The sequence below is a fragment of the Chlorocebus sabaeus genome, chromosome 10, assembly GCF_047675955.1.
Source record: "Chlorocebus sabaeus isolate Y175 chromosome 10, mChlSab1.0.hap1, whole genome shotgun sequence".
Classification (NCBI taxonomy): domain Eukaryota; kingdom Metazoa; phylum Chordata; class Mammalia; order Primates; family Cercopithecidae; genus Chlorocebus; species Chlorocebus sabaeus.
Window position 1 is genome coordinate 59951564 of NC_132913.1, and position 576716 is coordinate 60528279.

General features: G+C 40.1%; 3 protein-coding genes and 1 long non-coding RNA gene across 11 annotated transcripts; 2 read left to right on the plus strand and 2 right to left on the minus strand.

Annotated features, from left to right (window-relative positions):
• Window positions 1-31082: 31082 nt before the first annotated feature.
• RAPGEF4 (Rap guanine nucleotide exchange factor 4) lies at window positions 31083-341234 on the plus strand. Of its 7 annotated transcripts, XM_007965372.3 has the most exons (31): window positions 31083-31286; window positions 87452-87594; window positions 90622-90710; window positions 107724-107870; window positions 206851-206923; window positions 211300-211319; window positions 249565-249618; window positions 249928-250034; window positions 254395-254516; window positions 256075-256258; window positions 272389-272473; window positions 274332-274392; window positions 277134-277210; window positions 277630-277776; window positions 279729-279844; window positions 285380-285468; window positions 290208-290286; window positions 303606-303756; window positions 305475-305563; window positions 306299-306329; window positions 306551-306629; window positions 307781-307927; window positions 309753-309850; window positions 315219-315344; window positions 315729-315907; window positions 318783-318873; window positions 322545-322595; window positions 324739-324826; window positions 325243-325307; window positions 336950-337004; window positions 339978-341234. In XM_007965372.3, exons 1-31 carry the CDS (start codon window positions 31222-31224, stop codon window positions 340103-340105), a joined length of 3036 nt encoding a protein of 1011 aa, XP_007963563.1. In that variant the 5' UTR covers window positions 31083-31221; the 3' UTR covers window positions 340106-341234. The 7 variants fall into 7 exon arrangements, with proteins under 7 accessions (XP_007963563.1, XP_007963564.1, XP_007963565.1 ...); XM_007965373.3 differs by lacking the exon at window positions 249565-249618; XM_007965374.3 differs by lacking the exons at window positions 31083-31286; window positions 87452-87594; window positions 90622-90710; window positions 107724-107870 and adding an exon at window positions 114859-115036.
• Window positions 341235-366065: 24831 nt separating this feature from the next.
• Window positions 366066-367373, minus strand: LOC119625342 (uncharacterized). Its single transcript, XM_038001917.2, has 2 exons — window positions 367288-367373; window positions 366066-367069 (listed from the first exon to the last, which is right to left on the minus strand). Exon 2 carries the CDS (start codon window positions 366999-367001, stop codon window positions 366066-366068), a length of 936 nt encoding a protein of 311 aa, XP_037857845.2. The 5' UTR covers window positions 367002-367069; window positions 367288-367373.
• MAP3K20 (mitogen-activated protein kinase kinase kinase 20) lies at window positions 366112-555229 on the plus strand. 2 transcript variants are annotated; one of them, XM_007965380.3, is made up of 20 exons: window positions 366112-366463; window positions 381968-382160; window positions 460122-460209; window positions 469757-469858; window positions 474550-474615; window positions 478166-478194; window positions 478310-478447; window positions 485339-485425; window positions 491126-491200; window positions 497115-497221; window positions 504247-504382; window positions 516836-516880; window positions 519369-519399; window positions 519497-519636; window positions 525445-525507; window positions 526476-526568; window positions 545657-545773; window positions 548021-548095; window positions 550650-550800; window positions 553254-555229. In XM_007965380.3, exons 2-20 carry the CDS (start codon window positions 382002-382004, stop codon window positions 553952-553954), a joined length of 2403 nt encoding a protein of 800 aa, XP_007963571.1. In that variant the 5' UTR covers window positions 366112-366463; window positions 381968-382001; the 3' UTR covers window positions 553955-555229. The 2 variants fall into 2 exon arrangements, with proteins under 2 accessions (XP_007963571.1, XP_007963574.1); XM_007965383.3 differs by lacking the exons at window positions 516836-516880; window positions 519369-519399; window positions 519497-519636; ... (4 more) ...; window positions 550650-550800; window positions 553254-555229 and adding an exon at window positions 508305-514298 and having other exon boundaries at window positions 366261-366463.
• LOC119625343 (uncharacterized) lies at window positions 414095-424845 on the minus strand. Its single transcript, XR_005241521.2, has 5 exons — window positions 424747-424845; window positions 424230-424445; window positions 422714-422764; window positions 420267-420377; window positions 414095-414732 (listed from the first exon to the last, which is right to left on the minus strand). It is a non-coding gene; the product is annotated as an uncharacterized lncRNA (long non-coding RNA).
• Window positions 555230-576716: the final 21487 nt, after the last annotated feature.

A 576716-nucleotide genomic window follows, 5' to 3' on the forward strand; every position in this document is an offset into this window, starting at 1 on the left:
AATTGTAGGGATGTATCCTTCAAAAATACCCACCCACAAAAGTATCCAAAGTCCAAGGATTTGCCTTGAAAATTTTGCTAAAAGATTTAAGGTCCAATAGTCCCTTTCTTCCTATAGAGTAATCTTCCTATGAATGATTCCTACAGGAATTTCTGAATGTCTAGCCTTTTGCATCATTAATTCTTGACATTTTAAGTCTGCACAAATCTCTGGTGTTTGCCCAACCCTGGGAATCCTTGAGTGAAACTCTCTCTATTCTGCCCTATCTTACTACTGTCACCTAAGTACAGGTCTTGCCACTGTATGTGTTGCTTTACCATAATCCAGGCTTTCTGAAAGATCCGTTACTCAGTTTGACTCAGGCTTGTACTCAGTTGTGATGTGGAGTAAAATTGTCATAAGCCTCTAATACTTAGAGTTAATCTTCACTCAATTTAAATGATGGTTGTATCAGACAGTCAGTTTTAATCATGCTTAATAAGAAATATTGAATGAAAAAAACTATTTATGTAAGTAACTTTGCAAACGTTAAGGATGAGATTAACCATTACCCTCTGTTTGAAAAGGAAGAATAAAGAATATTTACAAAACACTTGCTCTATAGTTTAAGTTAAATATACTTATTCTATATTTTGCCTTTGTAAAATTGAGTTTCTAAATCTGTTTACAGAAAAGGGCACAGAACTTACCTGTAGTATTGAGAATTGTGAGGTTTTCAAATAAATGTTTTACTTTGAGAGGAAGAAGGCTGTAGATTCTCATGCAGTTATAAGAAATAATACAGAGAGACCCCACTGGCCCTTTACACAGTTTCCCCCAGTGGTAAGATCTTGCAAAACTATAGTGTCAGTTATCACAACCAGGATATTAAGGTTGACATAGTCAGGACAAAGAACATTTCTGTCACCACAAAGATCTCTCACGTGGCTTGGTAATATTTACACCCATGTCCCTCCTTACTACTTAGCCTGTGGCAACCGTCAATCTGTCCTCCATTTCTACAATTTTGTTATTTCAAGATGTCCTTTCAATGGAATTGATATAAGGCTACAGTGTAAAACCTTTTAGGATTGCCTTTTTTTTTCACTCAGAGGAATTATTTGGTGATTCATTTGTTTCTAGTGTGTTTGTAATTGCTTATTGTAACATTTTTATGATGATTACTTAAAAATATTTGTCAGACAATTCCAACATCTCTGTCATCCTGATCTTGGTGTTGGTGTCTGTCAATTGTCTTTTTTTTTTTTTCTTTGAGAGAGGGCCTAGCTCTGTTGCCCAGGCTGGAGTGCAGTGGCACAATCTCGGCTCACTGCAGTCTTGGCCTTGCCAGGCTCAGGTGATCCTCCCACTTCAGTATGCAGAGTAGCTGGGACCATGGGCATGTGCCACCATGCCTGGCTAATTGGTGTTTGTGTTTTTATAAGGACAGGGTCTCACTGTGTTGCCCTGGCTGGTCTCAAACTTCTGGGCTCAAGTGATCTGCCCGCCTCAGCCTCCCAAAGTGCTGAGATTACAGGTGTGAGCCCCAACTCCGGCTTCAGTTGTCTTTTCTCATCCTTTTTGGGTATTCTGTTTGTGCCTCTGGCCCTTATTTGAGCTTTCTGTCTTAGCAGTCTTTTGGCACCTCTTTGACAGGGCATGTGGGGAGGGAAGCCCCTCCATTACTGGCCAGTGGGGGTAAAACTCCAGGCTTCCCTCTCGGCTTTCATCCACATCCTCCAGGGGGAGGGGCTCCTCGTTGCTGCCGGGTGAGGTGGGAATTCCAGCTCCCGACTCTGCCTCCACTGACACCACCAGCTGGGAGGGAGTTACTGCTTCCTATGTGGCCTCCATTGACACCATGGGGGTGGGAGGTGGCCTTGTTTCCACTGGGCACGGGCAGAAGTTCTGACTGTCTGGTAGGCCTCCTCTGATACCTAACCCCAGCAGGGAAGGGTAGGGAGGCTTTGTTTTTCTGGATGTGAGTCCAAGTCTGGGTTCCCTACGTGGTCTCCACTGCCACCACAGGGTGCAGGGACTTCCTTATCACCTGTCAGGGATGAAAGTCCTGATCCCTATTTGGTCTCCTCAGATTCCACCCTGGGAGCGGGAGGAAGGCTAGGGGCACTTTGTCATTACAGCCTGATGTGGTTGGAAGTCTAGGCTCCCCAGCAGACTTGTGCTGGCACGGGCAGGAGTGGGACCACAGTTTGTCTAGGATGTTTGACTAGGCTACAGTGGATATCGTCTGAAAGTTTTCTGATTTGCCAGGGTACCCCTTTCCTAGTCCTCTGGCTACAGAGCAGAGGTTTGTTGGGCGTTTATTGTCTACACAGGACTCCTTGGTGCTTCCAGGCTGCCAGCTTCGACAGCTCCAGACTAAAGCAAAACCTGGGAACTCACAGCTGTGTCATTCCCTGGGTCCTGAGGTCCCTGGCTGGTCTGGCTTCTTCATTCCACCTTTCAGAATCTTATGTTCGTTTTATATATAATGTTCAAGGTTTTGGGTTTTACATAGCGGGGGGAATAGGGAAAAGTATGTCTACTCCATCCTCCCAGAAACAAAAGTCTTGAGAATTGTGTGTTAATAGTTATTTTCTGAAAACCATTGTCTTACAACTATGGACCGCACATTTGTTGTGGGAATCTTCATTTGTTAGAAAATAGAAATCTGTTTGCTTAAAGTTCTAAAGTTTCCACAGAAAAATGGAATTTACTCATCCACATTATACTAACTATGATAATTCTCCAACCAGTATATAAGAACTGTGGAGGAGCGAAACAGAGTGCGTAGGGAGTGGGGAATACATGGAGGATAAAAACATTTAGAAAAATGGCCAGCCAGGCGTGGTGGCTCATACCTGTATCTCAGCACTTTTAGAGGTCAAGGTGAGCAGATTGCTTGAGTCCAGGAGTTCAAAACCAGCCTGGGAAACATGGTGAAACCCTGTCTCTACAAAAAATTAGCTGGGCATAGTGCACCTGGGAGGATCACCTGAGCCTGGGTGATAGAGGCTGCTGTGAGCAATAATTGTGCCACTGTAGTCCGGCCTGGACCACAGAGTGGGGAAAAAAAAAAAAAAAGAAAAATTACCAACAGGATTTAGTGATGGATAATTAAATTAAAACTATGGTTGTTAGTAACTCTAAGGAAAAAAAAATTTGTTTTTGTTGATATTTAAATTGTTATAATAATATAATTGCTTTAAATGTAGGGGGAGGACAGTAGCAAGAGAAGTGAGTACATGTGTGGCTTGGTTTAAGAGAGTTAAATCATCAACTCTTTTAATAGTTTCTCACTAAATAATGACAAAAAAGATAAATTAAGAAATAGCAGTATACATATATCATTGGGAAATACGGAAATAAATCTTGAGAAAAACAGCCAAAATAATTGATACAGGTTGAGTATTCCTTATCTGAAAGGCTTGGGATCAGAAGTGTTTTGGACTTCAGATTTTTTTGATTTTGAAGTATTTGTACATATATATAATATGAAAAATCTTAGGGATGGGGCCCAAGTCTAAAAATTTATTTATGTTTCATATTCACCTCATACATATAGGCTGAAGGTAATTTCATTTTTCCCTTGGGAATGTTGAATAAACTAGTGTTGTCCACCTGTGTTTTGACTGGGACCCATCGCATGAGGTCAGGTATGAAACTTTCCATCTGTGGCGTCATGTTGGTGTTCAGCAAGTTTCAGATTTTGGAACATTTTGCACTTTGGATTTTTGGGCTAGTGATACTCAAGCTGTAATTGATATCCACAGTTAGAGATGAGACAAAAAGACAGCTGAGAAAGAGATTTGTTGTTTCTCTCTCTCTCTCTCTTTTTTTTTTTTTTTAAATAGTCATTTAGCACTATGTTTTTAAACCTTTGCAGGTATAATGATGTCACAAAATAAAAATTAATTGGAAAATAGTTAAGGGTATTTTAAAAACAGTGGATGGATAAAACAATACATCTACTACCGCCACCACCCTAAGCCATCTTTTCTCCTGGGGTCCCAGCGTCTCGTTGACTTCTGGGACCATCTCTCCTCACAACTTGCTTTCAGCTATTTCAGCTCCTCTCAGTTTCTCAGCCCCTCACTATTTCAGAAACTCAAACATCTGATTTTTCTTATTCAGAGAACTATAGATTCTTGTATTTCATCAAAGTCATCCCTGAGTGCTAAGTGAGTCCACCTACCAAATGACCCATCAATGTGTTTTGTTGAAAAAAGAAATAAAGTTAGTTCTGTTAGGGAAAAGGAAAGGCAACGCTCATCCCAAATAAGTTTGCTGTCAGTTTTGAAGCTAATTCTTGCTTAATTTCAGCAAACTTTTCATACATTCTTTGTGAGGGTGGATGTGGAAAATACAGGTAGTCCTTGCTCACCTGGTTACATTGTGTACCAATTTCCGTTACCACTGTTTAGTTAAATAACAGCAGTCACCCAACAGCACAATTCAAATTTCAGTTACTATGGCATATTAACTGTGAGAAATTGCATAAAGTGCCAACTTTGCTGCTAGCTCTTAGTTCACAAGTCACTATGTAAATAACAGACATGCATCAATGATCAGCAACTGATCACATCACTTCTTCCAATCTGTTCCTGATGGGTATGGTGCATGTTACTCAATTCAGTGATGGACAGCAATGGTAGTATGGTCTTCTTATCGCTCAGTGATAAACCCACATGACATTTTACAAAAATGGATAACTGAAAAAGACAGTTTGTCAACAAAGACGAAATTGCAGCAAAGAAAAAAAAAGTGATAATACTGCAAATGAAATTTGAAGGGAAGATAATGAAGTTATAGAGGAAATCGCTGACCCTGGGAATGTTGACCCTGCTCCCACTGGACAGATTCTGGATATGCAGCCAGGGCAACTTAGTGCAGGTGAACTCATGACATAAGTGAGGACAGTGGTTGTGAGGAAATGGATGGTGTGCCAGAGGAAGCGATGCTGGAAAAAACTTCACGGTAAAGGCATTCTTGGAGATACTTCGTCACATCCAAAATGCAAAGGGTAACGTGTTAGAAGCTGATCCAAATTCAGAAAGGAGTATGACAATCAGCTGAGACATATGAAAGATGCATGTTTCCTACCATGAGTTCTTCAACAAGAAGGCTGCAAGCTTTACTCAAAGTACTCTTAATATATTCTTTACAAAGAAATAAAACAATTTCATTCTCAATGTTTCTTATATTTTAAATTACAATGTACGAAATAACATGCTAGTTTTAGTATTTTTTCATTTCCTCATACATGTATAACGGACAGAGCTTTAATGTTTTGACAACAATTATTAAAGGTCAGGAAAGTTATGAAGATTGCTTTGCATGGTTTAGGTATGCACGGTCCTTTTTATGGCCCTGCACTGCTGGGCAAAACAAGGACCGGCTCTAAAGGAAATTAAGAAATTCATGTTTTCCTTCTTTTCTCTATACTGGCCTGCCCTCTGCTGGAGGTACCAGACAGTGAAATTGTCAGACTGTCAAGCTACAGATAGGTAGTTCTCAACCTTTTATTCTTTTCAGCTCTACCCCTTCGCTGCCACCCTAGAGGAAGCCAAGCATTCCCATGCAAAAACAGGGATGCTCTAATTCTCAGTGGAGTGAGTCATTATATCCACATTGTGGAGAAGGCTTTCATGCCACTAAGCAATTACATCATGTAACTAAATTCTCTTAATGTGATTCTGTGCTCTGAGTGTAACCTGATTCAAGCCTATTATTGGAAAGGACATTGGAAGTTATTTAGTCCAACTGGTGGCTATGCCAACTTTCACTGCAAAACTAAAATTTTTCCTAGGTTGTAAATGAGAGCTCAGAGAGCATCCTCTTTAAGCCTAGATTGGAATTTTGACTATGCCAAATTTCCCCTGATATTTTCTTCTCTTGTTCCATTCCAGCAATTGTCCTCACTGGCTGGACAATTACTCTCGGAAATGTTTAGCATTAATAGTGACATAAAGATGTCTCTTGTGACCAATAGAAAAAGCCATAGTATGTCAGTGTCTTTCCAGAACTTTCATATCTGCTTCCAAACTATTTTAGTTCCAACATAGTGCATTAATCTCCTCTTCCACTCTGTCCCTACCTTCCACCCTCACAGTTTACATTTCCAAATAAAGTAACATTTTTTTTGCCCAGCAGTTTAGCACAAGCAGTTTAGGTCCACAGGAAATGCTTAATAAATAATTGTTAAATGTGTGAATAAACTAATATATTTCCATTCCTTAATGGAAGCAACCAAAGTTATCACATGGTAATGAGAACAGGAATTTGGATGCAGGCAAATTGTGCATCTATACATTTATAGAAGGCTGTCAAGGCATCTGTCTATGGCTGGGTGCAGCAGCTTACATCTGTAATCCCAGAACTTTGGAAGGCAGAGGCTGGTCAATCCCTTGAGTCCAGGAACTCGAGACTAGTCTGGGCAACATAGTGAAATGCTGTCTCTACATAAAAATTTAAAAACTAGCCAGGCGTGGTGGTGCAGGCCTCTAGTCCCAGCTACGCGGGAGGATGAGGTGAGAGGATCGCTTGAGCCTGAAAGGCTGAGGCTGCAGTGAGCTGTCATTGCACCATTGCACTTCAGCCAGGGCAACAGAGTGAGACCCTATCTCAAAAAAAAAGAAAAAAAGAGTTCCTTTTGCTCAAAAGGAGGGGCAGATTATAGAACATTTAGGAATATGTTCTTATCTGTCTCATATTTTTGTTGTTAAAAGATGTTATATATATTTGTTACATATATTTACATATATATAATGTACATATATTTACATTTGTGTATAGAGTCATATTAAGGCTGTTAAGGTTAGAGGTTTAAAAGACTAAGTTAGAAACTATTGTCTTAAACCTTTAAGATTCTGAATTGTCTGTTTTGTTAGAACCCATGGGTTTTCAGTTTCCCCTATAATAAATTCTAGTAAATATAAAAAGAACAAGATAAGTGAGTACTTTCATTTCTAATTTGCAATAGTTCACAAGTAATTTAACATATAATGTGGCTTACTATTACTGTTGTCATGGGATCCTCAGGTTGTCACTTTGCCAGCTGGAAACCTCTGTGGCTGTTGGCACCTTTGCCCGAGTTTTGCTTGGGCCGCTGGGCTCGCTCTGCTCACTTGGCCTGGCAGGTTTCACTTGGCTTTTGCTACTGGCTTAGATCCCACGGCTGCCAAGGGCAAGCCAGGCACAGGGCAGTGAGGGGTGTGTGAGCGAGCAGGGGGTCCAGCCACTGCACACAGCCAGGCATGCTAGCTGTGGTGGGGTGGGCAGTTCCAGGTGCCGGCATGAGCGCTGGCTTCCTGCTAGGCTGTGGCTGGACCAGGAGTACTGCAAACGGCTTCTACTGTGGACACCAGGGAATGCAGTGTCACCTGAAGCTTAGAGATGCCAGGAACCACAGAGCACCAAATAGGGTATCACAGTCCTGGCTTGGGGAACTCCTAGGTCTGGACTTCCCAAAGAGCTGCAGCTCTTCTCTCCTTCCTGTTGCCCACAATGTGGCAAGCAGGGGCAGAGGGCGTGTTTCAGCCCTGTTTGTTACAGCTCTTTCAGTCCCAGCATTCAGCAGGTCCCAAGTTCTTGTCCCACTTCCTGTCCCACATCCAGGAAGAATGAGGTACGCAGATAACTGCAGGGTGAGCAAGGTGAAGAAGTGCTTTATTGGGCAGCAGTACAGCTCTCAGGACACCGGAAGTGAGTAGCTCCTTTCACAGGCAGGCTGTCCAAATGTCTCTGTAGCCATCAGCACAGAGGAGACCTGGAGTGGGTAGTTCCTATCTGCAGGCAGGTCCTTCTGATGTCTCTGCAGTCCTCAGTGGAGAGGAGACCTGGAGTACCTGGAATGGGTAGCTCCTAACCACTGGTAGGTTGTACAGAGGAGTGTACAGATCTCAGCGGAGAGGAGACTCATGGTGGGTAGCTCCGCTTTACAGGGAGGTCCTGCTGTGATCTGTCCAAGTCCGGGGTTTTTATGGGTATCAGAGAGGAGGACGTATGTGCTGATTGGTCCATGGGCAGCCATGGGTGGACTTGGAAAAAGTACCATAAGTTTTTACTCCAGTCCGTGGAACTGGCAGCCTGGTCCCCAGGCTTCAGGCGGGGTTCTATGGGGGACTCGCTCCTTTCTGCCCAGGAGCCTGCCTGCCTCCTGCCACTGTTCATGGCGCCCAGGCTCTTCGAGCCGAGGGGTGCCTGCAGGCCTGTGCCGAGCTGCCCACAGTGGCCAAGGTGCTCAAAGCTGGAGGGGGCCGAGGAGGCAGGGGGCTGGTGTGTCAGCGCTGCCCTGGAGCATGTGCACACCCAGCCTGGTTGTGACAGCACCTGGGCTTGGCCACAACTTTGCTCTGAAATTGGAGCGGGTGCTGGGAGCAGGGAGAGGCCAGGCAATGCGGGCAGGCACTTCCGTGCCTGTGCGGACAGGGGGGCTTCCTGGGCCCCCAAAAGCGCAGGGATGCCCAGGTCCTGCAGCTGGGTGACTGCAGCTGTGTCCGGGAGGGCAAGGTTCCCGCCCCTTTGGCTGGGAAGGGGGTGTGGATCCCGTCTGTTCCCGGCTCCCCCGCTCCATGGAGTGCACAGCCCTGGCTGCAGCCGGTGTCTTTTCGGCAGCCTCTCCAGATGGGCCACTGCTGCCATCACTATTACACAGGTTTTTCTCTCTCAAGAGTTGCACAGATACCTCTGGCCACAAGGAAAGTTATCATGCCCATTTATATTTGGAGAAAAGATGACAGACGAAGTAATGGAAATAAATGCCTCATTTTACAGTAGATCTGGGAACAAAACACTGGTACCACTAATTTATTTCACGTCATTAGAGTAGTATTTTTTTTGTTAGCATACTCCTTAAAATAGTTTTGAAAAACAATGTGCCTTCTCACACATTTTTATGTTAACATCTGAAATTTTTCTCATAAATTTAAATAGTAACAAAAGATATAAATATTGACACTTTTTAACAAAAACCTATGACATCACTCTTTTCAATGTATACAATATAATCTAAATACCAGAACAGTTTTATACGCTCCATCTTAAGTTAAAAAATATGTGAACAACTTCTCTTCCAACATTAGGAAAATTTACATTGTTCCTGTTTCCCCTTGACCTCGTATTTCCATTTTACTTTACCCACAAAATTTTTTCTTTATGTTTGAAAGTTTTTTTAGAATTAATTATATTACCATACTTTTCTGTATCAAAAATATGTCTATGTTGAAATTTAAAATGTATGTTTTCTTTATTGATAAAGCTGAGTGGTAAAATTTTCTTCTAGATTTTGTTATCACAGTTATTAATATACAATTAAATATAATAAAATAAATTTATTAAATTTGATAATAGAGATAACAAGTAAAATGTTACTGGAACTATATATCTTAATGAGACAAATGGAGCTTTTTTACTTTTTAAATTAGGTTATATGTCAATAGATATGTATTACTTATTGCTAGAATGTGACTGGATACTGTGGAAATTGACAGCGAAAAGAAATTATTGGCTATTTTTACATGTATGGCTTATAAAAGTTGTATTAATGACTATTTATAGTAGAATCCACAATTCAATTTTGTTCAGCTACTATACCTCTAAATAAGTACACTGTAGGATAGAATAAACTGGTAAAAACTGACCAATAAGAGTAAACAGAAAATGGACCCAAATGAAAAATGAATATAGATTTTCTATAAGTATCTTTATGGCATAGTTATTTACAGAATTTCCCTATGAGTCTGAATAAATATACAAGAAAATATACAACACTAACTCACTTCTAATATATGTTCTGGATACTTGAAAATATAATGTTGACCAGCAGGAATAACTGGGGGAATTTGTATCCCTTTTTTCTTGAAATCACTCAGCGGAGACACAAACCATTGTTTTGATCAAGGCAGCTTCCCTGTAGGCACTGACATCCCAGGGCAAGACCCCATAGCAGGATTCCTGATGGGTGAGAGGTTTGCCTTTACTTTAAGAAGTTGGGTCAAGGTGATTGGGAATGAGGAACTGGGAAGAGACGGAGCACTTTGCCTTGCCCAGTTTCTCAGACAGCTCAGATTTAAGCCTGTGGACGCTGAGGCTCTGCAAAGTGAGTCCCTTAAAACCATCCAAGATTACATACCCTTTAGAAGGCTCCCACGCAAATCCCAGATTGAAGACCATGGTGGAGACCACTTCTGAGGCCCACCACTATATATTTCAAGTTTACTTAAATTTTTTAGAAAGCCCAGCAACACAAAGCCTGCCTAGCAGGTTCATCAGGCTGTTCTGTGAGAGACCTTCACAGAAGCTTGAGTCATTATGTGACAGCTGCCCTCCTCATGGGAATGCAGCCTCACAGAATGAACAGTGAACAGCCGGGTAGGACACAGGCAAAGAACACATGATAGGAGACGAGTGCTTTTAATACCTTTCCACCTTTGAGTGAAAGTTTATGTCCACAAGAAAAAAAATGAAAATGGTTATGTGCGAACTGCCTCCCCGGAAAGTAGTACAATAACAATCAAAATGTAATGGAAACATTCAAACAAGGTCATAGTCTTCTTAATGTTAAATTTTGTTTTAAGATACTTTGAAGGGCCAGAGTTCAAATAAGCATTCTTTTTAGTGATCTAGAAATGAAATAAATAAAACTATCATGCTGTTTTCCTAAGGTATTTAATAAACAGGTCACAATCTGGAGTTTCATAATTGTGATTAATAATTCTTAGGGAACCAGAGAACATTTCATTAGATTATAATGATTTTTATCCTCCTTTGAAAAATTGCCACAAATTTATAAAGGATTTATATGTTTTTCAGAAACTTCAATCCATTAGCAAAAATGAGCAAAGTTGATGTCCTGCCTTTGAGATTTTGAAAATGTTATCAAGATGGATATGTAGAAGGCATACTCATTAATAATATGACGGCAAAACTATGTCAGAAATAGGGTTTTGATTTTTTTAAGTGTTTACTTGGACTACACATTCACCTTCATATTTCTCAGCCTACACCATTTCTATATACTTGGCTAAAATACTTGTGACTAAAATACCTGAGTAAGTTGGCCTAATTTTCTTTTTTTCTTTTTCTGAGACAGAGTCTTGCTCTGTTGCCCAGGCTGGAGTGCAGTGGTATAATCTCGGCTCACTGCCTCCTGGGTTCAAGCGATTCTCCTGTCTCACCTCCTGAATAGCTGGGATTACAGGTACATGCCACCACGCCTGGCTAATTTTTGTATTTTTCATAGAGGTGGGGTTTCACCATGTTGGCCAGGTTGGTCTCAAACTCCTGACCTCAGGTGATCTGCCTGCCTCAGCCTCCCAAACTGCTGAGATTACAGGAGTGAGCCACCACGCCAGGCCTAAGTTGGCCCAATTTTCTGGCTTAATAAATAATTTATTTTCTTATTGCTATAATTAATATATGTGTATTTGTTCAAATATTATTTTTCAGATTTACTTCTACCTGTGCTATTGCTAAATGGAATTTTATTCACATTCAGCAGTTAAATAAATCTAAAATACAGAGGTAAAAATAGATATTGAAAAACTGTGATTCTGAGCCTCAGATCACTAAAATGATATTTTCATGTTGCTAAGAAACAGTTTATATTTAATTGGAACAAAACTTCATCAGTGTTTTCTGTTTCTCTCAGTTCTGTGAAATATTCCCTTACAATCCAATAAAATTAAAACCTGAATGTGGATTGGAGTACTTGTATTTATTTAAAAATGTAGAGATTCCTACTTGGGGTAAACAGCCTCCAAGATGGCACCCAGTGATCCCCACTTCCTGATATTCACAGCCTGTGGAGTCCCTCCTACATCGTACCAGGGTTGGCCAATGGAATATGGCAGAAATGATGGTATCTCAAATCCAAGACTACATTATCAAAGAACTGCTTACGGCTTTTCTCTCATTGCTCACTCTAGGGGAAACCATGTTGTGAAAGGCCCCTGTTATGGCTGAACTAAACCTGTGTGCATGTGAGTGAAACAGAGCCTCAAGCTCCAGATGGATCTTGAGATGGCTGCAGCCTGGCTTGACTGCAACCTCATGGATGACCTTGAGCCCGGAACAACCAGGCTAAACTGCTCCCAGATTCCTGACCCTCAGAAACAGTGAAATAATAAATGCTTGTTGTTTTAAACTGCTAAATGTTGGGGTAATTAATTGTGTAGCAATGGATAACTAATAAACCAACTTTAGTTAGTATGCTTCCTATTAAACCTGTTACTTAAACTACATACTTGGCTAAAATACTTGTTACTAAAATACCTGATTAAGTTGGCCTAATTTTCTTTTTTTCTTCTTTTGAGACAGAGTCTTGCTCTGTTGCCCAGGCTGGAGTGCGGTGGTGTAATGTCGGCTCACTGCCTCCTGGGTTCAAGCGATTCTCCTGCCTCACCTCCCAAATAAATTTTTCCTTAGTCCAAGCATATTAGTATTTTGAAGTAGAACATTGCTTTGCCATTAAGGAAATATGCCCTAAATTGGTAGTTCTTGATGGTGGTGGTTCCACTCTCCTCCTACCCAAGGACAACCCAGAGCTCTGTGAGGGAATTTTTTTGGTTGTCACAATGATTGATGGAGCTCACTGGCCTCTAGTATGTGGGGGCTAAGGGTGTTAGACATCCTGTAATGTGTAAGACACTTTATTTTAAGATAGGAAAGGAAAACATTACAAAACATTTGTTTTATAAAAAGGGTGTTATTCCAATAGAGCCGTGAGCTACCAGATTAAAGAGAGGAATGTCCTGCTTTTCCTGGGGAAGGGTAAATGAAATCTGCTGATCTTTTTTTGAGATGGTCCATAATGGAAAAGTAAAAGAAACCAGGACTTTGTCACATAGAATGTAATTTGATAAAAAATGTGAATATAAGAATGTAAAATTTATAATCATAAAATTTCCATTTGAAATGGTATTTTCAAAAAAGAGAAATCAGCCTTTAGTTTTAGTTAACAGGTTAGTTTGAGACAGGTAGAATTCCAGACTCATGGAAGGAAATAATGAAGCGAGTGAAATGAAGAGATGTTCTCACTGCCCTTTAGCATCCTAAACTGGGCAAATCCAAAACTGTGAAAGGAAGGCAAAGTAAAAAACTTCCATTAAAAATGAAACCTTATTTCGGTACAATTTTCATTCTCATGTAGATGTAAAAATATGCATGTTACTGAAATGATCAGAGATTGATTTGATGTGGCTCACAAACATTGAGATCTATAAGATATATTTTAGAAAAAGTTAGGTCTTTTAATATAGTATTCAGAGTAATTTTTCTTTGATGTTATATACATTTTAAATCAAATGTAATGTAGTATATTCTAGGCTTATAGGATTTGTTTCAGCAAACAGAATACGTTGAGTGAGTTTGTGTTTTCTAGAGTGATTCCATTTAGGTTGATAAGGCAAGGACTCATGGGGAAGGTCCTAGGAAAGGATAGAGGATATTCTGGGCCAAAATACAAGACAATAAGCATCATCTTCTTATAAGGCAATATAATAGAGGATTGAAAAAGTCAGGAAGCCAGAGTCCCTGTCTTTATTTATTATATCTTTTTATGTGTTTGTTTATTATTTTTGTGAAGTATATGTTTATATATTTTAAAAATCACCTTTCTAAATGTACAGTTCTATGAGTTTGGACAAAAACATAAAGTTGTATAGCTACCACTACATTCAAGATATAGAACACTTCCATCACCCCCAAAATTCATTTTTTTTTAGTCAAAACCTCTCCATCCGTTCTTAGCAAGCTCTGATCTATTTTCTATCTTTATAGTCTGGCCTTTTCTAGAAGGTCCTAAAAATTAGATCATTATATAGCTCTTCTAGTCTTTTTCCTCTCATTTAGCATAATACATTAGAGATTTATCCAAGTTGCTGCATGTCCAGCAGTTCATGCTTTTATTGCTGAGTAGTACTCCATTGCATAGATGTACTACACCAGCTGAAAGACAATTGGGTTGTTTCTAGCATTTGGAGGTTATGAATAGTCACTATAAATAGTCATGTACAGGTTTTTAGTTGAAAATAGGTTTTTATTTCTCTTTGGTAAATGGTTAAGAGAGGATGGCTAGATCATATTGTATGTTTAGCTTTATGAAAAAAACTTACCAACTATATTCTAAAGTGGCTATATTATTTCATATTTTCATTAGCAATATATGATGATTCCAGTACTCCACATCTGGGTCATCATGTGGTTCAGCTGGTCTTTTTAAGTTTAAACATTCTGTTAGGTATGTAGTGATGTCTCAGTGGGTTTTTATTTGGTGTCATACGTAAGAAATCTTTGTTTATCTTTGTTTCCATCTTGCTTTATTTCCAGTGTTTTCAATATATGTTTTCTTACAGTTTTCATCTCTCTGCTGAAATTCCATATTGGTTCATGCACATTATCTGCCTCCTCCATTTAGAGCCTTTAACATATTACTAATGGTTATTTCAAATGGCTTATCTGATAGTTCCAACATCTGAATCATCTCTGAGTTTGGTTCTCTTGATCGTTTTATCTCGTGACAGTGGGTTGCTTTTCCTTATCTTATTGTCATATTATTTTTGACCAAATACCAGACATTGTTTGTAGGACAACAGAGACTGAAATAAACAGTATATATGATCGGCAATGAGCATGTCTCTTCTGCTAGGCTATTTGTATAGGGGTTGAGTTTATCTAGTTAGCAGTTGAGCAGGTTTTGTTGCTGCTTGGGTGTCAAAGAGCTTTTCTCTCTCTCTCTCTCTCTCTTTTTTTTTTTTTTTTTTTGAGACAGAGTCTTGCTCTGTTGCCCAGGCTGGTATGCAGTGGTACAATCTCAGCTCACTGCAACCTCTGCCTCCTGGGTTCCAGTGATTCTCATGCCTCAGCCTCCCAAATAGCTGGGATTACAGGCATGCGCCACCACCCTGGGCTAATTTTTATAATTTTAATAGAGGTGAGGTTTCACCATGTTGGCCAGGCTAGTCTTGAATTCCCGACTTCAAGTAACCCGCCACCTCAGCCTCCGAAAGTTCTGGGTTTACAGGCATGAGCCACTGCTCCTGGCTGAGATTTTCTCAATGTTGCTGCTCTTCCCCCAACTTTCAGCCTTTCCTGTGTTGTAGCACCACAAAAGGGATCTATCTTCCCAAGGAGTGGACTGCTATTGCTTGTTACCCTGTATTGCAAGCTTAGTCGTTTTGTTCCTACGTGATCCTACTTCTCCATTTCATGGCAGCCAAACTGTCTTGCATCTTTGGCAAATCTTCTATGGGACTTCCCTGCACCTGCCCAGTGGGTAGGAGACTTCTAATAGTAATGATGTAGGATCTTGAGCCCAGGACTGTTCCTTGCTCCTCCAATAATGACAAGGTTTTGTTTTCCCTTTCTCTAGCTGTAATGAGTTTTCATCTAGTCTTGGAGATATACAGAGTTTCTGCTTCTTCCCCCAAGGCTAGAGGCTTTTGTTCCTTGAGAAAGTATCTAAGGAGGGCTTTGTGACTTTCCCTCAGCAACTGCACTCCCCTCCTCCAGGCCTGCACCACCAAGGAAGACTCCCTCTCATTCCCCACCCTCACCCAGTTTTCTCATGAGCACCAAATGGAAATCTGTGAAGAAGATCTTGTAAGTGTGAACTGCTTTTCTGTCTGTGGCTCCCAGACAAACCTGTACTGTCACACTAGTTCACAGTCAGACTTCTGCAATTTGTTAGAAATTTTAGCAAGTCTTTCCTACTTTTTCGATGCCAACCAGCACCTCTTCTTCCTGTGTTCTGCCAAAGGTGAGCCAGAGCTCGCACCCTGTATTCTTAGAGAGACTTTGGATTCCAAGCTACCTAGTTGCCCTATGGCCTTAACAATCTGATAGATTCAAGAAAAATTATGAGTTTGTATTTTATCTGTGTTTTTCTTATTTCTAGGGTGGAAAAGGTGTTCTTGTCTGCTTTCTACATCCTAGGTAGAAGTAGAACTCCCATTGTATCTTTTTGTTGTTGTTGTTTTGAGACACAGTCTCACTCTGTCAGCCAGGCTGGAGTGCAGTGGCATGATCTCGGCTCACTGCCACCTCCGTCTCTCAGACGCAAGCAGTTCTGCCTCAGTCTCCCAAGTAGCTGGGATTACAAGCGTGTGCCACCATGCCCAGCTAATTTTTATATTTTTAGCAGAGACGGGGTTTCACCATGTTGGCCAGGCTGGTCTTGAACTCCTGACCTCAGGTAATCTGCCTGTCTCAGCCTCCCAAAGTACTAGGATTACAGGCGTGAGCCACCATGCCCGGCCCCTATTGTATCTTTAAAGATATTCTAGAGATTAACATTTCACAGATTTTTCCCAGTAATGCACAGAAGGGTTAATAATTTTCACTATCCAAATTTTCATCTTCACATTTGGCTGAGTCATAGAACAGTTAGGAAAAGGCCAAGCAATATTGTGTCTGGCATATTGCTATGTGCACTCAAGTGTTATCATTATTTTCTTGTCCTACAAGAAGACTTGGAGTTTCCCAGAATAGCCCCTCTTTGTGGGCAGAGGTGGCTGGCTGGCCACCAAACATTTATGCTCCCTTCTGTAGTACAGTGCCATTGGGAAGAGTTGGCCCTTCCATGAACTACACTTTACAGCTTGCCTTACCGTTAGCTACTGCCATGTAACTGTGTTCTAGCAAATATAAAATTGCAGAATTGATGTGAGCCCCTTTCAGGCCTTCCCTGTAAAAGCCACTCATGTGGCACTCCTCCATGCTCCTTCCCTTACCAACAGGTGGATGCAAATGCCCACAGTGATGTGGGAAGTCAGGTGTTTAAGAAGGCAGAACCTCTATTGGTCTGAATACCTATTGACTGTGTGGAATGGAACTCATATACTCCCATCCCCCAAGACTGGAGTCAACTTGGATTATTTCATGAGCAAGACATCAACTTTGTGTTCCAGCTCTTAGAGATATTGAGGTCAATTGTCTGGGCAAATGGCCAACTCTAACTAATCTTATCCTTTCCTTCCCTTGTCAAATCACCTGGTCAACCTGCTCTGATATGAGATTTTTACCAGGCTTGCCAGTTGTCTGTAGGTCATTCACAAGAAACAAACTCCTGGACCCTCACCATTCGTGTGTAGATGAAGTCGAGAAGCTAAAAACTAGATGAGATTTAGAAAAATATGTTTTCCAAGGGTGATAAAAGATTTCATCTGATGTATTGACTCCAAATTATTATTAGTGGCTGCTTGTAGAGCTGTGTTGGGAAGTTGTCTTAGGCAGTGTCCAGGCTAACAGAAAAGAACACTGTGATTAATTGGCAATAACTATCATGGCAGGTGAGGTAGGAGTGATGGCATGGATTCAAAGAACTTCGTCATCCCTGGGACTTAAGCCAAGCTCTTGGATGCATTCAGTCAGCTGTTCCTAGAAATAGTACCCATATTTGTAAGTCTCAAGTAGGAGGTACTTACCATTAAGGCAATATCCTTACCATGGCTGTTACTTATATAAGTTGGTATGATTTATTGGCAGCCTTAATCGGCTAAGTTATAAATGAAATTTACACATCCCTCTGCCTAGATTCTGCTTGTTTAGTTTAGAAATCAGGTATTTTCAGGACTCAAAATTTCTAGTAAAACAATTTTGAAGGCACACATACTGCTTCCATCGGAGCAGTGACAAAGCAGATGATTTTAATCTTTGGGATTGTGATCTAGTGTCTTGAAGTCTATTCTGATGACCCGATGAACTCCTTACTGGCTTATAGACTGGTCTGGCAAATAGAAGGAAACAAAGAATAGGAAACAGTCCCTGATATAGACAACTGTTTGGTGGTTAAAAAGCGGATAGACCCCTTCTTTCTGCTGTGGGAATTAGAGTTTACTTACGGTGGCTCTCAAGTGCCTGGATTTCTTAAGCTACATGTTCTTAGTTATTATACTATTTTCTTGATGACAAAGGATGAAATTCAGATACACACACCTAAGTCCAAAACACACTGCATCCAAACAAAATCTTAGTTTAATCTTTTTCACAAACACATTAGAGATTTTTTATTTTCACAGGACATGGGAAAGAGTAATATATTTTGAACACAAAATAAAATGGAGAATTTAGCCAAAAAGTTCATGTAATTTCTAATCATGAGGAAATAGACACATCCAACTTGAAGGATATTCTGTAAAATAACTGCTCCAGAGTCTTTTAAAAATGTCAGTCATTAAAGAATTTTTTTAAATGGTTGAGGGATTGTTTTAGATCAAAAAAGACTAAAGAGGCACACCAACTAAATGCAATGCTCAATTCTCCATTGAGTCCTGGATAAAACAAGCCAAAAAGATAGTTTTAAATCTTTTGGAGAAATTTGAATATAAACTTTATATCAAAGTTAAATGTCTTGAGTGTGAAAACTGTACGAGAGTTTCCTTCGATAATTTTAGATAAGTGTTGTAATACTTAGACCATGGTGTCAAAATGTCTGCACTTACTCTCAAAGGAGGTGCATTACACTTAAAGAGATGTGGCAACTGTGGTCACTGTTGGAGAATCTAGATGAAGGCTATACAAGCATTTATTGTTCTGGTCTTACAACTTTTCTGTAAGTTCAAAAATTTTCACATTGAAAAGCTGGGAAGAAAAGTTTTTCTACTTAATGGTATATCCTAAGAATTTCCTGTAATATTATATTATATCCTAACCACTCATAATGACTACTTTTAATAACACCATGGTATTCTTTTGAGGGAATATGTGTTCTCTTTAATGATTCCACAATTTAGATTCCTAATAAATAATACTTTAATGTGCGTCTCTGTATGTGTTTTGTAGATTCTAATCTTGGCATAAATTTCCACAGGTAGGTTGCTGGATCAAATGGCCATTTATGGAGAATTTGAAACATTCTGCTGTGATCTATTATTTTTTTAAGCTGCTAAGTGAGATGGCAGGATCTTAATAAAAGTGAGTCATTTCAGACAGTTATATTTCTGTGAGCCTGAATATTTTTAGATTGCTGACACCCCTTTTTCCTCACTCATCTGCCAACCTCCCTGATAGCTGTGGGACCTTGGTTCTGTCTTTCCTGCCATTTATTCCTATAGATGAGATTTTTCAGACTGAGATACTGGGCACCAAGAGGCCAATAAGAGTAGGAGGAAGTTGTTAAGCTTTTCAATATTTCATCAAACAAAATTCATACATTTCTCACGCTGAAGCTCACATAAGTGAGTTCAGACATGGAGTCTGGCTCTGGTTCAGCTTTGATAGGTAGGGCTGCAACCTCAGACAGCAGCTCAAATGCAACCTGAGACGCTGAGCCAGAACCACCCCATGAAGCTGCATCCAGGTTCCTTCCTGACCCGCAGAGATTGTATGAGAGAATGAATGTTTGTTGTTTTTAGCTGTCAAGCTTTAGAGTACTTTTTTTTTTTTTTTTTTTTTTTTTTGAGACGGAGTCTTGCTCTGTAGCCCGGGCTGGACTGCAGTGGCCTGATCTCAGCTCACTGCAAGCTCCGCCTCCCGGGTTTACGCCATTCTCCTGCCTCAGCCTCCGGAGTAGCTGGGACTACAGGCGCCCGCCACCACGCCCGGCTAGATTTTTTTTGTATTTTTAGTAGAGACGGGGTTTCACCGTGTTAGCCAGGATGGTCTTGATCTCCTGACCTCGTGATCCGCCCGTCTCGGCCTCCCAAAGTGCTGGGATTACAGGCTTGAGCCACCGCGCCCGGCTAGAGTACTTTTTTAATGCTGCGACAGATAACCAATACAGATTCTGGAAGTGAGATGTGGCCGTAACAAAAACATAAAATGTGAACAAAACACTTGAACGCGTATTTCATAAAAGCAGATATGTGAATAATAGGCATATAAAAAGGAGTGCATTAGTCAGCAGGAAAATGTATATTAAAAGCACAATTCAATACCACTGCACACCTACCAGAAAGGCTCCAAGTGTTGGTGAGGATGCAGAATATCTGGAACTTATATATTGCTGGCAAGAGTATAACATGGTATAAATGAATACAGTTAACCTAAACCTAAGCCAGTTGACCCAGAAAGTACACTGCTAGGTTTATACCAAGAGAAATGATTGCATACAACCAAAATAAGAGGAAAACATAAATGTTCCTAGGAACTTCATTTATTACAGGCCTAAACTGCAAATAACTCAAATATTCATCAGCAGAAGAATGGATAAATAATTTGTGATATATCCAGGCAATGGAATACTACTCAGCAATAAAAATAATTGAAGTATACACACAGCAACCTGGATGAGCCTCACAAGCACTATTTTGAGCAACAGCATGCTATGTTGTTTAGTTTATATGCCATTAAGGAACAGGTTAAAACAAATTTATGGTGATAAAAGAGAGAGTAGTGGTTGCTTCAGGATTGGTAAGTTGTACCAACTGGAAGGTAACAGGAGTGAACTCTCTGGGGTGATGGAAATGTTCAACATTTGATCTGGATGGTGATCACACGGTTTTATATATCTAAAAAAAATCACAAAATAGTCACCCATTTTCTTCATTTTACTACTATATAAATTACATGTCAAGAAGATAATGTTGAAAAGATCCAAATGCCTTTCTGGCCCTAGAGAACATGTCTTTGGCCCCTTTTCTGACTTCTTCTCTGAACACTCTTCCCCTTATTCACTCCCCAAACACCCTGGCTGCCCTCCTGCTCCTCCAACACACCAAGCATACTGCCACCTCAGGGCCTTTGCACTAGCTCCTCCCTTGTCAGCACTCCCTGCCTCAAATATCCCTGTAGATATTATTCTTTGCTTTATTCAGGTCTACCTATCATTGTCACAGTTCTCTGGAAACAGAGGCCTAGGCAAAGGTTAAGGCTTAGAGGGTTACTTGGGAGGTACAATCTCACACAGCTGGCCGCTTGATATGTTAGTTTCCAGAGCAGCTGAAGTAACGCACCACACACTGTTGTCACTCAGAACAACAGAAATGTATCGTGTCACAGTTCTGGATGCTAGAAGTCTGAAATTTAAGTATGGCGAGGCCATGCTCCCTCTGAAACCTGTAGGGGAGGCTCCTTCCCTGCCTCTTCTAGCCTTGGTGTTTGAGGCTCTCTGTGGTGTTGCCTAACATTTAGATACATTACTCCAATCTCTGCCTCCAATGTCACCTCACCGTCTTCTCCTGATGTGTCTCTGTCTTTCTTCTTCTAAGGACAAGAGATTGGATTAGGCCCCCACTCCCTTAATGACTTCATCTTAACTTGATTCCATCAGCAAAGACCCTATTTCCAAATACTATAAAGCCACACTCACAGTTCCTGGGGGTTAGGACTTCGACATATCTCTTTGGGGAACATAGGTGAACCCATAACACTCAGTCGGTGCACAGGCTTGGCCACACAGCAGGCTGTGTGGAGAAACTGTGCACCAGACGGAGGGGGAAAGGGAGAGGCAGTTCAGCTGCCCAGTATCCTCCAATCTCCTGTTTCCTGTCTCCCACTGGTCAAAGTCCATTCAGGGGGAATTAAATCCTCTTCCTTTCCGTGTTGCATCATTCAGCCCCATTGGCAGTTGCTCGGGAAACAAGGCCCTGCAGTTTGGCATTTCTGCTGAGTTTGGACTTGGGGAGAGAAGCCAGATATTCTAGGCCTGTGGCTGGTGAGCTTCAGGCAGGAAAACCACAGGGGCCTGTGGTGGCTGCAGGGAGTAAGTGGCTGAGGAAGGGACAGGTGGTGCTGAGACAGGCCCAGGTTCTGCCCAAATGTCATCTGACCAGAGAGGCCTTCTCTGACTACTTCATACCAGATAGATGCCCCTTCCCTGTCTCTGCATTTCTTTGTTTTGCTTAATCATTCTTCACATCAATTATTGCCATTGGACATACTATATATTTATGTGTTTATTTGCTCATTTATATGTCTCACTTTACTCACTACCACAGCATTCCCTGCAAGTAGGAAATTTATCTGCTCGTCCTTTGCCCTTTTTTCAGTGCCTGTCACAGTGTCTGGCACATTGTAGGTGCTCAGTAAATATTTATTGAGTTTCAATGACTCGAGGAGTCAATGGATATAAAGAAATGAAAAAGACTTTGTCTCTGCAGTCTGTTAGAGAGTAGCTGAGTGGGTGGCAGTGGGGTTCTCTTAGGTCCAGACAGGCCTGTCTTAAGCAGGTCAGGACCCAGGTGCAGCTGAAAGCAGAGCTCCATTTCCAGGGCTTGAATTCCGCAGCTCCCTGAGGAGGCCAGGGGCTGCCAGGATCACAGCTGCAAAACCTCTGGGCCATAAGGCAGAGGAAAGAGCAGACAGAGGGAACTCTTCTCATCTGGACTTGGAGGGTCGACCTTGCCCAGAGGGGAGGTTATCGCTTCCTGCAGAGTCACAGTGGGGAGAAAGAATCCTGTCTTCCCAGGTTGACCTCTTCTAAGCTTCCTGAGTTATTTTCTATCTCTGGAACCAAACTAGTACTTTTAGTCCCAAAATGCCAGTAAATATATCTTCTTTACTAGCTGTGGCACTATCATATTTTTAAGGTGAAAATTAGTGTCACCTAAGCAAAAGAGCTCAGCTCCTTATTACTTATTGCCCAGTCAAGATTTAATGTGTCTCACTTTAAATGACAATTGTCCATTTTGCTTCCTTCAAGTCACACATGCTCTTGGTTCAATATAATCACTATGATTTTTAGTCACATTCTCTCTTTCCCTTGCTATTTTCTCTGTGGAATCCACTATATAAAGTCTTCCATTTTTTGAAATATGTAGGAGACCATATTGGATTACTGATGAAAAGGAAATTGTAACAAACACTGGTGACCATAATTCATTCAAAATTAGTTTGTGGTAATTTTCTCGACTAGTGTGAAAAATGTGCATAACACAGGTAGAGATTTTGTGAGTTGAATAATGTACTCTGTGTCTTTCGTACGATAATAAAAAGCAATGGCAGCTTGTTATTTCACCAAAATAAATATATTCCACCACTAGAAAATAGTCCTAAGACTAAAGCTGTGACATGGTGACATTTTCCTCACTGCAGATTATGGACCAAAGTTCATTACTGCAACTTTACCACCTGAGCTTGAGAAAGTGGCATATGTAACCCTCTCCTTTTGTTTCGGTGAGGAAGTGCAGGCTTCGCTTTGGTGAGGAAGACTTCGGCATGGGTGGAGTGCTGAACCCAGTTTGGACCTGAGTGACTTGTGGATTGCTGACTTTCACCATTGGCGGTTTGTGAGGAATTGTTCCTTCTGGGAAGGGGGCAAGGCGGAGCGTTCAAGCTCTTTCCTAGCCTATTGCCTCCCAGGAGGCAGGGAGTTTGTATGTTATAGGAACGAACACGAATAACTACCATTTTCTTTATAGAGGTCAGTATGCTTCTCAAGCAGACACAGTTACTTCCAGGACAAAAGATTTTTCTTTTCTCTTAAGACTTGCTTCCATTAATAACTAAGTCACAAATTTTAACTCTGAATTTTTTTTAAATTAAGGGAGTTCATTTTAACTTTGCCTCCTGACTGTATGTTACCTTTCTGTAAAACTAGGAACTATGACTGCACTTACCTATGAAGTTATCTGAAGAGCACAGGGAGTAAAAAACAGAACTTTACCTTAGTCTTCTATGAAGCTGGAGATTGGAAGGCAGTCACTAGACAAGTTCAAACCAATTTTTTTTTCTTGTGCTCATATTTAGTTGTCTGCCTTAATTCTAGTGCCCCGAAGTTGGATATATCTAAAGTACAGTTAAAACTAAATGGCTAATTCCTTTCTAATTTAATTTACTTTTACATGCCATAATGATAGAAATACAAAACCAAAACAAAACAAAAACTTTGCTTCTAAAAGTCACAAAGAAATGTAATAATACTGTCGATCTATAAGAAAGGAACTGAGGCAGAGTTAATATAGGTAGGAGTTTATTTGGGCTGAGTTTGAAGATTGCAACCCAGGAGCATAGATGCATGTTGCCCTGAATAGACACTCTGATTAGTGGCAGTTACAGGTGGACTTTTATTTATCTTTTTTTTTTTTTTTTCTTTTCCTTTTTTCCCTTTTTAAACAGGGTCTCACTTTGTCACCCAGGCTGAAGTGCAGTGGTACAATCTCAGCTTACTGCAGCCTCAACCTCCCAGGTTCAAGTGATCCTCCCACCTTAGCCCCCCAAGTAGCTGGGACTATAGGTGAGTGCCACCATGCCTGGCTGATTTTTGTATTTTTTGTAGAGACGGGGTTTCGCCATGTTGCCCAGGCTGGTCTTGAACTCCTGGCCTCAAGCGACCGACCCGCCTTGGCGTCCCAAAGTGCTGGGATTACACGAGTGAGCCACTGCACAGGGCCTACAGGCTGAGTTTTAAAGGTAAGAAAGGAAGACAGCGAGTGGGCTGATACAAAGTTGTTTGTCGGGAATTCTCATTGGTTTACAGAATTAACACTGATTAGTGATTGGCTATACATTGTTAAGCTATAGGGTGTGGGTTATAGTGTCTGGTGTGTCACTATTAGATTAATTTATAGCTACTGTGGCAATAGCTAACCAGTTTCAGGAGATAAATACATAGCTCAGAGTGGGGAATAAGGCACAACTGTGATCTCATTTTAATGCTTCTCTGGGCCTAACAATTCGAAAGGGCTCACAATCCTCAGATGAAAGTTCTTTTCTTTCCTCAATACCTAATTTAGTACTGAAAATATTGAGGTCCTAAATGTGGGTCATTTGTGACTTTTGCTTTAGCAGTAAAGTCTAAAAAATTTTGTTATCGTAAATAAAATTTTAGCCACTTTCCTGTCCCAACTTATCACTGCTTTAAGATCTTAATCCAAATATATTCCCCTAAATGGACAAATCACAGTTTTAAAACAAACCACAACCATTTTATTATAACCCACAAATTGGGACTGTCCTGATCAGATATTTTTAATTACGCATTTCTTTTTTAGAAAGCTCAAGAGACTGTAAGAGCTATACTTCCCTAATGAGTATGGTATTCCTCACAACTCCCAGGCGAATCACTTTGCGGAGAAAAGGCAATTGTCTTGGTTGAGTAGGAATTAATGTTGAAGGTGTGGAAGGAAGTTGACTTGATTCAGTTTTCACTAGCCTAAGTCACAGATGTTAAATTGCAAGTTTCACAGGAGGCACCAAAGTAGAATAGATACATAATTCCAAATTGAGATGCCAAGAAGCAAACTTTCAATCAAAATACTAAAGACCAGTTTTACGGGTCCAAAACTTCTCACCCGAAGGGGGAAATAACAGTGCCTACGAAGGAGAAATTAAAGGAAGATTTCGTGAGGAGTTGTAATGGTTAATTTTATGTGTCACCCTGAGTGGACCAAGAGGTCCCCAGATTAAACATTGTTTCTTTGTGTTTTTTGTGAGGGTTTTTCTGGATGAGATCAGCGTTTCAATCAGTGGAGTCGGTAGATGGCCCTCCTCGAGGAGGCAGCATCCCATTAGTTGGGGACCTGAACAGAACAAAAAGAGAAATTTGCCCCTTTTTTCCTGCCTTACTGCTAGCACTGGGACATCTCATCTTCTGCTCTTGGATTGGGATTTTTAGCAGCTTCCTTTGTTTTCAGGCTTTTGGATTCAGACGGAATTACACTGCTTTCTTGGGTTTCCATCTTGCAGATGGCATATGGTAGGACTTCTCAGCTTCCATAATTGTGGGAGCCAATTCCTCATAATAAATCTCCTTTTATAGATACAGATATAGACATAGTTATAGATATATAACCCATTGGTTCTATTTCTCTGGAGAACCATGACTAAAACAGGAGTATTTTCTTGTTTTAGTCATGGAAAGTCTTGAAAAATAGTAGTTCTCATATTATTTTTTCCTCTCCATGTGGGCCACTCAGAGAACCTATAAGTTGGGAGCATAGGGGATTGTTGTCTGACTCCAGCCCTGGAAACCTACAGATCAAGAGAGAGGGACTGGTGAGCCTCTTTGGCGAGTGAAGAGGCTGTGCTGTTTGTAGGATTGGTCTGCACTGAGTTTATTAGAGCAAAATAGGCACTGAGTGTCCCTATGGACCAAATGTGGGACACACAGAAGAGAATGATCCTGGAGCCCCTTTAAATCCTGCTCAGGAGGACAGCTGGGGTGTGGGTGGAGGATAAATTGGGAGTCCTATAGAGGGAGGAAATTTGGAGGGGACTCAGGAAATCCAGTGGCACTTGCCTATGTGGGGGGCCCAGCAGGAGGGGCACCTAAGAAAACATGAAGGCACCCACAAGAGAAAAAGCAGGCTTGACATTTGCCAGGTTTGGAAAAGACGATGCCAGCTTACAGCTGTTCCAGTAAAGTAAGAATTTACCTGCCCCTTCTTTTCTCTCTTTCCTTCCCTACTCTGATCCTGGAAGGGTCAAAACCAGCAGCTTTCATGGTGGTCTGGGATGAGGAAGGAAAGGAGAAGCTGACCACGTCTTCTCTCCTAAAGGCTGAGACCTGCCTATGACCAGCTGTAGGTTGAGGAGGAGGAGAGAATTCTTTTCTTTGAAATAAAGATTGAAATATGTAGTGATATATTGGTTTGGGCACTCTAATAGAAAGAATCTGGTACTTTCTATTACCTATAAGTGACCAAAAAAACTATATCCAGTGGCAGAGGTAGAATTGCCTTCACTGAGCAAGTTTAAAAAGACAGTGAGAGAAAACATTAAAATTGCTTTTATGATTTCACCCCAGGAGTACTGTGTCTTCATTGAATTGGTTATATCACCAGAAGGAGTGATAGATGTAGTTTTATAACCTACCTTCCAATCAGGTACCTAAAACATGGTGAATCAGATTTTTTCCCCCATATACAGATATGAGTGAATGCTCAATCTACAATAGAATTTCCTGGAGAATTTCTATGGGTTTCTCAGGAGACCCATCCCTTGTATCCTTCATAGCCAAAACTGGCAATTTATAGATGTCAAAGCCCTTTAGTATAAGTGATCTCGATGGCTTATCACCACCAGGTCCCTGCGAAATGCAGAGAGCACCTAGTATTATCTGTACTATATGGAGAATAATAGCTAAGAGTTATTGAACACTCACTATGTGCTTGGCACTTGTGCTAAATATCCTACAAATACCAAATTCATGTATAATACTATTAATTTCTCCACTCTACAGATGATGAAATGGAGTCTTAGGCTAAGTAGTTAATTTAAGGCCAAACATTTAGTAGAAGATATGGCTGCAATTTGAACTTGGCTGTCTGCCTTCAAATTCCTAACTTTGAACCTCTGCTCAGATGAACAAAATGGAAATCAGACATTTAGCAACTCGTTTGAGGATCTACATAGCATGAACAGATATTGGTCTTGACTCATCTTTGTCTCATGGAGATCTTCAGTAGAGATCTTAGTTCTCTAGTAGAGAAAGAGTTCACTAAACTACAGGAAGGAGATTAAGCAGATAATACCTTTTCCCAGTGAAAAAACAAGTCTCAAAAGATAGTGTAAGTAAATTATAGCTATACTCTAGAATATTTGGTGGCCAGGAAAAAATGTTTAAGGATTTTTTAAGGAAAGTAAAGCATTTTTCCATTCCAATAGAAAAAGTAGCCTATAAACTATTAATGCTTTCAAGTCTGTTTGAATATATGTATCTATATACATACATGATAGGCACATATATACATATACATATATGTATATGTTTGTGGGTACATGTATGATCATATAACTTCTAATTTTTATTTTTTAAAAATTTTTGTAGAGATGGGGGTCTCACTATGTTGCCCTGGCTGGTCTTGAACTCCTGGTCTCAGGCAATCCTCCTGCCTTGGCCTCCCAAAGTGCTGGGACTACAGATGTGAGCCACTGTGCTTGGCCTTGATTGTATCTTTTTATAATAGAAAAGTTTAGAATTAAATGCACTAAAATATTAACAGTATTACCTCTAGGTGATGGAATTATGGGTAATTTTTACTTTTTCTCCTATACTTTTCTGTATTTCCCCCCAAAAGATCAATCATATTTTTCTTCTCCATATGGGTTCATTAATAATTTACTTAACATTTTTATTGAGATAATTTGCATACTATAAAATTCACTCATTTTAACTATACCATTTGATGATTGTTATTAAATTATAGAGTTGTGGGCCGGGCACGGTGGCTCAAGCCTGTAATCCCAGCACTTTGGGAGGCCGAGACAGGCGGATCACGAGGTCAGGAGATCGAGACCATCCTGGCTAACGCGGTGAAACCCCGTCTCTACTAAAATACAAAAAAATTTAGCCATGCGAGGTGGCGGGTGCCTGTACTCCCAGCTACTCGGGAGGCTGAGGCAGGAGAATGGCATGAACCCGGGAGGCGGGGCTTGCAGTGAGCTGAGATCCGGCCACTGCACTCCAGCCTGGGCGACAGAGCCAGACTCCGTCTCAAAAAAAAAAAAAAAAAAATTATAGAGTTGTGTATCCATCACCACAGTCCAATTTTAGATCATTTCTAGAAGATTTTTCAGGTCCATCTGCAGTCATCCCTTATTCCCACCTCCCAGACTTAGGCAATCCCTAATCTACTTTCCATCTCTATAGATTCGCTTTTTCTGGAAGCTTCACATAAATAGGATAATACAACATGTGCTCTTTTGGGACTGACATACATTATGTTCTTTTAAAGAGAGAGAAATAAATAAATATTCTTTGGTTCTTTGCCTTTCCCATCCAATCCAAGCAAAAGCCCATTTTTTTCCTCTTAATACTATAATAACTAATTATCAACAGAGTTTCCTTTATTCCTGTAGTACTTGACCAGTAATCAAATCCCTTTCAGATCACAAGATAATCTATAGGACAGTAAAGCTATTCCTGACGTTTTAAGGATCTCTAGTTTTTAATTCCTCACACATTTCTCTGTTTTTACATTAAAAAACTGATTTATAACTATTTTGTTCTTACCCTCTGGAGAGTCATTGTAGACATGCCCTATACTGCCATTCTACTGGCAGAAACAGGGATACCATCACTGATGTGCAAGGGTTTGGAATCAGACAGACCCAAATTCAGCTCTGGGGCTCTATCTCCTGTAGCTGGGTTAGACCCTTCCCGAGTTCAGCGTCTTAGTGAGTATCTTGGAGTTACTCGTACCTTCCTCTAGGGCTGGATGGAGACATGCGCACGCTCTGGATGAGCTAGTGATTTTTGGTGCTCCTTCGAAAGGATGTTCTTTAAATAAGTCTTCAACTTCTCTTTAGAGAAAAGGCAGGGCCCCCACACAGCAAAACAAAGGCCTTGCAATTCATCAGGGCTACACTCCTTAAAATGCACTGTAAATTCCTCAAGGGTCTCACTCTCACTCCCAGCAGCTCATCAGTGTCTTCCTTCCAATCCAATTAACACTCTCCCTGAAAGTACTGATACATATCATTTTCAATATTTCATTACATTTTCAAGGATTTATTGCTCTTTGTGGAGTAGTGTCCTTCTGGCTCTGCCTCATAGAGTGTTCTGAAGATTAAACGGGATCACACATCCAAGGAGTGCTGCACGGGGTCTAACACTCAGTGGATGTTCAATAAATGGCAACTATTATTAGTATCATAACCAAAGCTATGGCAACTCCAAGCCTGTGTGATAATACGTGATGTGCAGCTCCTTTCTCCTCTAGCTCCTTACTTGGAAATCTTCTTTGCAGAAAGCCATTTTCGGAAAGCTTTTGGTGACCTTGAAACATTCTCAGGTGCTCTCTGATGTTTTAATAAATGAAACTTAATATATATAGGAGATACAGTTCCTCCTTCATACCTGTATAGTAAAAAAGCTGCAACATAAATACCTTTGGTTAACCTTTATATAGTATAGTATTTTAAATATTACCATAAACATGATAGAAATTAACAGAATGAAGGTTAACTGGGGGAAAAGCCCTGAGCAGGGAGGGAAGTGTTGCTGCGGGAACACTGTGGCAGGTCTGAAACCAGATCCTGGCTATCGAGCAGAGGGAAATGGCACATCTTTGGAGGCTTTTATATCATGGTAATAACTGTTTTATTAGAATCAAAGCATCCCAGAGAGCACTTGTTCTTTCCTTCTTTCCAGTCCCCTTGACTCTCCCCTTAGCAGGGTTGGATGGGAGGTGGGGGCTGGGGGAGGGGGAACAGTACAAGAAAGCAATGCTATGTCCCTTTCTCCCATTGTCTGGCCCCCAAATGCAGTGCCATAAATATCAAAACAGTGCTTGGTAATAGTCCAAAAGATTTAACTTGTCCCCAAATTCCTAAACCACCATTGGCATGTAATTTGGTTCTTGGCAGAGTGTAACTGAACAACTTGTAGACATGACATTTGTGTGAACATCTACAAGAGACAGGCCGTTATCACCACCCATTCAACACTCCAGCCAGAGGAAGAACAGCAAGTGGGGCCAACCATCCAAGTTCACCTGAGCGCTCCCGGGTCTCGGCCCGCATCCTAAAACCTCAGTTCTGCTGTGGCCCGGCTACTCCCCATTCTCAACTGTGTTTTCTTCACCATGCAGGTGATGGAAGCCCAGGCAGGCCCAGGGTTCAAGGCCAGTGACTTCAGCCTGTCACCCCCTCAGTCCGCATCGGGCCCACCAGCCCCCTCCCTCCCTGCCCCCAGCCCGGCCCACACTGCCCCCCATTGCGCCCAGCCCTTCCTCACCCCGCAGGAGAAGCTGGCCTCTCATTCCTCACTGAGAGACTCGACGGGCGGCCCCACGCCAAGCCTTCCTCGCCCTCCCCTCCAGCCCTTTCTGAAGGGGAGGCAGCAAAGGTGAGCAAGCAACCGCCGCAAGTTTCGGCAGCTGCTGAGGAAGACTCATCGGTTTCTAAGGAAACAGAGAGGCAGCAGCCATTTTAGTGGCATTTGCTGTATGAAAAATATATAGACACTGGCATCCCACTCCCCACTCGCGCCGCGGCGCCTGCCCTCCCGCCCCGCCTCAGAGGCCCCGGGATGAGGGTGGGGCCCCAGCCTCCGAGGGACGCAGCGGCCACCTGTCGCAGGTGGCCGGCCACTAGGGTCGCCAGCCCCAGTGCCCCCCAGCGGGCGGGACCGCGGGGTCCCCACCCCGGGGCGGAATCTCCACCCCCGGGCGCCGCAGTGCAGTGGCGGGCGGGCGGCTTGGCCCTCCCCGCGCCCGCGTCCCGCCCCCCAGGTCCCCTCCCTCGCCCCCCCGCCCCAGGCCGCGGGAGCCCGCGGGGAGGGCGGGCCCGTCGCAGCCGCGCTGGTCGCCAGGCGGCCGGGAGGAGCGGGGTCCGCGCGGCGGGCGAGGCGGGGGCGGAGGCGCAGGCAGCTCGAGCGCGGGAGGTCGCAGCAGCCGGGGACACCGCGCGCCGCCGCTCAACATGGTTGCTGCGCACGCTGCCCATTCTTCCTCCTCCGCCGAGTGGATCGCCTGCTTGGATAAAAGGTAGCTCGGCCGGGGGCCGCCGCTGGGGGCCGAGCTCTGCGGCGCTGCCCGGGCCCAGAGACCGCCGCAGCCCCACACCTGGGTGCAGCGCGGCCGGGCTGCGGGTGGCCGGGTCCCCGAGCGGGGGAAGGGGTTGAGGTCCTCGTCCGGGAGACAGGAGGACAAGGACCCCCGCCTCTCGTGGGGTGCCAGCGGCATGAGATTATTACACGTGGTGGAGAAAATGCAGCGCAGTAAGGGGAGAGAGCACCCACCTCTCCAACCCCCCGCCCCGCCGCGACTCCAGGCTCCGCTCCTGGGTGGGGGTTTATTTTCTCTTGGCATCACGGGACGGAAGAATCATGCATACCCTCTCTGGCTATTCAGACCTTGCGGGGTATTAAGTTTTAAGGAGGGGTGGGGGCACCGGCAGGTACAGAGTAACATTCTTTTTTTTGTTCTCGAAAGCAAAGTGTGAGGGACCCAGTGGAGCTGTCGAGTCCCTTGCTGAAATTCACAGCTTTCTGCCCCCGCAGTCGCTCGCTCAAGGTCTGTGTTAGAGAAGGTCATTTGGGAGGCTGCTTTCGTCTTAATACCTGCTTCTCGGGAAAAGACCTTTACGCTAAAAAAAAAAAAAAATAATAATAATAATAATTAAAACCGTACATAAAGCATATAACTCCCGACGACAGCTCTCTCTAAGGAGGATGTGTGTGTTAACAGTGGATTGCAGTTGTTTCCAGGCTCTGACAGCATAATATTCTGTTTGTCCAGATTGCAGGTTTAGCAGTAAACATTAGCAATTATAGTATGTTAGCAATTATAGCTTATTACCCTGATTAAAAGGTGATGCATCTGAACTTTTAAGAACTGAGCAAGAAATCTTGCAGAGTGAACTGCCTCTGAATTTCGGAGTTTAACGCAGAAGGGCAATGATTCACGTCTTGCAGCTATCTGCATGACATCTCTATTTGCATTTGTGTGAAATATTTTGTGTTCTGCCATATTGAAAAATTTTCAATTAACAGATTCGTAACACGATCAAACTTGAAAATCTTAAGTGTGACATGCTTTGCATACTCTATTATAGGCCTTTGTTGAAAAATATTAAGTAATTTGAGAAAAGCTAAATGTAGCTCATTTGAATAACTTAATATATCTGATAAATAGTCTTGACTTTCAATTACCATACAGTAGCAAGATTTTTTGGCAGGCAGTGCCCTATTTATGTCTAAAATGATATGTACTAATATTAGAAATAGTTGCATGCAATAAATAGTAAGAGAATTAAAGTAATGGTTAAATCATACAGGATTATGTAGAACTAAGAGCATTTGAAGGATAGAGGTTGTTAATGTGTCAAGTATCTAAATTTAATAGTTCAGGAAAAAGGAATTATATGGGATTCAAGATCTTGCACTTAACCTATAAATAGTGGTGCTTCCTTATGAATGGAATGTTTAGATAATAGATAACATATTTCTATGTGTAGAAATGCATGGCATGGCGTTTTTTGAACAGTCGTTAATTCACTGGAAACCCATTAGTCAATAAGAAGAAGTACTTATGGCAAAATCATAGAGCAATACTAACACAAGTGGGACATAGTCGACTCTCTCTTTTCATAATGTGTATCTGCCCAAATGATTTTGCTTGAAATGGATTTTTTAGAGCATGGTGCCCTCACTTAATGCCACCATTCATAATGGAAAAAAAAACTAGGAAAAAAAAAAAAACCCTTCACAGATACTGAGTCTAGCATCAGAAGAGTCAGATGAGTGGACAGATCAATAAGTTAAGGGTTTCAGGCACAGAGCTGTTACCAGTTCTGATATTGGACATGTCAGTTTTACTTCCTTGAGTGTCTGAAAAATGAGGATAGGACTATCAGGGATAAGTGGACAAATGGAAGAAGAAAAAAAGGTGAAACTGTGAGGTGCCGTGTAGGCTTTTTATTTTGTGGTATTAAGAGAACTTTGCATGTTCTGCAGTGTTCATGCCAGAATTGATACCTGTGAGGAACAGTTTAGGGCAGCAATCTCATTGTATGAAGGCTGCGGGGGCCTTGTTTTGAAGGTGTGTTTTTCTCTTAGATTGTTTATTTATTTATTTATTTTTTAGGAAAGGAGAAAGATTGAGAGTGTTTATGGAAGTTGTCTAGAGAAGCCCCCTGAAAGCCCTGTTTAGTGGAGACAGTGCCCTCAACGTTTCTGAGAAATGCTATCTTGATATTCTTTTCCAGGCACTGTGCTGGGCACTGGGGATACAACAAAATATGAGAGTTGCTTATAGGCTTGGAGGGTAGGGGAGATTGGTGGTGGGACGGCTGTATAAACAGCTAACCACAATGCAGTGGTAAGTGCTTTAATGGAGATGTATAAAGTGCTTGGGGAATGCAGATGAGTGAGTTATCGAGATGCTTCCATAGGTGTCCTGCGTAGACCTCAGAGGCTGAGAGAAATTTTACCAGGCAGAGAATAGGGAGGGCATGCCAGGCAGTGGTGTGGCATATGAATATGCTAATTTCTTCCCAACTACAAATTCCTGTTGTGACCAAATCTAGAATATAGGAATGTATGCTCTATTTTTATAAAAACTTTTTTATAATGGACATTGTCAACCCTGCACAAGAAAGAAAGAATAGTGCAATGAACCCCTGTGGGTTCACTTGGGAATATGATACTGGGACCTTTTAACTGGGAAAAGGACGTAACTGGGAAACGTAGTTCAAATATATGCCTCATTCAAGTGACAACTGTTGTGGATGGTGAAAAAAAGAGAAACCCTGGGACTGGAAATAAAAAGGAGAGTTAAAAGAGGAAGTCTGCAGGAGTAAAGAAGTATGCAATGAATGTTGAAGTGAAACAAACAAAACACAAGGAAAATCGAGCCTTAAAGTGTTTGTTAGGAATGCCTAGAAAGTTATCATAGATAGGACAATACTTGCAAGTGGGGAAGGGGATTACAAGTGTGTAGATATGTAGATTAGGTTAAAGAAAGACAATCTAAAGCTTTTTATGTATCAAGCATCCACCGTCTTGGACTATAGTGGGACTGAGGAGATGAGGGTCTACAAATACTAATCTTAAAACCAGAAAGACAAGACATTGAACATTTGGATGGATAAACCAACATTGAAAAAAATCTCACATGTTAGAGTAAAACAAGCTCACCACTATCTCAGGGATCTTACAATTTTTTTCTGAGGGGATGGTAATTAGGAACAAATTACATAGTCCCACTATTTGGGACTTAAGATGGGTAAAATGTCTTTTTTTTTTTTTTTTTTTTTGATATGGAGTCTCACTCTGTCACCCAGGCTGGAGTGCAATGGCGCGATCTTGACTCACTGCAACCTCCTCCTCCTGGTTTCAAGGGATTCTCATGCCTCAGCCTCCCAAGTAGCTGGGATTACAGGCACCCACCACCATGCTTGGCTAATTTTTGTATTTTTGTAGAGACAGGGTTTCACCATGTTGGACAGGCTGGTCTTGAACTCCTGACCTCAGCTGATCCACTTGCTGCGGCCTCCCAAAGTGCTGGGATTACAGGTGTGGGCCACCACACCTGGCCCATTGTTTAATTTTAATGAAAATATTTTTCCCGTAAGGTTTTAAATTTGCCAACTGTGAACTTAAGATCCACTTATGAATCCTAGATCTCAGGGTTGGTAAAGGAGTATTATGAAAGGACAGGGACCATACACATTCATGTAGTATAGTGACTCATTGCTGGCATTCATCATGATGGAGCAGGGATTGACAAACTATGGCCTGTGGGCCAGATCTGACAGCTTGCCTGTTTGTCTTGTGGGCTAAGAATGGTTTTCACAGGCCGGGCGCGGTGGCTCATACTTGTAATCCCAGCACTTTGGGAGGCTGAGGCAGGGGGGATCACGAGGTCAGGAGATCAAGACCATCCTGGCTATCACGGTGAAACCCCGTCTCTACTAAAAATACAAAAAAATTAGCTGGGCGTGGTGGCGGGCGCCTGTAGTCCCAGCTACTCGGGAGGCTGAGGCAGGAGAATGGCGTGAACCCAGGAGGTGGAGCTTGCAGTGAGCTGAGATCGCACCACTGCACTCCAGCCTGGGGGACAGAGCAAGACTCCGTCTCAAAAATAAATAAATAAATAAATAAATAAATAAATAAATAAATAAATAAATATGGTTTTCACATTCCTGAATGGCTGGGAATAAAAGAAGAGTAGCATTTTGTGACCCATGAAATTTAGATGAAATTCAAATTTCAGTGTCTATAAACAAAGTTTTATTGGAACATAACCATGCTCATTTGGTTACATATTGTCTACAACTGCTTTCCCGCTTGGCAGAGCTGAGTAGCTGCAATGGAGACTGTGGACCCACAGAGCTTGAAATATTTGCTATGTGGACCTTACAGAAAAAGTTTGCCATCTTTTGTTTTAGATGAAAGAACCTATCTAAGTGATTGACAGTGAAACCACTGGAGATGAAAGAAATTGTCTTCATTTGGAAAGGAGTTCACAGTGTTTGGTTTCTTGTTCTTTAATTAGAAGTATAAGTTGGAGAAAGGTCCTCAGTTGATTGGCTTATTTGAGGAACACTGGCTATCACAGCCAAAGCAGACGATGAAGTTAGCATGGTTATTCAAAAGGTTGTGATCTTTCAAAGGCAGCAGATGAATTTTTTTAAGTATTCATATTTCAGTTTAAAAATGCTCCATGGACAGTTTCCATCTGACTTGCCCCCAGATAGATATTATGTTAGTTATTTTGATTAGGTTGAGAGTGAAAGAAGTCAAGGGATAAATTTGTTAAGAACCAAAATGCTTTGTAGCACACATGGTGAGAGAAGATGACTCAAATATCAAAGAAGCATCAGACATGGTCCAACCCTTGAGAAATACCGAGGATCAAAGAAGCACACAGAGCAGAAGGGAGTCCCTGGAGGAGGCTGGTATCTACTAGCCAGGTCCCAAGGGATGACATTACCCCGGTACATCCTCCAGGGCTCAGCCTGGTCTTGCAATCTCAGAATCCTGACTTGTTAGCACATCAAAAATTAATACATCTTTCAGTGACAGATACACAGGTACCAGACTCTCAGAGACTGTAAAAACCAGAAAGACGGTTTATTAATTTGACAATAAGATCTGTCACATCAGAGAAGTGGACACTCATGTCCTTTGGCTAATGTATTCTTCTTCTAAGTAAGCCATATGGGAAATCCAATTATTCTCAGAAGTCCGTTTTCTGCATTTACAATGAGAAGCCAAGCTGCCAGGAGGTCAGGATGCTTACATCTTCTGACCTGTATAAGAGTACATCCTCTTCCTGGAGCAACAGACCCTGGGAATTGGATGATAATGAGAAGGTAGTTCTGGGAATCGTCCAGGACAGTGTGGCTGCCACCTTTTCCAGTCAGATCACCATTGCCTGTGCTCCCACAGTGCACTTTGGTCTCACTGTCATGACATAACACAAGTCCAACTCCATTGTAATGGCCTGCTTACTTCTCTTTTCACATCACTTGACTTTAGTCCCTATATTTTATTCATCATTTTATCTTCAGCTTCAGTGCAGTGCCCTGACTAGAGTACGTGCTAATAGGCCCAGGGCAAGATGGCCACAGGAGTCCTTCTCCTCAGGGATGATGGCCTCTGCAACCCTGTAGGAAGGCCCTGGCACTGGACCCTGTGCTGGGGAAGGAACATCTGCCTCTGTTGCTTCTTCTATGTTTTTTGGCTAATGTGAATACTTTTTAAAAAATGACACTGCATAGCTCTAGTCTAATCTGTTTTTCCTCCTGAAATCCTCCCCCCACTCTTTTTTTTTTTTAAAAGAACATCTTTTTATTATGGAAAAAAAATCAAAATATACAAAAAAAAGAAATAGCAGTATGATTCTTAATTCTTTTTGTTTGTGTGTGCGTGTGTTTTTAGACAGGGTCACTCTGTCACCCAGGCTGGAAGGCAGTGGTTTGATCATGGCTCATTGCATGCTTGACCTCCTGGGTTTAAGCGATCCTCCTGTCTCGGCTTCCCGAGTAGCTGGGAACGCAGACGTGTGTCTCCATGCCTGGCTAATTAAAAAAATTTTTTTATAGAGATGGAGTCTCCCTATGTTACCCAGGCTGGTCACAAACTGCTGGGCTGAAGTGATCTTCCTGCGTTGGCCTCCCAAAGTGCTGGGACTATAGGCTTAAGCCACTGTGTCCAGCCAGTATGATTTGTGCCACCCCTTCCCCTACTCCAGCATCATCAACTTCCAGCCAACCTTGTTTTGTTTATACCCCCATGCAGTTCCCACTCCCCCCAGGATTATTTTCAAGCAAATTCCACATATTTCATCTGTAAACATTTTAGTATATGTCTCTAAAAGGTAGTGACTTTTTATTAAGAGAACAATATCACACACATTAAACAACTTGACATTAGTTCTCTAATATAATCAATTTTTCAGTCAGTGTTCAAATGTCCCCATTTACCTCATAACTTTCTTTTTTGCAGTGTGTTTGTATCAAGAGCTAAATAAGTTGCATTTAGTTGATATGTCTGTAGGTCTGGGTTCTCTCTTTCTCTCTTTTTCTTCCTTATAATACATTTCTTGAAGAAACTGGGTTGTTGTTTTTTTCAGTCTGAATTTTCATTGTACCTCCATGCAGTTTTTTAAAACATGTTCCTTTGTCCCCTGTATTTCCTGTAAATTGGTATTTGGGTCTAGAGTTTGACTTTTTGTTAAGAATGCATCACAGAAGTGTTATATATTTCCATAATGAGGTATATAATATCAAGTGATCTCTTTTCATAATGTTAACAATTTATTGTTTTTAAAGTTTAATGCTTGGCAACTATCTATTTGCAGTTTATCAGGGAACATTTCACTGTGGCCCCAAATACATGGGAGCACATGACATATATATTTGGAGTAATTCGAGAACAATACAACCTCATATGTAATTAGGGTTAAATTCTGTGGTGCTGATTTTACTTGCTTTAGTCTATTAGGAAAGGAAAGTTTAGCCAGACCTGGACTCCCTCATACTGGGGATACATGTAGGATTGGTGTGCTTAGTCCACACCCTTGGCCTTGCTGCCTGGTCTCCTGCACACAGCCTGCGAGCTGGAAGGAGTCTTCAGAGGAAAAGTGGTGCTTAGCAAAGCAAATCCAGCCTCTTTGTCTTAACTGGAATTCTCTCAAATGGATTTCTGGCCCCTCCTATGAGGGTGGGACTGGCAGATACATTTTGTTGGAATTTCCCATGAGCTTGGAAGATTTTATGGCCCTCTCATGGTAACTGCTTATTGTCCTACACCACCTCCTCACCCCCCATGCAACTAGTTTTTCTTCAGTCAGAATAAAACCATCTTTGTGCATCCTCAACAGTGGTCAATGAGAGTGGGTTTTTCCTCCAGTACTTTCACATCACAGATGAGGGAGAGACTGCCCTAGGAGTACTGAGAGACTGAGGGAAGAGAAAGAGGATGGGAAGAACTGGGTGGGGAGGGAGACAGTGAGATCCAGCTGAACATCTGACAGAAAACAATCTGGCTGATGAGCGGAGGCGGACAGTCCTGGCGTGTTGACTCAGCTGCATCCGTGTGCACCCGCTTGCTTCCCCAGCCCCAAAAGAAAAACAAAGTGCTGCCACTATTCTCTTTTCTCTCCGTGCCAGCTCTTTCTTGGAGCGCTCATCTGTTTCCTTTGCTGTAACTGTGCAGATTCCTTAAACTCCATATCTGTGGCTTATCTTCTAGACCAGATGTATTTTTGTCTGTCTGTTGGATATTCCCACATGAATATCCCATTAATCTTTTGTGGGGCAGACATTGTTTTCCTTCACCTACCTCTGCTATAGAGGTTGGAAAAACAACATACTTATTTTCCCGATCTCTCTTCAGGTGAGGTTTCCATGTGACGCTGTCTGGCCAATGAGACATAGCAGAAGTCTACTAGAGGTTTCCAGGGAAGCTCTTGCTTTACCCATGTATTTGATTCCCCCTTCCTCTCTTCTTTCTGCCTGGAGTTACTACTGGAGGCCTGGGCCTGTGGCAGCCATCTTGTAATCCCAGGAGGAAGTGCCCAGAGAAACACAGAGCCTCCAGTTCTGACTTTGCCCACCTGTTGAACCCAGATCGGTAGTTACCCACCTTCAGATTTTTGTTTTGTGAAGAAAAAAAGCCCTATTTCTCTAAAGCATTCTTTGGTGTTCTATCATTCACCATCAAAATGATCTCTAACCTAACAGATTGATACTTGTCTAAAGTTGACCTCATCTTTTTTAGCCCTGCTCCCCATTAGTTTCTCCTTCTTGCTTTACTATTTTATTTATGATGTTGTGACTTCCTCATTCTCAGAACTTTGAAGTTATCTGCATTTTCCCTTTCCTATGTCCTTTTCCACATCTAACCAGTCAATAATTGTCTTGACTTTTATATTCCACTTTTATTTCAGGGCCTTAGCATCTGGATCTCCCTGTTTTCTGTTTCCAGTCTGGAAAACATGATATCGTCAAATCAACTTTGTCTTAGGATCAGCCAGACCTGGATTCAAATTCTGTCACCTCTACCCTCTAGCTATGTGAAATTGACCAAGTTATTAATCTTTCTGAATCTCTGTTTTCACATCTTCATGAGATTCCCAATGCCTATAGTAATGGCTATGTCGAGGTGTGTGAGCTAATGCAAACGTTGCATGGTCATCTCTAGAGAGAAAATGTAGAAGTTAAAAATTTAGGAGTCAGATTATATAGGCTCAAACCCCAGTTTAAACTTTATTGATGGTGTAATTTTGGGCAAGTTATTTGGTTCTAGTGGTTACTTTATAGATTCATTGGGATTTTCCCTGTAGACAATCTTAAATGTGAACACTGGCAGTTTTACTTATTTTTTCTGATTTTTGTGTCTTCTATTATTTATTTTTCTTCCCTTATTGCATTTGCCAGGAATGCCAGGACAAAATTGAATAGAAGGGGTGAGAATGGATGCTCTTGTTTTGGTTATGATCTTATAAAAAATAGTTTGCTATTTTGCCACGTTAGTTGTCTTTCATGTAGTTGTTTTTTTTTTTTTTAAGCAAATTCCCTTTTCTGAAATTATTGAGATGATTATATTATTTTTCTCTTTTATTCTGTAAATATAGTGAATTTACATTGACTGAATTTCAAATGTTAAGCCAACGTTGCCTTCCTAGAATATATACTACTTTGTCAACATGCATTATATTTTTTATATATTAATTTATTCAACTTACTAATATTTTATTAATGTTACTTTCATGTCAATTCATGAGGGATATTAGCCTATAACTTTCTTTTCTTATTTTAGTATCAGGATTATTCTGGCTTCATCAAATGAATCAAGAAATATTTCCTTTTTTTTCCTATTTTTTCCCTCTATTTTTAAATGAACTTATATAAGATCAATGCTATTTATTTTACAAATGTCTTAACGATATCTGGGCCAGGAATTTTCTATATGAAAAACTTTTTAATGACAAATTCAAACTCTGTAATAGAGGTCTATTCGTATTTTCTGTTTCTTTTCATGTCAGTTTTGATAAGTTATTTCAAGGAGTTTGTGCATTTCATCTAAGTTATCAAATTTATTGATGTAGAGTTGTTCATAGTATTCCTTATAATCCTTTTAATGCCATTAGGATATGTAGTGTTGTTCTGTCCTTTGTATCCCATATTGGTAATTTGTGTCTCTTTTTTTTTAATTCATTCTTACTAGGAGCTTCCCAATTTTGTTAATATTTTAAAAGAATGAACTTTTAGTTGATTTACTTTGTTCTTTGAGAAATTTATTGATTTTTGCTCATTGTTTTTTTCCTTTTCCCTCCTTACTTTGGGTTTAACTTATTCTTTTTCTGGCTTCTTAAAGTGGAAACTTAGTTGTTTAATTTTAACTTTTCTTCTTTACTAATATAAGCATTTCAGCTGCAATTTCTCATTTTCAACACAAAGAAGGAAGCACAGGTATTCTTTTGTTCAGTATTTATAAACTTAAACTATTTCTGCTGGAGAAGAACAATTAATCAAGCTGATGCTGGGACCTCTTGACTCCCTTAGCCTCAAGAAGATACTTTGCAATGTGTTGAACAGTATCCTCAACAACATTCCAACAGTGATTCAGCAGTGAGTTTCATAGGCTCTTTCAATATGGCATAATTCTAAAGAAACATTGAGAAAGGGTAATTCTGTGAGAGGGCCAATATATAGTTTTCTGGTGATCTGATTTAATCCAATAAAATATTTTAGTATATTTTAGAAATAGATGGATTGTTTTTCTTACTGGAAATCAGCTATAAATATTATTTTTTTTCACATTTGAGCCATTAATAATGATTATGATTGGGTTGCAATGACTTTGAAGTAATATTTTCCGATAAATACCTGGAATCATTCTATTCTGTGTTGTTGGCTGAATGAATAGTAATAAGACTTTGGTGTCAGCCAAACTAGGGGAAAATTACATTTCTGTTTGGCTATCATTTGACCTTTATATTCCATTGCTTTATTTCATTTCGTGTATCATTTTGTAGCCAAACAAGAATGTATGCCTTAATGGTGGTCCATCTCCTCTGTGAGGATGTGGGGGCAAGGGTGTATTCTCAAGGAGGAATATTGGTGCCACTCTCACAAATAGACAAATGGTGGTCAAGAGCCCACAAGTAATGCTACGGAACATAGCCCCTCTAATTACAACTGTGGAAACTAAGGGACATATGCTAATTCCACTGGAGTAATCTTAAAATGCTTATCTGTGGTGAAATAATTTTCTAAAAACACTTTTATTGAATTAAATTGATTGTACAATGTAAGCATATTACTTTTTTTTTTTTTGAGACAGAGTCTTACTCTGTCATCCAGTCTAGAGTGCAGTGGCATGATCTTGGCTCACTGCAACCTCCGCCTCCCAGGTTCAAGCGATTCTTCTGCCCCAGCCTCCCTAGTAGCTGGGATTACAGGCGCCTGCCACCGCGCCTGGCTAATTTTTGTATTTTTAGTAGAGACAGGATTTCACCATGTTGGCCAGGCTGGTCTTGAACTCCTGACCTCGGGCGATTTGCCCACCTCGGCCTCCCAAAGTGCTGGGATTACAGGCTTGAGCCACTGCACCTGGCCAGAAATATGACTTATAAATTGGTGAAAAGCTCAAGAACCACCCCCTTAATTAAACGGAAAAATAATTTTTATAGGCCCTTAGAAAAGACTTAATAATTGAGATGTTGAAAACAAATAGAAAAGATCTTTGATGGGAAGGAGATATTACTCATAACTTAGTAATTTGATTCTTGCTATTATATGAAATTTCAATTCTGTTTAAACCCCAAACGAAGGCATTAATGTTTTCCCTTGTATTTGGGGCAGCCTTAGAACAGCCTTATTCTTCTAGTTATTAATTTTTCATCTTCATTGAGGCACAATTGACAAGTAAAAATTGTGTATCTTTAAGATGTATGACTTGTTGCTTTGATATATGTATACATCGTGAACTTATTGCCACAATCAAGCTAATTAACATATTCATCACCTCGTATAGTTACTTAGTATGTGTGTGTGGTGAGAACACTTAAGATCTACTGTCTTGGCCAGGCGCGGTGGCTCAAGCCTGTAATCCCAGCACTTTGGGAGGCCGAGACGGGCGGATCATGAGGTCAGGAGATCAAGACCATCCTGGCTAACACGGTGAAACCCCGTCTCTACTAAAAAATACAAAAATCTAGCCAGGCGAGGTGGCGGGCCCCTGTAGTCCCAGCTACTGGGGAGGCTGAGGCAGGAGCATGGCGGGAACCCGGGAGGCGGAGCTTGCAGTGAGCTGAGATCCGGCCACTGCACTCCAGCCTGGGCGACAGAGCGAGACTCCGCCTAAAAAAAAAAAAGATCTACTGTCTTAGCAAATTTTAAGTTTGAAATATAGTATTGTTAACTATGTTAACATTGTTGCACATTAGATCTCCTGAACGTATTCATCTTTTAATTTTATTTTTTGAGGTAGGGTCTCACTCTGTCACCCAGGCTGGAGTGCAGTGGTACAATCATAGCTAACTGTAGCTTTGAATTCCTGGGCTCAAGTGATCCTTCTGCCTTTGCTTCCTGAGTAGCTGGGACTATAGGCACCTACCACCATGCCGGCAAATTTTTTATTTTTAGTAGAGACGTGGTCTCACTGTGTTGCTCAGGCTGCTCAAACCCCTGGGCTTAAGCAGTCCTCCCACCTTGGCCTCCCAAAGTGCTGGAATTATAGGCAGGAGCCACTGTGTCGAGCCCAGAATTTATTTATCTCCCATAACTGAAACTTTGTACCCCTTGACCAATATCTCCCCATTTCCTCCTCCCTTCAGCTCCCGGCAATCATCTTCTATTCTCTGCTTCTAGGAGTTTGAGTATTTTAGATTCTATATATAAGTAAGATCATGCAGTATTAGTCTTTCTGTACCTGGCTTGTTTCACTTAGTGTACTGTCCTTTAGGTTCATCCATGTTGTTGCAAATACCAAGGTTTCCTTTATTTTTAAGACTTAATAATATAATAATATTCATTGTGTATATATACACCACATTTTCTTTTTCCATTAATCTGTCAACAAACATTTAGGTTGTTTCCTTATCTTTGTTATTGTGAATAATGCTGCAATAAACAGAGAAACCCAGATATCTCTTCAAGATACTCATTTCATTTCCTTTGGATATGTACCCAGACATGGGCTTGCTGCATCGTTAAGTAGTTCTAATCTTAATTTTGAGGAACCTCCATAAGGTTTTCAATAATGTACTAATTTACATTCTATATTAATCTGTTTTCATGCTGCTGAGAAAGACATACCCAAGATGGGGTAATTTATAAAGAAAAAGAGGTTTAATGGACTCATAGTTCCATGTATCTGGGGAGGCCTTATAATCATGGCAGAAGGTGAAAGGCATGTCTTACATTGGTGGCAGGCAAGGGACAGAATGAGAACCAAGTGAAAGGGGTTTCCCTTTATAATACCATCAGATCTCATGAGACTTATCCACTACCACAGGAACAGTATTGGGGAAGCGGCCCTCATGATTCAATTATCTCCCACCGGGTCCCCTCCGACAACACAAGGGAATTATGGGAGCTACAGTTCAAGAAGATTTGGGTGGGGGCACAGCCAAACCATATCATTCTGCTCTGTCCCCTCCCAAATCTCATGTCCTCATATTTCAAAATCAGTCATGCCTTCCCAACAGTTCCCTAGTCTTAACTCATTTCAGCATTAACTGAAAGGTCCATAGTCCAAAGTCTCATCTGAGACAAGACAAGTCCCTTCTGCCTATGAGGCTGTGAAATCAAAAGCAGGTTACTTACTTCCTAGATACAATGGGGTTACAGGCATTGGATAAATACAGCCATTCTGAATGGGAGAATTTGGCCAAAACAAAGGAGGCACAGGCTGCATATAAGTCCAGAATCCAGTGGGGCAGTCAAATCTTAAGACTCCACAATGATCTCCTTTGACTCCACATCTCACATCCAGGTCACGCTGATGCAAGAGGTGGGTTCCCATGGTCTTGGGCAGCCTGGCCCCTGTGGCTTTGCAGGGTGCAGCCTCCCTCCCGGCTTCTTTTGGGGGCTGGTGTTGAGTGTCTGTGGCTTTTCCAGGCACATAGTGCAAGCTGTTGGTGGATCTACCATTCTGGGGTTTGGAGGACAGTGGCCTTCTTCTCACAGCTTTGCTAGGCAGTGACCCAATATTGACTCTGTGTGGGGGCTTCAATCCCACATTTCCCTTTTGCACTGCCCTAGCAGGGGTTCTCCATGAGAGCCCTACCCCTGCAGCAAGCTTCTGCCTGGACATCCAGGCATTTCCATACATCTTGCAAAATCTAGGAGGAAATTTCCAAACCTCAGTTCTTAACTTCTGCACAACTGCAGGCTCAACACCATGGGGAAACTGCCAAGGCTGGGGGCTTGCACCCTCTGAAGATTTGGCCTAAGCTGTACCTTGACCCTTTTTAATCATGGATAGAGCGGTGGATATGGCTGGGACGAAGGGCACCAAGTCTGTAGGCTGCACACAGCAGGGGACCCTGGGCCCAGCCCAGGAAACAATTTTTTCCTCCTTGGCCTCTGGGCCTGTGATGGGGGAGGCTGCTGCAAAGGTCTCTGACATGCCCTGGAGACTTTTTCTCCATTGTCTTGCTGATTAATATTTGGTTCCTCATTACTTATGCAAATTTCTGCAGCCAGCTTGAATTTCTCCTCAGAAAATGGGCTTTTCTTTTCTATTGCAGGCTGCAAATTTCCCGAACTTTTATGCTCTGTTTCCTTTTTAAAACTGAATGCTTTTACCACCACCCAAGTCACCTCTTGAATGCTTTTCCACTTTGAAATTTCTTCTGCCAGATACCCTAAATCATCTCCCTCAAATTCAAAGTTCCACAAATCTCTAGGGCAGGGGCAAAATGCCACCAGTTCCTTTGCTAAAACATAGCAAGAGTCACCTTTACTCCAGTTCCCAACAAGTTCCTCATCTCCTTCTGAGACCACGTCAGCCTTGATTTCAGTGTCCATATCATTATCAACATTTTGGTCAAAGCCATTCAACAAGTCTCTAGGGAGTTCCAAACTTTCCCACATTTTCCGCTCTTCTTCTGAGCCCTACAAACTGTTGCAACTTCTGTCTGTTACCCAGTTCCAAAGTCGCTTCCACATTTTCGGGTATCTTTTCAGCAGCACCCCACTCTCCTGGTACCAATTTACTGTATTAGTCTGTTTTTATGCTGCTAATAAAGACATACCCAAAACTGGTTAATTTACAAAGAAGAAAAGGTTTAACGGACTCACAGTTCCATGTGGCTGGGGAGGCCTCCCAATCATGGCAGAAGGTGAAAGGCACATCTTATATTGGTGGCAGGCAAGAGAGAAAATTAGAACCAAGCAAAAGGGTTTTTTTTTCCCCTTATAAAACCATCAGATCTTGTGAGACGTATCCACTACCACGAGAACAGTATGGGGGAAACTGCTCCCATGATTCAGTTATCTCCCACCAGGTCCCCTCCCGCAACATATGGGGATTATGGGAGCTACAATTCAAGATGAGATTTGGGTGAGGACACAGTCAAACCATATCACATTCCCACCAACAGTACACAGGGGTTCCCTTTTCTCCACATCCTCAATGATACTTGTTATTTTATGTCTTTCTGGTAATAGCCATTCTAACAAGTGTGACATTGTTTTTCATTGCAGTTTTGATTCACATTTCTCTGATGATTAGTAATGTTAAGCACCTTTTCATACACCTGTTGGTCATTTGTTTGTCTTCTTTGGAAAAATGTCTATTCAGGTGTTTTTCCCATTAAAAAAGTCAGGTTACTTGTTTTTTTATTATCAAATTGTAGGAGTTCCTTATGTATTTTGAATATTAACCCTTTATCAGATATATCTTTTGCAAATATTTTCTCCCACTTTATAGGTTGACTTTTTTATTGTATTGACTGTTTGCTTTGCTGTGCAGTCATTAGTTATTCATTGGACTTGTCACAGCAAAAGATGGGTTCTTGAATTTTACATGTTTTCTTTATCAACTCTTTAAAGAAACTTGGAATATAGAGATGTTCCATATTCAGTGTCCCTTGCCATTCCTTTTGTCACTCTTCTACCTGCCTCATACTGTCTTCCACCTTCCCCCACCAAAATGTGTTGTAGAGAAAGGATCTGATTGTAGTAATTTACTTTCCTACTGTCATTCACTCATTCGTTTAGAGATTTTACTATCTGCTTACCGTGTGCCAGTCACTCTTGCTGGGTATACATTAGTTAGAAAAACTGTCAAAGGCCCTGACTTCACGAATTGAAATACTAGGTGGGAAGACATTCATTCATTCATTCAGTCTTCAAAAAATGATTTATTGAGTACCTAATATGTGCTAGATGCTGTTCTAGCTGGTAAGGAATACAGTGGTGACATAATAGGAGAAGTTAGATGGTAATAAATGCTGTGAAGCCAAAGGTAAGAGAATATGGAGATAGAGGAACAGACGGTAAACAAATACAGACATAACTGTACTACTACTGTGTCAGGCAGTGATAAGGGCAGTGAAGGCAAATCAAGCAGAGAAAAGAGGAAGAGACTAGGGGGTAGTGTTATCTTAGAGAGGGTGGTCAGAGAGGTCTTTCTGTAGAAGCGACATTTGACCAAAGACCTTGGATGAACTGAGAGGTCACCTAGTTTGAATTTAGATCAGTGTAACCCAGACTTTACTAAATAGGTGGATGAAGTATTTTAGAGAACAGAGGCTAGTTAGTGCCTGTGGTGCAAACACAGGCTGAATCAATGCAGCACTGGCCTTTTGTTTGGTAACAAGGCCTTTTTTTTTTTGGAAAGTACCCATAGACTACTACTAATTGCTTTTGTTGATGTAATAGACAAGTAACTTCACAAAACAATGAAAGGGATAAATGAAGTCCTTTTGGAATTTTGGTTTACCCTTTAAATGTTATTATGACTTAAAGGTGTGAAAATTACATTTCACTTTAGTTTTTTCTGATAATAATTTTCAGGGAAAAGAAAGAAATGATGACTACCATTCAGACCAGGAAAGGTACTATCATTTAAGTGGGATTGTAAAGATACTGTTTGCGTGCTTTTGATAATGGATGCTAATGATTACAGCATGGTGGTATCCTCATTCCCATCCTACCCATGGAATTTTGGTTTTTGTATTTAACCAGTTTAATTTCACCAGTGATGAATGTGACTGGTACCTCTGTTGGATCAGTATCTTAGCCAGGCCTCCAAGGCAAATGTGCTTGAGCAAGAAAGTGGTCCTGGATACCTAGAAATTCCAACAGTTTCTCATTTGAAGGATTTCTTTGCTGTTATTCCACCATCTGCCTTTTGATCATGCTTTTGTATTGAATTCTTATCATATTTTATTCATAGATGAATTCAGTGATATAGCAGTGTGTTTTAAACCTTTTTCATGTCAAAAACTGAAGGTAACTTGAGAATAGTAAGTCTCTGTTGTGATGTTAGGGCACCATATGTACATCAGACTTATAAATATTCCCTGATGGTGTTTGAAGGTCTAGGTTGAGAGTTAGAGCTATCTAGTTAGTAGCCAGGTTTTACATTCTATTTACCAAAAATAATTTAAAAACCTAGATTAGCCATCCTTGTTTAATTATGTAAATCATCAGAGCATAAATAAGGGAGCCTTCTATTGACACAAAAGTGTGCAGCTATAGAACATACCAAGGGAACCATAAGGAGGCAGCTTCATCTATAAGGCATAGCCCAATCTGGATGTCCAACTGGTTGAATGTGAATAGAATATAATTTTATTATGCTCTTTTATCTCCTTGCGCTGTAGCTGTACATTATCAGCTTGTGAATGAACCTTATCTGTTCCTCAATTGAATTTTACATTACCTCTGTTGCTTTGCTTCTTACCTTTTCAGCACTTCACTGGATATTTATCTTAACTTTAGAGGTTCATTTTAGAATTCAACATTTAACAGGTCATGGATGTCAAAGCAATTCTAATTTTGAAAACCCCTTTGTGTTCAGATGACTAATATATTTTTGTCTCTGTGATTGGAAGTCCTAATCCTAAATATCCACAGGAGAAGTGAGCAATGAAACTGCTTCTTGGAGGAACTTACAGGAATCAAAAGTGGACATTACTTAACCCTAGTCTTGTTTTATTTGAAATATAATCATAAAGTGATCAATTTGCAAAACTGAAAGAATTTTAAAATGTATATATGATTAATCATCTTTAGGGAAATAATGTAGGTATTGGTGAGAAGGGAGAGTGAACAATAATAAAATAAAAACAACAAAATGGAATGCTTTTTTAAAAACTGGAAAATTATTTAAAAGAGAGCTGTTCTTCTTTTCATTTTAGTTGAACTAACCTTGATTTTCTTTTTTTTTAATTTACCTATAATTGATTTTTATCTGCCTATTAAAGAGTTTTGTGGTCAAATTCTGCCACATAAGAATACCTCTACAAATAGAATATATTTGAATATATTTCTTTTGAATTGAGAAAAGCAACGCAGGTATACAATTGATTTTATGTACTGAATTCTACTTATTTATATGATTATATAGGGAAGAAGCTTCATTGATGGGGCTTTGATTTCATAGGATTGACATTGTAGAGATTGAAAAGATTTAGAAATAAAAAATTAGTAATAAGGGAAATTATAGGGGAAAAAGAAAACTTTTTTTTTTTTTTAAAGCTTACTAATCTTTAGATGCTAAACCAGGTATCTGAGACAGCACTGTGACTCTTTTTAAAATAAGTGACATGTGACATAGTTGCTACCAGCACATTCCTTCCTCTTTCGGTTTTTGAGGGTTGCTGCTAGATTGCATCTGAGACATGACAGTGTGTGTATACACACACACACCTCCCCCACATACACACCGCACACATACACACACCAGCTTCTTTCTGAGAGTGTTACCAATTAACATGTGTTGACATATCTTTCTCCTTTCCCAGGAGGAAAGTGGCAGGAGCTTGTGAAAAGTTACAGACTCTGATTTAAACTATATTGTAATTGGACCAAATAAAATAATTTCTGGCTTATAATTATTAATTTATTTCTATAAACTCTATCACCAGGAATAACAGGTCTTAACATTTTTAGTGTATTTTTCTGCAGTATTTTTTTTTTGTGTGAGTGTTTTTTTAACATGTTTGAGCTTGAACTTTATGACTTTATACCTTTTAAAATGAACTTTATAGGATGATCATTTCCCAGGTTATTAAATATTATTTGTGTTGGCTGAAATCATACAGGTCATGTGGCTTAAGTTTTTCCTTATTGTTGGACAACTAAGACATTTGAAAATGATTGTTACTGTTATAAATAATGGAATAATCTTTTATATTAAAAATTTCTTGTGTTTTAGATACTTAGGATGAAGAGATATCTATAGAACTAAAATTAGTTAATGTGTGTGAAGCAATTTAAGGTTTTTGATACATATTTTAAAATTACTTTTCATAAAGACAGTAAGAAGCTGATATTATTGATATTTTAGAAATAAGGAATTTGAGATCTGGAAAAGTTAAATTACTCATCCAGGGTCACATAGCTACTAAGTGCTAGGGACCACCGGGGAATTGGAACCCCAGTCCTTTTCCACTCTAAGTGTTTCAAGTGTGTTCCTTGGAATATTAGCAGATAGGGCAAGGAAAAAAGGGCTTAAATGAGAAAAAATTTGGAAATGTCAAGTTAAATTTTTTGAAAAAAATCCTCAAATCTCTGGACATCACCATAAAGATAAGACGATATGCGGCTGTAGAACACTGAGGAATACTCTGGGATGTGCTTGCTGACATCGGGCTACATTATGGTGATGAAAGCAGACTTTTGACAAGAAGTTGAGGTTCATATTCTATTGGCCCCATACAGAAACTCTTTAACTCAGGACCTATAAACATCTAACATTAGTCCCTTTCGGTAAGATTAAATGACCAAAGAGGAACGGTTTAGTGACATAATTAAAATCTTACTAAATTCAGCCCCTTGAGATTTTAGATAGAAAAGTAACACAAATTGAGCTAGTAACAATAATTTAAAAATTGTCTTTTAAAAATGGTTTATTTATTTATTTGAGATGAAGTTTCACTCTTGTCACCCAGGCTGGAGTGCAGTGGCACAATCTTGGCTCACTGCAACCTCCGCCTTTCAGTTCAAGCGATTTTCCTGCCTCAGCCTCCCAAGTAGCTGGGATTACTGATGTGCACCACCATGCCCAGCTACTATTTTTGTATTTTTAGTAGAGACGGGATTTCACCGTGTTGGCCAGGCTCGTCTCGAACTCCTGACCTCAGGTGGTCTGCCCACCTCGGCCTCCCAAAGTGCTGGGATTACAGGCGTCAGCCATTGCACCTGGCCTAAAAACTATTTATTTTTAAATACTTACAGATTCACAGGAAGTTGCAAAAACATGTACAGGGAGGTCCCATGTAATCTTCACCCCCAAGAGTAACTCTTACATAACCATTCTACAGTACAATGTCAAAACTAGGAAATCGGCGTCAGTAAAGTCCACAGAATTTATTCAGGTTTTACCAATTCTATGTGCACTCAGGTGCACACATGTGTGTGTATAGTTCTATGTAATGTAATCACTGTGTAGACTCATGTAACTACCACCATACTCAAGATGCAGAACTACTCAATCTCTCTAAGACTCCCTCTTGCCAGCCTTTTGTAGCCATGCCTACCCCTCTCCTGTCAATAAAAACTAGTTTTTTAAAAAAATGAGCAGTGTATATCTTAGGATATGATAGTTCCAACCCTGCTTCATATCACTCACCTATTTCTATAGGACTCTGCTGATAACTGATTAAGGCTCAAATATTGTTTGGTAGATAGTATTTACTAGGACAGTAAAGTTAGCCAGTCCAGTTTAGAAATAATTTTAACACCAAAGAAGGGTGGCCTTAATTCTGAGTTGAGGAGGGACCTCAAGCAAAATGGAAAGGTGCCCTGGGTGCTGCACTGCCCTTTCCCATGGCCCTCTGCTGCCTTTCTGTACTGCCTAGCCTTTGCACACCCACTTTGGAGACCTCAAATGCCCTGGGGCTGATAGGATGACAGTCAGCTCCCACTCTTAGCTTTCACACAGCCCTCACCACTGTGGGTGAGCCTCGAGGAGCCATTTTCAACCCACTTAATCTTCCATACCTATTCTGCCATACCTGTCATATCCCTAGTTGACTGTGTCTAGTCTCCCTTTTGTGTCTAGACTCCTTGGACAGGAGTCCTCTTGACTTCTTCCTCAGCCCTGTCTTGTACTTCTCTTGTAGGCTAATGTCTTAAATAGAAGAAGTAGGACAGACACCTTGCTTCCCACACCTGGAGGTAGTCACAGGATGGTAGGGCACTGCACCTTGCATCTATTTGTTCAGGACCTTGCAGTCCCAAATTTCCTAACCTTTAATAAAGTAATCTGAGCTAATGTGTTAAATAATTTAATGTGCTATCCCTTGCAGAAATGACTGTAGTTCAGATAAAGAATTCCTAGTGAAGTAAAAGCCTTAACTCAAAGGAAATCAGAGTGAAACTCACAGAGTTGTATATCTGCCTGGTGACTCTTTGGAGTCGTATTGTCCAGATGTGTGCCTTCTAACCTAACCCTAATCCTAACGCACTTACCTGGGATGGACCATTTCCCAAGCATTTTGGCCAATTGAGAATTTTCTATATATGGTTTTGAAATTATAAGAACCTCAATTTACCCAGAGTTCGGAAACCTGCTGAGATTTTAGAGTTGATTGGAATGTGCTCTGTTTTGGAACACAAGATTAGTTTGTGGATTTGCAGCAATAAACAAATGGCTGAAAGCCAAATAGTGTAGCTATTTTCAGTGAGTCTTCAGTAATCCAGTATCATAGAGAAATTAATTTCATACAAGTTTATCCCAATTAATCCTCTAAACTTGCCATTATTTAGTAATTCTGTCAGAATATTTAATATGACTGCTTTTCTAAAGCATACTGAGTATAATTTTTCTTTTATTTGATGATTAAGGCTCAGTATATTGAACATAAATTAGCATCCTGTACCTCTGTGATTTATGATTTTGAAGTATGTGGATTATCTGTTTTAATACCAGATGTCCCCAGTGCTGTTTTTAAAGTTCTGCCTGCTTTTGTTTTATTTATCTGTCTCTTCTGTACTACTGAGAAGCTGTCACTCCTTGCCTGCCCTTTAGGTTTTCATCCTATCTTCTTCCCTTGCACAAACATAATATATTGCTTCTAATTCTTTGAATTTCAAATCCAGTTAACTAAATTTATTGGAGCTGTATGTATAATACAAGCGCATGTATTTGCCCTCTGGGTAGTTCTCCTGTGAGTTACGTGTATGAATGTCAGAGTTTTTGGTATTTGGGGCCTTGATTTTGGTTTCACAAATCCTTTGTAAACTTACTTGCTACATGATCTCACTCCAGTGATTGTTTTAATAACTGAGATTTCCAGACAAATATCCTTTGAATAGTTGAGGCATTACTGTAATGAGATTAATTCCTGCGTTTAACAAATATTTATTAAGTGCCAAAGAAACACGTTCTAGGTGCTTAGAATTTATAATTGAACAAACCAAAAGACTCTTGTTGTCATGGAGCTTACATTCTAACAAAGGAAATAGATAATAAGTCATAAACATAATAAATAAATTATATCTTGTGTTTGAAGGCAATATATATTTTGGAAAAAAAAGAAACCCCAAAAACAAATAGAGTCCAGTAAAAAATCAGGAGTGCCAGTGGGTGGAGACTGTAATATTAAATAGGGTAAACAGAATAGCGTTCACTGGGACAGTGATTTGAGCAAAGAGGCGGAGGAGTTTAACCAAGCATATGTTTAGGATAAGAATTCCTGGCAATGGGAACAACCAATGCAAAGGCCCTGGTGTGGGTGCGTGTGTAGGTTGTTTGAGGGATGGTAAGGAGGCCACTGTGGCCAGGGTGAAGTGAACAAGGGAAAGGGTAGGAGAGGAAGTGAGACAGAGAATGAGGGCAGATCACGTAGGGACTTGACAGCTGTTGTAAAGATCTTGGGTTTTACTCTGAGTGAAATAGGCAGCCATGAAGGTTTTTGAACAGAGGAATGATATAATCTGGCTTACATTTTCAAAAGATCACTATGACTGCAACGTTGAGAAGACGCTGGGGGAAGGGGGACAATGGTGGAAGAAGGGAGAGCTATGAGGAAGCTATTTCAATAATCTAGGTGAAAGCTGATGGTGGCTTGGATCAGGGGAACAGCAGTGAAGATAATGAGAAGCAGTAGGATACTTTCTGGAGGTAGAACCAATAGGATGTGCTTATGAATTGAATGTGGAAGTGTATGGGAAAGAAGAGTCAAGGATAATTCTAAGGGTTTTGGTCTGGGTCGTTAGGAGGATTGTGGGTCATCTGTTATGATGGGGAAGGCTGTAGATAAGAGGGAGAGTTCAATTTTGGACATATTGGGTTTGAGATACCTATTAGACATTCAACTGGAGATGTTAGGTGTGAAATTGGATATATGCCTCTGGAGTTTGGGAGAGAGGTCTGAGCTAAAGATACACATTTGGGGATCATTAATACATAGATGACATTTAAAGCCATGAGATGGGAGAATACCAAAAAAGTGAGCATTGAAAGAGAGGAGTTCAGAAGGAAAGGGAGTAACTAGCAAAAGAAACTGCATGGGAATGACTAGTGAAGTAGGAAGAAGATAAAGGGAATGTCGACCGTGTTGTGAAAGGCAAGTGAAGATGTTTTCAAATATTCAGACAGATTGTGTCATGTTGACAAAACATCAGGAAGAAGAAAGACCACAATCTGGGGTTGCATTTGAAGTTTTATTTCTTACAGGTGATATGGCTATTAGGTCTATTTTTCCAGTGTGGTTGGCAGTTGGACTGATTGCAGACTCTGTGCCAGGTCTTCAAATGGTGTTGTAAAGAAGCTGGAAGTACTAAAAACAAAAATAAAAGATCTTGCATACAAGGTACAGGGCAAATGCATAGCCTGTAACCTAGGTTAGAGTGAGATCATTTAATGGGAATGCAGCTAAGTGGGAAAGTCCAGGTAAGGGAAGATGAAAAATCAAGGTATGGAGATGCAGAGGGCATGGGGGTGGATGACATGGACGCAATTATGAAATTAGGATGTTATTTCTCCATAACAGACGGGAAAAGAACAGAGAGTCAACATCACTATGATAAATACTGAACAGCAAGGAAGCAAACGATCACAGCTGAGGCATGTGAGCTGCTGTGAAACTCAGAAGTGATATTATCAATAAAGCCAGAGTTGTCAAGTGATTACCAAATAAACAACATATGGCTCACTGGTTGCCATGTCCCTGGAAACATATCCTCTTAGGAGATAGTATGCTTCTGTAAATGAGTTTCTGGTTTGTGCATACTTGCTTTTGGTACATATGGTAGTTGTGACATTGTAGGTACACAGTTTACCTAAGCAAAACTGCTGCCAAAAAGACAACTATAGATTTCTCATTCTGGACAAGATGGTGTGGACTCAATTCTCCCTGTTCTTCCTACTAAGTACAGTTCTAAACCCTGGACGTTATATATAAACAAACAAACAAACAAACAAAAAAGACTCTAAAAGGCAGAGAGAAAAGGCAGACGGCTTGGGGCCTCTCTATCTGAAGGACACAGTGGTGAGTTCCTTGAGTTTTCTTTTTGCCTCATATATCCCAGGCTGGGTGTTGACAGCTACCCAGAAACACCAATGGGCACAGGCAAAAAAAATGCCCCAAGAAAAGCCTACTCTTTGTAGCCATAAAACAAGGAAAATAGGAGCCTAGAGAAATAGAAAACTTTCAGATAATTGCTCTACTATGCAAACACGACAGAAGAAACCACAGGCTTACCTCCACCCCCATCAGCAAAGACCAAATGAGGAGCCTAATCATCCATCCTTGCTTGGTTATGATGAAGCAGTTCTTTACTCCTAGATTTTAAAGGCATCATCATAAAAATACTCCACCGAGCAATTATGAACACGCTTAGAGCATATGAAAAAACAGAATGTTTAAGCAAAGAATAGAAAGCCTTAGCAAAAAAAATACAAGAAATAAAGACGAAAGAAATGGAAATTTTAGAACTGAAAAATACAATAACTGAAATTTAAAAGTGAATGGAGGCCAGGCGCGGTGGCTCATGACTGTAATCCCAGCACTTTGGGAGGCCGAGTGATTTGGCAGATCACGAAGTCAGGAGATTGAGACCATCTTGGCTAACATGGTGAAACCCCGTCTCTACTAAAAATACAAAAAATTAGCTGGGCATGGTGGTGGGCACCTGTAGTCCCAGCTACTTGGTAGGCTGAGGCAGGAGAATGGCATGAACCTGGGAGGCGGAACTTGCAGTGAGCCGAGATCACGCCAGTGCACTCCAGCCTGGGCAACAGAGTGAGACTCCATCTCAAAAAAAAAAAAAAAAAAAAAAAAAAGTAAACGGATGGTTTCACAACAGAGTGGAGAAGACAGAGGAAAGAAATAGTGAACTTGAAGATAGAACAATATAAGTTACCCAATTTGAACAACAGAGAGAAGATGGACTGAATAAAAAATAACAGTGGTGAGATCTAACATTCATTATCTTTGGAATCCTAGAGGGAGAGAATCCTAAATATGAAAACCTGAATAAATCCACACCAAGACACATAATCAAACTACTGAAAACTAAACATAAAGAAAACATACTTAAAAGCAGCAAGAGAGAAATGACACCTTACCTATAGGGAAAAAACCATGAGAATGACAGTGGCTTTTCTCATCAGAATCCATGGAGCCCAGAATGAAGTAGAACATGCTTCTTTCTTTTTTTTGAGACAGAGTTTTGCTCTTGTTGCCCAGGTTGGAGTGCAATGGCATGATCTCAGCTCACCACAACCTCTGTTCCCTGGGTTCAAGTGATTCTCCTGGCTTAGCCTCCTGAGTAGATGGGATTACAGGCGTGTGTCACCATGCCCGGCTAATTTTGTATTTGTAGTAGAGACAGAGTTTCTCCATGTTGGTCAGGTTGGTCTCAAACTCCTGACCTCAGATGATCTGCCTGCCTCGGCCTCCCAAAATGCTGAAATTACAGGCATGAGCCACTGTGCCTGGCCTGAAGTGGAACATTTTTCAAGTGTGGAAAAAAAAGAATTGTCAACCCAGAATTCTATACCCAGTGAAAATATCCTTCAGGAATGAAGGGGAAACCAAGTTGTCTCCAGATGAAGAAAAACTAAGAGGAGTTGTGACTAGTAGTCCTAGCCAAGAAGAATTACTAAAAGAAGTTCCTGAAACAGAAAGGAAATGAGAAAAGAAGGAATCTTGGAATATCAGGGAGAAAGAAGGAACATGGAAAGAGTAAACATATGAAGCACAGGAGAAAGGAAATTGAATTAAAGTTGCATAACTTGCAAAACAGAAATGCATGAGGAGATCAGTGGGTGCTAGAATGGGTAACTCTCAATGCAAGCGCCCTCCCGTTTCCACTAGCCTTAAAAAAAGTGCTGCTTTTGGCTGGGCGTGGTGGCTCACGCCTGTAATCCCAGCACTTTGGGAGGCTGAGGTGGGTAGATCATGAGGTCAGGAGTTCAAGACCAGCCTGGCCAACATGGTAAAACCCATCTCTACTAAAATATAAAAATTAGCCAAGCATGGTAATGAGCATCTGTAATCCCAGCTACTCGGGAGGCTGAGGCAGGAGAATTACTTGAACCCAAGAGGCAGAGGTTGCAGTGAGCTGAAATCGTGCCATGGCACTCCAGCCTGGGCAACAGAGTGAGACTCCATCTCAAACAAACAAACAAAAACCAAACATGCTACTTTCCACTATGCACCAGAATTCCATCTTTTTAAAAGCCCTTCAATAATACTCTTAAATTACCCACTTGGTATACAAGAAGGATGTTAGTTGATGAGCAGGTACAGCTCCCTTCCTGACTCCTATCCAGCAATCTTCCCTCTCCAGTAATCCAGCTACCCCACATGCAAGATCCCTTCCTGAGATATAGACTGCCCCACCCTGGCCTCCACTGTTTCTTTTGCCAGACTGAGAAGAGAATCACATATTTATCACTGAGATCTGTGCTCCTTATGGAGTCCCAAAAGTGGTTGGAAAAAAATTTCTTTGATCAAGGGCATCACTTCTACTCAGTCCTTATTCTCACTCTGCCTCTTCACCTGGTAATTATTAATTTTTTGGAACCCCAAAGGCTGAGCTTGTCTATATGAGGCCTTCTGTCTGGGATTGGGGCTGCGTTTGTCACCAGTTAGAGACAGAGGACAGAAGAAGAGGTGACCAACAGTGGACACACCTGGCGGTTGAGCAACAACTTTTATCTCCCTGGCTTCAGCCTTCCTATATCCCAGCCTTGTATTTGGACCATGTCACTGCCTAATACAAGGTCACAGATAGGAATCACGTGGTATAACCTGGGGAGTGAACATCTTTGTATTTACATGGACCTGCTATCTTAGCTGATATACACATAGGGAAGTGGGGAGTGGGGCCAATGGTAAAACACTGACTGTGGACCTGCAAGGCCTCTGCTCTGAGTGACTGTGGGATACACAATGAGATAATAATAAACCTGTGTGACCATGAGGGCCAGTATGCTGTTATGAGAATTGCGTGGTGAATGTCAGTGATGCCTTCCAGTTATTAAAGAAGGAAAGTCTTATTTAACTTATTTTTTGAAACTAAGATCTCCAAGATGAGAGCCTGGTATGATTGTGTGGATGGCACAGAAAATCTTTCTCTGACTTGATGAGCCAGTCTGTTGAAGAAATTCTGGCAGAACATGAAGCTCTCAAATCCCAGAACCTACTTTCCTCTGATGCCTTCCTCAATCTAAGTACACCCTCTTCCTCACCATCATTTTATCATACAGTCTCTTTCCTTGTCTTGACTCACACAGGAATAAGGAGATAACATTCAAAATAATTTTTATAAAGCCTTTGTGTATTGCCTGTTAGTCATATATTGAACAATGTGCTACATGTGACCCTGATACTGGGGCTCAGTCCTTAGAAGGGAACAGTCCATGCCATTATAGAAATTACCTGGGACATGGACACTGAACAGAGGGGTATTTAATGTAATTTTCATATGTGCTATGAGAAATCAGGTGAGGCTATGAGAACATACACAGGGGGAGATCAGACCAGATTTCCCCAGAGGAGGTGGCATGCATGAAAGCAATAAACAGGAATAGGTGAGAGAACATCAGAGGGTCTTATGTACAGAGTACCTTTTGATTATCATCTCATCCAGATGATTTAATTCCTAGTTTCAAGAAGCACCCATGTAGCCAGGAACGTGTACATGAATTGTGAATTAATCATTTTGACTTAGTGATATATGGATTAGGAAAAAATGACCTGCAGATTTCTCTGGCTAGATAATACAGGCAAAATTTTGAAGGAATTTTTTATAAATAAATGTTGACTTTTCCAGTTCAATGCAATGAAAATATTATCTAGTTTGTCCATTTTTGAAATATTTGTATGTTGGTATATGTTACAAAATTGTAAATGTGTACATATTCATATTTCCTTTTTTTGGTATTTTCTGATAATGCTAAGAAAAGGACTCTGTATACAAGTGAAAGGAAATACTACTTAACCTATAAAAAGTAATACTGTCAGTCAGACACCATGGCTCACACCTGTAATCACAACACTTTGGGAGACCGAGATGGGAGTATCACTTGAACCCAGGAGTTTGGAACCAACTTGGGCAAACACAGGGAGACCCTTGTCTCTACAAAAAATAAAAAATAAATTAGCCAGGTATGGTGGTGCATGCCTGTGGTCCCAGCTACTCGGGAGACTGAAGTGGCAGGATCGCTTGAGCTCAGGAGATTGAGGTTGCATTGAGCCATGATCACGTGCTGCACTCCAGCCTGGGTGACAAAATGAGACCCTGTCTCAGAAAAAGAAAAAAAAAGAAAGTAGTACTATCATTTCATGATTCAAGTCTTTCTTGTTCACCATTAAACATGCCTTATCTCCTTACATGATTCCTGCACAAAGTATGTGCAAGTTAAAATTGCATTTGCTGTTGGAATTAACATGGAACTTGCAGAGGTACCATCCCAAAATCCTGGAGTCCTACTATAGGTGAGTGCATTTCCTGCTTTTATTTTGTTTGACTTTTCAATGGAAATGTAGTCAAAGGAGTGTAGGTGAGATGGGCTTGGCAGGATGTGGGTGGAAGATGTGATCTCACTTGTCCCAATAAAAGGGTAGCAGTGAGTCCAGATCCCCTGAGATACAGCTGGGACTCTTCAGTTTGGATGCCTGTGGGGAGAATCTTAATTAAAGAACATCCATGCCTGAACTCTGGAAGGCAATGACTTGCCCCTTTTGTGGGAACTACTTTGGGAGCCATACCCTTATGACATGTCTACACAGTGTCTAAGGTGCCTGCCTTCTTGGTGATGGAGATTGACAAAAGACTTTTTGTCTGTCCAGAGTGCTTTTCAGTTTTATGGGAGAAGCACTGGGCAATTTGGTCAGCCTTATCAGAGTTGGAGCCAGCACTGAACATGGGTCTGAGAATTTTCCCTGGGAAGATGAATTTCTATGGGACCATGTATTATTAGTTTCCTACAACTGCCAAAACAAAGTACCACAAACTGGGTGGCTTAAAGAACAGGAATGCATTGTGGAACAGTTCTGGAAGCTAGAAGTCTGAGATGAAGGTGTTGTGTGTGTGGACCGTGTTTCTTCTGGAGACTCTAGAGAAGAAGCCTTTCTTCCCTCTTCCTAGCCTCTGATGGTTGCTTGGCATTCCTTGACTTGTAGATACATCACTCCAATTGCTGCCTCCATCATAACATGGTTGTCTTGCCTCTGTGTCTGTTTCTGTATGTCTTCTCCTTTTCTCAGTAGGAAACCAGTCATACTGGATTTAGGGACAACCCTAGTTCCATATGACCTCTTCTGAATGAATTACATTTGCAAAGACCCTCTTTCCAAATAAGGTTACATTCTGAGTTCCAGGTGGCATGACTTTGGAGGATGGGGGTGACACTGTTCAACCCAGTACAGACAGTAACAGGAAAACTCAGAAAAGAATTGACCTGTTTCATTTTCCTAAACTATTTTAAAGGCCTCTGTCTAATATTCTATGAACCCAATTTCTACTTCATCTATCCCAAGAGAGAAAGAGCTAGGATAGTCTTTTTACTTGTCCCTAGTGTCTTGCCATCTCTTAGGCACAGAGAATCCAGATCAACATGGTCCTGGGGAGGCTGGTGTCTGAGATCATGACTATGCCTGTGCTGAGTGTGTACTGTGGGAGGCTGAAGATTTATGTATATGTGAGCCTGGATCCAGCCATGGCCAATGATTTCCTCATATTTTCCTGTGACCTGAGGAGCATCAGATATGGGTACATCCAGCAAAACCAACCAGAGAACATGGAGATATTCATCCCTACTGCTGGTGCTGGGTTCCCCTCTCATCCGTTGTGGTGGCCACTGTTGGGAGGTGGAAGTGGGAGGCCCAGCTGAATGGGTTCTGGGTGTGTGCAGAGAATCTGCATATTGCAAAGGAACTTTCCCTATATCTTTAGACTTTGGGTTCTGGATTGTGGGCTCAGGGGAGGACATGAAGTAGCTATCACTTCTGAACCCTGGGCTGTTCTCTGTGTGAAGCCCGATTTGCAGAAGGTGGGGTTTTTCCTGGACTGTGATGTTGAAAGCCATTTTATGTTTCAGTGTCACATGTGAATTAGAATTCTTGTCCCTTAATAATGGGCTTATCATACCTAATTAAACAAGATATCTTGCAAATTTATGATATCCTATTATATTTTTTTAAGTTCAGTTGAGGCACTGAATTCTTACTTTTATTTATGTATTTATCAAACATAGCTTTATTGAGGTAGACCATGACACAATAAAGTACACATATCTAGATTATACAATTTTACATTTTAAATTATACAGTTTGGGGCGGGCATGGTGGCTCACACCTGTAATGCCAGCACTTTGGGAGGCCAAGATGGGCAGATCCCTTGAGGCCGGGAGTTCGAGACCAGCCTAGCCAACATAGCAAAACCCTGTCTCTACTAAAAATACAAAAATTAGCCAGGCATGGTGGCATGTGCCCATAGTCCCAGCTACACGTGCCCATACTGAGGCATGAGAATTGCTTGAACTCGGGAGGTGGAGGTTGCAGTGAGCCACTGTACTCCAACCTGGGTGACGGAATGAGACTCTGTCTCAAAAAAAACACAATTATACAATTTGGCACATTTTGACTGATGTGTACACTTGTGAAGCCATCACCACAATCGAGATAGCACCTTTACCCATCACCCCTAAGTCCCCTGGGGCCTTGTTATGTTCCCTGCCTCCAGCCCCTCCCCATCGCCTTTCTTCATCAAAACCAACAGTGGATGTGCTTTTGTTGCTATAGATTAGCTTGCATTTTCTAGAGTTTAATATAAATGGAATCATTCAATACTCACTCTTCTCTGCTGTAATTGTTTTGAGATCTATTGATGTTGTCGAATGTATCAACAGCTCATACCTTTTCATTTCTAAGTAGTATTCCATTGCGTGGGTATACACAATTCATTTATCCAAGATGATTCTGAAACTGTGTGCAAGGAGAGCTACAAGCAATTGCAGCATTTTCTTGTTTGGTTTTGTTTTTGATTGCCTCGCTTCTAGTCAAGTTGGCTGCCTTCAGCTCAACAAATTCTCAGAAGTTTCTTTTAAAATGTGCTTAATTGGCTTTTTGATGTGTTGTAAAAGTCATAGTTTTTTACATATGGTCATAGGTCATCCAAGATATAATAAGGTTTGGGTTGTGAAGATAAACTCTCTGTTTTAAATAAACATATAAACAAAGATAAAACACGCTATTTTTTTTTTTTTTTTTTGAGGCAGAGTTTTGCTCTTGTTGCCCAGGCTGGAGTGCAATGGCATGATCTCAGCTCATCACAACCTCTGCCTCCTGGGTTCAGGTGATTCTTCTGCCTCAGCCTCCCAAGTAGCTGCTATGACAGGCATGCACCACCATGCCCAGCTAATTTTTGTAGTTTTAGTATAGACAGGATTTCTCCATATTGGTCAGACTGGTCTCGAACTCTCGACCTCAAATGATCCGCCCACCTTGGCCTCCCAAAGTGCTGGGATTACAGGCGTGAGGCACCGCACCTGGCCTAAACACTCTGTTTTAAAGAAACATATAAACATATACATGGACAGTTGAATCTATGAGGAAGATGAGATTGTGCTGAGATTGAACATAGCCCACTAAAGAAAAATAAGCTGAAGATGGAAGCCTAAGAAATGCTTTTTTCTTTCTGCTTTCTTGGAAAACAAAGACACCAAGTGGTTATATTTCTTTTTTTATTTTTAAAACTTTAGAAATAAGGATCCATATGCTTTTTAGAGCTACCTTTGTGTGTACCTCCAAATAACTGTCTGGGAAATGGCCCTGCCAGCATCTTCTCTTGAGTTTATTGTGGAAAGCTTAAAAGATGACACTAGGTTCCAGAGTCTATAGTGATTCATGATTTTTTTGTTTGTTTGTTTCTGTTTTTTTGAGGCACAGTCTCCCCATGTTGCCCAGGCTGGAGTGCAGTGGCACAATCTTGGCTCACTGCAATCTCAGCCTCCTGAGTAACTGGGATTACAGGCGCCTGCCACCGTGCCCAGCTAATTTTTTTTTATTTTCAGTAGAGATGGGGTTTTGCCATGTTGGCCAGGCTGGTCTCGAACTCCTGAACTTGAGTGATCTGCCCGCCTCAGCCTCCCAAAGTGCTGGGATTACAGGCATGAACCACTGCGCCGTGTCTGATTCATGTTTTGATGCGTGACTTTTTATTGACCGGGACAAAATGTATGCACTGCTTGTGCAGACAGTTCCCCATCTCTACCAGGTGAAATCTTGAGAGTTATTAAAGTCAGGGAGGGAGCTCAAGGCCATTGAAAGGAGGTATGGACTAGCAGACAGTCATTCATGCGAGAAACGTATTGCTGTTTTAAAATGTGAAGAGGAAAAATATATCTACCATTAAAAAAAAACCCTTAATTTTGCTTGGTTTTATGTTATAGGGACATTCCATAAAACAGAAAATGAAGCTATTTATAGTCCTGTGTTTGTAAACAAACATTTGATTTATCACGTTTTTGAACAGTTCCAGTAGGAAGCTGCACTAGTTTATGGGAGCCAGTAGAATTTTTGTAGCCAAAAGTAACAACAACAACAACAACAACAACAACAACAAAAAAAAAAAAAAAAAAAAAAAAAAAAAAAAAAAAAAGAAAGAAAGAAAGAAAAGAAAAGAAAAAAAGCTGTGGATTCATCAAGAAATCACACTTCCTGGCGTGAATACTCAGGCGGAAGAGTGCCAGTTGTAGGTGCCAGTGACATCATTAGCATAATCAGTTCTGCCAAAGACATTGCTCACTGTTTCTGCACCGTGGTGCTGATTCTGGGGATTCCCATATAACTCCAAAGTACCAAAGATTACAGTCCCTTATTGCACATTAAAATATCTGTGGCCTACTGGATTCCATGAAAAGCTCGACATTGGCCACGATGGAAAACCAAAAGACTGCTGCATATTGACGTGACAAATTCTTTTAAAAACTCAAGAATGCAAAATTTTTCATCTCAAACTATTTCAGTAAAATTGTTGCTTCAGGTGGATGTTCCCTCTGCATTGCACAGCTCTCCTTGTACTCTCACAGAGAACTGAATACCATCATGAGATGACGAGCGTGCCACCCACAGAAGCGCCAACATGGTAGTGAGGAGCACAGGCGTGGGATCACCATTTCCCTTTCCTTATGTGTGAATGTGGAACAAATCATGATATGTTGGAACGGGGAGGACTAGACCTAGGTTAAGCTGTGAGACTTCAGGGCAGTTGTCTTGGGGCATCAGTCTTAAAGAGGTTCTAAATCATTGTGAGGGTAAAAGGAATTTTCCTTTCTTGAAGGTTTGATCTCTGGAATAAACTTGACAGTAGACAGCATAAAAGGCATACACATTTATTACGTGTGTATGCATGGGAGTCACGAAAAGTATGAAACTCAAAGAAGGGCCAGATGGTTGAAGCTTAGACACCCTCTTTATAGGGGTGAGGCAAGTGGGGGATGTAGACAATTTTGGAGGAAGATTAAAAGATTCTTGGGGAAATGAATGGGCCTGAAGAACAGACAGTAGCCTGAGACAAAGCCTGCCTGAGCTCTGGGTGTGATATCCACTCCTGTCTTCCTTCCTGGGATATGCATCAGTTTCCCCTGGTTGACAAGATACCTGGGGAAGAGATTCACACAGTTGAATATCTTCTGGAGGATCTGGCCTTTGAGTAGATAGGGGGAGTTCAGGGAAAGCTCTTCCCTGCATTTGCTGCGCCCCAGGTGCTCTCAGTTTGAAGTTCAAAGCAGCACATTTTGGGGTATTGTTTTCTGAACCCCAACAACACCAACAGAAATAAGATATAGAGAAAATTGAGCTTATCTAGGTTCCTAGATAAAATATAAGATGTACAACTGAGTTTGAATTTTGGATAAATGACAAATAATTTTAAAATATAAGTATGTTCCAATTATTATAATGGGACATACTTATATTAAAAAAAACTACTCATCATTTTTCTGAAATTCAAATATAAGTGGGTGTCCAATATTTGTATTTGCAAAATCTGGCAACCCTAGGCTTACCAGAACTCTTCACACAAAAATACTGTTTAGGGATGGAGTATCCCTTGAAGGGATCCAAGGTTGGATAATAAGGTGATCATGATGAACCGCATATAGTCTAACAACTTTCTAAAGAGGGTGAGACTAATTAAATGCAGGATTATGTTTTGCTGATGTATTTGGTGCTGTATGCGTGCATACCCACTTTTGTTTGTTGCCAGAATATGCTAAACTGCTTGAGGAAGTATAAGAATACCTGAGAGCTGCCACTGGCTGGTCCTCCTCCTCTGCTCAGCTACTCAGCTAAATAAATATTGAGCCAACAGTCAGAGAATGTTTGAAGTGGACCCCGATTATCTGCCTGCCTGGGGCAGTCACACATCTGTGGGTGGCCCTGATCAAAAATGTGGTTAAGAGAGCAGTCAAATGCTCTGAGTTCCAGGCTGGGCTACCCCACTGCCTATGAGATTTAGGGGAAGTTCCCAACACCCCATGCTCAGTTTCTCCATCAGCAGGGTGATAATATAATACTTACCTTTTAAGGCTATTGTGAGGATTAAATGAGTTCACATTATGTAAAGTGAGTACATTGATGGGCCCTAATGAAAACACAACACATGCCATCTGCTATTTTACTTTTATTTCCCAAAACATAGTGCTTGCTAGGTTGTGATCTAGTTGTTTACCTAAAATCTTTCTTATTCCAATGTACACACCTTGAGGAGAGGGAGTAAATCCTGTTCACATTGCACCCACAGCATATATTATTGTGGCATGCAATAGTCACTAGATGAGTGTTTGTTAAATGAAAAGAATTGACATCTGTTGTCCCCATGGATTAGGAAATAATCTTCCCTAGTTGGTTCCTGAACAGACACACTTACAGAATTGGTTCTCTAGGCCAGAACTTCCCAACTAATATGCAGGCATGAACCACTGCAGCCTTTGGATGGCCTGAGCTTCAAAAGGTGGCTTGGGGACATGGATCAGTTTACCCTGGTGTGCCACGCAAATGTAATTTTCTGTGAGTCCAGCATGACTTAAAAAAAGGATGGGAGGCACTGTTCTAGGCTGTAATGTAATACTTTCAGGTGTTACAGAATATAACTTGGTACCAGTCTTAGTCTGTTCAGGTTGTTATAACAAAGTACATAGGCTGGTCATTTATAAAGAAAATAAATTTATTGCCCACAGTTCTGGAGGCTGGGAAGTCCAAGCTCAAGGTGCCAGCAGATTTGGTCAGGGCCTGGTCTCTGATTCATAGGTAGTGCTCTCTTGCTGTGGAAGGGGAGAACAAACCCCCATGGGCTTCTTTTGTAAGAACAGTAGTCCCATTCATGAGGACTCCTCCCAAAGCCCCACCTCCTAATACCATCACCTTGGGGGTTAGGATTTCAACATATGAATTTGGGGGCGGGGATACAAACACTTGGACCAAAGCAGTACTGTTTTGTTTTGTTTTGTTTTGTTTTATTTTTTAATAAAGTGAGTTTTAGATTTTTAGCTAGCTAGCTTGCTAGAAAAGGATTGAAAAAAATATATAGTATATTGAGGTTATTTGAGAGATTATAATTGTGATTTTCCCCTAATATTTTCCCCCAAATGCATTTCTGTAATTAGGAAAAGACAAACCCTCATAAGTGTTATTTTTAAAACGTGAAAAACATTTTAAAATTCTTTTTATTTTTATTTTTTTGGTATGAGAAAAGGTCTCACTATATTGCCCAGGCTTGTCACAAACTCCTGGGTGCAAGCAGTCCTAAGTAGCTGGTATTACAGATGTACACCACCGTGCCTGGCTTTAACATTATTTTAAATATGATATTAGAAATGTTTATGTGCATCTACAAGTAAGTAAACTCTAAACAATGATATGAAGTGGTTATATTGTGAACAATAAACCAGCCTTCAATGGGGCTTAAAAAAAAGCCCACATTTGCTCTATAAAGAAAAATGTCTGTTGCTCAAGGAAAAATAAAAAGTTTTCCATCCAGTAGAAAGTAATAATTGTTGGCTGGGCACGTTGGCAACATGCCTGTAATCCCAACACTTTGGGAGGCTGAGGCAGGATGATCACTTGAGCCCAAATAATTTGTCACTAGCTTGGGAAACATGATGAAACCCCATCTCTACAAAAAGTATATGAAAATTAGCTGGGTGTGGTGGCATACACCTGTAGTCTCAGCTACTCAGGAGGCTGAGGTGGGAGGATCACTTGAGCCCAGGAGATGGACACTGCAGTGAGCCATCATCTGGCCACTGTACTCCAGTCTGGCAACAAAGTAAGACTCTGTCTCAAAGATAATTTTTGAACTCAGAGAATAAAATGAATGTAGTTAAAACAGAATAAAATGTTATTTTTTTTTTTTATATTGTTTTATTTTTGAGATGGAGTCTTGCTCTGTTATCCAGGCTGGAGTGCAGTGGCGCAATCTTGGCTCACTGCAGCCTCTGCCTCCCTGGTTCAAGCAATTCTCCCGGCTCAGCCTCCCGAATAGCTGGGATTACAGGCTCCTGCCATCATGCCTGGCTAATTTTTGTATTTTCAGTAGAAACGGGGCTTCATCATGTTGGCCAGGCTGGTCTCAAACTCCTGGCCTCAAGTGATCCTCTTGCCTCAGCCTCCCAAAGTGCTGGAATTATAGGCATGAGCCACTGCGCCTGGCTAAAACATTATTTTTAAATGAAATGAGTTTGTTTGAGGACCGATGATTCGTTAAATACTCAGTATGTTTGTTGAACGAATATGTGAATAACTAAGCATGTGGTTTGGTGCCAGGTGCTGTGCATCAGATGTGGTTGCTGTGCTAAGGCTGCTCACAGTTTGGGGGAATACAGAAGTTTATTTCCTCATCAAACTTTTGTGCTCTTTATTTACTTGTACTAGTTATGTTCTAAACCCAGGTTACTAATAGTGAATCACAAGCATGTGCTTTCTGAATCTACTTAGCGCACAGGTCTTCCAGGATATGTCAGTAATCACTCTTTGATCCCTTTCTTTGATTAAAACTCATTAGGTCGAATTCCATGTGAATGACTGGATTATTCTCTTTCATTAACTAATCTTGGCCCACCCAGAAATGCAGTGCCACTTTTTGTACATTGACATTGGCTTTTAAAAATTGTTCCTGTTGGCTGGGCATTTTCCTTCTTATATAAGTTCATGAGTATCTGAAAAATCCAGATCTTTTACTGGATAGTATGATTTATTTATTAATAATAGAAGGAGTTAGTGTTGTAAACAAATAATCATGCCACATGAGTAACAAACTATAATTATGAACACATATAAAGAGTTTACTATTACAATCAAATATAGCCACAATAAAAATGATCTGGCATCTTTTATGATTCATATATTTGTTCTTGGACAGCATTGTAATTAGGGACAAATGGTTCATATGATGTTCAAATAAATGACTATAATTAGTGCTACTTTCATGCAGTCAAGTCACATTTTTCATTTTGCTGCTAACATGTACCCTTTCATCATCATCTTCACACACCCACTGGTATTTGTGGATGGGAAAAGACAAAGGTCTAGAATCTTACTCATCCATGGCTCTCTGGAGAAACCTTGTCCTCCTCCCTCTTCTCAGACTTGAGAGCCTCTATCTCCTATTCCAGACTTCCATCCCTGCCCCTCACAGCACCCCCCACCACCATCCTACCCAACAACCTAAACCTTTTCCATCAGAATTTCATCCTGCTCTGACCCACTGACTTGGAGCTAGAGAAAAAAGGCAACAGAAGCTCTAAAGCCAAAAAAAAAAAAAAAAAAAAAAAAAAAGTGATCACCTGATATCCTGGGGAGGGAGAGAAACTGATCACATAATCATCATATAGTGAATGAAGGGAAGGGGCTGCAAATGGTGTGAACTAGCTCTGAATCCCTGATATCTAGGAGAGGATCTGCAGAGAAGTGGAAGGAGAAGGATTATTTCTAAGTAAGGTTCATACATAATTTATTATCCAAACCCGAATACTTTTGAGAGTGAATGGGGGCACTATTAATAATTTCACTGGGACTGCAGGTTTAAACCATGACCATCTCCAGAAAAAAAGACTTATTGTTGCACTACTTCTAAGTAGACATTGGAGAGAGAAGAGAGTAATGATATTGTCACACCTAAATGAGCATGTGGATTCTGCGTGTTATTGTGAAAAGCATGACATATAGAACCCTAAAAGCTCTGTCCTAATTACCCTCTGTACTTTTGCCCCTTTCTTCTCCAGTTCATTCCCTGCTAGAAGACTAATTTTCGAAAATGATGGCCCTGATTTTTTTCTGATTTTCTGATTTTTAAATATCTCTGCTGGCCTTCCCGTGGTTAGCAGAATGAAGTCTGTGCCTGACTGGCTGGCATTCAAATGCTGCTCCAATTGGGTCCCAACCTTGTTTCTTAGAACCAATAGAACTCCAACTCATTGGAACTACTGGCTGTTCCTGGCCTGTCATTTCCTACCTCCATGCCTTTACTCAAGCTTTATTATTTTGCTGTCCGGAAACATTTTAACCTCTGTTTGTACTTTTGCAATTTCTGTCCATTCTCCATGACCTAGTTAAAATATCAGTTAAAATGCTGTGGAAAGCTGAGCATTGGAAGAAAGGGGCTCTCTGTGAAGCCTTCTCTACTCACTCTTATCTCATATAGCTCTGAACTTCTAGGAGTTTTTCTACAGACCTCTGTGTACCTTTTATAGACCCATATGACTGCTTTTATCCTTGCATTGCCATCATTTAGATATATGTCTTAGATCCCCTAATAGATCAGAAGCTGTTTTAGGGCAGATTCAAGGTCTGGTTCTCCCTTGTAATTCTCAAATAACTTTTTATTGTGCTTGTACATGTAGACATGCACCAGTCTTGTTGAATGAAAGAAATTAAAGACTGCAATTCAAAATTCTGATGCTGTGAATGAAAGAAATTAGAGACTGCAATTCAAAATTCTGGTGGTGTTTATTTCTGCTTTGGTGAAGAAAAGCTGGGGGATGAAGATGCTTCCTGTTTTGCTTGCTCAGAGACTTGGGAGTGGGATAAGTGTGGCCATTCGATTCTTTTTTTTTTTTTTTTTTTTGAGACGGAGTCTCGCTCTGCCGCCCAGGCTGGAGTGCAGTGGCCGGATCTCAGCTCACTGCAAGCTCCGCCTCCCGGGTTCACGCCATTCTCCTGCCTCAGCCTCCCGAGTAGCTGGGACTACAGGCGCCCGCCACCTCGCCCAGCTAGTTTTCTGTATTTTTTTTAGTAGAGACGGGGTTTCACCGTGTCAGCCAGGATGGTCTCGATCTCCTGACCTCGTGATCCGCCCGTCTTGGCCTCCCAAAGTGGCCATTCGATTCTTATTGGTTCTGAGGAGTGGCTTCCTTTCCTTCATAGGAGGGATAGAAAAGATGGACCAGCTTTTGGTGTTTAAGAAGCCTGTTATAATCTCCCAGGCCAGAACTATATCTTTGGCATGGTTGGATAGTTATAGTATCCTATTGCTAAATGGACCATACGTGACTATAACAAGACTCCATTCTGCCATTTGCTGGCCCTTTGGGAGCCCTGTCTCCAGGTTTCTTACTGCGTAGGTAGTCACAATTACTGGCAGTTATAATTAAATGCAATCATTCAAACCTTTCCTGAAATTATATGTATGGATGGCTTTCTTTTTATTAAATCAGCATTCTATACACTAGCCTACCTGGACTGAACTGTTAATTCTGATCTCTATGAAAACTGAAATGACTAACACTAAAAGGAAAGACTGTCAAATTGAATCTTCTTCCCTAACTAATCATAATCCCTGCCATATGTCCTTGGCACAAATCATGCTGCCTGGGGCTTTTCATTCTATGCAGTGAGGCATACAGGAAATTTGTGATGGTGAGGACTGCTCTTGCCATTTTACACACCGAAGGGTGTACCGGAAGCTGTTTCCAAAAAGAATGAAATGCAAGGCATCTTTTTTTTTTTTTTTTTTTTTTAAATTGGCATTTGTAGTTTTAGAACTATGAAAATGAGGCATATTAGACTCAGTGGGTATGACAAAAGGTTTTTTCCTAACAAAAGTTTATAAGCAATTACAGATATTTTTTCTACTAGCTACCTCAGATTTATTTAAGTCTATTCACTCTTAAAGACTGAGGATTGTTGGGGGGAAAGCCTAGCACTGTGAAAGGAAAGGGATTTGACTATATCCTAATGTGCCTTAGATCATCTTTAGTTTACTAATACTCTTTAGCCATAGGACCCTATTACTACTATATCGTCTTTAGTTTATAAGTCAGAGCCATAAAGAGTACATTATTCTAGCCAGAATCCTAAGTATATTTTGACTTAGCAATAGATCTAGAAGGTTCAAATACATTTTGACTAAGATATTCATATTCTTAGCAGCCAAGTACTTACAGATTTACACTTTGACATGTCATCCTGATTTATTTTTATTTATTGGTTTGATATGTAACTCCTCTTAGAATATAGATTTTTCTAAATCTGGACAGAATGTCAGAAAATTTAGTCCCACATCACTCTATTGGATATGAGAAAGTCAAGACTCAGGAAAGTTAAGCAACTTGTTCAGGGTGGTAGGCTTGATAGTGGTAGTGCTAAACACAAGACACATAGTATCACTTCCATCACTTTCTGTTGGTCACAGAGCCAGCCTAGATTAACAGGGAGGGGAAATAAATCCCACCTCTTAATGGAGATGATGACAAAGCATTTGTGGCCATCTTTAATCTGCCATACTTTTAAAGCTTAAATTTTACTTTATAATATTTTAGACTTTTGGGGGTGTTTACTAGCTTTTTAACTGGAAAATTTTCATCCATTATTTAAATTTTTTTCCCTCCATTTTGTCTCTCTTCTTCTTCTTGGACTTTCATCATATGTGGATTAAACTCTCAGTATTGTCTCTGAGGCTGTTGAGTCTCTAATTATTATTACTATTTTTAATCCTTTTCTCTGTGCTTTAGTTCAGATGATTTCTATTACCTGCCTTGAGGTTCAGTTATCCTTTTTTTCTGCAGTGCCCAATCTACTATTAAGTCCATACATTTTGTATTTTTAAGTTTTAGAATTTCCATTTGCTTTTTAAAAATACGTTTATTTCACTAGTGATATTCCCTATCTGTTCATGCATTATGGTAATCTTTTCTTTTCAATCTTTAAACATATTTATTATAGTTATTTTAAAGTTCTGGTTTGCTATTTCAGCATCTCTGTAATTTCTGAATCTGTTTTTACTGATTATTTTTCTGGTTATGGGTCACATCTTCCTATTTCTTTGCATCTATAGTAATTTATATTTGTATGCTAGATACTGTGGATGCTATGTTATTGAGAGTCTGGATTGTGTTTCTTTTTTTAGAAAAGATCAGCTTCCATTTTCCTAGGCAGTTAATGTCCTGGCCAATCAACTTGATTCTGTTTGGCTTGTTTGTAAGCTTTATTATAGTAGGTCTAGCTCTTGGTCTACAGTAGCGTTTTTGGAGACTCAGCTGAATGTCCAGGGTGATCCAGGCAGCCTCCCTCTCTGCCTCCATTCCAGAAAGTGTTTCCAGGCAAAACAACAAATAAAAATGGTATAAAAAGTATATTTATTGTTTCAACAATGTTTATTGGGTATCTACTCTAATCCAGACATTGTTCTTGGTACTGGAGAAACAAGAGTTATTAAAAAAAAATCCCTGCTTTTATGGAGCTTATGTTCTAATGGAGACAATAAGCAATATAAATCAGCCTGTGTACTCTGACTGGTCAGAAGTGCTGTATCTCTCAGCACTGTGTGACCTCTGGAATGTCCACTCAGCTCACACTGTCTAGGACCTATTGTCTGCCACATCTCTCCATGAGTATTGGTCTACACATGTGCAGCTAATGACTTAAGAGACCCCCTATGCTAAACTTTGGATCTCTTTCTATGGACAACTTCTTTCTCTCTGGCTCACTTCACTGCACATTCCAGCTACTTCAGCATCCCTGAATTCTGATTGCTGCCTCCCCAACCCTGTGAGTCTGCCGTGCTCCATTTGAGTTCTCTGTTTCTGTCTGTGTTCCGGAATGTGTTTCCAGGCAAAATATCAAGGCTATTGTGTAGATAGATATTTTTTGTGTGTTTCCCTTCTTCCTGGGATCAAACTACTGTGTATTTGTTGTCCAGTGTCTGAAAGCAGTCACTTCCTCTATTTTGTTCAAGTTTATAATTGTTTAACATGGAACTTGCAGAGGTACCATCCCCAAATCCTAGAGTCCTACCACAGGTGGGTGCATTTCCTGCTTTTATTTTGTTTGACTTTTCAATGGAAATGTAGTCAAAGGAGTGTAGGTGAGATGGGCTTGGCAGGATGTGGGTGGAAGATATGATCTCACTTGTCCCAATAAAAGGGTAGCAGTGAGTCCAGATCCCCTGAGATACAGCTGGGACTCTTCAGTTTGGATGCCTGTGGGGAGAATCTTAATTAAAGAGCATCCATGCCTGAACTCTGGAAGGCAATGACTTGCCCCTTTTGTGGGAACTACTTTGGGAGCCATACCCTTATGACATGTCTACACAGTGTCTAAGGTGCCTGCCTTCTTGGTGATGGAGATTGACAAAAGACTTTTTGTCTGTCCAGAGTGCTTTTCAGTTTTATGGGAGAAGCACTGGGCAATTTGGTCAGCCTTATCAGAGTTGGAGCCAGCACTGAACATGAGTCTGAGAATTTTCCCTGGGAAGGTGAATTTCTATGGGATCATGTATTATTAGTTTCCTACAGCTGCCAAAATGAAGTACCACAAACTGGGTGGCTTAAAAAACAGGAATGTATTGTGGAACAGTTCTGGAGGCTAGAAGTCTGAAATGAAGGTGTTGTGTGTGTGGACCGTGTTTCTTCTGGAGACTCTAGAGAAGAAGCCTTTCTTCCCTCTTCCTAGCCTCTGTCAGTTGCTTGGCATTCCTTGGCTTGTAGATGCATCACTCCAATTGCTGCCTCCATCATAACATGGTTGTCTTGCCTCTGTGTCTGTTTCTGTATGTCTTCTCCTTTTCTCAGTAGGACACCAGTCATATTGGATTTAGGGACAACCCTAGTTCCTTATGACCTCTTCTGAATGAATTATATCTGCAAAGACCCTCTTTCCAAATAAGGTTACATTCTGAGTTCTTTGTCTCCTCCTCTCCCCCCATGCTCAGTATGCTTCCTTTTTTCCATGTTCTTTCTGTTCCAAGGGTCTCCCTCTAGTTACCCAGGAATAGAGAGAGCTAAGAGAAGGCTGTCAGAAGGACCTGACTCAAGAGAGTCCCCTTCTCTACCTCTTTCAACCCAAGGCCCTCCGTGGGCTCTCCTACTATTTAGGGGCAACAGTGGCAATTTTTTGAACAGAGTCATCTCAAATTTGAGTGTAGCACTAAGTACTATGAAACGATTTTTGAGAGCCTTTGCTTACTATGGTGAAAATTACATAGAGGAAGAAAAGCCATCAGTTGAAACCCATCCGGAAAGCATTTTAAAGAAGTCTTTGGTTATCTGAGTCATCCCAGAAGTTGTTCTAAATTTTAAAGAGCCACACGAAATTATTTTTTAACTTAATGCTAGTAGAGCAAGTGTATTTCAGAGGGACAATTATGGTAGAGTTCTATTTTAAGTGCTGTTTGGGATTCAATAAGCATCCCTGTTTGGCTGGGGTCTGGTGACCTAAGGCTGAGGGTGTGTGGTGGAGAGCCTTTGCCAAGCCTGATGATCCTCTACTGAGGTTAGATGCTCAGAAACAGTCAGAGGTTTTTGAAAAGAGTCTGTTAAAATTGAACAAGGTTGTACTTTGATTTCACATTGCATTTTAATTGTAACAAGACAATTTGCAGCACTCTAGACCTGTTCCAAAAGTTTTCCTCTCTCTCTTCACTTACAAATGCAGGGCTAAACATTCTTTAGACATTAGCAGGCCTGGTCCGGCCCTCTGCCTAATGATGGGGTTTTTCAACTCTCAGAATAGCCCTGAGCCTCTGATCTAGCATCTTATTCATCTATGGGCCGAGGGCAGAGTGGTCGAGGACAGAGTGGTGGGGGAGGTGGAGGTATTTGGACCTTTTTATTGCTTTGCTTAAGGGCAAAATTGTGGTCTGCAGTGAGCGTCAATCACAACTCTCTTATCTCATTTGGGATCTTGAGGGAGCAGTTTCCTCTTCATTCTTTCATAGAGACATAAAAGCAAGAGGGTATGACTGCTAAACAAGGAGGTATGCCAGGAATTCACTGACTTAACGTGCTCTGCTCCCTAGTGGTGGCTGTGCAGGCCATGTTTCCGAAGGGTCACAGGAGTCTTGGTGTGCCCTGTCTGACTGATGATCAATCTCAGCTGTGAGTGAAAAACTGCAATGGCCCCTGGGATCTCAGACTCCTTCAAAGGGATTTTTTTCTGAGAGTCACCCTGAATACTGGCAGAGTCAAGAGCCTCAGCCGAGAGAGAACTTGGGCGGTTGATTGCCTTGAGGAGGTGCTTGCTTATGTGTATGTATGTATCTCTGTAGGCGTGTTTATGTGGGTATGTATATGGGTATCTCTGTGTGTGTGTGTGTGTGTGTGTGTGTGTGTGTGTGGTCGGAGTGGCTGTGTGGGTAGGAAACTCACAGGGGGAGGAGTTAGGAGAGCATATCTCTAGGGAGAGTTGCCCCAGCGATGTACCAAAGTTTTCGGATGAAATGACCAAACAATGTTGGTGCTGTAGTCATAAAAAAAGAAATGAGAAGAAACTGAGTTTAAGGAGATTTTACAGTAATGCCTTCATGAAGTCTTTTTAGAAATTTCATCCATAATTGAAGTCTCTTTCTCTCCTGGATTCCCATTCTCTTCTTTCCCATTTACATTGTGCTACTTACCACGTTTCACCTTGATACTTGCTGTAAATGTACATATCTCTCTTACCCATTTTTAACTTTCCGTGTGCAGGAACCATGACTTTGTATCACCTGAGTACTTTGTTCGCCTGTCATATAGATGATACTCAGTAACGAACTATAGATATGATCCCTGAGCCAGGCGCGGTGGCTCACGCCTGTATCCCAACACTTTGGGAGGCTGAGGTGTGCAGATCACGAGGTCAGGAGATCCAGACCATCTTGGCTAATGTGATGAAACCCCATCTCTACTAAAAATACAAAAAAATCAGCTGGGTGTGGTGGCGAGTGCCTGTAGTCCCAGCTACTCAGGAGGCTGAGGCAGGAGAATGGCGTGAACTGGTGAGGCAGAGCTTGCAGTGAGCTGAGATTGCGCCACTGCACTCTAGCCTGGGTGACAGAACGAGACTCTGTCTCAAAAAAAAAAAAAAAAAGATTCCTGAAAGTATAGTCTTCATACTCATTAAATGCTTGCAGATTGAATGTATTTTCAACACCTTTCTGAATTTTGTTGACATTGTTGGAAAAACTTGTAATTAGGAAAGAGTAAACATTTCAGTATTCTAAGTGGTTAATAAACATATAATTAAAATAATAACATAAGTGGTAAACATCTTGAGTTTCAAAGACTTTGGCTGTATCCATGTCATCACTGACATTATAAATACACACAATTTTAGCATACTAATAGTCACCTAACTTCTGTGTCTAAATGTGTGTAAAATGGTATTTTTTTTTTTTTTTTTGTGATGGAGTTTTGCTCTTGCTGCCCAGGCTGGAGGAAAATGGCGCAACCTCAGCTCACCACAACCTCCACCTCCTGGGTTCAAGCGATTCTCCTACCTCAGCCTCCTGAGTAGCTGGGATTACAGGCATGCACCACCACGCCTGACTAATTTTGTATTTTTAGTAGAGCTGGGGTTTTGCCATGTTGATCAGGCTGGTCTTGAACTCTTGACCTCAGGTGATCTGCTCGCCTTGGCCTCCCAAAGTGCTGGGATTACAGGCGTGAGCCACCGTGCCCGGCCAAAATGGAATTCTTAATACCTGTTTTATCTAACAGGGCTGCAATAATCAAATTTTTCAGTAAGTGTCAAGGCCCTTTGAAAAGCTAGTAGTGTTATAAAAAGATTGAAATTGTAGAGTACATAGTATTTAAGATCTTAACTATTGTTATAGAAAAAAAGCACAGTGCACACCTATCCATAAAATCTCTAAAAGGCATGGAAGAATTCTAGTATATGTTTTTAAGCACTTTATTTATTGCTTTCCTGAGATACTTTTAAAAAAAGGTCTTGGTGGCTAATAATGATGATGATGATGGTGGTACTAGAAATAACTTCTGTAGCCTTTTATAATTGATAAAGCTCACATGCATTATCTCAGATTTGACAGTTCTTCACTGGAGAAGATGAGTAGCTCTTTACAATCCTAAATTACTGTTAAAAAGAGTGAAACTGAACTGCAAAGTCATTTTAATGCATATATATTAAGTGAACATTACACTCAGTGTTTTGAAATACATTTACTGATTTTCCAAAGACATCTGAAAATTAAAAAAACATATCGAGGTAGTTGTGCATTATATATATTCCAGTAAGAGGACAGTGTCACCATAGTCTGCTAATGTGGTCCATTTCTTGGCCAAGCTTTTTATTTATGATTATGGGAAGGCACTGGGCAGACAGCAGTTCTGCCTCCCTCCTCCTTTCTCTTCACTTCTTCTTCCTGCAGCCCCAGGTCTGACTGTTGGGTGTTGGAATCTACTGTCCCAAGAGGTCCCCAGGAGCTGTGGCAGGAGTCGCCACTAAGGGGTCTACTCAGCTGATCGATGAGGGGAGTGGACACTCTCCACGGTAAAGGGTTTGCAAATATTGACTGTCAGATAGCCAAGCAACGGAAGTCATGGAGGGTACAATGTTTCTTACTGATTTATGGTTATTGTGTGTTCTGTCCCACAAATGCCTTTGTGTTCTTATTTTGTGCTGCAGCTAACTTAAAAACTGGTTAATTAGTCCCTAGATAATCCAGAGTTGACTGAATTAAAATTTAAGAGCACAGTAGATTTCCACATTGCATAATGCATGTGGGCAACACCCGGAATCCAGAACCTTTGCTTTCCCTCAGATGCCTGACTTTGATAGTTTCCATATTCAACTACCTTCTGTAGTAAAACAAGGTCTGGCCCTGAACATTGTTGGTACTCATAATACAGTCCTTATTATACTATGTTCTAATTTTGGTTGACTCCATTTGCCACTAGATTGTGAGTTCCTTGTGGAGGGTGTTGGCATTTTGCTAATCTTTGTACTTCAGATTAAGGTGCCTAATGTACAGTAGTAAAGCAGTAGAGTTTACTGAGTGAATAAGTAAAATGAATGAGCATTCATGAAAGGATGTGTTTGGTGAATGGAGTCATTTAAATTGTCTAGATTTCATAAATTTCTCTCGTGTCTATGTCTCCTGAAAGAAAAAAAGAATGGTTTTAACACTTATTTATAGTCCAGGTGGTAATTAAGAATTGACTCATCATGCCTGTAATACCTGAGGTTTGGGAGGCCAAAGTGGGAAGACTGCTTGAGGCCAGAAGTTCCAGATCAGCCTGGGACATATAGAGAGACCTTATCTCTACAAAAAATTTTCAAAATTAGCTGGATGTGGTGCATGTACATGTAGTTCCAGCTTCGTGAGAGTCTGATGCCAGAGGATTGCTTGAGGTCAGGAGTTTGAGGCTTTGGTTCACTATAATCGTGCCTGTGTATGGCCACTGTCCTGTAGCTCGGACAACATAGCATCTCTAAAAAAGTAAAATAAACTTAACTTTAAAACCCTATTCCTGGCTGGGCACAGTGGCCCATGTCTGTAATCCCAGCACTTTGGGAGACCAAGGCGGGTGGATCACTGGTGAGGTCAGGAGTTCGAGACCAGCCTGGCCAACATGGTAAAACCCCATCTCTACTAAAAATACAAAAAATTAGCCAGGTGTGGTGGCGGGCGCCTATAATCCCAGCTACTAGGGAGGCTGAGGCAGGAGAATTGCTTGAACCTGGGAGGTAGAGGTTGCAGTGAGCCAAGATTGTGCTATTGCGCTGCAGCCTGGGGGACAGAGGGAGACTCTGTCTCAAAAAATTAAAAAAAAAACCAAAAAAACCCTATTTCTTTTAAGATTATCAAAGCATTCTAATAAAATGATCTTTTTTGATACTGCTAATAGGCATTATTACCATTATGATTTATATAGAACTTAAAATAATTTTATGTCATCAGAGATATTTTTAGTTTTAGCCTTTTGCTAATTTAGATGGATTGTCCTCTGTCTAACTTGCTGTCAGAAAGTTTTTGATGACTGTGAAATTCATCTTGGAAGAGCTGAGGAACCATGAGAAGAAGAAAACAAAACAAAACAAAACAGGAATGCATAGTGATTTGAGGGTTAATAAGAAATAAGACCCAACTAGCATTTATTGGATGAATGAATAGATAAGTGAAGGTGACTGTTTGGGCTGCCAGAACAAAGTACTTTATTTATTTATTGATTTATTTATTTATTGAGACAGGGCTTCACTCTATCACCCAGGTTGGAGTGCAGTGGCGTGATCATGCTCATTGCAGCCTCAACCTCCTGGGCTCAAGCAATTCTCCTGTCGCAGCCTCCTGAGTAGCTGAGACCACAGGCATGCACCAAAATGCTTGGCTCATTTTTACATTTTTTGTAGAAATGTAGTTTTACCATACTGCCCAGGGTGGTCTTGAACTCATGGACTCAAGCAATCTTCCCACCTTGGTCTCCCAAAATGCTGGAATTATAGGTGTGAGCCACCATGCCCTGCCTAACAAAGTACTTTAGACTAGGTGGCTTATAGCAACAGGAATTTATTTCTCATAGTTCTAGAAGCTAGGAAGTCCAAGATCAAGGTGCTGGTAGATTTGGTGTCTGGTGAGGGCTGCTCTCTGACTCACAAACAGCACCTTTTTCTGTGTCTTCACATGACAGAATGGAGAGCTAGTCTTATAGTGGCACTAATCCCATTCATGAGGGCTCTGCCATTACGATCGAATCACCTCCCAAAGGCTCCACCCCCTAATACCATCACTTTAAGGGTTAGGATTTTAACATATAAATTTGGGGGATGTGGACACAAACATTTAGACCATAGCAGAAGGTCTCTCCAAGAAAAAATTTACATGTATGAAACATGAAATAATAAATAATAGGGTTAGATGCCAAAAAGAAATGTTATCAATTGGATTTCAGAGAGGAGAAAACGTTGTAAGGAAAATCTCCAAGAAGGGAGTGAAATCTAAGCTGGGACATAAGGAAATTAGTCAGTGTGAGAAAATAACTTTGTGTTAGTTTTCGCTGTGTAACAAATTATGATAAACTTAGCTGCTTAAAAAAGTATACATGTATTATCTGTCTGTTTTCATGTGGCAGGAGTCTAGGCACAGCTTGTCTGGATCCTCTGTTCAGAGTCTTAAAGGCTGAAATCAAGGTGCTCCTGGCCAAGTGTGGTGGCTCACCTGTAATTGCAGCACTTCGGGAGACCGAGGCAGGAGGATTGGTTGAGCCTAGGAGTTCAGGACTACCCTGGGCAACATGGCGAGATCCTGTCGCTACAAAAAAAAAAAAAAATTAGAAGAGTGTGGCGATGCACACTTGTAGTCCCAGCTACTTGGGATGCTGAGATGGAAGGATCACTTGAACCCAGGGGGTTGAGGCTTCAGTGAGCCATAATCACGCCACTGCAATCCAGTCTGGGTGACAGAGTGAGACCCTGTCTAAAAAAGAAAACAAACAAACAAATAAATAAATAAGAGGTGCTTCTTTCTGGAGCTCAGTTGACCTCTTCGAAGCTCAAATCATTTTTGGCAGAATTCAGTTCTCGCAGTGGTAAGCCTGAGGTCCTTGTTTTCTTGCTGGCTATCAGTCGGTAACTCCCCACATTTCTTGCCACATGGCCCTCTCAGAGGCCCTCAGGCAACCAGGGCAGCTATCTTCTTCAGTGCCAGCAAAAGAGCCTCTCATTCCCTCCATCCTAGTTTAAAGGTCTCACTTGATCAGGTGAGGCCCAACCAGGAAAACCGCACTTTCGATTAACAAAGTCAACTAATTCTGGGCCCTAATTACATCTGCAAAATCTCTTCACCTTTGCCATACAGCATAACATAATCATGGGAGTGATCTCTCTTTACGTTGCCGTATTCTATTGGCTAAAAGCAAATTGCAGCTCCCACCCAGCCTCAAAACGATTATACAAGGCGTGGATCGTAGGAGGCCACTTTATAATCCTGCCTTCTACAGTGTCTTTGTTTACAAATAATTCTTTTTAAAATTTTTATTTTATTGTGTTAAGAACTCTTACTATGAGATCTACCCTCTGAACCAATTTTTAAGTGTATGATATATTTTGTTGGGTGTAAGCACAGTGTTGTACAGCAGATCTCTAGAGCTTATTCATCTTTCTTGACTGAAACTCTAGGTCAGCTGATTAATAACTCATTTCCCTTTCACTGTAGTCCCTGGTAGCCACCATTCCACTCTTTTATTCTGTGAATTTGACTTTTTTTTTTTTTTTATGTGTTATCTTATTTTACTTTCTTTATTTTTATTTTTATTTTTTTAAATTTATTTATTATTATTAAACTTCAAGTTGTAGGGTACATGTGCACAACGTGCAGGTTTGCTACATATGTATACTTGTGCCATGTTGGTGTGCTGCACCCATCAACTCGTCATTTACATCAGGTATAACTCCCAATGCAATCCCTCCCCGCTCCCCCCTCCCCATGATAGGCCCCGAATTTGACTATTTTAGAAACCTCATATAAGTGGAAACATGCAGTATTCGTCTAAGACTGGTTTATTGCATTTAGCAGAATGTCTTCAAGGTTCATGCATGTTGTCACAGATTGCAGAATGTCCTTCATTTTCAAGGGTAAATAATACTCCATTGTATGTATATATGTATTATTTTCTTTATCCATTTATCTGTTGATAGGCATTTAGGTTGTTTCCATATCTTGGCTACTGTGAATAATGCTGAAATGAACATGGAAGTGTGAATATCTCTTCAAGATCCTGATTTCAATTCTTTCAGATAAATGCCCAGAAGTGGGATATCTGGATGAATGGTAGTTCTATTTTTAATTTTTTGAAGAACCTCTGAACTGTTTTTCATAGCAGCCACACCATTTTAGATACTGACTGACAGTGTGCAAAGGTTCCAGTTTCCTCACATCCTCACCAACTTTTTTTTTTTTATAATAGCCATCTTGACAGATGTAAGGTAATATCTCATTATGGCTTTGATTTGCATTTCCCTGATTATTAGTGACAATGAGCACCTTTTCATACCTGTGTCTTCTTTGGAGAAATGTCTGTTCAAGTCCTTAGCCTATTTCTTAATTAGGATGTTAATTTTTTTAAAATACCAAGTTGTGGGGGCTGTAAATGATTCTTTTGTTGTTTGAACGTGTTTTAAAAGTGAAAGTTTTTAAAAAATCATTTTCTAAAAAGGTCCTGGATATTAGATGCCAGGCTAAGGAAAATCAATTCTCTGTACTTGGAGCTTTTGCTTGGGGACCAGCTGTTCATCGTTATGAAGGGAGAAGAAAGGAGCCTAGAGTGAGCTATAATTAGAGAAACCACATCATCATTTTGATATACTGCAAGAACTTCCTAACTTCCTCTTGGCTGTTGATCTTGACTGTCTCCCATCTGCCTCTAGTTACAGTCAAGGTGATCTTTCCAAAATGGTTATCCAATCATGCCACTACCCTGCTTAAAATGCTTCTGCTGATTATTAGACAGAACCCTCCTAGGATAGGACTGCCATGCTGTTCAGATTCATGTCTCAACATGTGCTTTGTGCTTCACATGTCCTTTATCCACGCTCAATGAGAGAGTGGCATAAGGATTAATGGAGGGATGAATTTGAGAGACATTCGCAGGTAAAATTACTGGGATGTGGTGAGGGAGAGTGTCTTGGTCTGTTTTGTGCTGCTATCACAGAATACTGGTGACTGAGTAATTCAAAAAGAACAGAAATTTATTTCTCACAGTTCTGGAGGCTGGGAAGTCCAGTATTAAGGTGCCAGCATCTGGTCAGAGTCTTCTTGCTGTGTCCTCACATGGTGGAAGGTAGAAAGGACTGAGCCTACTCCCGCAAGCCTTTTTTATAGCAGCATTAATCCACTCATTAATCCACAAATACTGTGTGAAGGCAGAGTGCTCATGACCTAAGCACTTTTCATTAAACACCTCCCAACATTGTTGCACTGGTGATTAAATTTCCAACCCATGAATTTTGAGGGACCAAATAGCAGAGGGAGTAGGCTCACCTCTATGCTATTTAGACCATAGCAGAGGGTGAGTCTACTCCATGCATGGAAGTAAGGAGGGCAGGTGCAGTAGCAGATATAGGAGAGAAGATAAGTTCAGTTTAAGGTCGCTGTAGGACATTACACTCAAGGGATTTTTGTATGGTTGGCCCTGTTTCGGGCACTGTAGGATCTATAAAGGAGGTACCAGACATGACCCCTAGAGAGGGGAGAATATGCATTGCATTAGGAAATTAGAGAAACACAAAAGGATTATCACTGGTGGTAGATTCCAGAGATCGAATGATAATGGTGTCTGTTAATAGCCAAATGAAATTTTCCCCACTCCATGAAGTACCCAATAAAGTTAATGACAGATAGAAGGTTGCTTTTCCTTGTTTCTGAGGCTTAACTATTAAACAAGAATGACATCGTTAGGGCCTAATTTGGGGGTACACAAAAATATCAGGAGAAGAGGTTTCACTCTTCTCCCAGTTATCTCAAATTTGTCTTTCCAAGTGTCTTTTGTCATTTAACAATCTGGTTATGAAACTTGAAGTTCTTCTGTGCTTGCTTTGGACTGTATAGAAGCACATACGTTTTTCTTCTACTGTTTTCTGGCGAGTGTCAGGCTAAAAATCTTTTTAGCTGCCCTAGTCTGCATTCCTAATGTGGGAGATGCTCTGGTGAGTATAAACAAAAAGGGATGCTCTTTCCTTCTTTGTGGAAGATGGATTCTAATCTCTGTCTCTTTTCCTATGCAGCTAAGTAGAATCTGCCATATCAATGTCCAGTCAGTTTCTAGCTCATCTAGTCCTTATGATTCCTCCCATGGTCACTTGCATGCTGCCATTGCTTTGGGCCTGTGGCTGCTGCCAGTGCTTCTATAGCAGCAACCCGACTTCCTACTGGCACCAGCACCAGCTCTGCCCCCCAGGGAAGTGTGCTTTACTGTCTGGGATCCCCCGCTAGGGGTGCCTCTGCCAGCTGCTGCTGTCCTTGCTGCCCCCCAGACACACAAAGACTGAAAGTTGTCTGCACCACTGTCCATACCACCTTATTAACTGCTGAAGTCCTAGTCTCCATTCCAAAGCCCCTTAACTTTGAGGACGTAGCTTCTGGTAAGGAGTTTAGAAAGCCCTTCCGAAGGGGTAATTGGAGGAAGAGGCACTGAATCTGATGTGTTGTATTTTCCCAAGTCGAGCCTACACATCTCTCAGCGCTTTCAGGCACACTGTCATCTCAGAGACTGGGCACACACGCATCAGGATTTCCCTTCCTCTTCCCCAAGAAGCAGAATCCAAACCCTTCCAGTAGGGGTTTGCTGGGAGGCCAGGGAGTTGTGGGCATATTCTTTGAATCTAGTTTTCTTGGGCCTAAAAGTGTGATCGGGTGAAAATTGAACAAAGTGAAGAGCCTTTAAACGAAGCTCAGGAAAGCCTGTATCTTAGGTCTTCCACTTAGTAACAGGTCATCTTCTCATGTCCTCTGAAAATGTTCATCTCTCATGATGGGATCTGTCTTCTTCTGACAATGTCCCAACTCCCTTGAACTCTGACTTAGCTAGTCTTGACTTCTGTATTAGTCTGAGTAATACTGGGTGATGCTGTGATAACGTCCCTGCCCCATCTCAGTAGCTTCATATTTACCACTATACAGAATCTTTTGTGGGTTGTACATTCTTCTCTATCTTGTGGCTATAGCATGTAAAACACATGCCTCCTGCCTTAGTTTCCTAGGGCTGCCGGAACAAGATACCACAAACTGAGTGGTGTAAAACAACAAACACTTTTTTCTCTCAGGGTTCTGAAGGCTGGAAGTCCAGAATCAAGGTGTGGGAGGCCCGGGTCTTCTCTGAAGGCTCTAGGGAACAATCCTTCTTGTCCCTTTCTAGCTTTTGAAGGTTGCCAGCAATCTTCGGCATTCCTTGCTGGTAGATGCATTACTCCAATCTCTGTCACCACCTCCACGTGGTTGTTTTCCCTGTGTCTCTCTGTCCAATTTCCCTTCTTTTTCTAATGGTGCTAGTTATTAGATTAGGGCCAACCATAATCCAGTGTGACCTCATCTTAATTTGATTGCATCTATAAGACCCTATTTCCAAAGAAGATTACATGCACAGGTGCTGAGTACCAGGTCCCTGATGTATCTTTTGAGGAGACGCAGTTCAACCCATAACACCCTTCAAAGTTGTTCCTGAAGAGGCAGAAGAGAGGCCCCTGGCTCTTACCAGTCTCACCTCAGAAGAGGTATATGCTAGTTTTGTTCGCAGTCCAGCCCCAACGTAACTACAAGGGAGGCTAGTACATTCAGGGGAGCACATGGCTATTTGGTGAACATTACCTGTCTCTGTCACATCCTCATCCAGTTTGTTTCCTCTGATCCCAGAATGCTCTGGGGCACACATGATGGTTTCTATGTAATGTGAAATATCTATCAAGAATAGCAGTGGGTTCCTGCAAAGCACATGGAAGGAACAGACTTGGAAAATTGCTCAAAGAAAAGAAAAAAATAGTTTATATAGTTCGTAAAACTATCTTATTTTTGTTTGGTTCTTTGATTTATCTTAATCCAGAGGTTACGAAATGGCAGTCAGCAGGTTGGATCTATTCCATAGATTTGTGTGTGTGTGTGTGGCCCACACAGTGTTCAAGAAATTTGAACAGACTGGGCATGGTGGCTCATGCCTGTAATCCTAGCACTTTGGGAGGCTGAGGCGGGAGGATTGCTTGAGCCCAGGAGTTTGAGACCAGCCTGGGCAATATGACAAAACCCTGCCAGTACAAAAAATTAGCTGGACGTGGTGGAGTGCACCTGTAATCCCAGCTGCTTGGGAGGCTGAAGTGGCAGGATCACTTAAGCCCTGGAGGTTGAGGCTGCAGTGAGCCAAGATTGTGTCACTGCACTCAGCCTGGGCAACAAAGTGAGCCTATAATCCCAGTACTTTGGGAGGCCGAGGCGGGTGGATTGCCTAAGGTCAGGAGTTCAAGAGTAGCCTGGCCAGCATAGTGAAACCCCATCTCTACTAAAAATACAAAAAATTAGTTGGGTGTGGTAGCGGGCACCTGTATTCGATTGAACTCAGGAGGCGGAGGTTGCAGTGAACCAAGATCGTGCCATTGCACTCCAGCCTGGGCAACAAAAGCGAAACTCTGTCTCAAAAAAAAAAAAAAAAAAGCAAACAAATGTCTACACAACTAGATTTACCTTGAACAATGGGAAGATTTGACAACATCTGGGCTCACATTTACACAGAAAACTAAGAAGAAGGAAAACAGCCAAATAGGAGCTGCTCCCTGTGGACAGTCCCATGTTTGCAGTTCACCCTTATGCCCACCATTCCCTGGAGAATCACCAACACTGAGGCTGTCACTTCTTATTTGTCTTTGTGATTTCACTGTTGTTTTCTTAGAGTCGAGATTTTTTCCCCTTGTATCTTGCTCTTTCTACTCACTTCCTTTACCTCATTGGCCCCTGCAGGCATTTATGTTTGAGACTTCAATTTTCAGTAAAATCTGCATTTTCATGTATCTTGTGCTTCTAAGGGATTAAGCATTATACCATAGTATCACCTTGAACTTAGTACTCTGAGGTTGACTCCTGCTATAGTATCTGCAATAGTAGTGATTTAAGGCGAATAGTTGGTAAAGCTCCAGAAATGTCTATATCAGCCCAGAAATACCTATAAGGGGGTGGATAAATGTTTGCAATGAAATATTCACAATTGGGTTATTTGGGTAAATTTGAATATAATTAAAATGAGGCCTATTGACTCACTTTGAGGTAAATCTTTACTGATATAGCTTTTGTGCCTTTTCTCCCTATACAGACCATTGGAGCGATCCAGCGAAGATGTGGATATAATCTTCACTCGACTGAAAGAAGTTAAAGCTTTTGAGAAATTTCACCCAAATCTCCTTCATCAGATTTGCTTATGTGGTTATTATGAGAACCTGGAAAAGGGAATAACATGTAAGAAAAGCAACTCTAGTAGTATATTTCCATGTATGGTTTATGCTCATTTGTGGTTACTTTATGGAGATAAATAGCAAATGGAGTATTTATGTGCTAAATATTTGAGCTTCAACCAAAGGTATTAAGTTGACATTTCCCTCTAGTCTGTTTATTCAGTTCCATGTAGGTGTTTCCCTAACTCCTTTGTTCACAGAACGTAAATGGTTCTTCCAGGGTAACCGACTTTCTAGATGGAGCTGGAGGGATGTAATGATTCACATGTTTAGCTATATCTTTAGAAATTCAAATAATTATCTTCTCTAATCCAAGAAATGTGTGGCCAATAGGATATTAAGGTAAAAGTTCTCTTACTAGTGCTGATAGTAATGTTTTGAATTAATGCCAGTTATATCATCTATTCCAGGTGTGAATAAGGGGCAGGGAGATAGAGTAACAGTTGGATTTTTTTTAAAGTATTTTTTCATTAAAGAAGTAATAGTTCTTCTGTTGGAACACTTTATGCTGCACTCGCAGAAAAGTCCCTTTCAACTGATTTGAATATTCAATGACTTATACAACAAGAAAAAAAAAAATCAATTACTCATATAGAAGAAATCCTGAGGTAGAATGACTTCAGAGTTGGTTAGTGAAGTGACTCAGTGAAATTATTAAGGCTTCAGGTCCTTCTTGTATTTTTTGTTTTTGTATGCATTCTGAGATGTTGGGTTTTGTCCTCAGACTTGTCCCAAATTATTCTGACAGCTATAGCTGTTGGATGCATTATGTATTGATACAAAAACGTCCTGCTGAAGGACTATTTCTTTTTGGGTCTCTGTTTTAGAAGTCCCCCACCAGACTGCTTGTATTGACTCATTGGCCAGAAATGTATCACATGCCTAAGTCTAAACCAATCACTTGCAAAAATAATGGGATCACCAGGACTGATTTATACCAATCATGATTGCCGTAGTGGAGCTAACACCTAGCCCTATGGATGAGCGTGGAAACTTGTCTGAAACCTGGGTTCAGTTAGACAACAGGGCATGAGTGGTTCTGGGTGGGAAAGCAACAGGGTGAGTCACAACATTATTGTAGAAAATTTAGAAAGTCAACAAAATAAAAATCACCTACAATTTCTACCATTAACATTTTGTGGGCCAGGTGCAGTGGCTCACGCTTGTAATCCTGGCATTTTGGGAGGCCAAGGTGGGCAGATCATGAGGTCAGGAGATTGAGACCATCCTGGCTAACATGGCGAAACCCCGTCTCTACTAAAAATACAAACAATTAGCCGGCCGTGGTGGCGGGTACCTGTAATCCCAGCTACTCGGGAGGCTGAGGCAGGAGAATTGCTTGAACCCAGGAGGTGGAGGTTGCAGTGAGCTGAGATTGCGCCATTGCATTCTGCACCCCAGCCTGGGTGACAGAACAAGACTCCATCTCAAAACAAAACAAAAAAAAATTGGGATATATTCTTCAAAATGTTCTCCTATGTGTACACATAGAAGCATAGTTACATTTCTTTTTCTTTTTTTTTTTTTTGAGATGAGTTCTTGCTCTGTCATCTAGGCTGGAGTGCAGTAGTGCAATCATGGCTCACTACAACCTTGAACTCCTAGGCTCAAGCCATCTGCCCACCTCAGCCTCCTGAGTAGCTAGTACTACTGGCATATGCCACCATGCCCAGCTGCTTTCTTTAATTTTGGTAAAGACCAGGTCAGATATAGTGCCCAGGCTGGTCTTGAACTCCTGGTCTCAAGCAATCCTCCTGCCATGGCTTCCCAAAGTGTTGGGATTATAGGCGTGACCCCTGCACCCAACTCATAGTTACATTTCTGTTAAGAAAAAAATCATCCATACATATCATTTTCAACCAGTCTTTTAAAACTGATATCAGAAACTTTATTCTTTTGGCAATAAAACTATTTTATGTTTCTAAAAGCCATTTTCAAAATGAATCTCCTAACATGTGTAACATGAATTTGATTGACAAATAATAATGTCTTTTGGGGCCAAGAATTTCATAAAAGACAAAACCCTAACTCTAAAATGAGTCACAAAGATTTGGAATAGCAGAGTTACTGGAGAGATCAGCTATAAACTCATCAACTCCATCTTAAGCTTGTCATTGCACTTGGTAGGATGTCATTGTTGTTCTTTGCCTTTCCACAGCATGTCCTAGTCAGGAAGTTCAGAGCAGCTTGTCATCATTAATTGTGGTTCCCAGAAGCTTGCTCGTCTCCAGTGAGCACTAGCCTTGCCAGGACTCAGTTGTCCCACGAGCTGTCATGTGATTTTTCATTGAGTTACTTGACCTCTGACTTTAACTGTGAAGAGGATTTTAAAATATCAAATCACTCCATCTAGTTATTTAGTTAGGATATTTAAAAGGACAGTTGGTTTGCGTGAAATTTTTGAACCAGTGTTTTGGAATTACTTTCCCAGACCTGGTCTTAATATGATATGGGAACTATGGTTCTATCTAAATACCTAAATATTTTCTCTCTGAGAGGACAAACTTGGAGCAAGATCAGGTTCAAAAATTTCTGATGAGGGTCATTCAAATGCTTAAAAGCAGTGAATTTATAAAAAGAATAAGAAAACGGACAATGATAATATAGTAGTTAAAAGTTTTAAACAAAGCAGATTTTGGTTTTTTAAATCAATCATTGGTCACCTTAAAAGGAGAGGTGCTAGTCTAGAAAACATATTGCTTTTAATATAGTCTTGGGAAATATCAGCCAATTCTTCTTAAATTCAAAGGATCTTATAACATTTAAAGCTATCATCTTTATTACAGCTCTGTAAGTATGATAGAGTTCTCTTTAACAAGGTTCCACTTCACAGAATATTGAATAAATAGGATATAGCTTTGTTGACAGATGAGGTGAAGAAAAACATGTCATGTTCCTCTGGGCAACAGTTAGGGGAAGGGTCATAAGCTCAGTTAGGTCCAAGACATGCTTGGATCAGTGAAAAACTATCAGATCCTACAGTAAAACCAAGTTGTATCTGTTATATTTATATCACTGTTTTTTTCCCCAGTATTTCGCCAGGGTGATATTGGAACAAACTGGTATGCTGTCTTGGCAGGGTCTTTGGATGTTAAAGTATCTGAGACCAGCAGTCACCAGGTAATATGCTCTATTTTTTTGAAAGTAGGATTTATTTTTTTAAAAAGACATATTATCCTTACGTCTTTTATGCCATTACAATGACATTTTCAAGTCCATTTCTTCTTTCCTACAATAATGGGTTTGGCAGCGTTTGTTTGATTCCTTTATTAAGTTACTCAACAAATACCTATTGAATGTCTTCTCTGATTTGAGTATGATGCCAGGTGTCAAAACATGAAACGCAAGAACACATTGGATGCTTTCTAGGAGCTTGTAGTCTATTTGGAAATGCAAGCAATTGCAGCGTGACACAAATTGCTGTATAGGGTGAAATGTGAGTGAAGGGGAAGGAGAAGAAGTCTTCCTATGTTTCCTCTTGGATTCTTTCTCCATCATTGTATCTTAAATTTTCTTTGGCCTAGAAGTGATCCCCTCATCGGCCTTGTAGGAGCTCTAGTGATGCAAGGGAAATGTGGTTGATGCAGTCCCCCTAAAATCTCTGTTTCTCTGCCTTGTCTTTGCAAATGTGGAAGGCTAATAATATTATTTTCCTTCTAAAGTACAGCACTGGCTTTATTTTCATTAGTCACCTCTGAGGAGTTTGGCATCCCAGTAGATGAAACTCATTCTTTTTTCTGTTCACAAAATGTATGAATATTAAAAAAACAAAAGCAAAATTAAAAAAGAAAGAAAAATATTAAAAAAAGAAAAAATATATAACTATTTAAAGTCAAACCCAGGGCCTTCTTTCACATCTGCAGTGACTCTTGCTCTATCATTAAGACATGTGGCCAAAATGTACACAACCTCACTGTTTAGAGCCAAGAATCTCGAGTCTGAAAAGTATGACCCGTAAAAGGCCACCATCAGGTGTCACTATGAAAACGTTCCAAGTGTTATTTCCACATATTCAGGATTCAGAAAAAACTGAAGAGAATTAGTTCATTGTAAAATCTGAAAGAATTACTGAAAAAAATTAAAGAATTAAAGGGACAAGTAACTTTCTGCCACGTATCATATTTAAGGCAGTGTTTTGGAGCCTTTTTCATAGGTAGCACACTTCAAATGTGAGAAAAATTCATGACACACCAAATTTGAGGTTTAAATTTTTTAGGAACTTGTATGCATATTGAAGTTGTGGGCAGTCACCATCTTAAAAATGGAGTGGTGTTCCAAAAGATTGCTGGTAAGGTGGGCATTTGGAATTTGCAATGTAGTTTCCTGGGTGATACCCACTGTAATGGATGGTTAAACTCTCAGGCCAGTGTCCAAATCCTGTGTAATCCATAGTATACTCTTTCTGTGCATCAGTGCATGAAAATTCCATTAGACATAGCATGGAACCTGTGCTTCCCAACTTTGATGGTACTTTTCCTCTTCCTGTCTCTCATGGGGCTGGCTTTCTCTTGGATTTCAGAGGGAGTCAAGGTGAGAGGTGGGTTTTGATTCTTGTAAGCTGCCTTAGTTTTGAATGGGAAGGAGAACAGCTAGCATTTCTTGGATATTTGCCATATCCAGTATAACCAAGATATTTATCCATATATAATTTATCCAATCCTTCTTGGATGTTTACTTGGCAGTGTTCCAAGCACTTAACAGGTATTTATTTACTTCTTTAATCCTCAAGTCAACCATGAGGTAGGTCGTATTTACTGTTCTCATTTTGCGGATGAGAAAATGAAGTCCCCGAGTGGTTAAATAACTTACTCAAGTATTATATTTAGAAATTAGAGAAACCAAGATTAAAACCCAAGCAGTTAGGCACCTGAACAGATGCTCTTCACCACTGCGCTCCACCATTTGACTCTTAAGAAGCATGATGCAACATGCAACTTCCCTCTCTCCCTGCCTTTTGTCGTCCTTTCAGATTACCCCGTGTCCTTCCTCTCTGCATATCTCCTACCTTGTGGATGCTGCTCTGGTGGGGACTTTCTGGGCCTTTTTGCTCAGAGCTGCTCCTGGTACTTCCCTTCCCCAGGTTTCACCTGCATAGATGTGCCCTGGGGACAGGGCCTGCAGCAGGATCTTTCTGCTCAGTTCCTCCTGCAGCTAGAGTGGGTCCTGAGTGAGTGATAATGGAGAGAGTGGAGAAGCTAAAAAGAGAAATGTGACAAAAGAGAAGAATGGGAAGATGAGAATTAAGGAGGAGAAAAGAAAGAAGAGGAAATCTCAGGAAGGAGAGAGAAGCCGAATCAGAAAAGGAAGAGCAGATGTGCCTAAGGGGATGATAAATAACACCAGCTCTTATGTGCTGACACACCAGATGTGAAAGCTGGCTGAGATTTTGATGGTATTAAAATAGTATCTGGCCAGGGGTTTCAGGAATATTGCCCTTGACCAGTTATCTCTCACCATGGCATCCTAGCAGGGTTATTAGCTACAGATTTAACAATTTTAACTAAACTTTTAATTTTAGATTTATCTGTAATGCAGAGAACTCTGTAAAACCAATGCAGAGAACTTTCCTAAGCTGGGCTCGGTCTTCTTTTAGTTGTTAGGAATATTTAATTTAATACCAAAGCCGGGTTACTACTTCCTTTATGTATTTCATCCCACAGTGTTCAACCAGAGTTTTCTGGATGGATTTGTGTCACTAAAATAAAAGGAAGAGAAAGCTCATTGACCCCTATACCCTCTAGCCTTCTAGAGTACAGCCTGAGATAAACAGGGCCCAGCCTTCCAGCCAGTTCTGAGGGCTGGACATGGTACAGCCACATGAGAGAAAGAAGCTAAGGAGAATTACCAAGATGGCAGAGCCCCCTTCCATGCCAAGATGCTTGCAAGGGAGAAACAAAACTGCCATATCTACCCATGCTGGCCTTGTGATGGCTCTGGGTGTCTGCCCACCAGCAATGTGGTAAATCAGGGGGATTGTTTAACATGGCCGAGTAGTGCCCCATACAAGTCAGGGTTCTTTGGAGAAACAGAAGCACTAAGAGATAGAGATGGAGAGAGAGAGACAGGTTTTTTTTAGGAACTGGCTCACATGATTTCGGGGGCTGGCAGGTCTGAAGTCTAGAGCTGGCAGGCTGGAGATTCAGGTAAGAGTTATTGGCAGAAGCAGAATTCCTTCTTCTTTGGGAAACCTCAAGGAAAACCTGTTTGCTCTTAGGCTTTCAGGTGAGTAGATGAGGCACACGCACATCATGGAGGGTGATCTACTGATTGTAAACGTTAATCACTTCTAAAAAGTATCTTTACAGCAACATCTAGGTTAGTATTTAACCAAACTACTGGCCATTATTGTCTAGCTAAGTTGACACATACAATTAACCATAATAGACCCCAATGAGGGGGGAAATGGGGTTGGGTGAAGGCCATGGGTGAGGAGCAAGGAGAGACCTGGAATTCCTACCCCTAGAGACAGAAACAATCATTGCTGAGTGCCTTCCTTGTGTGGCTCGTGCAAGGGGTTCCATGGACATTAACTGAACTAATCTTTAGGCATTTGTGTCCTGTTTTACCAAAGGCTTGAAAACAAGGCTCAGTGACTTAGGTGCAGCTTTCCCAGGGCCACACACGTGTACGTGGGCAAACTGAGATTTGAATTCAGGTCTGACGTCCTCCAAATTGCATGTTCTTCTGCTGGGCGCACACATGTGAACAGAGGTGTGAGGAGGATGATAAAAGTGAAGGAAGAAAAGTTATGAGAGTCTAAGAGAAAACTGAGGAAAGAGAAAAGAGGTGATGGCACAGAGTCAAGTCTTTCAGGGAGGACAGGGCAGAGTTTCTTGCCAGCCTGCCCCTTGCTGCCCTGCACGTCTGCCTTCTCACCTGAGAGCCAGAGGGATGTAGTGACAAATTCCCAAACTTAGCACTAGGTTTTAGCCCCTTAGTGGGGTGTGAGCCAGGATGATGGAAGAAGAGCGGGAGTGGCTGCTGGCAATGGGGCGCCTACGACAGGAAGCTCTGTTCTCAGTGTGTCCCAAGCGTTATCCCACCGGCACTCACAACCCTGCCCTCCCCTTAGTGCTGTGGTTTGTCTCATTTTAGAGGCCAGATATTCAACAGCTTGCCCAAGGTCACAAAGCTGCTGGATGTCTGGGCCAGTTCTTTGTGATTCTGGGGCTCAATGCTTGCCCATCATGGTTGTATAGGTGCCACCCAGAAGGACCAGAAGGGGAAGGAAGAGAGGGGGGCGCCGAGCCAGCTGTTAAGGAATAAGGAATGCAGGGAGGAGTTTTTGCCTTGCAGCTTCTCCAGCTCGCACCTGGGTGTCTGATGCAGCTCTCAGCTCCACAGCCCTTCCCTCTAAGCCCACTGCCCAGGTGCTATTGGGGGCATTCCTCCTCCCACCCTCTCTTTGATCTGGTGATGCACATTGAAAGGGGTGAGGTCCTCCCTCCAAAGGGCTTCCGGATTAGAGGGTAGGGTAGATAAGTGTAGTTGATAGGGAGGGAAAGTGAGGTACATGGTGCACAAGATGGAGGCAAAATGGTTAGAACTGACGGTGATGGGATGTGGAGGTGTAGAGAGAAAGGGAGTCTCCTGACTTGGGTGAAGAGGTGGACAGTGATGCTACTAATGGAAATGGGAATACATGAGGGAGACCACCTTTCCCAGATTCTGCAATAGTATTTTATGCTATATGTTTATTAGGTATGTGTATTAGTCCATTTTCATGCTGCTGAGAAAGGCATACCTGAGACTGGGGCAATTTACAAAAGAAATAAGTTTATTAGACTTATAGTTTCACATGGCTGGAGAGACCTCCCAATCATGGCAGAGGGCAAGGATGAGCAAGTCACATCTTACATGGATGGCAGCAGGCAAAGAGAGCTTGTGCAGGGAAACTCCCATTTTTAAAACCATCAGATCTTGTGAGATTTATTCACTGTCAGAGAACAGCGCAGGAAAGACCCACACCCATAATTCAATTACCTTCCACTGGGTTCCTCCCGCAACACATGGGAATTGTGGGAGTTATAATTCAAGATGAGATTTAGGCGAGGACACAGCCAAACCATATCATTCCATCCCTGACCACTGCCAAATCTAATGTCCTCACATTTCAAAACCAATCATGCCTTCTCAACAGTCCCCCAAAGTCTTAATTCATTTCAGCATTAACTCAAAAGTCCACAGTCCAATGTCTTATCTGAGACAAGGCAAGTCCTTTCCGCCTACGCGTGTGTAAAATTAAAAGCAACTTAGTTACTTCCTAAATACAATGGGGGTACAGGCATTGGTTAAATACAGCCATTCCAAATGGGAGAAATTGGCCAAAACAAAGGCTACAGGTCCCAGTCCAAAATCCAGCAGGGCAGTCAAATCTTAAAGCTCCAAAATGATCTCCTTGGACTCCATGTCTCACATTCAGGTCACACTGATGCAAGAGGTGGGAGGCGGGTTCCCATCGTCTTGGGCAGCTCGGTCCCTGTGACTTTGCAGAGTGTAGCCTCCCTTCTGGTTGCTTTCATGGGCTGGCATTGAGTGTATGCGGCTTTTCCAGGTGCACAGTGCAACAGCTGTCAGTAGATCTACCATTCTGGGATCTGGAGGATGATGGACCTTTTTTCACAGCTCCACTAGGTGGCGCCCCAGTAGGGACTCTGTGTGGGGGCTCCAACCCCACATTTCCCTTCTGCACTGCCCTAGCAGAGGTTCTCCATGAAAGCCTCGCCCCTGCAGCAAACTTCTGCCTGGACTTCCAGGTATTTCCATACATTCTCTGAAATCTAGGCAGAGGTTCCCAAACCTCAATTCTTGACTTCTGTACACCTGCAGGTTCAACACCACATGGAAGCTGCCAAGGCTTGAGGCTTGCACCCTCTGATGCCATGGCCCGAACTGTACCTTGGCCCCTTTTAGTCATAGCTGGAGTGGCTAGGCTGCAGGGCACCAAGTTCCTAGGCTGCACATAGCACCAGTACCCTGGGCTTGGCCCATGAAACTATTTTTTCCTCCTAGGCCTCTGAGCCTGTGATGGGAGGGGCTGCCATGAAGACCTCTGACATGCCCTGGAGACATTTTCCCCATTGTCTTGGGGAGTAACATTTGGCTCCTTGTTGCTTATGCAAATTTCTGTAGCTGGCTTTAATTTCTTCTCAGAAAATGGGATTTTATTTTCTATCACATTGTCAGGCTGCAAATTTTCCAAACTTTTATGCCCTGCTTCCCTTATAAAACTGAATGCCTTTAACAGCACCCAAGTCAACTCTTGAATGCTTTGCTGTGTAGAAATTTCTTCTGCCAGATACCCTAAATCTGGCAGATGCCACCAGTGTCTTTGCTAAGACATAATAAGAGCCACCTTTGCTCCAGTTCCCAACTAGTTCCTCATCTCCATCTGAGACCACCTCAGCCTGGATTTGTCCATATCATTAATCAGCATTTTGGTCAAAGCCATTCAACAAGTCTATAGGGAGTTTCAAACTTTCCCACATTTTCGTGTCTTTTTCTGAGCCCTCCAAACTGTTCCAAACTGTTCCATCCTCTGCCTGTTACCTAGTTCCAAAGTCGCTTCCACATTTTCAGGTATCTTTTCAGCAGCACCCCACTCCAGTGGTACCAATGTACTCTATTAGTTCATTCTCATGCTGCTGATAAAGACATACCTGAGACTGGGCTATTTACAAAAGAAAGAGGTTTACTGGACTTACAGTTCCATGTGGCTAGGGAGACCTCACAATCATGGTGGAAGGCAAGGAGGAGCAAGTCACATCTTATGTGGATGGCAGCAGACAAAGAGCTTATGCAGGAAAACTCCCATTTTTAAAACCATCACATCTCATGAGACTCATTCACTATCATGAGAACAATGCAGAAAAGACCCACCCCTATAATTCAATTTCTTTCCACTGGTTCCTCCCATGACATGTGGGAATTGTGGGAGTTACAATTCAAGGTGAGATTTGGGTGGGGACACAGCCAAACTGTATCAGTATGAATGATTTGATGGAATTTTTTCTGAAAAAAAAAAAATCAACCTCTTTCTTTTATATGGTGGTAGAAAGATATATCTGTATATAAATTTCAAGAATACATAGGGTGTAACTATTCTATTTGACTCAAATTCATATTGCCTTCCTGTTTCAAGTTAATATTACTTGTTCTCCCTTCTTGTCATTCCCTTATATTTTTTGCTGACTAGGTCAAAAAACACACAGCTTCTTCTATGTGATTGGTTTAGCAGATTCTTCCTGAATTTTTGAATGCCGGGTTGAGGGTCCTACTTATTTTTCATCAGCGATATCCCCAGAGCATGTAGTAGAAACTGTTCATTTACAGAGCATTTCAGGAACTTTCTTGGTGTGAGCCCACCCTGTTTAGGAAATAGCTGTGCTGTTTCTTGCTCAGTGCCTGATGCCCAAGTGTCTGCTCAGGATGATGCAGTGGTGAGCCTGGGAACGGGGAGTACCTGTGGCCTCCTGAGCCCATCCAGCATTCCGCCCCTGCTCTCCTGTGCTTTAGGCAGTGGGTGCAGTCATTTCCTGGAGAATCTGCAAAGCCTGCAAGGCATCTGCTCCCAAGGGCACCTGCTTGCAAGCTCCTCCAGTGTCCGTGGCAGGGTGGAGAGGGGTAACAGAGATCCTCTTCTGCCCCGAGATCGCTGAAGCCTAAAATTATTTTTTAAAAGGTCATGATTCTATATTTGAGAGAAGTATTAACTACAGACTTTTCGATGAGTGCTGATGTATACTTCAGGCCCTCTCTTATGAAGGGAGGATGGAGAAAAAAGCTATCCGGCTGTAGGACTGAAGTGACTCACCTTCCAGTGTCACCCCTGGTCAGCCCACCCATCAGAATAGCCAGAAGTTGGCCATTGCAGGAGGTGTGAGCTGCAGGCTGACTGGGCCTTACCCTGCGGGTCTTCTCTGGGCTCAGGAAGCATCAGATAGTGACATGGATTCCTGCTGAGCAGGGAAACCCACTCCTTTCCCACTCCTTTCCCCTCTCATAGTCAGCCCTTTCCAGGCAGGCCACAGCCACATGCTGCTTCTCCTTTCTGTTTCCCTCTCAGTCAAGTTTCCCTAATTTAAGGTTTCAAGAGACTGGAGGGGAGACAATAGTGCCTGGACGGGAGGAACGGTGGGCTCTGCCTTCTGGGGAGCTGGGGCTGCGTTGCTTTCATTTCTTTTGTTACTGCCTTGAAAACACATTTGCCCTAAGAATTCTAGGAAATGCATAGATTATTCTGTCCCTATTACTTTCAGAAACTTTTAGAGGCTGACAAATCCTTGTAATTATCTTTCTATAAATTATATTTATTCCACTACTCTATATAAAATGAAACCTACTGTAACACTCTTACCACTATGTGTAATTGTCAGAGGCATCTCTCCCAGCTGCTCAGACACCTTTCCTACCTTGGCCATTCTTCATCTTAACCCAAGAAAAAGAGCACCCAGAAGGGGACTGCCCACAGACCACTTCATCCTTCTAAGGTGTCCCAACCTGGCTGACACGTTCACATAGATTTCCACTGGGAGCATCCACTTGGCTTCCATCAGGGATTAATCGTTCCATTTCACCAATAACATCTGTCCGCACCTACAGTCTCTTACCCGAGCCTAACCAGGACCCATCCACCTCCAGGTCCCCACTGCTGCACTCACCTGCACAAGATCCTCTCCTGTCTTGGCGCCTATGTAACTTGAAAGTTACATAGGGCTAAAAGTCAGATATTTTACATTCCCACTAGAATGAATAATACTATGGGTGTATTTTTTCTCAGTAATATTTTAATCGATTTAGGATTAGAGATGAACATTGGGACAAGTTATAAGCAATAAATAACAAGCTTAAAAACAATAAATGGAGTTATAAATCTCACTGTATCAGATATTATCCAGCTGTGTGTGTGTGTGTGTGTGTGTGTGTGTTTACTTCAGAGACAGAAAGAAAGGGAGAGAGAAGGTCCTGTTTTTCTCTGCAGATTTTATAACTGAGGAGCTTTTTTGGCATAGTAAGTATCAACATCCTAGATATATATAAGATTTTAAATTAATCTTTACATCCCAAAAAGTAAAAAGCCTTTTCCAGTCATAGGAAAGAAGAATTTCTGATGACTGCTGACAGAACAAAGTTTATATTGCAAGATAGAAAATGGATGGTTTATTAATTCTTTAAAACTTTTACATTTCTATCACAGATGCTTATTTAAAGCTTTAGTATTTACCTAATGCAACCAACGGTGGTTAAATTCAGAATTCCTTTGAAATTCTATTGCCACTTAATTGGCTGTGGGTATTCACAGTTAGATTACCTGTAAATTGGGGATAATAGCTGTTATCTGAAATGAGCCGATGCATGCAAAGCACTTAGTACAAAGCCTGGGATAGAGCCAGAGGGTCTGTGCTTTTGGAAATTACCATTTCAGGAAAAGTTGGTTACAATGACTGCAATGCTGTTGTTTTATCACAAGAGGGCAGTGCCAGAATAGAAAATGCAGGAAATGTACTTGGGATTTGAAACAGTAGAAGTTTAACAATATTGTTCAGCCATTTCATGGATCAGAGAATCCGGGCTGCACTTGGCCTTGGTCATCACTTAATTTCATCCCTTCATCTGTCACTGTGAAATTATCTGGCACATTTTAGCTCAATTTCAGAAAAAAATCTCATACTAGTTTTCTCCATAAAGTAAAATAATATGCTTTTATTTGCCTTCTCTTTTTTCCTTCTACAGTAACAAATATGTTTTTAAGCATTGCATTTTTGTTTACAAAATTTGAAGAACACGTGTGTTTCACTGTAATGTGGATCTCTCTACCTTTGTCTGTCTTTCTCTCTTTGCCTCTCTGATTCTTCTATTCGCTCATTTCACTCCATTATTTTCAAACAGAGAACACTGCCATCATTGGAAACATTTTTTTCTGAGCACATTTATTGAGCCCATAAAACGTGAAAAGTGCCAAGTCCACAGCAGTTGTTTGTAATCTCTTCCTACTTGTCTATGCTCAGGTCAGGCTATTTGTTAGGAGCTGATTGGGAGTTTATTGAGCATCCTGCATCCTGTATTTAGTTTTGTTGCCATGTAATTCTTTGTTTGGGTGGTTGGATGCAAAACTGCGTCACAATGCTGGACAGACTGGCTCTCCACTGAAATGAGGCTGGCCTCCCTGATTCAGTTACCAGAATGCTAATGCTAGTCCATTCTCATCAAACCTTCCTGCGGCGGGCTTGCCTGGTCTTGTTAAGCTTTGTTGAACGTACTGATTCCAGGGAAGTGTTCTAAATACAACAACTGTTGTCTTTGCTGTTTGTTAGAAAACACATTTGCCTGAGAAGTATTTTGCCCTCTTGCTTTGGCAGGAAATGCTTCTGACAGCACATACAATCTAACATCTTGAAAAATTAAGAGATTGGGTTCCATTTAATTTTATTACTTTAGATGACTTGGAACACTCAGTAAATTCCAGCACTAAATTCAAGTTCGTGAAATAATCCCAGGTGCTGTGAAACTTAATGGCAAGTGTTGCCTATAGGCCTAAAATAAAACTTATAAAAACATTTGCCTTGTAAGAATTTATGTTCACACCTGTGAATAGCCACTGCAGTCCAGCCTGGGCAACACAAGACCTCGTCTCTAAGAAAGAAAAAAATATGTTTCTGTCTCCACACATTTAAAGGACCAATTATTTTTCCCTTGGTGTTAACTCAATATATGTCCAAAACAATAAATTTGCCATGAGACAATGAACTCTTCTTGATCCGTGAATATGGAAGTGAGTTAAATGTGCATAATAAGATGATCTGATAGCCCTTGAAGTTACAGTACAATTTTTAGAAAATCTTGATGTACTTACCACAGAGAATTCTTATGTCTGTTTAATTGATTATTAGCTATTTTAAATTCCATCAGAATACCTATCACTTGCGTAAGTTGGATTTCAGCTGATGCTTATAGACATTATTTATTTGCAAGGCACAAGTACCTTAGCTTGGATACCAATCTTAGTTATCAGTGACACATAACCATTGGCTTTCTTAACACCATTCCCATTTCCATACTGTTTACTGTATTTATAATGAAACAAATCAAATGCCTCATATGAGAATGCCTGCTTTAAGAAAACCCAGTGTACCATAACTCAGACGCACAAAGAGGATAAATTAAGGGGTGATTAGTTGGGGTACAAAAGGATTCTTCGATTTCCAGCAGGGTTTGTCAGAAGGGCTCCTTTGAATACAAGCTCCCCCGGAGAGCTGAAGTGTTTTGCAGATCATTCAATCCACTTGACATCCAGACTAGGGGACAGAGAAACTTGGAATTTAAGTGTTGAAAGCCATCATTAGTTGAAGATGAACGAAATGAATATAGAGATTCTCTATTATTTAAATGATAGAAAAAAACCGCTTTGCTTTTTAGAAATATGGATAACCCATACATGTATGTGACTAAGTTAGAAATAATAATTTCCATTGTTTATGGAGCACCTATTATGTGCCAGAAACTAAACAGCACTATATGGATTCTGTGTACTACTTTATTTCTATTTAATACTGCTAATGATCTTACAAGAAAACTTGTGCCCATTTTACAAATGAGGATACTGAGGCTCTGGGGAACATTTGCCAAAGTCCTCAGGTTGGTCATTGGCAGAGATAAGTTTTGAATTAAGTCTACCAAGGCCCCTGGCTGTTCTACTGTGCTGCTTCTGGGGGATTTTCCCTGCTGAGCATTGTGTGTTCTGACTGTGGTTAGCCTCCACGTGGGAGTCCTTTGCCTGATGCCCTGCCTTCCAGCATGGGCGGCTTCATCGCCATCTTTATTAACTTACCTAATGCCAGCTTTTATGAGTGAAGTTAACTGGACCCTGCATATCCCACTGAAAACACTGTGCCAAGACAGTGCTCATGACTTACTTCAGCTGGTGCCCGGCTGGGTAAAGGAGGAGAACCTGGAATCTGGGGGGCATCCATGATGGAGGTGGGAAATGTCTCCGAGGCATGTTCAGGCAGTGCTGGGCAGGAGGGGCAGAGGAAGCAGGAAGGCGGTATAACACAGCCCCCAGGTTAGTGTGGGGAGGGCCGAGGCTGGTCTAAGCAGGGGTAGCATGATAAGGCTTGGCCTGCTGATGGGCGGCAGTCAAAAGCAGGCCCAGCGGTGGAGATGGGCAGCGGGCAGGCTGCCTAAGAGGTCTGGCCACGGAAGGACTGCCAGAGAGGAACTGGGACCCAGGAAGGGCTGTCAGGACAAGATACTGTAACTTTGAGAAGAATTAGGGTACCTGGCAGGTTAGCGAGGCAGAGACTCTGAAAGACAGAAACTCAGTTTCTCCAACCAGGGTCAGAACTCAGTTATTAGAACTGGGGCACAGGATCAGAGTGGGAAAAGCAGAAATGCTGATTTTATTTTATTTTTTTAGAGACAGAGTCTTGCTGTGACTCCCAGGCTGGAATGCAATGGTGGGATCATAGCCCATTGTAACTTTGAGCTCCTGGAATTAAGGGATCCTCCTGTCTCACCCTCATGAGTAGCTGGGACCATAGGCAAACACCACCAGGCCTGGCTAATTTTTTATTTTTTTTAGAGATGGGGGTCTCGCTATGTTGCCCAGGCTGGTCTTAAATTTCTGGCTTCAAGCATGTCTCTCACCTCCCCTCCAGCAAGTGCTGGGATAACAGGCATGAGTGATTCAATTCAATTCTTAATTACTCGTTTGTGATTGTTTAAATTTCCCCTAATGAATAAGAGGATTGCCTGGGATGGATTTGATCCTCTAAGGAGGATCAAGTGGACCTCAATATTGGAATTGGAGGATTAGAGGAGGAGCAATGCCAAATGTTTTATATTTTCCTAATGATTTGGACTTATTTGGTATTCAATAAATATACAGATTGGCTGACTGAAGTAAGAATCAATATGAATTAAATTGGTACCTTAACTGAACCTTGGCCAAGAGGTACTTATACTTCCTAGGACAATCTAAGAAGAATGTGGGTAGATCATTAGACTGACTAGGTTCTAGTCTCAGCTCTTCTACTTACTAGCCATCATCTTGGGCAAGTCACTGAATATCCTTGAGCCTGATTTGCTTAACTTATAAAATAGCAATAGTACTATTGATATTGTTGGATTGTGTTAGTATGAGTGTCCACAATTTATTAAGCATGTGTTTTGAGTCAGGCACTATGCAAAGCAGTTTCAATACATTATCTCATTCACCTGTTGTGAGGAACAAATGAGGCATCGTCATTGAGACACTTGGCCAGTGTGTGGCCCAGTCCTCGCTCACACACATACAGATCAGCATGCACGCTGCTGCACAATGGGACTAAGGGTGGGTGGATGATTAAGTAAGGATGTCTGTGTTTTAGAAGGAGGAAAAGGAGTGATCCAGTGGACTGAGAGATGAGAGAGCTGGATCAGATTGGAGGAAAAAGCCAGATGGCATATCGGTGATATGCCAGAGGCAATTTTGTGTGTGTGTTCCCATCAGCCCTTGTTATCTAGTAGAATTGATCTCAGGTAACCCAGTATGTTTTCCTAACAGAATGAAGTCTTCGCATATGTCACCCAAAACATACTGCACTTATGGTGTGTCTGATGCAAGTGGTAAGTGACACTTTGGCCCCTGTCCTTATTACAGAAGTCTCTTTGGGAATGCTGGTTTGGTCCGGTACCTCCCCAGAGGTTTCAGTGCAATTTAGGACCCACAGCCATCTTGGCTCACCCACCCCTGTGTTCTCCAGAAGCAGACCTGGAGAAAAGGATTTGGCTACAAGTGGTTTTTTGGAGATGATCTTGGGAAGTATGATAACAGAGTGGGAAAGTGAGACAAAGAAGAAAGGAAAGCCAATCAAAGTGTTCTAATAAGAGCGTTTCCACTCTAGGCAACTGGGCTCACTCCTTCAGGAGGCCCGCTGAGAAACTGTGAAGGACAAGGAAGCTGGGGTGTTTATCTTCCCACTCTCATGCCCTACCACTCTCATGGCAATGATTGCCCCTTAAAAGCATTAACTGCCCAGCACTTTGCCCTCAGGCAGAGCGAGGGTGTAGATGCTCGAAGTGGCACACTGCACAGAGCCATCCAGAAAGCTACAGACGACCTCAGGGGTGAGTGGGGAATCTGGCAGGGCTCCAGCAGCATCTGCTAAACCACCATCGCATATTGAAGTCAGGTTTTTAAATCTTCACTTCCCTTTTGAAAGTTCTCAAAACAAATTGCCATCTTACCACAAAATAGGACATTCTTTCACTGTTATCATTTCATGTTCCCTGCATAGGTGCTGATTGCTTTCTTCAGTCTCTGTGTTACTGTAAACATCTTCTTTCAGATGGCATCACTGAATATTAATCTGCAAATGAGCAGAAAATTAATAAAAGTGTTCTTTTGAATAGTCCCTATTAAATAAGTGTTGAGACATGAGCAGTATGTGTAAGCATAAAAGAAATGGTTATGTTACATCCAGAAACAGACACTTTCAGCAGCAGGCAAAGGCAGGCATTAAGCCCATATATAGGGTTTCAGACTTGGAATCCTGACCCATGGAGATCTGGTCAGATGTTAGTGTTGACATCTAAGAGTGCTGCTTCTACACCCACTCACATTCATTCTGTCCACTCTTACCCTGCCTTTCAGCATACATGCTGAGCAACATATATTGGTTCTGCTAAGTGAGAGAACATTTGGATGTCAATTTCTTTATTTGAAAATTACTGTCTCAGCACATTGCAAGGCCCTGCCCGTGATTTAAATGTAAATAAGGGCTAGCACCCATAGACTGTAAAGGTAGTGAATAGTCTTTAGGGTGAAAATGTTCTTCTTGGCACCTTCTATTTCTCTGTGCCCAATGATCCCAGTGCCCAACCATACCTCCCAAATTCATTCAGATTTCTAAGTAAATTTGTCCTAAAAAATACTCCAAATCTGCTGAAAGTAAAGTTTGAACTTGTAAAGTATACTCCTTTCAGGTGAGGTTTTCCAGTCATACTTTTAAGATCATATCTTATAATTTGTGACTCCTTGTCCTTAAATTTGAGTGGACCCAGTGTGAAAGAGAAGATCTAGAAAGGGCTGATTCCACACTTAATTCTGGTAGAAGAATTGATTCCTGAAACGAGCCCAGAGTGCTTGAGCCGATGACTACAGCTGGGTACTCACTGGCGTGGTTTTCCGCTTACAGAGGCGGTCCTGACACAGAAATACAATGAGGAGTACAGTTGGCAGAACTGCCGTGATGAAATTTTGTTGTATGTGATAAGGCATGAGTCAGATCGAAATCTCCTGGGAAAATCCAAGAACAAATCCAATGTTATGTCTTTATTACAAGAGTTGATTATTGGCGAAAGACAGGCTCACCTGTGTCTCCCAGCCTCTGTATTTCTTTGTATACTGTTTGGTGACAAACTACTCGTGTTGGGGATGGGAGGTGAGAAAGAAGACTGATTAATCCATAAACTGTACAACTAGCTCAGGAATAACTGAGAGATTCCTAGTTCTTTTGCATTATGCTTCGCAAATAACCATATATATGTAAAATATGTGGATGATGTTAGTGGTATTACTTAGGGTTCATTTCAGGTTTTTAAGACATGCTGGAAAGTACAAAGTAGGCAAAAGAATTCTTTCCGAAGGGTTCAGGTGATAGAAAAATGAAATAGGCTGGTGGGAACTTCAGGGAACCTGCTATTCCAGAGAATTGTGAAAGTCTGTGATTTATCATAATCTATCTTGTGTGTTTACCAGCATTTAAAAATTGCTCAGAAAAACCTAACTCATTGACTACTGATATTTCAGTTCTGGGGATATTTTCCTGAGTGAATTTGTTTGCAGTTGCCTTTCTGGAAAATTTATTAGCAGGCTTTTCTTAACTTCTTCCCTGATCTTTTGTTCTTTTCTGAGATATTATTGATTTTATTTTCCCAAACGTAATTTTGTATGGTAATATCTGTTCAGAAGCAATTTGCTATGGTTGAAGGAACTGAATTCTTACGGGCATTTGTCTTAGTAATGTGGTTACAGAGTCACTAACTTGATCTTAATAACATTTGCCTATTATCGTATATTAGATGCATGAAAGGAAAACTGGGCTTTCTAACTCAGAGGATTACCCTTGTGTGTCTCCCTTAGTTTATAATGCCTTACAAAATTAATGCCCAGGTGATTTTAGTGGCTATTTGCATTATTTGAAACTAGTTAGGATTAAATCCAAACGTTATCACCAGTGTTGCATGCAGAGAGGAAATTACTTTCTTTTGGTACACCTTAAGAAACTTTTTAATCGTCAATTCATGACATTTTATAAACTAGTCACACTGTACTTCATCGGATGCTGTTTTTACTCTGCTGTGGCTGCAGGAGGCAGCATGATACAAAAATCTTGTAATCTTGTCGTCAGATTTGGTTAGAATCCGGCCACTGCTTATCAACTGTGTGAACTGGGGCTGTGTAGATCCAGCACTGTGACCCTCAGCTTCCTCATCTTGTCAAGATAGACAGTGCCGGTTTCATATTGAAATATTGTAACTGCACTCTCTAACTTAAAAAAAAAAAACAACCAAGCTCAGATTCAATAGATTTCTCCTCTTTTCTGAAAACAGATAGTAGTTGTATAAAAGGGTAAGATTCCTGCTGGCAGCTTTATTCATAATATCCTCAAAGTAGAAACAACCCAAATGTCCACCAGTAGGAGGATGATAAGCAAATTGAAGCACACCTACATTATGGGAAACTACTCATGAATAAAAGGAAGAACTTATGGATCCATGCACCAACATGGGTGCATCTTACAGACATTATGTTGAGCGAAAAAGAAACCAGACACAAACAGGAGAATATCGTCTGACTTCTTTTCCATGAAGTTCTAAAACAGGCAAAATTTTTTCATGGCAGAAATCAGAACAAGTGGTCTGAGGGTCTTGCCTGGAAAGGGGCACGAGGGGACTTTTGAGGTTGATAGAAATATTCTGTCTTGATCTGTGTGGTAATTACACCGATATATATATTTGTCAAGACTTGTTGGACTATACAATTAAATTGGATGTTTTACTTTGGACAAATTATACTTCAGTTAAAGGGAAGAAAACACCTATCCATTACATGTTTAATTTTTCTAATGACTAGTTTTTTGGGATCCTTAGGATGCCGTGACCATCTGTACCCTGGGAATTGGGACGGCCTTTGGAGAGTCCATTCTGGACAACACACCCCGCCATGCAACCATCGTTACCAGGGAGAGCAGTGAACTGCTCCGCATTGAGCAGAAGGACTTCAAGGCACTATGGGAGGTGAGCCCTAAGGCTTCTTTGTCAATTAATGCAGTTTCAGAAAAGAAAGGGAGCTGCCACATGGATAATGGCATTACAGTCAAGCCTTAATGTGTTCTGTTCTGAGCTGGTAGATGGAATTTAATTTTCAAAACTTGTTTTTGAAATGAGTGAGTGAAAAAGCCATTTTGACACAAGACATCCTTTTTTTTTTTTTTTTTTGTTTAATTTAGTGCTTGCTCAATTTTCTGTAGTTTGACATACCTTATAATTATTTCTTGAATGACCATACAGTGTTTTATGTATTTTCTCCCTCCTTTTCCACAGATGTATTCTTAACCAGGGAACAAAATACTTTGACATTTTCTTTTGCATTTTAAAAATCATCATTGACATGTTCCCTGGGAAAGTGGAATGAATGGGGTTAACATCTGCTTCATTTAAATGCTTTTAAAAATGATGTGCCCTATAATAAGATATGAAAAATGGAGGTACATAAAGATGTCTGGTTACTTGCCAACTTCAAAATGCATAGGTGGCACAGCAGTGGATGGATGCAACTGGTCCTGGTAGCTTTTGCATTTACCGATGCTTACCAGAGCCCTTTAAAGTATTGCACTAATTTACAAGAAGTATGAGGAATAAATCATCTTATATGCAGTCATGGCAAATAGAGCACTTATAAAGGCCCAGCTAAGCCTTGCATCTTTTAGACTCGTTCTTTTCAGTTCTTTAAGCTTCTGATTTTAACCTGCTCCTTGTCTTTGTCCTTAGCTCAGTATGTCCAAGTGTTAACCCATCAAGCTGCAGGCTTCGCCACTGGTCCCAGTGTGGCTAAGATTTTAAACGTGATCTAAAAAGAATTTTGTGTAATCAAATAGTTTCCTCCAGAGCCAAACAAATGGCAGATGCATTAAGGGAGCCAACCTGCAGGTGAATGAGTGATGCTTTGCCTTAAAAGTCATGCAAAGCCTTGGAAGGCCTTGGTGGTGAAACCTGTTACTTTTATTCTTGGCAGTAGTGAATAAATTGTGAGGTTACTTGTTTGAAATATTTCTCTTAGAAAACATTAAAGAGCTCCAACCGTTCTGTAAAGTTCAGAGACAAAAGCTAGTTTTAGGAAGGGAAATCGAAAGTAGGTTTGCATGAGGTGTATGTGGAGAGATTTTCTGTCAATTAAAAGGGACGAAGCTTGAGGCAAATAAGCCACTTTTTGGATCTTTCATTTTAAAAGGTAAACTGAAAAGTCTTTTTCAAAAGGGGAGTTTGGAAAACTGGTTTTCAGAACAAAAATGATTTCTAACTGTGATGTGTGTCATTATAACCACTTTTGTCTGTGATGACTTACTCAAATTGCTGAGAGAGGATGGTTTGCGGAAATATTTTAAAAATTTATTTTAATTAGGAGCCCTTAGTGCTGAGAAGGAAGCTTCTAAGAGGTTGCTACCTGTGAACATTAAAACAAACTTATTATTAAGAAAAATTTCAAACAGACAGAAAATCAAAAAGAATAGTACAATGAACACCCATTCACCCCCACCGAATTCAGCAGTTGTTAATGCAGAGCCATATTGGCTTCGGCTTTGCTTGTTTTTTTTTTTTTTTGGTAAACTACTTTATTGTAAATGATAGACATATAACATTTTTCCCTAAATATTCAGCGTATATCTCAAAAAACTTAGAATATCCTGTTACATACCCTAATGCCATTATCTCACCTATAAAACTAATAATATCCTAATATTATCTAATACCCAGTCTGTATTTCAAATGTCCTTAATCATCTCATAAATATCTTTTATAGCTTTGTTTCAAACCAGTCTCCAATAAAGAGCCATGTCTTACATTTGATTGTTATATCTAAGTCTCTCTCTCTCTCCCCCCCGCCTCTCCTTTTCTCTCTTACTTTCCCTCTGCCCCATCATGGCATTGACTTGTTAAAAAGGCCAGGTCAGTGTCTCCCAAATTCAAGATTTGTCTGCTTGTTTTTCTCATGGTATCTTTTTTTGCACTTCTATCCCAGGGTTTCCTATAAATGGAAATTAGGCTAAAGGTTTGATTAGATCAAGTCAAATGTTTTGGGCAAGAAAATGTGAAAAGTGATGCTAAGAACATCAGGAGGATTATAATGTCTGGTTTCTCTGTTGATGCTAAGTTTGATCCCTTGGTTAGGTTGTATCAGAGTACATTTTAGGACTGTTTTCCACAGATCTTTCCCTTAGAGGAAAAATATTTAATAGGGACATTGATATGGAGGGCTGTCCTTGCTATCTAAAACCTTGCCACCTGTTTTGCAGTTCAGTGGGTCTACCTCTTCACCTGTAACCTCAGAGCATGATTTGTGATCTCCCTTGCCATTGGCTTAAGTGTACTGGGGACAACATTCAGAGAGACATTTGGAGTTGATAAGAGCGGATAGGTTTTAGTCTAACCTCTTTTACAGGGTGGGGACTGAAATCGCATAGTGAGTAAGAGATTAGTCAGATGTTTCATTTTATTTGCCTGTTCATGCAACTAAGTGTAGAGTGTGAATTAGATGCTCAATCAATGTTTTAATTGTCTAAAGTGAAAATGCAGTAAACCCCATTATCTAGCAATCTGTTAATCAGGACTTCATTAACGGGCACACTCGTGCACATACAGTACATGATAATCCTAAAAAATTATACAACTCTAAAGTACCTTCTGAATAAAAAAGATTGAATTCTGTTTATTGTCTATTCATTTATTCATAATATACAGAGTATCTCCCATGTGTTAGGTACATGTATATGTATGTATGTGGGTATACTCAGATGTTTGTATGTTTATACATACATACAAATCTGTATGCTTCTGCTCTCAGGGTAGGGGCTTCTGTTCCACTTAGAGCAGACAGAAAATAAAAATCATAGAATCTCAGAGCATAATATATCATTAAATAACTTTAGATGCATGATTGGAATATCGGTGATCTATACATGGCATATATAGCGCTAATATGCTTGCAAAATATTTGATAACCGGAACGCCTGTTCTTTGATATGTTAGATAATAGGGTTAGTAAAATTAATCCATCTTTGTTCTGGTAAAATCCATCCTGTGCTGGTATCTGTTAGCAAAATTTAAACCCAAGCTCATACTGTCAGCAGAAGCCTAAGTCATCTAGATCACCCGAATATCAAAGGGGAAGAACCATACAGGGAAGAATTACGTATTCAGGATTCAGGCCGACTCCTGAGTCATCACTGAAATGTAAGAGCACAGACGGAAGGCATCAGATGGTGGGAATGTAAACTAGTACAACTATTATGGAAAACAGTGTGGAGATTCCTTAACGAACAAAAACAGAAATACCATTTGATCCAGCGATCCCAACTCTGGGTATCTACCCAGAGGAAAAGAAGTCATTTTACAAAAAAGATACTTGCACATGCATGTTTGTAGCAGCACAATTTACAATTCCAAAAATACAGAACCAGCTCAAATGCCCATCAGTCAATGAGTGGATAAAGAAATTGTGATATATATATATATAATGGAATACTACTCAGCCATAAAAAGTAACAAAATCATAGCAGTCGTAGCAATCTGGGTGGAAATGGAGACCATTATCCTAAGTGAAGTAACTCAGGAATAGGATACCAAACATCGTACGTTCTCACTCATACAGGGGAGCTAAGCTATGAGGATGCAAAGGCATAAAAATGACACAGTAGACTTTGGGGACTTGGGGGAAAGGGGAGAGAGGGGTGAGGGATAAAAGACTACCATTGGGTACAGAGTACACTGCTCAGGTGATGGATGCACGAAAATCTCAGAAGTCACCACTAAAAAACTTATTCATGTAACCAAATGCCACCCATTCCCCAAAAGCCTATTGAAATTTTTTTAAAAAGAGAAAAAAAAACCCACTAAAATGTATATCATGCAAACATAAAAAGAAAACAGCAGCAAGGTCAACTGGATAAGGCCTCCACCATCAGGGAGGTAAGGTGCTCAGAGTTCAGTGTTCGGTGACAGGTTCCAAATAGTAAAAATTAGAGAATCAGAGGCCTCTGAATCAGAGGCCCTGTGTCTAAATTTGCATGTTCATCTCAGTTGAGTGTTTGCTTTTGAGGAATGTCCTGGTGGGCTCATTTCATGGCAGGCACTCTTATGTTGGGCTTTGTTTCCTTGTAGGTACTCTTACTGTCACTTATAGGGGCTGCAGGCTAGAACACTCCCATCAGGATTCTGAGTTGCTTCTAACTGAAAATTATGGTCCCTAATCACTAACAGGTAGCACAGTCAAAAAGTAGTCCTTTAATAGACTGAGCAAATACTCTACTTTATATCTTGCACTTGGGACTTTAATGGTAGCACAAAGCTACCATTTTCCAGGTCAAGGGCAAGTTTCCTAGGCTTCCTCAGGTGCGCCCTCAGAGAACCACACGTAAGGTTTTGAAGTCCTGTTTAATTCCATCCCCAATACCTCTTGCTTTATATTGTCTATTCTGCTGTAAGTCAAATAGGCAACACTCAGAGTATTTTTTAAAAATCATCATCGTAAATGTGATCAGAAGCATTTCCTCAATGGTCTCTATAAATCTATCAAATAAAATAAATATTCCCTAAGATATAACTGAGGTAGCAGCTTGGCACTTTTTTTTCTTTTGTACCCTACATCTTTCCTAATGAAAATGACCTGGTTTCCTTCTCCCTTTCCCTGTTTCAATTGCCAATTTTGGTCAGATCTGAGGGTGCTGGGTTGCTCTATCTTAAAGTCAGGTCATATTTTCTTAGCTTGAATGAATTATGTTAAGTTTATTCCGATTTGGTAAATAATGCCTCTCTCCATTTACACCGCTTTAATATTAGAACTTAATAAAAAATATTAACAGGGTATAAAATATCTCATTTTCCAGTAACATTTCAGGAAGGAGGCAGAGATGGAGAGAGATAAATATTGGAGACAGTATGTTTCTGAATTACATACAGAAGAAAATGGATTTAAAATTCTTAGAATACCATTTTTAGTTCTTAAGACAATTATAATTTACATTTAAACTCTTTGACACTAGTGGCATTTTCTACCCTCAGTAAGGAAGTTAAATGGCAAAGCAGTTAACTGTAAGTTTGGGAGTTTAGAGCAGTTATTATATTAATAGTTGATCTAAGATTATAGGTATTTTATGATTGATAGTAGCTCTTGGAATAAATACAAAACTGATCTATTATCCAAGTCCATGAATTTCTGTTCAGCACAGAGAGTATAAGAGGGTTTCCAATGGCTAGAACAAACCAGTGAGGGTTTTGTTGGGTTTTCTTCTTGGCTTTCTGTCTGATGTTGTGTTCGTATGAGGATAATTTCAGGTTTGTGGCATGTTTTGATATCTTTACATGGAATATTTCAAATACATGAAATTGAATGAGGTGATAAGTCCACTGTGTTCAGGAAAGTAGATTAGAGAGGTGCTCTTGGTTAAATCCATAAAAAATGCTTCCGAGAGGGCCTTGAACTTGTGTTTACCACCTGTTTACCTGTAGTTCAGTTGCATGAACACCATTCTGGAAAAATTTCCCTGTTACTGTGAGCCATGTTTGAGCATATTCAAAATAATAACACATATTTATAAGTATGTTCTTAAAAATTAAAGACAATAATAAAATTACAGAGCCATTAAAAATAAAAGCAATGTTTTAAATTTGTAGTCTGACCCTTGTCACAATAAAAGTGATTTCTTAGCTGTGATTGTTATCTGGAAGCCTCTTGACATACTATTGTGATTTTATTCCAACCAGGGCAAAACGTGTCATGGAGAGCTGTTGCTTGGATATAATGATTGGCACATTAGATTTACTCCTCAAATGTGTCTGTGGCCTCAGTAAACATTGTTAACTGACTGAAAATGTATTTCATGCTTTATGAGATACAAAACTGAGTGGTAAAAATAAGAAAGTTAACGTTTCTGTCTTAAGAAAAGCCATTAGTAAATAGGGATATTAATCAGAATAATGAATGCTGTTGAAGAAATATATTTATGACTGTCTCTATTCCCTAATTTTCAGAATGTTTATTTTTCTGTAAGATTCTATCAGATATGTTGACAGTTGTGGAACCAAAAAGCTTTTTAGTTACTTCTATTTACTGACTTTTTTTAGAGTAAATAGGGGAAAATCCCTTTTCCATTAATAATCTTTCAAGCCACAGTGAGAATAAGGATTGTTTGAAGCAACAGCAGCTTAGCCTTTGCTAAGGTGCTTTAAAAACGCTGTTAGAATAATATACCTTCCAGAGGCACCTGCTCTTGTTCCAATAGGCTTGATGTTTCTATCTGTCTGTAGCTGTCAGAAAAATGAAAGCCAAATACTTAAAAATTAGTATCTCAGAACACAGATATCCCAGAAGTTCTCAGGTAAATTGTATGGCTTTATCCACCATACCAACAATTTCAGGTTGTTTCACTTTTGCATTAGTGGTAGGCTTTCCAGGTTTATATTTAATGGGCTTGGGTGTTGAGTTAGGACTGCGTGGCCCACCTGCAGACAAGGCAGCCCCTTGCCTGCCTGATAATGCACAGGGACCGAGACCCATACCCTCATTGGGAGTAACCAGATCCTCAAAGCCAAGGGGCCTGTATTCTCCCAAGTCAGGAGCCCGAGCTTACTTTTGGCAACTTTGGAGCTTGTACTGTAGGGTTACTTCTCAGGCCAGAAATTTGCATCAAAGGACTAAGAAAAATATATCTAAAAATAAACATGAAAGCCAGGACTTCATGCCAGGAACTCCAGCCACACACATCCTGTTGGCTGGTTCTCTAGTCTTTCTCCTCACAGTTCTGATTCTTTTAAACCAAGCGGAAGCCTGCTCCGATGACTTGGACTTATGTCTGCACCAGGGTCTCATTCCTGTGTCTTCAAGCTTTTCCATGGAGTGGCAAAATGATTCAAATCCAGAAAGGAAGGGAGTGAAGTTATTAGGAGCTAACTAAAGTTTAAAAAAAAAAAAAAGGAAGTGTTTTCTTATTGCCTTAGACTGCCTGAGCTTTCCTGGAGAACCATCAGCACCGGTTTCCTCTCTGTGGACTGAGATCCACTCAGTGGTAGACACGAACAGGGAATGAACGGCAATGAACATACATTTTGCTGATCAAATAAAGGATAGATATTCACTGGATGTCTGAGAACTTTGAGAGACAGAAAAAGAAGGACGTATGCTCTACAAGGTCAGAATGGATCTTTTTATTTTTTAGTGAAGGGTGGGAGAGTGGGGAAATACTACATGTTACTGTTTGCATTTTGGAATTATGCTCAAAAACATCTCTGGCTTTTCTAATTATGTTCCACCAGACCCAAATATGTACCATGGCAGGGACATAATTTGATTTCATCTTTGTTTGTGGTGTGTGTGGGGCCAGGGGGTGAGTGGTGGCTCATCTTTCTGTTAGTGAAGCGTGTTTATTTAGCCTGATGATCTTAAATATGTTTCTAGAAGATAAATAAAGGTAGTTGTTCATAACTAGGCAGAGTAACATTTATCACAGCAAAATTACATACATGTATTTGTCTAGTGACATATTTGAATGACACATATTAAAAATGAATTTTGTTCAAGGAAACAGATTGTGGGTGATGGTGTTTCACCCTCCAGGCCCCTGGAAGGTATTTTGCCTGTAGCTCTCAGACTCAATGAAGTCCTTGGTGTTTATGGGCATTCTGTTACATTATTGATAACTGAGAGTTCTACCTGCTCCCCAAGCAATGATTTCACTGTTTCTCAGAAGATGATCAGGGGGTCTGAGCAGATCAAGGCTTGGCTGGCAAATGCTAGGAATGCCCATGTGCTGTACGGTGGGCCTGCCAGCAGAGTGCTATAACCATTAGCTGCTTTCTCTGAGCTGGTGCTACTTTGGGTGTTCATTTCAGGAGTGTAGAGTGAATACTCACATCTTTGAGGAGCTGCTGTTAAAAGAGTTTCTGAAATGTTTCCCTTGGCTGTGCACTAGCCAGGACTCTGTTGACACCTCACCCCTACTCTCTCCCCTGCACTGTTCTCTTACACTGGGCCCCCTCACTCACTCAGCTAAGCTACTGAGCAGCCTGCCCTTCTCAGTAGCCGCTCACCTCAACAGTAATTGATGCCACATTAAACATTTAATCTCTAAGAAGCTTCTGTCATATTCAGCAAACATACTTGTTTCCACCAGGTGGAGGTGCAAAATGCACCATGTTTGCCTTTCTGTGGTTTACAATCTAGTGGAGAAGACAATCATAGACACAAATATGAGACAAACTGAAAAATACTCTAAGAAAGATCCAGCGTGCTAAAGGACAGGGGCAGAGCAAGAAGAGATCCATTTCCACCAAGGGCCTCATTTCATCCAAGGACAAAGAGATCTGCTTCTGAATTCTTATGTGGGTAGCAAGGCTGTTTTTCAGCATCCCTAAAGGATTGGGGACAGTTAACCAAATGATAGCATTTGAGGCAGGCTTGTCCCGAGGGACTGAACCCACAAAAAAGGGGCTGGGCTTCTTCACTCTGTGGTTGTGTTGTGTGGCTCTCTGGGTTCTTCTCCTTCGCTGGGCCCCTGGGCAGGCGTGGTGAGAACTCAGCCTGTCATGTGTTGTGTTTCCAAATGTCTGGGTTTGTTTTTTGTTGTTCAGCCATCATCTGGAGAAATCCGCTCTGGGGTTTAACGGGTTCCCCCAGGCAAAGGCAGTTCTAGCTGGGAAAGCTTTAAGAACTTGAGACTTTCAGAAGGAACTCGTGGTGTGGACTGGGGGATACTGTTAAGCTCTTTATGTGTAGAAAACCCTGTGGTCATGGGACTTTCCTGCTCTCATGGGGCCAAATTCCACTCCTGAGCCGTCTCTGGGCTGCTGTGAGAGGTTAGGGCACAGTCACTGGGGCAGAGGGTCTGACACAGAGGATGAAGCAGCAGGAAATCCTGTCACTAAGTTGGCTTCTCCGAATTCCTAGTCTTGCCCCTGTTTGATCTCACTGACCTCAATGTTTTGAGCTGTCTAGCCCAAACCAATAAATGCAAGACAAACCATCCAAAGGTTGTTGATGTGGTTGAATGGTCTGGCCTGAGATTCTGGTCTATTCTTGGTTTAACCCAACTTTGCTGGATGACATTTTGCAAAGCTCTCCAGCTTCCTAGGCCACTTATTGTAAAATAGAGATACCTTTACCTAAATCCTGCCTTGCTGACAGAAGTGGTCAAAGTTCATGTTGATTGATTCTTACGTGCCTTATGAGTTGAAAAATCTAGTGTCCCCCTCCTCCCTTTTTGGTTTGCAAATTAAAGAAGGGTGAGCCACAAATTCTGTGAATGGAAAGAATAAAATATAGGGCAGTAGTTCATGTTGTATCAAAATATATTATTTGGAAGGGGAGAAGAACTTTTTGGTATCTTTCATAATTTATAGTTGTAGTTCTTAAAACTGGTTTCACATTAGAAGTATCTGGGAAGCTTTTTAAAAGATTTCCATGCCAGGGCTTTTGATAGACTGTTGAAGCCAAAATCTCTAGAAGAGGGAGCCTCATCAGTAGCTTCTGAAAGCTCCTCAGATGAGTCTCTGGACAGCCAGAGCTGAGAACCCCTTCAGCAGTGGGTTTTGATAATTCACCATTCCCCTTTGTGCTTACTTCTGCATACACCTGGCTGGCGTCCTTGCCCTGTGCTAAGATGCTATGATTGAATAATATGCTTGTTCCTTACAAGTCTGTGTTGAATTTCCTAGTGTAATTTGTCCTTCTCTCCTACAGACATTCTACTTCCAAATTAGAGTTTCTGGTAGATTTATGTAATGATGGAAGTCAGTACTTTAGAGTCAGAATCTGTGGGGTTTGTTCAAGACTTTATTAATTAGAGGCTGCCTATGTGGAATGGTTATTGAAAGAGTGAGAATAAAATGCAAGATCATCCCCAAATTCCACCATCTCTTAACAGTCTGAGCAACGGTGTCTTTCACAATTTGTAGCTCCTGGGAAATTTCACTGTATGCCTATGAGAGAATGAGAGTAAAGAAGACAGGTAATAATTTTACTGTTACTATGAATGAAGTTCTGAATTCATGGATCCCCTAGGAATCGTGGGAGCTCTCAACTATCCCCAGACTATACTGTAAGAATTACTTACCTACAATAAATTCCTGGGAGAAGAATCACTAGTTTGAAGTACATAAGAACTTTTATGACTCTTGATAAATATGATCACATTTATTTTCAGTAGCTGCTATTCTGCCACCAACGGTATTTGAGCATGCTTATTGCTTCTGGCCTTGGCCAGTGTGACCATTATATATACAGATGCTCCTCGACTTATGATGGATATGCATCGAGATAAACCCATTGTAAGTTGAAAATATCATGTCAGTAATGCATTTAATACACCTAACCTACTGAACGCCATAGTTTAGCCTATCCCACCTTGAATGTGCTCAGAACACCTACATTAGCCTACACTTGGCCAAGTCATCTAACACAAAGCCTATTTTATAATAAAGTGTTGAACATCTCATATAATTCATTGAATACTGTACTAAAAGTGAAAACCAGAATGGTTGTATGGCTACTTGAAGTATAGTTTCTACTGAATACTTATTGCTTTCACACCATTGTCAATTTGAACAATTCTAAGTTGACCCATCATAGGTTAGTGACTGGCTCTGTGTGTGTCCAATATAATAGGCATTGCTACTGCAAGTGTGTTTCTTTGATTACTGGGATGCTTGAGGTTTTCTTATCCATTTTTTTTTTTTTACCGATTATAAATACCCAATGTAACATGTCCTCTTTTGGGACATGTTATTCATATGAATTAAATACATTGGCATTTATTGACCAATTTATGTGAATGCTTTATATGATTGAGACATTAACCCTCTGTTAGAATTTCTGCACATATTTAATCTTGGTCTGTTTACTTTTCATGTTTCATAATATTTAATGTACATACATTTAAAATTCATTAAATCCACCATCAACCTGGCTATTTCATGATTTAAAATATTAAAATTAGTTTTATAAAGGTATTATCTTACCTTCATTTATAGTGGATTTGGGAAATAACATGATGTAAGTAATAATGTGTTTTACCCAATGGTGTTGGCTGCATGAATTGATTGGCATTGTAAAAATTTTTTGTTGCTTCTCTCATTTGCTTCAGAAATTTATTAAATATTCTTACAGATCCATATCTTGCCTCTAATTGTTTCCTATAACGTCTATGTAAACCTTATTTTATGATCTGTAACAAAATTTTGTGAAGATTTCTTTTGTGGATATTTGCACCATGATCTATGGTCAATCTTTTACTCCTCTGGCTGTTGGGTGTCTGTGAAGATCCCAGAGATTTGATTGTGGAAGGCTCTGGTCCTTTGCTTTCCTTTGCCTCTATGCCATGCCCTCCCCCAAACATGCTTTAAGCTTTCGTCTGAGTGAAACCATCCAGTGGAATTGTGATCTTTTCTGAAGTTAGAGAAGCGAGTTCTCTTTTTTGTGTGTGCATCCATAACTGCCTTCTCTTTTCCACTGTCCAATACTGTGTCTACCTCTTTAAAAGTTGTGGAGAAAGTACTGAAGCTCTTACCAATAAGTTTTAATGAAACGGGTTTTCATTTTTAGGCCTTCGCTATTTGTTGTGGGTTTTAGTTTATCTGTTTGGAGGGTGTTTTTTGCCTATGCTTAGCTTTGTTTAAAGTTTATAGAATTGCCAAATGCAAATATTCTAAAAAAGGAAAAAAAAGCTCTATAATAACTTTCACTATATACAATTCCCATTAAAAGCACACAGAACTTAAAAATGGGATAATGTAGTAAAATGATCAGATATTGGATTTAGTAAGAGATACACCTGTTCTCAGGGACATACACCACTTTGTGAACAACACCTTGAAAGGCATTCGCTTATTTAAAAAGGTATAAAGCCGGGCTTGGTGACTCATTCCTGTAATCCCAGTACCTTGGGAGGGTGATGCGAGCAGATTTCTTGAGCCTAGGAGTTTGAGATCAGCCTGGACAACATGGTGAAACCCCGTCTCTACAAGAAACACACACAAAAGATTAGCCCAGCATGGTAGCATGTGCCTGTAGCTGTGGGAGGCTGAGGTTGGGAGGATCACGTAAGCCCTGGGAGGTAGAGGCTGCAGTGAGCCATGATCATGCCACTGCACTCCAGCCTAGGTGACAGAGCAAGACTCTGTCTCAAAAAATAAAAAATAAAAAATAATTGTACAACTACACTTGAAGACCCTTTGTACCCTCATTTAGGCCGAATGTGAGCCTTTTGCCTGTTAGTAATGTAAGAACTCATTTAGTCTGCTGGCAGGTAGGTCTGCATGTGGAGCCTCAGCAAAGAGGGATGATTCACAACAGGTGCTTTTCACCTGGGATTCTTGAGCCCTGAGGAGTTCAAGGACCAGCTTTCACATTTTTGAAATTTTTATATGTGTGTGTACTTTTGTATTCCATATATTATCCATATATATTCCATATACAATCCATGTATTAATGGACGCACACATATAAATTATGATTAATATATTGTTAGCTTTCATTCTAATTGGATAGGGGTCTGTTATCTACCAAAAGATGAAGAATCATTTTCTGTGGAATTAAAAGAATATAGACCAGATTATGTAGCTTATTTCTTGTTTATGTGGGAGAACATTTATTCCCAGTGTAACATATCTTTGTAGAATTTGTGCTGGTGAGAGTGGAAATAGAAAAGTACTGGTCATCAAGCTTTAAGGCTTTGACTCTTTTTGTAGTGAAGAAGAAATTATTAGGGAAAAATGCTAAGTTCCAGAGATCAAAACAGAAATGCTTTGCCAAAAGAGGTTCTACCAAAGCCCATTTCAAAATAAGTGTTTCTAATTTGTTGATTCATTGACCTTTTAAATAGCTGACATCATATGGACATTTTGTACCTAGTTCCAAACTGATTGAGCTACCGCAGGAGTTTTTCACAGATGTGTGGTTTTGTATCCTCAGTTGCATTTCTCCCCAAAACTGTCCGCATTGAAAAAGGCCTATAAAGCTAACTGGACAACTTCAGACAGTGATACTTTTAAAAATTAGTCATAACGCAACCCATCACGCAAAACGAGAATTGTGTTTGTTTGTTTATTTATTTATTTATTTATTTGAGACAGAGTCTCCCTCTGTCACTCAGGCTGGAGTGCAGTGGTGCAATCATGCCTCGCTGTAGCCTTGACCTCCTGGGTTCAAAACATCCTCCCACCTTAGCCTCCTATGTAGCCAGGACTATAGGCATGTGCCACCACACCTGGCTAATTTGTTGTTGTTATTATTTGTATTTTAAAGAAATTATTTAATTTATTGAAACTAGGTAATACATACCTGTGGTACAAAATTCCAAAAGTACAACAGGGTATATATCGAAAAGCATACTTCTCACCGTCCTCTGCCCCAACCACCAGATCTCTTCTCCAGAAGCAGCCACTGTTATGGGCTTCTCTGTAGAATGTTTTATGCAGAATATTCTCTTTAATAGGTTGTTGGGCAAGACTTCCAAAATGTATATTTGACTGCTCGTCTCAACCTCTTGAAAAAGAAAAATCAATTTTTAAAATTACTGAAACTGTCAAGGCATTTTGAGTCAAAATTTTCATACAAATTGACTCTAACATACCTGCCAGAGTTTTCATTTACTTGTTCCATTTACTTGATTATTTCACTAAACTCTAACACCTTGAACCCCTAGTAGCAACGTCCAATGTTTTAAATCTGAGAATATTTTCACAAAATGTGACTACGTTTCAGATAGAAAACTTTTTTTTTTCCCCCCCGAGATGGAGTTTTGCTCTTGTTGTCCAGTCTGAAGTGCAGTGGTTCGATCTCGGCTCACTGCAACCTTCGCCTCCCAGGTTCAAGCAATTCTCCCGCCTCAGCCTTCTGAGTAGCTGGGATTACAGGTGCCTGCCATCATGCCTGGCTAATTTTTGTATTTTTAGTAGAGATGGGGTTTCACTATGTTGGCCAGGCTGGTCTCGAACTCCTGATCTCAGGTGATCCACCCACCTCAGCCTCAAAAAGTGTTGGAATTACAGGTGTGAGCCACCGCGCCCAGCCCAATAGAAAACTAAGTATGTAAGAGTCATTGCAGTATAATCATATTGAATTTTTAGTTACTAAGAACTAATACATTTGTTGGAAATTCAAAGTAATACATATGGTTAATAATATTAAAAACAAAATAAGTAAATATAAAATGTTACCTTCTTCAATTTTAATAGAGATGTTAGTCTCTATTAAGACTATGGGATATCAAATTAGTACCATGGTAGTAAATGCCACAAGAGAAATTCTTTTTCTACTAACTTACGAAGACGTTATCCCTGTAAATAACCTCTACGGATCCACAATTCCTGTGTTGATGTGTATGCACTCATCAAGGCAAGCATCCCTTGTGGGGTAGATGACCTTGCATCTATGGCCTTTGAGAGAATAAATATCTATGTTGACAGTGCAGCTGCCACATATTGAGTTCATAAAATTGGGTTTGGGTTTTTTAATCTGGCATATTATTCTTGCTTAATTTCATTTTGCTGACTATGGTTCCAGAGCTATAAATCAGGGACAGTGTTTACCCACAGAAGGAAAGGAGAGCAGGAATAATAGCATGAAATATTGCCCTTGTTTATTAAAAGTGTTTCTTCATTTGGGCACCTGTTGTCTTTTGGTTGCCAGTTCCCTCTGGATCTTATCAGTTTTTGAATTGTTTTTTGAAATTAATAAACAGACCTGTGATCATTTGAAGTAAGAGGTAGCATAAAGTTCATAAACTAAAGGAGTGAGTGGTGCAGGCAAAAAGAAACCTATTTTTTAATATACAAAAATAGGGCATATATATACCAAATTCAAACAGTACAGATAAGGCTAACTACATAATTTGTGGGACCCAGTGCAAAATAAAAATATGGTATCTCTTGTTCTCCTCAGAGGAAAAAATATTAACTTTTTGGTTTTCTCTATCTCAACTCCACATTTTGTTCTTTGCCATTTAATGTTCTAAGTAAAGAAAAACCCAAATTTTAAATTATCAGCATAAATTTGTTTATCTGTAGTGTAATACCAGTTTGAAATGCAAATATAACACCAATTAACTTACATACAGAATCACCCAAATTACATAATTTGAACTTCCTAGCTCAGACATATGTATATATTTCATTCTTACTAGGGCAATGGGAACTTTGCACAAAACTGATTCAACTGTTTTTATTTTGCTTCTTGATGCACACACATTCTAACCAACATTCACTATCTTTAGCTTACTGACAGTAAGGAAGGACTAAAGAAAAAAGAACTATAGGTTGCCCTGTCTTTCCTTTACTTTTATGTCATTATTTTCAGACTAAATGGTTGGCTAATAGAATTGGCTCTTGGTATCCATGGGTTACACATCCATGGATTCAACTAACCCCAGATTTCAAAAAAATATGCCAGTTGGGCGCAGTGGCTCATGCCTGTGATCCCAGCCAAGGTGGGCAGATCACCTGAGGTCAGGAGTTCGAGACCAGCCTGGCCAACGTGGTGAAACCCTGTCTCTACTAAAAACACAAAAATTAGCTTGGTGTGGTGGCACATGCCTGTAATCCTAGCTACTCAGAAGGCTGAGGCAGGAGACTCACTTGAACCTGAGAGGTGGAGGGTGCAGTGAGCTGAGATCGCGCCACTGCACTCCAGCCTGGGAGACTGAGTGAGACTCCGTCTCAAAAAAAAAAAAAAAAAATCCAAAAAAGGTATGGCACTGAACATGTACAGAGGTTTGGGTTTTTTTTTCCTGTCATTATTCCCTAAACAGTACGATATGGTAACTATTTACATAGTATCTGTTTGGGGAAACCAAGGGGAAGAATACATTATATGGATGTTGTGCAAAATTTAAAATTTGATAAATATTTTCTAGTTGCACTCTAGAAAGTCTGAAGCAATTTTCACTCTCCACAACAGTGTAGGAGTATACTTGTGTTTTCTGTTCTTTAACTTGAGTAATTTCAAACTTTGAAAATTTTTGTTATTTTGCTTTGTATTTCCCTAATCATGAGTGAGGTTAAGCATCTTTTAAAATATTTCTTGGCAGTTGTACTGTTTTTGGTCTGTGAATGGCTGGTTCATATCTTTTGTTCAGTACTCTATTGGGTTGCATCTACAGTTTATAAGATTATAAGAACACTTTGTAAATTAAAGAAACATGCCCCTTTTGCCATATGCATTAAAGTATCTTTTCCAGGGTTTTGTTCAAGATATATTTTCTGACCAGGAACTTAGGACCGGAGAAATATTTCCTTTATGAGTTTTTTCCTCAAGACATTTCATTCCTTAATTTTTTTCCCTGTAATCTCTTCCTGTGAACTATGTCCCAGTTACACATCCCTAAGGACATACAGTATTGCTATTGAAGCAAAACTTTTAAAAAATCATTTTATTGTCTACTACTTCTCCTGGAAATTATTTTGATTTATCCATTTAATGTTTTTATCCTTTTTCTACTGGGGAGATGCTGCTTCAGGAAGCAAATTCCAAATTAGTTAGTTCTTGGATCTGTTGGCTCCAAGACACAATTCCCAGCGATTATTCATCCTTATCTATTTGGAGGAAACTCAGAGGAAGAAGGCATTTTGAAATTCTATCACATGCTGTTTTTCTTGGCTAGGTCAATGGCTTGGCCGTTGGGTGTGTGGTCTCTCTTTCTCTTTACAGACCAGATACTTTTAATGGGAGTTTCTAGTAGAGTTGAAACTAAGGAACCCTGAAGGCAAAGACGAAGTAATTCCACTTTTGTGCCTCAATCTTCTCATCCCAGGTGCTCAATGTATTGTCTTTCAGTGGTTCTAGTAAAATGGGATATAATCCTGTGTGGAAAATAGCAGAGGCAACTTCAAAAAACTCAGGGAAGAGAGATTGAAAGGAGTGTCCAAGATGGGGAGCACATTATAAAGGCAGAGGAAGAGAACGACTCTTCATAAAACTTGATTTGGAGATAATGCTACAATGGTGGTGACTGGTGCTGGTAAACAGGAAAATAAAGCTACTTTTCTGCATGCTCTGAAACCTCTCACAACAAGAAATAATCCCATTGTAAATAAATTTATTTGTTTAAAAAATCCCGAGCAACTGCTTTTTTTTTTTTTTTTTCTAATTGGTACATTTGGGATTTCAGGTTTTCAGATTAGGGGTAAACATTCTGCAAATATTCCAAAGTCTGAAAAAATCAGAAATCTGAACCAAACAAATGACTTTTAACCACTTTGAAAAATGAGAACCTCTGCAAAAGATTGGTTTTCAATAAAGGGAAATCTCTTCTCTACACATATTCTTTCTCCTTTAAACGTTGAAATAGTCTCAAAAGAATTTTTTAATAAATTCTGTTCTCTTTCTTTGATTTTTTTCTTAGGTGAAATATTACATTTTGTTTTCCTGTGCCATAATGGTGATGTCATCCTTAGCAGCTTATGCTCCTATTCTGTGCTTCAGTTGACTGGCACCCTCTGAGGCTTCTGAGCTATGTAGGAGTTTTTGCCCCCCACTAGCTGACACCAGTACGTTACAGAATTGCTCTAAGTTGCCAGCCCTCCCTTCTCACTGAGATCAAACTACTCTCTTTCCTCTGCTCCTGGTGCCTTTTCTCTGCTAAAGATTGGGAAATGACATGCATCTAAGCAAGAGTAAATAGACCATGAAGAGGTGAGTTGTGCATGCTTATAGCAGTGTCCCCTACCAGCTTTGATATGCGAAACAGATGCCACATTCATTTTGGTGTCTTGGAGGGCTTATATGCAGGTACTAATTGTGTTCAGATCAATTAGAGGATGTGTATAAGTGGCCATTGGATTACTCATGTACTGTTAGTGATTTAAATCTTTATAAAACATTATTTCTAAACTGTTGACCAAGCTGCAAACATATCCAACAATATGCATGCTCATTAATAAATAGAAGAGACAGTTTCTACGGTGGAAAGCACGTGGGCCTGGTGTCAAAATGAGATTTTATTGCTTTTTGGCAGTGTGATACTGGACCAGAAGTTTGTACCTCAGTTTTCTCACCCGTAAAGTGAGATAATAAAATATAGCTTGTGTGGTGGTGGCATGCCTAGCACATGAATAAATGGTGAGTGAAAGAATTTCATTAAATGATAGCAATTTTAGAAATATATAACCTGATATTAACTTAAGTATGTTTTATGAATATAAATCATTAGGATACGTTCTCGATATTTATGATAATAAAATTATCCTTATTGATACATACCTTAAATATATAATTATGACTTGCTAAAAAATACACAATTTTCAAATAACAACAATCTCTTAACCACTATACATTTCCAATTCAGAAGTTAAATTCTCAGCGGCAAGGGAAGTTTGAGATCCAGAAAGAACTAAGGCTAGCAAGCATTCCATTCCTCTAAGGCTTCTAAATTAGAATGTGGGTCTAGGGCTGGAAAGAGGGTGAGATTGAGTGTCATTCCTCCAATCTCTTTCTGGCTTTTTGTTCCTGACTTTGAATGAGGGTAATAGTTGTGATTACTCCAGACTTTCTAAATAGAAGTGAAAAGTAAGGTAACTCTTAACTTGTTGAAATGGAAATATACCTTCCACTCCATAAAAGATGTCACATCTTGGTATAATCTCAGGCTTACTTTTTTAGATGCAAATTAGTGAAAAAACAATAGTTAACAATTTTGGCAGCCAAAATCTTCAGAGTAGCTTCCTTTGAATACCAAAAATCTCTCATGTATAGACACATATGCCTGCTTAAATACATCCAGAACACACCCTCTTCTGCCTCCACATGTCTATGGCAAGTTTCCAGGAGAAATGCCAGAAGAAGCAAATGCCTCAAAGACTCTGTGCTTTGAGGTTAAAGGTGTGATGCCTTTGGCACCACCTGAACTCAATTGGGTGTGGGGGTTGGTGGAACAGGCTCTTGGTTGTAGCTCTGTGGTGTGTGACGTCTCAGTTGTGATATCCTAGAGCAACCTCATAGCCCTGATCTTCCATTCTGTCCGTGTGATTAAACACGCTCTGTTTGGGTGTTGCCTGGCAGAATAATAACACTGCTTAGGTAAGAAGGGTATTGTCCTGAGGTGTGGCGTCCTTTTGACTTCCTCCCCCAAATGGAGCACTTCCTGCTTTCCAGCTGAATGATGAGTCATGAGAAGAGACTTGAGGATGTGACACAGGAGACCAGTCAGGCCATAATTATTTGTGTGGCATGTGTAACAAATCTGCTTTCAGCACACATCCCATCCAGGTAAAGCCAGGAAATACAACGAGGGCTGGAAATAGCTCGTGGCTAGCATGCCCAACACTAGTCATTTAGTGCTTTCAACAACCCAAAGTGCCATATCAAAGTAGTCATGTTTACCAGAATTCTCATTGCAGATCTGAATTCTGATGATTATTTCTATTTTTTTGATTTCTGGCAATTGAGAAACATTGTTAGAGTTTATTCAGAGTGAGGGATTTGTGAAGTGTTTGATGTGTGCCTGAGATAGACCTAGGTATGTACTGTAATTGTACATAGAAATGTGGCCAGGAGCACAGTCATGTGAGAAAGCTCCCTGGGGAATGTAAGGAGAATGGCTCATATTGCATATTAAATTGTGTTCTTAGAGAACATGAGCATTACCATTTATTACTGTATATGTCAAGAACCATGTTGGGTGTGTGTGTGTATAAATTTTGCTGAATCCTAACTATGGCCTTATGAGGCAATTATAAACATAAAAATAGCTATATGACTAACGCTTGCTATGGGCTTGTCATTATGCTAAGTAGCCATCTTATATACATTCTCTTATTTAATCCTCCTAACAACATTGGCCAGTGGGGGTGATTATTCCATTTTATAAGTAAGAAAAATGGAGACTTGGAGAGATTAAGGAGCTTGCCCAGGGTTGTATGGCTAGTAAAGTAGAGGAGTTAGGATTTAAACTTGCCCTGTCTGACTTCAAAACTTGTGATTTGTACCGCATCATTTTTTTCTCTTACCATTCTATGATCAAGCATCATCAGTGATGAACCAGCCAACCAACAAACCAAACAAACAAATAAACAAGTGAATAAACAAACAAAAAAACCCAGTTTCAACCTTCTTTAATGGAGTATATGTTATAATAGGAAAATACTTTTTTTCTATTATCTCACTCTGTTGCCCAGGCTGGAGTGCAGTGGTGCAATCATAGCTCACTGTGGTCTTGAACTCCTGGGTTCAATCCCTCCTCAGTCTCCTGATTAACTTGGTCTACAGGTGTGCACCACCTTGCCTGGCTAAATTTATTTTAGTAGTAATGGAGTCTCACTATGTTGCTCAGGCTGGTCTCAAACTCCCATCCTCAAGTGATCCTTCCACCTCAGCCTCCCAAAGTGCTGAGATCACAGGTGTAAGCCACTCAGCCCAGGCAAGAAAAATGCTTATATTCACTTGGAGAACAATAGCTCAAATATGGTGTAGTATTCCGTTCTCACCAACACTTAGGAAAAAATGGAAATCTGTAACATTAAGTTAAATCCAACAAATATGAAGTGCCTACTGTGTTGGCTTCTTATGAGACCCTGAGGTGAACAATCGAGAGATACTTTAGAAAAGAACACTCTCTTAGAATACCAGAAGGCTAAGGCAAAAGAGTACCAGAAGGCTAAGGCTACTGTTCTCATTTTAGTCTCTCACATTGTTACATATCATTTCCTACAAGAAGTGACCTGTTGGGGGGTCTTCCCTTTGATATCCTCAAAAATGAAACATGTTTATTTCTCTGTGGATATCATGATATAAGAGAATATCCTCCTCAAAAATATCTTCCCCATTTCAACTTCAGCACACTTCATAGAAAGATAAAAGTCATGGTAATGGACCATTATACCACGATGATCACACAAACCAGAACACACTGGGAAACCCCCCTTTGTTATCCCTGCAATTTGTTTTAGTTATCAAGTGATTAACTTAGAGAAAATGAAGTAAGATAATATTATATAAGCCAGCTTTTGGATATTTGATTTATGACCAAAAGGAAATAATCCAGAAGCAGCTTTGAGGAAATCTCATGCATGGTAGAAAGTGAATATCTCAAATAAATTTAAAGACTTTCTAAGCATGCAGGTGATTAGTTCAATTTTGATCTCTTTTACCACTTAGACATGGGTTGTAAAAACTATTGTAGGATCTCTTGGTATGGAGGAAATTCCAGAAAATTTTGTATATATGTTTTTGGTAAAATTTAAAGATATTATGTACCCCAAATATTTTCTCTTCTCTAGGAATTTAGTTGACACATGTGCAAATTTATCTAAAGCATGATCTTACATATACATGATACACCAAACATGGTCATAGGGAAGGATGGGAGGAAAACTTGCATGAAACATGTATGAGAGAAAACCAAAACCTATTTATTTGAACCATATGTTGTTTTTTACTGCACTTATGTTTTTCTTAAGAAGCACAAATTAATTTAGCTACAGTTTCTAAGTGTGGGCAATAAGTAAGATCTTCTTCCCACGCATCCCTTGATCCCCATCACCAAACAGGGAACAGCTTTCTTCTGGTGTAGATCTCCATGCCCCCTCCCCTAAAAGATCAGCAACACACTGAGGACCTCCATTTACATTTGTACTTTTAATAAAATAGATACATAATGGATATTAATTATGGTGAGTTAGAAGAAAATATTCAGCTTCCTTATAAAGACAAGTCATTGGCTTTGTTACAGGAAAGGGGTCCTGTAGGAAAGGGGGTCCAAGAACCCCAAGAGAGTGTTCTTGGATCTTGCATGAGAAAGAATTCAGGGCGAGTCTGCAGTGCAAAGTGAAAACAAGGTTATTAAGAAAGTAAAGGAATAAAAGAATGGCTAGTCCATAGACAGCCCCCTGAGGGCTGCTGTTTACCCATTTTTATGGTTATTTCTTGATGATATGCTAGACAAGGGGTTGATTATTCATGCCTTCCCTTTTTAGGCCATAGAGGTAACTTCCTGACATTGCTGTGGCATTTGTAAACTGTCATGGCTCTGGTGGGAGTGTAGCAGTGAGGACGCCCAGAGGTCACTCTCCTCACTATTTTGGTTTTGGTGGGTTTGGCCAGCTCCTTAACTGCAACCTGTTTTATCAACAAGGTCTTTATGACCTGTATTTTGTGCTGACCTCCTATCTCATCCTATGAGTTAGAATGCCTTAACCGTCTGGGAATGCAGCCCAGTAGGTTTCAGCCTCCTTTTACCCAGCTCCTATTCAAGATGGAGTTGCTCTGGTTTATCAGCTTTATCGTCATCTTAAGTTTTAGGGAGAAGCTACGTTTATTCATTCATAGTATATTTATTGAGTATTTAGTAGTGGCACATCATTACACAAAGGAGATACAAAAAAATTCCTGGGCCTTGGGCGTATGGAGATGACTAATTCAAGAGGTAAGTCATATGCATATGGCTTATACTATTCTATACTCCACACAGGCAGAGTATCAATATAAAAGTTACTAACTTTAATGCTAACATTAAGAGGAACATGTATGGATCAAGAAATGAAATGATCAATATCATATTTTCTGTTCTCTTAAGTGCTAAAAGCCTCTTTTCTCTTTAGTACTTTGTCTTGTGTTTCATCTCTAATTCAAAGCTTTTATAAAATCTTACTTCCTCCATTGAAACCTTTGAGCATGTGAAGAATTATAGTTAGAGCATCCCTGGGTCCAAATTATTCATTATATGGCTTCTCTTCCATTAAGGATCTGTGTTCGCTTGCTTTTTGTTTGTTTATGGCTCTCTATTCCTGTCAGAGCTGGTTTAGAGGTTCTGAGCCAGAGTGCAGCTACTTCCAAATCTTTAAAGAAACATTTTCCTCTAGGAAGGAAAACTATTCTTTTAACTGATCACGCAATTCTGGAAGGCAAAGGAGAAGTGGGCCCTGACCCAACAGGACAGATTAGCCAGATGAAACTGGTTATCATAGCAGAGTACTGTGTTTCCACTTCAACATCTGCACAACACCTATTCTACTCATTTGGTGATCAACCACTTGTTCTTTGGTCCTGTGTGCCATTCTCTTAGTTGTTGGTACTTTTACTGTCTACTTTACCTGCTAGAGTTATGTGCAGTGTGGGGGCGAGCTACTCAGTAAAGGTCAAGTCTTAGAGGACCGCATGAAAAGTTCATCATTGCTGGCTGTCACATTGTGAGCACCCAGTTAATATTTATTAAGGTAGTAATTGTTAGCAGTTAGATATAGATTTATTTAAGATGAATATTCTACTTCTTTTATAGGAAAGGATCCAGTGGAAAAGCATCAAGTGAAGCTGCCCTCTTCTTCCTCAGCAGGTCCTTTTTCAGGGAAATTGTCTTGGGATGTCTTGTTAGCTCCAGGGGTCTCAGAGATCACTCATTGCCTGTGAACTGAAGAGCAGAAACAGGTCCAGAGAGCTTTCAACTGTTTCACCAAGGCCACCATCCTGGGCATTGGCAGAGCCAGGACCAGCCTTGGTTTTCCTCTTACTGGCCCAGGGCTGACGCCAAAGCACTATGTCTGAATGGGACTTAAAAACTAATGTGATAAGAGAAAGCCTTGAATTAGCAGTGTCCAAAACTATTTTAGGATCCTGATGAAAGTGATAGACCCTCTCCCCAGAAAAATGCATGCTGTGGTTTGGATATAGTTTGTTGGGGTCCACAGAGTCTCATGTTGAAATTTGATCTCACTGTTGGAGGTGGGGCCTGTGGAAGGTGTTTGGCTGGTGGGGACAGATCCCTCATGAATGACTTTGTGCCACTCCAGTAAGTGAGTGAGTTTTCACTCTTACTTCCCTCAAGAACTGGTTCTTGAAAAAAGCCTAGCACCTCCTTCTTCCCCCTTTATTCCTTTCTTGCCGAGTAATCTCTACACATTTCAGCTCCCCTTTATCTTCCACCATGAGTGAAGGCAGCCCCCTCGCTGGAAGCACATGTTGATACCATGCTTCTTGTACAGCCAACATATCCATGAGCCAAACAAACCTCTTTCTTTGTAAACTACCCAGCCTCAGGTATTCCTTTATCGCAATGCAAACAGATTGAGACAATGCACACACACACTTACAATTTTGGATATAATTTTGGGCATGAACTTCATGAAGTTTATCCAATGACAACTGTCTAGGGTACATGACCCCCATTTTATGAAGTACTGATACAGACGGAATTTACAAGAAACACTCTGCCTATTTCTAAATACTCCTGTATTCTAATTACACTTGAGTAATTACAAGAGTATAGAATGTGGATGGTTACTGCCACTTCTCAAAATGGCCATTTAGGATTTAATTATTATTGAGAGAACAATTCCCCAAACAGACATCCAAATCTACATGTTGGCTGAATAACACACACACATACACACCCTTGAACATAAACTTAATTTTAAACGCAGTTAAAAGGCAGTTAAAAGATTTGAAAAGTGTGAACTTCCCACAACTACCTTATCTTCCATTGAAAAATTATTTTTATTGTCCCTTATTCTCCTATTATATTTTCTTTTCTAGTAAACACCTGTCATAGTGTGTATCTTTTATTTGGGACCTACTGTGCATTTTACTCTGGAGGCTAGAAAATTAGTCATCCAGCAAGTATATATAGACCATCTGTTATGCTTAAGATATTCTGAGAGATGTGGGGAAAGGGTTCTCAAGAAGACACAGCATGATCTTTTTTCTCAAGGAGATTTTGGTGCAATTTGGAGGACACAATAATATTAATATGCATTCAATGGCCGGTCTTTATTGAGCGCTATTCAAGCTTCAAGCTAGAGAGAGAGACAAAAATTACTTTGAGGTGAGCTTCATGAAGGAGGTGAAGTCTGTACGGACTGGACTTTGAAAGGTGGATTGGATTGGGGAAGGCCAAAAAGAAGGGGAAGGTATTTTAGTCTATTCCAGTTATCTATTGTTATATAACAGACAATCCCAAATGTAGTGCCTTGAAACAACAATACCCTTTAATTTTCTCCTGAATCTGCCATTTGGATCAGGTTGGGGGATGAGAGGGAGAACAGCTTACTTATGTCCCACTGGGCATCACCTGGGGCAACACACAGGAGGCTGGCATCACCCAAAGGCTTGCTTCTGTCAGTATTGGTTGATGCTGACAGAAGCTGTGGCTGTTGACCAGAGCACCTATATATGGCTGTTCCATGTGACTGCCTGGCTTCCTCCCAGTAAGAGGCTTGGTGACAAAAGCCAGTGTCCCAAGACAACCAGGCAGAAGCTTCTTCAATTTTGTGACCTGCCTTGGAAGTCATTCACAGCCACTTTCGTCATAGTCACAAGTGCACCCAGATGCAAGGGGAGGGGACATAGGCCTTGCTTTTAACATCTTCACGTCACACTGTAGGATGAGTATGTGGGATGGGAGATATTGTTGTGGCCATTGGGGAAAACACAGTCTGCCCCACAGCCCATGGAATGATAGGAATGAGATTGCAGAGATGGTGCAGTTACAGGTGTCTGGAGAATTATGTTGGGTGGAGCTGGGAAAACGGGAGGGAGTTTAAGCTAAGGAATCTGGATTTAGTCCTGCTGACACTGGTGATGCTTTCAAGTTTTTGATGTAATCACAGCGATCATGAACTAGAATGATCTGGTTGGAGTGTGCAGGATCGTTGGAGGTGGTGTCATTAACTGGAAGTTTATTGCAGTAGTCTAGATATGCCAAGATAAGGCCTTGCATAGAGTACAAATAGAGACTGGAAAAAAGTGACAGGAGAGAGAGACATTACCAGGAATAATATGATGTTCAAAATACTTGGATAAGAGGAATGAGGGGGAAAATAAGACAGTGATAATGTCACTGTTGTGAGCTAAGTAAAAATATAGGCTCTATCCTTAAAGAGATGGGCAGTAGTTTTCCAACAGAATTTGCCAGGGGCAAGTCAAAGCATGCACACTTGGATAATTAGTGTTTCCTGAGCTCCCACAGTGAGTTCTGAACAGATAAAGGACATAATTGATTTAAGTACATTTACAAAATTAAGATTTTCTTCGAAGTGTGATTATATAGTTGTTTTATTTTACCTTTAGAGTAGTCCTTTGGGATATTACCACAAGCCTCACAGTCCCTTATCTACCACTTTGAAACCTAAACTGTTTCGAAAGACGAAAAGTTCTTGTGAGCTCTTTTGTCAGCAGAACCTGACCTGAACAGGTATTGAATAGACATAAGGCTGTTTATAGTCTCTATTCATCCCACTTAGTGTGAATATTCATGTCTTTCATTGCATACATATTATGTATTTGATTTTGAGATTCTAGACCTGAAGCATAATTTTGTGGATGAGAATAGCGTTACTCGGAAAATTAAGTAGTTTACCCAAGGCATAAACTAGGATCTGTTATCTGTAAAGACCAATCTGTAAAGGCCTTCTCTATGAGCACCAACTCCATCTGGAAAGCTGTACATATGAATTGTTCACAGAGGTAGATCTTTTTCTGACACCAGATCTTTTTCTGGTTGGCTATCTTATCTCTGACAGGTGCTGGTATTTTTGCCGTTAAATTGCAAATCCTTTGAAGGCACAGACAGTGTTATTTGCTTTACATAGAAGCAGTTTACATAAAGAAGAAGCTGAATCTTTATTCAGCATTTGCAACTGACATATAAGTACTCCACATTAGGCTGTATTTTACGGGTTGATCAGTATACACTGCCAGGTAAGTCTGTGTGCTCTGTCCATGTCCAGACTTGGGGACTCGGAACAGGCACAATCTCCCAAGGGCAGAATGGCCATGGCCTCACCCTGCCCTCTCTTGGAAAGCTCATCTCGATGTGCTGAACTGGACCTGTGAGACTTGGGGCAGAGGCCAGGGTTAAGCCTCTTCGGCCTCTGGTGGCTTTCAGGTGCCACTTGGGAGAATGGGCCCTGGAAAGTGAGGCACTCGGGAAATAAAGATGTACTTCCATCTTGGGCTTTTCTCCTGTGCAGGCAGGCTCTGCTTTTCAGGAAAGAAAATGACTTCTGGACCTCTCACATCCTCTCGTTTGCCTCCTTCCTCTCCTTGCAGTGAATGGGCTGTATACTCTCAAGCGTGAGATTCAATTACTTTTATTGTTAGACTTGGCTGTGATTGTCTTTAATGGTCAGAAAATTATCCAGCAACTAAAACAACGTAATTAAAAAAGTCAGTCACAGTGTGTCCCTGTGATTTTTGGCTGGCAGTAAAGAAGAATTTCCTCAGAGGAGTTCTTTGAGATATTTGACACTTAGTACTTGTCCTCCAAATTTTATTTCACAAATGGAAACCTAAGGGCTGTGTTTTTGTTTTTGTTTTTAGTTCATTCAATAGCAGATATATTGTAAGCCCCTCAAAAGTGATAGTTTCAGTTTAATGTCATCTATGAGGTAGAAAATATTTTATAGCTGATAATCCTTACTTTCTACATATAACATCAAGCAAGTATGTATATGAATGCAAAGCATGTTCAGACCCTGGTTCCAGCCCCTAAATAAATTGTCATCCTTGGGCAACTTACTATATTCTAATGGATCTGTCTTCTTATTGGAACGAAGGAAAGAGAATTTTAGCCCACATTACAGATTTTCTGATGGGAATAGTAATACAAATGGTATTGATGAAAAGAAGTAGTCCAGGAAGTGTCACTGACTGTAGTGACCTAGGGCATTTGCAATAGGGATCATGTGGAAGTGATTTCAGGCCAAGCTGGAGCTTCTTTGACTTATGTGGGGACAGGGTGTCCTTCGTCTTCATGGACCTATAGTATTTCTGCCTGAGCAGCAAGTGTTTCATAATATGCCACGGCTAACCACATTACAGGAGAAGTCATCGCCTCTTATGCTTTCAGGGAGCCAGGAAGCAACGCCTAATGAGATGCCTGACAGTTCAGGGAACGGCCCTGCATGTGTTGTTTTGAATGATGCCAGCTAGTTTCAAGTGGGCAGGATTAAAATGCAAACCAAACCCAGATTTTTTTTTTTTTTTTGTATTTAATTAATGTCTGATGTTTGCCAACCAAGGGGAAGGTGATAGAGGGCAGCAAACAAATTGCTTAGAGCTGTGCTGTCACCTGGACTGAGACATCCTGACATGATATAGCTGGGACAGCAGCTGGCCCCTCTGTGGTACTGGGGAATGGAATTGGCAGATGGAAAGGAAATGTGAAAATGTTCCTGAAGCATGGCCTATTTACAAATAGACTTCTAATAAAAAATTGTGGTTGAGGTACGCATAACATGACATTTACCATTTTAACCATTTTAGATATACAATTCAGTGGCCTTAAGTACATTCACTGTGTGGTGCAACCATCACTGCTGTCTAGTTTCAGAACTTTTTCCTCACCCCGTTAAGGAAACCTTACATTCATTAGCAGTTACTCCCTTTTTCTCACTTCTCCAGCCCCTGCCAGCCGTTCATCTGGTTCCTGTCTATAAGCAGGCTTTTCAGGATGGCACAGTAGCTCAGGGGAATGGAAGACACTGGGATTGGGAATTAGGAGATGGAGGGTCTTTTCAAATCTAGGTTCCTGTCTTCGGTTTTTTCAACAACATAGCAAACCCTCCTCACTGCAGCAGGAGGGCAAACCTGTAACTTATGACTCCCTTTGCAAATCTTTTTAAACTACCTTATTGAGGTATACTTTATATACCATAAACTTCATACATTTCAAATGTAATTCAGTGATTTTTAGTATCTTTACCAGACGGTGCAACCACTGTCATAATCTAGTTTCAGAGCAGTTTCATCCTTCCAATCAGATCTCTCATGCCTATTTATAGTTAATCCTGTTCTACCCTTATTCCCAAGCAAACAGTGGCCTACTTTCAGTCTCTATCAATTAGCCTTTTCTGGACATTTCATAGAAGTGAAATCTTATGACATGTGGCCTTTGCATCTGGCTCCTTTCCCTAAGCATAAGGTTTTGGGGATTCATCCATGATGAAGCATGTGCCAGGAGTTCTTTTTAAAAATTGCTGAATAGTATTTCATTGACTGGATATACCACATTTTATCTATTCACCTGCAAACATTTTTAAAGAAGTTGCTAGTCTGTGAAGTCTAGAGGGTTGAGCTAATTAAATGACTTCTAAGATCCTCCCTCTCCCAGATTCTGGCCAAAAAAAAAAAAAGTCCCAGTGGCAGATCTGAGTTCTTAGATCATACATTTACTCAACAGATGTTTGTTGAATAGCCCTCATGGTGAACCACGCTCTGTGCTAGACACTGGGAATATGGTCCTGCATTCTTGAGATTTCTGCTCTACTGTAGGAGACAGGGCCCTTCTCACACCAGGCCCAGCCCAGCCCCTGGGCTGGTGGGTCACAGGAGCAGACACATTCTGATGGGACTGATGTTTGGTCACAGGCAGCTTTTTCAGTCTGCTCCCCTGACTATGCCACTCCACAGATGCTCTGTGCTCCTCCCAGACACTGCCATGCCATCATGAGTTTCCAGCACATGTTTTTGGAATTGCCTGTTTGCTTGTCTCTCCTTCCTGTAGAATGTGAGCAACTTGAGGATGGACTGGAGCTTAGTACAGTGCCTGGCATGTAGAAGCTGCCCAGTGGTTGTTTGATGAATTAATGGATGATTGAATCCCATTCCGGCAAGAATCAGGAGCAAATATAAGAATTGGGGACATATGGGCCTCTTCTGGTCTCTTCGTTTCTAGAGGCAGTGTTCTTCCTTCTCTAGTTCCAGAGTTAGCGGTTGCAGGGTTGCCTCTTTAGACTGCAGGCACAGGTACAGAAGAGAAAATACAGCAATCTGAAGTTCTCACTGCTTTCTGGAACACAAGCTTGACACAGACTTCTTAACACCGTCACAAATATCTTAATAGTGCTCCTAGGGTCACCCTGAGAGCATACTATTTAGGGAAACAATATGAAAATGGTCTCGCGTGACACGGTGACTGTATCCAGATGCCAGAGGTGGTGACTTAGCATGGCTTCCCCAGCCTGTGCTCAGGCCCCTCCCATTCCACCCTGCCACCGCCTGGCTCATGCTCTCAGCCTCCTCTTTGGCTCTTGCCCTGGGACATCTCGCCTGACCAGAAAGCCAGGACTGAAGGGGCAGGACACATCGTGTGTGTTCCTGTGGGACGCTGGGCTGAAGGTGGAAGTGGGAAGACCCTGGAGGCTAAGCAGGCAAGGTGCTTCATGTGGAGAAGAAAGCAGGTGGTTCTTTGAGGGCTTTATTGGTGGCCAGTACTGGTGGCTGGGGTCTAATCAGAGTCCCATTACCTTACTGGGACAAAACATTTAAAAGCGCAGGGACATAGTGTAGTTTCAGAGATTGTGTGAAACTTTTAAGAGACTATAATTATTTTTGAGATTATGTTATTCTGAAGGTGTAATCTACTTTAATAGGACCATGTGTTAGCCTTGTCCATCTTGGGACGACTCTGGTGGTCTTTCTTGTTCTGTGGCATGTTTATTTTCATGGTTATTGATTGGCACCCATTGATGTGGTCCATCATACACAATTATCTCATGAGTGGTGGTCATCATACTCTGTTGAGATTCTACTAGGGATCTTCACATCCCCCAACCCCTTACAGAATGACTCTTAATCTCTGGGGTGGGCAGTAGCTTGCTGGGTTCTTTTGCATAATGGAAGACAAAGATTGAGAGTCTAGTTGGAAAGAAACTACCTTGGGTTTTAGTTGATTCTGTTATTGATTAGCATTTTTACCATTTAAAATGTCCTCATGCTTGAGACACCCCAAATATATTCTATAAATTCTAAACTCATGCACAGGGCACTTCTCCCTGAGCCAGTGTCCAGTGACAGTGCTGTGACACCTGGTTCTAATCTTGTGAATCAAAAGTCAGGGTATACATTCTTCCCCTGCCAGCCCCTTCTTAATGCTTTGCCTGTTAATTCACACTAGATCCTTTCTGTTGAGCTGGTAGTTTCATTTTTAGTATAGAAATCAAGTTTAATTAAAACTTACTTGCCATTTAAAATGATAATTTGTTTGGTTTAGCATTCTTAATTACCTTGAGTAAATTGCCTATAGAGGCTCACATAATTCGTTTGTTTGTTCAAAGTATTACTGTGTCATCTGCATATTTTGAAAGATACCACTTTAATGAAACATTGGGGTGGAGTCAGGGTAAATGCTAAGGGGATGGTCTTTGCTAAGGGGATGGTCTTTCCGCCCTAGTCTGTTTGTTCAGCTGGAAGATTTTTATCATCTTACAGAGTTTTCACAAAAGATCAAAGTTTTGCAAAGCTTCAGTGTTGGAAAATCATTAGCAAGGAAGTGTCTTGGGGAGGGGTAGGAATATAGCATGTGTGAGCAGCCTTTGAGTCTAGCAAGGGGCCTGCCTCCTCAGCACCCACTTCAGCTTCTTGTAAGGAATGCAGGTACCAAGATATCTTCCTGCACACTCAAGGGTGTATGTAATTGAATCATATTTCTAATGCATCAGAGGAGCTTACAATAAGTTGGAAGGCTGAATTAGTGAAAAAAGGTGATGTTGACTAAAGGTGACCATTTTATAATTCTGAGTACATTATAACCACTAATCAGTGTTAATAAATAACCATCTATAGCAGAGGGCTTTAGAAAACTTATATTGATAAATAGGTAAGAATAATGATTGTTCTCTGGGAGCTTTTCTTTTTTTTTTAGCAGAGAGGTATGAGGGATTTTTTTATGGTCTGGACAAGTTTGTCAAACAACTTGATTCAGTCAGTCTCTGATTTATTGATTTTATGTAATTGCAGAGCCTAATCGTTGGTTTACCGCCTAAACCTTAGAAACTGATTTATAGTTCTCACTATAAAAAACAGTATGACAGAACATAATAGAACACACTGCATTAGTTTAAATATCTCCAGCTTTCCTATTGCCTATAAAATGCGGAAAACATTCTAATAAGAACCCTTTATTAGTGTTAGTTCCATACTAAAAACATCTCTGAATGATGTGGCCAGAAGGCATACCTCAAATAGGGAAAATTCTCTCTTTTATACTTGGGATTGTTTGTAGAGAAAGTGTATATCATATGGAATATTGGTAATGAAAGTAAAAGAATAACAGAGCCAGTTTTTGATGTTTGCACTGCAGTATGATAAAGTCAGGAAGATTGCTCTCTTCAGTGCCTCGTTGAGCCTGCATCCTAATGTACTATCTTTGTACATGAAAGCACAACCGCTGGTCCAACATTTATAGGACATGCCCTTTTCTGTCCTTTCTCGGTCATAATGGAAAAGACACTATCTTGATGCTCAGGAGACCTGCTTAGACCACTAAGATCTCTTAGTGACTGTGTGCCCTTGGGCAAGTTGCTTCATTTTTCTGGACCCCAGTTTCCTTACCTGAAAATTGCTTGTCCGTAGATGAATTAGACATTATCTAAGGTTATTCTTACTAAAACACTGTGCTTTCAGTGGTGATGGATTGTCCTTGGTCCATGTGCCTCTGTACTGGTCTCCATGGATCCAGAGACAGGGGTTGGGGAAACCAGTTCCTGGAGTCATGGTGCAGTCAGAAGGCAAGAATTAGAGGTAAGCAGACAGGCTCACAGGGGAATCAAGACCCTCTTTGTGCTCTCAGTTTTGATGAGCCTGTGTAGCTAAGGATAGACTGACCCTTTCGTTTTACCTGACCCATGTTTTATTCTATTTCCTACTTGGAGAGGAGGGCGTTGGGGATGCTGAGAAGAATCTTAAAGGTAAAAGCATCTGGAATATGATCTTGATGTCTAAAATAAAAATTTACCTTTGTTTAAAGGAAACAAAGGAAGAGTTCTTTTCATCTTATTTGACTCAGAAAAAAATCGTGACTTTTAAATGTCAATGTTTTTTGCTTTAGTTAGGTTTTTAAAATTTTTAAATTAAAAAGTAAAAATATTAACAAATATTATTTAAAATTCAAACAATATGCTAAAGATATAAAGTAAAGAAAAATTTTCTCCACTCCCACTAGCCAGAACTATCTACTATTAACACTTTTATCTGTGTACTTCCAGACATTTTTCTATGGACACATCAATGTAATTACTATATATGTACCTCTTTTTTTGCTTTAAAAATTGAATTATTTGGATCTTCTCTCTTTTTTCCTTGTTAGTCTAACTAGCAGTCTTATCTATCTTATTAATTCTTTCAAAGAACCAAGTTCTGGTTTCAGTGATCTTTTGTATGGTTTTTTTGCATCTCATTTTCATTCAGTTCAGCTCTGATTTTGGTTATTTCTTGTCTTCTGCCAGCTTTGGGGTTGGTTCACTCTTGCTTTTCTAGTTCTTTAAGGTGAGGTGTTAGGTTGTTAATTTGAGATCTTTCTAACATTTTGTCATGGTATTTAGCACTATAAACTTTCCTCTTTACACAGCTTTAGCTGTGTCTTAGAGATTTTGGTATGTTGTATCTTTGTTCTCGATAGTGTCAAAGAATTTCTTGATTTCTGCTTTAATTTCATTGTTTACTCAAAACTCATTCAGAAGCAGGTTAATTTCCATGTAATTTTATGGTTTTGAGTGATCTTGGTATTGATTTCTGTTGTTATTGCACTGTGGTCTAAGAGTGTGGCTGGTATGATTTGTTTTTTTGAGTTTGCTGAGAATTGTTTTATGACTGATTGTGTGGTCAATTTTAGACTATATGCCATGTGCAGATGAGAAGAATGTATGTTCTGTTGTTTTGGGGTGGAGAGTTCTGTAGCTGTCTGTTAGGCCTATTTGGTCAAGTATCGAGTGACTATAAAGACACGTGGACATGTATGTTCATCGCAGCACTATTCACAATAGCAAAGACATGGAATCAACTTAAATGCCCATCAATGATAGACTGGAAAAAGAAAATGTGGTACATATACACCATGGAATACTACATAGCCATAAAAAAGAATGAGATAGTGTTCTTTGCAGCAACACAATTGGAACTGGAAGTCATTATTCTAGGTGAACTAACACAGGAACAGAAAACTAAACACTGCCATGTTCTCACTTATAAGTGGGAGCTAAACAATGGGAACACATGGACACAAAGAAGGGAACAATAGACACCAGGACCTACTTAAAGGTGGAGGGTAGAGGGTGACAAGAGGGTGAAGATTAAAAAAGTACCTGTCGGGTACCATGTTTATTACCTGAGTGATGAAATAATATATACATCAAACTCCCGAGACTTGCAATTTATCTATAGAACAAACTTGTACATGTACCCCTGAAACTAAAAAGTTTTAAAAAATTGAATTATACTGTAAATATGATTATGCAAACTGATTTTTTACTTCAATGTCTTTCATGGATATTTTTCCATGAATATTTATAGATCACAGCAAAGTACATGCTCATTAAAAATAATGCCTGGATTTGTTTGTATAACTGTATAGACATATTAGGTCATATATGAAAGCAGTAACTCTGCAGACAGTGTCACCACATTGTAGCACATTTCCTCTTTCTATTTTAGGAATGTCAGTGAGGACTGGTCATATTCTAGGCATCCCAGTGTTACTTTCCCTGAACATTTTCATAACATGAGCCCCAGAATGAAGATAAGCTTCCTTATTCTTTAAGGTTTTCTTCCTTAAGGCTTCTTTTAGCTATTTTGATGAATTGTCAATAAGTTGATATGATATGTAACCCTTCTCAGATTTTATATTTGGATTTGTTTAACTTTACTTAACCCTTATATAGTGCTTACTTGTATCAGGTAGAGTTTTAAACATACCAAATTTAAACTCATTTAATCCTTCTAACAACTATATGAGATAGGTATTACTAGTGTTACCCTGTTTCAACTTCCTTGTGATTCTTCTATATAGACAATCATGTTATCTGCAAATAATGGGAATCTTACTTCTTTCTTTCTAATCTTTATGCTTTTTACTTATTTTTCCTGCCTTATCGCACTGGCAAGGACCACCAGCACAGGGGTGAATAGAAGTGGTAATAATGGACATCCTTTTCCTGTCATTGATCTTAGGGGAAAATCATTCAATATTTCATCATTAAATGTTATTTTTAACTGTATATTAAAGAAATATCTTTTTATTTTTAATTTGGTGAGAGTTTTTAAAAAAATCACAAATTGATATTAAATGTTGTCAAATGCTGTTTCTGAACATATTAGTAAGAGCTACATATTTGTTCTCTTTTATTCTAGTGATATGATGCATTACATAGGTTGATTTTTAAATATTAAAACAGTGTTACATTCCTGAAATAAACTCTACCTATTATGTAAAAACTCTATTATGTAAAAAGAATGATTGTCCTTTTTATTGATATATATTGCTAGCTTTGATTTGCTGATATTTGCTGATAATTGTTAAGGATGTTTGTGTCTATGTTCATAGAAATTTTTTTCTAATATGTTTTCATCAGATTTTGGTATCAGGATTATGCTGGCTTCATAAAATGAGTTGGGGATTGTCCCATCTTCCTTCATTTTCTGAAGAAGTCATGTAGGATTGATATTTTTTTTCCATAAATATTTGATAGAATACCATGAAAGCATTTGTACTGGAGTTTTCTTTATGAGGATTTTGATAACACATTCAATTGCTTTAATAGATATGGCACTATTAAAGATTTTTAATTTCATCTTGTGTCAATTTTGGTAAATTATATATTCTTGGAGGAACTTGTCTGTTTAATCCAAGTGTTCAAACGTATTGACATAGAGTTGTTTATTATAGTTATTATCTTTTCAGTGTATCAGAATTTGCAGAGATACCTCCTTTTCAAAGAACCAACTTTTTTTTTTTTTAATTTTTCTGTTGGCTTTCTGTGTTCTATTTCACTGATTTCTGACTTAAAAAATTCCTTCCTTCCTTCTCTTTACTTTGGGTTTAATTTGTTCTTTTTTTCTAGCTTCTAAAGATGGAAACTTGGGTCATCGCTTTGATACCTTTCTTCTTTTCTGTTATAAACATTTAAAGCTATAAATTTCCTCTAAGCATTGCTTTGTTTTCTACAGATTTTGGTATGTTGCACTTTCATTATCATTCTGTTCAAAATACTGTGTATTTCCCCTATGATTTCTTCGTTGGCCCATGGGTTCTTTAGAACTCTGTTGTCAGTTTCCATATATTTTTGAGTTTCCTACATATCTTGTTGGTATTGATTTTTGGTTTAATTAAATTGTCAGAAAACATATTTTTTAGGATTTCAGTCTTTTGAAATTTGTTTAGATTTATTTATAGCACACTAGGGTTTTTGCTTAGTACCTTTTAATAACTTATATTTCTTGTTGAGATTTCTTTATATTTACCAAGGTATTCCTATTTTGGTAAATCTGTCATGCACACTTGAAAAGAGTGTGCATTCTGCAGCTGTTGGGTGTATTGTTTTTTAAATGTCAATTAGGTCAATGTAGTTAGTTGGTAGTGATGTTCAGGTCTTGTATGTCTCCATTGATTTTTTTGTCTTATTCTAACAATTATTGAGAGAACAGTATTAGAATCTCCAAGTATGATTGTAGATTTGTCTTTTTCTTCAATAATTTTTTAAATTTTTTGCTTTATAACATTTTGTTATTAGGCATGTATGCATTTATTATTTTTATTTCTTTTAGATGAATTACTCTTTATCGTTATAAACTTCACCTTTTTTGTCTGGTGATACTCTATTGCCTTCAAATCTAATTCATAGAATATTAATATAACTACTGTGGCTTTCTTTTCTCAAAGCTTTTATTTTCTATCTGTTTCTTTGTATATAAAAGGTATAGAGAACATATAGATGAATTTTGCTTTTTTTATCCATTCTGACAATTTCTGTTTTTAATTGGAGTGTTTAGTCCATTTGCATTTAATGTAATTATTTATATGATTGGATTTAGGTTTACCATTTTGCTATTTTTATTGTTGTTCCATCTGCTTTTTTATTCCTCTCTCTTCCTTTTTTGCCTTATTTTGGATCAATTAGATATTTGAAATAGAATTCTACTTTAGTTTGATTCCCTAGGAAGCAGATACCAAGACTGAGTTATAAGAACAAGAGCTTTATTGGGTGCAATGCCAACAAAAATAAAGAGGAGAAAGAGAGAGAGTTTGTTACCCATGAAAGGGGCAGAAGGAAGGAGGATGAAAGAGAAAGAGCCTCAGACTGCAGCACAGTTTTGAGAATGTCTCTGCAAGCCTGATGGAGAGTATTGATGCAAAAATTGCTTGTAAACAAGTTTTACATTGGGCAGAAATGATGGCCCTCCCTACCATGCTTATCATTGACTAAAGAACATAGCTTTGATTCACTCACAATAGATCTAAAAATCACTGCAGTTGGATGCTGTCAGCTAGCTGCACTCTTCACAGCTGATTGGCAAGTTTCTTCTAGAAGGGAGAACCTTCTAGAAGGTTCTTTTCACATTCCACTTAGAATTCATATTGTACTGCTTCATGTCAAATATTGAATCTGGAAATTGTATAATTCCATTAATTGCCCCCCCATCCTTTATGTTATTGTTGATGATATTACATCTTAGTCTATGTTATAAGCTCCAAAATATAGTGTTAGAATTTTTATGTCAATGGTTGCCTGTAATACAAGTAATATTTTTGAAGTGTGTGTGTCTGTTTTTTATATTTCCCCACATATTGACATTTCCAGTGATCTTCTTTCCTTCCTATAGAGCTGGCTAACCATCTGGTGTCTTTTACCTTCATCCTGGAGAGCTTTCTTCAATGTTTCAAGTAATGCAGGCCTGCTGGAGATTAAGTGTTTTAGGTTTTGTTTTTCTGAAAATGTCTTCATTGGCCTCCAGTGTTGAAGAATATTTTTGTTGGATATAGAATTCTATCTTGACAAATAGAATTCTAGCTTGACAAGTGGTGTTTTCCTGTTGGTATTTTAACGATGTCATTCCATTATCTTCTATTCTTTGTGAATTTTGATGGAAAGTTACTACTAATATAGTTTTCTCCTATATGTAGTATGCCATTTCCCCCCTGGTTGCTTTTAAGTTTCTCACTTTATCTTTGAATTTTAATAGTTTGAATATGATATGCCTTGGCATGGGTTTTTGTTTTGTTTTTTATTTATCTGGTTTGGGTTTTGCTGAGAATCTTGGTTTTTTACGTTTATATCTGCTTTTTAACCAACTTTTGGAAAATTTGAGTTATTTGTTTAAATATTTTTTCTGTCTATTCTCTCTCTTCTTGTCCTTCTGGAATTCCAGTTATACATATGCTGTTATATCCCATTGATCCCTAAGGCCTTCTTCATTAAAAAGAATTTTCTCTGTTCTTCAGATTGGTTAATTTCTATTGTTCTATCCTTAAGTTCACTGACACGTTTTATTATTATTTTTCCAATCTGTTGTTGGGTCGATTCAGTGAATTTTTTTCAGATACTGTATTTTTTGGTTCTAGAATTTTCACTTGGTACTTTTTAATAACTTGTACTTCTCTGCTGAGATTTCTTTTATGCCCTTGAGCACTTAGTTATAATAGCTGCTTTAAAGTCCTTGTCTGTTAATTCTAATATCTGAATTATCTCAGAGTTGGTCTCTTTTGGTTGGTTTCTTTTGAGGATGGGTTATATATTTTTGTGTCTTTGCATGTGTAGTAATTTTGGAATGTACTCTGGACATTGTGAGTGATACATTACAGAGATTCTGAATACTGTCATATGCCTTTAAAGAGTATTGATTTTCTGTTTTTGCAGGCAGTTAAGTGGCAAAACTCAAATTCCAATTTTGTTTTCCCTGAGATAGCAGCAGACATCTCTGTTCAGTTCTTTCTCCTTAACTGAGTGACTTGGAGTCTGCTTCACATATATATAGTATTGGGATCAGTCAGAGATTTGGTCAGATCTCATGTAGTGAATCTGGGGCTTTCCCTCTGTGGCTGTCTTCTCTCTGGGATTTCCTCCTTTATTTTCCAGCTGCTGTGATCTCCCTGAACTCTGTCCTCTGGTTCCTCAACCAGGACAACTACAGGCTTTTATCTGACTCTGGCCATACCGTGGAACTGACTGGGCCTTGGCCTTAGATGAAAAGTTATAAAAATTGGGTAATTTATCAAGTGCCATTCTTCTAAGTGTCAACCCCCCACCACCTTTATATCTGCCTATTCTCAGTCATTCTCCACTGCCTTCAGATAATTTTGTTATTGTTTTTAAATATTTTATCCAGGACTTATAATTGTTATCTGTGGGAGGGCTGGCCTGATATAAATTACTTTCATGACTAGAAGCAGAACTCTATTATCCCACTTTACAGGTGAATTTAAAATACGCACACACACACACACACACACACACCCCCACATACACAGAGCAAGTCTTAGTACGTTACCCAAGGTCATACAGCTGGTAAGTGGCAAAGCCATGATTTGAAGACAGGCAAATCCAAGTCTTAGGATTTCTTCCAATGGGAGCTTTTAATGGTGTGAATTTTCAGGGCAATGGAAGGAAGTATTAGAAATGTTCTGGAACTTATGGGGCCTTATGGTGTCAATTCCTTATGCACTGGACTCATCCTAAGATCTCATTACTCAGTGGATGCTTCATATGTCTTTGGGTGTATACATTATTTGAGACACAAGTTTATATACAAGTTGCATTCAAGGATCATGAGCTCTTGGTTAACTATAAAGTAGATCTTTAGTTATGAAAATCCCATATTTTCAGAGGCTTGGGCCATCTTACATAGAAACTGGTGAAATAGGCCAGGCGCCTTGGTTCATGCCCATAATCCCAGCCCTTTGGGAGGCGGAGGTGGGAGGATCACTTGAGCCCAGGAGTTTGAGACCAGCCTGGGAAACATGGCAAAACCCCATGTGTACAAAAAATACAAAAATTAGCCGGGTGTGGTGACATGCCTGCAGTCCTAGATACCTGGGAGGCTGAGGTGGGAGATCACTTGAGCCCTGGAGAGTCTGAGGCTGCAGTGAGCCATGACCTACCTACATGAACTACGGCTGTACTCCAGCCTGGGTGACAGAGCAAGACCCTGTCTCAAAAAAAAAAAAAAAAAAGAAGAAAACTGCTGAAGTTTCTTAGGTGATTCTTTCAGTGACTAAAATAAAGAGAACTTTTAGAGGAAGATAATATCTACAGTAATGTAATGAACATATATGCGTTATTTGTTGAAAATACTCAGAACCACAGTTATGGATAAATGGTAAACTTTTAAAAATGTAATTTAGCTGATGTGAGTCATGACTTTCAAAGCCTAACAACAGGACCAGGCTTGAGCAATTCTTGTTTTTGAGTTTATGCTCCTTCTTGACTGTTTCCCTTTTTCCCCTTTAGCCTAAGTCAGTTTGAATTAACATTCATCAAATGATTAATTTCATCTTATTCTTCTTACCCCTTGATTTTATCTTTATGATGTATTTTCAAAGTCTGGCTTGCTCTTATTGATTTTGTCATAGTTCATAAACTGACTTGTAGAGTAGTGAAATCTTGTTCATGTATATTACTTTCAAATTGAAGGAGAAGCCCTGTGTATGTGCTCCTGGAATTCTCTAGGCATCCCAAACCAGTGCTCGGATACCATACTCCAGTGACCGGCCCATAAAGAGTAGGGGCTCAATACTTAATTGATTGATGGTTCTGAATGCCAGCCAGTCAGCTCTGGGAAGGTGGGCTTATCTTCCCAGTGAAATAAAACTGAGTCATTGAAGGCCATGATAAAGATTTTGGCTTTCATCCTAAGAGTAATGGGAAGCTATGCAGAGTTTTAAGCAGCCAAGTGACAAGCCCAGACTTAAATTTTTAAAATAATTTCTCTAGATGTTTGTGGAGCAGTTCAGTATAACCAAGTTTTAGAGCATAGAAATCAATACATGTTTTTAAAGTTTACCCAAGGGTTATAATCTAAGAACTGATACCCTGGATAGTCTCTAACCAGCCTCTTAAGTTATTTCTCGTGACTGAAATTTTAAAAAATGCTAAGAAGCATAAAGTTTGAGTTTACCTTTTTCTATTTTTGGGGGGTGGGGTTGGGAAGAACCTGAAATGTGAGTATTTTGCATTTCTGATGAGACATTTTATTTTATAATGAAAAATTGAAGAAATGTAGATGTCAAGGATTAGGGAAATGAATATATAAAGCTATTTTTATGACAAGTCTGTATATTATGCCTACATGAAAATGGGTATGTTAAATTTGTTAATTTTTTAATTTAAAATGCAATAACATGTTTAAAATTATGAAAACGATCATGTATTCCCTTAACAAAATACACAAAAATAGAGATGAAACTTGGTATGCTTTATTATCCACCAAATTCCGTTGCTTAACAGTTGTTTAAAAGTCTTGCTGAGTAAAATGAGAAAATAAACCTAATATTACTTCAGTAATCATCGTAAATCTGAGTTTAAAAAGCATTGAGATGCTGCTAAGGCAGCAACATTTTCAAGAGATTAAAAACTTTCATATGAAAATGTACTCTGATATATTTCTTCTTCTCAAACATTTGTGGAAGTTGAGAAAATTTTAAACATGTTTTAAAGAAAGGAATTGACAGCTCATGAATTAAATACAGCCTTTAGCTCCTGCTTCAAGCTGCTGTTTGTTGATAGCAGGTTGCAACAAGGTTAATAATGATTTGTTTGATGGATTTCCCCAAATTTTTACAGCATTTTATGCTTCTTGTATGCAACTTGCTAAGTCATAGCACTCATAAACCTCATTAAAATAAGCATTTAAGCATGTGTATATAAAACAAATACTGGTGGAAAAAGGAAGAGATTTCTCAGAAAGAGTCCCCTGAAGGTAAAGTGCACCCTGGGCAGTAAGTGAAGTGTCAAGTTGCTCTGTTTTTATAAATAGTGTCGATTCTGAATTCTGGGCTGAAAAACTGGTAAATGACAGCTCTCTCTATATTTCCTGAGGCCATCTACTGTTTTTGAGCATAAATCATAAATGTACCTTTGAACTAAGACAGTCTCGCTGGACCTATCCTTTTGCGACTCTGACTTCCAGTCTCAATGGAATATTGAAGAGGAGACTCGGTAGAATAAACAGTGGAATCCTTGTCCGGGAGTGACTGCCTGGCAATTGTTTCATGGAAAACAGGGAGGGGTGGGGGACAACAACCCTGCTCTGTTCACTGGCTCTTTAATTTAGATTACCAATGATAAAGCCGGGGCTACGGCTAAAGAAAGGTAGGATGCATACGCAGAAACATTAGTGCTAATATGCTGCAGAAAAGCCAAGATAAATCAGTCCAGCTCTCACACATCACTAAGGGAGAAGCTGATTGCAACTTGACCATGTGCCTGAGTAGTCCCATCAGTGAGAAGAGGAGAACATGGATTTAAAAAAAAACTAGAATGTACCCCTAGGGCTCCTGCCGTGGTGGACCTGGGAGAAGTGTCTGGTGTAAGTTTCAGCTTGTTTTATCCATGTATTTAGCAGTGTGTTCACATATACAGGGAGCTTGTTTCTCTTCGCTGTGTTTTCATGGAAGCCTCAAGCATGTTTATTTACAGTAGTAGACTTCATTTTCTATAAATGTAGTATCAACCTAATAAAGTTCTTAACAGAGAACAGTTTAACCCAGTGTTTATCTAGAAGAGAAATGTAAAAAAAGTAATGGTTGTCATAACTGTCTGCAGGAAGCCTGTGGGTGAGTTTTGTTTATTTGGTTTTTTTTTTTTTTTTTTTTTTTTTACGGGGAAGTGAAGGGTTAGAAGAGTAGATCTGAAATGAAAAATTCAGTTATTTGGCAATTTTTTTTTTTTTTTTTTGAATGTATTTGTCACCCAGCATTTCACTCCTCCTGTGGTCTTTTGTTTTGAAAAACTATGTTTAAATATATAAAGCCAGCCTGCTAGAAATGGATTATATTTTATGACTGGGATGTTTGTATTGTTTCATATCTGTTATTAGACAAAATAGTCATAAAGGGTGTTTTCTATGGACCTTTTTATATTCCAAAATTAAGTACAGATGGTAATTTTCAGCAGTTTTAAAAATTTGTCAATTATTTAATTTAGCATCACTTAAGCATCTGCACAAGGAGAAAGCTGAGATGGTACAGAAACTGAATGAGCATTGATTGCTAGTCTGAATTGCATCTTTAAAGTTTTTGCCTCAAATCTCTGATTTCACAGTTTATTTTTACCAAATTAGATTATCATATTTCATTATCGAGACTATGAATGGGTGGAACTCTCTGAGATATCCTACATTTCCCGTTAGAACAGGGTTTAAAGCGCCTGCTGATTGTTGCTCTGAGGGAAATTCTCATGCCGGCTCACCGAGAAGATTGCTTAAATAATGCATAGGCAAGAGCGAGGCAAGATGGAATTTATGGCCCAGACAGTGTGATCAGGCTTTTGTTCAGAGGAGACACTACTTAAGTGTGAGCATACAGCATACACTGAGGCTCAGGGGAAGGGTGTAACTGAATGAAATTAGTGACCACATGATGCTGTCCACATGCTATTTCAAAACAAGCCTTAAAACAGTCCATTGATCCTGTAGTGTGGTTGCAGGGAGGGAAAAGGGGGGATCTTGAAGTGCCAGTCGCAAATAGAATCCCCTGACCGAAAATTCCATGGGGCAGGCACAGGAAGTGAATGCTATACCAGGAGATGGTGTCCCTGGAGAGCCTAGGTGTTTGACTGATGAAATGTGGTATGGCAGTCTTGTTAGGAAAGAATATACCTTGACCAAACTACAGCGTTCTATATGCTATGTCTTCCATCTTGTCCTAATTAGAGGAATATGTCTGCTGAATCTTAATCTGTTTAATTGTTGATAGAGCAGGCATGTGATTTGCTATAAATACACATGAGCATTCATTTCTGAAATAATGGCTGTTGCCAAATATATTAGACCGACAGGAGTGCTGGACTAGGGAAGCTGTGCTGAATAGTTGAGTTTTGGAGGTAATGGACCAGTTGAGAATCACTGCACAGCTGGGCCAGCAGCTGCACCCAGTGCTCTGTCAAGTTTGGCCTCTAATTTCCTTGAACTTGTCCTTGTTTGCCAAAATGATGCACGTAGCAAGAACTTGCTTTAAATGAGCCCACTGCCAGCAAAAAAGACCCTTTTCAAAGAGTCTTTGTCGAAGTGTGTTGTCAATAGCAGCAATGGCCAAATGAGGTATTGATTAGGCGATGGGAAGTTTGAATAATCACAAAAATAAAAACCAAAGACAAAGTGATAGAATGAGGTAAGCTGGCAGGAGATCAGAGTACATTAAAAGGCAGCATTGGGTCATCACTGTCCTAACTAAAGGACATATGGAAAAATCCCATAATAATATCCAGCAATAATTATCTTGTAGTTAGGAAAAAATAAATCGGCCCCTGCAGCTTGGAAGGCAGCCCAGTAATCTCAATGTCTTTTTTCTTAACAGTGTATTGTTCTGATATTCTTTGGGACTGGGTCAGAAGGAAGTGTCAGAGAGAGCATTTTATATTAAGAAGCATCCTATGACTAAACAGTATAATTAGTGGCAAACCAAGCAGAGACAGCAGCAAGGGCTCACCTTCCATTCTCTGGTCTCAACTTCAGCAAGTGTTTATTTAGCATTTGCTGTGTATCTAGCATGTTCTAGATACATGCTCTACCCAACTAGATTAAAAACTCTTTGAGAGCAGACACTTGGATTTATATGTTTCTCTTATAAATCCCATCTCTTGAAAACTATTGCCCTTGATATGATAACGGCAAGTCTGTCTAGTTCCTTAACTTTAAAGGTATTAAATATTAAACCCTTGTTATGCAGATGCTAATTTTTCTGTTGCAATACAGATCACCCTCCCTCTTCAGATTTGAGGGCTAGTGACTTGAACACTTGCAAGTTAGGTGGTTTGGGACAAAATACCTAACCTCTTGGGAGAGGCAGTTTCCTCCTTTGTGAAATGAAGAAAGTAACATTCATCATACAAGAATTAAGAGAAGAGACGTACCTGGGTGTTAGGAGGTGCTCTCCTGCCCTCACAGGAATTAGCAGTATCATTTGCCCCATGGACTGAGCATGCAGTGGAGCACAGGGGAGGTGGGGGACTGAGTAGGATGGCAGGAAAGCTGGCTAGGAGGGTGGAACAGTACCTTTGATAAGAATATGACCTGAGACAAGATGGTGCCCGTGGGAATGAGGGGGAAAGGATGAATCTGAAATATGTTTCAAAGGGGAACGTGACAGAATATGGCAGCAGATTGTATTAAAATGGGGTGACAAAGAAGAAAGAATCATAGTGAGGAGTGAAAAAATGATGGGTTTATGATTATGGCAAAGTCTGATGTGTGTGTGTGTGTGTGTTCTGTAAAAATCAAAAGCTAAAACAACACAATCTTTCAGGGACTTATAAACTAAGAAAAGTAAGAGAGAAGAGGAAATTGGAGTGTTCTAGTTAACTTATGTAAAGGGAAAGGGAAAAATCAATAATAAACCAATAATACAGGGCTATTGCTGACAATAGAATGAGAATTCAAAGGAATTGCTTAAAATGGCAAATCTATGTTTGGAATTCTTCCCAGACAAGACCCATAGTCATCAAATAATAAGGCTCTTCTGCAATCTTGGAACTTATTTAAGTTTTCCTGAGTTAAAAAATGCCACTGAGGGGATACAAATAGTGTCAGGGTTGGGAAGCAAAAAGAGCATGAGGAATGGAAATTCTCAAAATAGCTCGGTTTTAAAGAGGAAATGGGAGCCAAAAGATGGCTAGTCGACCTTTCAGAACGTAACCATTCATTATGATTTGTCAGAAAGGTTGGCAACTGTTATTCCCTAAATAACTTATTGTGATTTTTAAGGAAATTCAAGCAAGAATCAAAATTATACCAAACCCCCAACTGGCAAAAAGGTTTTCTTCCACATATTCACTTACAAGCCCTTTATAGAAGCAATGTTGTAAACATATTTAGGCTACTTTTCAGTAGTCTACCCAACCCACCCTAGGGTCAAAGTCACATACAATTGCAATAAAAAATTAATAGCAAAACCACTTTTCTTGTTAATAATTAAAGCATATATAAGCAATACTAAGCAATAACTATATATTACAGTAAGCAATAATTAAAACATAATAGAAGCTGTAATCACCAGGATAGAAAATATTTTGAATGCTAGTACTCAGGCTTAACTACAAGATGATATGGGCTGTGACTATTTTAAAATTTGTGTCCACCTTCACTGACTTTGAGACATTGACTTCTTTAATTATGAAAAGTAGGATTTCCTTGTCCTTATTTCAGGCGTATCGTGGGTTCTACCTTTACCCATATCAGCCATGATTTGGGTTGTTTTCACAAACTGAAAAAGGAAAGAGAACGAGGATGAGATTAAAAGGCGGGTAGTGAGAGAGATACCTGAGGTAGCTAGGGCAAAAGTTAAAAGAGAGGAGAAGCAGCAGGTTTGAAGTATGAGTGAGAAGGAGGTCGAAGGGCAATGAAGAGAGCGCTGGACTTTGAATGAGGAACACAAAAAGGTGTGCATGTTGCTCTTGAGGGGAAAGAACACTGGGCTTCATGGCTCCCTGGATGAGCCACCAGGGGGTGCTTCAGCCTCAGAGAAGTTATCTCTTGAGTCTGGGATCCAGCGCTTGACTGGGTAGACGTGAGGAATCTCCAGTGTACGTCCCCCGATTTAGGTCCCCCTTGTCTTCACTTCCTTCCCTGTTCAGTTTGGATACCCTGGCCTATCATTTTAATCACCCTCTTGTCCATATTATCGGTTCTCCCAATCATTCATTCAACAAAGAGTTATTGGCCTGGCACATCGGCTCACGCCTGTAATCCCTGCACTTTGGGAGGCCGAGGTGGGTGGATCACTTGAGGCTATTAGGAGTTCGAGATTAGCCTGGCCAGCATGGCAAAACCCCGTCTCTACAAAAAATGCCAAAAATTAGCCAGGCATGGTGGCACGTGACTGTAGTCCCAGCTACTCAGGAAGTTGAGGCAGGAGAATTGCTTGAACCTGGGAGGCAGAGGTTTCAGTGAGCCGAGATCGTGCCACCGTACTCCAGACTGGGCAATGGAGCAGGACTCTGTCTCAAAAACAAACAAAACGAAAACAAAATCTGAAAGATTTGTGGAGTGACTCCTGTGCATCGGACATTGTCGTGTTGGATTCTTGGAAATGAATGAAGCAGATCTGTGCCTGCCCTTGTCACCTCGCAGGTCCAATACCAACCCTTCCTCAGTCCAGTTGTAGACTTTCTCTTGCCTCCAGCCAGGCTGCTGAGCACTGCCAGAGAAAACCACACCACTGTCCAGATGGCTTCTGTGGCACATCCATCACCGCCAACCTCACTGGACCCCTCGGCACAACTGCGCCATCCTTACATATTCTCCTAATGCATTTCTACCATTCTCCCCAACATGTATTTGAAGATTTCTACTCTCCTCAAATCCTTGACCAAACCACCTCCTTGGTCACTTTTTGCAAACAGCCTCACCTCTTACCATGCAAGATTTCAGCTTCCTGCCAACAAATCTGCATAACCCAAATAAAACCAACTGCCCTGTGGACAATTCAACACAGTGAAATCAAGTCCAACTCCAGGAAGCCTTGGAAGGCTAAGGAGGTCTTTACTGAAAGTTTCTTGAGGAGTCAGCCAAGACCAAAAAGGGCACTAATCTTAAAATGTATAGCTAGATTTCCTAAAAATTGTTTTTACATGTCTTTCTCCCCAAAGTCTGGCTCCTCCTCATGTCCGTTTGTTTCTTCTCGCCCTCTGCCCTCTTCCTCTGTTTCTTCACCAGCTGCCACATTCATCCACCTTGCCTTCTTACTCTGGCCTGCCTTCTCTTATTCCTGCATGGGTAGAGCACACTAGTGTGTCTTGATGTTGGCCATTCCCCCCACCACCCATTCCTCTTACCTCCATCAGGACAAGTCATAGATGGTTGACTAAGCAGATTATTCTCCTTTTGAGTGAAGTGGGGAGGCATTGCAAATACTGGCAATTATATATACATATATATAAAAATATATAATCTATTATATATATACATATATATATATATGTCAATTTGTACGAATTCATTTCTAGTCCCTCAGGTTAAGATAGAAGAGGTTTTTCCTCCCGTGACCCTTTCACCTGTGTCCTGGACCCCATTAACTCTCATCCTCTTAGGATGCTTACTTTATGCATAATTTCCTCCATTTCTTGTATCTTTCACCTTTTTATCCCTAGCGGATCCTTCTCATCTGAATGTACAGGGGCTCCAACCATTCCAATTTAAAAGAGAACAAGGCAAAACAAAACCTTCATCTTCCCCTTGTACCCCTTTATCTACTCTATCTCCCCTTTTATAGCCAACCTTTGTAATGAAATTGTCTATTTGTTGTATCCATTTCTTCCCTTCCCAGACACTCCTCAATCCACTGTGATTAAAATTCTACCCCAGCTACTCCACAGAAACATCGCTAGCTGAAGTCATTCCCTGCCTGCTTGTTCCGAATGTGAAAGAGAGCCTCAGTCCTTAATTTTTCTATAGCATTGGACATTGTAGATTCCTTTCCCTTCTTGAAATATCATTTTCTTGCAGCTTTTTAGTGCTCTCCTATTCCTTAGTCTCTGTAGGCTTATCTTTCTTTATACACTATTAAAATCTAAGTGGTATTCAGGGGCACTCTTCTGACTTTGGGAGAAATGGGGAGATGCCATTCATTGCTGTGGCTTCCATTAATACATACATACTATTGACTCCCATACTTAGATCACCCCGGGCCTGACTTTGGGAGGCAGGATACAGATCCCTTCTATGTGGAGAGCAGAACTCTAAACTCAACTTGGATGTTAACCCCAGAATGGTGCAGTCTGAGGGTGGGCCTGTTTTTCTCATCCACACCAATAATTTGCTGAATTACCCTTCTGTTACAAAAAACCTCTCTCAAACATGTTCCATCACTACCACCACCAGTTTTGTTGTATTGATCTCCTTTGGGGCTGAAATACAGACTTTCTTCTTACATTCTTCCATAGTCTACTGTTTATAGTATAAACTTCGTAGAATTTGTCCCTCTAATTAAGCCAAAATTTTGGAATGCAAAAGTCTTTTCTATTCTATCTCAAAACTGCTTTTTTTTTTTTTTTTTTTTTTTAGACAGAGTCTTGCTCTGTCACCCAGGCTGCCAGGTTGCCAGGCTGGAGTGCAGTGGCGCGATCTTGGCTCACTGCAACCTCTGCTTTGCTTCCTGGGTTTGAGTGATTCTTGTGTCTCAGTCTCCCTGGTAGCTGGGATTACAGGCGCCTGCCACCACACCCAGCTAATCCTTTTTATTTTTAGTAGAGATGGGGTTTCACCATGTTGGCCAGGCTGATCTTGAACTCCTGACCTCAGGTGATCCACCCACCTTGGCCTCCCAAAGTGCTGGGATTACAGGTGTGATTCACCGCGCCCAGTCGAAAACTGCTTATTAAAAATAAAAAAACCTTTGACTGTCTGTATTTTGGATAAATAAATCTATTTAGACACGCAATTGGCTTCTTTGTTTCCTTCAATTCTTTTACTGTCCTTGGGGTAACTGAATGATCTCACAGGGGCAATGAGATACAAACTTTTAAATATTTTAACCTACAAAGGAATGGAAAAGGGAATTGAGTTGGTGAGAGGAATCATTCAAGAGAAGAGACTCTTGACCCTTGAACATGAAGGTCCAAGAGAATACCCCTTTGCTTATCTGAGCAGATTCCTTATCATCTAAAATGTACCTATCTCACTTTGAAACTGGAAATGATTGGAAGACTCCATCTCATTTTTCAACACTTCATGAGTAAATGGATTTATGATTGGGGATATGGCTGTTTGTTGGACATTCATAATTAAAATGTGAAAGAAAGAACTAAATCCATTGGCCTTGTCCAATTTCATCCTGATTTAATAGGCACAAACTAATGTCCATCCAGGTCAACCTATATAGGTAAAGGAGGTAATGTTTAAGAAACTATTTTGAACCTTCGAGCCCTAACTACATTTTGGAAAAGTTTCATGTGACAGGGAAGTCTGATGATTTGGGTCAGGAAAATAAGCTTTTATATTACCTATTTAACTTCTTTAAAGCCACTTTTTGTAGAAGAACATGGAATATATTTGCATTTCCCAGAGATGAAGAAAGTAAAACATTTCATAAATTCAAATCATGTCATAGTTAAATTAACCCAAAATTTAACTGTTAATCAATGACAGAGAAATGGAAGAAGGTGTGACATGCTTCAGTTGCTGGACTCTTACCATCCAGGCATGCAATTGCATTTTGAAAAGATTGGAATCACATGAAGAGATTATTGGACCACCTAACGAAACAGACATCCCAGTAATCAATCTCAGAAATAATAAAAGCATGAATTAAGTGTTTTTGATCAATATTCACCCAACTCATATCCTTAATGATAATACTTAACTGAAAGAAAGACCTTTGCTTCAAGGTTCATTTGAAATTCACAGAGAACTCTAAATTTGTTTTGACATCCTAATGCTTCTGGAAAGTATAAGTCCTGTATTTCATTTTGTAGAATTAGAGCAGACTGCATAACTTGCTCTTACATAGCACAGACAGTCTCTATTTTTTCATTCTATGTTTTAATAAGAGAAAATGTAATGGGGAAGGGAGACAGAGGGGAAGGAATCTTTGGATTGGGGAGTGGGAGGAAAGAGCCATGTGTACAGTTCTCTCCTGTGAATTGTGCCTGTGCCCTCTTTAAAGGTATGCCTCTTGCAGGTAAATTCAAACAATGGAAGAAGCTATCTGTCTGAACCTGACTTGTTAATTCAGAGGACAGAATCATAGTTCTAGCTTCATCTTAATTAAGTGAGTTTCTACAGTTTTTCTTCTTCTAAAAGGGGAACATATGTGTTAGTCCATTTGCATTACTGTGAAAGAATACCTGAGACTGGGTAATATGTAAAGATATGAGGTTTATTTGGGCTCACAGTTCTACAGCCTGTACAGAAAGCATGTTGCTGGCATCTGCTCCTGGTGAGGCCCTCAGGAAGCTTCCAATCATAGTGGAAGATGAAGGGGGAGCAGGCATGTCACATGATGAGAGCTGCAGCAAGAGAGAGAAGGCTGGTCTCAAATTCCTGGGCTCAAGCCATCCTCCTGCCTTGGCCTCCCAAAGTGGGCCTGGCTTCTGGTAGGTTCTCAATAAGTGTTTGTAGTTTTCGTATCTGGAGCCAATTAGAATTTGATCTGAAAACAACGTTCATATTAAAGAACAAAACTGAATTTTCCCCCATTCTAAGTGAATCTCTAGAATGATTCATTTCCATATCTGTAAAATGTGAAGACTAACCCTTAGTTATTAGGGGACCTCAATGAGATAACACAGGAAAGTCCTTCATAAACAATCCAGCTCTATTAAAATAGAAAGTTTATCATGAAAAAAACCAAACCAGAGCCCTTGATAAATTCTTAGTTACTGTGTTATTGTTTAATAGCAGACATTTGAGTTTTTTAAAAAATTAATATATGCTTTTTAAGGAATAATTTTGAACATCTGAAGTTAAAATATTGAAAAATCTCTTTGCTAAAAGTTCTTTCCCTGTGGGTAATTTTATGCCTGATTATATTAGAAAGCACAGGAAGTCCAACATCTTGCATAGAGTTAATGGTAAATTTTGTGTCTTGGGAACCATAGATAGAAAATTGGTTTCTGATATTTAGATGTTTCACCCATGTAGCTGTGTATGGGATATGGGCTGGGGGTGTTTGTCAGCCCAGACTCTGAGCCATCCACCCCCTCACTGCATTTTGATGATTTTTATTATGCACAACTGTACAGAATTGCTGATATTTCACCCTACTTTTGACCTACAAAAATGGTGATTTCATATGTTCAGCCTTAATATATTTCTGTTATTGAATGTGTGTTTATCTGCTCTGTCTGATATAGACATTTGGAGGGCAGGGAATTGTATATAATATCTAAAAGGAAGTCCAGAAATCTGAGCTCAGACAATGTAAAATATAAAGTGTAGAGGTAAAGTGTCTTTTCATGTGGGCTGCAGTTACTATTATTGACATCCTTCATGGAGACAAATGCACTGGAAATCATAGGTGCTTAATAGCTGGTAATGTCCTATGGGTGAACTCCACTCCTGGGGAGTGTGCAGTTCAAACTAGGAGCAATCTGGTAACCTGGGTATGCGGCAGCACCCCTGACTCATCTCCTTATTCCTGAGTTCTGCTGCCTTCCTATTAACTCACTTCCCTCTGCTGTTACCACTCTGTGAGTACTGTTGCTTTCACCTGCAGCTTACCCAATTAGGGGGATATAGGGTGTCCCTGTTGCACTACTTTTTAAGCCTCTTTTATTGTAACCCATAGTAGGAATACATTTCACATCATGACCCAGTACACTATACTGTATTACATATATATGCATATGATCAATCAATCACTCAATCAATCTAATTCTGTTCTGTTCTCTTCCATTCTATCTATGATATATATCTTGGTAGGCCAGTTCCCAGTTCTGAGAAGCTGTCCATCATGTCTTTTTTGAATGAGGACCCAGCTAAACTTGTGGAGACCTTTATGCTTCATGAGAGAGGGAAAAAATGCTAGCTCAATCTTTAAGCTTTTTATCCCTCTTAAGTAGCTGTGGCCTGTGTCAATTTATATCAGGATTTGTTTTCCTATTCCTGGTTTTGAGAAGCCACAGCCTTGCAGATAAGCCCCAGACTGGGGCTATGGCTTCAGTAACAAAGTTCTGGAACCCATGGAATTAATTATAGGTGGTAATGGCTTCAGTCACGGTGGGATGTTTCAGTTTGACCATGACTATCACCAGAAATATGCTGCTGTGTGCATGGATATAGCCAGGTGAGATTATTTATCTTTATGCTGTTTCCTACTTCAGATATGACTTTATAATTTCTCCTACCTATAAATTGAGATTTAAATTTATTAAAATTCCTATGCAGAGCCATATAACTAAATACAGACTATGAATTTTGCTAGGAGAAGCAGTAGCTTGGGAATACTTTGGTTTTGATTAAAACTTTTGAAATGTTGTGAAAAGAGGTATAGCACCTTTAATTCAATTCTAAATTTTGGTATAAAACTTGTATATTTATTTCTATTAGAATTAAGAAAAATAAACACCACTTGCCTGCCTTAAGTCTCAGATAGTCTGTTTAAATGTGGCTTTTCCAGTGGTCCACTACTTTTAATTCAGAGACCTATATTTTTCTAGGGGAAAAAAAAGGGCAGTTTCTTCTCCCCATAGGATTGTTCCATCATTATCAAAGTAGACTGTGTCATATCTGAAATCCTGCTAATCAGACAGGAACTAGAAGCACGGGGCTTTCTTGTTCGGGTGAATTCAGAATGGATTTAGTGTGTTGCTCAAAGGGAAAACTTTTGAATTAACTTGCCTTAGACTTGCACTGATTTTTGAGGTGTGGAGGCCCTCGGCAGAGTGTTTTGATTGGTGTCGGCCTGCTTTCTGCAGTGAGAAAGCTGACTCAAGGGATATGTAACAATCATCGGAGATTTCCTTTCAAGAACTCACAGAAATGCCTCACAGAGCCCAGGGTTAGAGGGAGGGTAGTGGAGGGCAAGGCACAAAATCTGGATGATTTATCTCAGCCTCTGACACATTTTATATCCTTGAGTAAATCACTTAACCTCTCTTTGACAGGGCCTTCAATTGTACAATGGAAATAAGGTTCCCATTTCATAGACCTCACTAAAAGGGATATTATCTATTTTGACCAAAAAAAGCAGACTTTTTTTTTTTTTTTTGCACTGAAAGTAATTCTGAAAGAGTTACAACAGTATTTTGAGATGACGGCATTATCAAAATAAGCAAATGACTAGCCAAAGGAAGCATATATTAAATTAGGGTCAATCCTTCAGATTAAAAAAAATGCATTGAGAAGCTGCTATTTTCAAGACACTTTCCAATTCACTTTTAATCCTCCCAGTAGTTCTGGGTGGCAGTTAGTTATTTTCCTATTTCTAACTTTATGAATAACAAAACTGAGGCTCAGAGAAGTTAACCAACTTGCTTGGAGTCACACAGCAAAGAAGTAGCTGTGCCCAGCTTCTAGTCTGATGCTAGTTCCAGCATCCTTTCCATGATGCATCATCTGCCTTTGATGTGGGATTAAGAGATAATAGTATATCTCAAAACAAACCCACTTTCTGAGAAAACTGAATAGTTGAAATACCTATATTTAGTTTCTAAATCATACTTCAGTTTCCAAATTTGCTTTATTCTCTGGAGCTATTTTTCTTTAAGGTGTATATTGTATTGTTTCAACATTGTTGTTTCTATCAAATGCATTTGTTAGTTGTTAATGGTTCTTTACCAGTTCTTTTAGCACTAGTTAACAAAACTCTTCAGAGGCTTATTTGTGACATACTATTATTCCTTTTTAAAATATATGACTGACTCTTGGTGAATAATCTTTGCAGCATTGTTATGCCTATTTTCATAATTTGCAACTTTTAGGATAAGGCATTCTTCAGTCCAACGGGGTAGTCTGTTAGTTGCCAAGCCCAGGCTAGTTAGATGTTGTGTTTTTGAAATCTCATCTGAGAGGATGAAAAGTTGAATAGTGACATGGTTTGGCCCTGTGTCCCCACCCAAATCTCACGTTGAATTGTAATCCCTACTTGTTGGGGGAAGGGCCTAGTGGGAGGTGATTGGATCATGGGGGCGGATTTCTCCCTTGCTGTTCTCATGATGTTGAGTGAGTTCTCATGAGATCTGATGGTTTAAAAGTGTGTGGCACGTCCTCCCTCGCTCCCTCTCTCTCTTTCCTGCTCCACCATGGGAAGACGTGCCTGCTTCCCCTTCACCTTTCTCCTTGATTGTAAGTTTCCCAAGGCCTCCTAGGCATGTTTCCTGTACAGCCTATGGAACTGTAAGTCTATTAAACTTATTTTCTTCATAAATTACCCAGTCTCAGATAGTTCTTTGTAGCAGTGAGAGAATGGACTAATACCAACAGATTCCTGTTTTTCCTTCCAGCTTCACAAGCAGTAGTGGTGTTACAAATCCCCTCTCACTTCAGGCTTTCTATGTCTATGAACAGTTCAGACTGACTGGAACTATTTATTGAATACCCCTTACTTGGGTGCATTAGTCAAATGTGATTGATTGCTATAACATACCACCAGCTTAGGAGAAGGAATTAGACTCCTTAATTGAAGATGCAACTTTGGAGGACAGGGTGTAAATCATTGAATACAAAGTCCAATAATTTTCTCACAGTGAATACAATGTGTCTATGATTGCATTCTCAATACAGCCAGACAAAGCAGAGATGGCTGATATTCAAGACTACGCATTGGGAGACTCCTAAGAACCTTTCTCAAGATTCATCCAGTTTTACATCTTGTCTGGAAATGTTCTCATGTTTCTCAGGGAACCTTGTTCAAAGCGATGCTACTATGTATATGTATACATGTACAGTTAGAAAGTTAATTTATTACAGAATGCTTTGAAAGCCAACACATTTTAACTGTTATCCATATTACAACCTTGGCATAGTCTTTTTTTTTTTTTTTTTTTTAAATTTATTTATTATTATTAAACTTTAAGTTGTAGGGTACATGTGCACAACGTGCAGGTTTGCTACATATGTATACTTGTGCCATGTTGGTGTGCTGCACCCATCAACTCGTCATTTACATCAGGTATAACTCCCAATGCAATCCCTCCCCCCTCCCCCCTCCCCATGATAGGCCCCGGTGTGTGATGTTCCCCTTCCCGAGTCCAAGTGATCTCATTGTTCAGTTCCCGCCTATGAGTGAGAACATGCGGTGTTTGGTTTTCTGTTCTTGTGATAGTTTGCTAAGAATGATGGTTTCCAGCTGCATCCATGTCCCTACAAAGGACACAAACTCATCCTTTTTTATGGCTGCATAGTATTCCATGGTGTATATGTGCCACATTTTCTTAATCCAATCTGTCACTGATGGACATTTGGGTTGATTCCAAGTCTTTGCTATTGTGAATAGTGCTGCAATAAACATACGTGTGCATGTGTCTTTATAGCAGCATGATTTATAATCCTTTGGGTATATACCCAGTAATGGGATGGCTGGGTCATATGGTACATCTAGTTCTAGATCCTTGAGGAATCGCCATACTGTTTTCCATAATGGTTGAACTAGTTTACAATCCCACCAACAGTGTAAAAGTGTTCCTATTTCTCCACATCCTCTCCAGCACCTGTTGTTTCCTGACTTTTGAATGATCGCCATTCTAACTGGTGTGAGATGGTATCTCATTGTGGTTTTGATTTGCATTTCTCTGATGGCCAGTGATGATGAGCATTTTTTCGTGTGTCTGTTGGCTGTATGAATGTCTTCTTTTGAGAAATGTCTGTTCATATCCTTTGCCCACTTTTTGATGGGGTTGTTTGTTTTTTTCTTGTAAATTTGTTTGAGTTCTTTGTAGGTTCTGGATATTAGCCCTTTGTCAGATGAGTAGATTGCAAAAATGTTCTCCCATTCTGTAGGTTGCCTGTTCACTCTGATGGTAGTTTCTTTTGCTGTGCAGAAGCTCTTTAGTTTAATGAGATCCCATTTGTCAATTTTGGCTTTTGCTGCCGTTGCTTTAGGTGTTTTAGACATGAAGTCTTTGCCCATGCCTATGTCCTGAATGGTACTACCTAGGTTTTCCTCTAGGATTTTTATGGTATTAGGTCTAACATTTAAGTCTCTAATCCATCTTGAATTAATTTTCGTATAAGGAGTAAGGAAAGGATCCAGTTTCAGCTTTCTACTTATGGCTAGCCAATTTTCCCAGCACCATTTATTAAATAGGGAATCCTTTCCCCATTTCTTGTTTCTCTCATGTTTGTCAAAGATCAGATGGCTGTAGATGTGTGGTATTATTTCTGAGGACTCTGTTCTGTTCCATTGGTCTATATCTCTGTTTTGGTACCAGTACCATGCTGTTTTGGTTACTGTAGCCTTGTAGTATAGTTTGAAGTCAGGTAGCGTGACCTTGGCATAGTCTTTAGACTGTGTATCTTACAGAGGATACAAGAGCAACTCCAGGTCTTTCCTCCTTGGTCCTTCAGCTGCTACTCTCTTTCCTAGTTCAACAATAACTCATAATCATTTAGCACAAACTACAGATATGTACAAATGCAATGACTGAGATATAGAGTTCCTTGTTATTGCCGTTGACTTTAAAGAAATGAGTTTATCAGGATATAGGCATGGACAAAAACTTCATGACTAAAACACCAAAAGCAATGGCAACAAAAGCCAGAACTGATAAATGGGTTCTAATTAAACTAAAGAGCTTCTGCATACCAAAAGAAACATCATCAGAGTGAACAGACAACCTACAGAACAGGAGAAAATTTTTGCAATCTATCCATCTGATAAAGGGCTAATATCCAGAATCTACAAAGACCTTAAACAAATTTACAAGAAGAAAACAAACAACCTCATCAAAAAGTGGGCAAAGGATATGAACAGACACTTCTCAAAAGAAGACATTTATGTGGCCAAGAAACATATGAAAAAAAACTCATCACCACTGGTCATTAGAGAAATGCAAATCAAAACCACAATGAAATACCATCTCATGCCAGTTAGAATGGTGATCCTTAAAAAGTCAGGAAACAACAGATGCTGGAGAGGTTGTGTAGAAATAGGAACACTTTTACACTGTTGGTGGGAGTGTAAATTAGTTCAACCGTTGTGGAAGACAGAGTGGTGATTCCTCAAGGATTTAGAACCAGAAATACCATTTGACCCAGCAATCCCATTACTGGGTATATACCCAAAGGATTATAAATCATTCTACTATAAAGACATGTGCACATGTATGTTTATTGCAGCACTGTTCACAATAGCAAAGACTTGGAAACAACCCAAATGCCCATCAATGATAGACTGGATAAAGAAAAGGTGGCACATATACACCATGGAATACTATGCAGCCATAAAAAAGGATGAGTTCGTGTCCTTTGCAGGGACATGGTTGAAGCTGGAAACCATCATTCTCAGCAAACTAACACAGGAACAGAAAACCAAGCACCACATGTTCTCACTCATAAGTGGGAGTTGAACAATGAGAACACATGGACACAGGGAGGGGAACATCACACACTGGGGCCTGTCAGAAGGTGGGGAGCTAGGGGAGGGATAGCATTAGGAGAAATACCTAATGTAGATGATGGGTTGATGGGTGCAGCAAATCACGATGCATACAAACCACCATGGCACATGTATACCTGTGTAACAAACTGTAAGTTCTGCACATGTATCTCAGAACTTAAAGTAGATGAAAAGAAAAGAAAAGAAAAGAAAAAAGAAAAGAAATGAGTTTAAAGTCCAGTTCAAAACCTGGATGATGAGTTGTTCCCTGCTGGAACTAAACCTTGCTTTTCTCACCTTGCTGGGCTGCGGCACCAGCCGGAACCCAAATCCTTCACACACCCTAGACCAGCCTCTCAGATGAAAGACCTCTTCCTTCTGCCCTTGCTGCCTGTATTCTGGAAAGCACCCAGCCAAGTGCTGGCCTGAAGGTCTTTCTTCATTGCTACCCTAAGGCCCCTGGAGAGCATTATGGATGAGGGACCTTCTGTCTTCTCCATGGCTTCAGAAAGCAGTGAATCTCCTAACTATTGGAAAGATGCCGCTGTATAATTTCAAACATACTGGAAGTCTACAGTATGAATAGATGCTCAGTATGTTTTGTTCTTTCACCCTAAGATGATTGCTAAGAATAGAGGCAAATAAACTCTAAGAAACTTTGTCTGTGACCCCTCCATGACTCAGCCAGCATTACTAATTTGCTGTGGGAGTCAGGCTTTGAATCTGTTAGAACAAATTACTTAAGTTGTGCTCTTTGCATTAGAATCTGCACTTCAAGTGAATTAATTCTACACCCACCTGGTGTGAAAAACAGCGTAAGGTTAGAGAGGTGGTAAAGCGGAACTAGGGATGGGGGAAGTGATGCTGTGTTTATTCTTCCTCCATCATTTCTGTCTAGGTCCTTCTGACCATGTTTTCTATTGAGAAGGTTACCTCCCCTAATCATTCTCTTCTCTCTTTTTCCCACTCACCCAATTGTTGATGGACCCATTCACATTCTAACCTTGTAACTTACCTCAAAATATTCTAATGTCCATGTGAGGTTGTATCCAGAAGGATTCTCTGTGAGAGTCTTATTTCTAGGAGTCTGTTCATTTCTAGGAAGGACTATAACTACAGCTTGGGGCAGATGGCAGCTGTCCAGATTGCAGTGTGTGATTATTTCTGTAGTTATTCCTGTTAAAAAAAAAAAATCCAAGTTTGTTAAAAATTGTGGGGAAGAAAGCTAAGGAAAGGGACAGCATATTTCACCGAGAGCCATCAGTTATGAAGGCAGGTAAAGTAGACAGATGGATTTAGAAACAACACCTGGATGAGAAGTCTTATATATTACATTCCCTGCTAAAGTAAAGAACTCAAAATATTTTATCAATCGACAAGGAAAGTCCACTAGCTAGAAAAAATGGGCAACAATATGTATAGGCGATTCACAAAGAAAGAAATATATTTCTTCTTTTGGTCAATAATTATGTAAATATCACTAGTAGTCATAAAGATGTAAATGGAGACAACAATTAGATGTGCCTTTTCACTCACCAGATTGGCAGTGATGGAAGTAATAAATAAATATGCAGTAGTGGGAAAGCTGTGGGGAAACAAGTACTCTCGTACTCTGCAGGTGGGGCTGCAAATATTAATTCCATTTTGCCATTGACAGACAGTATTTATCAAAATTTTAAATGCACACACCATTTGGCCAAATACTCCCAAGTCTGGATAGCTCTCCTTTGGAAATGCTTGCACATGTTCATAAAGATATTATATAAGGGCCTGTTTTTTGTAGTATTGTTTGCTATAGCAAACTACTGGAAAAACTCTGAATGTCCATCACTAAAGGACTAGTTAAGTAAATCATAATTCATGCTTAACTTGAAATACTGTAAGCTGTTTAAAAAACCAAGAGAGATCTGTATATACTGTTATGGCAACATATCCAAGGCATACTGCTAATGCCCAAGCAGGAAGCTGCAGGGACAATATATATGACTATGGTTCCACTTATTTTAAAAATAAACCTAAAGCCATAGCTTTGTATATATACATAGATATGTACATAAATGCGCAGAGAAAGTCATGTAATACTATATACCAAACTGTTTACAGTGGAGCAAAGAGAGGAACTGGGGTGAAGTGATGAAGTGGGACTTAATTTTTTACTTTACATACTTCTGACCTTTGATATTTTATTACATTTCTATTACAATAAGAATGAATTACTTTGGGAGGCCGAGACGAGTGGATCACTTGAGTCCAGTAGTTTGATACCAACTTGGGCAACATGGCAAGACCCCGTCTCTATTAAAAAACACAAAAAATTAGCCAGGTATGGTGGTGTGCACCTGTAGTCCAAGCTACTCAGAGGCTGAGGTGGGAGAATCACTTGAACCTGGAAGGTCAAGGCTGCAGTGAGCCGTGATCATACCACTGTACTCCCGCCTGGGTGACAGAGTGTGACCCTGTCTCCAAAAAATGGTTTACTTGTATAATTTGTTAAGCATATATAAAAATAGGAAAGCTGCAACTCAGCTTTCTGGGAAAAGTTCTCTGAATTGCCTCCCAAAGAGACTGTTCAGGAAACCAAAGGTGGGTGGTACAACAAAAACTTTTCCTTTTTATTTTGGTAGTGGTTGGTCCATTTATATCATGGAGCATGACAGGCTTTTTTCCGTACACTTTTCGGGAAGCATACCTGCCTAGCCTGCAAATGAGGTGGCCAGCACACACAGCTGGCTGAGACAGTGACTTACCTGCAGACTGAAGGGGTGGGGGAATCACGTGCCCGCTTGCTGACTGGAACCAAAGAACCCATCATTAAACATAAAATGTTGCTCAAGTCCCACTGTCTACCTTGCTTCCCTGATGCCCCAGAGCTTTGGTGGACTCAGAGCTCAGCGCTCAGGGGAGTTCAGGAGGCCTAGGGCTCAGAGGTATCATTAGATTCAATAGAGCTCGCTCTCTATAAAATGTGCTTCTCTAGGCTCCTAACCAGCAGGCATAGCATTGCATCTCCCTGACACCTTCCTGAACTTCTGTAGGTGTACATTGCATAGTAATTCGTTGTTTACATGTCAGTCTTTCTCTTTATTCTGTCTTTGTTCATTTCTGTATTCCCAGCATTCAGTACAGTGCCTGACATACAGGCAATGCTCAAGAAATGACTGTCGAATAAAGGAAAAAAAGTCTAGATTTCAAAGAACTGTCTTATAAGTGAACTTTTGAAAACCTGGGCTTTCCTGTGGTCGGATGTAAGGGAAATGTATAGAAGCACAATAATTAAAAACTGGTACAATTAAAACTTAACTATATGACTAGTTAGTTCAATGTTTAGGCTTTGGAGTTAACAGCTTATGTTTAAATCCTGGCATTTCCACTTACTAGCCAGCGACTCGGCAAGTTCTTTAACCTCCTTGTGCCTCAGTTTCCTCCTCTGTAAAATGGAGATACCAAAATGAATCTACCTCACAGACTAGTTGCTAGGATTCAAGAGATAGTGAACGCAAAGCTTTAACAGCGGGAATGGCACATATATAAATTCATTTGTTGTTCACTGTTAGTGATTGTTGTCTAGAACCTTCAAGACATGTCATTCTAGTTGGTCAAGTTTTTTGAATACCCCCTTAAACACTGAGTTTTTCTTATTTAACCAACTTTGTGTGTTATCTTTTAAAAATGGATTCTATTTCCTGAAACAATATAATGAGCATCTCCATTTTAACTCAGGAACATTGTCATAAGCAGTAATTATTGTCGTGTGTGCAACAGAGAAACACTGCCCACGCTTGTGGAGGCGAGTGCCGGTGTCACACTTCCCAACTACTCTGATTTTTGAGTTCTTCTGTCTTACATTTGTTAATGGTCAACTTTCAATTCTTACTAAGCTCCATGGCCAGCTTTTAGTACTTTCTTTTTCTTTTTTCTAATATGCTGTGCTCTTGGGAATCAAACAACCAAGTATGTTATAAATTGTGTAGAAATAAGAGTGGCTTGATGAGGCTGTGACTGAGCTCTCTAAAGAATAAGGCGAACGCTTTTTGCGATTTCCACATTGGTTGAACTCTTTCCTCCGGGCGCGGTGGCTCAAGCCTGTAATCCCAGCACTTTGGGAGGCCGAGACGGGCGGATCACAAGGTCAGGAGATCGAGACCATCCTGGCTAACACGGTGAAACCCCGTCTCTACTACAAAAAAAAAAAAAAAAAAAATACAAAAAACTAGCCGGGCGAGGTGGCGGGCGCCTGTAGTCCCAGCTACTCCGGAGGCTGAGGCAGGAGAATGGCGTAAACCCGGGAGGCGGAGCTTGCAGTGAGCTGAGATCTGGCCATTGCACTCCCGCCTGGGCGACAGAGCGAGACTCCGCCTCAAAAAAAAAAAAAAAAAAAAAACTCTTTCCTATTTAATGCCAATATTTGATGTATTTAAGACAGACAAGGTTTTAGCACATGCAAAAAAGTTTTAGTCTGTTTTCTATTCTGCAGTTTTAATTTGAATTCAACATAGTGCCATGGATGGGGCTAGAAGTTTTAGCACTTCCTAGGATAGAGGGAAGCAGCCTGCGCTGTGGGGAGGGACATTAGGTTCAGGTCTTAAATCTGCTAGTTAGTTGCGGTGTGAGCTCAGTTTCTTCTTCTCTAACAAGGAAAATAAGATGGGCACTCAGTTGTCAGCAGGGCTTAAATAAGATAGCCTGTTAATATCAGTGAAAGTGCTAACATTTTGTTATTAGAAATGGTATTACTCCAACACATTTGTAGTTTTTAAAATTGTACTTCTCAGGATCTGTATTGAGAGACTACTTGGTATGCCTTATCAGAGAATTCATCAGTGGCCTTTAAATGAGTCTTTTCATTTTAAACATTTTCTAAAACTGTTGTGAAGCTACTGTCTGAGGGATGATGGAGTAAGGTAGGGGGACGGGCTCTTAAAAATGTCACCCTATGGGGTTTAGTGAACTGGGAGTTGGAATATCTTTTTCTAATAGATTTAACAATAAGCTCTTTTAGACATACAGATGGGAAAGCATTAAAATATATATGTGGTGTGTTCATGTTAACAGGTGACTGTTGATAATTAACTCCAATATTTTTCTTCTAAACTTATATTAAATTTTTCAAATTAAATTATTTCTGTACTAACCATCTGTCCTTGTGTTCCCAGTATGAAATGCCTTGTGATTAGTTAGTAAACTTTTACTCAATTTGAAATGTATCTGATACCTTTTTCCCCCTTCCATATTTACTTCCTCCTCTCTTTAGTCCTCAGTGGGTATCTGCCTGAAATGAATTCCTCTTTGCAGTCCTGTGTCCTCTGGGGCCAGCTGACCATGTGGAGACCTTGAGTTTGGATCCAATTTTGTCTTCATTATACACTTAATGGGCCCCACTCAGGGGCTGTTTAACTCTGTTGTTTAATGGAGTACAGGAACGTTAGAGCCACCCAGGACTAAAATGCAAGAATCTAAAAGACATGGAAGCTGAATTTAAACCACAGAGAAGTTCAAAATGCACTGTGAGAAGCTATCATAGGAGGAGGAGGAGGCTGTGTGTTATGAGGGAAGCATATGGAATTCAGAAACTCAGGGTCTGTTTATATCTGGACTTTTACCCGTGTGCGTCGCTTAGCATTGTCACTTCATCATTAGCAGGTCATTTCATCTCTGAGACTCAGTGTCTTCCTTGGTGAAAGTGAGGATAGTATCGTTCTAGCTGTAGTGTAAAGTTGAATAAAGCTCAAATGAGGTAACATGTGAAAGTGCTTTATAGATCATAAGGTGCTAGCAAACATTATCATCATCATCACCACCATTATCACCATCCTAACTGCTGTTAGGAAGACATGCTAGATCCAAGAATTCCGAAGTCCTGGCTACTTGAAACATCAGACTGTTTTCCTGCTTTTAGTTGCTTCAAGTCCAATTGTTGCATTTACTCATGTTTTGTCATTAAATTTTAAATTTGTTGATTTCCAATTATCCACTGATTTGGAAGCATGGAGTCAGAGTAGGGGAGCAGATGAGCAGGAATGTGGTCAGAAGACAGGACTAGGCCAGTTTAAAGCAACATGTTTAATATGTGTTTAAAAAAAAAAAAAAAAAGCGAATTTAACCTTGGGGATAGACCTTGTCTTAGTCTATTTTGTACTGCTATAACAGAATATATGAGACTGGGTAATTTATAAAGAACAGAGATTTCTCTCTTACAGTTCTAGAGGCTGAGAAGTCCAAGGTGGAAGGGCTTACAGCTATCGAGGGCCTTCTTGCTGTATCATCTCATGGCAAAAGGCAGAAGAGCAATAGAGCATGCTTGCAAAAGAGGGCAAGAGATCCAACTCACAGCCTCAAGCTCGTTTTACAATCAGGATTAATCCATTCATGAAGCGGAGCCCTCATGACCTAAACACCTCCCATTAGGCCCCACCTCCCAACACTGTTGAATTGGGGATTAAGCCTCCAACTCCAATTGAACTTTGGACATTCAAACCATAGCATACTTCTGACAAGTGGTCAAAAACATTCATATTGGAGTTTGATGACGACTCTTGAAGAAAAGACCAATTCATGGTCAAACGTTAATAGAGGAAGGAAAATAGGACCTGACATTTAAAAAAATTCTGCTGGGTAAATACCTGGTGAAGTTTTACCCAGAAGATGTTTTACTCTCCTAGAAGATGTTTTCGGGTAAGGTGGGTTCGGCTGGAAGCCCACTTCAGTTGGCAGTGTCTGGGAGAGGACTTAAGCCACAGAATCAACTTGTGTGGTCCTTGGGACCACAGAAAGCCCAACCCAAATCTGACTTCAAGCAGTGTGAAGATAAGATGCAAAATATGGTTTGGAAGAAGGCAAGGGCATTGAGTCCTTCCTTATCTTGCATTTAGGTTAGTGAAAAGAAAAAATCATATATAGAAGTTATTTTGGAAGACAGAAGGGGAGAAATGATATCTATGGTCAGTGAAATAATTGGCCTCATGGAGGTGGGACAGCAGCTATGGTATCAGACCACTTTTTGTCTTCATTGATTAGGCTTCCAGTAACTACGCTGTTGCCACAGCAATTTTGCTACAACAGTGACCTCTAATGACAGTGTTTAAATTCTACTATACCCCTGTACCTCCACCCCAGGACCAGGGAGCCAACAGTGAGCTGTTAAAATGTATGAGGTAGTTCCTCTCTAGGAGGCTGCTCCTACAGCAGTGTTTTCACGTTGGAAGCCATGAAAATGGTCTGAAGTATTTTACCTTCAGATACAAGTCCTTAATGTCATGTTGACCTTGGACTGTAATTTGGATAACCAGCACTTTTATTCCCCTTTTACAGCAGGGAGGTAGATTAGTTAGGAAACCTGCATTTGCAGTCAGTAGTGTTCCTACACTGGAGCCTCTATCCCTGTTTGGACTAACGTTTGCAACATCAGTACTAAATTTGCCAGAAGATTCAGTTTTGCTTGAAGAAACTTATCTGAGATCACCTCCAGGCTTCTCATACTACTTCTCAGCATAGTGCGTGCTTGAACCAGCTGGAGACTCCAAAGCATTCCCTCATATGTGGGAATTCTGTGCTTATATTAATGCCACACCTATTCCATCCCTACCATACCCTCTGAGCATTTTGAGAAGAATGATAGGGCCGATATTCAGCTGGTTCACACTTGTGTGCCCCGAAAGAGTTTTTAAGGTCTCTTCTGAATGATCTGAGCCCATGCTGTTTAAATTGTGAGATATTTTGAACATGGTCCCTGTGATATGGTATTATTTTTTTCTGAAAAAATACATATGCAATATACTTTAGTTTAGCAGACTTTTGTCATTGATCATAAAGAGGAGAAATTTAGGAAGTTCTGACGGTGCTTGAAAATCATTTGCATTTGTCTTGATTTGTTTACTTTCTGATGAAACGGAAAGATTACTTGTAGCAAACACTATTGTTGCCCCTCTCCGTATACCCTTGGCCCATGCCTGGGTTTGTCAGCAGCTACAGTGGACTGCCCCCTGTCCCCTGGAGGCCTCCCATTTCAAGCATCAGTATCTCTCCACTTCGTCTGAGGGTTTTCTTCAATGCTGGGGGATCTTCACAGCCCAACAAGCCAGCACAGACACTTTAGGGATTTGATGCTTCCCAGTGCGTTTGACTGTGAGGGCTGAATGCCCCTGCCTCTGCATCCCTCTATGGGTCAGTGTTGCAGTGGGTTCCACATAGTTCCTCAGTGTGTCCCCAGCAGGACAGAGCCCCAGTTGCCCATGGCGGTATTGGTTTTTCTTTCTCCCTGCCTCACTTTCCTCCTCCCTTACCTATGCCTCCTGAGATTGCCTCCCAAGACCTGGTCTCTGGGTCTGTCAGGGGAACTTAAGCTAAGACAGAATTGTTTCCTGAACTACTGGTTTAGGTTCCCAGTTGCTCACCCTGTATATTAGTCCATTTCATCCTGCTGATAAAGACATACCTGAGGCTGGGCAATTTACAAAAGAAGTGGTTTATTGGACTTAAAGTTCCATGTGGCTGGGAAGGCCTCATAATCATGGCAGAAGGCAAAAGGCACTTCTTACATGGTGGCGGCAAGAGAGAAAATGAGAGCCAAGTGAAAGGGGTTTCCCTTTACAAAAGTATCAGCTCTTGTGAGACTTATTCACTACCATGAGAACAGTATGGGAGAAACCGCCCCCATGATTCAATTATCTCTCACTGGGTCCCTCCCACAACACATGGGAATTATGGGAGTACAATTCAAGATGAGATCTGGGTGGGGACACACAGTCAAACCATATCACCCTGTATGGCATCTTGCCACCAACACCCCTGAATCTGTTAGAAATGCAAATTGACCAAGTCCTAGAACCTTTCATGGTTTCCTCTTGCCTAGGAATGGAGTCCCAGACCCCTAATGCATCTTGGTGCCCTGAGTGCCATGGCTGCTGCTACACTTCAGTATGTCTGAGACCAGTGCAGCCATCAGGCCTTCTCTCCCTTCCTTTCCCTGCAAAGCTGCCTTCACGCCTGGCTCCTCTGCACCACCTTTCCTCTGTGGGACTTGTTTTTTCCCACTCTTTTATTTACCAGCTCCTATGATCTTTCAGGCTTAGTCCAGCCCATTGATCTGGAGTCACCTGTGCTTTTCCTTCCTAGAGCTTGGCGTATTTGCAATGATGTAACTCATTTTCCATTACATGTTTAACATCTCTTTCTCTAGACCAGGGATCTGCCAACAACTACAGTTTTATTAGAACACAGGCACATCCATTTATTTATATATTATGTATGGCTGCTTTCATGATATAACCACAGAGTTGAGTATCTGCAAGAGACCACATGGCTCACGAAGTCTAAAATATTTACCATGTAGACCTTTACAAAAAAGCTTGCAGACTCCTGCCCTAGACTATGAACTCTGAAAGAAGAGTCTCCTGCTCACTATTGGAACCCAGCACTCAGCACAGTCCCTGACACAATGTAAACATAATATTAATATGTCTGACTTAAAGCAAAGTTTCCATGAATGCCTTTCTTCCCTCCTGATTTATCCCTTGTCTTGAGAATTGTATGGGTGCTTGGGGCAGTACTGTTCACAGCAAGGAAACATTTCCAGACCTGGAGTGTGTGTTACCCCCTTCTTTTAGTTCTTTATCACACAGAAGTGAGAGTCCCACCCCTACTGTCATGTTCAGTAGTCAATGCCCTTTGTTTTGTTTTTTTTTTTAAATAGGTGATGTTTTTTCTAAAGAGAGAGAAATTTTACTATTCTTTTTTTTTTCTTGCCCATTTGTTTCAGACCAAGTGGGACATGATGCCCTATGCAAAGTGTTTTCCAGATTCTTGCTTGGATGAAAAGAATCTCACTTCCACTTTTACATGGGAAAGCATGCCCTAGCTAGATTTAATTTGAAAAATTGGCTGGGCGCGGTGGCTCGTGCCTGTAATGCCAGCACTTTGGGAGGCCGAGGTGGGTGGATCACCTGAAGTCAGGAGTTCGACACCAGCCTGGCCAACATGGTGAAACCCTGTCTCTGCTAAAAATACAAAATTAGCCAGGCATGATGGCACATGCCTGTAATCGCAGCTACTCGGGAGACTGAGGCAGGAGAATCACTTGAACCTGGGAGGCAGAGGTTGCAGTGAGCCGAGATCACACCACTGCACTCCAGCCTGGGCAACAAAGTGAGACTCCATCTCAAAAAGGAAAAGAAAAAGAAAAAAGAATAAGAAGAATCAGGGTATAGTGAAGTAAAGAAAGATAATAGCTTTAAATTTAATGGAACAGGATATGAAAATGTCCATATTCTATGCTGCTGTTACCATTTTTAGCATACACTTTTATCATCTCACTCATTTACTTAAAAAAAATTTAACAGTTTTCCAAGCATCTCTGTAATGCTTATAGGAACTTCTCTAATCTGATTTCCAAGGTGTCCTTATAATCTTATCTCTTGTTATGCTCTAGGGCAGGGGTTGTGAAACTATGGCCTGTGGGCCAAATCCAGACTACTGCCTGGGTTTGTAAATAAACTTTTATTGGAACACAGCCACACTCATTTATTCATATATCATTTATGCTTGCTTTAGTGTTATAATGGCAGAGGTGAGTAGCTGCAACCGATACTATATGGGCTACAAAGCCCAAGCGTTGCTCACTGGTCCTTTACGAAAAGCTTTGCTGATCGCTGCTGCAGGGAGCCTTCTATATCTGACCACTCCTGTCTCTTCTCACAGTTCCTCTGCTTGCTAAACCTTTTCATGCATCTGAGCCTTTGCCTATACTGTTCCCTCCGCCTAAAGGCCACTCTCCCCTTTCCTACTTAGAAACTCCTGCTACAAGCTAGTGAGGCCCTGGTTGGTTTTTTTCATCTTCTTTGTGAGACTTCTGAATTCCTCAAAATGTATTTTTTCCTCTTCTAGGTGCCCACAGCACTTTGTCCAGATATATATTAAAACCCTTATCATTGTTATTAGTATCATAATTCACATTCTTGTGTTTATCTCTTACTACAGTATGAACTGTAGAGGATGAGTTCCATATCTTTATTTAATTCTGCATCTTCCGTGCATCCATCCAGGAGCCTGGAACCAAGTAGATGCTCAAGAAGTCACTGATTAATAACTGGCGGGGGGGGGGGGGGTGTTGAATATTATTAACCAGTGCACAGAAAAGAGTGTGGGGGTAATGAGAAACACACGCAGCAGTTGGAGGAATTATAGAAGTTTAACTGTAAAGTATTTGGGAATTATTTTTCTTCTGCATTTTCCCTGTTCTGTCACCTCCCAGATGGGGAAAAAAGCCAAGGCTGAACAGGAGGCTTGACCAAGAAGATGGGGGAACATAATGCCCAACTCTCCTGTGTCTCAGTCTGTTGCTCTTTCCATGTGCAGCACCATCAACAGAGGCTTTTCAGTGGGGATGGACTAGACACAGCGTGTTAATTGGAGAGTTATTAGTAAGATTGTTAATACTTCTTTCCACAGTGGAAGAAATGGAGTATTTGTTGGTGGACCAACTTCTAATAGTAAGTAGGAAGCAGATTAGAAAAGTTTAGCATTAGCTCTGTCTTTCATTTGTGGACCAGTAAGTTGATTTTCTCTCTCCCTCAAGTTTTCCCTTTGAAAAATAAGGATAATTCTCAGCCCCAAATACTGACTTTACCTTCTCTGAAAATATGAATCCCTTTAAAAAGCTGCTTTGAATTCATTATGGCCTTTGCAATATCAGCTTGGTGATGTGGCTTGTTATGATCGAATTAATATTTGTCTCCTTTTTCATGAAAGATTGGATTCAATATGGAAAGCAGCCTTTTTCAAGAGTTTCTCATATTTATCTGAGGGATGGTGATTTCATGTTACTAGAGCCAGTTAACTGCTGGATGCTTCATGCTCTCCAGTTGCCTAATGGGGAGAATTTGACCTGGCAAAGAGCCCAGTTGTCCATCTTCCTGGGGCTGGTAACCACCTATGGGGTAATAAAGGTGAACTTTAATTGACTTCCTAGACACCTCTTCACCGAGGTAAAGATGCAGAGAAGAGGAAAGACAACTGTGAGTGCTGACGAGCAACTTCTGAGATTGATAGGCAGTTTAGATCTAATTTTAAATACTAGGAGAATCATATTTTTCATCTCAAAGATCATATTTGAATGAGAACTTACAAACTCGTACCTCTCTTTTAATACTTATGAAGTTATGTTTTAAGAGTGTGGCACTCATTTTTTTTTTCCTTACTAAAGAGCTGGAAGAGATCCCATGACACTGTCTCCTTTCAAGTTAATGGACTTTCAACATCCTTTTGGCATGTTTTATAAAAAAAGAAAACCACTTTTACTGGATTTTCATTTTTCAAGATTTGACAATAATACTTATACATAGTAGTAATGTCAACGAAGAATCTTGTTTGCTTACAAACAGATTTCAATTGTTGAGAGACCAATTTACGTACGGTTGCTAGAAACATGGGCAGCATTTGGTATCCATTCATAGAACTACTTTGCAATTAGGATGACGTCCCAATAACAAATGCCTCTTCTCCTGCAGAGGTCATTTCTTCTAGTAATTCCCACTCATAGAACGAGGTTTTACAAGGGAACATATTTATATGCAAGGACAGGCTTTAATCATATATATATATACACACACACACACATAGGCACCATTCATTCTTTCTCATTCACTGTGAGAATACACATACACAGACACACACCCACACCCACACACACACACACGCAGGCTACCCACTGCATCACTAACTTGATTTGTTACTTTCAAATGTCAATCAACAAGGAAAATTTTAAAAATATAGATAGACATTTTGTAAGATTTGAGTCAACGTCAGTATTTAAACTCCTGGACCATATGTGGCTTCCCTTAGCAGATTTTGCACAGGAAACTTACTCCAGTATGCAAGACTGTGAGTTGCTCTCTATTCCTGGGGTTTTATCTACCAGTGTCTGGGAATGTTTCGTGATGTGCTGGGTTTATTTCTGTAGCCGTAGAAGACAGAAAGATGCGTGCTTCAATATTTTACAGTTGTCAAGCTCAAACTCCATTTGGGCCAATGCCTGCAGACTGAAGGCAAGACTTGACCAGGCATCTTAATAGTAAACAGTGCATTTAGAACATGTGAGGAAGGAAGGTCCAATGTGAACTGAAAATAATTTAGAGGGTTTTTATTTTGGCAGCTGAGGTTCTGACGCCAGATGCCTGATTTTGTCTGAGGAAGACTGATGGTAACATTTGTAGTGGCTCTATTTAAGGAGAGGAAGTTGATGACTGATAAGAGCTGGGGCTTAGAGTCAGGACTTTGATGACTGGTGACAGCCATTTCCACAGTTGTCCTTGGGGACTATTGGGTGACCTTTTGTTGCCTCTTCTGCCCTTTTTTTTTTTCAGGAGAGTAGATTTCTAATTGGGCTACATTACAGGAGACTCTTAAAGAGTTTTCTTCGCAAGGAAGTTAGGCTTTATATAAGTGAACTTTCTTTTGAAGAGTCATCATTGGTTATTTTGGGGGGTATTATTTCTCCACTTCTGCAAATAAATAAAACAGTGAAGGGGGCTTAGAATCTCATCCATTTAGAACTTCATCCATTAAAACTTCCTCCTCTTGGTGCTAAACAGCCAGGTTATGTTTCTCTCCTCTGTCCATTGTGTCTGTAGGCTGTAGTTCCTACATCTTCAAACCCAGACAGACAGCTTCACATGAATCTGCAAGAAGCAGGGAGGGAACCATTGAGAATACCCCTGCAAACCATTTCTTGCTATTTTCTAGACTGTGAAGGAAAGATCTTGTCAAATAATTTCTATTCTTTCAGTGGATAATAATATGTGGGAATTCAGTGCAAAATGAAAACATGGGGCCTTTCGTTAAAAAATTATTAAGAGACGAGGTGTGGTGGCTCACACCTGTAATCCTAGCACTTTGGGAGGCCTAGGTGGGCAGATCACTTGAGGCCAGGAGTTCGAGACCAGCCTGGCCAACATAGCGAAACCCCGTCTCTACTAAAAATACAAAAAATTAGCCAGGTGTGGTGGCATGCACCTATAGTCCCAACTACGTTGGAGGCTGAGGCATGAGAATTGCTTGAACCTGGGGGGTGGAGGTTGCAGTGAGCTGAGATCATGCCACTCCACTCCAGTCTGGGCGAGAGAGTGAGACTTTGTCTTTTTTTTTTTTTTTTTTTTTTTAAAAAAAAAGAGTTTCAAAATGGTAAGAGCACAGTATTAAACCAGGCACTGACCCTTCTGAACATGCGGTTCTGTGTGACTACACAAATCTCACACCCATGATGCCAGCCCTAATTTTATCTTTCTTCCCTTCATGAGTTTCATGGTTGATTCTTACGTGATCTTAACAAACATTACTCTATGATATCTGTCAGATATTAAGTTTCAGGTATGTGTCCCTGATGTCTCCTGGTTTAACTCAATGTCTCAATGTATATTTTGTCTCCTTTTCCTTCTCCTTTTAAAAAGACATTTTTCTATAGAAGCCAGCTTTAATTTCTGCTTTTATGGCCCTTTCTCTCTGTCATGACATCTGTTTATCTCAAAATTCTGGACTGGTATTAAGTTAAAAGGTTCATGTTGGAAAAGTGTGACTGATTCCAAGAAACAAAGAGTCAAATTCATTGACAGTGGTTCTGCGTGGTGGGATCAGAGGCAGATGGAAGGGGACGTGGATGGGTGCACGTGCAACATGGAAGGATGGGCGGGTGCCTGACGTCCTTTTCAAATAAACAGTGGAGTACAGAGGGTCAGGTGTAAAAACAGTGACAGAATGGGACGTGGTCTGCCTTTTTTTCAATTGACAAAGACAATTCTGATGAAATAAATCCAAGAAGTTTTCAAGTATAAATACAAATATACTTGAAAGCTGCACATTTGCTGTCATTGGTAGTAAGTTCCTCCAACATAGTAGATGGGAATTCTTTTCCATTATCGGAGCCCAAGAGAGGGGAAGAAGAGCTGTCTTTGAATGATTGAACATACTCAGGTCAGCAAGTCCCCCTCCTTTTCTCTTTACTGCTTCCTTCACCCATTTTTTATAAAATGGCCATGAATACCAGTGGTGGAAGGAAGTCACAGTGAATGAAAATGGATGAAGGGCAGTTCCCAGCCCTTTGCCCTGTGAATGGTGGGGTGGCAGTAAGGGGAGAGGGTGGGAGCAGGGCGGAAGTGAGGGGTGGAGCAGTCTTGGATATTCCTGAGCATCCGCTGGCAGATGCTTGCCCGTTCCCCTGAGAGCTCTGTCCCTGAGGTCCGGCTAGGACATCCTCATGCTCCCCATCAATCACTTTCTTTTCATCGATTAATGGATTGTGTTTTGGAATCAGGTTTTTACCTAGCTGCATAAATATGATGCAAAACCTTAACTATTGACTCCGCTGCCCTTTCCTTATCAATAGTTGAATATGTGCCCTGGCCAACCTTTCATTTCAGCTGCTGCTAAGACGGACAGTCCCTGAGCGCATCAATGCCCCTCCCTAGTTATTCCCAGTCTCTCAGCCTTTCTGACTCAGGACTGTTTCCTAACCCACAAGAGCTTGCACAGCCTAAACTGCAGATCATTGAGAAGTTTTGTGGGGGATAGAGGGAGTTAGTGCTTCTGAAGGTTCGCCTCAGATAGCAGGGGATTGCAGTCTGCAGATATGTGCCCCAGATTTCTGTCCTTTGGAGGCCAATTCTGAAATGCATTCAACAAGAGTCCCCAATGGGACAACTGGCTCCTTAACACAGCCTGCTTTCTTTCCTTCCTTCCCTGTCTCACTTGTCCTGACTTTCACTCCTGCTTCCTGGGATGGATCATCTCCCAAATGTGCTGCATCTAGGCTCTGCTTTCATGTTCTGCTTTCAGAAAAGTTCAGACTAAGAGATGCCCCTAAAGTGAATAGGATTCAGTTTTGGCCAGGCTAGCATGCGTATATGGCAGACTTCTGCATGTCTTGGCCCAACTGTGGCATCCTTGGGGCAAAGGTCTTTAAACTGATAAGTAAAAGAGAAAATAAAAAAATTAGAGATATCCTTTACATTGAAAAGTTTCCCTTATATTTATGGGATCTCATTATATATTGATCTATGCAGTAAACATTTCCAAAAGCCTCCTTCTGTCAGACACCATGCTACAGGCTGGTGCTAGAATGAAAGCAGATAGTCTATTAAAGAGAGACGATGCTAGAAATCTCCCCAGAATATGACGAAGACCCTGTGGAAATGGTCAGCTGTGGGTCCACAGCGAGGAGTTGTACAAGATGAATGGATAAGAGCCAGTGGGACAGAGAGAGGAAGCACATTAGATGGGAGGATGCCCGGGCAAAGGCAGGGAGGCATAGACAGCCCCGTCGTGGGAGAGAACTGCAAGCAGCTGGGGCCCAGTTGGAGGTTAACTTAGAATCAGGAGATGAAGGTGTCGACCACATGTCCCGTGTGAAAGTCAGTGAAGGGAAGAGGAGCATTTCTGAAACATCAGGGGCACAGTAACAGCCCGATTCCGTAAAGTTTTCACTTTATAAAGCAGACCCCCAGATGGCTACCCCGAATCATGGGAGTTGAGCACAAGACTTTTGATTCAGGATTCATTCTAGGCTTTCAAAAACTCTACTATACTAACTTATTTCCATGTTTTACGAATTCAATTTTTTGTTTTAGTTAGAGCTTCAGGTGTATAAGGTATTAGTCACTATCAAATTTTATATGAAGCATTTATTCAGAGCAGATCTTAACTTTGTCTTCTTTAGAAGAAAGGGCTCCAGGAATGCCTGCAAGTCTTGAAGTAATATCAATCGAAAGCACCTTCCCTGAAGCTCAATTCATTGAGTCAGAGAAAGGTCCAGACTGCAGCTGATCTCCCGTCCTGCCTTGGGCATCACTGTCGAACCTCTTGCCACTACCAGTGTGCATCTGTTTCCACATGCACTTCCAGTCTTGGCCACTTTCATTGCATTGTCGATGTTTACAGTGCCACAGTCTGATCGGTTAGGTCCAAGCTAGCAGAAAATTCTGCCCAAATCTTTGCTAAAGATGCTACTGGAAAGCCCCTGTTTTAATTCATTGTTCTATACAAAGACTTCTTCATTCTTGAATTTAAAGATGTAAAGAATCAGAGCAGATGTCTCTGTGTGTGCAGTGCACACATCATGGGCAAGACTGGTCACAGTGTTGAGTTCTGCATAATCCACAGTCTTGTCCCTACAGACCACGGCACCACCTTCCTCTTTTGCTCCAAGGAGCATGCTCACTGCCTGTTTGGCATGGAGTGGTCAGTAGAGAACCTTAGAGTCTAGTGGTTTCCCTATTCAGATCTGTGCTTAGGACTTTTTCAGTTCATTTACAGCTTCATCATGGACGCTCTCCTGTAGAAACAGTTGTGTACTCTCAATAGTATACCACTGGCCAGAGATTCCCTTTGTGCTGTGCAAGATTGCTTTCCTGTGATGGCTTCCAAATTTTAAACTCCCTTTCATTTCTCAAATCAGGACTAAGCTTTATAAAAATTCTAACTCTCACTGTTACACTTTTCTTTCTGATTTCCTTCTCTTTTTATTAGTAGGAAAAGGATTTAGTGGGAGAGAGTAGAAGAATTATTGTGTGAAAAATGAAGATTTATTTTGGAAATGAGCATAAGTGACTCTGACCAGAGAAGTAGGAAAAGAATGGAACATTCATTTCAGTCTGAATAGGAAATTTAGACTGACTGCATGAATGAGGACTTAATGAGAATAGAAAGCTGATCTGTGACTTGGTAAAAAGTGGGTGCCAAAGTCTGGCTTTGCTCTGAGGGTGCATTTCAGAGAAACTCAAAGGAATGGTATCAGTGTCTTGCCATCTGTTTTCTTGTTCCAGTTTGTACCAAGCTTCTAAAACCACTCATATTTACACATGCACATGCATACTCTATTTTGGCCTTTAACTTGGGCTGTGAATATTGCATAGTAATTATTGCAGAACTGGACTTGAACTGTGTTGAACTTTCTGCATGTTTCTTACCCAATTGATGTTATGTGCATCAAGCGTTTTCAAAGAATGCCAAGCGGAAGAACTGATTTTTGAATTTTCTTCAGAGAGCTCTCCATAGCTTCTGGTGTGTGAGTGAAGGTGGGGAGCGATTTGTTGTTACTTTCTGGGTCTGTTTTAAATGCTCCCTTGGCAGCAGCCCAGCAACCACTTCGCTTTCATGTTTTTCATTTATCTTTGTTTTTAATCTTTTAGAGACAACAGCTGGATTCTGCTTTTAGTACTTATCCTTGATTCCCTGTCCTGTTCTGAGCCATTTGGGTGGGTTTGGATTTTTTGAAAGGCATGTGGCATCCTACTTGTCCATAGGATTTAATTAAAAGTTTGGCTTTTTGGCACTTGTCATTGGTAACTGCTGGAAAATGGAGCCAGTGAGTATCTCCAAAGAGTCATAGACCTTTTTCTACACTTGCAGCCTTCTCACCTGAGGGCTGAATGCTTTTCCCTCAACTCTCTGCTTTGGGGAAAGATCACAGGCACACACTTTCCCTGAGATAAACTGCATTTGTTGATTTGTCGTTTACATGAACATGCCCCCAAAAGGCTTATTTCCTGAGTTATTGTTCAAGATTTTCTTTGAATTTAGTTATTGCCAAAATGATTTAATTTTATATACAATATTTTACATAGAAGTAATCTACTTCTAATGTGGTTCTCTGAGACCGCCAAACCCAAATTTTATGCTGACATAATTTGTCCCAAAAGTATGTGTGCAGGTCACCAAGGGCACTCAGAGACGAATATCTTATTTTTGTATATGGGGAAAAGGGAGTTGGGAGAGGAGGGGTAAAAAGAAGACTTTCTCAAAACAAACAAACAAACACACAAACCAGAATTTGCCCCAAAACCATGCAGAATGATTGGCTTACCTAGATTATGAATTGATAGGATAAGCCATATTATTAAAACGATTTAGAAATTAACCCACTTTTGATCTGATTCTTTACATTCCCATTGCCCTGTCATCCTCTTCCATAACAGCTTTATTTAGGAAAATTATAGTGAAAAATGGAGGTTTTTCTGTGAAATAAACGAGCAGTGAGAAAAAGAGATCATAAAGACGTTCACTGAGAAGTCAACATTTTAAACATTTCTTTACAATCTTCCATTCTTATGCCAGATTACATGAACTGCCGAACTTCACACACATTGGAGGAATTTAACATAGAATAAGAAAATGGAGGCTACTGAAACCGTCAGGATTTATTAACCTTCCTTTTCGGGTCTTTGATTTGAAATGTCCTTATTGAGATAGGACAGAATAAAATTACCCAGTGAATGAAGCATTTTAGAATTTACAAGAAGATTTATTTTAATCGACTTTTTATCCTTTGTTGAGGTAAGATAATTTTCAGGATACATCATTATGGCACACTGATTTATAATCTAAGGTTAGAATATAACTGCAAGTTGTGTTTAATTCTCTTGCTCACGCTTTGTATTAAGCATATTCCTTTGTATACAGAGTTTTTTATAAACAGCTATTTAAAGCTATTTATATAATCAAAATATTATTTATAGATATTTAGAAAATGATTAATCTTAGGATTGTGACAAAGCAGAAAACCTTACTGTGTGGGTTTGCCACCAACACCATCCCACCCCCGCCGCAAAAAAAAAAAAAAAATCCAGTTTTGGTTAAGTTCCCTGAATGAGCGTCGTGAAAATTAGTTTCTTTTGGAATGATCATACAATTGAAAGACTGATTTAAATTAGAAGGGCACATTGGGCTTGGCAGAGGGCATTGTGAAAAAGCAAAGCATAATTTTCCTCCAAACAAAGACAAGCTTGTTGGAGAGCATGCTTTATTGCCTGGAAATTCTATATATATGCAAAGTTGTTCATCAATTCACTGTTGGGTTTTGTGTGCTTGGTTTCTCCTTTTGTTTGGAAAAATCAAATGCTGAGAAAAGTAAGCATAACTCTGCATGCTATAGGTACTGAGAAATCGACACATGCCAGTTCTCTTGGCATGCAATGTTCCTGTGTGGTGCCTAGGGAGGGATGGTCAGATTTGGGCTCCGTGTGGGTAAAATCGGCCTATGTGCTTCACCAGAACCTGCCCAGAATTTCTGGAAAATGACTTTCCTGAATCTTTTTCTGATCCCTCCCTCTGACAACCAGGATAATACATGGGGCAAGTTAGGCCCACATCCTGAAGTCCACTCAGTGTTTTCTCTTTTTTTAACAGCTTCATTGAGGTGTAATTCACATTGCATACAATTCACCCATTTATATTGTATAATTCTGCAACTTTTTCTGTATGTGCGCAGCCACCACCACAACCAGTTTTAGACCATTTTTATTATTCCAAAAAGACACCCCACATCCCAGTTAGTACTCTCCTGAGACTCAGATCCGGGTGAATTAATTCAGTGAAATGAAGGTGATCATTCTCTAGGATGCTGGGTTTTGTTTGTTTGTTTGTTTGTTTGTTTTTATATGTCTAGAGAGACAGGGTCTTGCTCTGTCGCCCGGACCGGAGTGCAGTGATGTGATCATGGCTTACGGCAGCCTTGACCTCCCAGTCTGAAGCAATCATCCTGCCTCATCCTCCCGAGTAGCTAGGACTACAGGCACATGACACCATACCTGACTAATTTTTAAAATTTTTTTGTAGAGACAGAGTCTTGCTTTGTTGCCCAGGCTATTCTCAAACTCCTGGCCTCAAAGGATCCTCTCGCCTCAGCCTCCCGCAGTGCTGGGATTACAGGCATGAGCCACCACACCCAGACTCTAGGATGCTTTCGAATGGAAGTTTTCATCTATTTTATTTTATTTTATTTTATTTTATTTTATTTTATTTTATTTTATTTTGTTTTGTTTTATTTTATAGAGCAAACATCAGCCAGAGAGTTCTCATCTTTGGAATTGCCTTTTTCACTTCATGTCTTAGCTTCACGGCACAACTATATTTAATACTCATCACATGTACTGTACTTTATAGTTTGCAAAGCACTTTTGCACAAGCTCCAGATGAGAGGCCTGGCTGGCAGTGGAACAAGGTTGGGGGTAAGAAGTTCCCTGGTGACTGGGCTGGAGGAGGAGGGACTGTAATATTTGGCAACATCACTGGGGTTGGCTGCAGGCTGCAGGCTGAGCACAGCTGTGTAGGGACTCCGGGGTGGCAACAGCAGGAGAGCCAGTGACCAAAGTAGATCCAAGTTAAAAAGAGGGATGTGGAACCAGGTGGATTTCTGTACAGAGGTCGGGGGATTTAGAAGTCAAACACCCAGATGGAAGATCCTCAAAGCAGAAGCTAAAGCTCTGAAAGGGAGGTGGAGATCGTGGTAGACATCCACACGATATGAGCTGCAGGCTGGAGGAAGGAGAGGCTGGAGTGGGGACAGAAGAGTCGAGAAGGTGACTGCTGAATCCTGTACCCTGTGAAAGAATCCCGCCTGCTCGCAGGGCACCCCACCTCCCACCCAGCATTGCCAGACCCTCTTCTGTTTACTCTGAGTAGCTCAGGTGCTTGCTTTTTTGTTCCCCACCATTTTCCCCTAATACCTTTCCTCTGACCCACTTCACTCTGTGGACCCACTGGGACAACCTCCTCTGGGCAGCATCCTCCCTCAGATGCAAATCCCTACACCCATGGATGAGGTGAAGAGACACTGGGCAGGCGTCCAGCTCCTTGGGATGTGAGCTGGCCGGACCTGCTCACTTGCACCTGTAGGAGGGTATAGAGGACAAACAAGAATGCCCTGGAGAGACAGGTGCGTAGGGAGGTTCAGGAGTGATTCCCCTGGGTCCTGGGTCCAGGTTCAGAGTCCCTCACCTGATTGCCCTCCCTATGGGCCACCACACATCTGTCCTGAAGGTGTCATTTTCAGCTTCTGACACTGTTGTGGAAGGGAGGAGAGTCCTTTTTTGTCCAGATTAGCTGTGTGCCATGTGTTTAGGTGAGAAAGTGGCTGGCAATGATATCTCTCCCTGCAGAACTTATAAGGAAGTTTTAATGAGGCACTCCTCCACTCCCTCAGGTTTTCTTTCCTGCAGATTATCTTTGTTTTCCCCCAATTTAAATATACCTCACTGTATTCAATATACGCTGCTTAAAAGCTGTGTATATATCGACGTGGGCAAATGCAGTATCATTTTTAAAACACCAAACATTTTATTTAAATCTGCAATAAAATCAAGAATATCTGTATGTTACAAATGCTGAAAAACACACATTCATGTTTTATACTTTGGATTTTCATAAGCATGGCACACCTGTATCATATTGTTTAGATTTTGTGTTGGCTGGTAAAAAGGTTGGTTGGTAGAAAGGTTGTTTTTCTTCTTCTAGTACTATATAAATAATTTATAAGAAAGCCCAATGTAGCTATTTTCTGATGAGGAAATTGGCGTTTGAAGTTGGGTTTCTAGATTGCAGCAGAAATCTGTTTTAGTGCGTGAACAAAGATTAAGCCACACAGGAAAGTGTTGGCAGCAGAAATCTGTTTTAGTGTGTGATCAAAGATTAATCTGCATAGGAAAGTGAGACGCTTGGCTTGTGTTAACATTAGAGGTTGGATATATGGTGTCCTTAGGCCTCAGGGAAGTCCAGTGTGGAGAATACAAGGAAGCCAGAATGTGCTTCCCAGAAAACCTAGTTATAGAAGCTGTAAGGCTGACCCCTGAGGGCAGTGGCCAATGATCAAAATAACAGTGCCAAAGGAGGCCAGCAAATTCAGACTTGACTTATGATGGCATTGAAGCCAGGAGGGTCTGTTTTTCTGCTGGGTGGCACCTGCAGAAGAGATTTAGCAACAGTGAAAGAACAAAAAATCAGACAGCTGAGAGCATCAAGGCTCTGGGTCAGCTGTGATGGGTGGGTGGTATTTCAGGCTAGAACTAGAGGTATGCAGGAGAAGAGACATCCTGTATGTAGGCATGGCAAGGAGAAGGCAGGCTGTGGACCACATGTAGGGCCGAACTCCATCCCAGCAAGGGAACACAGACATGCTCATCAAGGAAAAAAGCCAAGCATGTGAGGTGGATTAGGGAATGCTGTGACTTTGTTGCCCTGAGGTACAGCCCTTCCTTCTACCCTTGGACTCCTCCCCTCATGCCAGATAACTGGACACAGGGGCACCCAGGGGCAGCTCTACACCTTTCCTGACGGTGGGGGTGGAGTTCCCTACTCTGAAAAGGTCTCACTCGAGAGGCAGAGGCAGAATGGGGGACAGCAGAGCCTGGAATTGAGTTGAGGAAGACAGGTGGACAGAATAAATGCAGTAAGAGCAATCATTTAAAGCTGCAACTCTGACTCCTTTCCATTTTTGGATAATTTTTAGGTTTCCGTTGCTGTTACTGTTGTTTAGAGACAAGCTCTTGCTCTGTCACCCAGTGTGGAGTGCGGTGGCATGATCATAGCTTACGCTAACTTCCACCTCCTGGGTTCAAGGGATGTTCCCACCTCAACTGCCGGAGTAGCCAGGACTACAGGCATGTGTTACCATACCTGGCTAATTTTTTAATTTTTTGTAGAGATGGGTCTTGCCATGTTGTCCAGGTGGGTCTCGAACTCCTGGCCTCAAGCAATCCCCCCACCTTAGCCTCCTGAAGTGTTGAGATTACAGGCATGAGCCACTGTGCCTGGCCAATTTTTAGTTTTGATATAATTTTAAATATATCTAGCACAGTTGCAGGAATAACACAAAGGACTTACCTAGAATTTTTCCCAAATTCTGCCAGTTGTTTACATTTTGCCCCATTAGCACCAACCTCCCTTTCTCTCCTATATTTTTCTGAATGATTTGAGACATTGCACTCTTTTGCCCCTAAATACTTGAGGGCATGTTTCCTTAGAGCAAGGGCATTTTCTTATATAACCATAAGACAGTTGTCAAAATCAGCAAAGCTGGTTCCTTTTATCACTAATAATAATACTTAAACACCATCCATAATGTTTTATGATTTCTGTTCTATTATTTTTAAACTGTCAATGATTGAAGTTTTCATTTAAAATGTAATTAAGGTTCTTTTTTTCTTCCCACAGTGTTGAAAGAGAAAACACATACATTATTTTTTTTTCAAATATATTACATGGGAGCTTTTGCCAAGTTTACAGAAATACAATTGAACGTGGAGTTACAACATAATGACACCAATTAGATAAAGTCATCAGAGAGATCAAAGGAATTTTCTGAGTGACATGCTTTATATCTGTTTACCGTGGAATTAAGTATTTACAGTGCTATCTCATTTTTGAGAATAAAACTGAAATCATAAATGGGCCACACATGGGTTTCTTAAAACTAAATTTTCACCAATGAGTATATTTTGGCATTAATTCTGAGAGCACAGACTAGGCACTCTATTCCTCTGTACTTCCTTTTAAAGTACAAAATTGATTAGTATCCCTAGATTCTGATGAATTAAATTTAGGTTTTGTTTTTATTGGCATCAAGTGATCGTCATGCTTCTCCTGTCCCTTCTCTTAAAGGAAGAAGCTTATTCATAAAGAACATCACAGAGAGATTTGACCATGTACATCCTATGATTTAAAATGGCTTCTTTCATCCTATCTCCAAATCACTAACATTATGTTTGTAGGTCTTCATGCATTAGGCTGATTTTTCTTTCAAGCATTAGTTTTTTGAATGAAAATGTGCCCTTTGGCAGAATCAATCTGAGAAGCAGTGATGAAGTAGAGGAAATGAGAACTAATATTTATTGCATGCCTGGGTTGTGAGGAGCTTTACTTGAGTTATCTCATTCAGTCCTTCCATCAACCATGAGTGGTGCCATGGTAATATTTCTGCTTTATTACTGAGGAATCAGAACCTCAGAGTGGTTGAAAAATTCAATCAGTGATTCTTTCACTCAACAACTATTCCCTGAGAGCTTCTTCCTATGTCCCAGGCAAGTGTTCTAGGGTCTGGGTATGCACTGAGAGAAAATAGATGCCGTCCTGCCCTTCATTAGTCTGTGGTTAACAGAGGAGAAAAGCACTGAGCCACTCCACACTCAGATGCAGAGCATAATGACACGTTACCTGGGCATGCCAACGACAAAGACGTGATGCTGAGGGAGAGAATAACTGGGGGACTCGTGTGGACTGGGGGTTGGGGAAGGCCACACTGAGGAGGTTATATGTAAGCTCAGTTAGGGAGAAAATGGCAAGGGCAAGTGGCAGAAGTACGTTCCAGGCAGCAGGAGGCTTCAGGAGGAAAGCTTCGTGTGTTGAAGGATCTGAAAGAGGGCAGAGTGGCTGGAAAGGAATGAATAGGGGAGGTGAGTCAGGGCTGAGGCTGGAGGGAAGGCAGAGGCCAGTTTGTGTAAGGGTTCACAAGTCTTGTTAACACCAGTGGAGATTTGTAGAGCTGGGATTGGAGCCCATGTCTGCCTGGATCTTCATTTTATTTTTTATTTATTTCTTTGAGATAGGGTCTCACTCTCTTGCCCAGGCTGGAGTGCAGCGGCAGGACCTCAGCTCACTGCAGCCTCAACCTCTTGGGCTCAAGGGATCCTCCCACCTCAGCCTCCTGAGTAGCTGGGACTACAGGCATGCACCACCACAGTCACTTAACTTTTGTATTTTTTGTAGAGATGGGCTTGCACCATGTTGCCCAGGCTGGTCTCGATGCCTGGATCTTTAAGCTTGTATTTTCCCAACTCTCTCAGCCCTGCCCTCTCTCATGCCCCACCCCCTCAAACATGTGGCACCCTAATATTCTCTTCCACACAATTTTGCAGAATAGCTAAAGCACCACTTTCATTATTGACACCTCCTAGCCTTCATGCTGGGAGAAGTAGGGCCTACTCTGTTATTTGATGATACGAGAAAGTATGGGCCTGGGTGAGACCCGTAAGAACATACTCTGCAGAGAAAACAGAGTTGAGATTATCTAGAGTGGAGAGATGTCAGAAACCAGGATCCACTCAAATGACTCAAGGGGTGCAAAATTCTACCATAAACAGAGGCTTCCAAAACCACACAGAGCTGTATTACGGTGATTCCTGCTACATATATGCAGTAAGTATATATTGGCTTAGATTGACAAGGATGTTTTCAGATTGTTCATGGGAACCTGGAGTAGCAATAATAGAAAAAATGATAATGGAGGGGAATGAAGAAAGTCATTGCAAACGTGTGGGCAGAAAAGCGGGTGGAGTTTAGAAGGAATTGAAGTAGAAAGTCTTGGCCGGGTGCAGTGGCTCAAGCCTGTAATCCCAGCACTTTGGGAGGCCGAGGTGGGTGGATCACCTGAGGTCAGGAGATCGAGATCAGCCTGACCAACATGGTGAAACCCCGTCTCTACTAAAAATACAAAAATTAGCCGGGCGAGGTGGCAGGCACCTGTAGTCCCAGCTACCCGGGAGGCTGAGGTAGGAGAATGGCGTGAACCTGGGGGGGCAGAGCTTGCAGTGAGTGGACATTGCGCCACTGCACTCTAGCCCCTCGGGCACAGAGCAAGACTCTGTCTCAAAAAAAAAAAAAAAAAAAAAAAAAAAAAAGCTGGGCGTGGTAGCAGGCACCTGTAGTCCCAGCTACTCAGGAGGCTGAGGCAGGAGGAAAATTGCTTGAACCTGGGAGGTGGAGGTTGCAGTGAGCTGAGATTGTGCCACTGCATTCCAGCTTGGGCGACAAGAGTGAAACTCCATCTCAAAAAAAAAAAAAGAAAGAAAGAAGAAAAAAGAAAGTCTCTGAAGATGAATGCCTGAAGCTAAGAAGTAGCATGCTGTGGGCCAGTAAGTGTAGAAAACAGACAGAAAATCACTGTTCTTCTGTAGTTTACATTTTAGTGACCAATGTGCATGGATATGGCAAAGCAAAGAGACCCTATGGATACTGTATGCCCCTGGGCGTTACTGGGTAGGATCAGACTGAAGACAGGTGAGTTATATATGAATGCTTCCTGAGAAAATTGGTCAGAAAATAAACTGAGAAATGCATAGTGCCTCTGCCCCAGTGGCTTCACATGTTGAGGGATAAAGCCAGAAGGGATGCCTCTGCCGTGGGAAGCCCAGATGTCTCTCTGAGCCGGCAGTCTTCCTGCCCCCTAAATCTCCACTCAGTCCCCTCTACCCGGCCTGCCACACTTGGAGCAGCACACTGCAAAGCAAGAAAGCAAAAACAGGATTATGGCAGTTTGCTCAAAAGGGTCGACAGTCATGGGCTATTATTTGCTGTGAAATGATCCTTTATTTTAGGTTTTTAAATGATCAGTGCATCCTAATTCTGTCTGACTAATATGTAGGCAATTTTTTCTAATTTCCATGTTTCCATGATTTCTATTAATGACATTATTGTTAATTTTATAAGAGCTGGGCTTCATGTGAGTTTTAATTCAGAATAATTATACCTAATATTCATCACCCTTTGAGGACTAATATGGTTGAATAAAATTTTGTCAGTCAACTGTTTCTCTGTGAACAAGGAGGCAATGGCTACGTTTTTCACTGTTCTTAGTCCCATTTATATGTTCGCTGGACTGTAGTAGATTCAGCCTTAGTGTGATGAGAGGTAAGGATTTACTCTGCAATAACATGGCTAGAGCAAATTGTTTTATGACTTTCAATTAAGTAGCATTGACCTACTGTGTGTGTCTTGCTCTCAACTTGAGCTTCTGTAAGAGAAGCTTATGGTTGATTAATTACTCAAATATACTTAGTGTGCACTAACTAAAATTACACTCATGCCAGTGAGTCCCTGAAATCTTTGAACCTTTTAGTCATCTGAAAGGCACAGATGGGTTCAGTGTGCTTCAACGAGAAATCAGGGGCTTTAATATTGTTAGCAATAAATAGTTGCAGATCCGTTTTACCTCTGCTTTTAGGAATGAAGTGTCTTTAATTTTCTCTACCTGATACACCACTTCCCTCCCTCTTTCCTCCCTGTTTTCCCCATTTCCAGCCCCCTTGAGGCGCCACATCTAAGCCTGCCCTCCCCTTCAGCACCTAATACCTTTCTTGTTTTCCCATCAAAACTATCCTCCAAGCAGCAGGCAGGGCGATCTTTAAAAACACCCATCAGTTCCTGTCACTTCTCTACTTAGAATGCTTCCTGCAACATGAGGACGATGGTTAAAATTCTTACCATCAAGGCCTGCGAGGCCTTCCCTGTCCTGGCCTCTGTGTGCGGAGGCCTCACTACCCTCCTGTCTTCCCCAATTCCCCTTGCCCTTATTCTCCACCCTGCTGGCCTTCTTTGTCCCTTAACACTCGACCTGCTCCCTTTCTCCTTCCTCGCTGCCCCTGTTCCCCAAGCCTCCTCAGCCTTGGATTCAATGTCATTTCCCAAATCTGACTCCCAAATCTGAACTTGCCCTCCCCTCCCCACCTGACCACATTTTCAATGCACCCTATACTTTTTTTCCTTTCCAGCACTTAGCGTCATTGTGTGAATCCAGGTATTTGTACTGTCGTGTGTGGGTAGCTGTCCTCACGAGCCTGCGAGGCCTAGGAGGGGTCCACCATGCCTCCTTTGTCACCCCCCAGCAGGCATGCAGTCAATATTTGTTGACTGACTAAATGAGTGTGGATTTATTCTGCTGTTGCTGCAGGATTAATCTGACTGCCCTCTGTGACTGAGACTTGGCTAAACTATTATTCTTCACAGGTAATAATTCTGCTTTCACTTGAGAGTATTTGAGGCTCCCTACACGTAGGGGTCAGAATCTTGAACTGTCACAGGCCAGGAGGAGAGAGCATCTCTAACAGGGGGCTTTGTCCGTAACTTTATCTGCTTGCTTGTAGCGTCATCCCAGTTGGGCTTTAGTCAGGGGCTCTTAAGTGATTCAGGTTTGGAAAGCATCTTCTATTAGAGCTAAAGTTGTGATTCTTGCACTCCAGACCACCGCTCTCAGCAGGTGGGCCATGAATTAAAAATGGTCATAAATTGACAAGCAGAATTTTGCTTCCACTTAGAAATGTCTATAATAGGGCCAAAGATGTAATTAGGTATCACTGAAAGGGCTTCGAAGTTCTTCGTGCCCTATTATGTGGATGCTCTAGAAATCCAGCAACAAGGAAACAGAATAACTTGCCTTAAGAGGTCAACTCAGTCCAACCAGTGATCTCTTGTGGGAAAGGCAGTGCATATAGCTTTAAACAGGTAAACAGAAAGCTTCTGCTTGCAGGCTTCCATTTATAACTGCTCTGCTTTTTGCCTTCTTATCTACCATTCACGGGTTTAAGAATTCTGTAGTACTCTGGGATTTTGGAGCCAAGTATTATGTCCATTTTCATGTCATCTAGAGGTTGTGAAAGAACTCTGGACAAGAAACAGAAAACAAGAGTCTAAACATTATGTCACTCTTCTAAGCTGTTTTACTGTCTAATCATGAGGCTTTCAGAGAAAGTACAGATGACCTGTTCTTTGTCATGACATTTTATGATCTCGGCTTTAGTATGTTGGGAGAACCTAGTGGAACATAATGAATGGGACCTTATGATGAGACACATCCCCACATCTCCAGAACAGTCCTGTGTTATTCTTTCCCAATCCTGGACATTGCCTCTCCTTATTCTGAGCACACCCCACCCCAGGTGTTTGCAGCAACGCCTGTCAATTATCCCTGTGGCTTCCTGTTTTTAATGCTTTTCTGGTGCTGATTATCCCAGCCAAGGGGTTTCAGACACATCCCCAGGGAGCTTCTGATGCTTTCGCTATAGCCTGATGATTGCCCAGGAGGAGGGGGAAAGCAAGGGGACAGTTGTGGGAAGGGGTGTGCCCAAAGCTCAGGCAGCATCCGGTTGGGAATGTGGTAGCTGCTGGGTGCCAGTAGTCGCGTGCCCCTCTGGCCTCCCGGATGGAGGCTCCTCCTTGGTAGTGGGCAGCAGCTTGGAGAAGACCCAGAAAAGGCCTCACGGAGTGCCAGGAAGGCCCTGACCTCCACGGTAGGGAGTCCTGCCTGCCAGGACCCTGTCTTCTCTTGTCAGATGGCTCAGCTTGGTTCAAGCTGCCAGCCTTCCTTTCTTCTCTGCGTCTTGCTTTGTAAACTGAGTCTCAGAAAGTGACGTCTCTGTGATGTCTCCTCCTTCAGGAGATGCCACCCAACTTTTGTATGCCAGCTCCTGGGCTACCTCTAGGCCATATGGAGACTTTGTGCACTTTATAAAAAGGGGTCCCCTGCCCGAGGCAGGCTAGGCCAGGGCTCAAGGCTTGTGCAGCAGAGCTGGGTTTACCCCCCCCACCCCTTCCCCAGTCTGGTGGTTGCTCTGCCAGCCTTCCAGCCAGAATTCCTCAGTGGCCTTGATGGAGACAAATAATTGGCTGTGAGATGGACCAGGTTTCAACCTTTCTAAGACTATCATCTTTTGTTTCATTTTAGAAAATATTAATATAGTCTGCATACTAATACTGTATTAATCAGCATTCTAATATATTTGCAACTCAATCTGGGGACAGGCATCTGGCCTCACTGGCCTGAGGACTTCTCTCCGTTCCCATCCCTTCTTACTGCCTTCCCTCTTCCCTCTATTCTGAGCCACAGGCACTTACTTTGCTCTAAAAACTGGCCAATTGTAATTGGCAGGTTAATGTTTTTAAAGGATTCTCTTAGTAACAAACAGCTCAGAGGGCAGAAAGGCTTTGCTTATGTTTGTTAGGTTATTTCTGGGCTTTCTCTCCTGTGCTCTTCCTTTCTCCATCACTTTGGAGCGCGTTGCTTTCTCCTTGGACAATTTTACCATGTGGGTGAAAAATAGGTGGTACATTATAAAATTATTTAAGAAAGTCTATTATTTAAATTCTTGTTTTCCCACAGCTCCATTTGGCAGACGATCAATAGGTGTGTTGTGGGTCATTGTGTGCATATCAACAGCCTCAGTGATGTGAAGCTGTAACATAGAAAATGTTTTTTCTCAAAGCTGGAGACTATCTGGTTGGAAAATTTCATCAAATATACTGGGGTTCACTTAACCCTTGGTTTATTGTTATAACTACCATTATTATTATTACTATCCAGACCCATTTACTAAGTGCCTGATATGTGCAGGGAACTGTTATAGATTTTATTTCTTATCCTCACAGTGGTCGTGAAAGATGGTGCTGTTATCCCAGTTTCCTTACCCAGGAGACTGAGGTAAGTAACTGACCCATGTTCACACAGGTAGCACGTGGTGGAATCGGAATTAAGACCCTAGTCTTGTGTGATTTAAATGTCTGCACACTTTCCGTAACATCAGAGGTTCTTGGCTTTTTCACTGAAGCTCCCAAATGCAGAGGAAATCAATACCTAATGCCTGGGGTCTATACCCTTTGTAGCTAGAAGTAGCCAGCAGCCAGATCAGAATTTCTTTGAAGTCTCATGCTTTAATCTTTAAAATTTATGCAAATTTAGCTTTCTACTCCATAATATAAAAGTATAAAAATAATCCTTTAAACTGCTTGACATAGAATAAAATTTGAGCTCCCAGAAGAGCTCCTGTTTATTCTTCTCACATCCCTTTCTGCTCTGCTGGGTCCCACACCGGGTGTCTGCACACCTCGGTTGCGAAGGTCAGCACTGCACTGTGATGCATCACAGTTAAATTCTTAGTACCAGGCCGGGCGCGGTGGCTCAAGCCTGTAATCCCAGCACTTTGGGAGGCCGAGACGGGCGGATCACGAGGTCAGGAGATCGAGACCATCCTGGCTAACCCGGTGAAACCCCGTCTCTACTAAAAAAATACAAAAAACTAGCCGGGCGAGGTGGCGGGCGCCTGTAGTCCCAGCTACTCTGGAGGCTGAGGCAGGAGAATGGCGTGAACCCGGGAGGCGGAGCTTGCAGTGAGCCGAGATCCGGCCACTGCACTCCAGCCTGGGCGACAGAGCAAGACTCCGTCTCAAAAAAAAAAAAAAAAATTCTTAGTACCAGTTTTGTTGATAAACCTTTCCGTTAAGGTGCAAACTGTCACTTGGCCAACCCTCAACCATAGAAGTCATCTTAACAGAGGGTAGAGTCCCTAACACTTCATAGACAAATCCTAAATTGGTCTTTGTTGATTCTTCATGGAGATCTTTGAGTGACATCTGTCTGGCTGGAAGTTTAGAGATGATTTAATCTTGTGGTTTGTAAACTTTTATTTTTTAGGAGCCAAAGTTATTTTTCAAATGAAACTATTCTTGGAACTTTAATTTATGAAACAAAAAGTGAAGACACTCTAGTGACCACTGAGGCTGAAGGCCATGTTTGTGTGGTGTGCCCTGGGCTGAGGGTACTCCAGGGACCCCAGATTCTGCAGAATGGATCTAATTCAAAGCACTCATTTTACTGATGGGGAGACTGAAGCCAGAAAGCTTGAGGGACTTGTCTGTAATGACCCAACTGATTAGCAGTAAGGAGCCAAGCCGGCCAAGTGCTTCTAAGACCCTTGAAAGTCCTTGAGGTTTTCTTGTCATTTGAGGAACTGATTTCCTAACTGCCCTCAGAGGTCCTGGAGGGGTCCTGGAGGGTTGGGAAAGAGAGTGTGCATGAGTCTGTCTGATAGGGGCCTCCCACATGTATTAGCACCATGGCAGGGTGGCTTTAGTGTCAGGAGTGAGACTGGTGCCCTGGGCCTCAGAGACAGAACTCAATCCAGACTGGTGACCTGCTGCACAAGCTGCCCCATCTCTCAAAAGGGCCTTGTAGAAGCTTCGCTGGACATGAGCAGTATGCTCTGTAACAAAAGCCTGAGCCCTCCCAAGTGTTGCTTGAGGCATGCATTCTCAAGGTCACCGTGCAAGAGTTTCGGAGTAACACTAGAGCTCACCGTTCCCTTCTCCACCTCAAAGCACTGATTCAGTATTCTACTCTGTTCTTCTCCTGACTATTGATTTATCTCTGCTAACTCTCTATCATTGTAGGACTTGAGCCAAAGACATAGCTCTTTCCCAAGTGCATATGGCAATTTGAAAAACGACTGAGTGAGGTCATTGATGTTGTTAAGGTGTTAGAGTGTGTTGGGATCCAGGGAAAGGGTTTATAGGGGGAAGTGCACCAGGGCCCCAGAGAGGACATTGTCCAAGAGCTCAGCCAGGCCAACACACACCTCCGCAGTCAGAGTGTGGAGGGCTTGTGGGGGCCACATGAAAACCTGGTGGGTCACCTCTGAACCACTGCTGGCCCCAGGTTTAAGCTGACCTCTGCTGACTTATATGTGCAGGCCTTATTAAGCACGGCCTTGGCAATCCCCTTAAGTTTCATTTTGATTTTCAGAGAACTTGAAGTGACTATTAAACTTCTATAAAGATATGAACTGCTCCACAATCTAGCATTACTGATATGGTCATCTCTCTTTTATTTTTTTTCAATTCATCAGCTAAATACCAATAAAGCCTACTAGAAGACTGCCCAATATCCAACTCCCCAAATCCCTCTACCTCAGGAGGATTTTACAGCAGAAGGGAATTACCCCACCTCTGCATGGGGTCATCTAAGATAGAGGACTGTCTGCTCATGCCACTGTGGGATGACCCTTGCTGCCAGGTGCCAGGCGTGCTCTTTGATTTGGCTGCAGGCCAGCCCCATCAGTCTGTCTCCTGGCCAGACAGACACAGTGGGTGATCCCACGGCCTCAGTGTTTGCTCAGCCAAGAGCGCTTCAGGCTTGGGCTCCCAAAATTGTACCATTGGCCCTCATCTATTTCAGGCCACATAGACATGGTGCCATCTGGTTTAGCAGTTGTCACCTTGAAAACCTAGAATCCTTATGCCCCGATCCTCAAATAGTGTCTGCACACCACTTTGAAGACCATAAACTCTACAGCTTCCCTGTTGAATGTGGCTCATTAATTTCCAAGGTGACCTTCTAGCCCTGCTTATTCATTGTAGAAGCCAGATCTTCCAATTACGTATGTTTAATCTCTACTATTCCTTTTATCTATTGTTGTCTAACCAAACACACCAAATGTAGTGTCATGAAGCAACCACCATTCTATTACATGTGTGGATTCCCTGAGGAATCTGAAAAGGGCATAAAGGGATGGCTTGTCCCTGCCCCACACTGTCTTGGCCTCAGCTGGAAAGACTTGAATGGCTGGAGTTGATCTGAGCACCTGGCAGCTGGAATCATTTGGAGGCTTCAGAGGCTGGCCTCAGTGGGACTGTGGAGCAGAGCACTTCTGTGTGGTCTCTCCATGCAGCTTAGCTTCTCACAGCATGGCAGATAGCTTCTAAGAGGCAGCACCCCAGGAGAGAATTTCTAGACCAAGTGTTCCTGGAGACCAAGGAGAAGCTGCAAGGTTTCTTCTGACCTAACCTGGGAAGTCACACAGCATCACATCCGCTGCATCCTATTGGTTACAACAGAATCACACAGGTCAACCCAAGTTCGAAAGGAGGGAAACTAGATGGTCCCTACTGATGCAGGAAAGAGAGCATCACCTTTCAGGAAAATGTGTGGGATGAGAGATCGTGTTATATTCATCTTTAGAAAAGGTAGACTGCCTCAGTCCACTGTCTGGCCATGACAGTTCACAACCCCTGCCACATCCAAAATGCACTCTGTCCTTTCTTGAGACTCCTAGAGATTTTCCTGTTATGGCATCAACTCAAAGTCCAGGATCCCATCAGCTAAATCAGATCTAGATGTGGATGAGGCACCTTGAATGCCATTTCTTAGGTGCAGTTCCCTGACGATGCTTCTTCTCGATCTGAGACCTATGAATGAAAGGGACAAGTTATGTGTCCCCCACACCCAGCAAACAATGGGTACAGGAGATTGGGAAACTGCAGCAGACACTCTCACTTAACAAGGGGGGAAGGTTGGAATGTGTGGCACATAAGTCACCAGTCTGTAGCAATTCTGAAGTCCAGCGGGGCAAATGGCAGGTCCTTGATTAAGGTCCAATGCACTTTCTAGGAGTTGTTTTCTGTGGCTCCTGGCTTTTCTGCCTTTTTTGTTTTTTTTTGGAGACAGAGTCTCACTCTGTCACCTAGTCTGGAGTACAGTGGTGCAATCTCAGCTCACTGCAACCTCCACCTCCCAGGTTCAAGGGATTCTCCTGCCTCAGCCTCCCGAGTAGCTGGAATTATAGGTGTGCACCACCACACCCAGCTAATTTCTGTATTTTTAGTAGAGACGAAGTTTCACAATGTTGGCCAGGCAGGTCTCAAACTCCTGACCTCAAGTGATCTGCCTGCCTTGGCCTCCCAAAATGTTGGGATTACAGACATGAACCACTGTGCTCAGCCTTTTTTTTTTTTTTTTTAAGAGACAGCATTTTGCTCTGTCACTCAAGCTGGAGTGCAGTGATCACTGCTCATTGTAGCCTGGAACTCCTGGACCCATGTGATCCTCCCACCTCAGCCTCCCCAGTAGCCAGGATTACAGGTACATGCCACCAGGCCTGGCTAATATTTTAATTTGTTGTAGAGATAAGGTCTGATTATGTTGCCCAGGCTGGTCTCAAACTCCTGGCCTCAAGCAGTCCTCCCACCTCTGCCTCCCAAAGTGCTAGGATTACAGGTGTGGGCCACCACACCCACTCTGGTTCTGCCTTCTGGGTTTTTAGTTCTACCTTCTGAGTCATGTTCTCTTTTCATAAAATGTAGTCTGTATTGTAGCTGAGTAGTTCTCAGCCTGCTTCCTGCTCGTAGAACTTGAAGGGTCCAAAGGGTTCTTTTTATTAGTTACTGTCTCTGTTTATTACAGTCCAGGATAGTGTAATTTGTTGAAAATCTTAATGGGTTTCTTATGTATCAATTTATCATCCATTTCATTAGACAAAACCATACCCATGTGCATCTTTGCGTAAGCGTTTTTCTACTTTGAACCTTTTCGTGGTTACTGTGATATAGCATCCTTAAGATTCTTTAAAAAGTCTTTTGCATATTGAAAACAATCTGTGAAGCACCACCTTAAATCTTTCTGAAGTCTTAAAGCAGGGTTTTACAGTTGCACCATTGGCCTTCTTACTCTGAGGCTTTGTTTTCCTGCCAATGCCCTATATTTGATCCTTGTCATGAGGCCCTTTCTAACTTTGAAAATCTTTTATTGAGAGAGGTTAGACATAGCTTTATTTTTGAACTCTACAAGTCCTAGACCCTAATTTATATTTACTCTAAATTCTGATTGCAAACTAAATGACTCCTTTGTTAGCTCATCTGTGTATGCACCTTAAAATATACAGCCAAGAGAAAGCAGCTGCCGCGGGTGTTTTGCCTAGAAGCCTCTTTAGCTAGATCCATCAGTTCCTCGGGGACACTTTTCATTTTCCACATTACTGCAGGCATCAGTTTTGCTCAACTTTCCACCACTGCAAAACAAGGATGAGTGTCTTCCATCTTCCATTAATTTCACCCTCACTCTTTTTTTTTTTTTTTTTTTTGAGACGGAGTTTCCGTCTGTCACCCAGGCTGGAGTGCAGTGGCACGATCTCGGCTCACTTCTACCTCCGCCTCCCAGGTTCAAGCAATTCTCCTGCCTCAGCCTCTCAAGTAGCTGGAATTACAGGCGCTCATCACCACGCCTGGCTCATTTTTGTATTGTTAATAGAGATGGGGTTTCACCATGTTGGCCAGGCTGGTCTCGAACTCCTGACCTCAGGTGATCCACCTGCCTCAACCTCCCAAAGTGCTGGGATTACAGGCATGAGCCACCACGCCTGGCCCTCACTCTTCTTTAAACTGTCATCAAATCTCCACCAGCCCCATCAGGCTTCCTTAAAAAATTCATGCCACACATCTTAGGTTTTGTTGTGCTACCACCTCACTTTCAGGTATCAAATTCTGCTTCGTTTATCTATTGCTGTGTAACAAACCATGCCAAACTTAACAGCATGTGCCAACCATCACCTTATTAAGCTCACAGATTTCTATGGGTCAGGAATTTGAACAGGATGCTGTGGGGAATAACTTGTCTTTGCTCCATTATTCCTGGAGCCTCATCTGGGAATACTTGAAAGACAAAAGTGACTTGAGTGGCTGGAGGTGACTTGGCTGGCTGGGAGCTAGAATTATCTGGACGCTTCTTCAGTCATATGTTGGCTCCTGGGTTGGAATAACTCCAAGGCTGGAGTCAGCTGGGAGAGTTGACAAGAGCACTCATATGTAAGTTCTTATTTTCTCTAACTCCTTCCTTTAAATTTTTTTTTTGTTTGTTTTGATTGTATGGTTTTCTGTTTTGTTTGTTTGCTTGATGTCTTACTGGTAGAATAATTTCTTCCATTTCTTTTGAAATCTATTTGAGAGTTTAATAATACATGTAAAATAGAGAAGAACATTAACCATTCTGGAGTCCCATGGAATAAAAGTCGAAAGTTCTAAAGAATGAATAGTGAAAACTAAGTCTCTCTCCTTCTTGACCCTCAGCCACCCAGATCTCTTTTCCAGAGACAATCCTTGCTACTACTTTCTTGTAGATAGTGTACACATTTACAGATCTTTATGTATATTCACACACAAACATCTTTTATTCTCACAAAATGGTATATACACCATGCTGTAGTTTGCTTTTTAAATTTAAAAGCAGTAGATCATTCCATATCTGTATATAAGTAGTGCTGCTTCATTCTTTGTCATGGCTGCATACTATTCCAACAGCATCTGTTTATCAAGAAATAACCCATCATCATCTCAGAAAGTAACCCAGTGTCCTCTACTAATGGACATTTGGGTAATTTCCTGTTTTGTTGTTGTTTGGTTTACTATTACATACAAGCACATGTGTTTGCGTATGTATTCAGGTGTTTCAGGAGACTCTACATCTGCCCTCTGAGGGAGGTTCCTAGCTCAGTCAAAGGAAATATGCATTTTTTGAGTGGGGGGGAGAGTTTCACTCAGTTGCCCAGGCTGGAGTGCAGTGGCACGATCTCCACTCACTGCAACTTCCGCCTCCTGGGTTCAAGCGATTCTCCCACCTCAGCCTCCCAAGTAACTGGGATTACAGGCCTAAGCCACCATGCCCTGCCAGAAATATGCATTTTAAAATTTGATAGATATGGTCACTGGCCACTGAAAATGGAAGAAGAGAGGAAAGGAGAGAGAAAGAAAAGAGAAGGAAAGAGAGAGAGAGAGAGAAAGAGAAGAAAGAAAAAGAAAGAAAAGAAAAAGAATTATATAGATAATTCCAAATTGCCTGCCACTGAGGTTGTATCATTTTACACTCCCATAAGCGATATATGAGGTAAGCTGTTTGCTTCATTCTCATCAATAGTGTATTAGCAAACTTTTTGGAACTTTGCCAATTCTGACAGGTAAAAAATTATATTGCACTGTAGTTTTTATGTGCCATTCTGTTATGAGTGAGGTTCTGCATCTTTTCATATGATATTTTCTCTTATGAACTGCTTTTTAAATTTGTGCTTGGAAGATGAAATGGTGCCCAAAGATCAAGCAATATGCAAATTATTTAGAAATCCCCTTTCTGATACAGGTTTTATTCTAGTTAGCTGTTTTTATCCTAATTAATATAGGGCATTCTGCAGGCTACTACATAAGAATCAATCTCCCAACTTTAGTGAATGTTTATTAAAGAGTGCCCCATCAATTTTAAGGAATGACTTTTAATTTACAAGTATAAATATTTCCACCCTGATTTGGTAATCTTCATTCTACCAAAAGCTGTTATGCTGGAACCCATGTTGTCTTATTAAATGAATTTTTAAAAATTCAATTCAGCAATGACATGAATGAAACAATTAGAAAGTTTGACCATCAACTGGATATTATGGATATATTACATTTTTTTTAGCTGTGATAATGGTATTGTGGTCTTATTTGGGGGAAAAAGGAGTCTTTATCTTTTAGAAATTCCTGCTGAAATAATTATGAATTAAATGATATGATATCTGGCCGGGCATGGTGTCTCAAGCCTGTAATCCCAGCACTTTGGGAGGCTGAGGCAGGTGGATCGCTTTGAGCTCAGAAGTTTGACACCAGCCTAGACAACATGATGAAATCCTGTTTATCAAAAAAAAAAAAAAAAAAAAAAAAAAATTAGCCAGGTGTGGTGGTATGTGCCTGTGGTCCAGTCCCAGCTACTCTGGAGGCTGAGGCTGGAGAATTGCTTGAACCAGAGAGGCAGAGGTTGCAGTGAGCCGAGATTGCTCAACTGCACTCCAGCCTGGGCAACAGAGTGAGATGCTGTCTCAAAAAAAAAAAAAAAAAAAAAAAAAGATATCTGAGATTTGCTTCAAAATAATTCTAGAAGGGGTAAGTGGATAAATGTGTAGATGAAATAGTATTGGTCATGAGTTAATAATTATTGAAGTTGAATGTGGAACATGTGGTATTCTATTTCTGTATCTGTTGAAATTTTCTAGAAAAATTTAGAGATTCAACAGATAAGTACTAAGTTTGTATTATGTGCAAGACATAGTTCCCTGTGTTGAAGAAAATAGACATTTCACAAGTACACAGGACCTTGTTTACTTGTTCTGTGCTGTAAGCCCATCCTGAGACACTGTACACAATAGATGCTCAATATGCACAAGTCCTGAAATCCAGCACACACACTCCTGCCCACAGGGCTGCTCTAGTTTCTGTTCCCACTAGCAGTGACCCTGATGATGTGCTCCACAAGACAGCAACAGACCAGGTGCTATGGGGCTTGAAGGAAGGTGAAGTCTCATCCATTCAGGGATTAGGAAGGTGCTTCCGGGGAGCTCATGGGGACTGACATTAAGGTGCCTGAGACAAGGAACCCCTATCACATCCAAGACAATGCTTTTAAGCAAAGTGAAATGGCCCCTTCAATTTAACAGGAAATATTTCTTTTAGGAGCCTGTTAGGGAGTTGCTAGTGGTAATCAGGGGTCACAAAACCTTACAACATAACCAGTCCTCATCTGCTCTCTCTGGGCCTGTTTTATTTACAGTCCAGAATAATATGATGCCCAGAAATGTGCTGCTTAATGAATGCTCTCTCATGAAGAAGAAGAGTAGATGGTGTCATAAGAAAGAAGAGAAAGAGAATTAGGAAATTATCAAAGGAAGTATCAGGAGTGCAGGGTGATATATTGGTCCTGTGGGTATGTCTGAGTGATCACTTAGCTCAGAGGCTGAGGAAATCATGGTTTTAATGGTTGCATGCAGGTGTTGGTATAGTTGCCTCAGAATGAGAAGAAAAAAAGAATTTTTAAAAAGCTAGTTACATCTTGACTAGAAGAAGGCTCTTTTGAGAAAGCATCAATGTCACATTACAAACGCCATTCAAATCTACCAAATGGGCCAGATGGTTGCCCCAATACTGCATGCTGCCAGCTGCCCATTGCTACAGATGAAGTCTTTTCTGCTGACGTTCATGCAACCCACAAGCACACTATGGAGTGTTGATTCTTTTGATACTCTTTAACATGTATGTGTCATCGCAATTATAAACCATAAATATACATGACACCATGCAATAAATAAAATTGCCCAGCTTCCATTCTGAAAGGGGAGGAGACTGTATTTATGACCTGAGAAGAGAGGGCGGCTAATACTCATTTTCCATTCTTTATAAATGTCACTCCTCTCTAGTTGGATGCTCTAGATGGCTTTATTCTCACCAAGCCTTATCCCTCCCAAACAGCACAGACTCCTGGGGCTAATACCTTATGCTAAGTGCCAGGTTTTAGAGCAAGCCTGGACCAAAAGTCAGGCAGATACAATTCAGGGGAATCCAAATAGTTCTAAATTAAGCTAAACTATTTTATTTGACACATACAAAAAGTTCTTTGCAGGTCACATAAACAGGCAGGTGTACGATGTAAAAGGAAGTAGGTAAATGGAAGCGCATCAGCTTCTTTCAAAAAAGACATTTTCCTCAAGATGCATTTCTTTTGGCTTTGAAAGAAGCTGATTCAGTGCCATTCACCTATTAAGTAGGCAGCACATTTATTTGTATATGCATCTATAAAGCTCAAGTGCCTTTTCCCTCTACAAAAAGCTGAGCTTGTGTTTGTGGGGCTGGGGAGGGGTGCAGGGGGTGTTAAATATCCCACACAATTCAGGCAGCCACAAATATATAAATGAACTGGCAGAGATAGAACCCCTGCCCCCAGGCACATTCAGTCTTATTCAGGAAGACCTGTTTAGAACACAGCATCTTTATTTCAGACCAGAGACCCCGGAGAACACGTTTCATGGCTCTATAAATACAAGGCTCAGATGCTTCCTGACACCCAGCATTTCTGCTTTTTAGCATGTAAATAAATGAATGCTCAAAGCAAGTAAATATCTGTGTGTTGAGTTTACAATCTTGTCTTTCAGAAATATCGACAGTATATGGCAGGACTTCTGGCTCCTCCTTATGGTGTTATGGAAACGGGCTCTAACAATGACAGTAAGTGGAAAATGTGAACATTTTGTATCTAAAAATTTGTCGTGTGGTGTGTGTTTTCATGTGACAAAAAATATGTCCTACACCAGCTTGTCAGAGTAAGTCTCCAGACTCTTTTGTGGATAAACAAACCTGCCAGCTCACACTGGAGATATTTTTAAAGAAATGGTTAATATAGTATTATTCTGCGGTCTTAGCTGATAGAGAGCGGTATGCTCTGGTGCCAGCTGGAACTTCAGCATGCATAGAATACTTTCCCAAAATATCTTCATCTTATAGTGAAATCCAGTGTTGTTTCTGTGCCCTTTTAAAGAAGGGATGCACAAACTGTATTTGTCTCAGTCCCTTCTGGATACCTGAGAGCCCCACCTCTTGCTTTTTTTTTTACTCTATTGATGAAGAGAAGTGGGGTGAGTCATTTATTTAATCTTCTAAATCATGGCCACTTCCAATCCCAGGCCTTTGTGAACTTTAGATTCCCTTACCACACACACACACACACACACACACACAAAGTGACTATGGAAGGTGACAGGTTAATTTGCTTAACTGTAGTAATCATTTCACTAGGTATATGTATATCAAAACAGTGTGTTGTACATATTAAATATTTTTAATTTAAAATATCCAGGCCTTTTATTAGAGACCAGTCTCTGGCTGGTCAGTGAAAAAAAGAAGTTTTTCTCTGTGGTTTTCTTGTCTTGTGGGTCCCCACTAGACTCACAGAAACCCGTATGTCCCCGGAGTCTTGTGATCTGTTCATGCGTGTCGCAAACATGGTTAGCGCTCGTTAGTATTGCATCTATGAGTCTCCTTATGAAGCTCTTATGTGTATACGTATAACAAGATTCCAGGTCCTGGAGTCTTTGGAGCTATAGTGCTTCAGCCAGCAGACCCAGTGATGTAGCAGGTAGGCCCTGCATCTTCAGAGCCACAGCCAGTCACCCTTCAGTTCCTCTTCCTGTATCCTAGAATTCCCACTCTCCCTCACTGACTCGTCACTCACTGCAAGAGATCTTTCTCTGTGCTTGACCGCGATCCCCAGTGAGCATCTTCCTTCTCCTCCCCTCATTTCCCTATTTCTATGCAGCCTCTGCTCTGTCTCCCCGTTTGCCTTCTGCTTTCCTGCAGAGGAGGAGGGTGGGAGGGAAAGGCTTGTCCTTCCTTTCCTCTCTTGTTCGTGCTTTCTTTCCTGACTGAGCCAGGGATGGCTGGCTAATTAAAGCACCTGAGTTGCAATCCCAGCAGTGCTGTCTCCTAGCTGATGTCCGGCAAGGCACTCAGTCTCTCTGTGCCTCGGTTTCCTCAGAGGATTGTTGTGAAGATCAAGTGAATCAAAATATGTTAAGTGTTTCAAAGGGTGCCAGGCATGTAAAAAGCTCCCAAATGGCATTGGCTATTATTTCCTCACCTCCAGTCACTCTTCAACCCCTCAAAGTCTGGCTTTTGCCCCATACTTCTTGAATCAACCACTCTAAAGTTACCAGTGACCAACCAATAACCAGATCCGATGGTTCCCGTTGCCCACGTCCAGACTCCATTCCGCCTTGGCTCCCAGGGTGCTGCTGTGTTATCCTGGCTTCCTCGTCCCTCTCTGGCCACTCACATTTTGGTCTCCTCCATAGGTACTTCTTCCCCTCCCCTTACTGAAGAGTTTAGCCATGGCTTCTTTTCTCTTTCCTTCTGCATACTCACTTTCCCCTCTTCCATGGCATCCTTTCCTGCAACTGATACAAACACTTCCCAAACCAACACCTGTGTTTGATCCTTCCAGGGGCAGCCTAACTTTCCAGGTGACCTCAGGTTCTCTTTCTACCTGGATGTCCTGCTGGCCCCTCAAGCTCAAAGTGTTGATAAGGGAACAGATTCTGATTCCCAAGAAACCAGTCCCTCCTCTGGAGAGGCGGGTTTCTGACAACTCCATTGTTCCCCTCTTGTGCTGGGCTCCAAACTTCAGCCATTTTGGACTCCTCCCTTCTCTCGTCATCACCCTCTGAGGCCAGAGGCTTGCCCAGGCCTGGCCCCTTCCTTTGCGTGTTCACAGTCTTCCTTTCAGTTCCCTCTGCAGCCACTTGGCCTTGGGCCTCATCTCTTTGGAGTTTAGGGCAGAGATGACCCCTTGGTCTAGCCGAGGCCTGATTTCCCCAAGCCATTTTTTACTTTTTATTATGAAGAATTTCAAACATACAGAAAGTAGAGAGAATGGTACAGTTAACACCCTTATTTTCATCACTTCGTTTAACTGATGTCAATATTTTAGTACTTCAATATATTTCTTAGTAGTAAATTAATATGCATTTTAATATTATTTTTGCCATATTCTCCTAATCACAATCACGTATACATGTCACTCCAAATTCATCACCAGGCATTTTTGAAAATAAGGACTTTTTCATGTATAACCAGAGCACCATAATTACACCTAAGAACTGGCATGATTTTCCACCACCCAATCCATATTCAAATGTTTCCAACCGAATGTCTTTATTGCTGATTGCTCAAACTGGACGTCAGTCAAGGACCATGCCATCTGGTGTTTATGTCTTAAACGTCAAATTTTAATGTTGGACAGTCTCCTTCCCTCCTTTCTCTTGATCATATCACTCTGCTCCTTGAAACCTTTCAGTGATCGTCCGTTGCCTGCCATGGAAGATGAAATTCCAAGACTATTAATGTCTTAACCCAACTGTCAAGTTCCTGCGTGGCCTCAAATCACCTTTTCAGTGTCATTTCTCTACAGATACTCTAATTTCCAGTTATTCATATATGGTGATTTGTGCAACTGTGTATTTATCTTATTGAACCTGCTAGAAAGTAAGCTTCTGTTATATCCCATAACCTCATACAATCAACCCTAGTTCTTTCAGATGGATGATGGATGGGTGGATGGATGAATGGATGATTCGGGATGAGTTTCAGAGTGCTGACCTGAGGCCATCCTTCCTCTTTCTGACAGAGCTGGGAAGTGATAGCGAGCCTATTAATACTCTCTATTTCAGAGAATAGTTATTCTCTGCCTCTTTCCTGACTGCATTTTTATGTCTTGTGCGATCCCAGGTGTGGATCAAAGCTTCAGTTAGAGAATGTTTCCAAAGTCTCTTTCATCTTCACCCCTCCTGCATTCTGTACTACTGCCTACTAGGATGAGCGCTCAGGTTTTTTTGTTTTTTCGTTTTTGTCTTTGTTTTGTTTGTTTGAGTCAGTGGCATGATCTTTGCTCACTATAGCCTTAACCTCCCTTGTTCAGGCGGTCCTCCCACCTTAGAACTCCCAAGTAGCTACAGGCATGCACCACCATGCCTAGCTAATTTTTTGTAGAGACGGGTTTTGCCATGTTGGCCAGGCTGCTCTTGAGCTTCTGGGCTCAAGAGATGCACCTGCTTCAGCCTCCCAAAGTGCTGGGACTACAGGGGTGAGCCACTGTGTCCAGCCGGCACTCAGTTCTTTTAGTGCTGATACTATAAATCCTGTGTAGCCCCTTGTATAAAACCAAAATGTCCTGTTTACTCAGAATTTGGATTTACTGTATTTTTTTTTTGTTGCAAACCACCTCATACTCCTCTACTAGTTTGAAGATAGGTGCAAGCCACATGTAAAAATGACCTATGCTTCTGTCTCCTCTATATAAGGTCACTTGTGCCTGCTGTACTAGAGGCATTAAGCTCTGCTGGGGCGGTGAACCTCCCAGTGTGGCCACCCTTACCATGTTAGCCAGGGGAGAAGCCTGAAGGAGGTGAAAAGGAATAGGACTGCCTGTAGTAGATACTCATGAAATGTTTGTAAATCAATGACAAATGAGCAAATGGATGAGTCATTAGCCTTCAGCTAAGAACACTGAGATACCCCTGGAAACAGCCTCTGCCATGCTCAGACTTGACTTGGAGATGGCTGGAGTTTGCTTTGCTCACAATGGAAGTTGTTTTCCAATGTCTTTCATGTGCTACTTGCCCCAGCTTCAAATCAACTAGAGCCGAGTGGGGTGGTTTGCAAAGTAAAATCACAGCATGTGAAACTTAGGAGTTGATGTGCTATCCAAAATTCCAAGTGTTCTGGTGCCGGAATCAGTGGAATTGGTTGCTTTCATGGTGAGAATAAATCCGTGATGGGTGTTTACCTCTGTGAAAGTAAAGCATATGGTAGAAGCAAAAGAAGCCTGGATTTTGGTGTCTGGGCACATGGCCCTGCTCCTGATTCACTGATTTATTTAAGCAGCATTATGTAAGTTTTTATATTTCTAAGCAGCATTATATAAGTTTTCATGGAAATGCAAATTGAAAACACTGAAATTTTACTTGGTTTGGTTCAGCAAAATTTCAATTCCACTTTACTGGTTGATTATACAATTCATGGCCTCTCTCTGTCTCTTTTTCCTCCTTTAGGGATTCCTGACAAGGAGAACGTGAGTAGCTACTCTCTGTGCCTATCTTCTAAAAATTGTTAAAAGGTAAAAAATATTCATGGTAACCCTACCAGCAAAGAGAGCTCTTGACCCACATTCAACAGAGCAATAAATATTTTTCTAATCTCATTCTGGCATCTTTGGCAAGTCACTTTGAAATAGAAAGGGCAGAAGGTTGATTGCTCTGACATGGTCGTCACATGTCCCTGATTTTAACCAGTCTGAAGAAAGGTTATTCTAGGGGGCAAATGCTACAGTTACTAAGTGTTTTCTTTTTCCCATGATGCATACATGGCAGTCAAACAAATCATTAGCCTAATAGCATATAGAAAACTAGTTGTTTTTCCTTAGCAGGAATACAAACGATGAAATTCAGGGTCAGTTGATGAATTTGTCTAATTATATCCAAGTGCACTAGTGTTAACATTTCTTTTTGGAAACTGAAAATAATTAATTGCTATAATTGTTTCTGTAAAACTGTATTCTTTCTGTAAAAGAGTAGAAGGTTTAGGACAAAGATTTCACCAAGAAATAGCAGGCATTCCAAGAGTGGTCATGGTTTAGTGGCATACCTTTGCATGCAAATAATAATAATATTCATTCTATTAACTGACATCTAAATTTAGACAACAACATGGAAGGGTTAATGATAGGAATATGCAGTGATTGATTGGAAGCAGTGCTTGGTTGACTTTCAGGTGTGTCACCTTATAATTGTATCCTTTGCTGTACCCAAGTGGCAATGTTACAGGATTGTCACCCTTGCCTTTCTCTGCGTTCAGTCCTGTGTCTGTGGGAAGATATACTCTCTGAATTCAATTTAGATTATTTCCATATCGCTTCTCAGATATCAGGCTCTGGTTTTCTTTAGCTCTTCCTCCTTTTCATAGTGTTGGTTTTAAAAGGACTGGTTGGGAATTCTAGCCCACTGCTATAACACTACAAACTTGGGGGACGGGGGTTGTTTTTTGCTTTTTGGTTTTTTGTGATGGAGTCTCGCTCTGCCGCCCAGGCTGGAGTGCAGAGGTGCAATCTCAGCTCACTGCAACATCTGCCTCCCGGATTCAAGTGATTCTCTTGCTTCAGCCTCCCGAATAGCTGGGATTACAGGCATGCACCACCACACCCAGCCGATTTTGTATTTTTAGTAGAGATGGGGTTTCACCATGTTGGCCAGGCCGGTCTTGAACTCCCGACCTCAAGTGATCCATCAGCCTGGGCCTCCCAAAGTGCTGGGATTACAGGCATGAGCCACCACACCTGGCCAAACTTGGGTTTAAGACCTAGCAGTGTCACTTCAAATGTCACACCAAAATTTACTTCATTTGGTCCAGTGAAGGATTTCAGCTCCTAGCTGTGTGGTCTTGCCCAAGCTACTTGGTTTGTCTAAACATCCTCATCTCCTCTTTAAAATGTGGATGTTACCTTAAAAGGAAATTGTGAATATTGAATGAGATAATCTGTGGAGAAGGCACAGACAAGTAGAGTAGGTAGGCTCAGTAAAGGTTGGGACTATTATTGTGGTTAGTATTTTCTCAAGTCTTGTATCATTTTCTAGCTACTCTTCACCTCTGAAAAATGTCCTACCCTTTAATAAAGTAACTGTCCTTTTGCCTTTTATGGCTGCCCCTTCTTCAGTGAACCTTGCCATTGATATTTAGTCCTAAAAAATGTCTTTGTATGTTGAGTCAAGCTCTAGATAATCAGGCTCGTAAAGGTTCTAAAGCAACAAACTGATCTTGCCAGCATTTTGGACATGGATGTCCCAAATTATCCATCTTACAACAAATAATACACAAATCATTTGCCAAATAAAGAAGACAGAAAGGCCTTGTACTTCCTCATCAAGAGACTATCAGTGATGTGGGGAGCTCACACAGAACGTCCCAGCCCTGGGAGGGCTGAAATGTTCTAGGCTTCAAAAGGAAGCACCATTGCTCTTGGGCACCCAGTGACCTTTAGGCAGGCTCTCCCTGCAGTGGAACAACAGGCACAGGGCTCTAAGCAGAGGGCCTAACAGCTGTCATCATGTAGCTCACTTTGTGACAAAATAGGAATTTAAAGTTTGCGGAACAATGAGCTTGTCAGATACAATGAACGGTTAGCATGTTGTTCTGAAAGATTTGGGGAAGTGGCCAGGCCATCTCCCTAATACTAGTGTAGTGTACGCTTATTTGTATTTGTCCAGGCTATTGTAGGTCACATTCTCTAGCAAACAGAGAAGCACACTTTAATTCTCTATTAGCAAGTAGAGTAGATGGATCATCACCATGTGTTATTAGGAAAGCTCTCCAATGCCATCAGTCAAAGTACAGCAAATGAAACGAAAGACATTCATGAGCAGAGTTGAAGCGCTGAAAGATAAAAAGGAGCCTGAGAGTCTTAAAGTGGTGTTAATTGAAAATGTTTCTTTTAGAGGAGACAAGTTGTGTTATGATGATTTCTTTTATCCTTTAACTTCTTTAACTACATTTTGGGCAATATTATATTCCGCCTATATTTCAAAACAACAATAATATGCCTGTGGACAGAAATAAAAACATTTAGACTATTGTTTCAGTGTCCAAACAGATTATTTGTAGGAAAAAAAATTCTCCTTTCCAGCTTCTCCTCATCATTTTGTTAATCACCATGTTTAACTGTTTTTTGTTTTGTTTTGTTTTGAGACAGAGTCTCTCTCTGTTGCCCAGGCTGGAATGCAGTGGCACAATCTCGGCTCACTGCAAGCTCTGCCTCTCGGGTTCATGCCATTCTCCTGTCTCAGCCTCCCGACTAGCTGGGACTACAGGTGCCCACCACCATGTCCAGCTAATTTTTTGTATTTTTAGTAGAGACAGGGTTTCACCATGTTAGCCAGGACGGTCTTGATCTCCTGACCTCGTGATCCGCCTGCCTTGGCCTCCCAAAGTACTGGGATTACAGGCGTTAGCCACCGCGCCCAGCCACCATGTTTAACTTTTCATCAAATATGCACACATCAACAAGTGCTGTTTGTGGCTGCCTTGCCAGCTACATTTTCTTCTCAGACTCAGGCTTACCTTGTACAAAAATAAATTCCTTTTCATGTATTGCACCTTTGTAGAAACAAATGGATGGGCAGCTACTTGCTGGATTGTTTTGTCTACTATTCATTATAATTGATAAAGACATTTAATGTTAGATGACACAGGACCCTGGAACCTATAAAATATCAAGAAAAATGTTAGAAAAACAACTACGCAGCCAGGACACATAGTGAGACTCTATCTGCGCGCACACACACACACACGCTGAATGTGGTGGTGCACACTGGGGTGCACACCTGTAGTCCTAGGAGGATCAGTTGAGCCTGGGAAGTTGAGGCTACACTGAGCCATAAATGTATCACTACACTCCATCCTGGGCAACAGAGTGAGAAGAAAGAAACAGAAAGAGAGAAAGAGAAAGAGAGAAGGAAGGAAGGAAGAAAGGAAAGAAGGAAGGAAGAAAAGGAAGGAAGGAAGGAAGGAAGGAAGGAAGGAAGGAAGGAAGGAAGGAAGGAAGGAAGGAAAGAGGAAGGGGAAGGGGAAGGGGAAGGGAGAGAAAGGAGGGAGGGAGGGAAGGAAGGAAGGAGGGGGAGGGGTGGGGAGACAGAGGGAGGGAAAGGAGGAAGGAAGGAAGGGAAAGAAAGGAGGGAGGGAGGGAGGGAAGGAGGGAAGGCAGGCAGGAAGGAAGGAAAGAGGAAAGAAGGAAGGAAGGAAGGAAAACCATGGAGCCAATAAAACCAGTTGATTATTTTGATAGGGTTGTGATTGTTAAAGGAATTCTCTTTGATCTATTAAAGTTGTATTTGTTTCTCTCTTTTATATGTGCTATACTTGACTGATCATGTTTAACACTGAAGTTAAAAATCACAATGATAAGAAAGCTTGAATGCTGAATGCTGAATATTACGGTTGCCCTTTGAAATAATGACCCTGTCTTTAATTTTTGGCTACTTATGCAGATTTTGTTGCTTATTGTGCTCCATACTTCTGAAAGGGCAACTGCTATGGGGTTTCCTAGTTTTAGAAGGTAATACTTTACTTCAGTGTGGAAAGAGCCAGAGAAGTAGACTCACGGAGATATTACAACATAATCTCATTTCCTGATTTATAAACATCTTGTTTCCCAGAGGATCATCTGGGGTCCTCATTTTGTGTGTGCGTGTATGTGTGTTTTTGTTTTGTTTTGTTTTTTGAGACGGAGTCTCAATCTATCGCCAGGCTGGAGTGCAATGGTGTAATCTCGGCTCACTGTAACCTCTGCCTCCTGGGTTCAAGTGACTCTCCTGCCTCAGCCTCCTGCGTAGCTGGGACTACAGGTGCACGCCACCATACTCAGCTAATTTTTGTATTTTTAGTAGAGACAGGGTTTCACCATGTTGGCCAGGATGGTCGCCATCTCTTGACCTCGTGATCTGCCGACTCAGCCTCTCAAAGTGCTGGGATTACAGGCGTGAGCTACCGCGCCCAGCCCGAGGTCCTCATTTTTTAGGCAGTTATAGTATTGATAGTATGATTAATAAGCTTTTTGCTAAATACTGAAGAATGCTTTCTCACTATAAATGACTATCAACGTGGAGCTCAAAGTTGTTCCCCAAATGCTAGAAGAATTCATGCTAGTAATTAGTAATGACCCAGTCTGGAGATCATCTCAAACCACTTGGCAAGTCTCATCTTAAAGATTACTTAAAGCAGGAGTTTCTCAAACTTTAAAAACTATGGATCATTTATATGAAGAATAAGTTTTAGAAACTATTATAAACATGTAAGCTTTCAAATAGCAACTAGTAAGGAAATAACTTTCACAGTTTGTGGAAATTCTCATTAAGGGAAGGGCAGTAGAATAATAAGAACCTTTTGACTGCGAGGGTCAAAAGGTTAGGAATTTGGGGAATTTTTAGGGAATATAATAACATTTATTTGTCTTTATTGTTGCTCTTTTTTAAGGTTAGAGAGAACAAATTAAAATATTTTCCACCTATTATATGACAACATTTTATCACTACAGACTGGCTATGACAATGAAATTCTGGGCCAGATAAAGAAATAAGAAATTGTGTATCCTCATACAAACTTAAAATATTAAAAATTCAGATAATTGATGGCTCACACCAGTAATCCCAGCTTGAGAGGCTGAGGCAAAAGGATGACTTAAGCCCAGGAGTTGAGGCTGCAGTGAGCTAGAATTGCACCACTGCACTCCAGCCTGGCTGACAGAGTGAGACCTTGTCTCTAAAAACAAAAAAAAAAGAAAAGGAAAAAAACCCAACAATCAGAGATAATCCCATAAGGCTGTATAAACCCTTTCAACTCCACCTTTCGAAGACCGACGGAATTCAAACTGTTTTCTGTGGAACACAGTTTTTAAAACCCTGCTTTACAACATGATTGATCTAGGCCGAGCCTATGAAGACACTTTGGCCAGGGTCACCGGTGTACCCCTGGCAGCTGTGTCCCTCTGCTCTAGGGTACCAGTGGCCTCACTAGTGCCATTACCATTCTGAAACTCACGTGTAACTGGCCAAGGTACAAAACTCTAATAGGAGAGCGAAACCACAAAATGCTGAAGCTTAGAAAATCTTGAGCCAGCTTGTCCTGATTTTGAAGGACACATTGCTTATCACCCAAACGAAGATTAGATTAGCAGTGCTGCTGGCCCAATCCTGTGAGCTGTGTAGTGTGTAAATACTCCTTTCGTTAGCTGGCCTATTAGAAAGCATAGCCCCTGAGAGGACTTATTTTGCCCCACCTCCTAGAAAACACCGTGACTTCATGTCGAAGGTGCCAAGGACAACTTCAGTTCTCCAGTCTCTGAGGAAATGTTTGTTTTTGTACTTGTAAGTTATGCATTTTATGGGGCAGACTGTCCTTGCTGAATTAATTTCTGCTTTTTATTCCATCTGTTCCTCAACTCTTACAAAAGCTAGCCATACCATCTCTCTCTCTAGCTTCTGCAGTGGTAAGCTGATTGCATTTTTAGGATGACGTGTTGTCATCCATCTATATGGTGAATAGGAAATGTAGGTAATACTCTAGAACTCTGATCCTTTTATTGTCAGTTAGGCTGTGTATTAATTGCATTTGAATGCCCTCGACATTGTTCCTAGGACCTGCTTGCCGTGAGTTTGTTGGTGAAAGAAGATGTATTGGGGTGTATTGGGGTCATGGTTCATTGCTATATTTTAGAATTATTTTTGTAATACTATGAATTACATTTGGTGATTGTTTTTGGTTTCTTTGCAATTTTTAAAATCTCTCTTATGAAATGGAACTTTTTAATGCTGCTGCCATGCTGACGATTTTCTAGAGTTGCAGCTGAGATGTACTGCACGGCCCTGTTTTGAATATGTTCCCTCCATCTTTTCAGTCATCAGAATTTGACTTGTCAAGCTATCCCAGATAACCTGTGTAATGTTTGATAGTTTAATGATAGTAATAATGTTAAAAGAAATGAGTTTCTCTTTGGCCAAAAGCTTCTTGTTGCTCTCACTTAAAACATTGCATGGCCTTGAGATACAGCTCAGAATGGTTCCACTGTCGGCGGGGAGGGAGGAGTGTGATGTCATGTTATTAGTAATGTACACAGCTGCTGCTTCCAAGCTGTGGGAGAGTATATTGCTGTCTTCAGTAATATTTTCTCCTGTACTGAAGGCAGTTATCATCATCACCAGTTACTTTGGGCTGCTAGCATGTTATCTCAATTAACCATGAGAATAAAATAGATAGTATCACTTATGTTTGATGTGTTTGAATTTTTATTGTTCTCATTTTGAGAAACGGAGAACAAATTATTTGCACAATATGTCTTATGGTTAGGAGAGAAAATTGAGTGTTCTCAGATTGGATAAACTAATCTAGTGTTGACATGTCATTTAGGGTTTAGATTCTCTTCTACCAACAATTCTGTGTCAGGCAGCCTCCCTGAGTCCACAGATATTAAATATTCTGTAGTCACCGTCTTTACCTTTAGATGACAAGATGTTGAAGATAGATGACAGATAAATGCACATATATATACACATCCACATAATATATATAGATACATACATATGTATTTGCACATGTATAAATGTGGATATAACAATTTCAGTTCTTTAAAATTTTCAGAAAAGAAAATGGTCAAATCACCTTTACTAATATGGTCCAGAATTGTTCAGAATTCCTATTACCAGTTTTTATAAATGTCTAAATCCTTTTTAGTTTAATTTAGTTTTCTATTTCCCTTCAGCCAAAGAATGACTCAGAAACACCCATGGAATATACCACTGCTTGCTTGAAAACCTTTACTTTAATGAACACTTACTGATCAATCTCCAGCCTTCATATAGGACTATGAAAATATGGCGCTGCAGCCTAGATAGAAGCGCACGTGAACAAACAAGAATAGTGAAGTATTGGGGGTGCTCATGTCGTCAGGGTAGTGTGGCCTCAGGACGGGGATTTAGGAGCTCCTAGGGTTTCAGTTAAACTCCCAGCTCTGCCAATTTCTAACAAATGAACATGAACAAGTTACTTAACTGCCTTACTCATTTGTTTCCTCATCTACAGAAGGAGAGTAATAGTAGTGTCTTGCCCAGGGAGGTGTTCAAGAGTATTAATGAGATAATGTATGCCAAGGACTTAGCCAGTGCTGGCCTCTAGTATCTGCTTTGTGGAGACACATAGTGGGACTGTGAAGTTCTTGTTAAGAAGAAGGGAAGGGGTTCAAAGTACCCCACAGAGGAGGCAGTGTCTGGGTGGTTGCTACCCAGGGGAAAGGAAAACGATATGCCAGGCTGAGAGCATTGCATGAACAAAGGAGGAGTACCCGAATCTTCTCTTTTGAATTATTTTAGGCACTCTTCTTTCTAAGGATCCCTTTCAAAGTTATAAAAACCTGGTTTCCAAGCCACGGGCATTCCAGTGTCCCAACAAAACACCTTCCTCACCCCTCCTCAAAGAGCTTGATCTATTTTGAGTCTGGAGGGGGCATTAGCTTGAGTTTCCCCCTATTTGTATTTCTCAAAATCATGCCTTCTTTTTTAAAATGACAGAACTAGATTGAGTTTGGAGGCTATTGTTCACTCTGACCTCCAGCTCCTTTTCCGTTATAATTACCCAGTCAATACTCCTTCATTTCTGTTGTTCTCTTTGTTTGCCCCCCTCTTTTGAACGAATTACTTTGCAAAGCTTTCTATTGAATTTTGCCCTCTTTTTCCTTTTCTGTTTGTCGAGGTCATTTTAAATTTCAAACTAGCTCTCCTAACTGCCAGCCACCCCCACTCAATTGGGTATCATTGTTAAATTTGATAAGAATGTTTTTGATTTGATTCCATATTCAAGGCATTAATAAGCATGTTAAATTTAGCAGCATTCAGCCCAGTACCTAAGCCTGTGGAATTCAATTTGTTTGTGCTAATTTATTTGCATACATGATTTATGATCACCCCATCCAGACATAAAAGAAACTTGGGAAAGCATACCATGAAAATTCTGGGTAGAACAAGGGCTAAGTCATTGAATTCACTTCTGTCATGCTTTTCACTCAATTGTAGTTTGAGGGAAAAGGAAGACAATAATTTTCTTTCTGTCTCCAAAGACATTAGTATGACGGGGTTCAATACTCATTCACTGTTACAATCCATGTCCCCAGAAGCGCATGTTTGTCAGTTTCCATCCCTGACACTTAATAGCCAGTGACACTGAACAAGTCACTCATTTCCAGGAGCTTCAGTTCCCTTACTGGTATAATGGTGATCTGACTTACCACAATAAAAGGATTAGTAAGATCAAGCCAGGCTGGGGCGGGGATGGACAGGTGGGAGGGGATTCCAAAACTTAACACTGATCTCAAATAGAAAACGTAGTTTACATGGAGCGTAATTCTAGACAATATCACACGCTGTTTCTATAGCCTCAGTCCCAGGATATTTTTCTAGCTTGGGGGACTCTCTGAGGCAGGCCTGTAGGTTCTGGTGTAAGTGGAGACTGGGCCTGGAAAGGCTTAGAGAGGTCCTCTTGCATCCTGTTAGCACTTGGTTCATTTCTCAGTTCTGGGAAGACTTCAGGACAACAAATGGAAAGTCATTCATCTTACTGTCCTTATAACTTGGCTCAGACAGGAGCATCAGAAATTCCCAAGTCACACCAAGTGCTTCTCTGGTGCTGTAATTTGATAGCCCAATCCCAAACAAAGTGAGGAAGCCACACCCAAACCTTCCTCCAAAGTTAACCACAAAGATGAACCGGAATAGAGAGTGAGAGCAGGAACACAAAGATAAGCTGGAGAAGGCAGCTGGCTTGTTTGGGGCACAGCGGAGAGTCATGGATGTTATCACAGCAGCCCACCCAGGACCTGCTAGTTTTAGGGTATGTGAGATTTTTTAAATCTTACATTTAACCAATTCTCCTTTTATAAGTGTCAAAGCATTGCAGTGTACAGCTGCCTAGTAAAAGGATTTGTAACATAGATGCATAAACGGTTCTGTCATTCAATAATATAGTCTCTTAAATAACAGGTAATGCTTCCCTGTCCCCTTCCCACCCCTCCTCACACCCCCCCACTCCCCACCTCCACCCCCATGCGCCCACCCCCAGCTTTCTATTTTGTGTGTGTTTTCTTCCATTTTCTCAATTTGGTGTCTGGCATATTCAGAAAAACACGTGGGCTCCCTCTGGTGGTCATTCCAGTGTTCATGCATGTCTAACCTTCAAGTTTTAGATACATGGCACAAGATGTTTGGACGAAAAGTGGAAATATTAGTAGTAAATGTTATTTTCGTTTGTAAGATTCCTAGTACTTGGAAACCACCAAAATAACCAGCTCATTCACTCATTCATAATGTGCACATATATAGTGTTCCATTCTCACGTATTGTAGATATTTGACTTTGCTAAATGCAGCATAGTCTGGTCTGCAAGTCAGTACAGAATAATTGAGTTCCAGTCCTGTAAGTTAAACAAGTTTTCTCAAGGAATGGGTCTATTAATCAGCAAGTTTTTGTGGAATGCTAACGGTATATTAGACCAGGCATTGTGAAAAATAATGTGTTGCTCACCATTTAAAAAAATATATGAACAAGCTTTTTAATAGTTACAATGTTATATTACTTCCTTTTGTTGTTTAAATCATATTCCCATTTTATTTCCTCCACAGAATTTTATTCTCTGGTAACATATTGTTTTCCAGGCCAGATGACTTTATCATCTGGGTTCAGCTACGATAACAAAGACTCAAACACAACAGCATCTTAAATAGATTATTTTTCACTCATGTTAACTGTCCAAATATGAGCTGCCCAGGGTTAATATGGCAGCTTCATGTTGTAACGTATGTTTGTGATTGAAAGTCTCTTATGGATCACCCTCATACTGAACATTTATCAAAAATATGTACTTACATTTAAATATTTGTGTTTTGAAATCTCTCGTGACCATGGGTCTTTGTTACAGTTTTTCTTCTAGATTGAGTTATGACAATAAGTAATTATATATGATCATCAAAACAAAATAAATATTTTATAAATTTCTGTACAAAATTATTAAACATTAAAGTAAATTACTATCAGAAATGCATCACTGGGTGACTTGGCAAGTGTTTTAACAAATGAATTATTTTAAAAAGTCAATTTATGTACCTTTAGGAAATAGCAGTTTCATTCTTCTCGGTTTTTATGTACATAAGCACTGGGAAAACTCATTCACAAAAATAGGAAGCTGGGGATGGAAGTAGTTTTAAATAACAGTGTTACTAAATTCTTTGAGTCCTAGGAAACTCGTGTGTACTTCATGGAAAGCTAGAGATGATGGTGAAGTTGCAGTGGAGGGGTAGAAAGTGTTGCATTCTAGATGGATTTTTGGAAATAGAGTCCATAGGATTTTCTGATGAATTAAATATGAGGTAAGAGAGAAGGGACTCAAGGGTGACTTCAAGGTTTTTGGCCTGAACACGTGGAAGGATGCAACTGCCATCAACTGAGGAAGGGAAGGATGAGGGTAGAGTCAGTTTGGAAACCTGGTTTGAAGGTCCCTGTACTGGGCAGTATCCAAGAATGAAGTGTAATTAGACTTTTGCACTGTACCTGGGTCCAGTCAATAGCTAATAATGATAAACATTAGATTAGAGAGTGATAATGAGATAGATGGTAGGGATTTGCACTGAGTAGGACATGCCTGGGGCATGAATGAAATTAAAATGTGTCTGAAAAAAATGAAATAATGAGACATAAATCAGCAAGAATTTTATCAGGTTTATTTTGGCCCTCTATTATATGTTACAGATTTAAGATCATTTATGTTTATAAGTTAACTGTATATGATTTCAGGTGTCACCTTTTAAATTAATAAAAGGTTGATTTATGTAATATTTCAAGTAAAAACAGCTAAGTGAACCAGGCTAACAAAGCATTATTTAATAGACATCCTCAGGGACCTAATTTAATGAATAGGTAGAGGGATGTTATTTGTAACTTAGCTCACAAATTATTTCTATATGAATAGGTGACTTTGAATGGCTATGGTCTGCTTGAAACAATTTATTCTCTTAATTAGTTTAATCATTCTTTTTACAGTTTCTTACACTACTAAATGGGTTAATAATCCCCTTTTTCCTTGAGTAAATTAATTTTTCTAGCCTAGCCACAAATTTCTAATTAACAAAGTTTGAAGGAGTAAGGTAATTTTGTAATAGCATAAAGAATAACTATATTTTATTTAATCCTTTTTGTTTTGTTTTGTTTTGTTTTTGTTTCGCTTTTTTGAGACAGAGTCTTGTTCTGTTGCCCAGGCTGGAGTGCAATGGCGTAATCTTGGCTCACTGCAACCTCCACCTCCCGGGTTCAAACAATTCCCCTGCCTCAACCTCCCGAGTAGCTTGGATTATAGGCACCCACCACCATGCCCAGCTAATTTTTGTATTTTTTAGTAGAGTCTGGGTTTCACCACATTGGTCAGACTGGTCTCGAACTCCTGACCTCAGGCGATCCATCTGCCTCGGCCTCCCAAAGTGCTGGAATTACAGGTGTGAGCCACCGTGCCCAGCCCTATTTAATCCTTTTTGTATTAACTAACATTTATTAAGTTTCTACTATGTGCCATGTAGACTCTGGAGATACAAAGTCCAGAAAGTCCAATGCAATGAATTATTGACTTCAAAAAGCAAACCACCTAATGGGGGAGAGAGATAGGTAAACGGATAATTATTTCAGAATGTGGTACTGAGAGAGATTGGAGTTAAGTACAAAAACACCAAAATACACACTCTAAGAGCCTTGTCACCCGAACTGGAAGGATTTCTGAGACACTAGTGTTTCATTTCATCTGTTATGGTTGCAGTAAAAACAAAAAAAAACAAAAAAAAGTTTCATTATTCACCCCCCACCCCAACATTCTCCCTCTTCACAAGGCTACATAATTATTAGTTTACTGTATAACTCCAGACTTCTAAGTTACAGGTGGCAGAAAGCTGGATCAAGCCACCTTGAAAGCAAACAAGAGACCGGGGGCGGTAGCTCACACCTGTAATCCCAGCACTTTGGGAGGCTGAAGTGGGAGGGTCACTTGAGCCCAGGAGCTCGAGACCATCCTGAGCAACGTGATGAGACCCTGTCACTACAAAAAATACAAAAATTAACCAGGCGTGGTGGCATGCACCTGTAGTCCAAGCTACTCAGGAGACTGTGGTGGTAGGATGTCAAGCTTGGGCCTGAGGGGCAAAGGCTGCAGTGAGCCAAGTTGGTACCATCACGCTCCAGCCTGGGTGACAGAGCCAGACCCTGTCTCAAAAAAACCAAACAAGAGAGGAAATTGGGGGCTCACAGTGGAGCCGGGCTTGGGCTGATGGGAGCTGAGGGCTCTACCTCTTATTGCTTCTTCCCTAGCCTAGAAACATGGCAACCAACAGCTCCTGGTTCCTCCCCAGCAGCCACAATGAGAGAGCATAGGGGAAGGACTCTGGCTGGCCTATGGTGGGCCACATGACCCCTCCATCCCCACTCTGAGCCAGTGTAGGTGGGATACACAGCTCTGTTGATGGGAGGGTCTGTGCCCAGGAGGAGGAGGAACGATGGGAAGTGGGAACTGTTAATTGCTCCTCCCCAGTGATGTGCATTCCGCTGACTGCCAAAAAAGCCCTGCCCCCTTCGATTGATGTACTCAAATAACATCATAATACAATCAATATCTCATTTCGGGCTAGTCTTCATGCCTTGTTTATGAACAAGTTGGACAGATGCACTTATGAGAATGATGTTAACATCACATTTTGCAGTAGCTGTGATTGCAATGAGCATTGTGCTTTAGAATGTCCATGCATTCCATTCAATCAGAATCAAATTTTCTTTTGCACCGTCTTCTTAACATATATGATGTGGAGATTAACAAGGTTTGATCTTAAGTCTTTTGAGCTACTTAGATGTGGGTGCTCCAACAGTACATGACTTAAGCAATCTCACTTTTCCTAGAATATTACAGGAATTGTTCCTTTTTAATCTACATTTTAAGTCTTTTAAAGTCTGTGAGCCAAATTTACATTCAGATAAGTCATTGATGTTTACATTTTGTGCCTGAAAGGAGGTGTTTCTGCCAAGAGTCTAAAATGAAGTCTAGCAAGACAGTGGATTTTTTAAAATAATGGTTATCTCTTTCTGATCATAAATATAATACTTACATTGAATATTTGGAAAAATCAGTATTTTAAAAAATCTTCCTCAGGCCTGTAATCCTAGCACTTCAGGAGGCCGAGGTGGGCGGGTTGCCTGAGCTCAGGAGTTCAAGATCAGCCTGGACAACATGGTGAAACCTGTCTCTACTAAAGTACAAAAAACTAGCCGGGCATGGCGGTGTGTGCCTGTAGTCCCAGCTACTCGGGAGGCTGAGGCAGAAGAATAACTTGAACCCGGGAGGCAGAGGTTGTAGTGAGCTGAGATTGCGCCACTGCACTCCAGCCTGGGCAACAAGTGAGACTCCATGCCCCCCAGAAAAAACTTCTGTAAATGCTGCCTCCCAGAGCTCTGTGTGTTTATATAGTTAACATATAGAAAAATGTATACAAATAGAAACAAAATTTAGTTTACACTATATATACAGTTTCATATTCTTCCTTTTTCAATTAAATTTTTAAAGGATTTTTAAAATTAGTTAACATTGTCCCAACCATAATGTAGAATGAATTTCCTCTGCAATAATTTTTTATTTTTTATTTTTGGCAATAATTTTTTTAAATAGCTATTTGTATCATGTCAAAGTTACTTTTCACACAATCCCTGTCCCATTTCTGGAATTATTTTTGTTACATTGCTGTTGCTCTTCCTTCATTCCTGATGTTCTTAGTTTTCCTCTGGTATCATTTCTCTTCTGTCTGAAGAACTTTTTAAGAAATTCTTTTAAAGCATTTGTGACGGCTGTGAATTCTAAATTTTTTCTCATCTGAGAGAATCTTTAATTTGTCTTTATTTATAAGGATATTTTCTTAATGAACAAATATTGATTCATTATCACCAACTAAAGTCCATAGTTTAAGGCTGGATGTGGTAGCTCACACCTGTAATCCCAGCACTTTGGGAGGCCAGGGTAGGAGGATCACTTGAGACCAAGGGTTCAAGACCAGACTGGACAACACAGTGAGACTCCTCTCTCTGCAAACAAACAAACAAACAAACAAACAAACAAAAAACTCTTTTTAAATCAGCCAGGCATGATGGTACCTGCTTGTAGTCCTACCTACTTGGGAGACTAAGGTAGGAGGATCACTTGAGCCCAGGAATTTGAGGCTGCTGTGAATTGTGATTATGCCATGGTACTCCGGCCTGAGCAGCAGAGCAAGACCCTGTCTCTTAAAGAAAAAAAAGTCCATAGTCTATTTAGATTGCCCTCATTTTTACCTAATATCCTTTTTCTATTCTAAAATGCTATCCAGGACGCCACTTCACATTCAGTTGCCAGGTCTCCTTCGGCTCCTTTTGGCTATCCGTTTCTCAGTCTTTCCTTGTTTTGGATGACTGACAGTTTTAAGGGATATAGGTCGGGTATTTGGTAGAATGTCCCTCTATTGGGATTTGTCTAATGTTTTTCTCAATATTAGACTGGGGCTAGGGGTTTGGGGAAGACCATATTTTCATCACACCATATCAAGAATATATACTATTAGTATGACATATCACTGTTGATGTTGACTTTGATCATCTGGCTTAGGTAGTGTCTGCAAGTTTCTCCACTGTAAAGTCACTCTCCCACAACTCCTGCCCTGCTTTCCATACTGAACTCTTTGGAAGGAAGTCATTGTGCACACAGCCCACACTTAAGGAGCAAGCTAGGCTCCAGCTTCTTGATAGCAGAATAGCTACATTGTTTGGAATTCCTCTGTGTGGGGGATTTGTCTCCTTTCCCATGTTGATTGGTTTATACTGTCATTTTATATATCACTATGCACTCATGGATATTTATTTTATACTTTGGGTTATAATCCAATACTACCATATTAATTTTATTGCTCAAATTGTTCCAGCTCTGGCCACTGGGAGCTCTTTCCCCTGGCTCCTGTATTCCTTTGACACACTCCCATCACTATGCTTTGTTTTATTTTGTTTTGTCGAGCACTGCCTTACCTGTGGCACAACGAGTTGCATATATATTCTCTGCTCTAGTCTGAGGCAGCCATTTTGCCAAGGATTCTTGGTTCCTTTGATGAAAGAATGGTGTTAACAAGAGCTTGGTGCTAGGCGTGGTGTTGCTACTAGGATATCTTAAGCCATGTCATCTGACATAGCAAGGAAATATATGTGTGCAGCCTGACCTGTACATGTACACATATCTGTAAGTACACACACACATACACACACACACACCATCTGTATCTATGTTTGGCTAAGCATGACTTCATACTGATTTCTCCAACTCTAATCCATTACCACATGGATCATTCTACTCCTTTCTCCTTGCCTCTTTGTAACCTCCCACTCTCAACAGTGAGAAATTTGGCTTGTACCATCTGCCATCTATTTATTTAACTGTCTAACTCCCATATACATTTACAGTGGTTTAAACTGTTTGCCTGGGCCCCCATGGGAAACAAATGTTATCAAGTAGAATAGAGCACTGTGTGCAGTGTCCTTGCCTTCTGTCTGTCATGCTCTACTCATTTCTTAAGTCAGCACCTTCCTCACCTGCCTCTGCTCTGCCACTCCCTTCATTGAAGTTATTTCATACATTTATTATAAAATTATTTTGTCACAGTATGCATTCCATCCTGGGATACCCTAACCTTCTAAATGATTTTTAAAATTTGCACATATTAGGTTTTACTCCTTGTGCTGTAAAGTTATATGAGTTTTGACAGATGTATAGTGTCATGTATCCACCATTACAGTATCATACAGAATAGTTTTACTGCCCTAAACAATTCCCTGTGCTTTACCTATTTAATCCTCCTCCATGTCTGAAGCCATAGAAACCACAATTTGTTTTGCTCTCGATAAAGTTTTGCCTTTTCCAGCCTGTCATATAAATGACATCATGCGGCCTGTAACCTTTCACTTAGCAATATGCACTTAAGATTCAATGTCCTTGCATTGCTTGATAGTTTCTTTCCTTTAACACTGAAGAGTGTTGCATTATATAAATGTACTACAGTTTATTTATTTATTCTTCTGTTGAAGGACGTCTTGGCTGCTTTCATTTTTTGGCAATTATGAGTAAAATTGCTATGAATATTTGTGGGCAGATTTTGTGTGGACAGAAGTTTTCCAATCAGTTGGGTAATTCTTACGAGCACAATTGCTAGATTGTGTGGTAACGCTATATTTAGCTTTGTAAGAAACTGCCAAACTGTCTTCCAAAGTGGTTGTACCATTTTGTTTTCCCACTAGCAGTGAATGAGAGTTACTTTGTTCTGTGTCCTTGCCAGCTTGGTATTGTCAGTTTTTTAAAGCCATTCTAATAGATGTGTAGTGGTATCTCATTCTTGTCTTAATTTCCATTTCCCTAATGACAGATGATATTGAGTATCTTTTCGTATGCTGTTTGCCATCTGTCTTCTTTGTTGAGGTATCTTTTGCCCATTTAAAAAATTTGCTTCTTTTCTTATTGTTTGAAGAATTCTTTGTATATTTTGGATACAAGTCCTTTATCAGATATGAGTTTTGCAGTCCAGTCTGTGGTTTCACTTTTCATCTTAACAGTGTCCTTAGCAGAGAAGAAGTTTTTAATTTCAGTCAAGTCCAACATCCATTTTTTTTTTTCTTTCATGGATTATGCTTTTGTTGTTGTATCTAACTTATCACCAAACTAAATGTCATTTAGATTTTTCCCTATATTTTCTTCTAGAAATTTTATGGTTTTGTGTTTTACATTTAGGTTTATAATCATTTCTGAGGTACAGATGTGCATATAAGGCATAAGGTCTGTGTGTAGATTCATTGTTTTAGCAGATGGGCATCCAGTTTTTCCAGCTCCATTCGTTGAAAAGACTGTCTTCTCTCCATTGAATTGTCTTTGTTCCTTTTTAAAAGATCAGTTGACTGTGTTTATGTGGGTCTATTTTTGGACTTCATATTCTGTTCCATTCATCTACATGTCTGTTCATTCACCAATATTTCACTGTCTTAATTGCTAGCTTTATTATAATTCTCAGACTTTCCTTGTTTTTGATAACCATGACAGTTTTAAGAAATACCGGTCAGGCATTTTGTAGACTGTCCCTCACTTGGAATTTGTCTAATGTTTTTCTCCAGGTTAGACTAGGATTATGGATTTTGGGGAGAAGACCATCAAGTTCTACTGTTTTCATTACATCATATCAAGAATTCCTACTATGAAAATATATATTATTATTGAAATGAGGTAGCATGAGTCCTCCACCTTTTTCTTCTGTGTTGTGTTGACTATTTGATATAGTTTGGATGTTTGTCCTTGCCCATATCTCATGTTGAATTGTAATCCCCAATGCTCGAGGTGAGGTCTGGTAGGAGGTGATTGGATCATGGGGGTAGATTCTTCATGGCTTGGTGCTGTCTTGGTCATAGTGAGTTCTCATGAGATCAGGTTATTTAAAAGTGTGGCACCTCCCCACAACTCTCTGTCCCTTGTTCCTACTTTTTCCATGTGAAGTGCCTGCTCCCACTTCACCTTCCACCATGAGTAAAAGCTCCCTGAGGACTCCGCATAAGCAGATGCCACTGTGTTTCCTATACAGTCTGCAAAACCATGAGTCAGTTCAACCTCTTTTCTTGTAAATTACCCAGTATCAGGTATTTCTTTATAGCAATGCAAAAACAGCATAATACAGTATTCTGTCTAGGTCCTCTACCTTTCCAGTAATTGCAGAATCAGTTTGTCTATATATCTATGAAATCGATTCCTGGGATTTCAGTTGGGATTCATTGGGTCTATAGATCAAGCTGAGAAGAACTGACATCTTAACAGTATTGAGTCTGGTAATTTATGAACATGGAATATGTCTTTATTTAGATGTTCATTGATTTTCTTCATCAGTGTTTCATAGTTATCTCTATATATGCCCTGCACATGTTTTGTTAGATTAATACAAAGTACTTTATTTTGGAGGGATGATGTTCTAAGAGGTATTTTATTATTTCAGATTCCAATTGTTCATTACTGATATATGGAAAAACAATTGGTATTTTGTACATGACCTTGTATCCTCTGACCTTATACTTGCTTATTAGTTCTAGGAGTTCTTTGGAATTTTCTACATAGACAATCATGTCATCTGCAAGTAAAGACAGACTGATTTCTTCCTGTTCAATCTGTGCTTTTTCTTTATTTCTCTCATCTTGTTGCACAAGGTGGGACTTTCCAGTATGATATTCAATAGGAATGGGGAGAAAGAATACTCTTGCTATTAGGTTTTTAATGTAATAATTTTTACCATATTTCTTAAATCTTCCATGAAGCATTATTTATAATGGTGGCAAAATATTCCTTAATTCTGGTGCAGTATCATTTATTTAACCATTTGTATAATGTTGTACACTTTGGTTGTTTCTAATTTCACTATTCTTTAGTTTTATTATTTTCTCAATAAAGATGAAAAATATTCACTTCATGAAGTTATTGTGAAAAATAAATAACATAATCCATGGAAAGTTCTTATTGCCATGTCTGACAAAAAGTAAGCACTTGATAAAATGCTTTTTTGATTATCATTATTAAGGCTTTTGAAAAATCAATGATTAGGAGAGTTAGGGTAGAACCTGTGTTTATGGGCAGAGATTTCTCTTTACACTTTCTGAGGAAGCCGTATTATGGCAGTACATTCATAGCAGTAAACCAGCAAGGAGACTGCAAGCTGACTGCTTGAGCTCAATGCTGGCCCTGCCACTTCTCAGCTATGTGGCCTTGAGCAAGTTACTTAAACTAAGACTCAGATTTATCATCTGAAAAATGGGTTGATAATAATAGAATCTACTTCCTCACTTCGTCCTGAGGATTAAATAAGAACACACATATAAAGTTCACACAGCACAGTACCTGAGACATAGTATGCGCTCAACAAGTTTTTTTTTAAATTATAAACAAGATAAAATTGATTCCTCTCATTTATATGTCTGGTCATATATTCTTTTAATGGTGCTTTGCAGTTTTCAGAGAGTTTAATTGACAAATAATAATTACAGATATTTATGGAGTATGAGGTGATATTTTGATATATGTATACAATATGGAATGATTAAATCAAGTTAATTAACATATCTCTTTTTTTGATGAGACATTTGAAATTTACTCTCTTAGCAATCTTAAAATACACAATAGGTTGGTGCAAAAGTAATTGCGGTTTTTGTCATTAAAAGTAGTAACAAAAACTGTAATTACTTTTGCATCACAATTACCTAATATTAACTGGAGTCACTATGTTCTGCAATAGGTCTCAAAAACTTCTGGTAATATATTTTTAAATTATCTTAGCTCAAATTCAGAACCACCATCTGCTTTCTTCCTCTCTAAGATTAAAGGGCCACGTTACTATTTCGCTAAAGGAGACAGCATTTTGCTGCTCCCCTTTTCCTAACGGATGTCTGCCTTTAATGAGCCTTTATTGTTTCAACAACTCCATTTAGCCACGCTATATGCCAGGTGCCTCAACACTGGAGTACCAGGGGAATAAGACAAACATGGTCCTCCTGCTTAGATCTTAGAGTCTGGTTAAAAAAAAAAAAAAAAAAAAGCCAGTAACCAAGTAATTACAACTGTAATGTGCGTTACCAAAGGGAAGTGCAAAATGCTCTGTCACAGCATGGTCCAGCAAAAATAGGATGCAAGATACATGTATAATTTAAAATTTTCTAATTGCTACATTTTAAAAAAGTAAACAGAGGTAAAATTAATTTTAATAATGTATTTTTATTTAACCTAACACATCCAAAATATTCTCATTTCAACATATAACCAATATATGAATAAAACATGTTACTGATATATTTTGCATGCTTCTTCTCCATCGTCATACTTGGGCACGTGTTTGCATGCTTACATCTCACTTCAGACTCGCTGTGTTTCAAGGGTGCAGAGGTCACATCTGGCTGGTGGCCACTGCACTGGACACTGCAGCTTCAGAAGTGTGTATTAGAGGGCTTGGGAAGAACTGTCTGAGGAAGGTACACTTTGGTGTGGCTTGAAGGATGGAGAAGTCAGGAAAAGGGAGGGGAACACATGTTTCAGGCAGAGGGAACAGATGGGGCAAAACCTCCAAAACAAAAGCATTTGGCGTATTTGAGAAGCTAAAAACCATTCTGGACAATAGGAACAAGGGAGCCACTGAGGCTGGAGAGGCAGGCAGAGGTGACGTTCTGAAGAGACTTTAAAGCAGTGGTAAGGGGTTTGGATTTGTTCCGAGAAGAATGGGGAGGCACTGTGTTTAACTAGAAAAATGACATGATCAGAATGGCTGTTTTTAGAGAATCGCCTTTACTTTAGGGGAAGGCAAGCAAGGACACTTTCCTCGGAGGGCAGCAGACAGTAGTGCACGTGGTTAACCAGAGAGTTCCTATCCCAGAGCTGCCAGTTTCCTCATCTGTGAAATGGGAATAATGAGAGCTCATCAAAGGGTTGTTGTTAGTATTCAGTAAGACAACTGATGTGATGCACTTAGCACACAGCGTTTGATAAATGTTTGTTCTTATCCTCGCCTGGGCCTGGAATAGTCTCTTATAGGAGAAATCCACAAACCTTCCTTTGTGTTCAGAACATACTTCAAATCTTTGGCTTCCCTGCCTCTGGATTCCTGTGCTGAAGCACGCTAAACAAATGAGATGAGAATGGAATGGCTTCCCCTACCTCACAACCCAAAATCAGACAAGAAAACCCTTTCACTGTCTTGCCTCTCACCCGCTGTTTTTGCTTGCATATGCGTTTGCTTCCATAACCTGAGAACGGTTGTTGCATGAACCATATCCTCTCAGAGTTCACTCTGTTCTATATCTTCATAAAGGTTCCCAACTTATTCTTTAAAAATATGGTAAGAGCACAAGGTTAACCTCCTAATGATAATTAGAGAGAAATAGTTCTCCAAATGGCTACTGGAGTAAGAAAATGCAATGATATTACCAGCTAATAATAGATCAATTATTTATGGTATTTGCAACCACCTGAGGCATTTTACTTATGAAATTTTAAAATAAAAACACTTAATACATAGATTAAATTGCATGGAACAGGTTTTCCTCACTTCTAGCCACAAACATGGGAACATCTCAGGCTGCCCTCTGATCCTTCCTTCCGTCTGTTCTTGCTAAATGCACCCTTGGTAAATGCAGGCTGCCAGTCTGCATCCTGGGAGGAGCCTCGCTGTAGAAAAAAAGAAGGAAACTGACAGGTCTCAATAATCCTTTTAGGTTTATGTGATAAGACAGTAATGTATTGAAAGTTCTGCCTTTGTTTGGAAGAGATTTGCTTGAAAATACAGCCCACCATTTTTAAAGTTCTGAGGGGCACAAAGCATAGATTTGTAGTGTTTCCATGCTAGGTAGAGAGAGAGGCAAGAAAACAGGTAAGCAGTGGCGTCTTCTTATTATCTTGGGCAAGTGCGCAGGGTGGGCCTGTGTCCCAGCACAGCGAGTCATGACTGACTACCTTCCCACACTTCAGCTGTTTCTGTTTCATGGCTGCAAAACCCAACCCTTCCAGAATCTGGAGTCTCACGTAAGGGAAGCAGATGGGATTGAGATACTTGGAGCTTTCTCTCAAAACAGGCTACTCTTATAGTGATTAACCCCAGTCTGCCTGAAAGCTTTAGTCAAGGGGCTGTTGTAGCTGTGTCATCTGCAGCCAAACATTTCCCCTTTCTCGAAGAGATACTGTGAAACTCTGTCCTGAGGGTGAGCTATAATCCTCGTCGTACTTCCAAAAAAAATTATGTCCACAGTTTAAGTTCCTAGTCAATAAAAGAACACAATAGCATTTGATTCCTTCTCATTGTACTTGCAGTTAAGTATGTCTAAAGCCTTTCAAATTACTTTGAATAAAAAACCTGTGACCTCCAGGTAGAAATGCCAGGTTTCTAAAGCATGCGTGAGCCTCCATCAGCTTTTTATTGTGGGTTTTTTTTTTTCTTCTTCTTATACACGTTCTTGAAAATTAGAAAAATACAGAAAGGGAAAAGAAGGAAAATATGAGTGAAATCAAATTTTAGAGCTTAATATATCATGCTACTTATTTCTTTGGCCTTTTAGAATACTATTGGCATATCTAATGGAAACCATCATCTGTACTAGGGCAACTTGATGATAAAAGAAAACAAAACTATGTTTAGGGAACCTGGTTTATGAACCTGATCTGAAATGAACTTCATGTTTTATGTAGTATGCTACTTTTCTGATTTGCTTCCATATTTTATATGGTATGCTTTTAGGACTTTGATCATGTTTGTTTTGATGAGCTTTGCAAAGGCTTAAAAGGTTTCTTGAAAACATCAATAGGTTTTTGCTATTCCAGGAATGTTGCCGAACCTAGATCAAATATACTACTGCTCTCAGGTTTCGGAGTCCTTAAAGGTTATCAGAGTTATTTGTTTATATATTCTTATCCTGTATTTGTACTAAAGTTTTGTTTATTGTAGCTTTTGCCTACTAGATTGTTTGAGGTAGAAAAAAATCTTTTAAAATTTTCAATCAATACGGATAAATACACTCACATGCAGAGGACTATACAAAAGTCAATTGAGTGCATTATTTTTAATTCAAAGTGTAGGACAAAGACCTCTTTTTTTTCATGGTAATTATTTTACCTTTCCCAACTGGGAGTTACTATGCTATTAAAATGATGGCCTAAGGCAGTTTACATAGCATGCATTTAAATATTAAGAGAATGTATTTGTGTTTTTCTGTTGGACATTTTTGTCTTAATTGATCTATTTCTTCCACATTAATATGTATTAGTCTTAATAAAGACACTGGCTATGTTCAAGCGGCCAAAGATAGACCACTTTTCTAAGAGTTTATTCAGAAGAAATATCTCATCCAAAGTTACCTTCAATGCAAGATTCACAATTTGTCAATATGCATTTGGAACCATAATCCATGGCCTGGATTTTCTACTTCAGGGAATTGATTCTGAGAAGATAAGTCCAAATACTAGTGGGTAAGGGGAACTTTTGACCTAAGTTCATAGCATATTAATACTACTAGCAAATCATTAAAGACTTAAAGGCACATTGACAAAAAACATTGTTAAATTATGCTGTATACGTGTAAAGGAATTTTGATGGTTACAAAGAGTTTATAGCAACGTGTAAAATTGCTTATGGTTTAGCATTATGTAAAAAGGAAAGATACAATATTTTATGTGGAGTATGATTACACTTCAGTTAAAAATAAAACAAAACCCACACTTAGAAACAGGGGCTGAATATTAATATTCCAAAATATTAACACAATTATCTTTGAGTGGTTGGTTTTGGAAGATTAAACTTTTTTATAATTTCCAATGAGCATGCATTATTTTGTAACGGAAAAATAGGAAAAGGTAAAAACCTATACCTTAGTATATGCCTCGACTACAATTGATAATCTGATTCTCTGTGTCTATTCTTAACAATGGTGAATTTTTATCATCACATATACTGTCCTCCTACACTATCTTTCACCTCCTCCCAACTCCAGCTGTAAGCTACAGCCAGACTAGGGAACTTGCAATACCTAAACTCCTGCCTGTGTGACTTTGGCTCCAGTCTGCAATTCCACTCTGCTCCCTCACTATCAAACCCTGTTCATCCTAAAGACCCTGTTCAAATCCCGCCTCCTCTGGGAAGATTCCTTGAACCACCCTGAACAACTGTTGCCCTTCCCTTCTTATTCCCCCAACACAAACCTTCTGGCTCTATAAAATACTTGTGTATATGTAAAAGGGTTCTACTGGATGTGCCTTTCCTCGGTTTGGGCCAGCCAACAGAGAAGGCGTGAGCATCCCTCTGACCTTGGGAAGCCCCACCTGCCGATTTATCAGTGCTGACACTGACAGGTGACAAGTGGGTAATGACTGCCTATAAAACCGTATGCACTTTCTGACTGTTCGTTAACTTAAAAAGTTAACTGTAGAGATTCTGCAACATATATCATTAAATGTGCTTCACTTATTTTGAATTTAATACTTTGCCTAAAAGTGTTTGTGAGAATTTCTGAGACTTGACATTCAGCTTGTACCTCCAGAAGGCTATGGTTGGCTGCTGACAGCTGTCTGTTGTTAAGACTCAAATCATTGGGCTTCCTAAGTGTTAAATCTAGGAAGAATGTGATCATGTTATATTTGCAATGAAATATGTGAATAAATAGGATGCATTAATATTTTATTCTGTGATCTGCTAGGAAAATATATGCTTTGGCAGGTATAGCTAGTATTTAAATAAAATAGCTATAAAACATTTAATAACATATGAACTTCAACACTTTTCTTGTTTTGATTTTTCATGTGTTTACATACTTTTGAGGGTGTTGGTGGTATTTTAAGTAGTAGGTAGTTGACATTTGCAATCAGTTTTCTTAGACATTTCCAGAATCACTGAAGTAATGAATATTACTAAAAATGCTGTGTGCTCTGCTAGGCTCACTGTCTAGCCAGGTGACCTCCTCCTGAAGACTCCCCTCTGTGGAGGTTGGTGGTGGTAACATTTTTTTTCTGGGTGTCTTTCATGCATACAAGCATATACGCATTCCCTTTTCTCCTTCGAGTCATTCCCAAAGGAAAATTGCTGCGTGTTGGGCTGTAGATCAGGATTACATATGAGCAAGTGCTACTCAAATGTTTTTATAAACTTCAAAATTCCAAGGTTTCCTTTACCTTTTTGTATGCCTCATTTGTATAATGGAGGGTTGGTAAGTACTTTCTTAAATTTTTTTGATGAGAAGTTCTAAATCAGACTTTTTCTTCTGAGTTTTCATTAAAGCATAGAATATACATGTAAAAAAAAGTGCACACATCATTTAGGTCAGTACATTTTCACAAATTCAGTCATATAAACAGCATTTAGATCAAGAAACAGAATGTCACCACCACCCCAGAAGCCTACCTCATGTTTCCTTCTAGCCGCTCCCCACTATCCTGCCTTCTAAGAGTATAGTAATCTGATTTTTTGCTTTATATCAGTGAAATCATCTGGTGTGTACCTTTTGTATCCAGCTTCTCTCATTCAGCATTTGGTTTATGAGGTGTACCCACATTGTTGCATGCAGGTATGAATTGTTTCCTCTCATTCCATTATGGGACTACACGATGTATTGTTCATTCTGTTGGTGGTGGGCTATGGTGAATAGCACTACTCTGAACATTTTAGTATGTCTTTTAGTGAATGTATGTACAACATTTTTGTTGGGCTTTTATGTGGCAGTAGATTTCTGAGGTGTTAGGAATGAACTTGTTCAGATTTAGGTTCTATATATGGACTTCCAGAAGTCCATTAACCTCTGAAACTATAAGCACAATTTTAGATATATGTATGTGCATACCATAACTTTTAGGTAATTCTTAGAACTGCCCTAAAAATAGTCAGAAATACTTATCAAAACAACGAAGACTCAAAACTGGTTTTGTGTCTATCAAGGTAAAAATAAGAAGTCAAGATGGTGGAAAAGAATGTTTTCAGGCTCCAGGACAATCTGTTTTCTAGAACTTCCTTGATCTAAAGGAAATATAAAGGTGTCCACTTGAAATTAATGTGTTTTCCCAAGGAATACTATGCAGCCATAAAAAAGAATGAGATCCTGTCCTTTGCAGGAACATGGATGGAGCTGGAGGCCATCATCTAATGCAGGACCAGAAAACCGCATGCTCTCACTTGTAAGTGGAAGCTAAACGATGAGAACACATGGACCCATAGAGAGGAATAACACACACTGGGGCCTAGGGTAGAGGGTAGGAGGAGGGAGAGGATCAGGAACAATAACTAATGGGTACTGGACTTAATACCTGGGTGATGAAATACTCTGTACAACAAACTCCCATGACACAAGTTTACCTATATAACAAACCTGCACATGTACCCCTGAACTTAAAAGTTTTTAAAAAGAAAGAAATTAATATATCTTCTGTCCAACCTAAAATACCTTAGTACAGATTTGAACTGAAGGGAAATGTTATTCCTAGGAAGGAAAAAGCAAAAGTAAAATAGTTCACAAATTAATTTCCAATATCCAATAAACTTAGCTTTTTGATATCTAACCATGAAGAGCAAAACTGGAATTTCAGAAATGAAAAGAGGAAAAATTCTTTTCATGCCACTTCTAGCTAAAAACTCCTCAGAGATTTTTCTGCATATTAATCAAATAAATATTTAATGAACAATCTGTATGCACAAAGCACCACAGGGATTCGGAGGTAACAAAGACACAATTATTTATTTTAAGGACTTCATGTGGTACTTGGAGAAACAGATATATCAATAACTGTGGTGTAAGCAATGAAATATGTACTGTAACAGAGATTCAGGAAATGCAGAGAGGTCCTGAGGGTGCACTCAGAATATGACTGGTGTCTGGCAGAAATATGTCCCATAGATCCCTCAAAATCGAGAAAATCAAGAATACCCTAACCCGATCACTAATCTCCCTTTCAGGTGTTTCATCTGATGCATTGATTATGAATCTTCAAAGCACCATGGATGAGAAAAGTCACCTGTAGTGTGCTATATTTTTTAAAGCAGTTTCTATAGCTTCTCAGATTGTTTCAGTAGGTGTGTCTCTAATTGAGCCAATCTCATTTTTAAACATCTTGTAACCCAAACCTAGGATTATGATTAACTTAGCATCATTTACCAGAATAGTATCCTTTGAACTCTAATAAATCAGCTGAGCACAACAGATGACATTCTCAAATGTCCATGAAATAAAGTAACGTTTGCACATGTATTTTTATTCAAACTAGAATTACATAACATGGTAAATCATTATATGTTATTATTTATAGGATGTTATTGTAAGTTTGTTACTGTGACATAGTTTAAAGGATGTATCTACTGTATGCCCAATGGGCTTGAGAAAAAACTTTCAAAGTTTTAAGAAACAGAAACTTGCCTTTCTATCAGGGTATCTAAGATCGTTGTAATCTTGTTAGATGTTGTCAATTGTAAATACGCATGCTTGTAATATTTATAAATTTATTCTCTATACTTAGGTTTTAACATCCCAGGTTAGTAGCCATCTCTTCTGGTGGGGAGAGAATGCTAACTTTGATTGGAATTTTTCAAACTTTAGAAATCTGGCTTTCCTGAACACAATTAAAGCCCAAGCTTGTGACCCACACTCTGCCATCTTTTACAGAATCCAATTCCTTGATGAGGGCAGTAGGGGAGGGGCTGGGTTTCTGGGGTCCAATGTGTGCACTTTGGGAGTCTCAGTGGTACCAAGTGGCGGGGGCCGTGGGGCTTGGCCAAGGTGACCCTCTTCTGCCTCAACTAGTTAGAATAAGGATAAAGATTGATCCATTCAGCAAATACTGAAATCACACTATTGAGATTTAAATTCACATGTAAACATTTTCCTTCGTTTTCAAATACTAATTTCACAAATTATTATTAAATTTCATAAATATGGAGTGTGATTTTTTTTCCTGATTCTCTTAGGAGGGTAATGTAAGGATTATGTTGTGTTTTTATCTATTCTTGGAAACCTTATGAAATGTTTATATAATGAATTGGGTTGAGATAGTTTATTTGTAATTTACAAAGTTTGAAGTGTGTTATTTGTGATTATTAAGTATATTATTCAAATACTCCTAAAGGCCAAATGCATTTTCTTTAATAAATTGTAAGTATTTGATTTTCCTGTAAGGTACTTGAGTATTCCAAAAATAAAGACAAATGTGATTGCACAATAATTCCTTTAACTGGAAAACATATTGGCTTATTTAGATAACATAAATGTTGTTAGAGTGATGACCTTATGATCATATTGACTAAATCCAACTTTAGAAATGCTCACGTTAGTAAGGATTATGAAGTTATAGATCCATAGGGTTCTACTGATACCCATCCAATTCTTTGATGCTCAAAGTGTGGTTCCCACACCAGCAGCATTGACATCACTTGGCAGAAATGTAGAATCTTAGGTAACATCTCAGACCAACATAACCAAAATCTGCATTTTAATGAGATCCCCGTGGGCTTTCATGCAGTCATTAAAATTTGCGAAGCACTGATTTTGTGCATCATTTTATCAGACACAAAACCCAGTCCATTTTAAAAAAAAACAAAGGACTGGGAAGAGGGGAATTACTTAGTATTCCTCTCTGTCAGTAAGTTTTCACTCAATTGCAACTCATTGAACCCGATTCTTCACACCACAGTGCAGTGGAAACACCCAGTCAGTTTGCTCCCAACATCCCTTCATATATCTGAACACATAAGGTACTCTCAGTTTTCTCTTTGGTCACCTACCATGAAGTCAGCTAGATGAATGAATCAATGAAGAAATTCTTCCATTCATTCAATAAATCCTTGAGTAGTTCTGTATGCCAAGAACTGGGGTAGAACAGTGAGCAAAACAAGGTTCTTGTCATGCATGAATGCAGCTAACGTTTCAGTACAGAAAACAGGTAAGAAACGAGCATAGAATGCGAAGTACGATAAATCCTATAGCAAGAGGGATAAAGAGTGCCAGATTTGGGGCAGGGATACGATATCCTATAGAATGGATAGAGCAGGCCTCTCCAAGAAGGTGTGTTTGAGCAGAGACCTGAAAGAAGTGAGGGTGTGAGCCATGGGGCTGTCTGGGAAGAGAGCATCCAGGCAAAAGGAAGAGAGGGTGTGGCCTAAGCAGAGGACTAGAGAACAGAAGTAAGATCGGACGTTGCAAGGAGCCAGACAGTTACACTATAGACTATAGAGTTTGGCTTTCATTGGGAGTGGGAAGAGAAACAGTTGGAGGGTTTGGGGCAACATGATCTGATCTATGTTTTTATAGGATCATCTGGCTCTGGGGTTGATGATATTGGGGCAAGGATGGCAGGGGATGGAAGCATACACACCTCCTAGGACGGGATCATGATCTCTAGACAAGGGATAACCAAGGCTTGGATAAGGCACAAGTGGCTATGGCGCACTTGAAATGTAGCTAATGAAATTTAGGAACAGAATTTAAAATTTTCAATTTAAATGAAAATTCCAGCCAGGCATGGTAGTTTACACAATCATGGCTTACTGCAACGTCAAACTTCTGGGCTCAAGTGATCCTCCTGCTTCAGTCTCTCGAGTAGCTAGGACTGCAGGCATGTGCCACCACACCAGACTATTTTTTTTTTTAATTTGAGATTATAAAGGGAAATGTCATAGTGTTCCAGTCCTTTTGCTAATAAGTGCCAATCCATGAAAATTGCAAGAATTTAACCATGTCTTCAAAATCTTAACATTCATCTTATTGCCAAAAAGCGCTCAACACATTATTCCCAGATTTGGACTTTGTTGTCAGAATTTCTCATATTGGAAACAAGGGTGAATGATGAGGCCAAGGCTTAGATTTGCAAAAGAAGGAGGAAACAGGGGTTGAGGACTCCTTTTCAGAGTTTATGTTTCCATAGAAATCACACTTGTAAGGGGAGACATACCATAATGGGCAGTGGCCTCTGTGGAATATTATGGTTGGCTTGTGTACCTCTCTTAGCTTCTACTATTCAAATGCAGTTTTCATAGTAATATGTTGGTATTGCCATTATAAGAAAATCAAGGCTCGATCAAGCCAATTTGTAAGGAAAAAATGAACTACTTTGTAAGATCTCAAAGGGAACCATTCTTACTGGTAAGAACAGGGACCTCTCTAAAGTTACCATTTTATTTTTTGCCTCTAAATATCTGGCTTAGGAGTGTCTAACAGATATAGATATACCTCCTAGAAAGCAAACACTCAGAAGATCCTGTATGTTAAAAGAAAGATTACCATCTAATTGAAGCTGCCTCTCTCCCCTAGAAGGAATCAGAAACAATCTTACACTATAAGTTAGGGTTTGACAGATTCTAAAAACATGCCATCTTGCAGCACTGTGTTAGGGTATGTTGCAGAGAAACTTGAACCATTTGCTAGCACCTGCTAAGAACAGTGCTCCCCGACCAGTTGACAGGGGCATCCAGGCAGCCTTTTTCCTGGAAGTGCTTCCTTCGTCCAGTTTTACAGACTCACCATGCAGTCTTCCGTATTCTTCTGTCTCTTCTTATAGTCAGACTGCAGCCCGAGACACACTGTAGGCTTCAGCGCCCCTGATTTATGAGCCACTTAAAAAATATATATAATAGCTATCTATTATAGATATTTTACATTTATATAATATACAATCTATTTTATATCTATTATGTATTATATATAATATCTATTATTTATTTTATATATAATAATTCTCTATAATTCTATACATATCATGATCTCTGTATATATAGAGAATTATATATAAATATGTTATATAATAAATATAACAAATAACTGTTATATATTTATATATGTAATATATAATCTCAGTTGTTATAATAGATTTAAAACCAACCAAATAACTCTCTAGAGAGAGACAGAGAGAGAGTATATTTCAACTCAGTGAAATATACACATGAAATAATCCCCTTCCCCCACTGACCACTATTAACTGTGTTGAGTCTAATGCTTTCTTTCTCTCTGGTACTTAGCAACCATAAAAACACCTCAGCCTTAATCCATAAATGTTTGGTCACTTTGGGCCTTTAAAATGTTATTTCAGCTATTAAAGATTAGTCATGTACATGTTTTAAATGTTCAGCTCTTGTTGGAGTTGAATCCCTGAGGATGGACTAGTGGTCTCAGCATTTGGTGGGGTGGGGGTGTGAGGGTGAGATCTGCATCTCCCTTCCCACCTGTCTCTACTTGCGCTTCTCTGCGCAAGTGTATGAAGGAGAGAGAAAGAAGACATTTATTCTTTTGACCAGTCAAGACAAATTTTTCCCTTGAGGAGACGGCTGGTGGGCCAGAGTGGCTACAGTCAGAGAACCTTGCCCCATGAGATAAGACACTCCTAAAGTCGTTTCCCTGGAGAGTCTGCCTTTATTGTGGTGAATGCTTTGGGTGTATTTCACGATGATGATGCTTTCCCTCTCCTTGCCAAAGCCACAAGGAGACCCTTTTTTTGGCTCTTCATGAGGAGTTGAAGTAAGTAAAACGGGTAGGGTTAAAGTAGGTAAAATTCACGTAGTGTGGGGGCGCAGCTAAAAATGCCCATCCCCAGGAGTTTCTCACTCTCAAGCTAATCCACATGCAGCCTCCAGCAGTTCATCAGGACTACCATTTAAGTATTCTTACAAGTTTGTGGTTTCCAGGTGAACGAATCTCTCAGTCGGGACTCCGGATTCTCCTGTCTCTCCAGATTTCTGGGTGGCAGTTTGCTTTGCAACCTCACTTCTCTGAGGACCCCAAGAGCAATCATTATTTTCATGGCCATTAAGTGACAACTGTCAAGCTCTTTACAAGAGAAAGCTGAAACTGGGAATCTCTAAGCCAATTTTGAACTTAGGGGAAAAGACTTGGGGAGGAAAAAGAAGCCTTCAAGTTGCAGGCAAAGAAGTCTCTAGATGATTTTTCCATTATTTCACAAATGGAAAAACTTACAGAGTTAATTCAGAGTAGTGAAATCTGCCTATAAGTCTGACTTAGTCCTTATTTTAATTTCATCTGGGCGGCCCCAAAGAGTGATGACATTGATGATAATTATTACAAGAATGAGACATACATTTCAAAGATCTTAGTTATATTATTCAAAAATGCCAAAACAAGGGAATATAGCTCCTAAAAGTATATCAGTTTCACTAAAACACTGAATACTGCTCTCTACCTCCTAGATGTTCTCAGCTGAAATAAGAAAAGGGGGATTTGAAATCCAAAATGTTGCAGCATTTATTAGACTCATATTGTCTTGTAATTGTTTAACCTATAGAAGTTTGACTTTTTCAACAAGACCAAGAGCCCATTTCAGCCAGTTACCTTATCAGAGTCTCCTTCTTTAGCTTCACGCGCTGCTCTGCACACAACAGACCTTCATTAAATCCTTGAATCAGATTCGATACGGACTTGCTTGACGTTTTACCGCACTGGGTTGGCAGGAGTGGTGTCCCAATCTTGCTTGTCATTCTTGTCTCTTGGTTTAAAATGCTGTGCCTTGCAAAAGGCTTCTGTGAGCAAGTACTTGAGGAAAAAGAATTACCCCCTTTCAAAAGGGTCTGAATATGGTCTTTCGTGAGGCCTATTACGGTGCCTTATACCTCATTATAATCTACCGGGGAGCTATTGTGCGTCTTGTAATGGAGGCTAAATTCATAGTTTTCATTCACCTGATTAGTATTTCTGTATTGGCTCTGGTGCCAAAAGGAATATTTTCCCTCTCCATTTCTCCTTTTCAGTAGTAATATAAACATAATACAAGGCAGTAGAAAGAGCATCCCCTTTCCAGAAACAAACAAAAACCAATTACAGTCAGTCCTGAGGGAAGTCTTTCATGGAGAAAGCCAAGAAAAGCAGAAAGAAAGCTGAATGCCTCTGCCTTTATCTGTCCTCCCTGCCTCACTGTTTTAGGATCACATTGTCACAGCCCCATTTGGATTCTTTCATGCTCGGGTAGGGAGGAAGAATTTTTATCAACTCATGATTGATGTGTCAAAATCTAGAAAATTTCAGTGGAGAGGGGTCCATGCCTTTCGGGGTTCATTTGTTATACGTGTGTTGGCTATAGGGCCAAACAGGGGGCCCTAGGAAGCAAACTCAGCAGGCCAAATGCAGCCCCTACTCTGTGCCGTCCCACTATCCTCCTGCCTTGCCTAGAGCTCAGCAGGAAGAGTGCCCGGGAGGATATGGTGTGGGGAGCGAGTGAGAAGGTTGGGTGGCAGCTGTGGCAGTCCTGCCCAGCCCTGAGGCCACTGCAACTACTCTTCTGTACCGGTCCTGGGGCCGCTGCCCTCGGATCAACTCTTTGCCATTTGGTTCTGCCTTTGGGCTGGTTTTCTTTCTTTGAATCTCAGGGATACTGCAGTGCTGCTTCTTTCCTTCTTCCATTTAACCTAATCATTTATAAAATGAAATTCTTTTCCATATTTATCCAACTTCTGGCTGGAGAGAGATCGGATGCGGGAGGCTCTTGCCTCCCTCTCAGCAGTGGTCCCGCGGCATCTCTGGCAGTGGCAGTACCTCTAGGGTTCTGGGACACCCTCCAGGGTTCCAGCTCCCACCAGGACACCTGGCTCAGGCCCTAGTCATGCTTCCTTCTCCCTCTGTCCCTTTGCTCAAGGGCCTCCTGCTTTGCCAACATTGGCACTACCTCTCACAGTGGTCTATTTGGCTTCTGAAATTTTCCTCCCCTGGTGCAACACTTCCCTCATTATATTCCCTCTGTGGAAAATACACTGAGTGGTTTCCATCTCCTGGTTGTACTGGACTGCTACTCCTCTCCCTGGTACATTTGTCTTAGCTCTGATGGGACAGTCCCTCAATGCTAAATGTTGTTTTATTGTTACAAAGTTGCTTTTCTTTTCTTTTCTTTTTTTTTTTTTTTTGAGACGGAATCTCTCTCTGTCGCCCAGGTTGCGGTGCAGTGGCACATTCTCGGCTCACTGCAAGCTCCGCCTCCCGGGCTCACACCATTCTCCTGCCTCAGCTTCCCGAGTAGCTGGGACTACAGGCGCCCCCACCACGCCCGGCTAATTTTTTTGTATTTTTAGTAGAGACGGGGTTTCACCATGTTAGCCAGGATGGTCTTGATCTTCTGACCTCATGATCTGCCCGCCTCAGCCTCCCAAAGTGCTGGGATTACAGGTGTGAGCTACTGCGCCCAGCCCACAAGGTTACTTTTTAAAAAGTTAATTGAGACCAAGCATGATGCAGGTGCTAATATGTAATCTCACTAGGTCACTGTGAATATTTATTGCTGGAAATTCATCAGATCAAATCTGATACCTGATGACCTAGAACAGCTTAGATGCAATTTTCTCAATAACTTGAATCAAACAGAACACAGACTCTTCCAAACAGTGGGCCAAGATGTCTCTAGAAGAAAACCGCAGGTGGATGGGGTCATTGTATCTGCAATGGAGACACTGGAGTGAAATAGACCTGGAGTCTACTCTCAGCAATTCCAGTTATTGGCTGTGTGAGCACAGGCAAGTCCCTAGGTGTCTCTGGCCTTAGCTGTCTCCATAAACAGTGGGAGTCAGAATATAGCAAGGAGATACATGTAAAGGAGCGTGTGTGCACAGCATGTGTAAACCTGCCTCTAGGGCTGGCTTGCTTTCTTTGCTTCTCACAAATATCACCATGTTTTTGTCTTTCCTTCTCCTATTTAACCTAAGAATTCATAAAATGACATTCTTTCCCTTATTTTTCTGCAGTGCAGCTAAGGTGGAATTCTCAAAAGAAACTTTACTTGAAAACCAAGGGAAACCAAAAAGGAAGTAAATAATCTGACACAAAGGCAATAAAGTGACACTTGTAATGCAGGGGTCCCTGAACAGGCATTGGCCAGTGACTATTTCCAGGGACGTGGCCTGCCTATCAGGCTTGCTCTCTGTCTCAAAGCATTTGACTTCTATGTGCCAACATAGTTCTGAGGATGTGGCATATTGCCTAACTGAATACAGTGTCCCTTTCAAAGACAAATTCCTATTCCTTCAAAATAAAACCTTCCCTGCTTGCCCCTGCATGTGTTCCTTGGAGGTTTTATTTAAATAAAGGGACCATCCCCTCCTCAAGGCATCCTCCATTCATCATGTTGCCCCTAAACCTAAAATCTTTGAGCCAGAGAAGGATCTGAGAATTCTGCCTTTCAACAGATGAAATACCCTCTTGGTCCTGGAACTGGTACTATGATTATCTAGCTAAAAGACAACCTTGTGTACATTTACCTCTTTAGAAGTTGCAAATCAAAGAAAAAGTTCTGATTGAAGCTTGATACTTCCTTGCTTTAGTAACACTTTCTTTTCAGGGTTCCAAGGAACCAGAAAGGGAGCTGTCCAACAAAATAAAGTAGCCTAGGTACCACTTGTTAGCATTTTGTTAAAATATAGCCATTTCTTTAGAAACAAATTAAAACATGCAATCTTCAAATAATGTTTCATTGCACCTACCAAAGAATAAACACTTATCACCAGTCCAGAAGCCTGGGCATCTTCTTGACCTTGGTTCTGGCAGCCTCTCAAAGATTACTGCAAAGGAAAGTAGGTTTTTCATTGGAAAGAAAAGGTGAACTCAGAAACGAATCCCATACCCATCTACTCTAGACCACACCTATCTGCACCTCTTTCCTCTAAGACAAGAAGAAATGGATTTCTACTATTATTTTCAAGAAACCAGAGGTCTTTACAATTTGATACAGTGAGGCTCAGTCCTAGATTGTAAACCAACCTGTGTAATGAAAAGAGGTGAGAGGCTTAAGAACTTGGGAACTGACAACTTAGAAATATGTAGTGTGTTTTAGCTGCATGTTTTCAAGGTCCTGGTGTATGATGGTCTCGCATGTTTGAACGCTTCTCTGGGTGATATGCCATCAAAGATTTCTTGTCTTCTTTGAGGTGTTAGGTGCAAGTACAGGGACTCTGTGAGCTCATAGTCTGTCTCCATCAGTAGGTCTGCCGTAACGGAGCATGGACTATTTCAGGGCAAAATCAGTCCGTGTTTAAAGCAACTGTTGAATTGGACTAGAGTGATACTTCTTGATCTGTGCTGGTTGTAAACAGTATGCTGCTAAAATACTATAATATTGCTTGACATCTGTGCTACAGTGATTTCAAGAGGGAAAAAAAGTCTGCTAGATGCCAGCGGGGTGATGAAAATGTTTAAATAATTTGGTTCAGTGAGATTTCAGCCATTCTAAATACATCTGTATCTTATCTATGCTGTTATTTTAAAGTTTAGTATTCTTTTCTCTTTTTTCTTAATTCTATTATAAATCAAAAGCATCAACCCACTTGAAACTTGTTGATAAAAAAGGTATATATTTATGCATCTATATTTGTATTTAGCTACGTACAATATTATATATTGGCCTTTATTTACCCCATTAATTTTTTATTAGGACTAGAGAGAAAACTTATCAATTTATTTTCACTGTAATGGCTTCTATTTGCAAACAGTAGGGTTTTTAGTACAAAGCATAATAATCTCTACATCAGTTTTCCATGACTGCTATAACAAATTACCACAAATGTAGTGGTTTAAAACACACCTTAATAACCTAACAGTGCTATTGTTTAGAAGTCTGAAATGGGGATCACTGGGCTCACAATAAGGCATCAGCAGGGCTGCGTTCATCTGGAAGTTCTAGGGGAAATCTCTTTTGTTTGTTTTTCTCCTTTTCCATCTTTTGGAGGCTGCTCTCATTCTTTGGCCCTTGGCCTCTTTCACCTTCAAAGCCAGTTCTGACTTCTCTGCTTCCCTCTGCCATCTTTTAAGCCCCCTTATGTTTACCTTCAGCCCAGCTAGAAACACCAGGATGATCTCCTTGGTTTGACACTTAACTTAATCTAAATACCCATGGAGTCCCTTTTGCCATGTAACCTGACATATTTGAAGGTTCTAGGGATGAGGACGTAGACTTTTTCTGTTGTTGTTGGGGGAGAATTATTCTGCCTACCACAATCTCATAAGAAATAAATCTGCCATCTTTTCTTACCTTCTGGAAGTGGCATGAATGGCCTTGTATTGGTGGTTCTGTCACTCCCCTTGACTGGATAAATTTTTCTCCACCATTTGGAATACCATTACCATATTATTTCAGAGCAAGAAAATGAAGGGGTCTCCGTAAGACTAGAGGGCTTAATATGTAGCTGTGTGGAAGTAATTTTTCTGGGATTACATTCAATACCTCCATTTGAAGAATGTGGTTAATAGGCCAGGCGTTGTGGCTCCTGTCTATAATCCCAGCACTTTGGGAGGCCAAGGCAGAAGGGTCCCTTGAGGCCAGGAGTTCGAGACCAGCCTGGACAACATATTGAGACCCCCAACTCTACAGAAAAAAATTAACTGGGCATGGTGGTGCAAGCCTGTAGTCCTAGGTACTTGGGAAGCTGAGGTGGGAGAATCTCTTGAGCCTGGGAGTTCAAGGCTTTGAAGCTGCAGTGAGCTAGGATCACACCACTACACTCCAGCCTGGGCAACAGAGCAAGACCCCATCTATCTAAAAAATAGAATGTAGATAATCATATGTACTTTCTCTGGAGCCTAGAGCTGATCTGACAGTCACAGAATCCTGAACTCTGTACACTTTCTTCTGCTTAGTAGAAGAAAGAGAAGTGTACTAACTGCCTCAGTGGGCTCTAGGAACTTGAGTGCATAGAACCGCCAAGAAGTCACATTTAAAAATTAAAACTTTATTTCTAAAAATTCAAATTGCAGAAGAAGAATCTTAACTACACGAGAGAGATGAAATAACTCATTTCCATCCCATATCAATACTTTCTTCCCACCCCTGGAGACAGGTCATTTTAATCTCTATTTATGTTTATCTTGTTTTGCTTTTTCCTCTGCTCTGATGTTTGTTAGGCTCTGAATAGATATTTATTTCCTCTTCTCATTAAGCCTACAAACATCTAATCATTCCTATCTATTTGGTTTTTCATTTTTAATAATTTATATTTAAATGTTGGCAAATTGAATGGTCTAATTTTGCCCTTTGAATGCCTATGCATTCAAGTTCTTTAGGCAGAATTTATCTCTTGTTTTTTAAATTCTATTTTGAGTTTTATAAAAAATTGATGTTTCTTATTATCCCCCAACCCATAATTTTCTTCAGTGAACTTTTTGTTTAATTTTCTTTTGCTTTAACATTTTATTTTTCAGACACCTCTCATTGAACCTCACGTTCCTCTTCGTCCTGCTAACACCATTACCAAGGTAATGGGATGTAGGTGGGTTGATGAGCCATTGAGCTAGCTTCTTAAGTACCTCTGGAGGTGATCCATATGTCAGGGCATCACATCAGGAAGCCTCTGATACATTTTCTAGAGACAGGAAATATGCAATGTCTCAGTTCTCAACATAAACCAGTGACATATCACACAAGTGAACAAAGTAAACATACTGAGTGAGTTACGTTTTCCAAGCCAGAGTCAGATTGGAAAGTGGTTTCAGGATTTGTTTGGTTTGTTTTCCTTCTATAAACACTTCTTTGTCCTCCCCTCCTTCCACCTGATTACAATCCAGGTCCCTTCAGAGAAGATCCTCAGGGCTGGAAAAATTTTACGAAATGCCATTCTCTCTCGAGCACCTCACATGATAAGAGATAGAAAATACCACCTAAAGACATACAGGTATGTGTGCTAATTCTAAAGGCTGTGGCCCACTCACATTCATATTTAGTGAAAATTGAACAAAAATGCTTCTCCCTGTTTTCCATGTGGGTGCAGCCCATTTTGTAATGCCTTCAGGTTCTGGAAGGTAAGGCTTGTCTTAGATCTCAGCTTAACTGCAGTTGCTTAATTATCCTTAATATTCCCAGAGCCTCCTAAACTAAGTTGTTTGGATATTGGTTTAGTTGTGATGAACAAAGAGAGGAAAATTTTTGTAATTTCTGTTTGCTAGTGACTTTTAGGAAGCCTACTAGATTTAGATCACATTCAACCAACATTGACTGCACACTTATTTATACTCAAAGATCTGTACCAGATCCCTTTTGGTATATTAGCTCATTTCATCCACATAACACTGCTAGACATGTATGACCATTTTTCAGATAACAAAATTGAGGCTTGGAGAAATTAGTTTTGCTTGTCCAAATCACAAGTCTAGTGAGTGGCAGGGCCAGGATTTAAACCAAGGTTGGTTGATTTCCGGATTCAGTGATCATTTCATTCATTCAGTCATTCATTTATTACACAAGTTTAGCACTTACTGGGTGCCGGGCACTATTGTGTTTAAAGCCCTAAGGATACAGCAGTGAACAAAACGTGCTTTACAGAGCTTATTTTCTAAAGTAGGATTCCATCCTAGCATGCATATAGTAAGATACACAACTCTGTATCACATATATATTCATATAGAATATGGATTCCTAATTGTAGTTGTCACTGGAGTTAAGAAGTGACAGAGATAAAGACTGAGGTTTCATGGTTAGCTGAACCTTCTGGGATGACTGTACCATGGTGGGCCAATTAAGAACTCGAGTCTAATCCCTAACTTTTGATTTTATTAATTCAGCAAGTGTTGAGGGACTAGAATTGCCAATATGTGGCACACAAGCCTTCACTCTGTCTTCCCAGTCCCAGGGTTCAGACATGACAGCCCTGTTTCAGCAATCAGTGAGACTCTCTTTCACATTTAGCCTAGACATGACCTCAGAACCCATCAGCATTGGCATGAGTCAAAACCCATTTGACTCACAGGAACCAAATTCATAAGACATACTGAAAAGCTAGAATACAAATTTCAAAGTTACCATGAAGGATGTATGTCTTCTACCAACTGTGATAGAACCTATAAAGGTTCTGGTTCAGGAATTTGAGCATAAATAACTGCTCAGTAAATGTTAGTTGAATGTGATCTAGATCTAGTATCTACAGGGTTCACCTTAAAGCAAACCTACCAAGTATACATGCCTCAAGATCCAGTTTCCCTTTCAAGGACAGAGATGGAAAAAATATATTGCATATTCTTCCTCTTCTGATTATTTTTTCTATACTCCATGCAAACTAATACTCTTCTGCTTGCATTTGGCATGAATATGTTACAAGACCAAAATTGATAGTGTGTTACATTTAGATTGCCCTCTTGTTGACAGAATTTTGGAAATGAAGTGGGACTTGAGAACGTGCCTTAGTCTTATCAGTAGCATATTCCACTTAAGACACATTCCGTCTCTTAGGACAGATTGATTACCTAGCCCTTTTTATGTTGATATTAACTAACTACCATTTTGGATGTTTACATTTGTAAGTCCTGTTCTCCAACACTGCAAGTTGATTCTTTTTCTAGTCTGTGGACCTGTATTAGTCTGTTTTCACACTGCTACAAAGAACTATCTGAGACTGGGTAATTTATGAAGAAAAATGGCTTAACTGACTCACAGTTCCACAAGTTTAACAGGAAACATGACTAGGGAGCCTCAGGAAACTTACAATCATGGCAGAAGGCAAAGGGGAAGCAGGCACATCTTACCATGGCAGAGCAGGAGAGAGAGAGAAGGGGGAGGTGCCACATACTTTTAAATGATCAGATCTCATGAGAACTCATTCACTATCAAAAGAAAAGCAAGGGGAAAATTTGCCCCCATGATCCAATCACCTCCCACCAGGCCCTTCCCCTGAAGCATGGAAATTACAATTTGAGATGAGATTTGCAGGGCACACAAAGCCAAACCATATCAGGCCATATCAAACCATGTGGCCAAAGTCACATAGCTACACACTGCTATAATTTTAAGAAAAGTAAAGGTTAAAATAAATAAATCAATGTGTCACATGTCTTCAGAGAGAGTTCAACCTTTTAAATTCATTCAGGGGATCTCAAAGATCTCATATGGTTAAAGGAACTTTTTCTTTTCAAAATTATATTACTTTTTCCCCTAATTTAAGATGTGATTGTGCTTTGCCAAGTATTGACTTGCATTAGGGAAAATTCATTAAAATATGTCATGTTTGATGATAGATCATGGAAACTAGGAGTCAGAAACCATCATCTCTTTCATGCTCCATTGTACTAAGATTTTAAACCCCTGAAATATAGGTGTTATGTCTGTTCCACACCCTGTGACACAAATTAATGATCTATTGGGAATAACCATAGGACTCAACTGGAAGCCGGAAGCATGATTTCTTTTTTCTGCAGGACAGTCTGAGTTCCTTGTCCCAGATCTTATACTTTCCAGTTCCATTCTCTCTCTCCCTCCTGCTTCTCACTCCATTATATTATTGCTGCAGTATTAGGGGGATGTAGTCTCTCCAGATGCAGCATAACCCCCCAAAATCACTGTACTAGAGGTCTGCTGTCAATTCTAAATCATCTAGGGACCATTAATGGAAAGGATACCTGTGATTCCATCAGCTACAAGTGGCACAACTGTGTGTCGTTGTTCAGTATTCTGACTGCAAGATTCTTATACCCTTTGTAAGGACTCATCAGATGCTCTGGGATCATCTCAAGTCCATGTGCTCTTTTTAGTAAAGGTAATCATTGAATTAAAAGCCAAATGAAATTGATTTTATGTATTTTTACATGATTTTTACCATTAATCAATTCTCAAATTAGGAAAGAAATATTCTGGAAGGTCTTGTGTTTGGTTCAGAATGATTTATAAGTAGGTGACTGTGCCCATTGAAGCTCTAATGTATGGTTATAGACTGTAATAAGGGCAGTCCTGGAAATATAATGACCTTCTCAGTATACCCTCCCTGTGAAATATTGTGAGGTCAGGGTCAACCCCAAATCAAGGAATCCCACAATTCCTCTGATAGATTTCAGAGGTCTAAGATTAAAATTATTAGAGCTGGAAAAGGCTTTAGAGGCCATCATTTGCTCCTCCTTTTTTTTTTTTTTAACAGGCAAGGAAAGTGAGAACCAGAGAGTTGAAACCATGTGGCCAAAGTCACATAGCTAAGTAGCAGACCTAGGTCTGTAGCTCATGTCTCCCGCCACTTCAAGATTGTTCCTAAAGTGGCACAGAACCATGAGTCTCCTCCAGTTTCAACTAGAGAGGAGCTCCCTAGCCCGTGCCCCAGAGGTGGTGATGTCGTTAGCATGAGAGGGGAGGCCACCAGTGATTCAGTCCCAGCTGCAGACAGCCAGCTGCTCTGTGACTCCCTGCCTTGTTCCATCATCCCTTGGGATTGAGCCATCACTAGGACTTCAAGATTCCATTTCCTCTCTTGAACCATCATGTTGTGGACACCTGCCCCCTTCCCTCACCCCATGGGCAGTTTCGGTATTCTCGAATATGTGAGTGTGTATGCTTATGCATTTCCTAACTAATGTATGCAGTTTGCTTATCCAGACCAACTCACCACAGAAGGGCATCTTGGGGATCGATGTGTGAATATACAGGAAGCCAGCAAGCATTTGGAGCTCTTCAGATGACAGGCTCTGGAGAAGTGCTAATGCTCATTACACAGAACTTTTTCAAGGAGATTTGCATCCCTAATTGCTTGTTTCTCCCAACACCCCTCTGAGGAAGATCAGTAGTATTACTTGAAAATATAAAGTGCTATATAATTTTGCACTTACACGGCGCCTTTCATAGTACCTCTGAGTGCCTCATAAACATTAACTCATTCGGCACAAGACTCAAGTGGAGAGAGTCAGTATGTACTTTGCTTTGCCTCCATCTTGCACAGAGATTTTCTGGGACTGGCTCACTAGGACAGAGTTTCTGTTCCTCTGATTAGCTTGCCAGACAATCTCCCCCTCTGGCAGCCCCCAGTCTCCCCTGGTGCTGCAAGTTGTAATGCTTTCATTTAACCAGCCTTGCTTTAAAGGTCTGTCATGAGCTGAGTGGCTTTTTTGGCTTGTATTAGCATTTGAGAACCTGAAGCTATCGCGTGTGGTGCTTTGTTTGCCGTGAGACCTCTTCTGGTAGGAGACCATTAAGCCCTTTGATAGGTTCTCCTCTCAGAAGCCATCTCCCATCCTCTGTCTGAAAAGGGGTGACTTCCCCACCCTTTATGTCTCACCTCTCCTTAGACAATGCTGTGTGGGAACTGAGCTAGTGGACTGGATGATGCAGCAGACACCATGTGTTCACTCCCGGACTCAAGCTGTTGGCATGTGGCAAGTCCTGTTAGAAGATGGTGTTCTCAACCACGGTAAGATGAGCCCCTCTCAAGAAATGCTAAGTGCATTTCCCTGGGTAAGTAGTTGCTGAACTCCCAAATGGGCAAGAAAGAATTACAATCCCTTTAGGGACCTGCAGAGCTAGCATCTTCATTTAGTGATACAAATGCAGCAAGTAGATGCTATTGATTGCTATGTTCCACCATTGTACCTTCCTAACTTGGGAGAATGTATGAAAGGAAAATGAAATTGCAGCCCGAGTGCATCAGTTCCAATTATGTTTATTAGTTTGCATTCACGGTTCATTGATAGTGTGATTATACTCTGAGCAGTGCATAGCAATCCTGATACAGGGGCAGAATGAAGAGCAGTGAAGTGTGTGGCTGGGCTGATGACATGAAAGTAAGTAATGAATTCGGAAGCTGCCTTTTAACTGTGCCACTGTCTGGGAGAGCCAATTTGTATACCCACAGGATGACCATATTTAAAATCAAGAATGTGCTCTGCAATTGTGGCTCTTGATAACTGCAGGGGCTATAATTGAACAGAGTAGCTCTTCAGGACTGGCATGTAACTCTGGCCAAACTCTCATGCCATTTGTTTAAGACACTTCCAAACAGACAAAATATGAAAACCATTCATTTTCCAACACCTGGGAATCTAGTAATGGTTTTGCCAGCGTTTCTCGTACTTTAATGTGCATACATGTCGCCTGGGACTCTTGTTAAAGTGCAGATTCTGATGTAGCTCATCTGGAATGGACTCAGAGTCTGTATTTCCAACAAGTTCCCAGATGCTGCTGCTGCTGCTCCTCCAGGAATCACCCTTTGAGCAGCAGGGGATCTACTGCTTGTCTTTACCTTTTGAGAGTATTGATGCTCCATCCTGAAAAGGGGCTCAAGGCTCTAAGACATGTACATGAGGGATTCTGAGCCACGTTCATTGTCTTTGTTCTACCAAGATTTAAATCCTGTTTAAAGGAACAAGAGGAAAAAACTTTAAAAAATCAGATTTGGAATAAAATTACCACAAAATCCTTCTAGCAGTATATGATCTAGAAACCTGGTCTGGTCAGCTTTGTTCAAACAACTAATTTTATACTAACATTTTTTTCCAGAGTGCAGACAGTACAGTTGATAAACAGTACATATAGAAAGAATAACATAAATTCTGATCCTGACAAAGCAGATTGTTTTTAAAGCCTGTACTTTCAAAAGCCGTGACAGAACATGACCTAGCAGTTGGTTCCTTTCCTGTTGGGGACACAGGTCCCACATCCTAGAAAATATCAGGAAGGCGATTTCTGCAGGTCAAATTGTTCATCTCAGAAACGCTGGCAGGCCCTCAAAGGGAGTCCCACGAAGGCCCAGGAGATGGGTGGGTCTGAGAGGGCTGTGGTGTGCATGACTGCAGCCCCGAGGTCATGTCTTCCAGCTGCACAGCCTGGGCAGGGCAGAGTGAGAAGGGTGAGGAGGCTCCCGGCTTTGCTGCCACTTGGCCATCCTGCCCGACACCCTGCATTTGTTTCCAGTGAACGGAGCTGTGAGGCTGAGGTGCCGCAGCTGACACGTGCTTCCATGTTTCCCGTAGTGGACCAGGAGCACCATTTCCAAGACAAATATTTATTCTATCGATTTCTGGATGATGAGCACGAGGATGCCCCTTTGCCTACTGAGGAGGAGAAGAAGGAGTGTGATGAGGAGCTCCAGGACACCATGCTTCTGCTGTCACAGATGGGCCCTGACGCCCACATGAGGATGATCCTCCGCAAACCGTGAGTGAGAGCTCGTGGCTCACCCCTCCAGGTCCTGAGGCTGCCTAGTGCGTAGACATACCGCGGGGACAGACACAAGGCTGCTCTCAACAGCCCTGACCATCCCCCATGGAACAAAAGGGAGCAGCTGAAGGGTGCCACAGCAGTGCTTGTCTCTGTTATTTTAATTTTTGTGTTTGATCCGGATGGCTCTGTTTTCCATTTGCATGAGTTAAAGCTGTAGAGGTTGTCATTAGTTGGCTCGGGCTGTCAAAACTGAGTCCCCATATTAAATGACCTTTGGTCAATGACAAACAGAAACTGCTCTGTTTCTATGCCAGTCTGCAGTAGCACCTTTCTCTCTACTGCAACAGGACAGAGGTCATCAGGGCCATAGCCTTCATACCCAGGCCTGCGTTCATTTGTTCCTTCACTCATTCAGCACATGCTCCTACCCTCCTCTGAGGTTTCTTAAAGCTCATTCTTCTGAGCACACCACAACTGCATTACCCCTGTCAAGTCCCCCATTGAGCCACTGAGGCAGTCTCTCCCTTCTGTCTCAGCTGAACCCACCTTACCTTCAGGAGCAGGCCACCACCTGCCATTGAGGACTCTGAAATGTTTAATCACATCCACTCAGGAAGAATGTATTATTAAGCCCCCGTTCGATGCAGGGCCCTCCACTAATGGCTATGGGGCATATAAAGAAGCACACGCTGTGGTCCTGATCCTCAGGGAAACCTTTTCAGTAAGCGGTGACTTGGCACTTGCTTCCGAAACCAGCACACAGGCTTGTATTTTTCGACTGGAAATGAAGACGCCGTCTGCCCTGCAGCCAGCGTTGGCCAGCTGTGGATGTCAGCTCTGAGTCATGTTTGGCTGACCTTGGTGCATTAGTCTCGACTAGGGCATTACATGTTACATGTCCTGGGTGTCTGCTGGGTGCTTTCCAAGAGTGAGGTGTCCCTCAGGCCAGCCTTCCCAGAGGCTGCCCCTCAGACCAACCGGCAGGAGCCTCTCTGAAGGCACTTTAATTTCCTTTCCCCAGGATTCTTTCACTTGCCCTTACTCAGGGCTGTCCCCTTTGTCAAAACTCTCTTGTGGGGTCTGACTCTCCCACACCATGTGTTTCAAAGGCCTCCCTCATCACAGCAGATACCATCATCCTTAACTCTAGAACCATGCTCTTCAGGTCTGTAAGCCTCAAAACCCTTTCTTCACACAAAAAGATGAACAGGAAAATCCAAAACATCAAACAAAGCTAGAGCTTCACGGACATAAGCAGGAGTGGGGTCCAAGAAACCTGCCCAGCCAGTGTATGCTTTCTCTGCCCTGAAGGATCGTAGGACAACGTGGCTGAGGGGGACCCAAGAGAATCCCTGGGGCCTGGGAAACTCAGATGAACACCACCATTTTAAGCCATATTTTCTTTCTTGTCCCCTCTTGTCCCACTGTCCCTCCTGCATATTTCCCCATCATTTCCTGGGTCCATCCCCTTTTTGCTGTCCTCCTTGCTGCCACCTGCATCCAAATCAGCATATGCAGTGGTTCTGAATCGAGGTGGGACAGCCCTCTAAGGGCTGTGTCAAAGCGCAGGAGAGGGCCAACTGCTAGCACTCACTGGGCAGTGGCTAGGACCAAGGGCAGCCAAACACACCGCAGTACCTAGGAACCCAACACAATAAAGAGCTGTCCTGAGAACAGTGCCCCTGTGGAGAAATATTGCAGTCAACTATGAGTTTCTCAAAGGCAAAGACAGATCTCATTTTACTGCATTTGTTCATTTATTGAGCACCTACATTGTTCTAGACACTATATTAGGTGCTAAGGCATTAAAGTAAGCATTGAACAAGAAGCCTTCTCCTCCTTGGAGTTTTCTGTCTAGCGCAGAGGATAAACCTTAAGCAACTACTTATGCAAGCAATCATTTAATCACAGCTGCATCACATGCTACAGAGGAAGATGTAGTGTGTGTTAGTACAGCCTAATGTAAAGGAGGGTTTAACCTGGTGTGGAAGTTAGTAAGGCCATATCCCTAGCTCTGTGCATTACACCACGTAAGCCATCAGTAAACCTTTGCTGCGTGAGTGAATGAATGAATGGAAGTGTGAATACACAGTCTCAGCTAATGTCCCCTCAGCTCTTACTTGCTCCGAGGGAGGCAGAAATGCCATCTGATTCACAAATGTTTTTGAGCATCTACCAAAGAGATCAAAAGAAAAAAGTAATAAAATGGCTCCTGCCTTTGGGGAGTTTATAATTCCATGGGAGAGGAATTCCCAAATTAGATTAAGATCCAACAATCATCAATTGAGTGCCTACTGTATGCTAGGAACATTCATGCTAATTGTTTGATTTACCCTTCTTCACAAGAGACTTGAGAGCTTGTTTTCGTGAGTCACCTGGGGAGAAATGGGAGTTGCTGCTTGTGCTTCCTTTTGTTTTCCATACACCATTGAATTGCATGATCCCTGGCAGCCCAGATCCTTCATAGAATATTATGTTCCAAAGCTGATACTCTTCCATTCTATTGCTAGTTGTTAAAGTATAGGTTTTACAAATATTCCGAGATACATGATTTTGGGTGGCCCTGGGATTTTCCCACCTTCTTAGGTTTTTCGAAACTTTGCAAACATTGGAATTGGGCTGGCACTTCTGGAACTCTTCAGTTTTCTTTCTGCCAGAATAACAGCTCCCGAGAGATGGGAAAGTGAAAAATAAGGAATCTAATTTTAGGAGACAGATATTCCAACTCTACGTGTACATATACACACGCAGACACTTTTTTTTTTTTTTTTTTTGATCTGCTAATAATCTTTGGAGCTACTACTTTATTTAAGTGGAAGGAAAACAAGCGTAGTTGATCAAGAATTGCCAGTATCACTACTGTCCTTGAAGGGACCAAACGAGCACTTCGCTCCTGGAAACTAAGGGCATGTTCAGAGGTCCTGGAAATGTTGACTTTTTACTGCCGAAAATGCTAAGTCATTAAGAAATGTGGAGGCATGAGATGCATTGGCTTCATACTGACCAGGGCAGGACCTCCTGACTTTTAAACTTAGCACAGCTGCATTTTATAATAGTCACCACTGCCAGAGAGGTTGCAGAACTCTGATAATTACTGGGAAAGAAATAACACAATATTCTTTGATGAGAAGATTACTTTGAGAATTTGATTGTATAATGAAGATGTTGCTTTGAAAGGTACTTCCTATTGTTCTGAATCGGAGACTTGCTAGCAAAAAAAAAAAGTGTCACTTGTTTTGACAGGCTACTTAGAAAAATTCTCTGTTTATTACATTAACTGCAGCATTTTAACTGTCAAACTATGAAAGAATGTTCTGTAGTTTAAAAAACAGAATAGAGCTTCAGGGGAAATTTTTTGGCACACTCTTGTTGCTATTGGTATTGAAAAAAAAAAAACCACATACATTCTGCATGTGAAATTAGCTTTTTATGTGGTGGCAGACAGAGTGACTCACAATGCCTGTCCTGGTTTCGCAGGTGCAGACCTGGATGGCATTTGGGGGCAAGCACTACAGAAGATGACAGTTTGACGGTGCTGTTGTTGTAGCTCCCAGACAGGGCCATCAAACACAGAATGAGCTCTCAGAGCTTACTGTTTTGATTTTGCTTTGTTTATAAATCTAAAAACAAGAGGTTGCCCTATAGCAAGTAGATACAATGGGGACTCTTCCCAGTAGAAATGCACATTTTGGCTTTCTTTGAGCAGGTACTTTGGTTAGAGAAACATGCGTAAAAGGATCTGGAGTGACTACGTAAGCAGAGTATTGTAAACTTGAGGCCAACTGTAGGTAAAAAAGAGGCTTCAAGGAGACAGGATGCTCTGCTGTAGAAGCCTTCAAACCACTCCTTCCAATTAAAGTGAGATATAGGCTCCAATGTTCAGGATGGTCTATCAGAGACCAGCCTAAAGGTGGGAGGGCGATTAAGTAGATACTATTCCCCAAATCAAAATTTAGGTCTGTAGTTCTGAAAAGGCATAACAGCCTAGAAGCCTAAGTAAGTTGAGAAAGAGGTAAGTCATTTGGGCCCAAGCAGAGAGAAATGTGTGTGTGTGTGTGTGTGTGTGTGTGTGTGTGTGTGTGTGTGTGTATGTGTAACATTAAGAGAAATTTTGGAAGTTGGGGAATCTTCCAACTGGGTCAGAAACACAGAAACTTGAGTTTGTTTATTTTATGTGATAAATTAATATTTCAGGTGCCCTTGGGATTTTTCCCATCTTCCCAGGTTTTTTTGAAACTTTGTAAACATTGGAATTGGGCTGGCAGTTTCTTCTTTTGACTCTTTCTGCTGGAATAAGAGCTCCCAGAGATGGGAAAGTGAAAAGTAAGGAATCTAATTTTAGGAGACAGACATTCCAGCTCTACATGCACGTACACACATACCCCCCGCTTCTTTTTTTTTTTTTTTTTTTTTTGATCTGCTAATCTTTGGAGCTACTACTTAATTTTACTTTAACAGAGAGAAAACAGGCTTAGTTAGTCAAGAATTGCCAGTATCATTGTTGTCTTGAAGAGACCATCTGAGTACCTTGCTCCTGAAAACTGAGAGCATGTTCAAAGGTCCTGGAAATGGGTTTTGTTTGTTTGTTTGTTTTTTTACTGTCCATACTCTGCTAAGGCGTTAAGAAATATGGAAACACATTGGCTTCATATCAAACATATGCTATAGGGCGTAAAGTTGAAAGGCAACAATTTAAGGTGGATTAAATGACATAAAGGCAAAATACTGTGGCGGGGGAGGGTATTGTTTATCCCTTAATTGGCTGCCTGCCCTAATGCAAGGCTGTCCTGCAGAGGCTGGGTGGAGACTACCCCGCTGCTATTCCATTCCACACACTTGTTCTAGAGGGCGCGTGAGAGCCTGTGTATTGTGTCTTAATTAGCAGTGCCTGTTTTAGTAGGATCTTTATTTGTCTAAACTCTTTTCCAGGGTGTGGAATTTAAAATCCTGGTAATTATAGAGGGATTTGTTTCTTCAGGGGATTCCAGATTAGCAAGCCTAAAATTGGTGGTGGTTAGGGTTTTGATTTCTGCTCAAATGTGTCAAGAGAATGTCCACAGTTACGAAGTTCATCTCAAATGCTAATCAGATGAGAAGAAAAGCACGACCGAAAGAACCCAGGCTTCTGAAGTAAGACAGTCACTGTGAATCCTTCCTTCACTGCATGGCGACCTTCGCCTTGGTCATTGCTTGAAAGATTTCAGCGTCACCAGTGAAAGCTTGTAGAATTTACCTGAATAAATGATTGCATTAAGTGGGTCATTTCTCTGCCTGTCCCCATAAAAGCAATTTATTCTTATTCCTCATATCCACACGGCCAGAAACCAACCATTGGATTGCTACCTTTCTGATTCAGATTCAGGAGAGGGGAGGATGAACTTAGCGGCTCATCTACAGTTTAGGGTTTATTATAAGATTGCCTCAAGGTTTTAATGACTTTTTATTGTTAAAGTCGATCTCTTTATTGGAGAAAATTTGGAAACCACTGACAAGAGTTAAAAAAGAAGAAATAACACCAGCAATCACGTCTCAGTTCATTACTGGTAACATTTCAGTGCCTATCCCACTGGTTATTTTTTAATTCCTAACTTTTTACACTTAATAACGTATCATAGCATTCTCTCTTAAAGTTAAATATCCTTTAAGGATGGAGCTTTTAAATAGTGTATTCTCTGAATGGTTCTTTAATGCATTCAGTATGTGATCGTTGGATGTTTAGGTTGTTTCTCAATCCCCTTCTATTTTTCTTTTTTTTTTTTTTTTGAGACAGGTCTCGCTCTGTCACCCAGGCTGGAGTGCAGTGGGGTGATCTCAGTTCACTGCAATCTCCACCTCCTGAGCTCAAGTGGTCCTCCCATCTCAGCCTCCCAAGTAGCTGGGACTATAGGCGCATGCCACCATGCCTGGCTAATTTTTTAGTTTTTTGTAGAGACAAGGTTTCACTATATTGCCTAGGCTGGTCTTGAACTCCCAGGTTCAAGCGATCCTCCCACCTTAGCCTCCCAAAGTGCTGGGATTATAGGCATGAGTCACTGGTCTCAGAACCTTTCTTCTTAAGAGCAGCAAAAAAATAATATTTTAATACTGTTCTTCCCAGAACAAAGGAAGAGCTCCTAGCCAGACAGGGGCACAGGTGGGGAAGAAAGATGCTGGGAAAGTTCACGCAGGGGACTGTAAATTGTTTCACACTGAGGGAGTGACCGGACAGGAACACTAGGAGATACGGCTGGAGAGTTAGGCTGAGGTCAGTGGGGGCATCTGCCATGCTCTCTGTGTATGTTGGATATTTTATAGTCATTTGGGGCACCACTGAAGAGTTTTAGAGGGAGTTGTGGTGTGATCAGATTTGTAGTAGGTTGATTTCTCTGCTATCTCCAGAGAGTAGACTGGAGGAGCCAACTAAAGACAGAAAGCCAAATACTGAGTTTTATGAGATTGTATTTGTTGTAGTTTGAAATGACAGCCTTTGAGATACATGCATTTGACCCAACAGTCTTGTAAATAAAGTGAAAATGCTACTGAGCACAAGAGCTCTGGGTTCTAGTCTTACCAGTTTACCATTATATCATCTAACATCTTCAGATTACAAGTCTCTTAAGGTATAAAAGGAGTTCAATAATACCTGCTTGCCCTCTCCCTACTTCACAATAGATTGGAAATGAAAACACAAGTGCCAACTGAATTTAATTATAGCCACCATTTATTGGGCATATGTGTGCTAGACACCGTGCTAAACAATTACTTAATTCCTTCAACAAAACTCTGAGGTAGTTACTTAATATTACTCCCATTTTATGGACAAGGAAACAGAGGCTTAGGCTGAGTCACTTGCCTTTGGTTATCCACAAAGCACTAGACTCAGGCTTCGACTCAGGTCTGCCTGACTCTTGAGCCTGTGCTCTTTACTGTGCTCTACCACCTGCCATGGTTCAAAGGGGCTTCAGAATGGACTCATGGGTTTATGCTTTGAGCACTGGAAAGGAAAGATGTCATGGAAATTCAATTTAAAATAATTCTTACAAGGCTGGGTGCGACTTGTAAGAATTGTGACTCACACCTATAATACTAACACTTTGGGAGGCTGAGGCACCCAGATCGCTTGAACCCAGGAGTTCAAGACCAGCCTGGGCAACATGATGAAACCCCATCTCTACAAAAAATACAAAAATCAGCCAGGCGTAATGGTGCATGCCTGTAATCACAGCTCTCAGGAGGCTGAGGTGGGAGAATCACCTGAGCCTGGAAAGTGGAGGCTGCAGTGAGCTGTGATCATGTCACTGCTCTCCAGCCTCGGAAACAGAGCGAGACTCTGTCTCAAAAAAAAAAAAAAAATGATTATAGACTAATCTAATTTCATTAAATTATTACCATATAGACCAGAATGGAGTGCACCATCTACTGTTGAAAAAAGTCCTCTAGCATGGCAGATTCCCAGGTGTGCTATTAATCCATAATGGGTTAAGATGATGATGAAGATTATTCTTTCCTGAGAGAGTTACATGCTGCTAGAACCTATAATTCTTTTATTTTTATCTTATGTCCTGAGTTTTATTGTGTATTGTCAGGAGCAGAATCCAATGGGCCATATGGGTCTAAAGTTTTAAAATCCATTGTCAAACTGATTGCACAGAAATGAAGTGCTTTATAGTTTTAATTGCCATATGATTAGGGTCGCCAGGTTAAATACAGGATGCCCGGTTAAATTGGAATTTCAGTGAATAACAATGTTCTGATATAAGTATATTTCATGCAATATTTTTATTTGCCAAATCTGGCACCCAACTTATAATTAATCTGCCTCTCTTCACAGCTCCTTTGAAGAGTTGCTGGAAAATTTAGTCTAAAGATCACATAAAAAACACTGAAAACCCACAGCTCTGGAAAGAGTCAACTTACTCCACAGTAACTCTCTAGCCAGAACCACAAACAAAACTTAATCACTAATATTTGAATACCACTATATAGTTTATATAGTGATCTCACATCCCTCCCCTCTTTGAATCACTAAAAAGCTCCGTGAATTAAGTATGGCTCATGATAATCCACTATGTCCTGACAAAGAAGTTGAACTTAGTCAATACCAAGTGCCTTTCTCAACATCACGCAGCAGTATATGTGGCTGAACTAGGAACTGATCCACATCTTACTCCCAGTCCAATTTTATTTCTTCCTTTTTTCTTTCATTGACAATATTATTTCCTCTCTACTAGGTTGCCTCAAGTGTGTCCTCACTAGTGAATTTACTGAACAAGCAGTGAAATATCTACAAAATATGGATAATCTATGTCCCTGATTAATTAAGAATTGACATTTTGCAAGGAAAAAGTAACAATGCATTCATATAACACCTCAAAAAACATTTGTATTTTCCATCTCACATGTATATTTCATCCTCAAAGGCAAGCGGTTATACTGTCTGACTCCATCCAAATTTATTTGTTCTTCTCAACTTGCTGCTTAGGTGTTTTAAAGGAAAATATTTGTACTTGTACCTTTTAAAAGGTTTAATGTTAAACTCCTTGAGTGTCCTTGTAGTAAACACTTTTGCTGGAAGAATGTTGGGCATATTCAGTTTCTAAACATGATCAAACCACATTGTCCTAAAAACACTTAGCCCTCAGAAGCCATGAATTATGGAACCCTTACCCCATGCCCTGACAGTGATGACTTCATTTCTCACAAATATTCATAAAGCTTTTGCTTGTTATTGTAGTGGTAGACTGTATTCATTTCTAACTTCACAAAGCAGGAAAGGATCCCTGTGTACACAAGCTCTGCTATTAGGACTAGAAAAGGAACTTAAAATGTCCTTTCTGGGGTTAAAGATAAGGTGTGGGGGTGGTGGCATGGCAGGGAGCTGAGCAATCGGAGCTGGGTAGGACACTTTAAATGTGCAGTCACCAGGTTCCTGGAATGTCTCATTGACACTTAAGAAGCAGGGGTCCTGAGAGGTGAGGCAAAGAAAAAACATGCTTTGCTGGTTTTGCTAGACAAAGGAAGTGCAAAACTGCACTAAACTTTCCTTTAAGGGAGGTGGAAGAAGTGAGACCTTAAGAAGATCTTAGCAGTGTTGGAAAGTGGTCCAAGCTTCAGAAAGGACTTAAAAGTCAGAGATTCAGGTGGATTGAGATGAAGCGTTGCATCAAAAATAAAGCACCCCCACCCCCCCCACACACACAAAAGAGCATTTTTTTTAAAAAAAAAAAAAACCTCAAAGCTTGACCATGGCTTATGTAGATACTTAATGACATTGATTTCTCCGGTGCTTTTCCCCTTGTACCAAGGTCTGCCAGGCGACAGGTCTAGAGGACTGGGTTATTTGCTTTCTTACCTGCATGTTTTACCATGGGCCATGCCAATGTGCTGCTTGGTGGCTGGATGAATCCCTCATTTTATCCACGTTCCAATAACTGAGGAGCTCTGTCTCTGACCTTGATAAATTCCTTGATAAGACTATATTTACCAGCAGCTTCCAATATCACCTGAGCCCTCCCATCCTTTAATGTATAAACTGCTTCCCTATCCATCCCCATTTATTATCTTGTCTGTAACTAGACATTGCTGCCAGAATGCATCCCCTGCAGAAACTAGGCCTTTCCACAGCGGGATCCGACAAATCCACATCAATGTGGCACCACGCAGATTTGTAAAGAAGCAGGGATGCCTAATATCTCTCCCTGTGACATCTGGAGAAGGACAAGTAAAGACCAGGTACATTCACCGGCTGCCACTCAGAGCAGCCAGAGAGTCAATTCACTTCCCCAGCCTTGTAGGTTACTCTTATGAAGGTGCATGGGAGTTCTCTCCTCCTGCTCGGGCAGTGTTCCCTTTACTCTTGAAAGCCAAATTGCCTTCAGTCCTTGGGACCCTTTCATTACTGTTTGAACAGTCTGGGGGCTGATTTGCAGGATCTCTTCTCCATTTTTTTCCCCTGTCACCCCCGTAAAGACCAAAGCAGGAAAGGTGCTTAATGCCAGTGTGCCAAGAGAAACCCGCTTTTAAAATGCGACTTTGTTCCGTGATTGTGGTGGGGAGCGCTCAGTTTTAGATGTGATCGGGTGCTCTTTGAGGGGTGGGGTGGATCGGGGGAGAACCTTTGTCTGATGTGAGAGTAGAGAGGTGAGCCTTTTCTGAGACACTAGATGGCACAGCAGCTCCGAGCTGGCGGCCTCCGAGAGGCTGGGCTGGTTTCTGTTACTGCCGCCGCGAACACTGAGACTCCCCTAGGGTGGGATGGGGCTCCATTTTGATGCACTTTGGTGGGCACAGGTTGACCAGACTGACTTTTGCTCCACCTGGCCTCCTCCCTGGGACTCACCTCAACTTCCAATCCTAATGACATGTTGAGGGCCCTGAGGGACAGTGTCCTGGCTCACAGCAAATCTCTCATGAGTGCTTTTGTTGCCTTGCTAGCTGTGAATGTACTCATTTTTTAAAGTAAGTCTCTTCACACCTGGCAGTCCTGACTCCTCTCACCTCATTAAAACATTGGCTGTAAACAGGACCAAAAAGTTCTTCGCTGCCTGGGTGGATTGCCAAATGATAGTCGCTTGCCCTGTGATTATTGTGACCACCTCAGACCACAGGGTTGGGGTTTTGTTCTTGTCGTGTTTCTCTTTTTTTCTTTGCAGCTTGAATGTTGTTTAGGATTCAAAAACTAAACTGTGTTTAGGCTTCGTTCCCTCTAGTCTCGAACAGCTGCCGTGGACCTCTCTGAGGCATCCAGGGAGTCCCCATGGAAGCCTCTCTTTCTCTGCCTGGGTTATTGATGAATGAAAGACCAGGAGGTAAAGCAGGCTGCCCATGTGGGCTTCTGTGCAGATAGGTGGTCGCACCCCCACAGAGCTTCCCCTGGAAGTGCTGGAGGCTGGCCCTGCAAGGAGGCAGGTTTCCTGGCAGGCTTCACTTTGGGAGAGGTACCTGGGGAGCAGGCAGGCTCACACCATCCCCTTCCCTCTCACTAGTTGCCAAAATAGCAAGGATTTCCTGGGAACAGAGCCCTTCCCTGCTCTTCCTGGGAGAGCTGCCTCCTTTTCCTACTGCGTCACCTGGAAGAGCCTGGGGTTTTCACACCCTCTGTTCTGCTTCTCCCGGGCTCCAGTGCTCACCCTCAGTCCTCCTGGGGCATTTGTTTTACAGAGCAGGTCTCAAGGTCTTGCCTGGCAGTAAATCTGCCCCGTCCACTGCTGAGTGTGACGGGCGTGGGAGGGTAGGGGCCTGACCAAGTTGTGGGGCCCTTTGATCAACCCCTCTGAGACCACCCTCTCCTGCCCTCTGGCTGATTGACGCACAGCTGTCTTATCAGTGATGCTGTGTTACTCCTGTGACGGTTTTCTTCCGTGAGGGTTGAGCTGCGGCTGCTTCCAGTCTTCTTTCTCAGACATTCTTTTCTCATTTGCTCTCTATTATCCAGGGATTCCTCAAACTTTCTGGTCTGCTGATAGTTCATCGTTTGTGCTGGTGGTGTTGCTCATTTGTTTTCCAGTGTCATTTTGCATGTTAAAATATCTTTTCTGCCAAACTTTTAGCATGGCAGACAAAAATCTGGCTAAAATGAAGAGATTAGCAAGGTGCTGCTTTTTGGTCTTGAATGGTACTTCCATTTAAAGCCCCGCTGATCTCAACATAGGTACTGAGTACCTTTAACTGGTCTAAGATGGGAATTTGTTTTTCACAAACAGATGAGTAAATCTATAATCCTAAGAAAAAATAGACCTTTTTTATTATTTTACAGAATTTGGAGTAAGAGGTGAGGTCCATCATTTTCACATCTCCTCCCTCTATTAATAATTATAGTTAATTAATAATTAACTATTTGCCATGAAATAAATGTGCCCTGTATCAAAAGCGAGTTGTGCCATGGATGCCTTGCCTTACTTAACCTCAGTGGGAAGGACAACAAAGCATAAGGACACATCTCCCTCAGGCCACAAAAGAACTGCTCCATAGCACCATTGCCATCTCCCTTGAGCAGGCCCTAAATTCAGCATGAATCGTGAAAACTCATGTGTTCATTCATCCGATGAGCCATATTAAACACCCACCCTGATAACAAGACCACCCTACATTTGTACTATATTTTCAGTATATGCAAAGCTTCATGTCTATTGTTACCTCATTTGACCTTTATGACAATCCTGTGTATTAGTCCCATTTTACAGATGCAGAAACAAGTCATCAGATCAGTTGGGCAACTAGGAAGTTCATGATTTAGATCTCAAATTCAGTTTCTGCTTCCAATCTAGTGCCTTTGCACTACCAGATACTGCTTCTCTTGAGAACAGTCTAGAGTATGGATATTTAAGCAAATAACGTTCATGACAGTATGTTGTAATTACCACAGCAGTAAGACCACGTGCCACGGAGGAATAAATGTTAGAGAGTGGCCTAGCATGGCGGCTGATGCCTGTAATCCCAGCACTTTGGGAAGCTGAGGTGGGTGGATCACCTGAGGTCAGAAGTTGAGAGACCAGCCTGGCCAACATGCTGAAACCCCGTCTCTACCAAAAAATACAAAAATTAGCCAGACGTGGTGGCATGTGCCTGTACTCCCAGCTACTCAGGAGGCTGAGGCAGGAGAATCCTTAAACCCGGGAGGCAGAGCTTGCAGTGAGCCAAGATCATGCCACTGCACTCCAGCCTGGGCAACACAGGTTAGAGAGCCAGTTTTACTTAGGAAAGATGACACTGAGCTGGGCTTGAGGCAGAACAAAAGTATTTTAAGCAAAGAGAGGAGCATGCAAATAGTCCTGCAGGCATGAATAAGCTTCGTGTGTTCGAGAAATGGAGAGATGCCTGGGATAGCTGGAGAGAGAGTGTAGCTATCAGGGAAGATGTGAAGAGAGGGGAGATAGATGAGTCTGGAGAAGGAAGTTAAGATCTGGTTTCCAGGAGCCTTGTGTGGTGATGAGGGAGCACTTCTAGATAGATTAAGCTGCTGGTCCTTGTGAGTTATCTAGGAAGAGATGGCCAGGAAGCCCTTGGAACTCAGGAAGGAGGGCTGTTTGGAGACCAAGATTTAGGTCTTGTCATTATCTAGATGGAAATTGAGGGTTTTTCCTAGGGAGAGAAGGTAGAACAAAGCTTTGGGGGCTGAATACAATACAAGGGATGGACAAAAGAACAACAAACCAAAAAGACATTGAGAAGAAATGTTCAGTAAAGCACAAAGGGATCCAAGCGGGAGGAGTGTGGGGAGAGGCGAGAGCTTCAGGCATGCTCAGTGGTGGAGGGCAGCGGTTAAAGTGAGCATGGTTCATCTTTACCTCTCTTCTTCTACAGTTTGTGCAGGTCCTAAGACTAGCTATCACGGCTAAAAGGTCAGCCTTGAACCATGATGTCAAATTTTTATTGAGGGTCTGACAGTTCTTCATCCTGTTTGAAATCTCAGATGCAGTATTATTAATATATTGAGATATGTAGATCCAACAGGCATCATTATGTATGTGTGTATAGGGGTGGGGTCTCACTGTGTTGCCCACGCTGGTCTCAAACTGACCTGAAGTGATCCTCCTGCCTCAGTCCCCCAAAGTGCTGGGACTACAGGTGTGTTCCAGCACACCCAGGCAGGACAGCATTTTTAAAAAAGAAATCCATAAAAGTTAAGTAATACAGATCTTATGTTTATATTATATAAACACTTTTCCTAACGTCATAGAGATCTGCTCCCAAAATTACAACTTTGAATATATCCAGATTTTAGAGCAGAATTCTAAGCCTTTCTTTTCCCAGCTGAGCTTTTCTCCTCTCACCGTAACAGCCCACCCCATGGAGGTGCGAATGAGACTTGGTGACTGCTTTCTCTTTTAGCCAAGCTTCTAGGAGGGTTCCCTGTTATTTGCCACTGATGTCAAGTAGCAAGAACAGCAGGGCTGCTCCTTGTGCTGAAGATCCATAATCCTATTATGCCTACCTTGAGACTTTCGCATTAGCTGCCCCTATAGTAGTAGATGGATGAAGGTGACTCGATTGACTTTTAAATCCCCAAGGTTCCCAGTTTCAAAATCCCCATGTCCAAGTCAAGTAGTAGATGAGGCCTCTGGCAGAGAAGGCCTGGCTCCTTTGGAGCCCCTGTGGCCACAGCTTTTCTTCAGTGTTTTAATGAGTCCCATACTTTCTGGATTCCACCACGAGCATGAGATTGGTGTGCAGTTGTGTCCCTCAGTGGTGACCCTTAGCAGGAGGTGAACCTGGCTAGCATCTCCCAGGTCATGGATTTAGTATCTGTCTTTATACAGTCAGGATTAGGAAGATAGTCCCTGTTGATTCTGGAAGAGAACATTATAATATCTTTTGTTCATGTTAAGGCTGTCCTTGGGAAGGTATCATGCAAAGTATGCAGAATTTTCTTCCTCCAATTAGACTCCACTAAATCTGTTATCTTCCCCATGTTAGAATATGGTTGCAAAATTATTTAATCCCATTAACTATTTTAGAATATTCATAATTGAGTTTTGATTACTAAGAGTACTTATCTAATAATCAACTAAGTTTCAGATGTACTCTAGTAGACCAAATGTCATAGTGTATTTGTAAGTTTGTTTAACTGCTTCTGCAAAGGTCTGAGTTTTGAATATCACTTTGCTGGGGTTTTTTTCACTTACACAAATAAATATGTAGACACCTCTATGGTTGCTGCTTCTGTTAGCTCTCACATCTCTCTCAGAAAGATATTGTCCCCACTTTTCATATGAGGCTAAGACTTTGATGTCACATGGCTCGTGAGTGGTTGCACTGATTTTATACTTGATTTTCAGACCCTAGATCCAGTGCTGTGTTCAGTACACCAATACTCCTCTAATTTATTTGACCAAGGAACACCTTACAAATGATAATGTCGTGATGGTACATCATCAGTAGCTCATCAAGGGTTTAATGTTTAATTAGTACAGTAACATTGGATAATATAAATTGTTAAAATGTTAGGACAAAATGCACAAAATAGACCGATGATTATGTAATAGATAACATTCATAACTGCAGCAATTAGTTGAGAGTAAACACTGCCTATCCATCAATATATAGATTGTCTCTCAGTTGACTCCCTAGAACTCTCAGAATTAATAACCCATTAGTTTGTTTTCAAGTTTCAGAAACATATTAGTTAGGATTCTTTATTTTGCAGAAAGCAACAAAAAATTCAAGTTACTGACCCGTTGTATCTCCTACCCATTAATACAACTAAACGCTATGAATGATTTCAAAATAATTATAGATACAAAAAATGATTAGGAATCTATTCCTAATCTTCCAGTGCCAGTCTTCCAATGCCAAAAATGTCTACAACACCCCCAGACCCCACACATGTCCTACATTCTAATAATTCAAGAAGAAGGAAGTGGTTTCAACTTTCACAGATTATATACTGAGGTCCTTAAATGCATGTTATTGGATACTAGTTTTATAATAAATTTTAGAATAAAAATGCTTTACGTAACTGATTAACATCTCATGGACAGTGGTGGTTTTTGTAACAGTTTGGGAATGTGGACATATACCTCCCTTCTTGCCTTCTCTTACTAATCCCAGATGCTACCATTTGCCTTCTCTTCATCTCATGCCCTTATCTCCTCAGGGCTAGAAAAGAAAACATTGAGTCTGCATACATCCTATGTTTGAGTCCTTCAGAAAAAACACATTATATAACCCCAAATAATAGTGACAGCGGCATTATTATTCTGCTAAGCTCAGATAGCACACAGGATCTCAAGGAATTTAGGTCAGTTGTCAAGTTGATTACACCAATTGTTTCTAGTGGTGGTAAAAGACAAGTTTTGCCATTACTGATTAAGGTGGTATGTAAAGCAGTTTTTTAGCTCAATCATCTACAAAGTGAGAGGTGAGTTGGCTGACTGCCGTGTGAGTGGAGGTGCTCTTTCCTCTGAGATCAGAAAAGAAGGGATCCTGTGGACTTCGGCTTTCTCCCATATCCTTTCATCAAGGAACACATTTATTTCAAAAATCCCTTTAGGGGTTATATTGGTGCAGCCTTTCCCTCCGCCAATATCTTTTTATGCAGAAGAAATCCCTGAGCATGTTACTGATGCCTGGATCCGTTTCCATATTTGAAGCCCTAGTGATGCCCTTTTTCCATATTTCCTTTTTTTTTTTTTAAATCTTTGTAGACCTGGCCAGAGGACTGTGGATGACCTGGAGATTATCTATGAGGAACTTCTTCATATTAAAGCCTTATCCCATCTTTCTACCACAGTAAGTTGTCTCTTAGTTTAGCATGGTTGGAGCACTTTGCAATAAATGCACTGTTAGGACAGAGGAGAGTATTATGGTGTTGTAGGGGGAAAGAATGTCTGATTTTCACCTCATAAATCAGCTCTACTCTCTTATGAGATGCTGAGGAAGTTACACCCAAGAACAATCACTGAAAGGGAATCAAGTGTTATCTCATTATTGATAGTTGACCCTGTGCCCTAAACCCCAGAGCAGCCTGATGTGAGTGGGGTTGGAACATGTGCTTCCTCCCTGTGAATGTGAATTTCTAACCTGCACACTCAGATAAGAGAGCTAAGCCTGGGAGGGACTCTGAATCCTGCCATGATATGCAGCCAGAGGGCGGACAGAGAGAAATCTAGACGACTTGTCTTGGCTTATGGGGCCAGCTCCACCAGGGTTTGCGGCCTTCTTGAGAATGGAAGCAGAAAGTTCAAGAGAGCATCAGCTCAGATATATTAGTCAAAATAACACTACCCACTCATAAAAAATGACCCAGTGGCTGTATCTGATTCTGAACTTTTACCTGATTAGAGTATTTAGGAGACAGAAATTTTTGCCACTGAATAGGGATAGAAACACCTCCTCCCATAAGAATATGATTTGTAGGAAACATACATGTCCTATACGCTAATAAGTCAAGAAGAATGAAGTCGTTTCAACTTTCACAGAGTATGTACTGAGGTCCCTAAGAGATATCTAGATGCCTAGTTTATTTTCATTCCTAGCTCACTAAAAGTGATGTTCTCCTACCTCACAGTAGCAGTACCTGCCGGTCCCTGCTGTTGGGGATAAGTTCAGGTCTCTGTTGAGAGCAGTGAGGCATTTGCCATAGCTCTAAGCAAGAGGGCTTCAAGTCCCCTCTCCCCTTCAACTAGACAAACCTCCTTCACATGCCTCCCACCCCCAGCACCACTGAGGGTCTGGAGACTTGCTCACCTATGTGGACTACCCAGGGGAGTGGTCTGGCCCAGCCTCCCTCCTACCTACCACTGCCCTTGCCATCCTTACTCTCTCCACAGGGCATAGATATAGTGCCTGGGAGCCTCACCTGGGAAGCCCTCATATATACAGTGCAGACAGCTGAGGCTCCATGAGCTCATGATGTAGAGGGAAGTAAGGAAGGACCCCTTTCCCTACCTGTGCTCCAGAGACCCAGCATGCCCCTCATCCAACTTCCCTGGTTGCAGTGGAATTGAGAGGATTGTGGGTAGTCTTGTCTTCTACCTGAAACACCAGGTACCCAGGCATAGAAAAATCTCAAGTTCTTGGGTTCTTAGAAAGATAGAGCCATGATTTGGGACTGTAATTTGGAATTTTTTTTTTAATGTGAATTTTAGCTAGCTAGGAATAATTTGGAATTTTAACTAAGAATATAAATGTGTTCATTCATTTAGGCTTCATTATTCAACTTCAAGACAGAATTTTCCAACATGTTTGACATGATGCATTATATGTAATGCAAGCAAGAGTCACTAGTAGCAACAGAATCATATGATGTTGTATATGGTCTCCCCTTCTCCCCTACAGCCAAAGACAGGCAGGCAAGTCGGCTAGTTAATACAGGTGGGACCATGTTTGAAACAGTCTCTAAGGGGGTTGCCTGGTATGAATTAGCTATAAGCTATTCTATAAAAAGAGCTACAAGCTTTAAAAACCTACCTAGCAGCAAATTGAATGGAAGTGACTTTAGATGAGAGCCGCAGCAGCAGGCCAGGTGAGAGATGACTGCATGGGGAGCCCCGGGGCAGTTTGCACTGTGCCCCTAGAAAGAGCACAACCCTTTTCCACCCAGACCTGGAAATGTGACCTTTGCATGTTTCTTCTCTTTTTCTTCTAGGTGAAACGAGAGTTAGCAGGTGTTCTCATTTTTGAGTCTCATGCCAAAGGAGGGACCGTGTGTAAGTGAAAACTGTACTGGAACCTTGCGCCTGGCCAGCACCCTTCGAATACATGCCACGGAAAGCCAGGCTGCTAACGCTTCACTTCTTGGCCCCGGGTCTGACTTGGTGACTTGGCAGGGTGTCCTGTGGCTCTTTCGTTTTTCTGGACCTGTGATTATTTCCAGCCCATGCCGATTATTCTGAAGGATCACGGTTTTCTAGTACCAGCAAGTGTTGTGGGTGCCAGGCTGAGTCTCGCTGGCTCACTACCCTCCTGACCCACCACAGTGTTTAGAGGGTGGGTCGAAGTCACTGCCCTTCAGGAAGGGCCTGAGGCAGTACCTTTCCCAGTGACCTCATTCCGTTCATAGCTTTAGAAGAACTAATAGATCTCTTGAGGTTGCTAGTTAGAATGATATTTAAACCCATCCTACTTTCTTTTTCTTCTCTCACTTCCACTTTAGGCTCCAAGCTGGAGAGAATTTCTTTGCTTCAAATATGTATACAGTGTTAACATATAGCATCTCACTAAAATCCAAGTTGTAGTTTAGTTCTGTGATCATATTTGGAAGCAAGAAAAGGAAATTTGATGTGAATACATGTGAACAATATTATATAAGCTGGCATTCCTTACTATTCCTACAAAAATCTGGCTCAAAAAAAAAGGGGGTTAGTGATCTACTAAGGTCAGGAAGTGTCTCTCCAATGTCTCTTGCAGAGTCGCAGGATACAGCAGTGCTAATGTGTTCTCAGAAGTTCTGCAATAAGGAGAAATTATCACCATGTTTAAACCGATACTTCCTGAGCCTAATGACATGGAGAACACTTTTTGCATGGACACTTGTTAACTCATTAGAGACATAGTTTGGAAAATCTTGCTCTTTCTTCAGGCTACGTTATATGAATCAAATAAGCAGGAAACATGAATTGTAAATGTGGTTTTTTACTTTCAGTCATCAAAAGTGATATTTCTGACATTGATATCTATTTCAGTAAGAATATAACTTCTTCAAATGTTAAAGGCTTACTTTAATATTTTGATCTTAATGGTTGCTATTGACTTACTATTCTTTTTTATTTTCTTGTATTCATTTCATTCAAACTTGCTAATTGCTTTCATTTTATTATGAAATAGTTATTTTAAACAAAAAATAGAGAATATTACAAATACCTTCTTAATCTTTGTCAGATACTAACATTATGCCATTTTTTTCATATTTTCTTTCCTTTTTTTTTTTTTTTTTTTTTGAGACGGAGTCTTGCTCTGTCACCCAGGCTGGAGTGCAGTGGCGCAACCTCAGCTCACTGCAACCTCCACCTCCCTCACTGCAACCTCCACCTCCCAGGTTCAAGCAATTCTCCTGCCTCAGCCTCCCAGGTAGCTGGGATTACAGGCGTGTACCACCATGCCCAGCTAATTTTTTTTTTTTTTTTTTTTGCATTTTTAGTAGAGGTGGGGTTTCACCTCGTTGGCCAGTCTGGTCTCAAATTCCTGAGTTCCAGTGATCTGCCCGCTGTGGCCTCCCAAAGTGCTGGATTACAGGCATAAGCCACTGCACCCAGCCTTTTTTCATATTTTCTAAAGAATTAAATATACATGCTGGGTGCACTGGCTTATGCCTGTAATCCCAACACTTTGGGAGGCCGAGGCAGGTGGATTGCTTGAGCCCAGGAGTTCGAGACCAGCCTGGGCAACATGGCAAAACCCTGTCTGTAAAAATTAGCCAGGTGGATTGGTGCACCCCTACAGTCCCAGCTACTCAGGAGGCTGAGGTGGAAGGATCTCTTAAGCCCAGGAGGTCAAGGCTGCAGTGAGCCATGATCACGCTACTGCACTCCAGCCTGGGTGACAGAGCAAGACCCTGTCTGAAAAAATAAAAAATAAAAAATAATTGTACAACTACACTTGAAGACCCTTTGTACCCTCATTTATCTCATTCTCATCTTCCTACCCCAAGGTAACTCCTACCCTGAATGTAGTGATGATCATTCCAACCATTTTTTAAAAAAATACAGGCAGTCCTCTGCATCTGTGTGTTCCACATTTATGAATTCAACCCACTGAAGATCAAAAATATTCCAAAAAAAGAAAGTGGATGGTTGTGTCTCTACTGAACATGTACAAACATTTTTCTTGTTATCATTCCCTAAATAATACAGTATAACAACTATTTACATAGCATTTACATAGTATTAGGTATTATAAGTAATCTAGAAATGACTTAAAGTATACAAGAGGCTGTGTGTAGATTATATGCAAATGCACCACTTTATATCAGGGACTTGAGCATCTGTGGATTTTGATATCCTTGGGAGGTCCTGGCACCGATTCCCCATGGATACCAAGGGAAAAGTGTGTGTAGGTATGTATCTGTAAACAATATGTAGTGCTGATTTGCATGTTTTTAAGCGTCGCATTACTTGTCAGATTACTTTTTAGAGCCATTTTTCTATGGGGTAAGTTTTAATGAATTGTGGGAGAAGTGTGTATGACTTTAAGAAATGGATTGCTGATAAATTGATATCTACTAAAAACCTATCTTTTGGGGCATAGCAAGGAATGCAGTGTTTCTCTTTCTTTTATATTCTGTAGAAAAGGAGATAATATGCCACCTGAACAAGTTAGTATTTGCCAGTGATGTTTCTCGTTTTTTACGTATGCGTTATTCTGGGGACTTACAGTGATGATTTGATAAGCTGTAATTTATATTGATGTGCTTCTATTCTTATCATAAGTCTTTTCATCTTTTTGTGTCTAGTGTTTAACCAGGGGGAAGAAGGTACCTCCTGGTACATTATTCTAAAAGGATCAGTGAATGTAGTCATTTATGGCAAGGTATATATATCTTTTTCTTTTTGAAACTTTATTACGCTCCATTTACTAGTGTGGCTCTAAGTATTAGCAATGTAGTGCCACAATTAAATTTGCAACAACATTGTTCCTAGATGTAGAAAAGACATTATTGCATCTTTAATCATAAATTATCTCAGTTATTATACTTAAAGTAGTATTGTACTTTCTGGGGTTTGTCTCCTAACGGATTATAGTGTGTACATTTAAGCCACAGACCATATTACTCAATGAAAGAAAAGTGAACATCATAATTTAATTATGTAATCCCCTTTGGCATTCCTAGGTACAGCCCATTTACCCACAGTGTTTTAGGGGCCGGGGTCTTGTGGCAGGAGGCGGTGGGTGTTTGTGTTTGCTCTGTTTCCGGGATCCTCTTCATCTGTGTGCTCTACTCTCTCCAGGGTGTGGTCTGCACCCTGCATGAAGGAGATGACTTCGGCAAGTTAGCACTAGTGAATGATGCCCCACGAGCTGCCTCTATCGTCTTACGAGAAGATAATTGCCATTTCTTAAGAGTAGACAAGGAGGATTTCAACCGGATCCTGAGGGTGAGTCCAAAGCAAAGTGTGGCTGAGAGACATCCCATTTTTTCTTTAACTAAATAAGCAAAACTTTGAGCATAGTCTTAATTGAGTAGTCCTGTGATGAATGAGTACTCTAGGCACAAAAGGACTTTGTTACAAACCTGGTTATATTTAATGTGTTGGTTTGCATTCTGGGATCCAGAGGTTACATTCCAGTAAAACTGCAAATGCAGGATGCTATGCTGGACCCAGTCCCTCTATGCATGCCTGCACTGGTCCATGAGAATTGACAATAAATAGGAATTGCCTTGGCAAAATGTCAGTCTGAGAAGTTTCTCTCTGACATCTTGGGCATCCTTCTTTGCATCCTTCCCATCCCACTCTCCAACACAGTGGCAGCTCCCTCTGCTCCTTGTTTTTCTCTTTCCTAGACCTTCCTAGTTTCCACCTCTTTCTCCTCCCAAATCTGAGCCTGTCTCATATCATCATACATTCTCTTGATTTATTGAGTGATTCCATTTTACTGGGAATTAACATCCATCATGGTTACTCCAACCGAGCATTTTCATTTTCAGGGGCTCTATCTCAGATTGTTACAAACTAAAGGGAATTGGCAGGCAGGTGAATAACAGGGGTGGTAGAGGGAACTGTGCAATTGCACTTAAAAGTTGACTCTGCAGATGAGCCCACTCTAAGCTTATTACGGAATTTGTGAGTGTGGGTGATGTTTAGAAAAATAGTCTCTGGTCTCTCCCCAGCATGCGGTCCCTTGCCCATGGGAGGGATGACCCAGCTTCGGCTGGTAGAGGCCTGATCATGGACTTTTAGGGATGGTGACGATGTCCCACTACCCCTGGCTTCTCAGGTGGCCTTTGGTCCTTCCCACCCTAGCTTGAATTCACTTGGGAGGCTGTTCTTTCTCGGGTCACACTGCCCTCTTTCTTTCACTGCTGACCCACAGAGCAGTGTCCCTTCTATCCCTCTTGCAGCCTTAGCATCTCTAGTCCCTCCTCAAGTCCTAAATGCAGCTTTTGTGCTTTGGGGTGTATTCCCATTACTTAATGATGATTTACAATGTCATGCTCCTGTCCTTGTGTCTGGATGTCAATCCCTACATGTCCTTAAGCATTTGCCTTTGGTGGCAAAATTTCTAACAACTAAGTTTCTCTTAGGAATGCATAGTCTTAATGCAAAAAAAAAAAAAAAAAAAAGGGCTAAAAAGGTTTGAATGATATATTAAAAAAATACCAGATGGAATTTGAGTTGGTTCTTATCTGATCTCTTTTTAAATGGGGGCCAAATGTTGAGGAAAAGCATGTTAAAATTTTTAAACTAGCTATTTACAATGATATTGAAATTTAAAGGTAAGCTGTACTAACTCCTTCAAGTTTACAAACAAGGAGTTTACATTCAGCCAAAACATTCTTCGAAAGAATCAGATTAGGACCATTATCACTGATGTAATTTAATCAACGGTAAATCACTTAAAATAACCGAAAAGAGTTTCTAACACATTTCAAATGGATTTTTCTTTAAAAAAGAAAAGAATACAAAATAGTCTTTTGATTAGAGAGAAGAGGTGCCCCACTCCTAAGGAAACTAAATACGCTTAGAAGAAAAAGAACTTTGCTGAAGCTGCTTGCTATTTACCACATATTTTTATAACTAATAAATGCCTTTGCTCCCCACCTTCCTGCTCTATTTCCTTCTCCCAAAGGTTTCTCAGAGCATAACCGCACTATGCTTTATTCTGCTGTTTTTCTGAAGCTGGGGTAAAAGCAGTCTTAAAAACACATGCCTCAAACCTCATCTGGTCCTCTCTCTGACCGTTCCAGCCCTTGACTTTGAAAATGACTTAATTTGTAGATGCAACAATTAGCATGACAAGCACCAAATGAGTTTCTGAAGCATTTGAAATTTTTTTCATTGTCTGAGTAAGCGGCAGCATCTGTATGTGGTGTAATTTGTATTTGCAGGACGTGGAGGCGAATACAGTCAGACTTAAAGAACATGACCAAGATGTCTTGGTGCTGGAGAAGGTCCCAGCAGGGAACAGAGCTTCTAATCAAGGAAACTCACAGCCTCAGCAAAAGTATGTTTGCATCCAACACTGTAATTGCCAGACTATGATTAACCTTTTCACATGGTATCATCATTTCTACAATAGCATGTTCTCCTTTTTTGTGGAAGATGGCAGTGTATGTGACTTTTTTCCTCTCTATTGACTAATCACACATCTTGTGGAGTATAATGTATCCATTTCTGGCACAGCATTGAGCCGGGTGCTGCCTAGAGTAATTCGGGAGAGAATATTCCTTTACTCTAAAAACCACTCTTTGTATACAGTGTTCAACTGTAATAGCTGTGGAACAGAAGGCGTGTGAGAGAACAATGGGAATAGCAATGCCAGGCAGCTCAAAGGATACGAAGGCCCCTGGGTGATGAGAACTTTTGGTATTTGAATTTCGTATGCAGGATTTCGCATGAAGTGTTTTCCTCTTGTTACCAGAATGAGCGTCTTTGATGGAAACCCAGACTTCAAATATAAAACAGTCTATTGATTGCAGCCCAGAAGCATCCATTTGGCCTCATTCATACTTATTCCTGCTAATGTCAAAAGGCCATTAGCTTCACATTTCTCAGATGTCCTGTTTAACTTGAGTCTTTTTCAGTATATCGATGTTCAGTTCCAGCTTTTGCTGCAACTTACTACATAAGACTGCATCAAATGTACCAACATTTGAGTGGTAAGACAGAGAACAGAAAATGTGGCTCTAAGAAATTACAGAAAATTACAGAATCTAGTTTTTAAAACGGAGATTAATTTTCAATCTTAGTGTAATAAAAACACCAATTCTGTAGCTAAAGAAATGTGACTCAATAATATGTTGAAGGAGAAGGCATCTCAAGTAATTTTCCTTTGTTTGCCAAATAAGTGAGGTGTTTCCCTTATCAAGACATTCACCATAAATGATTAATTTGTATTGTTTAGACTAAAAGTCTAAGGCCCAGACATTTTCATTTGATTGAATCAACATATTTGCAAAGAGGGCAGGAAAAAAGATAATATTATTAAATAGCCATAGTATATTTTTCAGATTTTATAGAATTCTTATATGACAACACCTTTTAAGAGATGGAGAAATTTAGGCTCAGAGCCACAAGTTACTTGCCCATGGTTTCAAAGCTTATAATGGCAGAGCTTGAATTCAAGTCCAGCTTGACCAGTTTTCACATGCCTATCCCCCTTCCACCTGCCAGCTTACTATAGCAAAATATAGTAGATAAGACTACATACTCAACACTGCTTAGTAAATATTGCAAACCACTCCATATCGAAGGAACTGACATGAAAAGGACTATGTAAAAAACGTACCTTTCACTTACAAAACTAAAAATTACCGTAGAAATTTCGTTATTACTTACTGTTTACTACTATCTGTTCTTGGAATTGTTCTTGCCCAAATGTTTTTAACAGTTGTCTTTCCAGTCCACTAAGGAGGATGAGAAAGAAAACATTTTTTTTTATGTGAAGGTTGAGACTGCTTCTAATTATTTTCTTTGGTTCCCTTAAATAACTAGTGTTTTATCTGCATTTTAAACTAATGCTTCAGATGTCCCAGGAAAATTATGCTTACTGAAAAGGCAAGCCTTGAGAATTCTTCTTAACCCAGAAATATCTGATCAAGAGGTTCCCTGGGGGTCCCCTTGCTTCACTTCTTCATGTCATCGGGGAATGATCAAAAGCATTTGCTTGTTACAGTGTGTTTCATTCAGGGTATTCTCCAAATATAGGTTTCTTATGAAACCAAACTAAAAAGGATGGAAAAGGAGAGACCATATGTTTTATTATTTTAGGCCTGATCTGATTTTCCATTATACCTCCTTATTTGTGTCCTGTATTCCAATCCAAATTTCTTCCACAATTGAAAAACTTATGCATGTTCACAATGAGCCATTTAAGAAATATTCAATGAGTGCAAATTAATGCACCACACAAAACTTCCCTGAAGAATGAAAAGCTGCTCTCTCAAGGGGTCATTTTCCACGTTGAGTTTTCCCAAATGAGACCAGAATTGAAGGGGAGGGGGCATGTAAATAAATTGGGGGCTGATATTCTGGACTTCAAAAATGTGGCATCAACCATGTCTATGGATGGACTTAAAATTTAGGAAGCTGTAGGGCCTCTCTTCAGAAATTATCCTTTTTGAGCTCAAAGAGGGTCACCATGTTGGTGCCGCTAATAATGTTATTTTTCTGGTTCATTTTTCCCTGAGAAATCCAGAATAGTTTATGTGTACATTTTTAACTTTCAAAACCTCCTGACTCTACCTGAGCATCTCAGCTCTGAGTGTGATATTTAAAATGTCAATAATAAGGCAGTATTTCCCATGAAGGATAAATTCCACGGAGCCCTCAGTCGTTTACTGTTTTGGATGTCTTTCTGCTCTGTGGTTATGCAGGTTTAGTAAGAAAGAATTTGAAATGCATATTCCTGTTTTAGTTACTGTGTTGCTTTTATCTTAGACTATTTTCTCATTGCTCAGCTCCATCCTGTGTGCAGGAAGACAGTCTCTTTCAGGTCCCCTTCTCCACACCCTTCTCTATTCTAGGAACAGATTGTAGTGTCCTCATTTGCAGAAAAATATTTTATGTCAGAGGTTTAAAACCTCATAGCTTATATAATGTAACCAATTGGAGTTTGCTTTTAACTTGAACTAGAGTCGCTCTTTCATGAAATAAACTGAAAAGAGTCATGCTGTGTGGTCTTTAAGTGGTCCTGACCTCATTTTAAACAGAGGCCAAGCTGTAGGTGCCTGGCAGTGGACAGTGGGAAACAAAGCTGTCACGTGATGTTTTAGCCAAACCCAGAACCCCAAGAGCCCAGAGGGCTGTGTCTGGCCAGAAGCTCCTGGCCCCTCCGTCTTGGAGACCCCCACCCTAAGGGAATGTCAGCACCTAATAGCCTTCTGTGGAGCTGTGAAGAGAAGCTGGGGTAAGGTGGCCATGGCAACTGTACCACGAGAGGAAGTCTCTGGTAGCAAAAGAAAGATCCTGGGGGTCTCCGATTGGCCAGGTGGGCAGAGCTTAGAGAGGCCACTTTCTCTCTAGAGAGGTGATCAGGCATCCGGCTTGCTTCTCAGACCTCTATTACTTTTGACCAGCCATAATGCCCTAGCTAAAGGATGTCCAAACAAAGAATACCAGAATGTGAAGCCAACCTTCTAGTAGAATTAGTTTTGACAAGGGGACACATTTTACAAACTGATGTATGAGTCACGCAGCTAGATATAGAGCTTGCAACTTTCCAGCAGCCGCTGCCCCGTGCCATGCGAAGTAACAGACTGGTTTTCCCCCCATTTGGTTTTCACGTTTTGGAATGTATATATACTTCTATTGATATGCAACTTGTTTTCAGAAACAAACCGAACAAGCCCTCTTTAGAGGAAGGTTGTTAATTACATGGAGAATTTCCTGTTCTGAAAAAGCTCCAGGTAGCTAGACCTGGTCTCCATCTGGAGCATCTTGCTGTGGAAGTAGAAAAGTGCCACGAAGCTCATGCTTGTTCTCTGAAGCCAGACACAGCTGGCTCATGTCAGAGGTCTCCCATTTACTAACTCTGTGACCTGAGGCTTGATGCCTCCCCTCCTGAGCTGTCTGTCCATCTGCAGAATGAAGATAATATTTAACTAGCAGGAGTAAACAGGATGCCCTTATTCAGTGCACACCTAGCTGTCTAGGGTATAGTAAAATTCGACAGATGTTGCTCTCTCCAACCCAGTTTCCTGATTAATGTGTCCGACGCTACTCTTTTTCCAGCTCATGTGGTGAGTGCTATCAAAGAATCATATATTTCAGGAATTACTGGATGAATTGAGCAATATTCACTATTTCAATATTGAAAGTCATTTATAAATATGCCCTCTTCTTTCCTCAAATATTCATTGCCCACAAGAGGAAAAACCATTGTCTTCTACCTTATCTATTTTGTTTAGACTATTTTTTTTTTCCTCTCTATTCCCCTTCTCTCCTCCTCTTGGCTCCAAAGCCAAGTTTCCTCAAAGATTTAACTGTTGAGCTTCCTTTTGGTCTTGTGTGCGCACTCACAACAGTTTTAGCTAACAGCTGCCTTCCAGGTAGACTGCACTGGCCACCTCATTCAATACCAGGGGTGCTTCCCTCACCGTTTTCACATGCACATATGTTAAAATGTCTGCTCATCATTCCCTTAGGCCGTGGGTTAAGATCCTGAGATTTAATAATATGTTAGAGTTACTCTTGGGATCTCAACACACCTCAAAGGTCTCAAACAGGCAAGGAAACCAGAGCTGAATTATATCACTGCTTTCTGAATATTAGACAATTTTATTTTCATTGTTGTTTTTACTTGTCTATTTTGTGTGTGTGTGTGTGTGTGTGTGTGTGTGTGTGTGTGTTTTGAGATGGAGTCTCACTCTGTCTCCCAGACTAGAGTGCAGTAGCGCGATCTCCGCTCACTGCAACCTCCGCCTCCCTGGTTCAAGCCTCAATTCAAGCCAATTCTCCTGCCTCAGCCTCCAAACTAGCTGGGACTATGGGTGCGTGCCACCATGCCTGGCTAATTTTCTGTATTTTAGTAGAGACAGGGTTTCACTGTGTTGCCCAGGCTGGTCGCGAACTTCTGAGCTCAGGCAGTCCACCCGCTTTGGCCTCCCAAAGTGCTGGGATGACAGGCATAAGCGACTGCGCCCAGCCCCTACTTGCCTGTTATTTTTAAGTGAAATTCCAAGCAGAAAAGCAAAGCCTGAGTTTTGGAAGACAAGCACCCAGATCATCTGAATGTATTTTGTCTACAGCTCCCACTTAGTAGTGTTTTGTCACTGACTTGAGTATGATTTTGAAACAGTTCACATGCAACTTAAAAAATAAATCCTCCTGTGTTAATTGAAGAACACTATGGAAGGATCTTCTGAAATAATGTCTAATATAACCCCCAGTAATTTATATCTGGCATTGAAATAAATTATAAGGATTTTCTACTGCTGATTTATTTCCCATTCATGATGCTACTGGGGTTTGTTTGTTTGCTCATCGGTGTTATGGAGTTTTGTTTGCTTTCTCTCATTTTATTATTAGCTGAATTTCCAAAGCACATACCAGTGTACAGTTGGGAAAGACAGAGCATTCCAGAAATAGGCAGGGGAATCCAGTGTGGGACAGAAGTTTTGCTACGAGTAACCCATATATGGATAATCTAGCTTACTCTCACTTCCCCTCACCAGCTCCCCCTGCCTGACCTGAACTGCCCTGGGTTTTACATGTTCCTTTTTATTCTCCTTTGGAAAAAGACTGAAGTTTCTCAGTTCCCAGCCTACTAAAGCTGCTCTTCAAGAAGTTTACCTTATTTCCATGTAGGGAAAGAAGAACAGTGTTTGTAGTAACGACTTCACTTTGTGGATTTTTTTGTTTGTTTGTTTGTTTGTTTTGTCTTCTTGTGTGACTTTGACAAGGTGCATGGTCTCTCTTACCTTGAAAAGTATATAGTTCCCTGGGATCTCAAATTTAAAAAAAAACTTAGATAAGTAAAAATTTTTTTAATGATTTGCCCACTTATGAAAAACTAATGGCATTTTTGTTTCTTATCCAGGTATACTGTGATGTCAGGAACACCTGAAAAAATTTTAGAGCATTTTCTAGAAACGATACGCCTTGAGGCAACTTTAAATGAAGCAACAGGTATATACATAGAACAGTTTGCATGTCCATTGAATCCATGCATAGCATTGTTTAAAAGTCCTGAATTCATTTGCAGTGTGTATAGCAAAAGCAGTTTTGGAAGGGGATTCTGTGTATTGATACTTGAAAAGCATCTCTGTGTGATCTGACAGGGAACAGTCCTTCTGACTGTCCTCTTCCCTCCCCAATCCTGACTGTTCTCTAGAAATGACTCAGCCTCATTTCTACATACCATGCCTCGTCTTCTCTAGGCTTCTCTCTCTTAAGGTATTCAAATCCAACCTTTATAGGCATCTATTGGGTTTATCATTTACATCCTACCTATTCCCATGAAGGATTTGAAACTGCCTACATAAAAGGCACAGCCTTGCTTCAGTTGGGAGTAAGATACTTCTCTCTGCATTTGTTGTAGAGTCCAGCTGCTCTAGAATGTGACTAAATGCCACCATTCGTTTGCTAGGGCTTCCCTAACAAATTACCACCAACTGGGTAGCTCAAGCAACAAAATTGTGTTGTCTTACAGCTCTGGAGGCTAGAAGTCCTAGCTGAAGGTGATAGTCGAGTTGGTTCCTTTTGAAGGCTGTGAAGGAGAATCTGTTCCATGCCTCTGTCCTAGCCTCCCGTGGTTTGCAGGCTATCTTTGGCATCTGTTGGCTTGTAGATGCATCATCCAGATCTCTGCCCTCATGTTCACACAGCATTCTCCCTGTGACTCTTCACGTAGCCTTCCCTCTGTGCATGTCTATCTCTGGGTCCAAGGTTAGCTCTTTTTATAAGGATACCAGTCATATTGGATTAAGGCCCACATTAAGGACCTCCCCTTAACTTGACCACATCTGCAAAGACACTGTTTCCAAAGACGATTATATTCTGAGATACTGGAGGTTAGTTCTTCAACATATCTTTTTAGGGGGATATAATTCAACACATAACATCTACTTACAGTGAGTCAGTCTTGTTACCTAAGACACAGATATTCTAGGGTGAATAAAACAAATCTCACCAGTGAACTAAGTGTTCAGAGTTATAAAATTGTGTTCCGCTTTGGTTACCATCTTGTATATGACTTTGAAACAGCCAACACGCAGTGTTTTTTTTTTCAATCCTGTGCTACTGCCTCTCAGAATAATGTCATGGGTTAATATTTTAAGCACATTGAGCTCCATAGAAGAGCGTTTCTCACTAAAAGAAGTTCAGAGATTTATCTCAAAAATTTAGTTCAAAATCCATTTCCATAATTGACCTTTGCTATGTACTCAAGTTGAAGATATCATTATTGTTATTATTATATACTTCCTAAAGGTATTTTACCACTGAATTCTTATTTTATCTTCTCATTCCAGTTTCTCGTTTTATGCATAGATTACCTGAGGTTTTTTATGTAGCAAATTAATTAGAGTATAGTAGACATAATTGTCAGGATCACTGGCTCCAGGCCAATTATTCTTAGCTCAGTATTTGTTGAGTATCTTATTGGGTAGACACTAAGCTAGCTGCTTCGGACTAGGCAATGTGAATAAGGAATCATCCTCCTGCCTTCAGGAAGCTTATAATCTGTTAGAAGACATAAAGGAATTTGCACATAACTTGAATATAAGGCAGAATGTGGTTAGTGCTTCAGGGACACTGTCTGGGTGAGGGATCTAGAAAAGTATCATGCAAAATATAGAGTGGCCCTGAAGGAGGCTGGTAACCAGTAACTAGAGATGGGGACAGAGCCATCCATACTAAGGGACAATATTAGCACTGACATAGAAATAGGGAAGAGTGAGTGGTCTGATTTTTGCTGGAATATTGTATACATAAGTTGGAAAAGGAAGGAAAGGTTTAAGAATTGGGGTATAGATCTTAGAGAATCTTAAATGTAAAGCCGGCTGGGTGCAGTGGCTCGCACCTATAATCCCAGCACTTTGGGGGCCAAGGCGGGAGGATCACTGGAGCCCAGGAGTTTGAGGCTACAGTGAGCTGTGCTCATGCCACTGCACTCTAGCTTGGGCAACAACAACAGAAAGGTAGAGCCAAGCATTGGGAAGTGGTTGAAGATGTCTGAGCAAGAAGAATGTGATAAGAGCTTTACTGGAGAAAAGTTACTCCATAGTTAGTATAGAGAAGCTGTTGAAGAACCAATTACATGAAGATAGCTTCCAAGAGCCATATGTAACCTCAAATAAACCAAATTTCCAAGACCATGGGTCAGGAAAAAATGCAGCTGATTTTTTCCCTCTGATTAACTGTTTTCCCAGTATGTGTGATTGCATAATGCAAGAATCAGCATCTTACCTAAAGTAAGTATTGACTCAAAAAAAAAAAAAAAAAAAAAAAGAATCTGGTACATTAGAGATTATGGCATCTAAGGAACGAGCTATAAGATCTTTACCACCCATGAAGGGCAAGTATAGCCTCCCTTTCAAGTCACCTCTAAAAGAGATGGAGACTGAATTATTGCTGCTGCTTCTGCTTCTTTTGTTTAGTTTTGTTTTTTTTAATTACTGTTCCTTGCAGAGCAGGGCTAACCCACGGGCAGTATGCCCAGAGTAGCCTGATTATTCCTTCTTCATCAAAAAAATTAAAGCCTGGAAATCAGTGTATTCTAAGGCTGACATGTGGGATGTGATTCTTGACCCTTCTGTTTTTGATGGTAGAGACTAGACTAGCATCATAATTTAATATTAAACTTCATTTCCTGCAGTTTTTCCTGATATTTTTTTCTTACAAGTAATGTTTATGCCTTGGAGATAAATAACAAATCAGTATCTTTCTCATAAATCAAAAATACAAATTTCCCCTGCCTCACCCACTGTTCTGGACACTAAACAATCCTAGGGTAGGGTGATGACATTTGTCCATATACTGGAGTGGGAGACCTTTGGCATTTATGGATTTACAGTACAGTGAGAAAGGTCAGAGTTACCATGAAACTTGTTTACATCATAAAAATGCACACTGCTGAATTTGACATTACACTCTCTTAATTTACCAAAAATCTATTTTCTACCTGAGACCTATTAGTTCTTATATTTTTACTTTTAAAACCAGCATTAGTCATGGAGTGACTTGGTAAATCATCTTCTAGTAGGAAATGATATTTTAAATTAGTTCTTAAGCAAATTTTAACTCTATAAATTAGATTTCCAGTGTTACTGTTTTTGATGAACTTACATCGGCAAAGTTTGAATCAGTGACTAAATGTTTAACCATTATTCTCATTTAAATATAAGTGACGAGTGTAATCCCAAGCCGTCATCTACTCAGTGTCACCAGTCACCTTCAGTCTCATTATACTGAGAAGCAGAGAAGGTGCCAGACAGAAGAGTTGCTACATATGAGGAGAGAGCCGGAAAGCCACACTGAAATGTGAGCTGAGTAGTTGCCCATGTTAACTGATCCCCTTCCCAACCTTGGAGCACCCAAGTCAAGTCTCTGCTTTAGCAAACTTTAAACTACCAGATAGTACAGCCTCCTGGGTGCATATAAGCAAGTATTACCTCCTCCATTCTCAGGAATATATCAAACATATCAAGATGGTGCTAGATGTTAAGCTCAGACAAGCCAAAGTCCTTTGGTACATTCAAAAAAATAGTTTCATGCAGCCTCCGTCTCCTCTGTCTGGCAGCTTCTCTGCTTCTTCTCTGGCTCAGTATAATGGGACTGAAAACCTGGTGACATTGAGTTGTGACACTTGGTATTACACTCATTAGTTATATTTAAATGAGTATGTATAATGGTTAAACCTTTAGTCACTGACTCAGACTTCACCGATAAAAGTTCATTAACAACATGGATGACATTTGGCAATCTGATTTATAGCATTGAAATGTACGTATTTCTTACCATTTTCCATTTAAGATGAGCGTCACAATCTCAGGCAGTGTATTTCATGTTTTCCCTGGAAATGTCACGGTATCTTGGGTTCCAAGTTCTGATGGGCGAAGTCCTGAGGTTTTTAGGTTTGCCTTCATGAGCTTTCCCATCTGGCTAGCCAGGGCGTGTTGTCTGCAATGAAGAACCAGCGTCAAATTGAATGATGAAGTAAATGAAGCTTATTTTGGGGACTTGCCTTACTTCCCTTGCCAACCCCCTGCTTCCTTACTTACAAAATAGTTTCACATATAGGACAGTCACCCTTTGAATCCACCAGCTTCTGTTTTGTTAGCCTTTGTTTTGCTCTAGTTGCTGCTCACAGTCTTAATCTTGTTTTCTTTTCTTTTCTTTTTCCTTTTGTTTTCTTTTCTTTCTTTCCTGCTTCTTTATCCCCTCACCAATCATCTGCTCTTACTACCTCCTGATTCTGTAATTCTATTGCCCTCCCACCCTTCATTGCTCCTTTTGGAAATAGGAGGTGAAAAAGAGATAAAGGAGAAAGGATTTTGAACAAACAAATATGGTATAGACAAAGAAACGACCATGTCTTCGTTCTGCGTGTATGGTACTGCCCACATGTGACCCTTTAAATATACAGATTTTAAAATGTTTGGTGGCTAAGGTACCTAGTGCCATTTGTACAAGGCTGTCTCTTTTTAAAATATTATACTTTTTGCCCATTGTCATGAGAAACTGATTTTGATCGCAGTCTCTGTCAGCACCATTATTTATATGATGTGCTTCTGTGTAAAGTAAACTCATACCCTAAACCAGTGTATTGGAACCAGTGGCCAAGAACAAGTGAGTAGATACTCTTGCCTTCCTAAAGATTTCCACAAGAACCTAATTTCCTTTTCTGTTTTTTTCCCCCCTTCCAGATTCTGTTTTAAATGACTTTATTATGATGCACTGTGTTTTTATGCCAAATACCCAGCTTTGCCCAGCCCTGGTAGCCCAATATCCTTTTATTGTGATTGTAAGTTCCTAGTCCCTCGAAGACAACTCCACCTGTCGAAGGCCATTCTCTCATCTCATCTTCTGAAGGCAAGTCACAGCCCAGGCAGAGTTGTACATTCCACCCTTGTCACACTGAAATGTGTTTTCCCACATTTCCCACGGTTTTCCCCTGTACAGACTCTAGCTCTGCCCAGCAGAGGTCTGCTGTGCCATGGTTAAGGATTTCCTCCTTGTTACCTGTAGTAGGGCATTCTTTCATTGCTATAAAGAAACACCTGAGGCTAGGTAATTTATAAGAAAAGAGGTTTAATGGACTGGCAGTTCTGCAGGTTGCCTAGGAAGCATCATGCCAGCCTCTGTTTCTGGGGGAGGCCTTGGGAAACTTATAATTGTGGCCAAAAGTCAAGGGGGAAAGGAGCCAGGTGGGGGAGGTGGCAAACACTTTTAAACGACCAGATCTCATGAGAATTCACTATCTCAAAGACAGCACCAAGACATGAGGGATCCACCCCTATAACCCAAACACCTCCCACCAGGCCCACCTCCAACATTGAGGATTACATTTCAACATGAGAGTTGGACGGGGACAGACATCCAAACTGTATCATTATCTGTGCAGAGAAGTGTGAACCAGCTTACCACAGGAAGGTGATGCTGGCAAAAACAATATCCATGCCTGGGAGGCAGGCTAGAGAGGGTTATGGAGAAGAACCTGGGAGTATTAGCAGGAACGGTTCGCTAACATCAGAGACAGACTGTTCCCTGGCAGGATGGACTGTGGTCAGCTTGTGTTCCTCCTCTGAGCTATGGTATTAAATTGCTAACATGCTGAGATAAATACAAGTTATCACTGTAGGATAACTTTCTTTTCCCATTCATCCTAGTCCATCCTCTCCTCTAGATACCAAAATTTCTTTCTTTGTTACTACTTTTTATTATCATCATATTGACTTAAAGACCCAAAATTTGAAATCCAGTGATAATTCCTCTATAGCTTGAAGGCCAAGTTTGTTTGGGACAGCTTTTCAACAGTGTTTGGAATGGCCCAGTTGGTGCTGGTATGTAGCACAGAGCAAACATTCTCAGAAAATGGGAGTGGAATAAAAGAAGTGGGTATTATTAATGAGCTTCACACTCAATTTTGGGAGCACGTGAAAGTATATTCTAAGATTTTGTTTTATTTTTAGAACAACAAAAATTTAGACCCCAAATCACTTTGGCCCTTTTGATCAGTTAAATATATTGAAGGAGAATGGCTCTTTTATTCGTCTTCTTTTTTTTTTTTTTTTTTAGCAATTCAATGAATGTTGGCATGTTTTCCTCATTCAAGATTATAATTACCCTACCTGATTCTCGTTTTCTTGTTCACTCATAATTCTCTTTGAAGTAAACAATGTATGAGGACAGGAGATTTGAGTTGAAGGTGCAACTCAGAGGGAGCTGCAAGAGGGAGATTTGTGTGTTTATTTGCCTGGAAACTGTCTTACCGAGTAATGATGGCTTAATGAGACTTACTTATATTATATGTTTTTTCTGGCACATACTCAATTTTTCTCAAGTAAAATGAACACATTCAGGATCTCTGTGCTCTTTTAACTCCATACGCACTAATCATTATAGACCTTTGAGATGTGCTGGAAGGAAAAATAAAATCCACCATTGAGTTTAGACTTGCTTTTTTTTTTTTTTTAGCAGTTAGAAGGTTGATAAGCCTAAGGCAAACAAAACTCAAGGACAAGTCAGGGAGTTCAGTGGGCCAAGGCACAGCATCTTTACAACTCCAAGCCCCAAACACTGCACTTGTCTTTTTTTTCAGATTCTAACTTCTTCATTTATTAGCTTGTTCCCCTTCAAGAGTTGATTGAGAGCATTCAAATCACTAACTTCTCTTTTTAAAACAGTGCTCTGGAGAGAAGGTCTGTTCCTGCCCAGGTAGGGAGGAGTGGGGAAAAGTGATACGGGTGGGGAGGAAGAGGGGAAGGCAAGAAAGCAAACAGGCATGGAAGAGCTGTGACATCAAATCTGACTTCTTTCTTCTGTAGATGGGGGAATCCAGGATGACTGGGTGTAATCTATATTATCTAGGTCCCTTAGACCACCTCCCTCATATCTGGCCCTGTGGGAACTTAGATTCTCTTCACTGTTCTATTTTGAATCAGCTCTGTCTGTGTCAGGTGCATGCTAAGAGCATTGACCAATATTATACCACTTTATCCTGACAGGATTTTATTGGGTTAGTATTAGCTTTGTGTTACAAACGAGGGTCCTGAAGTTACCCCCAGCCCCCATAAAAAACAAAAAAAGGAGTGGCTTGCCCAGGGCAAGTAGCTGAGTCCTCCAGATGATTCCAAACCTGGAGTTTGCCTTTTTTTTCTCTCTGTCTTCACAACTTATTTATTTCAAAGCTTGTTTAAATGTTAATGATTCTGTAGCCTTTAATTAGAGTTTAAGAACATTTCAAGACAATATATTGCATCATAAACTGCTTAACAGCACACCTGCAAGCAACAGGGATGTATAATGCAAACTTGAACAAGTGGTTTAACCCCTATGTTTTTAACGTGGGACATTAGGGATAGTAAAATACTTAACCATGTTTCATTAGTCGGTTGCTTTAGTGGAGTATTTTTGAAGTGCTTAACATCTGGAACTTTTCATAGCAGCCCTATGAAGAAGTCAGTATTTTTACTGCTATTTTTCTAAATCAATAAACTAGAATAATGAAAAATTATGAATTGCTCAGAGAAAGGTAATTACTAGCACAGAAAAGATTTGAGCCCTGAGCTACTGACACATATTTCTGTTCTTAATCCACATTGTGTGTCTCTTCCAATTTTGCTTTTACCATGGAGAAAGATAGTAGAACTCTGCTGAACATTAATATATCAGGCCTTTTATGTGCTAATGAGAGAGACTCTCTATTCATTAGACACAGTTTGGACATGATTTGACCCAATGAATACAAGTGCTTTATAATGAGTTTGAAAATCATATTTGTTCAATTTCTATACTTTTCATCTCCAGGTTCTTTAATCTTTTTTTAAATCTGCATTTAAAATTGAGTTCAATTTTCCTTTAGTCTTCAAAAGAAAATTAAAACCACCTGTATATAACCCTATAACCTCTCAGGTGTTTCGTGTATATCCTTCTAGTCTTTTTTCTATACATATAGATATACATTTTTAAATGTAAAAATGGGATCATACTGTAAATAATTTTGTATACCTTTTAATTAAGCAATATTTTGTGAATATCTTTCTATGCCAATATTTTTCTGTGCCATTTTTCTAAATATAGATAGTTGTCATCCTTAAAAATAAAACATTCTCATTCCAAAAAATTTTAATTACCACAGAAGGAGAAGAGAGCAAAGTTCACCTGGTATCTCACCACCATTAATAAATTTGTTTTTAAAATTTTGGAATTTATGTATACATTTTTATGTACATAAGATTTTATATAAATTAAATAATGTTACATGTGCTTTTTTGGTAATATGCTATTTTTCACTTAGTGGTATATTGTGAATATCTTTCCAAACTAATATATAGAGAGATAAAACTATATCATCTTTTTTTTCTTCTAGATAATTCCATAAACATTTATTGACAACTGGAAATGTGTCACATAAAGTACTGGGCAACAAGGGGGCAAAGATGAGAAGGACACATTATCACTTTAAATGACTATAGTATCAATAGATATGTCATAATTATTTTCTCAACCTCTACCTATTGGATATTTAGATTATTTCCACATTTTTTTTGCTATAACAAACACAATGGAGTGAATCGGCATCCTTCCAGCTAAATCTTTGCCCAAGTATATGAAAATGTACTCACTTTAAATTCCTAAAAATAGGCAAAGAATATGTAGTATGTTAATGCTTCTGATGTGTATTCCCAAATTGCTCTCCTATTGTCTCAGTTTTGTGCTTTATGATTAAACTCTGCCATATTCTTGTTTGTGCACCTCCAGGCTGGCCTTCAGTTTAGTAAGTGATCACACGAAGTCAATACTACTTTGAATTTTAATAACTCTCTGATTCAGAGTATTTTCACATTATTTACTTTATCTTTCCAACACCAGTTCTCCAAATGTAAAGCAAAAAGTCTGGTATATTATTTTTGTTGTTGTTGTTTTGTGTTTTTTTGTTTTGTTTTGTTTTTTTGAGACAGAGTCTTGCTCTGTCACCAGGCTGGAGTGTAGTGTTGCGAACCCGGCTCACTGCAACCTCTGCCTCCTGGGTTCAAGCGATTCTCCTGCCTCAGCCTCCCAAGTAGCTGGAACTACAGGCATGCGCCACCACACCCAACTAATTTTTTTATTTTTAGTAGAAACGAAGTTTCACCATATTGGCCAGGATGGCCTCGATCTCTTGACCTCGTAATCCGCCTGCCTTGGCCTCCCAACGTGCTGGGATTATAGGCATGAGCCACCATGCCTGGTATTTATTTCATTTCACATATAGGAGAAATCAAGGTACAGGAAGGTCTAATAACTGCCTGAGATCCTGCATGTACTGGTAGACATTTGGAGGAAGTCCGTGTAGCACTGATGTAATAGTGGTTTGCAGTGGACATTGTGGTTGATTTGCCAACATACATGCCTTATTACTTGGTCATTCTAGCCACTCGTAGTAATTAGCCTCCCTTGCCAAAGACTGGTTCTCCAGTGCCAGACCCAAGCTAGACTGGGCCAATGGAATTCAAAGAGAGGCTTCCTGGGCTTTTGGTGAAAACCTTTTTAACATTTAGGAGAAAAAAACAGGAAGCCTGTAACCCCAATTGCCAGCAGCAGCCATCTTACAACCATGATGGGAATGAACCCCAAGATAAAGCAAGAATGAAGAGACAGTCAGGAAAAACGGGGGTCTATGATAACATCATTAGCATTTGACTGGTCCTGAAGCTTACTCTGCCAATGGATTATCTTTTTATGTCAATGAATATAGGTGTTTGTTGTTTAGGACAGATTCTTACTGCAGCTAAAAGAATCTTAAGGATGGATGGCTGATATTTAAACTTATAGAAATTTTAAAACAGCAATAATTTTGGACAGATTTTTTTTGTTAGTATACGAGTTTTCTTTAGCTTAGTATTCATCACAAATTTTGTGCTTTTGGCATGGAAATAATGAGTTTAGTTTCTTGAATTAAGAAGAAAAAGGACCGGGCACGGTGGCTCAAGCCTGTAATCCCAGCACTTTGGGAGGCTGAGACGGGCGGATCACGAGATCTGGAGATCGAGACCATCCTGGCTAACACGGTGAAACCCCATCTCTATTAAAAAATACAAAAAACTAGCCGGGCGAGGTGGTGGCTCCTGTAGAAGCAGAAGAACAGCGTGAACCCGAGAGGCGGAGCTTGAAGTGAGCTGAGATCCGGCCACTGCACTCCAGCCTGGGCGACAGAGCAAGACTCCGTCTCAAAAAAAAAAAAAAAAGAAGAAGAAGAAGAAAAAAAATAGAACATGGATTTGCCACTAAGTTTTACAGCTTCCCTCACTGAAAAATTAGGGTCCCTGTCATAAAAATCTTTGTGAAATTGATCTGGAGATGTTCTCTTTATAAGTTGACTTGGGTTTTATAAGTGGAACGTTTATCAAAATCTGCTTTTCTTTTTGATGAAAGATTCACATAATAGCAGTAGGTTCATATTCTTTAAATGAAGCCAAGTTTTTAGGAACGTTTTTTAGATTTCTAGAAAAACTTTCAGCTTAAAGTTTGTTGTAACCAGATTTTGTCATCATAGTCCCCATTTGATTCTGAAAAGTGTTTGATCCATATGTCACCATCAGAGCAAGTTGCTTCTGCAGATACGCAATTTGAGAATTTGTTTCCAATAAAGAAGATTTTGTTTGATGATGTTATGAACATGATATGCTCCTTGGGAAAAAAAATGACTGTCTTATCAGATATGCTAAAAAATATTTCATATACATGTTCTTGGCCTCCTATCAACACTATGTACTCTTTTAATCTTGTTTTTTTACAATAGGGAAAGTGAGTTCAAGCAGCTAAATAATTTGCCCCAAGCTACATAGCTAGTAAATGTTAGAGCAAGATATGACCCCAAACAGTGTTTTGCATTAGGGCACGTCCTAACTGCTGTGCTATGAGTACAAGCCCTTGGCTTGAGACTTAAAAGGAGAATAGCCAAGAACTAGAGGCTTGTTAAAACACGGAGAATTCTGAAATCAGTGGGAAAAATATTCTGAGCAAGATAATGGAAGATAATTAAAGAAATTGATGGTACAGAAGGCGCTCCTGTGAGCTCAAAGTTAATAGGTACGCACAAACAAAGGAGCGGCTTGTGTGGACAGGAGTAACATCACAGACTTAAACCCAGAAATGCCAGGTCTTATGAAAAATTCCACAACTGTCCATTGAAAATATTTTAAATGACTTCCAGAGGAGAATCTGTAATAACATTGGTGGCTAAGATTTACTGAATACTTAATATGTTTCAGATACATGTTTTACCTGTATTATCTCATTTCATCCTTAACAGCAATCTTCTGAAGTTTACTGATGAGGAAACCAAGGCTCTAAATTGTCAATTAACTTACCAAAGATTGTACAGTTTTTATATAGGTGGGGAAGCCAGGATGGGACCTAAGCAGTGTAATTTCAGAACCTGCATTTTATGAACACGCCATATGAAGGAAGAAATAGACCCAGTGGTCAGGATGTCAGGCTGCTCCACAAAGACAAGAAGCCCAGATTATAGTAAAAAAAGCAAAAGCTCTGAAGTAGAAAGACCTGTGTTTAAGACCTGTGTCCTATAAGTTGTATTATTCAGCAATTATGCTTAACCTCTCCAAGCCCCTTCTGTAAAATAGGGGTAATTATATGATACGGTCTGGCTCTATGTCCCCACCCAAACCTCATCTCGAATTGTAATCTGAATTTTAATCCCCATGTGTTGGGGGCAGAACCCTGTGGGAGGTGATTAGATCAGGGGGGTGGTTCCCCCCATGCTGTTCTCATGATAGTGAGTGAGTTCTCATGAGATCTGATGTTTTATAAGGGGCATTTCCCACCTTCACTTGGCACTTCTCCTTCTTGGCACCATGTGAAGGACATGATGCTCCCCCTTCCACCATGATTGTAAGTTTCCTGAGGCCTCCCCAGCCCTCGGAACTCTTTCCTTTATAAATTATCCAGTGTCTTGAGCAGTTCTTTATAGCAGCGTGAGAATGGACTGATACATTATACTTGCCCTACCCACTTCACCTGGTTGTTGTGAAAATCAAATGAGGTTATGTGTGTGAACATACATTATAATCCTTAAAACCCCATATAAATGTTGCTATTATTATACCATCAGGAGAGAAATATGGCATATTATAAAGAAGATACAAAAGCTTTGTCTTGTCAGTGGGCAGATGACCCCCAAAGTTTGTTTTCAGCTGCAAGCAGAGATCTTGTATGCAAAGCAGGGTTTTAAAAAACAACAACATTGAAGAGCATCAGTTTGAATGTTGTTAAGTGTTTTATAAATAGCTGCATAATTAGCATGTACTTACTGCAAAAAGTATACATAATATTTTATTCCCTGTTGTAGGCTGTAATGAATCTGCTGCCTCTACATCCTGGGAGGTTTTCACTTACTTTCCCCATGATAATTTTAATACATGGAACCATTATTAGCTGAATTAAGAATAAGTAAATGAGCAGTTAAAAAAAAAAAGTACAGAAAAATTACAGGTGCCTGTGGTGAGTAAGATAATAACTAGGTAAAAATATATGAAATAATTACAGTGTTTGAACGGCAGAGCCGGCATGAGGAAAATGACTCAATGGAATATTAAGCCTGCTGTTGGCAGGGTAGAAAAACTGTAGCCTACACTGTGGCCTTCACCTCTTCTGATTCTCAGCCCTAAAACCTCACTGCAAACAGATTCAGTTTGCTCTCCGTCACATGTACACAATACTGAAGGAGGTGGTTCAGTTCAGTGAAGATTTACTCACTCTGAAAGTTTGTCATCCTGTACATTAAATACCCAATAGCTGAAAGATTCTATTTAAAAGATGTACCAGATGTTTTGCAATTAAATTCTTTATGAACTTATTTAGAATGTACCTCTGATCTGTATTTGACATCTTGACAAATGGGATTCTGGGTAACTTAGATAAAGGCTCTTAAATAGCTGTGATATTTTTAAAGGTTTTTTTTTTTTTTTTTTTTTTTTTTTAGAAAAGTGCATTAGTTATAGCATTCCAAACTGTGTAATTAAATTGTTTGTAATCAGTTGATCAAAAAACATTGAAGGTTTTTTGTGTGCCCAGTCCTTAGCTAGAAAATGCAGAAATTAACAGTGAGTTTATGACCTCGTTCCTTCTGTTAAGGATTCTGATTTAATGCTTCCAGATGGTGAGAAATACTTTATTACAGGTTAAGTATTCCTTATCTGAAAATTCAAAATCCAAAATGCTCCAAAATTCGAAATTTTTTGAGCTCTCATACCGGTAGGTGTAATGCAAACATTCCAAAATCCAAAAAAAAAAAAAAAAAAAAAAAATCTGAAATCCAAAAACACTTCTGGGCCCAAGTCTTTGGGAAAAGAGATACTCAACTGTGTAAGCGAATCTTGAAGTTGGAATTTGGATGACTAGATTAAACAATGTCTGCTCAGTCACAGTGAGCTACTGCTCTCCTAATTGACAGGTATTAAACTGTAGCAGAGGGGATCTCGTTCAGGTATTAACAATTTCTGTGCCTCTCTATCAGATTATGAAGGCTGCAATAGTTAACTCTTGATTTTCTGCATGTGCTTTGTTTTGAAGATTTGGGGGATCAATTTCTACATCTCAGATGGATTTTCCTATTTCCCAACAAACTTTGAAGTTATGTGACTCTGCTATATAATCTATGTTTGTGTAAAGAAAGTAATGTTAATATCAGACAAAACACAACAACATAGACAGGTAAAAAGAGTATTGGGGAAGAAAATAAGAAAACTGAGTTCTAGTTCCAAAAATTCCTTTGATAAATTTGGAAAAATCACCTAAACTCATTCTGCCTCAGTTTGCTTACCTCTAAGGTGATAGAGATGAAGGAAATGTAATCAAAGGGCTCTTGAAACAGAGATGCTGTGATTCCCTGACTTACCTGAAATCAACTCGAATGTGTCAGTGATAAGTTTGGCCACCAAACTATATGGCCTTTTCTTAATGGTGTTTAAAATACTAATTCAGTAAGTAATTTTATATTGCCTTACAGACTTTTAAAAAACTAGAACTTTATGAGATATAGGAACGATGTTGTCTTTCTGCATCTCTTTCCCCATGAGTTCAGGCAGCCATATTTCTTCTTTCCTGGACCCAACTGTCATGATATTGTGAGTCATGGCCTTATTCAATAAAAGCACTACTTGATCATGCATTATTCCAATTTTAGCCAGAGAAGGCTTCTTCAACCTTCCTGATGTGTCTGAATTTATGAACATGCTATATTTGAAATGTTACTCTTTTTAGATTGCACTTTTGACATCATATTGAGACAAGGGAACTAGTAGGATATTCTTTATTCTTTGGCTGCTACCTGAAAGGAATATAGTTTTTCCCCCTTCCTACCTTTTTTGTAGGAGTTAAATAAAATCTAAAAATTACAAACTTTCTAAAAGCCTGGGGAGATTGTTATGGGAATGAATAGAAACCTCAGCGTCTGATCTGTAACCATTTCAGGTATAATCAATTGTATACAAAGTTCTCTTTGTGTTTCTTAAGAACCTGATTCAACAGACATTTCAGAAAGGGAACCCTATGTGTCACCTCTGGAGGAGCAGAATCCTTGAGCAATGCCTGGATTCAGCTATAAAAGTAGTATCACCCCCACCCTCACTTTAGTAAATAAACATCCATGAGGGGACAAATGAGACTTTGTGAAATAAGTCAGTGCTTCCTTTTATTTTCCCAGAGGTAAAAATACTGAACTTTCATGAGAAAAGGGAGAAAGCCTTTCTCAGTCCCTCTGGATTTGGTCAATTCTGTCTCCCTAGAGACTGTGGGGTTCTTCATCAAAGATAAGGGGTGCTCAGCCCTGGTTACTAAACATGCAGAATCAGCTGCGGGAACCTTGAAACTTCAGTGTGTACACACTCACACAAAAGGAATTTCTTTCCCATTAAGATTTTTGCTTTCTGGATGCATTTATTCTTAATAATTTCATGAACCCAAGCACTAAGGTCTAGTTGCTATAGCCGCTGGTTAGGATAGTGGGGGTGGGAATAGTGGAAAGAGCCCCATCTGAATTTGCAAGCCCTGCCATTTATTCACTCAACAATCTTAGCCAGATCTCTTCTCTCTGAGTCTCCATTTCCTCACTGGTAAATATTTCTTCCTCAGGTTTGTAGAAAGCATCATTTGATAGCATAAGAATATTGAGCTTATTTTATGAATTACAAAGTTCTATACACATGTTATCATAACAAGTAGGAAAGACTCCTTCCTCTCTCTCTTATCTCTCTCTCTCTCTCTCCACTCCTCCTTTCTCTCTTACACATGTGAATACCTCCTTTTCAACATGTTGTCCAATGTAATAGTTCAGATGAATAGGACTGTGCCCATTGTATCACCAGAACCTAGCATGGTGCTTTACTCAAAGTAGTCTGTTAATAATTGGTGAATCAATTGGATCAATTTGAATAGTTTCTTTGCCTAAGTACTTGTAAAGCTCTTTGATGTATTTTCTCTGAAATTCATTTGAAAATATATTTACCTCTTAAAAACCACATTAGCGCCTTAATTGTCCTATGTTGGGGTTATATTTCTAAATTTAGGCTAAGCGTTCACCACTCTATTACTACCAGCTCAATCAAAGCTTCCCTTTCCTCTCTATGCTGTTTCCATCTTTGAGTGATTTAAAATGTACTCAGGTTGCATGTGTAGTGAAATAAGATCGTAGTTTATAGAGTAACTTAGGGCACAGTGTGACATTCTTTTAAATTGGCATGATCTGAGAGAGAATTAAATTTGCTCATTTTTCACAGCACAAGGCCATCAGAAAGGTCATCTTTCCCAGGCACTATCACTTAGACCTAGAAGAGGGGCTAGAGGGAAGAAGCTTAGCCTCAGGTGCCCGGTGAGGAACATACGTGGTCCATAGTGGCATCAGGATATTTAGGACAACAGTCTAGGGAGTGAGCCCAGCCTAGTGGGAGCTTTGACACATACTGTACTCAGAATTCAGAATCTCCACTGACTCTTACATTTATAGGGGTTGGCCTTCCTCAGTCCACACCCCTACTCCGCACCTTGGCCATTCTTACTGTCTCTGTTTGGCTCCTATGCCATGGAAATGAAAAAGATAGCACCTGCCAAAGCCTGATGTCATCCAAGTTTCTACACAAACACAAGTTACCATAAAACTAAACCAAAGACAGCACAATGGCAAGGCAGCATTGTGTTTTCATTATGGTAGTTTGTGGTACCTACCTGATTCTGCTTTGGTCCACCTTGCCTTAGCGTTATTAAATGTGGTAGCTGAAAGGGAATTTGGAAATGATTTCTTCTCACCTCCTCATTTCATGGGTGAGTAAATGGAAGTATGCAGCGGCTAAGTGACTTATGCAAGATCGCATAGGTAAGTGTTGGCAGCTAGAGGACTTGAACCCATATCCTCCCATTCTTGGGTGAACCAGTACATATTTTTCAATCAGTCAAGACTTTCTTATTTGGTACCTACCATGTGTCTGACTGTGCTCCTACATGCCATTAAAAAATGGTCATAAAATATAATGTCCAGCATTGCAACTCTTTGGAAAGAAAAACTCAGTTATAAATGCATACAAGCAAGAGACCAAAGAGTTAATCAGAAAAGAAATAATTTTCACATAAAGTGATCTTTCTTCCTTTCTTTATTGTAAGCTGAGAGAGAATTGTAGCAATACAGGTTGAGCAATTTTCTTTTTTATGAATCTTGTGCTCAATTCATGAAAGCCATTTTGCAACCCATTTACATGCAGTAAACCTTTGCTTTAAGGTTCTGTCATTTACCTTGATCATGATTATTTATAGTCCTTTTAGAAAAGGCCCTTTACTGGTTTAGCTCTCAAGCACAGCACTGCCATAAGCCGGTTTTCTACAACTTCTTTCAAGGCAGGGTAGGAAGCTAAGACAGGGCCAGTCTTGTAGCTCGCTGTGAGGAATGGGGGTGTTGGGTAATGGGAAGAACACTAGACATCAGGAGTCTTGCATTCGAAACCTCTGCACTCTCACTATGTAATCCTGGCCATTTATGCTTCTTTAGTTTCAGTTTGTTCACTTGTAGAAACGGAGTGACACTTTCCTCACAAGGCTATAAGAGTTGAACTGAAGTACTTTGTGTGCAAGTTATATTGTAAATTGTGAAGAGTAAGTTATTTTATGAACTAATTATCTATAATATGAACTATAAATCATTGAAAAAGGAATGGTATGTCTAACCTAAAATATTTCTTGATTACCTATGATGTTGTCCTTGTGTAGTACATACAAGAATGGACCAGGGACCTTTACTCTTGGCACATAGGAGACCCTCAATCAGTACTTGTTGCATTAATGAATAAATACAGTTTCTGGGTGAAAGTCAGTATGCTAGGAATGGTGTAGAATACAGGACAAATGACCATCAACCCAAGCCTCAAGGTGCTTGCAATTAAGATGGTAGCCGTAAATGTGCAAAGAGCCAATAAGGTAAGTCGTGGTTCTACACAAGAGAAGAAGGTATGGTGTAAAAAGTGTGTCTGAGGCCCTCACCAGAGAATTGGTACAGCAGGAGGCTTTCCTCTTCCTACCTCTAGGTGGGTTTATCTACCTTCGTCCTCGCTTGCCCACCCATGTACTCTTTGTATCAGCCATGGTCCCAGCAGGACTAGATGCCCACTTGGAAGGGTTTCACTAAAATGCATATAACAAAGGGGATTACAGAGATTCGGGCAGAATTTTGGAAACCAACAACAGGTGGAAACGCACCCAGAGAGAAGCAACGGCAGGAAACATTACCATCCAGAGCGTCAAAGGGCAAGGCAGATCCTGGCAGAGAATGATAGCTAGAGCTAGACACAAGAATCCTTGTCCACGCCAAATCCAGGAGGAGTCTGTGAAAGTCTAATCCCTTGGGCAACTATCAGGCCAGAGTCAGCAGGAATTAACAAGGAATTGCATGCATTTGGCATAGACACTTTCTGTGGGGTTTTTCATGAGGGCCTAGGGGAGGAATTCTATCTGTCTAAAAGCCTGGCTTTCTGAAGCTGGGATCTGTCACTCTTTACCTTTGAAAGTAGCATGTGAAATGAGTGTGAAATGGCTCAATTTTTTCCTTGACTCCTCGGCACTTACCACGCACAGCCTTCACAAGGTACAGAACAGGAGAAAATGGATTATGCCCTCAACAATAAGAGGCGAGTCATCCGCCTGGTTCTACAGTGGGCTGCCATGTATGGAGACCTCCTACAAGAGGATGATGTGTCTATGGCCTTTCTGGAGGTAGGCGGGGGTCATCCCTTCCAAGAATACACCATTGTCCTACAATACAGGGACCTACCTGTGGGCTCAGCAGCTTCCCTGGAGAGACTGTCATTGCAAATGCAAGACTTTGTGAACACATTCATTCATCAGAAAGGAACTACAGTCTGACTCCATAATGGGTAGCATTTTCATGTATTTTCATCTAGTCTCTTTTTCTTTGTATGTTTTATCTTGTAGTCACGTAGCACCCATCATTCTGCAGGCTGCTTTTTCCATTTAATTTGATACAAGAATTTTTCTGTCAGTACAGTCCTTATAATACAAATTTCTTTACATCTCCTGAAATAATCCAAAAAATTTCTAATGACCATTGAGTAGCCGTGTCACAAATACATTTATGTGTTCCCTTATTGTTGGGTATTCACATCATTTCCAGTTTTCACCTTCCTAGAATAGTAGTACGGTAAAAAGTCTTGTGCAAGTGAGTCTGTCCTTGATTACCTTCCTAGAAGTGGGATTACTAGATCAAATGGTAGATATTTTTGAGTGGAGTGGAGCAGATCGTTTATTTAGGAATTGCCAGAACCGGAAATGGTAGGCTGTGAAAGCGGTTCATGAACACTGCTGTAAGCTGCACTTCCCCATTCCTTCCCGTAACTCTAGCCCCAAATTACAGCACCGATCCTGACATTTAAGCCCAGTTAGTCACTCTCCCCTCCAAAATTTGGATGAAGACCTTACTTCCGTGCAGGCAAAAGGCAATGTTACTTCCGTTTCAAACTTTTTCAGTCTGTGTTTTCTAAAATTATAAATTATCCAAAAGAAACATACACCCTCTCTCCTTTCTATTCATATCATTTCACAGCCAGAGGGGCGAGGCAGGGAGGGAAAATGGACCGTGAGCATCCCTCCAAGCTGAGGAATGAAGTATTTTGAAAATGTGAGGAATGGCGGTAGCTTGGGGTCATACATTGACTCATGGCCTCTACTCATTGAGTATAGGACCATTTTGCAGATGAACTAAAGTGGTGGTGAAGCTGGCACTGCCATGGTTCTCACCTGCTGCAGAGCAGAGTTCTGCTCCTAAGCAGAGCAGGCACACCTGCAGCTGCAGGGTCAGGACAGTTCCCAGAAGGGCAGCAGAGAGTCCTGAGTTGGTGGCACAAACTCAGCATAAATTCGCTACAGTGCTGAAGACCATGCTGCATCTTACCACCAACCATGACCACGAATGAGTAGCACCTAGTAAATAAACAATACATGCCAAAATAATGTGAAAATGAACACTGAAGTTCCCCTGAAAAAAAAAGAAGTAAAAAAAGTGTTCTTTTGTGGACTCCAAAATGACCCATTTCAAAACACTGGCTTTCATATAAATATCATATAAACAATTCACCTGCAATTTATTTTGAATTGAAGTTTTATTGTTGTAAAATAGATATCTAATATAAATTTTCCCATTGTAACCATTTTTAAGGGTATAGTTCAGTGGCGTTCATTTCATTTCTGATGTCTGTGCAGTCATTGATTGCCACTATCTATTTCCAAGACTTTTTCTCATGGCCAATTTTGAACTTAGACATAGTGTAACATTTTCTTCTTTGTTCTTCCTCCAGTCCATGAAGCCATGGTCTGGAGATGCTGGTGAAGCAGATGACATAGGGACACACGTTTATTGCTCTTGACAGAATCATGTGCCTTTCTTGTTAAAAGCCTGTGACTTTTGCCAATTACAGGAGTTTTATGTATCTGTATCAGATGATGCCCGGATGATTGCTGCCCTCAAGGAGCAACTGCCGGAGTTGGAGAAGATTGTCAAGCAAATGTAAGGAGGGGCTTGGCTTTGGGGGTGTGCTTTCATCAAGTAAGTCCCGAAACATCCTTTGCCCACAGGAAAGGTTAAAGCTGGTCTTTCCATAGCCATGCCCTGCTTGATTTGATTTAAGCAGACTGGACCAAGGGCATAGATGGTGCAGTAAGGCCAGAGGAACAGAAGGACTGAGATTCTGTTCATTCTGTGCTAGAAGGCTGCCAAAAGAAAGCCTGGGAAAGAAAAGATCCTCCTGTGTGGAGTCCAACTCAATAAATGTGGGTCCCTTAGGTTGAAGGCGGTGAGTCTGGCAATAACGTGGCCAGCGGCATTTAAAGAAAGTTTGAGGGCAATTACTTATATGGAAAATTCACTGTCTGCTGCCAAAGCTGTTGATGGTGAATATTTGTGTCCTCTCAATGAACCACAAGGTCTTCACATGCTATTACTTGAGCTATAGATTAAATGCAGTATCAGAGAGTGAGTGTGCTGCTAGATAAGACTGGAAGCTAGAAATCCTGGCTTTGAACATCGGTTCTGCCAGAAATCTGCCTCTGACAAGAGCTGATATCTTTGCTGTCTACCCTTCTGCTTTGATCTATTACTATTAAAATGAGGAAGCTCATATTGCCTCCTGAAAGGATTCTGTGATTGTGATTTCATTTTCTAACATAAGATTAGTTATATGCAAATAAGGCAATTTAATAGTAGCAATGGTATTAAATAATGTGCTTTCTCTACTTCTCGTAGCTCAGAAGATGCAAAGGCACCACAAAAGAAGGTAAATGGCATGAACTTGAACTCTCTGTCTGTGCCCTGTAGAATTACAATTCCCCAGAAATATTATATTGCAGTATACATAAAAGTGATTTCTTTTTTGTAGACACAAAATATATTGTCTTAATTTCTTGACTCTGCTTGCTTCTCAGATGTGTCTCCTCTGAGTTGCTAGTGTACATTGGTCACTCTCCCTTATGGCACTTGCTGTGATTGTTTTTACAGCACAAGGTTCTTTTGCAACAGTTCAATACAGGTGATGAGAGAGCCCAGAAGCGCCAGCCTATCCGTGGCTCTGATGAAGGTGAGAACCCTCTTTCAACTAACTCGTAGTTGTATAGATTATTTAGAGTCAGGATAATGGTAAGCATCACCTTGGACCCACAGAATAGCTTCTTCTGGAGGTGCCCTGTTGCCCTCCAGATGGTTTGCTTGGAGGTGCCTTTTGGTGGTCTGATGATTTATGTCCTTAAACTCTTGTGCCTGGAGCTGAGGTGCCTGTCTACCCTTCCCTGATTCGGCCTCTCCCTGCTTAACCCCTTTCCTTGGAGGAAATGAAGATGATCTCGGGGCCTGGTTGTCGGGATTGCCCACCCCTGGGAAAAGCTGGTGGGAAGGTAGCTGGCGCCTAGTGGGTGCCTAGGAGACAGTGGATCACCAGCATCCTGCCCAGGGACAATGCTCTGGCCCTGAGCACAGCCTTGAGCAGGGAGGCTTTACATCAGGAAGATCAAGATGCTGGCTTTTGTTTGGTTGTTTAAGATTCTCCAAAGAATCACAACCCAAAATAGTCACAATAATAATGATAAAAATTTCATTTAAAGCTATAAATGAATCTCGTCATTTAGGACTGCCTCTAAACCCAGGAATTACAATACAATAATGGGAATTGCTCCCAGGATTTTTGTGTTCAGAGCTGAACCTCGGGGTGCCATATCCAGATCTGCTGATCTAAGTCTGCTGAGCTAAATAGCATCCGAGCTTATGTGGCCTGGCCCCAAAGCACACAAGCCACTGAAGCAAGTGAGCAGGAGTGTCAGCACGTGCTGATGGCCCAGGTGGAAGCCCTCCTGTGTGCAGAGGTGTGAATGGTGGCTCCCCACCGCCACACAGGGTAGCAGTGATCTGTGAATTGCCTACAGTGTAGTACTTCAGACCCTGAACATCAGCCTGAAGACACTCTCCATTTTTTCCCATGACCTATTTGTGGGGTTTCATCAATATCTCTTGTTCTTTTAATTGGACTTGGCAACCATATGTGCACCTATTCTTAGACCCATGCTAAGGTAAGCAGTTTAGAAGGGGCAGGCATGGGGTAAATGAGTATGAATAAATACAGTATTAAAAATGGCAAAATGATGCAAATTGGAGAGGATGCCTAAACATTTTTCATAACTACAGTTTTATTGAAAACTCTTAAGACTGATTTACTACCTTGTTACTGCCTTTGCATAGTTCTGTTTAAGGTCTATTGCATGGACCACACCTACACAACCATTCGGGTGCCAGTGGCCGCCTCGGTGAAGGAAGTCATCAGTGCCGTTGCCGACAAGCTGGGCTCGGGGGAGGGCCTGATCATAGTCAAGATGAGTTCTGGAGGAGGTAACAGCCTTAATTCGTATTTTGGGCTCTGCAAAACGGGACTTTCCATCCAAGCAGAAACTATGTAAGAAGTTAGTGTGGTCATGTGAGGCTCACTCAGAGGATGAACTGATGCTTACGTATGCTTCCACTAATAACAGAAACAGTATGGGTAGAGGCGGGCTGGGTTTCTAATGTGCCCTATCTTGTAGGTACCCACTGTAAACCAGAAAGGTGACTGGAACTGAGGACTCTCGTGTAGATGCTGGCCTGGAGTTCTTTCAGTTTAAACTCTATTCAAAAAAGTTTTAGGCCTTGGAGCCCTGAGAAATATGGACCCCAAGAGGAAATCTAGCTGGACAAGCTCAAGGCCATGGGTTTCTGCAAGTCCAAAGTTGGAAGTGGTCAGAAGCTAGTTCTTTGAAACTGATGATGGTTTTTCTCCTTACTCAGTAGAGAGGCTAGGAGCCTGGCTCAAATGAAATGAGGAATGTTTTTCCCCCACGGGATTACAGTTCCTTTCACTGTCCTTGATTACATGGTGCATTCCTGAAATGTCATTTATTCATTCATCGCATATGTACTGGCCACAGTGTGGCTATGAAGGAAAGAATGAGTTAGACACAGCTCACGTCCCCAAGTCGTTCCCAGGCCAGGGAGGAGGTAGACGGTGAGTTAAAACAATTACAGTTCGTGCTGGCAGGAGTTTTAGGAATGACCACATAATGTAGTGAGAGACTAGAGGAAGCAGCAGCGAGGTTCATTTCTTCAGTCATGATCTGACAGCCATTTGGGGGAATCCTTCAGGAACAGGTGAGCCATTTCCGTCATGTTTTAAGGTGAATGATTCCATTGATGGAGGATTTTTAAATGCATGTTGGATTTTAAGATCTCCCTTCCATTTCTGCTCCAGTTGCACAAGGCCCAGGACATCTGCCCTCACTGACCCCTTGTCACCTTCCCATAGATATCCCCGGTCCCAGCCTCACTTTCTTTAGATCTTTACCCAAATGTCAGTGTCTCACTGAAGCTCCCTGCTTCGTTTGCTTCATTCCCTTTCTAAACTGTTAACTTCCTCCCCTTATACATGCTTCCTAGCCCCCACTCCTGCGAGACTTATTTCTCCTTGTCTTCTCACTTTCTAATCTATTTCTTTTCTTTATTGTTGGCATCTCCCACTATGATGTAACGCTTTTTGGAGTGGGATTTTTTTTTCTGTATTGTTCCCTTCTGTCTCCCCAGTGCCTGGAGCAGTTTCTGGCATGCAGTAAATACAAAATAAATATTTATTAAATGAACTAATTTTTTAAATTTTTTTATTTTTTGCCATGTTCTCATCTGAAGAACTAATTTTTTTTAATGTGGGAGGAGGCTTAATCTAGTTAATGCTATTGCCCTCCAAATTAGGGAATAAGTGAAAAAACAATAGTCAATTTTGCATCTAAAATCATGTGAGGTCTCAGAAACCTCCGAAGTTTTTAAAAAGTGATCTTCCTATGTCCAAAGTCCTGGGTGTGACTACCATCTAGAAACATAACTTGTGAGATAAATAGCAAGTGCAGGTTTTATATACTCAGTAATTATGATTGCAGCACAAAACTGGGTGAATTCACCCTCTGGCATCTCTATTCCTGTTTTGTGGCCATTTCTGATGGCATCCTGAGTGGCGCAGGGCTGCATGAATGCTGTCTTTTTTATTCCGTGGATCCCTTCAGTACTCTATTTTATGCAGTCACTCTGCGTATCCCAGTAATTCACCAAGCTGGCAATTTGTTGGTGTGATTAGGGCAGTGCAGCAAATCTCAGATGTATTTAATAGGCAATCTCATGCTTTTTATGTTCACAGAAAAGGTGGTGCTCAAACCTAATGATGTTTCAGTATTTACGACGCTCACCATTAATGGACGTCTGTTTGCTTGCCCGCGAGAGCAATTCGATTCACTGGTAGGTGTGGATGTCCTGCTCAGAGCAGCATTGCAATCAGAAAAACTTGTCTGGAGCCTAATTTTGCAGTCACACTGAACCCAGTGGCTAAAAAATCTTGAATGGTACTTAGCTTTTTCTTTTTCTGCAGTCCATTAGGTAAGCCTCAGGTGTTCATCTGAGATGCTCAGGGCTTTTGATTTTCTTTTGTGGAAATTAGCCAAGTAGCACCACTATTAGGGCATAATTCAGCTTTCAGAACTGTTTGTTGTAATTTGCCTCATTGGTATGTCCCCAGTTTAAATACTAATGTTAAGAATCTGAATACTTATACCAGGATGGAAATAATTTTTCTAAAGAAAGATATCACTATTTATCAGGCTCCTTTGCATTATGGCAAAGCCACCATCTGGTCTAAGAGAAATGCTGTTCCCCGAAAGCACTTTCTCTACCTTATGCAGAAAATGCCAGAGGCCAGACCCTTCCCTAAGTCTCCAGAAACGCTTGTTACCCAGCATACAGACAGATCTTTCTGTGAAGAAAGGACTAATAGGCCCATACTAATAATGGAGTAGCCTGCTCTCTTTTAAGCAGGTGGTATTGTCCATTTCTATTTATCCTACCAAAATTTGGTATGGAGGTGAGTAGCTAGTAACATATCTTAGAAAGCCTAGAGGGCCAATTCAGAGGGTAGAGAAACTGGTTTCTTCAGTCTTTGGATACACGGGGTTTCTCCTTTAAGGAAGGCACAAGACAAGAGCTAGAGGTAAACCACATCCAATTTTAGGGAGAGAGTTTACATAAGGGATGCATGAGTAGGTTTCAAGATTAATCAGATCAGCTCTTATAGGTATCAAGATCCTCTTCCTTGGACTTTTTAGAGGTTGTTTCGGGCTCATCATAATCCTGATTTTTTGTTTTAAAGAGTACCACTTTGTACACTCCAGTGAGGATAGGTGGATTTTTACCATATTTTGAATTCACCTGGAGAGGAACTTAGCAAATGTGGCATTAGTTTTCCTGCTAATCCCTCATCCATCACAGCCCATAAGCACACTCACCTTTCCTCAACCACCAGCCTTGTAAGATCTGAGTCTGCCCCCAGCCTTTTCCGTATATTTTTTCCAGTCATCTACACTCATAGCTTTCTAAATAAATATTTCTCAATACTGAGGGATTGAAAAAAAAAAAAAAGTGTCATAAATGAGTCGTGCTGCCCTCTCCTGGAAAGCAAAGCCCTAAAAAGCCAGACCCGCTGCAGCCCCTTCAAAGGTGCTATGTGACCTGTTACTGCACGGGTGCTGGGGACTCTCTTGCCAGCGGGTTCTTGGCCGCAGTGCCAGATGACGTGGCACAGAGACAGGGAGTGTGGACTGTCTTCAGCTCCCTGTGGTGTCTGATACTAACTTTCTAAACCTCTGTTTGTTGGCACACAGTCCTGCAGCCTTCCAAGTTCTTAGTCCTTGCTTGTCCTCTGTTTTACGGCCTCTGCCGTTGGAAGAAATGTTCTCTGCATTGAGTACCGTGGGCATGAACTTCTTCCCTATCAGCGCTCTGCCATTCATTGTGCTGTGAGTGGCCAAACCTTACCTGCCTCACATAACTGTGGACAGGGAGCTCCTTCTCTGGCTTTCTAAAGATTCCCTTTCAGGACAGCCCATTGAGGAGGAGTCGCACAGAGGATGACCCTGCGGTAGAGAATGTTGGCCACACTCTCTGATCCACCCACACATGCCTCTGCAGGGTCTGCTCTGCACCTGGGGCTGTGCTGGCTTCTGTGAGACACTAAACCCAGGGCCTCTATCCTTACCGCAGTTACGCCCAAGCCAGAGAGATGAGACTAACACAAGCAGCCTGGAATAGAACAAGTCTTAGTGTTCGATCTTAGTCTTACATTGCATGGTCTACAATAGAATTAGTAGAGTGCTGGCAAGTCAGCCTCGTGGTTAAGGGTTCAGATTCTGAAACTTTACTCTCTTCACAGTTTATTTAAGTATAAATGTCAGTACAGAGCAAATTCCTATAAAACTCCATTGTACTGTAATGTGATTCTACTTTTATCCATTCACTGGTTCCTGAGACTTTTACTTAGTACCTGCCACATCATCACAGGTGTTGTAGATGATTCTGGCTCTGAAATGGTCTTGAAGACAAATCCATCGTGGTCCTTGGACCTCAGTGAACAAACAGTGTAGTGAGGGACCCCAGCATGTGATCAGTGAGGATGCAGCGTAACAAGTGCCACAGCAGAGCTAGACATAGAGGGTGTGGGAGCACGAGGAAAGGAAGATGCTCCGGGTGGCTCACCTTAGCCATCTCTTTGTCACTGACAATCCGCACATCGCTTTTATGTCTTAGTTTCCTCATCTGGAAAATGGGAGGATAACGATGCTGTTCTCCCAATTACCCCTCTCCAGCCTTAGCAAAAAAATCACGGCTCAAAAACTATGGGGAGAAAATGCATGGGAGTTCTGTGTCTGTATGTAGGCAGCTTTCAGATCTGTCTGGGCAATGCAGGCCCCACATAAGCTCTGCTGTGCCTTATCTGTAGGACATTTCCATAGAGCTGTGTACGAGAAAATGGCCCAAGGAGACACTTCCCTGGGGTCCAGGGTGAGCATTTACATTCCCCACTTCTAAAAGAGAAGCACCTTTTGCTGCTCAGTTTGCCTCTTCCTTGGCTCAAGGAAGGGGTCAACCTGCCCTTTGCCGGGAGGGAGACTTGGTGAGCCCTGCCCACTGAAAGAAAAGTTGAGGCTCAACAGAGCTTTCTGTTGCTCTCAAAAGGGATGCAGGAGTGATAGACCAGCATCCATGACTAAAAGAACTTTGCATATTTCTTAATATTAGACTCTTCCCTGTGTTGTTAGGTAAACTTATCCACTTTATGTAAAGTTATAAAGCCTCAAGGAGAAGAAGGAGCGAGGTGGACTGGGGATCTCCAATCCTGAGGAGAGAGCGAACAGCAGGAATAACGTAGGAGGGGCAGCTCCACAGAGCAGCAGAGGGGCTGTGTTCACAGCAGCTGCAAGAGGGAAGGAAGAACGTGCAGGGCCAGTTTGATCCCCTGAGAGGCAGTCCTAACTCCTAAAATGTATAAGCTTCCCCAACCTTTTTTACCTGGGACCTACCCTGGTTGAAATCAGTCTCCTCATTTGCTTCCATATGCTTCTTGCCCATCAGCTTTGGTTTGTTCCCTAAGATTTAAAACTTTGGAATCACTTTTCTTCCCTGTCCCCCGTCCCCTGCATAGAGTAAATTGGGAGCAACAGTATTTAGCTCCTACATCCAGGTATTGTACTTACCACACTTTTCTGTGTATTTGCATTGCTGCAGCACTTTTAGAAAGTGAACTGATTTGGGGGAGAGGACCTCCTTTGTGCCAGGCACTGGATTTACGTGATTCACTGAAATCATTCCTATCCAGTTCTCTTAACAAGCCTAGGGATAGGTATCATGACCCCAGTTTACCAGAGCTGGAAACAGACTCTCAAGAGATTAGGGAATCAATCCAAGTCTATGCAGTTAGAGTAGGGTTTATATTCACAGTCACTTGCGCGCTAAAGCTGACACTCACCTGGTCTATTTTCTAGTCTATTACAAAACACAACGTCCTAATCTGGTACACGAAGATGTGCTACTAACTGTTCACGCTGTCCATGGGGACCCCCTGTGCTCTCTGCTCCTGCCAAGCAAGTTTCATGACAGCTTCCCCCACTTCATGCCCTTGTCGCCATCCTTCCACCCCAAGGGACCATCCTGGGTGCTCAGGGAAAACCTTGCTATTCTGACCTGCCCGAGCTTGTCTCCTTCATCTTTTAAAGCCCAGCTTCTTCAAGATCCTGTTCAGACCACACATTCATTCCAAATACCCAATAACTCCCAAAAAATCCATGCATGTTCCCCTCCTGTTTATCTCTGTACCTGGGTGTCACCTGTGTTGTTGCTTCCGTCCCTTTATACATGCAGATAAGGACCAGCAGCAGATGCTGTCTGTGTGGAGAGCTGTATGGGCCAGACAGGGTTGATTCCCTTCCACTGTAAGCTTGCTTGGTCCTCTCCTAGACTGTAAACTTCCAAATGCAAGGACCGTCTACCCGCAGAACATGTAATTTCTCTAGTGCCCAGAATGCAGTGGGCATTTGTAGAGTACAGTGATGATGAAAATGATGATGGATCTTGTATAATATTAGGACTTCTGACATGGATAGTATCTAAATATAGTTAGCATCATTTCGTTTTTATTTTTTATTTTATTTTGTTTATTTTTTATTTTTTGGAGGTGGAGTCTTACTCTGTAGTCCAGACTGGAGCGCAGTAGCACTATCTCGGCTCAGTGCAACCTCACCTCCTGGGTTTAAGCAATTCTTCTACCTCAGCCTCTCGAGTAACTGGCATTACAGGTACATGCCACCACACCCAGCTAATTTTTGTATTTTTAGTAGAGACAGGGTTTCACCATGTTGACCAGGCTGGTCTTGAACTACTGACCTCAGGTGATCCAACCGCCTTGGCCTCCTAAAGTGCTGGGATTACAGGCATGAGCCACTGCGCCAGGCACTTTTGTGACTTTTGGAACTTTGTAATGTATATGTTGCCTATTTAGATATAAATCTATTGCATTATACATGCACTTCCCATATATGCATCTCATTCATCTTCCTAAGTAAAAACACTTTAGATCATTTCTCATAAAATAAAACTGAGATAAACAAGTCAGATGGAAACTTTTAGTGAGGGGTCTTCCAGAAAGTAGCAGAGTTTGGTTTTCTAATGTCTAGCCCCAAACACCATGACCATGCGAATAACATCCTCAGCTCAACATCTGCCCAAGAGTACAGGAATCGGACATCATATATAACCTCAGTTCACAGAGCTTTCCATCCCCTCATGACCCCAGGCAGTGTGTCCCAAGAGATGGAGAGGCAGCAGTGTTACCATGGCCACCGGCAGTCGGAAGTAGCACTGTGGATGAACGTCCCAAACTGCCATGCCATTACCTGCTTTACAGCAGCTTTAGTGGGAAATAGGAGAAAAAAGTCTCCCAGGACTTCTTCCATTTTTACCAGGGAAAAGAAGAGTTTCCAGGGACCTGCCAGGCCTGAGTGGAAGAGAAGAGAACCTCTGCAGGTCACTCTTCACTGAATCTTATTTGCCGCGGTTCACATTTTTCGGTCAGTGGAATTGATGATAATGATGATTGGTGACTATACAGACGACACTGAAGCAACTAGCGTTGCGAGCAGAGGCATCTCTCATCAGAGTTTCCAGATATTCCTGAAAGCATCCATCTCCAGAATCCTTTCCCCTCAGAAACTCCTAAAAGCTTTCAGTGCTAAATACTTGTCTGTGTTGAGTTTCTGATATATTTTTGCATTATTATTCATAGACTCCCTTACCAGAACAGGAAGGCCCAACTATTGGAACAGTGGGAACTTTTGAACTGATGAGCTCCAAAGATTTAGCATACCAGATGACAATTTATGATTGGGAACTCTTCAACTGCGTGCATGAGGTAAGATGCAGGATCAGATGTGTTAGGAGCTCAGATAGCAAGGATAAAGGCTGCTGGCATTGCTTAGTTTGTAAGTGCTAATATGTGCTACAATATGGAAACCACATGACAATTCTTTTGCATACTGAGTTTATAAATAAAGCCTGCTATAAAGCCTTTGAGTATTAAAGAAAAATCTTTACAGTATGCCATGTCTTCCTGTGTATATTAAGCCAGTAAAACCTAGTTTATATTTATATATTTAACAAGCCTCATGGAAGCCTTTCAAATCTGATTGAATTCACATTTGCTGACCAGTAAAACACTGTCTTGACAAATAGAGAAACCTAGCTGGTGTTTTGATTTAAAAACAAATAAGCGAAATTGTTTTCCTTTCTTTTCTAGCTGGAGCTAATCTATCACACATTTGGAAGGCATAATTTTAAAAAGACCACAGCAAACTTGGATTTGTTCCTGAGGAGATTTAATGAAATTCAGTTTTGGGTCGTCACTGAGATCTGCCTTTGTTCTCAGCTCAGCAAGCGCGTTCAGCTATTAAAAAAATTTATTAAGATAGCAGCCCAGTAAGTATATTTAGCTTGGAAAGAGAAAACAAATATTGAGCTGTGTTTTCATTTGTCTTCTTAGACTACACCTTAAAAAGAAAAGCAGGATCTAGGAATTGCTAGAGAGCCAAACACAGGGTCTTAGGAATAACCGAACTCTTTTAATGGATCTCTTCTAGATTTTGTAGCATTTAACATCAACAGATGAATTAACTTCTTACAGCACTGATGCTGGAGTCGAAGTTGTGACCTCTCTTTACTCTTTGCTTTCTTCTCAGACAGTTTTGCCTCCTTTAGTTTAAAGATTCCTTCCGTAAACAAAGTTCCCTTATACTTCGAAAGTTCAGTTGAAAAGGATCTTGAAGTCAGTGTCCAGCATGACACATTCTCATCAGTAGAGGGCAGTGCAGCATGCATGAACAGCAGCACATCCAGCCCAGCCAGAATTTAATCGGTAAAATGCATGCAAGCTAACCTGGTACATGAAAATCATCACTGTAAACATCAGAAAAAGAAGCTTCCATCTTATAAATATTCTATTAAACAGCACTTCATGGGAAACAATTTTTTTACTGCAGGGGCCAGTTAGAGTTCTCCCTGACATGAATTTAATCTTCTCCTGCTATTTAGATATGCCTGACAACCTCCTGTTTACTTCCATGTTTTTGGTATCACCACAGTGCTAAAAATAAAATGCTAAATGTGGCCTATGGCTGTGAGACTTCTTTCCTTTCTAAATGCAGGGAGCTCTAGCACACAGGAAGGCTGAGAGCACAAGTGACCCCAGCTAGACGATTTTCTTGACCCAAAATCAAACATGGAGTTTGATTTCCTGGGATAAACAAAGAAGTAAAGGCTGCTTGACGTTTTATAGATATCAGTTTGCCAGATGCCTGAAATTATTTGCTGACAACTTGAGGGTTCAATAGAATACCAAATCCCTTGGATTCAAAAGCTGCTGTTAATATGGCAAAGCTGGCTATTTTAAGAAAGATTTGGTAAAATGGTGCCTATGAATTTTTGGTTCAGAATATAGCCACTTTCCCTGGTAGCCTGAACAGCCTTATGGCAAGGGACAAATGCCTTGACGTATTTGGAATGAGCTGATTATGGAAACTATGACAAGATGTGCTTTCCCGTTAGAAGAAGCACATTCTTTCTCTTCACCTTAGCCTGGCAGTGTCCAATGCAACAAGAAGAGAGAGGCAATCTGCACACAAACGTGGGAAGCCAGAAAAGCTTTTGGGGCCTGATCCTGTTATTTTACAGAGACAACATGGGTGAGCCTTTCAGAACACCCAGGACTATTTTTTTTTTTTAAGTTTTTGCTTTTCTTATCCCTCTCCCTTCTGTTTATGTGAACGAGTAGGTGGACTTGGCCTTCAGTATACATTAGTTTATGTTATTTAACCATTATTAAGCCCTGTGCTGAGTTTGCTGTCCTATAGGAGAAGCTGTTTACACAGCCCAGCTGAAGAAGACTGCAGACTTTTTAAATCCAAGATCTACAAGAATGAGGTTGAAACCTCGTGACAGTAGCATCTGTTTTACTTGATATTTTTAGAGAACTTCAACATATTTGGTTGAAGCTCTTTGCCTACCCAGAGCTGTGTGAAGTTGGCGGAAGCAGATGTTATTATTCCTCTGTTTACATTGGCGGAGACTGAGACATAGAGACATTTCATGACTTACATAGGGTGATAAAGTTAGCTGATAACAAGGCAGTGACTAGAAAGGCAGGTCTACAGCCCTGCATTTATTCTTTCAAGATCACATAATGAGACAAAGGCAAACACAAAGATGCCATTGTACACCTGCCTTTAACCCAGGTGTCTTCTAAATAACCTTCAGCCCCTGAACTCAGACCCATTGTCCCAGCACACCAGTGGGAGCATATACACTAGCTTGTCTGAAATATGTTCTCCCTCTCCACACAATTTAAGAATTACTCTTTGCTACCTTTGCAATGGGTAGCAAATGCAACACTTTAATCTTTTTCAAAAATGTTAATCCAAACAGGATTTCATTATGATATAGTCAGTTTCAGTAACCATATTGATTCAGGGTGAAGGATTGATGCTTATTGCAAAATGAATTCTTTCCCTTTTCAGGGACCTGGTATGAAGAAGTTTGGGATTCCTTTTTCTAAAAAATTAAACCAAGTACCTGTGTTAAACATCATCATTCTAATAAGAATTTCTGGTTTTTTTCCACATGTCTCATTCCCAAACATATCTTCATAAAAGCTAATGGCATAAGTACAGATTCAAAATGATCAGCTTCATTGATGTCAGTAAAACACAGAAAAGGTTATTTTTTGGTCAGTTGTTTAGGTTACTTCTCAGCTTTAAAATTCCTTGAGATTAAGCACCCAGCCTATAGAGATCACACCTTGTAAGTTGATATTTTTCAACAAACTAGAAGCATTTGCATGGCAGGTAGAAGCCATAGTGGCTGCAGCCGTGAGACTCCCTTAGTGCCCTCTCAAGCTGCCAGAGGAGGGTATCCACCTTCAGGCTGAAGGTCTAGAAATCTCCAAGAACATCTCACCTTTTTTCTTTCCCCATAAGATATTTCCCTCTAGGTCCAACAAGGCTTTTAGCAAGTTTGGGATTATAATAACAACCCCTAGGGTAGGTGTCTTTAAATTCCTTCTCAAATCCCAAACCTCAATGGCCAACGTCTTCCAGCTTTCTAAAACCACAGTGAGAAATCAAACAGCAGAACGTGGTCACCCAAGTGGAACTTTTACAGTGCATTAAATCTATCATTGCCTGTTCTCGTAAATGAGTCCTGACAAATATTAATGACTATCAGAAAACTAGAACTCTAATTTTTTTTTATCTCACTCAGAAGTAACATTTTACTCAAACACACATCTCTTGTGTTTCAGCTGTAAGGAGTATAAAAATCTGAATTCCTTTTTTGCCATCGTCATGGGACTAAGTAACGTTGCTGTGAGCCGCTTGGCACTAACGTGGGAGGTAAGCTTCAGCTGGGATCCAGCTGTGACTTTTGCCTTAGGAATAAAAACACAGGCTCACCAGTGAGCTTTTTAATAGAAATATCACTCACACTAGTATAACAATGGGAAAGGTGGGATACTTGGAGGGAGGTGACCTGTCTCCTTTTTCCAGTTGCCTCAGAGGGAGAATTTTTAAAAGATATTGTCCTTTTGTGTATGGAGAGTGGGGGAGACGAGGAGATGTCTGCTTCTTGATACACACAATGTAAATAAAAATAAGTCCAGTTCCTAAGTATAACATGAAGGACCCACATTGCTTGGAATGACTTCATAAGTTTTGCTCATAGATTCTATTGTTCTCTGAAATGTCTGCTTGTTGCTTTTGCCATAAATCTTATCTTTAATTGAAAGAGGACAGAAGATCCTTTTTTATCCAAGTACTCATTTTGCTTCTGGAAGGAAGAGCCAGGAAGCCAACTGTTTGCAGCAGTTGAGTACTAAGTGTCTCCTCACCACCTGGCAGACTCCTCTCCGCGGAGAGGAGCAACAATTGGCTAATACCCAGTTTGGGGCAAAAGTGAGGCAGGTGTGTTGTGACTTTCTGTAGCAAATATAATGAGTGGTTTGTCGAGAGTTGGGTATTCAAGCTAGAAAACATCTTCATTTATTATTAGCTTCGTACTCAAAATGTGCTTGACCTCTTACACGTGGCATATAGTTGAAGAAATACTAATCTCTAATAGAACATACATACAGAAATAGACTCATGCTAAAAATAAAAAAGTGTGTGTAAGTGGGACACAGAAAGAGGGCAAGGAGTATATATTAGAGACCCAACTTGCAATGGTGCTTGAAGGCAGCTGTTTGCATCTCTGAATGCTTTTCTGAAATTATTTTCTTCCCCATGTCCCTCTTGCAACGATTTTCTTTTCCCGTCCCTCCTAAATGTTTCCATTGTTTGTAGAGCAGGTCCTCACAAGTCCTTCTGTCTTGGGTTTCTCTTAAAATTCCAGGCAGATGCAGCACACAGCAGCTCATCCCCTGAATATAGGAATGAGGGAATTGGTGAGGCCTGCGTGCCACGCAGCTATATCATCTTCCAGCTAGTAAAAGGACGGAGCTCGTGCTGCCAAGAGATCTAAGCACAAAGCCATACTGCCGCTCCCTCATTTTATAGCCCAAGGTTCTTGGGATCGCTGGAGACCTAGGGTCCTCCTGCAAAGAGTGTGCCTTCCCCAGTCAGCTTCCAGCCTCTAATCCCCCTGCCACAGAGTCCAAATGAGTTGGTTGGGGACATTTTCAAAAACCGTAAAGCCTCGAAGGGTCCAAGGAGGCCAGGTGTAGGTACCGCAGATCAGCAGCCAGACAGTAGGAACAGAGCATGCGAGAAACACTCTCTGAACCCCCTTTCCCAGTCTAAAGAAAAAAATAGGAGGCTGCTGAAGAGGGTGCAAGCAGCAAAAGGAGATAGCTAACTGGCCAGTCCTTCGGCTTCACTAGGGATAGGAGTTCTGTGAGTCTATGAGCTTCTGTTTTCAGCACTGAATGTTGCTGCGAAGAGGAAATTATCCTTTCATCATTTATTAGCCTTTATTTTTTAAGGTGAAGTATAATTATATAATTCTGTAGGGGAGATTTCATTCCTAAGCACCTTTGATTCTAGTTTATATACCTGCACTTGCTGAGAAAACCTCCCAAAAGCCTCCCATGCAACTCCATTGAGTACCACAGTGACCACACGAGCAGTGTGAGAAATGGCGCCTGGCCTCACAGAACTAGGGGATACGTGTGGAACAGCCAAGGAGCAAAATAGAAAAGAAAGCCAGAGCACACAATAAAGGGAAGGGTTCAAAACTGAGCAGGAAGACCAAGCTGAGAGGAAGCAAATGAGAATTACCTGGAGCACACACCGTCTCTCAGCCTCGGCGCTGGTGACATCTGGAGCAGGATAGCTTTTGGTCGTGGAGACGTCTTCTGTGTTGTAGGACAATTAGCAGCATCCCTGGCCTCTCCCCACCAGATGCCGGAAGCACCTCTTACCACGCACCACCCCGGCTGTGACAACAAAAAAAAGTGCCTGCACACATTACCAAATGCCTCCTGGATTGGCAGCGTGGCCCTACTGAAAACTCTGCTCTAGAAGCATGGGGGGTGGATACATAATAGTATTGAAAATGAAAGAAACATTTTTTTTTATTACCCTGTGCCCTACTGTCTTTGACCTAAAAGAAAGCTAAGTAAAGAAAGAGAACAGATGACAGAGGTCTAGCCAAAAACATAATCCACTCTTAATTTTTTAAATGGACTATATTCAGTAAGTCCATGTTTTTGCATAACTTGGAGATCTAGATACTCTGTGTGGGGTAAGATCCTGGCATCCTCTGATGTCCATCCCAGCTTTCAGCCATCTGAATAGTCCCCTCTAAGTGAGGACATCAGGTTTTCCTGAACCATAACTTGAAATGCCAGAAAAATGAGTTTGGAGGATATACAGGAGACTAGTTTTTAGAAACAAAACTCAGAGTTTTACAGATGTTTAAATGGAAATATGACAAACTTGAGATAGGAAAGAGAAAGAGCCAAGAAGAGCCGTTCTGTGGATTGCAGAGGCCCAACTGGTGAATCAACTGTTGAAGGTAGGCTTTGCTGTTCAAAGCCTCCTCCCAGATGACCCAGGAGTCTCTGAGGCCCAGGGGTTGGTTGATGAGTTCCTAGTCCTGGGACAGGAAACATATCACATAGCCCTATCTTGGCTTGGCCTTGTCGGAAGAGAGAAGTGAAAGGTTCGGCTTTACTGAAAATTCAAGAACTAAGTAAAGTAGGAACCAATAAATTGCAAGATGATTCAGTATTCATCTATTGGTGTAGATATATGGGTGCAGTAAGTGGTGTTGAATCATTTGCCAAAATAAAAACATGAGAAATCAGTAAATTGATAGAACTGTCCAATTTTGTACTATAGGAAGGCATGTGGGAGAAATAAATGCTCGTGTAGAAAAGCATGGCACATGTGAGAGACGAGACAGCAGAAAAGGAGGCAGGGGATGTGAATTACAGGCTCTAATGAGAAGCAGCTGTGTGACTCTGGGCTAGTCATTGAAACTGTGAGACTTAATTTTTTCCATCTGTAAAACACAGGCTTAATCTATTCAAATGAATATTTAGGGAGTACTATGTACCCAGTACTTTTTTAGGCCCTGAGAAAAATGTCAGTAAACAAAACGAATAAAAATTCGTATTCTCATGTTGTTTACCTTGTAAGGGAGGAGGAGGATTGCAAGAGATAGTTTCATAAGCTCTTTTATTGCTAATATTCTGTAATCTAAATTCCTGATTGTGGGAATCAGAGAGTTTTAAAAAGTGTGGGGGGAGGCATATTCAGACCTCTTATAGTCTGGGGAATGCAGTCCTCTTTATAAATCATCCAGTTCAGAAAACATTATAAAAGCAGTAACTCCAAAGCATTCACAGTTACTTTTGGTTCAATTAGGTTAAAGACGTTTAAAAGGCAAGTTCTCTATATTCTGGAAGATTATTCTCAAATGACAGGACAGATTACAGTCTGGCCTGTCTCAGAGATGTTTGATTAAGAGCCAATAGAAATATATTTCCCCTAGAAATGGGAACCCATGATACATATCTAGATATTGAATCTGACATATGCGTGTGGCATTTTCATTTCATTAACAGAAACTGCCAAGCAAGTTCAAGAAGTTCTATGCGGAGTTTGAAAGTTTAATGGTAAGTGACAGTGGCTTCTTTATCCTGTTCACTGTCTACATTAATCCAATTTCTGATTAGCTGAATTGAAGTTCTCATTTCGGAAATTTTATCTGTCCTTGTATGACTTTAAGAAGTTTATGATCCCTTTTAGTGCTGCTAAAACAAGCATGTCTGACTAATGAATGGCACCCTCAGGAACTAACTTAAAGAGGACTTATGTCCCGCATAAGGTCAATTTGTATAACTAAGAAAAGCAGCGTAATAGGGTCCTGTCCATCCAGCTCAGGTTGGCTATGGGTTGGAAGCTGCATTTTCCTTGGCTTGCCAAAATTATTTTTCCCCATTGACTGGGAGGTGTTAGACAGAAAAGGAGTGAGTTGGGCTTGCTGGGAGTGATGGGCAGGTTTCAGAGGGCAAATCGGGACGGGGATCAGCCGTGCAGGGCAGAGAGTGAGTGAGCCAGACACCCGGGAAGAAGGTGGGCCTTCAGGAAAATGGGGATCTTGCAGTAGAGGTTTCGTTTTGCTTTCAAAGGAAATCTCTTGCCTTGGGTCCTGTAGGCGAATCTCCTTTTCAAACAAGAAAGGGAAAAAAAAATTTTTTTTTATGCCATAAATGAAGTTATTTTAAAACACAAGTCAGGCGGGCCCAGTGGTTCATACCTGTAATCCCAGCACTTTGGGAGGCCAGGAAGGGTGGATCACTTAAGGTCAGGAATTCGAGACCAGCCTGGCCAACATGATGAAACCCCGTCTCTATAAAAAATACAAAAATTAGCCAGATGTGGTGGCCTGCACCTGTGGTCCCAGCTACTCAGGAAGCAGAGATGGGAAGATCGCTTGACCCAGGAGGTGGGGGCTACAGTGAGTAGTGATTGGGCCACTGCACTCCAGCCTGGGTGACAGAGTGAGACCCCATCTCAACACACACACACACACACACACACAAATACAAATCAATTTGTGTAAGTCTACCTTTCTTTTGTAGCTATATTTGATTCAGAAATACAGTTGAGCCTTGAACAACGCAGAGGTTAGTGGCACTGACACTTCCTCTACCCCCATGCAGTAGAAATATTGAGTATAACTTTTTATTATTATTATTATGTTGAGTCTGGGTGTCACTCTGTCACCAAGGCTGGAGTGCAGTGGTGCGATCATGGCTCATTGCAGCCTCAACTTCTTGGGCTCAAGCAATCCCTCCACCTTAGCCTTCCAAGTAGCCTCCCAAATTATTATTTATTTTTTTAAAAATACAGGTCTTGGCCAGGCGCAGTGGCTCATGCCTATAATCCTAGCACTTTGGGAGGCCAAGTTGGGCAGATCATGAGGTCAGGAGATCGAGACCATCCTGGCTAACACGGTGAAACCCCGTCTCTACTAAAAACAAAAAAAAACAAAAAAAATTACCATGGTGTGGTGGCAGGCACCTGTAGTCCCAGCTACTTGGGAGGTTGAGGCAGGAGAATGGTGTGAACCTGGGAGGTGGAAGTTGCAGTGAGCCCAGATCACGCCACTGCATTCCTGCCTGGGGGACAGAGTGAGACTCCGTCTCAAAAAAAAAAAATTGGGGTCTCACTTAGGGTCTCACTATTTTGCCCAAGCTGGTTATGAACTCCTAGGCTCAAGGGATCCTCCTGCCTTGGCCTCCAAAAGTGCTGGGATTATAGGCATGAGCCAGCATGCCCGGCCCAATCATAACTTACGACTTTCCCCAAATTTAACCACTAATAGCCTACTGTCGACTAGAGGCCTTACTGATAACATACAGTCAATTAACACATACTTTGTATGTTATATGTATTATTACGTACTATATTCTTACAATAAAGTAAGTTAGAGAAAAAATGATACGACAATCATAAGGAAGAGAAAATGTACTGACTGTTCATTAAAGGAAAGTGGATCATCATAAAGGTCTTCATCCTTGTCCTCTTCTTGTTGAGTAGGCTGAGGAGGAGAAGGGGTTGTTGGTCTTACAGTGTCAGGGATGGCAGAGGCAGAAGAAAAGCCATGAATAAGTGACCCACACAGTTCAAACCTGTGTTGTTCAAAGGTCAGCTGTACCTGACTGTGGGGTGACAAGGCAGGTGTAATAGGAGGTAACGAAGGGTGGTGTATGTGTCACCTGTCATTATCATCATCTCTTTTTCTCTCCTAAGGACCCTTCAAGGAACCACAGGGCCTACAGGCTGACGGTAGCTAAGCTGGAACCTCCTCTCATCCCCTTCATGCCTTTGCTCATTAAAGGTAATCCTAATAAGATGCGCAGGCCAAGCAGGTGATGAGTATTTGGGGGAGGGAAATGAACAATACCTTGATAAGATTGATTACTTAGGGAAAAATGATCGATCCCAGCCTTCTGCCGTCTTTGTCATCTCCTCTTAGCCCTGACTTTTCGGAAAGGGTTGGAAAGATGACTGGAGGAGCAGGGATCCATGATTTGGAAAACTTGTTAGTGAAACAGAAGATTAGTTTAAAAATTTTACTAATCTCAGGTGAAGTGATTTAGAAAGTTAAACACCTAGCATTAAAGGAACTATTATCAGCTTTTTTCAGCTGTAGTGTTATGCAAATCTGCCAGCATAATCTAATGGTGCTATTGTGCTTTCTTAGTATGACATATTTCCATTAGTGATTAGAATGTGGCTTTTATTTCTTTACAGATATGACATTTACTCATGAGGGGAACAAGACGTTCATTGACAATCTAGTAAACTTTGAAAAAATGGTATGTGCGGTATTATAACCTTAACCACAATGTGTTTTTAAAATAAAATTTCATTTGTTCTAATAAAGGAAATAATTTCCATATATGCTGCCCTGTTAAAAAGGTAGTTACACATAAAGGAGTTTTGAAATATTTGGTTCAAATTGGCTACCTGTTCTATTCTGTCAGTTCTCTTTTGTGAAACTGAGTAGTATTTGCGTTGTAGTTCACAGCAGCAGCTGGCTTTTATGCCGTGTGTTTCTTCCTTGGCAGCCTGTTGCTGAAATACCCAAATGTTCCTGAGTGACCTCCATGTTGTTGTTTTGCTATAAGGTTTGCGGAGCTAGACTGCCCCAGGATGCCTTTGAAAGGTTTATCTGCCAAGCCTGACTTTAGTGCCTGTAGGTAAAAGGCAACTCTACGCCTTTATTGTGGAGGATTAATCTCAATGTGTATTGCTTATCCCAATAAAGTTCGCTCAAGTTCAGAGAAGGAACATGATAATCTTTATAATAAAAAAAATTTTTTTTAATCTTATTTTTAATACTTTTATATATTTATTTATTGTTGGAGACAGGGTCTCTCATTGTCACCCTGGCTAAAGTGCAGTGTTGTGATCATAGCTCACTATAGCCTCAAACTCCTGGGCTCAAGCGCTCTTCCTGCCTCAGCCTCCCTAAGTGCTGGGATTACAGGCATCAGCCACTGTGCCTGGCCTAGAAAATTTTTTTTACAACAGATGTGGAACTGGCACATATTCAGTATTTTCTAGCCACCCTCCTCCTAGTCCTTACTCCTAACGGGGTGGGGGGGAGCAGGGGAAAGCAGGGTTACCTGGCTTAAGTTACTTTGCAGTTTATTTTCTTATCTTCTGTGAAGCAATAAAGCAGATCATGCCAAAACCTTTCTTTAACTGCATAGTGCATGCTAATGGAATGATCATTGTCTTCTGAATCCTTTGGCTGCAACCTGGTGGCTGGAGTGTTGGAGTGCTTTATCGCTCTCTGGGTGAGCATTTGCCTGGTCATGAACTGCAGTGTGAATGTGGCACTGTGGGAAAACCAAGGACCTGGAGTCTGGGAGACATGAGGTTCAGTACACAGTTCCATCACTTTATAGCTGTCCCTTAACTTCTCTGTGAGTCAGTGTCCCCAACAGAAAATGGGAATCATGCCTGGCCCGTCTAGCTCTGGATTATGTAAGCCATAAAGTGCTATAGACTTCTTATCAGATAGCTGTTATTCTAGTTGTTTCTTGAAATCAAGCTGGCACATGTGACTCCAGGAGAATCTGAAACACCCTGCAGTCATCCTGCAAGGATCTGCAGCACTCAGCCTGGGAAATGCACTTATTGCAAAGCTCAGTCTGGCCAAATGCAGCTATTGCTGGGCACTGTGTCTTAAGCTTCTTATGAAATAACACATGAGTGCACACTCCTCAAAGACACTTTACACTAGACAGCAAATATTTCCTCAGCAGTCTTCCTTCCCACCCCTCACACCAAAGGCAGGGTATGAACATCTTATTCCTGTGTCAATGTAATAATTGTTTGATCAAAGTAAACACCATTCTTTGCTTACTTATTAGTATGGATAATTAAACAATTCCTCTAACTTACCAGAAAGAAAGTCTGTTTTCCAGAAATGGAAGACTTGGCAAATGGGTAAAGAAACTTCTGGATTACTTATGCAGAAACGCAAACTGAGGAATGGCTAAGCCAACTATTTAACTATAAAATATACACATGCACAGAGATGTAGAAGTAAGAGTTTCCTAAAGAGTTGACTGAGCTTTAGAAGTTTTGATGGCCATCATTCTCAGCAAACTAACAGAGGAACAGAAAACCAAACACCGCATGTTCTCACTCATAAGTGGGAGTTGAACAATGAGAAAACATGGACACAGGGAGGGGAACAACATACACCAGGGCCTGTTGGGGGTTGGGGAGCAAGAGGAGGGAGAGCATTAGGGCAAATACCTAGTACATGCAGGGCTTAAAACCTAGACTGGTTGATGGCAGCAGCAAACCACAATGACACCTGTATACCTACATAACAAACCTGCACAGTCTGCACATGTATCCCGGAATGTAAAATAAAATTTTTAAAAAAATTTTAAAGAAGTTTTGATGGCTAAAGTTAACTAAACTGAACAAATAAGAACAGCAAGGTATGCAAAGCCAGCCGTCTGTCAGGGTAAATGAAAGTTGTTTCATCTAGGTTTTGAGATCTTGGTGTCCCATCCATAACCTGCAAGGAAAAGTCAAGGTCACATTCAGTAGATACTAGAAGAGCGCCATTCCTCTCCCTATTTCTGCACTTCATACCCAGAGCAGTGGATTCCTCCATGCCTAGCACTAAGGAAAGAGATCTTTCCCATCTTACTCTCTCAGAGTCCACTTTTGCTGAAAAGCAATGAATAGCTAAGGTAGCAAGCAGTTCACCTGTATTAATGGAAACCTAAATTAATGATGGCGTAAGCAAGATCACTTATTTCTTTCTCACTTAAAAGTTCAAGCGGGTATGGTAGCCCTGCTACAGGATGCAATCGAGGTTCCAGGCTTCTCTCTCGCCAGTTTTACATCCACTTGGTTCAAGATGGCGACCTGAACCTCCACATTCCAACCACAGGGAAAGGGAAAGGAGAAGGTGAAGGCATGTTTCATCCCTTTTAAAGATAGGGAAGAAGTTACACTCACCACTTGACTCATATTTTATTTCCCAGAAACCTAGTCCCATGAAAGGAAGGCTAAACCATGAAGCCCTTGTTGGAAGTATTCATGTATCCCACTGAAAGTTAAGGGGTTTTATTCATATGAAAGAGAAGGGAAGAAAGGATATCAAAAGAGTACTGTTAGTTCTCTGTTCTAGCAACATGATACATTTTACCTCAGTTGAGAAATTCTACCATAAGAAAGTTTGGTTTTAGAATTGGCCTTCCAACTGGGTGTGGTGGCTTATGCCTGTAATCCCAGCACTTTGGGAGGCTGAGGTGGGCAGATCGCCTGAGGTCAGGAGTTCAAGACCAGCCTGGCCAACATGGTGAAACCCCATCTCTCTAAAAATACAAAAATTAGCCAGGTGTGTTGATGGGCACCTGTAATCACAGCTACTTGGGAGGCTGAGGTAGAAGAGTCACTTGAACCTGGGAGGCAGAGGTTGCAGTGAGCCCAGATCCCACCACTGCACTCCAGCCTGAATGAGAAGAGTGAGACTCCATCTAAAAAAAAAAAAAAAAAGAATTGTCCTTCCATAAATTAGATGTTACTGGAAAATGAAATGAAATTTCAAAATGATTTGATTATGTTTTCTAAGCAAGGTGCATGTTGCCAGGTTTCCAAAATTTTCTCCCCATAAACTAACCCACCCTACCCCCATATCACCACCACTACCATCAGTGGCTACTGTTATTACTGTGGGTCTTGGGAAAGGCTACATCTTCCTTTTCAGGTTGATGTCAGTGCCACTTCCCAGTCATCCATCATCAAGGCCCAGGTGCTGAGCAGTGCTGGCAGCCTCTGTGGGGCTGGTGGGCTGGGTCCCCAGAGGGAGCCCCTGCCAGGGGCAGAGGTCACCAGGGTAGCTAGGAACACAGATACCTTTTCTTGGTGGCAGCATTGTACAGTCACAGCAAACCACCGTGCCAACTCTAAGTGTTTTTATTTTGTACATCTTCATTCAAAACATTTCTCTGAAATAGAACCAATCTCCTACATCTTCCCCCTTGAGGTATGAAATAAGGATTAGAGAATTTGTTGCTTATTTGTTTTCAGGATTTATGGGTATGAACAAAAGAGAATTCACACCCTGATCCTTATGCCAAAAAAATCAAACAGACATTCTTTGATTTGGAGGGAACATAAAGGAATATTCAAAAAAATGTTTGAATAAAGCCCTTCCTAGCTTTCTATGGCATACATGAATATTTATAACATTTAGGAGATAGACTAGCAATGGATTAGAGGATAATATGCTGGCCGTCTGCCACTATCCCAGGCTGCATAAAGCATGCTGATAGGAGATTGGTTCTATTTCAGACATACCCATATTTAGGTATATTTATTTATATATATGATTTTTAAGGTAGTCATTTTATTTGGAATGAGAAGCATGGGGCAAACTTCTATACTTCTGTAAACATTACAGAAGCTAATTCATTAAGGAAGAGAAATGTTTTGAATCCTTTTATTTTTGTATCACTAAGCATGTCATTACATAATTAGCAACAATATGTTTTCTATCCCCAATAATATTATTATAAGATTCATGGAGAGAGCATTTCACTTGTTACCTCAATCTATGGGAAAAAAGAATCTCTAAGTAAAAACCTATGTGTTCAAATCCACCCTATTCCCAGACCTCTCCAACACAAAATAAATCTATGGGAGTACTTTGAGAGTTTACGTCTTTGTATAGATTTCACAGGCCAGGTTAAATGCAGATTTCCAAAGGGTATGATTCAAAGCAACATAACGTGTGGAGTATCCAGGCAAAAGAATTTACTAAGAAATATAAACATATAGAAAGTAACCCTGGGCCTTTAGGAGATTACCTACAGTTGGGAAGAGAAAACATAAACACATGAAATATTAAAAATCCACAAAAGATATAAAAACTATGTCACAATAGTAATAAAAGAGCTGTCAGAAAGCAAAATGCAGGAAAGAAAACTTCATGCAGTTTTATCAATGGAAAATAAAACCACATTATATGCAGTGACTTAATATCAGAAGATCTAGACTAGCCCTAAGCACCTGTCCAGCCTCGTCTCACACTTTGTCTTTTCCGTGTCCAGTCCACGTTAGTGAGACCGGCCTGCCGCCTTCTCCTTTCGGCCTCAGGGTTTTTGCACTGGCTGTTACCTTTGCCTGAAATTGTCTTCCCCCAGTCGTCTGCCGTCTGGCTTCTCATCAGTCAGGCCTCAGCTCACAGGTCCCCTCCTCCAAATAGTCTTCCCTGACCACCCTTGTAGGAAGGGAAGAAGATCACACATCTTCCCTGATCTCCCCTCCTCCCTGCGCTGCTGTGTCTGTCCTTGTAACACTGTTCCGCCACACCCAGCACTCTCCAACACAGCCTTGCCTTAATAGGGGTTTCACAGCCTGGGATATCTTCCTGCCTCTTCAGTGTCTTCCCCACCAGAATGCAAGTGCCCTGGCCCAGGTATCTGTTTTGTCCACTTATATTTCTCCAGCACCATAAAAATATCTGGCACATTATTTCCCCAGCACCCATAAAAATGTCTGGCATATCATAAGTATGCAAGAAGTACTTGTTGAATAAAAGAATAAAATGTTAATGTTTCAGTGTTGGGCTTAGTGCACGAAAGCATTTTTCAAAGATTTTATGTAATAAATCCAAAAGTGTTTTCTATTTTATTAGAAAATTGGATTAACCGGCCGGGCGCAGTGGCTCACGCCTGTAATCCCAGCACTTTGGGAGGCTGAGGCAGGTGGATCTTGAGGTCAGGAGTTCAAGACCAGCCTGGCCAAGATGGTAAAACCCCATCTCTACTAAAAATACAAAAATTAGCTGGGCGTGGTGGCGGGCGCCTGTAATCCCAGCTATTCAGGAGGTTGAGGCAGGAGAATTGCTTGAACCCAGGCAACAGAGGTTGCAGTGAGCCGAGATCATGCCACTGTACTCCAACCTGGACAATAGAGTGAGACTCCATCTCAAAAAGAAAAAAAGAAAATTGGATTAACTAAAATGTCCCAAAGCGTTTTGCATAACTGAGACATTGTAGAAGATGACTTTGCCTTAGCCTTTGTTCCTAACCAGACATTTTTCTGTCCCCTGTCCTCCCTGTGGTGCTGTGTCTGTCCTCCAGTGTCCCTCCCTGAGTATATAGAGGTACACATGCTCTACATGTGCCTGGACAGGCACCTGAACTGCCTTCTTCCATGGTCATCATATGGACCACATACCGTGAGCATCATGCATGTGTTACACATGTGTATCTGCATGTCACACACCTCTTGGATATTAAAGATCTGTAGGGAGACAGGACTCAGAGCTCCTCCTCAATGATGCAGACAGTGAAGGCTGGTTCAGCTTCAGTTCCCTTTTATCTCTGGTCCTCACTGTGCCCTTCCATTTGGTTGCCATCACAGGCACAATCTCTGTTAGGTGAGACACTGTGTATTTCTGAATCTTGTGAAAAAGATTCTTGTCCCAAATATGTGGAGGTCTGAGTGAAATAATCAAGTGGTGTAAATGTGGTTTTACACATGCTAAGCAAAGAGATCCTATATTTGATAGACATAGGTCTGGAGACAGAATCAAATCGGTAGAGGCAGAAATGTAAGAAAAAGCAATCTGGCAAACATTAAGAGCAAGGATGGTAAAGATCTTAAGGGGCAACAGAAGGAAAGATTAAAACTGTTGAGGGCAGGCATTTAGAAGAGGCCTTTTGGTGAGGAGCTGCTTCTGGAGCGATCTGAGCAGAGGCAGAATAATAGGCCAAGAGGGAGGCTATTGTGGCTGCTGTCTGGGAGCTGGAGGTCCTAGAGTGGCACCAGTGAGGTGGCGTGGCCTGGAGAGCCTGCTGGTCTGAACTTGAAGAATAAAGCCTTCTCCTCTTCCACAGTGGGAGAGCAAAGGGGGAACTTGGACTAGGGCACAAGAGTCAGTGCAGAGCTGGCCAGGAAGGTAGAGGCAGCCACAAGGTCCTGGTAGGCTATGTCATGTCTTTATAGGAGTGAAAGTGGAACTTAGCTGGCCTGCTTCTCAGGGGAGGATGCCACAGAAGGGTGATGCCTGCCGAGAGCCAGGCCACAAAGGCCCAGTCTGAGAACATGGTACCTCTGACGCCTTAGCGGACTCAAGGGAAATTCCCTGCATCCGAGCTTAAGAGAAATTTGTGTTTGGGATGCTGGCCTCAGAGCCGCTGGCTTGTGCCAGGCCGAAGTGCACACAGTGGTCACCCTTCCTTTGGATGGTGTCTTTGTACTGGTCACTCTGATGCAGGCTGACCCCTAAATTGGGGTTCAGCTGGGGAGAGTGCTTGGCTTTCCTAAGGAAGGAATTTAGGAGCGAGCCAACAATGAAAGACAGCAAGTTCATGAGAGGAACAGTGTGCAGTAAAACAGCTGCTCCATAGACCCAGCAGTGCTGTCTCATAGGCAAGGTAGCACAGAACAGCACTCACAGAGTGCTGGCCGGCTCTATTTATACCTACTCTACTTATATGCTAACTAAGGAGCAGGTTTTTCAAACTTTCTGGAAAAGGGGCCAGAAGTTCCTGGAACCATCTAAGGTAGCTTCCCAGTCATTGCGGTGGCATTTGTAAACTGTCACAGCACCGGGCGGGGCGCGGGGGTCGGTGGGGGCGGGGGGGGTGTTGTCTTATGCAAATACATTATAATTCCTAGTCCTAGCTGGTTTGGGCTGGTTTCTTTGCTACATCAGGAAGGTGGTGACCAAGGCTGGGAAAACAAATCCTGCTGATGTTCTACCTCCACTCTGCAACACGGGCCCCAGGAAGGACATCTGCTTCTGTGCCCCTCTGTTCTCAGCTCTAAAGAAAAATAGACGCGTGACATAGTCACGGAGTTCTTCACTTGCCACCTTATTTCTCCTTTCTGCATTTCCCTCCTCAAGTGCATGTCCTGAGGGGAATTCATCAGCTTTCAGCTGGACCCATCTCTAAGCCCTGTAGGCCATGAACTGTAGGAACACATTCATTTTTGCACATAAGCTCCGAAGACCTGTACTTAGGATTAGTCCCAAGAAACATCAGTTTCAGTGTGGCGACAGCGGGTTCAATTTGTCCACCTGCACGGATCCGGAGCGCCTTCTAAAGGAGGTGCTCTAATGTGGGGCATGTTCGCGCCACATTCACTCCCGAATTACCAGTTGCTGTCTTCATTAGCTATTTGCTCATGGGAATGTGTTGTAAACCTCAGGCTGGCTACCAGGGAAAAAAAGATGAGAATCTGTGCTTTGGAGTAATCAGACATTCCCGCCCCCCACCCCCCGGCCTGGCATTATAGAAAGTTGCCTGGCCAGCTCCAGGCAGGCCAACCTGCTCTGGCGGACGGCGAAGCACAGGGTGTGATGTTTTGTTTCGCCCCCGCTGCAGCGGTTGGATAATGCAGCCTGTATCTCTTTAACCTTCGTTTCTGCCAGGCTGGACGGCGAGCACCAGGGAATAGACAGCTGTCTGCCATCAAAAATAACATGGGCTGTTGTGTGTGGAAAGATAGACTCTAACTAGATGGTTTTAGTTTTTAAAATCCTCCACTCTGGTCCAGGAAATCAACTGTACATCACAGAGCAGAAAGCTGCATCCACACAGCAGCTCCGTGAAGGAGGCTGAGGTTTAAATCATGATTACTTCAACAGATGTCAGTGGCATGACTTTTTTTTTTTTTTTTAAACTGTAGGCCCAGTATAGCACCATCTAGATCAAGGAAAGAAGGAAGATCGTAATTTCTCTGCACTTTACAATTTGTTTAGTCTAGGGCACCGTACCAGAGACTGTTCGGAAGAGAACCAAAACTATCTTATGAAGAATTGTTGAAGAAATTGAGAATATTTAGGCTGAACAAGAAAAGATCTGGGGGTGCAAGGATATCCATAACAGTTATATTCAAGTATTTGAAGACTTGTCCCGTTAAAAAGAAATTAAACGAGTTTGTTGTTAGGTCATTGCCATGGCGTTAGTAAACTGTCATGGTGCCGGTGGGGGTCTTACGCAAATGCATTATGAGCTGCAAGGATAAATGAGTGAAAAGTAAGGGGAGAAAGACCTTAACTCACAGTGACAAGTTTTAATAATCAGAGATGTCTAACAATGAAGGAGGCTAGTTTTGGAGGTATTGCGTTACTCATTGCTGGGATGCATTCAAACAGCGGGAGAGCCACTGTTTATAGGCAGGCTGTGGAAAAAGCACTGTGCGCTCTGGAGATGGTTCAAGGAGGTGGCTCCTGAAGTCTCTTTCAGCAACCCAGGAGAATGCCTTGTAGTTGGATGTAGTTGTCAGTAACTGCTTAATATTACATGTGTTAATGGGTGCAAAAGAAGGTGAAGTTAAAATATTAAGTTAACCCTTCTTTGGCCTTGTGAAAGCATTTGTAACTATGCATTGACCAGTAATGCTAGTTGGATTCACACGTCATAACTGTGGGTTCACACCATTAAACATTATTATCTCAACCTCACAAAGGAAAAGAATGGACCTTGTTGTAAAGCCAGATTTGGATTTCAAAGTTAAACTGAAGTTATCTGAGAACAATTAAAAAGGATACGTCAAAATTAAAACCATTGTTAAAATTAATCAAAGATTTAGAAAGGTAGAATGAACTTCAGGGCTGGAAATTACTGATTTAAACAATTGTTCTCACATTTTAACTACATAATGAGCTAAAAATTATGAAGCCTCAGAGTATAGCTGTAAAGAGTAGCATAAAACCAAAGTCAGAATGAAATGTTTTAGCTTTCAAAACTAAAAAGCAGAACAATTACTCCCTACAAAATGGTATAGGAAGAGGTTTCTGACCCCTGCTAATTGTTTTATTATTCTTCAGAGGGGCATACTGGCTGCATTTCCCAGGGTTTTCGGTAATTACACTCCATTCAATATCTGAAGAATTACAATAATTCTACATGGAATATACTTGTGCCCTTCGGATGCAAAGCCTTTAGAGAAGTGAAAAAACAACTTAAAAGTAAATTAGCAGGGAAGTTATCATAGTCACCATCTATTTCAAGACTCCATATATCAAGGGCTAATTATACATTGTATGTTACATTTTCTGGGAGGGATTTGTGATATGTTTCTCATGCTGATCAACAGATGGACGTGTCAGTTTTTAGGATCTTTGATGAAGTGAAGTTCTAACTTTTCCAGTTGCCTCTTTGTGAGCGAAATTATCCGATGCGGGCACATGTCACTTCAGGCTTGCTGGAGTCCTCAAAGCAGTAGTATTCAGTGAGGTATTATGATGCTCGCAGATAATATATTTGTAAGGCCTTGACTCATTTATGATTTTTTTTAACGCTACGTAAGCTTTCTCAAAGTCATTTTCTTATACTTTGGCAAGCCAAGGGTCCGCGAGAGAAGAAAGGGACGACTGGAATTACCTAGCTGCTCAGAGATCGGGGAGTCTCTTTCCCTGGATGGAGCCTTATCCGTTTTCTGCTAGTGTTGTAATTAATCTGTTATCTCTACGGGACCCCCTTTAGAGCTTGAGCAGGAAGGTGTCCTGAAACATACATAGTGACAGGAGTGCCAGCTACTGTTCAAATACCATGAGAGTCTGGCTAAGAAATGGAGCGTCGGCCTCATCAGTGTTTTTCCCCAGGGGACAGGAGTCTCTGTTTCTATCCATTTTCTTTTCTCTTTTCTTTTGTTTTTAATTGAGCCCAGCACAAAAGATTCCCTTTTAAGTCTTTATTGCAACCAAAACTTTACAAAGAAATTAAGATGATCACTTAGTGACAACATTTTAAAAGGTCAAATAAATTACCATCTGTCCATTTGGTTGAATACATGCTTTTAAAAAAAGTTTTAAAATGCAAATGGCATGGAAAATAGTCACAATGCAATGTGAAAAATTTCAAATCAAAATGAAATATATATGTACTATAGGAATTCAAATTTTTGGAAAAATATGTTTTTTAATATTTTTAAATATAAGAAGGCTATATACTGAAATATTAACAAGATTACTCTGAAGTAATATTCTAAGTGATTTTTACTTTGCTCTTAACATTTTCTGTATTTTCTGAATTTCTAAGATGCTTATATGTTAGTGTTATAATCAGAAAGGAAGAAAGAGGGGAATCAAATCATTAGGATTAACATTAAAATACAAACTTTGGCTGGAAGATTAGAGAGGTCGGTAATACAGAATGTGTAGCAAAAGTGTAAAGGTAGAATATTTTGACTTGCTGTTCAGTCAATATAATCTCATACCTCATTAGTGAGTCTTATTTACTGTGAGGAACTTGACAAACTAACCCTTCTCCAAATCTAGGATAGTTACAGATTCTCTTACAAATTCGTGGCAACCTCAAGAAAGGATGGTGAAAAAGCATTAATGTACAGTCTCAGGCATGATAGATGTTTTTTTGTTTGTTTGTTTGTTTTTTGAGACGGAGTCTTGCTGTTTCACCCAGGCTGGAGTGCAGTGGCTGGATCTCGGCTCACTGCAAGCTCCACGTCCTGGGTTCACGCCATTCTCCTGCCTCAGCCTCCTGAGTAGCTGGGACTACAGGCGCCCGCCACCACACCCGGCTAATTTTGTTTTTGTATTTTTAGTAGAGACGGGGTTTTACCGTGTTAGCCAGGATGGTCTCGATCCCCTGACCTTGTGATCCACCTGCCTCGACCTCCCAAAGTGCTGGGATTACAGGCGTAAGCCATCACGCCCGGCCAATAGATGCTTTTTACATCATAGGGAACATGCCAACAATTATGACAGTTACGCCATTAATATTCCTTACCTGAAAATGCCTTGTATGTAAGTGGGTGCCCCTTTGAAATAATTAAACAAGTTATACATCAATTAGTTGCCTTCAAATAGTCAACATCTCAGAACATGTCGTTTCTCATGGTATCAAGTATTGCAGAAATCAATTATGGTTTGTTTTCCTTTTTGGATTGTACTCTACGCTTACTTGAATTTCTATCTTTCTTTTTTCTATATTCCTTTTAGCGCATGATTGCAAATACGGCCAGAACAGTGAGATACTACAGGAGCCAACCCTTCAGTAAGTTAAGTGCTGCCACCTCTGTCGATGTTGGTGATTAAGGTCTTCTTAATGAGGCCATTGAGACACCCTCGGAGCCTGGGAACTATCTGACTGTGTCAGAGACACTTTGGACCATGAATTCCATGAGATAGGGGCCTTGAGTGTAAAGATGTTTTTTGCTGTTTTAAACTAGAACATATTTACAGTGTTGTGAAACTAGAAAATAACCATAGGAATATTATTTTGTGAATGAATTTAAAGAGAATTCATTTGCTCTATCCAGTGTGACTAGAGACAACTCAAGCACGACTGCCAACAAATCCTGCCTCAAACCAACTCTCTGTATGACTCATTGCTCCGTGTTGAGAAACTCACATCAGCCCTTGATGACTCAGTTCAGTCATTTATAAACTAGGAAAGATAATAATATTGTCTTTCAGGGTATTGCAAGAATACATTAATGTTTATAGCACATTCGTAAAAGGTCCTATAACAGGATTTCATATTATATTTCTAGTATTCCCACATGAATTTGAGGTGCTCTTTTAAAATCTGAACGTGTATCACAAGAACTGGTATAATACTTTAATATAAAAAGATTACTAATAATAAATAACAATTTTAGTCTGTTAGGAGTTAAGTTGCATCATAGCACTGGATGGTCATACTAGACCAGTGCTACTGTTTCTTCTGGGCTGGGACTTTGGTGGTGGGGATGGAGCTTTGGCTCCCTCAATCTGGTGTGGAAATGAGAAGGTGAACACTAAACGTTTTTGCTAAGCTCATTGTGTGAGTCACTTGAGGAAATTTGTCTCATTAACTCAGTATGACACTATGATACAGACATGAATCTGAGGCCGCCAGTACCATCTCCCCCAATAAACCCAGTGCTGAGAGACTATGATGCTCTTGTTTTATTAGTCAGAGTTGTTTGCTCTTCCTAGTGCAGGACTGGCTCATGGCCAGGTTTGCTAACATGGGGCACCAGAACTACTAAATATTCATTTTTTAATGAATAGGGAGGAAAAATTTAAGAAAAATAATCTTGATTTGGGGAGCAACTGATTCAAATGATTGTGCCTTCTCTGACTTCCAAAATGTGAATAGTCTTGTACATCATCAACTATTCTTATGTGGATTCAGCCAGAAATAAAGTGTCTCATATGTTTTCATCATTAATTTACTTTGTGTTTAAAGATATGATCATAAAGCAGTTGTACAAGTGAAAACAAGAATAGATAAGTGACACCATTTACAGTTTATGATCCCAGATCCATGGACTTTCTGTAGCAGGGATCAAGGGGGCCCTGAAATTATATGCCAAATGTGTGCCCGGGGGGTTTCTAGCCGTAAGAAGGTTTTCAGTGAGGTTCAAGAACCACAAAATAATGTACTTTGTTCTATGAGCCTCTTTGCAAGTAAATCTTGCATTCTGCTATGTCTCCTCCTAGAGAAGCCAAGGGGAACATTTATTGGAAAAGAAAAACTCCACTGCATTTGTTGAAGTGATCAGTAACGTCTGGTAAACAACAGCTGCTCAGCTCTGAAGTCAACAATCTATAGATAAAGCTATAGGAATAGATTCACAAACACTGTGGGAATGTGTACAATGTAATTACAGTATATTGTACATGTAGAGTACACTGCCAGTGAGAAGCAGAGGAAATTAAACACAATGTGCTCTGCGGTTCGCTGTGGTATTATTTCTATGTGATAATTATACTGATGAGTTTCTTCTCACAGGGGGCAGGGGCATGTATGTCTTCTTTCTGCTTTTCTGTGTTCAGACCTCGCAACACTCCCCTTCACCCCTTGTGCAGATGGCATTCTAATTGTCTCTGGGAGTGCTGTGTGGATCTAGCAGGAGCAACCAGACTACAGAAGGCAGTGTACTGTGGTGGAAAGAAACCTGGTCAAGAGCCAGGGTCTGGCTCTGCCACTTCGGGTATCCCCTTAGACCAGAGGCCCTACCCAGTGAGGCATGAAATGGAGGTGGCCCACAGAGGTGCTGGGTCTAAAGAGAGCATTTTTTTCCCCTTTTATTTTGAAATAATGTCACATTTTAAAATTGGGAGAATTCACAAAGAAGAAAATCCATGTTTCCCATTTCTTAACAAAAAAAAAGAGGAAGATCTGGCAACTCTAGACAGATTCCCCCGTGGCAGCAACATGCAAAAGCCAGGTCGTCACTTCCGGAGGGACCTGTGTTTCCAGTTCACCACCTTCCAGTCTGGCTTTCCTCATTCATGTACATTCCCTGCGAGGGCTAAGTGCTTTGGCTCATCATTCAGCCCTGATCTTCACGAAATCAGTTAACCTCAGTTGCTCACATGCTTGAGATGTGCATCAGAATAGAATGGTAGCTGAGTTTTCAGAGCAAATAGCATCAAAGAATCAAAGGTCTAGCAGAAGTCGTAACTTCAGCCTGTGAGTTGGGTTTTTTTCTGAATATGGACAGCCTCTAAGAACATACAATCTGTATAGTAACGCTGTATACTGTGTGCAAGTAAAGAGGGGAGTCAGGACTCGGTAGTCTCACTGGTTTGCTTCAGTTTGGCCCAGATGTTAAGCACTTTTGTGAGAGGCTAATGAAAACTGTGTCTTTTGACGTTAGTCTTCATCTGGATCAAAGGAGGCAGAGACACAAAGTGTGAGACACGGAGACCTCTGGAAAGGGAAACAATTTTAATCTATACCCAGGGGCTATCAGACAGATGCTTCCCTTTTAATTTGGTGCCATTTTTTTTTACAACGTGCAATTCAAAGGAGAATGATCAAAAGAGGTGATTTCAGAGAAGAAAAGAAAATTGGAGGGTAGGAAGGAGGAGATGGAACCACCAAGCGGAAACGTTTCAATGATTGTGGTGTGTTGAAAGGTCTTGAGGGAACCCAGGAACCTACAATAAATGTAATAAATAATTGGAGAAGTAAGACTGTATCTTATATACATATATTACACAATGCCAATTCTGCCCTTTCCTCTTTCAACAGATCTTGATGCAGCTCAAGCTAATAAGAACCATCAGGATGTCCGGAGTTATGTACGGCAATTAAATGTGATTGACAACCAGAGAACTTTATCACAGATGTCACACAGATTAGAGCCTCGTCGACCATAGACATTTCAAATGCCCAGAGCAACAGTTTGTCTCCAGTCCACAATCTTTCAAAAATGCCATTTATGCTACTACTGACTGTATTGCCACTAGAGAATTCCACAAAACAAGCAAAAACACATCCTGAGACACCTCAGGGCTGCATTCAGCTTACCAGCTACCTGGCAAGAGAAGGAATTATTTGACTTGCCTAAAGCTTACACACTCTAGCTTAGGAATCCCCAGTTTGTGGTTACCCTGTTTCATTTCCACTTGTGCCATCTTCTCTGCTGAAGTGTTGAATAAGGCCCTCGTGAAGAGTTTGGTAGAAATACCCTTGTCAAGAGAACTAGCAAGCCCCTGACATTTGTTTCTAAGAGTGTTTATGGGATGAGATGTGCTACAAATGGGATAGATTTGGATAAAATTTTAACTCAACATCTTGATTTGGAGCATGGGGTTTGGGGAAGGTGTTGAGGAATCTATAGAAGTCCAAATTATAGATTGTATTCTTCCATCTTCATCATCTTACCTCTGAAGGAATAGAGCCTGACCACATTATTATGAAACATTATGGCTGGTTATGTAATTTAGGGAGGACTGGTCTGTAATTTCTGAATGATATATAGAATAATATTTATGTTTACAATGTAACTTTTCAAAACTTACAAATCAGGATTATATACATAAGAATTCCACTAAGAAATGTCAAGGTTCTTAAATTTGCCAGCGTTAAAGTAGAAAATAATATTTCAGAAGAGCACAATATGCACAAAACATTTTTCAAAATTGAAATATTTTCCTGGGCATTAAAAACCTTTACTATTGGCTACAAATTTATTGTACCTGATGAAAAAGTATTTTCTGGACTTAAATGTTATTACAAATATCTTAATTTTCAGCAATTGTTTTGCACTTTCAAAGATTGTAAATAGTTCATTCAATCAATGGTATAGAGTTATTTATTTGCTACATAATAGATGTTGTGCCAAATAATTACTTTTTATTTATTTTATTTAGTATGTAATTTTGAAGTACATTTTTTTTCCTGTTTTCACAATTAGACTACATTTAATGTGTAGGAATTGTATGTATGTATATCTTCTGTAAATAACATCTAGTATCTTCACTAAATATAATTGTTGACAAGAAATGATTGTGTTTGTCTCAATTCCTATAATATGAAAGGGATAACCATTTGGTATGGTGGGGGTGTTGGATCTTTTAATGACACAAAATTCACACACTATACAATTCATTCTTTTAAAGTATAGAATCCCGTGATTTTTAGTATATTTACAAAGTTGTATAGATAACCATCATCAGTATCTAACTTCAGAGCATTCTCCTCATCCCTAAAAGAAACTCTGAACTCATTAGCAGTCACTCCTCATTCTCCTCTCCCTCCAGCCTCTGGTAACTACGAACCTGCTTTCTTTGTCTTTAGATTTACTCTGGATGTTTCGTATGAGTGGAATCATACAGTATGAGGCCTTTTGTGTCTGGTTCCTCTCTTTCACTTAGCATAATGTTTTCAAGGTTGACCGTATTATAGCTTGTACCAACCAGTACTTCATTTATTTTTATGGTCATGTAATATTCCATTCCATAAATATACCACATTTTGTTTATCCATTTGTCAGTTGACAGACATCTGTCTGTTGTGTTCACTTTTCAGCAATTAGGAGCATTGCTGCTCTGAAGGGGCACTGGATTTTAGAGCTTCCTGGTGTGGAGCCTCATGCCATTTCTCAGTGATTTAAGTACTTAGCAAATATTTGATGAAGAGATATCCAAAATTCTTTAAATTCCAGACATGCCTCTATTTTTTTAATAAGTCAGCGTTTTCCAAAGCGTGTTCCAGCCTATACTAGTCTCACAAGTTCACATACTGTCCCTCCAAAAACAAACACACACATGCAAAGCCAAAAACAAAACCAAGATTCTATCTTCAAATAAAGTTGGGGACCACTGCATAATATACCCCATTCATAGAAATGATTCCCAGTATTCACTAACACATTGAAGGCTCTGAGAAGTCCTATTGAAATCCCTTTTAACATCCCACAATTAAAGTCCACTTTGAGAAATGCCACAGCAGGCAAATGCCTTCTCTGTGTTCATTCATATACAATTTCAAGGTCCCCAGAACCAGAGGTGGTGTTTTATGCAGTATTACACCTGCCACTGGAGGCAAGTGCAGTGCCTGGGATTTACTAGACAGTAAAAGAAGGTCACTCAATCAATTTTCTTCAAATCATTATCATTCAGTATTTCACTATCTGATAGACCTCAATGTCAGCTGCAAAGGTTTCACTTTTATATATTTTCCTTTATATATCATTTATAGTTTCTTTTCTAGATAATTTACAAAGATGACGAATGAAGCTGGGAGCCCGTTCCTGGGGCATCCTTGCTCTTGTTTTACTCATCTTTATTCCTACTTTACTGAAAGCTGGCATCCTATATACAGCAGCACTTTTCCCCAATTCCATGGTGACTGCCAACTTATGATCTTATTTTAATGTAGTTTCAACATTATTCAAAATGGATACATTTTCCCCTATGTATGTTCCCCTTGTTCTTCCACGTGAGAATAACTTATTGTACTTAATAAAGATAAGAAATTTTTATTATTTCTAGCTTCTTCGAAAATGCATTAAACTGCATTATTGAAGGTAGCAGTGGTAAAATAATAGAATTCACACTCTAAAAATGTAGAGTAGTAGCCAAGCAACCCTTCCTGAGGCAGGAGATGCAGTTAATACTTTAAAAGTTGCAAACAAGCCAAAAGAAAATGAGATGCCTACAGGGTCACAAGAAGGATAATGAGGTTTGCTGGAAGATGTGAAAAAGAAGAATGTTTTTACCAAAAGCGCCTGTAGAAAATTATACATTTGAGTATTTAACATACCTACTTAGCAAGGTCATTGGCATAGTGTACGGGAGCTAAGCTTTTCCAGCAATTTTTGAATGCCACGCAGGTTAAATATACTCCTCCTGAATACAGTGGCATTTCCTCTGAAGATATGAATGCAGATCAATGACTATCAGTATGAGAAAATTAAACAGAGTGTCACTTTAGTTTCGAATTGTGCTCCAAATAACAAAAAAAAAAATCAGCCTGGAATATGCAGTATGGTAAAATCAACCCCTACCTCGAATAGCTTTCCTTTTACTGTCAATCTAGAATGCCTTACATCTCTTGCTTTAGAGTAATCTTAATCTGTCCTACATTGAAAATTGTGGTATTAGATGAACAGTTGCCTTATCCCTTACTTCTAAACTGGAAAAAAGCCTTTGATTTAGGTATTGTCAGTCACTTTTCTATTCATTCATTCATTCATTCATCTTCATTCGTAGAAAATAATGATTGAGCTGCTTACTGAGTGCCAGGCCCTCTGTGGACACAGAACTCAATGGTGAGGACAACTAGGGAAGGTCCCTGTTCTCCTGGGGCTTATCGTTCAGTGGAGGAGACAGAGGTTAATCAACTAATGATTTGAACAAATAAATATAAAAATGCTTCCGGCTGGGCACAGTGCCTCACGCCTGTAATCCCAGCACTTTGGGAGGCTGAGGCGCGTGGATCACGAGGTCACGAGATCAAGACCATTCTGGCCAACATGGTGAAACCCCGTCTCTACCAGAAATACAAAACTTAGTTGGGAATGGTGGTGCATGCCTGTAGTCCCAGCTACTTGGGAGGCTGAAGAAGGAGAATCACTTGGACCTGGGAGGCAGAGGTTGCAGTGAGCCGAGATCACGCCATTGCACTCCAGCCTGGCAACAGAGTGAGACTCTGTCTCAAAAAAAAAAAAAAAAAAAGAATGCTTCCAAGGAAAGATATGGTGTTGCAAGGGCATGTAATAAGGGGATTTAATCTGATCGGAGGCAAGGAAATGTTCCCTGTGAAAGTGACAGTTGAGCTGAGCTCTGAAAGATGTGAGTGCTGGCTAAGCAGAGAGAGGAGGAGAATGTATTCTAAGCAGGAAGTAACATTGGCAGTAAGGGACAGCAAGCTCACTGTGGCCAACAGAGATCGAAGGAGACAGCATTTCCAGATGTGCTGGAGAGCAAAGAAGGTCTCAGAGCATGTAAGGCCCATGCAGACCTTTGAGTGGGAAGTCATTGAAGAGCTTGAGGCAGGGCGTTGCATTTCCAATGGTGAGCCCTTGAACGGCAGGGCCACTGCTTTCTGTGTACCACTCTGCCCAGGACGCTTAGTAAGGGCCATCCCTAATTCCTTAATTACTTTATTATGAAGGCTTAAAGGTAGAGCAGAGGGAGCTGTGGAGAATGCAAGCATTCAAAAGCAGTAGTGGACCTAGACACCCATACAGACCAACATCATCCCTTCCCCTAAGTCCACACTAGGCCACTTTTTAATTTTTTATTGTGATAAAAGATATATAACATACAATTTACCACTTAAAGCCTTTTTGAGAAAATAATTCAGTGGTATTTAGTACATTCACCTTGTTGTACAGCCATTGCTGCTATCCATCTCTAAAACTTTTTCAACATTCCAGACTGAAATTCTGTGCCCATCAAACATTAGCTCTCCATTTTTCCTTCCCTCCAGCCCTTGATAACCACTATTCTTTTATCTCTATGAATCTGCCTATTTTCGGGGCTTCACATAGGTGAAATCATACAATATTTGTCCTTTTGTGTCTGCGTTGTTGCACTCAGCTTTGTGTTTTCAAAGTTCATCCAAACTGTAGCGTGTACCAGCATTTCCTTCCTCTTTAAGGCTGAATAGAATTCCATTTTATGTCGATTCTACGTTTTGTTTGTCAATTCATCTGTTCAAGTCCCAACTTTTCAATTATTTGGGGTATATACTAAGAAGTAGGATTGCTGAATCATATAGCAATTCTGTTTAGTATTTTAAGGAACTGCCATACTGTCTTCCACAGTGGCTGTACCATTTGATGGGCTACACTGGACATAGCTCATATGTCCAATTACCTGCATCATCTCCAAAGTTGCCAATGTATGGTACAGCAGTTGAGAGAAGGAGTGGCCAGGGGACCCAGGGCTCAGTATGTGGGTATCCAAGCAAGTAGCAGGGAGCAGGGAGGCTTCATTTGCCAGTGTCCTGTCTGTCAAGCCAGGACCGCTTACAAGACAATCACAGCCCCAGAACCTCCGTCTGTCCTTGCTGCCCTGTGGGGTGATGCACCACACTCCTGCTGCCTGTGGTCTGACACTGCAGGATAGGAGGACTGAAGGGAATGTTTCCAACTCCCCGAGAATAAGGGCGTGGGAATGGGAAATGTGGCCACTTTGCTTGGGCTCCTTTGCATGTGCTTGTCAGGCAGCTAGGGAAGGTCAAGGATGTTGCTACAGGAAGCCGGGATCTTTGTTCCTGGGACAATGCAAACTTAAAAAGATTGTGGCCAAAGCCCTGCTTGAAAGGGAAGTAAGCACAAGGCACTATGGGCTTATGGGCTCTGACATTTGCCTCCAGATTTGAGGAAGAAAGACAGCCTAGACCCAGGGCATGCGAGAGCTGCCTGATTCCATCCCAGCCTCCTTCCTGCATCCTCCCCTGGGAGGGTTCGGACTCTTCCTAGCCAGAGAACACTCAGAAAGAGTGGAATTCTGTAATAGAAAGACCAGTGCAAGAGAAACATGAGAGCAAAAGTTGGTGTAAACCTCTTCAGAACAGGTTTTTGCAGCACCTGAGACAAAAAGAGGACTGGAAAAGCTGCATCAGGCCTCCATCTATTTCCTTAGCCAGAGACAGGTGGCAAAAGTCTCCTGGTGATAACATCAAGGACCTGGCAGGAATGGAGGAGAATCGATGATTTCAGGCAGGAGTCCTGGTATTTTAGGACAGCGGGACAGATTGATGATTCAGTCTCCCCAGCAGGGAGAAGGGCTTGAGGTAAGAGACACAGAAGCTCTTGGGGAACATGTTCTGCACTAGCCAAGGTATGGTAACTTTAGAAGAATAAAGAGGTTGCTCAGGGTTATCAGTGAGTTTATCAGTTGCTGTGTGTATTAGGGTTATCCAGAGAAATAGAACCAACAGAATGAGCTTTAAGGGAGATTTATTATAGGGGATTGGCTTACGTGATTATGCAGACTGGCAAGTCCAAAATGCACTGTGTGCACTGACAGCCTGGAGACCCAGCAAAGCCGATGGTGCAGTTCCAGTCTGAAGGCCGGCAAGTGGAGACCTAGGAAGGCTGGTGGTGCAGATGAAGTCCAAAGGCAGAGTCTTCTGGAGCATTTCCTCTTGCTGAAGGAGGCCAGTCATTTTGTTCTATTCAGGTGCCTTTAATGGATTAGACGAGACCAATCTACGTTATGGAGAGCAGTCTGCTTTACCCACAGCTCACCAATTTAAATGTTAATCTCATCGAAAAACACCCTCCACCTTGACAAAATTAACCATCACACTGTATAATAAACCACTCTATATTGTAGTGACTTAAAACCACAAGCTTTAAATCAACAACCATGAACTATGAGTTGATGGGTTAACTGGACAGTTCTGCCATCTGAGCCAGACTTAGCAGATCAGGGCTGGACTCAGGCATGTATCTGTGGTCAGCTGGTCTAGGATGGCCTCCGAAGGAATGGCTTGTCTCTGTTCCATATAGTCTCTCACTCTCCAACCAGCTATCCTGGGTTTCATCACTTGTTGGCTGGGAAGGGTTCCCAGGAAGCAAGAGGATAAACAAGAGCTCTGGAGGCCCAGGTTCAGAACTGGTGCTCCAAGAGGACACTACGACTTCTGCAGCACTTTGCTGACCAAAGTGGTCAAGAGGATAGCCAAGAGTCAAAGAGTAGAGAAAGAATTCTGTATCTTGATGTTTGGCACTACCAAGTCATATCATCAAAGTTGTGAATATAAGGAGGGGAAAACTGTTGCCATTTTCACAAACCATCTACTAGAGTGAGGGTAGCACATAATGGGAGTGGCTGGAAGGTCCGCTGCTCTTGTTTGAGGAGAGTTTTTCAGGCGTGGTGCAGCCAGCTGTTGAAAGCGCTTCTCCAGGGTGACTCTATTGGCTCTTGGGGAAGCAACAGGACTAGCAGAAAGATAACCAGCTTGAAGATCAGGCAGACCTGGGTTTGACTCAATCAGGGCCACCTCCAGTATAGACAGCAACTTTGTGTGTATTAGGCAAGAGTCAACCCTTGTCTCCACTGGCATTGCCTCACAGAGAGCTCCTCCTCAACCAGGCTTCGTGTTGTGTGCGTCATGGCCTACACTGTTGTAATGTGATAGCCCTCAGCTGTGAACTTTGCTGTTTTACCTCTTTGAGCTTCATTATCTACATCTGCCAATGGGAATGACAACACCTGCCTCACAAAAGCTGGGGGGAGTCCTAAATGAGTGAAGGTGTAGAAAGTGTCTGGCATACTGAGTGCTTGGTGCTCAAGAAATATTAGTGCCTTTCCTGCCTCTCTGCTATAATGAGAGGCCACAGAAAGAGGTGCTTTAGAACATTCAAGGATGCCTGAGAGTCTTCAGCCAAACCAAATATGAAAGGATGGAAAAGGAGAGAAAGTTATGTGGTGGCTTTAAGTCATTGAAATTGACTTGGGCTAGAGGGGCAGTTTAGGAGTTCTATCAGATGTCTGTCCTTTGTATTTCAAACTTGGGTTACACCAGTTTTGCAAAGTTTTTGCTGCAATAATTGTACCAAGATACCATATTTTTGTATAGGCGCAACTGAAAAGTTATTTGCAGCAGAATAGAAAACATTTCAAATTACTGAATAAAAGAAAGGAGAAGTGAAAATAGAATGAAAGAGTCATGCTCCTTAACAACAGATAAAATATTCACATATGAAAGAGTAGACCAGAAACTAAGCCAAAATCTAACACAACTCATAGACATAGATCACGCCAGAAATTAGATTTTAGCCTAACCTGGGTGTTCATTTACATGCTCAGTCTATCTTGCCTAGAAACAATTATGCCTTGTTACGAGATGCCTCCTAAGAAAGTAGCTCTTCATTAGCAGTCCTAATCTTCCCCCACCTAGTACTCAGAAGCCATTATAAAAATCCATTTATATTTCTGGCTTCAGAAATTAAATTGTAGGTATAAGCCAAAGTGTACATTAAATTAGGGATTATTGTTTGTGGCACTCTATGTGAGCCAGGTGATGCTGGGCCATTTTAATTAAGAATTCGTTTTCAATAACAACACAAGCAAATGAATAACATTAAGTCAATATTGAAACAGTCGTGGGTGGAGGGGATTATGGGAATAACTGTGATACTCAGTTGTATTATAGGCTTATTGTGTAGAGTTCATTTATGCATTAGAAAAAAACATCTTTGCAGCAACTGAAGAAAGTCTGTAGCACGGGGCATGGAAATCTTTTGAGCACGATGAGATGGTTGCTAGGGGAAAAATAGAGGAAGTCCTGCACTTGTTTTTTAAATTAGAAGAAAAACAAGGTCACTAAGGAACACAGAGTTTTAAGTACAAAGTTTTCTGAATGTTGACTTTGGAAGAGAATTTTCTGGGCTATTTACTGGTTCAGTAATCAATGCTTTTTGTCTGCCAGTTCTTCTGCCATTTATTGAGCACCCACTATGTGCCAGTTACATACACAAAGCATTTTATTCTAAATACCTAAGAAATGAAAAGTTTCACTATTTACTGATGAAGAAACACTAAGAGAAATGAAATGTCTTGCCTGAGGTCACATACTTGGATTATGAAAGAGGTTGCGATCTCAAACAAAGCACATCTGATTCCAAGGCATATGTTGTTAACTATGAGGCTCACTGTCTGCCTAGCTTCTCGTCCCCAAGAGAACTGATTATTCAGGCTTTTGATGCTGCAAAATAAAAATAACAGATAGGAGTTCAAGAACCAAAGCATGAGATTAATTTTGCCAAAATATAGTAAGTGAGGTTTTAGGAAAGTGATTTGGAGTATTTGTTTCTAAAGTTTTATCTTTAAAATAAAAGTATTTATGTATGTATATGAATCCCCTCATAATTATCCCACAAATCATATATAAGCCATGTATCAGTTATGGAAAGACTTTACTCAGGAAATAACAGTTATTTGTATTCACCATAAGGGATTCACTCACATACAAGAAGGAGCTTCGGTTGTATTTGAAATGGTTTATCTCTTAAAATACACGATTGGCCCATATATGTTTTTGTATTATTCTCTGTACTTTATTTCATTAGAAATTGACTCCACTGAAATCAAAGCATTCTTGAACTCTGTGTATTTACTGAATATTTTGAAGAAAACATAGGCAAGGGGGTTTCATTATAGAACCCAAGAGTATTTCATTTTAACAAGTCCTCATTGGATATATGTCTGGAACTCTTTCTCCTCTGCTGCCAGTCATATGGTCTCCTTTTTCTATTCGCAATTCTCTCCACCCTCTCTAGTTTGCAGATCATTCTTGGGGACCCTAGGTCATGTTTTCTTTTTTATGCAGACCACTTTAATATTCTCATAGCTTCTGACTCCAAACTTGAAAATCTCTACTTGGGCTGAGGATGAAGGTATTGTTTGCACTGAGCAAACAGAAGACTCTCCTATTACCAAGGTCCCTTATCTTTAGAATGGTGCTATCAAAGAAAAAAATAGGAACCACAAAAACTGTTATGATAAAAAATAGATTAAATAATCTTATTTAAAACCATAACTGGGCCTGGCACAGTGGCTGGTGCCTGTAATCCCAGCACTTTGGGAGGATGAGGAGGAAGAATTGCTTAAGACCAGGACTTTGAGACCAGCCTGGGCAACATAGGGAGACCCTATCTCTACAAAAAATTTAAAAATTAGCTGCGCCTGATGGCAAGCACCTACAGTCCTAGCTACTTGGGAGGTTGAGGTGGGAAGATTGCTTGAGCCCAGGAGTTTGAAGTTACAGCGAGCTATGACCTTGCCACTGCACTCCAGCCTGGGTGACAGAGTGACACCCTGCCTCAGAAAAACAAACAAAATAAAAATAAATATATATATAAATAAAACCAAACTGGTGAAAGCTCCTTCTGCCTCCTCAGGATGAATGTCATAATTCACATCAGGAGCAGTAAATATGTTTCCTGTTTAGGTTGGTGCAAAAGTAATTGTGAGTTTTGCCATTGCGCCAACCTAATTCATTTCAGAGCCTGGTAGAAGAGAAAAAGAAAGGAAGACCGAAACTTCCAAGCCTCCTCTAGCTCTGCTGTATCCAAGCACACTTTCAGCAGAGGATCCATTCATGGAAATAGGAGCCTAATAAGTCATCGCCATTCCACCTGGAGACAAATTCACAGCATGCATGTTAACATTACTCTTCCTTTCTCTTCAAATCCTCTAAGTTGTAATAACCTTAGGGGATAGTTTTTTTCCCAGCTACGTAAAAAAAATATATATACACCCACACATACACACACACACACATACATACATATATACAACCTCTAAGGATAGACACACACACACACACATATATCTATATATAATTTTTAAATTTTATTTTATTTTTTATTTTTTGAGATGGAGTTTTGCTCTTATTGCCCAGTCTGGAGCACAATGACATGATCTCGGCTCACCACAGTCTCCACCTCCCAGGTTCCAGCGATTCTCCTGCCTCAGCCTCCCTAGTAGCTGGGATTACAGGTGCGTGCCACTAGGCCCAGCTAATTTATATATATATATAAATTATATATATTTAATATATATACATTATATATATATAAATTATATATTTAATATATAAATTATATGTGCATATATGTAAATTATATGTATAAATTATATAATTTATATATATATAATTTATATATATTTTTTAGTAGGAATGGGGTTTCACCATGTTTCCCAGGCTGGTTTCGAACTCCTGACCTCAAGTGATCCACCTATCTCGGCTTCCCAAAATGCTAGGGTTACAGGCATGAGACACCATGCTTGGCCTGATTTTTACCTTCTTGATAACTGATCATTTCTTTAAGACTTCTCAAGCATTGGCAACATTTTTTTTTTTTTTATGCTTTAAGTTCTAGGGTACATGTGCACAGCGTGTAGGTTTGTTACATATGTATACATGTGCCATGTTGGTGTGCTGCACCCATTAACTGATCATTTACATTAGGTATATCTCCTAATGCTATCCCTTCCATTAACTGATCATTTACATTAGGTATATCTCCTAATGCTATCCCTTCCCCCTCCCCTCACACCACAACAGGCCCCGGTGTGTGATGTTCCCCTTCCTGTGTCCAAGTGTTCTCACTGTTCAATTCTACCTATGAGTGAGAACATGTGGTATTTGGTTTTCTTGTTCTTGTGATAGTTTGCTGAGAATGATAGTTTCCAGCTTCATCCATGTCCCTACAAAGCACATGAACTCATCCTTTCTTATGGCTGCATAGTATTCCATGGTGTATATGTGCCACACTTACTTAATCCAGTCTATCATTGTTGGACATTTGGGTTGGTTCCAAGTCTTTGCTATTATGAATAGTGCCACAATAAACATACATGTGCATGTGTCTTTACAGCAGCATGATTTATAATCCTTTGGGTATATACCCAGTAATGGGATGGCTGGGTCAAATGGTATTTCTAGTTCTAGATCCCTGAGGAATCGCCACACTGTCTTCCACAATGGTTGAACTAGTTTACAGTCCCACCAACAGTGTAAAAGTGTTTCTATTTCTCCACATCCTCTCCAGCACCTGTTGTTTCCTGACTTTTTAACAATTGCCATTCTAACTGGTGTGAGATGGTATCTCATTGTGGTTTTGATTTGCATTTCTCTGATGGTCAGTGATGATGAGCATTTTTTCATGTGTCTGTTGGCTGTATGAATGTCTTCTTTTGAGAAGTGTCTGTTCATATCCTTCTCCCACTTGTTGATGGGGTTGTTTTTTTCTTGTAAATTTGTTTGAGTTCTTTGTAGATTCTGGATATTAGCCCTTTGTCAGATGGGTAGATTGCAAAAATTTTCTCCCATTCCGTAGGTTGCCTGTTCACTCTGATGGTAGTTTCTTTTGCTGTGCAGAAGCTCTTTAGTTTAATTAGATCCCATTTGTCAATTTTGGCTTTTGTTACCATTGCTTCTGGTGTTTTAGACATGAAGTCATTGCCCATGCCTATGTCCTGAATGATATTGCCTAGGTTTTCTTCTAGGATTTTCATGGTTTTAGGTCTAACATTTAAGTCTTTAATCCATCTTGAATTAATTTTTGTATAAGGAGTAAGGAAGGGATCCAGTTTCAGCTTTCTGCATATGGCTAGCCAATTTTCCCAGCACCATTTGTTAAATAGGGAATCCTTTTCCCATTTCTTGTTTTTGTCAGGTTTGTCAAAGATCAGATAGTTGTAGATGTGTGGTATTATTTCTGAGGGCTCTGTTCTGTTCCATTGGTCTATATCTCTGTTTTGGTGAAAAGATCAACAAAATTGATAGACCACTAGCAAGACTAATAAAGAAGAAAAGAGAGAAGAATCAAATAGACACAATAAAAAATGATAAATGGGATGTCACCACTGATCCCACAGAAATACAAACTACCATGAGAGAATACTATAAATACCTCTATGCAAATAAACTAGAAAATCTAGAAGTGGATAAATTCCTCAACACAGACACCCTCCCAAGACTAATCCAGAAAGAAGCTGAATCTCTGGATAGACTAATAATAGGTTCTGAAATTCAGGCAATAATTAATAGCCCACCAACCACAAAAAGTCCAGGACCAGACGGATTCACCGCCGAATTCTACCAGAGGGACAAGGAGGAGCTGGTACCATTCCTTCTGAAGCTATTCGAATCAATAGAAAAAGAGGGAATCTTCCCTAACTTATTTTATGAGGCCGGCATCATCCTGATACCAAAGGCTGGCAGAGACACAACAAAAAAAGAATTTTAGACCAGGGATATCCTGATGAACATCGATGCAAAAATCCTCAATAAAATACTAGCAAACCGAATCCAGCAACATATCAAAAAGCTTATCCACCATGATCAAGTGGGCTTCATCCCTGGGATGCAAGGCTGGCTCAACGTATGCAAATCAATAAACGTAATCCAGCATATAAACAGAACCAATGACAAAAACCACATGATTATCTCAATAGATGCAGAAAAGGCCTTTGACAAAATTCAACAGCGCTTCATGCTAAAAACTCTCAAAAATTAGGTATCGATGGGATGTATCTCAAAATAATAAGAGCTATTTATGACAAACCCACAGCCAATATCACACCAAATGGGCAAAAACTGGAAGCATTCCCTTTGAAAACTGGCACAAGACAGGGATGCCCTCTCTCACCACTCCTATTCAACATAGTGTTGAAAGTTCTGGCCAGGGTAATCAGGCAGAAGAAAAAAATAAAGGGTATTCAATTAGGAAAAGAGGAAGTCAAATTGTCCCTGTTTGCAGATGACATGATTGTATATCTAGAAAACCCCATTGTCTCAGCCCAAAATCTCCTTAAGGTGATAAGCAACTTCAGCAATGTCTCAGGATACAAAAATCGATGTGCAAAAATCACAAGCAATCTTATACACCAATAACAGACAGAGAGCCAAATCATGAGTGAACTCCCATTCACAATTACTTCAAAGAGAATAAAATACCCAGGAATCCAACTTACAAGGGATGTGAAGGACCTCTTCAAGGAGAACTATAAGCCACTGCCCAACGAAATAAAAGGATACAAACAAATGGAAGAACATTCCATGCTCATGGATAGGAAGAATCAATATCATGAAAATGGCCATACTGCCCAAGGTAATTGATAGATTCAATGCCATCCCCATCAAGCTACCAATGACTTTCTTCACAGAATTGGAAAAATCTACTTTAAAGTTAATATGGAACCAAAAAAGAGCCTGCATTGCCAAGTCAATCTTAAGCCAAAAGAACAAAGCTGGAGGCAAAAATTTTCATTTAAATACTGAGCAACATACTCTTCCTGCCACTTTAAAAAATCACCTCCAATATCATCTCTCACATTTTTCATTAGCCATATGGGTTATAACTTCATGAAATAAGACAGAAAAAGTGCAAGGCATGCTGGCACTGACTCAACCACACAGGCTGAGCCAATTATGAATATATTACCCTACAGTAAGCCTGCTGGTCAACTTGTCCCATCATGTACTAAAGATTCTCATTGAGTTTTCCTATTCAGGAAAGCACCCTATGGCTAAAAAATCTACTTTACCATAGTGGAGTTAATCCATGCCAGCTAACTAAAATAATCAACATAATTCTTCATTCTTACATGTAAACAATAACAAACAATCACCAGAGATGTCTGAGAAAACGAGTACCATAAAAATAAAAAAACAAAGATGGTGTTCCTATGCTACACCATCTTCAGAGTCCTAATCTTTGAGTTTTAGACACTTCAAAGTCCTAATTAGCATTTATCCCAAGGGATTCATCAAGCTATCAAGTTCTCTTGTACTAAGACTACTCAAGGTCCACCCTGATTTGTCTATGAATCTGGGGAAGGGTGACAGCTTGAATTTGGTCTCCATCTATATACACATTTACAGATAAGGTGAGTGAGGAGCTGAAGGGCCCAGGGCTTTAAGAATACCTATGAACTTTGTTCTATAACAAGATGTCGACCCTGAAACTTGTACTGTCCAGGTCCATCAGGATCTGAATCATCTAAAGATATGTCTAAGACAACTTCCTCCAGAGACTGGAGATGTTGCTCATAGCTATTAAGCTGTGTCATCTGACACACTTAAACTTCGTAGAGGGGTTTATGTAACTAATTTGCATGGTAAAATAATCCAGATAAACTGGTTGTCAAGACAGATGGAGGCTGGCTAAGCGAGGCTGAATTTTGATTACTCAACTGAAATAATTCAGTACAATTTTGTATATCTGACTTATAATTATTTTGAAATGTTTACCACAGTGGGGTGGGAAGGTTTGCTCTATATTAACAAAGTGAAAACTTAGGCAATTATCCAGTTATTTCAACACTTTTATTTTTTCCCTGCCATCTGCTAGTAAAAAGAATTTTGATTACAATACTTAAATAGTTGAGGCAAAAATGTGCTTGTATGCGTGTGTGTGTGTGTGTGTGTGTGTGTGTGAAGGGTTTATAGTTATATGAACATACAGATAAATAAATAGCCCTGCTCTCCACTTCTTTCTGACAGAACTTTTTTTCCATTAAAGTACTCCTGTGTTAGTCAGCTTGGGCTGCCATAACCAAATACTACCTACCTACCTACTACTTCCTACCATGTACCTACCTGCGTTCAATTTTCTCTCTCCACTAGGAAAACAACAACAGCAACAACTTTATCATTATCATAGACTAAGGCCATTTCTAAAGAAGAAGTTGAAAGTGGGGAGAATTATCATAAAACATGATTGGTAATGAAAAGAGTGTTATGTGTCAGGAGGATGAATTAGTGGGAATAGATTCTAGTCAAGTGTCTTTCTCGAGAATCAACTCTCACGGAACCTCCAAAATGTATATAAGATGAATTACCGCGGATGGAAAATTAAACTAATAAATAACCCAATTAATGTTTTCAACAAAAGTTCCACTCTTTAAGACTTCAAAAACAATTTTAAAAAGTGAAAAAGAGACTGGGCACGGTGGCCTGTAATCCCAGCACTTTGAAAGGCTGAGGCAGGTGGATCACTTGAAGCCAGGAGTTTGAGACCGACTTGGCCAACATGGCAAAACCCTGTCTCTGCTAAAAATACAAAAATTAGCCGAGTGTAGTGATACGTGCCTGTAATCCCAGCTACTTAAGAGGCTAAGGAACGAGAATCACTTGAACCCAGGAGGCCGAGATTGCAGTGAGCTGAGATGGTGCCACTGCACTCCAGCCTGCATGAATGCAATCTGAGACTCAGACCCTGTCTCAAACAAACAAACAACAACAATAACAACAACAAAAAGTGAAAAAGAGTTTTCCATAGGAATACAAATTTTATTTAGTTTTATTATGTCTCATCTTTTCTTAAAGTTCTACTGTGGAATTATTTAACAATCTTAGATGTAATATTGTATGCTGTATAGTTAGGAACATTCTAAACTACAGACATTTTGTTACTCAATTCCTTGATTCAGAACTCAATTGCACTGACAGCAAAAAAAGAGACATTTACCAAAAGTTCAACATGGAAAATCATCTGGAAATCCAGCTTTTATTTCTCAGTGAAAACAATATATTTATGTTTGCCTTTACTATGTTTCAACAAAAATAATGCCATTTATATGCTTTTAAAACTTATGAAATACTTTTACATAAATTGCCTCATCTGAACTTGACAACAACACTGTGAGATGGATAGGAAAGCTGTGAGGGACAATTCACAGCAGGGGAAGCTGAGTTTGAGAGGTTAGATTCATTTCTCAAGGTGGAAAAGAAAAGATTACCATGGGGCCATATCCAGAGAACACTGTAGACTAAAAGGAACAAAGATTGAAAGAAAAGAAAATATTTCCTGGAAATATTACATAGAAACCTGAAGACTAATCTCACATAATTATTTAGAACTGTAATATGTGAATGAAAGAATTGCAACAAGTGGCTTGTGGGAAAGCTATCCTACTGAGAACGTAAACTGGCACTACACAAGTTTTGATAAGGAGGAAAGTGTGTGACCCAGGCAAAAAAAAAAAAAGGCTCAAGAAACCTCATTCTCTGATTTGAAGGTGACATGTCTAATTCTATCATAAAAGCAATGTCACCCCAGAGTCTGTAGAAGTCAAGGAGTCGGTGAGCAGGTATATTTGAATATGTACCCAATCCAGGTGCAGTGGCTCATGCCTATAATCCCATCACTTTGGGAGGCTGAGGCAGGAGCATTGCTTGAACCCAGGAGTTCGAGACCAGCCTGGGCAACATGGCAAGACCCTATCCCTACAAATAATTTAAGAATTAGCCAGGTGTGGTGGTGCATGCCTGTGGTCCTAGCTATTCAGATGGCTGCAGCAGGAGAATCACTTGAACCCAGGAGGTCAAGGCTACAGTGAGTGGTGTTTGTGCCTGTGCCACTGCACTTCAGCCTAAGCAACTGAGCAAGTCCCTGACTCAAAAACTAATTTATATATATATATATATATATATATATATATATATATATAATGCACGCACACACATCCCTATTTTATATATGTAAAAATATAAATATCAAATATATTTTATATAAGTATATAAAACATATTTATATCAACTGTATATATTACTTATTTATATATTTTACTTATGTATATATTTTACTTATTTATAAAAAAGATCTAGAATCTATTTCTTTTTAGGACATCGATACTATGCATAAAAAGTTATGGTTATAAAATAAATTTTTTAATGAACAGCATTTCTTAAATCAGTGGAAGAATATCCACTGAGGAAAAAAGTCTTAATTTCCTTTTATAAATAGCTGTGGATTAGAGTACTACAACAATAGTTCTAACTCTGCTATTGCTGTGCATTTGAAGCCAAGATGATGACTGTATTGAAAGAGAGGGAAGAAAAAATCAATAGATTATGGCTTCAATGGAGCTCACAACAGTGCTGATTAGAGAACACAAATGGATTGCATAATAGTAAAATAACCATAAACTGGGTATGGATTTAAGCCTATGTTAAGGCCATTCTTAACTGCATTGTGTCTTTAGGAAACATGCATTGAAATTATAACAGCAAATTAAATCTATTCGACCGCAAAATTTAATACATAAGAAATAGCATTTATTAATGATCTGGAAGAAGGAGTAAATAGCATGTTAATGAAATTTGCAGATGCTGCTAAATTGGAAGGTGTTACAAACAACAATGCAGATGGGGGCTTAATACAAATGGACCTTGAAAAGTTAAGGAAGAACCAACAGTGACAAAAAAGAAAAGAAAAGAAAAAAGAAAGGTCGAACCTATAAAAATATCAGTTAGAAAAATTTCAACATGAGAAAGAATAATACAAAAGAAGTGTGGCCAGAAAAGTGACTTTGAAATTTGACCACGATTTTCTGATTATAACAAGTTGTTAAATGCACATCTGGGAGGTCCTAACCCAGATCCTGGGAAGTAGTAGTCATTTCCTTACTTCCCACTCTTCCTCCAGGCAGTCCAGAGGAAGTATGTTGCTTAGTTGTAGACTTTTGGTAGCAAGAGAAATGAAGAAAACACAGATCAGGCACATCAGTTAAAAATGCATATAGAAAAGAAAGGGATTACTATGGGAGACAGATGATTACGTATTAGTATCATCTAATCAGGTATATAATGAAAAAGACCATGAGAAATCTACAGACCATGAGAAATCTACAGATATCTGAAAATTTTATATAAAAGACAGTTATGTCACTTGATTATTTATGAGTGATTGTTAAATGGATCTAATAGCTACCTTATAAAATATAATTTTTGCTTTTCCAGAAATCAACAGATAGAAGAGTTCTCCTGCTCTATTGCACATGCCTAAATTAAAGAAATTGGTGGTACAGCTGAATGACATATTGGGTTATACTGTTGGGTTTCTTAGAATGTCTGGAAGTCTGAGTCTGAGAATTTGGTTTATCCAGGAAAACAGCAAGATATGTCTAGGGGAAGCTCTGAGGACTGTAAGAAAGTAACAGTGTATCTGTAATGTTTACCAGCTCACCTAACATATAGCCACCTGGGGATGAAAGTTCATCCCTGCTTATTGGATCTTTTAAAGTAGAAGCCTCAATTTCAGAAACTTGACTAGGTTTATAATACTTTATTTTTATGTAGTTATATTATGTATGCTTTTCTTTAGATTTCAGTAATTTTTTTGAACACAGGCTGCCACCCCGGCACTTGGGATGGAAGCAGGGTATTCTTGGTTGCCAGGTGTGACAAGGAGCATGAGAACTGATGTAGGCAGGTTCCAACGTGTAGGGGAAGATGTTGGGAGGGGGCAATGGTGGAAAAATTGAAGCTGGCCCCTTGCACAAAATTTTTCCACCTGGGTATTCTCCTTCTTGAACACTTCTGTAGTGTTTGAGGATTTATGTATAGGAAGATATTCTTTATAGTGGTCTGAGATTATTCTTGAACAATTAATTACAATAAAGTAGTGAGAAATCATGCCTTTAAAACCTTAAAACTCTTGTATCATCCTATCTAAATGGGTACCAGCCCTTTGCTGCTACGCTATTTAGTTAGTAAATTTTGTTTTAATAAATTAGACCAAAAACTTTAAAATCTTTCAGAAAAACACTACTTGACGGCATGTACTAAGATATGGAAATACATGGAATTGCCTCTGATTTGTGTAAAGGTCTTGTGGTACATATTATAAAATATGCCACTTTTTTTCCAATTTTTAGCAATGGCTGCCCCCCTTGAGAAAGAATTATAGAGACTGACCAGGTGCTTCTTGTTGCCCATTTCTTTATCAAAAACATCTAAAAGTATATTGATACACAGTACAATAAAAACAATGTGGGCTATAGACTCAGATAGATCAAAGCTTATCTATATCCTGACTTTACCACATATTAGCTATGTGATATTCAGCAGATTGCTTAGCATCTCTGAGTCTTCAGTTCTTCTTTTATAGATTAAATAAATTAAATAAGTAATGTATTTGCATAACTTCTGATAAAATGCTTAACACAGAATCAGTGTTCATGTAGTATTAGTTTCCATAATTCTCTACAAATGAACTCCCTGAGATAGTTAAATGTAGTTCCTTGAATCATAATTCAATTAGGAATTCACTTTCTTTTATTCATTTCTTCATTAAATAAATATTCACTGAGTGATTGCAAGCAAAGTTTGTGTCAGTTGGGGTGGGTTTGCACAGACATAATAATATAGGTGGATCTTCCCTTTAAAGATCATGAAGAGAAGGAACAACAGCTTGTAAATAATCATAATATGGGGCAAAACCCAAAAGGTAAACAAAAGTATTCTAAGATTCCAAGGGGTGAAAGATTACTCCTTTTTTTGAGGCAGGGTCTTGCTTTGTCACTCAGGCTGGAGTGCAGTGACTTGATCATGGCTCATTGTAGACTCAACCACCTGGGTTCCAGCAATCCTCCCACCTCAGCCACCCAAGTAGTTGGTACCACAGGTACATGCCACCATGCCTGGCTAATTTTTAAATATTTTGTGGAGGCGAGATCTCAGTATGCCACCCAGGCTTCTGAGCTCAAGTGCTCCTCCTGTCTTGGCCTCCCAAGACTACTTCTTAACAGAGGATTGGAAAATGCTTTCGAGAAAGGGAGCATTTTAGCTGGGCTTTGAAGATAGCAGAGGTGCTAGAAGAAAGTAATTAAAAGGAAAGCATGGAAATTGGAAAATGAATTATTCTATTTGTCATGAGGCCCGTGGTGATGCGAGATAATGTTTGGGTTAGAAAAAGGAGGATTTGGGGTTATAACTTTGGGTTAGATAATGGAGGATTTTGAATGCACCCTAAAGAGCTTGGACTGACATATTAGGCAGTAAGGCATCAATAAAGGTTGTAAGCAAAGGTTTTTTAGTTTTGATAGGATTCTTCTACCTAATTTATTAGCTATTCCTTCTAAATTCATGTTAGTCCCTAATTAGATATGCATGCTTCCTAGGTCTTCATCCAAGTTGTTGAAATGTTCAACAGGGCAGGATAAAGAAGAGAGCCCAGTAATGTACCATTTAAACCCTTCTCCACCAGGGCACTGATCCATTCATCAGCATTTGTGGCTCGGTTTTCAATCTAATAGAAATTCACTGTATTGTGTTGTCATCAGTTAAAATTTCCCTCTGATTTCTAAAGCCATCCTGAGAAACACTGTCAAATGTTTCACTGAAATCAGATCCACACTGACCTCCTATGATACCAGTAGCGAAAACTAGAAACATCTTGATTTCAGTGAACCCATGCTGGGATTCAGTGAATCCCAGTGTTCATATCCAAAGTCATTACCAGCCTTTCACTTAATAATACCACTTAATAATAAATAACTCCAGGATTCTGCCAGAAAATTATATCTGTTGTTATGTCTTTCGGAAGAGGTATATGAATTTCTTGCAATAAAGTAGAGTTAAGGTTGAGTAGAAAGAACAGCAAGGCTCAGCCAGGCGTGGTGGCGCATGCTTGTAATCCCAGCACTTTAGGAGGCTGAGGCAGGTGGATCATGAGGTCAGGAGTTTGAGACCAGACTGACCAACATGGTGAAGCCCTGTATCTACTAAAAATACAAAAATTAGCCCAGCATGGTGGCGTACACCTGTAATCCCAACTACTCAGGAGGCCGAGGCAGGATAATCACTTGAACATGGGAGGCAGAGCTTGCAGTGAGCCAAGATCATGCCTGGGTGACTCAGTCTCAAAAAAAAAAAAAAAAAAAAAAAAGCAAGGCTCAGTGCTGAATGGATGTGACAAACTCAAGTTATGATTCAGTCAAAGTTTAGATCTAGTATTTTAAAGAAAAGTAGCATGGCAAACAACAGTAAAGAGTAAGCAGTGACTAGGACTCAAGACTCAAGACTCAGATATGTAGGACTTTATTATCCCACATGACTATCAGGCAGTATGGTCCCAAGGAAGGGACAGTCGTTTAAGGACTGAGCTGGCACCACATCCCAGATTTTCTAACATTTAGCAAAGTGCTCTCTTCCCTGCTTGATGCAGCTGCCCTCTTATGCTGCATCTTGAAGCAGAGAACACGGCAACCAACTCCCTTCAGACTCTAAAATAACAGTTCTCAAAATGTCTGGGAACCCTTTGGGGGATTTGCGAGGTCAGAGCTCTTCATAAAAATATTGACACTCTCTCATGAGTGTACAGTGGAATTTCCCAGAGGATACACGTAGTATGATATTGGAATAAATTCAGAAGCAGATATGAGAATCCAACTGTTGTCTACTAAGCCAAACATTAAAGAGATTTGCAAAAATGTAAAACAATGGTATTCTTTTAGTTTTTTAAAATTTGGGGCAATGGTCATTTTTCACTAAAATGTTATTTATGTTGACATAGGTAGGCTTATTGACTAATTATTTTTAAGTGAATTCTTTAACTTTTTTTTTTTTTTTTGAGACGGAGTCTCGCTCTGTAGATAGGCTGGAGTGCAGTGGCGCCATCTCAGCTCACTGCAACCTCTGCCTCCTGGGTCCCGCTTCAAGCAATTCTCCTGCCTCAGCCTTCAGAGTAGCTGGGATTACAGGCGCGTGCCACCAGGCCCAGCTAATTTTTGTATTTTTAGTAGAGACGGGGTTTCACCATGTTGGCCAGGCTGGTCTCGAACTCCTGACCTTGTGATCCACCTGCTTCAGCCTCCCAAAGTGCTGGGATTACAGCCGTGAGCCACTGCGCCCAGCTTTAATTTCTAATAGAATAAATATTGATAGATATGACTCACTTAAAAGCTATTTGGTATCCTCAGTGACTTTTTTAGAGTGTAATGGAGTCCTGAGACCAAAAACTTTGAGAACTGCTTGATCTGAAAAAACAAGCCTAAAGTCCACCTTTTGCTCCCTGAGGGAAAGCAAGTTGCCCAATCTTTCCAAGACTTTTTCTGGCTCCATAGCATGGAATGATGACTTAAACTACCTGCTAGGGTTATTGCGAAGACTAAATGGGGAGAGTCTGTGTAAAACTCTTAATTCAGTGCATGGTGTATGACTATTCAGTAAATATTAACCATCTGTTATTATTATTGCTTCTGCTATTACTTTACTACTACTATGAGGGCTATTACTCCCTGCTGGTGATGTCTTTACTCGGATACATAAAGAACTTATTCTTTGAACTTGATAATGCTTTCAGGCCATTGCACTTGTTCTTTGCCTGGAATATCTTTTCCTCATTTTTGTCCAGCAAATCCTCGTCATTTCTTCTTGTATCAACTTGGAGCTTCTTTGACTTGGAAGCTTTCATTGACCTCTCAAAACTATGCTAGGTACCCTGTTGGAAGCCCCAATCTTTGCCCCTTTAAGAGCATACCACAGTGTAATTGCTTGTGTCTTTGCTGGCTCTTCCATTGCACTCTGAAAACTCTGAGAGAAGGGACCATGCTTGTTCATTGCTATAATCATAAAGCTCAGCACAGTGCCTAGCAGTTGGTAAATGCTTGTTGAACACATTTTGTAAAAGTCTTCAATATGTCTTCTTGCCACACTGCTCCTTTCATGTCCCAGGGTGCCTAAATAAACTCGATATCCTGAACATTCTTGTAAATCTCTTTGATTCTCAAGTTAGATGTAAAAACTAAACTCAAACAATGATCTAGGCTTCATTTATAATTTTAAGGTAATGGTTAAATGACTTACAGGATGTTTGATTGCACACCTTATATCCCAGGGATTCAGAGTTGTACAGGAGGTAAAGTCTTGGCCTTTGCATAAAAGTTGGATAATTCTTAGCTATGATCTGGGCATAGACTATAAACAATTTAAGATGGAGAACTAACACGGCTAGAGAAAATGCCCTGGATGCCAGCTTGCACCATAACTCTTACCACTATAAGAGGGGAGGATAAAGACTGCTTTCTTCCTTTTAGTTGCCATTCCTTCTGCCATTCATAGAATTTATGTCTGCACTTTTCTCATCCACTGATAGCTGGTGGCAGTTTCAGAATATCTATTGGAAGAGGGGCTTAGAGGAAACAGTCGCATTGAATAGGGAGGTAGGAAAGTTTTTCCTTAGGCTATATTTGTATTTTTCAACTTAGATTGCATGTTTCTTTTGGAGAATGTTCTTGGATATAAGAGGGTGCTAAGGACTTCCAAGCCACCCCCCTGCTAAGAGTACATCTATTTTTAGTGTGGAAACATTTGAAGTAAACGAATAGACAGGTTTGATAAGAGAGGATTGACTAGATCTCTTTTATTATTGCTTTTCACACAGGTAAACCTCAACTCTGCCTGGTGAGCATTAACCAATTCAAAAAAGATCTGAAACTTCAAAAAAGCAGTCAGTGTTGAGAACACATACTAGACTATATTTATTAGTTCTGGGACCCTGAAAGATCAGTATAATCAATAGGAAATAGGCAGCTTGACAAAAGAAAAACCAAACTTGAGGCAATCAGTTTATCACGCACTCATTATATATTTATTTCAGCTATGGACAATACATATGCCGATACCACAGAATAGAAGATGTGACCTCAAAGGGCTTGCAACCTATTTGGGAAGACAAGTAAATGTCTACTAGATTATCATTTAAGCATACTTCCGAGACTAATCTTTAGTGTTCCTTGTTCCTGCTGGTTATTCTCTTGGCCTAATTATGTGAGGAAAACAGAATGAAGGAAAAGGGATGGGAAGCAAGGGCGATGTGGCTAAAAATATTAATGCTCTTAAGCCATGTGCTCCAAATTTAAAGCAATATATTCATGGTTTTAAAGCTGGGACCTGTAACTAACTTCTAATTAGTCCCTCTTATTTTGTAGAGGAGGAAACTGTGGCCTATCCTGCAAAGCACTCTAGCTGATAACCGGTGGCTCTAAAATCAGAAGTCAGGTTCTCTGACTCTCAGTCTAGTGTCCTTTCCATCACAAACAAGTGCTTCTGAAGGTAAGGTAAAATGAGTGGTCTTCCTACGCCTGGGGTCTATGCTAAAGAGCCTTAGTTTTTCCTTGAATGGATAGGATGGAATTATTTGAATTATTTTATTAGACCTGCATTACAAATTTTTTTAGCATGGCAATTTTCATCAATTCTAATTTCTCAGTTATCAAAATACAATTTATTAATGCTAAAATCTCCAGTCCTTATCAAAGGGCAAATTAATTTGAATATCAGACTAATAAATTGTTTTTTAACCTCTATTCACCCATCTCTCCGCTTTCATATCTTTAACCTATTGAATGACTTACAAATTTTCTATTTCACTCTTGACCTCTTTTCTGAATTTCGGTTTCATATTTCAGTTGCTGCATCTCTACCTGTTTTTACTTCTATGACCTCAAACTCAACATGAAGCCAGCTTCCCTTTCACGTATTCCTATTTCTGTCAATGACACCATCATTCTTCCAGTCATCCAGGTCTGAAATCTTGGCATCATCTCTCCTCTTCTTCTCTTCTAAATCTTGCTGCTTCTCTTCTAAATCTTGTGGGTTACCAATTTCTGTGCCCTCTTGCTGAAATATTTAATATTTCTCTCAATTCCATTTCTTCTTCTTCTTCCTTTTTTTTTTTTTTTTTTTTTTTTAAAGACAGAGTCTCACTCTCATCCAGGCTGGAGTGCAGTGATGCAATTGTGTTTCACTTCAGACTCGACTTCCCCAGCTCAGGCGATTCTCCCACCTCAGCCTCCCAAGTAGCTGGGACTGTAGATGCGTGCCACCACACCGGGCTAAGTTTTTGATTTTTTTAGAGATGAGGTCTCACTATGTTACCCAGCCAGGTCTCAAGTAATCCTCTCAGCTTGATCTCCCAAAGTGCTGGGATTACAGGCACCACACCCAGCCCATTTTTTTAAAAATTCCATTTCCTACACCCTAACTCAGGTCCTCATGATCCCACAACCGGGTGGTGACAATATCTACCACTCATCCTGGTTCCATCCTAGCAACCCAACCTATAACTACTGTGGACTACTCTCTCGAAATTACGGTTTAAACAAAAACACAAACACCCATTTCACCCCTTTGATTCTAATTTTTCACTGCTCCCCGGTGTCCATGGATAATAGAATTCAAATTCAAACTCCTGGATAATGTTGCCCATGCATTGCTACCTCCTCGCACTTTTCCTTCACAAAACCATCCTCCCCAATCAGAAATTTCTTTTCTTCCCAACGCCCACCCTCTACCTTTGGCTTAGGCCTGTAATGGACTCTGGTTCCTCATCTGAATTCTGCTCTGTTAAAGTCACCAACTAGAGCAGCGGACCACGGCCCCTCCTCAAAATTCCAGAGGTACCTACTGATCTTTCTAGGGAGGCAGCCTTCAGACCTGTGTTCCCAGAAATCTCTACGTTTGTCCCTTTCCCAACTAGAGAATTAACTCTTGCAGGGCACAAAACAGCCTCTATTTCTTTGCGTGCCCCGCGCCTGTTTGTTGAAGACTGAGTTGAAGGCGTAGCAGGTGGTGTTAACTCGTCAAAAAGATGCTGGCCAGGGGGAACACCCCCACAGCTCTCCCCCGACAGCAGGGCAGGTGTGCCTGGGGGCCTCGGCGGGTGCCGGGGCGCGGGGCGGATGGTGCCCCCCGGGCGCAGGCCAGGGAGGCCCAAGGGCCTTCCCCACGCCCCGCTCGCCCGCGCGTGTGAGGGGAGGGCGGCCCGGCCGTTCCGCGCCGGGAGGTAGGTGGTGCTGTTGCCGTGACTGTCTTCCTCATTGGCGCCGCGCAGAGAGGCGGAATGTTCAACTCCTGACTCCGGCGGAAGCGTGGGAGCCGCGCGGGCCGCTGTCGTCCCAACCCCCGCCGCCCTCGTCGCGCGCGGGGCCTCCGCGCCCCCGGCTGCTGCTCGCGCCCGGCCTGGGAGCCAGGTAGGGTCCAGGCTGGAGCCCGCGGAGGGCGGGGAGGGAGGGGGCGAGGCCCGCCGCGCTCACGAGTAGTCCTCGCGTCTCGGGGCCGAGGTTCCGCCGGGGCCCGGGAGTCCAGGCGGCCTCGGGATGCTACTTGGGGCTCCCCTCCCGACCCAGGACCCGCGCGGCGGCGGCGGCGGCCGGAGCGAGCATTCGCCGCGCCGGAGGAGTCCTCGCGGGACCTCGGCCGCGGCGCCGCCAAGTGCGGTTCGGGAAAGTTCGGGCCAGTCCCATGGAGAAGTTGGTGCCTGGAGGCGCGGGGCGCAGGCCGGAGCGGCTCGGGATTCCGCGGCCCTGGGCGTGCGGCACTGGCAGGGGCTCTGCAAGCAGCCGAGCCGGCCAAGCAGCGGGTGGTTGGGGCACTGTCGGGAGGGGAACCGCGAGGCCCCCAAATCAGGGCAGGATGCAGGCCACTTCCCAGCACTCGCTGTGCGTGCGAGGAGGGACGACGAACTTCTGCTTTTCTAAGAACTCGGCCGCTAGCGGTGTTGCTTCCCATCCATTTTCTTTCATTCTGTTTTCCTCACGTAATTAGGCCATGCGAATAACCAGCAGGAACAATGAACACTAAAGATCAGTTTTACAAACATGCGTAAATGTATCCAGAGCCACCCAGAGCCGCCGCTCCCCGCCCTTCCTTCCCCAGGCTTGGGCAGCGTGGAGCGCCCGCCCTCTCGGGCTTCCCCCTTTCCTCCCAACGGAGCCCGGGTTGTCCCCTTTGGCGACCCTCAGGCAGCCGTCTTTTTGTGGGCTGCCAGACCTGCACCAGGCCCAGAAGTACTTACCCAGGCCGCCGCCTCGCCTGGCCTCGCTTGCCCATGACAGCTTTCAGAAAACTTTAATTCAGGACTGGCTAGATGACATCCGATTGCCTAAAAAAATTTTTAAAAAGGTTATCTCTGTTAGATCGCCGAAAATGTTATGTTTCTGATGCGCTTTGAGATCGCACATAAGCACTGTTTATGGGGAACCTAATTACTATTTTTGTTAGTTTCTGTAATAATGAAAGCAACACAATTTAGGGGCCCATTCCAAGTATAGTACAGTAAGCAGCTCTCATTAATAATGGTGTGTGAGAATCGTCTTACAGAGTGAATTTGAGGATATTTGAATTAAGATTGTTGAAAACAGTACCTACTTTAACCCCAAAGCTGTTTTAGGAGAGACTTCTTGTTTACCTGACCTTCCTTGAAATTAACAGCTAGGATTTAGTGGATCCAAACCTCCAAACACGTTTCAAGACAAAAATAAACAAGTGATTCGAGGCTAGTTAATGTCCTCCTTGTAGTAGGCCTATCTCCACAGTGAAATTTCACTTGTTTTTCAATTTTCAAAAAAAAAAAAAAAGTGATGGCTGCATTTTAATTATGATTATGGTCATTTGTAGAGTCTTTGTTTTAAATTCCTGCTACTATAGTGAGAGATTTAGGATATTGTAAATGAATACGAATTTAGTTTGGGAATAGAGAATTAAGATAAAAATAGTCTTTTGGACCCCTGCACTGTTTATTTTAATCTTTCACAATTTAATTCTTATAACTTTTTGAGATTATTTGGGGAGTTTTTTTAACTGCAAAATATTGTTGTTTAAATAAAAAAGTTTAGTGATAATAATTCCAGAGTAAATGACCATGATGCAATTGCAAGGACTTTCTTGTCTAAAAAAGCAAATAAATGATTGATCTGTTTTTCTTATTCTTTTAGGGAATATATAAGGACACAGTAAAGAGGGGGAAAGAGAGAAAAATATCCAAATATTAAACACGCGGACTTGGATCTAAAAATGGATGGTCAAAGATCTTGGGAACTAAGGGGCCTTCTTGCCAAATAAGGAAACTTGGCAAGTTGCACTGTGCATTTTGACTTAGCACAAGAGTGAGTGTTATTGGCAGTATATTGGCTCAGAGCCTATCTGGAATGAGCAGTGAAACTGACTTCGATAGGGCTACAAAATTATAAGTAGGAGGTATGAGGGGTGTGGAGTGAATAATCCAATCATCAGAGAAAACACTGAAGAAATTACAATGATGTTTCATGAAAAGAAATCAGATGTAAGGTGAAGCTATTGGTGTGGAGTGAAAGAGCAAAATGGACAGTTTATTTTAGAAATTGGTAGATTCAGAAGAGATGAATCAATGTTTTTTGTTTGTTTTTTGTTTTGTTTTTTTTCTTAAACTGGAAAAAGGTGTTGTAGGGATATAGTACTTCTTGGAATAAGATAGCTCTATGTCTGTATCCTGAGACGCTGGAAATAAAAATGAATTTAGATCACTTGTTTTCCATTTTATTCTGCCCAGGACAGATTGACAGGGTGAGTGTCTTGTCTATCTAAATGTAATAGGAACAGTTAAGGCCCCTTTTGGTCTTACTGCAAGGAAGATTTAGGCTAGTCTTTTGGCAGCTATTAACTTTGCCTCAGTAGACACAAATAAGCAGAGTTCCAGCTGTGACCAGAAAATTGTACCTGGTAAGGTAAGAGGACTATGAATGATAGAGCTTAGCTTGATTTGATGGATACATGGGTGCTCTTATATCAGCCCCTCCTACAGAAAGCTGAAGCATCGATTACACCCTAATAGCTGTTAAGTAATCCCAGCACAGTAGAATCTGTGAGAACAAAGCAGCCACACATTTGACACCTTAACCCCAGTGTCTTCAATTGTAATAGGAAATTAAAGCCTCAGATTGAACTTTAGGTGGATGGTAAGCAATCCAGTAATTACTGTAATAAGAAAAGAGTTAGTTTAAATAGGGAAAACAAAAGGCAGATTAGAAGCAAGAGGCAGAATGTTATTAACAAAAAGTCACGATATGGTAGAAAACAATGATAGGACTTTGGAGTCAGGCCTGAATTTGACACAAGTTGTGTCACCTGTAAGGTAGTTGGCTTGAGCTACTTTCATACCCTTGATCCTCAGTTTTCTCACTCATATAAGTTAGAGACAGTAGTACCTGCTTCTAAGGATAAGTACAGTCATGTGTCCTTTAATGATGGGTATACGTTCTGAAAGAACTGCGTTGTTAGGTGATGTAGTTGGGTAAACACTGCAGAGTGCACTTACACAAACCTAGATGCTATAGCCTACTACACACTACACACGTAGGCTGTGTGAGATAGCCTGTCGCTGCTAGGCTACAGACCTATGCAGCATGCTACTGTACTGAATAGGCAATTGTAACACAATAATAAGTATTTCTATCGAAAAATAGAAAAGGCACAGTAAAAATACAGTATAAAATATACGGTATCAAAGATAAAAAGTGGTACACCTGTATAGGGCACTTACCATGAACGGAGCTTGCAGGACTGGAAGTTGTCCTGGGCAAGTCAGTGAGTGAGTGGTGAGGGAATGTGAAGGCCCAGGACAGCACTGTACACTACTGTAGACTTTATAAACACTATACACTTAGGCTCTACTAGATTTATTTAAACATTTTTCTTCAATAATAAATTAACCTTAGCTTGCTGTAACTTTTTTGCTTTATAAACTTTAAACTTGTTTTTTAACTTCTTGAATCTTTGGAAATAACACTTAGCTTAAAACACAAACACATTGTACAGCTATACAAAAATTCTTTATATCCTTAGTCTGTCAGATTTTTTTTCTATTTTTAAATTTAAAAAATTGTTTTGCTCCTTAAACTTTGTTAAAAACCAAGAAACACACACATCAGCCTAGCCCCACACAGGGTTAGGATCGTCAATATCACTGCTTTCTACCTCCACATCTTGTCTCACTGGAAGGTCTTCAGGGGCAGTAATGTGTATGGAACTGCCATCTCCTATGATAACAATGCCTTCTTCTGGACACCTCCTGAAGGACCTACCTCAGTTAACTTTTTTTTTTTTAAGTGGAAAGAGTACACTCTAAAATGAGGATTAAAAAGTATAGTAAATACATAAATGAGTAATACTCATTTATTGTCCTTATCAAGCATTGTGCACTGTACATAATTGTATGTACCATACCTTTATACAGCTGGCAGCGTAATAAGTTTGTTTACACCAGTGTCACCACAAACACATGAGTAATGCATTGTGCTGTGATGTTAGGAAACTGTGCCATCACTCAGCAATAGGAGTTTTTCAGCTTTATTATAATCGTATTGGATTGCTGTTATATATGCAGTCCATTGTTGACTAAAACATAGTTATGTGGTGCATGACTTTATGAGAAAGCACATAGAAATGCTCGTGGCAGTGCATGAAAATTTAGCCACTGTATCAGTGTGGTAAAGAAGGATGTTTTACCACATTTTTCAAGTTATACACAGAGCTGCTTGCCCACTGTCTTAGTCTGTTTTCTGCTGCCAGAGCAGTCTATCACAGCCTGGGTAATTTACAAGGAACAAGGGTAATTTATTTGGTTTATGGTTCTGGAGCCTGGAAAGTCCAGGAACATGGCTCTGGCATCTGGTGAGAATCACCCATTGTGGAAGGGTGGAAGGCGAAAGCAAGCCATGAAAGACAAAGAGAAAAAGTGAACTCCTGAGGTAATTAACCTACTCCCAGGCTAACAGCGAGAATCCATTTATGACCTAATCACCTCTTAAAGGTTCTGCTTCCCAGTACTGTTACATTAGCAACGAAGTAATTAAATTTCAACATGAATTTTGGTGGGCGCATTCCTACCATAACACTCAGCTCTTCCAGCTAAGGCTTGCCTTTGGTACCCTGTCCTGTTCCCAAGTCATACTTATGTAGTGGGTAGGTAGGTTTTCATAACTACTCTCCTGCTTGGGGTTTCTAAAGTATGCTTTAGAACCACTTGGAACCATTCTTATAGCTGATTTTGAGCAAGGCCCAACACCGTTCTTTCTGGATTCATCTCCGGGCTTCCATTTAAGAAAACCAAAAAGAAAAGGAAAGAACTTCTGTCTGCACATCATGTAGTAAATCTTTACTTATTAAACTTTTCTACCAAAGTACTCTGTTGTGGGGAAAAATGAATGTTTTCCTTCAAGAATTTGTCCATATAGCCACAGATAACCCAATGCAAGCAAGTACTTGCTTTAAAATTTTGTATTTAATCTTAAAAATTTATGTGGATTTTGCATTCCCTTCTGTCCTTCTCTGTTTTACTTAAATTGAACAAATTGATACAAACAGATACATATTTATTCCCCCAGATCTTTTTTTCTTTAGAAACAGAGTCTTGCTATGTTGTCCAGGCTGGCCTTGAACTCCTGTGCTCTAGCAATCCTCCCACCTGAACTTTCCCAGTAGCTGGGGTTAAGGGTATGTGCCACCTTGCCTGGCTTATTCCCCATAGTGTTAAAGTGAAATTGATGCTGTAGGACAGCTGTTTATTCATATCACTTTCTGCACAATACTGTGTAATACCACATATGGGAATAAGCACACGAGGAACATGGGATTGGTCCTAATAAAGAGTCCTGCACCATTAAGCTGTGCGGCCCAATACTGCATGGGGTGGTGCAATTCCATTTTGCTGATAAAAGAATAGGGGTAGATCATCATCCAAAGAGTTTTGATGTTAGGTGGTTATACTCTGGCTTTCAAGATAAAAAGACCTCTTTGCTCTGGGAATGCGAGGGAAGGAAGAGGAAAGTTTTAGGATAGAAACCTGGAATGTGGCTCTTAGCTTCCCACCCAGTTTGGGAGGAGAAATTGAAGAAGATGGCCAAATCATTTCCATTATTTCCATCACTGATGTGGTTCACTGTGCTTCTCCATGATGTTTGGTGTCGGGTTCATAACTGCCTCCCTCAGAAAAGGAAGGAGACCGTCTATACTTTATAGTAGATTAGTCATCAACTCACAGGGTTGGAGTGGGTCTTAAAGTGGATTCATTCTGCTTTCCTAGCTGATGCAAGTCTCCCACTCCCACTCCACACCCCATGTCTCGTTGAACTCTCTTGGTAGTGGGTCACTCGCTACTAAAGAGGGTGGCAGATTTTCTTGTTGCCCAACTTTAACCCAGGAATCCTCTTTTTTTTTTTTTTTTTTGAGACAGGGTCTCACTTTGTGCAGTGGCACAATCATAGCTTATGGCAACCTTGAACTCCTGGGCCCAAACTATCCTCCCGCCTCAGACTCTCGAGTAGCAGGGTCTACAGGCATGAACCACCACACCTGGCTAATTTTTATTTATTTATTTTTTGTAGAGATGGAATCTCACTATGCTGCCCAAGTTGGTCTTAAATGCCTGACCTCAAGCGATACTCCCACTTTGGCCTCCCAAAGAACAAGGAATTCTTTCTGTAACTTTCATCCACAGATAGCCTTGCCTTTTGATCATCAAAACATAATATAAGGTCTTAGTCTTCCCTAGTTTTACCATCCCCATTCCTTTCACCCTCCATCTTACGTTGGGGTTACCATGTTTTAACCCTTGCATTCACCCTTCTCAGGGAGTGTTCATTCCAGGTACTCAGTCTAAAGCTGTACCTGTCTGTCAGCAGCCAGGATGGTCTGATATACTTTCTATTTGACAGAAAACAGTTTGGGGTACAAACAAGAGCTGAGTAGCAGCAAGACCTAGGGTGGGAGCAGGATAGGTGGTAGGTGGCAAACTGAAGTGAGCCTTGTGTACTCATGGGCTATGACTTTCTCCCCATCCCCCGTCCTGACACCTGTGAATTCCTCTTCTAGCCAAGCCCTAGAAATCCCCGCTCTCCGTGCACTCTCACTTTATTCAATTCTGGCCCCATTCTCTTCCTCATGCCACAAGAAGCTCCCAGTTACTCAACACAACAAGCCCACGCAGCGGCCCATGCCGTGGCCGTAGGTTGTATTCAATTCATGTTTCCTAGTTGGGCTTCTGTTTGACCACAGACATGTTTCCACGCAGCATTTCTGTGGCATAAGTGCTCTAACCAACTACATTCCTGTGCCTCCCATCTTTTACTTCTGGTAACAATGTTTTTGGTAAGGAAGTGTGTTGTGGAAGTTGATTTTTATTAATTGAAATATTAAATTACTTTATTTCAATAAGAATGTTTAGCTTATTTTTATTCTTACCATTGCTCTAACTAGAGAGTTACATTACTCTTATGGTAAAGATAGAGGAGGGGGAAAACATGAAACAACGGCTATTCTGTTTTTTAGATTCTTATTTAAAGTTGAGTTCTCTCAGATATCCATACCTAAAGTCCTATTTACTGAACCCAACCTACTCTGTATAAGATACACTATATTTTGAACTAGAAATTCCATTTGACCCAGCCATCCCATTACTGGATATATACCCAAAGGATTATAAATCATGCTGCTATAAAGACACATGCACACATATGTTTATTACTGCACTATTCACAATAGCAAAGACTTGAAATCAACCCAAATGTCCATCAATGATAGACTGGATTAAGAAAATGTGGCACATACCATGGAATACTATGCAGCCATAAAAAAGGATGAGTTCATGTCCTTTGTAGGGACATGGACGAAGCTAGAAACCATCATTCTGAGCAAACTATCATGAGGACAGAAAACCAAACACCGCATGTTCTCACTCATAGGTGGGAATTGAACAATGAGAAGACTTGGACACAGGATGGGGAACATCACACACTGGAGCCTGTCGTGGGGTGGTGGGAGGGGGAAGGAATAGCATTAGGAGATATACCTAATGTAAATGACAAGTTAATGGGTGCAGCACACCAGCATGGTACATGTATACATATGTAACAAGCCTGCACGTTGTGCATATGTAACCCTAGAACTTAAAGTATAATTTAAAAAAAAAAAAAAAAGAAACTATTTTTCTAGGAGCAGTCTTGGAGGAAGAAGGGAAATATCTATGGTAGACACAGTACTGGTTGGTTCTATTCGTATACCTAGTCTTCAACTTTTTTTTTTTAATTTTTATTTTTTTTGAGACAGAGTCTCACTGTCACCCAGGCTGGAGTCATAGCTCACTGCAGCCTCGACCTCCTGGGCTCAAGCGATCCTCCTGCCTCAGCCTTCCAGAGTGCTGGGATTACAAGTGTGAGCCACTGTACCCAGTCAGCTTTTATCTTTTTTAGTTATTTAAAAAAAAAACAAAAAAACAAAAAACCAGTAGAACAGCAGTCCTGTTGAGGAATAGAATCTTTGAATCTTTGACCTTGGTGTTCTGGATAAATACACTGAACCAGAGTTTTCCTTAGTTTTTTGAAGATAAGACTCAGGGGAACAAAATTTGCAGAACAGTGATTCCAAGTGGTGTTCTTTTAATACACATGATGATAAAGCACATTTTATTAATTTATTCACTGATCTATGTTAAAGAGGCTGAAATAATACTAGCATAAATATCAAGGCAGCAAGTTTGGCAAAATAATTTGCTGAATATTGAAAGCTCTTTTCAAAAAGTATCTTTTTTGTCATATCCAGGTCATGATAAAACAAGTTAAGTTTTTCTTCCTATATTGTATAAAAAGTAAACTGGCAACCTTACTTTTTGAAGAAGGGGGAAAGGGAAGTATGAATTAGGGACAGGAAAAAGAGGAAGGATCTAAATTCAGAAATACAGGCCCATATAAAACCGCAAGATAGAAACATCCAGAGAAAGTTCAAAGACCTTTTTTCTAGTAAAGTTAATCCTTTCATAAAGTAGATTTTTATTTTTATTTTTACTTTTAGAAATGAGATCTCCCTGTGTTGCCCGGCTGGGCTCAAGTGATCCTCCAGCCTCGGCCTCCCAAAGTGCTGGGATTGCAAGTGTGAGCCACTGTGCCCAGCCAAAGTAGATTTAATTTTTTAAAAAAATCATCACTTGCAGGTATTGGATAAGCAGGTTATAGTTTTCCTGGGTTAGATGTCCATTGACTATGCAGCCGGTAAGGTCTGAAAGAAGACAGTGGTCACCGGGGAAGGAGGGGATGCTCCAGCACCCTACCAAAGTGAGTGCTATCATTGAATAAATAGATCTTAGCAATGCAAATATCCAAAAAGTGCAAAAAAGAAAATACAGTGTTTTAGCAATTTAAATATTCACATGGTGAAAAAAGTTTAAAATAAATTATAGTTACTTAACTAATAAGATCTTTCAGAAATCACCAAAAACAAAAATGACGGTTAAACAGAGGAGTGAGAAAGAATTAGAACATATGCAGAGAGGAAAATGATTTAGGGATCAATAGCACCTTTATTTATTAATAATTGCTTTGCAAAACTAAGAGCTGTAATATAAAACAATTCTGAAGATGGGGAGAGGAAAGCTATTGAGGAGAACGTACCTGACCATAAAAGCTAAAGAATGGATGGCGAAATATGACATCAAGGGTTATTAAAATAATGAGAAAATCATAATTTCCATTAATTGCATGTATACCGTATGCTGGGCACTGTGCTCATGTGTGCGCTTTCACAGTACTGGTATTATTGCAGTGAGGTCAGAGGGGCATGGTGCCTTGCCCAAGTAGCTACTAACAGATCTGCTGGTAGATCTCTCTAGTAGGGGTCTTTCCCCTGAATCATGATACTTCCCTGTTGAAATATCTCTTATTTGGAAGTGAGATGTATCAATGAAGTCAAATACTGTGCAAACTTGCTAACTTTGGGGCTGTCAGTTTTGTGACATTGAATGGAAAAGATCTGAAATGTTTTATTTATGCATCTGGAAAAGCCACAGTCTGAGAAAAAGTGATTTGTTAAAGTTACCTTACTGAGAGGTGGAGGGAGAGTTCAAACTCATGTCAATCTAATTCTAAAACCTTGATTTTTAACGTTAGAACTATAGTAGGGTCATTTTTGTTTTTAACTGGGCAAAAGTAACAGTGAAAAGATAAATGACTTATTTGAGGTCAACATGGATCTAAGAAATCAAGAAGCAAAATAGATCTGTGAATAGAGAAACTTAAGTCTACTTTTTTGGACTAGAAGATTGAAAACTTTAAAAAGTAAAATAACTCTTTAAGATTTCCTATTTTCATATGGTTCCACTTTTGATAATTAGCTGATGCTGCTATATATGCTTTCAGCCATTTAATAGTTAAATTTTTTTTGAAATTTAAGCAAAATTTTAAATTAAAAATTTTTTGACATTCTACTCAAATAGTGAAATGATTGGATTCAACCACCAAATAATTGATTTTCAACATTTACAGAGTTGTGATGCCTTATTTTACTTTGATTTTTGTGACATGTCTGCTCTAACCCTTCAGTGTTGTGTGGTAGATACTTAACATTTAAAACAGCTTTGAAAGTTTATAAAAACAACAGTTAGAATGCTACAAAATTGCCTTTTTTGTGAAAGCAATTCTGTTTTTTTTTTGAGACAGAGCCTTGCTCTGTTGTCCAAGCTGGAGTGCAGTGGCGCGATCTTAGCTCACTGTAACCTCTGCCTCCCGGGTTCAAGTAATTCTCCTGCCTCAGTCTCCTGAGTAGCTGGGATTACAGGCACATACCACCATGCCTGGCTAATTTTTGCATTTTTAATAGAGACGGGGTTTCGCCATGTTGGCCAGGCTGGTCTCGAACTCCTGACCTCAAGTGATCCACCTGTCTCGGCCTCCCAAAGTGCTGGAATTACAGGTGTGAGCCACTGTGCCTGGTGAAAACAATTATTTTAATACAGTGAGATGAAAATGTTGGATTTGACTTGATATACCTTGTAAATAAATGTATATAGATGACTTTTTATTAAATTCTGGTATATTCATTCAGTGCAGAATACATTTGAAAAATTAGAACATAATTTTATCAAGTAGCAGTCTTCCCCAACATGCTCTAAGTATAAATAACTAGCAACTCAGATTTTTCATTCTTCTGGTCATAAATTGATCCCCTTGGAAAAATGATTCTTAAAGGAGAGAAAACTCAAGGGGAAAAATATGTATATATGGTCTAACTTTCATGTATATGGGAGTGGAAATGTCAACCAAGTTTTTCAGCTACATCCATGATGCTTTGCCAAGCTCACTGGAGTTAAACCTGTACTCATACACCCTAGATTACTGGTTTCTTTGGTATTCAGTTGGAACTTAATTTTTTATGGTTTCAATAAAACATTCAAGTAATTGGATAGTTCCATTCACAAATAGCCAGTTCCCACATGGCATGGTGTATCACAGAGTAGCAGTGATTCTATGAAGAATGTGGCTAGTTGCCTCCTGTCAAGTGGTGACATCCTGGAGAAGTGTGCTTCTCAGAGGTCAGCCTTTTTCTGGCACCCTTAGGTCAGTGTCAGTTGTGACTGATCCTACCTCAGTTCATCCGTATTCCCTGGGTTTGTTCCGCAGCATAAGGCTTAGATGGATTCATATTGATCTTATCCTGCTTCAGACCTCTACCTTTGTTTTGGAAAGAATTTCTCTCCTCCTCCTTCTTCCCTGACCCTGGGATTCAGAGTGACCCAGTACTGGAGGTCCCAAATACACTCTCCTCAGTCTTCCAAGAAGCCTAGGCAGCATTTCCAAATCAGGATTTGCTTCAGAACCCTCTGGGGTACTTGTAAAAAGTACACACCTTACGTCTTACATGACTTGGTTGAAATCTTTCCAGCTACAAAAGGTATACTGGAAGAATAACCAGAAACTATTTACTCACTTATTCAACAAATGCGTTTTTAATGGAGAAGCTGCATAACTGTGTACCTGGCTGTGTAGTAGGTGCTAGGGTCCAGATGTAAACAGAACTGAGTTTTGACTTTAGGGAATTTATAGTCTGGTGGGAATTAAGTGGGAAACATCAATGAGTGAAGAAAGGTGCTGTGGCACAGAAGAGGGAGCATTTAACTGTGCTCAGGAGACTCAGAGAGGTGGTCAGGGATAGAAGTTCACTGGGCAGAGAAGAGTGTTTGAAGCAGAGACACTAGTCTGTGTAGAAGTGTGGAGATGTGAAAGGTCAGTGTATATTGGGAAATGCAGGCAGTTCCTCGTGTGTATAGGAAATGAGATGACATCAAGTCAAAGTGGCTATAAGTGGTAAATGAATAACACAAGAAACTTTCCTGGAATTAGAACACTTGAGTTACAGATTGAAAGAGTTCACTGAGTGTCCTACCAGTGAATGAAAACGACTCATTCCTAAACATATCCTATTAAAATTCAGGATTCCTGGGATCAGTAGAGGATCCTAAAAGCTTTCAGAGAGGAAAAAGTAATATAAAAATAGTTAATAATCAGTAACATCCGACTGCTCAGTAGCCACATTAGAAACTAGGAGAAAATGAAGTAATACTTTCAAAGTTATATGGAAAATTGTTTCCTACCTAGAATTGTATGCCCAACCAGGCTACCAATCAAGACATTTTAAGATACACAGATTCTCACAAAATTCTATTCTGTGTGCTCTATTCAGGTAGCTAATGGGAGATATGTGTTGTCACAACAAGGGAACAAAACAAGAAAGGGAAGACAGGAAATCCAAAGACAAGGTTCTCACAGACAAAAAAGGTGAAGGAAATTCTTAGGATGGTAGCCAACAGGAGTCCCAGCCCAAGTCAGGCCTAGAGAGCAACCATTCCAGCCAGACTGAGTCAGGATGAAGGGTCAAGAAGGAGTGTCTCTAAAAAATATATAGAACCAAAGAGGAAAAAAAAAAGAGAGAAATTACTTGTCTTAATTTTACTGAGAGAAGTTTTGCAGCTTCTGGGAGAGATTAATGAGGTGGATGTGTTAGGAGTGTAAAAAGCTAAGCAAACAACAGTAAAAAAGCAAAAACAGGGCAACTAATAATTCTAAGAGAATCAAAAAGTTATACAAGAAAGGAAATGTAATTATTGAATCCTCCATGGCACTGCTGGGAATAATGTTTACTTTGTTGGGTTACTGTAAACACTGACTATTAACCAAATGTTACAGTGTGGTTGGAAGCTGGGAGGTTTGGGCAAGTGTGCCATGTTTGTATGCATGGAGGTAGAGGGTGACATATGAGAACTAAATTCTTATCTTCCACAGGAGAGGTTAATAGATAATATCTAAAATGGAAAATCAAGAAATAGTAATATAAGCACATTCTTTAGAAATACAGAGTTCAGTGCCAAAAGAAAATGCTAGAGGAGTTGAAATTAGTTGTGTCTAGAGAGTGGGAATTGGGTATGGGGAATGGGGAAGCAAGAAGCTTCTATTTCTTATGATAAGTTTTGTAGTTCAATTTCATTGTAATGCTTTTATAAACATAATTAACAAAAATGTAAACCTAGTGTCTGTAATGCTGAGGGAACCTTGCAAATGGTGTTTGACATTTGGTTGAACAAACTTTTTAGCTTACATACTCTATATACCTACCTTGGCAACATCCCCAAATTTTATCCAAATTTTGTTCTTCTCCACGTTTAACTAAATAGGAATTACAAAATGTTGGTAATATAAACTATTGATTCATATATGTTTATAGACTATATTTGGATACTGTGATCTTTCCTTCACTCATATTTTTATGTGAAGTATATCTTCTAAACTTTAGAGGATGAACAAATAACCCTTCCTCTTTTTCGCCTTCTCCCCAAAGTAGAGTAGCGTTTGACTTCGTGTGAGAAATGAGCATTCTTCAGTGACCTGATTTTCCTGAAATGGGATGGCTAGCCAGCTGCGTGCTAAGATCTTTGAGCTGCCTGTGCACTTTACTCAGCAGAGTCCCAGGCTTTTTATGGAGAAATGTTGCCAGTTTATATGGATACAAACCAACCCCTTCTACCTTTTTATTTAAAAAAAACAAAAACAAAAACAAAACAAAACAAAACAAAAAACAAACCTCAACAGAAGAATGGAAAGAGTAGTAAAATGCCCAACTTGTCACCTAGATGAGCCAGTTCTTAACATTTTGGCACACTTGCTTTCTCTCTCCCTCTCTCTATTCCCATGTACTTTTTTGGGTGTGTGTGTTGGGGAACAGGGATGAGGACTGAACCATTTTAAAGTAAATTATAGACATCATACTTTAAAATGTCTACATGCTTTTCCCAAGCAATACATCCAAGGACATCCATCTATAAAACAAAAACACCATTATTTGCCATGGATGAATTAATATCATCTAATATATAGTTAATGTTTAGATTTCCCTAATATCCTAATAATATTTTCTATGGTTTTTTATCCAGAATCCAGTGATCATAAATTATATTTAGTCATTGTGTTTCTTTCTTTCTTTTTTTTTTTTTTGAGATGGAGTTTTGCTCTTTGCCTAGGCTGGAGTGCAGTGGCACCATCTCAACTCACTGCAACCTCCACCTCTTGGGTTCAGGCAATTCTCATGTCTCAGCCTCCCAAGTAGCTGGAATTACAGATGCCTGCTACCACACCTGGCTAAGGGACAGGGATTTGCCGTGTTGGCCAGGCTGGTCTCGAACTCCTGACCTCAAGTGATCCACCTGCCTCGGCCTCCCAAAGTACTGGGATTACAGATATGAGCCACCACACCCAGCCTAGTCATTGTGTTTCTTTAAGTTTTCCTTATGCTAGAAGTTTCTCTGCCAAAACAACAACAACAACAACAACAAAAACAAAACAAAACAGGAAACAAAAAAAACCTTTCGTGACATTCACAATTATGAGGAGCCTAGACCAGGTGTTTTGTAGAATGTCCTAGAAATATAGATTTGTCTTTTTGCTCCCTCATAAGGTTCTGGTGTATGCTTTTTGCAAGACTATGTGCACCAACTTTTTTATTCACCATTTTAAAACTTTTTATGTAGGTTCAAAATTTTAGCCCAATTTTAGTTCAGTTTTTGTGTTTGTAAGTCTCACTAATCTATGGTTTGTCATAGGGTGTTAAGAATGGCCACTTACCTGGAGAATAGTAAAACTCTTTACACCGTAGGAAAGATCACTAGAATAATCTCTGGGAGGGGTAATACGTTTCTCTGGAAACAAGCATAATATTTTTTAACGTCCTTGGCAGTATTCTTTGGATGACTTAATATATTGTAATCAAGGGCAAATTTTTCTACTCTTTAAGTTTTGTTACAATATACAGTCCAGGGAGCCACTTCTGGCAAACACTTGACCAGCTTTTCTGTTATCCCTAAGTTGAAAGTTTGTTTTTGGAGTCTAAACATTGATTGTGTGTTCGGTTTGCAACCCTTTGGCTGTCTGTGTACCAGGATGCTCAGCGGCTTAGGCTGTGTATATTTTGTGTGAAGTGAGCGCAGCGTGGAGAGGTGGCATGCCTCAGATGCCAGGGGAGCTATACAAGCTTGCTGTGGAAAGCATGCTTCCCGCCTGTCAGGGCTTCCTGATAGGAGACCTGGTGACACAGTAGCCTTTCGGCAGAGCTCCTCGGGATGGGTAGGAAGTGCTGCTGCAGGTTTTGTCAGGGGGAAATCTGAGCCATTTCTCTGTGGACAGCTGTGTTTCAAAGTCTGGGCAGGTTGTTGTTGAATTTTGCGTGGGCTGCCAGGGTGAGTGTTTTCATTTCAATTTGTTTATAATATTGCTTTTCTTTTTCCTAAGTCACCATGACTTTCTGGAAGTTTCACAGGACTCGTTCGTGATATAGTATCTAAAGTAGGATTCAGAGGATTTAGCCTAATATATTTGTAATTCAGCTTTTCTTTTTCTTTCTTTCTGCAGATTTTGTGGAAGTATAATACTTTGTCATTATGAGATGTCGTCTCTCGGTGCCTCCTTTGTGCAAATTAAATTTGATGACTTGCAGTTTTTTGAAAACTGCGGTGGAGGAAGTTTCGGGAGTGTTTATCGAGCCAAATGGATATCACAGGACAAGGAGGTGGCTGTAAAGAAGCTCCTCAAAATAGAGAAAGAGGTAAGGTCTTTTCCAGCTGACAGAAACAGTCACGATACCACTTATGTAAACTTTTTCAACCTCGAGTTAGAGGGTCACAGGGTTGCAAGGGACCTAGCGAGGCCTTTGGGGCTGATCCACGAGGCCGTTCCCAATTTCCATTCTGGGAGCCCCATAAATAGAAATTATTGCAGCGTGTGCTTTAGGGTTGAGTTCTACTAGGGGTCAGCTGAAGTAAGAGGATTTCTTTCCAGGGCATGAAAGACCGAATGTTCTCTGAGCTCTCCTGGAGGCAGAGGTGAGATTTCAGACCTTCCCAGGGTTCAAACGTTTCTCTTCCCTAGGGCTGGTCATCAGCAATTGTCTTTTAAAAGAGAAAAGGCACATTTTTTTTTTTAACTGAAATATGCAGTACCTGTTTCTTGGATTTCACCTCCACTTAAGGCTAACAGTGATGGGCTTTGTATTATTTAGAAGTAATAGGTGCCAGACAGAGAGCTGCCCTGCTAGTAAAATCAGAAAAGGGTCTTGGCTTTCGGAGCCTGGGATTTATGCTGGTCGTAGATGAGCTCAGAGCTCTCAGAACTTTCATCCTTTTCAGGAATGAGATATAACATGGTTGTCACATTCAGTTTGGTACCATGAGAATCAAACTAATTGCAGAGCTGACCTGCAGGGACTCAGCAGCATTGGTAACTTCAGTAGCGACCCTCTGGAGCTGGGTTTTGGTCATTTCTATTTACGTCCTGTTTTGGCTAATTATTCAATATCTTTTTAAAGTGAACTTTCCCATAAATATCCTTTAATCTCCCTGAATGATTTCATTTTTTTCATTAACTGCTGCCAGTGAACCATAGCAATTGATTAGAGAAGGAAACCCAAATGGTAGCACTTTGTGGGTTTCCTCCCAGCAGTGCTGTGTAATTGTGTGATCACCAGCTGTGTTTCCAATTGTTGAAGTCAGGTTAGAAGGACTGAGATATCTCTACCTTGGTGTATCTATAGGTTTTTGGAAGGTATTAAGAAATGAGAGCTTTTAAAGCCCATCTGTACGTAAAACAGAAGGGTACTGGGTGTAAGAAAGTCACTTTCCCTTGCCCCCATTTCTCAATCAACAAAAATCTTTTATAGTAGCCAAGTACTAAATCCATGTCTTACCTTGGACTGAATCTAGCCCTTTTAGCTGATCAATTCATTAAGTCCTTTATAGGAAACATTATTGTCCCCGTTTTATAGATTGGGAAATAGAGCTTTATAGATTGCATTTTATAGATAGTGAAATGTATTAAGCTGCCCCAGGAGGGGCAAATGAAATCCAGGAGGCTAGAACCCCTGTTCTTTAGTTTTTAACTTTGAAACTTCTAATTGACCAGGTACGAAGAGAAAACTAAACCTGCTCCATCCATTTATAGTCAGTTATTTATATATATGCTAATATTTTAAGCTTTAGATTATACAACTTTAGTAAAAGGAACATGTTCTTATATGATTGTTCAGTGTGAGAAAGATTTTATGAGACATGAAACAGATTTTGATAGGAAAATATTAATTGTAACCCATTTACTCAACTCCCCCCTACCCAAGTATACCTACATAATACCTTTTCTTCTATTCTTGGGAGAGCCAGGAAAATGACATAGGAAAGTACAGGAGTGAAAGCAGGAATTGGAAACTGCCAAATCCTGCTTTTGTGCAGGTATTTAACATGAATGTAGATAATTTAGAAATTCAGTTGATTCCAGTAAACTGTAAGAGCATAACTCATAAACCTTTAAGTAGGAAAAACAAAACCTCCACTTTTGCTTTGGGGCTTAGTCAGTGATTATGAGTGATAAAGAGACACAGTAAATTATGGCAAAGGATCCCCATTTGTACTAAAACAACATGAGTTTAAGACGTAAAAAGTTATGGCGAGGAGTTGACAGTTACTAACTAGGAAATATACATTTCTTATGTAAATAATTGTTATACTTTATGAAATGTGTGTTGGCTTCTGGTAAGGTGTTTTCTAAGTGATAAGATAAAGGTAATAAGCCCTGGATTTTTTCCAAATTTATAGATCCATGTCACTTGGTTGTTTTTTGCCAATGAGTTTTAGAGGCAATGGAACACTTAATAAAATGTTTGCTGCTCATTTCATGTGACTCTTTAAGAATTACTTAATATTAGACTAAATATATGTTCTATAAACTTAGCAAAATGTGGAGAAAATATATACCAAACTCTAACTTTGTTTATGTGAGTGGAGAAAGGAAGACTATTTACTTTCACTTTATTTGCAGACCTCTAGTGTGGTGAGTATGTACTACTTTTTTCTGTTTTAGTGGTTATAATATTACTTTATTTAAAAACAAAAAAGAAAGACTGTATTTACTTAAAATCTCTGTCGCTCTTTAAAACTTCATTTAAAAAAATTTTTAAACCTAGAGAACAATTAAAAGAATACTACCGTGAACTCTAGTACATTATATTCTTCCCCTAGACTCACCATTTAGTAACGTTTTACATTTGCTTTTTCTCTATGTATTATTGATTTATATGTATTCATATATAGTATGATTTTTGCTGAACCATGAGAGTACATTACAGATGCCATGTACCTTTATCCCTAAATACTTCAGCATCTCCCAAAACACAACCAGAGTACAATTAACAAATTCAAAAAATTTAACAATGATAATGTAATATTATTTGTTTTACAGTCTATATTCACATTTTGCCAACTTTTGCAATGCGAGCTTTTGATGGCAATTTTTCCAACCCAGGATCCAATCCAGGATCATATATTACATGTCATCAACATGTCTGTTTAGCCTGGCTTAATCCGGAACCGTTTCTCTGCCTTTCTCTGTCTTTTAAGATGTAGACATTTTGGAAGAGTATAGGACAATTGTTTTGTAGAATGTCTCTCATTTGGGCGGGTGATTTCCTCCTCCAGCCCCCAGCCTAGTCAGAGTTTATGTAGTTTTGGGAGGAAAACTACATAGGTCATGTATCCTTGGTGTGTCTTAATGGGTGTCTTGTGATGTTGGTTAGTCTCATTATTGGTGATGTTAGTTTTGAATCCTTAGTTAAGAGGGGTTTACCCAATTTCTCCACAGTAAAAGAAAATACCTATTTTTCCTTTGTAATTAATAATTAAGCTATTGGTAGATACTTTGAAGCTAAGTAAACATCTTTCCTCAGCAAACATTTACTAATGTTTTTAGCATCCATTGATGATTCTTGTTTGGATCAAATAGCATTATGATGGTTTACTGTGCAGAAAGTAAAAAGTTCTAGCATAAGTGAGTTTGCCCTTCTTTTTTCCTTTCTTCCTTTATTCATCCATCTATTCATGTAGTTATTGTTTGATTGTATACTTAAAGACTTTTTGGAATTCAGAATGTTATAATCCATTAGTGTTACTCATTTTCATGCTTAACTTATCCCAAATTTCGCAAATAAGAGCTCTTTCCAGCTGACTCTTGTGTCCTTTTGATATGTCACCAACATTTTTTGATGATTTTCTTACTTCAGGCACAAAAAGATGTACTAGGCTCATTTAGTTCCTGTCTCATTGCTGGAGTCAGCCATGTTTTCAAGAAGCCCTGAGTCAATAGACCTGATTTTGGAGTATATTATTTAGGAGCCAAGATTTGGGTACTAGGATTGTTTACTTTAGACTTTTTTAAAAAGAACATTGTCTTTTTGGCAGAAATTATAGAGAAATTTTATTTATGAAAGCATTTAATTTGAAATGTAAACTCATGGGTCTGGTTAGCTAGCATCTGTGATACACTGCTATTAGGAATGTAAATTGGTAAACCTTTCTGGAGAAGAGTTTAGCAAAATGTATCAAGAATCTTAAAATGTTTACTTCTTTGGGCCAGGAATCTTACTCTGGGACTTTATCCTAAGGAAATAATCAGAGATGTGCAGAAAGATGGATATAATTATAGGATTCTTCTCAGATGTATAACAAGGAAGAATTGGAAGTTACAAACTATGTTGCAGCATGTAATTGATTTCTCTTCCATTTGGAAGAACATTTAGAAAGCAAGGAAAATGCTCATTGTATAGTGCTAAGTGGTGAAAGGAAGTTACAAAACGTTATATACAATATGATCCTAGGTGTAGGTTTTATGTCTGTATGGTGCTTTTATTTTTCCTATACTGTACTTTGTTTTTCATATTTTCCTATGATGATTTTACATTTCTTTTCCCCGCAGCATTTTATCATGAAAATTTTCAAACATAAAGGTGAAAAAGTTTTGTAAATATTTGCATACTTACCATCTAGTGCCTATCATTAATATAAATACTTGCTTTATAAGATGTGTATGCAGCTGTCTAACCTTCCATTTATTAATTCATTTTTGATATATTTCAAATAAGTTGCAAGCATCAGTGTGCTCTTTCTTAAACACTTCATTGTATATTTTTACTAGAGTTCAGTATGTGTTTGCAGTTTTGTTTTCTTCTGGGGTAAAATTTACCTCAAGTTTTGAGAAATGTAAATACCACATGACCCACTTATTTACTTTTATAATCAGAAAAATTCAATTTAAAGACGTATAACTGTGACAATCTATATCACTTTCTTTCTTTCTTTCTTTCTTTTTTTGACATGGGGTCTTGCTCTGTTGCCCAGGCTGGGACAGTGGTACGATCTCTGCTCACTGCAGCCTTTGCCTCCCGGGTTCAAGCGATTCTCCTGCCTCAGCCTCCCGAGTACCTGGGACTACAGGCACTTGCCACCACGCCTCGGTAATTTTTTGTAGTTTTAGTAGAAATGGGATTTCACCGTGTTAGCCAGGATGGTCTCGATCTCCTGACCTTGTGATCTGCCCACCTCGGCCTCCCAAAGTGCTGGGATTACAGGCGTGAGCCACCACGCCTGGCCAATCTAGTGAATTGAGTTTTGTAAACCTCTTTAGCATATCACACAGCACTAATTTTCCACTCTCAATATGCAGCTGTAAAGTGTTTAATGTTTACTTTCATATTGCTTTTCCATAGCAGTGCAAGACCTCAGTTTAGCTTCTTTACATTATTTGCAGATTTACTTACAGTGTACTATTTATTTCTGTTTTTAAAAGTGTTTGCAATAGGAGAAAATCATATGATCTTAAGCATATACACCAAGGGTAAGAAAGGAAGCCACTGTTGTATCTTTTTGATGAATTCCAGGTGAGCTGGGATCAAATTGAACTGCTTAGGCGGAAATTTGAGGGACAAGTAGAAGTGGCACAGAAAGACATTGTGACCGCAATGTCCTATTTACATCTACTGCCCAGAGGAGAACACTCCCAACATGACAGAGTTCATCAGCTTGAATGTTAACTTTTGAAAACAATTAATTGGCCTGGCGCAGTGGCTCATGCCTGTAATCCCAACAATTTGGGAGGCCGAGGCGGGCGGATCACGAGGTCAAGAGATCGAAACCCCGTCTCTACTGAAAATACAAAAATTAACGAGGCCTGGTGGTGGGCGCCTGTAGTCCCAGCTACTCAGTAGGCTGAGGCAGGAGAATTGCTTAAACCCAGAAAGCGGAGGCTGTAGTGAGCTGAGATGGCGCCGGTGCACTCCAGCCTGGGTGACAGAGCGAGACTCCATCTCGAAAACAAAACAAAAACAAAAACAAAAACAAAACATAATTAATCACAGCAACTTAATTGTGCTCTTGTGGTATATTTGATAATACATTGAACAAGATATGTCTGTACATAGTATTTTTTTTCTGTCCGGAAAAGATGGGAACCTGACAGCCTTTATGTTAACTTGCAATCTGTTGATATTCAATTGATATTAGGAAACCACATTTAAGTATGAGATATGAAAGAAACAATTCCTTTTTATTTTCTCAGAAGAATCAAAAGGAAATAGAATCCTTAAGAGGTAATATACAAGGCCTTTTCTTCATCTGTCTTGGCTTTTGTAAGACACCATTACCCTTATTTTAAAAGTAAAAGCATCCTACCAAATTTCACTGCTTTAGAAATGTTGGAAGCCAGATAAATTCAAGTTTCAAATGTATTCCACATTATAAATATTTATAGATAAGGAGAGAAGATCAGTGTGTCAAACTGGTTATAATAACAGGAACTATCAATAATTTTTATATAAAGGGGAAAATATCTGTATGAAATAGGAAATGTAATGTTGAAATTGACAGAGAACCAAGAGCAAAAAATAAAAAGCTTTTATTATACTCAATTAATATGGTATTGTTTAGTGATTTATGGAAGGCTAAATGTTATCACTTTATTAGCTCATGGGAAGGAGATGCTTCTTTTCTATGCAGTTCTATTGCTTTTTATTAATAAATTCTTTACATTTGTTTCAATTGTAAGTGCTATTTTAAATATTTCCCCCTGCCCCAAACACAATAACAAGAATAATGCCACATTTACTTTCCTTGTAAATCCTCTCAATATTTAAGTGTATTGATGGGACCAATACAAATAAAAATTAAGTATCTTAGATATTTGACAACTGCTATTGAGTTCTGGCATAGTTTCTGTAATAACTTGTCCAAAGTGGTGCTCGAGAGTGGCCACTGGTATTTTTAAGCATGGAGAGAGCTTTCTTAACTAGACCAGAGCTAACGTTTTAAGTTGGTACAAGTTGAGCATCCCTAATCTGAAAATCTGAAATTCAAAAGGCTCCAAAATCTCAAACTTTTTGAGAGTAGATGTGACACCACAAGTGGAAAATTTCACACCTGACCTCACGTGACAGGTCGCAGTCAAAACTTTGTTTCATGCCCAGCATTATTTAAAGTATTGTATAAAATTACCTCCAGGTATAAGACATAGATGAAACATAAATGATTTCATGTTTAGCCTTGGGTCCCATCCCCAAGATATCTCATTGTATATATGCAAATATTCCAAAATCTGATAAAATCCAAATACTTCTGGTCCCAGGCATTTTGGGAAAGAGATACTCAACCTGTACTTTCAAATGTACCCATTTATGGCTGAAGAATATTTGTTATAGCGTCTCCACATGCCTAGTCTCTTCCCCTTCACTCAGAGTCCCTTTGTGAGTTATTAAAATAAATAATCTCATATAAAATTTTTCTCTCCACAGTTAGAATTTACTCATTCTGGATTTTATCCTTTTAGGTCAGTGGTTCTCCAAGTGTGGTCCCTGGACCAGCAGCAGTAAGCATCACCTGGGAATTTGTTAGAAATACAAATTCTTGGGCCTCACCCCATGCAAAATGAGTCAGAAACTGGGAGGTAGCGCCCAGCAATCTGTGTTTTAACCAGCTTTCTAGTTGTTTCTGATGTCCACTAGAGTTTGAGAACCACTACTTATATTGTACCTAGTCAATCATATGCTAAATATAGACAGTATAACTTCAGTTTGGAATTTTGGGTACCTTGTCAAAAGGTGGTGGAGAAGTTTTCGCTCTTAGAGGCCTTTAGGCTCTTAACTTCACCCATGTAGATGACCACCTATGCACATAATGAACCAAAGGCTGACTTAGGAATGGCAAATGTACATGAAACCTCAGGCAAATACTGTCAAATTCCAGCCCCTTCTCACACTGGTACTAATCTGACTTTCCAGCCTTTTTTTCCTTCCCTCCCTCCCTCCTTCCTTCCTTCTGTTGTTTTTTGTTTGTTTGTTTTTATTTTTTGTGTTTTTTGTTTTTTTTGAGACAGGGTCTCCCTCTGTCCCCCAGGCTGGAGTATAGTGAGCTCACTCTAGCCTCGAACTCCTGGGCTCAAGCCATCCTCCCAGCTCAGTCTCCCAAGTGGCTGAGATTACAGGTGCAAGCCCTCTCACTCAGCTGTTTTATTTTGTCTTTTTTAATTTTCTGACACGATCTCTCCACTCCTGTCCAACTGTTCTTCTGTATTACTTTTTAAATTTCTGTAGCCTTGTTCACATTCTTTCCTTCACTTGTAATACCTTTGTCTTCCCTGTCTGGGCAGATCCTACCCATTCTTCAGCTATAATTATTTCCTTCTCTATGAAGCATTGTCAGTCATACAAGCATATTTTCTTTTTCTCTTCTGAATTTATACCACGTAATACCCATAGTACTAATTTGACCGATGGTTAAAACTGCCTGTGACTCTGCATTCCAGTGAGAAATTGTCACTGAATTTTTCATGTGAACATGCTATGTCTTCTCATCTGAAAAGCAGGGCTAATAATAGTACCCACATCATAGACTTATCAAGAGGACTGAGTGAGATCGTGCATGTGAAATGTATGTAGAAGAGTGCTTGACTCATAGGAAGACTTGGATAACTGTTAACTATCACTCGCATCTTCACAACTGTACCCCACAGTCAGAACAGCAGCTAGATGTCATCTTTTGTGAAAATGTTAATTAGTTGATATCTAGGCCTCATGCTGAGAAGGGATCAGATGCTACAAATACAGTTAGCAGCAAAGACAACCTGGCAAGGCTCAGTGTGAATACCACGGGCAAGGACATGTGTGGTGTGTTTGATGTCCTGTCGTGAGCTCTCTGAGGGCAGGACTGTCTTTGTAGCTGACACTGTCACCAAACAGGTCATGATCACTCTACCACGTACGGCTACCGCTGTGAGCCTGAATTTGGTGAAGGGCTTTATACCATTGCCCTCTTCTTCTTCACAGTCACTTTATAAGATTATAATCTGCATTCGATGGAAACTAAGGCTCAGGGAAATTAAGCAGCCTGCCTAATATAAACAGCATCGTTCACGTGGGTCTTCCTTGCCAGCCACACAACACCTGCCATTGTGCTTTGCTCCTAGTGAACGTTGAAGTATTTGTTCCTTGTTACCTGGTATTGTGTCGCAGTGGACATCCCTCTCATTCTTGTTCATCTAGGAAAGGTATCTCATATTGACATACCTACATTTTCATTTACTCTGCTTTGAGCTGTGAAGAGGGTAGAACTGGTGTGTCTTTACCCTGTCACTGTAAGTACAGTAACATACTTGCCTTCACCTACATAGTAACAAACTCAGGTATTGCCCTTGCTCTAGGGTTCCTGATGTCTGGTTTTTATAAATGCCCTTGCTTTTGTGCCTTTTAGACAGGCATGCCATTTCTGCTTAAGGAATTTTAAACATGTCACTGTGCAGTGCTTTAACATTGTGCTATGTATATAAATCATCATTTTGAATTAGAGAGTAAGCAATTTAAAATAATGGATCATTTTATTTGATAATTAACATAGTCATCATCCAGAAGTGTATATTGAACAGCCATCCATCACTCTGCTCTTTTCTACCAGACATTTCTGTTACTGGGAGCTTGTAATCTGAGACACTCCAAGGTGAACTGCTATAAAGGCAGTAGAGGAAATTGGACACATGTTGAGCAAATAAATGTATTAAATGAGTAACATGTTTTACTGATATGTCTGAAGATAACTCAAACCTTAGGAGAGAGGTCAGTGAGGAAGAGCCACCAGAAAGGCTTCTCCTGGGACCAAGAGGAGTTTAGAAAATTACCTGAATTATAAATAATGTTCTTACCATGTTATGTGAAATGTAGTTACATTAAGAAAATACCACTGATTTTTTTTTAGATGATTAGTGTGACCATAAAAAGGTTTTATTTACAAGCCAAAGCCCCTAATCCTTCTCATTTTTGCTTCTTAGTCTTTTAAAATTTAAAAAATCCTTTCAAAGCTTTGTTAGATTACGTATTTACCTGTATGTGGAGGTTATTTTCGTTTTGCCTTATGAGAAACATTGCAACTGTTATTTCACCTTTTCATTAAAGTCTTATTGATCTCAGCATATTGAGCAATAAACATTTCAGTTAGTTAATATTTGTTCTATAGCCATGCTCAAAGTGTTATGCTGAAGTAAAACCAATTAATGTATTTCAGTAAAAATGTTATAGCCTGAGTAGCTGATGTTATACAAAGCTCGGCTCTTGCTGTTAGAAGAAAAATAGTATACAGCATGAATTCAATTCCTGAGAAACTCAAAGCCTAATATAGAGAATTGAGAAATTGAAAAATTGGAGGAGAGAAAAAGCAGCCCATAAGTATTTCAGATAGTTTCAAAATTGGTGTGACTGGCTCTTAGTCTTCAAAAATAGAATTATCTCACTTGAATATTTTAAAAGTACCTAGAATTTTCTTCTCTGTTCTGTAGTGAAGACAGGAAGTCACTGACATGAAATTACCCCAAAATAGAAGCCATGTTATCAATTTTTTTTCACTGATGCTTGACTTGTACTCCCGGTTAGGACATCCAGTTTCTGTTTGAACACTGCCATTGATGACATATGAGATGCAGGCTGCTCTAGTTTGGAACAGTTTCTTAGAAAGTCCTTTATAATGTAACTTCCAGCCATTGATCCTGGTCCCTGCCTCCGGGGCTGTATACAATGAATCTTATGTTCTTCCATATATCAGCTTCTAGAGGATGGCATCTGTACCTTATTGATCTTTGCACTTTCTGGACTCTACACAGTACCTGGTCCACAATAAGCAATCAATAATGGATAGGATATAAGTGAACAGAATAATAAACATAATGATCACATCTCAACTTTCTCTTCTTTGTAAGATTTACAGAAAGGTTTCACTACTGCTGAATCTTCAGGAAAGAATAAAGCTTGCCATTCCTAGCCTACTTTATAGCCTTTTCTTCTCTGTGTTTGGCTGATTTTTTGAGTTCTTAGTAAATTACTTTGTCTTTGAATGAAGGATTCTGTTCTATAGCAGCTAGAAAGGATATTTTCCTGGCCATGGTTCTTATCTGGTTTGTTTTTGAACATATGTCCCAAAAGGAATCCAAGATGCTTTTTCTTAGCCCTGCTAATATCAGATGTTCACTGATTCATGACCTGAGAAAAATTAAGGTGTCCTAAATGAAATGAGACTGCCAGAATTTTAATGACTTGAAAATATTACTCTTATCCCTGATACTGTTCTTCAGGAAAATAATGCTTGGCAGAATTCGTTGCATTAGAGAAGCAGCACTGGTAAGTATGAAAATGTTTGTTAAAGAGGGAGGAGACTGTATGGCAGCCCTGCTTTCCAGAGATCATATTCAGCAAGTAATGTACAAAATCAGCTGATCTCACGGCATTTTAAAAACATGCCGAGCAGTGCTTCCTTTAGTGGGAAACTGAATTGCTTCCATTATTGGAACATAGAATCTACCTTAAGAAACATATACTCATAGGCGGGCAGATCACCTGAGGTCAGGAGTTCGAGACCAGCCTGGCCAACATGTTGAAATCCCATCTCTACTAAAAATACAAAAATTAGCTGGTACCTATAATCCCAGATACTCGGGAGGCTGAGGGAGGAGAATCACTTGAAACTGGGAATTAGAGGTTGCAGTGAGCCGAGATCGCACCGTTGCAATCTAGCCTGGACAGCAAGAGCAAAACTCCATCTCAAAAAAAGAAAAAAAAAAAGGAAAGAAAAAGAAATATATACTCATTTTTATTTCAATCACTTGGTGGGTATTTTAAAATATAATGCAAAGTTTAGTGAGCATCCGCTGCTGAACAAATCTTTAAAGTTGTGAAAGTGAGGGACTTTTTCTCCCTAAAACCTCAGGATGTCTTTTTAACTACACAGTAAAGCCTAGGCCTCTAAGTGTGGCTTGCATTCTTCCATGGGAAAAACCTTCTGTGCAAAGAAGCCTGGGGATTGTAGTAAGGCCAGGACACCTCTCTCAGACCAGTGAGGCTCTGTGGGAAATCCTGATTCTGGATATACTGACCTCAAGTGTTGACCAGACCAAGAGCAGATTTTAAGAAGAGATCAAATTAATTAATATTAAATGGACTTGGGAGTATAGAGTGTTAAAAAGTTATACTCTGGACTTGTTTCAAAAAGGATTTAAGATTATTAGCAGATAAAATAAGCATGTTTTGAAGTTCCAGGAAGGCCCTCTGTATCTCTGAAATTGCTCTCACCTAAATGTAAGGTGAGGAAATAGAAGAAAATTAATGTTTCTTTAGTTCCTGTTATTTACAGCTACTATTCTAAGCACTTTACATAGATTCTCTATTCAAGCCTACTGCTAACACCTCAAATCTTATCTTGTAACTTTATTCTTTAAGGCTGTTTCCCAGTAAAACTGCAGATACCACTGAAAGAAGTAACTTTACATGTGGATAATACCTTGAAGTACAAAACATACCTGATTTGCTTCCTGAGCACATATTTTTCTAGGTGGGGAGGTGCATACTTGACCCTAGGAAATTGTGACCTGAACAGATTCTGAAGTAACTTTCTTTTCTGTAATTCAGCCATCCAACACATATTGAGTATTTATTACACGCTAGGTACTACTCTAGATACTGGAACTACATTGGTAAATAAAAGATACAAGGATTCATGTTTTTTAGAGTTTACCTTGAAATGTGGGGAATAAGAAAATAAATGGTATGTCAACACATAAGAAAATATAAGACCTATACCTGTCAGGGCTAGGGGCTGAATTTAGTGATTCATTTCCAAAGATTCAAGTATAGAACAGGAATACTTAGTAACTTTACAGTAGGCTAACCTGATAGATGCCTCCTTAACCAAGTGATGAGGGCTAACACCACTAGTGATTAGTCAGGTTGATAATGTGTATCCCACATATGATATGGTGAGAAAAGCATTTTACCCCAGAGGTTTTCTTCCCCTAAACTCATAACCCCAGTCTAGTCATGAGGAAAATATCAGGCAAACCAAAGCTGATAGACAGTCTACAAAATACCTGGCCCCAGTGCTCCTCAAGTCTTTGAGGTTTTGGGAAACAAGGAAAGGCTGAGAAACTGTCACAGACCATGAGAGATAAGGAGATGTGATGATTGTACACAATGTGGTATCCTGAATTGGATTCTAGAACAGAAAAAAAAGATGTTGGTGGAAAAAATAGTGAAATGTCAATAAAGCCTGGAGTTGAGTTCATAGTCATGTATCAGTGTTGGCTTCTTAGCTTTGACAAATATACCCTGGTGATGCAGCATGTTAACATGAGGGGAAACAAGGCGAGAGGAACTGTCTGTGCCATCTTTGCAACCTTTCTGTGAACCTAGAATTATTCCAGAATTAAAAGTTTATTTTAATTAATATAAGGGGAAAATAGGGCAGAGTAAGGGAGATCCGGAGTGCCAGAGGGGCTAGGGTTCAAATTTCAATGAGTTGATCAGGGTAGGCCTCACTGAGAAGGTGACATTGAGTAAAAACTTGAAGGAATTAAGGGAGGGAACCATGCATGTGGGATAAAACATTCCAGAGACAGGACCATGGCAGGTGGGAGCATGCGTGATGTGTTGGAGAAATAGTAAGGCGGCCATGGTAGCTGCAGTGGAGTGCGTGAGGGAGGAGAAACAGGAGGTTAGGCCAGAGAGGCAATGAGGCCAAATGGTCTTGGACCATGTAGGCAATTATAAGAGCTTCCGACCTAAATTGGAAGGAAATGGTGAGCAGTTGAATGCTTTTGAGTAATGATATGAAATGATTTGATTTACATTTTCACATGGCCACTCTGGAAACTCTGTTGAAAAGAGATTACATAGGACAGAGACAGGGGACCGGTTATAGCTCTATTGCAGTAATCTCAGTGAGAGATGCTTGTGTCTCGGGCCAGGAAGGTTGCAGTGGAGGCAGTGAGAAGTGGTTGAATTTGGGGTTGAGTTAACCAGATTTGCTCACTGATTGGACATGGGCTGTGAAAATAATCAAGGACGTCTCAGAGGTTTTGCACTGAGGAGATGGAAGGGTGTGCGTGGGGTAAGGGAAATCAAGAGAGGAACAGGTTTGTGAGCAGGTCAAGTTCTTTTTTGATACAAACAGCGAACAATTAGAATCTGCCATCTAAATACCATTTACAATGCAATAAAAATATGAAATACTTGGAAGCAACCTAAATGTCCATCAACAGATGAACAGATAAACAATATTTATTATTCAACCTTAAGAAGGAATACAGTTCTGATCTATGCTACAACATTGATGAATCTTGAAAATGTATGCTAAGTAAAAATAGGCCTAACACAAAAGGACCAATATTGTACAATACCACTTATATGAGGTACCTAGAATAGGCAATATTCAGAGACAAAAAGTAGAATAGAGATTACCAGGGGCTGGGAGAGGGAGAGTGGGGAATTATTGTTTGATAGGTATAGAATTTTTATTTGAGATGATGGAAACATTCTGGTAATAAATAATGATGAGAGCTGCACAACATTGTGAATGTGATTAACGCCCCTGAATTATGCGCTTAAAATGGTTTAATTGGTAAGTTTTATGTTATGTACTATAATTTTTAAAACAGAGTTCTATTTATAGAAAAATGAAATGCTGAAGGATAAATTTAACAAAAGTCTGTGTAAGATCTTTACACTGAAAACTATAAGACATTGACATTGCTGTGAGAAATTAGTGAATACATTTAAAAAGGAGATATATCCTACATTTATGGGGTGGAATATTTTTATTCAGATATCAGTTCCCCCAAAATTGATTTGAAGATTCAATATAATCCCAAATCATAACACAACCAGTTTTTAAATTTTTTTGTAGAAATTGATAAGCAGATTGTAAACATATGGCAGTGAAGAGGACCTGGAGTAATGAAAAATGAAAACGGAGAGTAATGATGGAGAACTTGTACTACAAACTTATTTAATTCCTTACCATAAAGCTACAGTAGTCAAGATAGTGTGGTATTTGTGTATAGACAGACTAGTGGAACAGAACAGAGTGTCCAGAATTAGAAATAGGGGAGTGAACTAGGAATTGGTACATGATGGCAACAATGAAGGTTCATAAATGATGCAATCTCATGGCAGAAGATTCAACTCTTGGGAGGTGGTAGGAAAGAGTACTGTCTGGAGGTGCTAATGAGGGGCTCCTCACCAGGCTCTGCAGAGAAAGGGCCAAGAGACAGAACAGCAGCTATTGCAAGGGCTGCCGGGGAGGGCCAGGCTCCAGACAGAGGAGGCAAGGGAAGTTTTAGAGAAGAGGTTCAGGATAGAGGGGCTTTGTGCAAGCGTTTCAGGAGTTGAGGAGAGATGGGAGGAGGGTCCAGCTAGAATACATGCGGTCCTGTAGGAACTGGCATGAGAGGTGAGGGGGCAGCAGGAGCCGGTTGTCCTGTGCTGACCTGTACAGGGATAAGGGCACTCAGAGCCTAGTCCTGGAGTATTCAGGGCAGGTGGTCATGACCTGGCTGCCAGGGGAGGAAGGGTAGCCTTAGGCCTCCTCTGACCTCAGGAGTTGGACCTGGAGAGGAGCATATTTCCTGTGAAAAATCTGTTTAATGACAGAAGGGATTTTCCACAGACTCACCTTAACTTCTGGTAGGGCGATTTGTGTAATCTGGAATTAGTCAGTGACTCTGTGCAGATAAATGTCTGAGGACAAGATAATTATTGAGAAACTGGGAAACCTAAAACCAGTGAAAACTTCTTGTCAGCATGTCCTTAATGGGAAATCAATCTATTGACAAAGATGGCAGTGAAAATATTCATGAAAACTGTAGAATGGGTTTTCATGTATATGTTTTTTGTTTGGTTGGTTGGTTTTTTTGTTTGTTTGTGTTTGCTTTTGTTTTTCTTTTTGTTTGAGACAGGGTCTGGTTCTGTCACCCAGGCTGGAGTACAGATCTTGGTACACTGCAGCCTCTGCCTCCCAGGCTCAAACCATCCTTGTACCTCAGCCTCCTGAGTAGCTGCAACTACAGGCAAGGACCACCAAGCCTGGCTAATTTTTGTATTTTTGTAGAGACAGGGTTTCCCTATGTTGACCAGGTTGGTCTTGAACTGACCTCAGGTGAAATGCCCGCCTTGGGCTCCCAATGTGCTGGTATTACAGGTGTGAGCCACCATGCCTGGCCTATTTACATGTTTTAAAATAAAATGTGTGTTTTAAATAACGTCTTCTGCCTTGGGCTGCAAATGGAGGCATAAATTCCTAGGAAGCAATATGACTTCGTGTTTAAGGGCCTGGGCTTTAGCGTGAGACAGGTGTAGATTCGGATGCTGTCTCCACTGCTTATTAGATTTATGGGAAAGTGACTGCACCAACCCTTCGTTTCCTCTTTTATAAAACGCAGATAATAATAGAGTTCACTTCATAAGGCTATTGTGAGGACCACATGAGGTAATCTGGGTAAGTACATCCAGCACCATGCCTGGCTGCTACTCAGCTCTCAGTGCGTGTACCTGTGGCAGTTAGTGCTGTGATTTCAGCAGCAGACAGTCAGAACATATTTGAGATTTCTCTTCTCCCCTGTGGCTTGTTAGCACTATTTCAGTATAACTTGCTTTTTAAGACTTATAGATAACTAGCTATTTACATAATCCTAGAGTGTAATGTTTCCCAAACTTTTAAAATGTTTGTTCTCTATGGTGGTTTCTCATCCTTTTTAAAAAATTTTTCTCACCAGACAACAATGTTTTGTCATTTACTTACTTTATTTTGTGTTATAAACTGGGATTTTTAAAAATATCTTTTTAACTACACACATTCTGTCCCCTTTCTTATCCTCTGGAAATTGAAATCTCTCACTTAGGAATCATTGTTATATTGGATCATTGTGATTGCGTCATAGAACAATTTGGAGGTATTTTTCCATGTATAAGATTGGTAGAAATGAGAAGGACTGAAACACTTATAGCTGGTGAGGGAATGGGATGATGGGCATAACACTTTCTTGGTGGAAGTCTAAAATGGTAAGCCTTCCAGAAGACAGTTTGAAAGATTGACAAGTTTTGAAATGAAATGCCTTTGACCTATCATCCTCACTTTTAGGAATTTGTTGTAAGCAAATAATTGGAAAAGTGTATGTGCATATGTATTAAGAGTTGTGTATGGCAATGCAAATCAGCAACAGTGAGCACATTCTATTCTTATAATCAGAACAAAACAACAAAACTAATCAAAGGCATGGAATCTTACTTGTGGTACAGAGACAGTAAAAACATCTTTATAATTGGTCTGTTTTGTACAGATTGGCAATTCACCCCTCCGTTGAGTTTTCAATCATGCAAAGTACCTTGAAAGTACACTCATATGCTTTTGATATTTTCTGCTTCAACTCTCCTAGAATGTCATTGATGGCCCAGAATTTTAATCTCCTTACTTACGTTTTTCTTTCTCCCAATTTATTTGCTATCATGAAGCTCAGCAGATATGTGGTATAAGTAAACAGGAATTCTACTTCAGAGTTTCTCCAGGTTGTAATTGGTAGCTGAAGAATTACTGCAGACATTTTAAGTTAAATGTAACTTGAATTTATCTGGGCACTAGGCACCTTCCTTTAGTATTCTTTAAGAATACAAATAAAATTTTTGGTTACTAAGCAATAATGCTCTAGGGTTTTGCCTTTGTTTATAGCTCTCTCCACATCTGGTAATTATAAAGGGGAGAAAACTGTATTTGCTCTGTAGGTGAAAACCAGTACTTGTCACCAGTACATGAAACCAATACTTGGGTGGTATTTGAAATATGTCTTTCCTTTTATTATGGTAGGTTTTTTTTCTGTTTGTTTTAGTAAACCCATAAAGGCTCTGGAATGTCTACCCACAGACATTTGTCAAGTTGAGTAAGAAGAAATTTTCCTTTTTAAGAACTGTGTATAAAGAGAGAAGTATTTCACACCTGTTTATCTTAGCAGGGTCTGCAGAGAGAGGGAGATAGATTCCCCATTAACTCTTTCATTCAGAGAGTTTAGAAAAGAGAGTGTATGGTGACCTTCTCTGCTCTGTGGAAGGGCACTGGAGCCAAGTAGAAGGGTGCACTATTTGTGTCTACACACAAAAACTTTTCCTAAATTTCTCCTTTTCTTGTTGAGCCCATTCGTACAATTCTTTCAGTTCACATAGCTGTGTCTACAGTCATAAAATGCTAATATGATATGTTTCCAGAAACGTACTTTAGGGCTTGTAATTTTTTTAAAAATGAAAACTTTCTTTCAGTGTGGGTTCCCCTTTACTGCAGTAAATGTCTTTCTCATCCTTCCTAGTAGATTAGGCAACCTAGTTGGGGGATGGGACGTGATGTATTTGTCTCCCCCAAAGGAATGTTTAATGATCTTCTTCCTTTTAAGATATTATTAAGTTAAGTTAGTAATAAGTAGGAAATAAGTAAAATTATATTTTTAACTTTAAAAGGAAACAGTTATTTTAATACAACTTTTAATATATACATAATAGATAAAATATATATAATACATGTTATACATATAAATATATATATATATATATATATATATATATATATATATATATTTTTTTTTTTTTTTTTTGAGACAGGGTCTCGCTTTGTCACCCAGGCTGGAGTGCAGTGGTGCGATCATGGCTCACTGCAGCCCCAACCTCCTGGGCTCAGATGTTCCTTCCACCTTAGCTTCCTGAGCAGCTGGGACTACAGGCACATGCCACCACACCCAGCTAAATTTTAAAAAAAAATTATTTTTTATATTTATATTTTTATTTTTTCCATAAGTTATTGGGGTACAGGTGGTATTTGGTTATAAGAGCAAGTTCTTTAGTGGTGATTTGTGAGATTTTGGTGCAGCTGTCACCAGAGCAGTATAGACTGCATCATATTTGTAGTCTTCTATCCCTTGCCCCCTCCCACTCTTTCCCCCAAGTCCCCAAAGTCCATTGTATCATTCTTATGCCTTTGCATCCTCATAACTTAGCTCCCACATATCAGTGAGAATATATGATGTTTGGTTTTCCATTCCTGAGTTACTTCACTTAGAATAATAGTCTCTATTCTCATCCAGGTCACTGCAAATGCTGTTAATTCATTCCTTTTTAGGGCTGTGTAGTATTCCATCATATATATACACCACAGTTTCTTTATCCACTCATTGATTGTTGGGCATTTGGGTTGGTTCCATGATTTTGCAATTGTTTTTGACCCAATGCTGCTATAAACATGCATGCATAGGTATCTTTTTCAAATAATGACTTATTTTCCTTTGGGTAGATCCCCAGTAATGGCATTGATGGATCAAATGGTAGTTCTACTTTTAGTTCTTTAAGGAGTTTCCACACTGTTTTCCATAGTGGCTGTACTAGTTTACATTCCTATCAGCAGTGTAGAAGTGTTCCCTGATCACTGCATCCACACCAACATCTACTGTTTTTTTATTTTTTGATTATGGCCATTCTTGCAGGAGTGAGGCGATATCACACGGTGGTTTTGATTTGCATTTCCCTGTCATTAGTGATGTTGAGCATTTTTTCATATGTTTGTTGGCCATTTGTATATCTTCTTTTGAGAATTGTCTATTCATGTCCTTAGCCCACTTTTTGATGGGGTTGTTTTTTTTCTTATTGATTTGAGTTTGTTGTAGACTCTGGATATTAGTCCTTTGTCAGATGTATAGATTGTGAAGATTTTCTCCCATTCTGTGGGTTGTCTGTTTACTCTGCTGACTGTTCCTTTTGCCGTACAAAAGTTCTTTAGTTTAATTAAGTCCCAACTATTTATCTTTGTTTTTATTGCATTTGCTTTTGGATTCTTGGTCATGAAATCCTTGCCTAAGCCAATGTCTAGAAGCGTTTTTCCAGTGTTATTGTCTAGAATTTTTATAGTTTCAGGTCTTAGGTTTAAGTCCTTAATCCATCTTGAGTTGATTTTTGTATAAGGTGAGAGATGAGGATCCAGTTTCATTCTCCTACATGTGGCTAGCCAATTATCCCATCTCCATTTGTTGAAAAAGGTGTCCTTTCCCCATGTTTTTGTTTGCTTTGTCGAAGATCAGTTGGCTGTAAGTATTTAGATTTATTTCTGGGTCCTCTATTCTGTTCCATTGGTCTATGTGCCTATTTTTGGACCAGTATCATGCTGTTTTGGTGACTATAGCTTTATAGTATAGTTTGAAATCAGGTAGTGTGATGCCTCCAGATTTATTCTTTCTGCTTAGTCTTGCTTTGGCTATGCATGCTCTTTTTTGGTTTCATGTGAATTTTAGAATTGTTTTTTCTAATTCTGTGAAGAATAATGGTTGTATTTTGATGGGGATTGCATTGAATTTGTAGATTGCTTTTGGCATTATGGTCATTTTCACAATATTGATTCTACCCATCCGTGAGCATGAGATGTGTTTCCATTTGTTTGTGTCATCGATGATTTCTTTTGGCAGTGTTTTGTAGTTTTCCTTGTAGAGGTCTTTTGACTTCTTCGTTAGGTATATTCCTAAGTATTTTATTCTATTTGCAGCTATTGTAAAAGAGGTTGAGTTCTTTATTTGATTCTCTGCTTGGTCGCTGTTGGTGTATAGAAGAGCTACTGATTTGTGTATATTAATCTTGTATCCGGAAACTTTGCTGAATCTTTTGTCAGTTCTAGGAGCTTTCTGGAGGAGTCCTTAGGGTTTTCAAGGTAGTAAACAGTCATATAGTCAGCAGTGACAGTTTGACTTCCTCTTCACCGATTTGGATGCCCTTTATTTCTTTCTCTTGTCTGATTGATCTGGCTAGGACTTCCAGTACTATTTTGAAGGGGAGTGGCAAGAGTGGGTATTCTTGTCTTGTTCCAGTTCTCAGAGGGAATGCTTTCAACTTTTCCCCATTCAATATTATGTTGGCTGTGGTTTTGTCATAGATGGCTTTTATTACATTAAGGTATGTCCCTTGTATGCTGATTTTGCTGAGAGTTTTAATCATAAAGGGATGCTGAATTTTGTTGAATGCTTTTTCTGCATCTATTGAAATGATCATATGACTTTTTTCTTTAATTTTGTTTATATGGTATATCACATTTATTGACTTGTGTATGTTAAACCATTCCTACATCTCTGTTGTGAAACTCACTTGATCATGGTGGATTATCTTTTTGATATGTTGTTGGATTTGGTTAGCAATTATTTCGTTAAGGAGTTTAGCATCTGTGTTCATCAAGGATATCGGTCTGTAGTTTTCTTATTTGGTTATATTTTTTCCTGGTTTTGGTATTAGGGTGATGCTGGCTTCATAGAATGAATTAAGGAGGGTTCCCTCTTTCTCTGTCTTGTGGAATAGTGGTCAAAAGGATTGGTACCAGTTCTTCTTTGAATGTCTGGTAAAATTCTGCTGTGAATCCATCTGGTCCTGGATGTTTTTTTGTTGGTAATTCTTAAATTACCATTTCAGTCTCTCTGCTAGTTATTGGTCTGTTCAGGGTATCTAATTCTTCCTGATTTAAGCTAGGAGGGTTGTATTTTTCCAGGAATTTATCCATCTCTTTCTAGTTTATGTGCATAAAGGTGTTCATAGTAGCCTTGAATGATCTTTTGTATTTCAGTGGTGTCAGTTGTAGTATCTCCTGTTTTGTTTCTTAGTGGGGTTATTTGGATTTTTTTCTTTTCTTTGCTTGGTTAATCTTGCCAATGGTCTATCAATTTTATTTACATTTTCAAAGGACCAGCTTTTTGTTTCATTTATCTTTTGTATTTTTTTGTTTGCTTGTTTCAATTTCATGTAGTTCTGCTCTGATCTTGGTTATTTCCTTTCTTCTGCTAGGTTTGGGTTTGGTTTGTTCTTGCTTCTCTAGTTCCTTGAGGTGTGACCTTAGAATGTCAGTTTGTGCTCTTTCAGTCTTTTTGATGTAGGCATTTAGGGCTATGAACTTTCCTCTTGGCACTGCCTTTGCTGTATCCCAAAAGTTTTGGTAGGTTGTGTCATTATTGTCATTCAGTTTGAAAAACTTTTAAATTTCCATCTTGATTTCATTTTTGACCCAGTGCTCATTCGGGAGCAGCTTATTTAATTTCCATGTATTTGCATGGTTTTGAAGGTCCTTTTTGGAGTTGATTTCTAGTTTTATTCCTCTGTGGTCTGAGAGAGTGCTTGATATAATTTCAGTTTTCTTAAATTTATTGAGGTTGGTTTTATGACCTATCATATGGTCTATTTTGGAGAAAGTTCCATGCACTGTTGAATAGAATGTGTATTTTGGAGGGCTGTTGGATGAAATATTCTGTATATATCTGTTAATTCCATTTATTCTGAGGTATAGTGTAAATCCATTGTTTCTTTGTTGACTTTCTGTCTTGATGACCTCTCTAGTGCTGTCAGTGGAGTATTGAAGTCCCCCATTATTATTGTGTTTCTGTCTGTCTCATTTCTTAGGTCTATTAGTATTTGCTTTATAAATGTGGGTGCTCCAGTGTTAGGTGCATATATGTTTAGAATTGTGATATTTTCCTGTTGGACAAGGGCTTTTACCATTATCTAATGTCCCTCTTTGTCTCTTTTAACTGCTGTTGCTTTAAAGTTTGTTCTGTCTGATACAAGAATAGCTACCCCTGCTTGCTTTTGATGTCCATTTACATGAAATGCCTTTTTCCACACCTTTACTTTCTGTGAGTCCTTATGGGCTAGGTGAGTCTTCTGAAGACAGCAGATGGTTGGTTGGTGAGTTCTTAGCCATTCTGCGTTCTTTATCTTTTAAGTGGAGCATTTAGGCCATTTACATTCATTCAATGTTAGTATTGAAGTGTGAGGTACTATTGCATTCATCATGCCCTTTGTTGCCTGTGTACTTTGGTTTTTTTGTTTTTGCTTTTTAATTTGTATTTTTGTTTTATAGGTCCTGTGTGATTTATTCTTTAAAGAGGTTCTGTCTTGATGTGTTTCTAGGATTTGTTTCAAGATTTAGAGCTACTTTTAGTAGTTCTTGTAGTGGTGGCTTGGTAATGGCGAAATCTCTCAGAATTTGTTTGTCTGAAAAAGATTGTATCTTTCCTTCATATATGATGCTTAGCTTCACTGGAGACAAAATTCTTGGCTGGTAATTGTTTTGTTTGAGGAGGCTGAAGATAGGGGGCTCCAGTCTCTTCTTCTAGGTTGTAGGGTTTCTCCTGAGAAATCTTCTGTTAATCTGATAGGTATTCCTTTATAGGTTACGTAGTGCTTCTGTCTCACAGTTCTTAAGATTCTTTCCTTCGTCTTAACTTTGGATAACCTGATGACAGTGTACCTAGGCAAAGATCTTCTTGCAGTGAGTTTCCCATATGTTCTTTGTGCTTCCTGTATTTGGATGTCTAGGTCTCTAGCAAGGTGAAGGAAGTTTTCCTCGATTATTCTCCCAAATATGTTTTCCAAGCTTTTAGAATTCTCTTCTTCCTCAGGAACACCGATTATTCTAAGGTTTGGTCATTCAACATAATCCCAGACTTCTTGGAGGGTTTGTTCATATTTTCTTATTCTTTTGTCTTTGCCTTTGTTGGATTGGGTTAATTGGAAGACCTTGTCTTCGAGCTCTGAATTTCTATCTTCTACTTGTTTGATTCTATTGCTGAGACTTTCCAGAGCATTTGACATTTCTAAAAGTGTGTCCAAAATTTCCTGAATTTTTAATTATTTTTTTTCTTTAAGTTATCTATTTCCTTAAATATTTATCCCTTCACTTCTTGTATCATATTTTGGATTTCCTTGCACTGGGCATCGCCTTTCTCTGGTTCCTCCCTGATTAGCTTAATAACTAACGTCCTTAATTCTTTTTCAGGTAAATAACGGATTTCTTTTTGGTTTGGGTGTATTGCTGGTGAACTAGTGTGATTTTTTGAGGGTGTATTGAAGAGCCTTGTTTTGTCATATTACCAGAGTTGGGTTTCTGGTTCCTTGTCACTTGGGTAGGCTCTGTCAGAGGGAAGGTCTTGGGCTGAAGGCTGTTGTTCAGATTATTTTGTCCCATGGGGTGTTCTCTTGATCTAGTACTCTCCCGCTTTTCCTATGGATGTGGCTTCCTGGGAGCCGAACTGCAGTGATTGTTGTGTCTCTTCTGGGTCTAGCCACTCAGCATGTCTACCAGGCTCCAGGACACATAGAGTCCTGTGATGTGAACTGCCTGTAGGTCTCTCAGCTATGGCTACCAGCGCCTGCTCTGGTGGAGGTGGTGGGGGGTGCAGTGGACTCTGTGAGTATTCTTAGCTTTGGTCTGTGCTTTGCCTTTTATTAGTATTAATTTTGGCCCAGTTCCGCAGGCTTAACCGGAAGCATGGCTAGGAGGCTTCAGGAAACTTGCAGTCATGGCAGAAGGTGAAGGCGAAGCAAGCATGTCTTACCAGGGCAGAGCAGGAGAGAGAGTCTAATTAAAAAAAAAAAAAAATTGTAGGGAAAGGGTTTTGCCATGTTTCCCAGGCCAGTCTCAAACTCCTGAGCTCAAGCAATCCTCCCATCGAGCTGGAATTACAGGTGTGAGCCACTGTGCCTGGCCTATTATATATTTTGAATTGACAAGTAAAATGGTATACATTCATGCTGTACAACATGATGTTTGGAATGACTAAATCAAGCTATTTAACATATGCATTATCTGACATACTTATGATAGATCTGTTGGTGAGAACACTTACAATGTACTCTCTTAGCAATTTTCAAGTATACAATATATTGTTACAAACTGTATCACCATGACATACAATAGATCTCTTGAACTTACTCCTCCTAACCAAAATCTTGTGTCCTTTGGCCAGCATCTCCCTGTGCTCCCTAAAGCTGAGTTTATATAACTTCAAAATTGAAATGAGTATGTCATCTTTGACTGAATCAGTTCATTAGCCACAGACACATTAGTTTCATTTTTTCATTTGCTGCCACCCCTCATCACTGTCTTTGTTTTTCCACAGGACTACTTAAATTGCTTTGGCTGCAGGCTCATTACTTCATCTGGCAAACAATCCCACCTTGCCTGTCTTTATCACCTGCCTTGGTTACCGTGTGCATCCTGTCTCTGACCATCATCAAGTGAATTTGCTATCCACCCTAATAACCTCTAAGCCAACTGCAGACTTCTTTCAACCATTACCTCCTTGATGACCTTCAGCTGCACTTCCCTTTAGCTACTTATTGCTAGAAGCTTAGAACCTTCAAAATGGCATGCCTGCACTTCCCTTCTTTGCCTATAATCTGTCTTTACATAAAAAATCCAGATTCCTAGCTCCCTTGAAAAAGAAGCAAACTGGATCATTGTTCTTGAATAGTGGCAGCAGTAGGGATTTCATTGATGGGACTTCATTGGTGAAGGCAAGGCTTATCTGGAGGTATCAGTTCTAAAATAGTAAAGATCAGTTCTATTATTTTATGATTTTATGTCATGTAGTATATAATTTTAATTAGCATTTAACAATGCAATCAATAAAATAAATACAAGAATTGGTATTCTTAAATGTTATCCGTGAGGCAAATCCGAAAGAATGAGGAGTGTTTAAGGTGAGTCTCTTAAGAATTCCAGAAGTTTCTTTTTTGAAGCGGGGATATGTGGTTTTAAACTTCCTCATTTATTTATTATTATTTTTGAGACACCATCTCACTCCGTTGCCTAGGCTGGAGTGCAGTGGCACAGTCACGGCTCAGTGCAGCCTCAACCTTCTGGGTTCATGAGATCTTGCTACCTTAGCCTCCTGAATAGCTGGGACCACAAATGTGCACGATGACACCTGGCTAATTTTACTTATTTTTTATTCATAGAGATGGAGTCTCCTTATGTTGCCCAGGCTGGTCTCGAACTCCTGGGCTCAAGTGATCTTCCTGCCTTGACCTCCCAAATTGTTGGAGTTACAGGCATGAGCCACCACGCCTGGCCTATTTTTTTTCTAATAAAATTATACTGCATTTTATTTTTAATTGCACAAAAAGAATTGATTAGAAATTTTCAAGATTACACAGTATAGAATAGAACAAATGTGAGGATACTCTAAAGGAGCACTAATCTAGAAAATACATCTGAATAAGGCAAGCATAAAAATCATTTTTGGCTACAGAAATTTTTGTTAATCACTTCTGGCACTTAGCACAGACACTCTCCTTTTTCCTCCTAAGTTATATATAGGCCTTCCCTGTGTCAGATGATGTCATTCACTCGTGATGAATTCATGATGTCATTCTTTCCTGCCTATCATTCATCGAAGTCAGGAAGATGGGAAGGGGTGATAGATGCTTGAGGGGGATGGCAAATTGAAAGATGTGAGTACAGTGTCTAAATCTCTGATATGGCAGGAGATTTACCCCCAAGGGGTTTTCTGTTCTTTATACAGTTGTATTAGAAAATTCTGGACCTGAAAGCATACTACCTGAGCCAGCTGTTATTGAGCCAGCTGTTATTGCTCCCATCATTTTACAAAAAGAGAAATTCAGTCATTTGGTAGACCTTAAGGTTAATGATGTTTCATCTCTTTTCTCTTTGTAATTCCATTTTCCTCCAGTCAAGTCAGGTTATTTTCTTAGTTTGTTGTATTGTTTATATTTAAGAAGATAAAAGTCCTACTGTAAATAGATGTGTCAGAAAGAATGAGATGTAAATTTAGTCACTAACATTAATGGATCTAGTTCAGGGAGCAAGACCTAACCTACGGAGTTTATGGACCTGTTAATTTTTTGAAATTGTTTCTAGATTTTTGTCTTTGTGTTGTAAGTTTGTGGTAGAGGAACAATTTAGAAAGGCAGCACGTAAAAACTGTAACATATAAATATTTTACGTTTTGGTTTCTTGGGGTGACTGTGCATCTAATTTTGATGCCTGAGAACATGAGCACTTGGAGTCACAAGCCTGTGTGTAGATACACAAGCACACCCATACATTCTCCTTTGGTGTTCACAAGGCCATGTTCTGAGTACCATGATCTTACAGCATAAAGTAAAGCATGGATTAGAGAATGTATTTGGGAAGGAGATTTCCTGAATTCTTTGAAGGTGAGAGATTCCTTAATGGCCAGGTTTAACTTGGAAGTTAGTAATAGTCATGATAGTTAACCATCATTTTTTGTATTTACATCATCTTGTATGTTGAACTTGATTTATGACTGTCTTCTTTCATTCAAGGAATTACAACTTTATCTTGTCATTTTCTTAAAATGTTATCAAATTAATGGGTCTAGAAGTAGCTATAATTAAGTTTAGAAGTATACAGTTTGTCAATTGTATATTCTGTCAAATGGATAATACCATGATATAGTAGATGCTTCAGTATGAAAACAGTAGATTGTATCAATCAGAGTCAGAAACCACACCAGTAATTTGAATAGGGAAACTTCAATATTAAAATTATTAACTAGTAAAAGATAGTTAACGTTTAAAAGACTGTAAAGAATATAGGACTAGCAAACGTAGGGAACAGCTGCTACCTCTAGCACTGAGGGAGATCACTTAAGGGAGGAACAGACTTGGAGGAGGGCCCCACTCAGGCTGGAAGTTAGCCCTTATTGGAGAAGGTGTATTTGCAGCCGACTGGGTGGTGTCACAGGCTGGAACTGGTTTACAAGAAGCCATCTGCTGGGGGTCCAGTTACAATCTCGGGTGTGCCGTGGGACAGAGCTGGCGTGCAGGAAGCCACCTGCTGGGGTGCTGGGAGGCTGAAGTTGGCCCATAAGAGTCTTCTGGCTGGTGGCCAGTGAAACCCACTTGAGGGTCAGTACCACTGTGCTTTCACATGCTGCTGGCCACCATGGCCACTGGAGGAAGGAAAAGCACATAGGAAACAGGTCTCTTCCTCCATTGTGCCTTGCAGCGGTCGCTCCAGTGCCCTGTATTGACACAGGTTAACACTGTGCCAGCTGGCAGAGGAAAAGTATTTACAGGGCATAGCTCCAGAATCACGAGGCAGCACAAAACACGATGGATTTGGTGCTGAGAGGCAATAAATTGTTAACTGGCACAGTTCATCTGTTTGGCTACTCAGCTTCTATATACACCATCTACACACACTTGAACTTCCATGTAATAATGAAACAGTTCTCTTTTTTCACCTATGATGAAGGTCAGCTGCCCTTTGTACAAGTGAAGAAGTTCTCACCCTTTCCCCAAAATGAGATGCAGTCCCAACAGTCACTGTGTCCATTGCCTGCTTTATTAATTTCTCCTCAGATTTCATTACAGTACACTGAATATTCTGTTACCTAAAGACTAAATCATAAAGTTAGCCTCTAACAATTTGTATATAAAATAACAAGGGGAATAAGGAGGGATCAGAGAGAAATGATTAATATACACAAGTGTCGCTTCTGGATATTAGCCCTTTGTCAGATGAGTAGATTGCAAAAATTTTCTCACATTCTATAGGTTGCCTGTTCACTCTGACAGTAGTTTCTTTTGCTGTGCAGAAGCTCTTTAGTTTAATTAGATCCCATTTGTCAATTTTGGCTTTTGTTGCCATTGCTTTTGGTGTTTTAGACATGAAGTCCTTGCCCATGCCTATGTCGTGAATGGTATTGCCTAGGTTTTCTTCTAGGGTTTTTATGGTTTTAGGTCTAACATTTAAGTCTCTAATCCGTCTTGAATTAATTTTTGTATAAGGAGTAAGGAAGGGATCCAGTTTCAGCTTTCTACTTATGGCTAGCCAGTTTTCCCAGCACCATTTATTAAATAGGGAATCCTTTCCCCATTTCTTGTTTTTGTCAGGTTTGTCAAAGATCAGATGGTTGTAGATGTGTGGTATTATTTCTGAGGGCTCTGTTCTGTTCCATTGGTCTATATCTCTGTTTTGGTACCAGTACCATGCTGTTTTGGTTACTGTAGCCTTGTAGTATAGTTTGAAGTAAGGTAGTGTGATACCTCCAGCTTTGTTCTTTTGACTTACAAGAAAAAAACAACCCCATCAAAAAGTGGGCAAAGAAAATGAACAGACACTTCTCAAAAGAAGACATTTATACAGCCAACAGACACACGAAAAAATGCTCATCATCACTAGCCATCAGAGAAATGCAAATCAAAACCACGATGAGATACCATCTCACACCAGTTAGAATGGCAATCATTAAGAAGTCAGGAAACAACAGGTGCTGGAGAGGATGTGGAGAAATAGGAACACTTTCACACTGTTGGTGGGACTGTAAACTAGTTCAACCATTGTGGAAGACAGTGTGGCGATTCCTCAAGGATCTAGAACTAGAAATACCATTTGACCCAGCCATCCCATTACTGGGTATATACCTAAAGGATTATAAATCATGCTGCTATAAAGACACATGCACACGTATGTTTATTGCGGCACTATTCACAATAGCAAAGACTTGGAACCAACCCAAATGTCCATCAGTGACAGACTGGATTAAGAAAATGTGGCACATATACACCATGGAATACTATGCAGTCATAAAAAAGGATGAGTTCATATCCTTTGTAGGGACATGGATGCAGCTGGAAACCATCATTCTCAGCAAACTATCGCAAGAACAGAAAACCAAACACCGCATGTTCTCACTCATAGGTGGGAATTGAACAGTGAGATCACCTGGACACAGGAAAGGGAACATCACACACCAGGGCCTGTTGTGGGGTGGGGGACTGGGGAGGGATAGCATTAGGAGATATACCTAATGTAAATGACGAGTTAATGGGTGCAGCACACCAACATGGCACATGTATACATATGTAACCTACACGTTGTGCACATGTACCCTAGAACATAAAGTATAATAAAAATAAATAAAAAAGACAATCAAGAGGGAGGAAAACTTAACTCTGAATATTTGATGGTATGAAGAAAATATATTTTAAAATACATTATATAGTTTCAAATAGCTAGAAAGGGATACTGAATGTTCCCAACACAAGAAAACAATAAATGTTTGAGATGATGGATATGCTAATACCTGGTCTGATTACTATACACTACGTGTATTGAAATGTAAATAGTTACCCCATAAATAAGTACAATTATTATTTGTCAATTTTTTAAAATAAAACTTAAAAGTACAAAAAAGGAAAATATATTTTAAATATCAAAAATATATATATACACACACAGTGTCTACACATATACACAAAGAACAAGCAAAGCCCCCTCACTCCCTGTCTTCCTGCCTTCTCTCCTCTTCCTTTCTTTTTTGAAAGAAAATGGTTTCAATGTAATATAATTATCTTTTAAAAAAAGAACAAAGGGAAAATCCCCAAAGCTGCTGTAGTCCGCATTTCTGTAACTAGTCATGATCTCTGACTTCCTTCTCCACGTGTCATTCTGTATTTTTTTCACTTAGCCAAAACCTTAGCTGGCTGGGCAGCTTTACCTGATGGGGTGACCTGAACTTTCATTCCTGAAGGTTCTGAGTCCTCAGCAGTCCTGCCTTTTATTGATTGTCATATTGTTTCATGAACCTCTATTCTTGGGCATAGAAGTACTAGGAGTCACCCCATGAACCCCCTGGGTTTCAGACATAGACTTCCTTGCCCCCATTATTTAACAACAACCCAGTATTCCCTTGGTAATTGGGATTAATCACTCCAGTCAGTAGAGTATCCTCTTTTTCTGCTGGTTGGTTCAGAACCTAAAATAGCCAGTGGCAGTCTCGTATCCCAATTAAATGGAATAATTATTATGTCCCCACATGCAATAAGGTGAAAGCATTCCATCCTTGGGGACTAAGATCTCCAAACTAGCAGAGCTCGGGGGTACTGGGATGGGGATCATTAAATCTGTGAGTTATTAGGTATAACAATGATAGGAGTCACTCTCACTCTTTTGTTTGTTTGTTTGTTTTTTTGGAGACGGAGTCTTGCTCTGTTGCCTAGGCTGGAGTGCAGTGGCATGATCTCAGCTCACTACAACCTCTGCCTCCCGGGTTCAAGCAATTCCCCTGCCTCAGCCTCCTGAGTAGCTGGGATTACAGGTGCGTGCCACTGTGGCCGACTAATTATTTTTATATTTTAGTAGAGACAGGTTTCACCGTGTTGGCCAGGATGGTCTCGATCTCCTGACCTCATGATCTGCCCGCCTTGGCCTCCCAAAGTGCTGGGATTACAGGCATGAGCCACTGCACCCAGCCAGGAGTCACTCTCACTTCTATTCCTTGATTACCAAATCCGTGTATTCTGTTACAGGATTGCCAGTGGTCCCTGATTCAAAGCATATACTTACTTCATCCTGTAAATCAGAAATCCTTTCAGGGTGTTATCTCTCATTTGATGCCATAACTGAATCTTCCAGTGAGTCATTACACATTTCTTCTAGGTGAGCTGCTTCTGATTGGAGGAATATGGGGTGAGACTACTTAATTCCATGAGTATGAGTCCATTGCTTTATTCCCTTGCTGTGAAGTGGTTTCCTTTGTCAGAAGCAATGCAGTATGGAAAACTATAATGGTGAATAAGGCATTCCGTGAGGCAATTAATGAAGATATTGTCAGTAACATTACAGGCAGGGAAAGCAAATTCTTTTTTCTTTTTTGAGACGAAGTCTTGCTCTGTCACCCTGGCTGGAGTGCAGCAGGCAATCTCGGCTCACTGTAAGCTCCACCTCCCGGGTTCACACCATTCTTCTGCCTCAGCCTCCCAAGTAGCTACAACTACAGGCGCCCGCCACCACGCCTGGCTAATTTTTTTGTATTTTTCAGTAGAGACGGGGTTTCACCGTGTTAGCCAGGATGGTCTCGATCTCCTGACCTCATGATCCACCCGCCCTGGCCTCCCAAAGTGCTGGGATTACATGTGTGAGCCAGCATGCCCAGTCAGAGAGCAAATTCTTATCTAGGATACATGTCTATTCCAGTGAGGATGGATGCTCCCCACCCATCATCTCTTGGGAATGGGGGACTGTCAGGGGCTCAGTGTCTATCTTCATGTTGGCAGATTCGATACTCAGCAGTGGCAACAGACAGTTCAGCCTTGATAAGGGGAAGTCCATGTTACTAAGCCTACATTTAGTCTCCATCCTTGCCCTCATGGCCACTTTGTTCATGGCCCCATTGGGCAAGCCTTGGGGTGGTTGGGAAGGAGGCTGAATGACATCCACAGAGCATATAATTGTATTCATTTGATTATTGAGGTCTGTGCCCAATGTGAGAGGTCCATCACATCCTCTTCCTTCAAATTCTTTGTCACCAATCTTATAATCTTCTATTCAAGTCCCTGATCATTCAGATGAAGTATAAGCAATCACCCATGTAGACTCGTGTAATAGTGTAGACTCTTATTTCTGGCCATTTCTTATTACAGACAAAGTGAATCACCAAATGTACTGTCAAAGTTCTTCCCTCTGAGAGGATTTTCCTTAAAAGCTGTTCTTTGGGGGTCACCCCTAACTGGGAATGTAAGCTGTGGACATAGACTTTCGTTCAGCTGGTACCAATGTATCATGCAGAACCATTTATAAATTGAGCTCGTGTTTTTTCTTTCTTAGTCAACTTGTGGGGAAACTTGGTGTTGGTTCAGAGCTAGTGTTTAGTAATCCCTGAAATATCTGAGTATGTCCTTTCCCCCTGTGCACTGCCCATCTAGTAATGGTAGCAGGCCTCTTTGGAGGAGGATTTATGGCATATGCCTGTGGCAGCACTGCAGGGTTATTTTTGAAGGAAACCGGGCCTTCCCTTCAATCAAAGAGTTATGGGTCAATAAACTGTTTTAGGCCTAGAACTGGGTGTGATTCTGTGACTCTGCATTGTGGTGATGTAACGGCCACCGGACCTACAGTTTTGTTGTTGTTGTTGTTATATAGATTATACAGTATTGTAGTAAGCTGCACACTGATTTCATTCCTAGGGACTGCAGGATAAATTAGCTACCACCAGAGATTCCTGTGGGCCAAAGCACTTTAATTAATATGTCCCTGATCCCTTTAATAGTAAATGCACCGATCTTGTCTTTGGCACTCAATGCTGCTACTTTTTCTGCTCCTCCTGTATCCCACCATCTCCAAAGAAACCAGGAAGCTCATCTCAGTCATGACATCTCCTGTGGTCTCACTGGTCTGCAAAGGAAAATAATCACAGAGTTTTATCAGAGATGCAGCACTCCCCTCACTTATGTAGTTTTCAATGTCTTAGTGCAAGGAGTGTCTCTGGTTCTTTTCAGGAGATGTAGTTGAGGGGGTTGGGTATGTAGTTCACACATGATAAATCCACTACATTCCTATCCCCTTAAGCCTTTGGATTCCATCCTCCATATCATGCCAGGGAAGTTCTGGCATTTCAACCTCATTACAGGTTTCAGTCAACCAACCAAGTAAGCTGTCAGAGACTTCTAGCTTCATGAGCTAACAAATTGACATTCTGTCCAGAAACTCTAGTAGGTGCATCTGTATCCATGAAAGCAGCCAGATGTGCTGTATATTTCCCAGCGTTCTTTAGCTCACACCATGGGTACCTACCTGCACACATATTCCCAGGGTTCTGCCACTAGATATTAACAAGGGTCTTGCAGGTTTCCGAATCTATAAGCCCTTTCCTTCTGGGGGATGCTGTGTACCGTGAAGCATATTGAGATTTAGGAACTGAGTGGTTATGAGAGATCTTGAGGAGAATGAGCATCCCCTTATAAAGACGTCTACTCCAGGTGAGGCTACTCAGCAAAAGTTTTCCAGGAAAAGAAAGCTAGACTCTTTTTTTTTTTTTTTTTTTTTTTTTTTTGAGACGGAGTCTGGTTCTGTCGCCCAGGCTGGAGTGCAGTGGCCGGATCTCAGCTCACTGCAAGCTCCGCCTCCCGGGTTTACACCATTCTCCTGCCTCAGCCTCCTGAGTAGCTGGGACTACAGGCGCCCGCCACCTCGCCCGGCTAGTTTTTTTGTATTTTTTAGTAGAGACGGGGTTTCACCGTGTTAGCCAGGATGGTCTCGATCTCCTGACCTGGTGATCCGCCTGTCTCGGCCTCCCAAAGTGCTGGGATTACAGGCTTGAGCCACCGCGCCTGGCCGAAAGCTAGACTCTTGAGACATAAGAGGGCAAGCAACTTCCATGGTCAAGGGAACCTCAGAGTTTCTTTGGGGTTTGAAATTGTTTGTTTCATCTTGAATTCAACCAGATGTTCCCCTTTCCAGGTTTCAGGTCCCATTCTTTCTTAATCAGTACACTAACTTTCATGTGAGAAACTGTGGTTGTAAATTCAACTGATGTTGTAATTCAGCAACACACCCAATGCATTTTTTTTTTTTTAAATTTCTGGAAATAGTAGCTCTGTGGCTACAGGAAATAAAGGATTTTTTTAGAGCTAGTGTGGAAGCTCTCTGGTTCTTAAACTTGGGCTGGGGGTTAAAAACACCTAAACTTATTTTCTTTTGGTAGATGCTTCATTGCACTCAAAAGAATTCATTGTACCCTGCAATCTTTATATTCATCATTACTGCCATAGCAGTCAAGGACAGCAGCCTCTTTGACTCCCAGACCTTGTTTCCGTTGGCACTTCATTGCAGTTGATCACAGGTGTTAGCTTAATTTTGATGTGACTTTATCCCATGGATTACCAGCATCCCATATCCCATTGACAAGGATTGGTATTGTCTTCCAGTCAGAGGCCATGACCATACTAATCCCAAAGTTCTATTAATATTTTTGAGGGTCTGTAACCAGGAACCACACTTGGTGCCAACTCTGTATTAGAGTTCAGTTAGGAAAATTAGTATAGAGAACTGTTGCCTAGTAAAAGGTGGTTGACTGCTGAACGGGGTAAAAGAGACTCTAAAGAATATGGGGATAGCAAAGGCAGAGAACAGCTACAAGCTCCAGGCCTGATGAAATGCATCCAAGGAAGGAGCAGGTTGGAAGAGGGCCCACTCCCCAGGCTGTGACTGAGACCTCATTGAAAAGGCTGCAGCTGCGAATGGATGATGGGGCAGTGGGGGTTGGTTGGGGTTCCATGGGTGGGAGCTGGTTCACAAGAAGCCACCTGCTAGGATGCTGGTGAGGCTTGACGTAGTGCCACAGGTTGGAATTGTTCCATGAGAAGTTCTGGGTTGCCTGTGGCCAGAGCTGGTGAGCAGGAAACTGCCCATTAGGGTGTGACATGCCAGAACTTGTTCATGGGAATCCAGCTGCTGGAGCGTCCAGGAAACTTGCTGAAGGGTGAGCTCAACTGAATCTCCTGCACACTGCTGGCAGCCAGACTGTCAAGGGGAAGAAAAAGCAGCAACAAACAAGAAAGATGCTCCTTCCTCTGCTGCAACCCTCCCGTGCCTCTATTAAAAAAGCTTAAAGTTGCAACAACTGGTTGGGCATGGTGGCTCAAACTTGTAATTCCAGCACTTTGGGAGTCTGAGGCAGGAGGATCCCTTGAGCCCAGCAGTTCCAAGCTATAGTGAGCTATGATTGCACCACTGCACTCCAGCCTGGGGGACAGTGAGACCCTGTCTCTAAAGAAAATAAAGAAAAGGAAAAGAAAAATTTTACCAACTGACAAAAGAGAGATATTTTTATAGGGTCCAGCTGAAGTACCACATAGGAGGGTAAGGTGTGGATGTGGAACTGAGAGGCAATTAATCCACAACTTGCACATTTTATAAAGTACTAATCATTCTGAGAAGAAATGGGTGTACCATTTTGTCTCCCATATTTTAAGGAAGACAGGTATGTTGAATCCACCATTAAATATATCCCTTATAGAATCTCTTACCTTCTAAAAGAAACCACTTTATCCATGTAATATGTTCTTGTGTACATGTTTCAGTCTTCAGAGCATTACTGTGTATCAGTGAATCCTGGACTACACCTAAAGAATGTCTATTGTTTTACAGCTTTTTAGCTTGGTGAGCACTCTCATCACAGCAAAATAAGGATCTCAGATTATCCTTAGAGCAACCTCACTTACTTGTGTTTTTCTGCTTAGCAGTCTCCACCTCACAGTTTGAAAATTGGAAGTGAAGTTAAATTTTAGATGTGTTTTTTTAAAATAAATCTTTATTGAATATACTAGCATTTCTTGTCAAACACTAAAAATGTCAGTACCCTGGGGATTGAAAGAGAAGATAAATGTTATTCCTGAGAGGAGTTTTCTCAGTAGGCTTTCTTTTCTTTATTTCCTTTTAATTTTTTTTTTTTTTTTTTTTTTTTTTTTTTTTTTTTTTTTGAGACAGAGTCTTGCTCTGTCGCCCAGGCTGGAGTGCAGTGGTACAATCTCGGCTCACTGCAAGCTCTGCCTCCCGGGTTCACACCATTCTCCTGTCTCAGCCTCCCAAGTAACTGGGCCTGCAGGCGCCCACCACCACGCCCGGCTAATTTTTTATATTTTTAGTAAAGATGGGATTTCACTATGTTAGCCAGGATGGTCTCAATCTCCTGACCTCATGATTCGCCTGCCTTGGCCTCCCAAAGTGCTGGGATTATGGCGTGAGCCACCGCGCCCGGCGTCCTTTTAATTTTTTAATTGAAGGATATATACTCTTGAATTCTGTTTTGTAGTAATCTGTACATTATAAGTGAGGAGAAAAATTATACCACTAGAATGATTAAAAACAAATGCTTTCGAGCAATATAATTAAATTTCTTTATGGGACTATAACATGTTTAATCCAAAGGATGAGTCATTGTCTCTAAATGTATATATTTTAAAAATACTTTGTGTAATGTTTTTGCCTGTGGCACTTACATAGGATTTATGTAAAGTAGAGAGAGTAGAGAATTTTAGAGTTTCATATTATATAGTTGCGGCGGAAAAAAGAATGACATTGGGCAAGAAAGAGATGATTCTGTGGTATTCTAGTGGTGATATTGGGGTAAGGGTGGTGTCAAGGTAACAAAGTGATGATGAATGTTTCTTTTTTGTTTGTTTGTTTGTTTGAGGCAGAGTCTCACTCTGTCACCCAGGCTGGAATGCGGCTCACTGCGACCTCCGCCTCCCAGGTTCAAGCGATTCTCGTGCCTCAGCCTTCCAAGTAGCTGGGACTACAGGGGTGCACCATCACACCTGGCTAATTTTTGTATTTTTAGTAGAGATGGGGTTTCACCATGTTGGCCAGGCTGGTCTCAAACTCCTGACCTCAGGTGATCCACCCACCTCGGCCTCCCAAAGTGCTGGGATTACAGGCGTGAGCCACCATGCCTGACCAATGAATGTTTCTTTACAAAGAGAATATGCATTTCTTATTTTTATTATCAGTCTAGAGGGAAGGGGAGTGAGAACCGCTTGGATTGCAGCATGCTCTTACAGACTATTCTAGGCAATAAAGCTTGCTTCGAAAAGCAAGCCAAACATTCTGTAGGCAGCATCCACACGTTTAACTCTGACATTGGTTTCTGCAACATCAAGAAGGTGTGTGTTCCCTGGATTTTAGAAACTGAAATAGAGCCTGTGAATGTTGTTAACTTCTGTGCTGGCCATGTGGTTTTAGAATGGACATTTAAGTTCCCCACCAAACCACAATCCTATCTCAGTTGGCATTGTGGTTTTCTTCAAACATATAACAGGAAGTAGGGACTAGCATTATGACCACTCAATAAACATTAGGATTCTGATCACAAAATAAATAAAACAAGGAACAAGAAAGCAAATTTCCATTGAAGGAGACCACCCAGTGGCCATTTCTAATTACGGCAAATCTAAGAAAGAATAAAAAGATGGATGTGTAGATACTGACTGCAAAGTCTGAGGAGGTTGGGTTCCCATTGGCCCGCTCCATTTCCTCTTTATTTAAGAATTCTGTGAATATTCAAATAATGTAATTAAGGATTTACCACTCTCTCCTTCTCTTAAGATTTGCTCTGCTATGCATAATGAGGGAAAGATTGAAAATAACTTGATAAATAATTTATTCAGAAACAGAAATTTTGTTTTTTGAGGATTCTGTTAAAAAGATGATCTTTAGAATCAGCAGCATCTTTCAAATATAGGATCCCAGCTTACAACAAGCACGTTTTCATTTTGAAGAGTTTCTGGCAGAAAATAAAGATATGGAAAACAACTGGTGTAAGATATGAGAAAAAGTTAAAATGTATTACATTTACAGTAAACAAACCCAACCTTTCTTCTTTCTTGGAGAAGCCTTTTTAAAAATTGCCTAATTCTCAAGTGAGATGGGTGTGGGAATTAGAAAGAAGGTACTCCAAAAATGCGTATATTGGTTGGGAATACATCAGTAAAATTTATCCTACGTTAGGACAAAAAAAAAAAAAAAAAAAGTAAGACATAAAGGCTGAAGCCCTGTAATTCACGCATTCCAATATTAAGAATACCTGCAATCCCTTATTGAACTTTTCCCATTTGTCAGGCATTGGGCTGAGTGCCCTGTGTGCATAGGTAACACTCCAGTGGGTTAGGAATTATTGCCAGGACACAGGTGAAGAGATGGAGAAAAGTGAACATATATGTCCAAAGTCATCTAGTTAGTAAGTGGTAGAATCTAGACCTTCGTAACTCCCATGCACACACACATTCTTTGAACTGTCCCTCTGTCAAATGAAGCATACCCATTTTTTTCTCATATCTCATACCAGTTGAAGCCTTCCCTCACTGAGTACAATTTCATGTTGATGCAAAAGATTATGAAAATTCTTGAAATGATTTCAATAATTTATTTACCTCTGACACAAGGTTCATCTCACACTCCTCCTTCATGCCTTCTCCAGTATTTCCAATGATAGTTTTCTAATTGCGGTTTCCAAGAAATGACATTGATTTGAGTTTATGCATCTGTAAAAGATCCAATCACAGCAGCATATGGGAAAACATTATGGTTAAGTTGACTTATTTATTTATTTATTTGAGATAGAGTCCACTCTGTTGCTCAGGCTGGAATTCAGTGGCATGATCTCGGCTCACTACAACCTCTGCCTGCTGGGTTCAAGTGATTCTCATGCCTCAGCCTCCTGAATAGCTGGGACTACAGGTGTGCACCACCACCCCCCACTAATTTTTGTATTTTTAGTAGAGAGGAGGGTTCATCATGTTGGCCAGGTGGTCTCAAACTCCTGACCTCAAGTAATCCACTTATCTCAGCCTCCCAAAGTGCTGGGATTACAGGTTTGAGCCACTGAGTCCAGCCTAAATTGACTTGAATGAAAAGTTTCCATGCTGTTCTTTGCATTAATTCTCCATTAGCTGTTTGGAGACTTTGCTTAATCTCATGGTTTTAGTACATTGTTGAGCTGATTCTTTCCTGAAAGTACAAAATAATAGATCACTTCCTGTTCAAACTAGATTTCCTTTAAATTACATTAAATAAGAACCTATTTTTGCTGTGGTAATTTTAAAATTAAAATATTTCAACTATTTTATATGAAATATGCTCCTTCAAGGAACCAAAAACATTTTTCAGATCAATTTTAGAAATCTTTTTTTTTTTTTGAGGCAGAGTTTTACTCTTGTTGCCCAGGCTGGAGTGCAATGGCGCAATCTCGGCTCACTGCAGCCACCGCCTCCTGGGTTCAAGCAATTCTCCTGCCTCAGCCTCCCGAGTAGCTGAGATTACAGGCACCTGCCACCATGCCTAGCTAATTTATTTTTGTATTTTTAGTAGAGACAGGGTTTCACCATGTTGGCCAGGATGGTCTTGATCTCCTGACCTCATGATCCGCCCTCCTCGGCCTCCCAAAGTGCTGGGATTACAGGCATGAGCCACCATGCCTAGCCAATTTTAGAAATCTTAAACATTTAAATCAAAGTTGTAGAAATACGTAACACTGTATGAATGCTTACTAACAGTTTTTTTGGAATATTTACTATGCTAAGCTCTTGCATGCATTATTTCATTTCATTCTTACCACAATCCTGTGAGGTAAGCACGGTCATATCTCATCAAATCTAAGATGCCTTTGGTTTAAAATATTATGCACCACTAAGAAAAAATGCTGTCAATGGAAACTGTAAGATGCCACCAATTGTAATACAACCTCAGTGTCAATGATACCAAAAGAATCATGCATCTTACATGCAGCATTTTTTCTTAGTGGTGCATAATATTTTAAACCAAAGACATCTTAGATATGATGAGATACGATAGTGCTTACCTCACAGGATTGTGGTAAGAATGAAATGAAATAATGCATGCAAGAGCTTAGCATAGTAAATAATACAACAGCATTATCACTATTTTACATCTGAAGAAACTGAGACAGAGAGAATTCAATAACTTGCCAAAGATCATGCAGCAAATAGGAGCAGAGCTGGGATCTGAGTCCTGGTCTGACTAGATAAGTCTTGTGTTTGTAACTGTTGCATTTGTGCTTTCATAAGTGCTTTCATTAAGGGATGTGGTATTTAGAAATGAAACTCTACTGGATGTTTTATCTATACTTGACCTATTAAAATCAAGTTGGAATTGCCTTTTCTAAAATTACACATAATCAGAAATTATAATTGAAGCTCACTTAACTAAAGTGGAGTCAAGAACTTAAGGCCAAACATGCTATTATAAAAATAGAAAAAGGACATGAAGAGATATTTCACAAAAGGGTAGACTATTTACTGTTGATAAAGATAAAAATGAATGCAGATACTCACTATTAGTGAGGGCTTGGGAAACTGACACTCTCTAGATTTGTTTAAGGAACCTCTAAAATCGAGGCAGCATAAGTTGATATACTTCCAAAGTGCGGAATTGCACTATGCGTCAAAATGTGCTTACTTTTGACCTCAGCATTTCACAACTCAGACTATATCCTAAGGTTATGATCAAACAAGTGCGTCTGATGAATGTGCAGAGATGTTCACTTAAATGTTTTTATTGTCATGAAACATTTGAAACAACCTAAATTTTCAACAATAAAAAAGTGGGTAAATAAATGTTAGTATTCTCATTCAATGAAAATTAAGCTAGTATGGAAAACAATTGTCTAGACTCATATTTATGGACATGGAAAAATGTCCATTTTTTAAATAAAGCAGCTTTATAGACAACATAGATTTGCTTAATGAAGAACCGCCCTGAGATAATATCCATTAATGTTTGTTATTCTCAAAAACCAGAAACAAAAAGGGTAATAAGAATATGTCTATTTTTATGCTGTCAAGGAGACAGGGATACTCACGTTTTTATCCTAGACTCTGGAATTGGTTGCTTCCCTCTCTGATGTCTTCATCTGTAAAATGAGAGAGTTAAAAAATAGAAAGATTAAAATCTTTCCAGCTTTAGATTTTAAATGCACGTTCACTAACGTGCAGAATTAAATATGATACGAGAATGTGTTGGATCCCGTCCGAAGTGTGCTGGTTAACAGAACCAACATGTTAGGGTGTGATCAGTCTGGGACGGTGCTGAGCAGCGAGCTCTGAAAGTGTTCTGTATGGAACAGACTTTGCGATTCTGTTCTCGGGACATTGGCTGGTAGATAAAATGAGACCAGCAGTGAGACAGTGGGAAATTCTTGCTGATGATTGTTCTATACCATGTAAGTGCAAAACAAAAACTTTAACTGCACCAGGATTCAGAATGTAACAAGGTTTTAGGATCTACCAAAATTCTACTGAAACATGTGACTATGACTAAAACAAATAAGATACTTCTAAAAACAGACTGTGACTTGTTTATCAGCCCCGATGAAAACAATGTGCATGCGATTTATTAGGGATTGTAAGTACCTCATGGAGTAATGGCATTTGCACAGTTTTTGTCTGCCTGGATAAAATCCCTTGGCTGTGTCTTCTAACTTGGTGAAAAATCACTGCAACAGAGGCAGTCCAAGGATCTCAAATCATCCTGTGCCTACTCTCATTTTGTTTTTCTGCTGTGGCTTTTACCCACTAGAGGGGATAATGCATTGTCTCCAGGGAATTAGAGACTGTCATATATGCCTTATAGAATACAAAGGAGATTAAGTAATATAGACACATATAAAGTTTTATTTACAGTAATTGACATTAGGTGCTCCATTAAACAATGAAATGCCACAGTATACCAGTTCTTCGGGACATGTTGCCATGGATACCCAGTGTGATGGAGATGGCAAAAGAGTTGCTTAGGAATTCAACGATTTCATTTTTGAGGTGGAGTGAAAAATCAACTGCCCGGAGATAGGAACCATGAAACCAGTCATATATACAAGTAGTTGTTTTCAAAATTGTCAAATAAAAGGAAAACGTTTGAAAATGAGTACCAATTAATAACAGTTATTTTATATTGTCTGTTTCGTAAGCCAAAGGGCTCGGCAGGGTTCTTTATTTCAGCTAGGAAATTATGTGGTAAATTAGATATTTGTAGAAGAAAGTATTTTAATCAAAGCTGAATAAAATTCAGAAAATCATGTGTAGAAATACAGAAAGATGGCAGTGGAATGGTAGGAGGCAAGTTCTCTAAGGGTCTACTCAGGTGCACTTAGTATTGTGAACTTTAGGTTGCCTTGGGGTTGATGACAAAGCAGAGATTTCGGAAGGGAGCATGTTTTAAGAACAAATGTGATGCAATAGAAGCAGAGGCAAGGTTGGCAGCTAACTGGTTTGATGTGATTTCGTGGTTTGCAACCAGGACTAAATGTCTGATTCTTTGATTTTCTAGAGACATTCCTGATTTCATCCCTAACTCTCCCCAGAGAAATTCTCATCCCTTACCAAAAACAAGGTCCCTGGAATGGAAGGTCAGGGAACTCCCTGAGGAAATGAGTGTTTATCTAGCTGTATTCTCAGCCTTGAAGGTTTTGTTGATCATAGATGTTTTTGAATTGATGCTTTCTTGTCCCCATCTCTCCTTCCCTTAATTCAAGTCGTACTTGTCACTCCTTTCAGGCTCTGGTTATTCCCCCTTTCTGATTCATCTGTCATATGGACCTCAAATTAAAAAAGAAGAAAAAACAGATCAGATCATGTCATTTCTGCACTGGAAACTTTTGCTGGTTCTCCATTACCTATAGAAAAATTCTAATCCTTAATATGGCATTTAGGCCCTTTACAAAAGTCACCCCCAACAAAGCTTTCGTCTTCTCCTCCGGCTGCCTCCCCACCCCTTGCACCCCATGCAGGCTGCATATCAGCTTCAAGAGAGAGCAGAATCCTCTCCGAATGAGCAGTGTGCTTTTCGGACTCCAGCTGAAATGCGTTTCTACCCCTTCCCTGCCCCTCAGACACTTACTGTCATTAAAACACCCCTCCTCTAAGGCCATAGCCCCTCCTTGCCTCCACCCAGGAGAGTTCAAGTTCTCTGTTTTCCACCTCTGCCAAGCGTTTGTCTTTGGTTGCTTTTTGTAAGCGTTTCCCCTCCCCTGTCAGATATGTAGTGTGGTGTTAAAGGGACAGGTTCAGTATAGTGTAGTAACTAGGAGTGCATGCTCAGAAGTGGTTGTTGAATTTGAATCCATCTCAGCTGTACCACTTGTTAGTTTTGTGACCCAGGGCCGGTTACATAACCACTTTCTTTCTTCATCTGCAAAATGAAGTTAACCTTGGTAGCTTGTTAAGGGAATTAAAAGAGAACACACAAGAAGTGTTTAGCACAGTGCCTAGCACATAGTATTAACTAAATGTTAGAAATATATACTGAGCGTTTCCTTGTCTCTCTTCCACTTCCATGCCCTCAACAGTACTTTACATACAGTAGGTACTCAAAAATATTTATTGATTTAAAAATGTGGCTCACTCGATCACGAGGGCAGGAGATCAAGACCATCCTGGCTAACCCGGTGAAACCCCGTCTCTACTAAAAAATACAAAAATCTAGCCGGGCGAGGTGGCGGGCGCCTGTAGTCCCAGCTACTCGGGAGGCTGAGGCAGGAGAATGGCGTGAACCCGGGAGGCGGAGCTTGCAGTGAGCTGAGATCCGGCCACTGCACTCCAGCCTGGGCGACAGAGCGAAACTCCGCCTCAAAAAAAAAAAAAAAAAAAAAATGTGGCTCACTCCTTCATAGTCCTTCAATGATTCTCTACTTAAGTTGGTGATAGATGTAAAATTTAGGGAGTAATCTTTCTAAATAGTTTCCTAAATTTTACATATTTAAAAATGGGAAGTATGGTGAAGAATGTGTATTTTTATTTAATTCCAAAATTTTAGAAGATAGTTTAGTAGCAAAGCAATGTAAACATCTGAGTCCTTTACCTAAAGAAGCTTGTATCAATGTTTTTATCCATGGTGATAAAAAGTGTATAAGATCTGAAAGCAGATTGGGTGACATGTAGAGATGATGCACAGTTTGGAAACTACAGTTTCCAAATTAACACTAAGTTCTTGGAAGAAGCTTTCTCACAATAACTGTAACTGAAAGGAGACAGTGAAATGAGAGTAGATGCCAGTTTGATTTAGAGAGTGAGAGTCATTCAGGGACTGTGGCATCTGTCATACATTAGAACTTTAAATACAATGATAAATTAAGAGATAGTTGAGAGCATACCTTCAGAGAGTTACAGAGCATACCTTCTGAGAGGTATGAAGGTATGCTGTATAACACTATAGTATGTTTAAGTTGAACAGGAACTCACAAGACCAACCTTTCTAATTTTGGCTATGCTTCAGAATGACCTGGTGGGCTTGTTAAAACACACATAGCCCACTACAAGCACTCTGATTCAGTAGTTCCAGGGTAGAGCCTAGGCTCCTGTGTGTGTGTGTGCATTTAACATTTTTTTCTTTTAAACATTCATGCGGGCGGATCATGAGGTCAGGAGATCGAGACCATCCTGGCTAACACGGTGAAACCCCATCTCTACTAAAAAAAAATACAAAAAATTAGCGGGGCGAGCTGGCAGGCACCTGTAGTCCCAGCTACTCGGGAGGCTGAGGCAGGAGAATGGCGTGAACCCGGGAGGTGGAGCTTGCAGTGAGCTGAGATAGCGCCACAGCACTCCAGCCTGGGCAGAGTGAAACTCCATCTCAAAAAAACAAATAAACAAAAAAAAATTCATGCCTGATGTAGCAGATCAGTGGTCTGGGATTTGAGAACCACTGATTTACCCTAACCAGAGATTCTCAGTATGGGATTATTTTCTACATCATCTGGTAATCTGCATATTTTAAATACCTCTGGTGGTAGGAATCTTATATTAAGACATCCTTCTTGTTTTCAATAGCTGTCTTTTGTTTTGTTTTTGTTTTTGTTTTTTTTTTTTGAGACAGAATTTCTCTGTGTCCTCCATACTGGAATGCAGTAGCCTGATCTTGGCTCACCGCAACCTCCACCTCCCAGGTTCAAGCAGTTCTCCAGCTTAGCCTCTCTAGTAGCTAGAACCACAGGCGCATGCCACCACTCCTGGCTAAACTGTGTGTGTGTGTGCGTGTGCATAGATATGTATGTATGTGTGTGTGTGTGTGTGTGTGTATATATATATATATTTCTTTTTTTTTTTTTTTGCAGAGACGGGGTTTCGCCATGTTGGCCAGGCTGGTCTTGAACTCCTGACCTCAAGTGATCCACCGGTCTCATCCTCCTCCCAAAGCGCTGGGATTACAGGCGTGAGCCACTGCCCCCAGCCCATTACTGCTGACTTAGTTGGTCTTAGAAGTTGCTTTACTTTAATGCTGCGTGTTGGTGTTAGTACTATCCTCTGCAGCTGCATACACTGGAACTGATACTTCCTCTATGTGGCAGCCTTCAGATATTTGCAGGCAGCTATGATGCTCTTTTTACTTTTATTTAGGCTACAGAGCCCTTTCCATCCTTATTGTGCTGTAGTTTCAACTTAATGCTAATATATTAAGTACTTAATGTATGCCAGAACTGTGCTGGAAGTTGGAGACCCACAGGGATCTTACAGTCAAACTGGGAGAAAGAAACCTGTAAATATCTTCAGAACAGAGGCAGTGGTTTAAAGTGTGGGTTCTGGCATCAGGCCCATGTTGAAATCCCTAGCTCAGCCACGTGACTAGCTTAGTCCTCAGGCAAGTTCTTTAACATGTTTGTGCCTTGGTCTCCTCATTTCTAAAGTGAGGATAACAGGACCTGCCTCAGGACAATGCTTGGCATATAGTAAGTGTTGAATACATTTTGGCTAAAAAATATACTAGGGGTTATAATTCTGATAGAAGCAAAGAGGATGTATTACTATTTGGATGGCAAAGTTTATCTGGTCCTGAAATAAAAATATTAAGTAAAATTTCCATATACAAATTAGGTGATTTGTAAACACTTTTACAGGTACATAAAGAGCATTTAATTCTTGTAGCGTTAAATTAAATAATTTTATTCAATGTCCTGTTCAACACTTCCATTAATAATTTAGGTAGCATCTGATTGACTCTGAGTTCCTATGACAGTCGGAAGAGTAATTGACATGTTAAAAGGTGCAATAAGAATAAGAACCTGAAAAGATTTCAACAGATTAGGGCAGTGCGTTAACAGGTGGAAATGAAAGTGCCTCATGGAGACTCTGGAAAGCTAAGGATTGATAGAGGATGAGGAAGATGTGGCTTAACAGAAGGACATTTTATATTTGGGGCTTATTATGAGTTAAAATGTGATATATTTGCCAGAAAAGTTAATGTGATTTTCAAACTGTGATGGGAAGATTTTAGGATCCTGAATGAAGGAGATCATACCCTATTCGTCTCTGTTTAAAGTTTTAGATCTTTTCCTCCTTTGCTGTTTGGGAAATCAGCCAGCCTCTTTGGGACTGGGTTTCTCAAAATGGGGATAATTTCTGCCCAGTTATATTTCTCTGAATTGTAAATGTCAAATATAATGAATGCAGGAGATGTCATTATCACTCTAGACAATTTTATCACATCTTTTCATATGCTTCAAAACCCTTTTCCTTGATATGAGTGACAACTTAGTATCGCCAGTTTTTATTAACCATCTATAATTTTAATTAACTGAATTTAAACTAACTAAAATCTTAGAGATTGTAGCATATAGATTATTATTAGACTTGCTTTAAACACTCAGTAGAAATGTGAACATCGGCCGGGTGCGGTGGCTCAAGCCTGTAATCCCAGCACTTTGGGAGGCTGAGACGGGCGGATCACAAGGTTAGGAGATCAAGACCATCCTGGCTAACACGGTGAAACCCCGTCTCTACTAAAAAATACAAAAAACTAGCCAGGCGAGGTGGCGGGCGCCTGTAGTCCCAGCTACTCTGGAGGCTGAGGCAGGAGAATGGCCTGAACCCAGGAGGCGGAGCTTGCAGTGAGCTGAGATCCGGCCACTGCACTCCAGCCTGGGTGACAGAGTGAGACTCCGTCTCAAAAAAAAAAAAAAAAAAAAAAAAGAAATGTGAACATCAAAGTGGTTGGGCAATAGTGAATTATTTTTCACCCCTTTTTAGTTTAGATATTCATTGACAAACCTGTGTGCTACCTTGACCAAGGTGTTGTAGAATAAGTTGTACTGAATACCTTAACAACATCAGTGCTAAAATTAGCTGTAACAAAAGCAGCATGGGCCACCTTGTTGAATAGCCTGTGTTCCACTTTTAGGGAAAAAGGATACCGCAGGAATATAGGGAAAGAACAGAGTGATTTTTGGGGTATGGGGCTCCTTTTTCCTGTTCGTTCATGTTTCTTTCTCTCTTTCTGACTTATTCACTGTTATAACAACAGAAAATTCATAATATGGAGATCAAGAGCCTACAGATTACAGCTCTAATTATGTTTTAAACCCAAACATGAGAATTAGAATTATTTTACATACAATCTGACAGTTTTCCATCAGCTTTAAACTGGCATTTTGGATTGTGTTCTCTGTAGTGCCTGAAGAGCCTCGATAGAGAAGGAAAGAAGCAGAGGGTGAGAACGAAAGGAAGATTCTAAATGACAGTCTTTTGAATAGTGCAAGTTCAATCCCTAAAACAAAAAGCAAGATCTTTTTTTCCCTAAATAATGTGCTCTCCGGCTTCACCTCTCATCCTGAGGAACATGAAAGAGAAAGTAAAAGAGGTGACCCAAATCACAGAGTGCCTTTGATAGGAGAAATTCAGCTGTTTTGAACACTTACAATCAAAGGAAGTGGTTTCCCTAATTACATGAACTATGTGAAATCTCTCAGAATAGCTCTTCCACCCCAGGATTCCTTGCACTTTAGAAGTTTGCATAAAAGCTCACATAGAGAATCAGATGCAAAGTGTTTGATTCAGATTTTATTAGGCAGAAGAGTGCCCACATCCATCCTGCAGTTTGCCAGCTGCTTAGGTTAGGACCACTATACCTGGTTTTGATGTGGTTGTCTTTCAAACCTGCAACATTAAGATCTTTGTTCTATCCTTTTCTTGCAAGAAGCACCACTTTTTAGGGAGAGTAGCAATGAAAATTTCTGGAACATTGGTCTTCTCAATTTCTCTCCCGACCTGAAAAGGATCGATGGCTGTGTTTGTGAACTTTATATGGGAAAACATGCTTTCCTGTGTTTGTAGCTGGCGAGTGTTAAACCGTTAGATCCGATTAAGCTCTTTAATCTGTTTAAAAATTGTTAAATGTCACAATGACTTACCTTAAAATTTATATATGTAAAATTCCCCATTTACTGTCAGGATCTAGACTAGGAATCTGCCAAAACACCTCAACTAAAGAATAATAGTGATTATGGCTTATTAGATCTTTTTCACCTTGGTAGTCACCTTGTTATTGAGAGATACGGTGTAGTGTAGATGTGTACAGAAGAGAATTATAAATACCCTATGCTCTCTGTTTGGGAAGGCAAGCATAAATATGAATGCAGAAGACAAAAGCATCTCAAGCTGACATCCATAATGTCAGCTTGAGAAGATTTTTTTTTCTGGTCGAGTAACTTTATGAGTAAGAGAAATTGTCTAGTATGTAATCATATATGAGTAAAAAGTGTGCATGTTTTATTTTGTCTCTTTTCTCCCTCTCTCTCTTTTTCCTTTCTTCTGTGAATAGATATGTTGCTCTTAATGTATTTTATAAAATATTCTTTTGAGAATCTGTGCGTCCGAAAAGAGAAATGGGAATCTATGAGCAGAAATGGAAGGAAATTTTATTTTACAGTTTTTAAAGTACTGGCTTTAATTGTAACTCATGTAAAATTTCTTGATGCTAGTGCTGTTGACACATGGGCAGCAAGATTTTAAGTAACAGAAAGTAAAAGTGTTCTTCAACCAACCAAGCTACAAAAATCTATTTGAACAATTACCTAGTAATTTATTTCTATTTGAACCATCCTCATTTATTCCAGGTAAGTAGCTTATTTGAAAAGATACATAGATTAATAAATGTTTGTGATATTTTTTTCTTTTTTGAGACAGAATCTCGCTGCGTCACCCAGGCTGGAGTGTGCAGTGGCGTGATCTCGGCTCACTGCAACCTCCGCCTCCCAGGTTTAAGCAATTCTCCTGCCTCAGCCTCCCAAGTAGCTGGGACTATAGGCGCCTGCCACCACGCCCAGCTTTTTTTTTTTTTTTTTTTTTGTATTTTTAGTAGAGACGGGGTTTCATTATGTTAGCCAAGGTGATCTTGAATTCCTGACCTCATGTTTTGCCTGGCTTGGCCTCCCAAAGTGCTGGGATTACAGGCGTGAGCTACCGTGCCTGGCAAATATTTGTGATTTTAAAGGGATATTTAAAATCTGAAAGCGTCCATGATTATGAAATATGCACTTTTTCTATTTTGTGTGTTTTGAACTCCTAATTATGGATATGTCAAGGTTTGGATGTTTTGTACACAGTCATGGCATTATAATATGGGGAAGATTTGAAAGATGGTGAAGGATCAACAGTGTGGTGCAGGTTTTTTGCTTAACAGGTAGGTTTTCACATAAAACTACTGTTCTCTTAGAATACAGTACACAAACTGAAATTTTAATAGCTATTTTAGTCCAACAGCTCCAAGCCCTCATTTTAACAATCAGTAATTTGAAGTTCAGAAAGGTGACGTTGGGTAGCAATAGATTCAGTTCAAGGGCCCAGGTCTTTGGTTTGCTGGTTTGGAGCTCTTACACCCTGTTAGGTTCCCTCTGTGTCTGTTGCTTTTTAAATGATACTCAACTGCCTACTGGATGCTTGTGACGAGAGAGAAGGTTTGATATTCCTGAATGAGAGCCATTTATTTAACATTAGCACCAAAAGGTAATTTTGTTTGCCTTCTTCATCTAGTGCTTCTATCAGCTAGGGCCATAGTACCACATGAATCACTGTTCTAGATCAAGATTGTAGCTAAGTCATTTCAGACACTGCAAATTCTATATCTGTTGTTAAAAGTCCACAGGCTGTCTGGAAGCAGGCTGAATTATCCTCACCATTCAGAAGTTCTGCTTAATGGCTGGCTTAAGAAACTTTTGTTAAGGTTTGAACTCGGTATCCTCAAATGACAGTAAATAATGTTACTCGGTGCTTTGCCATTTATAAAGCACTGTTACTTACATTATTGCCTTGCAAATGATGAAGCAAGTGCATGTGATTCCCAGAAGTACACTGGAGAAGTACAGCACTTAATCTTAGGTTTTTCTGGCTTTGGACCCAGTGTGTGTTCTATCCACAGTAGAATCTCAGCTTTGGAAAGGACCTTAATTGACCATATTTCTGATGCCTTAATGTCCTCTGAAACATTACTGCCACAAATGGGCATTTACCTCCTGTTTGAATTCTGATTGCTTATAAAGGAGAACTCAATAGCCTCCTGGGCCAGTCCCTTTTACCTTTGGGAAACTGACTATTAGAAAGTTCTTCTCTGAATTATTCTGAATCTATACCATATGCTATCTAACAGTGCCTGTTTGGACCAAGGATAAAAGGATCAATGTAACGCTGTAATATGATTTAAAAACAACATTAAAATTATACTCTTCAGAAAACTCTTACAAAATGACATTTATTAAGTGCCTACTTTCCCCCTAATTCTTAACTTACTTATAAGTAAAATAACTTCGTTTATTTTAGCTTTTTAGTTTTCTATGAATTTTTAAGTTCTTTTTCTTGCTTGGTGGAATCTCTTCCAAAAATAAAAACTGACCAGTGCTTACATAAGTAAAGGAACCAATGTGGATATAGTTAGTAAACTAATAAAAGAAAAGTAGATTCCTAAATATTTTATTTTACACACTCAGTATCACGTTTCTTTTTAAAGTTTCTATTCTTAGCCATTTGTTTACTGTGGCCCTACTATACTTATACCCACATATTTCCATGTTATATTTACTTCCCAGATTTTAAATTTTTATGTTAAAAAGGTAATACATGTTCAGTGTAAAACAAGAAATTTCAGCAGTATAGAAAGTAAAAAAGCAGTTTTCCTTCCCTGCAATCCTATACTTTATTTATTTATTTATTTATTTATTTATTTATTTATTAGATGGAGTTTCACTCTTGTTGCCCAGGCAGGAGTGCAGTGGCGCAAACTCAGCTCACTGCAACCTCTACCTCCTGAGTTCAAGCGATTTCCCTGCTTCAGCCTCCCGAGTAGCTGAGATTACAGGCTCATGCCACCACGCCCAGCGAATTTTTGTATTTTTAGTAGAGATGGGATTTTGCCATGTTGGCCAGGCTGGTCTCGAACTCCTGACCTTGTGATCCACCCACCTCGACCTCCCAAAGTGCTGGGATTGCAGGTATGAGCCACCACACCCAGCCACAATCCTATAATTTAAAATCATTAGTTTAGTTTGTGAGTAACTTTCCAGATTTTTTTTTTTTTTTTTTTTTTTTTTTTTTTTTGAGAGGGAATTTCACTCTTTTTGCCCAGGCTGGTATGCAGGGGCACAATCTCGGCTCACCGCAGCCTCTCTGCTTCCTGGGTTCAAGCGATTCTCCTGCCTCAGCCTCCCAAGTAGCTGGGATTACAGGCATGTGCCACCACACCTGGCTCATTTTGTATTTTTAGTAGAGACGGGATTTCTTCATTTTGGTCTGGCTGTTCTCGAACTCCTGACCTCAGGTGATCCACCCACCTCAGCCTCCCAAAGTGCTGGGATTACAGGTGTGAGCCACTGCATCCAGCCCAGATGTATTTTTTTTCTCTGTATTTATAACTATTGCTAATACTATTCCCCCCATAAAAATGGATCATATGAAGAGGGTGGCATGAGGGAACCTTGTGATGGAATTGTCCTGTATCTTGACTATGATAGGAATCACTTGAATGTACGTGTATGATAAAATTATGTAGAACTAGCACACACGAGTGCGTATAAAACTGGTGAAATCTGAATAAAGTTGGTGGGTTCTGTAAATGTCTGTTTCTACTGGAGGAAACTGGTTGAAAAATATATAGGTTCTCTCTGTATTATTTCTTATAATTGCATGTGTATAATTATCTCAAAGTAAAAACTTTAAAAAACTAGATTATGATATTTTATACATATGTATCATAAAAAGGTGTCTCAATGTATAAGTTGTAAATCACCTCGCAACTTAGTTTTTTAACTTAGTATACTGAGGCACTTTTTTATGTGAATACGTGTAGAGCTACCACTTTCCTTTTAATAACATTTGTATTTTGTATTTAAGTAATATTTGTTTACTTCACATTTACTTTTATACTAAATTATATTCTTGTGTAGTATTATTAGAAAAACTAGACATGTGAAGTAAAAACTTAATAGACATGTGAAGTTGTAATTAGCAGACAAAAGACTACAAAGCAGCTTTTATAAACATGTTCAAGAACTTAAAGGAAACCATGGTTAGAATGAGAGAGCAGAATCAGTAATTCAGCAGGAAGATGGAAACTGAAAATTCTAGAACTGTAAAACTACAGTATCTTTAAATGTAAATTGTACTGGATGGGGCTTAACAGCAGATTGAGCAAAAGAAAAGGTCAGTATATGTGAAGACAGATTAATATAACTTACCAAATCTGAAGACCACACAAAAAAAATTTTAATTGAACACTCAGTTACACATGAGGCAATATCAATCTAATGTACATTAAATGAATCACAGAAAGAAAGGAGAGAGTAGGGGAATGGATAGAAAAATATGTGAAGAAATGATGACTTCAAGTTCCCCAACTTTGATGAAAACCATACACTTATAGTTCTAACAAGCTCAGAAAATCCCAAGCAGGATAAATTAAAAATGAAAACCAAAAACACCACACTCAGTCACATCATAGTTAAACTGCTAAAAATCAATGATGAAAAGAGAAATGTCAAAAAGAGCCAGAAAAAAAAAAAAAAAAGGCACATTACATAAAGGAAGCAATACCAGTTACTTCTCACCAGAAACAAGGGAGGCCAAATGGCAGTGGAATGACACCTGTAAAATGCCAAAAGAAAAAAGATAACTGCCAATTTAGAGATCAATACCCGCTTAAAATACTCTTCAAAACTGAAGATGAAATAGAGACATTTTTAGGTAAATGAGGGCTGAGATAATTTATTGCCAGCAGATTTTCACTACAAGAAATGATAAAGTTATGTTAATATGAGGGTAAATACAAATGATCATTTAAAAAATTCTGTTCATTTCTTCAAATGACAACCAACAGCTAAAACGAAAGTTGCAATGTTATATTATGGGTTGTATAATGTATGAACATTAAAATATATAACACAATGACACAAAGGATGGGGAAGTAAGCAAACATCTTACTTTTTATGTGTAGCACAACATTAAATCTAAGTAGATTGTGACAAAGATATATGTTGAATTCTTAGAGCAACCACTAACTACCCCCACAAAAAAACAAAACAAAACAAAAGAGGTATAGCTACAAAACCAATGAATGAATGAAAACGATATACTAAGAAAAAAATTGTTAAAACAAAGACAGGAAAGGAGAAACAGAGGAACAAAAAACAGAGGGAATGAATTTTTAAAAATCAAGATAGTAAACTTAAGCCCAATAATATACATAACTACATTAAATATAAATGAATTAAGCACTCCAGTTAAATGGCAGAGATTGCTAGGCTGGATGAAAAAGCAAGATCCAGCCAGGCACATCTATAATCCCAGCAATTTGGGAGCAGGGCAGGAGGATCACTTGAGCCCAGGAGTTCGAGGTGGCAGTGAGCTGTGATCACACCATTGCACTCCAGCCTGGACAACAGAGCCAGAACCTGTCTCAAAAGCAAACAAACAAAAAACAAAAAAATAAAACAAGACCCAACTATATGCTATCTACAAGAGGTGTATTTTAAATATAAGACACAGATCTGTTGAAAGTAAAAACATGAAATGGAAAAAGAGGTATGCAAATAGCATAATAAAGGTGTAATGGCTCTATTAATATCAGACAAAGTATGTACTTCAGGAACCAAAAGTATTACCAAAGATAAAGAAAATGATTTAATAATGATGATTTTTAAAAAGTCAATTTCTTAAAAGATGTAACAATCATAAATGAATATTTATCCTAATAACAGAGCTTCAAAATACATGAAGCAAAACTGATAGAACTAGAAAAAGAAATAGACAAATTCACAATTACATTTGTAAATTTTAAATATCCCCCCCTAAGCAACTGAGACATTATACTTAATAACTACAAAATATACATTATCTTCAGGTGCACATGGAGTGTTCTCCAAGATAGATCATAAAATAGGTTTTTATAATTGTCAGTCTTTTAAAGGGATCTGCCAAAAAACCTACACCTAACATTTTAACTCAATGGTGAAATATTGAATGCTTTTCTCCCTAAGATTAGGAGTAAGACAAGGATATCTGCTCTCATGATTTCTGTTCACTGTTTTGTAGAGATCCTGGTCAGTGCAGCAAGACAAGAGAAAGAAACAAAAGGCATTGAGATTGGAGAGGAAGAAGTAAAACTGTCTTTATTTGCAGATTAAATGATTGTTTACATTAAAAATCTTTAAAAATCTACAAAACAAATACTAGGACTGATCAATTTATTTAACAAAGTTACAGGAAACAAGTTTATTATATTTCTATATACTAGCAGCAAAAATTTTAAAGACAAAATGTAAAAAACAATTTTATTTACATTAGCATTAAGCACAAAAAATACATTGAAATAAATTCAACAAAAGACATACAAAACCTCTATACTGAAAACTACAAGACGTTTCTGAGAGAAACTTTGAAAGACCTAAACGATAGGCGTGTATAATCAAATGATAGGCATGTATAATCAAAATGGATTCCACCATTTTGGGAGGCCAAGGCAGGCAGATCACATGAGCCCAGGTATTCAAGACCAGCCTGTGCAACATGCTGAAACCCCATCTCTACAAAAAAAAAAAAAAAAAAAGGGAAAAAGAAAAGAAATACAAAAATTAGCTGGGGGTGGGCGCATGTACCTGTAATCACAGCTACTGGGGAGGCTGAGGTGGTTGGAGTCATTGAGCCTGGGAGTTCAAAGCTACAGTGATCCCCGATCTTGCCACTGCACTCTGGCCTGGGTGACAGAGCAAGACCCTATCTCAAACAAAAAAGATCTAAATAAATGGAGAGACATGCGTTTTCCATAAGTCCAATTGTAAGACTCACTATTAAAATGTTACTCTCCTCCAAAAATTGATTTGTAGAAAAACCAAGTTGGAGGATTCACATTACCTGATTTCAAGACTTAATCCAAAGCTCTAGCAGTCAAAACAGTATAGTATTGATATAAAGACAAAAATATAGATGCAACAGAATTTCAGGTTTAGACCCAGACATATTATAATCCATTGAGTTTTAAGAAACATGCCAATGTAATTAAATGCAGAAAAGAAAAATCTTATTAATAAATAGTTCTGGAGCAGTAGGATATGCATATGAAAAAAAGTGAACCTTGACTTCTTTATATGAGGTGCAAAAATTAATTCAAGATCCAGGGTAAACCTAAATGTAAAAGCTAAAACTATAGTGCTTCTATAAGAAAGCAAAGGTAATCTCTTATGACCTTTGATTGCCAGATATTCCTTAGATAAACCATAACAGGTGCTAAAAATAAAACTCCAGCCTGGGTAACAGAGCAAGACTCTGTCTCAAAAAAAAGAAACCAAAAAATGGTGACCAGAGCTTCATCAAATCCAAATTTTGTGCTTATGCAAAGAAATTGTTGGAAAAATAAAGTTGCAATCCACTGACTGTGAGAATATATTTATAATGAGATTTATCTGTCAAAGCACTTGCTTCCAGAATATTTAAAGAACTCCTGCAAGTCAATATTACAAATATGACAATTTTCAAAAATAGGTAGAGGATTAGAATAGTCATCTCACAAAATGTTATGTGAATAATCAATAAGCATGTGTGAAAGTGTTCAATGACAGTGGTTAAGGATGTCAAATGAAAACCACAGTGAGACCCATTACACCCAGACTAGAATGGCTAAAATTTTAAAAATCGAAAACACCCAGTGTTGCTGAGAATGTGAGTCAGCACATTCTCATATGTCTTTGGGAGGAGTGTGAAATGGTATCACCTCTTTGGGATGCTCTTTGCTGTTTCTTCAAAAATTAAACACCTACCCTATGAGTCAGCAATTCAACTTATAGATGTTTACCCAAGTGGAATGAAAACATATATCCAAAAAAGACTAGTGTAAGAATATTTGTAGCAACTGTTTATAATAGCCAACAATTGAGAACAACTCAAATATTAACAGGAAAATAGATAAAGACTATTGATAAAATGGAATACTAATTAGCAATAAAAAGAGTGAACTACTGATATATATAACCCCAGAGATGAATCTCAAAAACAAAATGTTGAGCACAAAAGGCAAAAAAGACTACATCATGATTCCACTTATGTGAAGTTCAATAAAAGGCAAAATTATCTATGATGGTAAAAGCAGAACAGAGCCCATGAGGATGGGGTACTGAAGGGTAGATACATGGAAAGATGGAAATATTCTGTACCTTGATCAAGGTCATACATAGGTGCATATGTTTTCAAGACTCTACTTTATTCACTTAAGGTCTGTGTATTTTATTATACATAAATTTTACCTCAGTTAGAAGAAACAAAGTTTCAGGGTTTTGTTGTTGTTGTTGTTGTTTTTATTTTTATTTTTTTTTTGAGACGGAGTCTCGCTCTGTCGCCCAGGCTGGAATGCAGTGGCTGGAACTCAGATCACTGCAAGCTCCGCCTCCTGGGTTTATGCCATTCTCCTGCCTCAGCCTCCCGAGTAACTGGGACTACAGATGCCTGCCACCTTGTCTGGCTAGTTTTTTGTATTTTTTTAGTAGAGACGGGGTTTCACCGCGTTAGCCAGGATGGTCTCGATCTTCTGACCTCGTGATCTGCCCGTCTCGACCTCCCAAAGTGCTGGGATTACAGGCTTGAGCCACCGCGCCTGGCCTTTGTTGTTTTTTAAGGCAAAGGAACAAGCCAGTCAAGTCTGTTACCTTTTAGAGGGATTCTCCAGAAGCACCAATCAATAACCAAATGTGTGTTTGTATACATGCATACATGCACATATATAGTGTACATGCAAGCTATTTTATTCATATATGTAATACTGAATGTGAATTGAAGTATAATTCACTTACCATATAATTCATCCATTCATCCATGTAACATGTACAGTTAAGTGTTTTATAATATATTCACGGTTATGAAATCATCACCACAATCACTTTTAGAATATTTTTATCACCTCCAAAAGAAACCCATATTCATTAAGCATCATTTCCCAGTTCCCCTCAAGTCCCCAACCCAAGACACCCACTAGTCTACTTTCTGTCTCCAGAGATTTGCCTATTCTGGGCATTTCATATAAATAGAGTTTAAAACCATGTGGCTTTTGTATACAAGTTTTTTGCAGACGTGTATTCTCAATTCACTTGAGTATATATACCTAAGAGTAGAATTGATGAGTCACATGGTAACTCTTTAATTCTTTGAGTAACTGTCAGAAGGTTTTCCAAGCTGTTTCATTTTGCATTCACCCCAGAAGGGTATGTGGGTTCTAACTTCTCTATACCCTTGCCAACACTTGTTATTCTCTATCTTTTTAATTATAACCATCCTAGTGGGTGTGAAATGGTTTCTAGTTCTGGTTTTGATTTGCATTTTCCTAATGAATAATGATGGTGAGCATCTTTTCTTATACTTATTAGCCATTTGTATATATCTTCTTTGGATAACTAGTTGGATTCTTGGCCTGTTACTAATTCAGTTATTTATCTTTTTATTATTGAGTTGTAAGAATCTGTGTATATTCCACATACCAGTCCCTTATCAGGTATACGATTTATGAATATTTATTGCCCTATTCTGTGGGTTGTTTTTTCACTTTCTTGATGGTATCTATTGAAGTACAAATGTTCGTCATTTTGGTGACATTCAGTTTAACTTTTGTTGCTTGTGCTTTTGTTGTCATATCTAAGAAGGCTTTGCCTAAGGTCGTGAAGATTTACTTCTAAATTTCTTTGAAGAGTTTTATAGTTTTAGCTCATACATTCATGTGTGTGATTCATTTTAATTTTTGTCTGTTTTGAAGAAAGGATCTAACTTTATTTTTTTTTTATGTAGATAATAACTTCTTACATCTTATTAGCCAGGATATGTCATATGGCCACATTTAGCTTCAAGTGGGGTTGGGAAATGAAATTTTGGGGGGGGCATATTGCTATTCTAAACAAAATGGAATGCAACCAGCAGCATCTGCCACAGTGTATACTGTTTTTAATTTTGACTCAAAATAGTATACCAACAGACTCCAGCGTTTTTTTTTTTTTTGAGACGGAGTCTCACTCTTTTGCCAAGCTGGAGTGCAGTGGCACGATCTCAGCTCACTGCAACCTCTGCCTCCCGGGTTCAAGTGATTCTCCTGCCTTAGCCTCCCGAGTAGCTAGGACTACAGGTGCGTGCCACCACACCCAGCTAATTTTTCTATTTTTAGTAGAGACGGCGTTTCACCATGTTGGCCAAGATGGTCTCGATCTCCTGACCTCATGATCCTCCCACCTCAGCCTCCCAAAGTGCTGGGATTATAGGCGTGAGCCACCACGCCTAGCCACTCCAGCCTTTTTAAAATATGACTTTGGCCAAGAAGCATTTTCAAAAAGTTATCTGATTTTATTTGTTAATATGCTTGTATCCTGACCTCTCTGAAAATCTGACTTTGACCAAGAAGCATTATCCATAAATGGCCTCACAAAAAGACTCAAAAATAAATTTTCTTGATTTTTGTTAGTATGGTTTTTGTGAAGCTAATCCTGCAAGCTGGAAGGGATTCACTGTTTCTTATGCCTCTATCCAGCTGTCTGTCCCCTTATCCTCCCCTATTCCCCCTCACACAGGTTCTTGTCTGTCTTTGTTGGCTAACATTACATAATTTTAACGGGTTTAACAAACATACCCTTAAGTGGACATGTTTTTGGCCTCTCTACTGAAATCTCTTAGCATTCTCCCTTGCTCTTGGGTTAGAAAACCTTCTTCTTACCACTTTCTGGTAAAATTTTGTGCTCTGAGAGGTAGTCTGTTTCATGGCTTTCAGTCTAGGTTAAGTGCCAGAACATGTTCTTTATTTTACTATTCTAAAGGGACTTGGAATTTATTCCACTATCTCCTGATATCCTTAGGATGAGTGGTGTGAGTAGAATGGGTCCTGGTCACGCTTTGTAGAATTGGCCCTTGAGCAGACCTTCATAAACACCTTGCTCAGTCTAGGACAGCAGGAAAGACCAGAAGGGGCAGAATTAACCAGCCGGTCCACTGCGGGATAAAGAAAAGCATCCCTTCCCTGCCTTCTTCCACCCCAGGTCGCTCCAGCCTCCTGACAGTGCCTGGAAGTGGTGTGCAGATTGTTTAACAGGAAACGTGTGGGTATTTGTTACTTTGCTGATCTCTGTGGAATGTCCCTTCTTGAATTTCGCGGTTTGCCAAATTTGGCAGAGTTCTTCTCTTCTTTGACTGTGTGAGATTGATGTTCGATGATGAAGGGAAACCTAAGTAGGTCCTGAGGTTCCGTTGATACCTCTGCCTTCACTCTGCCTCTTCTTCTGTTTCCTGCTCTCCCAGACTGAGCCAGGTGTTTACGAAAATCTGGTCAAAGGCTAATTCTATAAAGCTGACTTCTTACACTGAAAATAAAATCTGTGGTCATAGAAGGAATTTTGAACCCCAGACATCTGTTGTAGACATATAGAATTGATCACAGTGTAGGACAGGTAGAAATATTTATAATGATAGTGCTGAAATCAATATTTGGAGCTTAATATGTGACAGGCTGTTTTCCTGGTGCTTTACATGCATGTACTCATTTAATGCGTAAGAACAGTAAAGTGTATTCTCGTGGTACTTTTCACTGTACAAAGTGTTCTTATATTTATTTGATTCTTGTAAAAACTCTGTGAATATGAGACCAGAGGAGACTAAAGAAACATGACAACTAAATGCAGTGTGGCACCTTGGATTGGATCCTGAAATGCAGAGAGGGCATTAGTAGAGAAACTGGTGAAGTCCAAAGTCTGGAGCTTAGTTAATAGTAATGTACTATATACGGTAACATAAGATGTTAACAATGGGTGAGAGGTATATGGGAACACTACTATATTTTTCTCTGAATCTAAAATTGCTCCAAAATAAAAAAGTTTATTTTTTTAAAAAAACCCCTTATGATCTAGCCAATGCAAGTCTCATTATCCTCATTCCCCGATTGGTACTGTTTAGAAAGGCTAAGAACCTTGCTCAATAGCACACGTGGGAGGTGGTAAAAGACCAGGACCTAAACTCGAGTCCTTGCATTCCTACCTGAGTGCTGAGTACTGAGGAGTACTGCCTTAGGAAGAACCCACTGCTTCTGCCTCCATCATCTCCGCGCATCCTCCCAACAGCCTTTTGAGGGTTGAGAGATGATACTTTCATTTTACAGTTCAGAGATCACTGCCATCCATGTTCACTACTGGAAAAATAACTCAAAAATATGTTTCCTGTTGACTTCAAGTGACTGTTGACTTCCATATTTGAATGGAGAATACAGTACATATTTTGGGGCCCATTTGATTAAACCAGTACAACAGAAATCTCATTTAGGGAGTATATAGAGAAGATATGATGAATGATGGCTAATGCCCACAGGCAGTAGTTTTGAAAAAGAAGAGTAGTGTAGTGGTGTCTTCTGTGATCTCTGACACAGAAATCTGTGAATGGACAGAAAATAGAAACACAAGAATTGCCCCCATCAAATTCAGATTTGTTCTGCAAATGCGGTAATTGTGAATCTAAAGATGGTATGCCAGATTCCATATCCTGTAAGTGGAAAAGAGAAGTGATGTTCAATTTCTGTCAACATGGCAATTTATTTTTAAAAATAGCAGGGTGACTTAAGAGATTTATTTGGAAGCTTGCAGAACAAGGCTTACTAACAACTTGTGGTCATCTCAGTATATTTTGGTCTTTGAATTTAGATTCTTTCACCAGTTGTGGCCTGACGTGACTATGCAGGATGACATGTGTTCTAACACTTTTCCAATGCCCTATTCTCTAGATTCTCTTTGGTTTGTGGTCAATGTCCTACACAGAGTCGTTTCGGCCTCTCATAAAATAGAGAGTGGTATTGCTGTCAGTCTGTGGATCTGTTTTCCAGCAATTGATTGTTCTGACTGATGTTCTGTGTATTCGAGTTCAGTTCTGCATATCCTTAAGAATTTTTTTTTTTCTTTGAGACAAAGTCTTGCTCTGTCACCCAGGCTGGAGTGCAATGGGTGATCTTGGCTCACTGCAATCTCTGCCTCCCGGGTTCAAGTAATTCTCCTGCTTCAGCCTCCTGGGTAGCTGGGATTACAGGCACATACCACCACACCTAGCTAATTTTCATATTTTTAGCAGAGACAGGATTTCACCGTGTTGGTCAGGCTGGTCTTGAACTCCTGACCTCGTGATCCGCCCGCCTTGGCCTCCCAAAGTGCTGGGATTACAGGCGTGAGCCACCACACCTAGCCAAAAATATTGTTTTAATGTAGGTACAATTTCTAGCAGCTAACATTTATTGAGGAAAACCATGTGCCTAGCATGTAGTTTACGTAGGAGTTTGGTCCTTGTAACTGTGTTAAGTGGATACTGGTTTTGTTTTACACATAAAGAGCACACTTAGTTGAGAGACTTGGAAGACCACAGAGCTCATATATGATAGAGCTGAAATTTAGCTCCAGGGTTTTCAGACTCCAAGGCAACTAGACTACAGTTTCGCTTGCCGCAGAACTACTCTCTAGGCTGTAGGCCTAAATCCTGGCTACATATTAGACTCACCTTGGAAGCTGGAAAGCTTCTAAGAAGCACCCATGCCTGAGCCACACCCTATACCAGTTAAATTAGATTTAAGTCAGAATGTTAGACTTGAGGAGACTAGATCATTCCATCTGTCCCTTTTACTTCCACATTTTGACATTTTGTCAGTAGATAAGCTGACGCCTCAAGTCACACAGCCATTCAGTATCAGAAGCAAGCCTAGGATGTAGGTGTCTTGATTAGGATCTTAGAGTTGCTTCCATACTCAGATCAACTATTACTAAATATGTTAGAACATTTACTATATAAAAAGGCCTAGAAATATGTCTAGTAATAGGTGAATTTGTCTATTTATATGTAATATTATAGAAATGTGCAGGCATGTACATCCATGTGATTCTGAGAATTTATATTCATATGTCATGATTGAATTCATAGGCTTTGCAGCCAGATTGCCTAGTTTGAATTTTGGCTTCACTGCTTCTCAGCTATCTGACCAAGTTACTTAACCTCTCTATTCCTTACTTTCTTAGTGACAAACTGGAATAATAGTGGTATACCTCCTATGGACTAAATGAGTTAGTGTATGTAAAGTGATGAGCCAGTGTTGATACACAGGAAGGGCTCCATAGGTGTTAGCTATTGCAATGTATGAGTCAGAGTGTACTCACAACTTCGTGAAACTCCATAGTTATTGCATTCATTCATTGCAAAAGAATTATAATAAACTATGTGGTCTGCCTCATCTGTCTCAAATTTTATATGCCTTTCTATAGGCTCTTAACAGGGTCTATACTCTCATGTTTCATAGCCCATGATTTTTTATCTCCTGGAAAACATGTTGATGTTCTAATTTATTTTCTTCATCTCTGGGCTTACTTTTGGACCATGACATCTCAGCTCAATTCAGCAGTGGCCTTCTGTGTATTTTGTTAATAAATGTCTCAGGCTGCCAGAATGTTGCTCTGATGTAGATTGGTATATTGCATCAGTCATCACCAGGTTTATATTTGTTTACATGCAGAACGATTCTTGTCTCTTGAAGGTCATGTGTAGTTGGTAAGCAGTATTATGCAGAAAATCTTGAATTATTTTGTCTGGGACTTTTAGTGATGATTACAGGCTGTTACATGGGAAGAGTTCTACCCAGAGAACTCAAAATACAGATTGAAACCTGTTGTCTCTGATCTCCCTTAGGTCCTAAGCTTTGTTGCATGAAATAAATGGTATCTGTTACACAAACACTGCTTCATTCAACAGGCATGGAAGAATGGACCAGTTACAGCGTTGTTAAGTACCACTTATCAAATGCTCTTAAAGGGGTCCTTTGAAAGAAATCTTTCTGCTCAAAGATAGTAAGGTGTTAAGTAGAGTGACAGTCAGATTAAGGACACCCTGCTGAATCTTCAAGCAAAGAGAAAAATCAGAATTTGGGGTGAGATGCTATTTAGAAATAAGGAGATAAAAATTGGAGCTGAAATAGATACAGCAAGCAAGATCAAGACTCGCACCACAAGTTCCATAGGTCAACTCTAGTAATTTGACATAGTAGAAGTAGAATAGGCTATCTTGAAAAATAGTTTTCTACTGTAGGAGACCTGAGGCTCCCAAGAATATAGTGAAGGCACACTCTAGGGAATGCTGGTCGCTGCCCAAATAGGTCCCTGTTGAAGTGGCTTCTGATTTATGCATTTGGAAATTTAATCTTAAGAGTTCAGAGTTGAATGGACTCTCAAGGATGCTAAATCACACATAATTTGATTGAGACTAATTAAACCATCTTGCTAATCTCTAAATTTTCTATTTTTAGATAAGGTGTATGGGAAACAAACTTATAAAAGATTGCTTTATGAATGTGAATTCAGAGCAAGAGCATTGGTAATAGGATTTGAATATGTTCTGATACCACACTCAGCTGATAATCGATTTACCTACCCTTCAACAGGAGGCCCACCTTACTGGAGAAGTTGTTACACCTCCCATTTTCACCCCTCCCCCGTTAGGGCTTATTATCTCTTTAACATTTCTCTAAGTCTTTGTAACTGACCGTCTGTGACTACCTCTGAATACTCACACAATTTTATTAAATACGTTAAAACTTTCTATCAAGTTATTCCCCATCCTCCTGGCCTGGAAGGGTCTTTCAGTTTAGGATGACTTGACATATCTCTGCTGACACTGCTTTAGGTTGATCATTTCCAAATTTCCAACAATGCATCACTGTTTCCCTGGTGTTCATCTGTTACTGGAAATGTTCAGTCAGTAGGATGCCTATTTCTTAGAATATTACTAAGAGGGTTACTTCATTAGACAATTGGAGCAGATGACCTTTAAGTTCTAACTTATGGGAAAGTAGTGATTCTTTTACCTCTGTAGGCCTTGCTGATCCTGGAAGATTTCTTTGAAGTAAACCTGAGAATTAGTCATTTCACGGCATCTGCAGAAGATTTGTCCTAGGACTTCATATAGATACCAAAATCTGTGGATGCCTAAGTCCTTTGTATAAAATGATGTAGTATTTGCACATAACCTACATTTATCCTCCTGTATAAATCATCTCTAGATTACTCATAATACCTATTACAATGTAAATGCTCTGTAAATAATTCTTATCATGTATTTTTACTTGTGTTATTTTTTATTGTTGTATTGTTATTTTTAATTTTTTTCTAATATTTTAGATCTGTGGTCGGTTGAATCCACAGATATGGAACCCACAGATACAGAGAGTCGACTGTTGGTTTTCTGGCTTTTTAGGAGTCACTCTCACTGAAATTTGACATAAAAATCAGCTTGGCATAAGTTAGCAGTCACACTGCTGTGTATTAACAATTCCATTACCTGCCCGTTACCCTATCGCTACACCACATTCCAGCCAAACTAAAGTGCTGCTGCTTCTCAGGCATGCAGCCTGTCCCAGCTGTGAACCCAAATGGAATCCATTCTCTTTTTTTTTGAAACAGAGTCTTTTTCTCTTGCCCAGGCTGAAGTGCAGTGGTGTGATCTCCGCTCACTGCAACCTCCACCTCCCAGATTCAAGCAATTCTCCTGCCTCAGCCTCCCGAGTAGCTTGGACTATAGGCGTGCACCACTATGTCTGGCTAATTTTTGTATTTTTAGTAGAGAGAGGGTTTCACCATGTTGGCCAGGCTCGTCTCTAACTCCTGACCTCAGGTGATCTGTCTGCCTCAGCCTCCCAAAGTGCTGGGATTACAGGTGTGAGCCACAGCACCCAGCCTAATCCATTCTTCATGGTCTAGTTGATACTGTCCATTATCTCCCAACTTCCCTGATTTTTATACCGATCCTTCACATGTTTTGTATTTCTGATGGTTATGTGGCATCTTGTTAATATGTACTTTTATTTTTCCCATGATGGTGGGTAAGCCCTTGAGAGTAGGAGTTTATTTCTTTTTATTTGACTTCCAGCACTCTGGATGTGCTCTGCCATCCTTGTTTTAATTCGTATCAGTATATAAAATAATGTAGATACTAAGGACAATATCAGAATGTTAAAGAGAGGCATGGTTACATTTAATTTTAAAACTCAAACTATAACCTATATAGGATATTTGAAAGAAAAGATCAGAATTCCAAGTTACTTAGGGAAACGTTAGCAATAGTGTAAAAATCCAACCAAATGTAACAGGATTAGGGTGCCAATAGAAAGTAAAGAAATGGAACATGGTGTAAAGTATTATTTCAAGAAGTTTTGGTGTTTAGGAAAGTAGTTTGAGAAGCAAGGGTCAATAAAAGTTGGTTTTTTGGGGAGATGAAAAACATTTTCTTAGGCCTAGAGGATGGAACTAGAAAGAGATGGGAGATTTCAGAAAGAACATTGATGGAGAGCGATATCCTGAGAGAAGACGGGGAGGTATGAAGAAGACCTGTCAGAGTAAAATCTGGGGAAGAGAAGGGGTACATTTTTCTCTGAGACAGAGAGAAAGGTGTAGGTGTAAGGTAGAAGTGCTGAGGGAAGTTCTGCCTGTTTCCCTAATGTGAGAGTATTCATAGTAATCTGTTGAGGATGAAAACAAGAGGACTAGAAGACATGAGAAGAGGTAAGGTGTGATGTAGCTTACTTATGAAAATTATCTTGTGTATTTCTTGACATCATTATTGTCCGTCTTCTCCAACTAGATAGTAGGCTCCATGAGGACAAAGGTTTTGCTATCTCGTTCACCACTGTCCTTAGTGCCAGAAAATAGTGCCTGGCACATCATATATACTTCATAAATATTTGTTGGGTGAATGTTGAATGGAGAATGAAAGAGGAAACTAACTGGAGAGACTCAAAATTATTGCTTTCGTCCTGTAGCTTTCAATACATGTACAGATTATAACTATACCATGTTAATTATCTCAGTACAGATCTGTCGGAAAAGCTTACCTGAAAGTACTGAGGGGCATAGAAAGGTAATTATTGGATTTTTTTCCATACTTAGAGATTGGTAGAATGGGGACTGGAACTTTAGCATTTTGGCAAGAATGTTTTGGGAATATTTGACCAAAGAGTGCAAAATGTTTTGTGTTACCCTAATGACTCTTCCATTAAATGGAACCTTGATCTCTGATAGCTTGAGAGATATGGCATTAATTATTAGCTGCCTACCCAATAATATTCTCCTGGTCTTCCTTAGGATTCTTGTATTGTTAGATGTGCCACTATACCCAGCTTAAAACTACATTTCCCAGCCCTTCCTGAAAATATAACTCATTTATGAGATATAGGCAGAACTTTCTGAATGAGATTGCTGAGAAAGCTCTCTAAAAGAAGCCGACCTAAGAGGACACCCTGTTGTACTTTCCTCGTTGCTGCCTGGGATGTAAATTTAATGGTTTGGAACTTCAGGGGTTACACTGGGCCCACCACACAACCTCGAGGATGTAAGCCAGTGCTAAGGATGGTAGAATAATAAATTGTTGAGCTGCCATATTGGGATTCTTGCAGCCTTTTGTATTTTGAGACATTTTGTTATTTCAAGACTGATTTGTTGTAAAACTATCTTGTTTAAAGTACTGTTATTTTGGATCTTTGCTTCTTTTAGTAGAACCCCATTTATTAGAAAGGAATTGAGGGACTAAAAGCCTCAACCTGGTCAGCCGAAGAGCTGCTTTCATTGGCGTAAGCATAAGAGATCGAGGTCGGAGAAGTGTTTCTAAGTGAGGTGTCTGGGTAATGAAAGGGTCTAAGACAGCGGTCCTCAACCTTTTTGGCATCAGGGACTGGTTTTGTGGAAGACAATTTTTCCACAGATGGGGCAGGTGGTGGGGGATGGTTTCAGGATAAAACTGTTTCACCTCAGATCATCAGGCATTAGTTTCTCATAAAGACCGTGCAACCTAGATCGCTTGCATGTGCAGTTTACAATAGGGTTTGTGCTCCTCTGAGAATCTCATGCTGCCTCTGATCTGACAGGAGGCGGAGCTCAGGCGGGAATGCTCGCTTGCCAGCTGCTCACCTCCTGCTGTGCGACCTGGTTCCTAACAGGCCACTGTTGGTACCAATACCTAAGAGATGGTCATAAGGAGCTAAAGTAGAATGCTGGTGAAAGTTCCTGGAGTCGACAAAGTCAAGGAAATAGTATTTGTATGCACAGATGGGAAACCAAGAGGTAACCCTTCGATTAGGCCAGTGTTTCTTTGAGTTTTTATTTCATGGGCCATCAAGGATCTATGAATCTGTGGACCCCTGGAATCTTCTGTTAACAAATGCAATTTGAGATATACTATAAAAATACAGTCAACCCTTGAACAATGCAGGGGTTAGGGGCACCAAGCCCTGTGCAGTTGAAAATTTGGGTGTCCCTTTTGACTCCTTTGTTAGTGAAAGGAAAGATGATGGCTGGAGTGATGGTTATTAAGTATGAGATAGTTCATTCAAATGGAGGCGATCTGTTCATCAAGCCATTAGGGGAGAAGTGATCTTTTGCCTTTAAGAGTGGAGCTGCCTTAAAGTAGGATTGTAGTTAGGACTAGAAAGGAAAAGACTGGAATACTTCAAATCCCTTTCATTCTTAATATTCTATCATTCCAGATTATCTTTACTATGTATTAGTTGGGGTTTGGTTGGTACCTTTTTCTTTCTTTTTTTTTTTTTTTTTGCAATTAATAAAACTAAAAATGTCTGCCAGCTATCACACATTTGCCTTTAGTTATTGTTTATGCTGACAGAACCCCAAAATAGTAAAACATTAATGTAGCTGAAGAATCCAAGTGTTCAAGACACGGTCTAATTGGAGTCTAAAAGATGTTAAAGGACTTTCAGACTATTTTAAAATTAAATTTGCTAAATTCTTTTAAATGATTTTGTAGATTTCCATAATAAATGTGGCAAACATTTCTCTTATAGGATGTAAATAATCAAACTCTGTTTCACTGGAGAGTATAAAGCACTTATCTAATCAGATTGTGAGAGTCGCTCAAAATTTCTAACCGTGTAATTTTTGCATAGAGAGAGAGAGTGCCTCCTGCTGTGCAATTAACTGTTTTTATTAGCTATAAATTTGGCTGATGCTGGTTCTTGACCTGATCCTGCACAGCTGAGTGTCAGGAAGGCTTGGAAATCTTAGAGTGGGGACAGCAGCTGAGGCCCTAAGAGAAGCTGATGAGTTGTTTCTCACGCTTCTGTAAGTGAAGAGAGCTTTGGAATTTTCTAGACCTGTTAATTTTTCCTTGTTCATTTTATTCTGTATTCAAATTAGGTTTGTGAAGTGGAGTGGTATGGTTTACTGATTATAAGCAGGGCTTTGAGATCATACTACCTGTATTAAAAACCTGGCTTTCCCATTTCTTGTACCCTTGGGCAAGTTTTAAAGTTTCTCCTTACCTAGGTTTCTTCCCCCGTGAAAGGGTGATTAATAGTAAGCCCTAACTCATGGTTTGCTGTGAGAATTTAAGGGTTCAATCTACATGAAGTTTTTGGCCTAGCTCATAGTAGATACTCAGTACACGTTAGCTAGTATTATAGAGGGGTCTTCAAGTTGAAATCTCTTTCAGCAGGGGAAAGTTCTAATAAAAAATGTTTAGAAGGACCTATGATTTTACTGGACTTTTTTTGAAGGGAGAAAGGGGGAAGAAAATATACAAAAAGAGGCAGAGTTAGGCGACCTGGCATCAGACTTTATTACTGACATTTACTAGACAAGTAAGCTTGAGAAAATCAAATCAAAGACCCAATTTTCTCAACACTTAAATACAACATAGTATCTCATTTGTGAGAGTCAGGTAAGATAAATACTTTGGAAATGTCAAAGTGCTATATATTTTACCTAAAATATATGTTTTTAGGTAAAAACACAAGTAAACAAGGACAGTCATATAATAAATACATGAGGCTAATTAAAACAAGCAAAATATGTAAATGGAATCCATTGACGGAAGACATAGGAATTTACGTATAAGCTTGACTTGCCTCTGAATGATCATTGATTATAAAGGAAGGGGAAAGATGTCAGAGAAAGACTTAGCATTGGTGGAGCAACCTGGCATTTGCTGGGCACTGGAGTAGGATTACTGTCTGCCTTTCACAGATGAGAAAACTGAGGCTCAGGTTAAATTACTTCCTCAAAGTCACCTCACTGATAAGTGGCAGAGCCAACATTATAACGAAGCCTGCGTGATTCCAGAGGATGTCCTAATACAACATGGTTAATTACCTCCAATCTATTTGTCACATATTTATTGAGCACCTACTCTGTGTAGTGTTAATAATACATTAATTTTTTCACAAAAATGGATAGAAATGTAAAGCATGAAGGGATCTGAATGATAATTTTGTGCAACCAAGTCATTTTGTAGGAAAGAAAAAAGGCCCAGAGTGACCAGGTCGCTTTAGGGTCATCCATTTTGGAACAGAATTAAATTTTTACTCACCTAGTCCAATATTTGATTAAGTTATATTGCTGTTCAATTCCTTAGATGCCTAATCCTTCATTAGTTCCAATTTGAAGCCTCATTTGGGGATTTTCTTTCTGGATAATTTCTGTGTAATTGCTTTGACCAAGTTACATAAGTTGTTTGATGGAAAGCCGACTGAATTCTTGTTTGTGCTTTTGTCACCCAAACTGAGTACAAGTTGTTTCAATATATTTTACTTTTTCTTTCTTCCTTTCTTTCTTTGTTTTAATTGAGACTGGACCTTTGTTGCCCCAGGCTGGAGTGCAGTGGCACGGTCTCAGCTCACTGTAGCCTTGACCTCCTAGGTGCAAGTGATCCTCCCACCTCAGTCTCCTGAGTAGCTGGGACTACAGGCGCATGCCACTACGCCTGGCTAATTTCTGCATTTTTTGTAGAGATAGGGTCTCACTATGTTGCCCAGACTGGTCTCGAACTCTTGAGCTCAAGTTATCTGCCTGCCTTGGCCTCCCAAAGTGCTGGAACTACAGGGGTGAGCCACCACACCTGGCCTTACTTTTTCACGTTATCAGTGACATTCTGGTGTGAGCACAAAGAATGTGAAATCTCTTTGCCTTTTTGTGATTTGGAAATAGCTCTTGAATCCCTGGTCTTAAATCTTCACTCTGTTTCATTCGGTTTTTGCCACCCTCCTATCCTGCCAGGTGAGTCTGCCCTTAGTTGGGTATGTACTTAACTAGAGAACAGCTCTAGATCCCTGGAGGGAAGCCCAGGCTCCTCCCAAGTGACTGCACACATGAGTCGTCTGCATCACACCAGGAAAACCATTGAGCAATAGGAGACTTCCCAGCACTGGTGATGTTTGCAATAAATATCCCCCATGACTCCATCTCAGTTGTTTAAGAAGAGTGGGGAAATGACTGGTGTATTTTTTTTTTCATAGCATTCTTAACTGTTTCTCTTCCAAAGAAAAGTCTTCATGATGTCAAACATCATTCAGAATATAGGTATTCTATTGTGGATCTGAATTCAGTCCATTTATCCTTCTTTATTGCCCTGAATACCTGAAGAGCATCATTTGAAAAAGAACCTATGGAATTGTGAAGTTTGCTGCTTTTTATGTGACTGTGACTGAATGGGTCTTGTTAAGCCCAAACTGACTCGAAGGGCATGACCTGTGTATGACTCTCTGGTGATTATATACAGGATTGAAAATCCTCCAAGCCTGCTTTTAAAGTTGTTCTTGTAGCACAGCAGTTTTGGATGTAGAAAGGCTGATTTTCCATCTTGTCACTCTTTCTGCCACTTAGAAATAGATGACCACAATAATGTTTTCTTTCTTCCTTGCCTTTTTTCTATACACATAATTTTTATTTTTAAAAAATGTAGGATCATCTCCTATATTCTTGAACTTTGGGGAAATATAGTGACCCTGGATCATACTGGTATTTTGGAGATACAGTTTTTGGAGAGAGCCTTGAACCTTGGATGTAGCGTGCAGTGAGGAGATGGCTTCAGCTGAGTGATTAGATGAACTACTTTTCTTTCTCTTACTACCAAACTCTGATAAAATGATAGACTCTTACAATTGGTGAGGACCGGCCAGGCATGGTGGCTCACACCTGTAATCCCAGCGCTTTGAGAGGCCGAGGCAGGCAGCTCACCTGAGGTCAGGAGTTTGAGACCAGCCTGACCAACATGGCAAAACACCGTCTCTACTAAAAATACAAAACTTAACCAGGCATGGTAGTGGGCACCTGTAATCCCAGCTACTCAGGAGGCTGAGGTAGGAGAATCGCTTGAACCCAGGAGGCGGAGGTTGCAGTGAGCCGAGATTGTGCCATTGCACTCCAGCCTGGGCAACAAGAATGAAACTCCATCTCCAAAAAAAAAAAAATGATGAGGACCTAGAGATCAGGGTCTGTGGAGTTATGTGCTTAAATACCACACACCCACTAGAGGACTTGAAGGAGTAGTTGACATTCGTGGGCAAAAGAAGTGTATACCATGTGTCAGTGCCGCATCACATGCAGAAGCATGGACCCCAGTGACACACAATTCTGCTGCTAGATGGAGGGAAGTAGCTGTTGACAATCAGAGAGAAAAGCCTGTTCTGAGTATAAAATGTAAATGGAGCCTGCCAGCCTTATGATGTGGGGCTTCATAAACAATTGCTTTCGTTCTATACCCATCAACAGGTTGTTGTTGGTATCTTTGCTTTCTTTCACAAAAAGTGAACTGAGTTTTATTTTTATAATATTTATCAAATAAATACATATAGAGTATATTAATGAAATACAAAAGGTATAAAACAAGTTTTTTAACTTTTAGGTTTAGGGGTACACGTGCAGGTGTGTTACATAGGTAAATTGTCTGTCATGGGCGGACTGGTGAACAGATTATTTTATCACCCAGGTAATAAGCATAGTACCCTATAGGTAGTTTTTCAATCCTCACCCTCCTCCCACCCTCCACCTTCAAGTAGACCCCTGTGTCTATTGTTTCCTACTTTGTGTCCATGTGTACTCAGTGTTTAGCTCCTACTCTTAAGTGAGAACATGTTGTATTTATTTGGTTTTCTATTTCCTGCCTTTGCTCACTTAGGATAATGGCCTCCAGCTCCATCCATGTTTCTGCAAAGGACATGATCTTGTTCTTTTTTATGACTGTGTAGTATTCCTAGCTCCATCCATGTCACTGCAAAGGACACAATCTTGTTCTTTTTTATGGCTGCATAGTATTCCTAACTCTATCCATGTTTCTGCAAAGGACATGATATTGTTCTTTTTTATGGCTGCATAGTATTCCATGGTATATATGTACCGCATTTTCTTTATCCGGTCTTCCTTTGATGGGCATTTAGGTTGATTCCATGTCTTTGCTATTGTGAATAGTGCTGTGACGAACATGTGTCTTTATGGTAAAATGATTTATATTCCCTTGGGTTCCCCCATTGTATTCCATTACCCAGTAATGGAATGTAAGTAATGGAATTGCTAGATTGAATGGTAGTTCTATTTTAAGTTCTTTGAGAAATCACCAAACTGCCTTTCATAATGGCTAAACTAATTTGCATTCTCACCAGCAGTGTATGAGCATTCCCTTTTCTGTACTGCTTTACCAGCATCTGTTATTTCTTGACTTTTTTTTTTTTTTTTTCTGAAGCAGAGTCTAGCTCTATCACAAGGCTGGAGTGCAGTGGTGCAATCTCGGGTCACTGCAACCTCCACCTCCCGGGTTTAAACGATTCTCCTGCCTCAGCCTCTGGAGTAGCTGGGATTACAGGTGCCCGCCACCATGTCCAGCTAATTTTTGTATTTTTAGTAGAGACAGGCTTTCACCATGTTGTCCAGGCTGGTCTCGAACTCCTGCCCTCATGATCTGCCCACCTCAGCCTCCCAAAGTGCTGGGATTTTTTAGTAATAGCCATTCTAACTGGTGTGAGATGGTATCTCATTGTGGTTTTGATTTGCGTTTCTCTAACGATTAGAGATGTTGGGCATTTTTCCATATGCTTGTTGGCTGCATGTATGTCTTCTTTTGAAAAGTGTGCATGTCCTTCGCCTACTTTTTAACGGGGTGGTTTTTTGCTTATAAACTTCTTTAAGTTCCTTATAGATTCTGGACATTAGACCTGTGTGATTGTGAGATGCATAGTTTGCAAATATTTTCTCCCATTCTGTAGACTGTCTGTTTACTCTGTTGATAGTTTCTTTTGCTGTGCACAAGCTCTTCAGTTTAATTAGTCCCATTTGTTGATGTTTGCAAAACAAGCTTTAAAGACACAGAATCTTTAAGGAGTCTATGGCAGCTCTCCAAAATTAAATAAACAAAATAAAATTTGGGATTAGGTTGAAAAAAAGTTTTGAATCGAAGGAAAAGAGTCCTTCTGAAGATGGAGATATTTTTAAACTGTTGGAAATACTTTAAAGAAGATAATTAAAACTATGATATTTAACTTCTTTTAATATCTCTGAATCAGTCGTTTGGAACCTGTGTGTTAGTCGATGTCTGGAAATATGGCAAACTGAGCTAATGGCTCGTTTTCCCCTGTAAACTTATAGAAATGCTGATAAAACTAACAACAACATACTCACGACCTCCCAGGTTAATTAACAAACTAAAACTTCTGTAATTTTTCCAATAAGGAAAGAGGAAGGGAGAAAGGAACTGGGCCCAGCTGGAAACAGTAAGAGCAGGCAAATAATCTGTAGAGGCATTTTGGAACCCTAATAAGGACATGACTATTAGACGTTTTTATGAATAGACCTTGATTCCTCCGTTTATGTGTCAGATTGGGGCCCTTTATTTTATGGAGAATCTTAGAGCCTGAGTTAAAATTGGCACTTTGGGAGGCCAAGGCAGGCGGATCATTTGAGGTCAGGAGTTTGAGACCAGCCTGGCCAACGTGGTGAAACCCTGTATTTACTTAAAAAAAAAAAAAAAAAGTACAAAAATTAGCTGGTCATGGTGGTACGTGCCTGTAATTCCAGGTACTCAGGAGGCTGAGGCAGGAGAATCGCTTGAACCTGGGATGCAGATGTTGCAGTGAGCGGAGATTGTGCCACTGCACTCCAGCTTGGGTGACAGAGTGAGACTCTGTCTAAATATAAATATATATTGTTGCAGTCTGTCCCAGTCTTTTCTTAGATCCTCCAAGTCCTAGTTTGGAAAATTACATATTTATCTTAAGAATATTTAGACCATAGTTTGTATAACTTTAAGGTGATTATTGAATATGTAGACTCTGATCATTCATTTCTGCAAAAGTTTAGAGTACCATTTTTAAAACTTTTTTTATTGTGGTAAAATATACGTAGCATAAAATTTGCCATTTTAACCTATTTAAGTGTATAATTCAGTGGCATTTATTTGTTTATTTAGACAGGGTCTTGCTCTGTTGCCCAGGCTGGATTGCAGTGGCACAGTCACAGCTCACTGCAGCTTTGACCTCCTGGGCTCAAGCCATCCTACTGCCTCAGCCTCCTGAGTAGCTGGGACCACAGGCATGTGTCACCACACCTGGCTAATTTGTTATTTTTAGTAGAGACAAGGTCTCACTATGTTGCCCAAACTGATCTCAAACCCCTGAGTTCAAGTGCTTCTCTTCTCCTGCCTCAGCCTCCCAAAATGCTGGGATTACAGGCATGAGCCCCTGTGCCTGGCCAGTGGCATTTATTGTAGTCACAGTGTTGTGCACCATCACCGTTTACAAAAATTTTCATCACCCCAAACAGAAACGCTGTACCCATTAAGCAATAACCCCTCATTTTCTCCTCCCATCATCCCCTGGTTACAACCTCTAATCTGCTTTCTTTATTGCTGAATGTGTCCATTCAAGATAGTTCATATGAGTAGAATCATACAGTATCTGCCCTTTTGTGCCTGGTGTATTTTACTTAGCATGATATTTTCAAGGCCCATTCATGTTGCAGCGCATATCCAAACTTAATTTGTGTTTACAGCTGAAATAGTGTTTCATTGTGTTTATATACAACTTCACATTTTATTTATCAGTTGATAAACACTTTGGTTGTTTTTATCTTTTGTTTATTGTGAATAATGCTGCTTTGGACATTGGGTCCGAGTATCTGTTTGACTCCTTAGAATAGCATTTTGCACACTGAGAAATGTGTAGTTCTGTTATATAGAAAATTTTAGTCTTCCAGATTTCACATGTTGACTGAAATTATTTCTTTGTAACTTAAATAAACATAAACATAAAACTAAGAATTAATAACTCTTTATAACTCTCATATACAGGTAAATTCAAAATCAATTTTTCAATTAAACAAAAATAAAATAAATACAGCTTAAATTAACAATTGTTATCCAATTATATTTACTGAAAATAAATGGCTTATGTTGGTTCTAATAGTGTAAAAAGATATACTTTGGTATGATGGGCCATTATTTTAGCTTTCATCATTATCATGTTTTCTTTTTAACAGTGAATGCATTTTTAAACCACTAATCCATTATTTTGATGAGCAGCTCATTTGCTAGATTATCCCAGAATATAAATCTGGAAAACAAAGGAAAAACAGCAATTCAGTGAGAAATTATTTACTACACATTTATTGCAACAGTTTTTTTTCATGAACTCTTGCGAGCAGGTGCCTATAAAGGCAAAATCCAGAGAGTATATCTGCTTGCTGTCAGAGGGTGATTGCAACAAACAGGTTTTAATAATTTGGTTAACCTCACACTTGTTTTTATTGGAGCTTATTTGAACTGCTAACATCATGATGTCATTTGACCTTCATTTATTACAAACATATCACTTACTTATTCAGTCTGCCTCTGTTTACTGTTGGCCCATTTCCATTAAATCAGTACAGCACTCTAAAGGAACATGTTGTTTTTATGATGTTAAATCAGATTCTTAGTTTATTATATAAGAACCTAAAATCTTATTTCATGAAAATATTATTTACTTGGAAATTATACTGCAAATTTTTTTGCAAAAAATATGAGCACAACAAGGGGATATAGGATAATGATTGTTATTTTGACATTAGCATTTGCCAGCCTAACAGCTGTTAGACACGCTTACTGGAACCTGAAATGATCAATCCTATCTCTTCGAGATATCACTTGGCAATATCTTAGGTATAAACATGGAAACTAGCTGGAACACTGAAAATCCCATCATGCTGCATTGTGAAGTAGTCATCCAAGGATTCAGAATATTCTTGTATTTATTCTTTATTGATACAAAAATTTTTAATGATGACAAAATTCAGGTGCCCCAAAGAATATTCCGAAGGATAACACTGCCTCAGTTTGACAAATACTAGTTCAAACATTAACTCTATTGCTTTACTCACATTGAACTCTAATGCTTTATTCACAAACAGTTGGTCTACCACTTAAAGATGGGGCTTTGTGATTTCCAAACTGCACATACATTCTATTTTTACAATAAACCTTATTTATTATTTCGTAGTAAGAAGTAGAGTTGCCATGTGGATGAATAGTTGTGTTGCACAAATAATATATCTTCTTCCTACTTGAGAAACTAAACTATGAGAAGAAGGTTGCTTGATGAACACAGACCCCTCTATACACACTAGCTGCTCAATAAGTGTTAAGGAATTGTTTGATTAAGCAGCGATAGCCCCCTTCCACACACGTATTACTAAAAGAAAACACTGTCAAATCAAGCTTGATAAGTGTCTCTCACAATCAGTGATATTCTTTATCTCAATTTCATATTGATTCTATGCCAACCCTCAAACTTCTGTTTTCCACCTAGTTACACCATCTTCAAAACCAGTTTCACAGCTGTTTTTAATGAAAACCCAACTCTTATCCTATGAAAAAAATTCATAGCAAATAACACTACTCATAGTGTACACATTCCCAAAGGGGAGTCCCTTTCTGACCAAAGTGTCTCCATTTTCATTAACTGCTGACATTCTTCTTGATGATCCTCTTTCTGGGGTGGGGACATACAAATCTCCTGTCTACTTATTGCCAATAATATGCCTTTCATTGAAAAATACTCAATCTTTTCTATATTTAACTTATGTGATTTTATACCTCATTATATTTATAATTCTTGATTAGCCATATTTTATCTCCACAAAAGTCATAAAATGTTGATGAATATATGATTTATGTAGTGATCATCTTTCTATTGACATTAGCAGATATACACTATAGTATCTGGTTTTTTTGTTTTAAAAATTAAGTTTAATAAATACAACTTATTTTTACCATGTCATTCTTCAGTACCGCTTTGTAGTATTTAACATGTTTCAAATGTATAAATATGGCCTCCTATCAAATCACCACTGAAGGTCAAGAATCTACCTTTATATGTTTATAGTACTTTGCATACAGAAGGAGAACAATAATATATTTTGAATAAATGATTAGATAAATAAGTGGGTATTACCTGAATCGATTCCATTAACATTTTAAAATCCCTACCTTAATTTTGACTCATCTAACCAACAGAAGTTCAGTCTGGCTGTAGCCTCTCAGAACAGACATTTTGCAAAATATATATAGTTGACTATTAGGAAGACGACCTTCACTGTAAATAAATGGGGTATCTCTTCAGTCATTCTCCTCCATTATCAGTCAGGTGGGCTTGGAGTAAACACCTCTCTTATCACTTCTTCAACCCCATTTTCTTTCTAAATTTTCAGAAAGCTTCAGTAGAAATGTTTAAACTTTCAAGAAAGACAACTTTAGCAGAATCACATACTGGTTGGGCACATATATATCTTTGTAAATGTACGTAAAAGAAAACTAAGACCGGGCGTGGTAGCTCACACCTGTAATCCCAGCACTTTGGCAGGCCAAGGTGGGAGGATTGCTTGAGCCCAAGAGTTCGAGATCAGCCTGGACAACATAGACCCCATCTCTAAAAAAAAAATGATAAATTTAATTAGCTGAGTGTAGTGGTATGTGCCTGTAGTCCCAGCTACTTGGGAGACTGAGGCAGGAGAATTACTTGAGCCCAGGAGGCCAAGGCTGCAGTGAGCCAAGATCACACCACTGCACTCTAGCCTGGGCAACAGAGCAAGATCCTAGCTCAAAAAAAAAAAAAATGAGTAGGAAGCCTGTTTTATTCTACTATTATAAATATGAAATTTTATGCAACTTTGCATTTTATTTTTCGTACAGGCAGAAATACTCAGTGTCCTCAGTCACAGAAACATCATCCAGTTTTATGGAGTAATTCTTGAACCTCCCAACTATGGCATTGTCACAGGTAAGAACTCAGTATTTGACTTCTTTCTTTTTCCAATTATCTAGCTTTAGATTCCTTAATATGCTAAAATGCTTAATATTAGGTTCAATCATGAATTGTGTGTTACTGTCAGATGTCACTTTTGTTGCTATAAAGCATTAATAAAACTGATTATATCAATATAATTAAGAATAGTGTTTCCACTTCTACCCATGTTTAATTGTGCTAATTATATCTGCGTAAATGCTATTTAAATGCACTTGCAGCTGCATTACCAATATTTCAAGGTGCCGTTTAACTAAAATTTCATTTAATTAGCTGAAATGAGAGATGTTTTTTGTAACTCTGTGACCTTTTATAAATTAAGATTTCTTGAGCTATTCATGTTGTAATTCTTTGCAAGGCATTTTAATCCCATTAGAGCATTCTTTCTTCAAGGTCTCTGACATGAAAACAATATTTTTCAGGTTTGGTCAACTAAGTTGGTAATGACCTTGTTCTAAATTATCATATAATTTGGAGCAGCAGTTTATAACTGACAGACATACCCTTTCTAAAAAGGAGCACATAGAAAGTTTTGTCACATGAAAATACAGAGAGACACATATCTTTAATACTTTATGCTCATATTTGTATAATCCACTGAATAGCTTGTAGGTCTACAATAATTCGGTTTTACAACAAATAACTTTGATCTTTATCTTGGCAATTCTTTGATTAAAACAAAGTCAAACAAGAAAACCTTAAAATATTAGCCATATCTTCTCCCACGATAGAGGTGAGAACCTGGATTGTCTTTATAGAAAATAACAAAACACCCCTCAACAAAAAGGATTGTATTAAGTACTTTCTATAAATTTTCTCATCTAATACTTACAGTAATCCTATGACATAGATAAAATAATTCCTATTTTACTAGTAAGAAACTACATCTCTAACTTAAGCAACTTTCCCATGGTCACCTAGCTAGTGGTAGAACCAAAGCGCTATAAATTCCTCAAGCTGATTCTCCACAGAAGCTCCTCTTCTATGCAAGTTAGGTTCTGGAAAGCTGTGAGCTGACTGGTTCTTAAACTCAGAGAGACATGGTTGCTGTTATTCCATCTTCTGGCAGCAGGCAGTTTAACATGCTTTTACTCTTAGTAGCATTTTAACCTAAGTTCTTAAGTGGAGGGACTTTTTTCCCCAATTCACTGCCTTTAGATCTGTGACTGAAATGGGGCATGTAGCAATTTTTATCTTGAGTCTATATTTCCTATAAACGTGAATACCCAAGAATGGAGTATATTGTTGGTTGGGGGGAGGTAACCATACCTCACGTTTTAAGTCAGATTTCTGATTTAAAGTTAAACCTTTCTTTGTCAACCCATATACCATGTGGCTCCTTTTTTCCGTGTCCATTGTATCTACTTTTTTTTTAACTAGTTATATTTACTTTTTAAATCTGAATCCAGTGTTCTGATCCTCGTTTGTGGCTGATATTATTCCTCCCTAAGAAAGTGTGATACTCCCAAGAGAAGAGAAATTCTGTTTCTTGTTATATACTCTTGATGTTTAATGCTTTTTGAAAATATTTTTGGCCAACTAATGAGCTATTCATGAAGTGTTCTAGTTTCTTGAGGTGAGGGTGAACGGAAGAAAAGGGGACCTGAGTGGTGATATGAAATTATTTTTCCGAGAGTTTACTCTCAGTAGGAAGATATGAAACATTCTTAGCCAGCATATTTCCCCTAGGTCACCTCATCTGAAAGAGGGAGAAATAATCCAAGAAGTTTGCTTTCATTCAGTATTTGTATCACACTAACCAGTCCTTTATTTCATTCGTCCCTTTAGCATTCTCTACTCATACTTGCAACTACCAAATTATTTAGTTAAATTGATTGTTTTTTTTATGGATCCATATCTCTTTCCCTGTAGAGCCAGTAAGTAAGCAACTGTTAACATTAAACATAAGAATTAAAACAACACGTTTCAGATTATGAGGTAGTAGTAGATTGTGAATTTATAGCTCTTATTGATCTATGAGATTGATTATTAAAGAGACCTGTTAGGCGAGTTTTAGTGTTTTGAATGTATTGATTTGATATGATTATCTTTGTTCCTAGAGATGTTAGTTTTAATTAACTAAGTGCTTATTTATGTGAGCCTTTCAACCTATCTTCTACAGCTATGCTCTGTGCGTGGGTAGTAGAAAATATGACAACTGAGCCCAGTTTGGGAGTGAAGAGATCACATGGCTTAGTGATGATGACACTTACTCTGCCACTGGAAATGAGCACAAATAAGTTTTAGTATGAGGCGGTTAAGAGAGAAGCAAAGATAGGCAGGAAAACTGACCTTGATCACCCAGCCCCAGCCAGATACTCCTCTGTGAACCTCATCATATTTATCAAATGGTGGAGGCTCTGAAGGAGGAAGCTTGGATGGCTTTAATCCATTCAATTTGAGGTAGTTTGTTGTTTTTGTTTTTTTTTTAATAGAAAATGTTGTTGCAGCAAGCAGCTGTTGTCATTCATGCTGAGGGCTTGAAAGAATTATTTATCAGAGTGGTGGAATGGAATGAGCAATGGAATGGGAATTGTGAGATGTGAGATCTTGTCTTGATTCTGCCAGAGCTTCATAGATGGGTCACTGATGATCTCTCTCTGTCTCAGTTTTCTCATGTGAATGAAGGGACTAGAATACATGATCTCTGGGTGAGAGTATATATGTATGTGTATAGTTGTGCATGTGTGTTTGCTGAAACTTTTTATCACAGACATATAAAACCTGCTAATCAGGGGGCCTGGGGAAGAGACTAAGAGGCAGCTGCCAATTTATTTCCCATCAAAGGGAAATGAACATCTTTCTCCCAGATCTACAAAGAAATGGGGTGACAAGAAACTCAGACTCCAAAGCCAAAAGAAACAATAATGGATCATCTTTTCTTTTTTTCTTTTTCTTTTTCTTTTTTTTTTTTTTTTTTTGAGACGGAGTCTTGTTCTGTTGCCAGGCAGCAGTGGTACGACCTGGGCTCACTGCAACCTCCACCTCCTGGGTTCAAGCAATTCTCCTGCCTCAGCCTCCTGAGTAGTTGGGACTACAGGTGTGCGCCACCATGCCCAGCTAATTTTTGTGTTTTTAGTAGAGACGGGTCTTCACCATGTTGGCCAGGATGGTCTCAATCTCTTGACCTCATGATCTGCCTACCTCAGCCTCCCAAAGTGCTGGGATTACAGGTGTGAGCCACCACACCCGGCCTGGATCATCTTTTCTTTGATCTTTGGAAACCTCTTCATTCTGTACTACTCCCATTATTTTATTTCTCTCTCTGTGTGTGTGTGTGTGTGTGTGTGTGTGTGTGTGTGTGTGTGTGTAAAACATAAATACATGAGGGCAGGGGGAGTTCCTAGGAGATGAAGGAAGGAGTTGTTAGGTACCAGACCATGTAGCTCTTTTGTAGCAAGCCAGATTGGAGAGGAACCCACACCCAAAGTATCTGGTAATCTAAGAGTAAAAAAAGGGTGGCAGACTGGGTCCCAGGGTTCCAGAGAGAAGTGATTTAGGATCCCAGATGCCTGGAAATTGCTCTTTGTTCTCAGGGGCTGATCTCACCTCTTAAGTTGCCTGCTCTACGTTAGCCTCTATTACTCCTCTAAGAGAGGAGACTAGTTCTGCATCATTTCTCAGCAGACCCAAATTCTCATTCAACCCAGCCAAGGAAAACATACTAATTTTTTAGTGCCCAATCTCATTTCCCTTAACTTGATCTTGATTTATTTTAAGCACAGATACATCTAATTTGCATGTTTTGATATTGTGCTGGTCTTTTTTTATTAGTCAATTAGAGATAAGTGTCACATTTTGTTATAACACATTTCAGACATTTGCGTAAATTTATTTATTCTATTAGTTATAATCTAAATTAAGCTTGGTCTTGGTGACATTACAAAGGGATTTCATGGTCATGGTTTTGTTCCAACAAAACTGCTATTATGTTTACCTTTTTCGAAGCCAGCTATTGTCACCGTAAAACTCAAAGGGAAGAATCATCTTATAAATGAAAAGGAAATGTTTGCTTAATGTGGTTCTTAATGACTTAAAAAAAAATGAAACAAATGCTTTATACTAAAATCCAGTAAACTACTTTCTTCGGAGAAGTGGTTTGAAAAGCATGTAACCATATGTGTATATAGTGAGTCCACAATTTCCAATGGGAAAACTAAAAGGATGAAAGAATTGAATGCTTATTTAAAATAGTTAATATGTTAATTTAGCTATCCATATACCTAAAGATGATATTTTTTATGAAATAAAGGTAATAATGTTGCCTTTCTTGCAACTTCAGTCATGAAACCATTTTATTTAATCATGTATCTTTTTTATTATACTTTAAATTCTGGGATACATGTGCAGAACGTGCAGGTTTGTTACATAGGTATACACGTGCCATGGTGGTTTGCTGCACCCATCAACCCATTATCTACATTAGGTATTTTTCCTAATGCTATCCCTTCCCTAGCATTAAATGAAACCCCCCCACAAGCCCCGGTGTGTGATGTTCCCCTCCCTGTGTCCATGTGTTCTCATTGTTCAACTCCCACTTATGAGTGAGAACATGTTGTGTTTGGTTTTCTGTTCCTGTGTTAGTTTGTTGAGAATGATGGTTTCCAGTTTCATCCATGTCCCTGCAAAGGACATTAACTCATCCTTTTTGTGACTGCATAGTATTCCATGGTGTGTATGTGCCACATTTTCTTTATCCAGTCTGTCATTGATAGGCATTTGGGTTGATTCCAAGTCATTGTTATTGTGAATAGTGCTGCAGTAAACATAGGTATGTGTATGTCTTTATAGTAGAATGATTTATACTCCTTTGGGTATATACCCAGTAATGGGATTGCTGGGTCAAATGGGATTCCATGTCTTCATCATCATTAGAATGACTTTTTAAAGTTAACATGGTTTTTGGAGTAGTGTCTTAACTATAGTATAAGATGTTTGAAATATCATGGTTTGGGGAATCTCTGTATAATACTACCTCTGGATATTTATCTCAAGCTACAAGTACCCAGTGGCATAACATTAGGATTGTTGAATATTTTAGTCCCATATGGTGTATTTGTAATCATAACTGACTGCTTTTCAAAGTGATCTTTAGAAGGCTCGTTTTCAGTGACATCCCGCAGTTGGAATTGAGAGCTCATAGTTCCAGGAATAAATGCTCTGTGTTAAATTTTGTTACCCTTCCCTGCTTCCCTCCCTCCCTTTTGTCTTATTCTTATAGGTGACCTTTATAAGCTTTGAAAAACTGGCTTTGATTGAGGTCATCTCAGACTTATATATTTTTCCCCAAACAGTGTTTTGTTGTTCAAATAAAGTAATGGAGAGAGCATCTTAAAATATGAGGGATTTTAGAAGTTCCTGAATATAAGTTAACTTGTTCTTTTCTTAGGTATAATTTTACAGGACTACAGTTGCCATCTTTGTAATATGCACATGACTGTTTCAAGTGTAAACATATTTAAGAACTGTGTCGTGCCTAAGAGCCATTCATAGGGTGCTGCTTGTCTATAAACTGGCCTACTTATTCCTTATGAATAATGAGGGCTGACTAAACTTGATTGAAATGTGAGGAACTTTGTGTTTGTAAAATTTAGCAGTGTTTCTTATTTCAAGGGTTTTATGGCATTCTCTTGCTTATTCTATTAAACCTTTTATTCTTTAAACCTTACAGTGGGCCATATGTATGAAGTTTATGAAGTATTAATGATCTTAACCAAAACAAGAAAAAAAATTCCAAACGGTTCCCACTTCTGTACTGTTTTATCGTCTCAAAAATTTAAATAAGATGTTCTGCTGCCATTGTTGTTTTTACTGTTCACTGTATTAGCACTTTCTCTGATGTGCTTTGGAGGCTGATCGATGAATTTCTTAGACATTTTGCGGGAATCAGTTTAAGGGTGTCTGACTAGATGGTGAACAGTAGACTGAGAGAATCTTCAAGTGACCACGTCATTGTTTTCTTGCTGTCTTTACTTGGTGATTAAGATACAATTCTTTTTAAAACCAAATGGCACTGGTTATCATATTTTCCAAATCAGAAATCTATTTTAGTTAATATTTTAAAGAAATACAAAGCCAGGCCGGGCGCGGTGGCTCAAGCCTGTAATCCCAGCACTTTGGGAGGCCGAGACGGGCGGATCACGAGGTCAAGAGATCGAGACCATCCTGGCTAAAACGCTGAAACCCCGTCTCTACTAAAAAAATACAAGAAACTAGCCGGGCGAGGTGGCGGGCGCCTGTAGTCCCAGCTACTCGGGAGGCTGAGGCAGGAGAATGGCATGAACCCGGGAGGCGGAGTTTGCAGTGAGCCGAAATCCGGCCACTGCACTCCAGCCTGGGCAACAGAGCGAGACTCCGTCTCAAAAAAAAAAAAAAAATACAAAGCCATAGCAAAAACCAATGTTATTTTTACTACAGAATGTTAATGGATGTAAAGGGGTTAGCGAGACATAGTGTTTAATTAATGATGTTTATTTTCACTATATTTAATGAGTAATATTTTTATCTCCTTTAAAGAAAAATAATGTTTATTGGTTAAAGGTAAGAAATGATAGTTAAGACACCAATTTAATTTCAACATCTTTGACTATATTATAGACATTTACATATTTATGGTTTAGAAGATTTGATGTTGTCAAGAGGGCACTTCTCCCCAAAATGATCTGTAAATTCCACGCAATTCCTATCCAAATCCCAGCAGACTTTTTTTTAGAAATTAATAAGCCAGTCCTAAAATGTATGTGGTAATGCAAAAGACCTAGAAATAGTCAAACCAATTTTGAGAAAGAACTAACTTTGAGGACTTAGATTGCCTCATTTCAAAACTTACAAATCTGTAGTAATCAACATAATACAATATTGGCACAATATCTACAGGGATATAGACCAAAGGAACACAGTTAAAAGTCTAGGGAAAAAGCCTTACATTGATTGGCAATTGATTTTCATCAAAGATGCCAAGACAATTAAGTAGGTAAAAGACAGTCTTTGATTGCTGAGACAATTAGAAATTCGTATGCCAGGGCCAGGTGCAGTGGCTCACGCCTGTAATTCCAGCACTGGGGAAGGCTGAGGCGAGAGGATCACTAGAGCCCAGGAGTTCAAGACCAGCCTGAGCAACATGGCAAAATCCCATCTGTACAAAAAATACAAAAAAAATTAGCCAACATGGTGATGTGCACCTGTAATCCCAGCTACTAGAGAGGCTGAGGTGGGAAGATTGCTTGAGCCCAGGAGGTTGAGGCTTGCAGTGAGCCAAGAGTGTGCCACTGCACTCAAGCCTGGGCAACAGAGTGAGACCTTGTCTCAAAAATAAATTCATATGCCAAAAAAAAATTAGAGCCACACCTCAGACCATACATAAAAATGAACTCAAAATGGATCATAAGCCTAAGTATAAGGGTTAAACTATAAACTCTTAAAAGAAAAATAGGAGAAAATCTTCATGCTTTGGGGTTAGGCAGAGAGTTCTTACAAATGATACCAAAAGCACAGCCATAAAAGAAAAGTTGATAAATTGGAATTTATAAAAATTAACAATTTCTGCTCTTTGAAAGATGATCTTAAGAGAATGAAAAGCCAAATGACAAACTGGGAAAAAATATTTGCAAATCATATATATGACAGAGGACTTGTATCTAAAACTAAAAAAAAATTATTAGAACTCAATAAAACAACCGAGTGTAAACATGGACAAAAGATTTTAATAGACATTTTGCTTAAAATATATATAAAAGGGGCTAATAGGCACATAAAAAGATACCCAACTTCATCAGTCACTAGGGAAATGCAAATTAAGAGCACTGTGAGATACCACTAGTATTATACCCACTACAATGGCCATAATCAAAACAACAGACAGTACGGCTGGGCACAGTCACATGCACCTGTAATCCCAGCTACTTGTGAGGCAGAGGATGGCAGGGAAGGACTGCTTGACAACAGGAGTTTGAAGTTTGAGGCTAGCCTGGGCACCACAGCAAGACCCCTTTCTCAAAAAAAAAAAAAAAGACAATATCAAATGTTGGTGAGAATGTGGAGAAACTGAAACCCTCATATATTGCTGGCAGGAATATAAAATAGTACAGCCTCTTTGGAAAACAGATTGATAGTTTCTTTAAAAGTTAGACATAAACTTACCATATGGCCCTGCAATATCAGTCCTGAAATCTACCCAAGAAAAGTTAACATATTTACACACATAGATATGTACACAAATGTTCATAGGAGCATTATTCGTAATAGCCAAAAACTGGGAACAATCCAAATATCTAACAACTGGGGACTGAATAAATCAAATGTAGTATATCCGTACAACAGAATAGTATTCAGCAATAAAATGGAATGAAGTCTTCTTGTACACTTACCATCTGAGTGAACTTTGAAAACATTATGTGGCCAGGTGCAGTGGCTTAAGCCTATGATCCCAGCACTTTGGGAGGCTGAGACAGGTAGGATTGCTTGAGCTCAGGAGTTTGAGATTAACCTAGACTGCATAGCAAGACCTCATCTCTACTGGAAAAAAAAAAAAAAAAAATCAGTGTCAGCATGGTGGTGTGTGCCTATAGTCCAAGCTACTTGGGAGGCTGAGGTGGGAGGATTGCTTGAGCCTGGGAGGTGGAGGCAACAGTGAGCCGAGATCAAGGCTCCAGTAAGCTGTGATCACACCACTGCAGTCCAACCTGGGCAACAGAACGAGACCCTGACTCCAAAAAAATAGAAAGAAAAAAGACATTATGCTGAGGGAATGATGTCAGACACAAGGAACAATTTGTATGATTCTGTTTATATGAACTATCCAGAAAAGACACATTGGTAGAGAGAAGAAGCAGATTGTAGGGCTAGGGTGAGAGTGATGATTAACTGCAAACTGGCACAAGAGAACTGTTTGTAATGATGGAAAGGTTCTAAGACTGGATTGTGGTGGTGGTTGCCCAACTTTATGAACTTGCTAAAAATCATCCAATAATATACTTATTGCAGGTGAGTTTATGGTATGTAATTTATACTTCATTTTTAAAGGATTTTTCTTACTTTTTTGACCTTTCGTGCTTAAATTTTGAGAACTCTTCCAAGTCCTTATGCGGCAATGATTGATTTGTTTGCATTGTCATATAAGCTCTCTGATTTATGCATTTAATATCTATCTCATAAGAATAACAATTTTTAAAGAAATATCTATTTACATACATATCTTTGTTTCACATTTATTCTTCCAACACCTCTTCGTGTTCCTCAGTTCCAGCTAAATGGCTTTTGATTCTCAACTGAAGTTTACTATTCATTGTATGTTACTAGTCTTGTGTTTGACAGATACTTTTCAGGATGACATTAACTTTTAGAAACCATAGCATGGAAAAAAAAAAAAAAAAAAAAAAGGAAACCATAGCATGGAATAATTTTTTATATACTTTTGATATCTTTTGGTAAATTCTTTAATGTATTTTCTCAATGAAAATATAAAGTCTTATTTCTGAAATGTACCTTGATTTTAATTATATGCTTATCTTTCCTTTTAAAATAGAATATGCTTCTCTGGGATCACTCTATGATTACATTAACAGTAATAGAAGTGAGGAGATGGATATGGATCACATTATGACCTGGGCCACTGATGTAGCCAAAGGTAATAATATTTGGTATATTCTTACAGAATTGGTGGGGTACATTTTCCCCTCCTGAAATGAGGACTTACCATCAGAAAATGTTTTATTCTGTCTTTAGATGTTCTTTTTTCAGACCAAAAGTAGTAAGAATTCCAAAGCTGATTGTACAGATAACATTTTAGGTCATTGCCTTTCCACTCCTGAATTCCTTTTCTCTTTCTCTTTTCTCTACTTTATTTCTATCCATGAAATCTAGTTGTAGCTTCAGGGCAGACATGTTTGTCATGTTTTGTGATATTATAATTGACTAGCGTGCTTGACACATTAAATGGAAAAATCATAATTCTGTTGTTCTGAAAGTCTCTACTTAGACTCAGTATCCAGAAAACATTTATTGTAGAATTAGTTCTACTCATTTTGTGTATATAATATGCTAAAAATAGAAACCACTTGCAAAAAATAATTTTTATTTGTCCTGCCATCTAAAAGCAATTCAGATTTTATTTTACATTTAATGTAAACTTACTTAGGCATCGCTGTTGGAAATTAAATATTTTTAATACACCAAACCCCTAAACAAGGTCTTTTTTCTCATACATTCCTGCATAGATGAATGCTTTCTAAAGCAATTCAAACTTCATTTATTTTTATCTTTTTTTTTTCCATTTTCCTGACTGAACATTTCTGGGCTTTATTTATAACTGTCAGAGTTGCTTTGGAAAAAACTTCATCTAAATAATGAACACTGAGAGTTATATTTGTATTTTAGCAACCCCTACAAAGTGTGTCTGAATTTTCCTGGGGCAATTAACTCCTTTACGTTTTACTACTCCATTCTCTACAAGCATCTCTTTACAAAGCAAATAGAATGTGATTTAGCACTCAGTCAGGGAAGCAACTCATGCGTTGATTTCACTGTGTGACTTCCAAAAGTAGTAGTGTTTCCTTTGGGGAATTGTCTATTTTAAGTTTCATCAACACCTACCAAATTCTTCAAATAGGGAAAGTGAAAAAAAATTTGAGTTTCATGCTAGATGCTGCTGCTGAATGATGCCTCATTACATTATAAAAATAATAAGCTCTGTGTTTAGGGTAGTATACCTGAGACTTTAGCTATGTTAATTTGCTTAATTGTGTATTGATGCATCGGGCATCTCAAATCATGCTGAAACTTTCATATTCTTAAAGATATTTTCATGTAACATCGTAGAGACTTCTCTTCTTGTCAGTAGAACACAAGGACCAGCTCTCTGTAAGCAAGGTGATGTGCCTTGATTAGGAGCTGCCTGCAACATTGTGGAAATACCCTTCAGTAATGTAAATGCATATGTAGGTAGTCCTTAACTTACAGCATATCATAACCTTACATACATTTGCATTTAGGGTGCTCAGCCAGTTACAACCATGTCACTACTTATTGGCACTTAGAATAGACAGACAGCAAACAAATCAGCTAACATCAGTCACTCTGCTTCCTGCTGTGCTCTACTTAAGCATCCCTGGTTCCCAGTCTGGGAACCTCTTCTCCCTGCACCCCCTTAAGCACGTGCCACATCATCCCGAGTGAGGGGTAAGTCTCTTGGCTCCACATCAGCTGAGTCATTCTTGGTGTTTTCTTGAGAGTGCTAGGGCTCTGCATCAGAAGGCAAGGAAGAGAAGGAATAGAATTAGGTAGCAAACTGGACCTGGTGCAGTGGCTCACGCCTATAATCCCAGCACTTTGGGAGGCCGAGGTGGGTGGGTCTCTTGAGGCCAGGAGTTTGAGGTCAGCCTGGCCAACAAGGCGAAACTCTGTCTTTACTAAAAATACAAAAAATTAGCTGGGTGTGGTGATGCACTACTCGCCTGTAGTCAACAACTTGGGAGGCTGAGGCACGAGAATCGCTCAAGCCCCAGAGGTTTGCAGTGAGCCAACATCAAGCCACTGCACTCCAGCCAGAGTGAGATTCAGTCTAGAAAAAAAAAAAAAAAAGAATTAGATAGCAAACTGGCACCAGAGTTAAAAATAAGGAAGGAGAGGCCAGGCGTGGTGGCTCATGCCTGTAATCTCAGCGCTTTGGGAAGCCAGGGAAGGCAGATCACCTGAGGTCAGGAGTTTGAGACCAGCCTGACTATCATGGAGAAACCCCATTTCTACTAAAAATACAAAATTAGCTGGGCATGGCGGTGGCGGCGCATGCCTGTAATCCCAGCTACTCGGGAGGCTAAGACAGAACAATCACTTGAACCCGGGAGGCAGAGGTTGTGGTGAGCCAAGATTGGGCCATTGCACTCCAGCCTGGGTGGCAGAGCGAGACTCCTTCTCAAAAAAAAAAAAAAAAAATAGGGAAGGAGAGAATGGGACTGGGCCCCCGATGGTGTCCAAAACTGCAGATTAATAAAATCCCTTTTGCCTGTCTGGCTAATGTGTGTCACCTCAGGTGAGAAGAGTGAGGCAGAGAAGAGGCTTGTATGTTTATGGACACAAGTAATACTTAACATTTTAAAAATCCTTTAAAGATGGCCCAAAAAAAAACAAATCAGGGCTTTAGGAATGACTTCAGCTTTCTCTGATAAAGCTGTGTGTAGAACTTAAGAATTTAAGAGATTAAGTAGGAAGGCTTGATTTTTGTTGATTCTGTTTCAAATTCAGCTATGTACCTTTTGGGTTGACCTATGGTTGAATCCACTGGAGCAATGATATGTTGAGAAATCAAAAAGTGAATAGTTTATTTTAAGTAAAGGTTGATTCATGTATTTTGAAATAGGCATTGCTCAGTATCATTGCTGTTGAGACAATATCTCCTCAAAGCAAAAAAGATTCTCTTCTTTCTGGATGTGAGGATAAATGGAGGGTGGACCAGCAAGTATATCTGAAATCGCTGCAAGTCAATCAGCAATGCTTAAAAGGAACAATTAAAGCAGATAAACTCCAATCCAGTCTCAAAATGGTCACCACTCATTCCAATTCTCCCCAAAAGTCTCCTCAGTTATACCTGCCAACTCTTTTTCTAGGAAACCCTGAATGTACACCTGATGAAAGTGTTTTTCAGCCTTCTTAATTGTTTGCAATAAAAATAAGGCAGAATTATAGATGGATCTACAAAAACATTAAATAGAATTTTATGTGAGTGTGATGACTATTGTTTATATGAAATATTATTTAAATGTGTACTATGCACTGTACACAAAAACTTTATGGTACTTTTTGCTTATGATAATCTGCCATGAGGAAGAAAAGTGCCTATATTTAAAGCTTTTGTATTTGAGTCTTGTTTTTTGAAATCCTTACTTGTCAGCAAGTGTAGAAACTATCTCTACCAGTAATAGTAATTATACAGTTCCTACCTGAAAAATTATTAAGGAATTTGATTCTAAAGCAAGACAGAGGTAACTATGAAATCCAGTCATATAGATTATTAAATGCTACCCAAGTTGTAGCTATTGAATTTTTGCAGTTTGAGGGATGTAGAACTTCGTATCAGAAGAGAAATTTCCTTTATCCCGGTTACATCTTATCTAAGATCACATAATTACTAATACTTGTGTTAACTTGACTTTTTTCAGTAATATCATTCGGTGATATCATTAAAAGGCAAGAGTTTAAATTTTTTTATTTTCTTTGTCCTTTCACGATTCTTCAATATACAATAATTAAAATAGTAGAAGAAGAGATTTTAAAATTAACCTCTATAAAATTAAAATGTTCTATACACTTTAAAAAGCCAAAGCCTCTTATTAAATTATTTTCAATGTATTGTTCATTTTAAAAAGAAACCTGTTTGATTTGGAGGTGAGGGGGAGGCTGTTCTGCCATTATTTAGAAAAGACAACTTGAGAAATAAAGAAGATATATTTTAGTAGAAAATCATCCTTTTTTTATTCTAAAGGGGTAGACAGTACATAAATACAGAAAAAGTCAAAAACTGCTAAGGTGGTAACCATAAAATATGTCTTTAAAGTATAATTTTTGACTCAAAATAATAAAACTCTGAAAAGTTTATATATACCCAATATACTGAAGTAATTGGATTTACATCCTAAATATGATGGAAAGAATTTCGGAGTATGTTGAAATACAGATTATCTCAAAGATTTATCCTTGTGAAAGGAATGAAATATTTTGTAACTACTATATATTTTTTTTATCCGAAGATCATAAAATTATTTACTAACCATAACTAATCCTCCCAGTTCTCCCCACTGCTACTCCACATCCACTCCCAGGTCTTGTTGGAATGGGTACTGAGAAAATAAGCCAAGCTGCAGCTGGGTAACCATAGACATCCGGAACTTTGGTAACTGGACATCAGAATCTGTAGCTGGGTAACCGCAGACAACCAGATGAAAACCGCAAATTTTACTCAGAACTTTGGCAGATTTAGAAGGTAGTTGGTAGTGGAATACCTTAGTCATGGAGCACTCCTTTCAGTGGTTACTGTACTATTTTCACGCAGACTGCAGAAAATTAAGGTGTCCTTATTAGGTATTTTAAGAAGTTAGCTTTACCCACAGTCAAATTCCTAATCTCTAAGAGATTAAAGCTTATAAATTTGACTTCACATATACATGTTACTAATGTAGACATATTCTCTTCTCATTTTATCAGTCATGGAAGAATAAGACATGTGAATTAGTTTCTGCTCTTGAGTTCTTTGAAAAACTATGAAAGGTAATACTGATGTAATGTTGAAAAATATTAATAGGCCTTTCTTTCTTCTTGTGTGAAAAGGAATGCACTATTTACATATGGAGGCTCCTGTCAAGGTGATTCACAGAGACCTCAAGTCAAGAAACGGTAATGTAGTTATGTTTTTATTTTACCTATTTTATTACAAATTATATACACTTGCATGTAGAAATGAGCATCATGCTTTTACATATCTTTTATAACCTACTATTGGACTCACTGCTGATACCATGGAAGCCTTTCTACTGTCAATAAATAACAAAATCCTTGATATTATTTGAGGAAGCTACACAGCATTTCACTGTATAAATATAGCCCAGAATGTGGACATTTGAATTGTTTACATTTTTTCTCTGATAAGAAATGTTGGGCTTACTATTTCGGCCAAATTTTTCAAGACATCCCTAATTATTTCCCTAGAATCATTTTCTAAAAGAGATACTGCTGTGTCAAAGTGTGCAGTCATATATTTTTAGTCTTCTATTTTTAGGTGGCTTTGTGCACTATGAATTTTGAATTTTGTTCTTGTTGCGTCTGAATCGCACGGTGTGAATTGTTTGTGCCAGTCCTGCCTGTATTACCTGGAGTAGGGTGCAAAATGAGCCACATGTTTGGAAGTTTGGAAAGTAAAGGCTCTCTTTTTCTTCTTTCTCTTCTTCTGTACTTTCTAAAGTTTATTTATGGCCCTGTATTTTATAATTTGGAGGGTGAGCATTTTAAAATAACTTGCAGGATTAGGCATTACCTTCAAGCAGGAGTGGTAACAGAATGCTTCTTACGTTATGTCATTTCAGAGTTAGAAAGGCAGTAGGGTTATAGAACTAGCTAAAGTAAACACCAGAGTTTGCGACTATTTTGAATACCCTCGTATCAATTAATTATTTACATGCTTTCTAAATGCTCCTTCTCAGCAAGGAGGAAGAGAACTCTCTATTTTTAGGAGATCTTTAATTAAAATGAGTATATGCTAATAGTGTGATCCTTAGAACAGGTAGTGATGACAAGTAGTGGAAGAGGACCAGGGAATGAATGGATCAGGTACCCTTGCACATGCCCCAGGACTGTGACGTTTGTGTGTGTGAGTGTGTGTGTGTTTAGCAGGGGGTGAAGAGATGGGGGCGGGGAGGGAAGTTATCGGGACCTGCCACTCATCAGTAGTCCAGGTTGGCCCACCAATTTAACCCTGTCTGATTGTCCTTTCCTCTTCTAGGCTATCACACATTCTTTGGTTCTTCTTAGACATAAGCTTCCTGGAACTAAGCACTTCTGATATATGGTCAGCTAACAGGAAGTCATTAGGAAATAATCTAGACTGTAGTAGAAAATATCAGTTTTATGAATTTGTAAATTTTCAGTTCATGCTCAGAATTTCAATTTAACTATATTGTTGGACTTCAGTATATCTTAAATCTTCTACAAAAGAGGAATGACTAAATTATGGATTTATCCATGCTATCATTATGAAGACTATATAACAATGGAGAATGTCCCCATTTTAAAAAGTTACAGTTATATGTGTTATAGTTACTAAATAGAAAAACACATACACTCACATTGAAAGAATACAGAACTAACTTATAGCAATTCTTTTTCCCTTGGAAAGGTAACCAGAGTTTCACTTTCTGTGTTATGTGTTTTTTTTGTTGTTTTTTTTTTGAGACAGAGTCTCGCTCTGTCGCCCAGGGTGGAGTGCAGTGGCCGGATCTCAGCTCACTGCAAGCTCCGCCTCCCGTGTTTACGCCATTCTCCTGCCTCAGCCTCCCGAGTAGCTGGGACTACAGGCACCCGCCACCTCGCCCAGCTAATTTTTTGTATTTTTTAGTAGAGACGGGGTTTCACCGTGTTAGCCAGGATGGTCTCGATCTCCTGACCTCGTGATCCACCCGTCTTGGCCTCCCAAAGTGGTGTTATGTATTTTTATAGTGGCAGTTTTTCTAATGAGCACTTGTTAATCTTATAATGAGAAAGCGGAATATAAAATTAATAATATTTACATTTCTATTTATAAAAGTTTATAGCTTAATACTTATAGTATCAGGTTTACCCTGAGGCAATTTTCAAATGTTATATCATACAAAGCTCATTTTCCCTCCTTGGTAAAATCATCGGTAACTCGTAAGTATTGATCATCTATCATGTTCAAGGCACTGCACAGTTTACAAAAGAAACATCTGAAACAGTTCTTCAGAACTTTATCCTTGGACTCATCTCCTCTTATGCTCTGATCCCTGCACTCCCATAAAAGCCCTATTTACATGTTAACACTCGAAAACAGATCTCAACTTCAAAACTATATATCTATCTGCTGATTAGACACATCCACATAGATATTTGTTAAGACCCTAAAATATATTATGTCCAAATTAATCTTTTCATTTTCTCGCTACCCCCAAAAAATCATCCCTGCATTTCCTTTACCAAGTGGCAGTACTGTTTGCCCAAGCCAGAAATGAGATAAATAGTAGTTACTGTTTAAATCCAGAGCTCCTATTCTAACCATTAATCTGTATTGGTTCTTTATCTGATTTTATCCTTGAGTTCTCTTCCTTCTCCCCCAATAACCAGCCATTCATCAAGCCTAGGTGATCCTACATCGTAAATATTTTTTGACTCGGTCAACTTTTCTCCTGTCCTTTGCCACTGCCTTAGTACAGGCGTCCTCATCTGTCTCCTGGACCATAAAACCTTGAGTGCAAAGTGATCCCCTTGCCTCCAGGTCTATTCTTCTCTGACATAGTCTCCCCTCTGCACCTTTGCTCATTTCATTCCTCCACATAAAATTGTTCATTGGCTTTCTCTTTCTCACAAGGGCTTTTCTTGACCTGGCCCCTACCTTCCAAAATTGCCATGCCTTTTTTGTCTGCTCCTGAGTTTTGGCATAGACTCTCTCTTCTGCCTAGGAAACTACTTTCCTCCCTCAGCTCTCCTCTTTCTGGTTAGCTCCTGTGTTTTTCAGGTTTTAGCATAAGCATCATTTCTTACAGGAAACTTCATCTGACCTTCCTTGACATAGATATCATTGTTCTTTGGCTCTGTAGTTTGTTTGTTTCTCTTATCATGGAATCTATCCCACTTTGTTGTAGATGTTTATTTAATTGTCTCTCTGATAAGAATATAAACCCCCTGAGAGCAAAGACAGTGCCAGACTTGCTCACAGTCCTGTTCCACAGTATAGTACATGGCCTTACCCACAGTAGCCTCAGCAAATATTTATTAAATGAATGAATGTATGAGCAAGTGAATGAATGAATGTTCTCTCTACCTTTAACAAAAATCACTCAGTTGGGAGGAAACCCTATATATAATACGAAGTAGTAAAGCTAATGACTACCTCAGTGTCACATTGGCAGTATACGGGCAGAACCCAGGTAAAAATTTGGTTCTCCTAACTACTACTAATTTGTGCCTTTCTTATTGGACAGTACTGCATTTAGATAAAATAAATGCCTCAGAAGCCTTTTTAATGAGTACCTGATGGAATTAAGTTTTTGTTTTAATGTCAGCCCCCTTTTGCAAAATCCTCAATGCTGTAAATACATTGATTTCACCTTTCGTAATCCCAAATTGAAGACAGAAATAGAAGTTTATGGTTTTTTCAGTAGAAAACAGCTCAAACCAATTAGATGATTGTCATAATTTATCCTTTTTTCTTTTTTAGTTGTTATAGCTGCTGATGGAGTATTGAAGGTAGGACTACTTCTTTCACTTTAAAAATTGTTAATTTCAGATGTAGATTTTTGTAACTAAAAATTCCTTAATTAGCCAATAAGTAGAAAGTTGATACTGCTTCCTCTTTCCTCAGATCTGTGACTTTGGTGCCTCTCGCTTCCATAACCATACAACACACATGTCCTTGGTTGGAACTTTCCCATGGATGGCTCCAGAAGTTATCCAAAGTCTCCCTGTGTCAGAAACTTGTGACACATATTCCTACGGTGTGGTGAGTTCATTTCTCATTTCTTGTTTACTAAAGGAAATACAAAAAGCAAACACTCTAGAGAAGAGGAGAGATACAGTTTAACATGGTTTTATTTTTATTTGAGATTGTACTGCTGGTGGAATGCCTGAAGCAGCACCACTGGAGAACGCTTCCTAGTTGCCAAAATGTTTAATCATTTTTAATCATCGGAGTTATTTTGTCCTGTGTTGAGAAGAAACCAACACCACTTACAAGCAACAAATTAAATGGAACCCGAGATAGTGTTGGGCTCCACTTTGCCTGAGAATTATTTTTTGCGGGGTGGTAATGTGACTGTAGACTATCTCTGTAATTTCAATGGAAATGTGGATCATTTGGAACAGGACTTCATTGTAATGGATTACTTAAACAGTATAAAATCACCAATAGATCTGCCAAGCGAGTTAATTACCAGGAAACTTTTGAGTCTCAACTATTAAACTGATTCATCGGTTTCTAAAAGTCCAAAAGAAAATGTACTTAGCACTTACCAGATGACCTTGTCCATGTCTGCTGCTAGTCTCAGAGTAGCAGTGACAATCTGAAGCATGATTCTAAGGTATTACATAAGAATCACAGCAGAGCCACACAGAGAATAGACTAATGTGGGGGTGGAGTGCTCAAGGAATGGAGACCACAGGAATGAATCAGTTAAGGAGCAGAAGCTCCTAGAGGAGGAATTTGGAGATGGGCCATTTCCTGAGGAACAGGTTATACCTGCATTATCAGAGAGAAGGAAGTGAGGAGTGGGAGAGTTCTTTGCTGGAGGAAGGAATTCATTTGTTGCCTTTTGTTGAGGATAAACTTTTCCCTAAAATGTTATGTATTCTTTAAAAAGTCCAGAATAGTTTTGGAATTCCCTATCTTTACATCCCATACTGCCCTGCTATTTATACTATTATACTGCCCCGCTATTTATACTATTACTTCCTAAAAGGGCATTTTCAAAGTAATGGGTAAAGAAGCAGTCTGTTTTGGGTCCAAATCAGCATGTCTCTTGTCCTGAACTTTGTGTTTTCTTACTGCAGGTGGTAGCCAATGACACAAGAGGAGATTCACGTTGTCAGACCTGTTTTTTTTTCTTTATTCAGTCTCTAGGTATTTAATGCTGGCTTCACAGGTTTTGAACTTGTTTCAGTGACTAGCTCTTTCTAAATCATAACACATCCTACATATACCAAGTTAATAAAGATTAATTTTGTTAGCTATTGACAAAAATCACTTCAAGAATGAAATATATGTTTTTGGCTGAAGGCTAGAATTTTAAAGGTCAGAAGGCAACAATAATATCAGGCTTAATACCTGATATCCAAAAAAAGAAAAAACATCAATACCTGATATCCCTTGATTCTGGATGTTTCTTGAGAATGAAGACTATAAGCTATTACAGACAGTGATCAAATATTTCTCATTGAAAAAAAGAAAAAACAAAATATAAGTTTCAGAGGAGACTAGCTTCTAAAACTAGTCTCCTATGTCAAATGTTACTACATTCTAACCACCATACATTCATCTGTGGGATATTCTGAAAATGGGATATTTGTAGCAATTGAAGACTCTGTAAGATTGTTTTCTCTTGTGAAAGTACATTCCTTCATTCATAACCAAACGTTTATTTGAGTCACACACCATCTGAGGGTAATTTAAATTTTTCTTATCCTGCTTGTTGGGAATGGCGTCTCATTTTGTCCTGTAGAAATAGGAAAAAGCAAAGTTTTTCTAGAAAGGACCGGATAATATTTTTTTTTGGCTTTGCGGGCCACTTACAGTCTCTGTTGCATAGTTTTCATAGATGCCATAGTTGGTTTTTTGTTTCTTACAACCCATCAGACATGAAAAAGCCACTCTGTATTCTGCAGCAGGCCTTCGTTGCAGGCACCTCTATGGAGCAAGATGGCTTGGGAAGATGAGCAGCATGGCTTAGGAACATGGCTTGTTTAGTCAGTGTTCCAGCTGACCATTCAGAGTGGCTCAGTAGGAGCCCAGCACTCCCACTCCTTTCATGTGCATGTGTGTATAAATGTATATAAACATATATGTTGGTGTTATATATATAGGTATGTTATATATATTTGTTATAGTTACTGTAGATGGTTATAGCTTTTAAATTGTTTGGCACATTTATATGAACTGGAAGACTTTTGAGGTTCATTTTTGCACTTATGAGTCCACACACATACAGTGCTTTTACTTTTAGAATTCTCCCCCAAGTCTTTGAATTTCCTTATCTCAAAAATTTTTGACCTTAAGACACAACTATACATAGAGTGAACTTTTGGTCTCAATATTATTTCATGTATGAAAACAAACTTTATGCTGCCTTTTTTCAAAGCCTTACAGTTGCCAAGGCTTTGGTGTGAAATGCACCCCTCTGCTTTTCCTGAGATGAAGTACAATCTTAGTACCAGTAGCCAAGCACAAATTTCTTTTCACACGCAAACTGTAAAAGATGTTAAGAGGTGACTTCTGTTTGCAGAGCTTAGGATTTTTTTCCTGTATCATTTTAAATTCTCTTCATACATTCCACATTGACCCCATTTCTTAAACATAGTTTGAGTCAACCTTTCTGGAGCTGCACATTTTCAGTGTTTTTTATTAAAAATCTCTTCACTTAAGAAACTATGCACCACATTTCAGTAGAAGGGCTTGAACACGTCTCTTTGTGGATTAGCTTTTCTCTCTGCTTGTGTGCTGACCCTACCTTTGCTTGGTTTGGTCTGGTTTGGTTTTGGAGGGATTTAACAAACGCTTAACAAACCATCCTATAGAGTAATTTCACTTACTGAAATAAACTCGACCGCCAGCCGCTGAGCATTTCCAGTGTTGCTCTGTATTTACACACTGGATGTTGCTCTGCAGAACCTGTCCGCCCCATCATGTGACGTGGAGTATCAATTCTGCATTCATGCTACAGTCTTCCCTTACCTGGTGGAAGCAGAAATGCTATTTCAGCGAGTCTGTTTTAAAACAGCTTCTACTGTGTGGCTATCTTGAAGAGAAAGATTTGCTTGGAATGCTGGTTTGCCTCTCAGATAGTTGTGTCAGTAAAATTCCATTCAGAAAAGTATACAGATGCTGATTTAATTATAAACAAGAACTCAGGACTGTATATGTTGGTGCAAAAGCAATTGAAGTTTTGCCATTTAAAAGTAATGGCAAAAACTGCAATTACTTTTGCACCAACCTAGTATTTAATTCTGACCTCTTCTCATTCTGTTTGTTCTAAATAAACACCGTTAGTGAAAGAAAAAATACAAGGTATGCTTTCCAGCGACTTTTTATTTAAACAATCACAGATTTTTTTTTTAATGAAGAAAGCATTGTGTGTTCAAAGAAGATGTTATAGAAAAGAGCAGGTGAGGATAGTTGTTAAGGTTGGGACCATTTTAGTTTTAGAAGTTTGTGGTCCATAAACTTGGAAAATGATACCTATTTTAATTCAAAATGTGGTTATTTTGAATGTTTTATGTCTTTTCAAAAATAGGTGAGTAGCCACGACTCCTTTGTCAGTAGGAGCATTTGTTTGCATTAAATATCCCATTGTTCACTGGGAGTCTGTTCTGTTCATTGAAACCCCCTCTACACACAGCAGTCACACACAGATGAATAAGACCATTTAAAAAAAAGTTGTTTTTTTGAAATCCACCCAAAAAACTGCAATACATTTTTGCTTTTTGTTTTTCTAATTTTTTGGACTGCTGTAAGAATTTAGCCCCTACTACTTCCAAAACTACCAGCCCTCCCCAGGCTGATAAACCTTTGTTGCTTCTTAACAAATGGCAAGACTCACCAACCTTGTGCTGCCTTAAAATAAATGTGCTGTGAATGCTAGAAGTGGATTTTATGATCCTTGCTCTTACGCTGGTAAACTTTGCTAGGCAGGCAATTGTTTCCCTCCATTTTATAAGAAATGAGATTTTCCTACCCTCTTATGAGAACTTCTCTTGGAGGACTGAACCAGGAAGAGTGTTTAGTATGTTATCCACAAAAAAAGAAAAGCAAAAATCACTGAAAGAATAAGCCTTCTGAGAACACGAGGCCTAGCTTCTCTTAAAAAAAAAAAAAAAAAAAAAAAAAAAAAGCTATTCTAATGACAATGCAGAAAGGATTACCTTCTCAGAAGCTTCTCAGCCAAAACCAGCCTTGAAAACAGAGTGGCTTAAGAGACAGCATGGCTGCCTGACTTGTCTGTGAGCACTGTTCCAGAACAAGCTAGGCTCAGGTAATGGCTTTCTATTGTTTGGAAAAGAAAGGGCAGAAAAAGTACGTAGTCTTTTCCAAGTTTCTATTCCGTAAACTGAAAATAGAAATTTTCCTTGTGAGCATGGTTTAAATGTGAGGACGCCTCAATATAAAATGAGTCGGAAAATATTTTTAAGGTGAAAGATCACAATAATATTTGGCCTGAATCCTCATAACTGGTATTTTTAGGCATCATTTAATATATTTTTAAGCCTTCAAGTGACTTCCTCAATAAAGTTACTTTTGTATGCCAAATGTCATTTTGTTTAGTGTAAAAAAAAAAAACTGGTGTCTTATCTTATACCACCTACTTTTTGATACATTCCTGAATCCAGGGAATTAATAAAAGGAAATCATGAGATGTGCTGATACTGGAATAAAACTAAAGACCTCATTTGGGCTTCAGGACATAGCAGCTAATGACGCCACCTCAGACACTTTTACTAACTCCCTCAGCTGTCGTAGCTCTTCAGAGGAGACACAGAGGGAGTCAAATGAAACTGGCTTATTTTTTTCTTTATTTTTCACAGTTAGAACTCTCAGAGAAATATAACTTAAATTTTATTAGATTTTGGACATTTTCCAGCAGAATATTTTGGAATCAAGAATGACGTAAATGTTTTTCTGGTGTTATCCCCCAAAACTCTTGGTTTTACAATTTACTTCACAAAATTCAGTGTGTGCATGTGTGCACACGTGCATCATACCTGCAGGCCAAACTCAGAAGGAAAGAGGCACCGCTCAGGGGGTCTGGAGCATTTGATTTATTGGAGGCTAACTCCCTGTTCCTATTCTACTTAGGAATGCCACATCCATTAATTTACTTGCCCTTCATATCCTTTCCCCTCCCCAGCCCTAGCCCCCTGTGGAGTGGTAATTGCAGCCAATTGAGGGGCTCCATTTCCTGCTCAGCCCTCTTGCTGCCCTGCCTCCCTCCCCGTGTAGGTCAGGGTGATTGCATACCTGTTCTGGCTCTCACCCTTCCTTTACGTGTGGTGTTCACTTGAATTGTCCCCTTGTGGGATGCCCCTTACCTTTTCCTAATCACTTATGTGACTCAAATAGAATTATTCAGTAGCTCCTCTAAAGGAGTACCTTACACACTTGATTAAAAGCCCAAAGAGGCTTCAGTGAATTTTTTTCTCCTGCTTGAGCAGCATCTGCCAATTTCCCTGATTTTCCTGCTAATTATCTTCGTATTAGCCAGAATTCATTTACTATGTTATGGTTCGAATGAGACTGAGCCCTGGCTGAGGAAATAGTGGATATGGAGTGAAAGGTTTCTATGATTTGCTTGACTAGAGTATGTGTGCTCCATCTACGTTCCTATTAGAAATGAGCTTTTGTTTTTAGAACAAGGGAAATCTGAGTCAAAGCCACTGGTTCTCTTCCTGCTTCTGCCAGGGCGCCATACCTAAGACAGGGCCTGTCGCATTCTCTCTAGTACTGCCACTTGCCCTTCACTCAAATTAAAAGGGGTCAAGAGCCTGACCTTCAGGGTGAGCCAGCAGGTTCATATTCTGGCTCTGTCACTGGATAACTGAGCGTCTTTGGGTAAGGTTTTTTTTTAAATTTTTTAAATAGTTTCCTCACCTATAAAATGAAGGTAATATGTATCCAGTAGGATTGCTGTTCATCATGGTAATATGTGAAAAGGGCATCTGAAATGTAGTAAGTACTCAATAAGTTGTAGTGATTTTTATTATTAGGACTATTACTGATAAAATTAGAATTGTTTTTGCACTTTACAGAGTACTGGTAGACTCACATTTTTGAACTCCATTTGTATAAATAGGGAAAAGTAACGTAGTATACAAATCTCCATTACTCAGTGTTTCAAGAGAACCCAGTTCAGCAGTATTCCTAGCATCAGTTTGCTTTCTTTGGGCATTCCACTCAGATTTAATAATCATACTGATCTCAAGAACTGCACAAAGATGAACACACACATCAGCTCACAGGCACAGTCAGCTTATGTGTATAGAAAGTGTTTATTACATCTTAGAGTGTGGTATAATAGATTATATTGTAGGTAGATGAAAATAGATCCCTTAGACCGACTCATTTTGAGGGAGATTTCTCCAAAATCTAAAAGGTAACATGTAAAATCTAAATATGACAATTTTGCAAGTGTCTACCAATGTGGGGTGGGTAGGTTAGCCAGTGATTTGGATTTGGGGCTCAGTTATTTTTAATGAGACCATTATTGATCCTTTTAAAATACTGTTGAATTCCCAGTTATTATTTCCTAGACAAGTATATCAGAAATTGAAGGTAGAAAGAGTTTTAACTAACAAAATACAAAATCTAATTTGTGAGAACATAAAAATTCTAATAATTTATGAGATGACATTAAATCAGTCAGGCCCATTGGTTTCATAAAATTTTAAGTCTGGCTCTAGATGTCCTAATTTCTAAACCAGGTTTTTTCTTTATAAAAAAGAACATAAAAAGTATTTAATATATGGAAGAAGTTATGTGCATGAGCATAATTGTTTTGCCCAAGTTTCTACAGATGGGGTTGGTTGTGTCTGGTAATTAGATACAATTACATGTTAGATAAAGTTTCAGTAATATGTACCAAAAAATATAAAGTGCAAGAATAAAAATTCCATTTTCTTTTTGTTCCAGGTTCTCTGGGAGATGCTAACAAGGGAGGTCCCCTTTAAAGGTTTGGAAGGATTACAAGTAGCTTGGCTTGTAGTGGAAAAAAACGAGGTAAGACTACGTTTCTCCATTCAGGTACATAGATCAGAAAACAGTATTGGGGTTTTGCAAAAGACTTTTTCATCTTCTTCAAATTGAAAGTAAGTTCACGCTTATGGAAAGATTAGCAGTAGGAGCTAACACAAAGGGTCAAAGTGATGTTATTCCTCATGAATGGACCCTTTACATCTAATTGTTGCAGCTTCACGTCGTGATGCTGTAGATCAAAAATTGTACAAGTACTGTACTAGTTTCTCAGTCTCAATTGTAAAACCTAGGGGTTTGTTCTTAGTGATGAAAGAAGCCATTGCGTCCAAGGTAGGGGAACAGTTTAACTCCATCTCCTGCGTTTAGGACATCTTTTTTACTGGCCGGGAGTTGATATATCTGTAAGAGACCTTCAGCTACTTCAACTTACCTCTCCCAGCAGGAGTCACTATAGTACAAGAAACTGTCGCTTAGATGAGAATTTCAAAAATAAAAGAAGAAAAAATAGTTTCAAAAAAGGGAAAAATTACAGTTTTGCCACCTACGTTGAACACTACATTGAAGATGAGCTCCTCACTGGAATTGGCGAGGCAGTGGCATAACTGCTCGCTTCTTCATGCAGAGCCTTTCCATTTCAAAAGAACTTCAGTGGCGTAAACACCGTTTGTGCTGTGTCCCCAGCCTCGCTTCTCTTCTTCCCACAAATTGAGGCTTTCAGTTAGTTGGACCTATGAGCCTACATCAGAGAACATGGTACATTCATATCAAAGAGAGCAACTACATTTTGAAAGGTTTAAAATTGTGACTGAAACGCACAGCCATGGAAATTCTCAGCATAAGGATGAAGCCTCCAATATCAAGGTATTATGAGAACTTAGATCATGTAATGGAAGCAAGCAGTTGTCTTTGCAATGCAAAACTACTCTATTTCACAAAACTTCTTCATTTCCAAATCTTATCTGTGTGCTCTCCACAAAGGGTAAGACTGCAACCTTAAAATAAAATAATTTGCAAAAAGGTGAATATATAAAAATATTCCCTTTTTAATGCTCTAAAAGAGTTAGATTGATCTGCTTCCCAGGTGAGTGCAGGAATAAACTAGATTAATCAAAAAGCTGCTATTGGCTAGGAGAAACCAAGTTTCCATCTTTTAGATCACATAATCCAAAGTTACCATATAATTTTTCCTCCTGATTCATTGGGAGTGGATGAAATGTTGATGATAGCTGAAACTGATGGGAAAGAGCTGCCAATTTAAGAAATGAAAAGGAGTTATATGCAATAATATGCCTTACTCATTGTTTCACAGGAGCTGTTCTGTTTTAATTAAAAGTGATAGTAATTACTCATGTGCTATTAAATAAGATCTTACACACAGGATAACTTATATTGTCATAATATGAGGACACACGTGTTTCTGTTCTATTTCTTTTGCCAGTGAGATGATTAGAGATCTGGTTCTGGGTTTACAAATGAAAGCAAAGAAAATTACTGACCTTGTGTAGACTCTGGAACCAAAACGTCCAGTGTAATCTTTTCCCTCTGCACTATTCCAAGATAAACTAGGAGAAAGGTTTTTTTTGTGTGTGTTTTTTTTTTAAAGCTAACTGGACCCTCCAAATATGTATAAGACAGAATAATTAATATTTTAAAATAATAATGTATCTAAAGGGTGGCAGAATAGATAAACATTTTAAAGCACTCTTTAAAACATTGGAGTATCTGTGAAGGATTTTTAAAGCTGAAGAAAAAAATGAATTTAGAAGCTGCCTGGATAGTTGACTTGAGGATTGGAATCACCCATGAATAACCTTCAGAACCTCTTCAACACTGTACATGCAGAAGCAATCTTTTTTCTCCCCGGAGATCCCAGAAAGTAGACTTTACTATTTTATTCATAGTGTGTTCTGATGATCAGCTAATAACTGATGAAGACTACTCAAATACTTCCCACACTGTATTCATTAACTATTATGGTAAGTTGAAAAAAGCCTACATGGTGAAATACATTTTCTCAACTTTCTAATGAATTTCAGTAAAATTGGGTATTACAAGGATATTTATCTGCTATTCTCATTCTGTACAATATTTATTTGTCAAAAATATGGAAATTAAGTTTCAATGTAATTTTCAATATCGTCATTCAAGAAGGTATCTTCATTTCACCTCACAAATGGAGGTAACCATTTCCAAAATAAATTCTGTTGACATAGCATTAAGATAATTCACAAGGGTTTATTTCATTTCATAACAAAATTGAAGCTTTGACTTAAAGAAATATAATGTACCAAATCCCTTCAACTTCTAATTATTTTACTTTATTTTTACTATTGAATATTTTGGGTTATGGGTTGAAAAGAGAAAGTCGTATTTTTAACAGGCCTCATTTAAATAAAGAATGACATGTTCGAGTGTTCAGTAAGACATTTTAAGTGTTATCTAGTCATCTATAATACCTATATCCAAGTATTAGAGTTGTCTTCTTTTAACTTTTTATTTTGAAATAATTATAGATTCACACGAGTTTTCAAAAATATTACAAAGAATCAAAAAATTAGCTGGGTGTGGTTGTGCATACCTGTAGTCCCACCTACTGGGAAGACTGAGGTAGGAGGATCCCTTGAGTCCAGGAGGTCAAGGCTGCCACCATTATCACACCACTGCACTCCAGCCTGAGTGACAGAGTGACACCCTGATTCAAAAAAGTTTTTTTTTATTTTTAGTAGAAACGGGGTTTCACCATATTGGCCAGGCTGGTCTTGAACTCTTGACCTCAAGTGATCCACCTGCCTCAGCCTCCCAAAGTGCTGGGATTTATAGGCATGAGCCACCGCGTCCAGCCAAAAAAGTTTTTTAAATTAACAAAAACTAAAGAAATTTGTGTACTCTTCACCCAGCTTCTCTCACTGGTGAAATCTTACATGTCTGTAGTATACTGTCAAGACCAGGGAATTGAGATTGGTGCATTGCTCTTACCCAGACAATAGACCTTACTCATTTTCACCATTTAAGATTACTTTTTGCATCTATAGAAAAATCAATACTTTCTAAAAATTATATCTGAAGATCTTTGCTTCTAATCCCTTAATAATAAAATGAGATGTTTAAGCAATCATTTTTCTAATATTAAATCCTATTAAAACTAGATTCATAAAGCACTGCTAAACTTTACAAAGTAAACCATGAACCTTTATAGAAGGCATGAAATTAAGAGGGCATTACTCATACATTTTTTAAATGAAACAGATAGGTATATTTGCTTTTGTCATTTCCATGGAACTCAATCAGTGATCATTCAGAATGTTCTGGTAGCATAATTTCTATTTTTATAAATACTTAAATGCTTACATATAAGGTGTTCTAACTAACAAAACTATTTGACTAACATAGAAATGTTCATAAAAATCCACTGTTCTTGATTATACTTTAGAAAAAGATAAAAACTTGAGTTAAAAAAAATTTTACGTCTTATGTAGAAAATGGTGCAAAAATGAATATGGTCCTTAAAAAATGTCATGCCTAGTTTAGTGATTGGGAAATATTTTAATTTGAAACTTTTATTTAAAAATATTGAAGTTTTAAGTAGTATTGCAAACCTGGTGCTAAGATCTGGTTATTTCAGAATGTTTTCATGTATTAGGAATGCCCACAGTTATGTAATCAGGACTTAAATACTTTGAATTCTATTTTGAAGTACTTTTTAATGCACCAAAATAATCCATTGCATAAAGTGTCTGAGTCTAGATTTAACTGATATTTGACCACGTCAGATTATTTAAAATAATTGTGTCTCCTTGTGTAATGACTTCGATGTGGTATCTAAACAGTTTTTCAGTAAGAAAAGATCACAGAAATGATCATCCTCCGTATTCAGCCAGCTCACATTCAGTTCTCAGGAAAATGCTGAGACAAAGTTGTATTGAAAAATGTTACCATTGACGAAAACTCATTATTTTTAGTTACAGAGTACATTCAAGTGCATAATTGGAATTATAGTTATTTTTATTAGTTCCCACCTCCCAACCATTTTATATTTAAAAAAGTAAACACCTGAATTTTTTTTTTTTTTACCTTCATCAAAAGGTCTGCAGTTTACATTACAGTAAAATAATAGTACAGTTTAATACATCTTGTTCTATTCTGTGAAATCACAAGACTAGAAGTTTAAAAGTGCTTAGCACGGCCTTTAGTTCCAAGAGAGCTGTTTTGTTTTTCAACTTTGCTTTGCTTTGATTTTAGGATTATCTGTAATTCAAAATACAGTTTGTCAGTTTTCTTGTCAGGGCAACTATGTTTCTAGTTTCTCATAGCCTCCCCCAAATCCAGCTAAATTCAGTTTCAAGTTTTTATTTGCAAAACTTCTTTGGCAAACAAAACTGTGCAATAAGTCTTAACACTTCTTAGTACAGCAGTTCTCAACTCCATCACACCCAATGCTCATTTTGTACTATGTTAACAACCCCTTACACTCCCTTGCGGTGAAATTCAAAGGTAACACAACTACCTACAGACGTCATATTGTAAGTTAACATAATGCTTTAACTGTAATATAAAAGAGAAATAAATGAAAGATGTTTTCCAGTGTACAAATGCTCAAGCATGACCACACCAGAGGAGATGATGGAACAGTTTTAGGGGATAAATAGAACTCAGCAGCTACAAATGCATCCGGATGGAGTTGGGTTGTATTAACGACTCCAGTGCTGGGAATAGCACTGTTGTTGTTGATATTTGTCAGAAATCTTGATAAAGTTATGAATCATGCAAGAATTAATAAGCCTTTGATTTATTTCATTTGGTAGATGCATTCTGCAAAGTTCAGTGTATCTTAAAACTGTTCAAAAAAATACTTTGTGTTTATTTGTAAGTTAGAGTTAGATTCCAGGCCCAGAAAATTATAAACCTCATTGTTTGCTTGTTTTACTTACATGAATGTAAATGGGGCATTTGAAATTTTGTGGGATACAAGGGAGTTCTTGGTTATGCAGGATTTTATGGTATATTGAATTGTCTAGCATTCCTGACCTGTTATACTTAGAAGTCGGTTGCAACCTACCAGTCTCTAAAACAAACACAAATGCTTCTGTGGAATAGAGGCACCACGAGTTCTGTGAGAAGCACCACTGTAGGATGTTAGAACAGGACCATCCTCACGTTATAATTTTTGTGATATCGGGTCCTTAAAGTATATGGGTTTGACCAAAACAAAGCCATAATCAGTCACACATTCAGAATGTCTTATTTACCACTGAGAAATGAACAGTTTTTAAAATTATCTCTGTGATCTGTGCTCAGATGTTTTCAGAATGGTATACCTGCTGCCAAAGCTAAACTAGTTTCTAGTTACCTGGCCTATTTACATATATCGTAAGTTGCCTATAAAAGCACAGTGATGTGTGGTTTTACATTTAGTATTTAAGTTCCGACTTGCCCCCTCCTACTAGAGTTCTGTTTAGATATTTTATGTTTTGTTGCATTAGTTGTACTGAACCTGACTTCTCCGTTCACTACAGTTCCCTTTCAAGAAAAAGTATGAGTCTTTAGAGATTACAAATCTAAACATAAATTGTCACCTGTCACATATTAATCAATGGAAGCTTTAAACTTCATGCCTTGATTATGTTCTTAAATTAACTGTATTATGACCCTTCAAATAGTGTTTGCTGACATGAATGAATAAATCCCTGTGCTTTATTTTGTTTTCTTTCCGTGTCTCTATTGTAGAGATTAACCATTCCAAGCAGTTGCCCCAGAAGTTTTGCTGAACTGTTACATCAGTGTTGGGAAGCTGATGCCAAGGTATACATATGTATTTTTGTTATTGTTTAGAATTCTGAAGTTTCTCTTGCTTGGCTTTCAGTTTTTAAAACTTAAGGTAATAAAATTCATTACAAAGCAAAGCTGGATTGATGCCTCTGTGAGCCCCAGATTGACTGTTAAGGTTTTCTGTTGACATCTGCTTAATCTTGATCTCTAGAGACTCATTATTAACTCATTCTTATAGCATGCTTTGACATTCTGGATTCAGTAAAAATAATTTTATTATTTTGTTTTTAATTTTTAGTAATAACTATTGCACCTGTATGCTATTGAGATGGCTGAGACACAGTACTTATAATATGCCAGGCACTGTTTCAAACACTTTATGTATGTTAACTCATTTGTTCCTCAGAATGTCTCTATGAAATATATGCCTCAATTATCCTCATTTAACAGATGAAGAACCAAGACATACAGAGGTTACATCATGAGCTCAAGGCCACACAGCTAGTAGGCAGTAGAGCTGGACGTGAACCCAGGTAGTAGGGCTGGACATGAACTAGGTCTGGCACAGTCCCTGCTCTTAACCAGTGCACTGTTTCGCTTTTCTAGCCAAAGAGCAGACAAAAGTAGCACTTCTAGAGCATCTTGATATGTACTCCCTGTCCAGCTTCAGTGATGTGTTTGAGCTCCACATTAGAGTTGGAGAAATTCCAAGGCTTAGGCTTTCATGCGCTTATCACATTTGAGCATGAAGGGCTCATATCCTTTCCCTGCAAAGATGATTTTAAAAGACTCTCACATACATATGGAAATATTTACAGATGAAATGATAGGCTAGTCTTGGATTTGCTTCAAAATAAAGTGAAGGGAAATGGATGATGGTATAGATTAAACAGGATTGGCCATGATAATTTTTGAAGCTGGGTGATAATATATAGAGGTTCATGATATTGTTATCTCTACTTTTGTGTATTTTGGAATTTTCCATAATGAGTTAAAAATAAAAAAAATTCTCACAGATTAAACATTAGAATAAAAAAGCAGTTACACTCAAAGGAACAAAAATTTTATGGTTTAAATTTGTCCAGTTTTTTGTGGAAATAGAAGTATTACAACTGATCTTTTAAACAGAGACTAAAAGAAAGAATCAAATTTCTTACTGAATTTAAACCCTGTTCCAATCTGACCCCCAAGAAGAATGGCCATAAAATATTGTCTGTTCTTCTACAATATGTTTCTTTAGTGGGAATAACTCAGAAGCAGTTGGTGACAGTGGAGACTGGGGACTATGTTAGTATAACACAGAATTCATGTTGATTGTTCATAATGTTTCCCAACACATTGTTCCGCACTGAGCACAAAGTGTAATAATGCAGCCAACAAGGCAGCAAGGGACCAGTGCTAGGAAACCTATTCACTCCACATGCTCCTTCTTGACTTGGCTTAGCTTAACTTGGAAGAATTTGTTGCTGGTTCTCCCAGCAACAAACTGTGCTGTGTACATGTTGCAAAATCTTTGCTTTCACTCCTATTCTTTAGACTTCCCTTACCCTTTTTTTAAGTAGAGTCCTAGATATTCCTAGTATTATTTTTACTAAAGAATCGTGTTTTTCAACTGTGTTAGTATTTTATTTAGGATTGTTGTTCTTTTTATTAGCATTTGATGACACAGTTGCGTGGTTTTTAAATGGTCTGCCCTACTCCCATTTAGGCCCTATAATTTTTAGTACATGATTTTGCAGAATAGGGATTTTTAAGCATTAAGAGAAATGCCTATACTTTGCAACTAATTCAGTAGAAACTATAAGCAGGTATTTTCAAGCTTGCTTTAAAACATTTATTTTATGCTGTTAAAATGGTATCATACTACTCCTTCCCTGTCCCTCTTACTAGTTATATGTGCATTGTGATGTGTAAGTCATTTTGGACATATGTTTCTCTGTGATGCATAAATGGAAATTTTGCCTGAAATTATTTGCATTGAATTTGATTATTGCTACTAGATCTCTATAATTGTGATTCTATTTCAGTATGCAAAGCAAGTTTTGAATTTCTTAATTGGGTGCTCAGTACCACATTAATTAAAATTCTAAGAATGCACATTTATGGTACATTGATTAAATGATACTATAAGCGCCTTACACAACAAGAACATTAGGCCCAGTGTTGAAACCATGCAGGTATGTCTTTAATATGTGGTAAGCTAACCCTTCTTTAGGACCAAAGAAACCTTGCATTCCAGCCACATGAAGTATAAAGGAAGTTTAAGATTGATTTTTATTTTCTAAATCCGTGACATTTTATTCTGATTAAACAATGACATTTCCCCTGTAGTTAATTTGGTTAAATACCTGGCCACAGCCCACATTCCAACTCTCTCACTGCTGATCTCCTCTAGACACACTTACGTACTTTCATTCCCAAACCTGTTCTCTTTGTTCTTTTCTTTCTCCTCTGAATATTTCATCATCAAGTCTTCCTTGATTATTCTATTTATCCCACCTCAGCTTTAGCACTTCTTTTCCTAAACCACAGTCTGGGCCTTACCTAGTACAGCTGTATTTTTAAAGACATATTTTCTTCCTAGATGTACTGAAGCTTTATAAGGGTGTAGAGGTAATTGTTACATGTGTTTCCCTATTGCACATTACATCAGTTTGGAAAGTGGATGCCCAATTTGTTGTTGCCTGAAGTAGTCAGACCACCATACGTTTCCTGAGAGGTACATACATTTTCTGGCTAGAAATATGTAGCAGTTCAACCAGAAGTTAGTGCCAGTCCTTTGCACATATGTAGAGCAATAGTTAAAGTACTTTCTTTTTTTTTTTAAGTCCTTAGATTTTTAGAGTATTGACATCTAGATTAAAATATTCAGCCCACCTATAGAACTGGTGTTCTTTTGCAATGAGGGTCGGGGCAGAGGTGGTGATGTATGCAAGAGGAAGCTGATATTACGTAAATGTCAAGTCCTTCTAGTGACTTACAACAGGTGCTCAAAATATTTTATTGAAGAGAAGGAGAAAGAAAGGAAAGGTAGGTATTGGTTCAGGTCCTAAAATGACTTTTCTAAATAGGGAAAAAAGTAAGTTGGCCTGGTGCAGTGGCTCACGTCTGTAATTCTAGCACTTTGGGAGGCCGAGGCAGGCGGATTGCCTGAGCTCAGGGGTTCGACACCAGCCAGGCAACACAGTGAAACCCTGTCTCTACAAAAATACAAAAAATTACCTGGGCGTGGTGGCATGCACCTGTAATCCCAGCTACTTGAGAAACTGAGGCAGGAGAATCACTTGAATCCAGGAGCCAGAGGTTGCACTGAGCCAAGATCACACCACTGCACTCCTGCCTGGGTGCCGGAGCAAGACTCCATCTCCAAAAATAATAATAATAATAAGTTGAAGTAATAAATTCAATAGGAAGTAGTATCTTACGCTTACGTGATAAAAGATGTTGAAGAGTTTAGGAACAGAGCCCTTGGTTCTGTAACTTCCTGTGTGATGCTAGGTACTTCCTACTCTTCTGAGACTTGTCCTTACCTATAAAATGAAGATAACAGATAGAGAAATAATGTATGTAGATGCTTCATAAATGGTCCCAGTTTTTATTTTAATTTTTTTGAATAAGCAAAATAATGACTAAAAGGAACGTAATCCCCTTCAGAGGAATTTATATGAGATCCTAGACCAAATATGTATTCTGTAACCAGAATATTCATAGAATAGTATTACCACAAAAAATCTATATTGTTATCACCTCTTAAATGTTCACTTTGATAACCTCTATCCAAGAGTAGGTTCTGACTATAAAATTAAATTTTTTCTAGGGATGCTGGCCATCCAATTACAGAAGAGTTTCACCTTATTTTAAGAATGATTAGATGTAGGGAAATTATTCTTTAAAAATTCATTAGCTCCTCCTGCTGCTTTTCCTTGCAAAATGAAAATCCTTTATTATATAATTAGCTCTTATGCAAATGATTAAAACATTTTTCTGGCCAGGTACAATGGCTCATGCCTGTAATCCCATCACTTTAGGAGGCTGAGGCAGGAAGATCACTTGGGACAAGGAGTTTGAGACCAGCTTGGGCAAGATGGCGAGACCCCTCTGAACAAAAAACTAAAAAATTAGCCAGCCATGGTGGCAAACACCTTTAGTCCCCGCTACTTGGGAGGCTGAGGCGGGAGGATTGGTTGAGCTCTGGTGGTTGAGGCTGCAGTGACCTATGATCACGCCACTGCATTCCAGCCTGGGCAACAGAGCAACACTCTGTCTTTAAAAAAAAAAAAAAATGCTGGGTGTGGTGGCTCACGCCTGTAATCCCAGTACTTTGGGAGGCCGAGGCAGGCAGATCATGAGGTCAGGAGATCAAGACCATCCTGGCTAACACGGTGAAACCCCGTCTCTACTAAAAATACAAAAAAAAAAAAAAATTAGCCGGGCATGGTGGTGGTCGCCTGTAGTCCCAGCTACCCGGGAGGCTGAGGCAGGAGAATGGCTTGAACCCGGGTGGCAGAGCTTGCAGTGAGCCAAGATCACGCCACTGCACTCCAGCCTGGGCCACAGAGTGAGACTCTGTCTCAAAAAAACAAACAAACAAACAAAAAAATCATTTTAAAACCCGATATGTGCTGGGAGAAATTAAGAGGAGGACAAAATTAAAGAAAATAAATGGAACACTTTTCAAGCTTCCTACTTAAGGCATTTGCCTCTTTGCTTATTAGAAGGCTTAATATATATCAGTAACATTTATCTATGTATGCCCTTTTCAAGGAAAGACACAGACACACACATGCACACAAGTGCCCTTGAAAGAGAATAATAATGGCAGAACTCAATATATGTCCTAGGTTTTTATATTTCCAAGAAATGGAAAAATTGCTTTTCTTAGTAATGTAGGAAGCACTTAAATCCTGAGAGCAAGCCACCTCAACACTGTTTCTTCTTGTTTTTGTGCTCTTAAATTAAAATGCATGTTTTAATTGCTGCAACTGTAATTTGTTCAGTAATGGTGTAATTATGAGACATGATGAAGAGAGAATGTGCATCATCCTTTTTATTATCTTTCTCTATTTTTGTTTTAACCTTTTGTCTCAACCTTGGCTAGAGTCTAAAGAGACAGACTAGAATAGTTCTAGTTACTGCTAGCTGAAGAAACACACTTAATGCTCATTTCTAGTGAACAGTACCTTAAGTGTCTTAGCACTAAAGCCAATTATAACAGAAAATAAATATTGAGAACAGTGAAGTTATGATGGCTTTAAAATTGGGGGATTTTTTTTTCTTTCTTTCTTTCTTTTTAACTTTACTTGTATGGTCAGGGGCACATGGCCAGGTTTGTTACGTAGGTAAATTGTGCGTCATGGAGGTTTGGTGTACAGATTATTTCCTCACCCAGGTGATCAGCATAGTACCTGAATTTTTTTTTCTGACAAACCAATTTGGAAAATTCTATTAGTTCCAATAGATTGATAGGTAGATTTTCCGCCAACACTTTATCATAAAAATTTTCAAACAAAGAAAAGTGGAAAGAATTTTACAGTGAACACTAACATACCCACCACACACAGTCTACCGTTAACTTTTTACCAGCTTTATCACGTAGGTTTTTAAAGGACTTCACTGTTTCCTTTTAGGAGTTCTTAATCATAACTAAAAGAGAGAATTAGTGTTCTCTCTTCCTGGAGAAAAACATGAATTATCCCAACCTTAGGCCACATGATAGAAAAACAATATCTGAATCTCTCCATGTGAATAGTTCACTGAGAATAAAGAATACAGTTCCCTAAACCTGAGTGATCTGATGAGTGTAAAATAACTACATCAGGACATTGCATCATGTTTTATTTTGTTATGGTGGGTTGAGTTTATTACTATGCTTGTAGTATCTACGTTTTCTCTTAAGTATCTCCTTTGTTAAGTCCCAACGAATGATTACTGATTTTCTCTTCTTCAGAAACGGCCCTCATTCAAGCAAATCATTTCAATCCTGGAGTCCATGTCAAATGACACAAGCCTTCCTGACAAGTGTAACTCATTCCTGCACAACAAGGCGGAGTGGAGGTGGGTAGCCCCGACACCAGGCCACAGCGTCTGGCTTTGAAAGACCATCACTCGTCTCAATGAAGAAGAGAACCAGAGATCTGAATGACAGTCCTGATTTCTGAGCATAGTTTAGGGGAGAAATAAAAAAGGTTTTTTTATGATTTTGGAAATCTTATAAGTCCTGAATTTCATAAGTAAGCAAGAAATAGTGTTTCTCCAAGCTTGTTGCCTTATTGAGGCCGGGCACAGTGGCTCACGCCTGTAATCCCAGCTCTTTGGGAGGCCGAGGTGGTTGGATCTCCTGAGGTCAGGAGTTCGAGACCACCCTGACCAACATGGAGAAACCCCGTCTCTACTAAAAATGCAAAAACTTAGCCGGGTGTGGTGGCACATGCCTGTAATCCCAGCTACTCGGGAGGCTGAGGCAGGAGAATCACTTGAACCTGGAGGCAGAGGTTGCAGTGAGCCGAGATCTCGCCACTGCGCTCCAGCCTGAGCAACAAGAGTGAAACTCTGTTTCAAAAAAAAAAAAACATTGAAATCATATCTTCTGAGACAAAAGATGGTTACCAGACATTTCTCTGTGTTTATGCTTTGTTAGGAAGCTTTGTTCTCTGTTCCGTAAGAAACAGGGATACTGTTTACCTTGAAATGTGCAGAGCACTGTGTCTGCTAGTGGAGGGGGACAGGGAGACTCTAAAAAATACTCTTAAAAGAAAACTTTGGATGTCATAAATCCTTTTAAAGCTTGTTGAATAAACTTAATAATGAGAAAATTGTATTGTATGAGTGGAAGAATAAACCCGGGATGAAACATTTGAGCCAGGTCACATGATGCATGAATATAAATAGCATGTTTGGAAGCTGACATTATTCCCCCCCTGACTCAGCAGAGATTTAGGTAACTTCATCTCTGCTCCTGATAGCCGTGGGCAGTAACATGACGCCTTACGCCATCTGCTGATGCCAAATGAATACTGCATGCACTTTGAAAATTACTGCGTTGTTTACTCCTGTTGCTAGATACTTCTTTGGGCTGTTTGTTGTTTTACAATAACCTTATTTGTTTTTATTCCTTTGAAATATCTATCTAGGGCCAGTGAGGTAAATGAATTTTTATTTAGGGATACAAAAATTATACAGTGAGCTCAAGTCTAGGTATAACAGACTTTTTTCCTGGGCTGAGATAATCAACAAAACAAAACATGTACGTAATATTTGTTTTTTGCAGTAAGAGATGAGTATACATGTCATCAGATCACTCTCCTCTCCTTTAAAATCCATATATGAGTTCCCATTGCTCTTAAGACAAAGACCAGAATACTTGGCACAGTGGCTCATGCCTGTAATCCCAGCACTTTGGGTGGCCAAGGCGGGTGGATCACTTGAGTCCAGAAGTTCAAGACCAGCCTGGGTGACAGAGCAAGACCCGGTCTCAAAAAAAAAAAAAAAAAAAAAAGGACCAGAATACTTACCAAGACTCACAAGACCCTCAGTACTCTGGCCTCACCAGCGTCAGCTTAAGATCATTCTTCCCTTAATTTCTGGCTTTCAGTCCCTCAACCGATGCATAGTTCTCCCCATTCAGGGTCTTTACAAGCACAGTTTCCTCTCTTTAAAACTTATCCCATTTCAGCTGTGAACCACGCCTGCCGTCACACCCCACCTTAACTCCTGTTCATCATTCACATAGCAGTTGAATAATACATCTGCAGGGAAAGGCTTCCTGACCCCAAGCCAGATCAGGTTCCACTTTATGTGCTCTGACAGCATCTCCTTCATAGGCTTCACCGCTATTGGAATTAAGAAGTAATTTGGCAGTTAGTTGTTTAATGTGTGTCTCACGGGCTGAAATGTGAGAAAGGCAGACAATCACGTTTGCTCATCACTCACAGCATCAAAATGTGCCTTGAACACAGCATTTGCTTAGTAAATATTTGGGGAAGCAAGAGAGAAAATTACCATGGTGGTAATAATATAAAAAGAGATTATGATATTATACAAGAGAATATAAATATGTAAGTTAATTTGTTTGCCATGACAAAAGTACTTCTTATATTCATTCATTCATTCATTATCCATTCATTGAACTTCTGCTGGTGTGAGAACAACTGGTGCCATTCTGGTACTGGGCTGTAGCAATGAGCACAAGAGTCCCAGGGCACATGGAGCTCTCCAGCCCAAGTGTCCAATGTTAAACTATTAAATATATTCAAAACGATCTCATTTCTATTTTGACAAGTATCATGACAGAGAAGTATACTAGAGAGCAGATAACCATGAAATCTGATCTAGTCCAAGGACATGGTAAAAGGATTCTGGAGAAAATGCCATTTGATCTATTATCGAAGGGATTAGTAAGATTTTAATACCAAGATAGGAAGTCTTTTAAAGTATGTCAACAAGGCCAGGCGTGGTGGCTCACACGTGTAATCCCAACACTTTGAGAGGCCGAGGTGAAAGATTGCTTGAGCCCAGAAGTTCGAGACTAGCCTGGGCAACATAGAGAGAGCTCATCTCTACTCACATTAAAAAAAATTAGCTGGGCATTGTTACTCTAACCTGTGGTCCCAGCTACTCGGAAGGCTGAGGTGGCAGGATCACTTGAGCTGGGGAGGTCGAGGCTGTATTGAGCCGAGATCAGGCCGCTATACTCCAGCCTGGGCTACAGAGTGAGATCCTATTCAAAAAAAAAAAAAAAAAAAAGGAAAGAAAAGAAATGAGAAAGCTGTGCAAAAATGTAGGGACACTTCTTCAGCAAAGCATCATTGAGAAGGGTAAACCAGAAATGGTATAAAGTACAATAAACAGAGAATAAAAATAAATTAAAAATGATTATATCTCCATACACAGAGTAATAAGGTCATTCCTAAAATCACAGGTCTGATAAATGATTTCAAAGTAGAGCCTACAGTCTAGTTTATTTAGAATGATTCTATTTTTTATAAAATATATTATTGTGTATATGTACACAGAGAAAAGTATCAAAAAGTCAGTGTTATCCGTGGGTAACGGAATTATAGAGTGTTTTTTATTTGTATATCTTTATTTCCTACTTCTTCCACATTAAACATGGACTAGTTGCATGATAAATTCAATTTTTAAAATGCTTGAAGGTGAAAGTGAGGGAAATGAAACTGATGATTGACAATGGGGAAAAAAGGAGGTAAAATACAGTGACGTATTTTAGTAAAAGGAATACAGTTGCCTAGGGGGCCTCCTCATCTTTCAGGAACTGTTAATCCTGTTCTGAGAGCTGGAGAGAGAATATATATCCTGACCCGAACCAGTAAACCACAGTTTGAGAAGCAGCAGAGCTGTTTTCACTGAAGTAGGCAATTGGTTAAAAACAGAGAGGACTATAATAGTAATTTTAATAATAATAAACACAGTTGTCACTTATTAGGTTTTTACCAGATGCTTGTACTTCATTTAGATTTTCTTTTTTAATCCCCATAGCAACCCTAAATTATATCACAGATGCAAAGGTAAATTGAGTAACTTGCTCAAAATCATACAGTACTGAGAACAGAACCCAGCACAGAATACAGTAACAGAAACTGGGTGGTCTGGTAACACAGCCTGCCCTTGCACCCATGCTGTACAGTGCGGTTACTAGACTTGTGGCCATTGTCATGCTCTCTTCTCATTAGTATGCAATATTCCCTTGACTGAATTCCTTTTTAGCTAAGAGAAATATTATAGGGCATGATCATTTTAGGTTATTAAGGTGTCTAACTCAATATGTAAACTCCTGAAAAGAATTATGTGTTTTTATCAGATAATCTCAACATTTCAAAAGACAACACATTCGAACTACTCCTTCTTTCCCCCCAACTTTTATCTAGTGTCTGAAACCACATGACTGGTGTCCAAAGAGTGTTTTAGTAAATTAGAGTCACAGTGATCACAGTGAAGCCTGATTCCAATCCTGCTGTGGTGTTTCTGGCAAATGATTATTTTCTGGTAGAGCTTCCTCTACACATAGACCAGATGCAACTTGTATTTTTAGAAAACTGAATGGTTATTCTGAAAACTCTTTTTAAAACTACATTATTAAAAACCACATAAACTGTGTTCTTTCATTTGACCTAATAAATGATAGGAACAAAATCTAGTGTCAGACTTTTCCTTATTCATCAGACCTTAAGCTTGTTTCTCCTCCCATTGACTTACTAGCAATAATGGCAATAAGCATTAAGAACAGAAAATGTGTCATCCTGTGGGTCCTGTTTTGGATTTTCATTAACCATGTAATTGTCTGTAGATCTGTGGCAACCCGCACTGAACGAGGCATGCAGTGTTGTGATGAGCGTTCAGATCTGTGTCTCTTGGCAAAACACTTGGTTGGTTGTGTTTCCCATGGTGACCAAAGTACTCTCACCGTGACATGCCTTCTTAAAAACAAAAACCCAGAGATCAAAACATGTAACCTTTGCAATTTGTGCAATGTTAGCACAAATCATGTAATATATAACACTACATTTAATAAACAGATTATACATTTATCATGTAATATATATGCTATATCACTCTTTTTACAAATTGACCTTTTATTTCAAAGTAAGTTTCTGTCTGATGAAAGAAGATAATTACAGTTCATTGCCTGTTTTTGGCATATGGAAAATTGATACTAGTTGACATTGACCTTGATTGGATTTGGCTTACGAGAAGACCATAATTTTCATCAACCAAGACATTTAAACTATATTTTTAGAACAAGAAGGTTATATAAATATATCAACAAATGCATTTGATACAAAACAATGCACCAAAAAAACCAAGGGAGCAGCTGTTTTTATGTCGTCCCCGGGTTGGGGTCACGTCTCTAATGGCATATAACCTCCCACACGATTTCAGACTCGGCAGTGTCGGGAGTGCTGTTGGAAAGCTGGGCCTGAGGAGACAGATTGAGGACGGAGATTTACTCGGTGTTAGTTTCTGTGTCACAGCTTCCCGTCCATTTAACTCTCGATCCGTTTTCCAGAAGTGCTCACAATCGCAGTAGGCTCCCAGAGCTGGAACTTGAGATGCATCTTTGGCTTAAATTACAAGTGAAATAGAATGTAGTGACCATTTACCCTGGTCTAAAAGAACATCAGTGAGATTAGTCTCACTGGCAGGGGCGTGGGGACTGGGTTGGCAGAAGCGCCGTGTAGACGCCGGCCCAGGCCTCTGCCATCGCACACTGAGCCCGACCAGCTCCCACCACCCCCTTGCCACCTACTGACCGCTTCACCGACTGAAGATGGCTCACTCTTCTTTTTTTATGACAAAAATTTACCCTAAGGTTTTTCACGCTGATTTTTTCCCTTCAGTCTTCCACTGAAAAATAAAAACTTTGTTTATGTGCATAGTCATAATATTTTTATCCGAAATATCAGGGATAAAATTTGGATTTTATGGTACAGTCATAATTCTGAAAGATGGCTGATTCACTGCCTTCTTTAGGGACTGTAATATGACTTACAGCCTTTTATGATTTTTCAAATGGCACCAGTAAAAGGGATGGGTGTTGATATTTGTGGGCGTCGCAGCAGAGGCTTCTTACACCTGATTGCTGCCTCCCTTGCTCTGAGGTGCATTTCAGTCAAGTAGGGAACTAAAGTGTTGAGCCAAATCCAGACCCACCTCCATACCTGTTCAGACTTGGATTTTGCCAGTGAATGTCCAGAACTTTTTGTTTTCATTCATTTGGTTAGTATCTGTAAGAGCATTGGAATGTTCCAATAAGAATAAGCTGTTTACTTACTGTTATTCTCCCTAGAAAGAAAAAGGCAGACTTTGGTTACATATATTCATTAACTTAGATATGGGGGCTTCTACCTTCCATAGTCAACATGTCAATCATGATTATGCCGTCGCAACACAGGACTGCCTCAGCGGCACCTGGAAGCAGCAGCTGGCAGCACCCAGCAGCTATTCTGCAATAGTCACCCAGTTCCCATCTTCTTCTGCATCCTTCTCTCCAGTGCCTTCTCTAGCCTTGACTTCCCTCTCCCTCTCCCTCATTCTCTCAGTATTGTTGCTTACTTACAGGCTTTTCAGAAACTCAAGGGAAAGAACTTCCAGTTCTGAAAACATAAATTTAGATTTAAACATTGCGACAGCCCTAAAGGAGAAAACCGTTTGTGCTGAGCCATGGTACCAGTTCCACTTTCTGTGAAGGACACATTTCTGTAACATAGCATGTGGTTCCAAGTGGTGAGGTTGGTTGGCCTATAGATACTAAGGAGATAACTTCCTTTAAAAATTATTAGAATTAAAAGGAACCTTAGAGTTCATCTGGCCCAGGGTTTTCTACATTTGCCTGATTGTAAAAATTACTCAGGTCTTTTATAAAATAATGAAAATTCCAGGGTCCCACTCAGGCCTACTGACTCATGAGCTCTAAGGAAGGGTCCTAGAAATCCATGTTTTGTTGGGTTCTGGTGTGTGGTTTTTTTTAAAAAAAACAAGTTGCCTATGTAAGTCTAAGGAACAGGCAGGTAGGGGAACCCTAATGTTCTATAACCACCACTCCTTACAACCAAGGAAACTGAGTCAGGTTAGTCAATTGATTGCTTGGGTTACTCAGCCAATGAGTAGCCTAAAGTGTCATCTCAACCACTTACCGATGGTGCGTTGTTTAACACCTAACCTGAATATCATTTTCCCACCTATACTATGAGATTAATACCTGTTTCTTGGGACTGTTATGGGAATAAGATGAGATCATGGATAACAGCACTTACAAACTGTAAAGAGCTAGATAAATGTAAGCATTTACTAAATGGTTGTACCAGGACACCAGCTCCATGGCTTATGCTGCACCCCAGTGGCTCTTCAACGCTTTGTTGAAATATTTTGAGCTTATATTTTCAAGCTAGAAACTACCTCTTGATATTTAAGGACATGAAAGATTCCTTCTCCTCCAGCAGCTTCCTGGTTGATTTTAAAGCACCGGCATTTGTCTTTTACTTTGATTAGCATTCTGATGGACCCACTAAGCGCTTGATGTCTCTTAAGTAAAGTTGAGACTTACACCAGCTATCCCTGTGCAGGTGCGAAATTGAGGCAACTCTTGAAAGGCTAAAGAAACTAGAGCGTGATCTCAGCTTTAAGGAGCAGGAGCTTAAAGAACGAGAAAGACGTTTAAAGATGTGGGAGCAAAAGCTGACAGAGCAGTCCAACACCCCGGTGAGTACCCTCCCCCTTCGCCGTCTTTCCACACGCTGCTTGTAGGCTGCGCGGCTGAGCATGGCAGCATGGCACCTCTTCCCCTGCCTCCCGCTGCCCCTCCTCATTTCCTGCCTCGCGCCTGTGTATCAAAGGGCCGGCGTGTGGACTCAAGCGGCGTTCATACCTAATTTCAATTAATAAAATGCCAGAGATTTAAAAGAAAAGCTTATCCTGTTTCTGGCTCCTTCCTTAAGAACTGTTATTCTGTCCGTGTGTTTGTATATTAGAATTACAATAATAAAATCCGATGTATTTTCACACCATCTGCTCAATCTCAGAACATGCACCTCAGTGCTGATTAACTCCTTCTAGTCGCTCAGTCATTAATAACTGTAACTCCAGCAGCTCACTGACTAACAGTCTTTGATGTGTCAGAACTTAACCATGTTTTCCTTGTAAAATGGAGCTAACCATGATGACATGCAAATGAGAAGCATTAATATTTCGTATTCAATTTAGTGTTATGATCAGGGGCAGCACAATATTGGAAGAAGATTCTCTCTGGACAAGCTTTCAGTATTTATTACACCTAGGCAGTATCTTGTTTTCTCCCACGTCTTGTATTTAGAGGAATATAAAAATTCTTTTTAAACATTTCACTGGTTATACAGTAACCTTGAGCTTACATGCTGATATGATATTATTAAAGTCTAATCAAATTTCAGCTTCTTTCCTATTTTAAATGGCATACCATTTTCAGGAATTAAGTATACATTTGTAATTGTTTTTTCCCAGGGTTTTTAATGGGCAATATTTGTTCACTTAAAATTACCCAAGTAATACTAGATTAAAAGTAAACATATATTTTAAATTCATTTTTGATAGTTGCTATGGTGATTATGCCAAAAAATACTGAAATGCCGTTCATTTTGTGGTCTTCCAAAAGCTTTCCTATCTTTAAAAGTCTTAATCTTCATTAAGCAGCCAATGCCCAATTGGAAAGTACTTTCCAGTGTCTAAAGAATAAAATAGTTTGTCTCCTTCCCAACTTGCGTGGAGAAGCAACGTGATATCCAAACAAGGAAAATACAATGAAGCTAAATGTTTACTATCAGATTCAATTTGGAAAAAAAGGACTTTGGTTCTCCAGGGAATTCCAAAATGAACCAAATTGCTATCCATAACACTACCATGGAACATTTTTAAAGTGCCACTTTTATCTGTGATTTTGACTTGGCTGGTGAGAAAAACGATGAGGGAGGTTTCCTGTTCTGGCTGACGTGGTGTCAGCAGGCAGCCTCTGAGAGCCTCACTCTAGGGATCTGCACCAGAGCAGTGCTTCTCCCAGAGCTCATGAGGGACAGGAGCAAAAATGTGACCTTGTCCCTAGAGCACAGCTTCTGAAGTCTGCAAGGTTTTGTTTTGTTTTAAAATGCATTGAAATCTAAAGCCGTAAAAGCGTTGCATGGCTTGACTCTTTCTAAATGTAGTATTGTAAGAAAAAACTTGAGCCATTCACATATGCTTCAGAACCTTTCTTTAGTTTATTGGCATCAGTTTTGCTAAGAAACGGGCTGCCTTGCACATAATTATTGCTCTTAGTAACATAGTTTCATAATAAATAATAAAACGCTCTGCAGTAAAGCTCTGTGTGCTCGGTAGGTTGCCTGCTTGAGTTTTTAACCCCACGAAACTTTCTGTGAAGGAACTGCTCTGAGGGCCACCATCTAACAATGGATAGCCTGTAGCACAATCTCAATGAGATTTTCTTCTTTTTTTCCTTATGGGAGATAAGTTTTCTTTCTTTACAGTACTTGCTTTTAATGTCTCTTCTGCTTAGAGCTGTTATTTCTGAAGGAAAGAAAGTTTATGTTCAGATATTTTGTAAGTAGGTATTTTCTTTTGTCCTCACATCAGTTTCTGTTTAGCTTTAACTGAGATTTCTTAGAGAAAGATGAAATAAACCTTTTAAAAAGGAAGTGGCCGGAGGTTTAGACTTCCTGTATGTGGCCTTATCTTAATTATGTAAGTTTAACATTTATATAACTTCATAAAAAATTGTATCATTCGATTAATTTCAAGGGCACTATTTTCGTTCCTAAAACTAAAACATTAGTTAAGGATATTTGGGGAGATTAATCTTTTATGCATAAATATGGATAATGTTTATTTTCTAATTATAGTTGAAGCTTGATGTAAACATTTTATTTATTTTAAGAATACAGGCTTATCTGAGAAACATTTATAGAGATCTTTAGAGTCAAACCTAATGTGAGGAATGACCCTCAAAATAATACAATGAGCCACAAAGAGTTCCTGAGAATATCTTACAATTGAAAACAAATTTCAGAAGCTGAGAATTTTGACTGCCAGGGAAATAACATCCTGTTTCCAGTGTTTAAGGATCTAAATCAATTATTTTCTTCCATATAATGGATACTTTTCAGTTGAATGATATGAAATTAAAGTTATTGAACTAAGAACTCCAGGAGGGTTTTTCCCAAAAGAGCGAGCTACTTTTTAAAAACTCAGCTCCAACTTCAGTTTAAAAATTAGGAAATTGAGGCCGGGCACGGTGGCTCATGCCTGTAATCCCAGCACTTTGGGAGGCTGAGGCGGGTGGATCACGAGGTCACACGTTCGAGACCAACCTGGACAACATAGTGAAACCCTGTCTCCACTAAAAATACAAAAAATTAGCTGGGTGTGGTGGCGGGCGCCTGTAATCCCAGACCTCGGGAGGCTGAGGCAGGAGAATTGCTTGAACCTGGAAGGCGGAGCTTGCAGTGAGCCGGGATAGTGCCACTGCACTCCAGCCCCGGAAACAGTGCGAGACTCCGTCTCAAAAAAAAAAAAAAATTAGGAAATTGATCCTGAATATTAGGTACCAGAATATAGCAGTCATCCCAGTATATTATTTGTACATTATTTATCATAAACGTATCCATTTTGAAACTATGCCAAAAACATAAGCCTTGATTTGCTTGTTTCTCAAAAGAAGAGGCAGTAACATTTTTCATATCCTAACAGTTTTACCCCTGAAATGGATATGCCCAAACATGTATGGGAATAAGTTGGCTGTTCAAAATAATTACATAAAGCAGAAGATAAATGTCTGTGACCACTGTGAGCGGTGACATCTTAAGAAAAAAGTTCTGTCGAAAGAGGAAAACTTGAATATTAGAGCATATTAGAAAAATCTAAATTAACACTGTTTTCTTCCTTTCTTCCCAGTTTTCATGTGTTTACATACTTACGTCTAACTTAAATGTGAGAGACAGCATCTAGAATTTGTTCACAAGTGAATTATTTGATAATTTGAATCAATAGTATTACATCAGTTCTGGCTACAATAAATAAATAAGTGGAAGCAAGTTAATTCTAGACTAAATTTTAGTGTATATTCAGAGCACTAATCCAGATAAAAAGGTAGTCAACAACCCACATTTCCCTAGAACTGTATTGACTGCTGAACTGTTTTTTGTGCTTCCTCTGAGCTTATCTTTTGGGTATAAAGTTTCTTAATTTTTCATTTGAGAATGAATCTCTGCTTAATTTCTTTTGTAAAAAATATAATGGCTAACTAAATGTTTTCTTGTGAAAGTGAAATTGGGAAAAGTTAAGATAAATCCTAAAAACTATTTGGTTTTAAGCAAAATGAGGGCTTAAAACTTGCAACTTCTTTTCCATTTGAAATTTGGCTTGCTGTGGTGCTTTGCAAACTTTTGGTTGTGATTTATCCTGTCAGTCATAAATTATGGCAAATATGCTGGAGCCAAATCTGCCATTAAATACATTCTCACATAATTCCCTACATTCATTTATTTCACTAATCATTTACCTCCTGTGTAGTGCCAACTAATTTTGTGGTATCTATTTTCCTGATTGAAATTGGTCCTAATTTCTCTTTTTACTTCTGTCCTTTCTTCCCTTTTGATAGCTTCTCTTGCCTCTTGCTGCAAGAATGTCTGAGGAGTCTTACTTTGAATCTAAAACAGAGGAGTCAAACAGTGCAGAGATGTCATGTCAGATCACAGCAACAAGTAACGGGGAGGGCCATGGCATGAACCCAAGTCTGCAGGCCATGATGCTGATGGGCTTTGGGGATATCTTCTCAATGAACAAAGCAGGAGCTGTGATGCATTCTGGGATGCAGATAAACATGCAAGCCAAGCAGAATTCTTCCAAAACCACATCTAAGAGAAGGGGGAAGAAAGTCAACATGGCTCTGGGGTTCAGTGATTTTGACTTGTCAGAAGGTGATGATGATGATGATGATGACGGTGAGGAGGAGGATAATGACATGGATAATAGTGAATGAAAGCAGAAAGCAAAGTAATAAAATCAAAAACGTTTGGAAAACACAAAAGTAATTTGTTTTTCTCAGTCTGTACAAAAACAAGTAAGGAGGCAGAAAACCAAGCACTGCATTTTAGGCCAATCACATTTACATGACCGTAATTTCTTATCAATTCTACTTTTGATTTATTTTTGCTTACAGAAAAATGGGGGGAGAATTAAGCCAAGGAAGTATATTTATGAATCAGCAAATGTGGTGCCTGATTATAGAAATTTGTGATTCTATATACAATATAGGACTTTTAAAGTAACGACATTCTGGCTTTTTCTTTTTTAATGAGTACCTTTTAGTTTGTATTTTACTTTATTTCCTTTATTCAAATCATTTTTTAAAACACATTTTGAACAAACACTCTTAACTCCTAATTGTTCTTTGACACACAGTATTCTGTGACTTACTTTTTTTTTCTTATAGCAGTACACTATAATATCAGAAATGGTTGGCCTGAGCAACATAGTAAGACCTCATCTCTACTAATAATTTAAAAAGTAGCTGGCATGGTAGCACACACCTGTAGTCCCAGATACTTGGGAAGACAAGGCAGGAGGATTGCTTGAGACCTAGCCATCAGTCAGGGCTGCAGTGAGTCATGATGGCACCTAGCCTGGGCAAGAGAACAAGACCCTGTCTCAAAAACCAAAAGAAAGAAAGAAAGAAAGAATTGATAGTACAAAATCCAACAACAAAAATACTGAGATGAAAGAAGGTTATAACAAAATGCTCTTCAGAAATACCTAAATGCTGAGAATTTTTAGTACTAAATAGCACAGCTGCTCAAAGTAAAGCCTGAGCAGTGTTCTCAGTAGTGTATTTGAAGGAAAAATACTCTGATTTGAAACCGACAGCAGATGTTGCAAACTTTCATACCACTGCTGGCCATGGAAGTTTCTTAACAACACACTGTCATTTAAGGCTGTGCTTGTGCTTTATACAAAGAGAAAGATGTGGTCTTAAGGGGATGCTTCCAGGGGGTTAATTCATGCCTCTCCTGGATTTTCCAGCAAGTGGTGTATGTGTGGTCATTTGTTTTTTAGAGGGGCATAATAATCCTGGATTCTAAACATATGCTCAGCTATTTTAAAGAGGAAATTAAATATTACGAAAGAAATAAGTTATCCTCACTTAGGCAAAAACACAAGTCCTTTCCATACCAACTTTAGCCTACCAGAGTTGTTTTTTGTTTTAACCCTGCTTAATAATGTTGGTGTTTTAGAAGTAGATACAGGCAGTGCTCTGAAAACCTGGCTAGCCAGGGATATTCTCAGAATTTTATCACCTATTTGTCAAAGCTTGTTTAAATTATAAAACACTTTTAATTATATATATTAAGAGGCAAAAGAACTAAGATTTGTTTCAATCTAAATTAGAAAGGAGTGTCATTATTTGACTATTAAACCAAAACATTTTTGGTCGTTCTTTTTATGGAAGTTTTAAGAAACGACATCATCATAGATATGATCTAATAGTATTTCTAACTATATTTGATCATTAAAAGCCTCTTAGAATTTAAAGCGTGACATGTTTCTAATGCCCCTTGAGAGCTGAAAAATGCCGCATAATGATCAGTATGTTGTGCCAGCTTCATTTGGGGAGAAATAACTAACAGAATGTTCTGGGTGTGAGGTGTACAGCCTAGGTGGCATAGTGATGAAGAAAGGGATCAGAGTCCGACTGTCACTCAGAATCCTGGGCCCAGTTGCTCGACAACCTTGGGCAAATTATTTAATCTCTGTGTGTCTGTTTCCTGATCTTCCACATGGGAATAGTAATAGTACCTACTTGAAAGGATCATTGTGCGGATGAAAAGAAATAATATATGTAAAGCACTTAACACAGCACCAGGCCCATGGAAAGTGGCTAGTTAATGTTAGCTACTATGAATGGTGCCAGTGAAGACACTGAAAAATAAGTGATTTCAGTAACCTTCCGGAAAACTATCAGTTTCAAATAATATTTTCTCTGTAGTATGAGATGAAATTAAAAGTGGATAGCTTTCAGGAAAGATAAAGAGAACATTCTTAGAATGTAAGCTAAATAGATTTCTTCTGTTGCTCTTTGAAAACTATGAGCCTGGCCAGGTTAACCTGGTCTGAGGTGAGACTAAACGCAGAAAGAGCAGACAAAGCTTTCCCTAAAAGATGGATTCCCCCACATACCCATGCTACTAGTTTCTCTGTCTATTCACACACATATACAAATACAGGAACACAGCCTGTCTGCTCAGACATAGAGAAGTACTACCTGACTTGAGTCAATGCACCCAAGCAGAAAAGCTTGGAGTAGAGTAGAAGGGAGGGCTTGGGACTCCTGTCTTTCCGGCATGCCCTGGGCTGCAGTGGTCAGCCACCTGAGGAGAGAGCCAATAGCATGGGGTTTATAAGGCAAAGATATAGTCATTCATTCAACACATATTCATTGAGCTTCTTCTCTGTGCCAGACACTGTTCTGGATGATAGCTAGATGAAAATCTTTGCACTCACAGAGCTTACATGCCAGTGAGTGAAGATTGATGATAAATAAAGCAAATGCATCATATGTTCACATTTGATAAGTATACGCCGAAAAATGAAGCCGGGAAGGAGGATAAGGCCCATGGGTGAATGTTGAGGGTTTTAAAGTATGATCAGGAAAGGTGCCACTGATAATGTAACATTTGAGCAAGGCTGAAAAAGGCAAGGGGATCTCTGGGGCTAACTTCGGGATCTCTGCACTTTATGTAAGAATGTAAACCTCGCTTCTCATTTAAGAATGAGCAGCAATACATTTAGAATATATGAACTGAATGAAATGGATTTTTTTTCTTAATAAATCCATATGATTATACATAAAGTTCTGTTGCATTAATAAAAGCAGCCAAATAGGGCCAAAGAGAAAAATAACAGGACTCTATACTGGACCTAACTTTATCATTAATTAGGTAATATTTTCCTCATTTCTTTACTGCTGCTATTTTCCTCACCAGTATTCCAGAGATGGTTACAGCTCAATACTCTACCACCAAGAACCTGCAAGGATTTCGAATACAGCAGAATTGGCCTCGGTGAAGAGCTTAAAATTGTTCTCCTCGTAGAACCGGACTATTGATCATTACCACATGACATTGGCTCTATTACTTTCTGTTCCAAATCAATGTCCTTCTAGTGGTTTGAACATGTTAAAACATCCCTGAAATCTCAATCATATAATCAGAATTTTATAGTGTTCTCACTCTATCTGTAAAGATCATTTGGAAGACTTTAGACTCTATTAATTTTAAAAAGGAATATTTATTAGCCATATGCAGAATTTCTAATGATGATATTAATTGTACAGCTTTTAATTCACTTTTCAGACAATTTTTTGAAATGGCCATTATCAGTGTTGGATTTAGTTCTAATTACTTGATTTACAAAAATGTACATTTAGAAAGAAAAGGGTTAAAAGAAACAGAAACGTAAAAATTCAAAATGAGAATTAAATCTCTCAATTGTTGTAGTAATTATCAGGGACATGCCACTGAAAATGTCTCACCTTTGATCTTTTTTTCTTAATTCATAAAGTTATCTTGTAGAATTTGATGAGACCCTCCTAGTCATTCTCAACTGGGGTACTGCTGTCACCTAATGGTGTTTGAGAGTGTTGGGGCTAGGGCACATTTTTGGTTGTCACAGCAACTGGGATGGCATTTGGTGCCCAGTGCCAGGAATAGTAACAATGTGAATGCCAGGGACAGTTTGCTTCGTAAAGTCTTCCATCCAAAAGGGGCTGGGCGCCATGGCTCACACTTATAATCCCAGCACTTTGGGAGGCCGAGGTGGGCAGATCAGCTGAGGTCAGGGGTTCAAGACAAGCCTGGCCAACATGGTAAAACCCTGTTGCGACTAAAAATACAAAAATTAGCTGGGTGTGGTGGCACATGTAACCCCAGCTACTAGGGAGGCTGAGGCAGGAGAATCACTTGAACCGGGAGGCAGAGGTTGCAGTGAGCTGAGATCGCACCACAATACTCCAGCCTGGATGACAGAGTGAGACTTCATCTCAAAATAAATAAATAAATAAATAAGACCCAGTAGCATTGTCCCTTCCCCACTGACAAACTTATCAAATCCAGAAGCTTTAGAGTTTCGTGTCTAATTATTTTTCTCCTAAACGAAATCACCCAAGTCAAAAAAAAAAATGTATTTTTAGAATTACAGCAACATACAACCTGAATTTTGTGAGTTTCGTGGCTTTATCTTAAAGCACCATTTCCCTACGGGGAAATGGTTTCTTTCTCCTTAGGAATGCTGGGCAACTTGATGAAACAGCCAAATCCACCGGGGCAGGTCACTCTCCCATTACACTGATTCCACAATAAATAGAAAAAAAAAAAAAAATCTCATTGAGGTAGCTGCAATTCTACAGGTTAACTTAAAGCCTCCTTTTTCTACCCATCATTTTTGAAAGCAAAATTACATTTTACTATTTTACATAACCAGTGAAAAGGAGTTGAAAGTATATAGCTCACTGTTTTTGATGCTCTGGAAATGTTGAGGGTGGGTTTTTAACCAGTGATTTTTAACATGCAGTGAATTTGTTAGACTTTGAAACACTAGCTAAGGTAGTCAAACTTGATCCCCATTAAAAATCAAGGAATTGGGCGTGGGGGAGTGTTTAGGAGTGATCCAGAATGACTTCTCCCAGAATTACTGTGCATAGAACTTTATTTTTCACTTTTCATTTGAATGGTAAGAGTTTTATGAAAGACAGTTTTAAAACTTATTCTGAGTTAAATATTAATACTTAAAAAATTTTATTGTACTAGACTTATTGCAGCCTTTTGAAAGTAGCAGAGTTTCATCATACCACATATATAATAGAGCATAAATTTTCTATAATCAGGCACCTTTTGCTGCTTTTGAGTAAGACTGTTTTCCTGTTTAGGTGTTAAGCATTGCCAGACATAAAAATCTATTCTCTTCTCTCGATTGTAGCGTAGCCTGACAGCTCTAGATACAGCATTTCTATGATGAAAAATGAGCGTCCATCAGGACATCTAGAAGACTAGCCGTATTTTCTCAGACTCCACCTTTGTTTGCACTCTGTTGCTTGTGAGGAGCTTCCTGGCATGTGATTATTTACTCCAAACTAGAGTTCCAAGCACCTACATTAACTATTTTATATTGTGTGCAGAATAGTATATCTATTAATGTCAGAAATGATACACTGCACATACTGCTTTTGCACTCTTAAAATTTTTGTACTAAATAATAGAAAATATTTATATTCTTTGAGTGTGAGCTTTGAATAGATGGCATTATCACTTTATTGTTTTTTTAACAAAAACTTTTTCTCAATTATTCTATTGCAATGTTATTCTGAGCAAGTCCTATGCCAAATATCTTGTATAATGTTTGTATGGAAGATTAAATTTTACTCTTGTGTGGTAAGACTATTCAGTCACTGATTTTATGGTTGGAATTTGATATTCCAGCGCAAAGTCCACAGTGTATTCAGAAATCCAAGTTGGTGTCATACATTTCATTTTGATGTGAACTTTTCTTTGCTTTCCTTTGTTCTAAGACTCCATTTTGCAATAAACGTTTTGACAGTAAATCCCTTTGTTATGTGTTGCTGTGTATATAAGATCCCCGTTAGATTGGATTCCCAGCGTCCTTTGAAGGAATTGTTGTCACACGCATAGACACAAGTGTTAGCTTTTCTCTCCTAAAGTCAGTGGGAGTGTAAATAATAAATTTGTAAAGTGATGAGACAGTCATGGGGTGGATTTTTTTTATTCCCCAAAGAAAGAAAGGCTTAGAACTCATCTTACAGCAGATACACTGATATGTTAACAAGGTACAGAAAACATAAAGGAAATGGTAAGCCACTCTGTGGCTGGAGATCATTAACTCTTATCCCCTGTCTTGCCAAATTCAAACCGTCATGAAGCAATGCCTGGCTCCAGCCTTCCTCTCACTGATCTTTGCAAGCATTGTGCAAAGAATCCTGCTGGAGTGAGCATCCAGCTGAATGAAGCCAGCGCCTTTCCCTAGACATCGTATTGGAGAACCATCCTCAGTGTGCAACCAACCCCCTCTCCTTTTGACATTAAAACCAAAGATTCTGGTTGTGATTAGTTATTTCACTTACAACTTCTATTCTATTCAAAAAATACTTATTTCTCAATTTTGTTTAGCACAACATTTGAGAATTTTATAAAAATAACACTACACATCCCCTCCCCCATCCCAGTTTCTATAAAAGTGAGCCATGATGCAGGAAAATATTTCTGTAACTCAGACTGTTGTTTCTTGAACGAACCAAAAACGTTCCATATTTCACGTTTGCTTCTGTGATGGGAGAAGGGAATGGCATGATTCTGCAGCTGTGTCCAGCTGCCCTGTGAAGAGACAAAATTGTCATATATTTTCTTTGATCCAGTTCAGCTTTAGATTCTGTTCCTCAAGTCTTTCTCCTTTCCCCATTATGAAAGCAGGTGACTGTGTGTGATGATTCCTACCCACCTCAAGTGTTTCCGAGGAGGCAGAGGCAACCCTGGAGGGAAGGGAAGCACATGCAGGTAGCAGAGTATACTCAGAACAGGATCGATTTCAGTGTATACTTTATGTCCTGGCAACTTGTCTATAAATACTAAAACCCTGCACATTCATGTCCATTTCAGTAGTGGGTTTTTCCGCTTGCCTCCCCACTCTGTCTGCCTCATTTTCCTTTTTTCCTCCAACATGAACTCATTGCCTTCCATTCCCATCCTTCCCTCCTGCTCCTCCCTCTCCTGCCATGCCAGGTTTTGCCTTGTTGCTTCTCTTTACCCGGAATCACCTCTCTTCTTGCGTTGCAGGACCCAGCTCAAGCCGTGCTGCCCTACATTGTCCCATCTTATTTTATGAACCCCTTTGTGAATACAGCTGTCTATGGTATACCCATAGACATTGAACTCTATACTAGAGAACTTAGCATTCCAGTAAATGCACCCTTTAATTTTATTCATGGGTGACTCAACAAAAATTCACCAGATATCGTATGCCAAGCCCTATGTTAGGCATTAAGTAAACCAAGATTCACATGGCCTTGAAGTCCCCCAGGTATAATTTATACCTGTATTAGCCCCAGTTAAATTAAAAGCTCCTTGAAGGCAGGGGCTGTGCCTTTTCTAGCAGAATTTTGAGCATGTGGGTACAAAATACCTATAAGGTAGAAAGGTTAACTCACCTACCCTCTGATTTTTATACTAACAGTAAAAGCAACCAAACTCAACTTCTTTTTTTGAAACTCACAAGAAAATATTATTTGTAACAGAAGATGAGTGACACTTTGCCATATTATCTCATGAGCAATTCATTTTGGGGGGTCAAGTTAGGCTAGTTAAAGCTAATAGCTGTACCAAACTCTAATTTGACCTATAGGACACACAGACTTCTAAAAATTATATAAGCATTTATTATTTAGATGGCCATGGGGCATATATTGAAGAGAGTAAGTAGCTCTTTGGCTCTGAAAATGGTGCAGGCTAAAGTCCTCTGGAGACACCTTCATTTGCACTTGTGAACCTCACAGGGAGGTATTTTCATCTGTTTTAGTTAGAGCAACTCTACAGCCTGGGTTTCTTAGGACCGTACCAATTTCCCATGTCCTTCTTCATCCGTGGGTGCTAACATCTGGTTTTTAAAATATTGTGCAAATGAGATCTTTAAACACTTAGAAACTCCTCTTGAGAATAGGCATAATACATCATCTGGTTACTAAGTGGTTGCTTTGGAATGTTCATTGTTAATCCAATAGTCCTCATGTTGGCTGAGAACTCTGAGGAAGACTCTGGGTCTCTGAGAAAATGTCAGAAATGTCTTGACTGCTGAGGCCTTATTGTGGGATGTAAAAACCATGTACCAACAGAGGAATGTGAAACAGCTCCCAAAGTACATGAATTGTTACTGAGAGATTGGTGAACGCTACTGGAGCACTGAGAACTGCCTCTTAAGGTCAGGAAAACTGTTTTCCATTCAACCCAACCTGCAGGAGGAACCAAGCCAGAGCAGCAGCTGAGAGCTAAAAGAGTGAGACAAGAGGAGGATGAACCAAAAAGACAATGATAATATTACTTTTTTTTCGTTTCATGCATATTTCCCATGCAGCTGCTGCCTTCCTTTGAGATTGGTGCATGGACAGAAGACGATGTGGTAAGCTCTTTGTATTCATGCCTTATTTGACTTGGGCAGGTATTTCATAAATTTGTCCCTAAGTTTTTAGGTAAAGAGATTGGGCCTTAGGAAAGTCTAACTAGGAGAAGTTGACAAATTCTTTTTTTTTTTTTTTTTTTTTTTTTTTGAGACAGAGTCTTGCTCTGTCGCCCAGGCTGGAGTGCAGTGGTGCAATCTCAGCTCACTACAACCTTCACCTCCTGCGGTTCAAGCGATTCTCCTGCCTCAACCTCCTGAGTAGCTAAGACTATAGGTGCCCACTAGCACGCCTGGCTAATTTTTGTATTTTTAGTAGAGATGGGGTTTCACCATGTTGGTCAGGCTGGTCTCAAACTCCTGGCCTCAAGTGATCTGCCCGCCTCGCCTCCCAAAGGGCTGGGATTACAGGTGTGACCCACTGCACCTGGCCTTTTTTCTGTTTTTAATGCAATAATGATTGAAAATAAGGCCTCAAGAGTAAAGCAAGTATCTGCAACTCTTCTAAGTGGGTTCTACCTTCCTATTTGCTCTGAAAGTATTCCAGAATACAATAACAAATACCAATGAGGAAATTAAAGTGGCAGCTCGGGAAAACAAATGAACATACTTGAGAAAAAAGTGATCTTAAATCTTTTTAAAAAAACAGGGATGGCCTTGAGCCGTGGTAGAGGAGGATCTGGTCAAGGCAGTGCTGGACTGAACTGAACTGGGACACCACTGAACTGGCTTTCCTTCTACCTCAGGCCTGTTTGAAAGCGAGGCATCATATTTGCCAGCCTCACTCTGGCCTCTCAAGTGGGAATAGACACAAGCACGCCCAGACATTCCCGATAGCTTTAGCCAGATAAGCTCTATGTTTTTGAGAGGCTGCACTCAGACTATTGAAATCCAAAGGAAGTCCTGCGCTCTGCATTCTTGATAGAAACCCTGAGAAACAATCCAACTTAGTCTGTTACATCACCATATCTATTTTCTTAGGGACAAAACAGGTAAGAAAATTCCTGATGAGAAAACTCAGGGACTAGGCTGGGTGAGGTAGCCTGAAATCCCAGCACTTTGAGAGGCCGAGGCAGGAGGATCACTTGAGGTCAGGAGTTCAAGACCAGCCTGGCCAACATGGTGAAACCCCATCTCTTCTAAAAATACAAAAATGAGCCAGGTGTGGTGGCGCATGCCCATAATCCCAGCTACTTGGGAGGCTGAGGCAAGACAATCGCTTGAACATGGAAGGTGGAGGTTGCAGTGAGCCAAGATCGCACCACTGCACTCCAGCCTGGGCAACAGAGCAAGGCTCCATCTCAAAAAAAAAAAAATTGTTTTAAGTTCTATAAAACTCAGGGACTTATGCCTATCCAGGTCTATTTAACAAGCTCAGGGTATCGCTAAATTAAAATGAAAAAAAACAACAGATGTAATGCAAGCCTTAGTGGGTTTGGGCTCCAGCCCAGGGAACAGACCAGGTGCCACGAAGTACAGACTAGCTACTGGAAACTCCTCAAAAGATCTGTTTACCTAGCTCAACCTGGTTTTGGGCCCAGGCATTTCCCTCTCTGCCCTTTGTATTCTTTTGAAGTGCACCTGCTTTCAACATTAGCTAACCTCTTTGGCTTCCATAGGGTAAGGAAACTTGGCACCAGTTGCCACTATTTCTTCCCATTCACTGAGCCCCAGTGAGCCTCACTTTCCTGCCAGCCTTGCTTAACAAGGAAAGAGGACCCAGGGTCTCCTTTATTCACAAGCCTGGATGTAATCTCTTTATCCCTCGCTGCAAAGTTTCCCTCTCATTTGAAAAGAAATTTTTTAAAAAGCACTGAGTTCTAACAGCTATTTTTAGTCTTTGCTCTGAGGTTGAGTGGTTTCCAGGCCACTTAAATAAAATTCCAGAGTTGAGGGCTCCCCCAGAGAATCAGAGGGACTGAGTCTGCCCTCCCATCCTTCTCCCCTCACCAAGGTACTGTGAGAGGCCATCAATAAACCCAGGCCCTGTGATATACAGGGACTAAGGGTCACTGGGTCCAGTCTCCTCATTCTACATAGGAAGCTCCATACTTTGACTTGGCCGGGGCCACGTGGCTACTTCACAACCTGGCCTAGAACAGAAGATCCTTTCCGTCCACTGCTGTGTGGTCCCTAGAACTCATAGAATTCCTGAGTAAACCGGTGCCCCTCAGCAATCCAGGGGGCCACTGGCACATAAATGGAAAAATCACTATAAGTAAGAACCCTCTTGAAAGGATTTAAAAATATCTCCCAAAGAAGGAGGAAAACCAATGGTCTTTTAACTGGCCAAGACCCCCGAAGAGAGGGATATCTCCCATTTGAAAGCTTGAGGTTTTAAAACTACAAAGAGAAAGTCTTCTATTTTACCTCTGTGGTTGAGCCAGGAATTAAAGCTATTTTGATCTATTGAAAACTCTATGTTTACTGTGAAGACCGGCCACTGACCATGTGTGAATCTTCAAAACCATATGTGTCCTCTCTTTCACAGTATTGTTGGGTTCAGCAGCTCGTCAGAAAAGGCAAGTGGAATAAGTTACCTTCTTAATTCATGGAGTTAACTTTGTTTTGGATGTGATTTCGTCTAATTTTATACTGCTCTCTAATCACTTCCTTCAGGTGACTCTTCAGCAGAGATGAGCGTATATGCAAGCTTGTTCAAAGAAAACAACATTACAGGGAAGCGGCTACTGCTGCTGGAGGAAGAAGACCTGAAAGACATGGGCATTGTCTCCAAGGGGCATATCATTCACTTCAAGGTACCTCAGAAAGGGAGAACATTCCATCAGCAAACCTTTTTTGTTGTTGTTGTTGTTGTTTTTGAGACAGAGTCTTGCTCTGTTGCCCAGGCTGGAGTGCAAAGGCATGATCTCGGCTCACTGCACCCTCCACCTCCTGGGTTCAAGTGATTCTCCTGCCTCAGCCTCCCAAGTGGCTGGGATTATGGAAGCGTGCCACCACACCCAGCTAATTTTTGTATTTTTAGTAGAGACGGGGTTTCACCATGTTTTCCAGGCTAGTCTCGAGCTCCTGACTTCAAATGATCCATCCACCTCAGCCTCCCAAAGTGCTGGGATTACAGGCATGAGCCACCACGCCTGACCTCCATCAACAAATCTTTACTGGGCACCTACTATGCAGCAGATCAAACATGAGGGGCTGCAGATGGAAACGGTGCTATGCTGGTCATTACTGTGCTGAAATGCTTACATCAGTTGATAATCAGTGGCCGCCCCCAAGCACCCCTATTCCTTCCTCATAATCCAACAGCAAAAAGATGCATACGTGGTATAGTAGGAGTCACAGGACCCTGAATATCACCCCCCGTCCTCAGGAAGTCTCTAATCTGGTGGAGAAAACAGATACTGCTTATGAGATAATGGTAAATGACAGCTGTAAAAAATACCACAAAGGCAGTGTGGTGCCTGGAAAACAGACATCCACCCGGAACAGCAGGAGGTGACTCAGTTTAATTCTAGAGAGACAAAAGTCCGTCAGGAATCCCTAAGGACCCCGGAATTTCTGCATGGCCAGAGGGAAACGTAAGCCAAAGGCATTTGTAATTTTTGTCATTATGACCTGGAACAGACGCCACCTTGTATGTGTTTTAATCCCCACTTACTCAGGAAATTCTACCATTTCTCCCAAAACTTAAGTGTTGAGTAGTTTCAAAGCTAAACCTCTGTGTTCACTGTGGTGGTCATGGTCATGGTTTTTTGTTTGTTTGTTTTTGTTTTTTCAACTTAGCAACTTAAACTGAATAACAATTGCTGGCATTGTGTGGTCATTGTGATTAATCTTATTTCAAGAGACATCTTAGAATAAAATCAAGTTTGCTCCCCAAACCCGCACCCCCATTCCAGTGTGGGTAGATGGACGAGTATGTATAGGTTAGAAAGAAGAGACACAGAATAAAGGAGAAAATTTAGATAAAGCAGCCTCCTGTCCAAATCCACACCTTTACAAAGGCTCTACCAGCATGCCAACTAATCCCTATCTTAGAGCTACCCACACTGACTTTTTTAGAGAAATCCCCATTAAGACCCAAAGAGAGCCCATTCATTTCATTCTGTGGACCTAGGGTCCAGGAAGAAACATCCTTACAGACTCTCAGCACCCTTTGCATAACAGCTTAGCACTCACCCACCAGAGAACATCTCCACAACAGAAAGAGGACCTCGCTGTCTTCTCCCTCCTAGAAGAAGGGCAGGAAAACCCATGCATAGCATATTTCTCAAAGGCTGGCAAAGAATGTAATCCCAGCCTTGGGGTGGAGGCAAGTCCATCCTAAAAGCTATGCTGGCTTAGGTGGGCCACAGTAGGAAAAAGTATTTTCTGTAGTACAGAGATGTTTCAGAGCTCCAAAAAAGAAATTTTGTAAATCTTGTCCTATTTGGCAGATACCAAATAAGATACCTCCCCTTCCCACCTGCCATCTTTGAAAAGGACCAGTATTCCTTAAGGATCAGTTCAGAAGACAGGGTGGTGAGCTGGGATACCTCACCAGATGCCCTCAGTGATTTACAGCTTTCCAAGGGTGGCCCTGGATAACCTAAGTACCCCTTTCATGCCGAGAGGTATCATTTAGGCAAGCAAAGTCCAGACTTATTGTTTATTGTTCAACAAATTCAGTGAATGGCTACTAATTGTGAGACTGGGCCTATGAAGATTCAAAGAAACCTGTGGTTAAAGAATGCATACAGCATCTCCTTGGCAATTGGGAGGAAAGGACCGATTCATTACCCAGAGTTGGGAGAGGCCATGGTGGGAGATGGAAAGGGAAAACTTCACAGAGAGGGTAGCCCTTGAGCCGGATCTTGGAGGAATGACAGATTTTGGAATGTAGACCGGGAAAGGAAAGAACATTAATCTAGACAGAGAGAACAAAGAGTTAAGAGAAATGGAAGAGAATGTGGAGGAACAGAAAAGATGAGTCCCGATCTGAGTAGCTTAAACAGCTGTCTACAGAACACGAATGATGAGTAGAATGCATGGAACCTGAAGTGGAAAGAAGGTGGGGCCAGATCCTGGACAGCTTACAACTTCAGGCTGGGGGGAAAAGCTGGAATATGACCAGCTGTTGGGAGTATTGAGAATTGACATGTTTGCACTTTGCTTCTGGAAATTTTAAAATGGATTAAAAAGGCTAGGCTGGGTTTTGAAAAAACAGGAGGGTATAAATGTAGACAATGATAAGCACTGCAGTGTAACAAAAATGCGCATGGAGAGAAGAGGAAGATGCCACAGGTTAGAGGGCTGCTCTCAGGCTCAAGAAGGAAAGCGCAATGAAGTACTGACTGGTGTGGGCAGACTGGCTGGGGCCGCTGTCGCAGGCAGTAAAAGAATTTACCAAGACAGTCATAGGTAAAGAAAGGCAGATTTATTACAGAAAGTATGAAGATGTGTTGCAAGGGTGCAATGGGCAGCACAGCAGAGAAGGGGCTGTCTGCCAAGAGGCAGGGGCTTGAGGGAAGTTTTATGAGATCATACTGGAGGGGCTACGTGCAGATAGGGTGTGCAGACAAGGTCATGCTGCTGGGGTTACTTGCAGAATGAGGTATTTGGGAACAGGTTGTTGTGATTGTCTGTGATTAGCCGTCTCTCAGAACAATTGTTATCCCCCACCTGGGACCCCCTCCTTGTTGTAGCTTACTTAACTTATTAGGACTCCACACTGATATGTGCTGCAGCATAGATGAGCCTTGAACATGATGCTAAATGAAAGAAGCCAGACACAAAAGTCACATAGTGTATGAGACATCCTGAACAGGTGAATCCATACACAGAAAGCGATCAGTGATTGCCAGCTGCTGGTGGGAGGAGGCAATGGTTATTGATTGCCTAATGGGAGTAGAGTCCCCTTTGGGGGTGATGAAAATGTTTTGGAACTAGATAGAGGTACTGGTTAATTTTATGGCATGTGAATTTCACCTCATTAAAAAGTAATAATAAAATAAAGGAAAGCACAGCCACCTCTACACCCTGCTCAGGAGTAGTCTTCTTCCAGCTAGGAAGCTTTCTGTCTTTGGCAGAAAGGATGTGTTTGGCCAGGAAGGTGAAGAGGAAGGCAGGAATGTGTGTCCACAAAGTAGGAAATGAGGAGATAATGCTGTTACAAAAGCCAAAGGTTGGAAAAGCTTTAAGATAGAATCAGTGGTCAAAAGGGTCTAAGGGCCAGGCACTGTGGCTCGTGCCTGTAATCCTAGCACTTTGGGGGATCAAGGTGGGCAACCCACTTGAGCCCAGAAGTTCAAGACCAGACTGGGCAACATGGCAAAACCTTGCCTCTGCAAAAAATGCAAAAATTAGCCAGGCATGTGGGGCACGCCTTTGGTGGTCCCAGTTACTTGGGAGGTTGAGGTGGGAGGATTGCTTGAGTCCAAGAGGTTGAGGCTGCCATGAACCGTGATTGCACCACTGCACTACAGCCTGGGCAATAGAGTGAGACCCTGTCTCAAAAAAAAAGGTAGGGACAGGGGTCTGAGCCTGCAGAGAAGCCAAGGAACATGCAGAGAGAAAAAGCCCTGTTGGAAGCAGCCACTTAAAAGTAAAAACAAAAACTATTTGACCCACTAAGAGTGGGGTCAGTGTGATGTCCTCTTTTTATGACCTCTGCAGAGGGTCTGCCCAGAGCTCCAAATGAAGGAGTAGCCTGCATCTGTTGGGGGACCTAACACTGCCCTCAAACTCCTGAGTGCATCTGCATGAGCTTCTAAAGACAGTCATTCACAGAGGGGCAGTCTCCAAAGTGTGGAATGCGGACCCTCCCGCTTACTGCCAAGGCTGGAGCTGTATGTAAAAATGGCTACCCAGTAGGGGCTCAGCCAACAGGTGACCACTAAACTCAGCCAGAGCGTGGGGATTTCCAACAAGTTTATATGAGAGGGAAAGATAAAGGGAAAGGGTTGTGTGCACTTACTCTAGGAGGGCCCTGCATAGACTCTCGGGGCAATCAAGATAAGTAATGCTCCAAGCTGGGCCTTTGGGGATGAGTATATCCACACTGGAGGAGTCCTGCGGGTCCCTGTCTCAAGTGTTTCTCACACACAGCCTGATGGTAAGAATGTATCCTTTATTCTTTGCACTTTCACTGAGGAAGGCACAATTGTTGTGTCCTTTCTCCAAGAGTCTCTCAGTCCTTAAATGGAATGGTAGGTGATCAAACTGGACAGTGGAGCAGTATATCCATCCATTCTTTTTTTTTTTTTTTTTTTTTGAGCTGGAGTCTTACTCTGCTGTGCAGGCTGAAGTGCAATGGTGCAATCTTGGCTCACTGCAACCTCCACCTCCCGGTTTCAAGTGATTCTCCTGCCTTAGCCTCCTGAGTAGCTAGCTGGAATTACAGGCGCGGACTACCACACCTGGCTAATTTTTGTATTTTTAGTAGAGATGGGGCTTCACCATGTTGGTCAGGCTGGTCTCGAACCTCTGACCTCATGATCCGCCCACCTCAGTGTCCCAAAGTGCTGGGATTACAGATGTGAGCCACCGCACCCAGCCTCGACCCATTCTTTTGCTGTGTGTTTGTCTCTCCCTTTAAGCCTGACCATGGCTCCCTTCTCTGAGCCTGCAAGCCCTCGTGTGAAGGAGCTGAGTGTAAGAAGTAGGACTGAACACCCAATAAGTGTTCATTACATTGTCAGCTGTCAACAGTTTTTATTTTGCTTTAAAATAAAATGCATCTAATTTTCTCAGGTTGGTACTTTTTTACTCTCTCCACAATCAGTTCTTAGAAAATCTGAACTGTGCCTGCTGAGTATCCAAAACATCATCATAAATTGTCTTCCTTTCCTTTCAGATTTCTTTGTGTTTCATTGGCAGAGGTGATGTTGGACACATATCCATAGAAATGTTCTTATAATGCAATCAACCTTTTAGTGAGATTCTAGCCTTCCTGAAAGTCTGGTGTTATACTCATGTGCTATGTTGCTTTTCTCACCGTTACTCAGAGTGGCACCTGCATTCTGTACCCTAGAACATCCACTTCTCAGTACTATACTCTGCCGGTGTTTGAAAAATGGGTTTATTTATTGCTTAGTCTGAGGTTCAACATCTTTAAAATGTCTTCCTTTTCTTGGCCTCATCCCTGTAATCCCAGTACTTTGAGAGGTCAAGGCAGGAGGCCAGGATTTCAAGACCAGCCTGGGCAACAGAGCAAGATCCCATCTCTACAAAAAATAAAATAAAATAAATTAGCTGGTGTGGTGCTGTGTGCCTGAGTCCCAGCCACTTGGGAGGCTGAGATGGAAGAATCTCTTGAGCTCAGGAGTTCAAGGCTGCGGTGAGTTATGATAGTGTTACTGCACTCCAGCCTGCACAGTAGAATGAGACCCGGTCTCCAAAAAAAAAAAATAATTTTTAAAAATTTCTGGTCCTTTAAATAATTACAAACCACCTACACTGCTTTGGACAATGAGAGTTGTTCTCAATAGACGTTGGATATTAATGCCCCCAAGATATTTTATGAAGTAGGTAAATAAGGAATGTTTTTGTTTGTACCCAATGATTTTAATCTTCTCTTGGTATTGTTGGATCATTAATAAAGTCATATGATTTTTTTTTAACAGTCAGCCATTGAGAAATTAACCCATGATTACATAAACTTGTTTCACTTCCCACCACTAATTAAGGTAAGTAAGGTTTTTCTTACGGACAGTAATGCTGCCTTTATTGACACATGCACCTGCTGCATCCACACCTAAATTTGCCAATGTCGGAAATGGTTGTTTGAAGTGAAACTTCATCACATCTGTCTAACAAAAGGCCCTTTGAAGCAAGGGATGTGTATAAATTGAACACCCTTGTTCCCCACAAGTTGAAATATTAACAATTCGTTCATGATAAGAACAACACACCTCACTTTAGTGGCTAGGAGTTCTAAGTGCCAACATTGTAGGCAAGGTCCCGTGGCCTCCCACCTGGGCCTGGATACTTTTCAACATGTAAGTCACTGAGAGAATTCATACCCTGGAGCGCTCAGTCATCACCTTCATAGGGGATGGGAGGTTTACTGTTTGAATAACATATTAGTATGCTTAACATTTTGAATCTACTCTAAAGGAATATGGCATAATTTGTTTAAGATCAGCAAATACTTGCAATTCATATACAGAACTTTACTTATTCACTAACAGCTATAGTTTTTCATCTCTAAGCCCTCAAAGATTCGTTTTGTTCCTCTGCTTCATCCTCCATCCACATGTGCGTCCTCCATCCACTGCGTAATTCCTCTTCGGGAATAGCTTGTAAATGCCCTGTGTTGTGAACCTCTCAAGTTGAAATCTCACAATGCATCTCGAGGTGCTAAGTGCATTTCTAGGGTAAAATTGCACAATGCAAGATGCATTGTGATAAATGTAAGACAGTGATATTCAATTTGAACTGCATGAAATAAATCATTTGGCAAAGTTCTAAAAGGCATAATATGTCATTTCTCTTGCTTGATGTAATTATCATTTGTGGCTTAATCCAAAATAACCAAAAGTTAATGGATTAGAATAGAAAAAAAAAAAAAAAAACTAGTGCTAAGATATCATCTTCTTTACATGAGAAGTAAAAACAACATCTAGGATAATTGGTGCTTGGTTTCCTGTTTTAGGACTCAGGAGGTGAACCTGAAGAAAATGAGGAAAAAATAGTGAACCTGGAACTGGTTTTTGGTTTTCACTTGAAACCAGGAACTGGCCCACAGGTAAATCACGTTTTAAATCCTTTGGATAAATCTCAATCGAATTACTCTTTTTTCTCTTCTGTAACTCTATGGTTTTATACACCCCCTACCAGCTGGTAACTGGATTCTGAGTAAATTTATAGACTTTATAAAATAGAATTTAGCTGAAAGGCTGCCAGCTGCCTCTGTAATCCAGTCTAGGAATCTTACTTTCTCAGTCAGCTGAAGACGCCCATGTGAGGCCACCCAAACATCAGGATAATTCACAGTAAAGCATGGACTTCACTGTGGATGGGGGGCCGTGGATACCAGACTGTGTATACCGCTCATGCCGCAGCTTCCTGATTCCTGTTTCGTAAGAGAAAGCAGCCTTATAATACCGAGAATAAAAACTAAGAATGGAACTGTAGGCCATGTGGAGACACAAATTATCTGCTCTAAATAGGGTGGCAGGGCATTTGAGCAACACTTCCTCAATCAGCCTTTCAGTTTATGTCATTTTGAAAATCTGGAAAAATTATTTGGCCTAGGTAGCCTACGAATTAGAATTACAGTAGGTTTCTGTTACTTTCGATGATCATAAATAGCTAATGATAATAATGATAACTTCTGTTAGCTGACCACTTATTGTGTACCAGGCATACAGTACTGAAGTGTGAAAACTACTTTCCCCCATTTTGCAAATGAGGAAACTGAGACTCGGACAGGTTAAATAACTTACATGGCTAGCAAACAGCAGAATAAAGATTTGAATGCAGGTTGCTCTGGTCCCAGAACCCAAGCTCTTAACTACTGCATAATATGGAAGCCTTCCCTTCAGGGAAGCCAAGGGACCTTATAAATACACCTCACAAGCTATGTGAGCCTACCGATTGCTGTGGTAGGCTCAGCTGGCCCTGGCCTTTCCTCAGTGAAACCGTGCTTGCTCCAGGCCATTCCTGGGAACCAGTGCCTGGGAATGATTGGAAATTGTTGTGAGGGGTTGAGTTTCTCCTGGGCCTTCAAAAGATGCTGTTTCTCATAATCCAGTTAAAAATGGGCAAAAGATCTTCATAGAGATTTCTCAAAAGAAGACATACAAATGGCCAACAGGTATATGGAAAATGGCTCAATATCAGTAATTATCAGGGAAATGCAAATCAAAACCACAGTGAGATGTCATCTCACCCCACTTAGAATGGCTTATATCCAAAAGACAGGCAATAATGAATGCTGGTGAGGATGTGGAGAAAGGAGAACCTTCGTACAAGGTGGGAATGTAAATGATCCAGCAATCCCACTGCTAGGTATATAAGCAAAAGAAAGGAAATCAATATATTGAAGAGATATCTGTACTCCTGTTTACTGCAGCACTGTGCACAATATCCAACATTTGGAAGCAAACCTAAGCGCTTATCAACAGATGAATAGATAAAGAAAATGGGGTACATATACACAATGGCATACTGTTCAGCCATAAGATAGAATGAAATCTTATCATTTGCAACAACATGGGTGGAACCGGAGGATATTATGTTAAGTGAAATAAGCCAGTCACAGAAAGACGGGAGCTAAAAATTAAAACACTTGAACTCATGGAGATAGTACAATGATGACTACTAGAGGCTTGGAAGCATCGCAGGGGAGGGCAGGAGGATGCTGGGATGGTTAATGGGTGAAAACATAGACAGAATGAATAAGATCTGTTATTTGATAGAACAACAGGGTTACTACAGTAAGCAATAATTTAATACGTATTTTAAAATAACTGAAAGAGTATAATTGGGATGTCCCTAACACAAAGAAATGAGGTCAAGGATGCCCTCAGTTATCCTGATGTGATTGTTACCTATCGTATGCTTGTATCAAAGCATCACATGAACTGGGCGCAGTGGATCACACCTGTAGTCCCAGCACTTTGGGAGGCTGAGGCTGGTGGATCGCTTGAGCCTAGGAGTTCGAGACCAACCTGGGCAAGATGGTGGAACCCCATCTCTATAAAAAATATGAAAAGTAGCTGGGTGTAGTAGTGTATGCCTGTAGTCCTAGCTATTTGGAAGGGCTAAAGTGGGAAGGATCACTTGAGCTCAGGAGGTCAAGGCTGCAGAAAGCCAAAATTGTGCCACTGCACTCTAGCCTGGGCAACAGAGTGAGATATCATCTCAAGAAAAAAAAATCACATGTACCCCAAAAATATATACACCTAGTATATACACATAAACATTCATTGTTTTTTAAAGATGTCCTTTCTAGACACCTAGGCAAGGGTGTGTCTTGCCTACATCACTGCAGGTGTTTCTTTACCTGCTGAATGAAAATCTTTACCTCGCTTGTTTTGGCCATAGAATTTGGTTGAGTGAGAGCTGCTGTGGACCCAGGTTTCTTACATATGAATACTTTCCCCTCTGTGAATGGATCACTGTCAATTCATTCCTGTTGTTAGAAGGAGCCTAGAAAGGGGACAGGAAAGTAAGTCCTTCTGTCTCCAACAACATCAGAAGTCCTTCTAACCCTGAGATTCTGCAGCTGTGGGCACCCCTAAGTTCATCTGATGGTAAACAAATTGCACATTTCAATTTGCCTGTTCTGGTTTTCTTGATTCCGTGACAATGAATTTATGAGTTATCTTTAAGCTTTGTTATGGCTTGTAGGTGGTAAGAGAGAAAAATTTTCCTTGGAAAAGACTTGTGAAGAGACATCTCAACCAAGAAAAACAAAATTTTTTTTTTTTGAGACGGAGTTTTGCTCTTCTTGCCCAGGCTGGAGTGCAATGGTGCGATCTTGGCTCACCACAACTTCCGACTCCCTTGTTCAAATGATTCTCCTGCCTCACCCTCCCGAGTAGCTTGGATTACAGGCATGCACCACCACACCCAGCTAATTTTGTATTTTTTTTTTTAATCTTTTTTTTTTTTGAGACGGAGTCTTGCTCTGCCGCCCAGGCTGGAGTGCAGTGGCGCGATCTCAGCTCACTACAAGCTGCACTTCCCAGGTTCACGCCATTCTCCTGCCTCAGCCTCCCAAGTAGCTGGGACTACAGGCGCCCACCACTATGCCCGGCTAATTTTTTTGTATTTTTAGTAGAGACGGGGTTTCACTGTGTTAGCCAGGATGGTCTCGGTCTCCTGACCTCGTGATCCGCCCACCTCGGCCTCCCAAAGTGCTGGGATTACAGGCGTGAGCCACCGCACCCGGCCTAATTTTGTATTTTTAGTAGAGAAGGGGTTTCTCATGTTGGCCAGGCTGGTCTCAAACTCCCGACCTCAGGTGATCCACCCACCTCGGCCTCCTGAAGTGCTGGGATTACAGGTGTAAGCAACTGCATGACCAAGAAAATATTTTCAATTAAAAAAGAAATAATTTATTAATATGGAAAACTGAAAAATCTATGTTTTAGTAAAAATAAGGAGCTTTGAATAATATTTGAGACTGAATACAATGGTCTGTTTTTGGCCATAATGATGTAGACTTCTTGAGTCACAGATTATCTACAAGCCCTAAAGTTGCTGCAGCTTTTGATCCTCTGCTGTTCCTTGGTCACCCATCCAGAGTAATCCTTTTTTTTTAGACAGAGCCTCACTCTGTTGCCTAGACTGGAGTGCAGTGGTACAATCTTGGCTCACTGCAACCTCCGCCTTCCAGGTTCAAGCAATTCTCCTGCCTCAGCCTCCTGAGTAGCTGGGATTATAGGGGCATGCCACCACACCTGGCTAATTTTTGTATTTTCAGTAGAGACAGGGTTTCACCATGTTGGTCAGGCTGGTCTTGAGCTCCTGACCTCGTGATCTGCCCAACTCGGCCTCCCAAAGTGCTGGGATTACAGTTGGGAGCCACCGCGTCCGGCCCAGAGTAATAATTTTATCTATTGGCAGGCATTTAGTGAGGACCTGCTTTGTGCCTGGCTCTAAGGTAGATGCTAGATTTTGATATAAAATCAAAAAGTATATTCCCAGCCTTTACGGAATCTACAGCTTATCATGAGCAGTAGACAAAACTCATGAATGGCTATGGTACAGAATGATGAGTTTTTACAGAGCCATTTACATGGTTGTATGGGAGTTCACTGGATGAGGATCTACAACAGATGGGAAAGGGGTGAGGGAGGGTCCTTGAAGTCTTCTTGGTAGACGTGTTGCTTAAGCTAAATGTTAAAGCCACTAAGGATGACTAGGTAAGGAGAGGACATTGAAGGCAGAAGAAACCATGTGTGCAAAAGCTCAAAAGCACGAAGCCAGGAAAACACATGGAGCTCTTCTTGGAATAATTTTGAGGGGACTTCATGACTCAACTCAAGCATCCTCCCTCTGGAAAGACTTACCATGGAACAGGGGGATGCCGAAGGGAGTGGCCAGAAAGGGAGCTAGCAACCAGAAAAAGCACTGTCTTATGTGCTAAGCCAAGGAGTTTTAAGGATTTTAAGAAAAGAGCAGATAGGATCAGATGTATGTTTTTAACAGATCTTTCAGTAGCACACAGAAGGATGAACTGGAAATGGGCCAGGCTAGAGTGACAAAGATCTGTGAGTGGGCAGTGGAGACAACCAGGTGAAAAATGTCAAAGCGCTGAGCCTGTGCCAGTGCCGTGGGTCCCAGGACACACTGAAACGGATTAGATTCTGTCACTAGCTGGAGACACAGCAAGTGGGAGGGAGGAGCCAGGAGGGTGCCGAGGTTTCTAGTGTGGGCAACTAGAGAGATGATGTTATAAAGTGGTGGATCAAAAGTGAAATATACAATGTGAATATGATGCTAAGGTGCTAAAAGTATAAAGAAGTGACTGGAATGGGTGAGGTTCAACAGGAAAAGCTATTTTGGAAGGATGAGTATTTTATTGGGGCTTGAAGAGGTTGGTGGGCAGTTGCAGAATAATTTCCAGAATATAATGCTTAAGGCTTTTGCTTAGAGAATACATTCTAAAGAGCTCAGGTATTCTATAAATGTCATCGCCTTTATCCTGCTGGCATTTGGGTGGGATGCATAACTCATAGTATCACCATTGCTGATTCAGAAAGAGATAACAAGAGGAAGTGTATGACTTGCCTGGGGTGAGGCAAAGACAGAGCTAAGACCAGAAATTACATCTTTATTATTGTCTTTGTAGTAAATATGTGCTAGATCTCACACCTGAGCCACAACATTTAAGCCATCTGTAAACCTATATAAAGCAATCCCAGAATAAATTACTGTCCTGTTCTAAAGTATACCAGCTATGCCAGCCTACGTCTTAGCATTATGAAATATTTTCTGATTAATGTGCTTTGAACTGAAATTTCAGTTCCCCACACAAAAACCATGCTGCCTTGGGCCTTAAAGATAGAACCCAGAAAAAAAGGCTTCCTTCAAGTCCCAATTAATCAAGTTCTCATAAAACCATCTTCACGGGAAAGGTGAAAACTTTAAGTCCACCCCCACCTCCATGACCAGAATAAGCTTTCCAAGAGAAAACTGGAGCTTTGCAAATTCTCTCCAAACCTAAGAGTTTGCATAGCAGAGGCATTTACTGGATTTCACCTTTTCTTTTACAAGTAAAATGAAAAATATGTTGTAATGACAGCCATTGAGAATAAGGTATGACAGTGACTTTATCATGAAAATAGTAGCTACATTTTCCCTTTGCATTTGAGAAGGACCACCCACTGACTACCCCTTAAAATTATGTCATTTCCACAACTTTAAGCCTACTAAGAGCAAGCCAGGAAAATATTACCTTATACACAAATAGGTAAAGGAAAAACCCCTTCCACCTTTGTCCTAAGAATTCAGATTAAGTTATTTTTCTTAGCTTCATTTTACAACCAGATGGATGATGGCACAAAATGAGGTTGATTTGCAGAACCCTGAAAGGTGATCCTCGTTTGAGTGCCTGTGCCTGCTATCGTAGTCAGGAGTGGCTGCAGGGCCATCTTGCCCATGCGCTTAGTCTTCACAACCATATCCCTCCAAAGAGCCAGGACCTGACCAGGCTCCAGCCCCATTGACACTTACAAGAGTTCTCCCACAAGTGAAATGTGCTTTTTCTGAAACAACCTAGCAGGGAAAACATCATGATGAGACCAAAGGCTTCACTGGCAATTTAAATTAATAAGCGAAACAAGTTTTACCCCCATTTACTTGACCTGCTCCTAAAGAGTAAAGTTAATTATTAATTTAAATGACATAGACCAGGCATAGTGGCTCATGCCTGTAATCCTAGCACTTTGGGAGGCCAAGGCGAGCAGATCACTTGAGGTTAGGAGATCGAGACCAGCCTGGCCAACATGGTGAAACCCTGTCTCTACTAAAAGTATAAAAATTAGCTGGGCATGGTGGCCTGCGCCTGTAGTCCCAGCTACTAGGGAGGCTGGGGCAGGAGAATCGCTTAAACCTAGGAGGTAGAGGTTGCAGTGAGCCAGGATCACACCACTGCACTCCAGCCTGGCTGGGCAACAGAGAAAGACTCATCTCAAATAATAATAATAATAACAATTTAGATGACGTCATATGTGGAGACAACCTGGAAGTTATGACAATCAAACTGGCAGAAATGGTGTCTTTCTCTGCTTGAATGTTTCCCATGCTAGGGATAATTATTATCACTTCATACTTCTGGTGAGCACTTTGCAAAGGGCATTTTTGTGTAATTGTTACAACTCAACATGACAGGGAACATTATCTCCGTATCATCCTCCTCATGAGGAAACTGAGGCACATAGGTGAAGCTCCTCACCAGAGGCTCCAACCTAGTAAGGCGCAGATTCAGTCTGAGGGTCTAACTACTGTGTCACACTGCCTCATATTGGAAGATACCATTGTCCCCCAAAGTAAGTATACTGGTAATGAAAAGGCATTTGGGGGTCAGTTAATTCTACATTACCACTATTTTTGTTTTTGCAATCAAAGTGCCCCGTGTTTTACAATCTAAGGCCTTTGACTTGGCACAAAAGGAAAGTGGCTTCCAGAATCTCGGGCGACTTCATGCACTCCCCAGGGTGGCAACCACCCCTTTTTATTAAAATATTCAGCTGCCTAGATTTTATTATTATGTCTCTTACCAGCTCACCACGCAGGAATATTGATTCTCAAATTGCCAAGAGATAAACTATCAAATCACCCAGCAGTTTTCTCACCAAGATCTTTTTGAGACTTCGTGTCATAAAAATTTAAAAGCAGAGTTAGGAAGCAACTCTTTGAGGAGTCGTCCATTCCTTACGAATGCTCAACCGCTCAACCGTCACAGACTTTGTTCCTTGCCTCCTTATTTCCTCCTCTCCCCAACGAGGCAAAGGAAACCTGATTGAAGCTCGGTTCCCGTGGGTCTAAATTGATTACCTGACATAGATAGGAGACTGAGGTTAGGGGAAAAGTAACGGAAACAACACGCTGCCCCTCCCAACTCTCCGAACACACCGGCACCTACTCCTTAAAGAAAGACCAGGCTTCCGGACTGGAACCACTCCTTCCCAGATGACCATCACTTTCAATTTCCTATTTCAAAGAGGCAAGAAAAGTAGGAAGAGAAATGAGAGGAACCTTTGGAAGAGGTAGAAGCAGAATTACTGATACCCACAAAGTGGAAGCTTATCAATAGAGGACTTTCCTGCCCAGCTGACTCCCTCTGCCGCCCTCCACCCTTGCCTTTGTTACCACCTGGCCTCTTCCGCCACTCCCCAGGGGAAGAAATTCAATGAATTGTTCTGCTTTTCTAGCCATGTCATCTGTAGGTTAAAAATTCTGCCTTTTACAAATGCTTCCCACTTGTATTGTGCTTTTAAGTCCTTATTACATTGCTTATAAAATGTTGCATTTAATAAACTTAATTGAATCTCCAGGCCCTTTCTCAGAGCACTATAAATATCAAAAACTGTCAAATAGGGCTTTTTTTTCCCTATTGTGCAATTTTTATAAATGGACAGATAAACATGAATAAAATAACAGGGCACAAAGAAAAGGATTTTCTAAGTACAGCCAACACTTTTTGGAAATTTCAGGACAGCTAAAAGCAGCGCTTTACTTTGATATATCTTGCGTTTATTAAAAATTAAGTATAGGGAAGTTTATTTCCATGATCATCTATTTGTTGAGAGAAAAAAATACATATATTCACACATGTATTTGTGTGCCTAAGTATCTAAGATGAATAAGTTCTAGAGATCTACTGTACAGCATAGTATCTATAATTAACAGCAGGTTGTTATATACTTAAAATTTGCAAATTTGATCTCATGTTAAGCATTCTTGTAAAAATAATAAGTAATAAATAAGAGGGCAGGAGGAAACTTTTGGAGGTGATAGATAAGTATTTATGGCATAGGTTGTGGTGATGGTCTCATAGGTGCATACATTACCTATCTGTTCTTGAGTTCTCATGCAACAGAAATTAACATGAGGGTGAGAAAGTTTCCCAGACAGGGCTTTATTGGGGCCTATGCTGGAGCCCAAGGAGACAGCATGGGAGCAAGAGTTCTCTGACTGGCTCTCTGAGGGCAAGTCTTGCAGTGTTTTAAGAAGGGTGACATGAATAAGCATGAGGTATACGAACGTCATTACATGTGCAGGACAGAGCATGGGGTGTGCAGGCAAAGTGAGAAATCATGTTAATACATGCATTGCATGATCAAAAAATGGCAGATAAGCTCCTGGGGCGGGGATTTGAGTAATATAATGAGGCAAGGGGTTAGGATGGGTCATTTTCTTGGTTCTGTGTGCATGCGGGTGATAGGGTTAACTCCCTTGAGTGAGATTGACGGTGGAATGCTGCTTCTCAGTTTCTTCACAGTTTACAAGGTCTCACGGTCAGTGAGGATGTATGGGAAAAAACACACTGGTGGAGGTGGGGTGGGGCTGAACCCCGTCCCTACTCTGTCTTGTATATGTATCTCCAAACTCATCAGGTTGTATACATTAAATAGGTAGAGCTTTTCATATGTCAATCATATCTCAATAAAGTGTTGTTTTTTTAAAATGAGAAAGAAACACAAGTTTTAATTGAGCAAAGAGGCAAATGCAGTTCAGAATTTTACAACTGCATAACTCGCTGCTGATTTCTAATTCCAGAGAGTGGCAATGTACTCTGTCAAATGGGTTGGCCAGCCACCTAGAGAGCTAGAGAGCTAGAGCAGAGCTGGGCGAAGTGCTCAGTGCATACCTGCTGAATGGATTGACAGTCCTGCATACACTCTAGCATGCCAGGAAGTGTCTCACAATGGGAGGAAGCCCTGGTTTGGAGCATGTGTAGATCTCCATGGTGTGAAGATGGCCGATTTCAAGTTACCAATCTGGCATCGCTGGCTTTGCAACTGGGAATGGCTGTAAGCTATCAGCTCATGAGAGCTGGCTCCAGCACACCGTTGGGTCCCTCTTAGTCTTCTTAATCAAGACTAGAAATTCCTTTTAAAATAGTGATGTACATGATAAAACACAGGTTTGAATAAATTACAAGCACGTTATTGCTGGTTACCAACCATCATAAGAAGTGTCTTTAACTTAGAGAGAGCTCCAGTCTCCTAATGAATCCGTTGTTAGTTGGCTTAGGTCTCTGGGTCGCCGTTGTCTCATTTTGTCATATTGTCTCATACTGACCATCGTGCATGAATCAAAAATTGGGATTCAATTTTGTAAAAACTAAGAATATAGTCTGGAAACAGAAAAACAAAATGTAAATTTGTGACTGTCTTTAAAAAACGTGGAAACAGTCATAGTTGTGACTCCATGATGACAGGCACAGTTGTCTGTAGGAGAGAGATCTTTGCTTTTAGAAGCAAGTTTTCAAAAGCTTCTGAGGATCACTGTAAGTTCTGCAGCAAGAGATCTCAGTACTCACAGTGGCTTCTGTTTTCTAAACCAAAAATTAGGTGTTGAGAATAATCAACTATAAAAGGGACAGGCTATTTGAAGTAAAATGAAGAAGCACTATGTTGGAAAATCAAGGATGTAGGACAACCATATCAATCCTGGACATTAGGATTTGAATTGGTAATAGCTTAACTGGTAAACAACGCCTACTGACTAGGTTGGTGTTGCTTTGAAAATCATATTTCTGCCAGTCACCCCTAAAGTCATGGGGTGGCAGGAGAAGAACTTATCAGGTAGAACAGATGTTTTTATGTTTTGAGGATCCTGGATAAAAGTTTATTTGCATAGATTTCCCAGTATTTAAAAATGTTAAAGCAGTGCTTAGGTGAGTGAGATCAACTTCTATATTCGTTAAGAAACCCAGTCTGACATGGAATAGATTCTTAATTATTCAAAAATCAATAGCAAGACTTACTATTCTTTTTTTCCATCATGAAGACCTAGTACTTTCCAATTTCAAATACGGTTAAGGAGAAAAAGCCCTTTCCAAACATGTCAACTAACATCTGAACCATTTTAGATCGTCAAGTGTGTAATGCATCATATGAAAGTATGTCTCACTTGATTTGTTTCACTTTATTTTAGCATCATCCTTAAAGCCCCTTTTTCATACATAACTCAGATAACAACTCCCAAAAAGGCAATATAACAACCTTATCTCCACTGGTGTCTACTTGGCACCAATCTGCCCTGACCTTAGACACAAGCCATTGTTAAGGGTATAACGCATTTACATATTTTGCAATAAAACATCAGTTATTTGCATTACTGTGTCAAGTTTTATTTGATTCTTTCACCTAAAAATGACTCATTTTCCTTTCTTGTATTTTAAAAACCAACTACTCTAAGCTTGTTTGAGAATAATCAAAAATTGCCCATTTAGCTAGAAGTCATTTTCTTTTCAAAAGGCAAATGTTATTTAATCTTTCAGCTGTTCATTGTGCCATCATAAATACTTTCTTTTCAGCACAGTTGTGGGGACTGAAATGAGCCCACTAATTGCCTCCCATTTCGACTGACATGTGGTGGTTTAGTGGAAAGAGAACACAGCAGGGAGAAGGAAATAGGAGGCTGAGAAAATGAGAGCTAATTATTTTCACTGCCTCATGTCAGGCTCTGTGTCAGCCTTGTTTTTACAAACTGGAAGGTTTAGCACTAAATAAAACAAACTGGCGTCATGTTTTTATATACTGGCAGTGTCATGGAAGCAGCTGCACATCTCAAAGACAATATAATGCCTGCGTTCGCATGGACACCATCTGACAGACACTGTGAGCCACGGCTAATGAGGATATCACAGTGGTGCCAAGTGAAAGGTGCTGAATTATGTATGATTCTTCATCAGTACAGCAATAGTCCTGTACATCATTATGAGACATTGTTTTGCTGAAGAGATTAAAACATTCTTAGTTCCAGACCCTGCAACCTATACGCGCTGAAAGAGGTTATTAATGGAATTTTTAGGGAGAGTTTCTTGTGGATTTCTTTTTGGTTAAAAAAACAAATCTCATGGGACAAAGCCATGGTGGGTCATGACACTGTACAGATAAAGAAGAGAAGCAAATTAACCATACTTGTATTATCTTTTTTAAAGGCAGCATAATAAAATATAGTGTAGCAGGGTTATACTTAATGATAAATAACCCAGGTGCTATCACAGGATGTTCCACTCTCCTGCCTTTAAAACTGCAGGTTTCAGCAGCTGAGCTAGATAATAGCAACTCATATAAAGGAGCCTTCAGAGACTTAAATCGTCAACATCTTACTACTTTTAATACCAGCATGAACAAAATTTTTATCATATTCTTATTTCATCTTGCATTACTTCTTAGATTTCACAATAGTCAGTTGCCTGCTATGAGACTGGCTCTTCCAGTCTTTCCTTGAATCTTAAAAAGTTTATTCCGACCTCTGTATTTTATATTTTAAATTGCTTCCTCAAGACAGGCCTTTTTGGCTGAAACCCTGAGCATTCTTGGTTGATTTTACTTTTTCTCCATTCATGGTTTTAGGGGGTGGGGGTGGATTTTGAAAATTAACCTCTCAGCTTAGACTTGGTATGTCTGGACTGGAATTCCCATCCTACAAAGCCAAATGACCTGGCTACAAATCTCTCCATTTTCTGAGCCTCAGTCTCCTCATCTGTAAAATGGGGGCAGTGCTCTCTATAACAGGGTAAGGCTGTAAGGATCAATTAACATAGATAAATCTCAAAAACATTATGCCAGACATATACAAGTACCTGCTGTAAAATTCTAATTTTGTGATATTCCAGAACAGTCAACTTTAATCTATGGTGATAGAAGCAGGAACAGTGTCCCAGTTATGTAGGCAGCTTATCTGGGAATAGGCATGAGAGAAGGTTCTGGGGTACCAGAAATAACTTGCTTATTCTGGTGGTTACACAGATATATACATTTGTCAAAATGTATTGAACCATACACTTAAAAATCTGTGCATTTTATTATATGCAAATTATACCTCAATAAGAAAGTATATTTAAAACTTTTTAAATGTCTGTAACATCAGGTAAAGGTGATCTATAAAAGCCTGAAAGGCAAATTTTGGGAGTCTGTTTCTTTCTGAAATATCCTGAATGATCTTGGTCTTGATTGTTTGACAGTTTATCTATAATGTTGATGAATGCAATTACATTTTGATAGGGAAAAATAGAGAGAGAGAGATTGAGATTATTGTCTCTGAATTGCCCAGAACTTTAAACTCTAGTTTTTTGTGCTACCTTTTAATCTCTTTTCCTATTTGGAAAATTTACCTCTATCTTATTTCTTTTTATTCCCTCACCTCTTCCCCCCTTTTCTTCATTCCTTCATTCCCTTTTTTCTTCCTTGTGGGAGATGACTTGTCTGTGATGTTTGGCATGACTTGTACTAGCTTGGAACTCTAAAAAATTTTGAACAGCTTGCAGAGAGTGGAATAGTGATTTCTCACAAAGAGATACTTAATTTAGCATTAACCAAGTGTTTAGGATTTTATCTTCACAGTGTAAGAGTTTCTGTTTTAGTTGGCCAGTAGTCTTAATTCAGAAAATTTTTTCACATAATTGGCGATCCTGAAGCAGTTCAGATGGAATGCTTTCTCATCCTCCATTAGCCACACACTTGCTCCTAAAATTACCCAGGTATTTCAGCAGATAAACATGCGTATTCTGGGCATCCACTAGACTTGTTGTATTTTTCATTCATGTCAAATGCAAACATTCCCCTCTCCCCAACAAAATTCCATTTGTTTCTTGTAGATTTGCATTTAGAGGCAGATTTTCTAGCTAGTGCAAAGTTCCGGGTAACTACTTTTTGCTACTCGAAGCCCTAGCAAAAGCACTTCCCAGTGCCCAGCTCTGCTCCTGGGCTAGTCCCCTTTTCCTGCTGACGAGTAATTAGCACTCCCTGCAAATGCGCATCAAGCACTTGTGCCTCACCACTTGCTACCTGTGTGACCTCAGTCAAATTACCTCATCTCTCTGTGCTTTGGTTTCCTCATCCAAGATAAGGCTCTCTGGCTGCCAGTCATATGTAATGCCTCCAGACATCTGGTGCTGCTTCTTAGTAGTGCTGAATCAGAATATGTGAAAGCAGGGAAGGTCAGAATTGGTGTTATATGATCCATCTATGTAAGAAGATATGAATTTATTCCTTCTTTGATTCATTTCATGAAACTGGCCATTGTTAAGTTGCCGCTTGGGCTGCATCTTCTCTTTTTCATCTCTGATCACTCCCTGGTATCCGAGTGATTCCCAGCCCCCTGCATGCCCAGACTCCTGCCCAAGTGAGATGCGCTGACCCAGCCTGCCCACTCCAGCAGGGCCCCTCTCCTAGCCCACTCTTCACACCTTCCGCCCATCAAAGCTACCTTGTTCTCTGTCCCATTCCCTTTTATGGCTGCTAGATGACAAACCAGCTAATCTAGTAAACTAATTGGAGCTGTGTTGGTGACCATATTGGTAATAATGATAATTACTCCTTTTTGAGCTCCTAATTCGGTTCTGGCACAATGCTGGGAACTGCATTTACATTATCTTATTTAATCTTCACACGACACAACAATCCACTTCTGAGTAAAGACGCTGAGGTTCAGAAAGGTTACATAAGTTGGCTATGGTTGGGGGTAAAAGGGACAAAATCGGGATTCAGGCCCAGGTAGTCAAACTTTAAACTTGTGATCTTGCCCCACCTTGCCCCACAATGTTCCGCTGGTAATGACTTAATGTATGGCCTTTTCCCATGCCATTTCTATTTTAATAGGAATCATTAACACCTTAGTAAGAGGAGTGAATAACAGGAGCATCTCAGACAACCAGGGTGAGATGGTTTTGAAAAAAGAGTATTTTGCAGTTCCCATAGGACCTCAGAATAGAGAGCTGTTTGCTTTTGAGAGTTGTTCACAGACATTCAAAGTGATCCTTGAATATTTCTAATTCAAAAATCAGTACCCACATTTCTAACACTCACCCCAAGCCAAAATCAATAGTTTACCTGGGCCAGGTGCAGCTGCTCATGCCTGTAATCCCAGCAATTTGTGAGGCTGAGGCAGGAGGACCACTTGAGCCCAGGAGTTCCAGACCAGTCTGGACAACATAGTGAGACTTCATCTCTACAAAGAATGAAGGCAAAATTAGCCAGGCATGGAGACGCATGCCTGTGGTCCCAGCTACTTGGCAGGCTGATGTGGGAAGATCGCTTGAGCCCGGGAGATTGATGCTGCAGTGAACTGAGATTGCACCACTGCCCTCCAGCCTGGGTGACAGTAAGAACCTGTCTCCAAAAAAAAAAAAAAAAATGATGAATGGTTTTAAAATCAGAGTCCACTGGGCCAGGCACGGTGGCTCACGCCTGTAATCCCAGCACTTTGGGAGTCCGAGGCGGGTGGATCACGAGGTCGGGAGATAGAGACCATCCTGGCTAACACGGTGAAACCCCGTCTCTACTAAAAATACAAAAAATTAGCCGGGCATGGTGGCGGGCGCCTGTAGTCCCAGCTACTCTGGAGGCTGAGGCAGGAGAATGGTGTGAACCCAGGAGGTGGAGCTTGCAGTGAACCGAGATTGCACCACTGCACTCCAGCCTGGGCAACAGAGTGAGACACTGTCTCAAAAATAAAAAAATAAAAAAAAATCAGAGTCTACTGTGCCCAATACCTGGTCCCTGTCACAGCCAAGGTACTGAAAAGGTTGCAAATATGTAAGTAAAACCCTGTATTAGGCTCATAAACTTGTGGAATTGTTATTTTTAGTGATGTTATTGATGACTTCATTCATTTTATTTGTAATGATAGCCTTTTCCGTGGTTGATCAGTTAAGAACTGGTTGCATGGCATCTCAGTGTCTGCAGCGTGTCCAGTCCAATTCAATAACCATTTGAATCCCAGAGTTATGGACAATCCTCATTGACAATTTATGACTCACAAAATGGCAAAAACATTAAGGATACGTTAGGCTAATTTGAAACTGAGCAGAATATAAGGAATTCCATTACTTTATTTGTGGATTACTTTTGTTAACTAGGCAACGATGACATCATAGATGCCCTGAAGATACCTGGAGTTAGGTCAGGCCATTGTCAAATTAATTTTATGATTTACATGGGCCCTGCATGTTGGAGCATATTCTCTTTCTCTCTTACCCAGCTTTGTAACAAGCAGAACCTACTTTTTAGTGAAATGCATGATGGCCTCCTTGTCTTATGACTTCCTTGATTATAGTTTTATTCCTTCTGTAGCTACTTTCTTTTATGGTTCAGGTAAAAGTCTTTCTTTAGTAGAAGAGAAAAAGAGAATTTAAAAATAAAAGGTCTCTAACCCTATTATTTGCATCAGTGTTTCTCCAAGTTGGACTTTGGGGAGCAGGGAAGCAGTTGCTGCAGGGAGAATGATGGCCACTAGCTTTCTGGGTTGTATCAGCGAAATCTTCTCTGGTCCTTCTTCCGCCTGCCTGTTGTCCATGGCTGGACCCATTTATGGAGCTGGACAAAACCATCCAGCAGGTTCACCTGCTACCTCTCCTGCTTGTCTGTCCCCATTAGTATCTCCTCCGGCTTTGGAGTCATGCAGCCTTGTGCTGATGTCAACCACATATTGGTCATGAAACCCTAGGAAAGTTATTTAATCTGTCTGAGCCTCATTTTTCTCATTCATCTAAAGGGAAAATAGGCCTGACTTTCAGGGTTCTGATGGATATCCAATAAAATAGCATGGTGTAAGTGCCCAGCGACATGCCTAGAGCATAGTAAGCGCTCCACAAATGTGAGTTCCCCTCCTGTCAGCCGCTTCTTCACACAGAGCTGTTCTGACAGTGTGCAAAGGAGGGTCTGATTTATAGCTTGAAGTCATGGGGGAGCTCTCTGGTTAGGAGATGAGAGTGAAGCAGGGGAAGTTCAGGCATTTTCATGCCATTCAAGGTCTTTTGACTGTGCTTTTGACTAACTTAATTCCCAAACTTGACAGGCAAAAGAAACTGAACTAAGTAAACTCATCTCTTCTAAGGCTTTTTATCCCAGCTGCCGCCTTGAGAAGGTTCTTGCTATTTCAGAGAAGAGCAATCATGACACCAAACAGTCATTATCCTGCCCAGTTATCTCAGAACCCACGTTGCCTGGGTAGCAGTGGCTCCAAAACAAAGAAATACTGAGACATTTGTCAATTCTGAGAAACTAATTTGACTTACGTTAGCCAAGAGCCAGGTTTTCATTTTATTGAATAGACCTTTTCCTTCACTAATTGGCTCTCCATTTTGTTTATGTGGCTGGGCAAAGAGGGTCAGACATGGGCCCTGCTTGGTTTGCAATTCATCTAGAGGCTTTCCTAAAACATCAGGCACCCCCAGCTTCCTGTTGAAGCCAACAGGCTTTCAACAGCCTCTTTGTTGATGCCTCTCCATAAGAATTATGTCTGAGCTTGCTCTAGGAAACATTCCAGGTCCACTCTTATTTATGAGGGCATTTTCCAGTTTCAGCATGTAAGGTGCTTGGTACATTAGCCTTAATCCTCAGGATTCTTCATTCTTCAATAAACACAGAGCCAGAAGCAGTGGCTCATGCCTCTATCCCAGGTACTTGGGAGGCTGAGGTGGGAGGATTGCTTGAGACCAAGTGTTCAAGACCATTTTGGGCAACACAGCAACATGCTATCTCTAAAAAGGAAATTTAAAAAAATAGGTAGATAGACAGACAGACAGAATGTGCATTTATGGTCCAGGGGTCAAATTTGGTACAAAGACATGAGTTTATTTTCCTTTGTTTATCCCCATTTTTATTATTAAACTATTTATACAGCAAAGTTGAAAGAATTTTACAGTGAACCCTCATACCCCCCATTCAACCATTAACATTTTACTATACTTGGCTTATCACATATACTTGGTTTATCCATCTACCCCTCCCTCTAGCCATCTATCAATCTTTATTTTTTGATACATTTCAAATTAATTTGCAGACATCAGTATACTTCCTCCTAAATATTTCAGTGTGCTAGAATAAGAAATGTAGTTCAGGTGCAGTGGCTTATACCTGTAATCCCAGCACTTTGGGAGGCTGAAGTGGGAGGATCACTTGAGCCCAGGAATTTGAGACAAGCTTGAGCAACAACATAGTGAAACCCCAGCTCTACAAAAAATTAAAAATAAGAAAATGTTAGCTGAGCATGATGGCATGTGCTTGTGATCCCAGCTACTTAGGAGACTGAAGTGGGAAAATCGCTTGAGCTTGGGAGGTCAAGACTGCAGTGAGTGGAGATCATGCTACCCATACTCCAGCCTGGGTAACAAAGCAAGACCCCTTCTCAAAAAAACTGTTTTAATAATCACTATAAAATTAATTAAAAAGAGAAATACACAGATTTAAAATATACATTCACTGAGTTTTGACCAATGCATGCACCTGTGTAACCCAAACCTCTATCAGTAGAGCACTGCTACCCCCAGAAAGTTTCCTCATACCCCTTGTAAGTCCCCATCTGCAGAAGCAAGCACCCTTCTGAATTTTTCTACCATTAATTAGTTTTGTCTGTTCTAGAATATCATATAAATGGAATCATTAGGTTGTTCTTTTTTTCTGTATACTTCTTTCACTCACTATAATGTTTTTGAGATTTATCCAAGTTGTTGCATGCATCAGTAATGTCTTCCTTTGTATTGCTAAGTAGTATTCCATTCTATGAATATATCACAGTTTATCCATTCTCATTTTGATGGATGCTTGGCTTGTTTCAAGTTTCCTAGTTAACATGATAAAGCTGCTAAGAACATACCTAGGCAAGTCTTTTTTCATTTCTCTTGGGTAAATACCTAGGAGTAGAATTTCTGGGTCATAGGATAGGCATATATTTGGTTTTATAATAAATTATCAAAATTTTTCTGAAGCAATGGTACCATTTCCCACCAACAATGTATTAATATTAATATGAGAGTTCCAGTAACTCTAAATCTTAGCCAACATTTGATGTTATCAGTCAGCCATTCTGATGGGTGTATAGTGGTACCTCATCGTGGTTTTAATTTGCATTTTCCTGTTAATGAATGATGTAAAGCACTTTTCCATTATATGGTGATTTTATTAAAAATTTAATTAACATACCATTGTTTAAAAATCAAGAGTTTTACATAAGGATCCTAATTCTCAGCTGTTCATGAAATATTAAAACTGGTCTCATATTTCCACATGGGAACAATCAACAGAAGTCATGAAGTAGCTGTGCCTTTAGAGGAACTGTTCTTTGGTTTCCCAGAGTCCCTCACCCACCCCATAACTCCCTAGTTGTCCATTATCATTTATCAACACATTTGCACTGTTGTTTTCCTTCTTAAGAGGCGAGTGAGAGTTTCTTGAACCCACATCATTATCAATCTAGGAAGATTAAAGGTGGATCAAGAGGGCCTTATATTTCAAGAAAAGTAGAAAACCACATTTCTTTGTGGTAATGAAAAAATGTTCCTACAATGTTTAATATGTAAATTAAATGAGTCTATTTTAAAAGGTGGCCACTTAAAGCTTTATAAGGAAACTGCCTGGCTTTACTCCTTTTTATTATCTGCCTGGTCCCTTCAGGATTTTGAGTTTGTAGCTCCTATAATAGAACACTTAAAACTGACACATTATGTCTCAAGGCTGCACTAACTGGGGCTTATTTAGATATACATAGGAATCTAATTTCATGTCCTTTTACTGAAAAAGGAAAAAAAAAAGCCACTCCAATAATACTTCATTTAGAATATTTTATGTGTTATGAAACATTGAGACTAAAAAAAAAACTGTTTCACTTTCTCAAATTATATAATTTTGTTTTTAATTCCAGGATTGTAAGTGGAAAATGTATATGGAGATGGATGGGGATGAAATTGCAATAACCTACATAAAAGATGTGACATTCAACACTAACCTACCTGATGCAGAGATTTTAAAGATGACAAAGGTAGGGTTCTATTTACGGCTTAAAAGCTCTTTTGAATTCACAGATATCAAACAAAGACATTAAAATACCCCAGCAGTGTGCTTTTGTGCTTGTCCATGCTCACATCAGCTCAGCCTCGAGCTGGCTGTTGAAAGGCACATTTTATTTAGCAGATTGAGATCATAATAGGTTTTTGTTAAAATTCCACTTATGCTGTGTGAACTAAAAAGCACTGCAAAAAGGTATCATTTAATTTTTTTAAATTTTTTTTCTTCTATATTTCTTTATGCTTACTCTGTCATTTATTAAAGGAAGGAAAATGTGAACGATGAAAATATTTACTTCAAATTTTGAGTACTTTTAAGCTTTGGAAAACTTATAGTTTCTTGGTTGAGAAAAACTTTCTTGGTTGAGGTCAATTCCCTGAAGGACTGAGATGAGGTTCATTATGAGGCACACATTGAAGTCTTAATGGCTTCCTTAAGTCCACACTATGAATTCCTGGAGTGGCTAGAAAGCATGCTACTACTCCAGGGCCAATGGGAAGCATGCTGAGGAAAACACTGAAGAAAGACTTGCGGAAATGCTTAGCTCGCTCCTCAAAATGGAAAAAAATTCAATTCTGTCCCAATTATACTGGAAAAATACATATGAGACTTCAATTGTAGGTCAACAACTTCAGGTGAATAACCATGAAGTCAACAGGACAGTCACCCTGGCCTCACATAATCCGTTAACTGTGATACACTATTAACCAGGTCTTTGGTTTCAGTGAAGAAAGTGGAGCTTGTAGCAAAGAACCCAGGTACAAACATAAGTAGGGAACTAAAATGGTTCTTCAAAGACATGCATTAGAGAGAACACATTGCATTACAGAGAAGACATTGTAAATTTGATATTCATTGTTTTGATATTCAAAACAATGATTTGATATTCATTGTTGGATTCCACTGTGTATCTAGGAGTTATTTCCATGGCATTATTTATCTATAAGGGTTATGACTTGGTTTTACCTTTTTCTTATTTTGCTGGGACATAATATGTTGTCTTGAAGACTGGAAAGATATTTTCTTTCTTCCCCACCCATGCCGTGGAGTTGCAAAACTGAATATAAGTGTTTCTGCTATCATGCCATACATACGAAATCACACAGCAACATTAACAGCCTTATAGGAAAACTAGAACTGGGACAGACCAATCAAAAGTTATAGAATTTTTAAACATCAACAGAAACAATAACAATCCTAATTTAAAACAAACAAACAACAACAACAACAAAAAACTAGCCCAGGTTGGGTGCAGTGGCTCATACCTGTAATCCCTGCACTTTGGGAGGCTGAGGTGAGCAGATCACTTGAGACCAGGAGTTGGAGACCAGCCTGGACAACATGGTGAAACCCAGTCTCTACTAAAAATACAAAAAATGAGCCAGGTGTGGTGGCATGCTCCTGTAATCCCAGCTACTTGAGAGGCCGAGGCTTGAGAATCACTTGAACCCGGGAGGAAGAGTTTGCAGTGAGCCAAGATCACATCACTACACTCCAGCCTGGGCAACAGAGTGAGACTCAGTCTCAAAGAAAACCTAGCCCAGCTAAATCTCTATCACATTTTCTTTGAACCCAGCTCACGGTCAGTCATTCCTTTGCAGCCTTAAACCTGAAGTGAAAGGGGGATGGGAGGAGAGTGCGGCTTATTTCTGAGGCTGTTTTCATCGTAATTAAAATAGGATCAAAGGCACAGACTTCCTCACTAATCCTTTGTTTTAATATAGTGGGAAAACATAACCACGGTTTCTTCATGTGTATGTGCAGCTTGGCTGGATAGTGTGATGTTATGGAAAGCAGAGTGATTGTTGAAGCCACTGAACCAGCCACGGCTTTACTCAAGGAAAGCACTTCTGGGTCTTCTCATATTGCTATGGATTTCTCTTAATTGTGGGAAAGTTTTCCAACGGATGCTTCAAACTTTAGCATGAATTAATGACATAATGATAGGACTGAGTGACAGCAAATGTTGTATCGGAAAAGAAGATTGTGGGAGGCCGTGACTAGCTGTTTACAAATATACAAAAGGATGTCTTATGAAAAGCAAAACTCCAAACATTAGCATGTTGTGAGTGATCACATGAGAACCGACAAGGCTTTCATGATAATCTGATGTTATGCCCCTATTTGCTAATTGTGTATGGCACAACTGGCCTCAAAGAAACATACTATAGTAGAGCAGACTGTGTTATGGTACTACACCATCCTAACTTTTGTTTTTCAGCCACCATTTGTAATGGAGAAGTGGATTGTAGGAATAGCAAAAAATCAGACTGTGGAGTGCACTGTCACATATGAGGTAAGCTCTGGGGGCAAGAGGCTGGTGGCCCCACCAACAGTGAATGAATATAAATTTATCTGTTACCTCAGAGCATATAATTTATTGGAATGTATTGGGAGATAAACCAACCATCATGACCATGGGAAGATCAATATAATTTATCTAACAACATGTTGGGAAGAAAAGAGAACAGGATAAACTTACCCAGATAGAGACTGAGGTAGTGCTTCATTCATTCATTAGTTACGGACTGAACACCTTCTGTATACCATGTCAGATGTTTGGTATTGGGGATACTAATACTTAATACTAATTTTTTTTTTAAATCAACAAGATCTTTGTGGCTGGTGGGACATACACCTTACAAGGTACATAAACCTAGTGGGAGTGGGTGGAAGGCAACAGTTATAGTACAGTCTTGGCACTCCGGAGATATTAGTGTGTACCCACCACCAAAGGGACATGCATTTCATTCATTCATCCAATTCATTCATTCAAGAAACATTTATTAAGGATCTACCATGAACCAGGCACTGTTAGAGGTGCTTATACCAGTTTGATCACACTAACTTCATGTAAATCAATACTGAAAAATATCGGCCAGGTGCAGTGGCTCACACCTGTAATCTCAACACTTTGGGAGGCTGAGGTGGGCCGATCACTTGAGCCCAAGGGTTTGAGACGAGCCTGGGCAACATTATGAAACCCTATCTCTACAAAAAATACAAAAAGCAGCCGGGTGTGGTGGCACATGTCTGTGGCCCCAGCTACTCAGGAGGTTGAGGTGGGGGGATTGCTTGAGCCCAGGAGGCTGAGGCTGCAGTGAGCCGAGATCATACCACTGCACTCCAGCCTGGGTGGCACAGTGAGACCCCTGTCTCCAGAAAAAAAAAAAAAAATACTGAAAGATATTATTATCCTCATTTTGCAGATAGGAAAAACAGGCTCAGAGAGATGAAAGAAAGGCCTGAGGTATGAGGTACTCACTGACAGAATTGTTGAAGTCATTTCCATGTTTTCTGACTATAAAAAAACACTTTCTGCTCTTCCCTGGCTACCCTGTTAGCTCCCAGTGGCTGCAGTAAGTTGAAGTCCACCTCAAAGAGGACTTTGTGAGTGTGGCATTTTGATGGTTTCCGGGGCTGCCAGGATTTGGCTTTTCAGTATTAGAAATACAAACTCTGGGCCAGGCATGGTGGCTCATGCCTGTAATCCCAGCACTTTGGGAGGCTGAGGCAGGTGGATCACCTGAGGTCAGGAGTTCGAGACTAGCCTGGTCAACATGGTAAAACCTCATCTCTACTAATAATACAAAAATTAGCTGGGCATGGTGATGCATGCCTATAATCCCAGCTACTCAGGAGACTGAGGCAGGAGAATCGCTTGAACCCAGGAGGTGGAGGTTGCGGTGAGCCAAGATTGCGCCATTGCACTCCAGCGTGGGAGACAAGAGCAAAACTCTGTCTCAAAAAAAAAAAAAAAAAAAAAAAAAAAAAAAACCTCTGGCCAGGCTGGAAGCCAAAAAGTTTTACAGCAGTTATTTATCCTCACCTGCTGGGGTGCACAGGTTGTCAGGCATCTGAGAAGAAGTTACATTATTTGTCAAAGCATTGCTTGTAAGGTACAAAACCCAAACAAAAGAGGCTGGTTGGTCTTGAGGAAGTTGGAATCCAGACTATTCTAAAGTCTCTTAACTGGTCCTCACTACCCAGGAAAAGCCCTCTTGTTAGTAATCGGACAATTAGAACAACCAGATTCTATCTCTGCCTGCCTTAGACAGTTTTGGAGACAGCACACCCAGTTCTTTTTCTTCTTCTCTCTCCCTCCTCCTCCTTTTTTAGACCCCATGATGATATGCCACTTTTGTCTGGGTTTTTCACTTAAGAGTTTTTAAAAACAGATTTCCCTAACCATATTGAACCTGGAGACTCTTTAATTAACACTGATTGGTGACAGCTAGTGAGGAGAGAGATTTCAGGACAAGAAAGTGATGTGTCTTGACCTAGTGTCCTCTTCCTGGTCCCCATTTCTTACTTCTTGATCCTGTCTCACTTTTGCATCTGAGACCGTTCCCCCTCCATGTAGTTGATTCACCCCACCGCATTCACTCAGTTCCCTTGATGATCCGAATTCACTCTTAGGCAAACATGGTGGTCACATTTTCATTTATTCAACAAAATATCTGTCTTCAAGTACTATAAATAGAAGAGGTAAATTTTTATTTCTTATTAGACAAAGAGGTAAGTTGAGATTTGTCAAATATAATAAATTCTGAGAGAAGACAACCATATTTTTAGCTACTATAGTTTACTAAGAAATATATGTTATAATCCATTAAGGAATAAGTGCTATAACCCACTAAGAAATAAAGTGGTTAAACATTTTCATTTCATCAAATGAGCATATTTAGGCCAACCGTTCAGAATATTTTCCTAGTGCATTATGATAGTGTTCTAAGAAGTGAAATTGAAGTGATATAATAACCTGGATGTCTTTCTTTCCTATTTTATATGTGTTTGTCTATTTGGTTATATGTGTCCTTTTTTTTTTTTTTTTTTTTTTTTTTAACCAGAGTGATGTTAGAACTCCAAAAAGCACTAAACATGTCCATTCGATTCAGTGGAGTAGAACAAAACCTCAAGATGAAGTGAAAGCAGTCCAACTTGCCATTCAGACATTATTCACCAATTCAGACGGCAACCCTGGAAGTAGGTCTGACTCAAGTAAGTTAGTGTTCCCGTATTAGATGTGTGCTAGATTCCAGAAACTTAACTATGACATTTTCAGATGATCTGAAGACTCAGAGGATACCACCTCAATCAGTCAAGATCTATCTTTGAGCTTCAAGTAGCAGAAAACCCAGTTTCAACTGCCTTACTCCATTAGTTTCCCAAGTGTGGCCCCAGGACCAGCAGCATCAGGATCACCTGTGAACTTACTAGAAATCCAGATCCTCAGGCCCAAACCTAGACTTACTGAACCAGAACTCTGGGGGTAGGACCTGCAATCTGCATTTTAAGGAGCCTTCCCGGTGATTAAGAACAACTCTAAAGTCCTTAAACCACTGATTTAAACTGTAATAAAATTTATTATCTTCCATAACAAGAAGTTCAGAGGCAGGGCAGGCTCCAGGTGCAGTAAGATAAGCCGGCTCAACCATATTCAGATAGTGGAATGAACCTTCCCTTCTTTCCACCCTGCCATGCTCAATAGGCTGCCTTTGCCCTCGGCTCCTCTCCTGTTTACAGTCATCACACAAAGATATGGCAATGCCCAGAGGAAATAACGGGTTAGGTCCCTACCTGTTCTTATATATAGGAGTAAGGAAAACTTTTCTAGAACCCCCCAACAGACTATCCCTCACCAATTCTGCTTTGGCCAGAATAGAGCAATTTGTCCGTCCCTAAACATAGCATGAGCACATCTGACTTAAACTAATTAAAGTCGATCCCTGGAGCCAGAATGCGGTCAACTCTCCCGATCACATGGCTACATGGAGGGGGTTGGAGACTGAGCAAAATCAGGGTTCTATTGGAAGCCAAAATTCCAGAGAAGTCAATGGGAGGGAAAGAAGGCATTGTGATTCTGTATGATACTGCTCATGTGAAGTATCTACAGTAGTCAAAGTCATAGAAACAGGAAGGAAAAGATAGTTAACAAGTGGGAGTCGGGGGCAGGGGAGAAGGGAAGGGAAAAGGGCAAAGAGGAAGGTAGAGATTAGTGGGTCTAGAGTTTCAGTGTTGCAAGATGAAACAATTATAGAGATCTGTTGCACAACAATGTGGATATACTAACAGTACTGAACTATAGGCTTAAAAATGGCTAGGATGGGCCGGGCGCGGTGGCTCACGCCTGTAATCCCAGCGCTTTGGGAGGCCGAGACGGGCGGATCACGAGGTCAGGAGATCGAGACCATCCTGACTAACATGGTGAAACCCCGTCTCTACTAAAAATACAAAAAACTAGCCGGGCAAGGTGGCGGGCGCCTGTAGTCCCAGCTACTCGGGAGGCTGAGGCAGGAGAATGGCGTGAACCCGGGAGGCGGAGTTTGCAGTGAGCTGAGATCTGGCCACTGCACTCCAGCCTGGGCGGCAGAGCGGGACTCCGTCTCAAAAAAAAAAAAGCTAGGATGGAAAAATGTGGTTGTTACCACAATAAAATACACACATACACACAATAACAACAACAAAAGAAGGAGTTGTGATGCATTGAAGCCTGGGAGGAGTCTCTGGAATTGTCTGGGCAAGTCACTCACCGCAGAGGTACGGGTCACCTGTGCGCAGGCAGTGAGGGAGACGGAGACGTGCATGCTCTGATACCCTCCACACGCATCATCTGCGTGAGCAGACGGTGGAGTGGCCGAGGAAGCTGAGGCTGGGAGGACCACCCAGGAACTCCAGTAACATTGTTCAGGCTCGGGGGGAAAACAGAAAAGATCTCAGGTGTGAGGAACTTGCTTATTCACTGAAATATAGCTTACTAAATGGTCCTTGTCAATTCACCATTTTATTTTATCTTAACTTCTTCCTACTTGCCAACACAGCTTCATTTTTTTTATGCTGAAAATACTTCTTATTCCCGAGCCTCAGGATCTCTCCTCTGGACACATGAACGGTCTTTCTTTCAAACAATTTCTAGCTGTCTCAACCTTCGGAACCTCATTTATTTTATCTGCATTTAGGGTCCTTGAGGTTTTAAAAGCGCAGGTTGCAAAAAAACCCTTTTGTTTACTAAACTTGCCCCTGCCACCTGGACATGCTTTCTAGAAGCGAGAACACAGCTATGTAGGAGGAAGATGGGATTTAGACGCAGAAGGACTTGGTGTTATTGACTGAGTGATCTCGGGCAAGTTATTTGACCTCCCAAGCTTCCTCATTTATAGAATAAGACTATTAGTGTTTACCTAAGAAGATTATTGAGAAGATTAAATCAGATAGTGTAAGGAAAGCCCATGGAACAATGCCACGCACATAGCATAGATTGACTAAGTGTAAATGTCCTTATTTTTTAAAGTATTTGTAATAAAGGAAATGTCCTTATACGTAGCCTAGAATTTCTATGAATGGTAAAGCTTAGAGCATCCCAAACAGCCTTGAATTATCCTGAGACAGGCGTATGAATTAGGCATGCAGCTTTACTGTGGCTTCAAAGATGCTCATTTCCATTTCTCCCGCAGGTGCTGATTGCCAGTGGTTAGATACTCTGAGGATGCGGCAGATTGCATCCAACACTTCTTTACAGCGTTCCCAGAGCAATCCTATTCTGGGGTCACCATTCTTCTCATACCTTGATGGCCAGGATTCCTATGCTGCTGCTGTGAGACGGACCCAGGTGCCCATTAAGTATCAACAGATTACACCTGTGAACCAGTCCAGAAGCTCCTCTCCTACTCAGTATGGACTGACCAAAAACTTCTCTTCCCTGCATCTCAGCTCTAGGGACAGTGGCTTTTCCAGTGGCAATACTGACACCTCTTCAGAGAGAGGTCGATACTCAGACAGAAGCAGGAACAAATATGGACGTGGTAGTATATCACTCAATTCTTCTCCTAGAGGAAGATACAGTGGAAAAAGTCAGCATTCCACTCCTTCAAGAGGAAGATATCCTGGAAAGTTCTACAGGGTTTCTCAGTCAGCACTCAATCCTCACCAGTCGCCTGACTTCAAGAGAAGCCCTAGGGACCTCCACCAACCCAACACCATACCAGGGATGCCTTTGCACCCTGAGACTGACTCAAGAGCCAGTGAAGAGGAGAGCAAAGTCAGCGAAGGGGGCTGGACAAAAGTGGAATACCGGAAAAAGCCCCATAGGCCCTCCCCCGCCAAAACCAATAAAGAGAGAGCCAGAGGGGACCACCGTGGATGGAGAAACTTTTGATGAATTGAACTACATGAGTTTTTCTAAGCAGGTTTAAAAAAAAATAAAAAAAGAAATGTAATGGTTTTTGATAATATGATCCCTTCATATTGAATTCACAAAAAGACAACACTTCCATTTTTTGGATTGGGAAATACCTTCTAATTGAGACTATAGCCAAACCAGGGTCAAAACTATGGATATTGGTTACCCAGTGATCATAACTAGGCTTGAAAATCACTACATGTATTTTCTCCCTTGAGTGAACATTTTTAGAGGAAAGGTTATGCCATCTTTTTACCCTAACCACTGATATTCTGGTTAGCAGGGCCAGGACGAGGGTAAGGCAAATAAGGTAAACAAAAAAAATCAAATTTTTAGGTAATGACAGAATGAGTGTTACTGATTTTTCCTTTTGACTGAGGATGCAATATGGCCTGGCAAGGCACTGTTACTGATCTTGTCTTTAACATTTATATTTTGTTCATCATAATTTTTTTTCATTTGTTTTATTTTTTAAAATATTGCATTAAAATATCATTTAGCTTGATTATTGAGTTTTTTGGTTTGGGGTTTTTTGTTGTTTCTTTTTGGTTTTCTTTCTTTCTCCCCCTTTTTTTTTTTTGATATCCCCTTAAATTTTGTGCCCAAGACAGGTACCTCACTCATCTCACCCTTTGGCTCAGCCCTGCTGGTTAGTATTTAGTATTTATTTTAGTAAGATACTTGTGTTTTTATGATGGTCAGAGTTGAACTGATCTGGCTTGTCATTTTTCAGTAATAAAAAAAGTTACTGAATTTAATGTTGATTATGATGCATATCTCATTCATATACGATTTATCAGAAACCAAAGATTTAAATTGCCTGGATTTGTGGTTCTTTCTCTCCCTAAGTTCCCAGGGACTGCTTTCAAATGTTATTTTCTAAATTTCAACAAAGAAGGAGCAAAGAGGATAAAACAACACTCCATAAAGGCCTCTTGGGATGTCAGAAATCTAAAATCTAAAAGAAAACAGACACAGAGCAAGATAATAACGTCACAAGCTAAAAGCCAGAAAAATTTAAAATTACCAACATCCTTGTTGGAGTCAGACAGTAAATATCAGCCTTGCAGCAAGCCAGCTCTGAGCAGCTGCGGGCAAAGAGGTAAACCGGTGGGGGTGCCAGGAGACTATCTGCAGCTTAGGGCCGAAATGGTGGGATCCACCTTGTGAAATGCTTCATGTTTTACAAACCGAAAAGTCAGGTAGCAACAAACTTATTATATGTCAAATCAATAAATGTTATTTTCAATATTCTGAGATTCTGTGCAACATTCGCTAACCCTGTTTAGCATTCACTAAACCCTACATAGGATTCTCAGTGTTCTGTAGAAATCCAAAGGACACTCTTCTAATTCTGTGGGTTTGAATTCTTTTTTAAAAGAAGCTGGTCATCAGAGTACATGCATATGTTCTCAGGGTAGCTGTCCTGCTGTGTGTGATACATTACTTGAGGCCTGGTGGGGAAAACTGTATTTCGGTAGCATTAAAGTCAAGGTGGGCGGGGCATGGTGGCTCACACCTGTAATCCCAACACTTTGGGAGACTGAGGCAGGAGGATTGCTTGAGCCCAGGAGTTCAAGGCCAGCCTGGGTCACCAGCCTATCTGGGTCAGATAGGGAGACACCATCTCTACAAAAAAAATACAAAAATTAGTTGAGCATGGTGGCATATGCTTGTAGTCCCAGCCACTCAGGAGACTGAGGCAGGAAGATCACTTGAGCCTGGCAGGTCAAGGCTGTAGTAAGACGTGACTGCACTGCAGCCTGGGCAACAGACCAAGACCCTGTCTCGATCAATCAATCAATACTAAAGTCAAAGTTATAGGAAGTGACCTTTATTTACAAGGGAAGTTGTCATCACCTAAACATTGATTCAACAACTTGATTTTCTAAAAGTTTTATTGTGTGCCAAATGCATTTACAAGCAAAGCAATGGGAATGGTGTAATCAGTTCGTGAGGGCCTCTTTTCCATCATGCGTAACCAACTTCTAAGGTTTTCAGCTCCACCATGATCCTTTCTCATGAAGCTATCAAGCATAGCCTGTTTTCAATTATTTTTCCATTTTGTCCTTCATTTAAATTTAAAGAAAAGTAGACTAATGCAAAACATGCTATCTTAGTATCATGCTGTTTCTAAATAAGCAATAAAATATTTTCTGTGATTAGAATTTTTGGATAAATAGATGAACAGTCTTGACTGAGTCACTCTGAAAGGAGTGGAAAGTATGGCCTTAATTGTGAAACAAAATTTGCATTCTGGGGAATTATTGAAGAGTCTAGTTTAAAAGGCACTATAAAAATCATTGCTAGTTTCATGCTACTTTCTTCCATCTTGCTTTCGGTTATGGGGTAGGGAATCCAAGCTGATAATAAAGTAACTCAATGATCTCAGCCCTATTTAGTGCAGTCAGTGACTGCAAAGAGGTTATTCCACCAGCCCACAAAACTGACCACTTCATAATATCTCACGGAAAAATACTTGTCAACATCAATGCTCCCAGTCAAAATCAAAGCAAGAACATCTGCAGTCTGCTTCTTGACTGTAAAGAAATAATAAGTTGGATGTTCTCTTTTTTTTTTTTTTCCCTAATGATGTTTATTCACCAAAAGTCACTTGCCAGGTTGAAAGATGAACGTAAGTCAAGAGCAAAGCAGGGATTAACAGGACTTTTTTTTTCCCCGTAAAAATAAATCAGTAGCCAACAATGAGAAACTGTATTAGTTGCAAGGGATGAGGTTAAGACCAAAAAAAAAAAAAGAAGAAGAAAGGAAAAAAGGAAAGAAAGGGATATTAGGATTAGGAGAAAAAAATTACAGTAGAAACAAATTGAAAGAGTATATCTTGGACAGGGCACCTCTAAATGTGGAGATTTTCCCTAAATAGGCTTCAGAGCTAGTTTGGAAGCACCAAGTCTATATTGGTTGCTACCATAGGGGCAGTCTTTATTCCAGGCAAAGCCCAGAGAAAGCAAGATGGTTAGATCTTCGCACAGTCACCACATTAGCAATACAATGGACCTAGGCTGAATTAATTCGATAATTCCAAAACTGTATAGGAGAACTGGGGATTTTTTTTTTTAACCAAGGACTACTTTAGAAAGAAATATAATTATCAATTGTTTTCAGCCAATTTATAATGAACATAGCTCATAAAAATAATAAAAATTAAAATGTAATATTTAAAGCTATTTACAGTAAAATTCAGAACAGTAAAATCTGACCTGGGAAAATGAGGTTCTTACCTAATTTATAGTAACTATAAAGGGAAACTCACAGTGGCAGAAGCTATAATTGGTAACACGCAGTATGATTAACAACAAAAAATTGATATGCAACATCTTCATTGTAAAATTTAAATCGAAAAGAATTGATCCCATGGGAAAAAATCAGTACAATATAAAATGTGGCCAGGTGTAGTGGCTCACACCTGTTATGCCAGCACACTGGGAGACTGAGACAGGAGGATCCCATAAGCCCAGGAGTTTGAAACATGGGCAACATAATGAGACCTGGTATCTATGAAATGTACAAAAATTAGCTACATGTTTGTAGTCCCAGCTACTGGGGAGGCTGAGGTGGGAGGATCCCTTAAGCCCAGGAGGCTGAGGCTGCAGTGAGCCAAGATCATGGTACTGCACTCCAGCCTGGGTGACAGAGTGGGACCTTGTCTCAAAACAATAATAATATACAAATGGGAAACAGCATTATGTTGGATAGGAAATTAATCAGGAAATTAAATTGACATAATGACATTCAATCCATGAAATGCTTTCTTGACAAAAACATTTCTCAATATTTATATAATTCAGATCAAAATGTTTTATGTATAAGTAGAGTCAAAATGTCTCCAGGATCAAAACAGTAGGGTCAGAATCTCCAGTAGTTCAAAATGGCAGGGTCAAAACATCCTGGATACACCTCAAGGCATTCTTACTTAACTGCAACTTTTCCAATTCAGTTGTACCAAAATATGTTATATTTCATAAGCTTTTTAAGTACCTTCTCTACAATTTATCTTTACACTTCAACAAGTTCGTACAGATGTGGTATGTTTCTACAACTCTGGTTCTCAGAAACTACTCGGTTTTAAGATGTCATGATGTAGCTGTGCCACCTTGTTCAGGATGTAACCTCCCTGAAATTTTAAATTACAGAGACTGCACTTAGGAAGCGTATCAACTCTCTTGCCATCATTGGATCTGAGAAACTACAGTGAAGCTGGGGTGCCCTGAGGAAATCAGAGCGAAAGACCTGGACTCAGTTTCTTACTATCTGCTGTTACTGGAACTGGTTTATGAGATGCTAAAGTGGAAAAAGTGCCAAATGTATGGTCAAAACTGTCAAGGCTTTAGTGTACCAGCTGACCAAATATTACATGACCGAACCCACAGACTTATATGAAGAATGAAGACTTATAACCTCATAGTTCATTCCACACTAAAATGAGGATTAAGTTTCTATAACCTATGTCTCATTACTCAAGTCTACCAGAGAAACTCCTTGCCTACCACCCTGACGAAACTTACTCGGCTTTCAGGGTCCTGCTGAAGTCCTGCCTCCCTGGAGACCTCCCCGGACAGCTCCAGCCACTTCTCCATTCTGCTCCTCTCCGAGGCCCTTTATCACACACTCTCTGGCACTGTTACTTCACCCTGACAAACCCACTCCCTTGCAGGTGCTCTGTGAGTACAGTGCAGCGCTGCCCAAGACCTTGACAATAAGGGAAGTAAGACTAAGCTCTGAGAGTTCATTGATGAAATGGCTACAATACCTCCCAGGCATGAAAACATGCTGCAGGTACGAAGCAATCCAAAGAGAGCATGAGTCTTTTACAGGCTGTGGTGAGTTGGAACAGCCAAAGCTGGTCATCAGTGGAAGCCTAGAGGAAGGCGACCCATAAAGGAAAAGGTTAGCCATGCTGGGCAAGCGAGACCTTCATGCAGGGCACGACCTGCCCAGTCTCAGGTGGTGGCCCTGTAAACTAGATAATATTATCCAGCGTAATCCCTCCCAAAGTCATGTGAGAATCCATTCAGCCTGAGAAATATGTACCTGGTGTCGAGATGGTCCTATAACCCCGCTCCTGTGAACCTCTTTTGCATCACCCCAACAGTGAAGCAACCACAGATCACACTGCAGCCACACTGAATTAGCTGCCAAACCCTCCTTTGTCTTCAAAACTTTGTACTCCTTCTCTCCCCCGACCCCCGAACCAGCTACCCCTGTATTGTCTGCTTAAGTCACCTTTCAGCTCTCTACTGAGACATTACCACCTCCAGGAAACCTTTCCAGATCCCCATGTCTGAGTTAGGCCCACCCTTGTAGCTCACATAGAAACTTTCGGTTACTCAACCATATTTATCCCCCTCTATTGTAATAAATCTCCCAAGATTTGCTCATCTGTATGCCTCACTGGACTATCGGCTTCATGAAAGCAGGATTGTGCCTATCTCGATCCCCTGTGTATCTCCAATACATAGTTGATAATCTGTCTCCAATACATAGTTGATACTCAATCTATTTGCTGAATGGATTAATTGATTACCTTATTAATCAGGCTAACACACATCAAATCATCTAAATTATTGTTCTAATTTCATGTTCATTAAGTGACCTTCACAGAAGTCTCCAATCCAGCTAGGAGTTAGGTCTAATGTTGACATAATTACCATTCTAATTTTATACATCAGTCTCCTGTGAGCTTTGCTAATGTGAGTTGGCCTCTAAGTACAACTCTGAGATGCTGATTAAGTTTTGGGGTGTATTACTGAGAGCAGATTCTGGGTATGCCAAGGACACCAAGGGAAAGGCCAGTCTATTTTTCCTAAGAAGCCCCTTGTATCATAGTGAACTGTGCTCATTTACCATTTTGAATTTTGACACCTAGCATAGCACTATAAATACAAGTTCTCATTAAACACCTGTCACACGAATAAAAAAGAATAGAAATACTATGTATGTTCACACAGTCGTGTGTGACTCTACTTATAGATAAAATATTTTGATCCAAATTATATAAATATTGAGAGATGTTTTTGTCAAGAAAGCATTTCATGCAATGAATGTCATTATGTCAATTTAATTTCCCGATTACTGTGAAATTCGCACACAGATATGTGTGAAATTCACACATAGTCATGTGAATGTCCTTTTGGACATTCATAGAATCTCACTATTTGGCTTTCCTTTTCAGAGGCCCAAAATTCTGTCTCTTTAATGAATATAAATTGTTCCTGATCCGAGTGCCCTCTACAGTCCTGCTGTGTCTACTTCTAAAAGTACACAAAGCTTTACTGAAAGTCTGACCTGGCAGTTTTCCTTTCCTTTCTCTTACCCAAAGACACCAGCACCCTCATTAGTTGCCAGATGATGCCTCTTCTGACTGAGACTAGGGGAGGCTTTGTGTTGGTGCGGGGACAATTCAAGATTTGTCAGCTGGTAGTGGCTGATTATCAAGATGTCCAAACTGGCTTCTTTGCTATGTGTAAGCAATTTAATTTTGTGCCTAATTTTAATCTGCAGTGTACTGTATGTCTGCATCTGCTGTGTTAAAGCATTCATTAGCATTTAAAGGGGGAGCTGATGGTATTGATCACTCTTATTAAAACTAAAAACAATCATGTGGCAGTAACTGATGAGCATCTCTTCAGCCACTGAAGTCCCAGCCAAAGTTTATGTACTCGAAACACTGGCAGAAACAGAAAAAGCGACGTTAAAGCAAGAATACGAGTGGCATCTGTTATAGGTGTTTATAGTTGACTACCACCCACCCAACCCCTAGCTTCCCAGATTATAAGCTTCTTGAAGGTAGGAAATTTTATTACTGAATTTCTATCACCTGCCTCAGAGTAAGTCCTCAATAAATTTTCAAATGAATGACCAAATTGAAGAAGGAAGGTGAGGCCGGGCGCAGTGGCTCACACTTGTAATCCCAGCACTTTGGGAGGCTGAGGCAGGTGGATCACCTGAGGTCAGGAGTTCGAGACCAGCCTGGCCAACATGGTAAAACCCCATCTCTACTAAAAATACAAAAATTAGTCATGGTGGTGGGCACCTGTTATCCCAGCTATTCAGGAGGCTGAGGCAGGAAAATCACTTGAGATCACCGAGATCGCACCATTGCTCTTCAGCCTGGGCAACAAGAGCAAAACTCCATCTCAAAAAAAATAAAATAATAAATAAAAAATAAAAAGAAGGAAGGTGAAATACCCAATGCATGTTATATAAACACTCAACAAGAGCAACTGTATTTTTCTTACAAACATCATAATAGCTATGTAATACTATGTAACAAATCACCCCAGAACTTAGTGGTTTAAAATAAGAACAAGCATTTACTATCTCACAGAGTTCCTGTAGGTCAGGAATTCAGGAGTGGCTTAGCTGACTGGTTCTGGCTTGGGATTTTGATGAAGTGTCAATCAAGACATTGACTGGAGCCTCATTCATCTGAAGGCTTGACTGGGGCTGGAGAATCTGCTTCTAAGATGGTCCTCTCAGAGGGTGCTGGTGTTTCTAGGAGGCCTCAGGTCCTCACTATGTGGACCTTTCTATATCTTTAAGGATCCTCATGACATGATGGCTGGATTCCCACAGAAAGAGTGATCAGGAAGATAAGGTAAAAGCCACAATATTTATCATGACCTAGCCTCAGAAGTCACACCCAGCCATTTCCATAAGATCTTAGTGTATAGACAGGTATACACAGGTCAACCTACTCAATGTGGGAGGACTGCACAAGGGTACAAACATCAGGAAGTGAGAATTATTGAGGGCGGGGGCTGTCATCTCACAGGCTTGCAACCACAGGCACCAGTTAAATATCTGGCCTCCCCATTGTAATTTGGTGTCTTCTTTTCTAAGCTTTGCTGTTTCTGCTTGTTTCACATTTTCCCAATCTAAAATCTGGACGTGAGCATAGTTCAACTGAGTGTTAGAGCAGGAAGGCTTCTTGAAGACCATTTACAGAAGTTCAGGGTGCTCATTTTGCAGATAAAGAAACCAAAGCCTGTGGGGTTCTGAAGCACCTGCCCCATCACTCAGTCAGCTATGGGCAAAGGCAGAGCTCAAGGCCACCCAGCTCTGGCTCTTCTCTTCTCTGTTCTCATTGAAGCTTATGCTTTGTGAAGTATTTAATCTCCAGTAAAAATAGTGTTCATGAGGTCTATCAGCTGTAAGTTAACGCTTTTGTTATGGTACAGTTGAATCTTCTTGGGTTTCCATAAACAGTGGAAGAGTCTTCATGAATTAGTAGATGAGTAAATGCTTCTAAAAACAAGACATTAAGGCAATTACATTTCTTCTTTCCTTCACCAGGCCTGTGTTGGTTTCCTCTGGATTTCATGGTGCTATAGAGAGATTACATGCTTTACAGAATAAATATTTCTAACAAAGTTGTCTTTAAAATAAGTTTTAATGTTCAATTCAGTCAAGCAAATATTAGCTGACACCCACTGGGTGTTAGGTATCGGCCCTGCATTCTCTCTAGTTTCCATTGCTAGTTCAGAAACAAGCCTCAGAGGTAAAGAGAATTATTTCCCTATCGACCAAATTGGAAACTTGGAAAGAAAGAGATTGAAACATAAAATGGCAAAAGAAAAATCATTTATTTTGTGGGACAGGAGTCATTCGTTCCCCACTCCTTTGCCGTTCTTTGGTTCTTTCTGCATTCCTCTCCACTTTCCACTCCCCCTTCCCCTTTGCACTTCATCCTTGCCTGAGGGACCTGAGGCTCTGAACTTGAAGATCTCGGGACTTAGCCTACTCTATTATTCTTTGTCTTTGTCTTAAAAATGTCTGACAATCACTAGCTCCTGCATTTAATATAACATACTCAATGATGATCTTTCCTTAAATTTGAGCCATTATGCAAATCACTTATCTTATTTTATCAAAGGTTCAAAATAAGTTTACCAAAAATAAGAGCTCTATTAATCCAATGCTAGCTGGTTGTTACAAACTGGATGTTTGTCCTCTGGCAAATTCATATGTTAAAACCCTAATCTCCAATGTGACAACATTTGAAGATGGGGCCTGTATTAGTCCATTCTCACACTGCTATAAAGCACTACCTGAGACTGGGTAATTATAAACCAAAAGAGGTTTAATTGGCTCAGAGTTCTGCAGGCTTAACAGGAAGCGGCTAACAGGTCTCAGGAAACTTACAATCATGGCGGAAGGCAATGGGGAAGCAGGCACCTTCTTCACAAAGCAGCAGGAGGGAATGTAAGCAAGAACGAGGAAGTGCCACACTTTAAAACCATCAGCTCTCGTGAGAACTCACTCACTATCATGAGAACAGCATGGGAGAACTGTCCCCATGATCCAATCACCTCCCACCCAGTCCCTCCCCTGACATGTAAGGATAACAAATCCAGATGAGATTTGGGTGGGGACACAGAGCCAAATCATATCAGGGGCTTTTGGAGTAATTAGCTTATGAGGGTGGCGCCCTCATGATGGAATTTGTACCCCATAAGGAGAGTCATGAGAGATGAGAGAGCTTGGTTCCTCTCCCCTCCCCTCCTCTCCCCTCCCCTCCCCTCCTCTTCCCTCCCCTCCCCTCCTCTCCCCTCCCCTCCTCTCCTCGCCTCTCCTCTTCTACATGAGGATACAGCAAGAAGATGGCAGCCTGCCGCCCAGAAGAGGGCCCTAACCAGAACCCAACCATGTCTGATCTGACTTCCCAGCCTCCAGAACTGTGAGAAACAAATTTGTTTTAAGACAAGTCACCTAGTCTATGGTAATTTGTTAAAACAGCTCAAACTGACTAAGACATTAGGCAATTTTCAGAAGTCCCATTCTTCTTTACCAATATGGATGAAGTTCCAAGGAAACTCAAAAGGAAATCAACAACATCTGCTTGGTTATGTTGGTTTTTTGAGACAGGGTCTCACTCTGTCACCCAGGCTGAGCGCAGTGGCACAATCAGAATTGACTACAGCCTTGACCTCCCAGATTCAAGCAATCCCCCCTCCTCAGCCTCCTGTGGAGCTGAGACTACAGGTACACACGACTACACCTGGATATTTTATTTTTAATCTTTTGTAGAGATGAGATGTTGCCCAGGCTGGGGTCTCAAACTCCTGGACGCAAGTGATCCTTCCACCTTGGCCTCCCAAAGTGCTGGAATTACAGGCGTGAGCTGGCACGCCCAGCTTCTCCTGCCTGTTTTACTGAAGTTTTTCTATAAGAAAGAGTCTCATTCTATCTAGTTCAAACACAACGGAATTTTCTGTAGCGTAATATAAAACACATCATGGAAGTAATGATTATGATTAGAGTTAACATGTATTGAGTGAGTATTCATTATGTATGTGCCAAGCCTGGTTCTAAACCCTTTCCTTATTTAATCTTCACACCAACCCTATGAGGTAGAGTCTATTATCATCTCCATGTTACAGGTGAGGAAACTGAGACATAGAGAAGTTAGCTATTTGCCCAAGGCAGTCCAAGAAATGGAACTGTAATAGGGTAGAACCCCATAAAGACTGGAGCTGGAGATGGTTCAGAATGTGAGGTGGCTCTAGGGGCAGATCCTTGCGCTTGTGCTCTGCCATTAATGTGACTCCGCTATCCCCACAGAGCTGCTGCTTTCCAGCCACCACCGTCTGATCTTCACTGCTCTCCCTCCTTCAGCTTGCAGCCACAGGCTTCCCATCCTAGCTGCTACTTCCTGAACTTTTAGCTGCAGCTCCCACCTTTAACCAGTAAAACCTTCAAGCCTTCCATATTTCTTGTTTCAAAGTGCCAAGAGAGTCTATTTGGCCCAGCTCATATTTTTTAAACAGACTGCAGAGGTTGCGGGTTGCTCAGCAGACCCTATGTTGGGTAGGTGTCCATTCCTGGTCTTGTCAGCCGTGGCCCATAAAGAGAAGAGTACGAGAATAGCAAATGATATAAAGCATGGCTATTTAGGCGGCAAGGGCCTGCAGGTGCAATAATTCTCTTAGAACAGAGTAAAGGCATAACCTTTCCAGCACATTGTTATTCTCTAGTGATTAGTCTACACTGTTTGCTACAAGGACATATTTCAACAAATTTGCTGGATTTAATAAGTCTATTTTTATGTGGCACTTATAAGAACTGTACCAGGAAAATTATGCAGATAAAAATCTCTGCTTTTTAAGAAAGATTGGTTCAGATAATTTTATATACCAAAGTGTAATCAATTTAAACCAGTATTAAACTGAGTACCTACTATGTGTAAGTTATCATCAAGGACAGACTTTTTCCTTTTTTTTTTTCCACACAGGATCTCACTCTGTCACCCAGGCTGGAGTGCAGTGGCGCCATAATGGCTCACTGCAGCCTCCACCTCCCAGACTCAAGTGATCCTCCCACCTCAGTCTCCCCAGTAGCTAGGACTCTGAGCACTTACCACCAAACCTGACTAATTTTTGTGTTTTTTGTAGAGATGGGGTTTCACCATTGTCCAGGCTGGTCTTGAACTCCTGGGCTGAAGTAATCCACCTGCTTTGGCCTCCCAAAGTGCTAGGATTACAGGCATGAGCCACCATGCCTGGACAACAGCCTTTTTTTTTTTTTTTTAATTTGAGATGGAGTTTTGTTCTGTCATCCAGGCTGGAGTGCTGCAGCACAATCTTGACTCACTGCAACCTCCAGCTCCTGGGTTTCAGCAATTATCCTGCTTCAGCCTCCTGAGTAGCTGGGATTACAGATGTGTGTTACCATGCCTGGCTAAGACTTTTTAAGAGTAAGAATTAGGCCAAGGACGGCAGCTCATGTCTGTAATCCCAGCACTTTGGCAGGCCAAGGTGGGTGGATTGCTTGAGGCAAGAATTCGAGACCGGCCTGGCCAACATGGCAAAACTACATCTCTACTAAAAATACAAAATTAGCCATGCATGGTGGCACATGCCTCAAACACCAGCTTCTTGGGAGGCTGACGTATGAGAACTGCTTGAACCCAGGAGGCAGAGATTGCAGTGAGTCAAGATCACGCCTCTGCACTGCAGCCTGGATAACAAAGGAAGACTCTGTTTCAAAGGAAAAAAATAAAAAGAGAGAGTAAGAAATAGAGGTTGTAGAATTTTAAGGATCACTTGGTTCAGTGTTCTTCAGACGTGTTTTAAAGGTCACACATTCTTTAAGAAATGTTTTGTTTTGTGTTCATATTTCCAGAACAATCTAAAAAATTAGTATGAATGTATTCTGGAGCATCCGTGTGGCCACCTCAAAACTATACACTGCCATGCAAGTTAAGTGTTTGAGTCTGGGTTTTTCTTAATGCCAAATAGTACTAATATTAATCTTGGTGGGCTAAAAATACAAGGGGAAATTTTAAAAACACATGAAATGCATTTATGCCACAGTTCACTGCATGTAGTAGTTTGGTTTCCCAGTAATTGGAACAGAGAAAAATGATGACAGAACTGTGTAGGTGAAGGCACTGTATTCATGATGGGAACAACACTTTTGCTCTAAAAATCATCATACTTCATATCCAATTAATGCTATTAAGTTTGATTTTGTTTATATTCACTTTGTAAATTTGTGAGCGATGTATAGCTGAATGACAACTCTTAGGTAAGGGGTTTCTGCTTTTTGGAGTGGCGGTTTTCTTTTAAGTAACATCACAACCAAAGTCTTTGAGTAATACAAGGAGAATCTCATAATTCTTTTCCTTTAAAAGGATGCCATACATTACTCAAGTTTGAGAAATGCTGATTTAGGTCAACCCTACTGATTTTTAGACAGTACCCACAGGGCCTAAAATAAGCTACAATTAAATCATAGTTACAATTATTACTGCTACTGAAAATGGGAGAGAAGAAAAAAACAGGAAAAAGACATCAGAAAGTGACCAGTAAGATGATCAAGATAGGCACGGTAAACAACCTGTGAACTAATACTTAAGACAGGGACGGGCCGGGCGCGGTGGCTCAAGCCTGTAATCCCAGCACTTTGGGAGGCCGAGGCGGGTGGATCACGAGGTCAGGAGATCGAGACCATCCTGGCTAACACGGTGAAACCCCGTCTCTACTAAAAAATACAAAACACTAGCCGGGCGAGGTGGCACATGCTACTCGGGAGGCTGAGGCAGGAGAATGGTGTAAACCTGGGAGGCGGAGCTTGCAGTGAGCTGAGATCTGGCCATTGCACTCCAGCCTGGGCAGCAGAGCCAGACTCCGTCTCAAAAAAAAAAAAAAAAAAAAGACAGGGACTGTAACTAATTCACCCCAAGTGGCCAGAATGTTAGATCCTCTATTAAGTGGTAGTAAACTCAAGTGTCCAAGACCACACAAGAGGGAGGCAGAGCCAGGACTGGAGTTTTAGACCTATATTCTGTCCTCAACTCCACTCCCAGAGCCTTTAAACACCTACCTGCCCGGGTTACCTAACTGTCATCACTTTCTGACATCTTTTTCCTGCCTTTTTTCTTTCCTCAGTTCTCAGTAATAGTAATACATTTAACTATACTTTATAGCTATCTCTGTGCCAAGTGCTTTAAAAACATGATCTTGTGAGATGTTTAATTAGACTCCCCAAATCCTTGATTGTCTTTATTTTTGTTTTATTTGCCATTTTGTTTTTCCCATGTCTTCGTCTTGAAGTTTCTTGAGCTAGGCAGCTTCTCAAGCTGAATGGCTGCCCGAGATCCTGAAGGGTGTGCACTTTCGACCTGAATTAGGCCATTGTGCCTATTATTGGGATCACGAATTAATGATACTTGTCAGTCATTATCTTGAGAGCTTTTTGTTGTCCTTAAAGACAGTTCATTTTGCTTGCTATTGTGACTGTGGCAATTTGGTTCTCAGTAAAAGACAGTTTACATGCGAGTGGAAACCTTTGTGTTTTATAGTGCTCTGCCGTGAGTTATGTTTTCCTCAGCCAAGTTCCCTGAAAGAAAACACACTTCCTGTTCTCCCCTCAATCCATTATTTCTACCGTGACAGGTTTCTCAAGCAAACAGGAAAACCATCAAATGTAACAAACCTTTTCTTTACTTAGCGCTTCACAGCCGGGCACAGAGGCTGGCCCCCATAACAGGCAACATTACACCTTAGTTAAACACCGTTCTCTCTGTTCTACAGAGGTGAAAAGATTTCCCTGGTGGTATTAGAAAAATCTAGAGTGCTGTCCAAATTTTAATGCAGAAGGAACCAAAGTTTAGTCTTTTATCCAGATCATTGTGGTCCCATTTACATCATCCTTACAAGACTGATTCCATTTATAGCTACAGAAAGATAACAATGAGCATCCTATTCAACCTGTGGGGCCGTAATCAGACTGTGCTAGGTCCTGCTGCCACAAAAAGACAGCACTTTTTGTGGAAATTAGCACGAACTCCATTAGTTTGTGTTTTATAAAGACAGGAACATTTCCCCTTTTGATTTTATACATATCTTAAAAGAGAATTTCTCAAAAGATAGCTATTTCCCCCAGCCCTGCTACCAATCACTGTGTTATAGTGGGATGGATATCTCAAGTTTTATTAACAAGTTATTTTATTGAATAAAGCTTAGGTAAAAGATAAACTCGTTCTGAGCTCCCTAAAGTTGATGTCATGTCAAGGTTGGAAAGACTGACTGACTAAACACTGATTCTAGTTTTTTGTTTTGTTTTGTTTGGAGACTGAGTCTCGCTCCGTCACCCAGGCTAGAGTACAGTGATGTGATCTCAGCTCACTGCAGCCTTTACCTTCCTGGTTCAAGCGATTCTCATCTCTCAGTCTTCCGAGTAGCTGGGACTACAGGCGCATGCCACCATGCCTGGCTAATTTTTGTATTTTTAGTAGAATCGGGGTTTTGCCATGTTGGCCAGGCTGGTCTGGAACTCCTGACCTCAAATGATCCGCCCACCTTGGCCTGCCAAAGTGCTGGGATTACAGGTGTGAACCACTGTGCCCAACCTGATTCTAGTTTAAAAACAAATGATTAAGAACAAAAACAACGAAGAAAAGCAATCATGACTGGCACACACTCTCTTCTTAAAATTGCCATTCCTGAGTTTGCTGCAGCATGTGGAAACAAAAACATTACCATTAATAGACAAGGAAAGGAAAATAATCCCAATCCTTTCTGCACTTCCCGAGTTTGATGTTTAACAGAGTCAGAGCTGGGTTGAAGGGAAGGAGAAGCCAACATTAGCTCAGCTGGTTGTCAGACCCACCACTGAAGGTACTGGCTCCTTTACCATAGTGAATCGTTTCTCTGATAAAATGGGGGTCTTTGGCAGGGGCGGGGCATTATTTTTTATTTTTATTGATTTATTTATTTTTGAGACAGGGTTTCACTCTGTCACCCAGGCTGGAGTGTAGTGGTGCCTTCACAGCTCACTGCAGCCTCAACCTCCTGGGCTCAAGCCTCAACCTCCTGGGCTCAAGCAATCCTCTTACCTCAGCCTCCCAAGTAGCTGGGGCTACAGATGGGCACCACTACGCTCAGCTGATTTTTATATTTTTTATAGAGACACGGTTTCACCATGTTGCCCAGGCTTGTCGCAAATTCCTGAACTCAAGCAATTTGCCCGCTTTGGCCTGCCAAAGTGCTGGGATCACAGGCATGAGCCACGATGCCAAGCTTTTTTTTTTTTTCTTTAAGTTTGTTCTGATGATATTTTATCTTCTTACCCGAGAAAGAAGAATGCTCAATAATTATTTCACTATGCTTAGTAATTATTTCACTAATAATTCACTTAGTTTGGATTTGCTCCAAAATAAAAGTAAGATAAGTATCTTTAAAAGAATAAAGTGTATGTATGTAAAGTGCTCCATTCACCTGGCTCCTGTCATAGTAATGTAGCTGTTATGGTATTTACTGTTGTTGTTTCTAGTATATTATTATATCTTACAATTAAAAATAAAATGGTCAGGCCTGAGACAGAAATAGTAAGGCTCTAAACCAGCATTTTCACTAGAAAATAAGCATTTTTGCTTTACTCTTTTTGTTAATCTTCTTTGTTTAAACCATTCTCCCCAACCCTTTTCTTTGTTTGGTTTTTAAATTGCCTTATGCAGAGGTTGCAGTGAGCCAAGATCATGCCACTGCACTCCAGCCTGGGCGACAGAGCTGGACTCCGACTCAAAAAGAAAAAAAAAAATTGCCTTATGGGTAGTAACTGCATTTGTAGTGGATCAATATTAAAATTCCTTAAAATATTATAAGCTTACTCCCAAAATAAATATACCTATTGTCTTCAGGCTTTGGCTACTGTAAAAGGATTGTATATCAAGGACTTTGTTGTACAAGTTTACATGTTCCTAAACATTAAACACTATGGTGGCTTGGTAAATTGAATAAAATTCTGTAAATTTTTAATGGATCCCCAAGATTCCAATCTGGTATTATTACATTATTAATTTTTAGTCAAGTTAAAAAAAAAAAGTGTGTGTGTGTGTGTGTGAAAGAGAGAGAAAACAAAAGTCTGGAAGGATACACAATAAAATATTAATTTTGTTTATCTCTGTGTAGTGAGAGAGCAGCTGTGTATTTTTTCTTGTTTTGCCTATTTGTCTAATATGTCAAAAATCAGCATGACTCGCTTGTCTTTTTTTAGTTAAAAAATGTATTTCTGGCTGAAGGTTGTGGCTCACACCCGTAATCTCAACACTTTGGGAGGCTGAGACAGGAGGATTGCTTTAGGCCAAGAGTTCCAGACCAGCCTAGGCAACAAAATGAGACTCCATCTCTACAAAAAAAAAAAAAAAAAACTGTATTTCTGTTAATATTATAATCTAATATCTTTAGATAAACCTACAAAAGAGAGCTTTCTACCTCCTTGGCCCAGTGGATTCTTTTGGTATCTCCCTACCCTCTGAAGAAATCACAACAGTTATCCATGAGAGTCTTTGTTGTCAGCACCCCTAATTCTAGCCAGGCATTTTCAAGGGGGTATCCAATAAGCCCTAGCACGAATCTGTACCACTGCTTGTAAAAAAAATCTCTGAGTTTTTGTCCTATCAGATGTGAGCTGACAATTTCATCTTTGGGATTAAGGCAACCCTACATTTTAACACATCGCTTAGGAGCTATGTGGAGTAGGACACACTTTCCCAATCTGTGAAATGGGGACAAGGATATTTACTTCACAGGAGAGTTATGAGTGTTAGGGACAATGAGTGTAAAACTCTGAACAAAGTGTCTCACCAGTGTGAGCTTTCAACCCACAGAAGCCACTCTAATAATTCTTCTCTGCGGGTCAAACAACAAGAGATTCTTGCCCATTCTCCCACCTGAGAACATTAAGTGTTAACCTCTCAAAAAAAAGGGCCAGGTATGGTGGCTTATGCCTGTAATCCCAACACTTTGGGAGGTTGAGGTGGGAGGATTGCTTGAGCCCAGGAGTTTGAGACCAGCCTGAGCAACATAGTGAGACCTTGTCCCAATAAAAAAGAAAAAAAAAAAAAAAAAAAACTCAGGGAGGCAGACTTTCCTTTCACACAGCCTTGCCAGAGAAAAGGAACAGCCTGCACTTATTTGCTGTTGAAATGATTAAGATGTCTGTATTGGCCAGGCGTGGTGGCTCACGCCTGTAATCCCAGCACTTCAGGAGACCAAGGCAGTTCAGGAGGCTGAGGCAGGAGAATCGCTTAAACCTGGGAAGCGGAGGTTGCAGTGAGCCAAGATCTCACCATTGCACTCCAGCCTGGGCAACAAGACAAAAATCCATTTCAAAAAAAAAAAAAAAAGATGTGTATATCTCTTAAGACAATACCCTTTCAATTTTAAATAACTAAAACCTGTATTTAGTTCAGCTGCTTTTAGTCATTTAGCAGCTGATTAAACGACTACCAAATCACAAATATTACTGCTAATTCCTGAATAATTTAGCTTTTGTCCTGCTTACACTTCTAATTTATAAACCACCCATATTCTTAAAGATCTTTTCCCTTAATTAAGTCAATAAAATACTTCTTGGGCAGTGTTCATTTTGAGACTCTTCAAGACATCTGTCTTTCTTTTTCTTTCTCTTTTTTTTTCCTAATGATTGTCTTCTAAGTCCATATCTAAAACTCTTTGGGCTAGAGCCCAGGGTCTCTCAAATCAGCCTGATCCAACTCACCACTTTAACCCTACTGAGTTTCAGTTTCCTCAACAGTATAAGATAATAATAGTACCTATCCTATCTCATGAGATACATTTCTTAGACCAGTGAAAGCTCATCATATAGTAAGTAGCTATTATTATTATTATAAAAGTGAAATATACTCCACTTAACATTTGCAACTCCATCAGTCCATCAGAATGGCAAACTGCCTACATGCATGATTCCATTTCATGATACCCATTGTTAGAAAATCACTAAGTATGCATGCCAATGTCATAGGCAAGAGAACAGGCCATACATAGACAATCTCCAAGGTGATTTCTGCATGACGGTCATTACTGGAAGTTGAGTGGCAGAACATTATTCTGTCTCATAGAGAAACTTGGTTTGGGGGTTTCCCATAAAGTAGAGTAATAACTAGTTGATTGCATACCCAATCGAGTTTCAGTCCTCTCAGATGTGTTTGGATGTAGAGTCTCTTATTGTTTTTTAATCTTGGGTTTCTTCTTTATTCCAGCCTCCCCCAGTAGATGTCCCCACGTATACGGAAGTACTTGAGGAAGATCAACAGAAGCCAACTCCACAGGGGACACATCAAAATGATTCCCTGTCCATTAGCTAGAAACTTGCTGAGCTGATTGAACCTGGCAAAGTTTTCAGCTCATTGTTCCTCCCCTTCCTCCTGTGCGCAGTCACTCAAAACAAGGACCTCTGTGTGCACCGGCATTCAGTGACAGTTTTGTTATCAGGTTCAAGCAGCACTGCTGAGGATCAAATCTTTACCTTAATTTAAGCTCATGTTTTCCACAAACCCAACTCCAAAGTATCCTGGTAACATGCTTCAAAGATACTCCTTCGAATTTTTACTTCCACAGCAATATGCCTTATTACCTAATTACCATTATTATTCTGAGCCGAAATAAGACAAATTGCTTTATTTGGTAATCGAGAGGGAAAAAAAATCCGAGCTAGAAAGACCTCCTGACATGTCATAGCAATAAACTGAAAGAAAATAGCCATGCTCCCCTGAAGAAGATAGAGATCAGCAGAAATCTTTTGTAATGGGCAACATATGATGTGGAAAAATTCTCTTTAATTGTTTTTCCATTTTGTTTGTTTGTTTTGGAGACAGTCTCTTGCTCTGTTGCCCAGGCTGGAGTGCAGTGGTGCAATCTCAGCTCACTGTAACCTCAAACTCCTAGGCTCGAGTGATCCTCTCCACTCAGCATCCCGAGTACCTGGGACTACAGGCGAATATAACTATGTCCAGCTAAGTTTTAAATTTTTTGTAGAGATGGGGTCTCCTTATGTTGTCCAAGCTGGTCTCAGGCTCCCAGCCTCAAGCAATGCCCCCACCTCAGTCTCCCAAAGTGCTGGGATTACAGGTGTGAGCTCTAATTTTCGATTATAAGAAACTTCCAGAGCTCCAGGAATCACACCCTTGCTTGTGACAGGTTGGAGGTTATGTAGGAGGCGTTTCATATGTCTAAAGTTAATAACAGTCTGCAGAGATTATATTTAACCATGTGTAAACATCTTGTGCAGAAAAACAGAATAGGCCTGATGTTAGACCCAGCTGGAAAGGACCAGAATGTTCTAACTGAAAACTGCAGGGACAGCCAAATGTCCATCTGCCTCTTCTTTAGTTTACTGGTGTAGGCAACACCACCCGAATGACTTTCTGGGCTTTTCTGAGTATCCAGGCTCACAAAGAGTTTGATTTTTTTTTTCTCAAAGCTTCTGTAAAACTCATGGTCCAGCGTTTATATCCTAACATTTTATTTTAATACAGAATACGTAATCAAGTGTTAAAATAGTCTGCTTCTGTAGATCGGTCTTTTCTTACTACACAGTAGCTCTCTCTTCAGCAGAGTCACTGATAATATCATTTGAATATCCAATAACTCCACAAAAATCATAGGTACTAACAGACTCAATGTTTGTGGCACCCCCAAAACTCATATGTTGAAATCCTAACCTCCAATGTGATGGTATTAGGAGGTGGGGCCTTTGGGAACTAATTAGGTCATGAGGGTGGCTACCTTATGAATGGGATTGGTGCCAGGCCTGTAATCCCAGCACTTAGCACAAGTGGATTGCCTGAGCTCGGGAGTTCGAGACCAGCCTGGGCAACATGGTGAAATCCCGTCTCTACTAAAATATAAAAAATTAGCTGAATATGGTGGTGTGCACCTGCAATCCTAGCTACTCAGGAGGCTGAGGCAGGAGAATTGCTTGAACCCGGGAGGCGGAGGTTGCAGTGAGCCGAGATCATACCACTGCACACTGCACTTCAGCCTAGGCAACAGAACAAGACTCCATCTCAGAAAAAAAAAAAAAAAAAAAAAAAAGGAACCCCAGAGGACTCTCTTGCCCTGTTACTTCCATGAGAGGATATAATACTGAAGAGGGTACTACCAGAACCCAACCATGCTGGCACCTAACCTTGGACTTCCAGCCTCCTGGATTCCAAGAAACAAGTTTCTGTTGTTTATAGGCCACTGACTAAGACAGGCACAGAGCCCCTGACACTATCGACATGACTGAAGTGATGATGATTCAGGATAAAACCATGAATGCCACACTCAGTTCAGCCCACTCTTTTCTCACTACCACATATCAAAACGAGAACAAAACATGTGCTTAATCATGTAAAATACATTTAAATATTGTGATACATTGATTGCATTATTCTAGACTGTTAGAGACATTTCTTAGCCAGGTGACCTGGGTTCCATTCCTAGCTCTGCAAATTATCTATGTGACCTTGGGCAAATAACTTACCGTCTCTGTGTTATGGTTATTAGTCTATTTAGTCATTTAACAAATCTTTCATTATGGTTTCATTTGTACAGAGTGTGGTGCTAGAAATGGATACTGAAGTGATCAAAATTTCCCTACATCTGTCTTCCAACTCTTCCATTGCAGTTTTCATTTCCACAATTCTATTTTTTATTTCGAAAAGCTTTTCTTTTGTTGTTTTCTGAATATTCCTTCTTTAATATTCTTGTTTAATATCATCTTATCTCTCTGAGCATATGGATGCAGTCTTTTTTTAAAAAAAAAAAAAATAGAGGTGGGGTCTCGCCATGTGGTCCAGGCTGGTCTCGAGCTCGTGGGCTCAAGCAATCCTCCTGCCTCTGTCTCCTAAAGTACTGGAATTACAGGCATAAGCCACCACGCCCAGCTGCAGTCTCTTTTCTTTTTTGAATTTTTTTTTTGAGATGGAGTTTTGCTCTCGTCGCCCAGGCTGGAGTGCAATGGCGCCATCTCAGCTCACTGCAACCTCCACCTCCTCGGTTCAAGCAATTCTCCTGCCTCAGCCTCCTGAGTAGCTGAGATTACAGGTGCCCACCACCACGCCCAGCTAAGTTTTGTATTTTTAGTAGAGACTGGGTTTCACCATGTTGGCCAGGCTGGTCTCAAACTCCTGACATCAGGTGATCCACCCCCCTCAGCCTCCCAAAGTCCCAGCATTACAGGTGTGAACCATTGAGCCCTGCCTTTTTTTAATGTTTATTTTTTTTCCCTCTGGAGTCTCTGTTTTCTCCAAGTTGCTTTTTCTCCATTTTTTTGTGGTTTTTTTTTTCTGTTTCTGTTTTTTATATTCCATGCAATCCTCCAATGTCATCTTTTAGACTGAGGAAGAGAAGCTGATGGAAGCTCTCAACACATGAGTGTGGCTTATCAATTTTTATCTCACCACAGAGCAGTGGCTTTCAAAATGTTTTGATCAAGTCAACAGTAAGAAATGTATTTTACATGATAACCCTGTGTATGTGAATGTGTGTGGGTGCATCTTAGAAAAGCTTCACCACACTTTTCACAATAGTTCACCAATACTTCCCTTTATTATTGTGATACAATCTGATACATTTTTTTTCTATTGTATGGACACAATATACTACATTTATTTCATGACCCAGTAGTGTGTGGTCACCTCTAGAGAGAGGGCCTATTTTCCTGAGGAATCCCAGATCAGATCTCTTTCTTGGAATTACCAGAGAAGTACCCAAAAGATACTTTTCCTTTTTTCCTGCCCGGAAAATACTTGTCTGGTGGCTAGAAGTCTGGAAGCCAAACTGGGTAGAAGCTGGAGCTTTGATATTTCAAAAGTGAACTGTCATTAATCACCTCTTTTCAAGTGTGGAGTGCCTTACTTCAGAGACCCTTTATCTTATCTTGTAAAGATGACAGACCTCTAGTCTTGTGAATGAGGGGCAGCCAATCAGCAGCAGCAGAGTAGGAGGGACTTGGGGCTCCATTTTCTCCTTAAAACTAATTCCAGGGCCAGGCGGGGTGGCTCACGCCTGTAATCCCAGCACTTTAGGAGAGGGAGGCGGGCGGATCACGAGGTCAGGAGATCGAGACTATCCTGGCTAACATGGTGAAACCCCGTCTCTACTAAAAATACAAAAAATTAGCCAGGTGTGGTGGCGGGCACCTGTAGTCCCAGCTGGGAGGCTGAGGCAGGAGAATGGTGTGAACTCGGGAGACAGAGCTTGCAGTGAGCCAAGATCATGCCACTGCACTCTGGCCTGGGTGACAGAGTGAGACTCCATCTCAGAAAAAAAAAAAGAAAAAACTAATTTCAGGCCAAGCATGGTGGTTCACACCTGTAATCCTAGCACATTAGAAGGCAAAGGCAGGTAGATCACTTGAGTGCAGGAGTTCAAGACAAGTTTTACAGTTTTACCAATGCACCACAACGTAGTAGTCTGTTGTT

What these genes read in the sequence shown, in the direction of transcription:
- MAP3K20 (XM_007965380.3), top strand. Translation starts at nt 382,002, where the DNA reads ATGTCGTCTCTCGGTGCCTCCTTTGTGCAAATTAAATTTGATGACTTG. An exon ending in TCCTCAAAATAGAGAAAGAG is followed by an intron (nt 382,161 to 460,121) that starts GTAAGGTCTTTT and finishes TTTTTCGTACAG; the next exon opens with GCAGAAATACTCAGTGTCCT. An exon ending in TGGAAGTAGGTCTGACTCAA is followed by an intron (nt 550,801 to 553,253) that starts GTAAGTTAGTGT and finishes TTTCTCCCGCAG; the next exon opens with GTGCTGATTGCCAGTGGTTA.
- LOC119625342 (XM_038001917.2), bottom strand. Translation starts at nt 367,001, where the DNA reads ATGGGAAGCAACACCGCTAGCGGCCGAGTTCTTAGAAAAGCAGAAGTT.
- RAPGEF4 (XM_007965372.3), top strand. Translation starts at nt 31,222, where the DNA reads ATGGTTGCTGCGCACGCTGCCCATTCTTCCTCCTCCGCCGAGTGGATC. An exon ending in AGGATGATCCTCCGCAAACC is followed by an intron (nt 256,259 to 272,388) that starts GTGAGTGAGAGC and finishes AAATCTTTGTAG; the next exon opens with ACCTGGCCAGAGGACTGTGG. An exon ending in TGCCAAAGGAGGGACCGTGT is followed by an intron (nt 274,393 to 277,133) that starts GTAAGTGAAAAC and finishes TTTTGTGTCTAG; the next exon opens with TGTTTAACCAGGGGGAAGAA.